The sequence below is a fragment of the Melanotaenia boesemani genome, chromosome 14, assembly GCF_017639745.1.
Source record: "Melanotaenia boesemani isolate fMelBoe1 chromosome 14, fMelBoe1.pri, whole genome shotgun sequence".
NCBI classification, from domain to species: domain Eukaryota; kingdom Metazoa; phylum Chordata; class Actinopteri; order Atheriniformes; family Melanotaeniidae; genus Melanotaenia; species Melanotaenia boesemani.
In genome coordinates this window covers 5190708-5640225 of record NC_055695.1, presented here as the reverse complement: position 1 = coordinate 5640225, position 449518 = coordinate 5190708, and the positions used below count along the sequence as shown (strand labels likewise).

The window sequence follows — 449518 nt, the reverse complement described above, 5'->3', positions numbered from 1 at the left end:
AATTGGAAAATTACATGAAAGAAATGTAATTTAGATAAAATAGCTGTGGTTGCTGAGTAAGATAAGTAAGTTAACTTCTCTGCAGATTGTACAGAACGTTGTTCATCATCCTAAAACTACATTTCATTACATCTTCCATCTGATGATCCAATTTATAGGTTTATATGCAATGAGTCACACTCCAGTAATTTCATGACTGTAGTCTTATTCTGCACTTTTGCCTATTTTTCCATAATGCAAACCTAAAAACAGCCCATTTATTAAATATTAATGCCACTATTTATAGTTCGCAGCAGCACTATAGAGGAAATCAGCAGTTATTTGTTATATTTGGGGCACCAGTGGGATAGAAACGCCCACGATGCCATTGAACATCCATTAACGTTCCTGCCGTTTTCAATGTGCCAGTCACTCTGAGTGAAGTGCAGGGTGAATGTGGGACAGCACCCTGCTCAGTAGACACAACACAAGCGTTTCTGGGCCAGTAGACAGCAAACCCAGCCGACGCACATCTCACAGAGGAAGTGATTACATGCAGAGACTCAGCTCTGCACTCTATGACCAATCCAACCCATCTCTAAAAGTTTAGTCATATAATGGTATACCAGACAGTGAGTACACCTGCTGTAGTGTAGGTGTGTTGCCTCTTTTGAAGTCATCCATTCTCACTGTGGGTGATATCACAGTGCTCAAACTTGTGAAAATAGTCTTCCACACAATGGGATAATTCAGCTTAAGAGCATCATCAACTTTTGCATTTTGTAGAAGACTTAAATTGAATCTATTATCTAAATATCAGCCCCAATATGCACGTAATGTTCCTCAATGTCCTCCACTTTATTTGTTCCTGTCTCTCCTCTGCTGTCTTACAGTACTCTCATTACTCTTTGTCGATCTCTCTGTATTCCTCTGGTCTCTTAATCAATAGTAAGCACTATGCCCATGTTGCAGAGCCGCCATGACTATGTATCATACAGAGGATGAACAGTAGATTTCTCCTCCTGTTCCTCCTGAACAAGAGAAGCCATGTGGGAGAAAAACAAGAAAAACTATAAAATGCCTGTTTTGCAAACTATAATCTCCTCTGTTATTTCCCATTTGGAATCAGTGCATGACATCATCTGTTTTAAGGTATAGCTGGAATATAAACTGCAAAAATAAGAGATTCCGGTTTGGTTTAAAAGACTGGGTTTTCTATGGAACATTTTATTTTTAGTCAAACACAGCCTGTGGGAACAACAGTAGCTGCTGCTCCCTGATTTGGCATTGTTGATTGTTTGCTGTGATCTCAAAGGCTGCAGGCAGATTAATAGTGTGTGTATGTGATGTTGACAAGAGTCAAATATCAGTCGTGTTGTTTTGTGGGACATTTTGCAAGCTCACTGTTGGGGTTGGGCAGAAAAAAACATAGAAAAAGGGGGATCCTTTTTAGTGATTTCTCTGCAGTATGCTCTGATGCTGAAAGACCACCTACAAGTTTCTGTCTCCAACAAAGTATACCCAGCAGTTAAATGAGAGTTAAATTTCTTTTTTGATAATGATAATTATTTCAGCACAGCCAGATATTCCCATTCCCCATTTGTTACAGCCCACAGATAAAGATACTGAAAATGCACAATCATAGAAAATACCTGGAAAAGTTAACACATTAACTCTCCAGTTTCTGTCACCAGGGACCGCCTACAGTTTGTTTACTGCCCTAGCAGATCTGTGGACGACACGGTCCTCCATCTTCCATTTATAAAACTGTGCATAGCAAAGCAGACTGTAGGTGTTGTACATAGGAAAAAATGAAATGTGGTGCACAAAAACTTTCATTTATTTATTTAAACTTGTCCTGTCCAGCATTGTAGCAAACAGAATAATGGTTTGGATGCTGTGTTGTGCCAAACAAATTTGCTTTGCCAAGAGGAGGTTTATGGGTATTAGGCTCCTCTTGATTAGCTAATTTATTTATTTATTTATTGATTTACCTATTTACCGTTTCTTATTTACTTTGAATTATGGGATCTGTGTAACTTGCTAGACCAGACCAGAGGGGACCAAAAAAGAAGGAAGACAGCAAAAAGAAGCAAAAAAGAAAGCAGAAAGAAGAAAGAGGAGACAAAAACACAGCATACAGAAGGAACAACTCTTCAGTCCAAACTATCACCAGACAACCAACTGCTACATTTGAACAGAAACACAACGGAGAATTTCCTACAGTTTTTATTTTTCATTTTTTTAAGAACAGAGCTGACAGTAAACAAGCGTCTCTAAATAACAACCAAATGAAGAAACATATCACAAACGTATCACAACAACAATTGAATACACACTCACAGAAAAAAAATAAATATATCTTTTAGTGTATAACCCCACTGGACAACTCAGTGACTGTGTCAGCATGCAGAGTTGGAGGAATGAAGAGTAATTAGTGAGGAGGAGTGGTGAGTGTGATTGTGCAAATCCGACCACACCTCTACAGAAGCTAGAGGCAGATCAGGGCGGCCCAGAGACCTGGGTCATCAGCAGCAATCCTGGAGCACAAATCATGAAGACGACCCCGGTCCCACTAGAGGATGTCAAAGGAGAGCCCCAGCCAGAGCCCCCCTGCGGTCATAGGCCAAGATCGACAGCCGTCGACCCCCAGGAGCCCCCCCCCCCCCCCCCCCCCCCCCCCAAGTCAGAAGGCTAGGAGGACCACCCCCCCCCCTCCGGCAATCACCCAGCGTGGGCCAGCACCCACCACAGTATTCCAGCTGCACAACCAGGGCACCGTTGACCATTCCCTCCATCCTCCTATACCCTAACCCCCCACATGTACGCTAGTCTTTGTACCTACGCCAGCTTTATAAATGAGGCCCCTGGACCTTAGCAGTTGTCTAAGCCCAAAACTCTTTATCCTGTACACCTGTGACTGTTTCTTCACCCAGGACGACACATCATCATTAAATACACCAATAACACAACCATCCCTGGTCTGATTAAAAGTGGAGGCGAGTCAAGGTACAGAGAACAGGTTAACAACATTTTAGACTACGGCAAGGAGAATGACCTCATCCTCAATGTGGGAAAAACAAAGGAACTGATAATGGACTTCAGGAAGAAAGCTCCCCCCTCTGCAGCTCATTAACAATAGGGGGACTGTGGTGGAGAGAGTGGACTGTCAAAGGTTCCTCGTCCTCCAGGTGGCCACAAACCTAAGCTGGACCTGAAAAACCACTGCCAGGTTGAAAAAAAGACCAGCAGAGTTAGTACTTTATCAAGCTGTTCTGGAAAGCTGGCCTGAGCCATCGTCCCCTCACCTAGGCATATAAAGGTCTGGTTGAAAACATCCTCACCAATGCATCACGGTCTGGTACAGAAATACCACGAAATAAGAGAGGAAGGCTCTTCAGAAGGTTATAAAACTGCAGAAAGAATCATTAAAACAAAGCTTCCTTCCATGGATGTGATATACACACAATGCTGCAAGAAAAAGGCACACATCATACAAAGACACACAACATCCAGCCTACACACTCATGGGGCACAAACATCCCACATGCAATTTCAGACGCAGTAGAGTGGACAGCATCACTCACAAAACTCGGTTTTATAATAGTTTCTTCCCTGCCACTCTGTGACTGATGGCATCGACAGACAACCACAACCAGCACTAACCCCCACCACCACTTCTGCTTATGGACAATCCGAATGGGTTCTGTGCAATAGAATGGGAAATATGCATTGTTCTCAGGTTGAGAGTTGTTTATATTTTATGTATTATTACAGTTCTTTTTCACTGCTTTATTACCTGTTCTGTCTGCACTTATTTTAATGCATCTTTTTATTTTATAGTTTGAATTCTGAGAATGTGTTTGCACAAAAATTCCTACGTACAAACATGTACAATTGGTAAATAAACTTATCTGCTAAAAGACAGCATTTTAACTCTTTACCCCTCCACCTCCTAAAGTTCTGTCATAGATTGAATAAGGGTTCTAACAAGGTCTGATTGGTCTTGGCAGATGATTTGCTCTAAAGCAAAAACAAGATTCAGAAATATTGTACAGCTTAACAAAAAACGAAGGAAGACATGTGAATTCTATGACAACACACACACACACATGCACACACACACACACACACAAAGAGCATTAGCACAGAGCACATCCAGTTTTGCGTGTACCTGCTGTGACTTGATTTTATCCATAAATCCTTGCAGATTGTAATGAAAATAAAATAATTCTGTTATAGTATTTTTATGAATAACAAAGACACTGGTTTACATTGTTGGTTACAGACCCTATCCAATCTACAGTATATGGTCCTTCAACTGGCCTCACATTGAGGAAGCACTTTTGGTCCTCAATAATTTAGGTTTGCATCTACAGACTCCTGTAATATCTATTTTTACCCATCTTTACACAGAACATTTAAATGTAGGTCTACCATCAGGACAACACTGCATTCACCACTGCTAAAACACTCGTAAAAAAATCTTAACATCTTCATAATGTAACAAAAACCTGTGAACCACACATTTTATTCCCATTAGTTACTGAATCAGCTCCTTAGTAATCAGCATTTTTAAATCAAATTGATTTCTAAAGTACTTTTCATACAAAAAGCCTTTTACATAAAACAATTTTAGCACATTAACAACACATCCAAGTATATGACCTAACTAAAAATAAACAAAAGAAAAAACACCTATCTCACATGCAGTCATGCACGCTCCACATGACAAAAAGTCACTGGAGGCAAAACTGAGACATCTCACAGAAACAGCAACAGAAGCAGCAAACAAAGCAATGACCAAACCAATGGACATAAATACAATGAAGGATAAAAAAGGCACAGGTGAGGTGAATGAGCTAATTAACACAGATAAACTAATGAAACCAAAAAACACAGAACTAAACATGACAATCATGACTGTAAAAAGTTCCAACATGGCAAAAAGCTGCAAAAAGATGAAACAGAACTTTTTGTAGTTAACTACTAACTCTCAAATGCCATCATGTCTCAGGACACTGATTCGTAGCGCTGTCTCGTTGGAATTAAGAAATATGTTTTAAAAAATAAAAATTAAACAAATTAATTGTGCAGTGCATGTCAGATTACTGGTGCTTTTAACCAGATAGTAATCACAGTGCAAAATGTGCTATATTCCCAAGTTGCTTTCTTTTCTTCTTCTTTTCCAGACAACAAACATTTAAAATCTCCAGACACCTTCATGCTACTCCTCTTCAACTCCTTGACTGGTGGATTCTTTTGAGTGGTTTGTTTGTTTGAATGAATGTTTTACAAAGCTGGTGAATATTAACAGAATAAAAGAAAATTATACTGGTGAAAGGAAAATGATGCTTTGTTGTCAATTAGTGGTACAGAGCCCCACTTCTAATTTAAACAGGCAGCTAAAAGCTAAAATGGGGAATAGCTTATCGGTCCATATATGGTGAACCAGATATGAACTGTTTCTATAGTGCTTTTCTAGTGTTATTTTTACACTCAGTGTTTTAATGTAGCATAACTTTTTTTTTTACTTTAAAACTCTGCACTTTACTCATAGACTCAGCAGACCTCAATCTACACAGCCTTCCGGGAGTAGTTATGGATCACAGTGTTGCTGATGGCGGAGCATACTCCAGTGGTTATTATTTAACAGCCAGCGTGAGCATCTGGCTGGGCATGTGGCAGGCTGTTCCTCTCCTCCCCAGAGGATGATCAGACAGATGAGCAACCTGAGGCTCATTCATGCACATTGCCAGACACATTCCCAAAGAGACACCATGGCCACTTCACAAATGATTCACTGTCCAAGCACAAATCCCAGAACTTCTGCTTCAGTTAGCGAGAGTAGAGTTATGCTTGCTGAGTTAATTACAATTAAGATATTCACATATTTAGTAACTCGTGCAAAACTGTCATCAATCAAAGCTTTCATTATTTTCATAGAAAATGTAGTTTGTCATTATTGTCAAGGCAAATTACACGAGACACATCAACTCAGAGCCATCTTTATCTCAGATTTTTTTTTTTTTTTTTGTCAAGTTAAGAGTACGTTTTTCTTCATGCGTTAAAAAGAAAACAGAGTTTTGGAACCATGCATGACTTCTGCATCAGTATAATCTGAAGTGCATTAAAAATCAAAACAACCAATGACTGGGCCTTATAGCAAGGCAATTTTCTCTATATATCACATTGCATGTACAAGACAATTTAAAGTGCTTCACATAAAACAGTAAAAGCATTACAGATGGTGCAAAGAAAGCATTCAAAAGTAGTACAGAATAAAGAAAAATATGTTATGGCTGTTATGCTTCCAGAAACTATACTAATTTATCAATTTAGAAATGATCCAAGTTACAGTAGACTGTCGGCTGAGCATTTTTTTAAACAAATGAATCTTCTTCTTAAATCCATAATATCCTTTTACATTTTTAGGGTTAAACATTTTAGTGAATGCTGAAAACTAGCATATGTATAAGTGTATGATTGTAGAGTCCACTGTAACTTGATTTTAAATATATGTTTCAGCCTTTGGGGATGTACATTCATTTAATCAGACATTATGCAACAGGTTCATCCATGTTTATGTTTGAAAACACGGAATTACATTAATGATTGTTACGCAGGGTTGCAGGCTTACAGGTTTCCAAGAATGTATTGTAATTAAATTCTGTGAAATGCTGATGAAATTATGCATATTATCTACATTTTAAGTATGGAGAATCAATTATAAAAGGTTAAACAATGAAATGCCACCGTTTAAATCAGGTGCTGTATCATAAACTTGCAAACAACTCAAAATTCAAGTTAAATTTGTTAAAAAAAAAGAAAGATTAAAACAAAGCTAATTCAGGACTGATAATCAGATTTTAAAAAAGTGATATGCTTATAACTCAGGAAGACCACATGGATTTTTATATCATGACTATTCAGCCTCTTATAATAACATGATTCACTTAAAATGTCCATGTGCAAAAGTCTATATATACCTCAACATCATCTCAGCCAAAAGAACTTAATTATCTATCATCTCTCGGAAATGCCATTTCAAACATTTATTTCTTTTTTGGGGCTGATTCAATGGCAAGAATTCCCCAGTAATTTATCTTTCGGTTAGAATTTTTCCTTTCATGAGCACTCAGCTGTCCCCTTCTGTTCTGTACTGAGTCACCACTCTGAGAGGCCTTCGAAACAAAACAAACAAACAAGCTAATGTAATGCCGGGAAACATTACAGTCACTTCCTGTGGCCCTGACCTGAGACTACGATGTTTGTTTGTCTTTACTTTTTTTTTTTTTTTTATCTTACTTTTCTCTTTTTTTTTATCTCACCTTCTCCACGAGCAGATACATGCCATGGCAACATAGGAAACATGGTGATCTAAAATTACTGCTAGTGCCATGTTTTCATGTACTTCTCAGTAGCTTTGGAGAAGCCCCTCCGTGTTGTCTGTATGTTTTTCTGAGCGCACAGGGATTTCTTCCATATGCATCAGTAGCCAAGCAGCACACTGGAAGGCTACAAGTGAGACAAATTGTTCAGTTAACTTGGAGTGTATCATCAAAACAGCTGTGTGGTGTTCTTGTGTTCAGCCTAATGTGTATACTCTGTGTTGTGGAAGTGATTTATGAACAGCATCACAAAGCAAAGTGAATTTAACAGCTTGTTAATGCTTTGTGGAGAATAAAAGGACTCATCTTCCATGCTTGAACACATAGAGAGATGAGCTGTCATCAAGCATCAAATCGAACATTTTTCTTTTTTGCCTTTTAAAGCTTTCTACTCAACATCAATAAAAACAGAAAGAGGTTCGTGTTCATATAGTGTTTGCCGTTTGCTTTTCAGTTGAAACACTTCACTTATTACACAATGTTCAGACTATATTGATCAGAAGGCAACTAAAAACGCTTTTAGTGAAGAGGCTTCATATTTTTCTGTCTTAGGAACAAAATTATCTAAATCCCACAGCATCTTAATGTTAAATCCTCCTCCCATGGAGGCTCAACACATCCTCATAGTTAATAAAACTTAATAATAATAATATTCTATTGATTTGTGCAGTTTCACAACAATTGGAGAGTTTATCAGTTTTCATGTATGAATAGTTTTTTAGAAGAAAAAAATGTGTCCATGGACAAGTTTGTCCCCCTATTGACAAAGTAGTGTTTATAGGTTATTACTAACAAAAAAAAAAAAAAAAAGAAAAGAAAAAGAAAAGAAAGAAAAGAAAAACAGCAAAGAAAGAAAGGAATTATAGGAAGAAAGAAAGGAGTTGTGGTGGGAAAGCTGATGGCTCAGGGTGGCGTGAAAAGGCATGGGTCACCCCTATAATCTTACTGGCTCCCAAAGTACTACCCCAAAAAATTAAAGTTATTAAATAGAGCAAATAAATAGAATAAAATTAAATTAAATCTTTATTTAAGCCAGAAAGAAACTAAACTATAAAATAAGGAAATTTTAAACTATCAAATTCAAAGAAATAATATGTGTAAACTGACTTCTGCGTGGATAGATCTTAGATACCCAACTGCAAATGAACACAGTATGTAACATTTACATGCTGCATGGGTGCTAATATTTGTCTGTCTTCACTGTTTTTTTTAAAAGAGGGTGTAAAAAACAATAAACAAGCAGCTTTTTCAGATGACCGTAGAAAGGATCAATAATGCTGATGAAATATGTAATTTGGCTCAAAACTATTTTCTCTGCTGTTTGCTTTTACAAATTTTGCTTCAATTTTTTCCATTAGATGACCAATTTTGCTTGACAAAGTCATCATTTCTTAAATCTAGACCCATATTTAGAAGGTTTTATTGATAATATGTGCTCCCATTTTCCCAATCTGGGCCCCAGCTGGTCAAACGTTTTCTAGACCCATCCCATATGGTGAACAAGTTGCAAAAGGCCTCTAACCATAATGCTAGAATTTTCTGCATTACCTTATTACATTAAATAATGATGTGTGTTTATGGTTTTTGTGTACATCTCATCAGATTAAAGTATCCTTCTGTTTGTGTGAAGAGTTTCTTAAAGTCCTTGGCCCATTTTCTATGCTAATAGAAATGTGGGCAAAAATAGTTAATAAAAAAAGAATAAAACATAAAAAAAAATACCATGAGAGTATAATTTACCTTATAAAATCAAACAATAAGTAGCTTCCGGCTGTGAAGGTAGTGGAGAAGGTAATGTATTCAAGAAGCTTCTCCGATGCTTCATTTTCTCTTTGGCAACAGTAGTTAGAGGGACAGAATAATAACATCCCCTGAGGAGTGGATGATCCCATACCCACCTTTCATCTCTCTGCTACACAGCCCACACAGAGGTAAATTGTGAAAGGCGCGTGCTGGGTTGAAGATGAGTTTTGTTGGGAGCAGCTGAGCCCAAATGAACCTGAAAGGCTTGAGATGGATAGCCTGTGATGATAAAGGATTTTTGATTTTAGGTAGCGTAAGGTAAACAGGCTTGAAAAGTACATAGACTGCGGGTGAAGTAAGGCCTTGAGATGTGCCCTAGACTGGCCCTGGCCAAGGCTTTGTTCAAGAGGTGATAAAACAAGCTAGCACAAAGATGTGACCTTTTTTCTAAAACTCATTTAAAACTAGTAAATGTCAGTCTAGGTTTATCAGAAATGTGCTTGTGTCCCTTGTGTTTCCTTTGTGCCATTCAATATTGTACATTGTTTGGTAGATAAATATTAATTTTATCGTGTCATTTGGAAAACTGAGGAAATACAGAAAGGGTTTATGCAATATCCACTTTATTTGCAATTTCATTAAGTTTCTCTTTAATTTGATAAGAGCAGTGTATGTTAAAAAGCAGTTGCTTAGCATGTGTTAAAAAGCAGAGAACAGAGTTTTATTGAGTTGTAGAGTTAGTCTGTTTTTTCTTCAGTTTTCTGCTCATGATTTTAGGACAGATTTTAAATCACAAATCTATTCAGCCAGGGGATGATGTATTGAAGGTTAACAAAAGTGATCCTGCCCCTAACTTTAGAAAGGTAAACAAAAACAACGTTACGATACATTAACCTTGTACTAGCAGCTAGCTAATGTTGGAATAACAGCTAACTTTTCTTTATACATCATGGAAATTAGACATGTTCCAATTCCATTTTTTTCCATCTAATACTGATTCCAATATCTGGGGTTTAATTGTCTGCCAATACCAAGTACTAATCCGATGATTTTGTTATTTTATAAAGAGGTACATGAAATTTATATATCAGAACAGCTTGAACAGCTTACAAATTAATCATGATTAATCAGCATTTGTGACTATGCTTGAACTATGCCTGTTTACTGTATTGTATCAGCAGAAAAAGCCAATGCTTACAAACATTAAATGTTAAGTAACCTTTACTTTGGTTTTTCTTCACTTTTTAACATTAGATGGTCACTTTAGTTGTAGTAATACATTCAATATTTCATAAAGTCAAAACTTTAAAAAAAAGGTGTAATTTGTGCCCCCTGCGTTTCTGCTATTGCAAGTTCGTCCAATAACAATACTTTGTGGTAAATGTGAGATGAACCACAAACCACTAATTTTCTCCTTCTCAGTGAACGATAAGCACAACAAGAGAGACAAAACAAACTCATTCACATGATGACAACCTAAATGCTTTATAAAGTCATTGTTTTAAATTTGGCAGCCTCTAGAAACTTCAGCCCTGCATATTAGGTTAGCCGCTGGTTTGCTAGTGGGATTTTCTAATGAGTAATGACGCCAAAATACTAACATACCGCTGATGCTAAATGTTGTCACAACAGTGGTTTTCATGCATAGATATAAATGTAGATGCCCCCTCTGATGCTGCTGTCCATAGGAACGATGCGTCAACGCGGCGCCATCTTGGGCCGGGGTAAGCCGCGTTAGTCAACAGGGCAGAGGTCTATCAATGATTAAAATCACCATAAGTCTCTGAATTTTCATACAATTTTTAATTGGTTTGGTTTATTAAAAAGTCACTTATATATAATACAAGATATTATTATTATTATTATTATTATTATTATTGTTGTTGTTATTGTTGTTGTTGTTTTATATAATACACTTTCACATACTCAGATGCACACCCACAAGCATACTGAATTTTTTCTACAATACTCAGAGAAATAATAATGGTGATGCCATATGGAGTTATATTATATTTATAATATGAATAATATAAAATATATATATATAAAAAAATGGAATGAGTTAAAAAAGAAAATGAAAAAAAAAAAAAAACACTCAGGTGCTGTCACGTAGTGCTAGAGGCAGTGCATATAATCTTTTTTTTTTTTTTGTTTTTTGTTTTTTTTTGTGGTCTTTGTAAGTCATTTTGTTTAAATACCAACATCACAATTTCATCAAACAATATCAACTTGGGCATAAGTGCACACAGCTTTTTCAGTACTTGGTTGAGCCAAAGAGCTGGACAAATCTTTCTAACTCATTCTGTTGAGTAGAAGAGTTAAGCTAAGTGTGGAAATGCTCCTTAAACAACTGAGTCTTTAGCTTGCTCTTAAAAGTGGATAAGGACTCTGCGGATCAGATGGAGTTTGGTAGATCGTTCCACCACCGGGGGACAACAGAGGACAAGAGTCTAGCTACTGATTTTGCGCCACCTTGTGGTGGGAGGACTAGGTGTTTTTCGCTGACAGAGCGTGACTGTCGAGAGGGAGTGTAGCTCTGGATTAAGGAGTGAAGGTAGACTGGAGCCGTTTGGGTTATTGTTTTGTAAGCCAGAAGCAGAGCTTTGAATTTGATGCGTGCTGCAGCTGGAAGCCAGTGAAGAGCAATTAGCAGCAGAGTGACATCAGCTCTTTTGGGCTGGTTGAAGACCAGAAGTGCTGCTGCATTCTGGATCATCTGCAGAGGTTTAACTGATCATGCAGGTAGGCCAGCCAGTAAGGGGTTGCAGTAGTCAATGCGTGAAATGACCAAAGCCTGGACCAGGAGCTGTGCCGTGTGTTCAGTCAGGATGGGTCTGATCCTCCTGATGTTGTAGAGAGCAAATCGGCAAGACCGGGCAACCGAGGCAACATGGTCCATAAAGGTCAGCTGGTTGTCTACCATTACACCAAGATTCCTGGTAGAAGACGTAGGCACAAGTGTGATAGAGTCAAGCTGCACACTTATCTTTGGAAGTAAAGAAGGACTGGCTGGAAAGACAATAAGCTCGGTCTTGGACAGATTTAGCTGAAGGTGGCAATCCTTCATCCATGCGGAGATATCAGCAAGGCATGATGATATTAGCATTGAGAAGGTTGTGTTGTCAGGTGGGAAAGAAAGGAAAAGCTGAGTGTCATCTGCATAGCGGTGGTAGGAGAAACCATGAGAGCTAATGTCTGCACTGAGTGAGGAGATGTATAGTGAAAAGAGAAGAGGGCCAAGCACTGAGCCCTGAGGCACCCTTGTTGTCAGCCCATGTGATGTGGACATTCCCCCTTGCCAAGATACTTTGAATGATCTCCCTGTAAGCTAGGACGTAAACCACGAGAGGACAGATCCTGAGATGCGGAGCTCCGCGAGTGTGGAGAACAATATATGATGGTTGACCGTGTCAAAGGCAGCAGACAGGTCCAGCAGTATAAGGACTGAGGATTGACCAGTGGATCTGGCAAGCCGTAGGGAATCAGTAACTGACAGGAGAGCAGTTTCAGTAGGGTGGCCTTGCCTATAGCCAGATTGATATGGATCCAACAGGTTGTTGTCTTGGAGGAACTGTGAGACCTGACTGAAGATGGCACGCTCTAGTAATTTATGAATGAATGGAAGCAGTGAAACCGGCCTGTAGTTTTCAACCTAGGCTGGGTTGAGTGTGGGTTTCTTCAGCAGCGGGGTAACCCGAACTTGCTTGAAGGCAGAGGGAAAGACACCGGATTTAAGAGAGGAGTTAATAATATGGGTTACTGCAGTTTTGGTTGTGGGTAAAATGCTCTGCAGGATGTCAGAGGGAAAAGGATCAAGAGGACAGGTTGTGGGTTTTGAGCTGACTAGAAGTTTAGAGACTTCGTCCTTATTTAGACAGCGGAAAGAGCAGAGCAAGGCACCAGTAGCTGGTTTGGTAAGGCTGAGCTGGTCAGGCTCAGTGAATTGGTTACTGATGGTAGCAACCTTTTCAGTGAAGTAGGAAGCAAACATTTCTGCAGTCAGCACAGTGGGGGGCTGAGCAGGTGGTGGAGATAGAAGAGAGTTGAACACCATGAACAGCTATCGTGTGTTGGGAGCATTGCAGATCTTGTTCTGATAAAAGGCTATCTTGGCCGCCTTTAGACTGGATGTGAAAGTTTCAAGTTTTTGCTGGTACTTGGACAAGTTAGTGTGCTCTTTTGATTTGCACCACTTTCTTTCTGCAGCCCTGAGTCCGGCTCTGTGCTCCCTTAGAACCTCTGTGAGCCATGGACTGCGAGGATTTTGTCTGGCTGGTTTTGCTACCAGATGACAGAGTTTGTCAAGAGAGGAGGCGAGAGATGAGCAGAGTGTTTTTATAGCCTCATTAACAGACAGTAAAGAGAAGTCTAAGTGTGAAGGGAGGGTAGAGTAAACCTCATCAGACAGCTGTGTAGGTCTGAGGGATCTCATGTTTCTGCAGTAGGACACCATTTTGTGCCATCTAAACTACTCATGGAAATGAAGCACAGAGTTTTGAGGTCTGAAAGTTATGTAGTGTTACTTTAAAAGCAAAGCATGAATTTGAGAAATGCAATACATAGTGCAAAATTAAGTCAACAGCAAATATAAGAATAAAAGCACCCATAGAATGGATTGGGTCAGACAGGAGAGACTGAAGACTTTTTCCTGTTTTAAAGCTGGTAAATACAGCAGGTTTCTGTTTCTGACACTGAGTTGAGAAAATACTGTTAGGCCAAACATTATGCAAGCAACTAGAATATTGAATACTAGAAAGAAGACATAATAAAAAACAAACAATGAAACAATGAAACAAATAAATAATTCAATTCAGTTCTTTATTTTAGACTCACAATTTGGTCCATATAAAAACAAACAACAAAACAAAAGACAAAGAAAAAGAGACAATACAGAGAGACTATAGAACTTTGTCTATAATCTATACAAGCATTTTCTCCAATGCCTCCAGAGCCCAGAGTTGTATCGTACACTGCTCTTCTTAGGCATTGTTAAAACCATGACGATATCATTTTTAGAATCCTCCAGTTTCATAATGAATTTATACACAACATTTCTAAGAGCAGCATTTAAAGTGGGCACAGCATTCTGCACAAACAGCTGGCTGCCACTCGTCGATCGAGGAACCTTCAGTAAAATTCTAAAAGCATCATTAAATGAAACTTGCAGCTCATTAAATTTAGCTTTACTATAGTTGCACCACAAGTGGGCAGTGTACAGAGGTTTGCAGTAAGCTTTAAACAATGCAATTTTAACATTATAAGAGCACATGCTAAATTTACGTGCCAACATATTTGCATACAGTTTACAATACTGTCTCTGAATATCATTGTACACACCCCTCATAATTGCAATTTAACAAATAATTTGCCATGATTGATACGGTCAAAGACTTTGGAGGCATCTAAGAAGCACAGAAACATGGTAGAATTCTGCCCTCTGTTCTTCCTTACAGCTTCTTTTAAAGCATAAATACACATATCTGTGCCATGTTTACTTTTAAAACCAAACTGTTCATCAGTAGTATTAATATACTCCTTAAGTCTATCTAAAATAATAATTTCTAGCACCTTAGATAATACACTGGCTAACGCAATGGGGCTATAATTTTCAATGCTGGATATCTTCCCTGTTTTATCTTTAATTATGGGAACCAGCAGGACAGACAACATGGAGCTGGGCAACGTACCATGCATTAGCATTCTGGAAAAACAAAAGGGAAGCAGTATTACCAGTCTATGACTAGCAAACTTCAAATGTTCTGCTGTAATCTTAACAGGACCACATGACTTACCTAGAGCTAATTCTTTGATCACACAACTGACTTCATCAGTCCTGATAACCACGTTGTCATGGGAAACAACACCAACACTAAAGTCCTCACTTTTTACACAGTTAAAGAGATCACTGTAATGCTTTCTCCAAAGCTCAACAATATTTGCAGCCCCAGTAACCCCTTCAATACTAGAGGGCAGAGGCATTTTACTGGTATTCATACCCTTGACTTCAATCCAGAAATCCTTCATATCCTTTTGCAACAACTTCTGGGCCAGATAATTAGCTCTCAAGGTGTGCTCCCACTTTTTGATGAAATGCACAGCATATTTAAACTGTGAAGCGGCTAGTTTTTTAAACTCACATGCAGGGCCAGACCTTAGTTTGCCTGAGGCGACCCAGTTTTTGAAGGCCTCCCTAGCTTGCTGATGAAGTTCACTCACATGCTCATTCCATCCTGGTCTGACGTTTTGATGTTTAGCACTTTTGTTATGAAATGTTTTGCTTGCAATATTTAAAGCAGTCGGAATTTTATCATACATAGCACATAAATCATTGTTATTGTCCGGGTTAGCACAATTGATACTGCCACATAATATAGCATCATATGGAATTTGAATTTTCCCTAGATTCGTTTCAGTCAATCTATGATAATGCTGCAAATTAGACTGTGAGCTTTAACCATTTTACTTTACCAGCATAGGGGTGAGAATCCTTCATGGTCAGCTCAGGCAGTGACTCTACATTTAACATCACAGAGACAGGCACATGGTCTGTTGTTACCATACCATACAAAATCTCAATATCCTCTATACTTCCATGAGCATCTGCCATACATATGCAGTGATCAAGCCAAGATGTTGTATTTCAGGCCTCACAAACATATGTAAAGCTGTCAGTTGGCAGGAGAACTTTACTAGACATGGTTAAATGGTTGTCTTGGCAGAACTGAGACAAGTGTTGACCAAATAAGGACTACATCAGAAACATCTGCATTAAAATCACCCATTACATAAAAGTAAGTATGTTCACTTTCTTCAACAAAAGCACCAATAAAAGCAAGTTTTTGAAGATAATCATTCTCATTTCCAGGACATTCATACGGCATGTATACATTAACAATGACAAAAATATTGCTATTATTATAAGCAACCTTAATAGCTATACACCAATCAACCCCCAATCTGATCACACTGATATTGGGATCATGCTTTTTGTGCCACATTATTGCCACTCCGCCAGGGATTCTGCCATGCACTATCCCCAAACTCAGATCTGTTGTAGACTCTCCTGCCCCGTGAAACTAAAAATAATAAATAATAACAACATTTTTCTGTCTCATCTGATTTTAGGGCTGAAGCAAAGGTTTTTAAATTTCCCACATTCTCCTTTTTTTTTTTTTTTTTTTGTGATAGCTTTTGGACATGAAAGACAACCACATCTACAGCTTCAAAGGGAGGTTTCGTTCCTTCAAACACAATGCCACCTTATCGCTTAAGGTCAACTGCACTATTTTGAGAAGGGAAATGTCCAAGAGTCTCCTTGTAACATGACTCAACCAAAAATATCAAAACTAAATACTGCCTTTGTTGCTAACCAATTGAAAAACACAAAATGTGATCAAAGGTTTAACTTAAGGCAATATGAATAACAGGATGAGCTCTGTCTGTGTTACTGACAACTAAACATTGTTATTATGCTCCAATAGTAGCTTCATTCAACCCAATACAACAGCTATTGCCTGTAAGCAGTTTTATTCCCAGAGCTTTTAAAAGGATAGCCTGTTATGTATTTATTTATCAACACATTTATACATATAAGGGTGGGTGTGACCACTAATTTCCTGAATTGAATCAATTTGATTCACAACAGTCTGATTTGATTTTGATTAACATCACTTCAATATTGATTCATTTACAAATATTTATGTAACAACACTCATTTTTATTGAAGTTCAGATAACTATTTTTATAAGAGACTGAGACCATTTACATGACCATTAAAATCAAGTATCAAGGGTTAAGGTTCAGATCTCAGATGTTAATAAAACTTACAAAGAATATTGAATCTAATTTAAGCCTTAAAGCCTCAGTGTGTAAGAATTGCTCCCATCTAGTGGTGCACTAATATAATGCATGCAAATAGCAAGTCTTTGCTTGTTGCCGTATTCAAATGGCGATGCAACATGGCAGCCTCCATTTGGGTGCACCGCCACCTATGTATTTATAAATGAATGAATGAAATGAAATGAAATGAAATGAAATGAAATGAAAAATACTTTATTAATCCCTTTGCAGGGAAATTCATGTTTTCAGTACAACCCATCCAAGACTAGACAAAACAACATATGATGACACAAACAGAACAGGCCTACTGACGGAGCAGCCATTTCTACAGCGCTCCTTGTCTTAGATATAGGTGAAAGGTAACATTAGGGGAGTAAGATGTAGCTGGAGAGGATAAAAAAGGCATCTCCACACTGGGCCTAAGGGCCCATTATTGAGATACAAAAACACTCCTCAGTACATACAGACATAACTCAGAGAATCACAACATCAGAAACACGTGGCGGGGAGGGGAGGGGGGGGTCTCCCATCACAGCAAGTGCAGACGCAGCTGCGTTCTCAGAGCGCGTCCAATGAACCCACTGCCCGGGAGTGGAAGGAGGTGGAAGGACAGCAAGGCAGTGAATAACGGGGAGGTGTATCTGTAGTGGTGTACTCGAGTGTGGTGCGTGTGTGTGCGTAGAAGTGAGCATATGAACTTAGCCCCAGTTCTCCCTCACAGTCTCTGCCACCTGATGATAGTGGGGCATCCTTGAGGGCAGATCCAGGTTGAAGTCCATCGCCCGTGAAGAGGGTGAGGGGAGGGTGGGGGACTGAGCGTCCATCAACAAAACATTCCAGGGAGCTTTCAGCCAGCCATCAAGGCCAGCACAGGGAGCCAAATTTGATAACAGCATTTGTTTTGGTTCAGGCCAGAGCTGTTTCGTCTGCCTTGAGTCTCTACAGTGGTCCCACTGGCGACTCCAATCATCCGAATTTTGGGTCAATTTCCATCCAGCCGAGCTGACAACTTCTCCAAGTTGGTGACCACCTCAAGTACAAGCTCAGAAAGCGCAACCAGTTTGCCATCCAACTGGAATAGCCTCCAGTTTACGATTCAGCTCCTGTACCGCCACAGCCTGATTGTTCGTAGCTCGGCACACACCAGCACAGAAATCCGGCAGCTTGCCAGTGACTGCCGACAGTGTCCGAATTTTGCGATATGCCAGGAAACCGCCCGCTCCAAACAGCAGAAACCCAGTTATCATGAAACCGAATGTATAGATGTCCTCAGCGTCCTCGACAGAAAGAATCGACAGACACATGACTTTCCACGCTCCCCAGGAATCCATCACATATCCAGCCGAAAACGTTCCGCCAGGGCAAGCAGGCTCCCCCACGCCTGTTTTCCGGTTCGAATAAATTTGGTCGATTGCATTTAGGGACCAGCTGATCAAATCCATATCCAAGATTTAGTTTTGGAAGGAAATGCAGAGAGAGGCTCAGAGATGACAGGACAGTAGCAGGGCAGAGTGAGAGGGAGGGAGAAGAAAAAAGCGTCTGCCTCGGTTGAGAGCCGGAAGTGAAACAACTCATTCTAAGCTATGAAATTTTGTTTAGACTTTGTTAAAATATGTATTTATGAAAGCGATACTTGATCTTTTGCTAATAAAAAAAACAAATAAGTTACACACTGGGGCTTTAATACAACTCAGAAATTACTACAATGACAATTGATTCAGCTTGTTCAGATTGTCCATGTTCCCATGATGGACACGACGCTTCTGGAGCAGCACTGGAGCAGGAGAAATACTCCAGCTGCTCCACTCTGGAGCGAGAGTGCTTCCATCTATAATGGACTACTGGTCCATTATTGGAATTATTTTGGAGTAGTACGTGTGTGGTGACATCACTTCCTGTTATTTTCAAAATATTAAGTGTTTGTTGAACAAGGCCCACAGTCTTAGCATTAAGACACAATGTGAGATGCAATAGGCTGCTAAACAGTTTACACGTGAATGTCATCCAATGGTGAACAAAAAAAATTGTAAATTTGGCATTATCTAGGTGAAAGAAGCTGATTATGGACAGCAAACATTCAGTTGTATATACTGAGATCTCACCAAATATCGGTAAGTTACATAAAAGTGAGGCCACTGTTGTGACTGGAAAAGTAAACTTATTTAAAAAAATTCCATCTCCAAGTCTAATGAATCGATGTTGGATCAACTAGATTTGAATCAAATCCATTTGTTTAACCCAGCTCCAGTACATAAAAGAATCAGTGTGAGTTTCTTGATGGGTGACCCAAGCTTACAGTTGTTGTTTTTGCCTTCTGGAATCAATACAACATCACTTTAGCATTACATGATTTATTTTGTTGCGGAAGTTTCCTCTGGTCTGTGGTCTCTGTAATGCTTGTCACTCTGGTCTGAGCAGCAGTTACCTTGGCCGTCTCATCATAAATCTTTTCTTTTTCTTTAAACTGAGAGCTCTAGTCTGATCACTGGTCACAAAACCAACCAATATCTAGTAGCATCTGGCTTTTGAGTAAAACGGGCAAGTGATTATTTTGCATTCAGTTGAAATGATCCACTGGTATTTATTAGCAATGGCTCCAGACAGCATTGATGGGAACATAAGAGCTGGGTGCACACAGTAATTTCCACTGAGGAGGCTGACAGGAGGCAACAAAAGTGGACTCAGCTCACTCCTTTTTTTTTTTGTTTTTTAAGAAACATGTTTATGGACAACAACTTTTCACACTGAGGCTCTGAAACAGACAACAATAGCACATGGACACAAGAAGTTAGGATGGACCAGTTTTACTGAAAACCAGCAAACACCTTATTCTCAGTTTGGTTTTTTTTTTTGCTTTTTTGTTTGGTTTTTTTTTTGTGTGTGTTTTTTTTTTTCAAATCTTTGTCTCACCTAGAGTTAGAATAAATGAATAAATAGATAAATAAATAAATGAATTATAGCAGTGGTGAGCACAACATTTCATACACCATCTTCTCATGGCCATTTAAAATCTTCCTACACTACTCTTTAAAGGTTTGGGGTCACTTTGCTATGGGAGTCAATAGGGAAGTGACCCCAAACTTTTGAACAGTAGTATATATTTTTTTTAAATTGACTGTGATTTAAGGTGTACAAGCACATGCTGATGTGAGTTTTTGTCATCATATTGCTTCATGGAGAGTGACTCCAGCTTCAAGAAGAGCCTTTTGTTCAACAATATTACTCCCCTTTCCGGTTTTGACACTGGGACCGATGGGTGAGTGCTGTCGTCACAGTGTGAGTGGGTGAGTGGGTGGCCGGCTTCCCCCAGGCTCCTCAGGCAAACCTTTGTTCTCTGATGGCAACAAATGGAGCAATTAAATCCTCCACAGCAGAACAATGTGTCCGGACAGGTTGGGTAATTCCCTGGCAGCTATCTTTTTTTTTCTTTTTTTCCCAGTGAAAAAAGCCATCCCCACTACATAAGCTGACTCAACCTACTCAGTGGTGCCTGGCCTTGGTACACTGTGAGCTTTCTAAATGATTGTGTATCATAAGGAATGTTCTTTGTTCAGCTTCCTTTACAGCCCTTAGTTTTAAAACTTTTTAGCCAAAACTAAATTATTTTTGTTCTGATTCTGTGAATCTTAAAATGTCTCTTAAAATGGCTTTGTATGTATTTTGGGAACAAGACGTGACAACATCTGAACAAGAAAGCTGAGCTAGATGTTATAACCCTGGCTCTGCACCCTGAACAATCCCTGTTTTTGCCTCCATGTGTTCTTACTTATAATCCCATTTCAATTTTTGTATGCTGATTCTTCTCCTCACACCTTAATATATCCATCATAAATGTTAGCAGATGAGGTGGTTCAGCCTCAGCAGATACTGTTGAAGAGGAACTTTTGTCTTAACGCAATATGTGGTAGTTTTACAATCCAGCCTTAAAAACTGTGAGAGTACATTGTTTAAAAACGGAGCACTCTGTCTTACCTTCCTTTATATTTCATCTTTATTTTCTTCCAGTTGTGTTTTCTTATATGGGATTAAACCTAAATAAAATTCAGATTTTATTCTGTCCACCATTTTTTTAACTTGCATGGTACAGCTTTAATTAAATATTAAGTCAGTGGACTATTGGATTCCAACTTTCACTCGGGCAGCGTTTTTGTCCCATGATGCTTCTGTCTCCTTAGCAACAGCAGCATGGTTGTTTTTTATTTATTTATTTATTTATCCAGAATACCTTTTCATATTCCTTTCAAGCTTGTATGATAACCTCTTCTACCGCCTGGTGCCGCCCCTGGAGTGGCTTTTCCTCATCTGCACTGTTTTTTCTTGCTGCTTAAAGGGAACAAATGCCCCACATTGCAGGTTTACAAAACAGTTCCTTTAAAATCAGAGTAATGATCTTCTTTTCTTAATGGGTTTTTTTCTTCTCAGTTCTTCAAAATGCTCGCGGCCTTAACCATAACCTTATGTAAGCAGTTTAAAGAAGTGTTCACGCTGTCAGCAGGGGGAAATGGTGGTTGGAGATCCTTTAATCATTTGGCTCTGGTGTTAGTTTACACAAAATACATTATCTATGGCTAAATCTGAATCAAAGAATTTCTCTGTTTTGAAAGCATGTCTAATAACAGTGTTGACTGAAGTCCACATGGAGCCCCAGGTGAACCTCATCATGTAATATTGACATATAAAAATAACAAATTACATTAAAGTCAGAAAGTATTACAGCGTATAGCTATAATAAACTAATACAATATTTTTCTATGGGTTCTTAAATAATTTAAACATGCAATATACAAACTTTTTAAACAACTTTAAAGTTAATGAGTGTGATTACCCCACCACCACAATCTATGCTTTTTAAGTTTACTACTTTAATTTCTTCAATCAGGAGTTGTATCCATTGGGTTGACATCACAGTAAAGATATATTTGTGTCGGTTAACACCCCTAGTGCTCGGGGCCACTGCATATTTCCTGATCAGTTTTCCAGGGGATGTGTCAAGAACTATCTGCAAAAACTGGGTACACACAGATTTTCTAAATCTGAACAGACTTTTAAACTGTTAGAGACCCCGCACATGAAGATCAAAAATCAGGCATTGAACAGTTTTGTACTGTATGTGGTTTGCTCCAATAATCTCAGCACTAAACGATAGACATGATTATGTCCACAGCCAATCTAGAATCTAGTCCTCAAAACCAGAAATGTTGCGTGATTAAAAGTGATCTAACAAAAATGAAGATGAAGCATAGCAACAACCGGAAAACACAACACCCATCATGGAAGAGAACATACAAGATGAGGGAATGATAGTGGTCTTGTTACTGTTATCGGGACAAAAACAGCCAGATAACCTTTCCGTGTCCTGCTTTAGTCCCTGTCAGTCTTTGGTCATGCTTTGCCTAAAGTTGGATTTATACTCACACTGGTGAAAAGTGTCCTCACATTCGAGTGTAGTGTTATGGCCTCATGTTGCAGTTTCTCTTCTGAATCTGAAGGTGGCAGTAGGTCTGGTATCAGCTGGTAAACTCCACAGGGAGGAGTTCTTTCTATGGCTCACTTCAGTTCTGACAAATATATTTCCTGTTTTAGATCAACAATGGAGGCACGCATGTGTCTTGTGGAAGCAAACAAAGAAATAAATATAGTGTTTGTTGTTTTTTAAAAATGGTGGTTACTGCTCAAATTAAGTGAGAAGATCCAGCCATCTGGAAACATGCTATCACAAACTGACCAATCACAAGGCAGTACTTCCACATAACTATGCTGCCTAGCAGGGGGGCATGTCAACCTTCCACGGACCTACGCGGATGCTAGGCTGTTCGCTGTAACCAGCATTACGCAGACGCTGCATGAATATAAATAGTGAGTATAGATTTGTAATATGACAAAAGGCATCCATGACTGTTTGTCATCTGCTAAACAGTCTCCAAGTTTTATTCTGCAGAGTAGCTAGATGTACACCTGCCTGCTGGCAATAATGTGGTTAAAGAGAATATTGTATTCTTTTCATTATTAATAGGAATGTGAACCTCCATCAGGGCCCTCAAGGTTGAAGTATAATTGCATATTACCTTTTAAAAAACCATGAACTCAAAGATTTTCTAAAGAAGTAATATAACCATGTGAAAGGCCAGTGATACTTTCTCTTCTTCTCTAAATCCAGTGAAAAGCAACTGAATATGAGGTTCTTTGATTTCCTCCTGTGCACATTCTGTACCTAATGCTTCAACATTTACTTTATATGAGCACACTGACTCATGTGATAGCCTGTATTACAGTAGAGTTAATGTCTCTGCTGTGAATATATAAGTAATTCACAGCAAGGAATAAGTCATTTCTGCATTATAAGAGTTCTGAAAAATTCTGCCTATTTTAGAGGTAAGGATTTTAATCAGTTTAGCCAAATAAGTTTCTCCTTGTTGACAGTACCTTTTTGCTTAGTTGAACTAATATGGAGTACAAGTCACACCACCATAGTACTGTTTCACCATTCCATCTTTTCACCTTTTTATTTAGTAAAAAAATCAATACAAGCAATATGAAAATCATTTAAACCCTCACTGGGTTTGGTCTTTATTGATTTTCTTTCCTTGTTTTCATTGTTCATTTCTTCCTTTTAGAGACCTCAAAAATATAAGCAAAATACTAAAATGAGTGATTTGCTGTACACTGTCTTGTACTCCGAGGTAAATTGGTTTCTTCTAACCAGAATTTCTGGAATTTTACCAGTCACTGTGGTGTTCTGCATTTATTATTAAGTAAAGAAGCCACTGTCAGTCCAGCCCAGTCTCTCCAGGAAACATCTATTATGCATTCTCGTCATGTCTCCGAAACTAAAAGTGTAAGCATCCATGGCTTTAAATTGTGGGATGGAAGCCTTTCGCTTGGCTGTAATTTTTCTGTAGAGCAGTGTAGATGTGACTACAGGAAATAGAAACCCAAAAAAACATATTTTGTTTTAATACCTGGCCATTTTTCCTAATCATGCCTTTTATAACACCTTACCCTTGTTTTTCATTTCTCAACCATAGGTAATTTTGTCTTGGGCTTTGCTGTTGTTGATGCAGTTACTCTGTTGCCAAATGAATCTAAAATCCTTTTGAGTCATAACAGCTGCTTTTATAACGCCACCAAACAGGAAGGAAAAAAAAAGTCTTTCTGTGCTGTACTAGGATTGGATTGACCAGCTATTCATAGCAACATAACATGTGCTGCATACTGGAATAGGAGCGTCATTGTGGAAGAAATGCTCTCTCATTGTTACTTGGAGAGATTTTGTTTTATTTGTCTAAGAACATCTTTGCACAAGCTAGGAAGCATCAAATCTAATGTGAAACATAGCAAAATGATGGGAGATGCAGCTAAAAGACTACCAAGCATTACCATCCAAACAAAAAACAGTTTAAACTCAAAGCAGATAAAAGCATGTAACAAAAGCTTTGTCCATTTCAGAGCTTCTGCTAATTTCTCCACACAAACAAGTAGAGAAAAAAAAAACCTTTGTGTTTTTCTATGACTCTCTCTGTTTGAAATTAATCACGAAGGTCCTGGTAGTTTCCATTTTTATAAAGGTTAGTATTCACTCTTTTTCTTTTTATCTCGGGCTTCACTTCTTTGTGGATCCTCATGGTGTTTCGAAGGTGAATTATGGGGGCTGTACCTGGATTCTTCTGACTCTGACCATTGTTGAAGACACCTACTGTATATCATTGGCCAATGGCTTCCTGAGATATTTTTAAAGGCAAAATAAGTAACAATGACACCTAGTGTTTCAAATCGGAACCACAGTCGAAAGAGAAAAACATGGAGAGCGTCAACCCCCCCACTGGAGAGTTTCGCTCGGGTTGCCAGTTTGTGAGAGGACGGCTCTTTTCTATACAGTCTATGGAGGACGGAGAACATAGCGCCCGCAAACATGATTTATTTTTTTTTTTTTAGCAGGATGCTGATGCATTTTTAGTTTTTCTGAAACTATTTCTGGTCCGCTTCTTTTACTAGCTTCCATACCTGCAGGTTGATGCTCTTTTGCCGACATAAAATACCAAACGCTGCGCAGTTGTTTAGCAACCGTGGGGAGTCGCCTATGATTGGTTAAAGAACCAGGAAGTAGTAAAGAGTTACACTGTGCACTGAAGTTATTTCATCACATAACTCTTACTTTGAAATGTGAAAAGCTTGACAAAGACATTGTTGATGTAGATAGACAAATTGTTTATAGGGAAGCTTCCTTTTACCCCTTACAACAAATGAGAACATTTAAAAATATTTTTACAGAAAAAAATATTACTCATTTAGCCGTTAACTGTGTAACACCTAATAAAACATCTGAAAAAAAAACTGCTCAGTAATTTTAATTAATTTACTTTTGTTTTTTTTTGCACAGTTCCTCATCAGACATTTACTAATGCCCAGTTCCTCTGGTTTTCACAGAAAGTAATGTGGTTTTCTTTAAGGAGGACAAAACCATTTACATTTTCTTCTGTGTTCCAGGTCAATTTACTCTGACGCATATCTTGATTCTGACGCTTCTGTAATAATCTCACTTGTCTCAGCTTTCTTTTGACAAGATTATACACACAACCCTTTTAGCTGAAAAGATATACTTGTTTTTTTTATTTTGGGGAGGTCATTTTCGACAGGCAGTAGAAAAAGAATCCTCATTAACATGAAGTTAACTTTCCACGTGTTGAACTTAAAACTCAACACATGGAAAGTTTGAAAATATTGTGAACTATAGGGAGTATATGAATGCAGACACAAACAGTGACATGTGGAGCAACAAGCAATACCCTTACTTGTAACCATGAGGTGTGTTTTTTTTCTCATTTATCTACATGATTAGAAAAAAGTAGGGTGAAAACTAAACAATGTTTTATTTTGCTGGAAAAACATTGCTTCAACTATCAGGCTTCTATCTTAACAGTAATTTCCCAGCCTCGTCCTTGCACACCCTCTCCTGTTTTCTAACTTCATCTCTCGCTCTCTCTCTCTCTCTCTTTTCCTCTGTGTGTGTCTGCCTCTCTGTTATTGGTTGACAGTGCTGATGACACATCAGAGGCAGGGGGCAGCAGGACTATAAAACTTGTGCACTGACTCTGTTCAAGCAGAGAGAACCTAGCTCCCGACAGAGCTTTACTAAACGGATACTTAACCAGCACCTGTCAGACACCCCTTGTTCAAGCTCCAACCTGCTGCTATGTGTAAAGGACTTTCATCGCTGCCTACCTGCTGCTTGGAAAGGTACATCCAGCTTCATGCAAAGACTCAGATTTCGGAGGGATTGGGGTTAGAAGCCATCTTTGCATTTATTTCTGAACATTTGGGAAGCTAAAAAAAGGGGGGGGGCAATTTTAATGTATGCCAAATCTATCTTTAAACTCATATTGATTCATGCTGTTTTTATTTTACGATTTAGGCTTTAATGTGGATATGTAGTTAACGTTTAGTTTTTGTTTATGTGTCTTAGCTGTTGTATTTTTTTCCCCCTCAGGGCCAAGGAGTTGAAAGCAAGGCTGGGAAGCATTTTGCAAAAGCCCAACTGGACTCTTTCCTGTTGCAAGATAGGAAAAAATAAGTGAGTAGCATTCAAAAACGCCATTGTAACACTAAACATTCATTTTATTGTTGTGCTTAATGTATAAATTTTAGATCTTATATAAGCATGTTTAATCTTTTTTTTCAGGCCAACCCTGGAAGAATGTCTTAGGTGTAAGGAGTCCTTTGAAAAGCTCCTTTTAAGCAAACGTAAGTAAACTGTCAAATTCAGCTTTTTATAGAACATTTTCTAACTGAGAAAAGTGTGTTCAGCTTCCAGTAAATTGCACACACATGCAGCATGGTGGCCCATTAAGTGTAATTACTAATTGAATTTCTTCTCTCCGCAGATGGACTGTGTGCCTTCACAGCATTTCTTGTATCTGAGTTCAGCGAGGAGAACATTGCGTTCTACTTTGCCTGTGAAGATTACAGAAGAACCAGGTGTCCTGCTAAACTCCCTGCTAAAGCCCAGAAAATCTATGATGAATTCATTGGCAGTGAAGCTCCACGAGAGGTAAAGAGATGCAAAAACTTGTCAGTATAGAAATTTATCTGAAAAGAAACTCAGACTAAATTTTTTGTTCCTGTTTCCTTTGTGCAGATAAATATTGACCATGAAACCCGTGACATCACCAAAGTCAACATGCAAGCTCCTTCACCTTCTTGTTTTGACCAAGCCCAGTACAAAATCTACATGCTAATGGCCAAAGACTGCTACCCTCGCTTCCTCCGCTCTCCTGCCTACAGAGATCTACTGTGCCAAGCCAAACCCAGCACCAAGACTACTAAGCATCAGCAGCATCATAAGAAGGTGTGAAATGTTTTCATGGGCTTTAGAGGGACCACGAGTCACTTTATTTATTGAAAATGCAAGGAAGGCACGGCATTTGGTGCTGCATTATGAAGCTGGTGCCAGCAACAGCGCAGATGCAGAGATTGCTGTGACGAAAGCAGAAGTGGATGGGCCTGTACTGCAGAGGATGTCTCCACAAAGACATTATGGGGTTGAAAATTGAAGAAAGGTAGATGGGAAAGTAGAGGGCTGTTGTCATAAAGTCAACTAACGTGCCTCTACAGATGAAGTTTAGAGGGCAAAGCTAAAGAGACTGAATGACAATCAAAAAAAGGGAGAACAGAAATGGGGAAAAAGCACTTTTATTCACCATTAGGCAACCTTTTTTTTCAGTTTTGATGTGAAATGTACTGTCAAAGTTGTGCAATGTTTCTTTTTTAACAGCCCTATGGGGTACTTTGTATTTATTTGTATTTATTTACCTGTAATTATATTTGTCGTAATATAAATTTTTACAAAAGAAAAGATGAAAAAGTTTAATTTCTGAAATATTTATATCCTTGTCATTTTTTACATGCAAGCAAATCAACCGAACTATTTGAAAAATAAAGTGAAAAGTGGAAAAAATGTCCCCGTTTATTTAAACAAAAATCTAATTTTGAACTTGCATCTGTGGGCTGAAAGATGATTTGCTTAGCAAAGCAAAAGGTTGAAGTGCAACACAGAAGCCTGATCAATAAACCAGTTATGACACTTTTAGCCACGTCCATAAGGATCTCACATCTCGTTTACCCCAGTAACACACATGAAACACTGAATAGAAACACCCAGTCAGGTAAAATTACAACGTAATTGTGCAAATAACCAGACAGCTTGTGTAATCAATCACATTATCGGGTATAGAGATGACCGTGGCATATTTGTCATCTTTTATGAGTCATTCTGTAGATGGTGTTGTGCAAAACTGTTGTTCACCTTGGAAACTGCTCTGCTCCATGTCATAAATAAAACTGGCTGTGGCACCCTCCTTCTCTGGGCTTTATGTCCATTGTTGTTTGAATAAGAGGGAACTTTCTAGCAAACAGGAAGCACAAAAGATGATGTGACAGGATTAACGCAATAGAAAGAGCTGTAAAACTTTGTTATGACCTTAGATACTGTTTGCTTCTGCCATCAACTTCAGATGATTAATGACAGCAAAGCCGCAACTGGACTAAAACACAATAGCACCTGCTTGCCAACCCAACAGGGACCACATCAGAGGGATAATACAAAACAATCTCCAGAGCCTGTAGTTAGGTAATAATACTTATGATTACAACGATGGTGCTGATTATATAATTTACTCTCATTAAAATGTAATATACAGCTATTATGATGTACGGAGTATCTTGACCACAGGCTGAGCACAAAGTGTGGCTGAATGTCAAGTTTGTGTATTCAGATGTCATCAGTGTAGAGTGAAGCCATTATTAGGTGGACAACAGCTGGTCCACAGGCCTGATCCATATGGAGATTGCTTAATGCTGCCTCCATCTCCATAGTAACCCTCTGACATTTTATCTCGATCTACACACAGTAATGATGATCAGCAATACTGGTTTTAGCAATTAATAATAAAAAAGTGATGCAGGGGGTCATCAAACATGTATAGATCTGTTGTCACTGCCAGAAGAAGATGCTTATTGTACAATCATAGATTAAGCCTGATCCAAATTGCTTCCAAGAAAGATTATTAGATAATAACAGACTTCAATAGATTATCAAAGAAGAGTTAGAGTAGCTTTCAGAGGGTCAACAGCACAGCAAATACCGGACAAAAACATAAACCCAAAGATTACTTTAGCTTCATAACTTCCTATGCAGTGACCAGCTGGTAGGCTGTCGTGCATGTGTGAGGAGTGTTTGTGCCTTATAATCTTTTAAAAAAATGGTTCTGTAAACAAAACTTAAGGAACCAAAGCTTGTTCACGGATTCTTTCTTAACTCACGTTCCAAAATCTGAGCTTCCCTCCACAAATATTTGGACAGAAGCAAGGAAAATGACTAGAGCAAAGACATACGTTAGCTTAATGAAAACACCCATGATCTGTTTCACATTGTTTTTTCTTTTTTTAAATGATCTGGGTGATAGATGCCTACCCTGTTATATGACCCAAAAAGACAGCAAAGTACATGTTTGCCTGTAGACTTGGTATAAAACTTGATTGCCCTGAGATGTTTTACAAAGCTGAAACACAACCACTACAGTTGTGTTTTTTGTTCTTAGATTACAGCTGATAATTCCTTGGACACAAGAGTTCACTTGTTTAGAGAGCATAGATGGTACATAGTTCATTATTAGTGCATCTATTTTTGTATGGATGGCCTCCTGATAATCGTGCCTTTATTAACAGAGGTTTTGAGATTTCCCTCCTGGGATAGGTCTGCCTCTGCCCCCCCGGTTCAGCGGAAATAAATCTTTGCTTGAAGCATTTTATCTCTTTTAAGAAAGTCTCAACGTCAAACTGTACACATACTTCATGTGAACAGTTGTCATTTGATCCCATTTCAAGTGAAAATAGTCCTCTGGCACGGCAGCACAGGAAGAAACCTGTTTTTTTTCTTGAGAAGGGGAAGTGGACCTCTAAGGCTATACCAGTTTCAGCTAGTTTTCCTCCATGTGATCAAGAGTTAATCAAGTTAATATTTAAATGTAATTTAAACACTTAATGAATAAGTTGTAGTTTAATGATGTCTTCCAGCAAACAGTATGAGTATTCAATTTCTTTTGGCTTTTTTTTTTTTTTTTTTTTTTTTACTTTTTCTGTTGCATATACTGCTATAAATAACATCCTTTATATAACAAGTAAGAACTCAGCTGATTCAATCCTTCCAGAGGAAAAATTGTGCCAATGTCAGACACTGTGATAATGTTTTCAGTCATGCAATACTTATGTTATTCCTGTGAACTCTATTTACACAGATATATGATTTTGTATAATACAAAGTTTAACTACATTTATAAGTAGCAGAAAAGTTGTGTTTTAAGCATCTGCAGCGAGTTACACCAAAATGGTTTACCTCCTTGTGATGTTACACTGGCATCTAGTGTTTTGTTTGGGTACTACAAATATCACAACCCTTAAATTCTTCAACTGGGATTTGAACATGATTATTTGGTGTTTAAGTATGTAAAATAATATAGTAATTTATTGGATAGGAAAGTATGCTTTAAATGAGAATTATGTTTTTGTTTTCTATTTATTTTCATTTAATATTCTATGCCGTAAAACATATCTTATGTCTCACTATAAAATATCCTTGTCAAACTGGGAAAGTAAAATAAATAACAAGTTTGCACCATGTCAAAACTGATTTATTTTAGTTTCAAAACTTTCAAAAAAAATATTTTTTGTTACAATAATATTTTAGAGCACAAGAAGAAGAAAAGGAAAGTTGGGACAGGAGCTTGTTTACCACCATGTAGTGTCCCTTCTTTATACAACATGTTGTGCTTCATTGTGTTCGATGTATGGTCTGGATTGCATGCAGTCCAGTCCAGCACACAAACTCTTCTACTACAAAGTCATGCTGTTGTAGTAGCTACAATTTTTTTTTTTTTTTTTTTTATAATTTTCCTGCAGAAATATTCAATTACTTACCTGAGAAAGACATCTGGATGGCTTCGTAAATCTAACACAGGAGTGTCAAACTCGTTTCAGTTCAGGGGCCACATAACACACAATTTAATCTCAAGTGGGCTGAACCAGTTCATCAAGATTAACCTGAAACAGTGAAGTTTCCACAATATATTTCCTCAGTTTATTCTTTACACGTGCATTAAGTAATACATTATAATGGATCTACAAAATCCCAAAAGACCGGAAACTGAGAAATACTGTACTTCACATTATGATTAGAGTAACTTTTCAAGGGGAAGTTGTTTTAAATGTACATTAATTTCATATGCCTCCACATAATCTGACCACCTTTTTTATTTCTTGCATTTCATCTTATTTAATGTGAGCTTTTTCATGAAATGTGCTGTACAGATATCTTGCTTTAGTGTAGCTCTGTTGTCAGGTTTGCAGGCTTTTCAACTGAGTCCTGATAACAAGTTTAAAGGGGTAACAAGAAAAAATTCATAATTTCTAGATTGAAGTAATTAAAAAAATGGTTTTGTGAAGCACTAGAGGTGTAATTTCATTTGGAACTTAGCATGACGTCACATATTGTATCTCTGTGTTGATTTCCAGTCCCATGTTTACCAGCCAGTCCGGCCGCGTGTTAATGTATATTCATGTGATTCGCCGCCTCCTCCCTCCTCTCGGAGCCCTCAGCCTTCCCTCTCTATAAAAACATTCATCTGAGAACAACCAGGATCTGATATTGCATCTAAAAACATCCCAGTGGTCATTGGCAAAGAAGATGCCAGATAAAGGAAGAGACATAACTCAGATTAACATGCCTTGTGTTTACAAAGTGGTGCTGAGCACTGCGACAGCTAAAAGGGCTCCAGTTTGAGTCGCACACGGAGAGTTCTTTCTCTCTGCTAACATGTTATGAAATACTTTGACATGTTCCACAAAACTGTGAAATTGTTTTGCTCAATGTGTTTTCATTTTGCACACTCGTTTGCAGACGAGGTGAGTGGGGGGTGGGGGACAGATGGAGGTATGGCTCATGACACATTTTGTTTTGGTCTACAGGCAGCGCACAACAGAAAACTTGCAGTGAAACTATTTCACTTTTTGCCTCGTTTAAACTTCCCTCTCCTCTTTATGATTTCTGAAGTATTTCTCAGCCAACCTCCCTGTTGATGCCTCCAGATTCTTTACTGTATATGACTGTATGAACTGTATTAAGGGTTTTTGCAATGATATATATGTAAGTACAATTCCTCACTTTTCTGTCTTTATTTGATTTGCTCATTTTATTTTGTTGTAATTTCAATTTCACATAATGTCCCAGCTGTTTGGAATTGGGTTGTAAGTTTCCTCTAAAGCACTGGAGGGCAGTAAAAAGCTATAAATAAACGTTAACACGTAGTCCTGGTTTGCTTCTGTGTTTATCTTTCATCATTAGTTTAACCATGATTGACAAGGTAATTACTCATATACTGCGCAAGGGTGTTGCACTGACTAAAATAAACAAGAAGTCTAGATAAGGTGAGAGTCATAAAGTGAGATGAAGATTGCCTAAAAATATCAATAAAACTGCAACTTTAGGTACTGAAAATTGTCACGACTTCAAGGAAAGTTAAATCAATTCCTAAACAAAGAAGATAAGGCTGTTTGTCTGTGAAGATCACAACACTGACATTAAAGAAAGTTGGCACGTACACCATGTCCTGATTGTAAGTTACAGCCTGAACATTAGCAGCTGATTCGCTCAGGCACATACTGTGTGTTCATCATTGCAACGGTCATCATCAGCTTCATATTGTACTGATCCCCGTGGCCTTGAGATTAAAATAGGTGCTGCAGCCACACAGAGTCCCACTTGTACCATCAGGGATGCTTTGCGACCCCCTTGGTGGTCGTAAAGATGGGAGCAAATCTGAAGAGGATGACCCAGTGTGCACATTCCTTATTGTCTCCCTCAGGGTCAGACATGTGCTGTGCATACGCACCTCAGTGTGGCCGAGACCTCCAAGGAGCTTACTTTGGTCCCTGAATGCATCCTGTACCTCATATTGCACAGCATCTAAAAGTATTTTTGAATCCCTTCACAGCTATGTTTGGTGCCACCTACAATTTTTTTGGACATAATTAATGTCTAAGATCAACAATCTGAAATATTTTACACCATCATTTCTGTCAAAAAGACCACATGTGAACATTTTAATGGAGATAATTTTCCACAAATGCAAAAACATGTTTCCCCTCCTTCATCCAGCTTTTCTTTCAAAGAAAGAATGCATCTTGTCAAGCAGCTTTATTAAATCAGAAATATGTGAAGAGAGAGAGTTAAAGATTAAAATGTAAAGGGGGGAGAAGAGGAGGAGTAGGAAAAGTTTCATGGTAGCCACACCACGTGAGTGGGTGAGAGCAGGACGACAAGAGTGAAGGGATGTGACAGCAGCAACCTAAAACTGCAAGCGTGGGAAAAATCTCCTGGTGGAACAATGTTCTTTTTAGTGACTTTCAGTTCTTCAGGGTTCACATCCTCTGTCCTCTCAGGATCAAACTTGAGCCTGGAAGCAAAGAAAAGCTGTCTCAGACACGATGTCTGCAGCATGCACTATTCCATTCTCCTTATTTGTGTATTTTTTTTAAATGTAACAGTAATATTGCGCCCAATGCAGTAAAAAGGAGAGAATTTCAGCTAATAAGGAATGACTGACACGTTCTTGTAGGAAATGTTTTTGAAAGTTTGACAGAATCTTTTAAATTATCCAACAATAATTTGAGGTAATTTATAATTTATCATTTATAACCCAAGTTTAGTTAAAAATCATCCACCAGTAAAACGTGGCCAACGTATTATTTCATCTACCTACAGTTAGTTAAAATGTGGGCTTTCTGGTAGCTATCTCCTATGACTTTTGGCCTTTTGGGTGCAAGTGACTTTATGGTCACCAGCAACGATCACATCAGCTCTGATAGGAAGGAATGGAGGTTGACTCCTAAACCTCTGCTTTCACCTCAAAAACTCAAGTCCAGCTTGTACAAGACACTTTCTTTTTCCTCTTCTTTGACATTCGATATTATTCCTGTCATTTTTTATTTTCAGCATATAACACCAGAGCATGATTTTAGCTGTAAATTTATTTTCTTGGTTACAATAAGAAGGAAAAGAAAAGCATAAATCATGACTTACATAACTGCATGTTAAAGTCACTGTGTCAGTAGGTGTAAGGGACAAATTCAATTAACGTGCTTGAAATTAAACTAATGGTTGTAAGCACAGACCTGGTCACGTTTCAGGTGTTTACGATTTCTTAGCAACTCCACTAAAAAGACATTTAATGCTTAAGATAAGACTTTTCCCTCACCCACCCCCCTATAACCTCTGGATAGAGTGAGTTGCTGTTCATCTCAAGCTTCAGTCCTACGCAGCATCTTAGCTGTTCCTAGAACTGCACTCTTCTGGATGGAGGTATCTGTTGGAGCCACTTCTCCAGTGTGGGGGACACGGCCCCCAGTGCTCCGATGACCACTGGTACTACTGTTGCCTTTACCTTTCAGGCTTTATCCAGCTCTTCCTTGAGTCCTTGGTATACCTCCATTTTCTAATGTTCCTGTTTTCTGACACTGCCATCATTCGGGATGGCTACATCAAACACAACAGCTTTCCTCTGCTATATATATAGTATCTCACAAAAGTGAGTACACCCTTCACATTTCTGCAAATATTTAATTATATCTTTTCATGGGACAACACTGCAGAAGTGACACTTTTAAACAATGTAAAGTAGTCTGTGTACAGCCCGTTTAATTGAGGAGTACAAAGACACACTTGTCTTTGTACTCCTCACCTGGTTGCCGCCACCACGTGAACCAAATAAGATTATCTTGGTTTCATCAGACTATAGAACATGGTTCCAGTAATCCATGTCCTTAGTTTGCATGTCTTTAGCAAACTGTTTGTGGGCTTTCTTGTGAATTGTCTTAAGAAGAGGCTTCCTTCTGGGACAACAGCCATGCAGACCAATTTGATGCAATGTGCATTGTATCGTCTGAGCACTGACAGGCTGACCCCCCACCCCCCATCCTCTATGGCAATGCTGGTGGCACTCACACATCTATTTTCCAAAAACAGCCTCTGGATATGATGCTGAGCATGTGCACTCAATGTCTTCGGTCTACCATGGTGAGGCCGGTTTTGAGTGGAACCTGTCCTGTTAAACAGCTGAATGGTCTTGGCCACCGTGCTGCAGCTCAGTTTCAGGGTGCTGGCAATTTCCTTATAGTCTAGTCCATCTTTATAGAGAGCAGCTATATTTTTATCAGATCTTTAGAAAGCTCTTTGCCATGAGTTGCCATGTTGAACTTCCAGTGACCAGTATGGCAAAGTCAGAGAGATACCAACAAATTTAACACGCCTGCTCCCCATTAACACAAGAGAACTTGTAACACTAACGAGTCACATGACACTGGGAAGACACTGGGACACTAACTGGCTAATTAGGCCTAATTTGGACATTTTCACTTAAGGGTGTACTTGCTTTTGTTGCCAGCAGTTTAGACATTAATGGCTGTGTGTTGATTATTTTATAAGTAGATTTACTCAATTAAACAAGCTGGACATAGACTATTTTACATTGTATGAAAGTATCATTTCTGCAGTGTTGTCCCATGAAAAGATATAACTAAATATATCTATAATAAATATTTGCAGAAATGCGATGAGGGTACTCACTTTTGTGAGATACTGTGTGTATATATATATATATATATATATATAGAGAGAGAGAGAGAGAGAGACAGACAGACAGACAGACAGACAGACAGACAGACAGATAGATAGATAGATAGATAGATAGATAGATAGATAGATAGATAGATAGATAGATAGATAGATAGATAGATAGAACAGGGAATCAAAGCAAAGTGACTCTGATAAAATAAGGTCATTCTTCATCACACATTCTTTGTTAAAAACACCACCACATGTAGCAATTCACTGCATCAATATGAGGTAATTGAGCTTACTTTGGATGGAGCAACAGCGGAAGGTTGCTGCATATAAATCCAAGCAACAGCAATGATTCACATCTGCTATCATTTTTCTGCTTTTCACCTATTTGGCCCCAAAACTTAAAAAAAGAAAATATTAAAGTACATTTTGTGCTGGAAAGGTTGTACAGTTCTTTCAGAGGCGATGCAGTGACTTTTTACCCATAGATACATTATCCCATAGGAAAGTATATTTGATGCCTTTTTTTTTTCTCCCTGTTGTGGAGGCTTTAATAACTATATCCAGATGTTTACTCAACAATAAAGGAGACATGTCTCTTTATTTATAGTAAATACATAGTTTTTCTGTCTAATTCCTTTTCTTTCAGGATTAAAAAATACAATTACCATTGAAATATGAACAATGTCAGACAGTAACCACTTTCATTTTAAAAGTGGGATTATACATCACTTATTTCAGGGAAGTTCAGATGAGGCCACAGTGAAAGATGGGTTGAATGCACAGTTATGTAATGGTGAAGGTCAATGGTCTGGAAAATAATGACAGCTTGTAACATAATCTGCATCATCAAAAAGGAACAGCGTCTGAAGCTCGCTGGGGACGTGAGGACACATCAACACAATTTCTCCAGAACAACTAAACTCCAGCTTTCATCATTTGCCACTTATTTTGTTAAATTCACGTATAAATCTCTGTTATTAACTGTATCATCTTTTTTTTTTTTAAGTTTTTGTTATAGTTTGAAGCATTTGCTTTTTTTAACATTGTTTTTAATTACACATAGAACTAGCCATCTGGCTTTGTCCAGATAATTGATAATGTTTGACTGCTTCCCATTCCCGTTTAATAAAATACTTCTCATTAGCTGGTCAATCAGCCACATTTGACCAAAAATGTAAGGACACAAGCTGGAACAAAGTCACCCAGTGTAGGACTGCGAGTTATTTTGAAAATGTCTATTTTGTTGATACCGTGCTGCTACTTTAAATGCAGTTTTTTCATGGTTTGACCCAAATTTGCCTCATTTTAACAGCACTGGCAGTTAAACCCACTGGCTTTAGCCACAGACTTTTCCTGTCTTCTTCTATGTTAAACACAAAGATTAGAGAAAATGAGAATAAGTCAGGATCTCATCAGTATCATCTATACAATTACATTAAATACACACAAACATATCTGTGACAAACTGAGCTGGAATTTAAGATTCAAAATGTTTAGTTGTCACATGTTCTCTTATACACGTACAATATGCAGTAAAATGTAAACTTAAGTAAAGTTAAAATAGGAATAAAATGAGAGTATGGATAAAAGCAGGAGGGAAGTAATACAGTTGTGTTCAAAGACTTCTCTCTGACCAAAACTGTTCCCATGAGGTGTTTGTTAATGCAGGCGGAAACAGCTCAAAATGAAGGTTTTTATGTGACATGAATTGGAGAAGTGGTGTTCATGAATGTGACAGTCATGGTCGCATAAAAACGTGACTTTTTTTTTTAATCTAACCATTTAAAATTGTTAAAATTGTTAAAACAAAACAGGATTTAACAAATGTACGTAGCAAAGTATTGAGTGCATATGTCACCAAGGCAACCAGAAAAAAAATTATGTTCATGAGAATAATCCAAAGAACACAATTTAACTTTATCCACGATCTTCTTTCAACTCTTATGAACTAATTTTATTACTAAACCCAACCAGAAAGTGACATTAAGAGCATTTTTTTTTAACTATGGTGACCTTGAAATCAAATCATAGTTCATGCAGCAACCCCCCCAGCTACCTGATTTTGAGGATGCTGTGGCCTCTCTTTATATATATATATATATATATATATATATATATATATACTGTATATATATAAACCTAAAGTAAATCTAAAATTAAATTAACCTAAAGTATTAGTTTAAATCAAACTGACACAATTTAACTAGGTCTTACTAGAAAAACAAAATATAGTTAAACAAACTAAAGAAAATTAGGTTGACCCAAATAAAGTATATTGAACTAAAAGAACAATTTGTTTAATGATGAAAAAGACTAATTTAACTGTGTTTTTTTTGTTTTTTTTTCAAGTTCGTTCAACAAAGTATTTCTTTGAGTGCTTATTTCCTTCCAGGGTTACCATACTGTAGGACCTTGGGTAACAACGTCACTGTGGAGCTGCTGTTGAAGGGTTTAGGTGTTCCGTCTAAGTTAGTTGTTCTGTAGTTAAATTATTCAGCTAGGTAAACCCAGTAACACTAGACTAAATAGTGTAGATTAAATAATATAATATAATTGCCTATCAATATAACTAATGCAGCATGGGGGTTAAGAGCCATGTTCAAGGGCCTGCAGTGGTTCACTTCCATAGGTGAAGCATTTGTAATCAGATCAGGCACCTAAAATACTTGGTAACTGTAGTAAGTGAGTGGTCTGATGTTGAATAGAAATAGAAACACTTCACACACTACAGTCAGTGGAGCTTGATGCTCATATATTAATGTATTTACCAGTAGCTTAACAATATCAGCTGATTACAGTTTTGTTAAACTTTATGCTAGCAGATGTGTTTGCAACTTCAACACAAAGCCTTTGCCAGCATGTCCATAACGAAAAGTTTACAATGTTTGATGTAAAAATGTTCACGTTCCCTGGACTGAACCTGGAGTTAACATCTTTAGACTGAACTGGCAACTAAAAGACATGTTTTATCATACAACAGGGTAATATAATAGTAAAGTCTGTTTATTTAAACACATTTAAAAACATTTAAATAAAAAAAATAGACTAAAACACTGACTTCAGGTCTTCTACATTCATTACTGTCCATACTTTGAGACTGATGACTGGAAAGTATGTCACTCAGTCTGAGAGGGGAAAAAAGACCGTTTCTGCCTGAGACATCACCACTGTTTGAGTTCCCATCTTAGAGCCCATTAGTGGCAAATACAATAACACACAGCACAGACCTTTAATAACTAACTGAGTTCTGAGGCAGTCACCTTCCTCTTGAATTACTCCTCAGTGCATTAACCCCCCAACAATGTTAACATGACAAACATGAGCTCCATAAGAAACAGGCTTTCCCACCACATGACTAAAATATTTTGTGTTGTATGCCTCAAACCTCAAAACCCTTGCATTTTTCTTTAGCTCTGGCCTAAATTCATTGTTATCTTTTGTTTGGCTTGTGATTATATGTCCAATTTTAAGGCTGTTTGGTCTGATTTGTGACCATATCTCTGAAAAACAAACAAACTTTAACTTGAAATTTAAAACAACACTGATCATAACATCAATTTAATTAATCTTGAAGTCTATCTGATGTAGATGTGGAGTTTTGTTGACTTATGTAAAACAGTTTACAAACTTTTGCCCAGCTCATGCACTCTTTACATGTTGTATATACCATGCAAAAGACTTACACTCCCTTTTACTTCTTTGTTTTGCTAAGCAGCCCGTCTTTCTAAACCACTAAAAGTGGTTTTGAGCAAAGGTTCAGGACATCTGAAAGTCTTTCAAAGTTTGACATTGGATATTGGTTGTTTCACTGCAGTCCTGGTAAATATTAGGACTTAAATATATGGTTTCCAATCATATTTGGACAAGGCAATAAATTACTGCACAAATTATATTGCAAAATATAAAGAAATCATTTGTAGCATATGACTTTTGTACAGTATCATAGCTGTAATTATTAAACTAATCTTCAGCTTTCATTGAGATATAGCCACTAAAAGCATGAACTAGAAATTTTTTGAATGCACAAATGAGGCATTGGGTTCATGCTCATGTTCTTAGTCTGTGTTTAGCTGTTACATAAAAGCAGCTCATTGCTGGCATAAGTGGTGACCTTCAAATGGAAAATCCATTTTGCCTCTTCATGAAGAATGTCATTTATTTTCTCTAAGGCAAGAATGCTAATGAATACACAAGTTTGTATCCTCAAATTTTCTCCACCCCATGCGCTCGGGCCACAAGTCCATCATAGACAAATCCCTCATAATACAAGAGAAAACAGTCATTGCAGCTTTTCTCTGCCCCGTGTAAGCGCCGGGTTCACCGGAAAAGCCTTTGTAAGTAAACAACTAATGAAAACAATTAATGGAGCTGTGGGAAAAGCGATTTAATTTCCTCTCGCCGTTCTGTGGACAGAGCACTGAGAAACTGGACACCTCTTCGATCAGCCAGCCTCATGCCTGAGCTTCAGTATGGCTGCAAGAGCAAGAGAATGAGTAGAGATCTGAAATTTACTTTTCATTATTCAAGCTAGCAATCAAAGAGTGAAATCAGCACATAAATAATGCAGTAAAATCATTATAAATATGCTAATTGTGTCATCACTATCATGTGAGTGATGATCTATTTCCCTCCCTCTCCATTGCATGAAAGGGTTATGTCATATCCTGTGTGCTGGGAAATGAACTGCAGCATTCATTGAACTCCAACATATGTTTTCTCATAGACTACAGCAAAGATAATCAAGATGTAAGAGGGTTTTCAAATCATTTCTCCTTTTTTTTCTTTACAGCCTTTTACTTCGTCAATGAAGAGACTGTTTTTAGTTTTTAGAGGCTGTTCAACAGCTGCATCAATACAAATGAATAAAACTGTATATATTGAGTAAAATTGGACACTGCTAATATGGAGCAGAAAAATATACCTCACAAAAAAAAAAAAAAATGGAAATCACGTGGTCTCCGTTGAGAGCAGATGGTGCATCTGGCTGTTTTAGAGACCTCACCTGAACTGTTTAAAACCTCCTGCTTGGCCTTTGCAGAGATAATGTCTGCATGTTGTACTATAACTTGATAGAGATGTAGAGCTAGCGATGCATCATTCTAAAGGCACATTCATCCTAAAAGTATTAAAGTAATAAATAGTATAAAAATAATTTAAATTTTTGCTATGTCCCATCTTCATTTATTCTTGATCAGTACCTAATATGTTCTCTTTACTATAACATGAAATGTATTGGTAGTAGTGGTTGTTATAAAATTGCATGCACAAAATGAAATGAATATACGCACAGGGCTCAGTTTAATCCTTACTCTTGAAATTATATATCACACAAACAGCTGTAAACAGGGCCCCTGTTTAACCATTTGGTGCCCTAAGCAACTATTTTAAGTATTTATTGTGAAGAGAGACTTTGATTCATTCATTCATTATGGGTTGCCTGGGAAGCTGGAGCCTATCCCAGCATTTTAACAGGTGAGAGGGAGGGTACACCCTGGACAGGTCACCAGTCCATCGCAGAGACTTTCTTACAAAAAAAAAAAAAAAAGTGCCATGTCCACTAACACAGCCAAAATAATGGCCAGATTTAAGGGCAAAAATAGCATAAAGGGACAAAAATATAAAGAATGATGCAGAGTTAAAACTTCCCTTAGTGCTCTTCATGTAGAGCTCCAGATGTAACCCGAGACCAGTAGCACCAGTATCACGAAATCTCATCACAGAACTGATGAAAAAATAAAATAGACATCTACATTAGCTTTAACAATGCCACCAAACATTAAACAGATAAATAAACTAAACATAAAATGACTACAACCATTAAAATAAAAAAGAAAAAGAATGATCTGTTGTCTGAGCACCTGAATCTGTCAAACTTGACTACCAGAAGATTGGTGGGGGAGACAGGCTCTAATCATCTATGTTAATCATAAGCAATATTAAACAATCAATAGTTTCTTTATATGGGTCAGTATAGTTCATATTATAAAAGACTGTGACATATTACATGTAACCCTCGTGTTAAGATTGTTACCGTGTCCACAAAATCTGTTGAACTGAGATAAAAAATATTCTGTCCCTGTAGTAGTGACATATACAGAATGTCATTGAACGTGTCAGAATGCAGCGAATAATGACGCTTATCAGTTAAAATACCTGATTGGAAGTTTAGGGGAACAGTTCTCTACATTTTTGTGGAAAGAGGACGTGAGTCGGTACTGGCTGATGTTACAGCTGTTAGCGGCTAATAGTGGGGCTTGTTTGTTTGTTTGTTTTTGGTGTTGTTGCGCCCCACAGCTGGCTGAGTCTTCCTGTTAATAAATCGTCAACACTGGATCACAGTTTGAGTTAGATTAGGGTTATGATTTATCATGAGCTCAAATTTGTTGCTGCACCAAGGAAATTGGGATCATACGTGCAGTGCGTGGGGCACATGGAAGCAGCCACGATGACCGTAACCAAGTCCTGAAATTCTTCTAAAATCCCATAGAGCAGCATTAGTCATTGTCCTTTGAAGTTTTGTTTTAAAATAGATTGATACCAAAACTTCTTTTACCAGAAAATGCTGGTGATTCATCTGAAGAAGTTGTTCTTGACTCATATCTTACTGTTAAATATGGTCTACAAAAAGATGTAATTGCAATGCATTTCATGTTTAGAATAAAACATAATGAATATTATAAAACAAGATACCAAGACTTTTTATAAAGGGATCACCTGAAAACTTACACGAAATTTGACCTTACTATTAAAGCATATTGTCTTGTTTCTTCTTTTGCTTTAGTCAAATATCTTTTTATGGTATATGGTCTCATCCACTACACGTGAATTGTTTTATTTTTTCTTAGTGCTCCATGCCTGCTTGATCAGAGTCTCATAGGAATCCCATTTCATGGAACCAATTAACTGTCTTTTTTCAGGTTTGTCTCCAGGAGAGGAATCATGATCAATTACAGGAAGCATGTAACATGTTGCAGCACAGTTTGAGCTGGAATTCGCCTGTTGGCGTGAGGAGGATACCTCCTCCAAAATGCAATAAATACTGTATCACACACTTCATCTTCTGAACATCTTATATTATTTTACAATAACAAATACAGCTTTCTAAGTGTTTATACTTATTTTTCTTTTTTATCTACTTGCATTCATTTTTCAGCTTTCTATTAAAATATTTTTTTGTAGATTCAGATGTTAATTCTGTGGTTTTAAAGGCAGTTTTCATTCTAAGTGCACTAATTACATCCAGCTCATTAACTCTTGTTTATGTTACCTACCTTTGGCTAAACCATCCATGGTGCATCTGACATTCTTAGGTCTGATTTGGGCTCAGTAAAAGGAAGTTGCAACAATGCTATATAACTATTCTAACACAGAACTCTTGCTGGAGTTCTTTTTCTTTTTTTTCCTCTCTCCTAAAATAGACATTTAGAGCCCCTGCAATGCAACATCGCTTTGCAGTGTTTATCTCTAAGCACCCATTGTCGACCTTTTGTTAAAAATGAGCAAAATTGTCAGGAGAACTGCGTGTAATCTTAAAAATCTGAGCTAGAGAGCCATAATAGAGCTCAGAGATTAGCATAGGATTGCAGTTTGATAGTATTTCTGGAATAGTATTAGGCCAACATTACATTCGCCTGACTGTCTGACAAAAAAGGGGGAAAAAAATAAACATCTGGCAACCATGAAGCAATCACTTTATTTCCATCCAAGGAAGACAGCAATCATGGCAAATACCACACAATAAAAAAAAGGTGCAACGATTGAGATGCAAATATTATGTTCTTGTTTTTTTAAATGGAGTGATAAGTGAGCGCTCGTCGGAGTTCAAAGGGCTGATTGTTATTTTACTTTCAGTGAACTAAAACCACATGCTGCTGCTTGCAAGAACAACTAATGCATGTTTGTCAGACTGTAAAACATCTGTTCTGACTTTGAAAATTTTAGCTGTTTATTTTAAATAAGAAGATTTTAATAACACACATAGAGTTCCTTTTGTGAATGTTTTCAAGTTAAGTAACTGATTCTGAAATAAAGTTCTTGGAAATGTTCAGATAAATTAAATACACATGTTAGCTGTCTTATTTAATTCTTACTGTACATGTCTCTTTCTCAGGCCTACTGTCAACAAAGTTTTTATCCTTTATGTCTTCATTGAGCCATTTGGAGACCATTACTTTAAAAGAAAAAAAAAAAGTATTTTAGGGGGTTTTCTGTACTTTTTAGATGGCCATTACATCCATAAATTGAGCGTAAAGCTTCTGTCAGCGTGACAGTCAATGCACCTGGATGCCAACTGCTGCCAGTTTATTTGAACAGCAGTCCAGCTATTGCTGTTGGGCTCAGTACACATCCAGTCAAAGGGCTGTCCCTTCCTGAACTTTAGCTTCCAGGAAATCCTATAATGAAAGCAAACCTCCCATGTAGCTGTGTGCTTGTCTTGTCTGTGGAAGCGATGCTGAAGCTAAGGCGAATAAACAAAAATGCAGCATTGTGTGAAACTTCCACGTGATAAACAATGTGCACTTTCTGAATGCAAGCTGATCCCCTGCACTAGCTAAAGGCTGCAAATCATGGCCCAAAAAGTACACACCAGGCTCATTTGGGAAGCTTACATCTTCCTTTTCAGTGTTCTGGATGTTCTTTGGACCGAAGGCAGTTTATTTTTGTGTTTCTAGTGTTAAACTGTGTGAAATTAGAATTTTCCAGGGCCGTTCTGCTTCATGTTTCTGGATTCTCATCTTGTGAGTTTTATCCAATGGAGGACTGTTTACTTTTAATGTTCTGTTCTGATTATAAATTAACCACATCAAATAAATAAAAAAAGAAAAAAGAAAGAATGAAAAAAGAGTTAGCCAACGAGATATATAAAAAAATGTTGCACTTAACTGCTAACAGGGTCGTGTGCTGAAATTTTTTGATGGGGGTCCCTGGCAGGGGCACATACCAGGAGAAGGGTGTTGCATGCAAATTAGACTCTTTTTTTTATTTAATTAAATTAGATTTTAGGAAATTATTACAGCAATAGTGTTCATCAAATGGGAAAAAAATGTTAAAGCAAACAACCAATAACATTTTTTTCCTTAACAATTTTTTTCTAAGGTTGATCCTGCATTGCTTGGTTTAATCACTGCTGTACACTTGATAACAAGAAAAGTTGCTTTGAGCCAAATCACAACTTTACACCTTTGTCACATCCGATGGTTTTTTGACTTGTAGATCCTCTTTATGAACAGATAGAACAGACTAATATTTTCACCCACGTAGGGAGTAGATGAGAGGATACCGCATGAAAGCTGGATTATAATCAGGAACATGTTGGTGCTGATCTAAAACAACATACATACATTTACATTTACTTGTCCTTGGGCAGAATTTGATTTTCTATCCTCGGGATGGCACCTGAGAGACCACTCAGATTTTAGGGATGGCCTGTGCCCCCCAGGTTACACCTCTAGCTCCACCCTTGGCTGCTACATGCACAAGTATTCAGCTGCACACACAGTGATGTGGAATTACAACCCTGCAACATAACAAGCTTTTATCTTATAATACAGCAACACATCAGGTGCAACTTTTTAATCTAAAACAGTAAAAAAAATCTACCCTCAGGTCACCTGAGAGATTTTATTACGTGCATACACAAAAGATTAATGAGGTTGAGCCTGAACTGGGGATAATAACACTGTCATTCCAAGTTCAATGAATTTTCAAATTAAATTTCTCAGAAGATCAGAATTGTGATCGGGAAACCAAGGGGAAATTGCAGTTTCTTACATTTATCTTTGTTATGACTTTGCTGAGTAATAACAGCCAACCAGGATTGTACAGTCAAGCAACAGATTGGAGATAAAACCTGAGCAGTTTTAATGGAGAGTAATTACTATAATTCCCTCTAGTCTCACCTGACTAAATGTCACAAAAATTGAGTAATTTCAACAATAACGCCATGTGCCTTAACAAAACAAGCTTAAAAGCAACTTCTTCAATAAATCAAGTAGTTTTTCATGATAAAGTTGTGTTTTAAAGGCTTAATTGCTTGTGCAGTTGTAATAAAGCATATGAAAATTGTGAGCACGTCGCCTCACTTGATTTTAATCTGTTAAATAAATGAGAGATTGTCCCCGTAACCCTGTGCAACGGCATGAGTATGTATGAATGTGGCTTCAGCAATGAAATTACAAATGAATCAGTTTATTAATATTTTCTGAAATGACAGAAAACTCTGTAAGTGGAAAGCTTGTGAAAAGAAGTTGAACTTTGTGTACTTCTTTCAATGTAAAAATTAATAATAACCATACAGCTTTAAATGCCACTTTCTAAATAGACAGATGGAGTTTTGTTTTTTGTTTTTTTTTAACAGTAATTATAGTAGCATCCATGCTGTTCCTTAAAAAATATGACAAAACTAATAATAAAACACTTTATACTGAGGTTTTTGAGGAATAAGATAAATACATATGCAGAGAAGTAAAGATATTAAGTTCCAAGGTCTAATATTGTAAATGGCGAGTAGAAAAATCAGGAGCCAATGCAAAATTTTTCTGTCTCAACCTTTAGATTAACAGGTTGTATAATCAGGAAAACATCATTCCTGTGTGGATTTTTACTTGATTTAATAATTTAATAAGAATTAAAACAAGAAAAAAAAAATCATTAAAAATTTGCATTAATAAAACGTATTGTGAGTGAAAATTGTCTCCAGCTGACAATGTGTCATGTCTGTTCCTCCTCCACCAGTACGCCCATCTTCACCAGCCTACTGATCACCGGTCCTACGACTACATCACCCAGGATTCCTCTGTTCTCATCACATCAGACTTCACCTGTGTCTTCTCCTCATCAGCCTAATGAGTCACACCTGTTCTCCCCTCTATTTAAGCCTCTAGTACTCCTCAGATTCTTTGTATGGTCTTGTTGCTACTACTCAGGAGAAGCACACTTATGCCTGCATCTGTGTCCGCCTTTCTGCCGATCCAGCTTTACACAATGTCTCCCAAAAATTATATGTGTATACAGCGGCAGTGCATTGCAACAGCAAATATTTTTAAATGAATCACCATCTTTATAAAAAGAAAGTTTGTATTAGATTTATTAGTAATGTGTGTGCTGGTGACCTCTGTCAAACTTGTGCAACACCCATTTGTGGCAGCTACATGGTTTTTTATCTTTTATAGCCCCAAAAGCAGTTGGCTGAGGTTCGGGGGAAAACCACTATCTGGTTTGATTGAACTGAACCAAAAACCAGCATCTTTGCCTGATGACTGTACACCGGTTGCCATGACTCAACCTGTGAGGTGATGCTTCACATCAGTAAAAGGGATAAGAGAAGCTGATAGAGATAGTCTAAAACAACTTCAGATCTGTCCAATAGTCATCGTGCATAAGACCAAAATATATAAAAGTGTTTAAATGCTTCATTAGTCACTAACCAAGGCTGCCTTTACCAGCAGGTTAAACAAGTTAACTAAGTTCACTTTTGCAGCAGCAGGGATAATTACTGTTTTTCTTTTTTTTTTTATTTAAATTACTGTGACAACATTCTTTAAACTCCCTCACATCTGATGTAGGACATTTATTCATATTCATAATATTCATTTATGCTACAATAAACTTTAATTGCAAACAACACACACTTTACAAACAAACAATAGCAGGGGTGGGCTTGGGTTCATGCGCCGGGATTGCTGCTGATCACCCGGGTCTCTGGGCCGCCCTAGTCTCTAGCCTCTGTAGAGGCGTGGTCACATTTGCACGATCACACTCTGCTCACTCCTCATTCCTCACACTCTGCTTGCTGACACAGTCAGAGTTGTCCAGTGGGTTTATACACTAAAAGCTTGTTTTTTTTATTAATTTTTTTGTTGTTGTTGTTGTTGTTTTGGTTATTTATTTATTTTTAGGAACTCCTGATGATTGTCAGCTTTGTTTTCCTGTAAAAGCTGTAAGAAGCTCTCTGTTGTGTTTAAGTACAGGTGTAGCAGCTGGTTGTCTGCTGTTAGAAGGCAACGACTCTTTTTTCCAAATTGTTGTCTGTTTGTCTCCGATTTCTTTTTTCTACTTTCCATTTTACTTCTATTCACTATTCTCCTTTTTTTTCGGTCCCCTCCTGTCAAATCCAGCAAGATTATGTAAATTCCATAATTCAAAACAAATAAATAATATTTAAAAAAGAAAATAATAATAAAAACTCTGATGGAGCCTTATGCCCATGAAGCTCCGCTTCTGCTTGCTATGATGAAGAACAGGACAAGATGTGCTTGTGTTCATGATTTTGAAGTTTTGCAAGGCTGTTGAAATTGGCAAAACATCTCATGCATTTGCTTTGATTTACACATCCTTCAGTGTTTGATAAGATTCCCTCCTTTTCTTAAAAAAAAAAAACATGGTTTGCAGAAAAATTGTTTAATATTCCTTTAAAGTTGCTACTGTAAAACTGTAAAACCCAAATGTTACATAAATACACCTTTTTATTCAGACTCATAGGAAACATTTTATTACAAACATCTGATAAGATGAGAAATATACTGTCTTAATTAAAGTGTAACAACATTTAACGCCAGTGCAAACTTATTTTCCTTTCTTGCATCCTGCACAAGTTTCCAGGATCTGTTGGTTGATTGAAACCTCAAAGCAAACAGGCATTCACTTCAGAAAACCCACCCTTCCTCAGCGAGGCTGCTTAGCCTCCTGTGCTGTACACATTCCAGTCTGATTGGCTTAGCTGTTGGCCCACAGCCCAAAGGGCGTCTGTATAAAACTCCCCATGTGCTGAAAGCCAGTCAGAGAGCAAAAGGAATTCGGAGACTCACAGAAGCCAAACAGGAAAACTGAATTCAATCTAAAGCACTGTAACAGAAAGCTCTGGAGAATGTGTAAAGGATTAGCTGCCTTACCTCAAACCTGCCTGGAAAGGTGAGACCTGCATCATTACCTTATATTTCTTTCAGTCCGGTCACATCTGAAGTTATGTAAATTTTGCTCCTAAGATGTTTTAAAGTCCTTCAGAGTGGATCTGAATATCTTTTATCAAATTGTATCACCATATTTCTACTGCTTAGTTTCTACATAGAAGCATTTAAATGTTAAAAAAAAAAAACTTTTCTTTTAACTTTTGTTTCTGTTTCAGAAACAAATTTTATGAGAAAAATATACTTATTTTCTTGTTATGTCAGGTTTTACCCGACTCAGAGTTAGAGAGAAAAGTGTGTGTCACAAGCCAAAAAGGAGGTCAGGCGTATTTCTAAGCCTGCAAAGTCAATAGAAATACATTTAAAAACATTTTTATTCTGATTTTTAAAAAGCAACTTTCAAACTTAAAGTAGAGATGGAATAGTTTTTCCTCTTGTTGAGACACTTTATTTAAAACATGTTTCAAAGCTAGATTTTTATCATTTTGAACAATAAATGAGTAAGTCATATGCTTGTTTTAAGTTAAACAAAGGATGTCAAATGTCAAGAAAGTTTCAGCTAGGCTGATCATTACCCAACTAAGAGCTTAAACCATGACTTTACAGCAGCTTCTGCTTTGTTTTTTCATCTCCAGGGCTAAGGAGATCAAGTCAAAATTGGGAGTTTTACTGCAAAAACCAGAAAATGCCATCGACCTCATCATCCCCTACAATGAGAAGACTGAAAAGAAGCCAGAGAAGCTGCAGAAGTGAGTGTTTTTTCATACCCCCCCCCCCCCCACCCCCCTAAAAAAAAGAGATGCGTGTGATGTGGGCAGTGATTGCCTGAGAGTTAACCAGATAACCGATGTTAAGAGTGGGAGAACAGAGCCTCAAGCACTCACAAAATGTGCAGATCAAAAGAGATTAAACCTCTCCAGACACTGAGTGGGCTCAGATGTCAGAGTGAGATGGTACAAAGCAAATAGAGAAGCATTACCTTCAAGGGACAGCTGGGAGATAAATTATGTTGACTTTTATCTTTTTTTTTTTTTCTTGGAGTAAAAAAGTGTTCACTCTTTTTAAATTTTCTGACTAAAGTAAGTTCGATAGAGCAATAGTTCCCAAGGGGGTCCTCCAAAGAACACAGGGGTTCCCCGAGGCGTTGAATGTTCAGAGCCATTGTGGCTGATGTCCAAACATTGTCCCTTTTTTAAGAAAAAATGTAAGGTTATATTATTAATTTAACTTTGGCTTTATTGAAGTACAGGACTCAGCCAGAATACATTATTGATGGTGAGGACCCCACCTTTGAAAGCATAAAATCAAGCATGGTATCAGCATGGGGTGGGGCAGGGGGTCCATGGGTTTTTAGTATTTGCACCAAGGGGGTCCCCAAGAAAGGTTAGGAACCACTTCGAGAGAGAACCCTTAAAATACACATCCTACAATTCAGTTTGAATGAAGCGTTTTTTTTTTTCTTTTTTTTATTTTTACTTAAAAACCTGCTGGAGAGAGCCGGTAAGACTCATGTTGAAGCTACATTTTGGTCCGTTGTTTACTTTTCTTTCAGCATGCATTACCTCTTTATTTAGATTGGTTCAACAGATTATAACAGATCACTGGACATTGCTGAGGCTTTGAAAAATTTACCGTAAAGGTGACAGAGATGGTGGATTTTTCTGAAACAAGCCTCAACTTCAACATCAATAACTTGCCCCTTTAAACTTGTTCAAAGTCTCAGAACTGTATCTAAATGCTTGATTGGTTGAATACACATTATGTACCAAAGACAATCCATTCTCAGGAAGTGTTTTCCAGACTCAAATCAATAGGCAGAAACTGAGATCAAAGGTTTGAGTTTCTCTGTAGATCTCCATGCATGAAACAAACGTGCACACTGACACGTAGGATATGTGGCTCGTCTTAGTAACTGTTCGCTTACAGATAAGATTCATTTATAACATCGCACACTGTTTCCAGCTGAGGTGGTCAACTTTAAATGTTGGGAGCAGATTTGTTTCTTTTTCACTCAGCAGCTACTGAACAACACCTTGGGTGGCAACAATCTGTTTATGCTGTTACCATCAGATAGTGTCTTTTGTGTTTGCCCCTGAGTTCTGTTTCCAGCCACAGGACTGCACTTTGGTGACAAAGTCTTTAAATCTTTGTAATGCGTTTAACTATTCCTGTAGCGTGCCAAAATGATCAGAATTTTCATTTCTTTTTTACCACAGGCCGACTCCTGAGGAGGCTGCTCAATGGCGTGAGAGTCTGGACCGAGTCCTGAACAACAGCTGTAGGTCTTTCCTCTTTTAATTTGTCTTTTCTTGACCTTTTATAATCTCATTTATTGAAACACAAACAAACAATCCTACTTATGTGTCAGTAAACGGTGGGTGCCTGAAAGCTAATCTGAAACTCTAATCCTATTAATCTGTGGTTTTAAAATGTACTTTGGAGTATTATTTACTAAACACTGACATGTTCTGTTATTAATATCATCATTAAGCTGTCATATCTTCCATTTAAAGATGTGTTATTGATTCTTTGATACTTTTTCTTTTTGCTTTCTGTGCTCTGACTGTTTTGCTTGCATGTTTGTACAAACAACTTTTCTGTCTGGAACTCCAAAGCAAAATCCATTTTTCATATTAAAGTGACCTCTTCTGTGCACTCTGTGTTGTATTGTGGGAAGAATAACAAAACAGAGCAGCTGCAAAGGGCATCATTATTTCATACAATTTAAACCATTGGTCCATGTTATGTAACAGACCAGCCTGGCCTGATGTCTGGTGCCTGTCTGATAAACAGGTACAACAGACCAAAGAAGCTTTTGCTTTCCATAAAAGATACACAGGATGTGTGCTTGATCAGGCATCCATGTGACCATTGTAGTTTAATTGGATGATCGGCTAAATAATGAAGAGATTTTTATTATTGCCTCATGAATGTTGTTATAGTGTGCTTGGTCTGCCTGGGCTTGCAGCACAAATGGCACATAAATCATATGCATTTTTATATTTAAATTTAGGGCTAATTTGGATAAAAGAGCTGTAACGTCAACGTTGATTTTCAAAACAAGACAGATTAAAGTTTTACAAATTGCACACTGACTTTTTTTTTTACTTTATTTACAATAAAAAATGCTGCTTATATCTCTGAAAGTTATAACATGGTAATTTAATATGTCAACATGACAACATAAGGAGAGTGGAAATTGGAGGAGCTCGTGCCCCAGCTTCCATACCAGAGTTTTCTTCTAAACCCATCATACATGTCCTCCACGGTACTTTCAATCACAGGTCCACATCATTCTCACAAATGCTTACAGTGGTTGTAAGTTAAAAAGTGTGACAAGTCCACATTTATGGACATAAATATGATTCAAAATACACATTTTGTGGTCAGACTTGGTTCCACAATCATAAAATGCTTCAGTTATGTAAAGGCTTGCAAAGCTAAGTTTAGATGCTGACTGAAATAAAATACAAAAAAAGAAATTAAGGAATCCTGAAGAGGGGAAAACACGTTTGCAATTAACCAACATGTCAGAAATAAACCTCTTGCTCCACTGTTTACTTCCCAAATTGCAGAGAAGCTGAGAGCCAGCAGGACTGATGATTAACTCTAATGGTTAATGGTATTTAGTCATACGTGTAAACTCTCCGGCTAATAAGTCACTCATCCTAAACCTGTGCATTTAAACACGCACCAGCTGATCTGTGCACAAGAAACATTTTTCTATGAGGAGCTCGTGGGTGGCAAAAGTGGCTCCTTCAGCTCAGTCCAGGCCAGAGAGATGTGTTTGTCTTGCATTTGCACACTTGAATTAATGTGTGTATGCATCTGTGTGTATACCAACCCCATAAAGGTTACGTGTGTTATGGTTACATCTCTAGGGAGAAGTCTAAATGATTCCACTAGGGTGATTTATTGTGTGTGTGTGTGCTGCTAAGCACTGTATGTGCCATGATTATTTATCTACATGAGATTCTGCATTAACAATATTCTTCATGGCTTTTCCCTTATTAATTGTCATGGGAGTCTCAGTGAGTTATTTTCTCTCGTATATGGAACTGCCCCCCCTCTTTTTCCTTCTTAAGTTACAGATTGCATAATGTAACAGGAAGCACATAATGAATGAACTTGTACCCAATTTCCAAACTGACATCTGCAGTTTATAATTACATGTATTTTCTGATCCACTTGTTTTATGCAGCTTATGGGGGGCAGCTGAATTAAACTTACTGCATCTAATTAAAACTGACATGGAAATCTAGTTGAATTCTGTTGACATGGAAGTAAGAAACTATCACATTTGTGCAGGTTCAAAAGCACTTATGCACAAACTGCTTGACATCAGCATCTATGCATGTGTGTGTGTTTCATTTTGTGAGTCCTTGTACTGAACGTCTATCAAAAAACACACAAAAAAAGCTGCAGCTTGATTAGAATTGCGTGTTATTTTGAGCCATGCTAGCCATTCAGATTGAAGATAAAAGCCTGAGGCCGTAGCAGAACTCTTATCATGTGTAGCACATGCTTGTTCAGACAATAGGAGCTTTCACAGGCATTGTGTGAAATCACAATGGCCTTGACTGAAATAAGTGGCTGTTATACTGAACCTTGTTTTGGGATAACTAAAGTGCTTCAGTTTGTGAAAAAAATATTCATTGATGTTTGTCCGTATCTGTTAGGAGATATTTATTCAAAAATCTGTTTTCATTCCTATAATTGTCAGTGAAGTTTTAAATGCCTGGCTGGATTTCTATTGATGCTACAGATTTTTATTTATTTATTTGCAATTAAACCACCCATACTTTCATAATAATACCTAATCTTACTAAACTTTCTCAAATTTCAATCCAGTGGAATGTTTATCACAGTTTAGCCACAATAAATTTTCCTCCTCACGTCTTATTTTCCATTACTTCACCTCAGCCTTTTCAGATGAAAATGAAATAATGGCCACAATGCTCCACAGGGTTTTTTTTTTTTCTTTTCTTCTTTTTTTCTTTCTTTCAAAGATGAATGCACTGTTATGGAAAATGTATTTAAGAGGCAACAGTCACTGCTTAAAAACAGGTGTGAATCCTCTTTTTCAGTAAATATAGAGTGGTACTGGAGTGCCTGTATTCACAATAAATGGGGCAAGATGGGGCAAATAGGAAAGTAATTAAATGGAAATGCAGATTATTATTATTATTATTATTATTATTATTATTATTATACTGCTTTATTTTGTGTTTTCATTCCTGATGGATGAATGTTGCCATAATTCATTGTCATAACTTTATAAGAGGAAGATAATAAAGGGTTTGCTGTGGTTTTCTGAGCGTTACTGTCCTTTGTCACCATTTGTCATTTATATACTGATTATCAGCGTTGGACACATTACTTCAAAAGCATAATTATAGTTACTAGTTACTTATCCAGAAAAGTAACTGTATTAGTAGCAGAGTTACAGTGATATAAGAATAACTAATTACTTGGGAAAGTAATTATTCCATTACTTTGTATTTTTCTTTTGATGTTCAAATAAGTTTCCTTTTGATTAATTTCCTCTTCACATGTTTAAGCAAAAAACCCCTTGACCGTCACCAGTTGGTTCAGAACGCTGCTGCAAGGCTGATAACTAAATCCTCCAAATTCACCCATGTCACTCCTCTACTAATCCAGCTGCACTGGCTTCCCATTTATTACAGGGTGCATTTTAAAATTCTGGTTTTAACCTATCAAGCCCTACATGACCAAGCACCTGAATACATCAGGGATCTCCTACAGCTCTACGTGCCCAGCAGGTCCCTGAGATCGAGTCATCAAGATCTGCTGGTTGTTAAACCAACATGGCTGAAAACTAAGGGGGACAGAGCCTTTGCAGCAGTGGCTCCTGTCCTCTGGAACTCCCTTCCTCTAAGCCTGAGATCTGTGGACTCCATGATCTCTTTTAAAAAGCAGCTAAAAACACATCTTTTTAAACTTGCTTTTACTTAGTTTTATTTGTTTTTATTCTCTCTGTATTACTGTTATTTAGTGTTTTGTCTTACTGTTAAGCACTTTGTGATTTTTATCTTGAAAGGTGCTATATAAATAAACATTTACTTACTTACTTACTTACTTACTTACTTTCACTGAACAGTGTGTTTATCTGCATATTCATTTATTCATGATAAAACTGAATATTAGATCTGAATATTTATGAAATGGAAACGTAATGGAATAAAGTACTAAAAAATTGAATAAATAAAATTAAAAAAACATCACCATTAATCTCAGGCTGCCTGGATGTTGCGTCTCCGTCTCCTCCTCAGGAGAGGTGCTTCACGTGATTCTAGCTGCTTCCAGCCAACATGAAGAAACTCTTTGTTTCTGATGCTAATAAACATTTCTCATAACCTTATTACCTTTTACCTTTGTGAGGGAAAAGTGATGTCTGTGATGACATCTTACTCTTCCGCAGTCAACCATCCCTCCTTATGAGGTTGTTTGTTCTCCTTAGTGTGAGTTATAGTAAAGCGTTACTGCAGATCATACTTCAGGGATATGAGAACTAACTCAGAATTAAGTTGTGACTCTTAGTCTCTTAATTAAATCAATCCTTTTTGTCCGTGTGCTGCTGCTGCCCTGAATCTCACATTTTGCTCACATTTCTGCAAGCCATTTTCAAGTGTTGTGGATGTTTATACTTGAGCTCATTCTGCTTTTGACTTTTAGATGATTACTTGCTGTGTTGGTGTATACCTTCTAACACATCCATCCATCTCTCTTGTGATCAGATGGACTGGCTACTTTCCGCAGCTTCCTGCAGTCCGAGTTCAGTGATGAGAACATTGAGTTCTGGATGGCCTGTGAGGACTTCAAGAAGATCAAGAACCCTGTGAAGATGGCTGCTAAGGCAAAGAAAATCTATGAGGACTTCATTCAGTCTGAGGGACCCAGAGAGGTCAGGAACTCTAGTGACTTCCCTCTTTTTGGTATCTCAACTTCACATGGAATATTGATAGCTCATTTTCCAGTTAATCATGTAGTTTGTATCACCTAATAGGCACCAGAGTTTCACTTCTGTGTTGTAATATGAAGGCATGCTCACTGAGGATGGTTTGCATATTAGCCTGCAGACTCTTTGAATAACGTGCAGCTTATAGGACTACTGCAGGTCTCTCAGCTTTAAAATATTAATGTACTAAGAAGTTTAATGAATGTGGGGATATGACTACCTACTCCAGTTTTACTCATCTATAACAAGATCTGTTTAACAGTATGAATTATTTAAGGACGGTTTTATGAGGTTTTTTTGGACATATTCTCCAAAGCATGAAGTTAAAGCTGCTTTTCTGCTGTCAAAACAACACTGGATTTGTTCATTTATTATTATTTTTTTTTATTTCTCCAAAAAATTTAAATCAGGTTGTGAATTATGAGCCATCAAAAACATTCTGTCTAAGTCCTTTCCTTCAGACTCATCATCATCCTCATCTTTCTGTTTTCTTCTTCATCCATTTGAGTTGCCTCTGACAGCAGGTCTTTCTCTCGACAGGTGAACATTGATCACTTTACCAAGGATGTGACCCTCAGGAACCTGGTGGATCTTTCACCTGCTACCTTTGATCTGGCTCAGAAGAGGATTTTTGCCCTGATGGAGAAAGACTCCTTCGGCCGTTTCCTCCGGTCTGAGCAGTACCAGGACCTCCTGGTCAACTAAGCCTAGAAGCAGGAGTCTGGGGGTTGGAGGGGGGTGGGAAGGTTTCAAATAGCAGCTGAAACAATCTGAAAGAAATGATGACTTTAAAATTAAATACAGCCAATAAATTTCAATTGTGTAAGACAGCTTGAAGACTTTCATTTTGCAAAATCCAAATTAAACAAAAAAAGAAACAAAAATTTGAATTCAGCTTAACTGAAATACTGCATTTTGAATCGGCCCCATCTCCCCACCTTATACACATATTCCTGAATTTCTTTCCAAATTAGGACCATTGGAAACATTAATTCCTAAAGTTCCCCCTTGTTAAAACTCCCCCAGAATAATTCAATTTGCTTAAAATGCCCTTAATAAATAAAGTGTTAAACAAATATAAAGTCAAAGTATAGAAACACACTAGGCCACAAAGTCAGCTCTTTAACTACTGGGTGCAAAAACAGAGTATCCCCTGAAAACATGACGTTACAAATAATTGTGGATCAGAGTGCTTGACAATTGGATTTGTGTATAAGCTTGACCCACTGACAGACGTGCATTTTGCAGCAACTGTCGAGTATTACTCTCAGAGTCAGAGCAGAAACAATACCAGCCAAAAAAAGAGCTTTGAGATTTGTGTTTCTTTGTGAATGAAGAAGAGGTTTGCTAGTTTATTTGCTTGGCCTTGTCTAATTTGTTCTCACCTTTGTTTTATTTTCTTTGGTGTGGAAACAATCCCAAGTAGATGAATTAAAACTTATAGTGTCACAAGCTGGATCACAGATGCAGCTGAGTCTGTTACATACTACAACTACAGGGTAAAGGTAGTGTCAATATCACAATACATTTTAATGTAAATAAATCTTATATCAGGGCTGTTTGCACCAGAGATCCACTCATGCCCCACAAAGGAATCAAATTTAGAATAGTTTGATCATATTGGGACCTAGTAAACTTCATAAACTCCATATCATAGCCCGTTCTTACCCATTCCTATACACAAAACATGCCTCCATCTACATTTGTTTGTATTTCTTCTCCAGTAAAAGACATTAAGTATTGTAGATAACTAAATGTAAGATTGGCTGTTATGCGGTTTGTGTTTTTTCAAAGAATACTCAAATTTAGTAGCTGTTGCGCAACATAGGCAGTGAAATCTGTGGATTCTCTTAAAAACCTTCAGCTTATACCAAATATCTTGTCCTTTTTTGACAAAATAATTTAATAGGAGACTTGTATCAAAGCAAAACTAACCATTATCACATAACTTTATTCTGCTTCTCTCATTCACTTTCTCACTCTTAGATAAATACAAAAAAAACATCTGGATATTCACCAAATCCAACTTTTTGATTGAAATAAACCCTATGGGAGCCATTCCTGAGGACAGTGCTGACTAGTTGGCTCAGTGGCATAGCTCCATGGCTACCACTAAACTGCAAGTTGCTAAGATGGGAAAATCAAGTAGGAGGGAATCTCAGAAAAAGGAGTAAACAGAGCAGTGGCTTTATACAAAGAGAGCTTTTTTTCCCATGTGATAATACCAAAGTGATATGTATGCATGCAGAGTCCCTAAAAAGGTCCAGACAAAAACATGGGAGACAGAACTTGAAAGTATGCAGCACTTGACAATCTCCTCTTTTTGTGGCGAATCATCTAATTATTGGCTTTTAATTACAAATTATGCAACACATGCATAACATTTTAAATAAACATTTATAAAATCTTTGGGAGCATTATGATAAAAATCACTCCTCACCAAACTTCTGATGTTCTTTTACAAGTTTACCATTTACAATAACCACAAGTTATTAATCACCCTTCTGTACTGTATGAAAACACCATCTTATGCTTGGCTGAAACATAAACAGATGTAATGCAGAGATCAATGTTAGGGTGCAATGTTTAACTGTCCAACTACAAACATGTAGCTGAATGTAGTTGAATGTAGCAATCGTTGAGCGTGATATATTTACTCTCTTCTGATTTTTCTTCTATTTAGTAAAAACATTGTGTTTAACCAACTCAAATATTATTTATATTCAGCATTTTAAGTCCTTATTGTTCCTAAAGTGCAAATATAGCACATCCATATCTGATATGAAGCATTTTTAATCACTTTTTAATTGAATTTATGATTGTATTGATTTCAAAAACAACAAATTTGCAAAACTCAGTTTGTCTCAGCTTTGTACAGCATTGACAAGGGTTTATTATGGCACAGATTGACCAGTCTGATGTCATGACCTGAAATGTTATGAGTGAAAAATCTGCATCATCCCAAAACAAACAAAAGAAATCAATAAGGGCTTTCAGAGTGCTGAGTATGCATTAATGGATGTAGCCTTGCATGTACGAATTGTAGTGGATCACATAAAAATATTTATGCATACAATTCCTGAAGATGTATTTATTTATATGTGTAAATATCTAAGTTGTTCTCATATACAGCAATGGAATTCATGAGTCTTTGAATGGAGAGCTGGAAAAGACTCAATCAGGGTCTTTTCATTGTTATAAAGGACAAAACATTTGACCTTAAATTGTCACTTTGGTTTTTTGTTTTTTATTTTTATTTATTTAGCTATATATATATATATATATATATATATATATATATATATATATATATATATATATATATATATTGGTTTGTTTTTTTATTACATAGATATTTGTAGTTTGTTTACATAAAGACCCACATGTTGCGATGGGAAATTAGCATACAGCGAAAGTACATAGCATACTTCTTGTTGTACATATAAAATAGCTACCACATGATGAATGTTTATAAAATTTTCTGGTTTAGCTAAATACTTGAACTGTTCAACCTCAGGTGCATCTGCCTTTTATGCTAATTAGCAACTTTTAGCACACTATTTTAGGATGCTGAACATTGCAAATGTTTTTACCTGATAAACGGTAGGCCAAAGGGGATGCTAACATGGATAACGCTCAGCCTTGCAAAAACAAATATTTATGATTTTCTTCTAATTATTTTAATTTATCCGGTAACCCTACACGGCTACTCAATTCAGTCCTGCCAGAATGAATGATGGCAAAAATCCACCAGGTTTTCCATGTATCCCTGGTCCAACTGACTCAAGGAGAACTGAGTAGCTCTATGAGTTATTGATAAGGATATCTTATCTGGAGATCTCAAAGTTATTCTGTATTTCATATTAGTTAGACATCAGTGCATCAATGTAAACAAGGATTCATCTGACAGAAATAGCTTTTAATAACTGACAATCCACACTGGACTATAAAACACTAATCCTGTTATTAAGTTATCATCCTGTTAGTAAGTTATCAAAACTCAGAAATTGTTTCAAACTTTTTCAGAGGCTGTTAATTTTCTATTTTGTCAGATATTTGACATAGTTTTGTTAAAACTACTTTAGGTTGCATGTTTCTGACTGAATTATTAAAATTTTTGGTCAGAGTGTTCCACTGACGCAAATAGTGTCACATTTAACAACAAATTAGTCATTAACTCTCAGCAACACCGCAGCCCCATGTTTTTTAGTCCATTAGCATTGACTAGCATAACAGAGTGATCTGTTATATCATGTTAAGCTGGAGAGCAACATGATACATACAATTTAGTGTCAGTTTTTGCTATTGGGAATAAAATCAAGTGTTTCCTCTGCCATGACAGCATGTCATTTCTCTTCTGCTCTCCTTATGTCTGCTGTTCCTCCACGATTAATACAATGCCATCAGTGGACAGTGTAAACCAACATCTTGTTCTTTTTTTTTTTTTTTTAAACCACAATTAAAGTTTTCCATTGTTGTTCAGCCAAGAATTTAAATTATTACATTGGTTAACTGAAAATTGTTAAGAAAATAGTCAGATTCTCTCTCATCTGTTCTGCTCTGACATGCAGAAAAATGCCACCTCAGCAATGGCAAAAGTTTACTTCTGGTGTTTGCCCAGATTAGTCTATAACTGAATGCCTCCATGCATGGTGTCTGCTGGAGGGTGCAGGGGATGCATAATAAAGGTTCACATTAGCACTCAGCCAAGTCAAGTGGACAAGGAGAAATACACTGTACAAGGACAAATATAATGCACTAAGAATGTCCTTTAATTCTTGGTAATTACTAACGGCTTATTCCAGTGGACATGCTTTATCCCTTTTATAAATTAATGTGCTCCATCAGCATTATTTATCTAAATCATCAAACACTAGGGGCAATGTTGCCATTCTAAACTTCTTCATATTGATTTGGGTAAAAACGAATAGTTGGGTAGCCAGCCCTAACGGTAGCTCAGTCTTAGGTAACTTCAAAGTATTAGCGGACTTGATGATGGAAACCTCTGAGCATCATTTCTTACATACTTCAGGCAAGTTTGGAATAATTATCTTTTTACAATGTGTTCTTAGAGCAAAAAACAAACTGTGGTGTACAATCAAAAATATATATAAAACAAATTCTCCGCCATTGTTGGATAAGAGGCTGTACAGCTGATGTATAGTTTGATTTCATGGGGACCTTAATGGTTTGCTTAAGTTTGCCAACAGAGTTACAGAGTAACCAGAAAAAAGACACAGAAGAAGAAAATACTCCAGGAAATGTGTTTTGCAAAAACATTTTGTATTTCTTCAAGTGACTCTGGAGATCTCTAAAGAATACACAAACAGGCAAAGACAAACTGCACATAAACACAAGGAAACTATTATCAGAAGTGTCTACTAGAAACCTGACAACTTTCTAAACTAATGTGTACTTTTTTTAATTAAACATTTCTCCTCTAAATAAATGAGTTTTTTCTTAAAGTTCAACTATGTATGTTAACAACACGACTAAAGAAGGTCAGTGATGAGTAAAGAGCCGAGCGGAAACAGATGCAACCGGGGAACTGGTTGCCAACACAAACACTGTCACAAGCTTACAGGGACGCATCCATTATTACCACAGTTCTTAGAATTAATGGAAAAGGTCACATGCCTTTGGTCCCAGAAGGAGGTTAGTGACATTTCTGACAAACATTTTGCTGAGCACTTACATGCACTCAACACTGTTACATTAACAGAGGCCTTTTAGTCTCTATTGTCTGAGTCCTTAAAATCGTGTCATTCAATTTTTAAAGCAAGTTATTATAAACCCCAGTAAGTATCTACACTATAAACATTTTTTAGACTATTTACCAAAGGAACAAAGAAGCAAATGGAACAAATAAGTTTAGGCAAATTAAAATTCTATTAACATTTTTATGAAGGCATTACTCTAATTAGAACATTTGTTCAACTCTTTATTTATTACCTGACTCTGGTTCCCTCCAAACGTGCCTGCAGAACATGTATTGTGGCTGAACCTAGTTGCCTAGGGCCCCAAGTTCCCAAAGGCACCATAAAACTCCCCATACACTTATGGTTAATACAGTTATTACTTATTTCCCCTCATTAATTATGTTTTTCAAATAAAATCCTAAAATGCCAGCAGAAGAATTATATTATGTGTGTCTCTGGGCCGCCCCTTCAGTCTCAACTACATCGGATTGGTCCATCTTACTGCCCATGTGCAGTAAGGATTCAGGAAGATATGGGGGTATTTTCTTATATTTAATCAAGAACGTAAGTGTTTCCTTTGAGAGCAAGATTTCAGGTTTTCAAGCTCAAATCTTGCTCTCTCTCAAACTCTGCTCTCACACTCAGAAAGTCCCCTCTTGCCTTCAGATATATTGTTCTTCCTTTGAAAACTCTGCTCTCAGACTTGATCTCTTTCCCTCACACTCACACATATTCTCTGCTCTCAAAACTTCTGCTCAAAAGGCTGGGGAGGTCATACAAGTGACAAACACATAACCCTTAACTGGTTTTCTTGCTAATTTGTTGCCTGAGGACATTGTCTTGGCTGACAGAGGTTTTGACATACAGGAATGTGTGGGCATGTTGTGTGCAGAAGTCAAACGTCCAGCTTTTACAAAAGGCCGCTGTCAATTAGCAGCAAAACATGTGGAGGAAACCAGAAAATTTGCACATTTAAGAATCCATGTTGAAAGGGTCATTGGAAATGTTTGTCAGAAGTATAAGATCTTAACAGGAACCATAAACATGATTCTTCCATATGATGGTGAAGAAGGCACAATGTTGGATAAGGTTGTCACTGTGTGCTGTGACCTGATAAACCATTGCCCAATATTAGTTTAGAAACATGGGTGACTAACAAAGACATGATGATGATGATGATGTATGTGTACAGTGAAACACGTCAAAGTTTGCTTTTCATATTCCTGCTTGCAAACATTTGCAATTTTTTTTTTAATATCCTTTTTATGTGACTTTAACGTGAATAAAAAAGTATGTCAATGGCATTTTTAGAGTCTTCTTGATTGTTTCTTAGCCTCTCTTAAGCACTTGGCTGTTGAGAAGCTTAACTGTTATACTTTTTTTTAATGTAGTAGTTTTAGTTTTAGTAGTTTTTATTGAAATACACAGTCACAATAAACAGTAGCAGCACGACACAAAGATAAAATTACAATAAAAGAAAATAGAAAATATGCACATGCCACGTAATATAAATAAAATCACAGAAGTTGTGGCATAGTATCTTCAAGTAATGTACAGATAATTTCACATCTATGCATGGCAAATTAAACATTGAAACGATAAAATGTATAACAGTCGTCATAAAATTGGTGTTAAGAGCAGATCCAAAAGTTTGTAGCTGTTTCATGCTGTAGACCAACACAACTTAAATGGAACCACACAATGGGGCAGTTTTGATTGTCACATGTTGTCTTTGCTCTCTGGTCCACAACAAAAGCACCACAACTTGACAGCTGTTTCCTTCTTCCTGGTGCACTTTATGACATTTTGCATGGTTTTTAATGTTATGCGTGGTGGTGTGGTGCCTGTGTTCCAACCTGAGTGAAGTAGCTGCTCACAAGTTCAGGGAGACACACAAACTCAAAAAATTGCTGTGCCTTTTCCAAGAGAGCACTTCAGATTTGTGAGTCAGGAACCACACACAACACGACACAGTCTTTCTGAGTCCACACAACAAAATCACAATACTCAGTATCTGTGACAAAAATTTGCATCTGCACTTGTTTGTAATATGGATGATCCTTCTTAAATTGCAGCTCTCCATCCACTATTTCTAGACAGAAGTGATTGTCTCCACTGTTGCATGCCTCCTCAATAGTAGAGTTACAGTACTTGAAAGGGCATTTTATTTCTAAGCAGCCTTTTCCACAACAGGTGCACTGCACAATCCCATCCGGTGATGCTCCAACTTGAGGAAAGTTTGGGTTTATAATGAATACACACTGATGTATCTCAAAGCCACAGTGACTTTTTTCACTCTGCAGTCTGTAATGTGTTTTCCCTCTCATTTCATTTTGTCTTCCCCATGCAGTAGCAGCACTTTGTTGTCCCAACAGCAGTGATGAAAACCAAACTGCTTTCACAATTGGACAGTGCAGGCTTGTACAGGTCTGACACATAGACTGCATGCATATTTGATGCTGTAATCCTTCCACTGCGAAACTGATACCAAGCAGAAGATCTGTGGTAGTCTGCTTTGCTTTTGTTTTTCTATGTAGTGTGGCTGCTTAGCTGTAATGTCTGCTCTTTGTGTGAGGAGAAAATGAATGGCTGTGAATTATCCATTTTGCACCTGCATTATAAAACCTTGGCAGAAAGGCAAAGTGAATCGGGTGCTGAAAATGGCTGCACTGTGTCTGCAAATGTATCGCAAAATGGCAGCAGATTTGACAGATTTGAAGCTTTTGGGGAGACTTTCTGCAGTTCTGTAAGATATGAATCCCACTGATCCTGTCTCGAACTGATAGAATAGAAATAGTTTATTAATCCCTTCGGAGAGCCCTCGGGGAAATTTGATTGATGTATTACCAAATTTGCAGATGCTGGAAGCATTACCCTCAATGATACACCATCTAACCCCTGAACAGAGAAATGACATAATGACATACAGAAAGGACATGACTGCAGCATGCCCTGATGATTGACAGCAAGTGCCTTCCCGGGAGCCGCCCTCCCTCTGTCAGGATTGGATTATCTACTTCCTGAATTGTGTCTTTTATTTGAGATCCTGAGCCGCCACCTAATTGTGGTGGAGGAGTTTGTGCATCCTGACGATCCTAGCGGCTGTGTTGTCAGGGGCTCATGCCCCTGGTAGGGTCACCCATGGCAAACAGGTGTCTAGGGGAGGGACCAGACAAAGTGCGACTCAAATCACCCCTATGATGGTGACAAAGCAAGGACAAGGGTTTCCCTTGCCCGGACGTGGGTCACCAGGGCCCCCCTCTGGAGCCAGGCCTGGAGGTGGGCTCACCACCTGCAGGAGGGGCCATAGGGGTCGGGTGCAGTGTGAGCTGGGCAGCTGCCAGAGGCGAGGACCCTGGCGGGCTGATCCTCGGCTGCAAAAGCTAGCTCTAGGGACGTGAAATGTCACCTTTCTGGCGGGGAAGAAGACTGAGCTGGTGCGCGAGGTTGAGCGGTTCCAGCTAGATATAGTTGGACTCACCTCGATGCACAGATTGGGCTCCGGAACCACTGTCCTTGAGATGGGCTGGACCCTCTTCCATTCTGGAGTTGCTCCCGGTGAGAGGCACCGAGCAGGTGTGGGCATGCTCATTGCCCCCCAACTTGGCGCCTGTATGTTGGGGTTTACCCCAGTGGACGAAAGGGTAGCCTCCCTCCGCCATCGGGTAGGGGACGAGTCCTGACTGTTTTTTGTGCTTATGCACCAAACAGCAGTTCAGAGTACCCACCCTTTTTTGGAGTCCTTGGAGGGGGTGTTGGAGAGCACTCCTTCCGCGGACTCCCTCTTTCTACTGGGGGACTTCAATGCTCACGTGGGCAATGACAGCGAGACCTGGAGGGGTGTGATTGGGAGGAACGGCCCCCCTAATCTAAATCCAAGTGGTGTTTTGTTGTTGGACTTCTGTGCTCGTCATGGACTGTCAATAACAAACACCTTGTTCAGACATAAGAGTGCCCACATGTGCACTTGGCACCACGACACTCTAGGCCGCAGTTCGATGACCGACTTTATAGTCGTATCGTAGGACTTGCGGCCGCATGTTCTAGACACTTGAGTGAAGAGAGGGGCGGAGCTGTCAACTGATCACCACCTGGTGGTGAGTTGGCTCAGATGGTGGGGGAGGATGCTGGTCAGTCCTGGCAGACTAAAGCGTGTTGTTAGGGTCTGCTGGGAACTTCTGGCAGAGTCCCCTGTCAGAAAGAGTGTCAATGTCCCCTGCTTCACCTGGGACCTGGTTGAAGCTCTGCCGGACATGGGAGTTGAGTCCGAGTGAGCTGTGTTCCGAGCTGTGGCCGTAAGGTCGTTGGTGCCTGTCATGGCGGTACCCCCCAAACTCGTTGGTGGACACCGGCAGTAAGGGAAGAAGGAGTCCTATCAGGCCTTTTTGGCCTGAGGGACTCCAGAGACAGCTGATGGGTATCGGCAGGCTAAGCGGTTTGCAGCTTCGGTGGTCGCTAAGGCAAACGTGCATGGGAGGAGTTTGGAGAGGCCATGGAGAATGACTTCCGGATGGCTTCGAGGAGATTCTGCTCCACCATCCGGTGGCTCAGGAGGGGAAAGCATTGCTCCATCAACACTGAGTACAGTGGGAATGGGGGACTGCTGACCTCGACTCGGGATGTTGTGAGGCGGTGGAGGGAATACTTAGAAGACCTTCTCAATCCCACCAACACGTCTTCCAATGAGGAAGCAGAGTCTGGGGTAGCTGGTGCTTAAGTCACTGAAGGTCGCTGAAGTGATTAAAAAGCTCCTCGGTGGCAATGCCCCGGGGGTGACACCCCTCTGCAGCATTGCATGGACATCGGGAACAGTTCCCCTGGACTGGCAGACTGGGGTGGTGTTCCCCCTCTTCAAAAAGGGGGACCGGAGGGTGGGCTCCAACTACAGGGGGATCACACTCCTCAGCCTCCCCGGTAAGGTCTATTCAGGGGTGCTGGAGAAGAGGGTTCATCGGATAGTTGAACCTCGGATTGAGGAGGAGCAGTGTGGTTTTTGTCCCAGTTGTGGAACAGTGGAGCAGCTCTACACCCTCTTCAGGGTCTTTAAGTGGGCATGGGAGTTTGCCCAACCAATCTACATGTGCTTTGTGGACTTGGAGAAGGCATTCGACCGTGTCCCCCAGGGACTCCTGTGGGGGGTACTCCAGGAGTATAGAGTGCCACACCCGCTTGTAGAAGCTGTCTGGTCCCTGTACTACTGGTGTCAGAGCTAGGTCTGCATTGCTGGCAGTAAATCAGAATAGTTTCCAGGGCAGGTTGGACTCCGCCAAGGCTGCCCTTTGTCACCGATTCTGTTCATAACTTTTATGGACATAATTTCTAGGCGCAGCCGAGGTGTTGAGGGGATCCATTAAGGTGGCCTCAGGATTGGGTCTCTGCTCTTTGTGGATGATGTGGTTCTGTTGGCTTCATCGAGCCGTGATCTTCAGCTCTTTCTGGAGTGATTCGCAGTCGAGTGTGAAGCGACTGGGATAAGAATCAGCACCTCCAAGTCCGAGACCATGGCCCTCAGCCAGAAAAAGGGTAAAGTGCTCCCTTCGGGTCTGCAATAGGGTCCTGCCCCACGTGGAGGAGTTCACGTATCTCGGGGTCTTGTTCACAAGTGAGGGAACGATAGAGCGGGTGATCGACAGGCGACGTCTGCAGTGATGCGGACTCCGCATCAGTCTATCATGGTGACGAAGGAGCTGAGCCAAAAAGCAAAGCTCTCGATTTACCGGTCGATCTACGTTCCTACCCTCACCTATGGTCACGAGCTGTGGGTAGTGACTGAAAGAACAAGATCGTGAATACAGCGGTCGAAATGAGTTTTCTCCGCATGCTTGGAGGGCTCTCCCTTAGAGATAGGGTGAGAAGCTCAGTGATCTGGGAGGGGCTCAGAGTAGAGTTGCTGCTCCTCCGCATCTAGAGGAGCCAGATGAGGTGGTGAGGTGTTCCGGGCACGTCCCACCGGAAAGAGGCCCCGGGGAAGGCCTAGGACACGCTGGACAGGCTACATCTCTCGGCTGGCCTCGGAACGCCTCCGGATCCCTCCAGACGTGCTGGTGAATGTGGCCGGGGAGAGGGAAGTCTGGGTTTCCCTGCTTAGGCAGCTGACCCCACAGCCCAACTCCGGATAAGCAGCAGGAAATGGATGGATGCATGGATGTGAGATCCAGTCTTCGACTCACTTTATGTTCTGTCCTTACTTCCCGTAGTACCACGAGGACGTAACAGACTGAGTGAATGGTTTTAAAACATATCACTAACTAAAGTACTGCTCCTCGTGTTGCTAGTTTATATCCAAGATGCAATCAATATGGCACAGGGGAGGCATGTCAGTTAGTTAGGTCACATGTCTGAGAAAGACCGAAAAAAAACTAAGCAGGAAGGGTTTGAAATATGTAGCCAGCAACGTAAATAATGTACAGTAGTGGAGTACTCATTCTTCCACCTTAAGAACATCGCCAACCTCTGTCCAACACTCACCCCGGCAGATGCAGCGAAGCTCGTCCATGACTTTGTCTCCTCCAGGCTTGATTACTGTAATGCACTCCTCATCGGGATCCCTGTCAAGAGCATTCAGAGACTGCAATACATCCAGAACAGTGTTGCCAGGATCCTGATGAGGGTGCGCAAGAAGACCATATCACCCCCATCCTGAAAACTCTTCATTGGCTCCCACTCCCACTCAGGATAGAAAACAAGGTCTCCCTTCTCACCCACCAGTGCCTTCATGGACATGCCCCTCCTTACTAACAGGAAATCCTTACCCCTCACACCTCCTCACACACCCTCCATTCTACAACCACAAACACCGTCCAAGTTCCCAGAACCAAACTCCACAAAATGGGAGATCAGGCTTTTTCAGTTGCTGCCCCAAGACTGTGGAACACCCTACCAGACCATCTGAGAGGCCCACAGTCATTGGATGTTTTTAAGCAAAACTTGAAAATCTTCCTTTTGTAAAAAAAAGTCTTCAGCCAAATAGCATTTTTTACACTCCTTTTATTCCTGTTTTCTGTAGCAGTTTGAGATTCCCTGTAATATAAAATGTAATACAAATAAAATTTATTATTAGTAGTAGTAGAAAGTGCAGTATTTGCCTCTGAGATACAGTGGAGCAGACAAAATTGAAGAAATTGAAATCCTCAAATTTCTATGTTAGCAACTGAATAAATATATTTGCATTTCACAACTGGGTAAGAGCTTTATACTGTGTTTTGTGTGTTTGTTTTCAGAATGACTGGGATGGGCTGTGACAGTGAGAGTTCTGAAATTATCCAGCCAGGTTTTGAGGATGATGTTGTCCCACCAGAGAGTCCAGCATCATCCACTCTGTTAGTAAGCCAAAACAGCTGTCTGATAAGTGCACGCTGCTCAATAGTGCAGAGATGATTACTTCAGGTGAAGGACAGAAGCTTCCCAAGAAATGAAGACGGGCGCAGATTTACCAGCAGCAATTACTACATGCAAATGTAAAATGGAGAACAGATCAGCAGATCATGGCTTGTCTACAGTAAACAGAAGGACTGTGTTGTGTGTTTTTGCTGCCGCCTTTCTGGAAATAGAGGAAGGGGCAATCAGCTGAGTGAGCATGGGTTTAATGATTGGAAAAATTTTTCAGCCCACCTGAGACAGCATAAAAAGTCAGCTGATATACTGTTCATTGCAGATATGGATGCTTTTTGTGTGTTGTCTTTTCATTTCAGAGGGCCCCATGCCTACCTTGGGCCCCAAATTTCTTTAATCTGCCACTCTTAGTGTTACACCAACAAGCAGAGGTACAGGACTTTTGTCCAGGCAACAGGCCAATTGTTCTGTCCCAGAAATGCTCAGAAAAGCCTCCACCTGATCCAAAATGCTGCAGCGAAGGTTGTGTTGAGAACCATCAGCAGAGAGAGAACTTAAAGATCTGAGTTCCAGATTTTCCTAAGAGTAGTTCCCTCTCAGATTGCAGGTATACTGATTGTTCTTCAGGGTTCAAAAAGTGGAATAAGAGGTAGAACCTTCAGTTATCAGACCCCTCTCTGTGGAACCGGCTCCCAGTGTGGCTTCAGGAAGCACATCCACTCTATATCTTTAAGATCAGGATTCACACTTCTCTGTCCGATAAATTTTACCTAGATATGGCTTGGTGACCCCTTAGCCATCCATTGGTTCTGCTTCCATAGGCAGAGGCTATTGACCCTCTCTTTCCTGTCCTCTCCACCCCCAACCAGTCCAGGCAGATGGCCGTCCTTTCTGGTTCTGATGGAGGTTTTCCTCTCCACTGTCCTCATGCAGCCCAGGATGGAGGACTGAATCAACAAGCTTTGATCCAGTCTCTTAGTGTCTTTAGCTACACTGCTATTTTTTTTATGAATAGTTTTATATGAACAGTTACTATAAAATTAACTAATGGATTAGATTTTTTTGGATTATCAAACCACAGTGAATTGTATTGAATTGGGCTGTGTAACAGTGGCTTGAGATGACTTGGCATTGTAAAAATGAAACTAAATGGCACTACCAGGCATATGAATTTAATGGGAAAGTGTGTCCAAACTTTTTACTGGTAGTTTAGATATTAATGAACAAACCAGAATTTCAAGAGCTGCATTTACAACTACAACTTCTGGAATCAATGAACATTGATTCAAATGAATTCAATTAGCCTCCACAGAAATTAAAAAAGCAACGACGTGATGTGGAGTTTCTAACAGTAACAATCATCCGTAGGTGGGTAAAAGGTCACTATAAACAGGACAACATGGACTTGCAGTTATATTGGAGGTCTTCATTAAAAACCAGAGTAGCTCAAACGCATGCAATGTTTAATTATGGAAAATTGTCACTGTAATGGTTGCTAGGAAATGTGCAGTCTCAAATATGTTCCACAAAAGCCCATATTCTGAACAGATTGATATGTAAAAATGTCCATCTAATACACAGCAGGCAGGTAGGTTAGCCCATGTGTTCAGACAGTTCCTCATCTTTGTCCTTCAGAAACATAGTTTGAAATCTGACAGACAAGATTTATTGAGACAAACTTTATTTGTTCAACTACTAGAGAAATACAATTTAAAATAATGCACATTTAAATATTCTACTGATTTTTACACATTTCTTCTTTTTTTGGGGAGAGAGGCCACCATTCCTCCTTTGGGTCCGCTCCCACAGCTGCATCTGAAAAACAGTGTTTTAGAGAAAATAAAATTCAAGTGACAGATATCCAGAGTAATCCTGCAAGTCTTCATCTAAGAAACAAAAGTTCATGAAGCTGGAATGAAACCAACCAGCCGCAGGCAGATCTCAGTGTTTTCCTGTATCAGTTTTAAAACTGTGCTTTTTGTGATGCTTTAATAGCAATAAGTTTAATATTGGACATTAGAGACAGAAAAACCCAGTCAGTCAGAGCTAATGAATGGAATATTTCTAATGATAGAGTTCATCACTTCATAAAAAGTTAGAAGGATCTGAAAACATTATAATTCTCCGCAAAAACAAGTTATATGCAAAGAGAATAGTGCCTATATAAAAATTGAGAACAGTATACTGCTCTGGATGAGGTCAAGTATATACATTTTAGCATGCAGGTGCCAGGCTGTGATTGGTGCATCTTCTGGCGGCTCATTAAGGATTGGCTTGTGGAGGACACACACATGAAATGTTCAACTCCAATTAAAAATAAGTTGGGCAGTGATTTCCTGTAGAAAATCATGTGTGGTTGTAATGCAGCGCTGCCTAAGGGCCCCAATCACCAAAATCTAGTTTTGACCTTCAGCCTCGTACCGGCGCACAGAAATTCCTCCTGATTCTCTGAATCTTTTGATGATATATCACACTGTGGATGGTGGGATCTTCAGAGACTTCTCAATTTAAAGTTGAGAAACATTTTTCTGAAATTGGTCCACAATTGTTAGACCCAGTTTGTCTCAGATTGGTTAACCTTTGTCCATCTTTACATCTGAGACTTTATACCCAGTCACATTACTTTCCTGTTGTTACTTAACCTAACTGTCAGTGCTCCTCCAATTTATTTTATTTATTTATTTATTTTTTTTTTTTGGATTTGTACAAATGACTTTTCCAGCCTTTTGTTGCTGCTGTTACAACTTTTTCAGATTTGTTGCTGCCATCAGTTTCAAAATGAGCTCATATTTTCCAGGTTTATGTTCTGTTGGAAATAAAACATGACTTTATTAGATTTGTAAACCTTTCGATTCTGTGTTTATTTTATTTTACACAGTGTACCAACATTTTTAAAATTGGGGTTGTCTAACACCGATTATTAATTTGTGTATCATCAATGCATTTAACATCACCACCCAAGGAATAGTTCTTAAAGTAAGAGAATACACTTGTCTTACTGCAAACAGTTTGCACAACTTATATGTTTGTATAGATAATGTAGGGTCTCAATGAGAATATTCACTGTGAGGTGTTACTTTAAACATTTAAATTTCTTTGCAGTCCACAGTGATTGTGGCAACCTCTTAACATACCACGTGGTTTGCCTCATCACCATTAAGAGGCCCTATGGACAAATACTTGACATATTTTGACCCATGGTTTTGAATTGTAAGTGAAACAGAAACACGCCTCCTCTCCCTGCTGTTTTGACCTTCTCAGAGTCTCCTTCAGCTTCCTCAGTGACTCTTCCTTGTCTCTCAACAGTGAAGTCATCCTGCATTTCCTGGAAAAGAGAACAAGTCTGATCAGTCATCAAAATAGGGGGAAGAACAAAACAAAAACCCCACTTTTGTCTTTTGTTTTACAGGAAAAAGAAACCAAACACAACTTCACAAAAACTGACAACCTTCAGTTAGAAAAGAGATGATCCATGTAAAAGTCAGACATATTGAAACTGATTTACTGTCATTATACTCTTTCCTGTTTAATTTCCTGCTTATAGAAAGGATGTAATAACACAAAAGCCAAAACCTAATATCGTAGCTATTGTTCTTATCTGATGATAAGATTGCAAAAAACTCATTAATTAGTTTGTTTTCTCTGAGCTAGTAAAGTTAAACTCAACAGCAGGTGTACCCTTCATGTCTTGACTTGTTGTGTTGACAGCACAACTGAGCTTTATGACCATGGAGTTAAATTTAGGTTCATCCACCTAAAATTTTTTAGTGCTTGGATGCTTCGTCCACATACCAGCATTTTGGGAGCCTGAAAACATTTGTTTTTAAACAAACCAGAAATCCACTAAAACAACTGCTTTTTAACTCAATTCTCTGCCATTTTCTTTGTTTACATAGCACAAGTATATGTGCATGCGCCAAATCTTATTCTCTGTTTTTGGTGTATTTCTGTGGCAGCGTTATAACGCCACTTACAGACCTGGTAAAAGCCTACAGCGTTTTCAGAGGTTTCATGTGGATGCACATTTCGTGAAATAAAAACATCCTTATGGACATCTTTTTAAAATCTAAATCTATTCTATCTTTGGATCTTGTCTAATATTCTAAGATGATTCTTTTCTGTTGCTGATAGAGTTTGTGGTGAATTCTTCATTAGTTAAACTAGTTAATGTGCTTTCTTGCAGATTGTGTTTTACAAAGAAATTTTTTACCTAACCAAACTCCCCAAGGCAAGGAAAGTTAATTTGTGGAGCACATTCCATGTACAAGACAACTTTACAACTATCTTAAAAAGAAAATAAAAAAAAAGTTAAATTAATAGACAGAAAATCTAAAATAGAATATGATAAAATGCAAATAAATACATATTTTTTCATAAAAGGCTGTGAATCAAAGAAAAGTTTTTAACCTTGATTACGAACTTTTGAGAGTTTCAGCAGAATAATGTGAGTGATATGTGGTCAGAAATAAAAATGATCACCAGCTTCAGGGGAATGAGAGTGATAGGGGTTTGGCCATTTTAGTCAATGGTTTGGTTTACACTGGGTGTGCTGCAACACGTATCAGAAGCATCCCAGAAGCGCATTGTCGCGTAACTCCGCTAAATTTACGCACAGAGTCTATTTTTGATGCTTCATGCACCCAGAATGCATCAATTCCAAAGTTAAGACAGGGGCAGACAGAAAATCCGACAGGAGCAGTGTAAAAGCTTCCAGTATTTTTCTAAATAAAATACCCCTGCAGATTTACACTGCTGAACCACGAAAACATTACATGTTTAACCGGTCAGGGGTTCTCAGTGCTTTTTTTTTTGTTGTTTTTTTTTTTTTTGGCATCATAGACGACGAGACATTTATCTTGAAAGTGGAGAATCACAAGATTCTCCACTCCTCCTGTGATTTCGTGGTCTCGTGGATTCTGCTAGGTGGACTGCACTCCACACCTGACACGCTCCCGGTAAAAATTGTCACAGAGGTCAGAACAAAATCGCGGTGCAGCCGTAACATGGCACACACGCAGAAGGTGGGGTTGGAGGTGGTGGAGGAATACAAGTACCTTGGAGTTCAACTGGACAACAGACTAAACTGAAAATGCAACATAGAGACAAGATGTATATCTTCTATAGGTCTGTAATGGTAAGTACAATCAGCTTTGCAGCCATCTGCAGCATCAGAACCAGAGACTTAAAGAGACTCAACAAATTGATCAAGAACTTTGGTTCTGTACTGGGGATAACTTTGGAGCCGCTGGAGCTGACTGTCCAGAAAAGAATGCTGGACAAGCTGCTGAAACAAGTCCAGTGCAAGCTGTCTTGCAGTAGACTTGATGAAATCTAATGCAAGACTGAAAGGTACCAGAGATCATTCCTGCCAGCAGACATCGCCCCCTGGAACAAAGCACTGTCTTCTTTTAATTATTTATTATAGTTTTTATTTAAAAACCAAAAAACAACAATCTTCTGGGATAAATTTTTCTTTTATTCATGTAACTTCAGACCTGCAGTTTTCTGGGAGTTTGTTCTGCATGTGAGGAACATAAAAACTTAATGCTGCCTCTCCATGTTTAGTTCTGACTCAGATAAAATAAAATAGTCTATCCTGAGGGTTTGTAACCAACCAGAGGATCCTGAATATATTTGGGCTCTAAACCATTCAGCGCTTTGTCAACAGCAGGATTTTGACAGACAACAAGCAAGTGTAAAGCTGTGAGGATCCACTTTCTTGGTCTTAGTGAGGACTCGATCAGCATCGTTCTGGACTAACTGCAGCTGTTTAATGAACTTTTTAGGGAGACCTGTAAGGACATCATTCCAGTCTACTAAAGATCAATGCACAAACAAGTTTCTACCCGAGTTGAATGTTACCATCCTATTGAATGTATGTTTTCAGCCCATTCGTATGGGTCAGCAGGGCTCTATTTTGCCTGAATTTGGTGACGTTTTTCTAATTCTGTGAGTTAAATGGAGACTTTAAGATAAGTTTAATTATTGCTGCTCCATCCTAACTGGACAGTGAATGTGTTTATTAAACATTGTTGTACAATAAAACATTTGGAAAATAAGATTTTTGCTTCTCTGATGCATTGCTCTATTATGTGACCACCTGTAGACTCTTTACTCTGATACTATATTTAATTGTGAGGTTTTTGTTCTTTACATCCTCTCTCCACCCACTCTTTATTCCCTTTACACCATCACAGTTGATCTTAAAATACCTTTTATGCTCTCCAAGAAGACAAGAAACAAAGAGAACACCACTTTGGAGGAACTTAGAGGTATTTCCTTCCTTGTATCCTCCTGCAAGATTGTAAATATGAGGAAGAGGAGTGAGGAAGAAATGAGGAAACACACAGAGGGAACATACTCAAACAAACATTAATTATCTTATAGTTGAGGTTTAAATTTAGTTTGTCAAACATAAAATCTGCTCAACTAACAGTTTTCTGTTTATCGATAGAGACCATAAAACTATACAGAGCTTTTTCCTTTACATAACTATCATTAAAAGAAAAGAGGACGTGGGTGCTGCTGAACCAGTGAGCACACATAAAGAGGATTGCTCACTAGTGCCTCATTAAAAAATAAAAAAAAGAACTGGGTGGGAAGAGACAAGTCAAATGGGGTTTCATGGCTTCAGGGTCTTTAAATACATTTTGATGGAAAATAATAATCTTCATGTGAGAGAAACAGCATTCTGTGAATTCCCCAGTGATATCTACTGCAGGCAGGGAAGTCCAGCTCCGAGCGAGACTGCAGCCGTTAGCTTTGTGTCCACAGTTCAGTCCTCAGCCGGTCAAGGTCTGAACACTTGGAGCTGAAAACAAAACTTTGTGTTGCTTAATTAAAACTAAGACATTATAAAGAAAATATAAAGACATTGGCAGAGCCAGCTGTGACACAAATTAAGTCAGATTTTTAGCTGCACATGCCCAACAATATAAAAATAAAAATCTTGTCAAAATGAAAATGTTACAAACTCTGAGAAGACAGTTGCTAAGTGACCGCCAGTGAGACTGGACTTTGACTCAATCACTTTTTGAAAACAGTGAATGTTTGAGTGATGATGCTTAGAAATGACTCAGAAGTACAGTGAACATCTTATAACAAACTTTGAAAATAACTTGGAAAGTTGTTTCTTTTGACCATGAAGCCAGTTCAGCTTTCACATCATAAAATGTGTAGAGGGTTATAATGATTTCCACCTCAGCAGGAGACAACGTCATCATTAAAAGCAATGTTTCTATTGATATGTAATCACTTTACTAAAACAAGTTATCTTTATTCTCTCAGAATGAGCTATTTAGATCAATTTGTCGTGGATACACATGCATACATTTTTGTGCCACCATTTTTACTGCATTATCTAAATAACTGCATGAAGTGAGAACCCTTTGAGCTTTAAAACTGCAGTACCAGCTTAATTTGATTGTTACCTTAGGCAGTCAGTGCTGCACCTGAGGCCACTGCATCCACTCACAGATGCAAACATATTTATGTCTGGATTTTGTCACATAAGGACAATAACCAGTGCATTACTCAGCTAAACAGGTCTTTTTGGTAGTGGTCAGACAGAAGCAATTTTATGCTATAAAGGCACACAGCGGCCTGCTGGGAATTTGCTAAAAGGCATTTTAATGACTCACAGATTGATTTAGAAAGAGGTGACATACTCGGCTTGATTCAGCTAGTTCCAAAGAGGACTTGTTGTCATGTTTAATGTAAAATGAATCACTGCTGCATACAATATTCAGGTTTATTTTGTAGCTGAGCACCTTCTTACATTAAAATTCTAGAGCCCTTCAGGAAAACTACTCTTGTCTTCTCTTTTTTACCATTGAAATCACAGTTTCACTCTTGTGGGATACGTCCTTCATAACTTCCCTTTGCATACATACAACAGAGCCGCTCGGTTAGAGTGAAATGAGAAAAAATAAATACAACACTTGTATAACATGCAGGTTCCTCAGAAACCATCACTATGAGTGATATGGTGGTGGAAACATTAGACTCCTTTGACTGACAAATTTACACGTTAGGGTAATTTTTTGGAAGCTAGGCCTGAATTACAAGCAGGTATGTTTAGGAAACCAGGAAGTTAGTGTCACCTCATTTATGCTTTCTCCAAGTCAAAACACAGTGATGGCCGTCTGATTTCATCTGTAGCTGCATTTCCATTACCCCTACAATTGCACAAAACCTAAATATTGTAATAAAAAGTCTTAATGGAAACATCTAATTTTAAAAACCCTCTCAAATATCACTAAAAAGCATTTAGACACATATATCAGACGTGTGGATATAGACCTATATCGCAAAAGTGTAATGGAAAAACTTTTGTCACCCAGCATGACGTAGCAGGTCGCCTGACCAGTTCATTTCAAGTAAAGATGGCGCGGTATGAGTAGGTGCAGGAGGACACGGAAATCTTTTTACAAATAATTAAAGAGGAAAATATTTCTGCCATCCTTGATAGGAAACAACAGTTAGAGAAATTAGACATTTCCATTCTCCTCAAAGTGGAGTCTCGAGTCACAAGATTTTATAAGAATTACAACTTATCTGCTAAATATCTTTGTACTTTGTCAAAATTTTAGAAATATCTTTTTATTTTTGCAAAAAAACTTCAATGAAACACAGCTTGTAATGGGCTGTAGGACTGGCCAGGTTTTATTGCAGGGAAGTGTGAAATTTGCAAAGTGGGCATGATTTTAATATGCTGAAACTTCCACAGTGGGTCAACGTTGTGTAAGTTCTGTTGCATCACATAATAAAGCCTCATTATAAAGGTGACAATCCAACCATTACACTGGGTGTTGTATACACACCTGAGTCCTAATCGTTTACCGTAATGGTTGTGCATAATACAGACAATGGTGTCAGCTCTTTCCAAGTATTTCCACACAACATGACATAAGACAGACTTATCAGCTGCTGCACAGAATGAGGGCAAGGATGACCTCCAGTTCATTCTGCCCACACTGTGTTTGACACATTAACCCAAGGCAGATGGTGTTGGTGGAAAGTGAACTCAAAACCCTCAGACAGTGAGTCAGCAGTGGTATTGGCCTACATATCAGATATAGCCACACAAACGCAAGCACTTGAACCAGAAAATGAAGAGGATATTGTCTAAATTAAATTTCTGTGTCTCAGCCTCACAAATCAGTATAGTTTTGTTTTAGTTCAAGCACAGTCACCATTTTTTTGTGCTTACAGGGACATTGCACAAATTAAAAGATGAATAAAATAACATCCGAAGAGAAAACTGTATTTGAGTTTCCATGGTGATGGATGTGGTCTGTCTCAAGGAGAACGGGGCTCACAGTTCACTTGTTGATATCTATCTCGCTTGATAATGGAATATGTCCTTCACAATTGTGATTCTTACTCAGAGTGGAGTGGAGTATGGGGGTGAAGAATACAAGTTTTTTACACAGCCATGTCTCACCTATCACCAGCTGCCTTCAGGTTGTCACACCTGCCACTTATCAGCTAATCAACTCCTGACCTGCTGCCTGCCTACCCAGCTGCATCTCGCTCTCTAATCAGCTTTTATTTGTGTTTTAAAAAGGCCATAATACATAGTTGATGGCTTTATAATATCCCCAAATGAAATTATAAAGCCATCAACTATATATACAGTACATTAGTGAAGCACCAAGTGTCACCTTTAGTTTAGCTTGTCTTTTCAAGGTCCCTTCCCCCCAAAAAGACCTAGGATCCTAGATTATTAATATACTCCACCTTCTGTAATGAAATATTGCTCAAATTGGCATCCTCATACATTAGTTCTACGTTGCATCATTAACCTCAGATAACATGGCCATTAGTTTTGATTCCTGACTAGACAAAATAATTACCAGGCAATTGGTAACTATTTTTCTGTAGCTTCAAGTTGTCAATTATACTGAGTAGTTCCAGATTACTTTACCAAGACATACTGTTTCTGTGTACCCTCTAGTAATGTCAAATGAATATAATACTGTATACTCATTAGTTTCTTATTGCTTTAGAACAGGGATTGCCAACTTCAGACCATTCAGGCCAGCCTCCATTCAGATATTAGATGTTTCCCGGCTGCAACAAACCTGACTCAAATTAATGGGTCATTAAGAGACTCATGCAAAACTTGACAACAAGCTGTTGTAGAACCAATTCATTTAAATCAGGTGTGTTGCAGCAGGGACACTAAAACTGCAGGACACTGGCCCAAGTGGTCTGGAGTTGGTGATCCCTGCTTATGACTTTGATATTTGGCAACCATTTTTTACTTTTCTTTTCCTGCCAGAGAAGATGGTATCATATTTCAGATCCAGTCTATAATAAAATGTAGCTAGGCTCTGGTGCTAACCTCTAGCACTGAGTCATTAAACTATTTTTAATGTAGCTATTCACAATGTAGGATACCTTTAGCTGAATACATTCTGATCATCTAAATTAAACATTATTGAACTTGATTGAAGGCTTTAGTAATCTAGTTTTTTGATAGCATATAAATTAAATAAAAAGGACTCATCATCACTAATGTAATGTTCATGATCCCTCCTCACCAAAGATGCCTGTACATAAAATGTGCAGCTGCAGTCTCTTGTGTATGAGTCACCTACTTTGTATTCCAGACCTCCCCACAGCCGGCTTTTGACATCGCTGATGTACTTCACACTTCATTAATTCAAACAACTTCACCTGTGAATGTTAATATCTAAAATAAATAAATAAAAGGGTAAAAATAGGAGAAGAAAACATGAAACCACAGCTCATTATATACCTCCACTTCATAATCTCTTCACTTTAATATTCCACCTATATATTGAACAATGATAAACATCCCTCACTTAGTAATCAAAAGCACATTACTTTGAATGCTTGTTTCCATGTGGGACAGATTTCTATTTCCATTTAGATTAGAGGGAGGAATTCTCTTTTTCACATGATTACTGAAACGTGTTATTTCTCGCAGCAAAAAGGTCAGTCCACCACAGGCATCTCCAGGCACTTTTTACTTGACCACATGCGCCAGTATTGATTAGCTGTAGCCCAGTGCAGTCTAACATAGAAAATCTGACAAATTGGCAGCATGGAATATGAAAAAATAATTATAGACATAATTGTTTTTACCTATCTTCATTTTCAAATTATGTTCTTTAATTGAATACAAGCTGAACTCAGTCGGTAAAGCAGCAGTGTGCACGTCAGACGGTCAACAGCAGCTTGCATGCAGCAGTTTGGCAGTGCATTGCACGCATGAAAACGTATACATCAGCTGGATTGTGCACGCGTAATGCAGTGTTAATGCATGCCGCGGAGTTTCAAACTCATATCAAGTCCAGCTGAGAAACACGTTTTTAGATGCAGCTTATGATGGAACATCTTAGATTACAGCTTGATACTACTGCATGACTACACACTCTTAGAGAAGAAACTGTGCCTTCAGAAATACAAATGCTTGTTACTGGGTGGTATCCTCAAAGGTGAAGCTGTTGTACCAACAGCGGGAACTTATTTGCATATTTGCAGTTTGTACCTTATAAAGACAAGAATTGTACCTTTGGTGACTATCTTGTACTTGTAATTTAGAAAATGAAAGATAATATCACACACTTGTATTTGTCAATGTGAGTGGTTCAGTGTCTTGCCCAAAGAAACTTCAGCATGTGGGGTGGTGGGGAAACCTGGACTCAAACCACCAATCTGCTGACTGGCAGATGACCACTCATCCTCCTGAGATACAGCCAGAGTGACAATAAAAATTAGGATAATTTGAAACAAGTTAAAACTTAAGTAGCATGTGTTGAACCAGCAAATAAAAAGAAAAAAACATGTGAATATAAATTTACATATAAATATATAATATAATTTTTGATTTCCTGAAGACTGCACAACTATATTGCCATTTTTAAATCGTCTTTAAATCTATAAGGGAACTGTAAAGCCATCTAGGAGTACAGCTTGTTTAACCATTTCTCTCTTTCTTTTTTTTGTACCATTTACTACTTAAGATCATAAATGTAACTTTCAGGCCCTAAATACAGATAGTTGCCTTGAGTCCAGCTGTGAGCCCTGGTTAGTAAACGAGTCCAGATTGTAGACAGAAATGCCCTCCTCCTGTTCCCTGTTTATGACAGTGTAGCAAGAATCAGACTCACATATGATGGTGATGGATGGTTAATGTCTTTACTGCCTTAGAAGCTTCCACACCAGATAGTTAATTGATAATATGGTTTCTTGTGCTAAAAGACTTGATGGCTTTAAGGTATATTTAACATACAGAATACAGTTGAAGTACTGGATTAACATTCCTACTTCAAAAAGATCTGTTTTTCCATGGATAAACATGCAAAGTTAGCAAACAAGCTAATATTCAGATCCATTATTTTATGGCAGTAGTAAAAATACTATGCAAGAGAAATGTGTGTAGCATATTATGTTGCTCATTTCATACATGTAGTGATTTAAATAATAGCTTGTGTCCAATAGAGCTGAAGGTCCATCAACACCCCAAAATCAGTCCTGTATAGATATAAACAAAAAAAGGTTTAGTTTAACAACAGCTGAGCAAGGATGCTGATTTCATTTAAAGGTACTGAAAAAAAGATGCAGTCTTTAGTGTCGATTATCTAAACTTTTCTACTAAATAAGCTGACACCCAGACATGCAGCCCCAGGGATGTATGTCTGTAAGTGGGTACGTGGTTCCTTGTATAGATGATCAAATTAGTGCACCAGATCCTCCTGTCAGGTTTCAATTATTAGGTCTCACAGACAGAGAAGGACAGAGAGAACATCCAGTGATAAGCATGTTAAAGCTGGATGAAGCGCCACTCTGGCCTGTGAGTCTGAGTCTGTCCAGACTCTGGCTGCAGGCAAAGAAACAAGCACCAATGCAGGTCCTGTGTGACATAACTTGGCGTTAGATATGTTTCTCTTTAATAAATAAAAACGTTGTGCTCATTGATATATTATTAAAAAAGTATTAATATTAAAGAGGCAATTGGAAATGAAACAAACTTAGCATGAAGTCATACTTCCTCAGGTCCAATGCTGTTTTCTTCTACCATTTGAATAATAAAATAAATAAATAATAATAAAAGTTAACAATGGCATCCTAAAACAACAGAACGCATTGTCAGTGCTTGTAATTGTTGTTATTAAAAGTTGTTTGGGTTGTTATATTGACAACAATACCTGTCATTTTTGTTCTAGTCTAGAAGAAGTTCTTACATTTTGGATTTATAAATAAATATACAATAACAGGATTAAAAGTATTGTCAGTGAAAATGGTTTTTGTACAGCTCTCAAAGGTCTCACTGTAAGAGCAGAAGTAAGCAAGCTCCACCATTAGGGCTCAGCAGGTGGCTAAGGTGAGAATGTTCAGGAACCTGAAGGGCATCCTGGAGAATAAATCTCATCTGCTGCACAACGTTAGGACATTTGGGAAGAGGAACAATCAGCCACAGACGGATACCTCCTCGGACTGAAGTGAATGCAGCAGGAAATCACCTCCACTAGCAACCATCAGGCCTTTAAACAGTGCGTCAGTTTTTGTACATATTCTGCTTTCTTTTATATTTAATTATTGTTGATGTACTTTTGATACAGCAAAGCAATTTCCTGCTAGAGATCAATAACCTTACATTGTATTCTATTCTATTAATATATTCTTCACTTTTCCTATTAGTGGCTCTATAACACCCACCAGATTTTTTTTTCTCTCTTTGGCTCAATATCAGACTGCTCCCTACACACTACCCCTCCGTTTGGCTTCTTCTTATTAAGGGCTGTCCCAAATCACATAGTGTGGATGGCGAGTAGTTAGGCCCTCAAATACCAATTCGGCAATGCTCCAAACTCACAAATTTTGCAGCTGGTGCAACAGCAATATGAAAGAAACAGCCTTCAAATATGAGTCCTGCATGTACCCTGCATGCTGGTCACACTGGCAGAAAATCACAAAAGGTTTAGGAAGATAAAATGAATTTAGCAAATCGTGCTTTATGCTGATGTCTGGTTTGATGTAAGAGCAATTAGCAGCACTCATTTATTTGATTGGAAATGTCAAATGGTCATCAGGTTAAAAGACTTGTGGAATCACTTAAAAGTATTAATGTAGCTCCCGTCATTGCAGTGGTTGCTGCATTTCATGGACAGTGGAAATAACAAGGCAGCTGGTGCGGCTCTGCAATTTATGGCCACTTCACTAAAAAAGAAATTTGGGGTGTCTTTGTGTTACTATGTTGATGAGTGCTTTCCTTTTCCAGTGATGTGAAGAAGGCATCCCGTTCCTGCCCATCCTATTTATACCCTTCCCCTCCAATTAAATTGCCCTCCACAGCTGCGAGTGTGACTTCACTGGGAGTGACACTATAGTGAAGTGGTTGTACGTAGGGGGCGGTTTGGGATTGAGCCTTCCAGTACTGACTTCTGCCTTTTCACCACCTGTTTCTGTTTCTTCATCCTCACACCTGCTTCCACTTCATTATCGCAGTAGTACATTATCCTTTTATTTAATTTTTTTTTAGTCCATTTTCTGCTGTTTTGTGCCTCCCCCCCAGTTTTACCACCCAGTACATTTTTTATGTTGAATTCATGTTTGAACTTTTGGATTTCCTGCAGCATTCCTGCTCTTCCATTAAAGTTTAAATTGCCCTTAGGATGAATATGAGTCAAGTGTTTTGATCAATTTGCCTGTTATTTCAGGACAAATGTCTGCAGACGGTTAAATTGGATTTTGCAAGCTCTGTAAATGCAGCTAGCACACAAGACAATCTAATTCAAGTGGATAAAGGCCAATCTTAAAGTTCAGCAGCTAAGTATGAGGTTGACAAACAATGAGAGCTGTACAAATGCAGAAATCTTAATCTATTGTAGCCTAAACAGGAAAAGCTGACTGAACTTTGTCTATCATGCTCAGTGATGAGTATTTTATCACAGGTGGTAAATTTGAGTACAGAGTATAAAGGGGTTTCAAATGCTGGTGAGTAATAGTTACGGCAGACAGGCATGCAAAAAAAGGTGACTTTAGTGAAAGACTGAAAGTTGCCTCAGAAGGCATCTCTTTAGAAGGCAGAGCAGTGGACGAATTCCCCCCAAACACAAAGAAAAACTCAAGAAATTGCATCCAAAGTGATGGTTTTACAATAATTTAGCTGTGCTGTTTATGAGTGGCGAGGTTAACCTCTTCTACACTAGGTCTATTTTTCTACCTCCTGAATTAAATGAAATGCTGAAGATAAACTGAGTATATCTTTAAATTTACAAGGCATGCATTATCTTGGTCTCAAAGGAAAGCTGTGACATGTGGGATTACTACAGAAGTGTGGGAATCAATATGTATTTTATTATGTCAGAGTAAATTCACTTCGAACACAGTAGAATATGTAAATGGTTTTATCCTCCTAAAAGAAAATCATGTTACAGAGGATAGCAACCCAGTTCATCTAGGACTTAGTAGTCTGATGAGTAGCTGTGCAAAATGAGAAGTTAAAGAGAAAGTTTTACGCATGTTTTTCATTGAGATATAATGCAGGTAAATATGTCGGCAAACCATCTGCCGAAGTTGAAGATTGATGCCTCTATCAGTGATCATGGAGGAGAATGGAGGGATAACCCCCAAATTGACCTTAGAAACACCATGAAGACCCATAAAGAAATAAAGTAGCATTTGATAGGAAGAGTGAATGGTTCACTTCAAAAACTCCCGTTATTATTTATTTAGAAAAAAAAAGAAAAAAGACATGCTTTCTGACCTAGGGATTTTTTTTTTTCAACTTTATTTATACAGGTAAATCTCATTGAGACACAAGGTCTCATTTTCAAGAGTGACCTGTTTCAAATATACAGACAAAAAAAAAAAAAAAAAGAAAGAAAAGAAAACAGTGCTGTGTTCTCTATTCTCCTTAGAATATGTTTAAACCCCTTCAGCTGCACGGCTTCAGGTCCTGTTGTAATTTGTTCCAAGTTTAAGGAGCTTCACGTGAAAATGCCTTTTTCTCAAGTTCTGTATGTACTGAAGGAACAGCTTGTGTTTCTTTGCTACTCCGGCTACAGTTTTGTCCCACAGTGATAAGACAGACATATTTGTAATGCTTTCATGTCCTTGTTTGTGTGGTTAACTTGAAGTAAAGAAATTATCAGAAACACTAAAGTGGACAGTTCTGTTTTCATGTTTCTGTCACATTTTCTTAACTTCTTGGGGTTTAAATTTGGTTTGGATGGCAATGCCTGGTAGTCTTTTAGCTCAGGGTCTTTTTGGTATGCTATATGTTAGGTATGTACATGTACAGGGAGCTCTCATCAATAAAAAGTGAACTGGCATTTGAAGGTCATAACCTAAGATTTAGCACTACCATATGTTGTCACCAAATGTGCCGTTAGCTCCTCTTTTTAACATGGCATGGTAATTTTTGTCTGCTCAGATGTGAAGTTACCTATTGACACAAAGTACTTTCTATTCTCTAAATAAGATTTAAACCAGTGTAGCACAGTGCCAGAGAGGCCTACCCAGTTCTCCAGTCGTTTAAGTAATATATTGTGGTCAACTGTATCAAATGCAGCACTGAGGTCCAGTAACACTAAGACTGACATTTTTCTATCATCTGTATTCAAACATATGTCATTAATGACTTTGGTCAGAGCATCTCAGTGCTGTGGTGCTGTCTAAAACCTGACTGGAAGACATCGTAGCACTTGTTTTGTGTTAGCTGTTGTTTAGCTGATGAAAAATGACTTTTTCAGTTATCTTACTTAGAAAAGGAAGATTTGAGATCGGTCTATAGTTGCTCATTTGTGTCTTGTCTAGGTTGTCCCTTTTTAGCAGGGGTTTGATTACAGCTGTTTTTAAAAGTTCTGGGAAGACGCCAGAAATTAAGAACAAGTTCACAATCTGTAACAGATCTGGCTCCAGAGTCTTTGAGACCTTTTTGAAGAAACTTGTGGGCAGGATGTCCAAGCAGCAAGAGGAGAAGTTCAGCTGACATATGGTGTCGCCCAGATCTTTGCTGTTAATGGGATTAAACTGTGTCATGGTACTTAACCTGGTTTTCAATGGACACAGTATGTCTGTTGAACCTGCTGTTGATAAACCAACTACTTGTCTGATATTATGGATTTTTTTCCATGAAAAATTTGGCAAACTCGTTGCAGGCCTTGGTGGAATAAAGTTCAGGTGCTATTGACACAGGAGGGTTTGTTAACCTGTCAACCATAGCAAATAAGACCCGAGCATTATGATAGTTTTTGCTAATAATGTCAGAGAAATAGGACTTTCTTGCATTCTTCAGTTGTAAATTATAAGAGTGAAGTTTCTCTTTATACATGTCATAATGAACCTGTAGATTTGTTTTTCTCCATCTGCACTCGGCTTTCCGACACTTTTTCCATGCTTTACCAGTGTGGAATTTCTCCATGGAGACTTTTTCTTTCCAGAGACAACTTTCACCTTAATAGGAGCAATGACATCCATAATACTTAACATTTTAGCATTAAAACTAACGACAAGCTCATTGGCTGAACCCCCTGACAGGGCAGGTATTGAAGAGGAGATCTGGTTAAACATCCCAGTCGTGTTCTTAGTTATACAGCATTTTGTGATCATCTCTGTTGAGACATTTGTGTGAACAGAAACTGTACACTCAAAGAAAACAAAGTAATGATCAGACAGGCCCACATCACACACAGTAACCTTGAAAACATCCAAACCCTTCAAAATCACCAAGTCTAGAGTGTGTCCTTTAATGTGTGTGGGCTCTGTTATATGCTGAGTCAGCCCAAAGTTCTCCAGACTGTTATCCAGATCTTTAGTTGCTTTGTCCTGAGGATTCTCTACATGGATGTTAAAATCGCCAACAATAATTACACAGTCAAAGTCTAAACAGATTGTTGCCAGCAGTTCACTAAACTATTCATAAAATTCTGCGCAGTGCCCCGGTGGTCTATAGAAATTTAGATAAATTATATTATAATAAGCTTTCAACTGAAGAGCCACATATTCAAAAGAAGTCAGAGATAACTGCTTACACTGAAATGATTCATTAAATAAAACTGCAACCCCCCTCCTCTCCTGTTCAGTCTGACCTCACTGATAAAACTAAAGTTGGGAGGGGTTGACTCTATCAGAGCGGCTGCATTGTTATCTTGGTTTAACCAAGTTTCTGTTAAAAACATAAAATCAAGGTTGTGCTCAGTTATAAAATCATTAATTAAAATATTTTCCCTGCTAATGACCTAACATTTAATAAAGCTAACTTAATGGGTTTGGAATTGTTTACCCTATGTTTGGGGGCACGCTGTGGCTCACAGGGTATGTTAACACTACTCGGAAACCTTTTAGAAAGCAGCTCTCTGTGTTCTGACCGAGCTACTTTTCTCCTTCTGTTGCCAAACAGTACAGATATTTTTGAACCTTCTAATAAACAGGGATTCAGCTGGTCCTGGGAAAAATTATGACTGCCGTTATCTACACAGCCTGGACCCTCCACACATCATACATCCGAAACATGAAGCTGGCATGGTGGTACAGGAGGGGCTGGGTGCCTCCCCTTTAGCCGCCCCGGTGGGGGGTTTATGGGGGACAGAAACATACTATGACATGGGATTAGTTTGGTCGCAATAGTGACCAGCTCTTTCATATGGAAGGTGAAGTCCAGGAGGGGTGGGGAGGATGGGGAGAGGGTGGGTGACTTGGATGGAGTATGATAAGGTGAAGGGGGTGGGTCCTCACTGAGAGCTTTGGGGCTTTTTCCGGGAGGGGGCTGAGGTGGTTTTTTCTAAAGGTTTCCTCTAGGCCCTGTCTTATCACGTTTTTTTGGTCTCTCTTGTCTGTTGTCGGTTGTGTCTGTTCAGAAAAAAAAACAGGTTGGAGGTGAACAGCTTCACTCCTGACCTGTTCAGGCAGAATTCATCCTTCTTAAAAAAGTGCCTGCGGTCCCAGAGGAAGCTGAAGTTGTCTATGAAACCAACTGTCTGCACTAAATGTCTGCTAAATCAAATCAAATTAAATTAAATCAAATCAAATCAAATCAAACTTTATTAAAAAGTATTTTTCATGCACAAAGCAACAAAAAGTGCTTTACTTAATGAAAACAATTTATCCATACTAAAATACAATAAAGATGAAACAAACCTTCACACGCCAAATTATATAATAAATTTTAAAATTTAAAAACACACCTGACTTCTAGTCTTTCATACACAAACACACGCTCATGCACACACACTCTCTCTCTTTCTTCCTTCCTATTCTACACAAACATGAAATCCAATCCATAATTTCTGTCTCTTAACTGAATGTAGGTGTAAAGAATAATTAAGAGGATTAAACATCTGGCTTGACGCTTCTGTGAGGAAGCTGTAACGAAGCAGAGGTTTGTTACGTGGACTTTGTAAAATAAATAATTGTACAGCACTCTAGGTTGGTTTCTCAGCACCTTTTGCACTTTAATTCACAGTTTTGCACTTTACAAAATGCATAGTTGCACACAAAATGTTTAATTATTTGTTGTATTTATTGAACAATGAAATAATGACATCTGTCTTCCAGATACCTGTGAAAGAGAGCCGTTAGTAATATTATGATGGTGGACGACAGGAAATATTGTGTGTGTGTGTGTGTGTGTGTGAGTGTATATATAAATATATATATATATATATATATATATATATATATATATATATATATATATATATATGTATATATGTGTGTAAAGTGCATAAGGTAAATTAATGGTGTGATGGTGTTGACTCATCTGACTCATGTCCTCTCCATCCATCTGGTTTAAATCACTAGAATCACACATCTCCTGATTTTGCTGGAAAAATTAACCACCCCGGATCAGTTTAAAAACTTTACAGAAGCCGAAAGAAAGGGGAGGATTAGACCTGCCCAACTTTCAACATTACTTCCTAGCTAATAGGTTGCAATATGTCCTAAAATGGCTTAAACCTTGTCCATTAGATGACTTGTGGATAGATATAGAACAAACATTTTGTGACAATTTGGAAATTTCTAATCTTCCTTTTCTCCCTCCGGCCCAGGAGACCCTGCCTAGGATGGAGGGAGGGGGGCTTGGTCGCCCTGGGCATGCCATCGGGGTCGGGCTGATCCGATGCCAGGCAGGTACCTTTTGAATTACGATTTGTCCGTAGGGACAAAGGGAGGGGTAGGGGGGAGGGGAGCAGCGGGGGTCCTCGTGGGCAGTGGAAGGGATTAGGGCTCATGGGGGGTGGAGTCTTCTCTCCTTCTTGCTCTTTCCCCTTCCGCCGGGCGCTCCTTCGGGGTGGATGGGGGCGCTGTGCCTTGGGCCCAACCAGGATATGTGTGTGCAACCTGAGGCTCTCTAATCCCCTGGTGTGGTGGCGTGGGCTGCCAGGGGTGGGTGGGCATCCAGGGTGCTGATGCGTTGGACTCTTGGCTGGGCCTTTGCCCTTCTGCCCTCAGGTGGTCTTGGGGAGGCAGGGGCGCCTACAGCGGCCAGCTGAGGAGTTGGTTGCCTGGGAGAGAGATCTCTCTCCCAGTTGTGCCCCTCTCCTCCCCCGCCACCCCACATCATACACACCACACATAGGGCACTGTGGGACAGGTGGAGGCGGTGGGTTTGGCTGAGCTGTCCCCATTGCGGGATCCCACGGTGAACCCCTGCGATTGCCTGCCCTACTACGTGTTTGGGGCTGTGGGGGGTGGAGGTTCGGTACCTGCCTGGAGTCCTGTGCGGGGTGCTGCTGGGCACTGTTTGCCCTGGGGGCCACCCTCGGTGCCGCATCAGGGAGCTGGTGAGACCTCAGGGAGAATGTATGTGGTTGTGTGTATGTGGGGAGGGTCGGGTCTGGGGCCCGCCCAATGTCCAGGGCAGCCATGTATATAACATGTCTCCCTTGGTAGAGCAAATCTGTCAAGCAAAATATGGCACACAGACCACCGTTCTGTATGTTAGGATGCTGGACAGAACAGAGTAAAAAAAAAAAAAACATGGACAGTCTCTGCAGCTCTGAGCTTCTTTGGCAGGCTTTCCTACAGACGAGGATCATAGAATTGGAACAAAGTTTCTAGGTTTTAGTTCTGACCTTAGGAACAACTAATAGGCAGGTACTAGAGGAACTCAGGGTTCGAGAAGACTCATAATTTAAAACCAGGTCAGAAAAATAAAAAGGCCCAAGACCATTAAGACATTTATAAATAACAAACCCAAAAATCAATCCTGAAACGCATGGTGAGCCAATGCAGCAATTTTAAGTGGTGTAATGTGTTCTCACTCTCTGGTCCTCATTAGAACACATCCAGCTGAATTCTGGAGTAATTGTAGGTTAGAAATACTTTTCTGGGGGAGGGCCACAGAGCAGGGCATTACAATAATCTATTCTACTAGAAACAAAAACATGCATCAACACCTCCATGCTGGCAAGACACATAAATCAGTGGACTCTGGCAATTTTTCTAAGATGATAAAATCCTGTTTTCCAGACATTTCTAATATGTGGGATAAAATCCAGTTGAGTTGAGGACACTTCTCACACACTAAGAAGGTTTAAAGTGTTGTAACTTTGATAAAATAATCTCTTGCTTGTCTTCCGGACCAATAATTAAAACTTCAGTTTTGTCCTTGTTGAGCTGTAGGAAATTCTCTGCCATCTATGACTTTTTATATAAAATACAGTTTAAAAGGACATTAGCTGGCTTCAGGTCATCAGGAGACACTGCAATATAAAGCTGTGTATCATCAGCATAGTTGTGAAAATCAATTCTTAGTCTGTGCAAAAAATGTGGTGGTCTACAGTGTCAAATGCGGCACTAGGATCCAGCTTCACCAGAACAGAAAGTTTCTCAGAGCCCAAGTTACACCTGAGGTCGTTAACAATCTTTAATCCCAGCCCCGCCTGCTCTCTGCATTGTTCACGCCACGCCGGCTTCACGCCACACTCTGCCTGTCTGCCTGTTCTGCCCCTGCTCAGCTGAGATTCACAGCCCCTATCGGATTCTGGACTCAGACTATGGGAATGTTCAGCTTTCAGGAAAAGCTTTTGTTAAACCTCTATTAAAATTTCACTGCTCAGTTCTGCCTCTGCCTTCTGGTTGATCGTGTGTCTCCACTTAGGGGTCCAGTCCATCTCGGCCCGAAACCGTAACAAAAAGGCAGGTAGTTGGTTTGCTGTGGGTGCAGTCATACCTCTTTTGACCTGCTTAAAATACAACTTTTAGATGCACTTTAAGCTTAAACTTGTCTAAATACATAAGACACCATATTTAGATAAGGGAAAGACGAAAGCTGATGTGGAGATTCAAGGAAAAAATATGTTGCTGCTGTCGAAAGAATTTTTGTGTGTTTTTGTTTTTATTCATTATTCATCAGTCTCTATCATCACATGTATGACCTTCCTGGTATAACTGCCTCCAATCTCTCTAGGAGGTAAAAGCATATTTTTATTGGACTAAATCAATTTTGCTGACATCCAATCCCTCTGTCCACTCTCAAGTCTTTTCAAGCCATCAGTGACCTCATGTTCAGACAATCCATTAACTGCATTATGGACTTGAATCTCCAGCCTCTGCAGCTTAAAGCCTGGAGAGGAGTGCAGTAAATCCTATTCTCACTCCAACTAGAGTTGATAATTTCAGTGTGCACCTGTCGATGCTGAAATCTGCTGCTCTCACTTGTTTTATATTTATTAGTTAGTTTAAATTCTATTAAATAAGGATGGATCCTGCTTCAGCAGGGAGAGCTGTCTTGAAAGTTTATATATTCTAATGATTTAAGCTTAAATGGATTCTTTTAACAATACCAACACCTAGCTTAGTGACTTCTTCTTTCCCTCACTCAGACAATGTGGGCTCTTCGTTTTATTAAATCAGATCATTCAAACTCATGATTCTAGATTATCTCATCAGGCTCAACCAAGTCTTGCATAACAATGTATTCCCTGCAAGTGGTTAAACTCTGCAATGAGTGATTCTTGGGTACGATTCCAACCATTTTAGACAGCTTACAGTTCACTAAAAGCAGGATTGACTTTTATAGAGAAGTTTGACTTACCTGTATTCATTTTATTGTTGTCATAATAAAAAAGATATATTGAATTATATATTAGACAAAAGTATATCTTTTATTGAAAAATCTTTGTCATGGTTGGTGTGTGCAGGTCTCCTGATGCTTTCCTAACAATTTCCTTTCCTTTGCTGCTTATCCAGGATCCATGTCTGGTTGGCTGGCTATATATATATATATATATATATATATATATTTATATATATATATATATATGTGTGTGTGTGTGTGTGTGTGTGTGTGTGTGTGTGTGTGTGTGTGTGTGTGTGTGTGTGTGTCAAGATGCTGTAATTCAAAATATTTGGCAAGTATTTTGTTTTAGTAACAAAAAAATTAACTTTAAAAACTTTAAATCCTTATATCACTCGCTTTTCCCACATGGTGAATCATGACTGACACCATGTTTTAGCTTGCCTCTGTGAACGAGTTAAAACAAACACAATGGGGGTCCTTAGCTTTTTTTTTATAACAGAGAAGCCTGGACAAGCCACTGGAAAGTGCTTTATCTCCGAAACTAATCAAAAAAAAGTGATACCGATCACAAGACTGACTGCAACAAGCTTGTAACTTTGTGATAAACTTGTCTGGAAACATTCAGCATCCACACAATTCGCTCTTAAAATGTGACCATTCGTGTCTTATAAATGTTAAAAATAGTATTCAGTATAAACAGACACAGCCAGAATTGATTTTCCTCATTTTTATTGATTAACAGAGGGAAATATTTCTTCTCATATGTCAGGCTGTAGGAAGAAAACAGCAGTGATAATGTCAGGATCTTCCTTAAAATTCGCCTAAAATTTTCTTTGTCTATTTGCATTTGATGGAAACTAATTTAATCCTCAGAGTGGATGTGGGATACTTTCTCCTTACTATTTGTCTTGAAAACAGGTGATAACAAATCGTATATTTGCATTATGTAATGTCTGTTCCAAACTCTCATTTTCTTGGTATCTGTGCCTTTTATATATTGAATACAGTGGTATGTGATGCAGAAAACAAATGCTGCCACCTTTTTGGAATAAGGAACGGAGTCCATGTGCGGGAGGGGGAGTTCTGCCCTAAACTTATACAAGACTTAATTTTTGAAGAACTTGATTTGACCTTAGTATTTTTCCCCCAATCTAACTTAATCTTGGAGCAGTTTGTATCCATTTTAAGTCTTGTCTGACAGTTTTCTGATTTTTCTTATACTATTTTTTTACATTAAAGTACTCGAGCTTTAAGTACAAACAAGACTTAAGATAAAAAGTTTATAGTTTGGCTTACAACAAAGCTTTTCACTAAGGTGTCATTAAAAATGATGCTAAATGGTACTGAATGTCCTGGTATGCTGGGAATGAGTAATGACTTCTCTCTTTGTGGTGTGGATTTTGTTTTTACATTATTAGCATATCGGTTTCAGCTGGTACAACTCCTAACATCTGGAACGCAGTTTGTGTAACTCTAAAGACTGTAGCCCTACAGGGAAAAAAGACCCAGCAGCACAATTCCACATAGTCCAGATAGAATCAAAAACGTTTTCCTTCGGGCAAGGTTTGGCACAAAGGTCATAGTGGATCTTTCCTTAGTATCAAACACTGGGCTTTAACAAAGATTTAAAAAAAGAGAGAAACACAAAACAAGATCTAGTTATCACAAGAGGGGAAAAGGGCTGGAAGGCTAGACATGATGTCATTAAGTGACCTGGTATATGGATAAGGAAGTAAAGCTGACAAAACGAGCATCTTTGCCAACAATGCTAAATGCTTTATGAAAGTATATCAAATCAAAAGCAATCCAGTCATATTTCACAGAATGCAGATCCACATGCTTTCTTATCTACTTTAACCTACAGTTGTCTGCCTATTGAAAGATGTGTCACATTCCTCACAGAGTATAAACAAGCTTGAATGCTGAAAGAGCACATCTTAAATCTCACACCGATTTTTTTTTTCTTTTTCTTAATTCCACACCATGGGCTGCAACAGATAACTGGGCAAGACAGTCAAAGTTTAAACTGCAATTTAATGATGAAGTAGTAAACCATATCCGAGTTATATTCCTATGGAGCCAGTCAAGACAACAAAGGCCAAGGCCAAGTAATGAGTAAATAAAAATTGGCCACTTTTGGAAATAAAACAGAAAATAATGTCTAAACAAGGAAAACCATTATGCAATAGGCTAGGATGTGACAAAGAATTTCATGATGGTTTCCTGTCTTTACAATGGGACAGGAATATCTATTAGCAAATGTTGAAAAAAAAATCTTTACGATTTATAAAAGTGTTTAGTCTTTATAGATTATGCTCTCTCATAACTGAGTGTATTACATAGTAAACCTGAAAGTTGATGATGCTATGTGATATGATATGATAAAAGGCCAAAAAAAAAAAAAAACAGAACAGGAAAAAAAAAAAAAAATCTTGTCCCCTTGATCGGTCTGAAATTATGTTATTCAGGGAGAAAGTCAGATTTTCAGAGCACTGTTACATCTCAGATCCAACTTAAAGCAGAAGTACTCAGCCACTTTAATCCAAAATTTGAAATGATGCCACTGGAAGTAGGAAGCTGAAACGTAGCCCAAAGCATGGTTGTCGTTTTCTGGTTGATCTGCTGTGTGAAATTATTGTTTCAAGCTTGAAAAGGTATGTATGTGTGTTTTAGTATTTTAATTTCATTGTTTGGCCTGTGAACTGGTTTTGTTACAGACATCACAATAACATATAGAAAAGGCAGCTACAGAGGCTAATGGTACTTTAATTTACTTGAATTGGTTCATTTGTTCACTGGATAAAAAAAAAAACAGTATAATTTGTTAATTCTACAATTGCTCAAAAAAATGGAGGCACTCACACAAAGGTTTGCATTTACTAACCCCTAAACACTTCACACATTGTTTACATAGAAAAACCAGCAGCAAAGTAGCCTCAGATAATTACGGTTTAAGGCCCCATTTACACCACAACACAGACAGTAAAATGCAAAGGTCTGGTTGCATTCTGGCTTCTTGTTTACACGGTAACAGTTTTGGGTGGATAAAACCGCAAAGATTTGACAACAGCTTCCATAGTTAAATTTTCTTACAACCAAAGGCAAGTCCTGTCAGTGTAAACTGGAAGTGGAATCTTTTGGCAATATTGCACTTGCGCACTCAGATCTTGTTAAACCTGCAAAAAGCCCAAAAACAGCAATGGTGGACCTCTGTGTCATGTTTGTGCTGCCAGATCTTTTTAATTTATTTGGTCTGTTGAAGCACAACCTGTTTCTGGAAGAGTATTTATGTCATCAGCGAGGACGCAGAGGATACATGGACCAGATAACTGGCACTTAACGCTTCTGATGTTGGGTTGTGTTTTGCAGTCTTTTGAGGATGCTGTGCACACGTTGGCGTGTCGTTGCAAAGTTTCACGGCCCACTAGAGGCCTGGCATGCACACTACATCGTTTCTGGTCCTCTTTGTGTTTTCTCCTGCACAGACATAGTTTTCATTCTGCTGTTGTGTAGATGCATTTTTTTTCATAAATGCAAAGGAAAAATATTTGTGTTGGAAACATTGTGGTGTTAAAAGTGCAAAGGTAGTATTCCTTTTGTTCTAGATTGTGCTTTAGCTAACATTTCACCACACCTCCCACAACTGCGCCCATTAACACAGGAGTATACAGAAAAATATTTATATATTGTGAGAGAGAGAGTAAAAGACGATATAGTCTGTAATGTTGTACAGCTGCAGGTAATGAACATATTTACCAAACAGATGTTCTGCTGTCATCTTTTTAATGGCAGTCATGCTACTAAACTTCATATATCTGATCCAGTTCTGGTTACGGCTACATTTAGGTTATGTTCAGGTATGTAATGTTTAGCTAGTTTGATTTATTAGCTCCATGATCAGCAGCAGGAGTTGTGATCTCATGTTTTCAGGGTGATGGTTCACCCAGGAGAAAGCTTGTTTGTTTAGAAATAATTCTAACTTCAGTGGGGTTAAGATGGGTATAAAACTAATCTGGAGGTACTTAACTAAATTAAATAATTTAATGTCAGTTATTTGGATCCAAAGGCAGTTCCCCAAGGAAAGCAGATACAATAAAATATAGCTCTGTTGCATCCTGAGTGCTGAGTGAACTGGAGTTTCCCCAGCAGAGCATGACAATACTGGGAGGGAGGGGTGCAGGTGAGGCTGATTGGCAGAGTAAGCACAGCGATGCGATGGACTGAAGTGAAGCGCTTCAGGCAAGAGAAGCTAGATTATTGGTTTGGCAGACTGGACAAGAAACAGAGCAAGGCAGAGAACCTTAAGATAAGGAACGCATGAAAGATTTTAAACACCAAAAGAAGGAAACCTGGCCATAGCACAACTACCACATTAGGAGATTGAACCATCTGGTGTACAGTGGAACGATGGACTGAAGTATAGATGCTCCAAGGCTTGATGATATAAACAGAACACATCTCTTTTGTTGCATGTTCAGAAGCTGCTCTGCTGTTGCTTTATCTGGTTAAAACATAATCACTAAAAACTACTTTAAGGTTAGGTAAGCATCCTGGCTATGAAAACAAAAACTGTGACCTCATTGTACATCAAAAGACCCTTTTTATTAATTTCTGGCTGCAAAATTTAAAAGTCCTGGACTATTCTTTTCAAAGGCAAAGCAAAAGAGAAATCATTGTAAAGAATGAAGGTTTTGCAGTTATTCAGATAGCTTGACACATTAGCAGTTAAAACATTTTCTTTTCAACTAGGATATTCAGATTAATGATAAATATAGATAAAACTAAAAATTCCATAATGATTCAATGTATTTAGATTAAAAGCTGCACAATGTGTGGCTGGTTGAAAAGCAGTCGAGTTCACTGCTCATATAATTTGAAAAAAAAGAAAGCGAAAGAGACAGAAAAAAAGGATTTGGTTACCTAAAGTAAAACACTCTTTGTTGCTCCAGTACTTTGCTAATGAAGTTATTCATCATTGTGCACTGCTGCATTTTTTAACCAACCTGTAAGAGTAATTCTTAAAAGTCACAATGCAGCACTTCAAAATGAGCTACATCATACCACCTGCCATAAACCAAGTTTACCTCACAGCTGCTCAAAAGCTGCAGCAAAATAGGAATTATTGATCCATGTCCTGCAACATGACCTTTTATGAGGGTATACATTTAAGACATTATTTAGAATTACCCTCACACACATGTGAAATTTAAGTCATTCACACATTATACCAAAACTTCTTGTATATCATACAGAAATCATTCACACACTGTACTGAAACCCCACACACTACACTGAAACTGCCTCTTATATACTAAACTCTCCTCTTATACACTACACTCAAACACTCTCATACATAATACTGAAATCATTCACACACTATAGTGAAATTACTGAAATCACATTTCACTAGTATGTATGAAAGAAATTTTTCTAGTGTGTGAGAAAGACAAAATTCACTTGAAAAGGAAGTCACGTAGTAGAAAAAAAGGAGCACATTTTCAAAAGAAACTGAAAAGAAAGAAGTTAGAGAACACTGTGAGAAAGGCTTTATGAAGACTAATAGCTCCTCAGCTGCCTGGAAATAATCTCAATGAAGCAGCAGGCATCTTCAGTACTATACTGGCCTCAGTACTGCTCTCTCCAGTGAGTAAAAAGTCAGTCCCATGTTAAAATCTAATCTAATCAAACTTTATTTATAAAGCACTTTTCATACAAAAGCAGTGCAAAGTTTTTTACATAATGAAAACAGTTTTTGTATATATATATATATATATATATATATATATATATATATATATATATATAAGCCACAAACCGTATAAATCATCAAAGTTTAAGAACACTGACCTGATTAAGCTCTCTTTTTCATAGACATCATCACACCCACACAGCACAGATATTCAACTCCCACCCCTCTTTGACTCTGACTTCAAGTTTTTCCTTAACTGAAGCATCTGTATGAGAAAATAACTGGAGATAAACATCTGCAGATGTTGACTCATGTCTCATCTCTTGCTCTCTTTGATGAATTAGCCATGGTGCACGTTAAAAACAGCCAGTGTGTTGACATCCAGTTGTTCACATTATTCATTTTACAGTGGAAACAAGAATTCACACAGGCACACAAGCCTATGTGAATTTATCACATCCTTGTCAACTTAGTCACTCAAGTTGCCAGATTTATAGACGCAAGACCAGTACAGCAGTGTGTCAGACAGAAACTAGCAAAAACTGTTTATTAAGATCTGTCCGCACTTTTAAAATCTAGTTTTGAATTTTTCTGTCTATGGCAATTTCTATAATTATCTTTCAAATTGACAATTTATTGCTCCATTCTTTTAATAAACACTGTGTGTTTATATTGTATGTTTGTACTTTAGAAGTTGTCCTTGCATTTGTGTTCTACATGTAGCATCCTTGCTTCAGTATAATGACAATGAAAGTCAATTAAATAAATAAAGATATTTGTGGAAAGATTTGAGTAAAATCCACTTTGCAGCTCCGTGGAATTATTGAAACACTACTAGAGATTCATTATATATAAAATTTCATCTTTTACTCAGGTTTTTGGGCTCTTACCAAGCAGGTAAAAAGCCCACAGCCAGCAAATGGAGCTTGTTGGCTGTGTCAAGTGTTTCAACACAGTGAGACGATTTCAGACAATTGTGTCAAAGTTGACTCGACATTTCATGAGGCCTTGGTTTCACCATTCTTAAGTTGCTGTGGTTCGAGCAGGCAGGTTGGTGCAGCAGGAAGGTGTGGCTGCTGAATGGTTTCAAGAGTTGAGCTAGCAGATCAACAGAGGAAATTACTGTTGGATTGATGAAGCATTTCAGAAATCACAGAGGAATGAGCAGAAGGCTACGCACATGCACAGCTAAATTATCACACTAGTTGTGAGATAATATGTCAAGGTCTGGATGCTCCTGCAGTCCTCATGAAGGAAGTCTTGATGAGAGCAGATGGAAAACAACTGTGGGAGCAGGAGGTGACACAACTTGTCCAAAGCTTCCTGGAACCTGCTCTGACCCACCTAAGGCTCAGAAAACAACTCAAGCAGCATTAAGGTGACACAAAGTATCCAAAAAATTAAACTTAAAAGCTTGTGCAGCACCTAGATGGTGTTTACCTGCAGGAATTACTTGATTATTACTATTTTATTTATTTGTTTTTTTCCTGTGTTTTTTCTTCTTTGTTTTCCAAGTGTCGTGTCTTTCCTCCAGTTTCTCTTTCCCATAGTTGTTTGTGTTAAACTGCTGTTGTTTTTTTTGTTTTTTGTTTTTTCTCATTAGTTTTTGAGGAGAAATTACACATTGCAAAACTGAGTATTTAAAGTGTGGTTTGCCAACCGAAAACGGGTGATCTTTTTGTGATTATGATGGCAATGTTTCAGATTTTTTTTATCCTGTTTGTAAAAAAAAAAAACAATTGTTGTCAGGCAGAATCATGCTTTTCTTACACCAAGTTACCATTTAGCTATACAGCATGCGACCCACATGTGCTCTGTGCTATTAGCTCATGGATATATGAGTGTAACAATCACTTCAGGCCCATTTATTCTCTCTTAGGTGCACAAATAGCAAAGGCCATTTCAAGCGTTGTCATAAGTCGTCGTCCTCATACTTCCATGTGTGGCTTTTGCATTGCCATGGTGGTTAAATCAATTCATCCACTACTGGACAATGCTAGTTTCAGACACTGTTTGGCAGCGATAACGCAGCACTATGTAGTTGTTTTCAACCGCCCAACACACCCTAAACACTTACATACAGGCTTTATTCAAAAGGTGCACAATTTCTACAGTTGTTCTGCTCATCTTCATTCTTCTTCTGCTTTTTTGTTGAATTCCTGATCCTCATCTTCATCTCTCGTTTGTTTCTTTCGCTGGTTGCATATCAGCTGTTCTGCTCAGCACTGCCGCTGTGATATCCAGTGGTAGTACTCAGTCTTCTGTGTTAAGCAAAGGATAGCTAAGCTTCATGAAAACAAGCCAAATTACGCACCTAACGGAAGCAGAAGACGGAAGAAACTGTCCGTCTGTCTGTGTATCCATCTTCTGTGTCAAGCACAATGGGCTTTTAAGTTGTCAGACGTCCTCACTGCTTTTTCTAAATGAAAGTAATAATAAGGTGGGCAAACTTTTGTATGACAGTTTGAAAGGGAAATGAAAATTCTTGTCTGAAGAAATTTTTTATTTGTCTGGTTTCATTGTTAAATTTATGCAAGTAGAAGTAATTCAGGACTCCATTAAAGTCACAACTCAACAACTGATGTGCACCTAGTTACAGAAGTTTACGCACCTGTGTTCAACCACTAATAACTTATTTTACAGCCTTAATTCCATCATGACTGACTTTCCAGCCTTTTGGTTCTCCTGCAGTATGACATCCTAGTTTTTGAATTTTAATTGTACTATTTTCCGTCTTCCTTACTTGTGGATTTTGCCAAGTTTACTGATTATCTGGTCTACTTCATGAAATCTTGCATGTTGGACTTTTACCTCAAATCTGATTCTATTCTCACATTTGAGTCAGCTCCTTGTGTGCATTCATCAGTTATCTTGAATTGTTCTTTCTTGTGTGCAAAATGTCCTCTGGTCATAATAAGATAATAATGTTAGATCCTGATAATCATCTATAATCCAAAAACACTATGCAGTCACTGGTGGAGGTGGTTGAGGCTACCACATGTCTGGTGATTATGGGCAATTACTGAGAGATAAATCAGGGACAGTCTAAGGCAAGATCAGGTAATGGAGCTCTGTGTGGGCTGGGGGAAATTAAAGAAAAAAAATTATATAAAGTAAACAAGCAAGGTGCTAAGCTCTTGATTTTTCCAGTCTTTGGAGCACGAGATCCCTCCATCCCTCCAGAAGATTTTCCCTTAACTTTACTGTTATCTTCCCAAATTAAGGGTCAGACGTTCAAGTTTCAAATTAAATTTTTGGTCACTTCAAAATATGTGTAGAAGAAAAGTAAACTAAAAGTAGCCCATATCTCACAGTCAACAGTTTTGATTATGACATCCAATCCAGCAGGATCGGGGAGGAGCCTGTCTCAGTATCTAGTAAGTGAGAGGAATAGTACACCCTGAACAGGTGTTACAACCCCGTCTCACAATCCAGGAGATAGGGATCAGTAACGAAATGAGCCGGACCAAACGTACTATAATTTTATTACCAAACCCGGTTCAAAGGAAAAATACAACAAAAGGTGTCCATTCGCCAATTTCCACAGAGGATACTGCAGCTGGGGCAATGAGAAATGGTCACAGTTCACATTTACTTTACAAAAAAAACACATTGACTGACTATGTCTCACTGACCAAACATCTTGCAGACAAAATCATGACTGTTTTTATTTTTAACCTTTAGTCAAAACAAACTAGCAGCTTATTCAGTCCATCGACACTATCCACATCATCCAAAACATCATGCTGCTCCGATGTGATTGATTTTTTGTTCTCCACTGAAAAACTCTCCAGACTTGACACCAGAATCACATTAATCAAGGTTTTAAATAAAGGATTTTAAGCACAACCGCACAGCTTGGAAAAAAGCTACAGACTGACATGCTCACCAAAGAAAATGCTACACTGAAACTTTCAGAGATCAGCATAGATAGTTGTCAAAAAATAAAACCATGAAGAAAAACATTCTCTATCTGCAAGTATGTGTCCGGACCGGGTGCATTTTAGGGCTGAGATATACTTGCTGTGAATGCAAGCATACATGTCAACGTTTAGCTATGTTTATGTACATACATTTTGCAAACAACGGAAGCAGGGCACAGAAAAAAGCTCAGTACTGGAGGTCACCGCAACAGGCAGTACACAGCACTTGGACTCTGAAATAGTGAAAAGGTCAATCTACCGGAAACATTGTAATTCCGGGTCATTAACCCCAAAAACGCTTCCAATTTGTTGCCAACTGTTAAGGCACAAGTGTTTATCACTGTGCAACAGGTTGGAAAAATTATACAGATGCCAGTAGTTACACAAAAGATCTGGGAGACGGTCTTCAAAACTATCCGCTTTGTGTTTACCTCGGACATGTTGTGTTCATGCTCTTGTTCACATGAGCGCCACTAGCATTAGGGTCAAAATTGTAACTTGCAGCCTACACACCAAACAAATGCTAGGAATGCGTGGCAGCTATGATACATACAGTAGTAGCGGTTTAAAAGTTCCCCTGTTTCCATGATAGGTCCTTGACTGGCTCTTGACTGGTCCTTGACTGGTCCTTGACTGATCCTTGGCCGATCCTTCACAGGTCTGTGGGGGTAATGTAATCCCCCGCAATGACGTCGTCAGCGAGGCTCTGCCCCTAAGCAGCCCAAGTAAAAAAACAGCTGCAATCCCTCTTTTGTCCACGGGGAGGAGCAGTGATTTGATCTTGCTGCTCTCTAAACAGTTTATAATGAGCTGTGTCGCTCATTTGTTGCATTTTTGCCAACATTTAAAAAATGATTTGATTTGAAAATGGCGTCAAATAAATGTATCAAAAAAGCCGACATGTGTAGCTAATGGTGTTATGAGGCAAAGCACAACCTCCTCAAGTCGGGTAAGTGGTGAATGTCACTAGCAGCGAGCTTTCTAAACATCCCGAGGAGCGCCGCCAGCGGTCATTTGACTGCAACGTAAGTTATTCACAGTGGGGGTTGATACAGCTGCTGCATAACTGAATATTGACAAAATCATAACGTAATATCGGCAGGTAAAAATAACATAATACTGATAATGTGTAAAGCAGGGATCACAAAAGTCCGGACCCAGCCCAACCTATATTCTGAATTAGGCCTCAAAGTGCTATTATCCTAAGTAGATAAGTAAATAAATGGTTTATACTGTGAAATGAAGTGTCCCTGGATTTTATTCATAGCGATCTAGTGATAAAACGTGATAAAACGTCATACAACTGTGTCTCAGCGGTGGGACAGCTGCCTGCCCGCTGTCTGAAGCAGGCACATGCGCAAAGGCTGGTAGGAATGACAGGAACCAGCAGCCTATCAGCACACAGGGTTTGTGATCTTACAGCCAATCAGAAGCAGAGTAGGGCGGCCATTTATTACAACTCCATAGCCGTGATATACGACAGTTTGGCTGAGAAAGAGTCTCCCTGAGCGGCTCTGTGGAAGTTTAGACGTGCTAAACTGCTCGTAAATATTGATGTGTTTACTTTTCCAAACAAGTAAGCAGGTAAAACTATAGACAACAACTATATAATAAAAGTCCTAAAATACCAGGTTCAGCCGTTTAGTTTTTAATACACTATAAGCATGATAGCGTGACTGGCGGTCATCAAAAGACCGCTGGCGACGCTTCCAGTGTTTAACACTAGAAAACCCAGAGATTTCTTATCCCTCTACCATGCCCAGAGTACAACCAAAAGGCTGCCCGGTTTGAAATTAACAATTCAATGGCCAACAATTAGCACCTTTACATTTGTAAACACAGCCATTACCTGCCGTTAGCTGTTCAAGCATACTCCTTGGGGGGAGGAGTGTGCTTGAAAAGAGCCTTGTGGACTGTGCTGTATAGTTTCACTCACCACAAACGGTATTTGTGCTTTTGACCATTTCTCACATTTTCATGTACCCTTTATTGAGCATTGGTCATGTGAGTTTTCATCGTCATCACACTATTGTACGCCCAGCTTGCTTTCAAGTGAGAGATTATCACTTTTCTGTTCCCACAAAGGCAAGAAGGAAAGCATAATCAAGTATTTCAAATGAGAGATAATTACATTCCTTTTGACCTGGGAACAGAAAAGCAAAATCAATTTAATGTTCCTCACTTCCTAATATGGTGCAACAAGGTTCACAGTCCTCAATGTTTTTAGTAAAAAAAAAAAAAATAAAAAACACCTTACTAACAGGGTGGAATGGAACATAACAGAGTGGAACAGAATATAACAGGGTGGAAAATATTTGTTCCCAATTCCAAATAAAAACGCTTCAATGGCCAGATGATCAGCAATGAATAAAGATATTTCTACAGTGATCCAGATTTTTTGTTTGTTGTTTTTTTTGTTTTACATTTTAGATTTTGTAAGAGATGGGTGTGTTTTAACAACAGCAGTTTTATCCGTGACTTTAATCGATAATTATTATCATTATCCAGTGTATAAAAATGTTGGTGTAAAAACGCCAAAGATAGATAAGCATGATGCTGAACTTCGTGGTCTTAGCTCCTGGTTTGGTGTGTCTTGTTCTGTTTATTATCATTCTGAAAGGTATGCAGCCCACAACTTGAACAAAGGCTAAATTCCTCAACATTCGCACTTGCTCCATAAAATTACCATCTCCAAGGCTCCTCCACCACCACTTTGATTATGGATTGATAAGTAAATGAGCCGCAGTTTTGTAATTGTTGCATTGTCAAAACAGTTCTGTTAGTGTTGTCACACAAAATTCAGTAGACTAATTGGTTCCTATGCAGTGAATTTACATGTTATTACAAAAATACACAATAATAAAATAGGCAAGTGGCAAGATTAGAATAATGTTATAAGTTCTGCGCAAAGACTCCTTTTTCATTTTCCAAAACAAAACTGACATAAACAATCTTGAAAAAAATGTGCACGTAGGCTATGAGGAAAGAATGAATGCAATGAAGTAGGGACTGGTTGAATAAACACGGTTTAACTGGACGCCTAAGCGAGCGCGTTGCAGGATGGCTCCAGATTTTATTGTCAAATGGTTCCAGGTCAACCAAGTCTGAACTGCTTAGAGCAGAGTCCTGCACGGTTCCGTTTTGCTACGCATACCTGCCCTAACCCGTTAGAATGACTCCCGAACCCGACTCGTCACCAATGTATTTATTCCATTTAAATCCGAACCAGACTGATGTTTAACCCGCGACCTGAGCCATTAACGCATCATTGCCATGCTGCACCGCTTCTTTTCCATTATTATAGCCTATTGTTGTTTTATCATTGTGTTAATCTAAAACACATAGATAGCCTATGAATGTTTATTTTAAGCTTGCTCAACATTTTTAAAACAGCTTTATATTCCTCTGACTGAACCATTTCAGAGTGAAGACTAAACCAGACCAGTGTGTTTTATTTTGCCACTGAGAGGGTATTTATAATAGGCTACTCGGAGATTGCTGTGCTTTAACAAAATGTAATCCACCTTTCCTGGCAGCAGCTGTGTTCTCCGTTCCTGGACTACAAATCCGGTGGCAGAAAACTCTGCTGCGCAAATACCAGCGTAAAATAAACTTTCATATATTTTCTCTGTGTTGTTGTAGTATATTCAGATGATAAAACAACAATATAATAAAAAAGAAGACTTGGAAGGAGGAACAGCGGTGCAGTAGGCTATGGCACACGTTAACGTTAAAAAGCACACTGCTTGTTGTAAATACTTGGTTTATGCTTTAAGAGGTAAATATTTTGGTTAACATGTTGAAGAAATATCGTTGTTTCTTTTTTCATCTCTTGCTATGCTATTGAATTTGGCAACATTAACATGGAAATTCACTGCATTAGGACCGACTAGCCTACTGAATTTCTGGTAGCATGACAACACAAACTGGACTCGTTTGACCACTCTTACCCAATGTGCAACAATCACAAAACTGGGTCACTTGTTCAGCTGCCTCATTGCGGCTCATTTACGTATCAATCCACAGTCAAAGTGGTGGTGGAGGAGCCTAAGAGATGGTAATTTTCTGGAGCAAGTGCGAATGTTGAAGAAGGCGCATGTTCAAGTTGGGGGCTGCATACAGTACCTTTTGGAATGGTAATCAGAGCGTGTCGGGGAATAGCCCACCTGGAGGGGTGACGTAATCGGGATTCCCGGCGAGCAGGAAGTCGCAGCACAGCGAGTGTTGGATGTCCCCCCGCGATTAGACACATTGAAGTGGAAGAAATTATCTCCGATCCTGCGTGGGGCTTTTATCTGTCGCCCTGTCTTCTTATGGAGGTGAAATAAATAATATGAGAATAAAATAACCCTTCCTAGCTACCTCAAACAGATTCTGTGTTGCTTGATCCAAATCTGATTTGTCTATGTTAATAATGCTAATATTAAAAGATTAATCAGTATGATAAATACATCCTATTGAGAATAGAGCTAGGGGCTGTGATCCAGTATTTGAAAGGTTTTATTAACCTACTAGCATTCATTTCTGAATAAAACAATTGGCAGCGCACAAGCATGTTACAATTTCACATTCCACGTCAAACGATGATTATGTATTAAGTTTTATGCATTTTTATGAATTGTGACTGGCCATCAGAGGTGCTTTGAGTGGCACCTCTGCCAGTCAGTGTAAATTCAGATAAAATCTGACAGACTACGGGCGATGAGAAGTCTGTGAGAGAAGCGCCATCTTCTGGGTCTACCCTATATTACAAGGAATGGGTGGAGTTTGATTAAAACATCGACACTCCCAGGAGAAGGAGGGGGCCTCTCTGGCGGCTGGAAGTTGGAAGGCAGCTGGCTGGAACTGGAATGGAACTGGGCTGGAAGCCGGCAGGTATTCGGCTGGCTTTCAGCTTGGATGGGAACTTTTAAACCGCTACTACTGTATGCGGACGCGTCCCTAACAGCATATATCAGCCCTTAGTCTTTGTAAGGCTGTGTTTTATTTTAAATGCTTGTCATCCCTACGTCCTGTTTAGATTCCCCACTGTGTGATTCCCTCCATGTCTAATTGTGTGTCTTATTGTCTTCCTTCTCTTCCAGCTATTTAAAACTGAAAGTGTTCCCCTTCCCCTCTGTGCCAAATCGTCTTGTCCATTAAATTCCAGGTTTTTTTCAGGATCTCTGCTCTGAGGTTTTGAGACTTAAAGTAAGAATCTTGTTCTAAAGAAAACAGTAGCTTTTTCCACCATCCCTGCATCTGGGGCTGAACTTAAGTCTATCTTAATTCTAGCCCAAACACAGAGGCTCCATCTCTCTTTCAGATATCTATAAAGCTATGCAGGAATGATTTAGATAATGGCCATAGCTGGCAACTTCATCTTAATTCGAAAAAGCAATCTTTTTTTTTTTTTTTTTTTTTTTTTTATTATTATTATTATTCCTGGATCAAATTCTCCCTCACCAAAATAATTTAATACACCCCTAAATTAAAATTCAACCAGGTATTAAAAAGCAGTCATGCTGCCCTAACATCTCATTCGCTTTAACATGTCACTCCTGAGAGATTCTGCATTTGACATTTGCATTAAAAAACAGTGGTTATGATTCTTTCTGGCTGCACAGTGGTGTGGTGGTTAGCACCGCAGCCTCACAGCAAGAAGGTTGCTGGTTTGAGCCTTGGCTTGGGGGAGGTTCTAACCTGGGGGGACGGTGGCCTTTCTCCCTGTGTATACGTGGGCTCTCCCTGGGTTCTCCGGCTTCCTCCCATCGTCCAAAGACATGCATGCATGTTAGGTTAATTGGACACTCTAAATTCTCCCTAGGAGTGAGTGTGTGTGTGTGAATGATTGTCCCTATCTGTGTTGACCCTGCGATAGACTGGTGACCTGTCCTCTCACCTGTTAAAATGCTGGGATAGGCTCCAGCTTACCCGTGACCCATAATGGACTAAGCAAGCAAGATAATGAATGAAAAAAGGTTATGATTTCTATAAACACATGACTCCTCGGGGTCATCTCCAGTGGCTTTCCTGCTGCGTAATAAAACCCCATTATTACCATTGAGCTCTATGTCAATGTAGACAATAAAATATATGTCACATTATTCAAAAATTAGACAGCTCAAACTGGGTTTATTAAAAGTAGAATAGCATCTACTGACACACATATTGTTTGACACAGTGCAATATTTATTATTTCAACAGACAAAGAGCATTATGGTCCCACTCATGAAAAGAAAGCTTTTGATAGAGGTAATTGAAAAATTCATGTTTTCTACATTGGAGGGTTTTTGTCATGTTAGGAGAGTCATTAATTAATCTGTTTACACTTCACCATCAGCCACTATGATCACTAATAAACACAAAGCTTCCCACTGCACAGAGGGACTGGACAATGATGCCTACTTTCCACATTGCTGTTTACCATTTTTATTGAACCACAAGCTGAAGCTATTTGAGAAAATATGATGAAAAAAGAATACAAGCACAAACTTTAAACAACACAATTTGACTTTACACTGATGATATTTTACTACTGACTTAAACTTTTGCTTTTCTTTGCCTGAGGGCCAACCCCAAATACCATACTTTAAACCAAAACACCAACGGGGAAAGATAAGTATAGGTTTCAACATTTTGAAAATTTCCAATGCATTTAAATATAACTGTTCTTTGGTGACTTTGGAACCGAAGTTGGGTTGGGTTGGTCAGGGTCTATTGGATAGCTTCATGTTGTAGTGGCCTTGGTGCTTGGGTTTTCGTACCACACTTCTGCTCAGGGCTACTTCTGTTCTTCACATTATTCTTATTTTCATGGTTGTTAATAAATATTTTCTGATTTTTGTGGTCACTTGTCTGTCAGGCCTTTTTTTCTTTTTTCTTTTTTTTTTTAAGATAAGTAATTATCAGAAACACATCCTGATGGATGCAGTGCATTAACAATTTTATTGTTGTAGCAAGATTCCTGGGAGGTAACAGTATACTCGTACAGTAAGTTATAGCTCCCAAAATATGGTAAATATTCTAATACACATAATATGTTTTAATTTCTATTTGAAAAACATAGCAAGATTCTAACCACTACTTTTAAGCAACCTCTTGGATATTTCTGGTACACACCATCAGCTTCTTTCATTAAAACACTGTATGAACTGTAAACGGTGCCTGTTACCTTTCTACATCATGACCTCTTTGCAGCTTCTTCTATTTTCACACGTTGTTTCTCAGATATAAAACCTAGCATAGTCTGGCATTTAAACATTATAAATATTTGTTGAATCTCTATTCTATCAGTCAATTTGTCCCCGTTAAAAATTTTAAATCCACACTGAGTTTTTCAGGTCACCACTACTAAGGTTTGCAAAGGTCTTCATTGTGCCACTATATTAATGAAAGCTGGGTAGTTCAGCTGGTTGAGCTGAATGTGTCTGAATGTCCTCATTGCGGGGTTCTAGTCCTAGTTTGTGGACCTTGGTTGTGTGTCATCCCTTTGTTACCTTTTCCCTGATGAATAAAGGTCACTAGTGCCTAAAAAGTAACATAAAAAGTTTCAACAAGATTGCCTTTTGTTAACATTCTGTGGTTACTCTTCCAAGCTCTGACCTGTTAACAAGGTCACCTTTTCTGTATGAATCTATGTTTTTAGATCTTAAGAAATTCCAGGATCACAAAAAAGCTCATGAATATCAAGTCATTTTGCATGTCTTTGCAGTGCATTTTCCATGTTGAAGTACTGTGACAAGATGAGCCCCTGCAGCCAGGTGTTATAAAATTATAATAATAACAAGTCAAGTCACGTTATGCCTATGCACTCTTTTGTTAATGGTTATGTCATTTCACACCCTGGATGGTGACAGGATGACATCATGCCCTCTAGGTTCAACCTAACAAGTTGGAAATCACTTTAATGGCAAAAACTGACACATGAAAAAGCAAAAAATTTACATAAAAGACAGAAAATATTAGTGAAGTAAAATTATTTCTATACGCATTGATGTGGGATGAGAAATGAAATTTAATTGAAAAATACTTTACTGAATACAGAGGGGTACCAAGTTATTTAATTACAACTAAAAGATAAAGTTACATGTTAATTTATAAGTGAAATAATACAACTGTAAAATTTAAAATAAAAATGAAATAAAAAAATAATTATTTAGATTAATTTAAATGTGATGTACCTAAAAAAAACTTTTTAAAGAAATTCTAATTGAAAATTATGGTTTTTTTTAAGCTCGTGAATTTGGTTCCATTTGTTTAGCACTTCCCAACCATTTTTTAAATAGTACCATCATTACCATTATCTTGTTTTATTATTTTATTTATTAGAATAATCCAAATAAAGTAAACAAAGTAAAACAGACCGCAAATTCTGATTAAACAACACAGATTTATTTAGGAATAATCACACATGACATTGACAGGAAAAAAGCATAATTTATTAACCCTCTACAGACACAATGTTGTTTTAATCACATTATACATTTTAATTAAGCATTAAAGTATGCAAAGCCACGACTATTTTTAAAATGAAAATATTGAGTCCCCCACCAAAATTAGACGCAAATGGCGTAACATATTAATTACTAAAACACAAGTTAATTTATTTTACAGTAAATAAACTATTTAGCATGCAACAGAAAAACACTACAACCGCTGATATTGACGCATACTTAAACTTCCACTAGATGTAGACAAAGCCATCATTTTCACAGTGTAGAGATGTCAAGATGATCATACAGCAAAGCCAATTGTTACCACGATTGAGGTTTAAGATACATAAAATGATCAGGACGGACGGTTGAATCTATCCGCTGAGTTTATAAAAGTAAATCTATTCAGTAAGGGACATTTAACTGACTGCCACACTAACTGCAAAGTGCTTGAGCATATAATTTTCCCTTTTTCATTCATTTCTTTTTAGGTTGCAAGGATATATATAACCAAATATAAATACATTTAATACTGACTGGTCTGTCTTCACTGCTACTACTCAACACATAATTTTAGAGTCTACATTGGTGACATTTACGTTGGTTCATTCCTTTTAGCGCATGGATCTAGCTGCATTACTTAAATATAAGAGTATTACACATATATCACTTAAAACAAATGATCTATTTCACTGAAAAAAATTACCCTCAGTGTGAAACACAATCTGAACTCTTAAGACCACTTTTTCAGCTGTTGTTAAAAATCTAGTTACATATGTTTAACAGTACATATTAGATATCATGAATTGGGGACTATAAACTACATGAAGCCTTCACCTTCAGATATATAAACGTGACAGGGTGCTTTTACGGTGTACACATCTGGTACAAGAATTCCAGTTAGTTTGATCATATATTAGCCTGTCATGTTTGCCTTCATCCTACATCTGGATCCTACATCTGTGACAGATAAATGTTGAAGAAGCCTTACATACAGAGATACATTAAATTGAATTATTTAGAAAATTCAAAGAAATTCTGATGTGCAGCACTATAATGATATACTTTCAATTGATCTAACTTGCTTTCATATCAGCTTATTTACACTTTCTGACTGCAGCCTTTGTCCTGTTTCTGTCCCACATACGATTGTTTCATCAAGTGTCTTCATTGTTTTAATTTGGAGTGTGCTTTACAATTGTTGCTGTAAAGCACATTCTGACTATGTTTTGGGAGCAAAACACAGAAAGTTTGTGGTCAGATCATTTCATTTTGTTGTTGCTTCCAAGTCTTGATTTTTTTTACTCTTCCGGTATTGTTTATACTGGTTTCCAAATTCAGAGATTAATTCAGAAAATTCTAGATTTCATCCCTTTTTTATCCCAACACATTTGCACAATGAAAAGTGTGACCCCCCCCCCCCCCCCCCCCCCCATATCATGGACTACAGGACTACATGTGAACATTCATTTCATGTCTTTAAACAGTCTTTCACTTTTATTTCATCTTTTCATTGGTGACTACATCTTTTTTAAGCAAAATATGGTCCTTTGAAGGTGTGTCTGTTGGCTAGAGGTAGCTTTAGATTGTTTTCCATTTCACTAGGAGATGTTATATTTGGGTGGGATTCCAGAAGCTTCTTCTCTCACCCTAAAAGTATTTGTATCATGCATGGACATGTGAAACATTCAGCCTGTCCTTATTAACCTCTCTGATTCAGAAAATTATAAGACAGCTGATTGTGTAAGCAGAAATGAAAAACATATTTTTATTGAATACGACTACCAAACAAACAAAGCCAGTAAGTAGAAGTATGTAAAGAAAAATTTTGCTTATGGAAATAAACCTTCAAAGTCACTTTCAAGAACACTCTTTTTCCTAATCTCTAGTCTTTCTTAATCTAGTTCACTCACACATCTTCAATCTTTGGCACCTGCTTTAAATCTTCACAGGTTTTTTTTTTTTTATCATTTAGGCACCACCAGCTAGCACCTGCCTGTTGTCACTCCAGTCACAGCCTTTCTTCTCCAGAACATTGCAAGTCTCTATCTGACACAGATCCTCAATCAGTTTGGATTTGAGGAAACGCCTGTAGGAGTCCTTTTCCATCAACGTGTAGATCATCTTCTGAGCCTCATCAAAACACGACAGGCTGGCGTTCGTAACTTCCTGCTTTGTTTTTTCTCTGGTTGCTGCGTCCAAGTTTACCTTGAATGAGGGAAAGGAAGGAAAACTTTACTGAGACTAGATCTACTGGCATTTTGAGATCACTAAGCTTTAAAGCAAATAAAACAAGCCGATGAGTTTTTTCTTCCACTGATGTTTAACAGAGTACTATGGCGCTCAATGGAAAAACTCCATTGGGAAAAAATTGGGAAGAAAAAAAAAACATCAAAAGGAAAAGCTCAAGCTCAGTGGAAAGGTGGCTTTCATCAGAATTAAACACAAAAGATGCAGATGAATCATGTGCGAGACGGCTTCCATCGCCGCTCGCCAGTCAACTTCTCAAGGGTCAAAATAACCATTAATCACCAGAGCTTGCCTTTTGATCAGGAGGGTCATTAGCAGTAATATTTATGTGCATACTCAGTCACAATTAGTGTCAAGTATTCACTGCAGGAGAGTGTGCAGTTGCATTTATGAAGCTTACACGTCATTCTGGCTTTTTTTTTTTTTTTTTTTACCATTTTGGAGTCACTTTTAGGTCTTCAACATTTTAGATTTCGCTACTTTTGTTCGTTTTTGCTTTTGATGTCGTTACCTCACATGGAGAATCTGCCTCCACGTAGTGCTGGTAGATCTGCTTGGCTGTGCTTGCCAGCTTGGACAGTGGAGTCTTTTTGTAGTCCTCACAAGCAATCCAGAAGTCCATGTTTTCTTGGCTGAACTCTGACTTCAGGAAGCTGGTGAAGACCACACGACCAGCTTGAAGACAAAACGAAAAGATAATTCTAATTAAATTCCAATGAACTCTATAAGACCCATTAATGTAGACGTGTCACCAATGTGGGTTATTTGTTTCCTTTGAAGATGATGCTGACTGAGGAAAGGTTTCCCCAAATCATTAAAGTGCCCTTAATATGGGATTGCTTAGTCTCAATTCTTGTGATGAATAAAGCAGCCGAGGAAATTATACAAGCCCGACTTCAGCTACTAACATCTGTCACAAATAGATTTAATTAAAGATTAGGCACAGAAATCAGAGGTAGAGATACTGGAAGATAACTGGTTTCCATTGCTATTCCAAGTTCTTTTGACAAATTTCATTTGAGCAGGTTTTAAATTTCTTGCATATACATAAATTTAAAGAGACTGAATGTATTAGCCTAAATGGTCTAAATGGTTAGACCAGGAGTCTGCAACCTGCTGCTACAGAGCTGCAAGTGGCTGTTTGCACTATATATATATATATATATATTATTTTTAAAAAATGCAGGTTTTAGCAGTTTTCCAATTTGTTTTGGGGGATTTTTTGGAATAATTTCATTGATTTGCCACAACATAATGACATAATGATGGAGCACAGAACAAATATACCTGAGCTTTTACAAAAGCTAATTTATTTTAGATCTTTTTTTCTTGTCATTAGATTGGAAACTATGGACTTTTTTCACATAATTTTCCACAAACATTAACAACCCATAGAAGAAAATGTATCTATCTTCTAAAACCTAAAATTACAACAAATTTATCTAAGTCATAAGATCATTTATCTTAGCCGAGGGCAAAAGTGGCTCTTTGGATTTTAAAGCTTGCAGATCCCTGGCCTAGCCTGATAACATTTCTAGCTTTTTAATTTTTAAAGCTATCTGCACTGAAGCAATGACTGATGGTTGGAACAAGACGTCTCGACCCAGGCTTGTGTTCTCTGTCATACAGCTTGCTATCCCAGAGGCGAAGTCACCAGGCGGCAGATGAGGTTTTCCCTTAACTGATGATGGAGCATAGAACAAATAGATTGGAGCTTTTACAAAAACTCATAATGTTGTCAAATTCAACAGCAACAGCTGCACTGTTCCAAAGTCCCGCATGCTTTAGACGACAGATTGTTGAGACCGTTCAAAACGCCGGATGATGAAGGCAGAAGGGAGACATGACGATGCTAGAGGTCAGTGGATGAGTTCAGCTAGTTCCCGAAAGGCCGTTGCTCCAGTTTTTTTTATCCATACACTCACAGGGTGAATCTCAGAGGACTTGCACACTTTCATACACACACACAGACAGAAACTTATACTGTGCACTGGTCACAACGCCCTGAGGGACCACTCAGTAGTGCCTCGTGACACGTAGCAAAAAAACAGAGCATGAGAATGAGTTAGGGAGGGTATGTGTGTGTGTTAAATTTATACACACACACACATTTGCATCCATTTTGTAATGGTCAAAAGCTTATTGCCTTCTTGTCACATGAGAATAATCATTTAGTAGGTTCCTCATTTATAAATCCTATGGATTGAAGTCCTTACGGACTGCTTTGGATTTTATTCCTTTATTTATTTATTTTATAAAGATTAGTTTTTAGTTGTTAAAGTATGAAATAACTCTCTTACTCTCACTGCTGACGACATGGCTGAAAGACTCCTTCCATTTCTCCACCTCAGCTGCATCAGGCACCCTAAAATGAAAGTTAAAAATCATTTGTTGAACATGGTTGCTGAGGCTCTAAGTGGAAAGAAGTGAATTTATTATCAGTGCAGGTTTGATCTGCAATGCTTTAACCCGATACTGCAAGTATCCTTAATTTAGTATTATTCTGTGTTTCCTGCATGTTGATTAAAGTAAAAAAAAATTAGGAAATTGTTTTTCATATTTTAATGAAAAGGAAAAAACACAATTGATTGCCCAGTGCAATCAAACCTAAAAGAAAAACACTGGCACTTGAAAAATAATGAAGCATCATGAAATATTTTTTCTGGCTCTAAATCCGTCTAGTTTGTCAGTGATGACAACATCTATTATCAAATCCCTGTACATCATCTGTCATTTAAGTGGTAAAAAGTAAAGCATAATAATTAATGACCTTGGAAGCAACAATGAGACTACATGATGGCAACGCCCAGCGAGGACACGGCATGCATGTACATGATGACAAAAACTGAATATTGATCATCTGTCAGTGTTATTGAAAGGATAATTTGTTACTTTAAAAAAAGATCAATGCCATCACCTTCTCATAAATGACAATAATGGGTTTCCCATGTGAGAACAACCTGCAGGTAAAATGTATATTTGCTCTTCTGCAAGGTACTGGGTCCAAATTGAACCCCTCCAGCCACATTATTAATATAACAGTCATAAAAATAAAGTCTTTTTTAGTTTAATCCTGTTTATGAAAGTGAAAGGAGACATGAGATGTCTTTAGAGCTAAGCAAAACAAGCACACATAAACGAGAATGACATCAAGCAGAAAATCATTGATTTAACATTCAATAAAATCATTTTCTAACTAAGTGTGCATCAAAGCAAGCTCTCCTATCAAGCTTGTCACCGCTTTGCTCATCACTCCTCCATCTCTGCAAACAGCTGTAAGAATCCCACCTTGCTTTATACTAACATTACTGAAGGTGTACAGACTGAAGATTTTCACAGCAGGAGACACCAGACAAGCTGGCAGGATTGAAATCAAAACCAAGCTACGTTTTTTTTTTTTTTTTTTTTTTTATCTGTTACTGAGGGATAAGAAAGAATGAATGGGTTTGGCTAATTAAAGATAAAAGCTGAAAAAACTGAACATATCCACCGTTAGACATCATGCGTGCAACACATTGTTCAGCTGTGGCTGTTTTAAAGTAATTATAAATAAAGTTCTTTTGGGATGGTAATTTCTACCTGAAGACAAGCATATCATATGTTTATTTATTTTTAATGCTACATGAATGGGACCACATGACATGAAATTTGGACTAATTCTTTTTCTAAGGTTCGATGCAAGATTTGGAAAAAACATTGCTACAACATTTTTAATTGTTCAGAGAAAGAAATGATGTCTTCTGACCTCTTTGCAGCAGCAGTAGCAATTTTCTCTTTTATCTCCTTCTGATCCGCTGCATGGGGTTCAGGTTTCTGGAGTAAGAAGCTTATTTTGTGCTTGATGTCTTTGGCACTGCGGAGAAAAAGGATGTCAGAAGATCTCAGTTTGTTTGCATTAATAATATCTGCACAAAGCTTTGAATGTTTGAAGATCTGCTTTATGTAAACAAGAGGTTAGCAGACTGACAGCTGGTTCCTCTTCCTCTGTATTTACTGTTGCTCCTGTCAATAACCGGTTTTCAATCGAAATCACTCTAAATCAAAATCAGGTTATATTCTGAATATCTCACATGACAAAAAAGAAGAAAAATATTTTTTTTTAAAAAAAGCAGCACTTTACATATATATATATATATTCCCCCTTCTTTACAGAAATACTTATCTTCACCTGTTAAAACCATGCTGGGCTTACCTTTTCAAGCATGTTGCAGAGAGTGTTGTAAGTCCTTTACACATGGTCAAAGATTAAAAAATCCTAAGCCAATATTGTTGTGAATGACAGCAGGGAGGCAACTGTGCAGTTAAGAGCAGCAGAGTTTTTATACCAGCGTCCTCCAGTATGAGACAGCAGGCTGTGCTTATCTCCACCCCCAACAGTGATTTATACCAACAAATTGCCCAGTAAGAAAACCGGCCAATCACAAAAGGCAGAGAGAGGGAGAGACGGGAAGAGGAGCAGAGAGGAGAGAGGGAGGCAGGAGAAGGATAAGGAGAAATTTACAACAGATGGGATTGTATGTAACCTAAACAAAAGGTGTGTTCCTCTGACTGAGGTGATTCAGGAATTTGAGGAACTTGTGAAGTCAACCTTGTGTGGAAAAAAACAGAACTATATTCAGCACAGAAAAGATTAAATCCAAGCAGAAATGCGGTCACAAATCTGTGGTCATTTAATGCATGAAAGGAGGTTTTCACACAAAAGTGGTGATTAACAGCAGATCCACCTTCAATTTAGGTCACAGTGAAGTGCACCTGGCTTTGTTGTCTCAATGACGCTCTCTTTCTGTTCCAGTTTCACACCATTAAACACTAAGTGTCCATAATCAGGGTTAATTTTGCTCATTGATTTTTTTTATGTTATTGTTTTTATTGCTTTGCAGAAAAGAAATAAATGCTTGAAAATGCATTAACCTTTTAAATGTTTTCTATGACTACATTAATTTGACTTAAAACAAGATTTTGAAGATTCTAAAAAAGAAAATTTATAATTGCTTAACATAAAAAGCAAAAAAAAAAAAAACTTCTACAGTCTTATATTTGATTTAACCTCTTAACATCTGCATTTATTTACAGTTATATAAAAACAAAATAAATGCAGTCAAAAATATAGAAAAAAATATAAAATGAAACATTATAAATGAAATAGTATTAAAAAATTAAATATATTAACATTAAACAAATATAAAGAATTAATAAATAATGATAAAATAATAAAATAAAGTTCAAGGATGAGTGGTTAAATCAAAGACTAAAGATTTTGTTTTAGTCAGCAAGCTTATTTCATCCCTGAAGGAAAGTTATAAAGTTTGTTTTATAATTTGTATATTTATTATAATATTTTCTATAAATGATAAAGGATCTGCAATCTGTGACAGCCTGGTTGGGTTTATAAAAGTGCATCTTCTCCGATGACCCAGAAACAGCTGATCTTCATCAAACTGGACAAGATAACAACATCACTAAAACTTTTAACTCCACAAAAGCAAAGTCGGTGTACAACTAGAGGAACGCTCTCCAGAAGCAGTTTAAATGTAAGGACGTAGGTGTCAGTTAAATATGACAGAAATCACACGTTTGAATTTGTTTACCAGAAGTCCTGAATTGGTCTAATGATTTACTTAAATTCTATTCAGTTATTTTTCTAATCTTACTGTTCTTCTCACAAGTGACATCTTTATTGTGCTTTCTAAAGAAGGCTTTGTTCATGCAACCGTCACCAAACATTTGATTTTGAAATGTGTCTCAGGAAGAACTCATGTGGCCTCTAATTAAATGCACCATTAACTGGAAATTTCAGAGGCTGGCAACAATAATGAAGCTCTCCTCTGCAGCAGAAACTCTGAATGCTTCTTTGCTCAGGCAGCAGTTATTACTTTTTTTTTTTTTTTTTTTTTACAGCATTTGATCGTCTGAAACACGTAAAAAAAAAAAATGAATTAACCTGTTGACTGTTGGCTAAGCTCTTTTATTGCGTCATGAGCCTGAGGATAATATGCAAAGCTGTCATTATCTGACCATCAGTGTTATTTAGTGGTTTGCTTCTTTTCAGTTAAGTAGAACACATTTAGGTAGAAATAAAGACAATCCCTCAAATGAAGACATGTGTCCAGACATAAGACTGGGATGTGGGTTGAAATTATCTTGGAAAAACACAACTGAAATAGCAGCAGATTGTGTAACAACAGCTTTTATTATTATGTTCTTTTTATATCTTTTGAAAAGTGGCTTTGGCTCTGATAAGTCCTTTGGCAGAACATCCTTCCACTTTGCATTGCTAAACATTTCTGACCTCAGCACCTTTTAAAACAGAATTAATTTCATCTGTGGAACCAGTCAAACGGCCTGAAGTGATTATTTGAGAATGTTGTGAGGCTGTTTTTGTCATGGCAGCTTTTTTTTTCTCTCTCTAAATACTGTGAGCAGCCATTGTCTCAAGGATAGTTGCAAGGCTGATAATAAAAAAAGAGACACTGTTAACTGGAAAGAAATACTGAACAACAGCGAACTCTCAAGGGCAGCACGTCAAAAGATTAGCCCAAGTTGGACTGGTTCATAAACACTGCCTCCACGTGGTAGAAATCAGATGGTATTGATTTAAACAGTTTGGAGTTTTCTTATCCCAGATCGATTAGAGTAACAAATTTATTCAACAGACATGTTTTGTTACACTGAGACTGTATATTATTTTTTATTTAATTGAATTCAAATTTATTCAGAGCACAAATCACAAAAGCACACATTTCAGGGCACACACACACACACACACAATTACACCTCTTTAAATAAACTTTGCAGCAATAATAAAGGAAACTATTAAAGTAAAGAAACAGTTGTTATAGAACAATTACAACAAAATAATTATACCAAGAATTATAATAATTCAAAGTTTGCTTGTTACTTTTTGAAGAATCCATGAAGGACTTCATTTACATTTACTGACCAAAGCCAGCTGACACCATCCATCCATCCGTCCGTCCATCCATCCATCCACTCATCCATCCATCCATCCATCCATCCATCCATCCATCCATCCGTCCGTCCATCCATCCATCCACTCATCCATCCATCCATCCATCCATCCGTCCGTCCGTCCGTCCGTCCATCCATCCGTCCACCATCCATCCATCCATCCATCCATCCATCCATCCATTCGTCCATCCATTCGTCCATCCATCCATCCTTCCATCCATCCATCCATCCATCCACCATCCGTCCGTCCATCCATCCATCCACCATCCGTCCGTCCATCCATCCATCCACTATCCGTCCGTCCATCCACCCATCCATCCATCCATCCATCCACCATTTGTCCGTCCATCCATCCATCCACTATCCGTCCGTCCATCCACCCATCCATCCTTCCATCCATCCATCCATCCATCCACCATCCGTCCGTCCGTCCGTCCATCCATCCGTCCACCATCCATCCATCCATCCATCCATCCATTCGTCCATCCATTCGTCCATCCATCCATCCTTCCATCCATCCATCCATCCATCCACCATCCGTCTGTCCATCGGTCCATCCACCATCCGTCCGTCCATCCATCCATCCACTATCCGTCCATCCATCCACCCATCCATCCATCCATCCATCCATCCACCATTTGTCCGTCCATCCATCCATCCATCCATCCGTCCGTTCATGCATTCGTCTATCCCTCCGTCCGTCCATCCGTCCACCCATCCATCCATCCATCCATCTGTCCATCCGTCCGTTCATGCATTTGTCTATCCCTCCGCCCGTCCATCCGTCCACCCACCCATCCATCCATCCATCCATCCACCATCCGTCTGTCCATCTGTCCATCCATCCATCCATCCATCCGTCCATCCATCCATCCATCCATCCGTCCATCCGTCCGTTCATGCATTCGTCTATCCGTCCGTCCGTCCGTCCGTCCATCCGTCCATCCATCCATCCATCCATCCACCATCCATCTGTCCATCTGTCCATCTATCCATCCATCCGTCCATCCATCCATCCATCCATCCACCATCCATCTGTCCATCTGTCCATCTATCCATCCATCCGTCCATCCATCCATCTATCCATCCATACATCCATCCATCCATCCGTCCATCCATCCATCCGGCCGGCCGTCCGTCCATCCATTTTCTATACAGCTTAGTCCAAGTTGTGGGGGTAGTGGGGGAGGTGGAGCCTAACCCTGCAATTAGCAGGTGAGAGGCAGGGTACACCTGGACAGGTCGCCAGTCCATTGCAGCAGCTGACACCATCTGAGCCCAAACCCAAAACCTGAGAAGATACTGGTTTCTGCTACATATTTAGGTAATTACTGCTCTGTTTAAACCTGCCTAAACTATTTCGTCCTGATGTTGAAGTAGATACACTTAGCTGACCCACATTGGCTATCTATGGTGAACTGGTCTGCCTGGGTGTCAGACAAGGACTCTGGCTGAGAGGGGTGGGTGGTTACCGGTTTGCTTGTCTCCGGAGCGATTGGCTGATGTCGTCCCTGGCTGCCTGAGGCCTGTGCTCCATGGCTGTGGGGGCTCCAGATTCAGCCTTCTCTGCTGTTATCTGGGTGGGTGTGTGATCATCCCTGCAGTGGGCTTGCTTGGATTCATTCTCTGCAATGGCTGCTGGTTGCCCAGGTATTGGGGTGCCCCTTTCTGTCTGACTAATCCTTGGTGGAGTAATCGCATTTGCACCATCACACTGAACACTATTCAGTTCGTATGTTGCACTTACACTCACTAATGCATATGTTTATACAGTCGCTGTGTTTCCTGCAAATCAACAAAAGCCACATTTACACTTTTATTTATTTGTTGCTAGTGTTGTGGTCGTCGTTGTAATGATTAATGTTTTTCCAGTTTAATTTTTTATAAATTAATTTTTTGATTGTTGTCTTATAGAGGCTGTAGAATGTTTACTGTTTGGTTTCTTTACAAATGAAACAGCTGATTGTCTGGTTTCTCTGTTTTGGTTGTACAACTGTTGCTATTGCTTTATTTCTGTTGTACCTTTGTCTCCTTTTTCTTGTCCCTTTTCACACTCTCCCTTGCTTTGTTTCCTCTTGTCAGGTACAGCTTGTGTAACTTAACAAAATGCAAAACAAATAACATTAGCCAAGCATCAAGGTAGATCCCCTCAGCAAATCTAATATGTTTAGCCCAACACAGCAGCCAGACCATCATTCTGCTTGCTATAATGCTAAACAGGTTTTTAAAAGAAAAAAGTAGACATGCTTGATTAAAAAAAAAACATGTGCTAATGCTTCATATGGCTTGTATGATATTATTGCAGCTTCCTGTGATGTAACTCATAGTTTCAAACTTTAATTTGATGTTTTTGCCATTAGTTTCCAAGTTTCCACGGTTGGCCCCTGGTGCAGTTTTGTGACCAGCAACACTGCCGGGAGAAATTACCTGCAGGGATGGAGGTGGCACGCTTCAATGATAAAACCCCATCTTGTTTACATGTTTTTTGCATGTTCAAAATGACTAAAATACTGTGTAGAAATTCAAATTAGTCCAAATCAGAATTATATGTTCTCATTTTTATCATCATTATTTGACAGTTGAGGTGTAAATGTAATTTGATGTATTAATGTATGTGTGTAAAGTGTAAAGGGACAATGTCACCTCTCAGTAACAGCGAGGAGCATAGATTGCTTTGATCAGCTCCCTCATCTTGACCTGAAAGGACAAACCTATTTCACATCTGCAGCCTTGCTGCCAGGTAATAAACAAATGAGATTAACTGATAAGTGAGCAGATGTAAGTTCAAAGTCTGATAAATGCATGACGGTAACCATAACTTCCTTCTTTCCTTTCCTTTCCCCTCTTCTGGTGCCTCTTTTATACATGACCTCATGTAGAAATCGATTGCCTTTCTCCATCCTTCCCTTTATCTGATGTCTAAAAGCAGCTAGAATCCTCGTCTCTAAGTGTAGCTCAAGGAGAAACGTACCTTTCTAATTTACAGCCAACATTTGTAACCATTTAAAGCATGGAAGACAGCCAAGAGTTCACTTTAAAGGAAGCACAGTTTCGAATAGTGTTTCCAGTTTTTGTACATTTGGCTCTTAGCTGAGCAAAGAACTGCATTGATTGCACAAGTATTTGGTAAATGGTCTTATGATTAAATCGTTTTATGATTAACATTTCTGCACATTTTGCTTTGCACTTTACTCGTCCTGTATAACGACGTCTACAAAAATACAGTGGTGAGAAAATGTATTTGCTTATAAGAAAAAGTTTTACATCTGTATATATTTTCTATTGTTCTTCTAGATCATTCTGTAGAAACTAAGTTGGTTCAAGCATAAAAGACCCAAAAAAATGTAATTATTTATATCAGGTAAGAAAATAGATGAATAATAGGGTTAGCATTCACCCTTTTTTAGAGATTGCAAAGTAGTTTTAAAAACATTTCCTATAAAAAAAATAAAGAATCCAATTCAGAGACTACTTCCGAGATTATGTGATATGCAAGATAAGTTCAGGGCCTGTCTTTTATGCTGTGTGGCTGAAACATTTTATAAGGGTCATTTAAGCCATTTCTTCTTCCAACCAGGAGAGTGAAAGATGTTGACATAGTGGTCAGTATAATTATTTTTCCATCATCTTACCATCACCAAGGTACAGCAAGGGTGTGATATATCCCCCTCAGCACAGCAACTATTCGTACTGCTGCTGAGTGTAGAAAAGAAACAAAACTTAATTAATATGTTCAGTATATTCCATCCTTTATTTTACCCAGACAAACTGGATTTGTTTTAATGAACTGGACAACAAATCATTCTTTCTTTCTTTTCTTTCTTGATTTGGTTTATAAAACAATGATGGTGAGCTGCATAAAAGGGGCCTGTTTGGTTTCTGTCAACATGGAGCTGATTATGAATTTAGCCTCACAGCCTCCTGCGGCTAACCAGCGCTGGCCCAGACAGCAGGATGTAATTAGAGCACCAGAAGCCAGGCTTACACAGCAGCAAGGTGATGATGGCTGTGTGTGTCACACACAAACCAGAAGGTGTCACACAAACATGCAGAGAAAACAATCTAATTTTGGCAGTCGATGTTCCTTTTTCTCTTGCTTAGATAAATAAAATAAAACACTAAAACATAGACTTACATTTACATTTGAGAGTAAGAACAACACAAGCGAGTTTACTTTGGGTGATGCTGCTGCAGTACTTTTATCCCTGCTGCACAAAGACTTACACTTCAGTGATAAAAAGAAAGACGTGTCCAGTCACATCATCAGTTTTATCAGAGTTTCTTCATCAGTGTTGGCTGTTTAACTTTAGTCATCACATCTCAAGGTTTCATGACAGACATTATCACCATGGAGACGGTTGGTTAAATGATGATATATGAACTTTGAGTTATGATCTAGAACAAGGTAGAGATGATTGAGAACGACATATAGAAGTACATTACATGCTGCATTTACTGATTCTTGGACAATAGAGTAAAAACGGGCAAATTTTAGGTATGGTGATTAATCATGATTAATCAGTTTGAAAGCTGTGATTAATCTGACTAAAATATATATATATATGTGTGTGTGTGTGTGTGTGTGTGTGTGTGTGTGTGTGTGTGTGTGTAAAGAAATAATATCATATTTCCAAGACAAATGTGTATAAAATGGAAAAAGTTCTGCATTAACCAATAGATAAATGAGTTTTCTTCTTCACTGTGTGTCTCAGCTTTTCCTGTAATTCTTGGGGCAGCGACAGAAGGTAAAACACATTATTTAAAAGGTCTGATTTGTTTGAAAAGTGCAGCATGAACACAGTCTGGAAGAATGTTGCTTCCCCCATTTAACCCGAGTCTCCAATCGAACCAAATCTATGCTGACACATGTTGGTTGGGCTCAGTGTATGGAACAGGAGGATCCCTGCTGTGGACTTGTGAAATGCCTTTTAAAAGAAGCTGTTTCTCAATTCTAAGGTGTTAGTCTGAAGCATCCTGTAGCATTTACCAGATGAGAGGAAAACATGTTGTGGCCAGGGTGTCTTTGACGACTGCCAAGGCTGTCCATGTGCAGCAGGCCCTGTAAATGTCCTCCAGGCTGTGTAGTTGAGAGCAAGCGTTCCTCTGTTGTTTTGATAATTTGCCTTTTTTCCTGTTTTCCCCTGTGCAGTCATCGTCAGGGTTCCACTCTGCTATGCAATAAATGATTGCAGACTCTGTGGCTGATGTGTAGAAGTGGTGTGGGAGTCACGTCCTCCTCAAACAACTTTCTTGGCCATCGCAGTATTAATGGACCAAATGAAGTCCTGGCTGATGTGTATTCTGAGGTACACTGATGTTGATTAGGGGATAGATGTTGGGCTTCCAACTTATAATGAGCAGTATAATTTCCCTTGTCTTGGATGTATTGAAGATCAGGTAGTTTCATCTTCAGCTCTCTAGTTTTGGCTCTCTACTCTGAGGGCAAACTCATTATTCTACCTATCGCATTGTCATCAGAAAACTTCGCTATGGTATAAAGCATGGGTCAGCAACCTTTACCACTCAAAAAGCCATTTGGATGCATTTCCCACAATAAAGAAAATACCGGGAGCCACAAATCTCTTTTGACATTTAAAAAGAAATAACACTGCATATAACGTTTTTTTTCCTTTGCCTTTATTTTATATATAATCCAAATGTGTTGCAGAGAAAACAACATTACATTTCTGCATGCAACAAAAAACATTTTAAATAATCAAAAAGACATTGGGTTGAAGATTATTTTCAAGGAAAATACCCAATATCTATTTGAGTCCTTGTATTTATGAAAACGCCAAAATTAAATTATCCACCGGCAGCAAAACAAAAATGCTGTCCTTTCTCTGTGTGCCATCTGGCGCATGCAGCCAGTGGTCTACCCAAAAAATAAAAGGATTATTTCACTGAACAATGAAAAAATAGGAATATATGTAAAATAATAGACAATTAAAATATTTATCATACTTGGTTAATGTGATTTCTGCTCCTGAACCTCAGTGTACAGCGTCTGCACATCAGAGCTGTATGCCGTCACCTTCATCTTTACTCAGAACTGTAAGCTATCATCTGTGAGGCGCAATGTTTGCTTTTTATAAAGTTCATGTTAGAGAACACCTACTAAGATCGACAGGACTCCAAGTGCAAACTTTTTCATGTTCACATGAACATCGGGGAAAGCATTCCAAGTTTCGAACACAAGTTTGTCCGGTTGAGGGAGGTTTTCAGTATCATGCCATTTGTGATTCTGAGCAAAAACGGCCCTCTAAAGGCAACATCTTCAAGGTCTGCTGTCAAGCGTTTAAACTTGACACCTGTATGTCTTTGTCTGCTATGTCGGCCAGTTCCATCTCAAGATTAGGTTGAGTCACACCTGCCAATACAGTTGTATTTAGGATGGATCGAGGCTTAGGGGAGTGACAGGGAAGGACAATGTAGTTTTTTTCCCCTCTCTGAACTCACAGAATTGTTTCCCAAACAACATTTGCGCGGATTTCAAAATGTAAATACTCTGAATTTATCATGTGAGCTTTTTTGAGCTCTCTCAAACTGGGGAAGTGAGACAGTGTACCTGTCTGTAAATCTTTGGCAAGCACGGTCAACTTGAGCTCGAATGCCAAAACCTCCACCAACATGTGCAGGGCTGTGCATCTTTTCCCCTGAAGAGCTGTGCTAAGCATGTTCAGGTGCACTGTCATGTCTACTATGAAGTGTAGTTTTTCAAGACACTGTTCCAGCTCAGGAAGTGTGAGCCCTTTCCTGCTCAGGAACATTTTCACTTCTTTCAGGCAAAGCGTGAAAATACATTTTAATTGAATAAACATTAATTATTTTTAAAAGCGAGGGAGCCGCATCAGAGGGATGAAAGAGCCGCAAGTATTTTCAAGTATCTGATTTGCTAAACTGTAAAAAAAAAAAAAAAAAAACATTAGATGATGTTTCTTAAGCAGCTTATCCACTGATTGGGAAATCAAGACCCATCTATTGCAATGTTTCCAACCATTGGTTAGGGTTAGATAGCCCATTTTTAACCCTTGTGGACTTGTGACCCTGTCACGTTTAGGAAATATGGTCACATATTTATAGCCAGACTGCAAAAGGGGTAGCTTTCTCAGAATTGCTCAGAATACACAGAACAGCTTCAACTGTTCAAATGAAGTGATGTAGGGTGTTGGCAGGTGATAAAAGCAGCCTGTCAAGTCCTGCTGAAAGAACAAGTATTAATAGAAAACGTGTACATGTTCAGTTGATGAGGATGGTGCTGGTTTAGTCTGAAAATGAAGCAACTGCAATGAGCAAAGTGCTGTCAATGTGATAAATCTTCTTTAATCTGACATTACTTTGTCAGCATTATTACCTTGGAGCGCCATTTATTGAAAGTCGTGTTGGGCATAAACTTCCATTGTTGATGGGATTCACAACAGGCTTTATCTTCTGTTGACATTTCTGAGACACTGTTGTGAGACTCTGGTGCTCTGTTTGAGCTGATGTAATTGTTTTCAGAAAAAAAGAAAGAAATTTAAAACTTTGGAGAAACATTTTACTTGTGAATCTGGTGCCTACAAGAGATCGAAGACAGATGAGTGTTATTTAAACATCCATCATGAGATGCTAAAAGGTAAAGATTAGAATATCAAGTCACTTTCTGTGTAAATTTCTCCTAATGTTACTCTGTAGTTATGAAGGCATGTTAACATCTAACCCTCGTCTACAACACAGACTTTTTCCCCATTAAATGCAGAATTTCTAAATGGGGAGATGCAAAAAAGTCAAAAAAGTAAATTAAGTTCAACAATGATTTTAACCAAATATCTAAAGTACCAGACAACCAGATTATTGTTTTACTGTGGTCACAAAAAAATGAAGGACTAGCGGGTAATGTGGTGATATATAACAAAAATGGATTAGAAATATTGAATCAGCTTTGTGAGGAACCATTCCTCCTTTTGATTGCAACTTTTAGGAGCCCAATTCCACTACATCGTTGGAGCAGATGGAGGTGGTGAAGTGTTGTAGAACTGTTCAAAATGTATTGAACTGTAACTACAACACTGAGGCTGTCTGCAAGAAGGGACAGAACAAGATTCTACTTCTTGAGAAGGCTGAGGCCTCCATTGTTTGTAGATTATTTTTTAAAGACTGTGGTGGAGAGTACTAACTGCTTTGTAGCAGTCACCAGCAGCAGCAGCATTTGAGCCAGTGACTCAAAGAAGCTGAATAAACTGATATAAAGGTTGGATCTGTGCTGACAATCGTTTCAAGTACTTTGGAGGTGATTATGCAAAGAAAAAGTTGCTCAGTTAGAATTCTCCACATCTTACATATATGCCCAAGTCCAATAAAAAAGAAGCTCTTCAGTCAGAGGCTTCAACTCTGCTGAAGAACAAAAGATATAAATTATTATTACGGTGTTTTTCTATTCTATTATTTCTTTAAAAAAAATCACATGAATTAAAAATAACCTGCTTTCTGTATTAATTGGTTGTTGTTTCTCCCCACTTCTGAGAGTTGGGAGAAAGTCCTGATTCTTTCTCCCAACTCCTGCTTCTATGTCTGAAACTCTGCCTGTTAAGCCCAGATTTTCTAACAGAGACTTGCAGCAGGTTTTGTTTTCAAAGCACAATATCTCAGCTGAACTGGTCCTGAGAGTATTATTTTGCCCAAAATAGGTGAACTAAATGAGATTCCTAACTCTAGAATTCATTTCGGGAACATGGTAGTAAGACCACTATTGGTATAAATGCAGAATATTTAACAAGTTGTGTGACAGATCAAATTTACTTTTCCATTAATGACTCCAAAGGTCAACAGCAGTCAAGGATGCTGATGATGGACCCTTATGAAACACAGCAGGTGACAGGTAATGGCCTCAGTAAAGTGGCTCAGCCTTAATAAATTATCCCACTCAGGCCTTTCCTCAACCCTACCTCAGAAGTGGCACAACTGGGCTTTATTCTCATCACTTCCGTAGAGGATGGTTTTCAAAGGGTAATTGCATGCTATCAAAAGCAGCATTTGTCATCTGGAGGAATATTCAAAATGACAGGTAAATCTCAAGTGGAAAGTGGAAAAAAAAAACAGCTGAGATCTTTTTTCCATGTTAACTTACTGATTGTACTTACAGTACAGTACTTATGTCACAGTACATTTTTTAATACTAAAATTCAGCTTTTATTCCAGTTTTCTCACATTTATGACTTGGTAGGAAGGTGTGCCAGAACAGGATGCAGATTTCAGTCCCTTTCCTGCCTCAGGATGACACCTCTTACAACACATAATGGTCAATTCCTCTTTTCATTTCACATCTATAGAAATACTTTATTAATACCTTCAGAGAGCCCTCAGGGAAATTTGGGTATCTATCTTGGCACTCTTTGGAAAAGTTTGCACCTAGGAAAGAAGTGTGACGAAGACAAAGAAAGACAAAGCAAAACCAAAAAAACAGAACCTACCTCTATACAAACGGTATACTGTATACAGTAGATGGGGAAAGCACAGTTTTAGTAATGAAACACAACATTTTACTCAGTTCAAGTGGGCATGAGGAGCCCAGCATCCATCAATAAACAACATGAAGCAAACAGCATTTCAGGAGTATTTCTACCAAAGGAACAGCACTATGCTGTAACTTTAATTACACATAATAGTTGATATTTGTTCATCTGAAAACTAATGTGCAGAAAATATTATAATCATGTTTTTATCTTCATTCTACTGAATAACTACATATCCAGTGTCAGACAGGAATGTATGGATGGTGAGGTATATCAGAATCTGTAACAGTTAATGCATCATTTAGATGCCATTGCATTATGTAATTACATGTACTTCATCATCATAAGTTACAGTAAAGGCCATGTCTTTTATCACTTTAAAGAAAAATTTATGGATTCAACAATTGATATACATTCACACTAACATTTAATCAGATGCTCTGACCGTTTCTGTCCCATCCTGTTGACAAAACTATATCCTGCAGACTGTATTTACCAGGTAATGTTGAACTGCATCAAAATGTCATTTGTTTTGGTGTTTCAGTCGACTCAGTTGTTGCTGATTACAAACTAAAAGGGTTTTTAATAAAAATAATCTTTAAACTTTCTTCCAAAATAACAGTTTCTAATACAAGCTGATTAAATCCTTTCCCAGTACCAGTAGTAGCTTAACTCTCAGCCTTGAACAAACAGCTGGTGGTTTTTGAAAAGCATGATGTCCTAAAAAAATCAGGCTAGTTTATCATTTTTGGCTGAACTGTGGATAAACACAGCAGGAGTTAGAATGAGTCACCAGCTGTCTTGCTGACAGGTCAAATTTATCTAAATTGTCTTTTTTTTATCTGCAAGCTGTTCTCAGTTTCAGAATCTCTATGTGACACTTTAAAATAGATCTTTATTTATAATTGTACAAAGACAAGAAAACAAAATGAAAACCTGTTTAGCAGCTCTTCAAAAATGGGAAATGGGAAACATAAATGGTACATTAAATTACTAAAATGACTCTTGCAGTCAATGAAGTTGGAGGAGATGGGGTGACAGTGCTTGCAGCTTGCTTTTTGGTTATGTAGTTGATGGCTACAGAAGAGGGAGGGCAGGGGGATTAGCATGAACTGTCCTTTAAGTTCGTTTCAGTACAGTTGCTACACCATATGGTGCAGCATAGGTTAGTAGACTCTCACTGGCTATTTGATAGAAGGTTTTCTTTCTAAGCTCTGCATTTTCTCTACTTCTTCACCACTGATTCAGGACTTTAGAGATTCTATCTTTTGTATTTCCAAAGTCAGTAATCGTCTGATTAATCTTTGTCATGATGCTGAGGTTGAAGCTGTTTAGTAAACCACCAAATCATAGACATCCTGCTGGTTGTAGGCTGTTTTGTTGTTGCACCACGGTGGTGGTATCCTCAGCAGATTTAACAATGGTAATAGATGAAAGGACAGAGGCAGCAGTCAGGTGTGAAGAAGGCATACAGGCCCAATCTAAGGACCACCAGCCTCAGGACCACAGTTAAAGATGTGTGGTAGTTTATCCTAATTATTCAAATTAATTCAACTTTAATTGAAGAGTGCAATTCACAACAAAGTCCTGTCAAGGCACTTTATAGACATAATCAATTAAAGCCAATTTATTGTGATTCTACAAAGAAATTAAATCCAAATTAGTCCAGTTATAATACCTTGTTCATACAAAGTAATTTATATTTAAAAAATGCTTAGCTAAGGAAAACCAATTGACTATATTGAATCTAGTATTCAAATCAATCCCCCATCACAAATATGCATGAAGCAGTAGGTGACACTGCAGCTGTTTATCATTTATTTGGTTGGTAAACATGTGCATCTTTAAAGCAACTGTACATAACTTTACAACCTTACAGCTCAGTTCTTCTGACTGGTTTTGACTGCACACTGACATTTAATCATCATGGCCATCGTTGTCCTGCAACATCCCAAGACTTCACTTTTTTTTCCAGCCCAGAGCATCACGTTACAACTGTGTTTTGCTTTACAGCAACCGCCGATCAGCACACCAACACACTAGCTGGACATCATAAGAGGAAGTGATGAAAAGAGAGTAAAAGTGACAGAGATGTTAAGACAAGAGTCAATATCAGAATGACTTTTACTGGCTTGAGAGAGCTCAGAGAAGAGACTGTACGCAAGACAGATTATTTTTTTTAGGGGGCACTAAAGAAGATCTGCCAAAGTTCAGTAGTGTGACTAAAGAAAACGTGAGTTGTGTCATTGAAAATGGGCAAAAGAGTTGATACACTGAGGCTAATTTGTGTTAGCATCAATGCAAATCAGAGCCAGAGTCCATTAAAACACATGAGTTCTGACTTATTTGAATCATTTCACCCAAGACCAAATGATGACTAAACATGTTTTCATTTTCAGTGTAAAGCCGAATGCTTTACCAGATTGCTTTTTGTCTACTGTAATTTAACCCAATCAATTGCATTCGATCATCTTTTTGTGTTTTTTGATCAGATTGTTACCTCAACCTATCCACACCACATACAAGACAGGAAAAAAACAGCTGTTGAAGGAAAAAAAAATTGTCAGAGCTCACAAAATTGAATAGATTATTGCAGCCGTGACAGTTTACACACTGGTTGTGTCCAGTTGAGAAGAAGCATATCGAGCCCAAACAGTCGCGTAAACTTTTCCAGTCTTAGCTAAATGGCCCGTAGCACAGAACTCAGTGTTAGTACACAAGGCTGCTGCAGCGATTGTTTACAAGTCTTGTCAGTAAGTCATTCGTGTCCGGCCACAATGAGCAATGATGAGGCTACGTGAGGAGCAGCATGCAGCTTCAGTTATCAAAAACACTGTTGCTAGATGGCCCCCTATTCCAAGCTTTAATCTCACATGGTGACAGTGTGATGATGGATGAGTCACTGAGATGTGTGTTTGTGAGCATACTTTATCTATGTCATTTTTAAGTGCTTGGTGCTGTGCATAAATTAGGAAGTTTGCCACAGAACTGCCTGCATGCATTTTTTATTAATTGTATGTCTTTGGGAGAAGATTAAATGCCCTACAGATTGTGTTTTCTTGTTGTCAAGAAATTTTGTATGCTTAGTTAATGGGAGAGGCTTAAAAATGTGATAAATGAGAGAACAACCTTTAAGGTTGAACTTTTTTTCTTTTGAAGCTGATGTAATAATTTTGTATTGCCAACCCCTGGAAGGCCAAACACCGTGAAATCTGTTGTTTCTGAAACATACTATTATAAATTTTCAGCACATTGTTATTCTCAGCACCTTTGAGGTGTGTTTTAAGGTCCAGGTAGACCTTTATCATCACATTTTTTATGAGTTGTTACCAGTGTTGTGCTAGTTAGGAAAAAAGTAACTAGTTAGAATTACTAGTTACTACATTTAAACAGTAACTCAGTTACTTTGTTTATTACTTACACCAAAAATTAATGTGTTGCTGTCAAAAGTAACTTTTTAGTTACTTATGTAAAAGAATAATCTTAAAAATGTTCTCATTAATTTCCTTATAAATAAATACAGTATTGTATGAAAGATAATACAAACTCAAACTTATTTCCCAACACTAATTTATTTAAGTCAAGTCAGCAGATTATCAAAAAAAAATAAAAAAAATGAAAGATAAAAAGTAACATAACAGCTGGTCAAAAATCTTTCTCCTTCTCATATATATGTATATATATATATATATATATATATATATATATATATATATACATATATATCTTTAGTCATTTACAGGCATTGTCACTGGCTGTGTCTGAATGTGCACCCTACTCCCTACATAGTGGCCTATATAGGGGTCACGCAATTTTTTCGGAGTGTCCGAATGTCCAGAGAGAAAAAAGAATAGGGCACTCAAAAATACCCACAATGCATCTTGAAAAGTAGTGAGCATCGATGGTCACTAGACGGGTCAATATAGACAACCATGCATTGCAGGCAGAAGCTCAACAGAAGCGAGGCGAAAAAATTGAGCTGAGCGAAATTACCTATAAGCAAACAAACAAAGAATAAAATATAACATAAGGAATAAAAACAAAAATATTTACACACAACTTTAGATTGGATGTGTAATGACATCTTGACGTGGGTTGTGGTTGCCGTGGTGACGGCGGTAGTCACATGCTTTGCGGCGAGGAAAAAATAGTCAGTGTCATGTCCGAATTGCCAAGAGAATGAGTCACTATCTAGTGTGCTATATAGTGCAGCCCTATGTAGTGAACGAGGGGTTAGGGAGTAGGGTGGACATTTGGACACAGCCACTGTCTACCTTTATTCAAAGAGGAATGTATCAGAGTATTAGTTACTGACAAAAGTAACAATATTACAGATGTACAACCCAACACTGCTTATTACCAATTTTCCTTCTACAGTCGCAAATGAAAAGCCATCCTGTGTTAGAAATGAGATTCTTGGCTCTTTGAAGGGAGCTGGATCTTGAGAAGCCATTCCTTTCAAAGAGCCATTCAAAAGACTGGCTCATTCTTTTTTATTTATTTATTTAAGAATTTAATCCGGTGAAGCTCATTTTTATCAAGGAAATAATTACTATTAGCTATTATAAAATAAGATTTGAATTGTAATAATTCAAATTTACACACCTCACCAATTTAATACTTTGTTGGTAGGAATTATTTTGAGATATTAATTATGATTTAATTTGTATTTTCATTGTAACCAGTCTACAAGGTGCCTCTATGTCCCCATACTTTGAAATTGACATCACTATTTTAGATTTTCCCTCATCAAAAAACTTTTGTGGCACAACAAAAACTCAGCATTTTACAATTAACTTTCATTCAAAATAGCTTTATTTTCCAAAATTTTCTAGACAAGAAAATTTTAGTAATGCAATAAATTTGCAATATATAAGAAAAAAAATATGTACCTATATAAAGTTTACTATAGAAGATTTAAAAAATAGGACAAATATAAACCTGAGCAACATCAGTGCAAATTTTAGTAAATATTTTAACGCCCATTTATGTTGTCTTACGTTGTTATACAATGTGAGGTGAGAACCTTCTGAGGTTAAGAACTGCAGTACCGGCTTTCCTTGATAGACACTGGAACACCGTTTGGGGTGAGGAACACCTTTAAAGGACCATAGAAGAAGTCAGTACACATGAACACAAATGTTAAAGTAGTTAACTGTAGTGCAGTCATCGCTGCACCTGAGTCCATTGTACCAACAAAGATCTGTAGTCTCAGTGGGACTTTCCTGGTTAAAGACTGACCAAATTTAAAAGAAAAAAAAACAGTTAAGAATTATTGGTTTTATTCATCTCATTGTCCACATTGAATGAATAAATAATAATATAAAAACATTTAAATTTGCTATTACCTGTTAGAATTCACTTGATTTTATGATTTTATTTTCATGAACTGTGAGTTTTAGTCTGGTAGTCTTGTCATGTGTTTTCCTTGTCTTAGTTTGTAGTTCTTTTCCTTGTGCATTCTGTTTTGCTTTCTGCTTCCTGTCATTAGTGCACCTGGTTTAATTTGCTTATTCACTTCACCTTTTTCTCGTTAGTCCATCTGTGCATATACAGTATACCCCTTGGTCTCCTTTTCACCTTAGTTCATTTTAGTCTTCATGTCATGTACCCTTTGTGTCTCGCCTGTTTCGTCCTTGAAAGTTTTTCAGTGCTTATTTAAATTAAAACCTTTACTCCTGCACCTGTCTGCCTCCTGCCTCTCCGTCCTGCTTATAGGATAGGAAGTAACAGCATGTCTACTTCACCAAACAACACGACAGATACGACTTTAGGTGTGTCCTCTGCCTTTGACAAATAGCTCATTTTAAAAATAAAAACTTTTTGGCTTCATGGTTGAAGTCTGTCATCTGTGTTTAACAAAACCCAACATCAGCATAAAATTGGCACCTGTTTGCTGGAAGCCTCTCACATTTATTGAGCCTGAGTAGTGTGTTTACCCCAACTCTTCTCATCTGAAATTAAAATGACCACTTTACACTAATTTAAAACTGGAATGCACTCCCTGAACAAAACCTGGCCCTTTTGCTTTTTGTGTAACAAGCAAAGTCAAAGGACTAATCAAAAATTAATGGACTTGTATAAAAAAGAAAAATTGTCAATTTAAATTGATGTAAGCAACTGTGCTTCGGACTTTCATTAGTCTTGCTACAATACTAAAGCTTAACATTTTAATAATACTACCTGGTTGAAAAAAAATGGGACAAAGCATAAGAAAAATTTGACAAGTTTTTTATTCTAAGGATCAATAATTCTTCTGTTTCTTTGGGTTGTGTTGCTTCTGCTTTTAAATTGTACAGCCTTTAATTAAAAAACACAACCTAGATACAATTGTCTGTTCTTCTTACACGCTCATTTCTAAACTCCCTTTTTTATCAAAGATTTTAAGGAAAAAAAAATATATCCATTTGCTGTTAGAATGGAATTTCTGAGAAATTCCAGTCTGGTTTTAAAGTGACCATAGTTGAACTGCTCTTTTGAAAGTTTTTAATGATCTGAATTTAACAGTGGACTTTGGTAATCCAGGTTCCTTTTAGACCTGTCAGCAGCCTTTGACACAGTCAACTACTAAATTTCACTGTCTCAGTAGGAGTTGTGTGTCAGGCTTGAAGGTTCAGCACTGAAGTTGTTCCACTCCTACTTGTCCCTATAAGTCTAAAATGGCCCCTCTCGGCTGTGGAGTACCCCAAGGCTCCATTTTGGGTCCAATCCTCTTATTTTATAAATGCTGACCCTAGCGTCCATCTATAAAGTCACAACATTTCTTTCCACTGTTTTGCTGATGACCACCAAATGTATCTGCCCTTTAGGCCTGATCCAGGTTATATATAGCGTTTAATTAACCGTCTGCATGGCACTAAAACCTGGATGGACTTAAAGTTTTTAAGTTTAAATTAAAACAAAACAGAGATTATTTTATTTGACCCTGGATTCTTTTACCAACACTTGTGTTTTAAACCTTCATAGTGCTTTTAAATTATGACAAACAGATCACTTCTTTTATCAAGACACTTTCAAGTTACCTTCAGTTGCGTCTCTTAGCTAAGGTGAAGCCATACATCCCTGTAAGCTTGTTTGAGCATGTTGAAATACACTCTGGTCTCCATAAGAGGACTTTTTTTTTTTAATCACCAAAGACATATTTGTGTTTCAAAGCAATGCTTATGATTATCTTGAATTATCCAATAGCCAGGAGAAATGAAAGTTTGGGTTTCAGTAGGATTATATTACAAAACAATCCATCATCATATCTTAAAAGATTAAGAGAATAAAGAGAAATGTCTGAACATAAGAGACTTGCTAAATGCTGAATGGCTGTTATCCTAAATCCTTCATGAGTCATTTCATGAAAAACAGACACAAAGTTGTGCTGGAAGTTACTGCTTTGGTTTAGGAGCTCCTCTGCAAACCATTACAGTGTAAAGGGAACACAGTGTACAGGCAAAGAAAAACAAATATAAATAAGATGGGAATTGCTGCTGCTTTCGTTTAGTCTGTGTTCATTTAAGACTGAGGCAAAGTGGAAAACTGTCCTGTGGTCTGAAATCCTCCACATTGAAGAGGACAAGGACTATCTGTATTGTAATTAGAATCCACAGTGATTAATATTTATATCTGTTAAGTTGCATTTAAAAATCACAACCCTAACTCTATATCTACTCTGAATCAGAAATATTTTATTATTCTCAAGAGGAAAGTGTTTCTAACATTTATTTTATTTTATCTGAGATTATAAGAATTAAAGATACTTTTTAGGAAAATTGCTTTTTTGATGAGGACACATACAGTATGTACATTTGTATGTACATATGGAGCATTAACACTGGTAATAACAGGATAAAACCTCAGGGGCACCACCCTCACTTATAGAGAAATAAAATATATCATCAAATAATTCAGACTAACGAGACTAAAGTTCTCATTTGAACTGACCTACACAAGGGAACCACCAACATTATTTAACTATTTACTTTGTAAAATAAGTAAACATAAATTAGTTTAACTGCAATCCTTTCTTCATTCTCAAACAAGAGAATGAATCATTCCTCCTCTCTGACACCACTGTGATGGACTCCACTTTGAGTGTAATTAAATTAAACAATTATGTAATACAGTGGTGAACACATCCCTGAAATTTTGCAAAAACATACTGCTTGCATCGAGTTATAATGAAAATACATAATTTAATGTTGTCTTGTTGTAATCTTAATGAAGTATAGATTTTAATTGAATTGCACATCTATAGTTTAATTGAATTGCACCTCATTATACTCTGCTTCTGTCTGCACGCACATGTGCGGAACAAAGGAAGCTCTGTGTAGCTGACCTTATGATTACAATGTAAGGTAAAGGAACATAAAGCAGTTCCTGTATCTGTTGAAAACACATGCCTTCCACTGTTAAATATTTACATTTGTGGTTGTATCATGCAAACTCTGACTAATACAATTAAAGCCAGACTGACCACAGAACCGTCCAGAGACAAACTTTAAAATCTGAAAGTCTGCAGACAGCATGTAAGTGTTTAAAGTGCCCTGTGACTAGAAAACAGCCATGTAGTAACCACAGGCCACATCTGTTGTACTGGGACATGGTCTGTGTAATAACAAAACACTGAGGCTGAACACTGAATGACAGGAAGAAATAAGGGAACCTCTGGCATTGTCTGAGCACATATGGTTTATTGTGCATCCAACACGTTTTTAATATCAGTGATTACCTGTCAGACCTTGTATTTCTGCTTTCCACTGCAATATATCAGAGATAAATAACACTGAAAGAAGAACCTGCAGGAAAGTAAACAGTTTGGGGTGCCATGCGGCTGCACTGATGCCATTTGCGTCATGGTCTGAAATATGATAATGTTCAAATCTAAATCCAGGCTGTGTGTATTTTCTTTCTAAGTATATGTTTTCTATAATGAGCAAACTAAGGAGGTAGATGCAACCACAGTCCTGCACAGTGGCAGATTTTAAAATAAGAAACATACAATCTACAATGGTGAAAATAAAAAATGAAACATTTCAAAAAAGACATTTTTAAATTAAATCGAAAATTATGCAAAAGTAAAAAAAAAAAAAGTTTTCTTCCCCTTTGCCAGTTCCACTGAAACCATAGCCTTTAAATGCTGGTCTGACCAGCTTATTGCTGGTGTTAATCACGAGTTATTCAAGTGTTGATAATGTGCCTCTTGACCATTAATCATCTTAACTAAGGGAGTGAATGAGTGACCCATTCAGAAAAATCAGTCAAGTGAAATTCTTGCCGCTGGACTTTCTTTGCGCATATTTTAACATTTTTCGTCAAGCAAATTGCAGTTAAAATGTCCTTTCTATCAGCAAGAATTTGTGTGCATGGGTTGATGTTTCTGCATGAGTTTCTGCCCATATGCAACCAATTAAATTGTCACAGAGTTCTCCATTAGCCTGTCATAAGGTCTGTTATTTGGGGCATTAGATATCAGTCATTATGTTTGCTCTCTTAGTTTGTAATGGAAAAGCCATTTCAAGCTTTTTTTTACTAAACTATTGGTTCAGCATCCCATTTAAAGACAGAAGCATTTTAGATAACAGTGTAAATTTAATGTGCAATTACAGATTAAAAAATGAGATGTAAAGAAATTACTTTTTAACTTTTACAAAATAGCCACAAGGCTGCAATTATAACAAATATTTTTGTTCAGAAGTTTAGAAGCGAAAAAACAAACTTGTTTTTAATTCTGAAGGTGAATTTTGTACCCAAATACATTATTTAGACCATTGCTTATCAATCTTTAACTGTACTGTGTAGTCTTCTTCTTCAGTGTCATTAGAATTTAGTCTGGTAATGTTGGAGTTATGAGATGAAACTGCATGAAACTCGAAATTTTTCTTTAAAAGAGAATACTATTAACAAATTTCTGTATCTAAAGATGAACATGTACACCTTAACTTAGTATTTTGTATAAAAATTTTCCTGTCAGAGCTGAACTGTTCAAATGTTAATGGACACCCATCAGTGTCTGCAGTCTACAAGGCTAACAAACTCAGCCTGATACATCATCACCTGATGAAATGGTCTGCACCTGCACTTTTTTAGCCTTGTTTACCACTCAAAGAGCTCTTACACAACCACCACATTCACCCATTAATACACAATCACACACTGCATGTGAGTCATACACGTGTTTGACATAGGCTGATGTCTCCTACGGACAACCATTAACCATGAAACTTACACAATTCAGTCCAACTCATCTGTATTTATATAGCAATGTGTCGAACATGCAAGTACAAACCAAAGTTCTTTACATGAAAGAACAATGGAAGTGACATAACAAAAAAAGCAATTTGTAAATAGCAATAAATACTCAAACAGGAATAGAGAGCAGCTGTAAATCATTTTCTTAAAACCTGAGAGTGTTTCTGTATCCTGCACTCAAACTGGCAGCTGAGAACTAAAAGCTCTGTCTCCCATTCTTGTCCTAAAAATACCAGGAATCACAATGAGGTCAGCAGTCTGGGAATGATGATGTTGTGCTAACGCAGGCAGGTAAAATCACAGTTCACCGCACACAAAGTTCCATTGTGGGTTCTTTATTTCTCCAGAACTAAAAACAATGAAAAATAAAATAAAAGAGCAGTATTAAACTGATTTGATTTTAAGTTTACAGACGTATTTTAGTGTCAGTAAGTCTTCCACTCTCCACTCTCTATGTCAAACATTAGGTTCACTCATGAACGTCTGCATTTCAGTGCAGCTGTTCTTTAGACAAAAGAAAATCAAGTTAAACTGCACATCAGTCTTTAAATGCATCTGTGATTTTCAGTAAACTCTGTACAAAATGTCCAAGTTAACACAAAATTTACTGACTGCAGCGGCGGTCTGCTGCACATTACATGAGGCATCACATACAGAGTAGAACATTAAAGATTATTTTAATAGTAGAAGAGATTGTTGGAGTACTTTGTCTTTCTGCTCCATGGGAAAATACATAAACAATAAAACAACCCAAGAAAAAAAAGCAATGGGCTGCAGAACAGGCCCTGTGCTGAATGCGTTAAAAAGTAACCCAGAAATGTGATATTGCACAAATTTGTACATGTTAAAAATTGTTTGGTAACTTTGGTAAAATTTATTTTTGTAGAGCACTTTTCATACAAAATGTAGCACAAAGAGCTTCACATAACAACAAAAGTGTAAAGACACACACCTGATCATAATTTCTCTCAAATGCACTTATGCACACACAAATGCACACACACTCACACAACATGCATGCACATGCAATTGTGACTCTGACCTCTAGCTTTTGACTCTTTAATTGTATATTAATAAGGAAATCTGCAAATCTGTGTGATTTACATGACTGCATGTCTGAGCTGCTTTCTGTGTCCATGGCAGAGTTCCACCCTGATGCCACACAACGACACATGCATGCACACACAGGTGAGCACGATTCCGTCAATGGACAGAGAGCACACGCTGGAAAACCTACCGTTAATGTAGGCATTTCTGAGCAGTGTTACGGCTTAAAAAGGATCCAGTTTTATTTGTAGATTTTATTAACATCAGCACGTTATCTGAGATCTGAACATCAGGAATATTTAAAGCGAGTTCACTGAATGAAACATCTCCATCAGGACATTTAAAATGTTTAACGTTTTTCTGTCAAGAGTGTTTACTTCATCACAGCGTTTCAGTCATTCATGGAAAACTGATCAGCAAAGAAATCTGGAAATGCAACGTGACTTCACAGCTGTTAAATGTGATGCTGTAATGTGTTGGCTACCTGTAACAGAGTTCATGAAGAGTTCATGAGCTGATTTTAAAGTTGCTAAGATTTACATCATGTTCATTACACCTGGGTGTAAGTTACACATATTAAACTGAAGAGTCAAAACAGTTTGTTTTATTCCATGGATGGATGTCGGGTCGGTGCCATCAACAAAATCAAACAAGATAAAAAAGCTATTATTGTCAAAAAGTTGCCAATCCTTTTCTTTCTTTCTTTCTTTCTTTCTTTCTTTCTTTCTTTCTTTCTTTCTTTCTTTCTTTCTTTCTTCCTTTCTTGCTTTCTTTCTTTCTTTCTTTCTTTCTTTCTTTCTTTCTTCCTTTCTTTCTTTCTTTCATCATAAACGGCGTCATTCTCTACATAGTTTTTGTAAATTTCGACTCATGCGAACATTCATGTGATTCTTTCTGCAGGTATTTTTTAAATGAAATCTTAAAGACAACTGCAGTGATGACAACTAAATTTACATTTCAATTGCACACAAAATTAATCTAAAATAGATCTTTCATGATGTTCATTAAAAGTCTGTTTGTGTCAGTGTGGTGAAGAACTCAGTGTACATTTAGTGACCTGTGCTGCATCTCCTTGAGGGAGTACTGACCCACCACAGCGAACACTGGATCTCAGAGGAGCTACGATGGGAAATATCAGCATCTGTGATGTACTTTGCAGCTCAGCTGCATTTCAGCTTCTCTCAATCACTTTGGATCCTTTTTTAGATAATCTTAGCATTCTCTAAACCGTTTGCTTGTCTCTCATATTAGTTTGATAGAACTTTACAAGTTTTTTGCATTTCTACAGTAGTTAATAAATAATCTAAAATGTGTAATTTGGTGTATTCATCCAATTTTTTTTTTTTTTTTTTTTTTACAGTGGTCATCCCTGTAAATGTTTTTTGCTGTCAGAACTACTGAATCACTTTTATTTGGCTTAATGCTGTTGTTTATCACCCTGAACATAATAGATTCTGACAAGTTTACCAGGAGGGGAAAAAAGAAAACAGCAGTAAATACACATCTGTGTTCATGCAGTGAATCTATTTATGTAGCAAATTATTACATGTTCTACAACCTGAAAGTTTCCCTTTTATCTTTCATGCAATGTCATTTATAATAAACTTATTGTTTTTAATGTCCATCCCAATAAAAAAAAATTGCACAAATTCAGATAAAAATAAATCAAGAAGTAATGTCTCTTGTGATTTTGCAGATTCTGTGGCACAGACAATCCTGGAACAAGCATGTATGTTTGATAGCTCCAGAGATCATTTTGCATGATGATGTAAAAACATTCGGCCCTAAAACAGGATTTCACCAAGAATCCACTAATGGGTTTTGATCAGCAAGCTATGTGCAAGTAGTAAAATTGAGCTCACTCTTCTGCACACATACTTCATCATTTGTCATTTGCCAAGACAAAGAGAATGAGGAAATACAACACTTTGAAAACAGAGATATTTTTTGTTTGCTGTGCTGTTACTTGGATATGAAGCAAACTGATATATAACCCTGTACATCATCCTCCCTGCTTGTTCGTCATGTGCCCACACACAGCTGACTCATATTCTAAACCAATAACAAGGTGGTAACTTGGAGCAAAATCAACCTAAACAAGAGTTCAGCTTCACCTTTGCAATGTTTCTTTAAATGAGTAATCCATATTATGTCATCATATTCTTTGGCATGTCCCAATAAATAATCAATTATTAGGGTCAAATCTAATTAGGAGCTTTGGAACCAACACATTTATTGACTTTCATAAGCTTTCAGAAGTACATACATGCTGTAAGTTGTTGTAGTGTTTGAAAGTTGAACCAGAAGAATGAAACCCTGAAGCTGTGCATCATCATAGATGGTGATTTATTCACTAATTCACAGATTTATTCACTACGCATGGATAACCCCAACTTAGTGTGAGCTCGAGGTTATGTCATGTGTGCATGACCATCTTTTTAAACCCTCCATGAAATCAATTTAGACTTTTTAAAGTGTTTTTCATATGCTCAGTCTTGCTTTATACATTACATATAGATTAGTGTGTGACCTATCCATGACAAGTTTTTGTGGTAAGTTTACTTTGTGGTATTTTATGATTTCTAATGTCCTAAGAAAAGACTTGAAGATGTTGAAAACTTCTGCACAACGCAGTGTTTGTTAAGTCTGCATCCAAGAAATGTGCCATTAATTTAAACAGAGATTTGTATACCTTGACCTTGTTTTTTATGAGTAAATGGCTGCTGCAGATGGATTAGCCAAACCATGACACTAATTATTACAGAGCCATCTATAAATTCTATTTTGGGGCTCTTAATATGATGAAGTTCTAGATCTTTAGGTCTTCTGGTTTGCGTTACACAAATAGTAATAATAAATAAAAAAATAAATAAATGCGAAGAATGGAAGCTTTCTGACTCTCTTTTTAATTTTTCTAAGAAAAATAAAAAAATAACTTATATTTGGTTTGACCTACTTTTTAAGGTACTTGACGTGGTTTGGAAACCATCAGCAGAATTTGTCCACATCAGATGCTTCTGTCACTTCTTGTAACCTCAGACTGATTGAGTCAGTCAAGGCTCGACGAGGACAATACCATCTGCTGCAGGACTCCTTGTTCTTCTGTCACAGTGCATGTCTTTTCATGATTAGAACTATTTATTTTGGATTCCTGCTGTGTACCAGAATGAAACAGACTGGCCACATACTCCCCTGATGCTAAATGAATTTCATTTGAACCTCTGAAGTGCCTAAAACTCTTGGGCATTTGTTGATCATATTTGGAGAACAGGCTCTTAAAGAGACTTAGTGCCAGTCGTGCGAGTGTTTGAATACAAAGACGGGCATTTGGAAAGCATCAGACGGCCTATATATGGAGTCAAGCTGGAGGGACTGAAGTTTTAAGATTGGCATGGCTTCATTTCCCAATCAGCAACCCTGTAAACACTGTGGCAGGGCTTGTTACAGTAAAGCATTTCTGTAAACAGAAACTGATTTGTCTAAAAGAAAAGTAAGACTTGTTTAAAAGCATTTTTATACAGTAACAGCCCCTTATAAGTATTTGCTTTCTCCTCTCATTGGGTGCAGCTTTTTTTACCTTGAAATTGAATATAGAACAATGAAAACCAAATGTATGATGTCATGAACTGTGCAAAACGTGCCTGGAAACTGTCCAGATCTCAGCCACACTGAAAGGAGTTATTGAGGGGTGTGAGCAGCAAGACCTGAAACTCAGATGAGATTAGCTGTTGCTCCATCATGTGCCAAGAGCCACAGTTGTTCCTCATCTTCCCCTGAGCTCATTATTTTTTCTCATATGCCTCTATATAAACCCTCTATGATGAATCTTTGTTTGTGAATCAACCGACTGATGATGCTGCCTCTATTCTTAATGCTCGAAGTGTCGACCTTACATGTGGTGACTGATGTTGAGTCAAACAGTGTCAGATTTGTTAAAAGTTCTGTGATTTCATTGTGTAAATGTGTGTAAATTCAAGCTGAATCTCTCTTGAAGAGCTTTTCAGTTTATTATTATGTTCAGCAACAGTTACTTGGTATTATCATAATTTGTTTCTCAGAGCAAAGATCGCTTCTTAAATTGGATTTTATTACCTGTTAACTCGAATTAACTCCTCAGTTTTCACTGCAGCATGGTCTCAAAACTTGTCAACAACTTTTCTAAGACCTGTCTGTGTGGGTTGTTAGTCTGGCATTGCATGTTACTGCAGCACCACCTTGTGTTTGATAAAAGAAGGTGAACACTCAGTGGACAACCCTGTAAGGAGACAGAAATGATGACTAAAATTATGGCTAATTTTTACTTTATATTTCTGGATTTATAGCACAAATGTTGTAAGGATGATTTATAAAATAAATTTAATCCCCCACTTGGTAAGCATTCTTCTTGTTTCTTTCTAAATTTATAAAGTGAACAGACGTTACAGCACCATTCTCTGTCCTTCCTGAGTTCCCTTGTTCTATTTATTATTTTGACTTTTACTGAGTGAAAAAAACGAGTAGTCGGTCGGGCCGTCAAACATCCTGTGAGCTCAACTCAAGAGGTGTTATCAGCACCGTCTTGAGCTCAGTACTGTTTCTTGTGCAAACCAGAAAGTTTCCCATGCGCAAGAGAAGCCAGTATTTGATTTTTTTCATTCTTCTTGAAAGAAATATCAGCTTTTCAAATCAAATCAAATCAAACTTTATTTATAAATCACTTTTCATGCCACAGGCAACACAAAGTACTTTACATTATTAAAAACACTTATGCATATCAGAAATAAAACAAGCCTTTGCATACATCAAAGTAGAATTACATAACAATGAAAACACTCATTAAAACTTTTCACACACGTATACACACATACCATCATTTATTTCAGTGGATAAATTTAAGGCAATCATAAAGAGTGTGGTAAAGGAGACATGTGTTTGTTTTTCTTGAGAGGCTCACTGTATTTTTAAATAGTTGTTGTAAATCTTAATGTGTTTATCTTGTTTAATCTTTATGTATTTGTAAACTGTATTTGGCTGCAACTTTGGCCAGGTCTCTCTTGTAAAAGAGATTCTGAATCTCAATGGGACTTCCTGGTTAAATAAAGGTATAAATAAAAAAAATACCAAGCAGCCCCACCCCCATCCTGTACAAACATGACTCTAATTTCTGTCAACTGAATGTTGGTATAAAATACGAAAGGTGATAAGCATCCGGCCTGATGCTGCTGTGAGGAAACAAGTTTAAAACGCCTACAAATTAGTGATTGTAAAAAAAAAGGGCTGTGATGCTGCAGTCCTGAACCAGCCAGGGACCCCCTGCTCATCATGGCGGACATGCTTGCTCACAATCACAAAACTTTGAAGTAGGCTATATTGTAAATTTATAAAATCTGATAAGATTTTTTTTTTGTTTGTTTGTTTTTTTGTTTTGGTAAAATTATCTTTTAAAAACAGCTTTTTTCCCAAGTGAATGTAAAACACTTCCATAAAAATGAACGTATTAGTTGTTTTTGTCTTTGCAGGCATATTCTTATATGGGAACATATAAGAATATTTTGACACAGGTTAGTGCAATGCAATGGTAGGTGTGCTGATTTCAGGTTAGATGACGCTATATAACTCATAAATTGTGGACCAAATGAAACCAGACGTAGAAATAGATGATACCAGTTGCTTTTTTAATGATGACCTCAGGCTGATGAAGCCGGAAATCTGTCTCAGGACTCATAAAGAGACATGCACATATTAAGCTAAATATAGGCGCTTGCAGCAATAATTGGGCTCTGGAAAATTCAAGAATTTGAACGCTTAACACTTGTTGACCTCAGAGACCTGAAATCTCGTCAATCAGGGAATTTGAACCTTTAACCTTTGTATCCTATAAGAGAGAGTGACTTAATAATTGCAACCCCTGGGGAGACATGGTCTTCCACTCAACTTTTCACAAATGCAGGGAATGAAACATGAAAAACTGGGGTATTGATGTAGGATACAGAAGCATCTGCACACATTATGACGTGTGCAGAGATTTACTGTCTCAGGTGCACCAAACCTGTTTGTATAGTGCTTCATAGCACCATACAGATGGACAAAGACCCAGTACATAATGGGTAAATTAGGGGTATTAATACTTTTTTTTTTGGCATATTTTACTGGCAAGTATCTAAGTACCTACTTGATATATCAATATCAATATGCCCATCACTAATGTATATAATATAATATCAGTATTTGTGTTACTAGTCAAGAATAACTGAAAATGACTTTCTCTTTGGAATGATGCTGCTGTAGCTCTAAATATCTACAAAATTATAGTGTGTGAACATTATCTCAACAAAGGCCAGCTCTGATAAAGTGAAGCAGAACAAAAATAGAGAGGTTTCCGTACAAAACAGTTCAGTTCTCCAAAATAGTCATTGTGGTACATTTTGGCACCATCCCAACCCCCAGTTATAAAACTAATTTATTCAAAACACATAAAATCTGCATTTTATTCCTTCACTGTGAGCGACACATGACCTACATATGATGAGTCCTATTTATTTCAAGCAAGTAGAGATAAGTGGTCATTACCAAATTCTTGTTACATAAGTGTACCTTAGATGCAACAGCTTCACAAAAAAGTATTGATTTTCATGAAGGTGGTCTCATGGACTGTTTATTTTGTTGGGACAAAGGTCAAACCTTTGATTATGGAGCTTCTGCTGAAAGCAAAGAGTGACAACTCACTGACTTCAGCGGATGGTGATTTGTGAGGACATATTCAAAGTTTTGGGGCATGCTAAATTAAAATGCAACTCTGTTCATGTCTTCTGGTTATTCCAACATCTGGTAATCTGCACAGCATCTAGTCAAAAGTCAAGGGGTGCTAGTAAACGACTCACCTCCAAACAGAAAGTTACTTTAACATTAAGTGACACATACAAGTATATAAGAGAATACCAACAGAACAATATTGCAGGTAATTTTGACACATTTGGGGGACACTACCCACACATTAGGCTGTGTTGCTCATTTCACAAACGTATTAAAGGTTATACCTCGTTGGAAAAGTGACTAATGAAGCTTTCCAATAATGTATAATATAGTACCAACTGGTCTTTATTAAAGAGGAGAAATAATCAGCTAAACACATTATTCCTTAAAATTTGTACTGGGTTTTTATTTACCCGTCCACCTCTGTGAGCTTTTGGACCTTTCTGTTTGCTGTACAGCACAGAGAAAACATCAGGAAATATATATATATATATATCTGATAAAGATTAATGCAAGCTGACACGCATACACACACATTCAATTCAGTCAACACTGGTTGAGTAGTGCTGCACATGGGTTGATTAAATTAGAAGATGAAGTCGCACCATGTAATAGGACATGTGTGTGTAGTCATGTTAATCATGCTTTTTGTGCAAGATTTCATTTTATTTTATTTTTTATTTGAATGCCTTTTATTATCATTGAACAATGCACAATGAAATCCCGAGCTGCTCCCTATGGCAGAATAAAATGAAAAAACTTATTATTTTCATGAACAGCAGATGTAACAAAAATAGCACAAGCACTCGACAATACTAAAACAGCAAAAATTAAAAGCTGTTTTAAAAAGTCACACATTGTGTTGCACATTGCTAGTATAGATGCTCAGTTTCTTTAGGAGTATTCATATTTATTTACTTCATATTTTTATTTTATTTTTATGTTTTTTCCATCATTTTGAGCTTTTAGATTGTACGAGCTGCTTTACTCCTCTGTTGAAAATGCTGTTTTCAAACTTTAGAACTCAGCATTGTCCTTGATTAAACTAAACATTGCCAAGAGTAGATCAAGTGACATCCAACCCACTGATTATCCTTATTGATCCCAAAGAAGAGAGTTTGACTGCTGTGCTAATAAACTCAATTGTGCAACTCAGTGGCTGATTGGCTGGAATAGATAAAAAGCAGCATTCCTAGAGATACGTTTAGGGAGGGGAGCTGTGGTCAAGGGTTATATTTACCTTAGATAACGGGAGGGGTAGGGATTGTGTTGAGTGTGTGTGTGTGTATGTGAATGTTTATGTGAGTCAAGGAACGCAAGCACATTTACAGTAAACAGAGGCAAGATATAAAGGGTCACCATTTCCCCCTCGGGGTATCTCTCCTACCAGGGTGTGTGTGAGAGACGGTGTGTTTGTGAGTCAACTCAGGCCTTAACAATGAAGACCTGTGTCCTGCTGTTGCTGGTGTTGGGGTGCATGCACATCCACGGTGCACCGGTGGAGCAGGATGGCCTGATACCAGAATCATGTGATGATGCATCAGTTGTGAAGGCTGCTCATTCAGCTCTCACCAAGATCAACCAGGATCGAAAGGAGGGCTACATCTTCACCCAGCACCGCCTGTCCAACGCACATGTGGCAAAACATGTAAGTCTTATAAATAAAGTACTCCATGATGATGATTTTTATAAAGAGCAGATCCCATGATTGTAATACCTATTTACTTAAGAATTACTTCTTAAAAAAGAAAAACGATCTTGCAAACCCTTTTATCCATTAATAGAATAGAATAGAATAGAATAGAATGCATTGCATGTCATTGCATGAGGCACTAAATTAAATTTGGTGTCGCTCATTAAACAAGATCTGTATGCAGTCACATTGGCACAAGCACAAACAGTTGATAATAAATATTTATAGAATCTTTTAAAAAGAAATATGCAAAAAATCAAGTAGATAAAGCAGAATTAAAGTGGCCTTTTGTAGTTTTTCTATTTAGGAGTTTTTTATATGGCTGTAGAAGGCAGAGTGTAGTTCATAAATGGCTGTTTCTGGACCTGGAAGTGCAAGTCTTTAGAGATTTATAGCATCTTCCAGACAGTAGTATTACAAGCTGGCTGTGAAAAGAGTGGGAGCTGTCCCTAAATATGTGGCAGCGAGACCTGTAAATGTCCTCAGGGGGCGGCAGTGAGAAACCAGTGATCTTTTTATGACCCTCAGCAGTGTTAACCAGACACTGACGTAGATTAAAGAATAAAACTAAAACGTAAAACAGTTTCTCTTTTAGGAATTTGCAGTGTCACTGAAGATTTTTTATTATGATTTTGGGGCTGTAAAAGCATTGAAACTATTTTTCTTTAACTAACTGACCAAATACTAATGTGTAAAAGCATCAAATGTGTCATCAGTCAGTCAACAGTGATGTTACTGAAAGTGTACAAAAAAAATTAACAAGAAAAACAAAAAAAAAAAAAAAAAAAGTATGTATATATGTAACATGTATATTATGTTCCCCACTGGTGTTACCGCAGATAAATATACAGATTAAACAGTTAAAGAATATAAATCAGTTTTCAGTTTACAGAACAAGTCATCTCTAGATCTGATTTGCTAAATTTTCTGAGGTCAAACGAATAAATAAATTTCAGACAGAACTGTTTCAGATTTGTTTGGACTTTGTGAAATCTGGAGCTATGGTTGCCATGGAAATATTAGTGCCTTGTTATCAAGAATTTTCAGGCTTTTGGTGTCATTTTTTTAAATATTCCTGCATTAAGTTATAAAATGTGACCATTCTGTATGTGTTTGTGTCCCAGGGAGAGGCTGGTGTGGTTTACTACCTGACTCTTGATGTCGTGGAGACGAAATGCAGTGTTGTCAGTAGGAAGGACTGGAAGTTGTGTGAGGCTCGTTCAACTGCAGAAATGCCGGTTAGAACACAAGTTTACACATTCGCACATATGCAGAGAAGTTAATTAATTCCTGTACTTTGCTCTTATCGCTAAAGCTGTCTTAGTCTTAGAGTCTTAGAGTTCCGTTTCTCAGTATACTTAGTACTTGTCAGTACTTGTTTTTTCCTTGTGTACTTCTTTTACATCATCAGTCAAGGCCCAAGTACTGTTCCAAATAAAAGTATTCATTATTATTATTATTATTATTATTATTATTATTATTTTAGGTAATGTGGGTTTTAATTAATTTTAAGCAACACTATTTTTTTTTCATTTATTGTTTTTTGTTTTCTTATTTGTATCGTACCGCATCCACCTCCTTAGTTTCGTCGCTTCCTCCTCAGCTTCAAGGCAGACCTTGCCAGCAGCAGCTGCGATCACTGATTGGCCCATATTGAACCAATTTGTACCTTTTGTGCAATTTTGTCTGCAAATGTAAGTTTTTTTGTGGCAGCGGCATCACACCGGATAGGCCTTCCAAATCTGTAGGATGTAATCAAACAAAAAACAATGGCGACAATAGAGGTTAGCATTTGGTCAATTTTGAGATCACAGCGGAAAAAAAAACAGCAGCAGTATCATAAATGTTAGTTGGTAAATGGTAAATGGTCCGTACATACAAAGCGCTTTTCTGTATCAGGAATGATACCCAAAGCGCTTTACATTATACATCACATTCACCGATTCACACACACATGCACACACTGATGGGGGAAGCTGCCATCAGTGTCGGCCCCTAAACTTTCCATAACTTTTTTCCAGCAGCAGCGAGATCCAAACACGAACACGTGACACATGCCGTTAATTTCTTAAGAAACACACAAACGTAGCTTCAAACTAACGCAAGATACGCTTAGTCGTTGTGTTATCATACCAACAAACACACAAACTTTCTTTAGAAGTGACCAGTAACTTATGACGTGTTGCCTTTAGGGTTATGATCGGTTACATCCTATTAACACGGCCATGGTTGACATTATTCTTGAGACTTTGATTTTCATTTTAAATCCAAAAACTCATATTTGTGTTTATTGGCAGAACAATTAAATGCTGCCCTCATTGATGTATGTGTTATTGCAGGTATATGGACAATGCAAAGCTGTCATCTATATCAGTAGAGTGCACAGAGTAGTGCGTCTGTACAAATACAACTGTGTTATCAGACCAGGTAAATATCACATTTTTAACACTAAATGGATTTCCGTTGTGTTTTTTTCTTTGCATTAATAAGACTGCTTTTCTTGAAACCAGTTGGTAGAAAGATGTTGTGCCATTTGTTTATTTTCCAACAATTACTTTAGATTTGCATCAATGGTTGTTTTAAATGGTAAACACAGCTATAGTAAATATGCTCAACTAGTGTTTTTTTGTCTGCTTGTTTGTTTGGTTTATTAGTGCACCAGAAAACATATTAGCAAACAATCAAAACAGTCAAAAGACAGACAGAAAAAAGAGAGGTAAAAGATCAGCAAAACAACAGTTGGGACAGTAGAAACTGATATAAGTTCATCCAGATAGCAGAGGAGTCATTCAGTTGGCCAAAGTATATTGATAAATCAGAATGATCAACTCCAGCTGCAGCATGTCAATTTATCAAGTTACTGTTGCATGAAAGGTTTTTTAGCAAAACAGAACCATGACCATAATCTAGGACCCCTTGATTTGCAGTATTCTTCATAAAAGTGCACACTGAAAAACAAGCACACGTTTTTGCAAAGTTGATTGGTCAGAGAAGCAACACACCAGGCTTTCTTCCCATTAAAATCAGAGCAGGGAGGACCATAGGTCAGTGGAGGAGCAGGGACAGGGCAAATTTGCATATTCAGAGAGACTGAAATACTAATTAAGTCTATGGGTGAAGGTTTGCATGAAGATTTTCAGCTCAATAGATCTTGAGGTTTGGAATTAAAGTAAAAGTGGTGGTTTTTAAAACTAATTAATCTTTCTATAGGCAAAGTTGAAAAATTAAAGGACGTTTGCTCATAAAGCACAATTTTTGGAATGGGTACACTGAAAAACAGTTTTTCTTTATCCTCAGTTCCTGCACGTAGGGTGTCAGAAATATGTCCAGACTGCCCAGGTTTAATCGGTAAAGATAATGAAGAGGTCAAGAAGACAGTGACTCTCTCACTGCAGAAGTTCAACAGCGAGAGTGGGCTGAACAATCATTTTGCTCTTCTTAGCATCTCCCGTGCTACTGCTGGGGTAAGTTTTTTACATGTCTACCAATATCCAGATATTTCATGCTTGGATGGATGGATGGATGGAGGGATGGATGGATTTTGGGGGTTGGTTGTACCATTCAACCAGCTGTAATTTTCTTTCCATGCAGCCTTTGTTCTACCTCTCCAGCTCTTTTCCTGGCTGCCTAATATTTTTTCGACCAAATATTTCAGACATTTGTCGCTATTCTTTTGTCTAACATTTTCTACATTTATTTGTGTTTGGTGTCAAGATGGCCATGAAAATGTATTACCATGTGGAGTACACCATCCAAGAGACCTCCTGCACCAGGACCTCAGCAACTGATAACTGCCCTCTGATGACATGCGAGTTCGCTGTGAGTTGTGGAAAATTTCTGTTTGTTTTTAAGTGTAATCATGATCAGAGTGATTGGCTTTTAAATACCACGATTTCCAATTTCGTCTGTAAAGAGAAATGCAGTTGTAATCCCTCATGTGGTGCTTTTATTAATGCTAGATCTACACCAGGACCAGGCTCAGTACAGTAGAGCAGCTGACCCCCTAATGAAAACATAACTTTTAAACAGTGATAAATTACACATTTTACCGGATATCATAAATTTGTATAACTGGTGTGTTAATTTACTTCTCAAATACTATATAAAATCACTCAGATACTGTTATTGTGGCCAAGTGAAGAAATGTTTACAAGTTCACTTTAGAAGTTGTCCAACCAGTCAGTCAGATGTTGTGTGAGTTTGTGTGTGTTGAGCATTTGTGTTTATAACTGTATGGTTTTAACAAGCTGTCGAAATTTACATTTTATCTGAACAAGAAATATTGTGTGAACTGCACTGTATGTGCATAAGTTTATCTCATAGTGAATATATTTATATGGTTACAGTTGATGGTGTAATTCTTCAACTGGAAAGGGAGCAGAAATAACTGTATACAGGTGTTACAGCAGAGAACTGCTTTAATATTCAGTTTGTTTCACTATCACACTCTGTTAAATCCACGGGTAAATTCCACTTCTTCTCTTACTTTTTTCTTGTTCTTCTCTACTTAGCACAAGGGATTCTGTACTGCATCCCTTTACTACCTCCCCGACAATGAAGAAAAGATTTCTGTAAACTGTGAGATCTATGAGCCTGAGGTAAGCCTTATGATGACAGAGGTTTTGACAGAATCTTTTAATGTATTTTTGTATAAAAACTACAAAATTTAGATTTTTTTTTTTTTTAATTTAAGATTTCAGTATTTTGATGTACCACACATCGTGTATCATTTATTCATTATGTGTGTTCTTTAGGCTGCTGAGAGGGAGAAGAAACTCCACCTGCTGGGCGGAGAGACTGACCACAGCCACAATGACACGGACTCACACAACCATGACCACGACGCCGCTCACTCTGCCGACAAATCACACACACACGACCACGTGCACGACCACACCAAGGGTCACTCTAATCAGGACGACACCCACAAGCACGCTGACGGCAGTGACCACCACCACACACATGACCACAAGCCAGGCAGCGCCCACAGGCATGCCCACGATCACTCCCACGATCACGGGCATGGCCATGATCACGTGCACACTCATCACGCCAAGGCACACAACCACAGTGGTGACTTCCCTCACCAGCACCATGACTACAAGCATGCAGATGGCGTGCATACCCACCAGCATGACCACGAGCTTGCTCTGGACCACAACCATAAGCACGCTCACCTGCATGAGCACGAGCACCACCATCATCACCACAGCCATGAGCATGAGAACGAAACACACGACCACCCAGAAGGTATGGTAAGGATGCTGCCCTCCATGGACCAGCCTATGATCCTGCCTTCCTTCCCAGATGTCCCCGCCGGTGGACCTGAAGTTGGAGTCACCCTCCCCCTCAAGCCAGACCCTCAGATTCCAGGGGTAACAGAGCCCACCATCCTGCCCTTCCCTACCTCAGTCTCAGCCAAGTGCCCCCCTCCAAAGGTAGGAAACGACCTGGTGGAGAAACTTTTCGCTGAAGACCCCATGTTCAAGCCCACCGCGTAAAGAAGCCTGTGGAACTAAAATAAAAACAGTTCCTAAACCACTGACAGATTTAAGCAAAGAAAAGACAAGAAAACTATTACATACATTTGCATTCACCTAACTGATTGTATGTCTTGACTTTCAACCGTTTAATAAAGAGCGTGCACAAAAAATTAGATTTATTACCTTTTTATCTGCTTGTAACAACATGTGCATGAGTAATAAAGTAATATAACCACTAAGCTTGTGATTTTCTGCAACACATCTGCTATCATCATGCCTGCATTCACATGGAAAAACCATTTCAAAGTGTATCAGTGTTCATCCATCCAACCATCCATTCATTGTCTCTGGGAGGGTTGGGGTTCAACCTGGGCAGGTCACCAGCCCATTGTGGTATCAGTGTTCAAAACTAGGTTATTGCACTGAATGCTTTACCCTTACAGTGAGTAGATTGGCAGCCCTGTTATGCTGTAGGGCTCATCTTACTGGTTTGGCTCCACTAAAGAAACAAAATTAATTGCAAATCAGTGCAACGTAGTTCTGACTGATCCCTTTGATCATATGATGACATATTTGTATGTTTGGTTCTCCTATAGGATGCTAATTCAAACATACAAGACAGGTGGTCACTGAATGACATGATAAACATAACGCTGCTCATATGAACTGTCTGCAGATTTCCAGTTTAACACCTATGCAACATGTTAAGTCAGCAAATCCTCACAAGACAATTAATACCTAACAAGACCAAATGATGCAGATGATGTGGCTTCACAACTTCCCTTCATTTCTCACATCTGGATGTTTTTCAGGTTATCTGTTACAGGTTGCATGAAATGAAATAGTTATTGTGTGTTTGGTGAAAGGGGCATAACTTGTTTGGATCCAATGTACTTGCCCCACAACTAATTCCTTCCATGTTTCCTGTAACTGAAATTGAACAAAAACTTTGGCTTGTTGCCCTATTTCAACATTACAACTAATCCTTCAAAAAGTCTGTGCTTTTCCAGTCATTTTTCAAAGAAAAATTACTTGTTTATTTAGAAACAGTTTACAGAAAAATTAGGCTTTTTAGTTATTTCTAAAGTTATTGACAACACTGATTGTGAATTATCACGGGGCTTGTTCTCAAGCATACTGTCCTCCACAGGCTGTAGAACCCTCTAAACCTCATATAAAACAGATTGTACAGCATCTCAACTCCAAACTGACTCAGAAGCTAGCATTGTACAATAATTCTAATGGAAAATATTAATAATTCTTTATTGTCCTTAAGCATTCACATAATGAACTTTCTTTCTGTAACTCCTAACTCTAAAATCAATTATATATATGATAAATTAAAAACACATAATAGTAAAAGACACAAAAATACAGTAAATTAGACAATAAATATTTTTAAAAGGGTGTGTGCAAATATATGCAGTTGACTAGCGACAGAAATGTCCCTGAGACAATGTGCAATAAAGCAAATGGTGTATCTCAGACAGTCTCGGAATATTCAGGGGGGGGTAGGTGAGTCTGTATTTGTGTATGTGTACTGAAGGGATGTTGGTGAGACAGATTTCACAATCTTCACAAACTGCTCGTCCTAAAGGCAGGGTACACCCTGGAGAGGTGACCAGGCCCGTCTGTCTCGGGCCTACTATTCATTATTTAATAATTATTTAACAGTTAGTGAATAAGCTGATACTTATCAGTGTTATTACTATTTAAAATTACATTGCTGCTACAGCATCACAAAGGAGGTAAATCACACTAAATCCATACAGCTGTCTGAATTCAACATATGCAAACATGCTTGACAGCAGTTATATAATGATCCACTGCTCTTGTTATTTGTAATAAGTCAAATCATTTCAAAACAATGTTTGGATTATTTTTAAGATAAAAAATGCACTAAAATTTGGTACAGATTACTAACAAACAACTGAAACAAAACCCTAAAGACAGATGTAATGGTTAAAGTTTCTGACAGCTTTCAGAACGTCTGCGTGCACTATCATTATTTACTTTTACTGGCGAAATCAGCTTTACAGACTCAGCAAACAGCTCTTATCTTTCAGCTTGGATGTGATCCTGTTACATTGCAACAGTGAAAAAGTCATGTTTTTCCAATAATGATTCACTCTGTAATTTCCAGTTTAGGGCAGTAATAAAACAGTAAAATAAATCAATATTCAGAATTAGGAAGTTTTATCCGACATGTTGTAATACATTTGAGTGGGTGTCTCTACTTTAGTTTTTGGGAAATCACATGCTCTTGTTAAATTTTGATAAACTTTTATCTACATTTTGAAGAAAAACTGAGTGGATACAATAGGAGCTGAGAATGTGTTTGCACCATTCACCCCCCGGGTGACACGACGCCGGGCCAGGTGGGATGAGCTTAGAAAATGTTCTAACCTGATAAATAATGTTGATGTGTGGCCTTTGTTTGTACAGAAGATAATTTCATATTAATATGATTCCTCAAACAACTTCTGCTATTATGAGTCTTTTCAGAGGTTCAACCCAACTAATTGTTCTTATATTTTATATTAGACCTCCAGTGGACACTGTTGCACTTCACAGAATACAACCTCAGAGAAATATATACAACATGATGACTTTATTATTAACTTAATGTTGTTTTTATGATAAATTTCGCCCAGAAAGATTCATGCGTCTTGTTTTGGTAAAGCCTCTTTCCACCGGCAAACGCTTTTGTCTCTATTTAAACGGCAAACTCGTCCTCCACCGCTCGTCATCACTTCTCGCTGGATCCTGACCAATGACTTGAAACACATATTAAAACTGATCATGGAGTGGACTAACACATGATATGCCTGGTCATGGTGCGTGGATAAGACCCAAAGGAAGGCTTGACAAGGCAGGAGGCAGACCAGTGCAAGAACAAGGTTTTAATAATCACCACAAACCAAATGACTTGTAATGACAAACCTGGAGAAACACGATGGAAACAAGAAGTTAACATGACAATGTAATGACAAGGAGGAACTGAAACCAACAGGCTTAAATACACTGAAGACAATCGACAAGAAACAGATGAAATCAAACCAGGTGCACTTATGACAGGAAGCAGAAAGCAAAACAGAACACACAAGGGAAACCTACAAAATAAAATGAGAGAACTCAAATAAACTGAACTAACAAAACCCTAAGCCATTTTAAAGCATTTTTGTTAAAAGAATCTTCTGAAAATGCCATTTTAATTACTAAATTTAATAAATGCAGAAAGAAGGGATGTTCCAAAAGCATTTTCTTCTGTAAGATACAGATTCCGATACCAGGAGTTTAAGTATCTGCAGTACCAGTACTGGTGAGTACCAATCCGATACCTGTTATTTTATTAAGAGGTCTATTATATTTATAATCTATATAAATTGAATTTATTATAGACTTTGATCTATGATATTAATAATACTACTTAGTATTGATAGTACTTACTTATTAATAAGTATGTACTTAAAATGACACTTTAATTTTAGGTCTGTTCATTTTGGGGATATTTTCTATTTCTTTTTTTATGGTTTTCAATTGAAATGCAATTACATGCTTTTTATCAGACATTACTAGAGCTTGAGTTAACAATATTAACGTATGTCTCTATTATTTGATTCTGTCGTCCACTAAATTACATTTGCATTAAAAAAGTTTCCTTTTTGGGACAAGTATTGCGATTAATTGAGTAAATGAACTCAAATCAAAGAATTTCTAATAAAACCATCTTGAAATTAGACTTGAACTAAACGTTTTCACACAGGAAAATACATTCTAAAACATTGTCTGTTATTGCAGTGGCTTTCTGGCTTTCTATTGTAAATTCCTAACATTTTTAAACACATTTGTGAGTCTTTGTTATTGCTGCGGTTCGTTGAGCTTTTCCTTTGAGGAAACAAACTCCTTGTGACAACCCAAATGCTTTATAAAGTTGCTGGTGTTAAATTTGGCAGAATTTGTGCCACCTCTGATACCTCAGCCCTGCATATAAGGCATGTAGCTGTTTGCTGATGGGATTTTCTAATGTGTATTGATACCAAATTGCTAATATAATGTAATGCTAAATGTTATCACAACAGTGACTCACATGCAGCTGCTTCTCAGCCTACCAACTCAACACAATTATCATGTGAGACAGTGTAACTTCCTATGGCTGTGTGTGGTTGTGTTGGACAGGAAAATAAATAATTATTCATTTCCATGGTGTTGGATGGTGTTTAGACAGAAATAATATCCCCTTACTTTTGACAGGATCAGGTAGTATTTCTGATGCTAATATTGGTAATGACCCAACTCTAAAAGACGAGCAACATGATGTTTTTTATTCTAAATGAGCACACGCTCAACATTGTCCTTGAGTTTGGATGCAGCCCACATTAACTGTTCAGGAGCCAAAACAAAGAGCCCAATACCTTGACCTGTTGTCTGAACCCACATCCCTACCTGGTTGGGCATTAGAGGCTCCAATTCACAACTTATAGGAACAAAGATTTGGTGCTATTTTGATAATGCTACAAACCTTACAGGTCTTTTATGTTCCTTCTTCGTGAGTAAATTGGTCAAAGCTGCAAGATAATTTCTATAGACAATATCAGTCAGATTGCTTTAAAGCTTTGGTAGACTATTGTTGCAGCTACAATGTTTTCATGCCAGTCATGAAAGGAAAAACCCTTTTCCTTTAGATCCCACTTAACTGCTGTTCATAGGATCTTATGTGTCAGGCTGCTTGTTTAGTCTCAGCTGTAGGCTTGTGCATTGCCTGCAGCACAAGATGCTATATCTTTAGGGTGAATGTGAGGCAATGTTCTGATAGAAATACAAAACTTGTTAAGTGCATTTTGTTTTGTTTTTTAATGACAGAGTAAATTTCCCCTGTTCCCCAGTGCACTATGACCCCTCAGCCAGTCAGAGCCAGGCATTGGCCTACAGTGCAGCAGATAGCTGCTGTTTGCTCATCCTTTGGGAGAGAAGCCAAAGTCCAGCATCCGGCTCATATGTGTCTGTTGAAACTCTGTAAAAACTAGGATTAGAGGTCTTGTAAAGAAAGATTTTCAGACTGGTGAATGTGTTATTCTAAATGTTAAATTATCTACTTAAATAGTTTTTTGTTTTGTTTTTTTTTCTTTTTAGTAATCGCACTGGATTAAACCAGAGTTCTTACTGAACACAGTCTGTGTGTTTGTTAGAGGATGAGCGTGTACCTGCTAATCCTGTGTTTGGCTTTGCTGCAGCAGGAGGGGAGAGCCAGGCCCGACCCACCAGGCTGCAATAGCCCTGATGCTGTGAGAGTGGCAGAAGAGGCCCTGGAGCAGATCAACCAGGACAGGACAGACGGTTACATCCTGAGCCTCAACAGGCTGTATGATCTCTCTTACACTCCAGAACAGGTTAGGGTGAAAACTCACACACACACATGCATGCAAAAAAATATTGACTGTATCTAAAAGATGGACTCTCTGGTACGCTGACCTGTTTTGAACCATCAAGTGGGTTATTAATTGATCAATGTTTTGGGTGTTTTGGAAGAATGACGTGCAAAGGATGGGATTGAAAGAGCTCTCAAGGACATTAAGCACATCAGTTGGATATAATCCACCACACTATCCTGTCGATCAAAGCAAACACAACCATAATCATGCATGACTTTAAGATTCAATGAAAATGAAAAGGGTGATTAACTTAAAAGTTCAGCTGTAATAAAAGGTAAATTTGCTGACTTGCTTTTTCAGCCAGCCTCTAATCAGCATTCAAGGAGATGCAGTTTTAGGCACCTCAATGTAACTAAAATTGAATTAAGAATTTTTTGTTTGAAAGTGAAATCCCAATTTGTATCTTAATGTGTGACACATGTGTTCAGGAGAAAGGTGGATCACACTACAAAATGACTATTGACGTTATGGAGACCAAATGTCACATCACTAGCAGGAAACCATGGAAGCAATGCAAAGTCAGAGGTATTGGAGATATTCCAGTAAGTACCAAACAAGCTTGTATCGTCATATGACTGCCACAGAATTAGACTCAACTAAGACTCAGACAACTCAGATCTCTGATTGAATTTAGTATAAAACTGTTGCCTAATGTAAGCATTGAAGCTTGCATGTGTGCCTTTTTTTGTATGAGTCCATCAGAAATGTAAAATGCAGCCATGAATCTATCAGTTAGAAAGAAGGAGCCGGTTGCTATGGTGATTCTAAAATGTTTTGATGCATGTTAGGGAGGGGCAGCTCACTGAAATACTGTCAGATACTATACAGAAGTACACAGGAAATACCTAAAACTTTATCCCTCAAACAAAAGATTGCGGTATTTAAAAACTGTAAGTTGTATTGAAATAATTCTCGAACTGTGAGCAGCAGCAACGTCTGCTGAACACATGGATGAAGTATGATTCTTCTGTGTACTTTCTTTACTAAAGACCTCTTACCTTCTGACTGAGAAACATTTTAAGTCAAAAATAACCTGAGTCAATGAGAGTAGGGGTGGTTCAGCTCTATGCTCTGAGACAATTTGAGAGAGCACCATAGAATGTATCACAATGATGATTACATTGGGAGGAAGAAGACAAAAATGGTCACATTTTCATGTATAGTTTCGGAAGTGAAAGGAGTTTGTTTGACAGCTTTTCTTAGTAATTTCCAGACCCACTGTAGTGTGACATCATCATACTACAGTGTGTACAAAATGTGTCAATTTTATACAAATTTAAACTGAAATTGAGCTAAAACTTTAAAAGAAAAAAAACTGCCCTTCATAGAGAGTAAATATTTTAACATACGTTACCTGTTATATGAGTTATAGAACTCTGAAGTGAATTTTTTACTTGTTTTGGCAGAATCACATTCATTTTTATGGGATAAATTGAGGTTTTGTTTTAGTTTTATTAAACACTGTGCAATGAATCACTGCCAAAAGTCATAGCACACTTCTCCTGATCCAACTATACATTCCAGTGTATTATTTTCTTGGCTTTTAACAAAACACTTTTACAATTTAATTCATTGGTACCAGATGTCCCATGAGCTGAACAAGACAAATGAAAATGTATTTTACTTAGTCTCCCTTCCATGTACCTACACATTTTATACACCATTGGAAAACTAAGATTTTTAAGATATTACAGATGTATACCATTTTAATCTACAATTATAACTGTAGATTCAATAAACGCTTATTTCTGATCAGTTGCAAATTAAATTAATCTTTAAAATACATGCTGTACTCCAGCTGGAGTACTGCAGTAGCAGATGACAGTGCAACAAAAATGGTCCTGTTACTTCAGGAAAGGGTCCAGTGAAAAAAGTATTTTATCTTTAGGAAAAGGATTTTAAGGGGTTAAGTGCAGATAAAAAATGTCAGAAAATAAGAATGAGAATCTATGTGCTTTCAGGCCTTCAGCATTAACACCCAGAATAAGTTATTCTGTTTACTACCATGATATATTTTTTTGTTTGTTCACTTATCTGCTTCCATCTGTGTCCATTCCTGTGAGTACATGAGTGTGTTTGTGTCCTTCAGGTGTATGGAGAGTGTCAGTTATCTGCCTACGTTGGCACTCAAGTCAAACTTCAAAGCTACTCCTGTGCACTGCGTGAAGGTAGATCAATATAGTCATAAAAAATAAATGTTGAATGATAAATCTGTAAAAGTGAAGCTGGTGATGCCAATAGCAGATTCACACTTCAGATCTTAGCATCTGTCACTGTGATGTCTCTATGTTTTTGCAACTTTCCTTCAACATTTCTTATAGTTTATTTTTGTATTTAGTTCCTGCTACTGCGGTGGTGCATGTGTGCCCAGACTGTCCCACGGCTGAAAACTTGAATGAGCCCATCGTCAAGGAGACAGCCAATCTCTCCCTGCAACGGTTTAATGAAGAGAGTCGCCTGGCTAACTACTTCACTCTGGAGAACATTACAAAAGCCAGTTTACAGGTGGAGAAAAATTAATGCAACTAACCAATTAGAGCCAGAATAATTCCTAAAACTAAGCAATTACATCCATCCTCCCTGAGTCCCCTTGAAGCTACACTTTAATTTTTCAGCTGATGTAGTTCAGACATCTGATTAGGACACCTCCTGATCGCCTCCCTTTAGTGTTCTGTGTTTGTTTTTTGGTTTGTTTTTTGGGTTATTTTGTTTTGTTTTGTTTTGTTTTGTTTTGTTTTTATGGGTTTTTTTTTGGGGGGGGGGGGGGGGGGGGGGGCGCATTTAATTAAAGGGGAGGTAACTGGGCAGACCCACAACATGCTAGAATAGTAGGAGCTGGAGAGTGTTGCTGGGGATATTGGGCATGTCTGGGTTGTTTCTGTAACCTGACAATGGACGGACGGACGGACGGATGGACGGACGGACGGACGGACGGATGGATGGACATAACATTGTGGTGTAATAATTTGTGTATAGTTTACGTCCACGTGTGCATATGTGGCTTGTGTGTTTGTGTTTTTGTTTGTTTGTCAGTGGGTTGTTGGCCCATCCTACTTTGTGGAGTTCACCATTCTGGAGACCGTCTGTTCAAAGGAAGCAGGAGCCAGCGAACTAAGCAGCTGCCAACCTATGGACTGTCAGTTTGCTGTGAGTAACTTAAAATATATTAATCAGCTAAAGTCATTTTATTACACTCCATGAAAACTGTTGATATTTGTTTTTCTGGCTACTTGTAAGATGTGGCCAGACAGACACGAATGTGATAGCAGATATAGGATTGAATTATCTTTAATAAGAAATTAAACAACTAGGGTGCAAAGTTTAAATTTATTTAGCGTTTGTTAAATTAAAAAAATCAAACTGGCTACTTACATATATATTCACTCAGAAATTAATAAGCTAATGCTGAAGGTAAAATGACCTTTAACTCACCAAGGCCTCTTAATTTCATAATTTCTTAAAATTTTGTCAGTAATTAGGGCAAAGTACACCTGGTGAACTCTCTATTTCAGCATAAAAAGAGAAATTTGAAATTTAACATCAATCACTGGATCAACTACCGCACAATAGAGCAGAAAGACAATGAAATTCGGCATTGATCAGAGACTCATTTCACAATAATTCAAACCCCCAAATCACCAGTTTAAAGCTGTTGCATGTAAATATGTGTTGTTTGAGGCATTGCCACTTTTCTAAGATATTGAAAAGGACTCAAGCCGTCACCCTCAGCTGGGAGGAAAAGGTTTGGATAGAGCAACGTTCCAAATAAGAAATCTTCATATGGATTTCTGATTACCTTAGTGATATATATATATATATATATATATATATATATATATATATATATATGAGATGTATGTGAAATATTCTGGTCTTAGCTGGATTATGTCAATATTATTTTTTCTTAAGACTATTATATGCAATTTTAAAAAAGAGATTTGTAGCATTCTAGCAAGCACCATCATTCGTGTTTGAAAAGGAGGAGACAAGGCAAATTTATTTGTAAACCACATTTCATGTACAAGACAATTTAAAATGTTTTACATACCACATTAAAGTCATTACAAAATATAAAGAGAAACTAAGTAATATTAAGACATTATAAAAATCGTGATTAAATTAAATTAAATTAAATTAAATTAAATTAAATTAAATTAAATTAAATTAAATTTTTAAAGACAAGCACCAGTCAAAATGAGCTAAAAGTTACTGTGCAAATTACATGCATAGGCACATGAGAAAAAAATGTTTTTAACCTGGATTTAAAAATGTGAAAGTTTAATCTCCACTGGCAGTTTGATCCACTTGTTTGCAGCATGACAGCTAAATAATGCTTCTCCATGTTTAGTCTGGACTCTGGTCTGGACTAGCTGACCAGAGTCTTTGGATCTAAGAGCTCTGCTAAGTTTATATTTTCACTGATAGTCTTCAAACTTATTGTGTGAGTGACTGGAAACCAGTGTAAAGATTTTTAAAAAGAATTTGGTGTGATGTGTTCAGATCTCTTAGTCCTAGTTAAAACTTTAGAAGCAGCATTCTGGATTTGAGTTGGTGAAGAGCTGCCTTGGTGGCAGCTTTGATGTGGTTGCTGGAAGTCAGATGAGATTTTTTAGTCTTAAGAACACCGCACCAGCTGTTCAGTGTGGTGCTGTGCTGTTATACTCTGAGGCTGCTTGCATCAGATTCCTCGGTGGATGACAGGATAAAGGAGAAGGATTTCTTTTGAATTCCTCAGCATGACTTTAATCATCTGGACAGTTGAGTCCTCAATGCTCCAGCAGCATGATGATCCCAAAGGCCAGACTTTTTGAAAAGCCCTCCCAAAGCCTTGACATCACATATCAACCAAAGTTTTGTCACCAACTTGTTGCAACAGAAAACATATATTTATCTAAATATCACTGTAGGTGGGCTATTAGTGCCAGAAAACCTCCAAAATTAAGCATTCTGCCCTAGACAATGAGTTGAATTGAAAGTCTACAAGTTTTGTGGCATTCATGTCCAACATGGCTGTATATAAACATCTGAAGTGAACTGTATATTTAACTCTAACTATTCTTGCTTCTCCTCTCTCAGCATAGAGGCTTCTGTTTAGGGTCCCACGTGGCTCATGAGGAGCAGGTTGAACTCAGAAACCCTGTTGGCAAAAAGAGCAGCTTCTTTCAGAACAAGAAACCTGTAGAGGTGGAGTGTGAGATCTATGAACCTCAGGTACCTAATTTCACTGCTGTGTTTAACTAAAAAAGTTTAAAAAATATGAGTTTATAAATTACATTTCTGATGTGTGAAAATTGGATATGTGAAAGTTTTTTTTAAGTCTTTGCTATGTCCATCTTTACCACTAGATGTCAGTAATTCTTAAACTCTGATTTAAAGCCATTGTTGCGTAAATGTATGGCTTAAACTCTCTCAACAAGTTTTATTTTTCCCTGTAGGCTGCTACTTTAGAGGAGCAGGCACACGCACAAGCAGACAATGGACACACTGAGCATCAGCACCACAATCACACACACCTTCATCCGCATGAACACATGCACTCAGTCACACCAACCTCAGACATCACTGTCTCCAAACCAAGGCCATTCCTTGGTACTGTGGTGGATCAGCCTGCCTCTCCTAGATCCTCTCCATCCGCCAGCTCCTGCCCCGGTCCCCGAAGAAACAACCTGGGTTTAGAAAGACTCAAGCTCTGATTTCTGGACAGATCTTTATTCAATGACTGAAGCTTTATCTTGTAATTACAAAGAAACAAATCTGATAGTAACTTATACTCAAATCCTTCCTGTAAGTTATCAGATTGGCTGTTTGATTAAAGTATTTTTCTCTAGAATATCTCTAACATATTAAATCTAATATAAATGCCTCATTCATTTGCTAAAATGAAGTAAAAAGATCTTCCTCTGTCTGAATTCTTTGCTAACAAAGACTTGTCTTGAAATAAAACATTAAGAAATAACTGTCATGTCTTTTCTCTGTTGCTGACTATTTAAAATATGATAAAAAATATAATGTAAAATAATTGTGGATCAGTTAAAGTGACCTTTTCTATCCTCTTTTTTTATTTAAACTCTAAGATTTGAAAGAACAGTGCTGCAAGGGGTAACTCAAAATCATGCCAACGTAGCTTATGCTGACAGAAAATACCATGTATAGCTCATACTTTTAGATTTGACAATATTTATATTGGGAAAATAATTTGCAAAAATATTGTGGAAGCAAATTGTAATTAATTTTGACTGGGAGAATAATATTAAAGCTCAGTGCAGCACAATTTATAATAGTTTCACATAAGTTAAACACTGAAAAGTTAACGTTGTATGATCTTTTATGTAGCACACAAAAATTAAATTTCCTTCAGGAAATGAAAGCTCATTTAAAAGTGCAAAAGTTCAGACGACACTGCTATTGTGGGCTGTATAAGGAGTGGACAGGAGGAGTTCAGGAAACTGACCAAGGACTTTGTTGCATGGTGTGACTCCAACCCATCCATCCATTTTCCATACCACCAATTCAGGGTTGTGGAGAAGCTGGAGCCTATCCCAGCAATTAGCAGGCGAGAGGCAGGGTAATCCCTGGACAGGTCCCCAGTCCATCGCAGGGCGTCACTCCAAACACCTCCATTTATTATTTCACGGACTGGATGTATTGCACTTACAAAGACAAACCCATTTATTGCACCACACACTTCTTACACTCAAATTTATCTCCATTATGTTCTGTTTAGTTCATTTTCTCAGTCAATTCAACCTTGTCTTTGCATGTCTTGCATTTTGTAAAAAAAATATATATATATATATATATATATATATATATGTAAAAAAAAATATGTGTGAGTGTGTGTGTGTGCGCGTGTGTGTGTGTGTATTAAAAAAAAGACCGTGGATTTTAGGTGAACTTGCTGGTGAATTTTAGGAGGTCCGGGCCTCAGTCTGAACCAGACTGGATTGCTGGTATAGACTGGATGCTCTGTGCAGGAGATGATGGAGTCTTCTACTTGCACTTTCTCAGAAGGCCGACATGCTTCTACATCTTCAAAAAGCTGCTGCAGATGTTCTATCAGTGTTGTGTTGAGCCCCTTCTTCTATGCAGCAGTGTGCTGGGAGGCAGCATCAGGAAGAAGGACACCTCATGTCTGGACAAACTGGCGAAGGAAAGAAAGCTCTGTTTGAGGCAGAGCTGGACAGCATGACAACCAAGGCAGAGCGACAGGCTCAGAGCAGACTATTCTCTTTGTGTTCTTCCAAATGCATCTCATCTGTTGGCTCCTGTAAAGAACTTGTTTCTTGGTTTTTATATCAAAATAAATAAATAATAATAAATAAAAATCATCAAACTTCCTGCACTCGATATCGTTACTGCAAACCTTCTAGCAGTGAACTGAGTCAGGATACTTGCATCAGACCTATTTGTAATTTGTGGTGGCAGATTCATGGGCTCAATAAAGACTGAAGCTCACAATGTGATTGGTAGACTGAGAGTGTGTGAAACAGCTCAGGAGATGAACAAACCTATTGGATTTAAATCTCCATAGTCAGTGCAAATGGCTAAATGCAAAGTTGTAGACTCATTTATGAAGTAGTTCACGTTCTGTCAAGGAAGATAGTATGTCATTTTTACAATAACACAACACAGACTGAGCCAAGAAAAAGAAAACTCACTTATACAGGAGCAGCTGCTCACACAGTGTCTGCAAGAATGTCTACAGAGATGTGGACTGTGTACATCTGTCTTTGCAATACCATGCCCTGCTAAAAGCTCTGAGTTGTAGTTGCTATGAATGATGAAGAATTCATTAAATGTGAACAATTAAATTGGATAAACTTCATTCATTTTCTTGTAACCAGCTGAATTTATTCAGTGTCACACGGCACGTTATTGTTAAAACAGACTTTATCACTTTACTTAAATTATGATTTATGTACGTAATGACATAGATACATTGTTAGTTCAGAGCTGTATACACTCACTGGCCAGCTTATTAGGTCCAATTGTTTGTTAACACAAATCTGCCAATCACATGGCAGCAACTCAGTGCACTTGCCAAGTAGACATGGTGAAGACAGTTTGCTGACGTTCAAACTGAGCATCAGAATGAGGAAGAAAGGGGATTGCTGGTCTGTGACTGCTGATCTACAGGGACTTTTCCCACACAAGCATGTCTGAGGTTTATGGAGAATGGTCTGAAAAAGAGAAAATAACCACGGAGCAGCAGTTGTTTCTTGTTTCTCGTTATTTGGATCCCCGTTAGCTGTTGCTATTCTACCTGGGGTCCATTTGTTAAGTACAATCACATGCAGATAAACCTTTCTGTACCAAAAAGCTAAGAAGATGTCAAATAAGCACTGGTTCCAACCAAGGTCTGCAGAATAGCATCTCTAAACACACAACACGTCCAGCATTGAAGCAGATGGGCTACAGCAGCAGAAGACACACCGGGTGCCTCCTGTCAGCTAAGAACAGGAAACTGAGGCTACAATTCACACAGATTTACCAACACTGGACAATAGAAGATGGAAAGACGTTGCTGGCCTGATGAGTCTCCATTTCAGCTCCACATTCAGATGCTAGGCTCAGAATTTGGTGGGAACATCATGAAAACATGGATCCATCCTTCCTTGCATCAACACTTCAGGCTGTTGGTGGTTTAATGGTGGGGGGGATATTTTCTTGGCCCTCTTTGGGCCCCTTAGTACCATCGTGGCCTGGTTTAACCAGCACATCCTACCTGAGTATTGTTGCTGACCATGTCCATCCCTTTATGACCACAGTGGAGCATCTTCTGATGCTACTTCCAGCAGGATAATGCACCATGTCACAAAGCTTGCATCATCTCCAACTGCTTTCTAGAACATGACAATGAGTTCACAGGACTCCAACGGCCTCCATGATGCTTTCATGTCAAAATGGGGACAAATCTCTGTGGAATGTTTTCTACACCTTGTTGAATCATTGCCACCAAGAATTTAGACAGTTCTGATGGCAAAAGGGGTCCAACCTTGCACTAGCAAGGCATACCAAAAAAAGTGACTGGTGAGTATATTTCTTACATCATTACACAAAAACTAAATATTTTCTTATATATTCTTATATGTCTCTCAGGCAAAATAATTGATGTGTATAAAGGAACTACATATAAGGAAATTAATTATGATTTTTGTTTGTTTGTTTGTGTTTTTTAAAGAAATGTTTAGATTTGCCAGCTATTTTTTTTTCCACCTGTTTACATACATTAATTCTGTGATATATTGGTATTCTGCATTAATAAGCATGCCCACACGGTGTCACCCTTTCCTTTGGTTTCACTTCGCTTATGTGAAAGTTGGAATTCTCTTTTTTTCTTCTTCTTCTTCGTTAATTTTTTAATCTTTTTTCAGCTTTTTTAACTGCTGCACTGAACCTACAAACTGCTGCAAGGGTTGGCCCATATTGTTTGCCGTACTCTGGACTCCATTCCCCTGTTGGCAGCATGACTCTAAGGATTGAATAGTGACATCTGTGTTCATCTCCAGATCTGTGGAGGCAAGGCTGTGAAATCCACTGGAACTTTTGGATGGACTGCCATTAAAACCTGTAGAAATATTTGTTGGGTCAAAAATTGCTGAAATCTTGCACTATGCCCTGCTATTAGTCCACCTTTCTCAACCTTACAGCCTGAATTTATTTTCAATTATATATTAAAAAAAAAGTAAACTACAGGACTACAATTTACAAGGTAAATACAGGAAAAAAGAAAAAGACTGGAATAAAAAAAAATACAGTTATATTTTAAATAAACTAACAACAAGTAATAAGTAAGAATAAATAATAATATACATAAAAAAATAAAAATATACAAAAAATATAAGTAAAAGCAAATACGTAAATAAAATAAATCAGTTTGATAAAAAGAATAAATAAAAGAAACAGTGGCCAGAAGGGCCACCAGGGGACATCACAGGGTTAAAGAGCACATCTGAATTTTTCAAATTTGAAGCATGTCAGTAGTTTTTTGTTTTGTTTGTTTTGTTTTGTTTTGTTTTGTTTTTTGTTTGTTTGTTTGTTTGTTTTTCCTGTGCAGTCAGAAGTCAGTGTAAACTTATTTTTTATCCTTTTTAAACCTTTGATTAAAGGTTTAAAAATCTAAGCCATGTGACTTTAATTTCAGCTTTCTATCTGGTCCAAGAGCAAAGCCCATTACCTAACGTAGACCACAGGAGCCCTGTGCAGATATACTGTAATGGATGTTTATCAACCAGAAGTCTGTCTTTCTGTATAAGAGACAACGATTTCTTTGTTAATTGACCCCTGAGTGTGAGGTGCAGGCAGCTTTTCTGCTGTTCTAATATTACATGTTGTCACATTACCTCGGGCATTTTAATGGAAGTAGGCTATTGCTGTCATTATTTATCCCTCTGCTTCTTCCCTTCTGTGTCGCCTTTGCTGAAAGGAAGACCATGTGACCCACATTCTCTGTAAATCAACATTATTAATTTAGCTTAAAAGACCCTCAAGATGTCTAAGGTCTTGAGTGTTTGTGTGTATGTGCCAGCACTGACACACACAATCTTTTACACCCACATACAGTGAAGTGTGTGTGTGTGTGTGTGTGTGTGTGTGTGTGTGTGTGTGTGTGTGTGTGTGTGTGTGTGTGTGTGTGTGTGTGTGTGTGTGTGTGTGTGTGTGTGCGTGTGTGTGTTTGCCGCTGCTTTTGGCTGAGAAGAAGGTTGTTATAAGTTCATAGGCAGCTTTTAACACACTGACCTCACAATGACCGAGTCTGCACTATAAACTTTTGCTCTCACCCAAATTTATCTGTACAATTGTTCATTGTAACATGTGTCATGTTGGGTCTCGAGTTGACCTACTCAGGTGTGTGCTATTAATATACTATCACCATTTAAATTACTACATGTGATAGGTAACTATATTTATTATCTATAACTATTTAAAAACATACATCTAGATTTCTTTGTGATGGCATTTCTACGTCTGAGATAGATATAAGGCATATTTACATATTTTACAATCATAAACTCGTAAGTAATGCTTCATTTTCTGGCTGTATTTTTAAAACTGAGTATTTTAAAACCTTAAACTATTTTAAATCCTTTTCTGTTGAAGATTTTAAAGAATTTGGACTTTGCTGGGTATGATGGGATTGTCACCAACTAAAATGTTTAATTAGAAAATAAGAAAAAAAATTATTTTTTTGCAGCTTAAACTCAGAATCAATGACAAATACAAAGCTGTTAATTTTACTGTGCAAAAAACACTTATAGATTTGAAAAATACAATTTTTGTTATTGTTACTGTTATACATAAATTTAAAAGAATATGACACACACACACACACACACGCAGACATGCATTTAGCTAGTTCAAATTCTTAACTCATTTTAACTTCACTCTTAGTACAATATAAAGCAAAAAAATGAAAAACTTAGTTTAATATCATTTAAACCAACATTAATTTGTCAAATCTTATGGAGGGTGTTGCAGACCAAATTTCACAGTTATGCAAAATTTATGAGTATTGGTTGAATCTGTGTTAACTGTTATCCAGTCATCCAAACACCCTGGATGGACTCAAATATGAAGGTTTGGGGACAATTTTTTTAACCGTTCAGGATAGTATCCACTCTAAACATCCATACCAGTGACTCATCTAACAGATTTAGTCTTACAGAAGTTTGTGAAACTGTTTAGAACCTCAACCTACAAATTAGTCCTCTTAATTAAATAAATAAAAGCAAGGTGGATGACAGTGTCCCGAGCCTGCTTTTGAGGAAATTTAGTTGTGGAACTGGATTCAGGACTCTACACACAATGCTAATTGCATTTACTTTGATTTGAAACTAAACTATGGCTTTCATTCTTTCTGTACCTCTGACTTTAATTACTGCTTGGTTAGGTTTAGGCATCAATATACTCAAAAATACTTAAGAAGACATCATGGCTTGTGTTCATATACACACCAATAATCAAAATTAACCTTTTTTCAAGCTTTCAGCAAGACAAGTTATAAATATAGAACCCTGCTGGTCTGCACCAGAATTTCTAAAAGCTTTGGGGGTTTAAATCATAAACTTTAGCTGTTCTCTGCTGTAGCCATATGAGGCCTGCACCATTTTGACTTCTAGGTGGAACCATGCTGTGTTTGTACACTGATCTCCAAAGCCTACCTCATGTAGGGGAGCATATGCTTTAAGACCAGTCCTAATCAACAGATCAGCTTGTACTTGAAGACCTGGCAGAGGATTAAATTACTTCCCATCCTTTTAAAAGTCTTAAGAAGACATGGGGTCTATGAGGATGACTGGCTTTATTCAGTAATAATTTCTCATGCAGAGACAGCAGCTGTTCCTGTCTGCTTGCTGGCTGTTTTGCTTTTATAAGGTTGTGGTGGTCATGACCACTGGGACTGGAACACCAGCTTGATGTAAAAAATTTTTTTCTTCAGCTGTCCTTCAAAATGCTTCATGTATATTAAAAAGAGGTGGTGATATGGGAGTTCTGAGGGCCTTGTAGTCAACATGTGCTTGGAAATGTGTTGTCACGTAAAGCTGAAGGTTGCTTTATAAAGGTTTTTTTTTTGCACTAGACTAATCTACATCTCCCACAAAGCCTCATTTGAGAAATAAGAGAATACAGGTTGTTGATTGATGCTAATGCTTTTAAATTTAGCTGAAGATCAAACCACAAGGGTTTTTTTTTTTTTGTTTGTTTTTTTTATTTGGCTGCCAGATACCAGTTCTGAACCAACAACATTCAGAATGAGTTATGTGCATCTTCACCCTGAGGATACTATTAAGAGTGGTACTCTGTATCTGTTCAAGGAGCTGGTGAGAATGTGAATTTGTGCTGCCCCACTTCCCCCTCTCCATCCGCCTGGGACCACCTTACGGGAGGCAATGCATCTCTACTCCCAGAGTGGTACAGATGGTCTGTGCATCATACAACATGACACGTGCATTAAACATGCATGCACCTTTACTGGGTCTGTTTTCTACTGAATCTTATTTTATTTCATATAGTTGAACAAAAAGTGTAGCATAAGCTAAATATAAAGGAACTTCTTTACTGACAGGATCTCACATCAGCGTCTTTGCTTTTTCTCTTTACATTCAGTGATGAGCACAAATCCTAAACATGTCAATAAACATATCAAGTTTAAACTTTAAAGGTGCAGTGTGTAACAAAACCAAAAGTCAACACCGGAAAAATGTTACATATCATTAACCCTCTAAGTGTCAAAGTCACTAAACTGCAACAAGCACCAGGCCAGAAAGAAAGCTTAAACCTGTTACCACTTTCAACCACGACATGGCAGACACGTGAATCTTCAATGTAACACCATGGTAGGCAAGGAGAGGGTGGGGTGAATGCAAAGTTTATAAGGAAATTGCATTTAAAAGACACCATACGGAGCGGAGTAGATGAAGAAGCACTTATAGTCAATTATACAGCAAACTCATGCAACATATCAAAATGCTTTTTCACTATTGATTAAATACTGTACTTTCTCAGCAATTATCCTTTTAAATTTAGCCCTCTGAGGATGATGATTGGTCAGTGCCTAAAGGGTTAAAAACTGAGTTTGTATGGATATCCAATCACTTTACAAAAATAACTTTTTATTCTTTTAAAATGAGATATCCATATCTACTTGCTGTGGGTCCACATACATGGAAGCTGCCATATTTGTGCCATCACTTTTATTACAGTGTCACTGAATGGACAAACAACTGTATGTGAAGTGAGAACCCTGTGAGCTTTCAAACTGCAGTGTTGTCTGATAGGTGATAGAGCACTGTTTGGGATAAGTAATGCTTATCAAAGGGCACACAGAAGAAGACAGTATACATGTACACATTTTTAATTAGTTACCTGTGGGGCAGTCATCGCTGCACCTGAGGCCACTGGATCTGCAGATGAGAACATGTTTATATCTGGAGAAATTTTAGCCACTGATGGCCACTGTTCATTCATAGCTATGCTTGGCTTTTGAAGTCATTTCAATTCTCATCTTCACCACTAGATGTCAGCAAATTCTACACACTGCATCTTTAAGTTATCATGCCAAATGAGGCCCTTTAACCCTTCAAGCAACCCCAACTAGTTGTACTTGTCAGTCTAAATACATTGCTATTGTCCTACTAAAAGTCATTGTTAGAGAGCTATGAAAACTCTGAATTGCTTAAAATAAAAATCATGTTTCCTACATTTTTGATCTACAGACATGTACAATGCATTTTGGGATGATGATGCAAAACACAAGAAGAAGACGAGCACAAATGTGACTCGTTTGTTGCTAGTGTTTATGTTGTGTTTGAAAGATGCACTACAGAACTTTTGCACTTTTCCCAGTAATATGTCCCCTATTAGCCTCTGATTAGGCATCTACCTTGCTTCCTACCTGTATTTTGAGCCATTCAAAAGACAACAAAAACAGCAACATCAGTCTTCACTGATTTCAAAGTAATAAAAAGGGGAGAGCTGAAAGAGAGAAAGTCTGTGGATAAACACGGCTTCCTAACAAACCGGGTTTATGCTCTTCTCTCTAGACGCCTTGGAGTCATGTTGTCAACCACAGCTTCTAAAGGAGCTAACAGTGGATGGTTAGAAACGAAGCCTGTTTCTCTTAAGGCACCTAAATGCCTCAGGTTGATGAGTGAAAAACATGAGGAGAAACATCAGAGACAGGAGACACTGGATGTACCTCTGCTGGGATCAAGACAACCTGCTCCTCCTGTCACAGCCTCTGAGTGTAAACCATCAGACATGACCACAGAGTAACCTGGCAACCCACTGCTTTATTTAGTCATTATTCCAAAAACACGAAGGATCGCTTATTGTTCTTTGACATCATTCCCCAGAATGTTTTGCAAAGAAAATAATGGAAGCATATGTGTGAAGTTCATTTTCCAAAATTTTTTAAAAACTAAACAGTGAAGTACTTTTAAGTGCTTGTTGTTATAGCTTTAGAAAATGTTCATCAGACAAGTCCAAATATTCCTCCAAGTCAGGGTTCACCACCACCACCCCTTTATTTATTTTTTATTCATTTGACAGGCAAATGTAAAAACACTGAGAAACACAGACTTTTTCCTTTATCAGAGACAACAATGACTACTCACCTGTAATGATTTCCAAGAGGAGGAAGAGTACAGACCCACTCACAGGCAGTTAAGGACAGGAGGCAGAATGCTGCAGATGATGAGTAATTTATTCAAAACTCAAAACAAGACTTGACATGACACGATTTAACTTAGACTAGAAACTGTGAAAGTGAGCCATGAAAAAACTCTGACAAACCATGACGAAGAAGCCATGAGGCACTCAGGATGAAACCATGTTGAAACCAAGAGGACCTGACCAGGAATGACACAAACCTAGACACAAGGAATTGGTAATCAGCCCTGGTGTCCAAATGAATGTGGAGGCTGAACAGAAACCCATGACCTACCTACAGACTAACTGAAAACATAGTAACAGAAAAAGACAGTCCACATTTTTGACCTGAGTAACACAAATTCTTAACTTTACTTCAACCTAGAACAAGAACCTAAAACATGATCTTAATAACTTAACATAACAAAGCCTGCCTATAACACAAGAACCTAAACATAACATTATAAACCAAGAACCCTAAAGCCATAATATAAACAAAAGCCTAATACACCCCATGATCCCAAAAAGAGTTCTTAACTAAATGAAACATAAGATAAAGGATCATGGTGGACTAGACATGACCATAACCCACACACATCCCATAATCATGACACTTACTCCCCACCCCTGGTCCTACATAGTCTTATTACAGATCAGAAAAGATGAAAAATAATACACATCCTTCCTTCTTACTGTAAGCAGATTAACAGATAGATAGTTACACAGCAGATAGTAACATGCAGAGAGGTAGTCTTGTGGAAATGAGGAAGAGAGAGAAATGAAATATGGTGACAAGTCCGTTGACAGAGGTAAGCATCTCATTTGTCTTGTAATGTCTTTAGCTTAGAAATGTAACTAATCATACGGCCCCAAACAGAATCAAATTTCCCAGATGTACCCCTCAGATCATACTGAATTTTCTCCAGGTCTAGGTACAGCATGAGGTCTTTAAGCCACAAGGAAGCTTAGAGGGTAAACAGAGACTTCCTCTCCAGCAAAATTTGTCTATGTGCTAATGGGGATGCAAAGGCGATACTATCTTAATTCTTCCTCCTAATTATTTGGGAATCTGATAATACTCCAAAAATGGCCAATTCTGCACATGGCATCAGCTTTATATTTAGAGCTTCTTCCAGACATTTGAAGATAGCTGTCCAGTAATCTGACAGACGGGCACAGAAAAAAACACGTGTGTTATGTTTGCTGGCGTCATGTGACATACATGTATCTGTGATATTGGAATAAATTTTGGATAAAGATGGTAGACAACCTTAAATTGTATCACATTGAGCCTGGAGCGAGATTAACTGTTGTTTAACCGAGTTGGTGCAGAGTCCCAGTCAGTGTCACCAATAACCCTTTGTTTCCTTTCTTTTTATAAGACTCAAATTAAGCTTTAGATGTTATTTTTTTGCAGTCAAGTCTCAGATTTTGACTATCAAACCAGCCTTCCCACTTTTTTGATGCGAATGAGTAGGACTTAAGAGATTTCTAAGATTAAATAACTTTTAAAAACCAAATTCTGCCCTGTTCATTTCTATGTAAATAATGCTTCCTTCTATAAATCTGCACTGATTAGGTCATTTATTACAAAATAAATAAATTAATTAATATGATTATTTCTACTTTATTCTCATACAGAGGTTTCTTACCCTAAATGTTCTGGCAAATATGACCACTAGTTGGTAGCCTTGGCCTTTTTATTTTTACCTAAGAGACCAGGCCTGCAGGGCGATACAACTGTAAAGTTCTATTAGTATTTCCTATTTTCGGCATCAGTTTCTTTTTATTTTCCAGCATATGTTTATTATATCATGAGGAGATTCATAATTTAAAAGCACAGAGTTTCTGATTTGGGTTTGTTTTCAGTTAAAGGTCATTTTCTGTTTTCTGTCTTAGTGTGATTAGCAGCTGCGCAGGTTCATAGAAAAGTCAACGTTTACAAAACAGTGACTGTCCAGCAAGTCATCATACCACTCCTTAGTTTGTCATTCAAAATTTTTTTCTTGTCTGTGTGCGTGTGCGTGTGTTTGCGAGTAAAGGGAGGGTAATAGGAGAAGGGGGCAGGTACCACAGTGGGAGCCACTCCTCCAGCGGGCCACGGTGCGCCTCTGTTCCAATGGAAACAGGTGGGATTCCCGGACTCCTCCAATCACACCCTCCCTCCGTGTGGAGGGGGGGGCAGAAAGCCGAGAACCGGAGACAGGGCACGACCAACTTCCACACAGAACACCGGAAAAGTCGGGAAAACACATCTGTGCCCACATGACGCTGTGTTTAGGGGCCTGCATGTGTGTTTTGTTTGAAGCTGTGCGCGTTAGCGGGGGCAGCAGTTCGCTGGAGCGCTGGTGAAGTTGTGGCCGCCACTTGGCTGCTGTCGATGCGGTGGAGGAGCGCTGCTACGCCGGGACGTTTCACTGCGATGGAGAACGACTACTGACCCCATTTAGGATTGTTTTTCTTGGATTTATCCCCGTTAAATCGATCTGGTTTGTTTCCCGTTGGAGTCCCTCTCGATTTATCTAGTATTGTGGATTAATAAACAGTTGGAAAATGCCTGGAAAAACCAAATATAACCTGGTTGATGATGGGCATGATTTAAGGATCCCATTGCACAACGAGGAAGCATTCCAGCATGGGATCAACTTCGAGGCAAAGGTGAATCTACAAACAACTTAAAAGTAAAAAGAAATGGCAGTTAACTCATAACTCAACCCAAACCCCATGTTTTCGGGTATTTTTCGTTGTGCAACCTTTTGCATTTGAATCAGAAATATCCATTTGCGCATTTTGGAACCAAACCCAGAGCTTTGGTTAGCTGGTGAAGTTAGCGAGCGCGACATTAAAGTTGCGCAAAGCTAAATATTACCCATTCTGTGCACTTGATCGGTTTAATTAGAATATAAACTGAGTAAGGGCCAGACATGGTTTCATTAACACGTTGTCCCTGTCATGTGTCACCTCTCCGACCACAGTACATCGGCAGCCTGGATGTGGCGCGGCCAAGCAGCCGAGTGGAGATCGTGGCAGCAATGAGAAGAATACGGGTGAGTCAAACCCCGAAAAATTGCGAGGAAATCTGACATTTCTCGTGTAAAGGTTTATCAGTCGTAATTAGTTAGGCATGATTTTGAGTGTTTACCGTCAGCAGGATTACAGTTGAGTCATAAAGGAGCACCTCAACTTCTACAGTTGACTTAAACTGCTTTTAATTACCCCTCTTTGCTGTTTATTAGCCAAATATTTGGACTTTAAATTAAAGCCTTACTGTTATATTATGATTTGGTTATTGTTTAGTTAACAGTAATGATAGATTAACTGGTTAAGTTGTTAAATGGATCTGTTAGCCAAATACACTAATTGATGATTTCTGAACTGTTTGGACAGCTTTTAGATTTTTCCTCCTAGGAAGTCTTCAGAAACTCATGTTTGATCATCAAAATGTGGCATAAAGTGCTATGACAGGTGATTAGACATGCTAACAGTTAGTTGTTTGGAGTTAAATGTGTGGGCTGTGTTGTGTTGGGCTTGCCTGGCAGGAGGTTTTGTCTACCATGTGCTCCATCACTAGTCTGAAGTTTCCTTTGAAGCAGTGCACTGGAGTGTGATTTCTCCCCCCTCCCTTCTCCCTTTCTTTCTGCTGTGTAAAGCTACAATTTATAGCTTTTTCAGTTCCAAAAAAGTAGACTTATTCTTAATCAGTTGGTATGCCAATTTGGCTGCACAATTTGGCTGAAACGCCTTCTGAATCCAGTGATGTAGAGGTGTTTGAGGATTAATGTGATGAACTAGTTGGCTTGCTGTGATCAAGTGACGATTCCTTAAAAACCACATCACATGCACGGGCCACTTCCTGAACATTTTAATTGGAATAGCTGCCATTTTTGTGTTTCTGATGCCTGCTGCCATGTTGTTGTGCTGTTGCTGATTTTTACAATACAGTCACTCCTCTTGTTTGTAGCTGAGAAAAATTGGTAAAAGCTTTTTTAAAGAAGCAATCTGCTCTTGTGAAGTGGACCTCCCAGCATGCTGCCATGGCAGCTGTTGTTGTTAGCAGGAAAATGGGCTTTGCTTAGTCTCTTCCAGTGTGAAAACAAGATATAGGGAAACCACATGTATCTAACTTGAAAGAGAAGTCAAATGCTTGTTTTACTTGGGTAGCAAGTAAGCTAAGCTGGCTTTTTGGGTAGATAAACAGTTGTTTGGTTAGGAATGACAGCACTTTGAAAGTAGAAATCACCATTAACACCAACAGGCTGTAATATTAGTTTTTGCTTAAAGGGCATACTAAAGAGGTTAGTCAGCTGTTCTTATATTTTTGTGTTAAAAATGACTTGCTTTGTTCACTTAAATGGAGAAGGAATCCCAAAGTGAGCTTATTATGGATCCGCTGGGAGCATCAAACCACATTTTTTCATCACTTTCCTTGATTCATGTGGTTTATTACGCAACCCTGACTGCATTTGGTCCCATTTAAGTTACAAATTAAACTAAGAAAATGCAGAGCAATGTTGTGTTCTTTGTTTCTACAACAACAGAGTAATCAGAAAGAGCTTTCTGTGAGAGAATTAATAATTTTCCAGCAGCGGACTGCTGGGTTAGTTACAGAAAGTGCTGGGGTTGTCTTTGCTGACCAAGCACGGTAAAAGCACAGATCACAGGCTTCTGCTTTATCTGTTGAATGAACAGTAATATAAAGGTACATCAAAACAATGACAGGCAGCAGTGTGTTGTTACAGAAAGAAAAGCACGAGGGTTTTTCTACAGGCAGGTTCTGTTGTAATAATTGGATTTGCAGGGAACAGTTTCAGGCTTCTAGGAAGCTTTTTCACATCTGTGCACATCTGTTAAGGCTTTTAGACTTTTGGATGTAGAAAATCTGTCTAATCAGTTATGTCTGGTTAAAGCTTTGTATAACCAAAAGGAAAAAAAATGAGAAACTTGATTAGAAATACTTTTTATGTGTATTGTGATAACCTGAAGTCTTCATCAAGCTCACAGTTCCACAAACTCGGGATGTCACGTGATGGAGCTCACCAGCATTTTCTGTTTTTGAAAAGGGATCAAAACATGACAAAACATTTTGTAGAAAGAGAGGGTTTCTTCTCTCCCTTATCTAAGTCCTCCTAGACTTTTCCTGACATGCATCTAAATGAGGGATATCTCTACAGAGGGACCTTATCTAAACTAAAACTGGGCTCATTAGACCACTAAAATTAGCACTTATTGATCGTATTAGGATTAAAGGATTTCTTTGCTATTCTCTCATCTTACAGCACCAGCTTCAGGTCATCTTTACCTAACAGCTTTGTATTATTTTGCAAGATTAAAGACTACAATTCAGATTTTTATGTCCAGTCCCCTCTCCCATGTTGATTGTTTACGTCTGTGTTGCAGCTGACAATAACGATAAGGTTTAATAAGGATTTAATTGGATACACGACTGTAATTGCAGTCAGATCTACTCATGCCTTAATGATGAGGCAGTGATATTGATAAACCTATTAGTGTACAAGTCCAGTCAGCAACAATTTGCCAGCTCTCCTTTCTGGCTTTGGCTGCAGTGACTGTGGGTTAGAGGGATAGTACTTTTATTTTTCTTGTATATGTTTTGGATTATGGTCTGTGTTTGTGAGAACATATGTTACAGCTGGTGCAAACACTGCATCTTTTTCATGAATGTGTTTTTATGACTCATATCCAGAGTCATAAAACCTGCACTGACTCTCTGAAGTGTTAACCAGCACCATGACATCACTCACTCGTAGTAAGTAATGTGCATTTTGCAGGCTCCCGTACTTTCAGCATAGTAGTCAAACAAACAAGAATGACTAAGGTGGAGGGAAGTTGTGAGATGTTGTCAGATGTTTAAGTTAATGCACTTGATACTTTTCTAAAAAAAAGTTTAGCTATGTGGTAAAGATCCTCGTAGATTGTCCCAGAATGATTTAAGCTTTTAATTGGAGAAGCATCCATCAGTTTAATTTATCGATATCTCAAACTATCTGGTGCTTAAGATGAGATTCTACACGTGAAAGCATGGAAAAACTTGGATGCTTATAACTTCTTTGAGTGTGGATGGAGGGAAAGCACATTTTAGTACACATTTAGGTGTTTTTATAACATCATTGCTGCATGTGTGTGTTGTAAACAGGCCGTGACCACTCAATAATTGAAGGACATGACTCTTCTCTTTCAGGTGATTTATTTGGAAAGATGTCTGTGGATTGCTGAGAAATCTGGTGATTGAAGGAAAAAAAATTAACTCAACTCACATGTTGTTGTCTACTTCTTGTTTAACTGCCTCCTTTTCTCTCCCCATAATCTTTAAATTGCCCACAACATGACAGAAGCTAACAGTTTGTAAATGACTGAAGTAAAGTCATTTACAAACCTTGAATGAAGTGATCGCTGCAAACTCTGGCATGATTTGACTCGGCTCCTTTTGATCCTGCCGGAAGGTTCAGAAGCGTCTTTTCTTAACATCTTTTGGTAAAAATTGTTGCCTCTAATTTTTATATATATATATATATATATATATATATATATATATATATATATATATATATATATATATATATATATATATATATATATATATATAAATTTGGCAGATTTTCCCTGTGACTTGTCCCCTAACAACAACTAAATCAGCATCCATCTTGCATCCTGCTTCTGCTCTGATCTCTCTTCAGCGAGTAAAACCCAGTCTGATGTTGACTCTTTTTTCATCGCTTGTTCTGTCTTTTCTCTCTTTTGCTGGTGTGTTCCACTAATGCCGTCCTAGTGTTTCTTGATTCCGCCACGGTGTGCATTCAAAGCAGCCGGTGTGTTGATATCCAGTAGACGCGGTGCGGAAGTGCTGTTTCTCAGGCTCGGAACGCTTCAGGAATGTACATAATAAATGTCAGTGTGCCATTAAAACAAGTTAGAAATGGATATTTTTAAGGTCAGAAAGTTACATAATGCTGCTTTAAGAACTCATTCTTCACACTCGAGTCTACAGTGAGCCAGGTTGACAACAACTTCCTGTTTTGCAGAACTAATGAGGCAGATGTGACATCCTGGGAGTACAAACAGGTGACATGGTTGCATTTCTGAAGGTTAGAGAAGCTGGAAAGACAATAAGTTCTGGGTTTACTAAACGTGGTTCATGCTGCAGCACAGGCCTCTCAGAAACCTGACCTAACACTTCCTCATCGGTTATCTGACCACTTCTCCCTGACATTCAGTGTAAATATAGACTTTGATAGCTCCAATACTTTAGTTTGATTGTATTACATAAAGGTAAAAGGCTAAACATTACTTTTCTTAGGCATCAATGATCAGAATAATTTATTTCCGCACTAAGTTACAGTCACAACCTTTCTTACTGACATGAAACACAAGATGGTAAAAAGCCGACACAAACCTTGTTCCTCTCGTTTCTAGTGGATGTTTTCATGAAACTTTTGTTGCCTTGTGGATTTTCAGAAAGAAAGTTTTGTAAAAATGAGACACCCCTGTGGTGTCTGTTTTTGTTCTAAGATTTGTATCAGCCTCGGTTTCTGCATTGTCAGTTAGAGCTATGCTGGCTGCCTAGCAACCGCTTGATGCATGCTGTCATCGTTCATGGTGTGTATGAGTCACCTGTAAGCCAGTAGCTGATAAAGAGCTAATGACACGGCAAAGCAGGAAATAGCCACCTGCAGTGTGGCAAGATGCAGAAACCCAGCAGGATCTTACCTTTACTAGCAAATCTACACATTTACACACACACACGATCACATACAAATGGAGCTAGATAAAGAGGCATTGTTTTGCATGCTGCTTCAATTATTAACTACTAATCTCTGAAGTGAGTTGGAAGTAGATGGAAAATCAGTTTAAACTTTGCTTTGTAAAACTTTTTCTCTTTTAAGACTGAACCTCACTTGATGAGTCTGTTTGTGATAATATGATGAAAAATAGAGTTTTAGATGTAAAATTGAATAACTGAAAAAGCCAATCATGTTTCTGTAAATCTTTTGCTTTTTAAAAAATTTTCTCTGAAAATTTAACTATTCCCCATCTATATAAGTATTTGCTGTGAACCATTTGATTTAGACTGAAAGAGCTTCAGAGAAAAAAAAAACACCATAATTCTGACTTATCTTGCTTTTTTCCCCATTCTGAGATGAAGATCTTGTATTACATCAATTACATTTATTTTTATTATTATTGTAATCTGGAAAAGACCAGAAGCAGCTTAAGTGGTTAAAAGAAGAGGAGACCTTTATAGTGAATTAAAAGGATTAATTTCTCATTAATCTGCCTTTGCTGGGCTAACTGAACGTAGGAGGATTGAACAGCATGGGATGAGAAGATTAGATGTGTCTGAGGAGTCGTTTGAGGAGGCTGAAAGAGCACAGTGGTGCAGCTCGGCTCAGGAAAAGGAAGAAATAGAGATGCTTTGTGTATTTTTCTTCCTGCTAAGCTGAACCAGGACCGTTGCATGTTCACTGGAGGTAGAATTTAGTTTCTTTCTGCTTTCTATCAAGGCTTTGTCCTGATTTCACACTTTTTATGGGCTGTTATTCTGATCTGGACTGAAGGGCAAGGCAGTTTATTTGTTCAGCACATTTCATTCACAGGAGAATTCAAAGTGCTTTACATAAAACAAAGGCATTACAGATATATAGAATAGTAAAAGGCATCAACACATAGCAAGAATCACAATAAAATAATAAATTACATTAAAATGGTGAAAAGCAAGATAAGTTAAAAAGTTACTGTGAAGAATTCATGCATGGGCGCATGAGAAAAGAAATGTTTTTAACCTGGATTTAAAAGTGTCTACATTTGATAAAATTTAATCTCCACGGGCAGTTTGTTCAACTTGTTTGCAACATAACAGCTAAATGCTGCTTCTCCATGTTTAGTCTGGACTCTGGTTTGGACTAGTTGACCAGAGTCTTTGGATCTAAGAGCTCTGCTAGGTTTATATTCTCTGAACATATCACAGATGTATTTTGGGCCTAAACGATTCTGGGATTTGTAAACAATCAGAAGGGTTTTAAAATCTATTCTGTGACTGACTCTGATCTCTTAGTCCTGGTTAAAACTCTAGCAGCAGCGTTTTGGATGAGCTGCAGATGTTTAATGCTCTTTTTAGGAAGTCCTGTTAAAAGACCATTACAGTAGTCCAGTCTACTGGAGATGAATGCATGGATGAGTTTCTCTTGGTCTTTCTGGGAGACTAAACTTTTAATTCTGTTGATGTTTCTGAGCTGGTAAAAAGCTTCTTAGTGAAGCTTTGATGTGGCTGCTGAAAGTCAGATCTGAGTCTATCAACACTCCAAGGTTACGAACTTGGTCGGTGATTTTAAGAGCCCGAGTCTCCAGGTGTTTGCCAATCCTGACCCTCTTCTCTTTGCTACCTAACAGAAAAATCTCAGTTTTGTCTTCATTTAATTGTAGAAAATTCTCCTTCATCCAGGTGTTTATTTGCTCCAGACACTGACACAATAAGTCTATTGGGCTGCAGTCATCTGGTGACAGAGACACATAAAGTTGTGTATCATCTGCATAACTGTGATAATTAATGCTATAGTTCTGTAATATTTGACCCAAAGGGAGCAGATACAAGTTGAACAGAAGAGGTCCAAGGACTGACCCCTGGGGGACTCCACAAGTCATGGCCACTCGCTCAGATTCATAACTTCCGATTGTAATAAAATAACTCCGGCCTTCTAAATAGGACCTGAACCAGTTAAGAACCGCTCCAGAAAGTCCAACCCAGTTTTCCAGCCTGTTCAACAGGATTCTGTGATCGACAGTATCAAACGCAGCACTGAGATCCAGCAGAGCCAGGACTGATACTTGACCAGAATCAGCATTCAACCTAATGTCATTTAACACTTTGACCAGAGCTGTTTCAGTGCTGTGATGAGGTCGGAAGCCGGACTGAAATTTATCAGGATTTCCACTTTCATTTAAAAAGTCATGAAGCTGGTGAAATACAACTTTTTCAGTAATCTTGGAAATAAAAGAGAGGTTAGAGACAGGTCTATAGTTGTTCATTATAGAGGCATCTAGAGTCCTTTTCTTTAGGAGGGGCTTAATAGCAGCTATCTTTAGTGACTTGGGAAAAATGTAGAGATAGAGGTGAGAAGGAAGCAACCTGATCTGACAGCTTCTCTTTTGTTTTAGCAGATTAAAAAAAAAGAATTAATATGAGTAAATAATCATTGAACTTGACAGAGTTTCCCCATAGTGACCGATATAGTGTGATGTAAACATGCTCAAACTGGAATCATCGTGGTGAGGCAGCGTTATTGGCTGTGACAGGTCAGCTAAATGGCTCGCTGAAGTAATTATATGCTTGTTATATGCTTGTTTGACTTAGACTTTACATCTCCAGTGTACACAGGAAAATACACTCATGATGCAGTGGTGACTGACTCAGCGTATTTCCCATCAGGACCTTGTCTGGAATTTATCATCCCCTCCTTATCAGAAAAGTCCTGACACAGATTTCTAAAGAAGCACTGAAAATGTAAATATGCTGTTTGAGCAGAAAACCAAATCTGGACTTTACTGTCATTTCATCATGTATTATCTTTCCATGTATTCTTAAAGCTTAAAGTCAGCACTGACATGCATCATGTACCTTTTTATGAAAAATGAAACAAACGGAAGGTCTTTCCTTTGGTTTGCATTTCCATTGTGGTGTACTGGTTTGGAAGATGGTAAAAGGACCATTTATTGTCTGCTTCTGGTCACCTTTACTCCCCGTTGGGGGGGGGGGGGGGGGGGGTCACAGTTAGTGAATTTTATTTATCAATTGTATTTGTGACTAGTGTTGACTGAAACCTGATAAGTTTTCATTGTGTTCAGTGACCAGAGCTGGAAAAAAATACAGTTTCAGATAATTTTTTTATCTTTTGTTTTAAGTCTGATTTTTTTCACTATGATTAAAGAAGACACAAAGTCAACATCTGTAGTAGCTGTAAGCAAAAAGTAAATAATTGAGAAGCAAAAATAATAAAAAGAAATTCACCCAATAAAAAGTCACCATCTTTAATTTAACTAAGCAAATAGGTAGGAGTCTCCTTTGGTTGATTACTGCATGTGTGATCATCTTTCAGTTGGCAACAAGTTATTTAACCCCGACTAATGCAACAAGTAACTTCTCATTTCTTAAACTACGATGTTAAAAGACACATGCTGTGGTGGTGGAAAAGATGTTAGTCTGTTTCAGAGGGGTCAAATTATCGGGCTATGTTTACTAGTGAAAGTAACACACACACAATGCAAAGGGAACTCAAGGGATTGGAGGGAGCCATAAGAAAACTACTTATCAGTGAGACTAACCAGAAAGAAATGTTTCAATTAGCTAGGGAGCATAAAGATTGGATTCTGGAGCAATGGGAGAAGGTCATGTGGTCTGATGAGTCCAGATCTACCCTGTTCCAGATGGATGGGAGCATCAGGGTAAGAAAAGAGGCAGATGAAATGATGCCACCATCATGCCTAGAGCCTACTGTACAAGCCTGTGGGGGCAGTCTATGATCTGGGGTTGCTGCAGTTGCAGGTCTGGGTTCAGCAACATTATGTGTCCAAAGAGTGTGGTCAGCTGATACCTGAATATACTGAATGAGCAGGTTTGGTGGGGTGGGCATATTCCAAGATGACAATGCCAGGATTCTTCAGGCTCAGATTGTGAAAGAGTGGTTCAGGGAACATGAGACAGCATTTTCACACCACAGAGTCCAGACTTGGACCCCATCGAGAAACTTTGGGATGTGCTGGAGATGGCTTCGTGCAGTGGTTATTCTCTCCCATCATCAATACAAGATCTTGGAGAAAAATGAATGCAACTCTGGATGGAAATAAATATTGAGATGTTGCAGAAGTTTATTAAAACAATCAAATATGAAAGTTTTTGACTTCTTTTTTATGGATGGGCTGTGCATATCAGTTGTGAACATGATATTTTGACTTTATAATTAACATTATTTTCATCCATTGAGTGAAGACGGTTATAATCATCTTTTAAAACAATTATGGTAATCCCAAAACCTGACATATTTAGTTATTACATAATTATAACCAGCATTGTCCATCACACTGAGATCAGCCTCTGAAGGGAAAAGTTTTCCACCATTGCAGTGTGAACACCGTTTGTCTTCATTTTCTTTGCCGCACTGAGTTGTTCCCAAACCACTCATCAATCCCAAGTGCAACAACCTCAGCTAGTTTTCATGCTTTATGTAAATTTTTCTGAATTATGCATTGGTGGAGTTGGCCTCCGCACTGGAGGGGAAGTTGCACTGAAGTATTGGCAGGTAATGAGTAAGACTTTCAGACAAACATTAACAAAAGAGAAGGGATTGTTTTCTTAGACTAGTGTAGATTAATGATGGTCAGACTTAACCTGCCTCTGTTAATCCACTCAGATTAATAAATGAATTTATGTGTTGCACTGAGAAAGTCCTCCAAACGGGCTCTTTTTATCTCTTACCTACGGCATGCTGCAGTTAGAATAATGCATTGCATCAGTGCACAGCCTTGGCTTACTCGGTGGCCTTTCTGTCATCATCTACCACAGCAGGGACGTACGAAAACTCTGAGTGATGGCCACGTTTTGCAGTTTGATCCCATTTACATAATAGAAGGAATGTAGAAAGTTCGAGAGTTGTTCATTTTATCTAAAACTCACAAAAAAAAAAAGTTTTAATCCAGTTAAAATACTTGTAGCGAAAAAAAGGGGTCACTGAAGAAGCAGCAGTTACAGTGAAATATATCCACAGCCACAACTTCTGTGGCTGGAAACCAAACGGGAACCAAGCCAGGCTCAGTTTATTAAGAGCTTGGCAAACAAAGCTGCTGTTCTCCTTACATGCCAAGATACAATCCTCCCTCACCACAGCAACAGTGAGGCGGCAGCTCGCTCTGTTTACCACAGATGAGGCTGAATCACCCTCTCAGGAGTAACACTGTCATGTCAGGTCAAAAGAAAGAACCTCAAGAGGCTCTCATGTTGCTTCTGATTACACCAGCCCCCCATCACACACCCTTACAGCTCTACTGGATTTAACTTATTGAATAGTCAAATATGAGATGTTTGAGTTTTACATCAGCTGAGCTGGTGGTGGTTTTCAGATGCTCACTTCATATCGGCCTTTTTCTGCTTGACCATTAAACTGTTTTTGTTTTGTTTTTTTTCCCCACTCGGAGATTGAGAGGCTATTTTCCCCTGAATTAAATCCTGTTCCTGTTCCTGCATTCATTACTGGATGCCCAAATTGCTCTGAAGAAGTGGTCTAATTAGGATTTGGAGCTCAAACCAGTAATGGTGTCATGTGGGTGAATATTTTCATCCACCAGATCTCAACAAGAGAGGTTTGATTGGATAACAACATGTATGCTCTCATGAAGGACAAACCCCTGATAACACCCAGCACATGTTAGCTTGGACTGATACAATTTATTTATTCCAGAGTTTTTTAATTATTCTTTATTTTTATTTATGCCTAAGCATTTTCTCTTTGCGTAGACTTGCAATTCCTTTCTGTTTCTTTCAACAATTGTGCTTATTGACATATTTAAATCTGTGTTACTATACCTCAGGATGGAAATCGGACAGTGGTCCATGAAGGTTGTGTATGTATTTATCTATTTATTTGTTTTAGACATGTCTGGATTCTGTTGAAAATCCTGCAATCTATTTGAAATGCTTGTCTAGCACCTAACCACAACATGAAATTGGTTTTCCGGTACCTATTATGAAGTGTGATTTGAGATAATGGTAATTGACTACTTTGTCTGTGGCCATGTGCCTATTTGTATGCTTTGATTTTTAAGCATAACTTAAAAAAACAAACAACAACAGCAAAAAAAAATTTCTTTTTAGATATATACACAGATTTAAAATTGATGGTGACCAGTGGCGGAGCTAGACTTTTATACATGGGGTGGCCAGAAAGTGGAAGAGACTTTATCAGGGGGGGCTATTCAATGAAAGGAAATGATTGTTTCTCTCTCTAACACTGCTATAGGAGGATAAATGACTTCTCCCTCTAGCAGCTCTAGCTTTCTGCTGGTGGTGGACTGGATCACTGTGTCTGACTATAATGTTGGGAGCTGTTGGGGCTGCTGACACTGGGTGGTGGGTCTGCTTCGGCCTGAACTCACTCCTTCTTCTTTACAAAAAAGTCAGAAATATCTCCCTTTCTCTTTATACGTGTTTCTTCCTATACAAAACAAAACAAGACAGGTTCCAGGCTATATTTCTCCACATTTTCATACTGTGGCTACTTTAAAATCAACTAGCATCCTTGCTAGCCACCTGTTTAAATTAAACTAGATCATGTAGCTCTAGCTTAGCCAGAGCCAAGTAACTTGGAGACAATAGTTACTTTTTGAGCATTTTTATAGTTTATTTTCAGCTTTAATGTGAAATCTTTGTTATTTAGTTTATGTGTAGTCCCTTAATACACTTAGTGGAAACTAAACATGGCATGGTTTCTCTACACTAGTGGTTTGCAAACTGGGGGTCGGGACCCCCATGGGAATCACGAGATAATTTCAGGGGGTCACTAGGTAACTAGAAAAAATTAATAGCCTATATTTATCAAATAATTTGGGATTTTTACCAGGGCTGTCAAAATTAAACCATTAATGAAAACATAATTCTTTGAAAATACCACCTTAATTTTTTTAACACAAACATTGAAGTTAGTACTCATGCTATTTTAAAAATCTGAATTTGACATTATCACTAATAGAGAAGCTGGTTTTGGGTATGTAGGTGCCTTGTCACAGCAGTGAACCACCAAAAACCACTTTATACCACTTATTTATGACGATTCTGACAGTTTTCCAGCCATATATTTAGAGGATGGCTGCAAGATGCCCCATTTGCTATATCACATAATTAATCACTAGGTTGTCGCATGGGGGTGGGGGTGGGGGTCGCAAACACCAGCATATGTTATCTTGGGGGTTTTGTCTGAAAAGTTTGAGACCACTGCCCTACAGTATCTGTAGTGCTACCATATATCTAGATTAGCACTGCTATGTAGCTTCATGCTAATATAAGGTTACTAGTCTTAGATAACATTTGTAGTTGTACTTGCACAGGGACAAAAACTCTTCTCGAAATCTCCAGCCAAAACATAAAGAGTTTTAAAGGACGACTAAACAACTTAAAAATTTCCTCTAAACTGGTATAGTGGCACTGGTTGATCCATGGGTGTCTGGAAATACATTTTCCTTCTCCAGTGATCTGTCAAGCACTTGAGGTGGCCCATGTGGTGTCCAGTCAGATTTCAGCTGTGGCCGGTGCCACCCTGGCCTCTTTAGCTCTGTACTTGATGATGAAGTAGAAAATAGCAATGTTCCTGCCATCTTATACCAATTTTGATCACCCTTTTTTTCAAATATCTCTAATCTAATGATCCTGATCGTCAATGTGAGAACAAAAGATTTCTGTTTAAACTCATTTTAAAACTAAACCATATGAGTAAAGATGGACCCTAAAGGACTTTCCCCCCCTATACTGCTGTTTAAATTTTTTTGAGGAGTACTTTAAGGCATGTCTTTGTATTTTTTTTAACCCATCTTTCTTTTCTTTTGAGAGCTCAGGAGTTCGGTCCTTTTTTTATCAGAGGTCACAGTTGAAAGGTCAAAAAGTGGGTCAATAAAGGCTCATTAACTCTCCCTTGCTTTGCTCCTCCTACTCTTAACTTCAGATTTTCTGCCCTGGACGTGATTGAATTGGTGAATCAAGTGAGCGTGATGAGCCTTTATGTAAATCACATTGACGTGTAAATCAGCTGAATCTGTTTATCTATAGTTTCCAGTCAACCTTTCCAGGAGGTTTCGAATACTATGTATATGTATTTAAGAGGTGGCTAATCTTTAACTGGTTTTATTGTTTAAGGCATCGTAAATGTGAGCTGCTGACACACACACACACACATTCAGGCTCAGTCTTTTTGTCTTTAATTTAGAACTGTTCAATATACGACATAGAAATCTGATTTAGCCAAAGGCTTTAACATGCTAGGCTTAATTAAAAATGTTTAGTTACTTGGCTGTTGCTGAATAGTGATTTATTCACTTCTTCGCTACAGGAAGCAATTTCTTACAAAAAGGCAGTGTGTTGTGTAAAAAAAACAAACAGAGAAAAGGCCAGGGTTTAAATTTCAGTGTCAAACACGTACAGTCAGGATTTTAAATGCAGCCTTTGTCAGGCATCTCACCCACTGAAAATGTAAACAGGTATAACAGCCAACTCAGGTTCTGTGTGGTCTCTTGGAGCTACAAAAGAATTTTAAATGGAAATGATCCACACAAATAGTTCAAATTTTAGAAATGAAATAAAGAAAAAAAAGAAACAAAACAAAAAAAATATATATTTCTGTATAATGGGCACGATAAAATATCTGAAATTTTAAAAATTCCATTAGAGAACCATTAAATCCGTCATTACAAAAAGGAGAAAATATGGCATGGCAACAAATATTTCAAAAGGGGTTAAATCGCGGGGATCAGAGAGACCAGAAGTAACCCAGAATCAACAGAGCCTGCTGCACCTGTCCATAGGACCACCATCTGCTGTATTTTCAGCAGGGACTGGAAAACATCAGGAATGATGGATTTTTACTATACAGGAAAATTCTCGAGAAAAATCTGTTTCAGTCCTCCAAACCTTTGAGGCTAGGGTAGGAATTAGCCTTCCAGCAGAGCAACATACTTCTAAACTAACACTCAAATGATTTAAGGGGAAATGTTTGACGTGTTGGAATGACCGAGCCAAAGCTGAATACATATGCATGTATGGGTTAATACATACGCTTGCAATACTTTTGGAAGATTTTGTTTTTTTTCATTGGTCTTCTACAGTTTAGTTGTTCACAACAACCAATATGATCCTTTTAAATTACTGGTTGTCTGAATAATTTTGCAAAGGAACTCTGTAGAAAACCCAGAGATGCAGTACTGCTGGTGATCACCACCACCTAACAACTAATATGTCCATGAAACATTAAGTCTTATATTTTTTTTTTAATTAAGGCGTTTTTTAAAAATCAAGTTCCACTTTTATGTACAAGCATCACCAGCTTTAGCTCCCAAAAAGTCAATATTACCTCAGTAATATCCTGAAGAAGCCATCAGAATGGCAGTTGACAAACCAGTGGGCGATTCTGTCATCCATCATGCCCTGAACATCTAACTTTGACAAAGAAAAGACTCTGTCTACAACAGTTTATTGCCTCACACACAGACAACTATTCACCAAATAGCTTCATTACTGATCCTGCAGTGTCTTTCAGACTTTCCTGTCGTCCCCCTCGTTCCATTTTATTTCCTCTTAAAAAGATGCATGTGTCTGTGTCTAGACAGCTCAGTGTCTGCAGGTTACATACACCACCCTGCCTGGTTTCCCTGGTGAAGCCCCAGCTCGTCCATTAAATATCATTACATTTCTTGACTGTTCCACCTTCATGTCCCAACATATTTTTTATTATCATCTCATTCAAATTCCCTTCATTTTGGCCTGTCCTTCTTTTCTATGAAATCAAGCTTTTTCCTCACCCTTTCCCATACCTCTTCATCTACTCTACCTTTTCACGCTGTTCATCGCAAGAGGCCCCCTTGAACAATCTGCCCTTTATCAGAGGCCGACTGAAATGTTGTCTGATTAACGGGGTCTTTTCTCAGAAGTGTAGGGGCCTTTGTCAGTCCCTGCAGTAACTAATGGAGACACAGACATAATTTGATCTCTCACTTCTCATAATTAACATCTGCCATGCCATTAAAATATGTGTCATCAGGGTGAACTTTATGAACATTTTAATCTAGAGAACAGTAAATAATCCTCTGAGAAATACAGAACCTGGTCCTTCAATTTCCTGATGGTAGATGGAGGGATTGCACTTCTGATGGTATTGTTATAGATGGGAATTAATTTTGTTTGTGCACAATGAAGATATCTTCCAGTTTTAAGAGTATGCATACAGAACCTTCCTCAGCCTTTAAGCTGGCAACGACAAAATAGGCAAACAGCCTCAAGCTTGAGTTGTCAGCAGTATTAACCGCTCTCTAATTACATCTTTACTGCCTTTGATCCCTTCATCTTACCATTTTTACTTGTGTAACCGAAATAGTTTGATGCTACTGCTTACAAATCATTGCTTCACTTGCTTGTCTTTATTCCCTGACAAGATAATGTAATGTAACAGCACACAGGATCTTCTGGATTCTCTCCCTCTGCTGATTTTTTTAAAATCTAGACTATTTATAATCGTCCTCACAGCCACAAACATCAGCCCACATGCCACCTGATTCTCCATCACCTCCTTCTATAAATGTAAGCGATAAATTGGAGAGTGGGCCTGAGTTGTGCCCTGAGGCAGCCGGCAGGAGACCAGTGATCCAGGAGAGCGCTGGGTTGGTTGGCTGCCTTTGTCCTGCAGCATATATACATGAAAAGGTGCTCTGGAGAAGATGCTGCACCAGGCAGAGGTGTAAGCTGTCAGAGGATGAGGAATGCTCAGCTGAAAAGCAATGTTTATTTGTAATCTGTCAGTCAGAGCAAGCACGCAAATGTGTCTGGAGTTTTCATTTCATCCTTTTTAGAAGGAAGCATTGAAAAAAGTAGATTTAAGGACATGGTAATGGTATTGTTGCATTTCTTTCTCTTTTTTCATAGAGTGCAAAGTGTAAAAATGTTGGCAAGAGTACAACTTTTGAGGAGATGCAGCTCAGAAATAATTCTTTTTAAAATTATGGTGGAGAAGCACTGAATGAATTTTTCTCAACCTGAATGGGGCTCGAATATCAGGCCCATTTTGAATTTCAATCCAAGTTTCCAGTTCTTAAGAGAGTATGTGTATTTCTCCCTTGAGGAAAGTGAATTATGATATGAGATAGAACACAGAAGCACAGAGTCCTGTTGGCTCGTGTCATTCCAGGTCTTAGGGATTCTTGGGGGAACCCTGCAGATATCCAAGCAGCTCTTAACTGGACAAAACAAAAACTGGCTGCTAACTATAGAAAAAGGAAAGAATCAACCCTTGGTGTGAAGGGAAGAGGAAGTGACCTCGCCTAACTGGGGAATTTATTTAGATTGTTATCTTTTTAATTCGGTTCTTTTAACTTTGGCTACACTTTCAAAGACTGCTACATCTGTACTATCTGCTGTTGTGAAACAAATTTCTTACTTTCTTCTGTGCTTTGGTTGAAATTCCCACATTTATCATAGCAGTTTCAATGCATTGTTCTTTAAACATCACCTGGCAAAGCAGAGTTAAAATTAAGAAACATTTTTCTTTTTGCTTTTATTGATTTCTGTATTATCTGCACAGCCTCAAATTCACAGTTGCAGTTGGAATGTGATCACATATAAGAACGATCTTAGGAACAGGTGGAGAATCCAGATGTTAAATGAATAAGGTTTCTTCATGACTACGTCATTATCTTCTTTGTCATTCATTTTTTTTTACATAAATGTCTTTTTGCAGAGCTTTTAGTATTCCTTTTCCAGTCATTTTACTTCTTCCTTGCCTCCTGCTACCACCTCCTCCTTTGCTCTTCCTCTTAGGCACCTCCACTTTCCCTTCTCCCTTCACTCCTCCCCTTTGTCTTCTCTTGGTTTTCTTCATCTTGCTCCTGTCTCTCTCCTCTTTATCCTGCCTTAGGTCTTCCTTCCTCTTCATTCCACATTTTTACCTTGCCCCTCCCCTTCCCCTTGATTAAGCACCCCCCCGCACCCTTCCTGCATACTGCCTGCATACTTAGCATGGTTTTCATAGCTCAGCTTCTATACACTCTTCTTCACCTTTATGCACAGAGCATCTGCTTTTTATGTTATGGCGCGTTGCCTAATTGGCTATTTTACATCATGAAGCAATGATTGATCCAAGCTGTTCGAATTAAGTGTAAAAATGCCTTTTTAGACTTTGACTTGGCATTTTTCACATTGTTTCTTGCAGTCCAAAACTTTAAGTATCAGTTATTTTTTTATTTAGATCTGGGATTTGGTTCTTATTTCATTTAAAAAGATGGCAAATACATCATTTGATGTCTGTGTTTTTCAGAAAAGTTGTTGATGAACTGTTTTATTGAAATGAAACGGTTCTAAACTTTTTCTTACTGTAAAATATCCTGAGGTAAAGTAAGGATTAACATGCATGCAAAAAACTGACAGCTGTCGTGAAATTAAATGAAAATGAGAAAATGCCACATTAATCCCCTGAGGCGAAATGTTTTTTTTTTTTTTTTAAGAAATAATTGATTGTCAGTTATATTTTTTTGAGGGGTGATGGGTGTTGGCAGGAATGACTTTCTGCACCTTTCTGTCTCGCAGCTACTTGAAGAAGCCTCTAACTGAACACACTCCATTGTTTCTTAATCGTGTTGTGCAAAGGTTGTAAATAATTGTCCCTTGTGTTCAGCAGCTTTTGCAGCCTTTTCTCTGGACAATCAGCTCCAGGAGCTCCAGATCAGCCTCCAGCATGGAACCAGAACTTCTTGATCTTGGTTCTTGAAAAAATATGGACAAAAACTCACTGCTGACAGTTCAATGTCCCGTGTGCAGATCTTTTCCTTTACCGTGACATCCAATGTTGAAATGTTGAAAAGCACTGCAAGACCTCCTCTTTTTAGCTTTCAGCTAACTTTATCATCTTGATCTGCTTGTACAGTCTTAAGGCAGTGTATAAACACATTGGAGTGCAGGATATGTTCCTACAAACATATCAAACACATAATACTGCATACTCTATATTCCTTTTGTGTCCTTGTTAGCACTATGAGCTTGTCCATTTTATTAGCTAGCAACCTCACATGTCCCATCATAGCGGTTGGAAGAAATGGTTTGAATTTCTCATAAAACCATGTTGACAGTAAACTGACTAAAAACAAGTCACCTGAATGTAAAACTTCAAACAGTTTGATCAGACCGACTACAACAACAACCTGTCAACGCTTCCTAAAATGGAATGAGTGTTTGTGGATCTGTTATTAGTTATTAATATTTTTTGTGTTTTGTAACTGCTCACCTACTCCATTTATTTATTTACATGAATCTCAGTGCATCTGTGAGGAAATAAGGCTAAATGTTGCATAGAGAATGATGCAGTGTTTCACATGCAGAATTATATACCAAAGAAAGCACTAAAGATATTTTTCTTGGCATTTTGAGAATTTGAGCTGCTCTTATTATGGCTGCCACTTAGATGCTTCCAAGTCATTACACTCAGTCAGTAACTCTCCTCAGCAAAAGAAAATTCAGCCAAACCAAACAGTACTGAATTAATCTTCTATCCAGCTGAAACAGAGATTCCCTAATTGCTGTTGCTAATTGCAAAAACTGCTCTGGTAAAATTAGATGAGCGTGGTATTAGAATACACAAACTGTAACTGATCATTTCTTAATGAGGACACTTTTTGCATGTATGCCTATTTTTTTTCCTTTCTTTTTTTTTATTTAAGCTGCAATTAATGAAGATTTGGAGCTTTTGCCATGTAATCTAAAATACATAACCTAGACATTCATTAAAGACAGCAGACAACTATTGCTCTGGATTTAACAAAAGTTATCATGTATTCTTACATATGTAACTGTTCAACCATAAAGAAAAACACTGTGAATGTGCAGACGGCTTACTTCTATTGCTGCTGCTGCTGACTGCAACGAGTAAAGGCAGCAAGAAGTGGACCAGCTGTGCAAAAGCAATGCCCGCTTTCACCATGCAATACTGCTCTCTGTCCAGTAAGTCGCCAGGCTAGTCTGTGGGTTGCAGACTAAAGCAGCAAAGAAGCTAATCATTGGGATGAAGTGAAGCACAATGTCCACATATTTCAAGTATATTGTTCATAATTGAATAAATTCACCCAAACAGAGAAGAAAATGGAGGTACATACAGAGATGGGATATAAACATTCCACATTCTTAGTTTAAATCCTGCAGCTATCCTACATGGGTCCATTAATTTCAAAGAGAAAATAATTTGAGTTGAACAGAAGAATATGTAGTTAGTAAGATAATCAAATCACAAAAAGGCATTTTTCTTATTCACTGAAGAACTGAACAGAAGATAAATGGAAGAACATCCTGTGCTGTAAAAGAATGAATATCAGCTAACAGCAGCCAGTGCATCACCAGCAACATCTTACCACAAAGCATTCCTGTAATGTTGGTGATCCATCTAGGAGGAAATTGACTGAACTCAGACCAACACAAGGCACAACTCAAAACGCCTCAACCGCATCATCACAAGTGTAGGCTGTGGTGTATGTGTTCGTTGCTAAGGCCAAAAAGTCCTTCACCATCACTGAAGACCTCCTCCTGCCTGCTGCTGATTTTCTGGCAGAGAAGATGCTGGATGGAAACAGTAAAAAAAGTTAAATCTGGGCCTTTTGTCTAATAGCACAGCATGCTTCAGGACAGGGAAAATTTGAACAAGTTGTAGGAAAACCTTTGGCTCCAGCTGGATGAATCTACAGATGTGAATAGAAATCCACAACTTGCTGCTTTTGAGCACATTTATAAACACATCCTATTCTGAGAAAGTATGAAGGGAAAACAGCAGGAGAGGAAATATTCAATGTTAACATGTTTACATAAAAACTGTGAGCTTAAGTGAGAAGAGAAGGTTTGCAATGAATTTAGTCATGAAACTAACGGCACAGCATTGTTTCCAACCAAACAAGTTTTGTGTTGCTTTAGGGGGGGCACTTGGTTCAAAATGATCCCACAGGGGGTATAATGCTGGAAAGAAGTTTGAGAAACACAAACATTTTTTGACATTATGTGGAGTATTGCTGCTTTGTTATTTTTGAAAATTTAGTTGAAAAACACAAACATCTCTAATTGAGCACATTACTTATCCAGTTCTTGTTTCACATTTAAAGACACAAAGATGTAAGAAAGACAGTCTGTGGCATACAAGTGATAATGTTATGTAGTCATTGCTGCTCCAGGCTGACCTTGGAGCTGCCCTCATCTATCAGCTTTGGTGTTATCTCCCCAGTGCAACCGTCCCTCCTCCCATCTCCTCTCTGAGGCTGCATCTCAGTCCTGCACTTGGCCCTCCTCCTCTTATCTGCCTCCTCCTCCTCCTGTATCTGTAATGCTGTCAAACACTTCTTTACCGGTTGCATTTTAGTCCTCCTCTGTCCTATGTTAAATCTCGGCTCTCCAGCGCCCCATCACTGAATCCTCATTCTTTTCCATGAGCATAACAACCCCCACCTACATTAATGCTTTTAAAATGTCAGAAAGTTGTGATCTAGGTGTTCCTTTTTGTTATATAAAGTTTTAGAAAGAATATGTTCGACACCAAAGTTAATAATTATTTGAATCTGGCGTTTTCCACAGACAGAATAAAGCTATTTAACGCCATGGAGCCCTCTCATCATCTTGTGAAAATTGTGAAAACTTTAACCATTGCCGCACAAGCTATTATAATTCATAGGCACAAAAATCTGACTAGCATTACTTCCAATCATTACCCTGCTGTTTAAATCAGCATAGATGAAAGAGATTCAAGAATATGGGATGATAGGAAGGTCAGAGATTGCTATTTCTCAAGAGTGTGTGTTTGTATGTGTGTGGGCAAGAAAGATGAAATGATGCTGCCCACCAATATGGTTAAATGAAACCTTTCCCCCTGCACAGACTCTTTCATTATAGTCACAGGTTACTGCTGCCAGCCCTGCTTTTCTCACAGCCTCCATGTGGATAAGATTCTCTGTTATAGCGTCTTTGTTTTTCTCTCTTTTGTCTTATTTATAATCTATCCTCTCAAATTCTATTGCTTGCATCTGTCTCCTGCATTTCTCCATCCCTTGAGCACATTTTCTAATCAGCAGCAAGAAAAACAAAAAGCTTTGCACAAATCAGCCGTGATTACACTGATCACATTGAGATGATTACAACGCTGGAAAACATCAGGTTAAGTTGTGCAAAATATGTTTATTTATATATAGCTGCAGTCAAACTGAGCTTGTAATGGTATATTTATTCCAACAAGTACAAAGAAGTACTATAATAGAACAAATCCACTGCTTTTGTAGTCTCAGACTGGTCATCACAAAACCTGCTCTGCAGTATTACAATCATATTGTGTGTGTATACACACACACACACACACATATATATATATATATATATATATATATATATATATATATATACACACTACCGTTCAAAAGTTTGGGGTCACTTCCCTATTGAATCCCATGGCAAAGTGACCCCAAACTTTTGAACAGTAGAGTATATATATATATATATATATAAATATTACAACCAGTGTATACAGCCATATAACCATATTACAACCATAGCAAGGACAATTCCCTAATATGTAACCTTTTAAAAATTATTCTTTTCTGTCATTAAACTTCTTATTTAACCAGAAGGTAAGACTACTGAGATCTAAAATCACCTTTTTAAACATTAAAATATGCAGTGATTCAGATCAGTTTGCATAGAATAATATATAAAACATGAACATGTATGCATTACATTAGGGCTGCAAAGTTGAAAGAAATTTAATCTTGATTTTTGTAGGTCTTGATTTTCGCTTTATGCAACTAAATTTACACGAATGAGCAATAATTAAAAAAAAAATCATTGTTGTTGGACATCTAAAGGCACATTATTGCTCCCTTTACATACGTAATAAGATATGTCCTTTGCAAACATCAACCCTTATGTTCGACGCAGGAGACAGATACGGGGACAGACTGCTTTGTCTGTCTTCTGCGTTGGTTATGCGCGTAATTTGGCCCGTTTTCAGGGAGCTTAGCCATCCGTCGCTTGATGCAGAAGATGGAGCAATACCACCAAGCAGAATAGCTGACATGTGACCAGCGAAAGAAACAAACCAGAGAAGCAGAAGAGAATCAGGAAGGAAACAAAAAAACCGAAAAGACGAAGACAACAATTGTAGAAATTGTGCGAGCTTTTAAAGAAAGGATATGCAAGTATTTTAGGGCATTAGGTGGTTTAAAACGGCTTCATACCAGTCCATTACCGCCACCAAACGGTGTCTGAAACTGACATTGGCTCACAGGAACGAACTCTGAAATTAGCATTGGCCACGAGTGGAGGAATTGACTTAACAACCATGGCAACTTGAGCTGAGTTTTGCTCTGAAAGCTGAACTTTCCTCTCTACAGCCACACTGGTTGCTGGAAGTAATTGTTTATGTGATGCCTTTTATTTCTGCTACTTTTCCTCTTAAGTCTACAATACCTGCTGGGAATGTCAGAAGTGTTGGTGAGTACGTGGCTCTTCTCTCTTTTTTGTGTGTACCACATTGTTTTCTCTGTGAGGCCCCAACAGCGCCTTGTTGGTGTTAACGCTAGCGATTTCTGACATTTTGTACTTTCATAAAGGGTAAAAATCAGATTAACAAACACATCTTTTATGGCCCTATGTTCATGTAAGAGGGCCTCCATGGCTTGAAATGAACTTTTGGTATCAGCATACAACATCAGCTCACACCCTTATCGCTGTGGTCCTGCTCTTTCTTGCTGTTTTTCACCCAGCTGACATGCTTGTCATTTTTCCTGCCGTGCACTACATCAGAGGTGGAGCAGGAAAAGATGATGTATATCTTACTGATTGTCTCATTTACAGTTCAGAGGAGAGGATCCTACTTAATTGATTGTAGGGGGAAGGAGGGTTTGAGGCATAGAGCTTAGAGACCATCCATCACTCTCACCATCATCCATCATCTTGGCACTAGAGGTAAAAAAAGGTGAAAAACATAAGCACTAACTCAGAGTTGGGAAATGAGAAACACTAGCTCATTGTCTCATCTATCTCAATATATTACATTCATTTAGTAGCTGCTTTTATCCACAGAGACTAACAAGCAAGCAACGCATGAAGGTGCAGTGTGAGGATCATGTTGTTGCCCACATGCTTTAACATGCAGACATGGGAAGTAGGGGATCGATCCAGCAACCTTCTAACTGAAGATTAAATTAGTGACTGCTCGACTGTGTCCTCTCTAAATGACCCATTTTCCCAAGTTGCTTTAGTTTTTGATTATTATCAAAATAATTTGTGTCAAAATACATCCAGAATAGCTAATTGCAGAAATAATGGCCATCCTTAGTCGGTAGATTAGGTAAGCTAAAAAAACAAAACAAAAGTTAAAAGAAAACAGAGCTGTGACCATTATATGAATATTGGACATAAGAATGAATAATTTAACTAAAAGTGCTAAAACTAAACTAAAAAGCCGATTCTAAGGGGATTGTCCAGTAATATCCATCTCTCCTGTATTTTTGGTGTGCTTCAATGCCATTAAAAGACTGTCTGGATCTTCTTCTTTTTTTGGCCAATTTAAAGTAAGTAGAATCAGTACAAAAACAAACATTTTTCACAACTCTGCTGATGCCGAGTAAAGAAACCATAGAATAGCTGATAATCATGACTAAGGCCCGACTACCTCTGTATGACCTCTGACAAACACAGCGCACATACTTATTTCTGTTTCCTTAATCCGCATGGTCTTCAGCTTCTGTTCTACAGCTTTCTAAATTTTCATAAAAGATCCCCAGGACACAGTGTCGTCATAGTAACAAGCGTATTGCGTGTTGAGAAGAAAAATGCTGATTATACTTCATTTTCACACTGTAGTTGTGTACTTAAAGTCGTTAGAAATGCTTTTGATATTATTCTTTGCCATAAATAAATAAACTAAATATAATATTGCCGTCCTTAAGGCGGATTTATACTCGCGCTGCATCTCCATGACGCTGTGTAGGTGTTGTGTATCTCTGCGGAGGCCCGACGCGCACCTCTTCCAGACCTGACGTACACTCCTGCTACGCAGACAATTACATGGAAGTACTCCCTAATGATTGGTCCATTTTGGGATTACAAGTTTTCAGATTTCTGGATCTTCTCGCTGAATTTGTGTGGTAACCGCCTTGTTGGACTGATTGTCCAACACCCAGTGAATTAAGTTGATGAGATTTTTTTTTTGTTTTCTTCCACAAGCTAATAAAGACACTGAACCATACTGGACACCATTGTTGTTTTAAACAGAAAAAACATACCGGAACTGAAGTGATCCATCAAAAGAACTGTGAGAGCAAACTCACCAGCGTCAGCGACGCCGTAACCTCCGAAAATGGGAAAGGTTAACATATGAATGAATAAACTGTTTGTCTGTGTGCGCTGCACGTCTGGTGGTGGGCGTGGCCAAGGTGCAGCAGCATTGCTGACTGACAGATTGTGCTCACGAGGCAGAAATGTCGTGCATTTTTAATGTCGGACAATCAGCCCTTGAACATTTTCGTCTCGTCAACAAAATTTCACAAACGTCTCGTCATGTTTTCGTCATCAGAGCCTTTTTTAGCTCGTCACCGTCTCGTTATCGTCATGAAAAAAAGTTTGTCAACGAAATAAATTTGTCATCGTTGACGAAAACAACACTGCTTAACCCTTATCCATCTCACTGCCATCCTCATCATCTTCATCACCATCCTCATTGCATCCTCATCCCCATCATCCTCATCTATATTCTCATTGGCATCCCAATTATCATCCCTGTCCTCATCATCATCCTAATTATCTTCATCACCACTGACATCTCCATAATCATCCCTGCTGTAACATTAAGTTTAAGTTAGTGCTGTCAGACGATTAAAAAAATTAATCTAATTAATTACAGGATTTCTAATTAATTAATCTAATTAATCGCATTTTAATCTCATATCTGCTGACGGCCCCCAAATAAAGAGTTTGAATTCTAGAACACTTGCAGTATAGTGAATGACTAATCAAATAAGAAAAGAGCATATGAAATACACATTTCTTTTATTGCTGACATCTGAAAAGGGCATCTTGCCCAAAATATATACCAAGCTTCATAAAGCAAATTACACTTTCAGTGTTTTTTATAAATAAATAAAATTAAAAAAAATGTCTAGCAAACCTATAAAACGGGTGCATTATTCAAAAATGCAGTGCAAATAAAGTTAATAAAACAATAAATAACACTAGGCACTTAACCAGGTGCTCAATAAAATAAACAACAGCAAAACAAGGATAACATACCTTGAAATGTTTAACATCAAGAACGTGAAGTCAAGAGGCATTACTTGTTAGGAGGACATGACACTGTTTCTAGATAAAAAAAAATAAAAAAAAAATCATGTGGGGCATAACAAACCCAGAAACCCACTACAGAAAGTAGGGCCACAATTACAGGTCCTCAAATCAACCTTCCCTCTTTGCTTAAGTTACAGAATCTAAGTCTCCTTGAGCCAGTTGCTCAGACAAACAAGCTTGTTTACATTGTCTGAGTGTAAGGCTGCTCTCTTCTTTTGTATGATGTTACCTGCAAGAGAAAAGAGTCTCTCGCATGGCACAGAGGTCGCAGGAGTAGCCAGGTATTTGCGAGCAATAGAAGACAGCTGTCCATAGGCACTAGTGTGAGCTGCCCACCACTCCAGTGGACACTCACGCATTCCAATGCAAGGCTCAGCTTTGTAACGGGCTAGCAGCCTCGGCTCCTCCTTGTCCGAGTCAGAGTCTGAAGAACATAGCAGGAGCAGGCTCTTCTTGGCTGCTGGCTCGTCCTCTGTGGGTTGAGCAGGAGCAGGTCCTGCTTCTGCTAGCATCTCTCCAAGCCAGGTCCACACCTTAAAAGATGGAAAGTTAGCTTTTGCTTGACACTTTTTAAACTTCCAAAACACTGAACGTCTCAGTCACCCACATACCTCGTCTCTCTCATCCTTGGGTATGCTCTTCAAGTCCTTGAATCGCGGGTCAAGGGCAGTTGCCATCTTCAGCCATCTGTTGTTGATGTTGGCCTTGCGTGTGTCTAAGTCCTTCAAAAAGGTGGTCTTGAACTTCATCATGTAGCCTTGATCCTCATCAGTGGGCTCCATAACACGTTTAAGATGGCAGAGTGCGGGGAGCACCACAGAGCATGACACATAAGACTCCCCTCCCAGGAGCTCCGTCACATACCTGCAGTAGAACAAATACAGGGCAATAATGAACTCATATCCATTAGTGGTATTGTGGGTGTGTGTGCATGTGTATGTGTGAGCTAAAGTGTGAGTAAAAGGTGTATGGGAGGGAGGGGGATATGAGTGTATGAAAAGTGCAGAGAGAGGTGAGGTCTGTTTGTGTATTTGTGTGTAAATGAGTAGAGAGTATGAGAAGGATGGGAGATATGAGGTTTGTGAGTGAAGATAGAGAAAGATGTAGGAAGGAGCAGAAGAGAAAATTAAAGGAGAGAGAAGAATTGTGTGCAAGAGTGAGAAAGAGAGAGAGTTGTATGACACAGAGGCAGAGCTGAGTGTATAACAGGTGGAAGAGAGAATGAGAGGTGAGGTGTGCGAAAGGATGTGTATATGTGAGAGAGAGCGACAAAAAGGGACATACCTGCAGGGTTCAAGAACATCCTCCAGCTTCTGTAGTTTGACACACTCTAGGTTGGTCAGTGTGGCCAGGTTGTGCTTCTGTTGAGCCAAAGTGGTGTTCACAGCCTCCTGGTTCCGTAGGTACCGTGAGACCATTAAGAGGGTTGAATTCCATCTTATAATAAAATGAAACAAAAACTGCATTAGTCCCACAAGGGGCTTTAGCTTTTGAGAAACACATTGTACAATAGTTAAAGCACACACACACACACACATTGTTACTGTTGTTATTGGTATTTTTATTGTTTACGTTATTTATATTTTTTATAGATGTTACTGTTATTTTTATTTTTTCAGCCCCTTTGAGACAATGTTTGTTGCAATATTGGGTTTTACAAAAATTAAAGTGATCGATTTATTGACACACACACACACTTTAGGAGCAAAAAACTATAGATAGTAGTGGACAGTCTCACCTTGTGGATACGTCTTGAATCAATGGCTCTCTGGCTTGTCCGAGGGCTGCCTGCTGCTGGTGCAGTTCTTCTGTGCTGGCAGGGCTGTGCTTGAAGTGTCCGACTATTTTGCGGCACTTTGCCAGGGCGGTGTCAAAGCTGCTGTCCTCAAGGCAAATTGTAATGGTTCTTTGGAGCATATGAGCTGCACATGGAATATGCTCGTAAGGCATCCGGCGTGCTGCCGCGACCATGGTTCTTGCGCTATCAGTCCCGATGGTTGACACTTTGCTTTCTATTTTCCAGTCCTTTATCACAGCTTCAAACTGCTCGGCACACGCATCTGCATAATGGCGGGTCGTTGTTTTGCACACAGTTAATGCAAAAGATTTAAGCTTCCACTCACTATCGATTAGATGTGCTGTGACCCCCAAATAATTATGGTTGCTCACCGACGTCCAGTGATCTCCTGTTAAGGACACATGGTTGCTTGAACCTGCCAACAGTTCTTCTTTTGCTTTCCTTTCATCACTATACAACTGATGGATTTTTTTCATTACCGTACCTCTCGAAGGTAACCTGAATGTTGCATCCGACGACGCTATCTGAAACGCCTCATTTAGCCCCTCATCTTCCACGATTGAAATTGGCCTGCAATCACCTGCTATCCACTTAGCGATCGAGTTTGTCAGTTTATCTGTGGTGCCTTTGCTTAGTCGTTTACCATAGTCTGTAAGTTTGGGTTGGCGAAGAGCGCTAGAAGTACTAGCAGTCGCAACGTTAGCGCTGGAACCTGCCCAAACATGTTTAGCGTTTAAATGATAAGTCAGGCTAGAGCAGCTTCGATGAAAAGCAAATTCTTTTCTACATAAGCTACAAATAACCGTGTTTTTGTTGACTGTCCCATCTGCGTTCTTCTTGTAAATAAACTTGCCGTTCAATGGCCCCAGCAAAGATTGGCTCGCATCACCTGCACTCTTCTCCATTTCTCTGTGCTCACCTCAGCCCGCTCTGTTTGTTGTATGGACTAGCCTCTACTAACGGCGCATGAAGTGACGTAACCAGTCGCATGTTCGGGGGTCAAAGTGGCCAACTCTAAAATGTTCGAATTGCATAATTAATCGTGCGTTAAAATTTATAACGCGTTATTTTACGCTCTAATTAATTGATCTAATTAACGCGTTAAAATGACAGCCCTAGTTTAAGTTCATTTTGTGTATTTCATGTGTGTACTTTATGATCTGGTTCATCATGCCTGCTCTGATCTTCTCACAAATCCCAATATCAAAATGCAGCTTTAGTACATTCATCCTGCTTTGTGAATAACAAAGTGAAAGTTGATGCTTGGACCGCCTCCGCTTACTGTTTCATGTGAAGTGTTTGAAGAAAAAGTAGAGAAAGGATGTCTGTAGAGGAAGACCGTGAGATCTGTTAAAGAAAGGTGTCAGTCAGGTGTAATACAGCATTTGTTAACGGACTTAAACACACAAGAGGTTCAAATTCCTTCTAAAAACTAATTGAAAAATAAAAAATCACAATTTGTTTACAAAGGGAATGCATTAAAATGGGCAATAATTAAGATTGTGTATATGATTCAGAGTAATTGATTAGATGCATCAGCTTTGTTATGACGTATATGTGCTGCTTAGTGAGAAATGACAGACTAATAAAACAATCAGTTGGCTATATTTGTAGTGTATAATCTAAATGTATATAAGAAGAAGCTTCAGTGTAAAGAGCATACACATGTCTGATTAGCTCTAGACATTTCTGAAAAGTAGATATCCTTTACGATTTACTTGGAACTGGCATTTTGATCAAAAACCCCAAAGCATCCACTTTTATTGGGTGAAATGTAGCCGCTGTTCTTCCATCGAGGAGCTTTTTTCTTACTCGGAGCAAGAGAGCAGATCTGTCAAATCCGAGTTGCGTTTAATTGCCCGTCAGTTTGCTGAATATTAATTTTAAATGAGTCTGTGTAGCACTTTGAGATGCATCCGTGCCAGTCACATTTTTAAAACTGGTGTCTTTGAGCACTTGCCAGCATCCATTATCTCACATGAATAAATAGCAGAGTTCTGGCTTTCAGCACAAGAAAATCAACTCAAGTGTCAAGATAAAAATTTGGGGTAAACCCACTTGGAATAAAAACAAAGTGCTTGTCATGGCATCTCTGTCTCACTGGTAGAGATTTAATAGAAAATTTTAATTGAAGATCTCGATTTTAATTCAAACTAAAATATAAATATGAGCTATTTATTCTGATTATTTCCTCTGAACCACAGCCATTCGTCATTTTTGTCAGTTTAATTTTTTCCCATCTTTGATTAATTTGTGATGCATGATTACAATGCCTTCCCCTTATTTTCTGCCTTTTCTGCAGATATTGTGCTTTGCAAAGCATTGCGTGCAACCATCCCACCAGTGCAGGATGCGAGTTATTTCCTTTTAACAAGCTACTTTCTTGATATTCATTCAAGTAATCTGGAACAGTAGCAACAAACATAATTTACCACTGTGCTTTTTCTCTTTTGCAACTATCTAGCTTTTACTGATTATAAAGAATAAAAATTTAAGCTCAAAAAGAAGAAAAAAAAAAGCCTCAAATGCAGGAAATCAGGAGGAATCAGATGCTGAGAATAGAAACATTGACAACAAATAGTGTTTTCTGTCATTTTACACCTCTTTAACCTGCAGATCTTTCAGATTAAACAATAAGTTAGACATTAACTTCCTTATTATGTGACAACCAGGATTTCTCTCTCACCCCTGCGCTCTTTCATCAAATTATAATAACATTGAGTAAAATTACTCATTTAACTTCAGCAAAGCTTTTAAAAACTAAATCTAATGAGTCAAATGTTGCTGCAGATTTGGAGCATCACAGGGCTGCTGCAGAGCTGATTGGACAGGACCAGAAACCAGAGAGCAGATGCTGCAGCACACAAGATAAACACATGATCAATCATTTCTGAAACTGTGTTTGCATGTCTGATTCTCTTTTACTGATCAAGGCTGCTTGTTACATTGATGCCGCTGCCTTTTTAAAAAATCTCATTAGCAATGTGGACTGGAGTTGGAGGGCAGATCACGAATTTGCTGTTGCCTGAGAATGTGACACTTAAAAAAAGTCTAGGAGAAAGGAAGAAGTAAACATGCAATAAGAGAGAACGCTGTACACACAGACCTGTGGAAATTGGTGTGTAACTCATGAACTGGTAGGACTAGGCCACCATGTAAAAAAACACCATTCAACAAGAACAAAACTAAGTGTAGGCAAAAATCATCTCTCCCTTCAGCCTAACATCACTGTCTTTTTATTTTGTTTTTTTTCCCCTCACCCCCGACCTCTATGCACCACACGTTTATAGATCAATAAATATTGTTATCGAATTGTCGTCCAGTCCTACTCTGGAACAGGGTAAATCTGGACTCCTCAGACCACATGACCTTCTTCCATTCCTCAAGAATCTACTCTTTATGCGCCTTTGCAAACTGAGGCTTTTTTTTTTCCTGATAATCTTCATAGAAGTGTTTTATTTAAGCTAAACGGCTGTTTATTCCCAATCCTTGAGTTCCCTTCGCATTTTGCATATGGGAATGTTCTTACTTTCACTATTAAGTTCTACTGTTGTTTTTTTTTTTTTTTTTTGTTATTTTTATGATTTGATTTTGACTCTTGAATGTTGGTGATCACTGATCAACGTTTCCAACCACATGTCTTCCTCAGAGATGATGGTTACTATCCTTCCAGTTTTTGGACAGTTGGAGAGTCCTTAACCCAATTTCAGTAGTTTGAACATCTTCTTAGATGTTTTCTTTGTTTGATGCCAATAATTTGACCCTTCTGAAACAGATTAACAGCTTTTCCACGACCACAGGATGCGTCTTCCAACATGGATGATGAAGAGATGAGAAGCTGCTCACTGCATCAGTTAAACTTAAATAACTTGTTGCAGCTGAGACATCATCACCCATGCAGTAATTATCCAATAGGAGGGTCTTACCTATCTGCTTAGTTAAATCCAGGTGGTGACTTTTTTAACTGGATTTTTTTTTTACTTAGCTTTATTTAAACTTTCACTCTGACACAAGTCTTATATGACAGGCAGAAACCAAAACAGTGAGTAAGCCTGCATGACACATAATATTGACCATGAATCAACAAGGGTATGCAGACCTACGCTGTGTGGCATGTGTGCAGCAGGAGCAAAACAAGATGGACTTGACACAGAGCAAATAGGAACACACAACAGGACATCCTATACACATAATAAGATCTAACGTGTGTGGGTGTGTGTGTAGCATGGCAGGTTGACTTGCATTTATAATGCTGGATATGTTTGCAGTGTCAACATTACCACTCTGCTGACTTTTCTGCTGAATGCTAAAGTATAGTTGGCCGATGGGTAACTGTGTTTCTGTATATTTCCACAGTGGAAGTAGAAGCTGGGATCAGGAAGGACTTTTTATGGAGGGGAAATGAGAGAACAATGCTTCTGGCCTCACTGTAGCCCTGCCTCGTCTGTGTGGCTGCGAGGTGGTAAACATTGTTAAAAATGTCACACTCAGCAGGAGAAATGATTGTATTCAGGCTTAAAAATGTACTCTGTAAAATGTACAACAACAAACCTTAAAACTGGATGCTTCTTCAGTGGCAACATGGACCTGTAATGTTTGCAACAACCTTGCTAAATTAACGTTGGATGGGACAGACAGTAAACAGCTTTGCTGGAGCGGAAACAGTGACATTTCTCCTGGGGGGGGGGGGTTCATCTTGATGCGGTTGAACTCTTCATGGAGCTTCTACGTGCTCAGTAAATGAAACTGCAGTTTACTGTTTCATTGCGAGGTCACATACGTGTAAGTTTATAAACTTGACTTTTGGATAGTATTTGGAGAAAAACTCTGAGATGAGCTGAGAGGGAATTTATGAGGCATCTGCCCCTTCGGGTGGAGCATGTTGTCTGCTGATCCCGGGGTTGATTGTTCAGGCCTCCAGCTTCTCCTGTGTCTCCTCAGGAAAAGCACTAAATCTCAAACTCTCCATTAGGACAGGCTGGACCTTAAAGGTTAAGTTTGTACCAGTTTTGTGTCACTGTTATTTTTGGAAAGCGATTTGGAGTATGTTCCATATAAATGCATCAGTCTACCATTTAACTAAACCACTTATTGACGTGATGATTGATGATTAATTTAAAAAGAAAAAGAAAAACTAAAGTCTAAAACCATATTTAATGCTGGCAGTTAAGTGAGATATTGGATTTTTTAAAAATTAAACCTTTATTTAGCCATTTTAAAGTCCCTTTTGAGATCGAGATCTCTTTTTAAGGCCGACCTGGTGAAGAGGGCAGTAGCACAAGCGTTAGAATACAGATTCAAAAAGGAAAAAACAAACAAAAAAAAAATAAATAAAAAAACAACCCCAACAAATTAACAAGTAAGACATTATCAGTACAGTTACACATAATTAAAAATGAGGTCAGAAACAATTAAAAACACAGCACTGTTCATAAGCTTCTCGCTATCTGGAAAGTAAAAAATGACGTACCTTTCGTGGCGGAGCACTTTTTGGACCACAGACACTGTCGTATAAAGAGCCCTGATGTTTTTGTGACTGCACAACAGAAAGAAGCACAATCACACTTCCTAAAGCTACATTTGCACAGACTTTTTTTTTTTTTTTGCTTCAATAAGCAACCACCTGGTCTGGTTGAACACAAGAGTCTGCTGGCCAAGAAAAACCACGAGAACTTTTGGACTTGAACTATGTGTTTTGATCTGGAGCAAAGTATTGAATGGGCAAGGCAACTTCTTGCAGTATCCATATGCTATAATAGTAGAAATTATGTATCCTAAAGAACAGAATCAAACCAGGCTTATGACTGAAATATCACAGCTAACACTGTAGGGTGCTTGAATAATAAAGTTCTGTTTTTCCATAAACTTGACTTTTCATTACTTCTTCTTCAAGAATTGTTGTTAAATGTTTTCTGTGCTCTAAATCTTCTAAAAACATATTTTAAACCATATATTCTAACATCCCACAGTGCTCTCATACAAATGAGCTTCTGGAATGCTATTAGAGGCTAAAATCTGATCCTTGGAGCTCCTCGGAGCTGGTCTAATTTGCCATCTCACTAGAGACTGAAGATAATTAGTCCCAACGAGGGATTACCTTCCGGCTACTGCACATTCCTGATCAGCCAGACAAAATAACTGCCCCCTACAACTGCATGTGCAACAAAACTTTCTGTGAATTTTTCACTAACTGGCTGAAAAACTTGATTGTATTTCAGATGATAATTTCTTGCTGTGTTAAGAAAAACTGAGCTAAAACATTTAGTTTAGTGACAGTTAGCTGTTTTTCTGAGTCACTGCTTTTATTCCAGTTGTTTTCTAGCTAAGATGCCTTTATGTTCAGACCATTTTTTTTCATACATCTGTTGAGTTAAATGTTTTCCAAAACAAGAAACATTGTCCAAAAGCCACTGGCTTTACATCTTTGACATATTTCTCTTAGTTTGCACAAATATGATAAAAACAAAGGCTAACATATAAAAATGTAAACAGTGGCTTAAAATAAATGCAAAATTTGGTGCACCTTCATTTATTAGTGAACTACATGGTTGTTATAAAACATTAGTGGGGGTGTCAGTGTGGGCTTTTCAGAGGTAATTCTCCATCTCTGCTTGTTGTGATCGTATCTCCTTTGCACAATGTAGTGGAAGCAGCACTTAGTTTGTCCTGTACATGCAGTTTGGAGCCTTCATCTAATTCTTCTTTTCTTGTGTGGCATGTTTCATATCCTAAGGTGGTGCATGGCACATTTAAGATTAGATTTTTTGCTGAGTGTACGTTTGCCTCAGGTACAGTTTTATCAGCAAGAGCTAAATTGTGAAGAAATAAAGTTTTTTTATTTTTTCATCTTTCTTTTTCTCCCCCACAGACAATACCAAACTCCATCAGCACTGGCTGACATAGATGGTGATCATCACTGTGATAGGGATGTCACAGTGACTTAATTTCACACATAATCGTGGTATTAAACATAATTAATTAAAGTCAAATTAAGTAGCATTGACACCTAGTGTTTCAAATCAGAACTGCAGATGAAAGAAAAAAACACGGAAAGCGCCATAACTGCAGATCAGCGCAACTTGCACACGCAATGAAAACAGAATTATTTGATAAATCAAATGGGTCATCCTGCAGCCATCCTCTAAATTTAAGGCTTGAAAACTGTCAGAATCTTCATAAATAAGGAGGATGAACCAACATGTCCAAAATCAACTTCTCTTGTTGCAGATAATGCCAAATTTGGATTTAAAAAAAATGATTGCATCGGTAATAACTGTGTTATTTGTTCATTAATACGTAAAAAAAAAAAAAAAAGAATAATGTGTTAATTCCAGAGTTGAATCTCTTTGCATTAATGCATTCATTTTGACGCCTATAAGGAGTGTTCATGTGATTTTACACATTTGTTGGCAGAATAATTAATGATGATCTTAAAATTGAGATTATGTCTTTGACAATTATTGTAAAATCTGTAATTGTGACATCCATAATGCCAGAAGCTTCTGGCTTCAGATGGAAAGCCAATATGTGAGGCCATCAGCGTGAGAACTGGCTGGGCTAATATGATAAAGATACAGAAGTTAGATACACCTTGGCACATTTTATTTGCATTGAGTTTTCCCAGAATATGAATCACTTACTTTAATCTCTGTTGCATTAAACCGGACTTGTAAATTTAAACTGAGTTTCCACATTCTCTGTAAATTTTCCCATATCTCCTGTAGAAGCATTGATTTCCTCACACAGTTCAAAGATGCTGAAATTAGAACAGCAGTTTGACATGACAGTGTGATTGTGCTTGACCACTTGTGCAAATGAGACTTTCTTTGCTCTTTAAATAAAACCTAACCGGGCCAAATTTTCACTGTCACACTCCGACAACCAACAGTTTGATTGCTTGACTTGCAAAATGCTGTGTTTCATTTGGCTGCAGTATATTCATTAGGAGTTCCTAGGGGTTGTATAGTTTTGAAGTTTGATAACACGTCCTCAGAGCTTAACACTGTAACCTGGTACTAAAATATTCATACGCCCTACTATCTAAGAGCTTTGAAGTGTTCTGGCACCTGTGGCAGAATTTTATAGGAAGGAAGAGGCTGCTCCTTAAACCTGTTCCTGTTTGAAACCTAACAATAGAATTTAAACTATCTGAATCATTTTAAGTGTATAAAGTTTAGATAATTTGTTAGTTTGTAGTTTCTACTTGGTAAAATTGGAGCAGCCAGTGAATCTGCTGTCTTATCCACACCTGAAGTTATTTGAAGTTAGTCAACTGAACTGAAATGACTTTCTGCATCGATCACTCAGAAAATAGTCATAATTATAGACTCATGAATATAATGTGCCAGTGTTGTAAATATTTGTTGTTGTTGTGTCTTTGTGACAACACTGAGTTGTAATTCTCCATCCATATGGGGAGATTTGTGTTATCCTTTGTGCTAACAACTCCAGATACTACTTGGCTGTCCAAAGAAGGTAAAGTTAGAAATGTGGGCTGTAAAGGAGCACCCTCCTTTTAAAAGTCAGATCACCAACAAAGTCTTCCCGTCTTAAGATGGAATGTTTGAAATGTCCCACATGAAGAGAAATTGGACTCAAATGTGTACATACACGATTAATAAAAAACACGTTTATGAGTTACTTATGTATACTTGCAAATGTGTATTCAGATCAACACAGAAGTATCAAACAATTTGAACATGTAAAATAACTTTATACATGCATACATTACAAACTGCACTAGCATTAATGTTTTACCTTCAACCTCACAGGTGTGGTCTATTCTATGTTCAGAAAGCTTATTTATGCTCCAAGACTGATATGGAGTATTTGGTCTAACTTCTGTGTTATTTACATACGTAGTTTGGTTTGTTTTTAGGGCCCTTGTCGATCTGTACCTTGATGGAGCAAACAGAGTTGTACCATTGGAAACCACAGGGGGCAGTGTTGAGCATTATAGCTGGCATTAAGAACAAAGAAGAAGCTGCAACGGGTCTAATGAGCACAGACCACCACCATCACTGTGCTGCCTCTTTTTAAGTTTCTTTCTGAGAATTTAGATTATCATGAGCCCATCTACCATCAACATGTTTACTATTGACTGAAACTGACGTAGAAAGTTGGAGGTGTACTCTGGTGGATGTATTGCCTTGCAGTCATAAACATTGATCAGATTACACTTGTGTATGTATCCGTTTGCATGTGCATGTCAGTTTTTGAGACATCTTTTATGCATCCAGACTCCTCTCAGTTTCACAAATACATGGTGCATTTAAGTGCAGGAGGTAAGCTGGACTGATTTCTTCTACATCAGGGATCCTCAGTCTTGGTCCTCGAGGGCCGGTGTCCTGCAGGATTCGGATGTTTCCTTGCTGCGACATATCTGATTCTAACCAAATGTATCTCCAGCAGCTTCATATCAAGCTCTGCACAAGCTCTTTAATGACCCATTAATTTGAGTCAGGTGTGTTGCAGCAGGGAAATATCTAAAACTTGCTGGACATTGGCCCTTGATGACCAGGATTGGCGATTCCTGTTTTACAGTTGTTTCAAAATTGGATGGACACTTTTTATGAACGAACAGCTTATTCCTCAGTTTTATAAGTATATAATAGCAGAAAATCCTTCCCAACTTTTATACATGGTGAAGGGAGTATTGTGATCTGGGGCTACTTTACTGTAAAAACACTGCTGTGTGTTTGGATATATTTGGATGTGTTGATTAAGGAGGTGGAAGGCATCATTTAGGACATAAACTTATCAGCATGCACACCCACTCACTTTTTAAAGCTATGGGTAGCCTGCTGCTTTGGTATGTCATACTGCTGTTAGCAGTGCTCTAAATCACTGATGATGTGCTAATAAGTGGGGGATGGGCCATGGCCCACAGGCCATCCCTCCACCTTACCCCAATGATGATGAATTGCATGACACAGTGAGCTATGACAGCTGGCATTGCTCACATAAATATTCACCTCCTGCTCATCTGCAAATGTTTTCACATTAATCTGAAATGAACCAGGAATAATTAATGTTTTATTTCAAGGTCATGGTCAGAAATTGGAATCATAGTTGGGAATGATGATAATCTCTGTCATTATTTAGGTAATTGCCTTAAGACCATTTTTAAGGTGCTCTTCGTTGGTTGTAAAGCATGTGGTGTGAGTTCATAAAAGGGACTTGTTTTGACATAGAATTATCTATTAGTTATGATTTTAATTTTCTCCCTTGGTACTGTGTCTTACAGAAAGATATGTATGTAAAGTAAGAATTTAAATGAAGTCTGACTAAAACTAAAGGTGCTACTAATTAATTGGAAAAGCTGAAACTAAAAAAATCTGCATCTAAAACTGATGTTTGTAATTACCACCTTTGGTCAGGACCGTTGCGATAATGAAACTGTAGATTTTCATGAATGGGGTTAATGACCATTAACTTGCTTCAGAGGTTTCAGACTGGAGATCTTTTTTCTGCAAGTTAGAAAAGTGTTGCTTGTGCTTGCTGTAGGCTGGATGCTGTGTTTCCATGGTTTCTAGGATGAAACATTGTGATGGTTTCTCTTTTAAAACCAACAACAGTAATAATTTAGTCATACTCCTTTAGCCCATAAGGGAGGTTTTTGTGTTAATTCTCTTTTTTCTCCAGCGTAAGCCTCCTCTACAGTCAGACTGGACTGGACAACATCTCATTTGCCACTACTGGGAAGCACTAACATGTATTATGGTGAATACAGGGCAATATCTTTACAACACAGTTGGCTTTATAGGGAAAATGTTACTAAATTCATTTTACATTTTTAGATTAAGTTCTCTTCTGTTACTTAATGTCACACATTATTGCTGGTTAGTAGGTTTAAGTATGTTTTTTTCTTTTTATTCTTTTTTAGTGTCAGTCTCTAATCCTGATAATGTCTCAGATTTCATCGTCTTACATCTGGTAGAGTTTGTCTTCATTTCTTTCAACTCTTCCTTTATCTCAGAATGAGACTAAATGAAATCCAATTGCAGAAATAAGTCTCGCCTGGGTGGTCCAGATCCCCAGGCGAGTGCCAAACTGATAAACAGCAGGGCACTTGTAGCCTCTTTATTAGGATGGATCGGTCTAGCCTCATTTGTACTGATGATGGTGACAAAACCTGCCAGTCTAAGCCTTAAGCTTGTGACTCTGACTAAAACTAGATGCAGGAGATTTAATTTTGGAGACAAATTGAAACGACTCACCTCACTTTTGTAGGTTATAAGCGCTTTGAACAATAAAAACAGTGTCAGGATTAATTTAAGCTCCCTTTTTTCTCACTGTCTTGTGCTCTTCCCTTTAAATTATTTTTACTGCATTATTAGGATACTCTTCTTCTACACAGAGGCAGGGGACTTGAGGAAAAATGGCCTTAATCTTTGTTAGGAGACAAACACCCCTTAACTGATTGCTTTTTACAGTTTCTGATCACACAAAAAAAAGTAGATATCACAACCGATGCTGAGAGAATTGAGAGGTTTGGAAATTAACATCCCCCCCCCCTCCAAGTCAGTTTGAGCTCTTGTGTTTTACAGGTAATAGATTAAACATGTAAATGTATTTGCATTGCAGATATAATAGAAAATGAATAGTTTCTTCTACATCAAGTAGTACTACAAGTCTTTTTCTTGTGGACGACTCTGTGGTTGATAATTATAGTGTCATACATCATTATTTAGAAAAGGGCCCTCTTTATTAGTGCTAGGCAGTATACAGGTTCATACCAAAAAAATATAGTTTTAATATTTTGTTATAATCTGAGGTTGTCTTATACTGCAACACTGGTTGATAAAGGCTAAACAAGCCTGTATCAGTGGGGAATAAGAGGACGTGGTGCAGCAGGAATCTGTTTAAAAGAGGACCTTTTTCACTGCTGCACCATCATGTATGCAACAGAGGAGCTGCGATATTGGAAATGTTGAGCTGGGAAAATGGGTGGGTTAGAAAGTGAACCTGTAACAGATGCTGAGGTTGAAGATGATGGTACAGAAAAAAGAGCCGCTATCTGTTGTCTGATAACGCTTTGCTTTTAAAAGTTCAAACGTGGATCAAACAACTGATTTACTGAAACGTGGTTGTTGCTCGCTGCTGCAACACATGAAATCTGCTGCACCACCTTAGCAGCAAACATGCTTTGAAGTACTAGGGAATGAATGAAACTAAAAATAAAAATAAAATAAAAAAAGTTGGAGGACATGCTTGACTATTTATATGCATGTTTAGAATCACCAGTCTTACCATGTACCATACCAAAATGCCTGGGAGAAACTAAGCTAAAGGTTTATGGTGAGCATTGTTGCCCAAATGAAACTCAATTAAAATCACAATGACTTAAAAAATATATAACTCATACAGTATGTCTTAACTTTGCTATTTGTGGTCAAACTTCTATTTCATATAAAAAAAAAATGCTGCTGAAGTCAACTCCTTTGACTCTTGTGTTAGTTGGAAGGTCCAGGCTATTTATTTAAAGAAGAAACATCTTCCTATCTTAGGCTCAACTTTCTACTTGACTGTCATTGGTATTTCTAAGATGAATGTGGATGCTAGCTTTTGTTTCACCTTATTCTGACAGTCAATAGAGGTGTCAGTCATCAAGATCAAACAATTAATTGGCAACACCCCCCCAAGAACACCTTAAGACCCCCCATTTTAAAGATATTGGTAGCAGCCGATTCTTCTCTTAGTCTGTGGAAGATATAATTACCACCCAGTCATGCATGGAAAAATCATACCACACACCATATCACATAAGTATGTTCATACTTTGCAGCATATTTTTAGTATCATATTTAGCACTGATTAAGTAAGGTGTTACTAACAGAGCGCTATGCTCAGACTGATTTGAACTCACTAGTCATCTATAAAGCGAAGGTGGCTTCTTTGACACTCAATGTATTAAAGCTTTTTGGGTAATTAGATCTGCAATAATTAGTAACTTGACAGAAAATTAACTAGCAACTATTTTTGTTTTTAATTATTAAAGTCATTTTCTAAAGCAGTAACAGTAATGGAAATGATAATTAGTTTCAGCCCTAACTGTGATTATGTAATTCCCAGATTGATTATGTTTGCTGTCATCATCTAACCTTCTAGGCAACACCTCTTCATCCAGGAAAATGATTGCAACATATTCAGACTAAAAACCATTTGGACTCTAATTTACACCCTTTAATGATAAATAAGTACCTTTATTGCTGTGCTTATTGATAAAATGTGTTTAACCAAACTTTGAACATTTCGTCATGACAAAGTTTTCCGCATTAGTGCAGTTTTCTGCCACCCCCATGTCTCATTGCCAGAACTTTCTCTAGTCCTGAGTCCATCCATCAGAACAAACCTCAACCCATGAAGCTGATTCAGAAATTATGTGCTTTTTATTATGGGATGTCCATTATGATCTTCACAGGCTAGGTTATTAACTCAGTTCATTCATCACCCACGCTGCAGAAACTGCATGCACGTGTGACGGGAAAGCAGCTCTAGGGTGACAGAGGTGCTTTGCATACTGTAAGAAACTAATGAGCAAAGATAACTGCTGCAGACTCGTGGTAAAGGAAACATTAAGCAAGTTTGCATCTTTGGTGATAATTACAGGTCAACGTTTTTCTCTTAGATCTTTAAAATCCACAGTATGTTTACATGAAACCAAAGATCTGTGTCGTTAATGAGAGATGGTTTTGGGGAAACGAAATGAGCATGAAGGAAAATTGAAAGGAGAGGATATGATCAAAGTCCAGTTCTTATGAAGGAAATGTACTTCCTGTTCCAAGAGACGTTCCTAACAGCATTGCACAGGCCTCTGAGTCAATATTTTAGTAATATCATGTATCTCAAATAAGCCCTGTGAATGAAGTCAAATAACCAGCTGAAACAATACTGTAACGACATGTTCAGTGCCCTCAGAAATGCAGACGTCGTTGATGTAGCCAGTTTGTAGATATGGTCATTTGACCAGTTTTGGATGCATCTTTATTCATTCGTTTGGTACAAACAAATAATTCTCTCATAAGAATAAATGGACCTTAGTTTTTCAGAAAAAAAACAAAACTGCAATTTGAGTCTTTTTTCTGACCTCATGCTTTCTACTGCAGGAACTACAGTAGAGGCTTAACTAAGCAGAAAGGAAATGATTCACCCCACAGAACGCCATTGGCTGGGGTGTAATCCTCATGAGAATGAGGCCAGAAATCTGACTTTTTTTTAAGTGTCTGACTCATGCAGGCAACTGGCTCTGTTGTGGGCTAAACTACTCAATGTCCCCTGGACCCTGGTAAAGGCATATTTCACCAGGTTTCACATCAGCACACTCACACCCCTCTGTATGTATGGATTTGCAATATGTAAATGAAAAGCATGAAGACCATAAAGGTTGTTAGTGTTTGCTTGATGTTAAAATCATAACAGAAAAAGGGCCACTGTGTTGCAGATGGAATTCAAAACCAGTAAATTAAGTTTGTTAGATTTTTGAACACATTTTGCCCTACTTTTGCTATTTTTTTCGTTTTTTTTTACTGTGGCTTGGAGCACTCTGCTCAGATTAATGCCCAGCAGCATGTGAGTGGATCCCTCTGAACTAGGTATGGAGGAGATGTGTATCTGCATTGTGCTCTGCTGCATGAAAAGCTCCATCCTGCAGGGAAGCAGCCTGATCAGCTGCTAATGTGCAGGCTGTAAAAGTTGGTGCATTTAGTCCCCATCGGTGTGCATTTAAAGCAAGTTGATTAACTTGAGTGTAGCAGTTCATTAAAGGTAAATAATAAATGAAGCCTCTTCTCTGAAGTCAGGTCATAAATTTAGCTAATTATTCTTTTTATAAGGCCAAAGATTACTAAAACAAACAAACAGGAACAGAAATGTGTTTTGGTCTGACACCTTAAGTCTTTTTCTATCCTAACATGAAAACTAAAAGTGCAAAGTCTTCTTTTGTATTTCAAACATATTGTTTCCATCTTTGGTTTTTGTTCTGTAAAACATTAGCTGAGTCTGTCTCAATAAAACTGTGGCAGCTAATCAGTGAGAGTGCTGATTCTTCAGCATCCATTGTCTTTCCCTTCAACATTTAAACCCATTAACACCCATCCAGCTTTGGTGATCTTAAATAATAAGTGGAACGCTGACATATGCCAAGAAAGAACAAGAAACAAAAGCACACATTCATACAAAGATTCATGCAAAATCCTCTGTTTTTAGATTAACAGTAAACAAAATAAACATATCAGCTTTCTGTTCCCAGTGCACACTGCCATGTATGAAGGTAAACAAGCATGAATAGACTCTGGCTGCTTAGCCTTGGAGTTGATTATACAAGCATTCATCTGGGCTATTTACAGTACCTGTAGGATCAGATTATGCAGGCTCATATCTCTGGTTTGTTTGTTGTTTATTTATTAGCATGCCAAGCATTTCCTCATATAATCCTGATCCCGATATTACGTATAAGGCACAATAAATTGTTGGACTTAAGGAGAGATTTGAGAACACTTTGGGTCTGAATTAGTTCATCACCACAATCACTTTTCATTCGATCAGGGTTTTTTTCCAATGAACATTTCCAGCTGCATTCCAAAGCCCATTTTAAGTTTTACAGTGACAGTTTGGTTACCTTAAAGGGAGGATAAATAGAAAATATTTTCACTTGTAGATTAACTTTTCCTATCTTACTTTCAAGATTGGAAAACATGGGCCTTGGTATGTTGTTCCTTCCAAGGTTAAATTGGCTCTTCTGGCTTTCACTTTCAGCGCCTTGGGAGACAGTGAAGCATGATGCAGAAAGTTGAGAAAGAAAACTTCTTCGGGTCATCCAAACACACTCTGGCAGGTGCTCTAGCCTACAACAAAAAAGAAAAAAATCTGTTAGAACTGGTAGCCAGGAGATAAAAAAATCCCTGGAGCAAACAAGACACAAACATGGGGAGGTATGTGCACACTCAAGGTTTCTCCCTCTATTAGCTTCACATCTGCTAAATATTTTTCAGCTGAGCATGAAACACAGCTTGCCAGTCTGCACTTAGCATCCACTTAACTCTGTCATTCAAATACGCATAGAATAAGAGGAGGAGGGAGGTCCTGCTGTCTGCATTCACAACAGTATGTTGGTGCTTTTGGAGGATGTTTCACTGATCATCAAAAAAAGCTGGTTGTGCCTTTGCAGTTTCTAAGTCCTGCTATCTTTCTTGATCTCTTGATCTTCAGTGAGTGTTCTTCAAAATGTGCAAGTCAACATGATGGAGTAGATTCTCAGGGCGCATTCACACCAGGATAGTCTCGGGCAGTCTGTTCGCTTGGGTGGGGAATGCCGAGAAATGTTGCACCTTCATTTGATTTGGTTTGCTTTCACACGCAAGTGGATCAAACTGTCATGCAGCTACAACAACTGCTCACTAGAGGCGATATTCCCCCAAACAACCACTAACCACGAAGAATAAAAAAAAAATAAGAAGAAGAAAACCTGGCAGCTCAATTGCCCGTGACTGATAATGGCTCCTTCACCCCAAGTAAACATGGACCAGCAACAGATTTCTGCTGTCCTGGGATGTGTGCTGCATTGTGCTGTGCACACTGAGGATGATGAAAATCTCAACACGGAGGTTTACTGTACCATTGTCTCTTTGTCTCACATGATCCACAGAATTACAGTTTGTTATCAGAACTCTACGCCACTGGGTTGAGAGCATCTTTGCAAAGACAGGTGGAAAACAAAACCCTTGAAACCTGTGGACATCCAAACTGAGTCTATGCCAGATAAACTAAGAAATCAAAAAACATATACAAATCAGAGATGTGGCGACAGGAGCATTTTAGAAAATTTATTCTGCTGCATTTCACGCCTAACAACAAAAAGCACATTTTCACAGCAACCAGTGCTAAACTGGATAAACCATCTCTGAACTGGAGAGGTGGTTTCACATCATATGTGGGGAAACGACTCCCAAGCGACAAGTGGAAATTATCTTTCAGCAACTTGTATATTAGCAGCTCATCACTAACTAGTAGAAACAGAAGAAACCATCTAGACAAGAGACAAAACAATTTCAGAGAACTAACAAAACAAGTCCAATTGCCTTTTTTCAAGCTCTTCGGATTGACGATAGAAGTGCAGTGAGGTGGTTTGCATTTCCATGGTTACACAGCAAAATCTCTGAAAGTAACTGAAGCTGGAGGATAGGAGAGGAGGGACAGGCATGATGACGAGAAGCATGTGCACACAAATCAAACACCCTCTTACCAAAGACTTTACTATAAATTATTTTTAAAGGATCAGCATCTGTAATCATGTGCAGAAATAATCAGTTGTACTGTCACATTGGGTGTAAATTTATTCAAACATCATAACCTCACAGGATCTGGAGATAAGATTTGTTGCAGTCTTTTCAAGGATAAATGAACAACACTGAAGAATGTTGTCTTTCCCTTATCAGCAAGGAAAGAAAATGTCCAGCACAGAGTTTGCTGAGAAGCCTCAGGCTCTGAGACTCATTATGATGTATTAGCAGTCCTGTCACTGGGCGAACCATCAAAGATGTGGCACCTGCCCCTTGAAGTCCAAGAAAAAATTGACTCTGATAATGAGGAATGGTTTTTGGTCAGTAGAGCACGAGGAGCTGTCGTCAGTGTTTATGTGTCAGGATGGGAGCTCATGTTTTCATTCTTTCTCGTAAATTGAGCAGGATAAGTCACATGTTGCTTCAAGTTGGTATTTTCTGAGAATTTACTACCCCAACTCAAGCTCAGATATGTTCAAATCAATGTTTATGTGTTGAAAGGGAGAAAATACATTTTGACTTGAAAAGTTTAAAAGCTTTAAAATATGACAGTTTAAAGCGAGGAACTTTGGTTTTCTTTATTAAATATAGAATGACTTTTCATGCAAATCTATTCCAGCTGGGTCTTTTCCACAAACCGAGTCAGACTAACTGCCACTTTGACTAACGTCAAGCGATGCAGGACTCAGAGAAGAAAACCATTTCACAGTTGAATGCAGAGCAGTAGTGCATCTCAGAGCGGTGCATCAGCTCATGAGCCTGGCCGAGGGAAATCCAGCAAATACTGTCAACTATGATACTACTCCTCCTGGAGATGCTAGGGCTTTGAAAGGGACTCCAATTACAGTAACTTTGCCTCACAAAGCAAAGCCTGTATTTCTGTCTGCCAGCCGGCCCTGCTCTATACCCCATATCAGTTCAGGAGAGCTGTCTGAGCACGGCTCTACCTGCTTCACTGTGTGAATGAAAGCAAACGTGTGTCAGGCGTGATGCTAAGGCTGTGTTGACAGAGATGTGGGGCTATGAATGTATGTACCTGATAGCTGCCTGATCATCAACATACAGGGAAGATGGATTTTTTTTTATTATTATTTTTTGTTTTTGTTTTTTTTAGAACTTAATGATCTAACAATTTTGTATTTACCTCTGTTTCCTTACACAATGTACACGTTATTTTTTTCACCTAAAATGTAATTTTGTTTCTTTATTTTTCATCAGTACAACTTAATTGGCATGGGGCGGTATGGCTCAGCGGGTAGAGTGGTCATCCTGTAGCCCATGGGTTGCCGGTTCGATCCTGGCCCGGAGAGCTCATGTCGAGGTGTCACTGAGCAAGACACCAAACTGATTGCTACTGATGGGTCGTGGTTGAACGCCGTGCACGGCAGCTTCCGCCATCAGTGTGTGAATGTGTGTGTGTGAATGCGTGAATGTGACATATATGTAAAGCGCTTTGGATAAAAGCGCTTTATAAGTACAGACTATGTACCATTTAATCAGCCTCAGAATGTTGTTTTAAATATATTCATTTTATCATATTACATTATTAGAGTGAGACATGGTGGAATTAGATCTTGCTACTTGTTTTTACCAGTTTTTGTGCATCTGCATGTTATGTATGAAAAGCGCTGCAAGGCAAGGCAGTTTATTTGTATAGCACATTTCATGTACAGGACAATTCAAAGTGCTTTACATAAAACAAAGGCATTACTGATATTTAGAAATAGTAAAAGGCATGAACACATAATCACAATAAAATAATAAATTACCTTAAAATGATTAAAAGCAAGATAAGTTAAAAAAATTAAACAAAGTCTGATTGACCAAGAAAAGCCATCTTTACATTTATCTACAATTTGGAATTTTTTTTTTTTTTTTTATTCCAAAACATCAGCAAGGAAAGTAGATGCGTATTCTGGTTTATGTACATGTATCAGTTTTTGAGCTAAACCTGTCTTTATTTCCCATCTCAATTAAAAAAATAAACAAGTGTGACACTTTGTAAAATGTAAATAAAAGTAAGGAATGGTAGGACCAAAAATGCAAAGAATCAGCTGATGTTAGCTTTGGTAATCACTGACACCTTCCCATCCAGTGCAGAAGAGACCTCCTCATGCAGGTCAGTAGATTTCGTGTGGCTGCAGACGCAAAATGTGGGCCTGGTTGCATTTTTCTGCTGGAAAAACAGGGAGCACAATAACTCAAAAGACATCCATTGTGATCAGCAGCTTTATCACAGGGAGAAAAATGGACACCAACCCATACGGTTTTGAGGTCTGGTATAGGGTGATTTCCTGCTTACCTTTGACCAAATGTCCAGCTTATTTCAGGACCAAAGTAAACTGACAATCAGGTTCAACTTCGGGTCCCCCTGCTGTTCTTCCATGGTCAGCTGGTCATGCAGAGCGCAGGTTAACTGTAGCAGCATTTACAACTGTGTTGAGTCTACAAGTAAAGAAACACCCAAAGTTTACTTTCTTTACTAATTTATTTCTTTTTATGCATAATATTTAGATTATTGTCATTATTAAAATTTTTGTCTTGTGTGTGAGTTACAACCGGACTTGACTTTGTACAAACTTGCACATAAAAATTGTGATGTAGTGAAAGAGGTGGTACAAATGTTTATTTAGTTTCATGCAAACAGAGGCATTGTTTGCAGGTAAATCAACCATTTGATTGGACAAACAAAGCTGGAAGTCGACTGCTTCACTCCACTCACATAACACGCCTCCACATGACTGCGCCAGTTTCTGTTTCCTGTTTGTTGGTGTCAACAGATGTGAAAGAATTCATTGACTCTGTGATGAATTGGGATACAGTGAGAAGCATTTTGAAGCCTAAAAAGCCTTTGGAGTAACTTAAAATTAGATTACTTCACTCTGTTTTGCAGATGAATACTAATGTTAGAGCATTAAAGGAATTTTAAATTTGCACAAACACGCTTTGACCTAACTCTTGATCACAGCCTGCTTTTAGACAGAATGTTAAAGGAGCAAATTTAAGATGCTTTTTGCAATTAGAAATGTCTGTGTGGGGTGTTTGATATTTGATTGTAAAGAAAAGAATCAGTTTGGGTTAACTAGTAATATTCCTCTGATGAAAGCAAGGCTGGATTGCATCACAATCTCTTCTTAGTTTGCAAGATTTTATTTTATTTTATGTTATTTTGTTTTATTTTATTTAAAGATGAATAATCAAGGAGCTTTATTGATGTAAGGCCCCTTGTGATAATTAAGTATCATTAAATATAAAAATAAAGAAGTATAATTCTTTTTTTTTTCATTTGTCTATTGCTGAATTTACATATTTATGCTGGACCTGACAAGAAGAGTGGGGGCAACAGAAATAAGAGAGAAAATAGAATAGAAAGAGTGAAGAGAAGATAAAGGAGACAAGATACACCAGATAGAAAACAACAGCATCAGCTGTTCAATCTAAGCAGGAAAAACCTGAAAAGCACCTACAGCATATGCAAGAAAACCAAGCAGACAATCACCAGGAGCACCTATAAAAACACAGGCAAAGTTAAAAAAAAAAAATAAAATCATAGATCACAACAAAAATCAACAACACAAAGATAAAACATGAACTTAGTAGTTGTTGGTGACTAAACCCACCAGACAACACAGTGACTGCATCAGCATGCAGGTTAATAAATGTGGGGGAAAATATCAGGAATGAATAGTGATTGTGCAAATGCGACCGGGCTCCTGCAAAGATCAGAGGCAGACCAAGAGGTCCCCAGGACCAGGAAGACCAGCCCGCCACCTCAGAGCACAAATCCCAGCCAGACTACCAGAGATGACCATAAAAACCCAAGGCCCACCTGCTCCAGACCGACCCCAGCCGTCCCCCCAAAGGTTTTGTTTTGTTTTGTTTTGTTTTGTTTTATTTTATTTTATTTTATTTTGTTTTGTTTTGTTTTGTTTTGTTTTGTTTTGTTTTGTTTTATTTTATTTTGTTTATTTTATTTTATTTTATTTTGTTTTTTTTATTTTATTTTATTTTGTTTTGTTTTGTTTTATTTTATTTTATTTTATTTTATTTTATTTTATTTTGTTTTGTTTTGTTTTGTTTTGTTTTGTTTTGTTTTGTTTTATTTTATTTTATTTTATTTTATTTTATTTTATTTTATTTTATTTTGTTTTGTTTTGTTTTGTTTTGTTTTGTTTTGTTTTGTTTTGTTTTGTTTTATTTGTACTGGGTTTAATTCTCATTTTTCTGTTTTTGTATGCTGTTGAGAAAAGCTCTTCTAGACCTGGCATCTACTCTAGTGAGCAGTATTCTTCTTTCCATATCTAATATTACCTGTCCGGACAAAGGAGGCAAGGCTGACAGGTAGAGACAGATGTGCTTTTTCATTCAACCTTGAAGAGCATTTCCATTTTTCTCTTCTCCATCTCCTGCCACATCGAGCTTATAGTGCTCTTTACCTTGTAGACACATTAAATTCCTGTTCTGAATGGTTCTCAACCAGCTTCTCTAACTTTCTCTTTTGCCCCCCTCGCATCGTGGGATTCAGGCAGCTGAAAATCTTATTGCTTCTCAAGCAGCATCCTTAAAATGCCACTTTTTACATTCTGTTATCTGCAAATGCAGTCTGCTCTACCTTAGCTGATCCATATCCAGCAGCTTTGTAACTTTGTTTTGACAAAGGATTTCTACTCCTCCTTCAAATCCATTTAAATTCACCCTCCGTGATTTTTCATCAACTTCTGGAGTGGAAGAGCAAAGAAGCCTATTTGCATAGAGTTTATAAGAAATGCTTTGCTGAGGCAGAGAACTCCTTCCATTGCTTTACAGATGTGGTCATTGAATAGGTGCTGAAATGTGCTTTATATTAAATCCCTGAAACTGAAAACATTCTTAATTTAGACCTTTACAAAGACCCCCTTTTTTAAATGAATGGAAGCTGACATGCCAGTGTGATGTACACCCAGGACTGAAAATTGGATATGAATAAAAGGCTTTTGAATTTTTGGGCCTATCCTGTAGGGACTCATCCTGTGGCTGAAAAGCAAACGATTCAGAGAGCAGCATCTCACTAAGAACATGAGGTTCTGCCATCCAGTTGATCACAAGAGACACGTGGCTGATGTCCACAAGTTTACAGTTCATGCCTGATGTTGAGTTTTGGATTGTGTGTATCACTTCAGAATACGTGACCTGACCTTGGATAAGCAGAAGGCGATTGATGGATGGATGCATGGATGCATGGATGCATGGATGGATGGATGGATGGATGGATGGATGGATGGATCTCAAAGATAACTGCTTCCCATCAGTTTTGTCAAAGGTTTTCAAAGTTTAATTAGTTGAGTCCAAGTTTACAGTCCATCTAGAAAAAGTTGTCCCACACCACAGATTCATGGACAGAGTTGTGTGTGGACATTACACGTTAGTAATGAGGCCCTCTTATTTATACGACATAGAAAACATGGAAAGAATCTGTGAATTTGACAATAAAAACTGAACCAGATATGAAATGCTGAATATCATGGAACACATATGAGAGTGTGATCTGCTGTCCCTGTTCATCTAAAGGCCAGCGTTCCGGCTATGCTGCTCAGACACGGGAGCAGTGTAAAAGCTTCTGGTGATTGTCAAAATAAAAGCCCAGTGCAGATTTGCACTCTCTCAACTATATAAACATTATGCCATTAATGGTCAGAGGGTTCTCACTGTGGGCGAGTTGTTTATCCTAGAAGTGGCCAATAACAAAATTCTACAATTCTCCTGTGACTTTGTAATCTAGCGGATCCAGCTACGCAGACTGCACTTGCGGGAGCTCCATATCTGACACACTCCCGGTGTAAATCGACCCACCGTGGAGGTCGGAATCGAACAGCAGCGCACATGCACCTGGTGGAAAAGGTGGGGGTAAGGGTTTTTCAGAGTGTGAATCAATTAAATTTTGACTGCGATAGCTTCCTGGCTGTCTGACACCACCTGAATAGGCAGGACTCAAGTCTACCCCAGAAAGTAAGCGATAGCTAAGACACTAACAGAAATACCAACGTTGTCCAAGAAATTTAGAAATTCTATCGTAAGTGGCTCCTGAAAAAAATGACAAAGCTGTCTCAGTTTTTGGTGAAGCATTGCAAACTAGGACAGGCATCATCAGAAAACCGTCAGTCTCACCCTGTGATTGAGCTGCAGCTGGAGGATGTCCCGAAGATGATCTGTGGGGAACTGCTGTGGATTAAAAAAAAAGTTATAATTAAAAACAAAAGAAACAGCCCCTCATGCAGCTGCTGCAGTTCTTTCTTGTCCAGCAACTCTGTCATAAAGGCCTCTAGAGCCAAAATAATGATGTAAGACGCTAAATAAGTAACTGACGACCAGGACAACCTCGACTAAACCTACCTACTGTAAGCTCATGATCAATCACAACAGCACAGCCCAAACAACAGTTTCAAGTATAGCAGTAAATTTTATTACAATAAATGTCTGTTAAATAAAAGATGTTCCTTCATCCACTTGGGGCAGAGCTCCAGCCACAGCACACCTCCTATGACCCCACCCAGAGGCTGGTCCAAGAGGTCCTAGGTCAGTCGAGTGCATCCTTGGCCCCACCAGGCTACATCGACTGGTGTATTCTCCAGTCCACAAATAACATATTAAACTGTTGAAAGGTTTTACATCCACTAGATGCTGTTTTATCTTTTTAATATACAGTATATGTTGTATTTTTTTTAGATCTTACATTTATTCTCATTTTATTAGTTTTTATACTATTACACTGTAGATTTTGAACATAAGAGTAAAGGAGGGTTAAGGGAGAAAACACAAGAAAACACAGATTTTGGGGAAAATAAATGAAATTGAATCTGTAAAAAATTACATGGATTTCTTAAGGCTGTAGTGAACACTTACCTGGAAAATGCACTGTGCTGTTAAATAGGCATATTTGTATTGCTCTCTTATTGTCTGTTTTGACCACTCAAAGCACTTCAACACTGTATGCCACATTCATCCAATCATACACAAACACTCATAGAGCACTTCCAAGTATATATCAAGTGCTTCAATACACATTAACACCCCATCAAGAGCCCTGTCAACCTTCCGGTTGGTAGACAACTGAATTACAGCCACCTTCTGTTATGCAGACCAAAACTTTGAATAATTCTCAGTAGTATTTTAGCTTGAAATGGCCATCTCTATGCTGAATGGAGGAAGAATGCACAGAGATACAGCAAAACAAGCCAATTAGCATCCTAGACCGACACTTCTCCCTCTGTAAGGCTGAGAGCTGCTGCAGTAAGTAATATGCATACAGACAAGTCTGATCAATGCAAACTGCAAAGCGTCATCCGGCGCGATCAGTAGGTCGTTTCACATTACACATAACATTTAAACCATTGTTAACATAAATAAGCAAGTGCAACTCTACATGTAAATAGATATACCATACCAAACCGAAGCTTAGATGCGTCCTGAAATAGTGTGATGACTGAATCTAAACATCTGCAGCTTGTTCCCCTTCTCTTCTTCTAGCTGAAAGGTAACTCCAGTAATCGGTGCTCCCCTTCACTCGTTGGTTGCTTGCTATAAAATCAAAACCATGACACAAGGTGGTTGAGGGGAGAAGATACCCTAAATATCAGGAAAGACAGACTGACAGCAAATAAAGGACAGTTTGTGTAAGCCCTGTTGCTTTCTGGGACTTGATTTGTTTCTGTGCAATAACAATGAGTATAAAAAATCTGCTTCTGTTTTTGTTTGTCTGTAGACAGTGACATTTGTATGGGACTTTTTTCTTCATATTGGCCATACATTTGCATTATTTTTTATTGCACTATTTTTCCTCATAAAAGTATCCACAGTGATTTATATACAAGAGCTGTCTGAACTTGATGGCATTCCAACAAAAAATAAAGAATATTTAATTGCCTTTTTTGGGAGTAGGAATGCTTTGGTTATGAGTCTTTAAGCCAGAGGCACTTTAGTGACGGCTGCCTTTGTCACCAAGCCTGGAAATTAAGTCATGGTTATGCTTTGGCTTCTGATTGTGGCTATATAGCTGCTCGGTGAATGTTCTCATCCAAAATAACTTTCATTATCCTGACAGACTTTGCCAGAAAAATGCCTCCAGTAGGAGTGAAAGTCAAAAACTAACAATGTGTAATTGTACACAGCAAACAGCACTGCTTGCTCGGAGATTACACCACAGAGCTGTTAAACATGCTAGTAGTGAAGAACTGCTTACATAACAGGCATTTTCATGTTTCTAGGCTTGCGGCTGGAGGTGAATAACTGTCACATCCAAGCAGGTCTAATGCCCAATAATGAGCGAGTGGTGTCTGCCAGGACAAACAATGGATGATTCTGCTCTAGTTTCCCTTCCTGTCTTATTTCCTTTGCTGAGCTTGATGCAGCAAAGGAGGAGAGTCAGTTTAAACACATAAGCAGTTTTTCTTAATATGAAGGATACGGAGTGAGTGAGTCTCCCACTTTTAATGTGATGCTTCTGGGAAAGAATTTATCTTTACCAGGTTCTTCTGTTTTTATTTGGTATTAATATTCTTAAAGATTCAGCACGCAATAATGTAAACTTTCATGAAGCTACAAACTACTTTCTTCCATTAAAAAAGCTTCTGCAAAGAGCTGGATTAGATCACAGGCCACATTGCTCACAGCATGGTGGACTTCAGTGCAAGACTCTACAGTGCAAGATAGAGCTACAACTAATGACCATTCTGATAGTCGATTAGTCACCGACTATTAAAACGACTAGTCGACCAATCGGATTATGTATCTCATGATTATTATAAATGGATCTTATTTCACTTTTAGCTTTGAAATCTTGCATGAGGTTGTTATGTAAGTCCGACGTGCCTCCTCTTTAAATGTTTGAGCATTGCAGACGTACTTCCGTGACACACAAGGTCCCCTTTACAAATCTGATATGTATTTAACTTATTTTGTAAGTTTAACGTGAAGTTATCCCAGACTTTTGACGTTCTCTGCCGCCGTTTTGTTCCCTAGTCCGCCGCCTTAATTTTCCCCTGGCGGACTTTATTGCGCATGTGCAAATCTCAGCAGAGATAAAAAAAAAAAAAGAAGACGATGTCTCACTCTGTAGTTTTTTTTTTCCCCCCTCTTTGCTCATGTGCATCGTGCAGCTCTCTAGATAAAGATATAAGAAAAAAGTGAACTGTCACCAGATCAAATTGATAGTAAAATCATATCCTATAATCAAAAGCATTTGTAAAGAAAATAAACAAGTGAATAAATAAATAGAAATACATGTAAAAAGAAACAATAAAATGCTACATTAAACTAAATTAAATGATATGAAACATTAAATCCACAAGAAAAAATAAAAAGAGGACAGTATTAAATAGGCTTAAACTCGAATAATTAAATTCTTTTCAGTTTGTATTAAGTTCTTTTTTTTTCTTTTATATATATATATATATATATATATATATATATATATATATATATATATAGTCATGTTTCTTAAATGTACTTTGTAAATGAGCAGATTATGTTTCCAGTTTATGTTACCATGGTGATGTACCTGCTTAAGAAGTGAGCTTCATAAACTGAAAAGAAAAACCCTTCAGTTAAATTTGAATGTCCTTTTATCAGCCTGCCTCTTTTAACAGGAACTGCCATGTTCCAAACACACCCTCATATGATCTGTTCTGGCTTCTGACAACGGATCTATATGTATTCATAGGCTTAGTCGTAGCTTTATTATGCATTTGCATCTTGGTAGATGGGAGCATTTCATTTATAGGAAGCTGTGCATGCAGAAACCATCACTTTAGCTAAATGACCCTGCAGGTGGAGGCGTCATGATGGATAAATTAATATAAGTTCATTTCATAACATTGACTTGTGAGATGTACAATATGTAGAGGCAACAGCTGAAACAGACAATCCAAAGAAAGAAAGAGGCAAAGTCTGCAGAAATTCTTAAAAATACAAGTCAGTCTAAATCAAAGCTGCTCCTTTTCTGCTCCATTTTAGGATAATAACACTATAACTGTGCACGTGTAGGTCTGAGCAGAACGCCAATCTCACTGAAAATGAGCGTAATGACTAGTCCAAATCAGCTCAGACTCTGATGCCTTGTGCACATCCTCCTGTATGAGTGTCTGGAATATCTGACAGATGCAGATGTGCCACTCTGACACAGATAAATCTCAGCAGGAGCTGGAAGGAAACTATTCTTTGCCTCATTGTTCTGTCTCAAAGCTTTAATTTTCTTGTGCCTCATACAACTCAAAGATGTTTGGTTTAAGGTTTTTTATCTTTTTTTTTCCCAAATATCGTTAACTGGCGTTGTAATAATGTTTCTCTTTTTCATTCTTATTAACTTCCATAGCTGTTGATATTGTCATTAAGCTACCATAAGCTGCTTTTGTGAACTTTTTTTCACACCATCCTAATGGCTGATGCTGTTCTTATCCTCCCACATCTACTAATCCCCATATACTCCCTTTGTAATTTTAGCCTATTGTTTATATTTAGCTTTATGTCTGCAGAGATGCACTGAAATCCCCCCTAATCCAAGACTAATTGCTCCTTTAAAACACTTAATAACACTGTAGTGAAGTTGCATTAGACATTTTATATGATCCACTTTGAGTGATTTATTAAATGTTCATTCTGCTAATGATAGTCATCTTTAGTGTTTCACCCGGACGTGGATTTAATGTGTACAAACAGGATGTCCGCCTTTACTGTGCGTCAGATATACTGTGGGTGAGTTCATTAAACTGCCAATTAAAGCTGTAAGAGCCAGTAATCCTTTACTGTGTCTTCTGACAGCCTGCCACAAAGTACTCAGCCCACGCTGCAATTTCATTCTAGCCAAGACCACCTTGTCAGCAGAGGTTCTTCCCTGTAATCGCTTGTCTGGTGGGGTTGCTTCGTTTCTTTTCTTTCTTCTTCATGCTTTTAATTGTTTTTTTTTCACATTTGTGTTTCTTGATGAAGAGGAGATTGGAGCTGCAGTGCAGAAAATTAGTAACTCAAAAATGTATTTAGTTTTTGCTCCAGGCTTTGTTCTGTTGTACTCTGTGATAACAGCAAAGTTCTTGGCTGACTTTCGGTTGAATTTTCCTGCCCATTGTGCAGTTCAGTGTTGTAATATGGGGCTAACAATGGGCAGAAAGGGTTGAAAACATGGTGTTTGTACAGCCACACAGGATGCCATCTATGTGAATGTCAGGATGCACATTTTCCCAACAGAACATTGCATAAAAACAGGGTGTGGTGCATTTATCATTTTACCTGCTAATGTTGTGACTGTGAACACAAAGCCCACGTCACACAGTTTACTGATGTTTCTGTAAAATCGAAAATCCGTTCAGCAACCTGAACGGCACCAGTTTTCAGACATTACGACTTCTCAGATTTGCCTGAGCCCAGTTTGTTGTGGAATTATTTTGCGGCCGTTTCAGTGACTTTCAATATGTAACAGACACAATATGAGGTGAAGTCAAAGGAGCATAAAATAATTGATTTGTGGCACTGCAAAGCCCCCTGTAAGCACAGCTCTGCTGGTAAGACTGGTATACTGAAGCTTTAAAACCTTTCTAAAAAGGCCAAAAAAAAAAAAAAAAAAGAAATGCTGCTAAAACCTTTCTGCTTGTAACATAGACCCATGTAATAGTGGGGTTGTGTTTGACTTGTAATTTGCATCAGCTCATTCCAGAGTTGCCCCCACACCTCATGTAAAGTTTAGCTGTTGTTAAATACATAAAATAAGACAGAAGTCTGACAACCACCAAGCCAACTTTATTTCTAAAGCCTTTTAAATCAGCAGGAACTGAACAAAGGATTGAACATAAAACAACCAAAATATTCAAATACATAGAAAGACAGAAAATCAGGTTTGAACAACCAGTCGGTACCGATGAGGTGCACCCACAGCAGCTGTGTTCACTGCATTTAAATCTGCTTTCTGCAGAATGATTATTTGATAAGAAACTAGAAGGGTGAAAAACACCCCAGTGAAAGCGCTGCTGCTCCTGTGGAGGCAGACCCGGTCGGCCGGTGGTTCTTCGATGTGGTTCAGGGCTCCTTCTGTTCAACGTTGCAAGGAATATATAGGGCCCTGTGAAATCAGTGTGAATTTTCCATCTTTTTTTCTCCTATTTTTTTTCCCTTTACTTTTCAGACATGACATATAATAACAGTGTTAAATAACATTTATTTATTTATTTATATGCAACCTCACTGGAGTAAAGTAGGGTAAAGACTATGTGGTTCAATAGGAAAATATCTTACATGCCCTGTTTTTAATGAATCAATCAAATTGAACCATCCCAAAGAAAGTTTCACACTAGAAATTGATAATTCAATTTATTTATGTGACAGAAGTAAGACTGTTTGGTTTTCACTGTAGTGAGAAGCTTTCACCGGATTTTAGCCTGTATTAAAAATAATCATTCTGAGAAAAGATGCTCCTTTTTTTTGTTTATATGACAAAGGATCCGTCCTGTTTGACCCTCTCTTAACGTTGCTGATCAGCACAGTAATTGGAGCTTTAGCTATGGATGATAAAATATCCATGTAATGATTCATCACTCCCTATGAAGAAAATAATTATACTACAGCTGTATAATGTACTTGGAAGGATTTTTTTCCCTACTTTTTTAGATGTCTCAATATTCATTCTTTTGTTTTTGCCATTTCTCCAATTTTTCTTTGTGCAGTTATTTTGTTTTGTTCCTTTGTATTGATTCAGACTGCAGACAGCACTTTGATTTCCTCAGTTTGAAGAATGATTGAAAATGATTTTGAAATAAAAGGTTTTTACAGGCTGAAATGAGCAAACATGTGCAATTCAGCAGACTTGCAACTGAGAGCAATAAAACAATGGCGACAGTCAACATTATAACCCCTCCGGTGTGAGAACACATGTTATTTTACATGTTACATGGGAGTTTAGATTCTGACTGGCATAATTTGTAATGAAGTTGTCTTTCATGGGAGCAGACTTTCACTGATGGATTGGTAGATCTTCTTTGGGTAAAGAGATCTAATTACACCTTATATCCTTGTTTGTTCTGTTCCCTTTGAGCTGACTCTCACTGATAATGACCCATTTGCGGCTGTTACATCACATATTTGGTAGACATTATGCTTTATGTTTTTTTCTAACTCTATAATCACTCTATAAAACTTCCCTGCACGTTACAAAGCCCAGCCTCACATTGCTCGTTTGTAGGCCAGGTCTTTCTTCCATCATTTGTCCACATTTCTATGAAATGCATTTGCTTAATGCCCACCTAGGGGCAAGTCTGCATAAGTGGCTTCCCTGCAGACTGCCATCATTTCCTCACCAGAACTGCTTGTACTAATCCTAAAATGTTTGACATGAGCAAAGTTCAGTTAATGTTCTTTTGTTGTCTGTAAGAGCCAATAAAGATCACTGGGATACTTTTATTATGTTTGCATTGTGGCTAATGTTAGCATAGGGAAATTCTCATTCTCATCTCAGGAAAACGCTGGAAATTTGCAAGGCAGATTTGACTAGGAATGTGTGTGCCTTTGTGTTTTCCTGCAGCCTCTTCAGTTCAGCATGAGATCAAAGCTGTCTTGTTAGTGTTTCCTGATGATGTACATACAGATATGTGTGCATGTTTTTGATATGGAAACTATAAGACCTGCTTCTTGAGCAGCACTATGGTGAATAAACCAAAAAGTCTTCACTTGCTGTTTGAAGTTGTTCAGGATCATCCCAAATGGGCTCTGCAAACTTCTGAAACATTTGCAGCCAAAGCCTTGTCTCTGTCAAGACTCATCCAGTCTAAAAGTTCAAAAACATCAAAATAATAATAAAAAAGACGCTGATTTCAGATTGGACTTATTTACAGACAGAAATAGGCCAAATGATGAAAGAAATGCAGACAGAATCTGTTTAAAGTCCCTCCTCACATCACAAAGTATATGGATATGACAGGTGAGGGAGGGAAATAAAATGTTTTATAACCTCATTTACAGCATTTTAGATTTAAGGGTGTGATGTGGATGATGAAGAGCTCCCTCATCCAAAGGTTAAAAACAACTTCCTGAGCTGGGAAGTAAGGTCCCTCTGTGGTGCATAGCTTTGAAAGGCATACCAATCCCAAAATTATAATTATTGATGATTTGATCATCTTCGCGACTGAGTGATGATATTCTGTAAACATTAACAAGTACTGCTTTCATTCATTTTTAAATCTTTTTATTTTTATTTAATTAATTCTTAATAAATTAAAAAAGGATGATAATAAGAAATAGAAAGGATGAAAAGGACCAGAAAGAAGAAAAAAAATCTTGTATAAGTAGCTTCTTTGTTACACCTTTGTTTTAAATACATATACAAAAAGAAAATAATTTTTATGTCTGTCTATCTATCTGTCTATCTGTCTATCTGTCTGTCTGTCTGTCTGTCTGTCTCCACATATATATATATATATATATATATATATATATATATATATATATGGGGTGGGACTCGATAAAAAAAAATGTAATTAGAGGCTTTGTAATAAATTCATCTTGAATAATCGCATTTTAATTGCATAACAATATTTACCCCAAAAAGCAACATCTTTTATTATAGACCCATTAAAGTGGACGACAAAATCAAGTAATAGACAGACATTAATGTTGTTAATTTAAGTTCTAGTAATGTCTCATAAAAAAGGATTTAATTGCATTTCAATTCCGAACAGTTGAAAAAGAAATAGAAATAATCTCCAGCCCAAAACGAACAGACCTGAAGTTAAAGTGTCATTTTAAGTACTTTAACCAGCAGCTCCAGCTGTTCTATAATAAAAGTCTACAACATGTTACTGTACTTTTATCTTTTTAGATGTTTTCCTCCAAACTCATTACCAGGCATTAATATGTGACGGTAAGCCAGGGCGGGATCAGCCAGCAGCAGCTTTGCGTGTTTTATTTTCAGTCTGGTTGTGAATCATAGCTGAACGTCTTCTCTCTGACTGCAGCTGTGACCATGGCGAGGCAGAAGCTCCGCTCATTGAGAAGAAGTAAATGTGCTTTCACGTCAGTTTCCCAAAGTCTCCAAAAAACACCCAAAAAAGTCTCTAGATTTGTTGCTAGTTGCTTTTTTAAAATAGACTCATTAGATGAAAACTCTCTAAATATAGCGCCAAAGGACTTAAATTGGCAACTCTGTTGTATCCGAGATCTCAGTGTACCAGAAATGTTTCACACACAAACGTTCCGCTTGTTTGCAACACAAACTGCGATTAAATGTGTTTTTTTTTTTTGTTTACTAATTAGAGGACCCAAGCCTGAGATGAACCTACACAGGGGCGATGGGAGGTTGGGTGAGGGAAGAGTTTTTATAAAACACACATACGCACACACAAACAAGGATCCAAAACCAACTTCAAAGGCCTGCTGCTGTCTCCTTGGTGATATTTCCAAACTAATCATCCCATCCTAATTCAGAAATCCTTTACTTATTTCTCTGTTGCTAAGAAAGTAGCTCTTCAGAACTAGAAATGAGGAAAGTGGTCACATCTATCACTCAGAATACGTTAAAATGGAATAAAATAATGCTCACACTAAGAAGCATAAATCAGCCTTTCAAGCAAACCAGAATCTGTTTATAATCTTTTTAAATTCTACCTAAATATACCTCTTAAACCATGAATATTACAATAAACAATTACCTCCTCTTCCCCCTATACCCACACACACACACTGCCCATAATTCCAGCTATTGCACATACACACATACACACGCTCTTCATAAAAAAATATCAAAACATTCTCATTTCCAACCACAGCTTCCTGATATCAGGCATAATATGCTAACTCGATCTGGTCAGGTTTACCAGAACGCTGTCTAGTCCACTGTCTGTAAATCATTCCTCTTTTCTGCTGTCAACTTCTGTTCTGTACTTGAATTTTACTTTTGTAAAGTTGGTTTGGAACCTGAAAAGTCGGTTCTCAACTGGAACACAAAACTACTGGTTCTTCTGTGCAAACCATGCTGTCATCAGTGTGCAAAGTTCCCCCTCTTTTATTTAAAAGAAATAATTAGTGAAAACATCTTAGTCAGCCTGGCGAGCCTGCAGCCACATGTAGTATCTAGATTTTCCAGCTAGTCAGCGATATGAAAGTTGTCATTTTTTAAATTCTAGCCTATGAGTCAAAATGATCTCCGTTCATTAGACTGGTATTTCTGCAGAATCGCTCCTGTCTTAAAGAGATGGGGCCGTAACGAGGGAGAAAAAAACCTGCTTGAGTTTTATTATGAAAGACAACACGATGAAAAATTCCAGTTGGTTTGACCCGGTCTGCATCTCCACTTTCCTTTGACATGTTCATCAAAAAAATCTTTAATGAATAAAAGCAAAGCTGTAATCTAAGCAACAAGGGCCATCAGCAGACTCAGCAGGGCTTTGAAAATGGAAGCATGTGGGAAGTGATTTGTCAATAAACCAACAGCCTGTAAATTAAGCTTGCCTCCTTTTGGGAGTGAGAAGAGTTTCTACTTTGACATGGTTCAATAAAAGCAAGGAAAGCTGTTGTAAGCTGTTTATATTCTCCCAGCTTTTGTCCACATCATAAGGGAGGGAGGGATGGGGTTGATGTATGGGCTTTTAAAAAGCCAAAAATAGTGTTATTCATTCTCTTTAGGTAGTGAAACAGAACTCTAGTATCCATCTGATGAAAGCAAATCTATAGTCATGTTACATCTTCACCATTTCATCGATCAGTCTCATGATAAATCCAACTGCTGCGACATTTCACTCATTATAAGACTGTGCAAGGCAGACTGGCTAAAGACTTCGAGAATCTCATCATCGTCTTTAGATAGTAAGTCAGATGGGTATTGATTGGGCTGACGAAATATCTAACACATAAGCAAGAGAGCAAGAAGTCTCTTATTCTTTAGATGTCATCAGAAGTTGCTCTAGCCTTGAAAGCTTGTCTCTCTTTCTGTATAAATCCATCCAAAATGGGAACAGATGTATGACCACATAGGGACCAGCTGGAGAAGAACACATACTGGCCAGGAAAGACACACACACAAAAAACAGACAAAAACATAGAAACTAGAAGCCATAATATCAAATCTGAAGTCTAGTTTAGTCCCTTTTTTTGTTTCTTTTTTTACTGGGGACAGTCTAGGTACTAGAACATCTTTTACATGGATGGCAAACAGATGTTGATGCAGGATACAACAACTGGCAGCTGTAATGTGTCAGACTCATGAGAGACTGAACTGCCTCCGAGAAGCTTTCAGCAACAATTCCCTGCAGCTCTTCTACATCACATCATCAGAAGCAGAACTGCATTCATTTCTGTATGTCACTGTTCTTTATTCTATGGTGTCATTCTTTATCCAGATTTTTCTACCCTGGTCCTCCGTATGAAACTGTCCAAACTGGGACTCTGGTTTATTGAATCGGACAGAATTGGTTATTCATTATTAGACCTAAATAAAGTCCACAACAATCAATCAATCAATCAATCAAAACTTTATTTATAAAGCGCCTTTCGTACAAGATTGTGGCTCAAAGCGCCTTACATTTAAAAACATTCCCGTCCAATCACCCTCACCCCCCACCCCCCATACACGCACAAACACTCCTTCAAATTCAAAGTACATGATGCCAGTACAACACTGCAATATGCATTTATTTAATAATGAGAAGGGACAGTCTGCACCTGTTGGACCTATGCACTGCTGTTCCAAAAGTAATTTACCTGAGGCAAAGTATTTACATGCATTCATCTGCACTTACAATGATTGGTATCTTTGCTCCTTACTGCTTTTATCTCTGTCGTCCATCCTTCCACACGTTAGCAGTGTAAGCTAACTTCACTTTAAATGTTGTTGTGAAACAGAAATAGCCTTACAGGTGGATGCAACAAATAGTTGTAGCGAATTTAGATTAAACAAGTGAGAATTAGCAGTAAAGCTAATTTTGCGCATGTTTACGTTTTCTTTTGTTTTTCTTTTATTTACTCATTAATGTGCAATATGTCCCTTAATAATAATAAAAAAAGAAAAGATTCTAGGCCTGAATGCTCTTTCTGAAATGATTCCCCAAATGACCCCAAGTAATTTGACTGCTAAATTACTCAAGTTATTCATATACAAATAATTTCAGCCTTAGTAATTATTATTATTATGCTTTTTTCTTTGAAATTATAAAGCTCTATACGCATTATGTTCTAGTGCCGACATGATTCTTTGGTTTTTTTCTTTCATTCACAAACAGAATTGCTGTTGTAAATGAAATATTCCTAACTCAGTAGAAATGAAATTAAACCCATTAATGAAATCGGTGGCAAACTCAGCCCCAATTCAAATTGCAATGGGGCGATAAAGCAAAAATCAGTACGTGTTCCATTTGATCCTAAAGCTGCAGGATTGGGTCAAGGCTTTTCATTTTGAGGAACACTGAAGTTCTTTTATCGCCCAGAGTACACTTATTATAATTACTTATTATTTTTGGACCTGACATTATGCAGAGGGAAACCCAGCTGATCAGGTCTTTCAGACGTTTCAGCAGCTTCATTTGGGGAGCAGAAATTTATTCTTGACCTCGGAATGATGAACTTAAGTCTGCAGAGCTCCACCTCTCCTGCTGTCTTCTGTCTTTGTTCAAGGGAGGTCTCACCTTGTAAAACAACCGTATGAAATCCCAGTCACAAGCGAGCACATCTTATCATGCTCCATGTTACATGTTAGTGGCTGTAATGTGATTTTTGAATGAGATTTCCTCAGAGGTTTTCCATGAAATTGCTTTTGGAGTTGGATGATGAATGTGTTTTGTGATTCGCACTGACATTGCGTGTCTGTATTTGACTATACCTGTGTATGTATATTCAACTGAAAATGTTGACTTTGGTTCTGAAACAGTGCTCAGATTGCTGGGATTGATGATACGTGATGACCACTGTAGCATCTTGAACACAAATAGTTTTGGAAAATGAAATGCTTTTTCATAAATAACATTTCTTGAGATTGAATCAGCCAGCGGTCTGTGGAGAAAACGGGAAGTGGGGAGGCATGGGAGGGATGTGCAGAGAAAAGATAAGAGGAGGAAAATGTGTGGGGAGCCAGTTTAAAATAGAAAATATATGATGAAGCAAGAGTGTGTGTCGAAAGGGGCCAGCTGCTCCATCATACTTGTATCTATATATGGGCACGAGGACAAGTGTAAAGAAAGAGTGATAAAGCAAAGGGAAATGAAGAGAGTTGTTAATGAAAAGAAAAGATAATGATAAAGTTTTGTAAATGGCTAGAAAAAAAATCTGTTGGAGGATGAGTGTATGTTGCTGTACTGGAATGTTTCCATCATTGCACACATGTCCTTTTAGCATTAATATTGACGTGCAGATGCAGTAGTCACGCTGCAGGATCCATGATTGCAAGAAGGAAAAACCTCCCTCTGATTCCAGCTGGCCTTGTCCTACATTTTATCTGAAACCAAGGCTACAATCAAGGCTGTGTGTGAAGATATGATATGTACTGTAGCTCTTATCATTTCAAGTTTCCCCCTGATTCTCCTCCCAATCCCGAAAAAAAAAAAAAAAAAAAAAACACTTTAAAGGGCAGGTGGGCTCTTTCATCTGGATTCGTTGGTCTCTGGACATGCACTCAGTGATCGAGTGTATCTTAACCTGAGGCTTTTGTGTTTAAACGCTGTGAAAGAGCATCAGCTCTGAAGTGAAGCTTCATGTTTTAACAGGATCATGTTCCCAAATGATCACTTCTGAGAAGTGAAGGTCCTTCAGTAGGAAGAACAAAGGCACAGAGCTTCATCACAGGATTTTGCTGTTTTGGAGCTAAAATTGGTTCATTGAGGTTCAGGTAAAATGTCTTTTTTATTACTTTATTTATTCATTTATTAATGAATGAATGAATTGAATATTTTATTTGAGCTATTTTATGTATTAATGCATGTGCATCTACTATAAAGTCCATTGTTCTGTAATTAATGGCAAAACATTTTTTTCTTTTTTGCTTTTCTAACTTCACAATATATACATCTGAAATTAAGTGCAATGTTTTTTTTTATCAATATTAAATAGCCTCATTTTATAATTTTAACTAAGTAACTAAATAAATAAGTAACTAGATAAATAAAAATAACATTAAACTAAATAAAAAGGCTCTATGTGTTCTTAATGTGTGTGTGTGAGAGAGAGAGAAGGATAACATATGATTGCATGTGTGTGTTTACGAAAATGTTCTTTCCTCGGTGGTGTGTGTGTTTAACTTTCAAAAAAGCACTTTGTGCTACTTGTTTGAGAAGTGCTTTATAAATTACATTTAATTTTATTTGATAGAACTAAACTAATGATTAGAATAAATAAAAATAAGTAAATGAGTGAATAATATGTAAATCAAATCACTTTCTGTTTATAAATGAATTATTTTTATTTTAATTTATTTTATGCAGAATGAGTTGATGAAGTTGGATTTATGCTCTTCATTTAATTGAACAGTTTTTATATTTTTAAACAGCTAATATTTAAAATTGTGACGTCTTTGGCTGCTGTATCAACACGGCCTGTTGTAAACATGCGACTAAAATAAGAAACACAGAGAAACACAAAAACAGAGAGCGGCTCTATAAAAGTTTTGGTGAAACAGGGATGAAGCAGAGCTAAAGAAGGCACCCCCTCTCACTGCAGGAGCGCTTCAGTTTCTTCCTGTGGCAAAGAATAGAAAGAAGAAACCTTTCATATAGTAGACATGGAGGCCCGGATCATCCTCCAACATCTCTTTTTGGCTGCCCCCCATGACTTTCCCTCCTTTCCTCCTCCTGGATAAAATAAGCTGCCAGCTGATTTGGGGGTCTCGATTAGAGCTGAAGCGATTCACAGGATTCATGATCAGTATGTACGTACGTTTTCTGTAAAACCAAGTGAACATTTCTGAAATGTTTTTATTTAAAAAAAAATTAACTTGATCTAAAACATGTCTGAATTCAGAGTCGATGTCTAATACGATGCATTTTTTGAGTATTTAGGGATGCAGTTGGAGCATCATAGGTATAAACAGATCAAATATATTGAAACTTTTATCTTGCTATGATTACTTGAGGTGTAAATCACAAGTTTGAGCACATTCTATCAATTTAGTGGAACGCGATGGGAATTTTGCCAATATCACAAGTTCTACAATGATACAATTTTGATTGGATTCAGAAGTCAGCGATCTGAATTCATTATAGTTACACACCACACTTTTGGATATGAGCATTAGCATAATTAGATTAAATTGAGACATTTTGGTTATTTTGGACAAAGTAAACGCATGAATAAGTTATTTCTTTCTTGCATCTTACAAATAACTGTAATAATGCTAATACATTAATGCTATGTGATTGAGATCAATGAATCAATGTTTTAATGTAAAAAAATATATATATTGCTCCATCCCTAATAATCACTTTTAGCAGCTATTTTTTGTGCTTTTGTTTAGATCTGCTGTTGTTGTGTACATTCGTTCAAAATAACATTTTGTAAAACAGCCTCCTGGCTCTCCGGCACCTTCGCTGTCTGTCAGCGAACAAGCATGTTAACATGAAACAATCAGTGTTATATCATTATGTAGTGATTATTCCTCGTATTATTTGTGCTTCTACTTAAATAATAGTAATAATGTCACCGTTTACATTGTTTTGTTATTCAGTAGAATGCACACATATGGTTTCAAACATGCCTACAGCAAATTTTTGTGCAAATGTGACTTGTGCAAACATAAGACAACCTTTTTGCAAGGACACCTGCTGTAATTTGTAGTCGTTAGTCTCAGTTGGAAAATCAGGATTTCTACAAAGGTTAAAAGCACAAACTTTTCACCTCATCAAGCACCTAATGACAACATGAGAGTTTTCATGTTAAAAAACTTGACTTTGGGTTTGTGTAATTGGGAGCTTAATGACCTTAGCTGTTAATTAAAGCTCATGTTCTGGCTACATCAAAGCTTCTTCCTCCTCCAAGTCTATATTTCCCTTAGTCCACTTTTGTCTCTGTTTCTTCTCTATCTGCCATTCTTTACAGCCCTCTTTATCCTTTTTCTTCTCTCTGGAGGGGGCATGTCATTGAGATGAATATGCACTCATGATTGGCCAAAAATAATCATCATTGCTCAGAAGGCTCAGGCTCAGAGCAAGTTTGTGTGAGGGCATGTTTAACTACATTGGTGGAGCTTGAGCTGAAATGTGAACGTAGCCTCAGTTTTTACCCTTTTGAAGTTTTAGCTTATTTTCATTTTTAGATTTTAGAAATACAGAAAGGTATTTAGTTCAGCAAGTTGGATAAATAAATTTGAAAACAGGCTAACAACCAACTGGCTTTCTAGTTACACTCATACTAACCAACACTGGTAAACATTGATGACTAAATACAAATTTGGGAGGCTGTGTAATGTAAGGAGTGCATTCAATGTTTTCTATGAGAAATCCAGGTGACTACCTGACAGACAAAACTGTCCCCGTAAGTTATTGATGTAATTTGTTATGGTAATTCCATGCTAGTATTTTAAAACTAGACAAGGAAAAAAAAGTGTGTGTGCTTGTGTGTGTGAGTGTGCTCATGTACAGGTGGAAAAGAACATACAATGACTAGTGACTAGGCAGCAGAAACTGTGCTGCAGCTTTATAAGATGGACAGTACATGGAACAAAAACACCCCAATCAACATGAAAACTTCTTTATCCACTGACCTCAAACCTTTCCCTCCACCAAAAACTTTTCTTTCTTGCTAAAATCATTGAACATTCTCTGTGAGTGTTTTTCATTGATCTCATGGGTGTGCTGGCTGAATCTTTCTTTGCAAACCTTCAGTGAATCTCACCCGTCACCATTAATTTAGTCGATGATTTCACTCGCCCATTGCCTGAGGATGCTGTTGTGCTGGGGAATGGGCATCCATGCTTCTAAAATGATGGATTATACTGTAAACAGGAGGAAGGGACCTTAAACAAATAATGAGCAGTTGATCAGGAAATGGTAGCTGCAACTGTTACACTGATTTATTCACATGATGGATGAGCCTATTCTTGGACATTTAATTTCCCTTTGTTTGCATGTACACTGATATCCTGTCATTGCTTGGCATACCCCAGTGGTCCTTATTCAAACAGCTGCACGTAAGCAAATCCTGTTTACTGTAACACACAGCAGCTGCACACAAGAATAAATCCCTGTGTGCATGTAGCTGGTGTTGCCTGGGGCATCATGGCATTTATGTCATTTATGTAATTACAGTTTTAATAATGTTTAAATTGTTAGATTTGTCAATGTTTTAAAAATATTCTCCTTTTTTCCAATTGATAGTTCATGCAACAAAAGGCAAGTTTATTTATGAAGCATATTTCATGAATAAGACAATTTAAACAGCTTTTCATAAAACATTAAAAAGAATTACAGCCGGGCGCAGAAGAATCATTTAAAAGTACATTACAAACAAACTAATTTCAACCAAAAGTTACTCACTTATTAGCTTCTTTTTATTGTGGAACTTTTAACAACTCAGTTTTGCTCAGTAAATAAAATAAATAAAGGACTTGCATCATCACTTCAGACCCGTGTTATTGCACATAAAAAGCAGGTCACTTCAGTGACACTTTACATGTAATTTTTACACATTTTAAGCTTTTTTTTTTTTTTTAAACCCACAAAGGCTTTGCATGGAGGTAAAACGACACCACAGGGTGTCATAGTTATAAAACACAACATAACTGTGACATATGAGATATCATGTGCTGTTTGATGATACCTGGAGGTAATTCATAAAGATGAATGAATCAATGAACAAAAATATATTTAAGTACAAAAGATTAAGTTGGTAAGTTGTACAGTTAATAAAAAAATAAATTAAAAGGAATTTAAATTATATGAACCAACATCTAATTTAAATTAAATAAAAATTAAATTGAATTTAAAATAGTCCCCAATGTTGAGTAATTTATAAATCATGGTTTTATCACACAAGCTTTAAATTATAATCTCTGTAAATCAGTTTATTTCTTCCTGTGTCTTCTTGTGTGAAATATGATTGTGTCTTCGTTTTAAGTTAGAAAAAAAGGAAACAAAAAGTTTTTTGGGTTTGAATTCACGAGTCTTTATAGTAGAAATATTGGCAGTTACCCTGAATGACCTAATAAAAAAAGAAAAATTCTATGAAATAGTTATCTGTGCTCATTAAAACCCTCCCACCACCTGGCCAGGACTATCAAAGCCTTCCTGCATTTGGGTCAAAGCAAGATCCGATAAATAGTCAGTGTTGTGAAATGAATGCTTGTGCGGCAGCTCCTGTGGCACAAGTGGTTTTATTTACATGCATTAATTTTCTAATATTATACAGATAGATGCAGCAGCGGTATTATAAATCCCATCACCGCTGTGCTTTGGAATGAGAGCTGAAAGCACCAGGGAGAGTGTTTAGTGGCTGATGCAGATTCAGTGATGAGGCGTTATCAGACAGGAATAGACGGGCTTATTAGAGACAAGTGCTCTCTGTTTGCTGCTGTAATCACATCTGTGGAGGTCAGTCAAGTAGTCTATTAGGCTTTAGATAGTTTAAATCTTGTATCTGCAGCAAGCCAACATTACAGCAGTTAATACTCAGTAATTAAACAAACTTTCAAACTACCTTATAAGCATTTCTGACCTTTGTGTTGCAGACACCAACAGGTCAGTCGCTTTTATCTGCAAATGAAGAAAAATAGTTCATATTTTCTTCTTTTAGATTGTGTTACTGCCATGCATGGTTAAATTTTTGTACGTTGTATTCTGGGTTTCTTATTAGTATATTTTTTACTACTCAATTACTAGTTTCCAGAATAAATATTTAAATAAAATGCTAATGAAAATGCATTCCAGTGCTTGTGGTAGTAACTTCTCCAGACACCACAGAAAAGAAGATATCGTTAAAAGATCACTTTGCAAAAATCAAAGCTCGTTGATGCTGATGTTTTCCTTGCTGCTGCAGAGTAGAAGCATCACCTGCATTATGACTCATTAATTGAGTTAGTATTCAATGGAGTCTGTCTCACTTTGCACATAGAAGTAAGTTTTGCTAATTACTCAGAGCCTATTCTGTTCTGTTTCATAAACCCATGTTGCATGCTTATCGGCCCACTCTGTACCTTCAGGCAATGACAGCCAGCATACAGCACATTACTTTTTTTTCTTTTTATGTCACACAAGCTCCTGCTGATAAACTGTTATTACATCTGTATATATGTGGAAGGTAAACCATCATTGTTACTTCCCACCAGTCTGAAGGGAAACATGAGTCCTCTGTCCTTCTATAAAGCTGAACAATGTTAAGAGTCATCCTTATCTGTGCTGTACTGGTTTTTTCTTGTTCTTGTTAATATGATTTTAATGAATAATTTAAAGTCAACTGTCTAATTGATAATTTTAGTATTTCTTACTCATAATTTTGAACAGAAGAAACAAAAGGAAATAAGACAGTACGGTCAAACCCAAAACAGATACAAATGACTCAGCCGGATGCTACGCCTGTATAGAAACAGAACACATTGTACAGTCTGTAAGAAAACACAGCAGACAATCATCAGGAGCACCTGCCGGAAGACAAACTGAAAACCTTGAAAAACATAAAAGCAACCAGAACAACAAGAAGTTTATGTAGTTTATGTTTAGATGCATGTGTGTGCAACATATGAGGAGTGAATTGTGTTAAGTGATCGTGCAAATGCAACCCTGCAGCTCCAAGGTTGAGAAGTAGACAGGGCCTCAAGCACCAGGCAACCAGCTGCCATCACAGAGCACAGAAGCTGGCAACCCACTGCAGGATTCATACATGAAGCAATCTTGTCAGTTTGCAGGTAGAAAAACATTTTTCACAAATGTTTCTGTTGAATTCTGAAAATTTGAGTCATTAATTTGTTTATTACTCTAAGAAACACAACCGGTGGTGGATTATGTGACTGTCTTTTGTATTAGGTTATTCTTGTAGTGAAATGCAACAGAATTTGACAAACTAAAATCAACAGAAAATAAGCCAGAGTGAGAGAACAGAAAGATTGTGTCTACAGTAGCAGCACATTTTCCTCAGGAAACTGGTGGGAGAACAAGACATCTTTCTTTTAGGTTTAATTTAGAGGCAATGGCAAGCGAACCCACCAGCAGAGATAAGTTATTTTCTTGTAGCAGCACTGTGTGATTATTAGGTTTGTTTTTTCTTCTGCAAAACAGACACATCTGGAAGTTCATGATTTCTTTTCAGAGTCTAACAACCTCCATTTAACAAAGAAAACACAACAGTATCGTTAGAAGTTGCCTTTTTAGTCCTCCACCATCTCTTCAGTCCAGCTTTATGTACACATTCTCATCTCAGTGGTATGTTTTTACCCCTTCACTGTTTTCTCACCTTTATGTATTGAGGAGATTTTAGTTCTCATGGGCAGAACTGAGGCAGCCAGGAATAGACATACAGATGATAACTGCAGCAGACTGCTGGGACAGGTGATGCTGCATCAATCAGTCATGTCCCACTCAATCAGAAAGCCATCAGTACGCAGAAGATTGTTGGAGAGGGGGGGTAAACCACTACATATTTGAGTGTCAAGAAAATAAAAAATTGGACTCCTTTCATAATTGTTTCAGTGTGCCTTCATACAGTTTCCTCCTGTTTCCTGTTTCCTGTTTCCTCGTGCTGTGTTGTTGTTTGGCAGTGTATTCTACTATAAAAGCTGCCTCTGCTTGATCGATGGTGAACAAATTGCCGTCATTGTAACAGGGATCTGCTGGTCAGGACGTTTTACCTCACTGAAAGGGTTTCTCATTCTCTATGACAAATCATGGTCAAATTTCCCAGACAGCAAAAATGTTTGGCCAACGTTTAATCCAAGCCAGGCTGGTGACTGACATCTGGTCCATTTCTGGCCCACTGTAACTGAGCCATAACGGCCAAAACTAGTCTGGATTTGGCCCAAACATGTCTGCAGTCTGGGTTTGGTTTGGAACTCTTTGCATTCAGTTTGTAGAAGAACCTTGAAAAGCTGCTTTAGAAAGAAACAAAGCATGGCTTACTGACTCTGACGTCAGTGCTGTCAAGGCTCCAGAGCTGCCACATCATGCATGCTCAAATTTAACATTAAACAGATTTTAGTCTTTGTTTGATTTCAGATACAGTCGCTGAATGAAAGATGAAAAAGTGAGTCAGTATGAGTGGATGTAAGGGTGCTGTCTGCAACGTGATGCATCCTAAACTTGTGAATCAAATAAATGTCTGGTGTGACAGTAACTGTTACAGCATGTTGTGTAAAAATCTTTATCCACTCATCTGTCTATTTTATGGCAAGAAAGTGAGAAAAATCTGCTGTTTATTGAAACATGTGTAAACATCAAAGGAAATACAGTATAATATCTAATAATCTAATAAGGCTGAAAGCCAATATTTGGTCTCAGCTACTTTATTCTTCAACACACCCTGAACCCTGTGAGTCAGATGTCCTTGTCATGTCTTTAACTAGTCTTCAGGACTTCCTAAAGCTTTTCTATGGTTGTTGGCCGCCTTTAATTTCATTCTTTGTCCAGATGATCCCATCTTCCCTTAATAATGTTGAGGTCCAGGCTCTGAGGAGAATTCCTGCCTCCATCAGACCTGTTTTTAGTCCAGTTCTTGTGTGAAGTGGCATACTTCAGCTTTTTCTCCCTTTTTACCTCCCTTAAAAAGAGCTTCTTGTAAGCCACCCTTCCATGGACACCATTTCTGATAAGGCTTTAGCCAACTGTACATCCATCAAGTCAAGGTTCAGATGCATCTCTCAGGTCCTGTGTCAAGTCCTTCCTGGATTTGTTCCCGTTTCTTCAGAACATCATTTTCAGATTCTTTTCATCTGCTTTTGTCCAGTCTTCCTAATTGCTTTAAAAGCTTAATGCACACCATGCTGCTGTCTGGTTATAGCTCATCTTGGTGTAAAATACTATTTTCTATTTGTTATCATTGACGTTCTTCATAGAAGCGACTAAAGAAATGTAAACATGTCATGTGTCTTTGTAACAGGCTAATATCAGCAAATTGCCCAAAGAAAAACATTGAAAGATGTTCACAGTCCTGGACACCATTTAAAGAGATTTAAGAATTCCTGCCTGGTTGGAAGCAGCATATGAACAAATGAGGGGTGGCTCAAGGCTTTTGCATTTGATTATTCCTTTTCTTGATTTTGTCTCTCTCTACATTTTAAGCCATCTAAACATTAAAATGTTCTTGTGTTTTCTCTGCAGTATGAATTCAAGGTGAAAAACATCAAGAAGAAGAAAGTAAACCTTGTGGTGTCTGTAGATGGTGTCAAGGTAACCTTGAGGAAAAAGAAAAAAGTGAGTTGTTTTTCTTCCTTTTTCTCTTTTCTTGCATGTAATGTGCTTGATGTTTTAATCTCAAATCTAATTTTGATATTGTACCAAATATTATTTGTTAGGTAGGTGTTTTGTGCTGTGGAAGCTAGAAACTACCAGCCTGGCCACCGGACAGCCCTCTCTCCCACACAGTAAACATATAAGCCCTGATGTTTGCTAGATGTGGGGACCTTTTGGATATCTGATAACTTCTTTCAAAACTCTGTTGATAGCAGGCTGGGGTGGCTGCTTTGTGTATCAACACTTGCTGCATTTTCTGAAAATGTCACAAATCCTAGTGGTTGGTTCACCCTGTTATGTTTTTTTTGTATATGTACAAAAAAACTACTGTGGGGTATCATCTGTACCGGAGACAATGCCATCGTCATCAACCCGTGCTGGATGAGTCATTGTCAAGAAGCAGCTCAGATTTGTTTCCTCTATCCTTTGGTATAGTAGACAATGATGGATCGATCTTCTCTCTAATTAGCTGGCAAACAGAGGTGAGAATGGAGAGATCTCCAGGGAGGACAAAGGGCTGGAGGGTTATCGAAACCAATGAAAAAGCGGAAATGAAAACAGCTGAGGGAGTTCAGAGATGGTGAAAGAGTGGGAAGAAAACCCTTCTCCTGATGAGTACCTGCAGCCGAGGCTTATGGATAAGGGAATCCTGGAAGTTAAAATAATATTTGGTAAATACAACAAAGTGTACAATATTCAGAAACGTCAGTAGAGACTGAATCCATAAGAATAGTTTTATTTGCCCCAAAGCTGAAACAATAAGACCTAAACACACACACACCTGCAGGCAATGTTCATCTAATTAATCCCATCTGGAAATGTGCACGTGCAGGTCTGTCACATATAACAGCCTCTACACACACATAATCCAACATAACTGTACAGCTTGTGAACACAGATGCATAGAAATAAATCCAAATGAGTGGAGGACAAAGAAATCCAGGTGTTTCCAGTCCATCCTGCATGTGAAGTTGGTGAAGATGTTTTTTCCATGCATTTACACATTTATCACTTTGTAAGTGTGTGGTGTTTAAAGATTTAAGTGAAAACTATTGATGTTTTGCTCAGAAAATATCAAATACTATTTGATTATTTGTTAAAAATAACTAAATCACTTAGTTGATTTAACGTGTTAGAAGAACTTTTAAATGCTATGTTTGAGGAAAGAAAATTATCCAAAATGTGGCCAAATCTCTACGACTCAGATCAGCCTTCCCTTATGAAGAATAGTCACTTACAGAAAATAATTAAATAAAGAGAAGATGTTCCTCTGGTTAATGAACTTAAGTTTGGAGGCAGACTGAACCTTCAATATGAAAGCTACCATCCGTACCACATAGTGACTAAAACCACCAAAACAAGCATCATCAGCAGCACCACATGGCTCCTCATTATTGCAGGAATACATGTCTTGGGCAAGTTGGAATATTAAAGATCAAGGTAACTTTATTAATACTCGTGATTAGATTTGTTTTACAGAAACAATGACAGCATTTGGTATTCCATTACAGAACACATCGAACATGGCAAACAGGTGATAATATATGTTGATAATATATCAATTTAATGAATAAAAATGCAATGTTTACCACAATATCTGTCACAATACGATGATGACTAAATATTATTGAGGAGTCAGTGATCAAGATGAAATATTACATGCTAGTAAATCACTACACTGTCAGAGACCTCAGTACTGTGTTTTTTGATCCACATGCAGTCACTTGAGCATGTTTCTGCCATGCTGATCCCACAGCTATTTCATTGGGTAGAGGTCTGGACTCAGCAGATTTTTTCATTCCCTGTGGGGCAGAGTGTTGTCATCCTGGAGGATGGAGTTAGATCCCAGATTCTGGATCATCGCTGGCTCCAGAATTTCATTGCCATATGTCTGTTTATCAGTTTGGTGCCAGTCTGTGCCTCACACACACCTGGCTGCACCTCAACACAAGGCAACATGCGAGTATTCCAGGGAGTTTTGGTGCATTGTTTAGGGCAGGGTTCAGCATCTGCGGTCCTGCAGGTATTGGGTGTGTCCCTGCAGCAACACACCTGATTCAGATAAATGGGTCATTGACAGACTTACAGAACTTGACAACAAGTTGTTGGAGATCCATTTAATTTGAGGCAGGTGTGTTTCAGTAGAGAAACACCCACATCTGCGGGACACTGGCCCTCGAGGGCTGCAGTCGCTCATCCCTGGTTAAGGGGCTCTTCCCACACATCTGGCTGTTTTTCTCATTCCATAAATGCACAATCCTTACAAGTTATACCTCACTGTGAAGGGGATCAATCAGGGTTTCCAACAACTTTATTATCTTCAACTTTATTTTTGACATTTTTACTAAATTTTCCACAGACTAACTATTTCTAGGTTTCAAAAAGACTTTCCCCTTTTATTTTGTTTTTGTGTCATATATTCCCTCCTGTACAAGCTCAAGGTGGAATTGTAGTAATTAGGCAGCACTGGTAAAATATTGCGCATATATTAGATTTCTCCATGTCTGAATTTCAAAGCGTCTCCTTTGAATGGTAATAGCTCACTTGCACAAACACAAATATCGCTTGTAGTTTGATTGTTTATTATAAAGTTTTATCTTCAACGAAGACGTGGAATGAAGTGGAATTAAGTGTGTTTGAGGCATCTGTGTTCATGATACCTCATTTCAGTACATATTCATCCTTTGTTTCATTTTTTAAACTTAAAACTTTCATAATGTTAGAGTTTGCAGATGTGTGTATTGTTTTCCTATTTTTATTTTTAAATATATATAAAATAGTGGATACCTCTGTCAGGCTCTGTTTTGTGCACACACCATGGCTGTAAGTTTGTCCTCAGTGGGATTGATTTTATAGGTTATTCAGTGCAGCCAAGCTGATTAGAGATTGTGTATTATCTTTGCTATTCCAAGTTTTCTTCTTTAAGCTCTGTGCTTACTCTTATTAAATTAAACATTTGATGCATCACTTGATATCTCTCCTCCATCCATCCATATATGTTTTGCCTCTTCTCTGGGACTGGGTTGCAGGACATGTCTTCTGCACAAATATTAAGTAAGAAAAGTAAAAGCACTTGCTGCAAATAAGATAAAAGGGATTGTTGGCAGAAAATCCATTTAATTCATTCAAAGTAGTAAGATGATAGAGGCAACTGATTTTACTTGCTTTAACATGAGCTGCACATTATTGATCTTAAATTTGATGCATTTTAACATGTTAAAGAAGTGTATTAAATCCTGGAGCTTTCACTCAATGATGTGTATGGAAACCACTTCACTACCAAAATTTCAAGTCCCTGAAGACTTTTGCTTTTCTGAAACGTGTCAAAGAAAGATGTGCACGTATTCCTCTGGTGACGTACAAAAGCCGCAATTGAAAGCTCCATGAGAAATTAATTAGGTTATGATTTATCATCAGCTGTTATTCTTGTCTCATTTTGCATCTTTTCGCTAAGATTTGAAATGTCAAGTCTGCCGGTCGGCAATCTTTTTACATCAAAGTACAGAGGAGGCATTGACAGGCCAGAGATGGGAGCGACTGAATGACGTGGATCAACAAAAGACTCGGTGGAGAGAGAAATCAATATGAATAATTCCTGTGTGGCTATGTGTTGACATTATGATTGTGACCTTAAACTGAAAGAGAGTTTTAATCAAACACAAGAGAAAAAGAAAAATGTAGATCAAGGCGGCTCTTAGTTTTTTATATTAAACTGCAGCAAATACGGGAGTTTGATTTGGTTTTCAGCATCATATGCCAGAAATCTGAAGCTTGTTGACTTTGTTTACAGAAAAAGGAGTGGACATGGGACGAGAGCAAGATGATGGTGATGCAGGATCCCATTTACAGGTACGATTTATTTTACTTTACTGTTTCTGACAAAACTTAATATTCCATTTCTTTGGCTCATATTGAGGTTCTGATTAATGTGCTTTTTAATGCTTCATCTAATATCTTCAGTTGTTATGGCTCATTGGGCCTTTTTTCCAAATGAATTTTAATCCAAACTTGATTAAATGCACTGTGGTGGCTCAGGAAATGAGAAAACTTTACCTGTCACTGCAGAGGGATCAAAGAGGGTTATGGCATCTCTTTGATGATAACCTTTACTGACCTCAGAGCAGAGCAGCGCTAAGATTTCTGACGCATTGATGCAGAAATGTTTTGACTGAACGAGCACTTATTTTTAACAAAGTGTTTTGACAAAATGCAGTTTGTTTAAAACTCCAATTAAGGTGGTATGCAAATAATGAATAAGTAAGGTGAAAATGGGGAAAAGACAAGGGCCTGAAATGTAAAATTGATGTTATGAATACTCCAATAGTAAAAAAAATTAAGTTTTAATACATCAAAGCATTCTGTAACGTTCACACCTCCACTGTTCATCCTCATTTTTAATTACTTTCTCTGTAATTACCTTTTTTTTTTTTTTTTTTTTTTGCAGTTACTGTTGCCTGCAGCAGTTTCTTGCTCTGGATTTTAACAATGCAGTTTTATCAGAATCCCAGTTTTATGTATGAGCCACGTCTTAAAACAGACTGAAAGGTATTGTAGATAAGGTTTGAGACTGATACCCCTTATTTGCTCCAAAGGGTTTAGATCAAAGCACAGTGAACCCATCCTTGCTGCTCCACTGAGGTTGTAGAGGTGGTTGGTTTTGGGTGTGGGATCTCTCTTCTAAAGAGTTGTTAGATTTATCATCACGGCATCAACTGAAAGCAAATTCCTCCGACTAGCTGAGGACCTCATTTCAGGTCAGCATGTCTCTGCCTGGCCATTCTTAACTGGACATGAAGCAGAAATTCATTTATTTTCAAGGGAGCTAAGGATGAAATATGGGCATTAAAGTTTATGCTGGGTCCAAATCAAAGCAGCTGGGTTTCGAATGATATTTCAAATGGACATCTATAATACATATAGAGCTAAAGGTCACAAATGTCTCGCAATTCAAAAGTATTCTCTGATGATTGGCTGTTTCCTTATATACAAGCTACAAGGAAAAATACATGATATTTTATTTTCATTTTAAAGCTTTAATGGTACTGTTAGGAATTATTTATAGGTGTACATGCCGAAAGCCAGCACAACATAGCAGCTGTTCTCCCCGAAGCATGAAGTGCAGTTTCTGATCGATAATTCCCAAATCAGTAACTTTCATTCAAAACTTTGCTAACACAACTGCGGTAAGGTAGAGATCGTGCTACAACCAAAAGTGGTCTCAAAAGGAGGTTGCATGCAGCTTTGGTTGTGTAAAGTGTGATGGGATCAGGTCATTCTTCACCTCTCGGAAAATTTTCTAATCTGGTTATAATTTTTTGAGAAATTCAGCAAGACAAAAGGAACAAAAATCATAATGTTAGATAACCACTTTAGTAAAAGAAAACCTGTCAGGTAAAACCTGTCAACAGTGGATCCACCATGCAAGGTCAGCCAGTAACAAGGTTTATTCTAAAAAACGAAGTAACTCTGCCGAAGACCACTGCTGTAACACCTCCCCACCAACCGGCAGGTGCTTTCTTTCATGGAAGGCAGCTATATATGTTTTTAGGTATCTCTAGATTAGCCCTGCACCCATCATAATGCCAAAAAGATTTTTTTTATTACTACTTTTACTTCTCTCAGTTTCATTAAAATGAGAGTATGTTCAGTAGGGCCGCATTACTAATCCTTTTTAAATCAAAATTGCAATTTAAAATGTTGTAAAACTGACAAATTTCAGTCCGTGAAGTCCTGTCTGTTTCTTGTGTGACAGTCATACAAACATCCTGTGACAGCTACGCTCAGTTGTGAATTCAGGTCAGATTTTAAAACCTAAAATTTTCCATAAATAACTGAAACACTGAGGCAACAAACACGTCCACGTTCTCAAATGTCCTGATAAAGGGAATAAAGACCGTTTTACTTAGTGGAGTCACTCTCAATATTCAGAGTTTAGCTCTGAGATAATATGTTATGTTAATAAAACATATAAAGAACACTAGATCCATTAATACAACACACAAATGATGCTAAGTTTAGCTTGTTCAGCCATGGACAGTGATGGACAGGACGTTCTCAGCATAACATGAGTTTTTCCATCTTCACCTCCCTGTGAGAGTTTAAAAATGCTGATTTCTGTCTGATTCTCAAGTGGCTAAAGTTGGTTTGAGTGTGCCTACCTGCATGTGCGCACATATGTCTGCATGTAGCAACAGGGCAGAACAAGCATGTAGAGAGAAATGAAGTGCTGTGGTGTAAATAAGATAAATGACATCAGACTGTTTAGTTTTTATTTTGCATACCAGGTGGAGTTGCACCTCTAATCTGTTTTGTTGCTCTGCTACAGTGGCAAAAAGCTCTCTGAATTAGTTTTTACTACAAGAATGAAATGAAAACCTGTCCTAGAGGAAATATAACCTTCAGGCTTCGGTGTTTTGGCCACATGCTGCATCTTGTAGTTGGTAAGTGAAGCTGTTTATTTCTAAATATATAATTGTGCGTGAACACTGAATAAATGCTGGAATTTGAAAGATTAAACTGCAGTTTTGTCAGAAAAAAAAGCAATTAGATTTTTAAAAAAAAATCAGGAAGTGTGGTTTGAAGAATCTGTGCACATGTTAATGAGTGATGGCATCTGGTTAGCACTGGGGTCATAAATTACCACAAGGCTTTTGATGAAAGCACTAATTTTAGGCATAACATCACCTATAATCCAGACGCACTAATTCAAAACAGAATCAGATCCAGATTATGACCATGAGCAGAACGACAAGCAGCAATATAAAAATGACAGGACGGAATACCTGGCCAACTCATTAAGTCACTTTTTTATTCTAAGGAACAGAAAATCAAAGTAAGGGCAGGTCAGCTGTAAAAAACATTTCATCTCTTGTAATTTATGCTCTCAGAATGAAGACTTCTTTTTCATTTATCAATCAATGTATGCATCATAAAAGGGCTAAAAAAAATAAGGAAATGTCAGACTTAAAAATTAAATAATTAAGTGTGAATATTTGACTTCAAACGGGTGAGAAAGTGTGCTGAAGCTGTAAGATCAGCATTAACACAGTAAGACGTGACAAGGTTAAATCTAACAGAAGGGAAGACTCATCCAGTTTAATTAATGGAGGGATGTTTAGAGAATTTATATGTTTGGCAGGCTGTGTATAAGGTCTAGATGGACATGTCTGTGCTCTGTACCATCGCACATGGCTGTAAATGTGAGTTGATTTGGTACATTTGCTCCTGGAGTAATTCTTTAATTTAAACTCACACCAGAGTATTTTATATTCAGAGGAGAGATGCTTCATAAATACACAACTACACAGTGCTGAGAGGCAGCTTGTAGGAATTTGGTAGCTCAGACAGATTGGTTGAGAAGGAGATTGGAACATTTTAGGATGCACAAGTCTCTCAAATTCAGTGACATTTCCATTTGGTCCAATTAGAGAAGTACTTGACTAAAATACAGAGTATGTTTAAAGAGTAGAAATAAAGTTGGTTGTACCACACTTCATATTCTGCATTGAATGACGCGTACTTCATCCTCTTGCTCTTTCTTTATTACCCGGCGCACACACACATATTGACACACTCGCTCCCTGGCGGGTGTTGCTCAGAAGTGCATCCAGAAACCAGTTGGGGGTTTGGGCTTTTGGAAATGAATCTGTCAGAAAGATGGATTTTGCCCGGCTGTTTGTGTAAGCATCTCTGAGCTTTGGAATTCTGAGGGATTTGGTTTTGTGAGAGATGCTTTAGCTTGTTCCACACATCCCTGCCTCATCTACACTTTCAGTGGCAAAGTTACCCCAGCTTTAGAGGAGGAGGCTGGGAACAGGATGAGTACACCTCATCCATCAGTCGCTGTCATCTGCTGAACTGATTCTGACATCTCCTGATTACATTTTATCTTCTCTTCTCAACTAAGTTCCAGATGATCATCCGAACAGTTGCATCAGTCTTTAAGTATGCACATTTGCCCTTGATAAGATTCAAATTTCAGAAGGTGCATATATGTCTAACAGATGTTAACAGAAACTAGGATTGGATGGTGCCGAAACTGTAAAGATTCAGACCACAGAAGTCGTTCTTTTAAGCACTTTCTGTGGTTGCGAGACCGTAGAAGAGGTCCCCAAAAAGTTTTCCTTTATCTAATATCTGTCTCTTACCCAGAACAAACTTCTATATTTTAGAAGGCTGCCCATTCTAATAACAGTATTATAAATTATGTGTTACTGGGAGATTTAAGGTATTCGTACCACCTCTTTTTACTGATCGTAAGGTCAATACTAAGGGGGCAGCATTGGGATTGGGCCTCATGTGACCCAGTGCAAATCTTTTTAATCTCAATCACGTTTAAATTTTGATCAGTGCTGTTGGCATGTTGATCATTGAACCAATGTATCAATGCAAATTAATGTATTGTTACACCTTAACCAGCTTCCCCTACAGGTCAAACAGAAGAAAGAAAAAAAGTCAGTCCTCTGAGCTTTTTCCTATAAAATGCCAAGTTGTTTGGAGTTTTATAACAGATTTAGGTTCAGGCATGTAGCGATCCTCACCACCAGAACCAAGAGTTCAATTGTTGGAGAAAACTTGAAGATATAATAGAAGTCAGCAGCATCATTCTGAGATCATCAGATGGTGTGTTAAGTCGTCTGGTACCAACACTGATAAACTTACAATATTTGGTCAAATTCATGTTTGAATGCTTGTTGCGTTTTTGATGTGTATGTCAGCAGGTTACTTTATTCTTAGAGAATGTGATTTCTTTGACTTGGAATTATTTGTGTTGTTTTAGACTCTCAGAACTTCCTTGGAAAGCTGACCCATGGTGCCTGTTATAAAGCAGAGATTAATCTATAAATGTAAATAAAAGCGTAAAGAAGAAGACTTTCCTCATTCGGGGGAAATCCCCATGGGAGAAAACATTGTGCAAATGTAACCTTCTGGTATTAAATTTGAATAATGTGTTTCATAAGCTAATGTAATAAATATTCATATATATCTTTTCAAACGCATAGAAGAAAATGCACATGAAAGAACCCTAGATGGTTTAAATACTCCCATGAGGATTTTCAAATGCTCCGTGGTGGCTGGACGCAGTGTGTCTGAATCATTTGGGAGGATTTACTGAGGGCTTTGCATATTTCTGTTGTGCATTTCTTTTCATCTTCAGCTGCTTTCTAGCTGGAGCTGCTGGCTCATTGCCACTGAAGCTGTCCACCATCCTGCATGTAAAACTCAGTCCTGGCTGGGAGGTGACACGGCCATGATCGCATTAAGTCGCTTTGACATTCGACAAGTCAACAGGCACTTTCTGTTAACTTCATCTCATTCTCAAAACTTTAACTTCAAATTTGGCATAGACCACGTACAGGGTCTGAAGTGGCATGCCTCTCAGATGTAGAGCAACATTTCTAGTAAGGGTTTATACCCGTAAGAGAAAATCAACTTAAAGCAGTTCTCTTTTTTTGACACCAGAGCCTGGAAGTTGTGCAGGGAGGTTTACCTTTATATTTGCACAGTGTATTTTTGGTCAAGAATATAATTAGCTACGTCTTCTGTATTATTCCAGTAATAATATCTCAGGGAAACAAAACTGAAGTTCTGCTTAAACAGCTAGTTTTCATATAACTGGGAATCTTATGTTACCCCACATAAAAAACAATCTGCAAAAGATTAGCCTTCTTTATAAAGTTCTTTTGGGGTCTATTCTGGAGTTACATTGACCAAAATCAATCAAGTGTCTATCCAGGGAGATCTGTCCACGAAGCAACAAGCAAACTTTGCTAATTGGTATCTGATGGTTTAATACTCTTGTTTTTATTGAGCATTTAACCACACACACACTGTATAATTGAATCAGCCTCATCACACCAGATGCCAGCAGTAAGCACATGAGAGTTCAGAAGCTCATCAGATTATTACTCACACGGCATCTCAAAGTACTACAGGTCTTATAGGAACTGCCTGCAGGTGGAACCAATAATATTCTTGCATCCAAACATGGGTAGAGTTCCCCAAAATGTACTTAAGTAGGAGTGTTACTTTAAAATAACATTACTCACGTAGAAATGAAAAGTAATCACCCAAATAATTGCTTGAGTAAGAGTAAAGGAGTATTTGGTGAAAAAAACTACTGAAGTACTCAGTAACTGATTATAATGTATGATTTATTTTTTATAAAGAATGTAAGCAGACAGACAAAAAATGTGTTTTTTTTTGTTTGTTTTTTTGTTTTGTTTCTTTTTAAGTTGCTCAAGTAAATGTTAAGGAGTAAATGCAACTCGTTACTATCCACTTCTGCTTGCATCTGTCTTTGTGTTAGCATTCAAAGTCTGTGCAAATGAGCCTCTATATTTTTAATGAGATGAAAAGTTTTGAGCTGACTCACATTTAATAAGCTGAGATGGTGAAGTACCACATTAATGCTGTGCCCTTTATGTATATTGTTTCCATCAGTGTGCAAAATGATCTCTCAAAATTGCAAAGCGAGCCTGCTGTAGAGAAGCTTTGTGTTGCTGAAATTTGCATCAGAGATGAGATTCAATTTTACCAGGAGAGATGTCTCCTTGACTTCTTGGCTGCACACACCATCTGTTTCTCCTAACTCCTCCAAACATCCACAGAAACAGTGGATGTTCATGAGTCATTAGATAAGACTTGGATTAAATGGAAATTAAAATCAAGTTTTAAATCATTGTGCTGTACAGTCATTTATGCAGGTGGAGTTTTAAAACTCACTTCATTTCTCTTGTTCTGTTGTGTGTAAATGGTTTTAATGGTCTGTTGGTCATATAAAGGAAAGTAAACTGGAAGTGTTCAAAGAGTCATTTAAATCACATATCTATTTGTATTTATCTCATCCCATCAAATGAACAATATTTTTAGGATATGGATAATTTTAAGTCATCTTGGCTCTTTTCTGTTTCCACATTAGCCATAGCAGGGACAAACCATAACAAAGAAATGGCGCTTTCGAGAAAGGTTTTCATAGTTTCCCTATGAGTTTGAAAAGGGAAGGTGAGGTTAGGTCGCCTCAGTTTTTTTGTTTGTTTTATTAGGTTTATTGTTATTAGGGTTATTATGTTTTATTACGGAATTACAACATTATCATTATTTAAAATACATATACATTCAAACTCACAGCATCTCAGAAATAGAAATTTGTTGATCCAACTTTTCTTTTTACGAAATATTTAAAAAGTTCTGTGACAATCATGGTTTTCATGTGTTAATAAAACAAGAATTACATGAATAAAAATTAATGCTGGCAAAAATAACGTTCCCCCACACTTTTCCCAGTGAGAAAGCTCAACACTCGCACTCCTTCGTTTAAAGGAAAAAACTTTTCAGGCAGTTTGGTACTAATATGCCTTCTCCTGCTTTGGTTCTACTCCTCCTCCCTCTCCTGTTGCTCCATGACCGGCCGTCAGTGATCAGCTGATCGGCTTTTCTGTTGCTTTTACTGTCTTTATTCTTGAGATTTTTTATCGTTCATCTGAGAACGAGGAAACTTGTGGTTTATTGTTTATCTCATATTACCCCAAAGTGTTGTTATTGGACAGTCTCATGTCAATCAGATCCATGTCACTGTCACGTGAAACTGAAGAATGAAATAGAATTTATAAACCTCTTAATAAAATAATAGCTATCGGATCAGTAATCGGCATCGGCAGATACCTAAACTCCAGGTATCTGCATCGGTATCGGACAGAAAGAAATGACATCAGAACGTCCCTACTTTCTCCTTACTATCGCTGTCACAGACACTAAATCAGTTATTAACTATTTTCGAGTTAACTGCTGATTTGTTTTTAATTAAGTGCTGCAGGTTAGAAATTGCTGTTGGACAATTCTCATGTCCTTGGCCTTTCAAATCATATCAACCAAGAATTACACACGGGCTCAGTGGCAGTAAGCACAAAGGAGGGCTGGAAAGTTTCAACCTTTGGTGAAATCTACGAGTGTAGACATCCCTGCCCTCTTCATTACTGCACATAAAGTGTGTGTGTGTGTGTGTTTCTATACATTTTTTATGTTTGTTTATTATTACATTCTGACTGTAAGAGAGCTGCAGCCTCAGGGCAAAATAAACAGATCATCTCAGTAAGGACAGGATAAAATCCTTGAAACAAGCACAGCTACATGTAGACACACATAACAAGCCAGGGCTGAACGCTCGTAGCTATGAGGCAACAAACATGAACATTCCTGCATTTAGACTCAAGACATTATAAATCAATAAAATACACATGAAAACTTAAAGACCATCCTAAAGTGTAACTTCAGGCCACCCAAGACCTGAACTCGAGCTGCTGAACAGCGACCTTGGTGATAAAAATAAGAAAAAAAATCAAAAAGTCATACACAGTTTACTAAATACTTGAAAATAAAATGAAAACCTGCGTAACCTTCTGAGGTAAGGGATTGGAATCGAGAATTGGTTTAAAATTTTCCAAGGCATCAGAATTGGATTTTTTAAAGCTCATCAATCCCTCAGTCAAATGCTGGGAGCTGCTGGGAAATACTGATATATGCACTGGGAAATGGGCTCTCTAGTTTCACAGATTGCATTTAAGAATCAATATTCAGTCTTTTATCCTCAATGTCACAACTTATTTCCACTTTATTCCTCATTTTCAAACTCAAAACTTGTGATGCTGGGCTGTAAAAGGAGGAGACACCTCCAGTGTTCCCAGTTTGAAAACTTCCATCAAAGTGATGCCTGTACTGTACATTGCATGCTGCAGTAGAATATGCGGGTTTAACCAAAGGATGGACAGATGCATCGTAGAAGGCTATGGTTTGTGTGAGAAAATGTTTGACACATCCTGTATCAATTTAGCTTTTTTTTTTCACATCATCTGTATGAAGTTCCCATAAAGCATTCAAAGATGTTGCTCTGCCCTTTTATTCACTACACATCCCTCCTCTGAGACGTCCACACCCACCAAATCAACATTAATTTTGTGTTTGTGTGTGTTTGAAACACCCTGATTATCTGGTCTAGAAAATTACTTCTAATAGTGTACACATAAACGCCGACATGTCTGAGCAGCATCCTGTTTTTCTGCTCTGAGTAATGGACAGTCTAGTCAAATATGATAGCGTCCTCACTTCCCTGGAGAAGATCTCAATGGTGGAAAAATAAGCGAGAAAAAAAGCCTTTTCATTCAGACAGCAACCATTTCAAAGAAAAATAAAAGAGTCACTTCCCTCAAATGACAAAAGAAATGGTCATTCTGGTTTAAAGAAACCAGTTTTTTAGGCTTCTGCTGTGTGATGAGTGTAAAGAAGATAGATTGAATCTTTTACGGACAGTTTCTACAGTGGAAGGTACCTCATATTAAAAAAGAATTCTTCGATTATTTATTTTATTTTATTTTTTAAAATCCTTTTAGCAGCATAGTGAAAATTACTGTCAATCTTGTAATGGGGCTGAAGTACAAATATTAAAACCTCCTGTGGATAAAGTCAAACTATTGTTCGTGACTGGATGCCAGCCAAAGTAAATAAATCCACATGACAAATTTAGCATCAGCAATTTTGTTTGTTTCTGCTACAGTTCCAGGAAATTGTTTAAATTTCTGAAAAACTGGCAATAACATTCAGAATAGTGATTTATGATTTAATTTTTCATAAGGATTTATGTTTCATTCCTATTCATTTTTAAAAAGGCTACGGCTTGAGTTGTCCTCACGAATCCCTGTTAAGTCCAGTAAGTATCCTTTAACCCAAACATCCAAATATCATTAGGGACTGAAAGACACGATGCAGCTGATACTGATATTTTTGAGGGTTTTTGGTTAAATATTGAAGCAGTTTTACTCACAATTATGCCACAAATATCCTTCATGTTACTTCATACACACACAGCGTGAAGTTTACTTCCATGATGCTGATTATGAACATGCAGACATGCACAAGAGAAATGTGCTGCAACTTCTGTCTAAAGTCATCGTGCTTGATTCTTCCTCCGTATTCTGCATGAAAGTGGAGGTGAACTTCTTTCTACTGTGTGAAACGTTGTGGTTTAACAGAAATTAAATGAATCAATTAACAAGCTTTTTTTCTACAGCAAAACACCAACAGAGAATGTCTGAAATATGCAAACAGCTTTGAAAAATCACCACAATGAAGTGTATAGCATCCAGATCTGTTGCAAATCAGATCTTTTTTTTTCCTCCCCTTTGTGTGAAGTTACAGCTTCAACAGCCCTCAGCTACACAGTGAAATACTGTCCCAGTGTGCTTGTTTCCATAAAGAATGTTGGGATAATTAATGTTTAATAAATTATTTAAACATAGGTTTAAGTGCTTTTGCAAGAAAAAAACAAAAAAGCAAACAAAAACTAAACATAAACCCACCACAGCTTCAGCCGCAACTTTTCACAAACGCTGCCAAAAAATCAGGCATGTTAGATCACAGCAATCACAAAAAACTTACAGAAGGGACAGATAGATAAGCATTTGTCATTTTAGATTAATACTGTGATGATTGAATATCACAATATAAATAAATGAATATTTTTTTATTTTACAGACAAATAAATTTACAAATAAAAATGGAAAAATATCAATTTGAAGATTAATTTGTAGAGCACCTTTCACAGACTTTCGGCATCTGGCTCATCTGGCTCGAACATGAACTTCAATCAGTACAAAAGAGTTGATTATACTAAGAGAATTCACCCAACATGCATTGCTTTCTAAGCCACGCAATCTGAGCTTGCTGCAGGAAACGGACCTCAGTCTTTAGCTTTCAGACACACATGCATGACATGAATTCCATCTAAAAAACAAACAAAAAAGTTAATAGGTTGGAGATGCAGTGAGAGTGATAAGTTATTATCCTCACGTTTATACCCACTGAGACCACTGCTTAATTCTTGTAGTTTATCTTTAGATTTGAGCTCATGAAACCAGCTTTAGAATCTTGATAGTTACAGTGATGCTAACAAAATGTCTTCATCCCACTCAGATCAAAGAGACAATGTGGTTTTCTGCATTATTACAGCGCTGGACCCAGTCCAGACACCAGGAAAATATATCATAAACCAGACCTGATCATCAGCAGTCTCAACACAAAAGCGTCTTGGCCAGCCTCTCCCTCCTCCCTGAGTCACTCATAAATGAGAAGTTATGAAAGAAGTAGCAGTCAAATAAAGCTACAACACAGCACCGACTCAGTTGTCTGCAGCTGTTTGGCACTCATGTTTTATTCCTCCATTCTGTGCTCAGAGTGCCGTTTTTAATTTTCTTACAAGAGCTAATAAAACGCCAGCATGAGTCGAATCAACTTTTATCATTTCTCCCTTGAGGAAACATGACACCTGCTTAAATTACTAGTGACCCATTGCTTTTATTTCCATAACAAAGAGGCAGTTTTTCTGATGTCTGCACTCTTAGAAGTCACCTTTTCAATTCAAACAGTGCATGTTACATTAATATCTGCACATTATGTTCTGTCAGAGAGTTGTTTCAGCCCATATCAGCTGTCACAGAAATGAACATTTCAAGTGTCCACCTCCTCTTTCCTAAGTCTTAAAATGTCCTTGGATTGCCTCTGTTCTCTTCCTCTGTGAAAGTGAGTCTTCTGAAGTGGAACACTCATTTTGATCTAAAAAAGAGTAAAAAGGCAACAGAAAAGCAGCACATTAGTTTGGAAAACAGATTATTGTGTCTTAAGTGACCTGTGGCTGTGGAGCTTAAAGAAAGCTGCACTAACAGGATTTTTACCTCAGCTAATGCCATGTTTGTTGTATTTATGGGAAATAAAAAGTGTGCTAGCATTTTGTAAGCATCCAATTGTTAATGGAAGTTATTTTTTTCTCTTTCAGTTATTAAATCAGCATCCAGCATATTTTTGAGTCATGCAGCACATGAATAACATGCTTCTACTTTTGTATTGAAACGAGTCAGAGGGAATAGAGCTCTGGTATTATCAACACTTAAAGACATTTTCTGTTTATTTATTGCTTTCACAAGGATTCAACCTTTCTCTTCTGCAGCTGCTGAATACAAATAACAATGAGGACTGTTTAGTCCTGTTTTCCTTCTTCTGCCCATTCGTTGATTTCCACCACCTGTGGGCATCGCAAGTGTGTGTTTTGGTGTGTTTTTCTGAGAGCAGATGTAGGTTTGGTGGATGGTCATGATTCACATTTAAACACACAGATTTGTCTATAGATCAGGAAAAGGTGGTTACAGCTAATTCTGCCTTTTTCTTTTTTATTCACATTTTCACACAATTAGTCAGCATCAGTATTTTTTTTTCTTTTTTAAAACAGTTTCAGTGTTAAAAGAGCAGGGATAGCTTCAAATATTTATATACATAATATTTGATCCTAACTGAAAAGAACAGCTCTACTTCATTATCATTTAATTTACTATCTATTTAATGATGTTACAAAAGAAGACAGATGCACAAAAGGCCTGGGCAATGCATCAAATATACTTAATGTACCCCGAGAAGCTTTCGTGCACTATATAAAATGGCTATGTGGCAAACATCAAGTACAAACCGTCTACATGTAATGCAAGTTTAATAAAACAACTACAAAGTTGATCATGGAACTGTGGCCTAGAGTGTCCTGGTGTGAAGTTCACACATGGACACTCAAATGCTTGAACATGGTGTTTGCTATGGACAGTCCATGACAAGCACTTAAGTCCAATAATGAAACACCATTTGAATACAATTCTGAGGGTGGGGGTGTCTTTTCACAAATCAAGCTGGTCTCACGATGACAGCGCTGTTAAAGGTCCCATATTATGCAAAATTCACTTTCTAAAGGTTTTCTAACATTCATGTTTGTCCTCATAGCCTGTGTATAAGGCTCAAAAATGAGAAAATTCTGTCTCCTCTTGCACTTGCTTGCTCCACTTTTTAGTGAATGTGTGCTCAAACAGAGAGATCTTCCTCTTGTGACCTCAAGAAGGGAAATAACCACTACTGGATACTGCCATTGACACCCCATCACCCCCCTCCTTTTCCCCAAGCTAGCAGAGCCTGCCCTCTAAAATGGCAAAGTGGGTGCCAGTGAAAGTCCAGCAAATACAGCCCACTGTTTGTGAAATTGTGCCCTTTTTACCTGAGCATCATAAGGCCTTTAAGTCTTGGTTCGTGAACCTAAAAGCAGACAAAACAAAGGGGCTGGTTAAAGGAGAGAATTTTATTTATCGCAGTACATGAAGCGGGATGATTAAAGGCTGTTGGGAGCTGATGTGAGTGAATCAGGAGGACACCTTGCAGAGCTGAATCCAGAGCGGTGGAAGCTCTGCTCAGCAGGGGGTCGGTGTCATGCTGGTTGTAGTAGCTGAGGAGAAGAGGGGAATCCAGGTGAGAAGGGATGAGCTGGGGTGAAAAAAGAGCAGGCAGGTCTGGAGGGTAAACAATGTTCAAAACAGGTCAGGGAGTGCAACATAGCTAAGCCTGGTTTAAAGTTTTGTTTGTGCAGCTTAAGCGTGTGGAAGTGGCAGGGAGGAGGAAATTTAGACAGAACAGCACAGAGTGAAAAACGTATTTGAGTTAATGGAGGCCAATGATGTTTTTGAGATAAATTGGAGGTTTGTGCATCACAGCAAAGATTTTAATGATGCAGTTTCAGAGACCAACCAGGAACTTGAATGGAACAAGTTTTAGCATTACTTCTGATTTTTGTTATATTGTGACCTTAAAACTTAAAAGTAGATTATTACATTTGCTTCAGTCTTTGTGTCTCAATCAAACACACAATGAAGGGGACAGAGTCTCTCCAACTACAGGTTAAGGAGTCATTGGAAGAAGGAGGTATAAAAGGAAGTGGAGGAGTGAGCTGAAGTCCTCATTTGTTAAGTAGTGAGCCGTGGCGAAGAGGGGAGGATAAGAGGCCGACGTTAATGAGAAAAGTTAACAATGCGGCTTCTTGACTTCTCTGTGACTTTTTTTTTAGTTTCCAGATCTATTTCAGGATTCTCTGAAAAGAACCAAGTACGTTTTGTTGGGTTCTGAAATTATTTAATGTATTGCCATAAAGTTCTGTTTTATTCCCTTTTTTTTTCTACTGCAGCTTCTTCTTAAATCAGCAGATTAATAAAGGTACTGTACATACAAACTTCAGAAAGGCCTTATCTTCATATTCTCCTCCAGTGTTGTCCAGAATACAAGTTTTCTTTTTACACTGATGGAAAGACAGAAGGTTTTCATTGCAGTGTGGAAATGGTTGTTAATGGAGCACTTTGAGGAGGAGCGTCTCTAGATATATCCATGTCGTCCTCTGTGATCTAATGTAGGAGCTGTGAATCAGCCTCCATTTTCTTATTCATGACTTAGTTACTTTTCATTTTGGTTCCTGAAAGTTCAGATGATGTTTTATTAGTTTTGTTTTGATTCTGCCTCTCACCTTTCTCCATCTGTGGTTCTCCAGAGACTCGGAAAAGAAACAAAACTCTATGCTGCATCATTTTTAAATTTTTTTTATTATTTTCATTTTTTAATCTGGTCACGGATATGATCCATTCTTTAACCTTGCAGGATATTATGGTGCATAATTTCAGTGGTGCAGACAGTATACATATGTATGTATGAACCGTGGTTTTCCTTGTTAGGTGCGCTTCCTCTCAGGGATGGAAATGAATAAGTAATTTCACTGCTCCTGCTTGTTTGACCGAGGTGGTTCCAGTGTTGGTTTGAAGCCGGTACCTAATTATGAGATTTTTTTTTCATTTCAGCTCCAAAGCACAGGATCTTTGTCAGGAAGTCAGCACCAGCTCTTTGCTGGTCTAAGCTAAAGACCAGTTTACCTCAGGGGCTTTAGTGGGATGATGGTGACCAAACAATACGTGAATGTCCTAAATTTAAAAGAAAAAAAAAGAAATCCTGAGTTATATCAGCATATAGCTGTGTCACAGCTATTTTATGGTATTTTACTTTATTTACTCTATTTTATTGATTGATTGATTGATTGATGATTAAACCACATACATACATTGCTGGGACATTTACGTAGAGCTCTATTGTGGCTCTTTGGCCTTTTAAATAAAAAAGCAAACTTGTTCTTAGTCTTTAAAGTTGAACCAGCCGTGAACCAGGACTGACACCAGCCCAGCATCTGCTTCAAGTTGATCAGAAATGAAAACTAATGGCTGCAGGCTCTACAGCGAGGACTTGGGCAGAAACTAAATGAGAGGTAATAAGAAATGCAGGGCAGACTCAGAAGTTGTTAAACAAGCAGGGTGTGGGCAGAAAGCACAAGAAGAAACTTAGTTTGAAGCTGAGTTTTGATCAAGAATATTATATAGATTGAAATGACTTCAATGCAAAAAAGTTCTTGAATCAATTATAATCCCAAAAAAGTGACCATAGGTGCCTCATGAGATACGAGACTTTTGTTTTCAAATAGTCAATTTTGCCTTTAGTCCTGTGAATTAAGTGCTTTTGTTTGAGATATGTTTTATAATTTAAATTTGGTGCTCCCCTTTTTAACATTAATAGAAATTAACTAATTCACGCCACTGAATAAGGTCAGCATTAGCATACTGGGTGTCAGCCAGACGTGACTAATCCAGTTAAATATGATTTATTCTTTGCTGTCATTATGAAAGTCATGCTGGGGTACAGATGCTGGTTTTATTGGCACAACAGTCTCTGGCCTCACTGTGTCTTACTCAAAAATGATTTAAGGGAATGAGGCTTACAGACATGAAATATTGCAGGACAGAAAGCAGTGGATTGTAAATTTGGATCGACAGTCTGAGTTTTTTTTTTTTTTTTTTTTGGTGCATCTCCAGACTCAGTAATGTACACTTACTGTAAGATCAAAGCAACTTCTTCTGCAAGTCCGTATGGTGTTGAATTGTTTGGGGGCTTGTGCTTATATGAGGAAAAGTGAGAGTTTTATTTAGTTCGTCTTCACTGAGTTGAGTTTATTGCAGGGCAGGAGGTATTGATTTAGTGAGCTCATTTCACATAAATGACACAAACTGGGAGCTTACCATTTTAACAAATAATGCTTCAAAAAAAATGAAAGTGATAACTCCTTGCTTGGACTTTAACAAGTGCGGCAGGAAATTGGCTGTCTGTTGGATGATTAAATCTGTTGTGGTACTTTCAGAATTGCCAAAGTCTGTGCTATAAAATCTTGAAGCTTTTCTTTATGTGGGTGTGCAGGGTTTCAGCTGACACAACAGCTTTTTCTGATAATGAACCTGCACCTTTTCACCCTGCTACTTCGCCATTTTTAATCACATTAATGCATGATCGCTATGCTGTGTAATTGGGTTATCTTTTTGTCAGATGCATCCTGTTCTAGAGAGAATTTTAGGTTGGAGCTGTTGCACCGACCAGGCTATGTAACAAAATATGAAAAGAAAAGAGCAGGGGTTGTTTTTCCTCAAGCTGCTCAGTGTCCTAATGTGATCATGCTATCTGGTTAAACCAAGAGATTTTAAGCTGTGCAGCATGGAAATGTCTTGCTAACAAGCTGCTATTTTATTTTTATTTATTTATTTATTTTCAGTCAAAATGTGAAAAAGCATAAGAAATACAAAAGGAGATTAGATGTGTCATGCAAAATGTGAAACAGCTCATTGTAAAGTGATCACTGCAGTTAAATGTTTCTGTCTGTTACTGTATAGGGCTGCAGGATACTGGGAAAACATGTGACATGAGAAATCATTGTTGAATGTCATGATAATTCAATTCATGAACAAATACTTCCATATCTGGTGGAAATCATGGGGCTATGTTCAATTTCTGCACCTGTACAAGCTAAACTTTCTGCTACTTAGAATCCAGCCCCCATTAATATACCTGTGCTTGGCTTATTTTGAGTCAAAATGTCTTTGCAATATTTATATGGCAAATGTAGATGTTGAAACAACTAGTTTGAGGTATATTATGCAGTTGCAGTTCATGACTTTACACTGGCTTTGAATGCTTTCTCTGCTTTACGTGACAAAGGAACAGACCAGACCTTAAAAAACTGACATCACACAATCTGAGCATTTTCTAATCTTGACAAGCAAATTCTAAGCATGACAGATTTTAGGAAAATGTGATGATGGCATCAATATAAACTGTCCTATTTGTTTTAATACCATATTTAGATTGTAACCAGAATCACAATTAACTGACATCAGTTGAATTTATTCTGATCAGTCACTAGAAATAAATGTCAGTTCCACAGTAATGCGCTCCATCCATTAAACGCTTTCATTTGCATTGTTTTGTGTATTTTTTCTTCTGTCATATCTTTTTCTTTCTCTAAGTGCAGCGTACATCATTATATCTCTGGGTCAAAAGAAAAGATCATTGAATGAATCAATTCAGAGCTATCTTTTACATTTTCTTTGTTAGTCTGAATGAAAGCAGTTCCTGACATGTTTGCGGTAACAACAGAGTGATGGATGAAGTGTTAAAGCTGTCAGTCAAACCTGCTTTCTGAGGACCAGATAAGCCAAACTGAGAATTAAGTTGTCAGGAGAAATTTTCATGATATCTTTGTGACGGGGAGAAAATCAGAAGCAATAAATTGCTCTATAAAAATCTGTCAGTAACTAGTATTTGAGTCATAAATTGGTTTTAAATAAGAGTCTGTATGACTTAATGCTGACAAAATCATACCAAATTAACCACCTGACTGGTAAGAAAGCCCCCTTGACACTCAGTAAAGCTGGACCACCGGAAGAAAGGTGTCTTGCAGTCACACACCATAGAGCTTTGTTAATTAAGTCAGTGCATCTAGTTTCCCACTCAGTTTATTGTCAAAATAGAAAGTGAAGTTGTTTGTTTTTTCTACTAAATCCAATTTTTTTCCTGCATGAAAACTTTCAGACTTTAAAGCAGAACAACACAAGTTTGTTAGTGTGTTTTACTCTGCGATAACTGTGTCAAACATCTCTTCACTAATAATGCAGACTGTGTGTCCTGACGCTTTAAGGCTGCATTGTAACAACAGCCTGATAGACATGCTGTAAAGTCTGTCCAAAACTCTCACAAATGTCATACCTGCCACAGTAAATGAGGTCAAGTGGATTAAACCTCTAAAATATCATAAATGTACTTCTTTTTTTCTTTTTTTTTCTTTTCTAGTCCAAAGAGATGCTTGAATTTAATCCTTAACTCGCCAATCCTAATAATTTAACCACATCCTGGTGATGGTGATTCACCAGTGTTATTTAGGGTGATGCTCAGCCGGGACGTTAAGATTGCTGACAGGTGACATGAAAAACATTAATTCTAATTATTGAAATAGCACCTAGTAGTGGGTTAAGGATAATAGGCAGCAGGTAACATTGTGACCGTGAAGCTGGTGTATTGAAGAAGGGAGGAATGGGCACTTTTAGGCAACTTTGAGAAAAGACATATTGTAATGGATGCACAGCTGCAGAGTTGTAACATCAAGCTAGTTGGCTTTACTAAGACAGATTCAAATTTGTAACCTGAAAACAGTTTTTGTTTATTTGAGTGATGGAAGTTGTTTGAGTTTATAAACTTAAATGAAATTGATAAAACTTAGTTTGCTGAGGTTGTGGAAGAAACTTGATCTGATAATTCTACATATATTAGAAAAGATACTTTTTCAAGTTCATCTTAAAGCAACTGATTAATTATGCAGCAGGAACTTGGTGTGGCGGTGGTTTCTGTGTCACACCACAGATGTCACAGTTACCTCAGCAGCTGCCTGGATAATTGGTTTGAAACAGCGATGACCACTAACCTGAGAGCAGTCACATGACACTATCAAACCTCTATTAAAAATCCTTCATTTTCATCATCAATTACCATTATATCAGGGAAACGTTATTTTTATTATACTTTTTTTTCAGCTAAATAAATAGAGCTCTAAAAATACTTCCAAAAAATACTCAATAATTTCAACTATTACTAAGCTGCGAAAGTAAAAGATGCAATGATTACCTCTAACTTGTTAAAGTCAACATCCCCCACCCACCCACTCTCCCCACCGTATTTATTTACATTGGTTCAACTTTAGTATGTTAATTTATTTTATCTTTTTCACTCTAACATTCATGACATATTTAATATTAATATTAAGAACAAATAGATTAAAATGAAGTTATATCGACTAAATATATTATTTTAAAACCAATACTGCACCTGATCCACACTGTATGTTTTACACTGTGGGTCACGTGCAGCGCTTGTGGGATGTTCCCAGGCTTCAGGGCTCAGCATTTACCAAAAGTGGTCCTCTCCAGCCAAAGTTCATTAGCTTATTAGTTCATGGCCTGCTCTGTGTATGATCCAGTACTAAAGATAATGCACCTTAAACTGATAAGTTAATGCTCCTTCTGATAGAAAAGTGTTAAAAAACAATGTACATTGCAGTTTTCAGACCATGTAGCCACTCCTGAACAATATGAGAAGTCAGTAATGCACAGCAGTTCATAGCAATATGAGGTCATACCAAGCACTAGCATCCACTATTTACACTATATAGATATCCATTTCTGTTTTAATGTTATTTGTATTTTAATTCCATTTGTTTGACTCCTTTTATACCCGGTTACTTTTTTCTTAGAACATTTCTTACAAGCTTTTGTGGTGGCTTGATGCAATGTAATTTCATTCTGCACAGCATCTCTTGTGTTATGTTCTTAAAAGATAATACAGTACTCTGGATCTGACTAACATAGTGGCTTTAACAGGTGAGGGCACCAGAAGAAGGACCTTCTCTGTATTAGCCAGTCAGTCATAAAGTAGTGGCTGATTTATGTTTGTCTCATGTTACTCAAGCGTTTTTAGGTTTCCAGGAAAATGAAGCTAAATATAGTTGATGGTATTTAATACCGATGTTTTGGGATGTACTTCCTGCACATCATGCTGCAACAAGCAAACCCAGACATGTAAAACCCAATCTGGCACCAGCACATTTTGGCATTGATCTCCACTAACTCTCCGATTCCCGATGATAAGTGTGTGTGAGCTGCGTTGCGTCTTAGGTTTTGATTTATAGCAGCTGTGTGGCACAGGCCGGGACTTATCAAAGGAAAAATGAGCGAGGCTTTCTACAGCAAGCCCACTTCATTACTCAAACATCACATCACAGCACCCTGCACGATAGACTCAGCCTGTTAACAAGACGGGCTTATTAACAGGGTTAGCTGAGTGTGAGTGAGTGTGCGGTGATTGGAAATCAAGTTAATGCTGCATTACACTGCCCGTCAGAAGTTAATGAATGCCAGGGTGAGTAGCTGGGTTTAATCCCGATTTATTTCTGTGCCACTTTACAGAAACTGGCTTCCTGTCTGGTTGTGCAAATAAAGACTGTAACAGGTTAAATATCACCAGATCAAGGTGTGTCTCCCACTCCTAATGCACCACTGATGTTAAACTGGCAGCTTACCTGATAAACAAGTTTTTTCTTATTCTCATTGCTCCACAAGTCATTTAAGATTTCCACATGAGTCTTGCTATCACCTTCTTCACAGTCAACAAAACCTTTCTGCCCATTTCACTTGCTGCCTGGGTTCTCCTAATCCTCTGCTTTTTCTGTCTCACTGAACCCTGTAGTCTTTCTTTGCAGGGATTTCTTATCAATGAGCCTGTCAAATTTATTACATAACCAGCTGGTTGCATTTGTATTAAATGATCACCATTATTATATATAATCTTCAGATTTGTCTGCATAAATCTATATGCAACTGTCTGAATTAAATTTCCCATTTCCATCACTATTCACACTCCATTGTGCTACATTTGCAGGCCTTTTGCTGTTGCTTAATGAAACCAGCTGTAAATGTGGAGATGTTGAACTTCTAACATCTGGCAGACTGCATTTTAATGAACGCCATGTTGAAAGATGCAGTGTAAGCATTAAGGGCGGGGTTAATGTTAATGTTAATGTGTAGCACATCAAACTTCAAACTGTATGTTTGTTTTTGTTTGTCACAAATCATGGTAACCCTACCCCTTGGCATTAAATTAAAGTGTCTGGGTTTCACTTTAAGCTTTTTACCCTAAAGTTAAGAAGCTCGGTTATTCACGAGGGCTCAGACTAGACCCACTGCTCCTTCGCATTGAGAGGAGCCAGATGAGGTGGATCAGGGTTCTGGTTAGGATGCCTTCTGGATGCCTCCCTGGTGAGGTGTTCTAAACATATTCCACTGGGAGGACAGGTCTCCAGGACACACTTGAGAGACTGTTGCTAAGCCTGGAAATGCCTCATGATCCCCCCAAGATGAGCTGGAAGAAGTGGCCAGGAAAAGAAAAGTCTTAAGCTGCAGTTCCTGTAACAGAACCCAGAATAAGCAGTACAAAAACATTTCATGGAATGATGGATAGATAGGCATGAAATTTAACTACCATACATGCAGTTACAGCCACCACAAGATCATGTAAATTACCATCAATAAATGACCAACTTCTGTCAGATACAATTACAGCAGGTTTAGGAGTAGTGAGAAGTGTTAGGTTCTGTCAAATAAAGGTTTTCTTTTTTCTACTATAGCTTTTTTAAGAGGGTACAAACAGAAAGTGATTTTTACTATCAGATTTTTCCATCATACTTTATTACCTGCTGTTAAGTGTTGTAAACTATATTTCCCCAAACAAGAATTTACAATCATGAAAACCGTTTACACCCTACTGGAGTCTGCTTGTAATCAAATTAAACGAAGCTTAATATATATTCAGTCAATAAACATGCCTATAAAATACCCATCAGTTGTGAAATACCTCAAAATATAGAGTAATGGAGTAATTTACTCTCTGGTTTATTAGAAAAGTTCCTATTGAAATAGACTGGACTGTTCATATCCCCATTTTTCCTGTGCAAGTATTTAAAAGAGACCGTTTTATCCTAACTTGCTGATGTAAAAGTCATTCACTGTTGATGTTTCCAAGAACTGAATGGTAAGATTTAATTTAAAGATATGTTTTGTCCTGGAGTGTTCTGATTTAATCCGATGATGATCTGAAATTAAAAATCGATTGCAATCGATCAGTTCTGCTGCAGAGCTTGCAAAGATTTTAATTTGGCAGAAGAGTTCCCCCAACATGTTTTATCATCCATCTTTCCCCTCAGTTTTTGCCATCTTTGCTGTTTATCTGCTGTGTTTGCTGACTGCAGACAAAATGTTCCTTTAAGTACAGACTAAAGTTTTCCTTTACTATGTCGGCCAGATTTTAGAAGTCGAAAAGTGAACATCCTAATATTTTTGGTAAAATTGTTCCAGTCAAATGCATTACCTGACTTGCTGCTGTTGCTTTAGTTGGCGACAAAGGATAGAAAGTAATATTCAGTCATGTGGAAATGTTGAAGATTGTACGTTTAAATAAAAAGAAAAACCTCTTGACAAGATGAAGAAGTTGGCTGCTGGCAATGTTTGCAGTCGGATTTATTTTGCTCTTAACCAGCATTCATGTCAGGCCTGCTTCTCTTATCCCAAGATCTCATCTATCCCATGCATCTCCACCTGGATGCTTGACAGCTGTTGAGAGACAGCAGATAGAGATGTATCTGAGCCGTCATCTTAGTAGCGTCTCGGGATTTGTCAGCTAAGCCAGTCAGCTAAGCTCACTTTCACTCGCTCAGTAGAGCTTCACTAGTCTGGCAGTGTTGTTTTCTGTCTTTGCTGAAAATTTGTCTCCAAAAAACACACTTTAAAGCAAATAAATTAGAAAAAAAAACACAAGATTATGTTCCCTGCTTCAGATTATTTTTAACAGTGACTGGGAATCAAGGGTTAAAAGAGGCACTTATGAAGAGATAAAAAGGGGAGATGATTTAAAGGTTCGGCTGAAGTGGAGTGGTCAGTTTTCCTTAATTAGATGACACAGTTTGATAAATGTGACTCTGTTTGCTCCTAAAACTGCTTTATTCTCCTGATGTGCTAATAGCATCAAGCTATCTCTCCTTCAGTAAGAATTGTTTTTTAATTGTGAGTTTCTATCGTTTCTATACATGCTTCAGACTGTGACTGTTCATGTGTAGTTTTTGTTAATTTTGGACAAGATTCTGACAGAAATTGCAAACACTCCACCCGCCCTGTACCTCTCAACATCACTATACTGAGGCGTGGGAGCTGTTCTATGTGGGCCATCATCTGCCTTTGTCATGCCAGTCGCCTTGTTTTGCTCTTGGAACTGTTGCCTCATTTTTAGAAGAGATCATCATTTAAATCCTCCTGTGATGACAAAGTCTCAATTTTCTGATAAAAACAGGAGAAATTGGGCAATCTCTGGTTAAAAATGGCAAATACCCATTCTCCCTGACAGATTTGGGGCACAGTTTATGTGGCTGAAGAGGGAGGAACGCCATATTTCTCTCAAATAAAACTGTATGGCTGCAATACAACATTTGTTGGAAAACATAAACATACACTGTAAAAAATCTGTAATATTAGTTTTTTTTCTGCATAATTTCAGTTTTGTCCTTCCTGTATTTTTTTAAATTTGGGAAAATGCAAATAAGATTACAGAAATAGACTGAAAATGTACATGTCTAACAACAGGAAAAGCTGTAACGGTGAAAATACAAAAATAAATCTATTGTCAAAATAAATAATTTTTATTTCACATCAACATTTTCAAAGTTATATTTTATATGTAGCAATGAAAGCTCATTAAATGTTATCATGAGTGCTGGAGACTGATGGACAGTTTCATCCATCTCCTGCGTCGGTTTGTCCATTTTCACTAAGGTTAGCTATCCGTCCCTCGACGCAGAAGACGGAGCATTTCCACCAGAAATGGCAGGGTCAGTGCTAAGCAGAGTAGCTGGCATGTAACCAGCAAAAGGAACAAACCTGAGAAGAACAGGAAGGAAAGGAAAAAACAGAAGAAAAATGAAGACAACAACTGTAGAAATTGCACAAGCTTTTGAAGAAAAACGATGTGATTGTTTAGGGCATGTTGGGCAGTTGGAAACCTTAATACGGGCGCATCACCACCGCCAACCGGTGTCTGAAGCTAAAGTCGGACTCTGAACTCACCACTGCCCACTAGTGGAGGAATTGACTTAACAACCATGACAACGTAAAAGACGCATAGAAGTATGAAGACGGCCACGTATGACAATGTCTGATATTGGACGTAGCTATTTACATACGTAAGGGAGCATAAATGGGCCTTCACACTGAATACAGTTTCAGTGGTGCTTCTAGTTTTGTGCTGGTCATCCTCAAAGCTTAAGTTCAGAGTGCTGATGATGGAGGAAAAAAACGGTTGGGACTCCTGCCCACCTTGGCCATTATTTTGTTGTTGGTAACTGGATTGTAGCAGAGTGATGGCAAAATAACGTGTTTTTTGTACCTAAAAAGCCTAAATTTAACCCATACATTAAAAAAACAGCAAATTAGAAAAGATGAACTTAAAGAAAATGTGAGGTTAAAATCTGATGTGAAAGTGGGCGTGCAATGATTAATGTCCCCCTCACACCTCCTCACAAGTATAGCTGCGGAAATAAAAAAAAAAAGTGTCAAACGGGAATTTACGACCTTTTAATGCTTTGTAAAACATACATGCCAGTGTTTTATTTTTTTTTTTTACAGGCAAACGGGAATATAATGATGATAAAATCTAGAAATATTTGTTGTTCTACAGTTTTTGGGGGCCTTGACTGTAACAAATGCATTGTTCTGGGATTTAAACTAATGCATGTTCTGGCTGTTAAGCTATGCAGTAAATTTATCAATGAAATGTGACATAAAAATCAATCACCTTGCACACCCGCCTCCTGGTTTGATTTTAGCCCCAACTGTCTTGAGTTGGTTGGTAGTGTTGTCATGATTAAATGGGTTGATGAAGAATTTATAAGAAAACACGAAGGCCAACTTATGTTATTATGATTCCATCACACTACATGGAAACCTGCAGGGTTGTAGGTGTTCCGACCCTGTTTCTGTATTTCATAAAATTATATTCAGTTCTTCCTTTCTGCAAAAATGCAGCTCTATTTTGATCATTTAGATAGTTATAAATCAACAAATAAGTAGCCAAATAAATAAAAGATAGCATGTTGTATGATGTAGATTTAATCTAGCATCTTGACTTATTGAAACCTTTTTCCCAGCCTCTTGATCAGAAATCAGGCAGAAACTCTCCAACTGTGTGTGGTGTCAACTGTGTGATTATATAAGTCACTGCTGATATCTTTGTCTGGTATTTTGAGAGTCTATTGAGGATGGTTGACAAAGAACACCGTCCATACCACATTCCCTCAGCGAGTCTGGTTTCAGGAAAATAGGCCGAAACAAATGCCACTGAAATGTCACCAAGTGTATATATGAGACCCCCTTGATTACAATGACACATACACCCTTACACACAAAAACCTTCATGCATGGTAACCCACTCACACTCGCTTTTTAACGGAGACAGTATTATAATTTGAAGAATCTCCCGTTAATTTCTTTCTCCTGCCTGGTTGTTCATTGTCTCAGTGTGATGAATTACGGCAAGCATCATATAGCAGACCCCTTATTATGGCACTAATCGCCTAATTACAAAGCTGTTCTGCCTGAGGTATTCTGCTGTAACTTGATATTTTAAGTTCATTGTATTAAGCGACACAGTTAGAGGCTTCGTCGTGGTATTACATCAGAATCCAATCACACACTGCGCTGTTTATTCAGGAAAAGATTTGTACTCTAATTAGAGTTTTTACAGCCCAGTTAAAATGCGAGCAAGGATGGGGTGAATTTCAATGCTTCACAGCAACAATTAAAGAGGTCACATTATGTTTTTGTGTCCCCTGCTTCTCCTTAGTGAGAATTAAAGCTTTTTGCAGAGTTACAAAGATGAAAGCCCATGTTAAAGGAAGTTTGAAGCATATTTGCAGAATTCCTGCACAAGTACGTTATCTGCCATATTAAACTTAAGGTGACAATAAGAACAACCTGTTTGCTGCTGTAAGCAGAAATATTCTTTCTTAGTTATTTAAGATTATTGTTATCTATATGAAATCAGCTATATTACTATATGAAATGTCATCCATCCATCTATCCATTATCTATACCACTTTATCCAGTGAAGGGTCACGGGGCAGCTGGAGCCTAACCCAGCACTTAGCAGGTGAGAGGCAGGGTACACCCTGGACAGGTCACCAGTCCATCGCAGATGAATTGTCTTATTTCTACATTATTTTCCACTGGTTTATGCTTGTTCTTAATGAGATCACCTCATTGCTTCCTCATGTTCTGCTGCAGCCATACCATATCTGCCATGTAAGCTAAATGACACAAACGCGTATAGACATGTTTTTATTCCTTGCCAAATTTTAGCTGGGGTCTTTTTTTCTGTTTGGTGTAGTTTTCTTCTTTCACCTGTGCATGCAACGGTTCCCTATGTGTACTGCAGCTTCTCCAAGTGAAGTTGATTAGTGATAAATTGATCATAGAAGGGCTAATTATTTATTGCAATATTTTGCTTGAAGGTTAGACATTGTACAAGTTTATATTTCAACAACAATGTAAGCTTGGGTTTGTGGTTTTTTATTGCTGGATAGATGAAGTAAAGGTTCTGCCTGAGATTTTTGCATTTCCTTCCACCCTTTTATTTTTATGTAAAATCTGACCTTGGAGCCATCAGACAGCACATCATATCCAGACATCCATAAAATGTGAGTGTGAAGCTCAGTCACTTGTGGGATGTTACCTCTGAATGTGAGAAATTCCTTCACAACAGTGCTGGAAGTCATTATGATCTCGTTATGTTGAGGCGCTGTTGAAAAACAGTGACTATTACTTCTGGTCCCTATGTGGAAACAGCAAACAAATAAGCTTAACATGTTCAATCCAGCGATTATTGTTTTGGTGTTGACCATGTTTCTTAAAGACGGGGTTGGATTGTCAACAAAACTGCCGGGTTTATGAAGCCTTAAGGCACATAAAGCAAGTTTGTAGTGAAGAGTTTCTTTATCTTCTACTGTAAAAAGAAAAATCAAAATGCAGTCTTTTATCTAAATATGACAATTTGCAGAGATTTTTGGTCCTGTTATTATCTCTACTTTTCCCTCTGCAGTGCGTTATCTCTCCAGTGTTCCTATGTCTTCATGAATGCAGCGTCGAGCTTAATGCATGCAGCTCTCTCCCAGCAGGGTTCTGTTTATTTTCTCCTCCGCTCTCCCTTTTGCTCTACTTCTTTTCTTCTTCTATTTACCTGCTCTGCATGATATTGTTTATCTATTCCCTTTTATTTTTCATATAATCTTTCCTCTCCAGTAGAATTGTATTAAGTTTGGTTTCAAACGTAGTTTCCCAGCATCTTGGTTCACATGTGATATTTTTGTTTTTATTGTATTAGCGTCTCGTTTCTCCTCTGCACAGTGAAACGGGCAGGAATATTTGGGCATGGTTTATTTATATTTCGGTAAAGTTGACCTTTATTCTAAAGTCACTAAACCCAACTTTTCCAAACTGCCTTCGATAGAAGAAATAAAATCTATAAGAAAGCCTTTTCTTGATGTTTTATTTAAATATCAATTTCTGCAAAATTTTATCAAATCTTTTTTTCAGACTTCGGTCTTCGTACTTTGGGTTATTTTTGTTATCAAGAGAAACGATCCAAGAGACTATTTTATGTTTCGAGATACATTTGAACACACCACCAACCTCTGCTGCAGTTTTCAGTCATGCTGTGCAAATTTTTTAAACATTTCTGACCTATTTTGTGTTCTTTCAGGATATTTTACGTGTCACATGACTCCCAGGATCTGAAGATCTTCAGCTACATCGCCAGAGATGGACAAAGCAACGTCTTCCGTTGCAATGTCTTCAAGTCCAAGAAGAAGGTGAGACAGAGAACAACTGTGTGTCACACAAATACATGTACATTGTTGTGTCTCTTCAGTAATCAAATCAGAAATTTGACCTGTGAGATATAAAATGTCCAATTAATTAACAATAAAACAATCAGGTATTTGATTGGTAAGTGGAGCTAGTATCTCTGTATCAAGTTTAGACTGAGCTTACACACTGATGATAATATGTAATGATTTTATTCTTTGCAGACATTTTCAATAGGCTTGATTAGCCGTGATCACCAAGTCTTTTACACTCCAGAAAATGGAGAGAATCGTCTAATATGGAAATATGTTTGGAAACAATTTCATTTTCATAACAAACCATCATTAAGCAAGATAATAAAAGTTATGTTTTCTATCACAGAAACCCCATTGTTTGAAATCTTTTGAAATATTTCACATTTTACCTAAAAATAAACTCAATAAGCCACGAGCGGAATCAGCCATAAACTTTTGATTTACAGCAGCAGTATCAAACATGTGGCCCAAGGGTCAAAATCAGCCCCCCAGAGGGTCCTGTCTGGTCCCCAGGACGAATTTTAGAAACGTGAAAATAAGACACAAGACATAACTACAATTTTTTTAATTCAAGTAACTGCAGTTTATTTTTCCACATAAGTTTTTTATGTTTATTATAAAACTTTTTTGAGGCAGAATAGACAACTAGTTATATCTTTCATATTTTTCTTATTTAATAGTAAAACAAATAGTTTGTATAATGAGGTGAGTCAGTTCAGATGTCCAGGATTACTACACACATGTGGAAATTGTACATGTATGTGCATTTTTGAATAACTTCTAGATCTTGACAAGTTTCTCAGATCATAATGTGAAATACCGGATTTTTCTGTTCCACATACTTGGGATTAAATGTTTTGTGATTTTGTAGTCATTATGATTTGGATGTTAATTTTTAAACGTGTAATATGTAAATTAAATGGAATATGTGAACTAATGAAAATAGAATAAAGAGAATAACAAAATAAAATATAAATAAAATGATCAAATGTAAATGTAATATATAATAAATGTACAATATTTTTCATTTTCAAATTTATTTTGAAGTTTACAAATCAATAGAAATAATTATAATACAATTATTTATTTATAATGTGATTATATCACATTAAAAATATAATCAAATATGTTTATGTTTATTTCAGACAGGTCAAATTCATTTCACCAAAACATACATATAGACACCTAACAATATAACTGTACCCAATTCACATGTCCGAAAAGGGTAATTGTTCCTACCCCTTCACCCATCATTAATAATTATACTTTACAATCATCCTGTTTTCCAAATCTTATGGATTTAAGAAAGGAGAAAGTATAATTATGTACATATATACATAAATACATACATATATACACAAACTTACATACACCCACACACGCATATATATATATATATATATATATATATACACACACACATACATATATACGCACATACACACTGCATGTGTATGTAATCTAATAATGTTATAGTTGTTTCCAACCCAAACAACAACTAACCAGAATGCAACACAAGGACCAAGAAAAAAGTAACTACCCATGTACTTAGTGCAAATCATCAGTCTGGGTTGTTTCTACGCTCCTGTTTCTGAAGTTAAGGTTTGCCGTGTAATTATATCCCCCGTCTCTATTGGTAGAAGGTTTCTGTTTGTTATCTGGTAGTTGTTTGTTTGCTGGCTTTATACATTAACTGTGCTGATTTAAATTCTACCAGATCTGGGAGTTTTAATAAGCAGGAGTTTATAAATAGCTCATTAGTGTGGTCCCTAAATCCCACTTTATGAACCATCCTACTGGCTCTTTTCTGGAGTGTGCATAAAGGTCAGAGTGAGGATTTGTAGGTGCTGGCCCAAATTTCCACACAGTAATTTAACTATGGCAATATATGTGAACAGTATAAAATGTGTAATGCTTTGACATTCAAAAAATATTTAGCTTTACTGAGCTCTGAAATAGTTTTGTTTAATTTGGCTTGAACATGTTGAATGTGCAGCGTCCAGCAGATCTTTTGGTTGATTGTCACCCCCAGAAACTTAATTTCTTTACACTCTATCACCATTTTAACTTCACTGTTCCCTTTACAATTTCCAAACAACATAAATTTTGTTTTGTCCAAATTTAATGACAGTTTATTTACATTAAACCACATTTTCAATTTATCCAATTCTGAGGAGATTTCCTCTATAAACTCTCATCAGCAAAGAAAATAAACTGTAGTTTTTCAGAAATTTATGTCATTTATATATAAAATAAAAAGTTTTGGTCCCAGTACCGACCCCTGAGGAACACCACAATGTCCAAGCATGAAGACTGAAAGTCACCTATTTTTATGCATTGTTGTCTATTGCATTAATAACTTTTTATCCATTGCAAAGCCACTCCTCTCATCCCTATAACGCTCCAGTTACTCAAATATGTCATGATTTATTGTATCAAATGCTTTTTCAAGGTCAACAAACACCCGAATTGCAAATTTTATTTGTCAGTGGCACTAGTGATTTCTTCTACCAGTTCCACGACTGCCAATGATGTAGATCTTTGTGATCTGAATCCTTATTGAATTTATGAAAGCAGTTTATATTCATCAATGAATTTGTCCAATCTGTGACTAAATAATTTATCTAAGATTTTGGAAAATTGAGGGAGTAATGAAACAGGCCTATAATTAGTAAATAGCTGTCTGTGTCCATTTTTTACAGTGGGATGACTTTTGCAATTTTCATTTGTTTTGGAACTTTACCAGTTTGGAATGATAGATTACAGATATATGTCAGTGCAAACTGTAACCCACACTAAGGAAAAAGAGGGGGTTACTCTAATGTGGATGAAATACTTTCCTAATCCAGTGTTTTATCACTCGTCTACATCTCCATGCCATGTAAAACATTAGTTTATTTCTTTCCTAATAACCATTCAGAGCACTGCTGGCCCTCTGTGGCAGAAGGATTGTGTTTTCCCCCCAAACAATCACACGTGGAGGGGAGTAGTTAAAACAGTAGAGCCTCTTGTTTTGTTATACAGCAGCTGTCCCACAGGAGTGCTGAAAAAAGTGAGCAATGTCCAATTAAAATAGCCCCTGTTGTGGTGTGTGACTTGACAACAATTCAGCACAACTTGGCAGTGCTGTTGCACTCACCCATGGCCAATCATCAGCTCTCCTGTGGCACACCCTCAACTCATTGAACTGTATGTTTTCCATTATTTTGTCTCACTATGCCTGGTAAAGCTTCTGCTCTGTGCAGTGGACATATTTGGATGCACTGATCAAGGCAAGCTTCCCTGTAGCCTAAAATACAGACAAATTCAAGTTGTACCGTTGTCAAGTTGTCAGAAGATTTTATTGTTTGCAGACACTTTCAACTGACTCCATTAGCAGTGATCACCAATTTCTGCATAAAACAGAAAATTCTTTTCAGCCTAGAAATGTCTGAAAGTATCTTTCAAAATGTCTGGAGATGCTCTCACCTGAATTAGATGATAAAGAAATATGCTAACATTAGTTATTAACAGAGACAAACTAGCCTTAAACAGGACGCTGAAAAGAGTTAGCTACTGTAGCTGGAGCCACTTTCGCAACCCTTGGATCTAATTTATAAGCGCTCCTAGTGTATTATAATGTAATGAGTTTAAAAATTTTTAAGACATCCACCTACCAAACTTATGCAATAAACAAAACCATGTTACTTCTTTTGTTTGCTTTCTTTTTTTTCAAGTTGCAGCCATCTTGCTCTTGTCAAATGTTGCTGTATGATGGGAAAAGTCATTTTAGCCCCCACATTGGAAAGTCATTTCCAGTGTTTTCACAGTCTGTTAGGTGAGTTGAGAACGAAGCAGTTCCGCCTTATTGAAACAAGTTAATGTCGTTACATTATGACGGCCTCCGGTAAAGACACATACACATCTGTGGAGCAGCAGTATTTCCTGCTTATACTCTGAGTTTGTCATTGCTGAGGTCTGACGAACATGTTTGAAACTCTTTGTGGTGCCTTGGATTAGTTTCTGCAGAAATGAGCAGAAACAAACCTAAAAACAGAGTCAAGCAGTATGACATAGTTTGAAAACATCTCAGTTTTCCACTTTCTCTGCCAATTCAGAGGGCTTGATGGTGAAGTCCAGGGGTTAGCTGGGTGAAGCACACACTACCTCATTATCTCCTACAGACAGACTGACTTTGACACGAGCACACACACACACACACACACACACACATTTTAAACTGAAGACAAAATAGAAAGTGTCACATACCAAAAGTCTCCTGGGTAACCAAGGCCCCGAGGCTATTAGGATGGAAACCTGTCTGCATGTGTGTGATATAAACACATCTTTTTTAATGGTAACATGATCATGTTTTACAGTTTTAACTCATTTATTTTGTTCTGTCTGGTTAATATTGAAGAAAAGTGTTAAATATCAGACCTATTTTCTCTAAGTCTGAAAGAGTTTCTGTTATATGACAAATGGAAAGCATTCTGCATGAAACAATCTTATTGTAGCAGCAAGAAATCAACGATAAGAATGAAGTTAATGTGGATTATCTTTGATGAAGCCTTTTTTTATGCTGGAGTTTGGTATTTCTAGTGGCATTTACTCAACACTGGAGAAGAGAATGTCAAGCAGCAGCCCAGTCTCCAGACAAAGGCATTTACATTTTACAATTTTAGAAACTTAATATGAGTAATGTCGGTCAATGCATGTGAAGGGGTGTGTGTCTGACTCCTTTCTTTGTAATCAGACTGCTGATTAATGCCAAACCAATTCTTCTTCTAAACTGTGAACAGTAGTAGTCACAGTTCATGTCGTTTATGTTAAAACTATTTAACGGGAATCAGCAAATCTAAAAACCTACAGGATAAATTTTATGATTTCTGCTATAGAACATGTGTTTCCTGACCTTAACCAGCTATTTCATTCTGTAAATCTAAAGGCTAATTTATGCTCGCTTTGCGTATATATTTTAGTACAGTGTGAAAGAAAAATTCTCCATCCACATACTTTTACGCAGCCTTTTTGTTGGCATGTTTTGCAGCTATAAATCCACCAAATGCAATGCAAAGTTTAGAGTTCCCTTCCAAGTTCTGGTGGCAGTTTCAGGCAATAACAAACATGGCGACTGTGGCGGAGATCATTTAATGCACTTTGTCAGAAAAAGACATAAAATGGGCAGCACAGTAGACTTCAGTGGCATGTGCGGCCATTAAATATACCAGGGCCTCTTCTCTTTCTTTTTCCCTTTCACTGGTTGCACATTCACCACAATTCTCAACAGTACCCCACAGCTTCCAGTGGTACTGCTCCTTTCGCTGTATCTGGGAATGCATTTGCAAGCTCTCTGAAAAAGGAACAAAATACTAACACTAAGGACACAAAAGACACTCCTTCCATATGCACATTTTGAGTAGAGCATAAATGAGGCTAAATAGGGTTTGATTTCTGTACTTGAAACCAAATAAGAAAAGAAGAACAAAGTTCCAAAATGAGGAAAATATCTTTTATTATAATTTTAATTTTCAAATAGAGATTTTTATTTAGTGATAAGATTAAACTTTGTTTGTCCCACAAGAGGAAAATCCAACTTTTAAGGCAGGAAAAGGAGAAAAGTTAATAAGCAGCAGTGAAAACAATAAATTAAAAAATAACAGAGTATAATATAATAACAGAAGTAAAAGTGTATAAATATGGAATCGATTCCATATTTAAGGAAAAACAATGTCAGAGGATTTTTGCAATATTTTTAAAAATACTCTTGTATTTTGATGAAACTGTTTATCAGTTTAGCATAACTCACATGACACATGAGAGGAATACTCTAACAACAAAGAAATAGTTCTCCAAACTATTCTTTTTTTTTTAACTTTATGGGCTAAATTTATTTCATCCACCAGTTGAAGCTGTTTATCCTTTAATTCCAACTGTTTTTAGTACATATCTGAAAAAATTGCCAGTGGCAAATGTTGGTGGTGATCCTCAACTCTCCATAAATGAGCACAGAGGAGGTTCAAAAAGCAATTTATGCAATAATGAATGAAAATTAATAGAGATGTGTTTTATTGGGCCTACAACATAGGATCAACTAGATCAAATGGGCATTAAGGAAAAGGTTTTAGTATTTAAACCTAGTTAAATATTTAAAGACTGGTAATGAGAGAACACAGTGAACGTGGGGAATCTGTGGATGCTATATACAGAATGAAACACTGGCGTAATTAAAAAGTCATGGGAGTATGTTAATCAAATGTGGTTTTGTTTGTCTTGACATGTGGAAAGTTGGAAGAACAACACAAGTAGGAGATTCAGCTGAGTTAATTTCCCTCCTCACCCCCAACTATGAATAAAAACTTGATCTGCATGAAATCAGAAGGACATAAAAGGTTTCAGGGAGCTGATATTTCTAACACTCAGGCTGAGTGTGTGTCTCTCTCTTTCTTTCTCTCTCTCTCACTCTCTCTCTGCAGTCATCCCTGACACACTCTCATTCATCCCTTTCTTCTCCCATCAACAGTTTAATAGAAGCTAATTAATGACCTGGCCTCTATTATGCAGAAGTGAAGTGAGCCTGATGGAGCAGGAAGCGTTCATCAGAATCCTGAATGCTGCGCTGGCTAAGAGGTCCTTGTATTTGTGAGATTGTGTGTGACTGTATTTAGTGCATTTTCCTCCTGATTATAAAAGACTGTTTGAGCTCAGGGCAAAGTCAAAGGGCCAGTGTTGTGAGAACAAGGGGTCAGGAAAGAGTTTCTTAGTGTGGAGGGAAGGGAACTTTTCAGGCTCAAGTTTAAGAACTTGAGGTTTTTAAAGCTTGCATGCTGTTTGATTTTATAGAAGGCAATTTGAGACAGTTTGTGCTGCTGGCATTTTGGGATTTTTAGATGGGTATGTATGGAAATGTATAAAGCATATTTCCCTATCTTCCTATGAGTGAAACTCCATGTACATGCTTGTTGGATTTTATAGGATGATGCATAATGGATGATTATGACGCAATATTACTACATGGATGTACAAATACAACATCAGATTGAGCAACACAGAGAGGAAATTATTTACAGTATCTGAAGAAAAATAAGAATCAAAGAGCCCAAGGTGTTGCCCTGACACCCAAATTCCCCACATCCCAATTCAGCATCCAGGAAATGTGCCTGCATGGCTGTTTTTATCCACAGGACCCAAAAGAATCAGCCTCCAACATCCTGATCCAGACACATGGGGACACTGCAAGAGTCCATGTCCTTACAACTCAGGGTTGTCTTGGCAGTGTAAAAGGAAACTAAACGTTTGGCTGATGGTTTCAATCTTGTTTTTGACCGTGGCATCAACAGAGGGCAGAGAGATTGTTTTCAATTGTTTTCCTCTTTTTTTTTTCTTTTTTTTGAAAAAGCTTTGTGTCATTACTTTAAGCTTTCACTCCCAACTAACAATTCCCAAGTACTACTGACAAGATTTATTAAACAGCTCACTCCATAAGATAGATGGTATTGATTTTAATTAGTGAAAAAAATGGCCAAAAAGATACTGTCATTTTTTTTTTATTGTCATGAGAAATTCATACTTACACAATTTTTCATTCAGTGTCACATTTTTAAATTAAAGCTAAACAAAATGAAGACTGAGCAGTTCTGTACCCTGCTATATGTGGTATTACTGGTCCTGCTGTTTAGTCTTCATACCAGTCAGGCAGTAACACAAGAATAAAAGAAAAGCATTAAACAAAGACTCTGAAGAAGATGATGAAAAATAAAGTGTAAAAGTCAGTTATGGCCATTTAAAGCTGATAATTTCCCTGATAATGATGCTAAATGGAAATCCTACAGCCAGCAGCTGTGCTTTATTATATTATTGTAATTATTATATTGTTATTGTAATTAATATATTGATAGGCACATTCTCTGTTTGAGCAAGGAAGTTGTGCAAATGCACTGAATTCATTCTAATATTCATTGAATATTTACTAAAAACTCCAACATGTTGGTTAGTGGAGTCAAGAAGGCACTATTTCAAACTTAAATTTGCTCACTTGTTTGATTCTCTACTAGTTACAAAGGACAAATGAATCCATGAGGGAAAATGATTTGCTAGCATTTTCCCTCATGGATAAATAGCTCTCACGTAATTCAATGTTGCCTAAACCAGATGACAAAGGTAAATTGCAACTCCCATAAGACAACGTTACTCAAATTTGACATTAGAAATGTAAAGGTATGTTAGATAAAAAGTAAAAGTTTATTCTGCAGAGGGTACTATCCTATAAAAGGGAAGCTTTGGGAATAAAAAGCTGCTCTGACATTAAGTGACTCATTTAGTCATTATTGTCTTGCTAACCGTAACGCTGTGTAGAGGTTGGGAGACTTTCAGTGATGGAGACTTTTGACAAAAACCCTCCTCCCTTTTGCTCCATTAAGGTTGTCCAGATCCATCCATATTCCTATGCCAGCCCTCTGAATAACGTCCAGATGAGGGCTTCACCCTGAGGCTTTAGCACCAGCAGGCTTACAGCACAGGAGATCACACTGACCAATTACTCATAAAACTTCTGCTGCATGTTGCCAAGTGTACTGAAAAACCAAAGCCTTTGCAGGAAAAAGAGATGACTCTAGCCCTTCCTGTCGAGGGCCTCATATTTTTACTTTGTCCTTTGTTGCTCAGTTTTCGCTGATGTTTGGCTCCAAGCTGCGTGGTGCTGGCCTGCAGGGTGGGTCGGCAGCATGTCGTTCACAACACATGAACCCTCTTGTGATGGAAAGTGAAACTGAGGAGGTGCTGGAGTGTTACACAAAGATGGATCTATCTAGATCTATCTGTCTATTGATCTACCAGAGAACCGTTTCGGCTCATTGGTTCTGTTGTTCACATCTACTGTACACCGTCTAGCAGCTGCCATTGATGATCGCTGTGTTCTTCAGTCCTGCATTGCATCACTCTGCTGTAACTTTGTTCTGCTTTTCATAAATCAGTGATCTTCAGTATGTTTTGCGTGAGACCCACATTAGTAAGAAAAACATCTGTCTGTTAGTTCCTTCTCTAGTGTCTTCACATCCGTTTTTGGAGCAAATCATAAAAAGCCAAGCTAGCGTGGGTTTCTTTATTACGCAGAATTGCCAAGTTGGTATAAGCCCAAAGTTTGTAAGTCCATATATAGCAGGAAATTGCTGCAAAATTCAACTGCAGTGTGCTGCATTAAATGACTTTATTACATATATTTTTATCATTGCCTTATTATTTTAGAAACACCAAACTTTGTCATTTGTGCACAACCTTAAACTGTATAAAATACTGTCAAATGTAAAAAAAAAAAAAATACAAAAACAAGGTGTGAATGGGTTTTAAGATGTTCTACCATGTCCTTCATTGAGCTAGGTACCAAGATCTTTAACCCATTTAAAAAAATATTCTCATTTGGAATTTTTTTTAAATCTTGGTTACTATTTGAGCTGCAAATTTGTCTGCATGACCTGAAAATCTTCTACTTACCGTCAAGGAACATTTCAGTCCACTGAAATCCACGCTAGGGCATCGAGCATCGATTGGAACTGGAACTTACTTTTCAATTCTCCCAGAATCATTCAAATATTTAAATAGCGATTCCTAATTTTGAAACCCCGTCTGCTGACAGCAAGACGAAGCCAGCGAACACCAACAAAGAAGAATACAAATGTACCCAACAACACTAGGTTTAGATAAAGGTCAAATTGATATCAGACCACAAGTCGGATTTTATATATGAAGAAGGAGTTTGCAGACAGACATTCAAAAGGACTTTACTGGAAAAATACACAACTTGGAATAATTTTGTGGCAAACTATTTTTGATATTTTTTTTAACATTAGACTCATCTGTGGAAAAGTAATACAATTGATCATGGAATAGATGATAATGTGACGTCATTGCCACAAAACAGGTAGGAAGTCCCGTTAGCTTTGTTGCTAGCCATAGTGTTTCTTTTACTGACGGTGTCTTGATGTTTAGGAGTACTCTAATGTAAATGATGTGGCTCAATCACAGAGAATCTAAGCTTTCTAATAAGGTACAGCGTGTCTATTTTGACAAAAGTGTTATTAGACAAGTTTTACAGTTTATCGAACAAATTGGTGACCAGGTCACTGACAACCAGATGGGAATGATGAGGTTAAAACATGTAAACTTTTTTTACCCTGACTCTTAAAAATATCAGAATCGAGAAGCGTTAGGAACTGATATGGAAATACGGAATCGGAATCGTTCAAATTCAAACAATGTCCGACCTTAATCGTGGCGCACAGTCAAAGCAAAATAAAGGGCAGGGTTTTGGTATCAGTGTCTTTAAATGCCAAATGTGATACATTTTCCTACTTTCTCAGGCTGAAAATGTATCAGATTTTGATGTGATCCTCCAAGCAAAGGGGAGGACGATCACTCCACATCTGAATGGTAGAAAGAGAGTCCTGTCACTTGGCTGCCCACTGTCTGAATCATTGAGCTTAAGAGTCTTTCCATGATTGGGCAAGAAATCATGAAGGAAGAAAGAATGAGAAAGCTCACTAAATAAGTTGTATTGAAAAAAAAGTCAGAAGCTAAGAGTTCCAGGTCTGGACTGCATACCTTAAGAGTAATGTGACCAGGGTGGTGGCACATGTTAAATAAAACAGAGAGCATTGCATCTTTAATTACTTGATGATAAGCTCTGGAGTATTCTCATGTAGCCTGGACTCCCCACCAGCATATGCTGGTACACTTTCACTTCTGCAGCAGAAGCAGGCTTGAATTACATACAGGCAATTCTGTAAATATGTTGTTTGTTTGCTTCACGTTGCCTCTCTCCTCCTGATGCATATCAGCCCTATGCTGTGGTGTATTGATGATGAGGTATGCTGGGATGTAAACACTCTCAAGTCGATATGCTACATTGTCTATTAGGCTGTGTGTTCTCTTTTTTGCGCTGTGTATATTAACTTTAAGTTGTTTATACTATGGTATTTCAGCGTTTATAACCACACTTTGCACTCGAAGTCACCATTATTGTCTGTACCACTGCAGCTTATTTCCCATCTCAGTTACTTGTAAAACTCCACCTGAAAGCAGCTTAAGGTTTTAAGGGTTAAACAGGTCTGAGGTTATTCACCTGTAGCACTTTCACATAATCAGAATGGTTTTATTTGTTGAAGTGATGAAATTCAGGCTCAGCTGTGCTGTAAATATCAGTGTTTTTGTGTCTCTACATTCTAATAAAATTCTAATTTTATGTTGAATTTAGCAAGACCATCCATCACAAGTGATGTCATATTTTTGCAAAGAAAGGCCTGAAACACAGAAAGATTATGGAAGATGAATACATCGGCTCGTCATCACAGCAGAGATGCAGCAAAGACTTTAATCAGGGGTGATTCCCCATCCTCTCGGTCTTTGTTTACATTGCTTTGTCCTAGATTGCATTATATTCCCTTCAGTCCCTTCTCTTTGCTTGTGTCAGTGCAGGAGGAGCAAAAGCCCCACTGAACCTCTGTGGGTAATCTGGGATAAATAATGCATCATGCTTTGACGAGGCGCTAGCTTATAGCTGCTGAGAGAGAACGCTCTGCTGCAGGGATCCAGTTCACTGGCAGTTTGAGGTATTGAGAAGAGAGAGATTGAAAGACAGAGATACCAAGAAAGTACATTTATTCAGTACAACTGACAGAGAGGAAAAGTAATGGGGAAAGAGATAAAGACGTAAAAAGAGCCAGACCGAGATGATGACAGATGTCCAACATAAAAACTATTACACATCTTTGCAGCAGAGTAAAGGCGCTTTGGGTTTGAGTGACAAATCGCTTAGCTGCCCTGTCAGCTGACAAAATTGAAGATCAGCTGGGAAACCGACTCAGGGAAGAAGTGTTTGGATGCTGAAGACTCCAAGAGATTAGTGTCCTGGAAGAGACCATCTATTCAACTGTTTTATAAACAACACAGAATATTTGCCTTAAAATTGGTCTTAATAACTGGATCTCTGTTACTGTCACTGCACATTTACAAAAGGTGAAACTGTAAAAACTTTGAGACTTAAAGGAGCATGTGTAACAAAATGAAAGGTCAATGACAGAAATATTTCATATATTGTTTAAAATTTCTGTTGGTAACTAATTACATTACTAAAATAAATACGAATATTTTTATTCTCTTAGAATGAACCATTTATATTTACTCGCCGTGGGTCCACATACATGGCAGCTGCCAAGAGGAAAGAAAACAACTTCTGCTGCATTGCATCCATAAGACTTCCCAGATATGATATAATATCCCAGATTTTTCAAGTTAAATGAAGAGCTTCCTGTTTCCATCCCATGGATTTCCCCCCTCTGTGTTTATTATCATACTCTTTATTTTATTTAGCTCCATTTTTTTCATTTTTCATCTTTTTGACCCCAAGTAGAATCTAGGCTGCATCACGGAATCTGATCTCGTAAGTTATACATATATCACTAATGGTTTAGAAACTAATGCAAAAGTCAGCCATTTTCTTTCTTTCAGTGACAAAGAGAAGTCTGTGCATGTGCATATTTTTATTCCAATTAGTCTTAACGGCTATTATGCATCATTTTCCATTCGCCCCAACAAGCTGCTGATTAAACTGGAGCTCACATCACGATGCCCTACACCTGCCTCGAAGGCTCTAAGGATAGAACTTAAGGTTCAGTGATAGTGAAAATATAAATGCCTTAACACTAGACTGTAAACATGAAATGCTTTATTGCAAACGGCCCTGACCTCTGTAGTGCTCTCACACTGCTTTCTGAACAAAAGAGTAAAGATGGGGACGAGGTGCCTGCTGGAATTGCATATTTTTTCATTTCTTTCAATAACATTGTTTTAAAAATCATCAACCTACAATCACTAAATAGATAATTGTTAATGAGGTGAACTTTCTCTGCATGGCAGATTGAAAACTTGGTTTTCTCACAGGTATAGGAATAAACTAAGTGTTGGGGGTTGGATAATATTCCAGTCAGACAAGATCAGTTTCTGAACCTGCAAGGTCGTTTCCTTACATCCTACTTCTGAGTCATAACCAGAATAATGGAAAAATGGTGAATATTAAGGGGGAGATGGATGTACCTAAAATCTACAGGATTTTTAGATGTTTGGAAAACACAGAATCAGACTTGACAAAAATAAATATAGATGTTGTTTTCCTTCTTCTAATCATCATATTGTTGGTCTGGTGTGTTTTTGGTGCTACGTTTGGATGGGAGTGTGATTCAGGAGTTCTTGGGTTGTCAGTGCATTTATAATAGCTACTGCCCACTTGGTTGGAAAGTTTTGGGTCACACGCAGATTACATGAAAATTTCCTGCCTTTTCTACAGCAGCATGGACGGGTGTCCTCTTTATGTTTAGAAAAGGTTACCTTTAGAGATTACAACTTAAGTCAAACTTTTGAAAGAGAGACGGTTCATATGGGGCAGACTTGGAAAGGAGAAGCTCTGTGAAGCTGTGGTTCTGGTTCAGCCAGACTTATTTCTGTCTGTTTTCAACAGTTTCTTAGTGCCTTTTGATGGTGAAGGAGACTGTACTCACAGACACCTTGACTTTCTTTGCAGTTTCTCAACCCAAACTTTTAAGTTATGGTCGTTCTGTCATCCATTATTAATTGCCCTCTTCTTGCAATTTTTGTAGTAGCACACTGTTTTCTGCACTGCTGTTCAAACAATGCTCCCAGGAGTATGAAAGCCCAGTGTGCTCCAACATTGCATAAAGAAGAATTGTAAGTAATCAAGAAAAGTTGGGACACCTTTAGGAATTGGCAACAACAACTTTCAAGGCTTGATCAAGCTCCAAAAGGAAAATCGTACTCCTGACTTACTACCTTTTACAAATAAATCCTGAAATTTTATCTTTCTTTCTCATATATTTTTTATTTTATTACATTAAGTTGAGATTTACAAGAAATATTTAATTGCTACTGCATAAATACTGTTGTTAACAACTGTTCAAAATGTCTAAAAACCCAAAGTTGTTATCTTTCATTCATATAGCTGTACTTTTAAAATTAAAGTGTGCAATGCATTACTTTTGAAATTGTCAAATTTTGCATTGATCGTGATTAATTACAGAAAGACCAAGCGATTAATCACAATTCAAACTTTTAATCATTGTTTATATTTCATATGTAAAGCATCTTCGAGTGTCCAAAATCAGCGCTATACAAGTTTGATTTATTATTATTATTATTATTATTATTATTATTATTATTATTATTGTTATTATTATCCAGGACTACTAAAAATGTTTCCAGAACCCACTGTGAAGTCTTGCAAACAACAGTCCTGCAGGTACAAATGATGATTTTCAATGGTCAGCAGTTACCATCTGCTGCTTCAGTACATTTAGAAATGTGTGTTTTTTGTTTTTTGGTTTGAGATGGGACTTGGCATAATCCAGATGGAGCCCATTGTAAGTTAAATGCCAAAAAAAAGGCAGCTTAGGTCATGGTCGGTAGTTGTTCTGGGTTATGTGAAGTGGGGCCCGTCTGGTGCACATTAACAGCTAAAGATCCTTTTGCTGATTGTGGCATTGTCTGGCTGGTTGCTTTGGAAACAACTCAAAGATCAATGAAGCTGAAGCACCATGATTTGATTAAAGTAAAATGCTAATAATGAGTTGCACTGTGAGCCACCAAGACTGGAGCCAAACCTCACCATGTAGAGGGTGTTTGGTTCAGCATCTCCGGGATGAGCACGGAGCTTTATTGTAACCACAACCAGTTTACTTCAGAAGAAATTATTTTTTCCTCATCTGGTATAGGGTATAAATTCACAAGATGCTTTGGTCCTGTTCACAGTAAAAGGGACCAAACACCCACCTGGAGTTAATTACTATTAGGAGAAAGGATTGCCCTTTGGCAGATCTTTGATTTTCTTCTGCTCATTCAGCTGACAATGAGTGGAGTTTGGAAGCTAGGCGTCAGTGCTTTAAAATGAAATATTTTCCTCTGCTGTTTCTGCAACAAGAAGCCAGACGAGAGAGTGTAGAGAATAGACAGGAGTCACCTGAGCTGTTTTCATTTGACCTGCCTTTTCCGAGCAGGCCAGACGGATGGGATGAATAAGCAGACAAATCCAAGTCAGTGCAATGGTAGCTGAAGAAAAAGTCCACTTGTAGTACACTGTTACATTTCAAACACAGACAACTGTGTTTTTCAGATGTTTTATATAAAATACTTGTAAATCTAAGGTGAGTCTTACCAATCTGCATCTATCACCAGTGGAAATAAGTACCCCCAGATCTTTGCGGTAGGTTTATTGCTTATAATTTGTGTGTGCTTATATTTAGTCTCTCCTACAGCATGTTCACAGCTTCCAGATGGGTTCAATTCAGAAATCGAATTTATCCTTATATAAAATCCACACTTGATGAAGTTTAATAGAATGATGACTTTCTTAACTTGTGTTTCCTCCTTCACAGAGTCAGGCCATGCGTATCGTTCGGACAGTCGGCCAGGCATTTGAGGTTTGTCATAAACTGAGTCTGCAGCATACACATCAAAACGCTGATGGACAGGAGGACTCAAACGGCGAAAAGAACGGCATTGACTCCTCTGTTGCAGGTACACAACACACACAATAACATACATCCCACTGTGTTTCCCACTCAGTCATTTATTTGTGGCAAACCACCAGTTTGTTCTCCCTGAAAACTGATTTTCTATTTTTGAATAGCTGCAATCACTCTCTGATAGACTCTCTGACAGATGCACCTGCACCAGGCTGCACTGGTTCTTCCCCGTCTGCACAAAATAACCTCCCCTGGGGTCAGCTTTTACCATCTCAGTCTCATCACACAATTTATTCTGCATATGTGACTCACATTAAAGCTGAAGCACTGACTGTCCGAAGTGTCAACTATGAACTGTTAAAATGATGTACTGAAACTTATTTGTTTGTAAAATAATAATAATCAAAATGATTTTTGTTTCTTTATTAATCCTGAATGAGAAATTAGCCTACATTTTACCCATCTCTACAGTTATTAGAGAGCAGTGGGTTGCCATGTTTTGGTGCCCAGGGAGCAGATGGGGAGTTATGGGCCCTGCTTAGGGCCCCATGAAATGCCACTCTGAAGGCTCAAGTTCACTATTTGCCTGTTGCTGTTTTGGTCTTTTTTTGGAGTCAAAATTAGTCATGTTGGGGCAAAAAGGTGACACTGGAGAGAGTGGAACTAAATGTATTAAAATAAAGGAGCAACAGTCACATTAATGATCAATGGAGGAAATTTAAAGACTGTATTTTCTGAGCAAAGATTCCTGAATAAGACCATGTTGAACCAGAGAGGCTTTGGATGCTGTACATCTGTCAAGAGTTCTGGTTGGCTTTGATTTGACAGCATTTCCTTCTTCTTTTATAAACCATCTACAGCTAGAAGGTGAGACTTCATGGCACACGTCAGGCGCTCTGTAAAACATGCATGCTTTATACAAAGGGTGTTCATGGTGCTTTGAGCATCTAAAAATAGACTGAAAACAGAGAATTTAAAAAAAAAAATGGGTTTTTTTTGTTGTTTGTTTGTTTTTACTCATTTTCCTTTGTTAAACTAGATTCATGTGTCAGTACCAAATATAAAATGTTGCTGTTGGATATTCAATGTATCATATCAGTACCAAATATGTGTATCAGTTCAGGGAGCCGTTTAATGTAAAGTAGTCAAAAATTGTTTTCATGGGAAGTTTTTCTGACACATATACAACAGGTAATTTAGGTTTACTTAATGATTAGGAGAGCATTGCAGGGGATATGACAGCAGGCTGATTTCATGTGTTAGTTTTAGGCTGTGTGGTGATAAAGCTGAAGGAGGGGTCAAAGCTTCTGTTTAGTTTTGGCTGAAAAAAAACGTGTGTACAAAAATGAGAAAAAAAAACTAATTAGAGATTCTCTGGATCACATTTTGTGGCAAAATCAAATCATATTGACATCCTTTTATTTGGGGATTCTTGTGTCCCAGTAATTAAGAGTCCTTAGATTATTTTTTCTTTTTTTTTCAATAACAAATATATTATCTCTACAATTTTCAGCATTTCAGAGCTCATTTCGTTTTTTGGTCCGTTACTCATCGTCAAGCAAAGTTAGTTAAATCCAAGGTACTGACACACATGTTAAAAACCAGCAGAGACCAAAGAGTCCCCGACTGTGTCTCATTGTTTCACCTGTGTTTGGTCAAAACGGCACCATTTAACACACTGCAAAGACCACATCTAGCTGCCACTCGTACATGCAATCTATACTTGTGCAAAGAGGACATAAATCTTGAGATGGAGGGAGCTGTAGTCTATATGCTCTATATGTTTATTTATGCTTTATAAAGGTTATATGCCAAAGAACAGGACCAGCAATTCCCAAAAGTTTTGCAATCTACTCACCTAACGATAACTATCCTTAACATGTAGTTATTGACCTGTTCTACTAAAATTAATTGTGTCTGACTCGTGAAAATTCCTAATTACCTTTAAAATTGTATGTATTTACTACATTTCTGAATTACAGAGGTCGCCAATATTTTACTGGTGCAGTGCATTCTGGGAGATTACTTATAAGGGTTGCCCTCTGGACTAGAATACATGGAGTGGAAGGCAAATGCTACTTGTTTGTGGCAAGGTTTTCTTCTTAAATTGTGGATCCATGTAAACAATGGGAATAAAGTCTGATGCATTTAGATTCAGATCCGAGAGGTGGATGATGTGGGGCTAAAATCTCTAAAAGATCTCTTCAGCTGTTAAACTTGTGGGTGGATTGATTATGCTTTGGGCCAGAGGCACTGCTAACATTTCATGGGTAGAGGGAAGAAAGAAGTTAATAAAACTGCCAAAATTCTGGATGCAAACATGACAACATCTATAAAAAGGCTGAAGATGAGAACAAGATGATTTCTGCAACAGTAAAATGATCTGAAACACACATTTGAATCTCAAAGCTGTTTTAAGAGATTCAGACAAAGTTTTTCCTTGTATGCATTTATGGGGATTTTGTCCTGCTTTTCACTTAAATTATGAACTAAACTATATGTAAATATAGGGGGAAACTGTCTGTAAATACTTTACATGAGTACTCTTAGGCTGGGCAACCCAATGATTGTACAGAACTAAATACTATTTGCAGAAAATAAGAAGAAAATGATTCTTAGCTGGTACAGAAATCTCTTAAAAGCAGAGATACTCACCAAACCAAAGTTTCATTGAGGAGGAATCAAGCACATTTTCCCCACCAGAAAGCAAATAAAGAAATAATCTTGCCAAACTTCTGCAACATATGTTTAATCTCTAATTTAACAACTTTCAGAAATCAAGTTTTTTTTTTTTTTTTTTTTGCACATACTGCCTGCTGTCCGCATATGCTGATAAAGAGGTGCTTAATCTTGGCAAGGAGGGGAGTCGAGTGTGGGAATAAATGTCATGGATGAGTCAGCCCGAAGGGAGCGCACTGCACGGCAGCCCTTTTGGGCTGCACTACTTTCATCTGCTGCCTCGTGCCTGGACAGGATGGGCTTTCCCCACAGCCCTGCGACACGTGGCCCTAAATAGGGTCTAAGAGGACGGACACGGGGATTCAGCAGAAGAAAGAGTCCCCAAACTGGGTCTTACACACAGTTGTTCCACTCATTACTGCAGCCAGACTGGTGGCGCTCCCCAATGCTGTTAGTGCAGAGCAGGAACATGTTATCTCCAAAAGCCCCTTCAGCCCTCCAGAGACAACCTCGCTTGCACATCCTGATGAGCCAGAGATCACCCACGCATTTTAACTGTACATCCACAACCATTGCGAGAAGACCGCACATGCATACAAAGAGAGGCCTGCACATACACACTTGCATTCACTGTCATGGCGTGTTAAGTAACACAAGAGGCATTACGGACAGCCAATGAGCTTATCTGGAGAACTAATTATTGTTGCAATGAAAGGAGCGGGGACAGAAAAGTGAGAGATAGTGGATTAGAGGAATGGAGGGCTGGAGGAGAGGAGGAAGGAGAGATGGATAGTAGAAGGAAAAGAAACTTGGGAGGAGGATAAAAAGACAAAAAAAGATTAAATATAGAAGTGGATTAGACATGAAAAGAAGGATGAAGAGCTGGGTTGAGCAGAAGAGAAAGGACAGAGCAAGTTCATCCCAGAACGTTTTCACAGCATTTTAGAGCAAAACATACAAAATACACATGGAATAAATTTATTGACTGACTGGACTCAGTAGCTGCACTTCGTGATGGTTCAGCAGGGAAAGTCAGACAACATAAGAAACCCACCAACAGCAGAGAGGCAGGAGACAAGCAGGACAGCACAGCCCTTATATCCGGGTAGAAAAGAGGACTGGTGATGGAGTAAAAGGTGATGGAGGCTGGCAGTAGGTTATCAAGGATGAGGTAATTTAGGGGGAGGACAAGAAGTACTGTGGTCCTGTCAGACTGTTTGAAATGAGGTGTAAGTAGAGGGGAGAGGACAGTACTAATGGTGGGGGGAACACAGGAGGAGGAAGCAGAGTATGAGTGTTAGAGGAGGGCGATGAAGATGCTGGAGGAATGGACAGTTAAAGATACAGCAAAGGGAATGTGGGGCTATTTACAATATTTTGTCAATTTGATCACATCTGAAGTAAATGAGTTTATTAGAAAATAAGTAGCTAATTAAACACATTAAAAGAAGTTTAAACATTTAAATTATTTTCCTTTTTTCTTACCCTGGGTGTTGGGAATGGACTGGAGCTGTTGGGAAGAGAGTGGAACTCAATGAATAGCTATGCTGTTGTTAGAAAATGCTGGTAGATATTCTTTTACAACTCTGACATCACAGCTGTTCTCAGCTTTAGATTAAACTTTGAATTGGATGAGCAGCAGCTTCTCGCACTGCAGTCAAGAAAAACAAGTGTTAAGAAGCAAACAGTGGTGAATCACTTGGTGTGGTGAACCAAACACGCTTGAAATAGTAAAATATGCATTTAAAGTCCAGAACCAGAAAGTGCAGGTCATTTGAAGATGCCTGAACCTTGGTTAACACCGCTCAGTGGAAATGTCAGTCATCTCCAAACAAACTGATAGTTTTAAGACACAGATCAAGATTGTATTAGTTGTTTTTAAAGCCTTGAATGTATAGCTCAATGATACTTGTTGGAGCTGCTACACCAGCATGCTTCATTTAGAGCTTTGAGGTCTTCAGCCCAGCTCCGTCTGGAGTTTCCTAACTCCAGCCTTAAATCCAGGGGTGACAGAGCTTTTTTGGTGGCTGTTTTTTAAATCAGTCTGCCTCCTAACATCAGAGCAGCTGAGACACTTTCTGGGTTTAAATCCTTGCTTAAGACCCACTTTTTTAATTTCACTTTTTACAAAAAAATTATGTCAAACCTAATTTATATATTTCCCCAGATTGGCAGTTAAAGTGAACCACCATAAGCCATTTAGTTATCACATTTGCTAACGTCTTTCAATAAACATTAAAATCAATGTTAAAGTAAAACAAAATATCCGAGTAAAAGTATAGATTATATTTTCCTGGAGTTTTACTGTAATGATTCCATTTGTTTCCCCCGTCTTTTCTACATTATGTTTCTGGAGCGACATCTGCCGGAATATTGCCGTTATTTTAGGTTTAATGTTTTTAGAGTGTGTTTCTTGAACACAGTTGTCCTGGACGCTTATCTTAAATTTTAACTTTTTATTTTGGTTTTGTTATATTTGTGTTTCATTGTTTTCAGACAGACAGACAGACAGACAGACAACTTTATTTATCCCCGAAGGGAAATTGCGTTGTTACAGTAGTCCAGTAATAACATAAAAAAAATCCAGAGTGGAATAAGTTAGAGAAAAAAAAAATATGAATACAGAGTGAATTGGCAGATAAAGTGCAGTGGCAAGATGAAGTAATAATGAAAATAGCTATCAGATATTGATATGTAAATATGACTATGTAAATAAAGGAAGTGCAAAGATAATACAGAATGTTGAATGATGTGCAAAGGATACAAATATTATATTATCAGAGCGACAACTATAGGTTGCAGTAAGTACAGTGATTGACTTAGTCCAGTTGTGTGATCGTGTCTCTGGCAGAGGTAGATGAGTTATGGAGTCTTATTGCAGCAGGAAGGAACGATCTCCTGTACCGTTCCTTAGAGCAGTGGGGTTGGATCAGTCTGCTGCTAAAACTGCTCTTTAGCTTGTCCAGTGTGTTATGGAGGGGGTGGGAGGGGTTGTCCCTGATTGCCAGCAGTTTTGCCAGCATTCTCTCCTCCACCACCTCCTCCAGGGTGACAAGTTTAGAGCCGACAGCAGACTCTGCCTTTCTGATCAGTTTCCTCAGTCTGTTGGCGTCCTTTGCCTTGATGCCCGCACCCCAGGACACTGCAGCAAAGAAGATGGCGCTCGCCACAACAGACTGATAAAACATCTGCAGCATCTTATTGCAGACGTGAAAGGACCTGAGCCTCCTTAAGAAGTAAAGCCGGCTCTGCCCCTTCTTGTAAATGGCGTCTGTGTTGGTGGACCAATCCAGCTTATTATTAAGTGTGACGCCTAAATATTTGTATGAGTCCACTGAGTCCACATCTGTCCCATTGATGCAGACAGGAGAGGGCAGAGGCTTTTTCCTCCTGAAGTCCACCACCATCTCTCTCGTCTTCGCCACGTTCAGCAGTAGATGGTTCTCCCCACACCACCTCACAAAGCGGTCCACCAGGTCCCTGTACTCCGCCTCCCTCCCCCCCTCCACACATCCCACAATGGCCGTGTCATCAGAGAATTTCTGCAGATGACAGGATTCAGTGCAGTACTTAAAGTCTGATGTATATGTGGTGAAGAGGAAGGGAGACAGCACAGTTCCCTGGGGGGCCCCAATGTTACTGATCAGACGATCAGACACACAGCTCTGTAACCTCACAAACTGCGGTCTGCCCGTCAGATAGCCGTCTACCCAGGCGACGAGGGGAGCACTCACCCACATGTCCAGCAGTTTGGCCTTCAGCAGTCCAGGCTGAATGGTGTTAAAGGCGCTGGAGAAGTCGAAGAACATGATGCGGACTGATGTGTCAGGTCTATCCAGGGAGGAGTAGGCCCTCTGCAGCAAGTAGATGATTGCATCATCAACCCCAACATGGGGCTGATATGCAAACTGGAGGGGATCTTGTGATTGGCTCACCAGTGGCCTGAGGTGCGCCAGAACCAGTTTCTCCATGACCTTCATGATGTGAGAGGTCAGTGCTACTGGCCTGTAGTCCTCCAGTGCAGTAGGACGTCCTTTTTTGGGCACTGGGACCAGGCACGATGTTTTCCAGAGCACTGGCACTCTCTGAAGGCGTAGGCTCATGTTGAAGAGGTGCTGGAGGTGCTTCCTTGTATATTTTTCATTGGACAACTCTTTGGGAAAATAGGGTTGTTGTAAATGTGTTATGTGAATAAACTTGGACTATTGAGAAAAGAAGCACTGATGTGTACATTTGCAATTTAATAAAAAAATAAAAGCATACTATTTTACTCAGTTTTAGTATTCATGATTTGAGATTTTGCCATCTTTTTCTGCAAAACTCACCGCACACCATTACTGTATGTTGCTAATATAGTAACAGTTCCTTAAAAGATAAAACACAACATTGAATTAACGAGAAAAAAATCGTGTGCTGATGGCATCCATGTCCTTTCCTCATTTTTTGGCTCTTGTCACGCTTTTGGTAATAGAATTATAAAACATATACATAGGCTACTATGACAATAATGTTTCTTACATGAATTTATGTGTGTCTGCCCATGTATGTGTGTTTGCACATGCTCATTCCTCCATGTGTGTATGCAGGCGTGCGTGCTTATCCATCTGTATGTGTGTGTACTCTTCTCGGCCCAGCTCAGGAACAATCAGCCACTGAGAAGACGCCAACCGTCGCCGAGGAGACAGACATCGATGCAGAGGAGGCGAACCAGTTACCAGGAGTAGAGGATTTGAACCTCAACAGAGGAGTGACGGATCTGGACGCCACTGCCAAAACGACCGACCTAAACCACTCAGAGAACAAGGTACATCTCACCTGTTTCTGTTTTACTACCTGAAGGATTCAATTCCTTGAGCCCGACGGCTGCTTACTGAGAACTTTTTCTTCTTGAAATCATTGCTTTTCAAGTTGCACTGTAGCAAAAAAACAAAAAAAAGAAAACAACAACAAAAAAATAGTCAATTCTGACTTTCTTGCAGTATTCTCATTTTTTCCTCTGTATTGCATCTTTGGTTTAGTGAAGTTTCATCAAATTTTGAGAGAAACTTAAATGCCTTAATTTGCCTGATCTGCAGCAGTCTCCTTAAAGTATTTGCATTGTTGGCATCTGTACTGTTGACCTTTTTAGCTAGCTGTTAGCGAGCTGCTTCTTCACCAAATCAGAGATGCAAGACAGAGACACAAGTGTGGCCGTTTAAGCAATGAGAGCAATCTATATTTTTATTTCAGAATTAATTACTCATTATCAAAATGCTATATTGCTATTGCAGAGGCCCTCCTGGTCCTCTATAGTTTTATGGTCCATAGTGTGTCAGTGATAGAAAGTCCAGGTTAAATAAGCCAGACTGTGTACATATTTTAAAAAGGTCGATTTAAAAACTTAATGCAGACTACAGGCAGACGCTACAATTTACCAATGTTCCTTAAGATCTTTTCATGCAAACAGTTGTATGTGAAAGCTTAAAAAACTTTTTTTTTTTAATACAAAGTACAGCTTTAGAATACATGTATGTGTGTCGTCACTAGAAGTGAGTTAAAGGAGCAAGTTACTATATAATCCAGTTGGGCTTGTGTTTAACACTTGCATATTTTAAACATCTATGTTCACATCTCGCCGCGTTCCCACATATTGAGAATTAACTTGCAATGTACAGATTTCCCCTAAATGCCTTAAATCCAAGATATTCAGAGTTGTTAAAGCATTATGAGAAACAAATAGCACCTTTACAACACGCCCACTACTACAGATAACTGGATAAATATTGTTAGAAATAAAAAGCAAACACACAGAGATTCCTACATTTATTAGTAAGAAGTCACACATGCCTGTTGTAGCCTCCAGATAAATCCAGTTAACACCAAGGCTGCGCTTGTGTACGGCATGGCTGCAGAAATAGCTCTCAATATTCAGAGGCTGTCAGCAGACTGTCGGCATGTGAGCTCCGAGACTGACCCACAAATCATCCAGTGCATGTGTTTGTGTTTGTGTGGTCTCATAGTGTGAGCAATTTAATACATCTCAGTCAGACTGTCTGCTCCCAGGCTCATAGATACTCTCCACTGGCATCTATCTATAACCAGAGAAATGCTCTCCGGCCTGATGGGAGGTGTGCATGCACAGCTGTGTGGCTCAGCTGGCAGAGCATAGGAACTGTTGTTTACTGGGACTTACAGTGGTGTGCAGGGGCAGAATTGTGTTTTTTTACAAGGCCAAAGTGGGAAGACAACATTTTTGTGATGATTCCACAGAGCGTGATGTTTGTTATGCTTTCCTTTGGCTTGAGAGGGAGGATTTGCAAATTAAGTTTGTAACAATGGTGTCAGAATAATTTTTATTATTGCTTTTGTTGTTTATTGGTTCCCACAGCTTGGCTAAACTCTGTGTTTTGTGCCTTTTTATTGCCACTGTTATTTTAATTCAAAAATGCCATTTATTTTACTTTCACATCCATTTACATTTCACATGGATTTACAATCCATGTGGGAAAGTTTATTTTTTATGGTTAAAAAATGTGTTGTTTGCATTAGATATTAAAAAAGCATATTGCCTTTTTTATTGGATTGCAAGTTAACACTATAATTTAAAAATAAAAATGTAATCAAAGCAGTGGTTCCCAAAGTTGGATTATTAAATGTGCCAAACTAATTTCCAGATAAGGTGGTATCGTATCTAAAATGTAATCAAAATAAAATCTGTAATTAGTTCATACATTTATATAACATACATTAAAAGAAAAAAATTCAGGGTCTTCCCAAACAAAGGTGATTTTATTTAGAAAATATGAACACATTTAAATTTTGAAGTCAGTAACAAACTGAATGACAGCTGCAAGAGAGGCAAAGACAGAAAAGTTTATCTAGAATATGCACTGGATCATTTATTAATCCAATTGGCATTTTTAGGCAAGCAATAATCCTGGAGGACATTGAAGATAGCAAAACTACTGCTACTTAGCAAAACAACCAGAGAATTACAGTTTTTTATTTACATCATGCAAATTTCTCCAGCTTTGAATAAGTTAGTCAAACATGACCTAATTTACAAAATCTACAATTGTTTAATATTTTAAGTAAAATTATGTTTTGACTTTATTACTTTTGCACTTTAAAGTCTCAGAAATTTAAGATATAAAAAACAGCCCAAAAGGAAGGTTTGGTCATTTTTAACTCTCCTTTTGACAAATATCACAGCAACAGAGCAGACTGGCTGCCACGCTTCCATCAATCGTCCCCATAGCAGCAGTGGCAACATGTGAGCGTGAATGAATATTTAATTCCATATAAAGCACTCTGGGTGCCTTGAATAGCTCTATATAAATCCAATCCCTTTTGTTGTTGTTGCTGTCATTAGAAAGACTGCAGTCTATGTTTTGATCTTGTTTGCAGAAGATGCAACGGGATCTCAAAGTGTGATTTATCCAGCACTCCATTTACCAGTTACTATTTCCTAATTACATTATGGCCTGACAGAAAGCTGTAAATCCACAATTGCCGACTATTTGGAGAAAGTTTGACAAATTGGCCTCTAAAATTCTAGTCTTTATTAAAATCTAGATTAAATTAAAGAATAATTAATCGTATATTTCACGCCTTTGAGGATGAGCTCATCATCCACTGATTTATTCACAGAAGCAGAATTTTTACTAAGGGGGCCACTCGAAGTTCTACATGACACTATGTGCTTCTTTTCACTTCCAAAAGTGTTCAAAGTTCACATAAAAGCCGTGATCGGTAGTTAACTTGGGCTAATTAGGTAGTTCCTCTGGCATTTTCAATTTTTGCTGAAAATAATTAAACAGATGAGCTGTGAGGCGACACTTAAGGCCAGAGTCTATTTAATGTTTCATCAGACACGGATGAAAACGTTACACCACCGTAAGCTCTACACACACCTGTTTTCTATCCTCATTAAAACTCCCAAGAACATGACTCTGAGACCCGTTTGGGGTCCTAACTCTTAGCCAATCAGCTGTTTCTCAGTCTTTGGATGCCATTGATGCTGGAGTTTTGAAACCTTTTATTACAGCTCCTGATCTGCTTTTAGATCTGTGCAGGAAACCTGATTGTGTGTGTGAGACTGATTGTCAGGCTGCATCTGTGTATACATGTCCTTTATGTACACTTTTGATTCCCGTGCCCCCCTTCGCTTTGGTACATTTCATCCATCTTAGCTGCTTGACAGATTAAATGGAAATGTGTAGGGACATGTGGAGGAAGGTAACAGTGAATAAGATGTGTGTGTGCTTGCATCTACTGTGCCTTTACATTAGCCTCCATTTCTATGCATTTTTGTCACACAGCTGTGTGTGTCTGCTCCTGAGTAGAGGGATTTGATTCACTATAGGGTTTCTCTGGAAGCTCATGAAAGGGAAAGCAGCCTGTGAGTGTTAAAGTTCATTCTTTTCCTGTCAGCTCCCGTTAGACTGACAAATCCCTCGGCGTCCTGCATTTAAACGATCCCAGAGGACTTGGAGAGCACACATCCATCCTACCTTTAGTCTTGTATTTTTGGATTAAGTCGGGATGTTTAATTTTAAAGAGCTTGCCCTGGGCTCAGGAACAACATTACTATGAGGAAAATTATTATGACAAGCGTCATGCTTTGGAGATAAGTGCATTTTATACGTTGCAATAGGTGAGCTTTGTTTTTAGCAAGAGATAGATGCTTACTGATGGTTTCAATAAAAAGTGAGGGTGAGAGAACATCCAATAGCATGTGATGCAAAATGTCAACATGGTTAAAAAGCAGGAATATACAATAGTATAGGTATAAGCTTTTTTCTTTCCTTCTGTGTGAGTGATAAAGTGAAGGAGACTGTGCATACTTTAAAGTAAGGCTGTAAAACAAGAGCTTTGATAAAGGTTTTGTCTCTGGCCCACTTTCAGCATCTGACAGGCAGGTGTAAGCACTCTGATCTATGAGTGTAGCTCTGCAGGCAGACAGCACTCCCCCTTTTCCTCCCATCCCATCATTAGTGCACCTCAATTGTTTTAAACCTAACATTGGCAGATTAATGAACAGACTTACCCAGCACAGGCGTTTTCAACCACCTGGTCAGTGCCTTCTTTTTATGTGATGGCTATAATTCCAATCAGGAAGTCAAAGGGCTGACTTAAGATAAGTCTTCAGTCATCTGTTTTTCTTCCTTCTTCAACTTTTAGTTTAACAGAGCAAATATTATTCTGACTTGATCAGTCCAACCAATTTGTTTAGGTCAGTATTCAGTAAATGTTGAACTGATGTATCAAAAATCAGATGTAAACCGCACAGTCATTTAGTCAGATCAGGGAAGAAATTAGTAAAAAACATTAGGATTAAGAGTTGCTCTAATATAACTCTTCGACTTGTACCGCGTCATATGGTTCTCCACAGAAAGCATGCTTATTATTTTTTTCTCTGCAGAGGAAGGCCTGGTGCAGAGCTACGAGAAACTGCAGGGATTGCGTCTGTGGATGGGTTAGGGAATACATCAAGCAAGTTTATATTCACTGTTCTAGACCTGTCAGATGTGTGTAGTTCTCCAGTCAGGTTTGTGAGTAGGAGCAGGTCAGTCTGTAAAGTCATCGGTACAATCCATCATTGTGCAGGAAAGTAAAACCATTGCAGATGTTTAAAGCACCAAATGCTCCTTAACATAAAGCAGATAAATTGAAACTGGGTATTTATGTTTGTGTATAAATGATTTACATTCTGGACATTCCCTTGTCCAAAGTGGTCAAGCATAGCTGGATTTTAATCACATGACTTATGCACTATCATGTGCTTTCAACAAACCAAAATGGCTAATGTGCAGGGAAGATGTGAGACATTGTTTGAGTATGTTCAAGGTTTAGATGTGCATTCACACACTGGATACCTTAAAAATAGCTGAGCTATGTGATGGCACAGATCTTTATACTGTATTCATAATTGTAGAAATAATAAGTTACCAGACAAATCTAACTATTTGGTGTTTCAGATGATCTTCCCCATGTCCAAGCAGATTTAAAGCATGGAAAAGCCTGGAAGCCTGCAACTTATTTGTGTGGATGGGTGAAAACAGTTGGGATTAATACTTTTCATGAGTCCATTTTTAAAACTTTCCAGAGCTCTCAAGTTGACAAGGAGGGCACGCTGGTCCAGTATTGTGATGGTCTTAGTCCTTGGTGTTTGAAGGGTTGAAAAGTTATTTCTGGTACTAGGGAGTATCACCATAAATGTATTCAAAGGTGAGGAGAAAGACATGTATTCAATCCAATTAAAGACAAGGAGCCAGTGTAGTGAGCGGAAGATGGGAGAAATGTGCTCATATTTCCACACGCTCATCCAGATCCTAGCAGCACTATTTTGAATGCACTGCAAGTTTTAGATGATTTGGATGGGAATTCCAGTGAGTTGCAGTTGTCAAGTTTGGAGGAAACAATAGAGTGGACGACCTTGTCTGCATCAGGCAGGGTCAGAGAGGGACAGACATTTCTGAGCTGGTGAAAGGCAGTCTTGTAGAGGTGTTTGATGTGAGCCTCAAAGGTTACACGAGGTTCAAATCTAGCACACGGGTTGGTGACTACTAATGAAAGGGAGATGTCCTGACCAAAGTCAGCAGTGCTGGTTAAAAAACTGCTTCAGTTTTTGAACAATTTAACTGTAGAAAATAGTGATTGATTCATGCACATCTTTATCTCCTACAGACTAGCAGTGAGTGTGGAGAGTGATGATTGTGATAATAATCTACATTTTCATGTTTAGTTGAGCATAGAAGTAGGATGAAATTCCAAACCAACTGATAACTTGGCCAAGGTGGAGCAGGTGCAGTGTGAAGGGAATGGTACCAAGTACCAATCCCAGAGGAACCCCAGAGGAGACTATATGAGTATTTTTTGTGTTTTAATAGCATTGTTGCTTTGTGTGTTTATGTATAGACAAACTACAACCAGCTATTTCACTCTAACGAGGCTTAGATTATTTGTAGGAGCCCAATCTATGTTATCGTCACCATAATGAGTGCTAGCACATCCTGGTGAATGAAGCAAAAACATTAGCTGCAGTTAAAATGAGCTTAACTCGCATGTTGCTACTCAGAAACCACAGCCGTGACATGTTATCATGCAAACTCTGGCATGCTTGAGTCATCTTTTGGTCCTAGTGAGATGTTCACAAGCCACTTCTCAGCATCTTTTCATAAAATCTTTGACTTGCTCTCCTTTTTTGTAACTCCATGAGGAAGCCTGTAGCAACTTCAATTAGTTTCATCACAAACACAAGGCATTTTCCAACTATCAAGGACATGTTTACCACACATTCTAGTCAACAGTGACCTAGGTTGATCACAACTTCATGTCACACAGAACTCCTATGATGTGCCATCATGTGAAACTTGGCCATAAATGGTTATGGTCCATAATTTGACAGGGGGATCTGGGTCAGGACAAAGCAGTCATATGGACATATTGATAATGTTTTTTTAATATAGCTTTTGGTCACAAAACTACACTTTGAAAGTCATTATAATGATCTACTAATGATCATGTTAACTTAGTCAGGATAAATGTGTGATCATGAGAAGAAGATGCAACTAGGAAGGAGAAAAGAAGGTGGAAAGAGAAAGTTAGGGAAAGAAATCTTTAAAATAAATGCAAAATGTAATTTCATAGCATTCATAAAAGTAAAACAAATGATGTTGTTAGTTTGCATCATGACAACATAAAAAAATAAAGACTGTGAAGTGGTTTAAAGTCTCTCTTAGTCTTCTATTTTTTTACAATTGGAAAGCAGCAGCATCTGCTTCTCCTCAGCTTAAACTCAGAGTGATGCAGGGACACTAGTTTTGGCCTTTTCTCTGACTGACTTCTCACCAACCTTTCATGACAGACAACAAATTAAAGAAAAAAAAAAAAAATAAAACAGCCTCTCGTCTTCTCGCTGTCTGTAAATTCATTGGGGTTTTGTAAAAGCGTCTCTTGAGCCTGTTTTTATTAGAGGTACCAGCTCCCTGGGACGTTTCAACGGATGGCCTTCCAGTCTGTTGATTTTATTTCTTAGCTAGTGAGTGTGGGTGTGTTAAAATATGTGGCGACTTCAAAAGTTGTAATAGAATTTAGGTCGGCCAGCTGCCAAGGAGTAACAAGGCAATTAGGCAATAAAATTTTGAGTCATTGTACAGTTTAGTATTCTTCTTTCCTACTGTTTCTACACATAAATCTGGAACTTTGTGGTATGCTGATCTGGTTTCATTCTCATGGGGTCATTCAGTCCGAGACGTACACATGAGATGTGTTTTCCTGCTAACTGATAATAATAAACCAGAATAAATGTCACCCAGTGAGAAGAGAAGCGATGTGAGAGCTGAGGATTGATGAAGCTAACCAACATTTTTGTGTTCACATTAAGTCTGCCAGCTTAGATTCTCAGTCATCCAAGTTATAGTAAACAGATTGTAGCTGGAATTCACACCACTCATATGAAAAATGTTTTTAGTTTTCACAGACAAGTGGGAAGATAAAAATTAAAACAGTTAAAATAACACTAGAACAACATTAAAAGATAAAACAGTGTTTTTGTTTTTTGTAAATTACAGGCTTATAAGCTGAATTCAGAGTAGTTAATACCTGTTTTTAACTGTCATCACACACTGGAATACAAACTGATCAGAACACAAAGCTCACAATTTTCCAACACAAGCACATCCAGGAATCGTTTTAAACCTGTATGTTTCCAAAATGAACATTTGTCAAGTCAGCAAAAAGATTCATGGGAAAATAACATCAAAGGAAGAGGAGAGAAAGAACAGGCGCAGAAGATTTTGACATTTTATATGTGACAGTAGTGTTTGAGAAGATCCAAACACAACATCCTGCTGTACTTCAAAAACCAAATGTCATCAGATAGAAACTGTCCCCCCCGAACGACAAAAGAAACCAAACAAAAGCTGAGCTGCCTGTAATATGCAGTCCTGGGGAGAGAGAGCCATTTATGTAGTTGAGACTAAACACAGGAGAGCAAAATCCTCAGGTCAAGAGAGACAGGGACAAAAGATCCTTGCCACATGTTGCAAACGTTCTCGTACTTTCTCACCACCTCGACCAGCTGTTCACTAAAACTATCCGATCAGCCTTCCATCTGCGGAAATGCAGAAGTGACAGCTTCATGCTTTTCCACGTTAACGACACTCACCTCAAATGTCAGGCCAATCGCACAATACTCTTCATAGCTCCACTAGGAGAAAGGTCTGTGTGCTTTCAATCTCCCCTCCAGGCAAATGACTATTCTCACCTCTAATCATGTGACCAAACCGTTTCACGTTAGCCTTACTGGTAAAGGACCCACAGGATGATCAGGTGACCATTCCAACAACAGAATTTAAGTCAGAAACTAGTCATTGGTCCGTTAGACCTCAAGAAGCATTTCGGATGACACGTGAAACGTCTTGAAGAACCAAAAAAATAGTCCTGTTTCCTTTTAAAATACTTCACATCAGGTAATTTTGTTTTCAAGCTGATCCAGAAATGTCACAAATTTTAAAGCTTTGTGTCAATTTTGTTCCCAGAGAACTTTCAGTAGTTAGATCTGATGACTTTCATGGTCTAAATACTTTAAGGACTCAATTATTTCTTTAATAACTGACAATAAAACATCCATTTAGTATTTAACAAACTTAGTCATTGATAAGGTATCTTAAATTAAAACCAATTAGGTTTTAGGCCTGGCAGCGACAAATGAGAGACTTCTGAGGCTTGAGACTGCACACCCTTTTTCTTAATGGGAAATGTAAGAAATAAAAAAACAGCCAGCTAATAGAGGTGCAGAGATTTTAAGCAGTCAGTGGGAATTAAAAAGAAAATGAGAAATCTTTTACAAATAATGACAACCATGTTGCAAGCTATGCTTGGTCGGCAGCAGATTGTGTTTTTTTTTGGCATCTTGGAAGTCTAGCAAAATCCAGTTTGACCAGCAAGTATTGCATGACAGATGTTTTATTTATTTATTTACATGAGTCATAGTTTTTTTGTTCTGTAACACCTTGTAGAAATTTTCTGTGTAAGTATACCATTATTTCAACCATAATAAAAAAAAAAAGGACATTCCGCAACATGAAGATTTGGTACTGTGGAAATTAAAATTGTTTTTAGTTTTCTTGTGTTGAGTATTTCTCTCATAAATGTTCCTCTAAATACCTGTACAACCATCACAAGCTCTTGTCTAAGCTGTGGTGTCTAGGTAGCAGGAATATTGCATCTCCAAAATTGTAGCTATTTTGACATGTTCCTGGTTTGTAGTGGCCAAGATCCATCTGATATGGATGAAGAAATGGAGTAACCTGTAAATCATCATCATGGGCAGGCAGGACTTGTTGCATATGGGGAACAAGGACTGGCCTGTGTTGCCTGATCCAATGGAAGAGCTATTGTTTCTAAAATTCCTGAAAAAGTTTATGCTTTTTCCAATAGAAAGTGAGCAGAACATGTAGTGTATATTATAGTTGCTTGCTGCTTGCCAAAGCTGCATCAGAACTAGAAAACAATGCAATGGTAGAAGCGCTGATAAATCATGTTTTTTTTATTTTTTTTACATCATGTGAATAACCTGGTCAACGTTTGATAACCTGAAGAAGACATGGCACCAGGATACACTATGGCACAAATCCCCAGCTCTGGACTTCTTGGGTCAGTTTCCTGCAGGTTTTAGATGTTACCCAGCTGCATCACACCTAATTTACTAATGAAGTGATTCTTCAACAGCTTTTTGTAAAGTTATGCACAAGCCTTTTAATGACCCATAAATTAGGGTCAGGTGTGTTGCAGAAGGGAAACATCTAAAACCTGCAGAACACTGGCATAAGAGTCTTTAGATTGGATCCCTGCACTATGATAAGAACACAAGCTGGTAGAGCAATATGATGCTTTGGGCAATATTCTGCTGGAAAACTTAGGCTTCTATTAATGGCGTAGATATTTTAGATTAGAGTAGATTTGATTCCATAAACTTGACTGTCTATTCGAAATCGGTGACAGAAATCCCTCTTTGACACAGCTACAAGTGAAGTATAGACCAGAGCTAAAATGTGTCTGCTGAATCTGAAAGTCCTTTATTTCCTCAGCAGTTGGAGGCCATTTTTAAATCTTTCAAAAACAGACTTCATTATATGTAAAAGACAGGTAGTAGCCATTCTGTTTCAGATATTTAAAAAATGGTACCTGCTCAATCAGTTGAGCCTGGATACTGAGGAGGGTGAAAAATAGTGTTCAGAGTTTCTCTTTACCCTCACAGCACAATTCCAGCAGCAGCAATTTCAGCAGCATAATGGGAGATGTTGACTCAGCCTTCAAATTCTCCATATCTGAATCCGACTGAGAATCTGTGAGGTGGGATGGACAAATAAATCCAAGCCATGCAACCCCCAAATAACAACTAACAAGATTTTAATTAAGAGCTACTGATGGTTTGCTGCTATATACTACTGTATACCTTCAGATGTCTAGTGGTGTCCATCTCAAAGGATCAAAGACCTTTGGTGACAAAAGAGCGAGCTACTCAGCACTTTGGTAGGAAGTCATAATGTTATTGCTGATTGGTGCATTGTAACAGTAAAAGTCACTATTCCCAGGACTATTCTGATTAATGATGTGATCCATTCATAAAACCATTAAATCATAACCCAAAGGTGGAAAAAGAACACTTTTGCCTAGTGAGATCCTCCCCACTACTACCATTTCTATATACTAACAGTTAAGGTTAATGGTTTGGCATATTATAACCGGCAAAGCCACAGCTCACTGATCTTCAAGGCCTTTTCTCAAGAGCCCTGGATGAAGTTGTAAATCTGTAGCCGGCGCTGTTGGCAGTGAAGGAAGCCAGAACCTGATAAACCACTCTGTGTTTTTTAGCATGCGTGTGTGTGTGTGTGGGAGGAGGCAGTCTGTTTGACAGTCTGAGAGCAGCTAGTGTAAATACAGCTGTAAGAGAAGAAATGAGAGCTCCATTTATCGTTTGGCATCTATCTTTAGTTTCCTTTTTATCTCACTTTCTTCTTTGTTATATAAACAGTTTTCCCAAAATTTCTTCCAATACCTCCATGAATGAAATGACAGTGTGTTTGATAAAGGAGGATTCCAGCTGCTTGCCAAGAGCTGGTTGTAGCATGTGTAAATGTGGGAATTGTACTGTAATAGCAGTTTCCCTTTGACAGACAAGACTTAAAGAATTATCATGAGGAGCTTCAGCTGGTTGTTGTTTTTCATCCTCTTTCAGCTCTCTGCTCAGTTTGAACATGACTGCTGTTTTCTGGCTTCTGCTTTGGAAAACAAGTTAAAATGTCAGTGCAAAAGGAATAATTTTGCAGAATGAACAACACAGGGAGGGAAGAATATTTTTGAATATGCAGGTTTTCAATCAGCAAGCCTCAGACAGACTGCTAACTAACAGTGTGGGATGTGTTTCACTGCTTACCTTTTAGGTTCTGAAGTTTTCATTTTTACACCAATGATCCAAGGAAGTGTTTTCATTCTTGGATCCTGCATGAATTCTGAGTGCTCTCCAGGCTTCAAGCAGTTCCTGAGAATAATTGACATCCAATCTTAGCTGTTTGGGTTCATTTTGCTGTGACATTTTTTGGAGTTATGGCGACTGACTCGAGGGGGTTCTATAATTACAGGTCAGGATAAGGTGACACTTTTCACTTAAAAAAACTGTTTGGCTCTAAGGGGCTTTCTTATTGCCTTTCTTATATATATATATATATATATATGTACACTACCGTTCAAAAGTTTGGGGTCACTTTGCCATGGGATTCAATAGGGAAGTGACCTCAAACTTTTGAACGGTAGTGTGTATATATATATATATAAATATATATATATATTTATATATTGTTCTCAGGTTTATTGAAAGTGTTTTTAAAGCTGACATTTTTTTTTTCTTTTTGTGACCAACACTGGGTAAAACTCATAGCTTATCCAGACTTGTGAAGACCATGTTAGCAAATAGTCACACATTCAGCAGATCCTGCATCCAAGTTTCCTTCTGACTGTTTCACCTGTTTATTTTGTGCTTGTGAAGTTATTCGGTTGAGTAAAAAACAATCTGTTTTTTCTCACATTTGTTAACAATGCCCAAACATGTGGTGTTATAATATACTGTCCTCAGTTGTTGGCTGGAATATCTTAATCTGATTGGACAAGTGATGTGAAGGAGTGATGTGAATTGAATGATTTTATTTATTTATTTATTTATTTTGTTTGTTTTCTTTCTTTTTTTTGTAATTTGTCTTGTTTGTTTTACAGGGGTATCATCTTTTCAAACAATATTTTAGTGAGTTCTTGTGTTTTGGATCTTGGTCAGCTGGTGACTCTTGGCCAGTCATGGGAACCTGACATAAGCAAGGCAAGGCAGTTTATTTGTTCAGCATATTTCATGTACAGGACAATTCAAAGGGCTTTACATAAAACATTAAAATCATTACAGATATTAAGAAATAGTAAAAAGCAGCAACAAATAGCAAGAATCACAATAAAATCATAAATTACATTAAAATTATTAAAAAGATAAGTTAAACGTTACCATGCAGATTTCATGCATAAGCGCATGAGAAAAGAAATGTTTTTAACCTGGATTTAAAAATGGCATAACAGCTAAATGCTGCTTCTCCATGTTGAGTCTGGACTCTGGTTTGGACTAGTTGACCAGAGTCTTTGGATCTAAGAGCTCTGCTAGGTATATATTCTCTGAACATATCACAGATGGATTCTGGGCCTAAACCGTTCTGGGATTTGTAAACAATCAGAAGCTTTTAAAATCTATTCTGTGACTGACTGGAAGCCAGTGTAAAGATTTCAAAACTAGTGTGATGTTTAATGCTCTTTTTAGGAAGTCCTGTTAAAAGACCATTACAGTAATCCAGCCTACTGGAGATGAATGCATGGATGAGTTTCTCTTGGTCTTTCTGGGAGACTAAACTCTTAATTCTGTTGATGTTTCTGAGCTGGTAAAAAGCTTCTTAGTGAAGCTTTGATGTGGCTGCTGAAAGTCAGATCTGAGTCTATCAATACTCCTAGGTTACGAACTTGGATTTAAAGAGCCCAAGTCTCCAGGTGTTTACCAGTGCTGGCCCTCTTCTCTTTGCTACCAAGCAGAATAATCCCAGTTTTGTCTTCATGTAATTCTAGAAAATCCTCCCTCATCCAGGTGTTTATTTGCTCCAGACACTGACACAATAAGTCTATTGGACTGCAGTCATCTGGTGACAGAGACACATAAAGTTGTGTATCATCTGCATAACTGTGATAATTAATGCTAAAGTTCTGTAATATTTGACCCAAAGGGAGCAGATACAAGTTGAACAAAAGAGGTCCAAGGACTGACCCCTGGGGGACTCCACAAGTCATGGCCACTCACTCGTATTCATAGCTGCCGATCATAACAAAATAACTCCGGCCTTCTAAATAGGACCTGAACCAGTTAAGGACCGCTCCAGAAAGTCCAACCCAGTTTCCCAGCCTGTTCAACAGGATTCTGTGATCCAAGATATCAAACACAGCACTGAGATCCAACAGAACCAGGACTGATACTTGACCAGAATCAGTATTCCACCTAATGTCATATAACACTTTGACCGGAGATGTTTCAGTGCTGTGATGAGGTCAGAAGGTGGATTGAAATTTATCAAGATTTCCACTTTTATTTAAAGTCATTAGGCTGGTGAAATACAACTTTCTCAATAATCTTGGGTATAAAAGAGAGGTTAGAGAGCCAGCATGTATGCAACCTGTGATTGTCAGCAGCAATAGTGGTGGATCCTCCACTTTGTGTGCAGAAGACTTGAAGGAACGGGGCTAGATTGGGCTTGTGCTGCTTGTGCTGTGACTGAACTGGTGCCCAGCTTGAAATGTCTCCAGTTTATTGAGTTTATTTATTGAAAGTTTACATCTTCTGCCTCATTTTACCTATTCACTACATTGTTAGATTAATGTTAAAATAGATTTAAATAAGTGAGGGATAGAAGAGTTAAAATGTGTGTTTCAAAAACTGTCTAATCAGTAGAAAATTTCAGGACAGTCCTGTGGTACGGTCACAGAGCCCATGTTGAAGACCTCTGATATAGAGTGTATTTGGTCTGTTTGAGCTGTTTTATGTCAATTAATTTGGTTAACTTGTCAGATGGATAATACTATCAGAACTGTGAATTCTAACCAGGCTTCAAAATAGTAGAAGCTACCAGTAATGCCTCCTTAGGGCTTGTTTCATGGCTGAACAGCTTCAGTCTTTTTCAGATTTTTCTGTGGATACAGTTTGTTTTTGCAACATGAAATATAATATGGTTGAATGTTGAATTTCTTTGTTTAGCATGATACGACTGGGTAGTAAATGTGGTGTTTTCTTAAAATACCATATCAAGGTACATTTTTCTATCAGTGTTATGTCTTAACCTGCTGCTGCTGATGCTCTGCCTGCTTTCTCTTTCTGGTTCTCTGTAATTGGGAATAGTTTCCACGTCTGCGGTACCTGAAGGCAAACATGTCATCAGTTATCCTCTCCGTTAGTCTAAATGCTGAATCATCTTATTCATACTTCAAGTTACTTAATCTTCTCTGCTTGCCCGACAACACTGACAGTTTCAAAAGCATTGCCACATCCTGCTAAACATCCGTCACTTCACGGCTGAGTTGTTATCTCAAGTGTCTCAGAGGAACAGAAAAAAAATGTTTTCTACTTAAGCAGAAAGAAATGTATGTGCCATATTCTCTATTCCTGTCCTTCACACTCATATACACTGGTCAGCTACAGCATCTATATCATTGACAGGTGAAATGAATAATATGACAGTATATATGGGATACATTGGAGTGTTCTCCTGGAAAAACTTGGGATCCAACAAACCTAATAAAAGTTATTTACAGAAACTGTTCAGAAAAAGGGCAGAAATGATCAAAAATAAAAGAAAAAGCAAGTGACACAAGCCAACAGATCAATGCATTTGTAAGGGGCTGATTGGCCTGGACTTTTTTAGCCAAAAAAAAGTTTGTAGCCTTGAAATATGAACACTTTCATGATTGTTAACTTGCAAAACTTTTGGGAATCCAGCTGCACCTTGAGGTTATTAGGTTTTTGCATCTATTTGTTACTTTAAGATGTACTACTGAGAAAAAGACTGCTGAAGACCAAGCCTAACCCCATCTATATCACAGTTGGACTGCCCCAGAATTATAAAGTGCCCTATCACACTGGAGGAAAATGGCTCAGGAACAGCTCAGAAAGCACATGAAATATCCCCATTAATTAACCCAACCTCCAAACTCGGCAGATGGCAATGTGACTGAGCATTCGCAGGATGGACCAGAACAAGCCTGATCCTACACTCCAACACTCAGGACCCAAGGAATCCAAAGCCACCAAGGGACACTCCCTGAGCTCCATTCCCATCTGGTCACATGTTTTGGCAGCAGAAGGGGAACCTATGCAGTTGTTTTGTTTTTCAGGTGGTTTTAATGTTTTGTCTTATTAGTGCCTATTAAGTCACAATAATATTACTCTGCTATCCTAATCCCTACACGATAACATGATGATGCCAAACAGTATATCAACCTGGATCATTTCCTCCTATTAACCTAAAAGAGCGATCTCTGACAACCCATCAGTCATGTGATCCTCTCACGCAGAGTGTGTCTGAGTGAGTGAGTGTGTGTGTGTGTGTGTGTGGGTGGGTGGGTGTGTGGGTAGGTGTGTGTGTCAACAGAGGGTGCTTAAGGAGAGACAGATGGTGATGTGTTTTTTCGCAGGTTCCCTGAGGCAGGTTCAGGTCCAATTTAATCAGACATCCAACTTGTTTGCCGACCCCTACCTGAGTTACAATTCTAGTCACTCTGAAGCACTTCCCCCTCCCTTGTTTATTTAAATTCTTATTTATTTACTTATTCTTGGGATTCAGTCAATAATGTGCACAAGGTATTCAGACTTTACTGCCATGCAATGTTGTTAAAAATGCAGAGAAAGCAGAAACAACTTGTACTACACAATATTAATATGTGATAGAAAATGCTAGATTAAATAAGAGTGGAGTTTTTTTTTTTTTTTTTTTTCCATCTTTCTTCCCAGTAGAGACAGTAGGGGGTAAATAGGCTTTTTGGTTGAATAAAGAAGGTTAAATAAGAAAATAAATAAACAGACAGACTGTCTTTGCAACCACAACAGATAGGTGGTACAAACTCCTGCTGTAGGCTTTCTGATTGGTTTAAGCAGCTTTGTCCCTCCTTTCATAATAAATTTTATTATAATCATCATTATTATTAACTTTATTGAGAAATTAACTAATCTTAGACTAAGACACAAATTACCATGTTCAGTACCAATCAAACATTTGCTTCACCTAACCCTTACATTTGAATGGGTTGTGTTCAAACTTGTAACTGGTGCTGGATATGAAAAGTTGTAGTAATAAAAATATGTTTACAGTTCAGTTTATAACATAATAAATGAATGTATGGATGGATGGATGGATGGATGGATGGTCTTAATGCAGACTTCATTCTATAATCTAATGGTAGGCTATGTATATGATCTGGGTTATGAACACATGTAAAAACAAAGCTAAATCCTGAAAAAAGCCATGAACATTTCTTGTTGGACTGAAATAATGTAAACTATGTAGACTATGAAACCTGATCTTTAACACATCTACCACACTCATCATATCAGTGGATTTGATTTGAAAAAAAAAATCATGATGGTCCCATTATAATCTGGGTATGAAACACCAAAAAATTAAACCGTAAAATAACTTATATAATCTTACCCTATCTTTGTCAGTCTTCTGTTTGATGGTTTTTTGTGTAACATGTAACGGAGGTTCATGCTTTTCTTTCTAAAGGTCTCAGTTACGGTCATAGAGGGTTTCATTATTGCTGCCCTTTCCGCCTCTGCACCTATTAACATTTTGAAAAGACTCATTTTGTGTTCCAGCCAAAGTTCCTCCTCTTTATTTCTGTATTTTTTTGGGGGGGGGGGACTGGAAATAAAAGATGAGTGATTTGAATGCAATTCATTCTTCCTGTTTTGTTTTTGTTTATCTCGGGTTTCATCACTGCCCCTCCACCATCAAAAACAGATGAGCTGTAGTGTGATTAAGGCAAAATATCAGCAAAACAAAAATATTTTTGACAGCCTGAATGAGAAGAGGGCATGATGTGGGGCTGGTTACTAAAGCTTTGAAACAATTAGGTTGTTTGGTGCCTTCAGATGAAGAAGAACTGAGTCCCAAAGCTCATTACTGCTGGAGTGAAGCACTTCATTCTCAGTCAGCATTGCTTGTTCCAAGCTCAAAATCAGATGCTTGTTTTGATGATGGCTTGTTCTCTGAGGCATTTTAGTGATGCCATTGCTCGTCCTGTTATTTATTCATTAGTTGCTTTCTTTTTTTTTTGGGGGGGGGGGGGGTCTTTATGCCTGTCAGTATCTTCAATTAAAACTTGTGGAAAAGTTGACAGTAGTTTTTGAGTACAGAAGTTTATTTGCTCTTTAAATAATTAATGATTAGTTATAATTATTATTTGTCCCTTTTAGGGAGCTATACTGAGCACTTCTCTTTTCTTTTCCCCTGGTTTTAGGCTTCAGAAGAGGCTTCTCTGCTCTTGTCCAGTCCCAGGATGCTGCTCCCAGCACTGGGCACACTGGTGCCACCCGGTGCCCCCTTGTCAGTCCACCACCAGATCCAGCTGCTCCAGCAGCAACTCCAGCAGCAACAGCAGCAGACACAAGTGGCTGTAGCACAGGTGGGTTTAACAAACACAGACATCCAAAAAGATACTGCAGTCATACGTGATCCTCAAAGAGTTTGTCTGCAATAGCACTTGTAAGCAATTATAAATAATTGCTAATTTTTTGGGACTTTGCAGAAATATACCATGAGGTGAATATGAAAGTTGTATTACTCCCATTTCATTTTAATTATCTTTTTTCATTTGTCCAGCTTATAGCAATAAAGTCATTAGTATAAGTCAGGGGTAGGCAAATTTGGTCCTGGAGAGCTGCAGTCCTTCAGTTTTTAGATGTTTCCCTGCTCCAACATACCTGATTAAAATTAAATGGATCCAAAAGTTCACCACGATCTGCTCAGTGACACATTCATTTGAGTCAGGCCTGTTGAAATAAGGAAACATCTTAAACTTGCAGGACTGTGGCTCTCCAAGACCGTACTTGCCCAGCCCTGCTATAAGTGATACTTGAATGTCGAGTGGACTGTATGTTGCCTTGGGAACTGCTGTAGTACTCCGTTTCAGTTACAGAGTCCTTAGACTAAGTGACAGCAGCATTATGCAGAGCTCTTTACACACATCCTCATTCATTTGGCATCTCAGAGCAGCTCTGTGAAGCATTTAACTTTCAGGCTCCAGCAGGTTTGGTGTGAAACTGCACACATAAAGATCCAGACATGCAGCTTTGTCTTGCAGAAGTTGCTTTTTCTTGAAAGATTAGCAGCAAGCATAAAGCAAGTTTTGAATTACCTCTCATTTCATTATACAGTGGGTGTAGTTGTACAGTTCGAACAAGTTTTAAAGCCAATATTTGGTCTGAGCAGCTTTATTCTTCATCACGGTCTGAACCCTCTTACAGAAGCTTGTCATTTCTTTAAGCAGTCTTCAGGAATTGTTCTCCTTTCCAAAGGTCTTCTTCAGATGCTTTGTCCTCTTCCCTGTCGAGAACCCTCCTTCAGACTTTCTACCACGGGTTTTTCAGCCCAGTTCTTGTGACATGTGGCGTAGTCTCAGCCTTTTCTACCCGTTTCTTTTCCTGAAGAATGGCTTCCTGGCAGCCACCTGTCCATGAAGACCATTTCTAATCAGGCTTCGGGCAACAGTAGATCACTTGAAGATCCAGAAGCATCTCCCATTGACCCTGTGTCAGGTCTTTGGTGGATTTGTTATCAGGACATCACTTTCAGATCCTGTTCATCTGTAGTAGATAGTCTTTTTTTCCAGGCCTTTCATTTCTTCTTCAATTCTTTCTTTGTCCAGTTTTATCAAATGTTTAATGGACACACTGCACATCCACTTTTTCAAAATATCTACCTAATAACTCTTTGGAAATCACATTGTTCCTTCAAAAATCTTATTTTCTGTTTCTCAAACTGTTATCTTTGATATTCTTCATACATGCAACTAAAGAAGTGGAAACATATGTCGTTGTGACAGACTGCTAGTAATAAAGAGCTAAAAGAACCAATTTAACATTGACTCTTTGCTAAATTGGCTGTTTTGTGTTGACCTAACACTGGTTAATGCCTTTTGTTAGGAGCCTGTTTTATGTTTAAGTGGCTTTACAAACAAACAAAAACAAAACACTCATTCCTCTAAATGATCAGGTGCAAGGACTGGACTGAAAAAGCAGCCTGTCCAAAGAAAATTTTTTAGAAAACTACTACTCAAGACCACTTGAAAAATTACAACAAAGTTAGGCGTCATGTAAGCAACATATAAAGAAATGAGGGCGACTCATACTCTCTAGCCAAACAGCAGGAAGACCAAATCAGTGTCTGTTCTGCAGCCCTTTATTTCTGGAGGCTCTCGCCAAAGAGTAAAATTGAGTCAAAGATTTACTTTTGTTGCACATCCTACTCAGACACTCGCTCTGTTTCTCCTCTGGGCATCCTCCATCAACACATTATTCAGTCTTTTAACCTCTGTCATGAAGAAAATACCACGCATGTTTATTTTCAGTCCTTTCGAGACCCTGTTGGCACTCCACATGGTGCCAGTGAGCACCTTCCTCTTTCTGCAGGTCACACCTGCCCACCAGAAGTTTGAATATTATATAAGAAGGGGAAATTATGCATCCACTAAGGACACAGTTGCAGTAAGATAAAGATTTGAGAAAAAGGCTGAGGAAAAAAATTAAGTGCATTCAGAAGTAGATATAAATCTCACAATCTGAGTAGCTGCAGTGAGGAGGAACTAGTGAACATGAACTTTTGGCTCATGAACTGGATCAACGCAAGACACATACATACACCCACCCACACATAAACACAAATACATTTTCACACGGTTTGTCAGTCTGCATGCAAAAGGCCAGTATTGTAGAATCTGCTGCATCATAACTGAAGATAAACTGATGTGTCATGGTTTTCAGACAGGGATGCAGGACTCTTACCTGCAGATGTTGAGCTGACTCCAGTCACAGCTCACACATTCAGATCGATCATGTCCATGCTGTAAATAAATGCCATAAATTATACAATGAGCAAGCCAGCGGTAGCTGCTCACTGGCAGAGATGCTGGTGTAAAATTGTTTTAATGACTCAGAGTTTTGGCACATGAAAGGAAGTATTTCACTTTGTTTTAATGTCGAAAATGAGTGTTATTTTGCTGAGGTGGGTGTTACTGACCTTGGTAAATGGTCTTAAGTTGACTGAGCTGCTGTAACAGTTTGTATCCACTATGCATCTGAATTAGTTTTCACTTTCTCCCCAGTTTCTTTTAATTAAAGGTTTCTTTCTATCTTTTTGTGCTGTTGTTGCCTGCAACCTAACACTGCCGTTGTATTCTTGTAATAATTTTTCTCACTATGTTAAACAAAAGATTTTCAATGATGACTTCTCATTTTGATTTGATTGTTCAAAATTAACATATGTACTCCTTTCCTACATCAAAAATCCTACATTTAAAATGAAAGCCTACGAAAAATGTCCAAATTATTACATCTCATTATTTTAGAATGGGGATCCACAATTTGGATGTCAGCTTTTTCTACAAATATCTACCAATATAATTATACTTTTGGGGGGTTCTTTACTGCAAAACTGATTTAAAAATGAAGAAAACTTCAATTTCAGTTGGAAAAAAATAAGTTATAAATTTAAACACTGTTTTTTATATATATATATATATATATATATATATATATCAAATGAGTGTATGAGTAAAAGAACAAGCTAAAAAAACATATTTATTTCAACAAAGAAGACTACAAGGGGTCCTTGAATGCACCATGAAGTTTGGAAGTTTGGTTACAATTATACCACAAACAAAGCTTGTGATTTTCATAATTCTTCAGGTTTCTTTAAAGCCTTGTTTCAACCAGCAGGTGTGGGGAGGGGTAGATCGGGGTGCATTGTTTTGCATTTCCACTTTTTTAGGATCCTTCCATTGGGGTACCAATCTAGCCAATCCAACCCAAAAGGGCGGAGCTTGACACACTGCAATCTGTTGATTTATTGGAAAAAAATGTCACCTTCCATGCGACCTGGCATAAAAAAAACTAATTACGTAGTTAAGGCAGTTATCGCTATCCAACTGATACTCCACCTCCCAGGCCAGGTTACAGTTGGCTGTGGGAACGAGATTAATTTACAAACTATATCCACATCCTAACTGTCCCAACCATGGAAACGAGGCTTAAGATTTTCGGTGGTAAGAATATAACTATGCCTAAATGCTCTCAGCTGTGTTTGTCTCTGAAATAACTGAAAAGGTTAGTTTTCATTTACAGCTCGCAGCTGTGGTCAGGCCACCACATTTGAATACAGTTACTGAATCATTTCATTCCCATTGTATTCAATTTGAGAAAAAAAAGTAATTTGAGGGGTTTTGAAATGTATAGCTTTTATCTTAAATTAGTTATTAAAGAAATCCCACATTATTAACAGATAAGCAAAAATGAGAAACCCCTTAAATTGTAGCTCCAGAATATTTTATGTAAATCATTAACAATGCTGGGCTCTGGTTCTAATCCTGACATATTGAATTATTTTATTTTATTATTCTTTCCTGATGACATTAACTTCAGAGTTTACAGTACTGATTTTCATTTAAAGATCAGTTGCGGTTTTGGCTGGCCACTGTCCTGCAGGCTTTAGATGTCTGCTGCTTCAACACACTAGACCCAGATTAATGGTTCATTAACAAGCTTGAGCAGAACTTGTGAAGAAGCTATCAAGGAGATCCATTTCATTTGAATCAGGTGTTGGAGCAGAAAAATGTTTAAAATCTGTAGAACTGTGGCCCTCGAGGACCAAAATTGGACATTCCTTTGGAGAATTTAGAAAACCAATTAACGTACCATGTTGTTTTTCTGTGGGAAAAGGCTGCAGTACCAAGTGATAACCCACCCACACAAGCTCAAACCAGGAACTGTCTTGCTGTTGGGGACAGTGTTAACCACTGCGCCACCATGCAGCCTCATAGAAAGATACCAAAGTCAAAACTGAAAACCAAGGTGTAGTAAAGAATTTTTCAGTAAAATAGTTTTTATTATTATTTTTAACCTCATATAACACAAAATAAATAAATAAAATGTTCTTTGTGGAAAAGGCAAGAGTGTTGTGAGAAAAGTGCTGTGCAGAATAAGTGCAAAAACATTTTAATGTAAGTGAGGGTAAATTATAACTTAGAAAATTGTTTTCATGTTCCTCTGATCTGGTGGAGATGTGGAGAGGCTGAGCAGGTACACTCTACTATAGTAAGTAAGTAAGGTAATGTTTTTTTATAGAATAGAAATACTTTATTAATCCCTTCGGAAAGCCCTCAGGGAAATTTGGGAGCACCTTTATAGTACCTATAGTACAATATATCACCTTTCAAGTAAAACATCGCAAAGTGCTTCACAATTAAACATAAAAACAACACAGGTGACATGTGTCTGACATGACTGTCCATGATGTGTTGGCGTTACTCTGTCCTTGAACTCCTGTAATGTGTTAGTTACACATCTGTCACAGAAGCCCCGCAGGTTAAAATAGCCTTGTACTGTAATGTAGACTGATGTCCAAACTGTCTATGCAGCTGCAGCCATTCTCACACCCATCAAAAGCTGCTTCTTTAGTATAAATAATGAACATGAATTGCATCACTTATCTTGCCACATCTTTAACTTTTCTAAGGTAATTTTTCATTAGTTTTCCTCTTTAAATAGTGTGTTGCTCAGCAAAATAGAAAATGTTTTTATATGGAATCATCTTTTAAACTTCAAATAATCGTATTTTGGAAAAATCCAAGCACACACAGCCACACACACCAGTTACTTTATTGGTCTGATTAAGTTAATCTGGATAGGAAGTAAGGGATAATCCCCGACAAGGTGTCCATTATCGCGTCAGACGGTTGCCTCCGCGAAGTCCATTCATTTATGATAATGAACACCTCGAAGGGCATTATCCCGCTTATACCATGGTCACTTACGAAAGAAACAATATTAAATAAATTATTAATGCATTAATGTTGTTTTTTACCGTTAAAAGCTCAGTTGGCCGTAGTTATGTTACGAGACACAAACATTTCAGAGGGCGGGTGCAGCTCTTACACCTTGTGTGTTCAGAGGATGATGCGACATTTTGCTTCAAATGGTCTAAGTCCACAGAGAGTTTCCTAAATCTTTCAATAAGCCTGCAGGCTGCTTTCCCAGCGATGCCCCGTCACAGATGTGATCTGGTGTGTCTCCAGCGGCGACTCTTAACGGCCTCTAACACAGAACCTACAAGTCGGTTGGCCGCAGCTGTTGTATTAGACCTGCTCAGTGGAGGGAAGGGAGATGATTGCTTAATGTTATGTTTCGTGACACAAAGTATCATTTCAGAGGGCGGGTGCAGCTCTTACAGCTTGTGTGTGTTCAGAGGATGATGCAACATTTTGTTTCAAACAAAGTCCACAGATAGTTTCCTAAATCGTTTTTATTGCAAGAAATATTGTCCACCATTCACTCTGATCATTGTGTATCAAGACAGGTGACAACCTTTTTAAAATTAAATGCAACATTGCCGTTGATCGTGACATTTCATAAAGATACTGGCATGTCCATAGTGGCGTTTGAAGGACGGAGATTTAACGTTTGTGGACCCTGACCACTGCTGGTTGGGACATTGCGGGATGACAAAATGTTGCTCCATTCTCGTCTCTCCTGGACTGAAGGAGCCCAATATGCCTGCAAGCTGCTTTCATAGCAATGCGCCGTCACAGGCATGATCTGGCGTGTCTGCAGCCCGGCATCTGAGTTTCTGTTGCCACGGTTACGAACTAGCGTTTAGTCAGCGCAGTAATTTACAGCAATAAGGCTATTTGGCCGGAACTTCTTTTAAAGGTGTCCATTATCACTTTTTAATGGACACCCTCCAGCCAGTCAGAATAGAGTATTCACCCAGACCATGGTAGAATCGTTGGTAATTATTAAGAGCTTGTGCAGAATAATAAATGTAGGGCCAAGAAAAATACATTTTGTCCTTCCTACTTTTGTCCTTTTTATATTATTTATTCTTGTATACATTTTGGGTTTTTATTCTATTTCAAACACCTTTTCAGTGGCAGCTGCTGCAGTTTTGTTATGCACCAAAGTATGATAACAATAAAGTATTCTGATTCCTACTTCTCACAGACTAAATGTCACTGAAAGGTGAAAATAAACTTGCCTGAGGCCGTTTCTAAGCATCATTAATAACATAGGAGGGCTCAATCTGCTACTGAAGGCAAAACACAGGAAACGAATTGACCTACATTGTTCAATCTATGGATTAAAATGTCAGGGAATACAGGGATTGTATGACTTAACTCCTCTTAAGACCTGCAAAGGCTTTTTTTCAATGACACTACACACAGTAGATTTTGAAAAAGGAGTCATTTTAGAGAAAGAAATTTTACATTTTGCCTTATTTATACATATTTTAGAAGAAATTTCTGGCTTAAATCAGAAATTGATTTGCAGCTTCGATGAACCGAGCCCTGCTTCATACCTTCTTTAATGTATTTTTCTTCTCCTCTTTATTGAGTTTTATCTCTTCAGACCTTAAGTGTTTATTCTGGTGATACAGTCCCTACTCTACATCTTTGTCTTTCAGATCTTGTGTGTAATATCTTAGTTGATCTACTGATGAAAATGCTGGATAAAATTCATAACTACATTTTCATAAGTGTAGGATAGTGTGAAAATAAGAAATGCTGTGTTTATTATCTTGAAAAGAGGGATTTATAAGCAGACATGCTGTAGGTTTGTTCTCTGGTGTTTTTGCATATATCGTTTATATATAATATATTGTAAATATGTTCTTGCAACATATTTACAAGTCAGCACACCCCTACACTCTGGACCTTTAAGATTCCAGACTGTTTCCTAACATTTTGATAAATGAATTACAGTTCAAACATGTTAGAAATCACAAAAGTGATTCCAGCCATAATTTTCTTTCCATTTGTCACCTGTCTTCTTTACACAGCTTGTTGACCTCTACAGCTGCATCACAAAGTGATGCTCGAAAGCAATAAGGCGAAGTGTTTTTCTACCCGCTTATTAAGGAAGAAATTACCATATGAGGTGAAGAGGGGATTGCTTTCCGCTGCTGAAACTGCCTGTGACTTTGCGGTTTCTACTTGGGAAGCTGGAAAAATTTTATTTTTGAACCCCGCTGACGAGACCGAACGGAGGTCAAAGTAAATGGAGGTAAATTAGCAAGCCGGTCAACACTAATCACAGCTTACTTAGAGACGAGTGGAAGTGGAGATGTTTAATGAAGTTGTGAAATTGAGGGAGGGAACGTCAGCTATCTGTGTTCTGATAAAAACCGTTGTGATGCAGCTGCAGCTCCGTCACACCTTAATGGAATCAGACCTCGGTCGTTTCAGCTCTCTCGCTGATCTTTCCCTCAGAATTTTCTGAAATCAGTTTTACGAAAAGCCTCCTGTTGCTTTTGTTCTTCGTCGTGTCATAATCTTAATTGTTTTCCCTAATTTTGTGTATTTTTATAAACTGCTGTGATTAAAAGCTGCAGAAGCAACAATTACACCTCCAAGTCTTTATTTTTTCTCTTTTTATTCTTTTTTGCCCATTGTTGCTTTCCTTCTCAGCATTAGGGACAATCATCCACCAACCCCCCTGTCCTTCAACTTGTCCATAATCTACCGTATCCATTATTTCTCTCATTTCTATTCAAACTTCTTCTTCGTCACACACATTAGTTGCATATTTCTTATGTTTACGTGTCATTGCACCAGCAAAATGATAAAATCCCTCCAAACTGCAGACAAAAAAAAAATGACGCAAAGAGCCATTGGAGAGTTTTCAAACACTTTCAGATCAAAGGGACCTGGCGTGGGCAGTGTAATGTGGTCATGATAATTCTGTGTGAAGCGTGCATCCTCCGCCTGCAGTCACAGCACACACACCAGTCCTAATCGCCTTACACTGTGGGTTTGGTTGAATCAGACTGCTTAGACAGTGTTCCAGTTGCTAAAATGTCCACATTTTAACAGCTAAGTTCATAAATAAGGTTTGTTTTGTTTCATTCTTTCATTTTGATTGTGTTAAATGTGAAATGCTCTGAAGTGAAGCAATTCGCAGTCTTCTAACCATAAGTGTCTCTTCTCTTTTTTGTCTCATTCAAAGCTCCACTTTCTCTGCTTTTTCCTTTTCCAAACATTTTGAAAACACAATAAAAAAAAAAGCTTATTTGAATTATTTATCAAAGATAAAATCCTTTAAAAAGAAGTAAATTTAAAATCTTTGCATGAAGAAAATGTTCTACTCTACATGCCTCTGCGAAGATCTCCAAATTAAAATTTCTCTGCACAAATTTTTAAATTTCTAAACCATAATATGTAGGTCCTGACCCTGCTGTTGACTTCAAACAAACCCAGACGAAAGTTGAATATTAATTTTTCTAGACAGAAACCTTTCTTAGTCTCCAACTGAATTTGTCCTTGGGCCCTCTTCTCCTGGGACATAGTCTTTAACAACGAGAGCGATGAATAGGCAGAGTGATGCCGCTGCTTAATGAGACCCTTAACGAGTCTTTTCAAGTGCTCGAAGCTCCTTTAGTTTCAGGATAAGCGAGCAGGTGGTGTTGGGTAGCAGCAGGTTTATCACCGAGGGACCACCGCTGTGAAATTCAAGTGCTGCACCTATTAATTGGCTACGTGTCAGCGCTCCTACTTGTAGTAGCAGCTTTGTAAGTTTGTAAAAGAATAGGTGACATTGTTGTTTCCAAATCGGCAAGATATGATCTTTTTTAAATTCTAATGCAAACTTATTCCAGGTTGCCAGACAAACAGGCTAAAAAGGACCAGATTTTATCAGTGTGAGCAGACTTTACTTCTGCAGAATTTGCTGAATTTAATCTTATGTGGCTGCTTCAGAATGAAACATTGTGCTGTTTGGGATCAGATATCCTTCTTTAAAATACAGGTCTGACTTTCAAAAGTATCACTTCTTATCTAGCTTATTACTTTTTATTTATTTGTTTTTATCTTGTATAGTTGCCACCATTTTGGCATGGAATTATTCAGTGTCCTGTTAGGAGCCTTTGCAGCTCAATAAGACATTTAACACAAACATCAGCAGGACAAATGTGACAGGTTTTATTACACACCATGCTGGAGTGGCTGAACTGCTGTCAGCGAGGAAGGATATGTCTGCTGTAAATTACACCACTAAAGTCATCAACAGGGCGTCCAGTCTTTGCAAATGAGTTCTGCAGAGGCCACGGCACAACCTAGAATCACCTTTGTTTGCTGCTGAGAGTGAGGATAATGGATGTAGATGATTGTCCTCCACAAGATGTTTTTTCTCTCTGATGGATGGATGTGAGAGAAGAAGATGAGGCGGTGAAATCTGACTCTATCTTGCGTCTCTCCACCCCACCAGCTCATTAAAGTAAGGAAGGTGTGATGAGGTTTCATCGAAGGAAAAAGACTGTGTTCTTGTAAATGGAAGAAGGAGGAGTGAAAGAGATGTGAGAGATAAGAGATTCGGAAGAAGGATAATAAAAGCAGGTGGGGATGGAGAGTCTGCTTCTGGCTTTAAAGTGCAAACATTTTCTTCCTATACTTGCATCTTTATGCATATGCAAATATATACATATTATTCAACTAAAAATATTTTATCATTGGATATATTGATACACTTACCCTAATCCTGTCAGTTTTTCATGGTTATCACCTTACATTGCCCAAAGTAAAAGTTATTCACAATTTTTATTAGTTTTGTGCTTTTTCTGTAATAATCTTCTTAATAATCATTACAGATGGATCATTGTGGCATTTCCAGTCAACACGTTCTTTGACCCCTCAGCTTTTCTGTTTCACTACAAGTCTTTTCTTTTTGTTTTTTTATTTATTTTAAATTCATTGCATGGTAATATTTCCGTATTTGGACAGTTGTGCAACAGTAATTTACAATATTTATGATTTTTCTAATTTAGAACACTAAAAATAGTCTTATAGATTAATGAGCACATAAACTTGAAAATATTCAGCTTCATTAAATAAGAGTTGTTAATTTTCTGAACTATTTGATTCTGGTTCTTTTGATCAACCCTTTTATTGACCATTACCTAAAAATAAACACAAAAAAATTCAGTACAAGAATGTAGATATAATAATCGGTGGGCAGTTGATCAACTCAACCTGACATACAATATAAATATACAATAAATATTGCACAAACAATAAAATAGTATAAAATCTGATGTTTTAACACTATTTTGATCATTTTCGCAGCAAAGGGAAATAACTGCAGCACTTTGTAGAAGTTAAGGTGCACAACAGTGTCTCAAATTGCTGAAGCATCCTTGATATGCTGGTCCATTTCCAATTACAATTTGCTTGCATGGCTTTCCATCTATTTATTATTGTTATTTTTTTCCCATAAGATGCATTACCACTGGCATCTAGAGCAAAAAGCCCTTATCCTGCCATGATAACCAGTTCCATGTTGCCATATCAAAGTAAAATGAGAAACCAGGGAGTCGCTTTGAGTACTTAATGACCTCTAACTGAGCCTGTGTGATGCACTGCTGTCTGTAAATACACTGCTCCGCTTCCCGGAAATATTGCAGACACTTGTTCAGACGCCATCTGCTATTGATGAAACAATTTTATCACTCAAGGCATCATGTTAAATGTTTTTCTGACAACACGGTGAACGCCTCAGTGTCACCACTGAGAAGCTCCTCTCAGTTGTCAGTTTAACTATAAAATGCCCCCCTCTGTACATGCAGCTTAATTTAGTAGAAGGTTGTTTGGCTCAATATTTCTTTCCCAGTTAGTCACCCAGCTTATATTTGGCACTCTACTGGGCCATGACCAAACTTCAGGGTTGGGCTTAATCAAATGGCCGAACCACACAGCCTCTCCTGTCAGAAAATCTTTAATAAGTGGTCGTCTTTTATGCCGAGCCTTTTCTGAACCATTCTTGAGATTTGAGACTTTGATAATATTTTTTTAAACAGCTGAAAGCAATTACATTCTCTGTATGACTAAAGTGGGGGATAGGATGGTGAATATTTGATTGATAAACAAGAAGTCACTGCTACTAAAAGTGCTGGGTGTGAGTGTTTGTTTGTGTGTTTGGACCTGCACTGACTGAATGGTATCCATCTCTCCTGCCTTCCTTTTTTGTATAAATGATTCAAAATGTAAAAGAAAATGTCATCCTTTCAGCCTTAAATTGAAATGGAGTCTGCTTTAACCTTGCACAGCGCAGCAGACTGTGGCATTAAGGTTACATGAGGATCAGAGCTGCCACCAGAGAACCGCGAGTCCTCTATTAAAATTTTATAAAGGCACAGTCTTTTCAATACAAAGGCCTTGCATCTATTGCCCATGCCTTGTCAGGGTGTATTTGCATTTTGGCATATACACCCCCACCAAAGCTTTTCCCCTTTTTCTGGTGTTGCAACACTGGTGTGACTTGAGATCTTTCAGTTGTTCCTGTTAAAGAGGTTATTGCTTGTATTCAATCACTTGACTTTTGCAGGTTCACATGCGTCTGGGAAGCAAAGTGGTGATCAGACAAACTAAAATGGCTAAGGTTGTGGAAGGAAGATGCAAGATGTTGAGTTTAGATGCTTAGATGCAAGCTCCCAGACTAGATATTTTAAGAAAATTGACCTATGACATCCTTACACATCATCCAAGAACAGTTTAAGTTCATTTCCTCAATATCTTAAACTATCTGGAGCTTCAGACGAGCTTCTACAAGACCAAGCTTGGAAACATATGACTTCCTAGTGTGTGGATGGGTCAGTCGCCCCTTGAGCTTTAATTTATCATCTAAATAACAGAAGGTAACAGAGACTGTCCCTAGCCAATCAAATAAAGCCATTTAGAAACCTTTAATGACATGATCGCTGCCGACTCTGGCATGCTTTGAAGCAGCTTCTTTTGAGCCCAACGAAAGCTTCATAAGTCATTTTTCCAGATGTGTTTTTGTAAAATTCGTGGCCCGCTCCCCTTTTTTTGGGGAACCTTGACTTAATTAAATCAGTTTCACAATTTGAATGTTTAAAAAAGCCAAAGATGACACAGATGTAAAGCTTTTGACTCCAGTCAAAAATAGGTTCAATGAGCATGCAAGGTGTTGACCAAACCTCCATGTTACACAGAACTAGTAAGGCAGATGTGATGTCACCTGAATGCACACAATGCCTGATTTATACCTTATTCAATGTTGATTCAACTTGAGACAAAAACATGGTAAACACACTACCAGTAAAAAGTTTGGACACACATTTCTTTTAGATTTAATGGGAAACTATTTCCACACTTTAGAGAAAATATTAGAGGTTTTCATCAAGCTGTTTTTTAAGGCTATTTAATGAACTCATTATTACATGAAGGTCATTTAAAGTCAAACAGGAGCAACACAAAATGTTTTATGGGGATTTTGAAGGGGTTAAAAATGATTGTATGAAGCTAAAGTGTTTCACATTTGAGCAGCTGCAACTCAGACTAAAGCAAACAGCCAGATCAAAAATCCTTTTGAATTGCAACCTGTAAAACAGCTCAGAAATGGCTCCACTTTGGATAAAATAGGTCAATACGGAATCCAAATAATATTCTCTTCTTATTAGGGTATTTAAGAGTGTTTCATTCAATGGTGGATAATCTAGAACCTTGACAGTTTTTGCATATTCGTGCAAACGGGGCCGGACTTTCTCTTGAAACCAGAGAGCCGCAGTTAGAGAGGCAGTGTGCTGTTACACTGATCCACTTCTATATAATCACATGGCATCTAGCTGATTGCTGCAGTACTGAGGTTCAAATGGTGTAAATAGGCACTTTTAGGTAAGTGATGGACAACTTGTGCACTTTGTTTCTTTCGATTTTTCTCCTGTTCTTTTTTCAATTGTAGTTTAACAGAAAACAAGATACACTGTGGTACCCTGACCTTTCCTCACATCACTTAAGAACAAGTTCCCAAGATATTTAAACTCCTCCACCTGAGACAGTCTTAGAGGTTACTTTACTAACACAATCACTACTGGATTATTACAAATTGATTGGTTCAATTTTTTACTGTAAAGACACTCAGGCGGGTTACTGCTGTTGCCTTGACAACAGCCAGATTAATGACTTTGCCATTAAAGCACAATGTGATGGATCAATCGCTGCCTCCTGCAGATTCCACCAGATTCTGGAGTCAAGCCGTCCAAATACGAAGACTCAAACATTCACTGCTCAGCTTGCAAAGACAGATTTTTGCTTTCCTAAAAAAAATTTTAAAAAGTAAAAAGGACAGCAGTGAAAATGAAATGAGAAGTATTTACAAAAATAAAAGTTGCAAAGTCTGTCTGGCTTTTTATCTTTCAAGTCATTTACTTTTCACCTTAAAGGCTAAATAAGTAACATTTTTTCTGTAAAAATAATTTAAAAGGAAGCTATTCTATAAACAATCTGTCTCTCTACATCAACTATGAGTGTATCTCAAACCGCGTACTTACATGAGTGCACTGGAAGGTAGTGCATAGTGTCCACTAAGCACTACTTTCTGTAGCGCATACTATCGTGGGTAAGTCCTGATCCAAATTGAGCACTAAAGTTTTGCACTTACCGGTAGTGGTGAACCAGCATTTGGCGGTGATTTTTCTCCCGCTTTAATTTACAGAATAAATTTCCAACTCTTCATTTTACTTTCTTTTGTTTACTCCTTACTTCACCAGTAAACTTTATCGCATCCATCTCAGGATCCTCCTCGAACTGCACGAGCTAGAACGTATGCTTGTTTATTTATTTATTTTCAGGTATACGACCCTCGTACATGCTGCCTAATTGCAATGCCGCTCCATTAATATACTTTTTTTAGGAAAACAGCAGCATCCTAGCCCCCAGGTGGTAAATGACCTACAGTGAACACACATTGTCAGTTTATATGAAAGCAAACATTATTTATGTTTTGCAGACTCTTATCTAAAGTGATGTACAATCAACTACGGCTTAGTCAGCTGTACCATCGAAACGGGCCGGTTCCCTAACCAGCGGTGTTTCCTAATCAGTTTTCAGATCAAGGACCATTTCGTTTACGCCAGAGACTCCGCAGTGCTTAATCTGGAAGTTCAACAATCATAAATAAACATACGGAACCTATAGCATTAATAATTTCTAACACTTATAGCCTATGTACGTCCACGAATCCGGCTAAAAAACTGCTAATATTTACGTGTGCTAACTTTACAGCAGCCTCCACCAAATGATCAGATCCATAACTGTTGTCAGGGATACAAGAGATAGGAAGCATGCTTATAATATGAGAAGAAGCACAGCTTGTGATGTACTGCAGCTAATAATGATAGAAGAACAAACATGAAGCAGGAAGTTTCTCATTTCTTTATTTTCTTTTTTTATTCTGTTTCATTTCTCTTAAAAGCATATTCCTAATGGAGGCTAGTGCTTGTCTGTCCCTCGATGTGATTTGCATCGGCAGGTTCGGTTTCTTATATTCAAATAGCTAACACATTAAGCTGCCATCAGTTTAATGGGAAGTGATGCGCACATGAAGGACTCGACTGCTTTGGAGGCAAAAACACATCAACATTTCATGGGCTCTGATTGCCTAGACACAGCTCTCTGTCTCGTGCTATGGACAAAAATATTTTGGTCTGGCTGCAGAGATGTTGGAAAAAAGTCATGGCTTTAAATTTTATTTATACAAATATAAATGCAGTTTTTCACTTAAAATCCAGTTGACAAAACCAAAATGTAAAAAAGCATTTTCAGCAACTTCTTCAACAATGAGATCTGTTTCTCTCCTTTTCTGTTTTCCATGTCAGGTCCATCTCCTGAAGGACCAGCTGAGTGCCGAGGCCACGGCTCGGCTGGAAGCCCAGGCTCGAGTCCACCAGCTGCTGCTGCAGAACAAAGACCTGCTGCAGCACATCTCCCTGCTGGTTAAACAGATCCAGGAGCTGGAAACCAAGATGGCAGGACCAAATTCCAGTGAGTTGATCATTTTAGAGGCTCAAAAGCATGCATGTTGTATGATAGAGTTTATAGTAACACTTGCACATGGTAGAAAGTACACACACTTTCTAACTTTCTTCACAACTGTAGAGAAACACTTTGATTAAGAAACATGTTTACGCAAAGACAATCACTTCATCAGCCGACTGCAGGCTGAGTGTAAACAGCAGAAACAATAACACACTGATGATGAATTCTGGAAAACAAAACGGTCAGTATTTCCAACATTAGAAAACTTAACTCCTGGCCAACACTGTACATCCTCCCAAAGAGTTTGAGCAACAAACATCTCCAGACATGCATGTTGTATTTGAGTTTGTAGGGAAAACAGTCCCCGATTCCTCATCACTCGCTTCATTTTCCCGCTTCCAAACACCTGCCAGAAGTTAAACTGATAGAAAATTAAATCCAAGTAAAAGCTGCCTTGGCTTTACTTCTGCAGCCTTAATAAAGAAATCCTAATTATTTAGCTGTTAAATTGGTTTATGTTAACATATAGAACCGAGCCGTCGATATCTGCATCAAATATGAGAAGAAAAAGAATATTTTTCACCGTGTTTAGTACTGAAATCCCCAAAAATGTGGCAGGAAGGGAAACAATGCATCCACGACAATTTACTGCTCCGAATACTGTTAGGCTGCACGTTGGTGTGGTGGTTAGCAGCTTGGCGTCACAGCAAGGTTACTGGATCGAGCCGCAGCTGGTGGCCTTTCTGTGTGAAGTTTGTATGTTCTCCCCGTGTATGCATGGGTTCTCTCCGGGTACTCCAGCTTCCCCCCACCATCCAAAGACATGCATGTTAGGTTAATTAATCACTAAATTCTAAACTACATGTGTGAATGTGAGGGTTGTTTGTCTTTCTATGTTGGCCGTGTCATGGACTGGTGGCCTGTCCAGGGTGTAACCTGCCTCTCGCCTGGTAATTGCGAGATAGTTGTCAGCTTCCCTTTAATTGGATTAAGCAGAATGAAGATTAAAATAATCGAGTATTTGTATATTTAAGCATATTATTGGCAAAAGAGTAATACCTCTCTTATGGAAGAACATCAGAAGACCAACAGTGAGCAGATGGTTGTCTGAGCTTTTTACAATAAGACTTAAACATCATTTTCACCAAATCTGGGACCTCTTCATTTACCATGTAACAGGAACAGACTTGTGTTTAGTTTCTATTTTATAAAATCTACTAAAGTAAACTAAAATAACCTGATCCCCACCAGAAACTGGAATAAAATGTAAAGTTTTACTTGTTTGTCTCTGCAGCTACGTGGTCTTTATGTCGGATAAATTGAATTAAAACACATGCTTATAAAAAAGAAATCCCATCCAGTCTTGTCTTGTTACCCAGTTTTAATCTCTGTGCAACAATCGCTGCATTTCATTTTGTTTTATTATGTCACTTTTTAGCCAAACAGACTAATATCTTTTATTTTTATACTATACTTTTTATTTTTAGAAATTTGTGTTTGCTTATAATAGACTAAAACTGTACATATTACACTTTAAAAAAGCAGTACACAAAGTTTTAATACAATAATGGTCCTTTAAACAAACCGAAATTCACCTAATATTCTTGATAACCTAAAGACTCATCTTGGGGATTTCTCATCCCAAAATTATCTTCAACCAGTACTTTAATTTGCACCACGATAACACAGTTCAGCCTTGATATCAGAACAGTTAAATCATGAAATACAACATGAATGTTTTCAAAGCAGAAGCTTTTTTTACATAATTACAGCAGAAGAAGGGAAGATAAAGGCCAAGTAACATAACAGGAAAATCATAAATCTGTCCATACTGTGGTAACAGTAAAAGTAAAGGGAAATAAAATATAAAAACAGAAATATCTCACAGAAGTGTGCTGAGTATGCCAAACATGGAATGGTGAAAAAAAAAAACTACAAGCTTGTTTTGACAGAATAGTTCAGCATACCAGTCAGCACACACACAGTTTGCACTAAATTCTCACAACAGAAAAAAAAAATCCAGCCACACAAGGCATGAGGGAACGGACATGTTCATCTCCGTCTCCAGTCATACGGACATCAGACCAACTGAGCCAACCACAGTCGTACTTAATGGAAATTCACTCTGAGTGGATTGGGTTTTCAGATCGATCCCTCGTGGCTCAGATTCTCAGACTCCATACACATCCTGTTGCTGTTAGCCAGTCCCTGACCCCACCCTTTCTGTCCGCTCCATCTCTCCCCTCACCTCCAGCCTTGCCCTCCAAATGTCACCCTGCAGGAAATGATCTTTAATCTTATCAGCAAACATTTCAGAAATGCCGTGGTGAGAAATCTTCTCCTCCCTCACTGCCAGCTGGACTTTTTAATAAGCAACTCATTTCAAACAGGAAAACTTTTCTGTGAAACTAAGAGATAAGCAGTGGTAACTTATTTTCACACTTAACAGCACTCGGCCTCTGTTTCGACTTCCCAAAGACGATGAACAAAGTCCATAGATTTTTTCTAAACTAAATATTCTAAATATTAAAATCTCTACTGTATTAACATGAGTACAACTGTGTGCATCAGTGGTTCTCATGTTTCTAAGCGTCTAATGGAGTCAAGTGGGTGAGAAAGGATTCTATCAGGCGGCCACCAACAATCATTCTAGAAATGACTCAAATACTGATTAATGACAGAGTTTGGCAAGACAGGTTAGCAACAAGCTAACGGTTTCTATAACTGAGTGTTTTTGTGGACATGAGCAGGAGTTAGAAAAGTATAATCATGGGTGCAGCAGCACACCAACCACGCCTTTAGAGCTAAGTGATCGAACAGAAGCCAGTCTTCACTACAGGGCACCTGACAGCCTGCTACTTGATTGCCAAAAGATACCTGAGTAATGACCTGATTGCACAAACATTAAACAGTTTGGTCACAACACCCAGCAGAGTGTGGAAAACATGTGAGCATTCATCCGGCCGGACATGGACACAGCAGCATCATGCTGTAGGGATATTTTTCCTCCGGATCTGGGAAACTAATCATACTGCCAAGAAAGCACAATGGTTTGGGGAAGATTGGGAAAATCTAGCCAGAGTCTAGACCTGTCCTGAATGTACAATAGAACATCTCTGGAGAAACCTGATTTAAAGAGAGAAACTACATTTGAAGCATTTCTTTCTGCATTTCTCAACCAAGGAAGAAGATAATGGAAATGTCCGTCCTACATTGCTGTGGAAGAGTCTTCATCTATGCAACCATTAAAAATAATGGCGTTTTCAGCCAAATTCATGAATTATAATGTGAAATATGATTGTTAATTCATGAATTTCCAGCTTCAGTAGAAAAGTGAAAATTTCCCACTGCTACATTAAGCTCATTAAACTCCAAAAGGATTATTTTACGTTAAAAGAAATAATAATAAAAACACACTTGAAAAGGCAGTTTTTTGCTGTTCTTGTAGAGTGCTGTGTGTAGATGAACAAAAACAAGCTTCTTCGGGCCTCTTCTTCATCAAGTGTAAATAACTGAAATAGTGCACCAGAAATATAAAGCTGTGCCGTTTTGTGGCGTATAAGAAGCATTTAAACTTCTAGCATTACTCCTCACATTTCAGCTCACTGCTGCCGACCTGACCAGCTGCACAGAGAGCTGATTATATTGGATGGATGATCTAAGATCTTTCTCTCATATTCGAGGTGTTTTTTTGTTGGCTTACAGTTAACGTCTTCTTAATGAGGCCTATTTTTTTCCTTCTGACACACCCAAAATAAATTAAATATATCTTCATAACTATAAGGGCTGTATGTATAATCATGCTCCCAAAAGAGATTACTAAAGAAGTGTCAAAATCAAATAAATGTGTCACTGTGTGAGAGTAAAGTCACCTGGAATACAGTAGAAAATGCAATTGATTATCTTTACCTAAAACAGAAACATTACTTTCAGTGAAAACCAGACGATGGCAGCCCGGTACATCTAGAACTTAGTAATGTCTGATGAGGAACTGTGCAAAATTAGAAGTTAAAAAAGTGAACCTGAGCAGTTTTACAGACAGTTTAATAGAGATGTTATGTAGGTAAAAATATAGGTAAATAACCAATGTTATTAATCAATGGTCAGAGTCAGGAGAATCAAAGGACCTTCATGGTTCATTTCATACAAAGGCAGAGTCGTAAGAGAACACATCAGCAAAGTTTTTTTTAGGTGGAATACAACTTTTGAACACCAAGCAGCAAACGTAAGACATGCTAAATGAGCTAATGATTATTTTATTTGCTGCTCTTTGGCTGCTAGCTTGCACAGCTTGCATCTTTGTTATATTCAGAGTCTCTGCTTTCATATGTCGCCTTGTTTGTGTAGTTTACTTGAAGTAGAGAAGCAGAAGCTCTAAAATGGACAATGTCTCATGTTTTAGTTACATTGTCATATAATTGCTTGGAGTTGTAGTTGTCTTTCATTTGAGTGGCAATGCTTGGTAGAGTCTTTGAGCTGAGGGTCTGCCCATCATTTTGATATGCTACATGTTTGGATTGCTGCTTGTTATCATGTGCAAAGGTCTTCTGTACTACATGTACCTTATGCTGCCCCCTGTACAGGGAGCTCTAGACCAGATAAGGTTAAATCACTAAGTGCAACTCCTGTCCTCCATTAAGAAGTGAATTGCAGATTTTTCTTTTTTTTTTTTCCATGTTTTAGTTTTAGATTGTGTTTAATATTCTCTATTGCATGTTCGGCTCCAGGTCTGTCCCTGTAAAGTGCACACCATGATGATGATGATGATGAAATGCTCTGAAACGTGGTTTTCGTTTTGCTTACCGTGTACAAGACTGCACTGATTTATTAGTAGTGAAGTGATTTATTTTGTTTGGACTTGTAATTCTCCGTTTCCACCCATTCTCAGATATCTGCATCACACACATTAGTCTTCTTCCTACTCAGGTGTTGGCAGATGAATTTAAATCAGGGTTTGGATGGATGTTGAGCGGGGTATAAAATATTTGATCTGTTATTCACATCTTGTCTCTTCCTGCTTATTCATTGCTTTATTTCTCTCTTTTTGTCTCCTCACCTTGTCTCCTCTCTCCAGTGGGTTCCCAGGACAGTTTGTTGGAGATCACCTTCCGGTCAACGGTGCCACCGGTGATCTGCGACCCCACCACACCCAAACCCGAGGTATCAGCCGTCAACCTGCCAGCACTCAGCGACGGGACCAGCAACGCCTTTTCTTCTTCCAATGGGACTGTAGGAAGCCCACTAGGTAGGGACCAGTGTCTATTCAAACTGGAGTGTTTCCGTTTCCTCCCGGGGCCCCCGGGACTTCCACCTCCTCGACTCCCCTCGCCACCTCCGCCACTGAAGACTAACAGACCAGAGATAAAATGTCAGGATGCGTCTGAGTCGCCGGCAAACTTGTTGTCCCGCGAAGTCAAATCTTTTGGCTGCCTGGAGTTTGCCAGGTTTCGCGAGTCAGGAATCGCCTCAGAGTACGAGTCGAACACAGACGACAGCGATGACAGGGAAGATGACGATGAGGGGGAGGACGACGAGGAGGAGGAGATGGATATTTTTGGTTGGGGAACAGATGAGGAGACGCTGAGGCTGCTCAATGTTTTGAACAGACAGGGAGCTCCCGACTGTCTGGGAGATGAAATAGCAGTGTAGCGTGTTAACCCTACTGTTAACGTACTGTTGACACTCACACATTACTTCATTTAGGATTCAGGAGCTAAGAAACCTGCTGTTGAGATAAAACAAGGAAGCACTGATCTGTTGTTTCCATTCACTTTGATCTGTAAAGGTAATACTGTATGTAGCAGCAGGCTATGCCTGATCAGATTCCTGCAGGTTTTTTTACAAGGCTCACCCCAAATATTCCAGGTCAACACTGGGTTGCTGTTTCTGATAAAAACAGTTTGGCACTTCAGTATTTAAATAAGTCCAAATTAATTATCTTCCTTCTTTTTTGTTATGCATAAACATTACTTACTATTATCAGACATTCTCAGATGTTTTACCGTGGTGTATCTCAGCTCTCATTTAACATTACCAGCATCTAATCAGAGGGTGTGTAGCAACCAGTACTGGAAAGACAGCCAATAGCATAATAATATTGGCCATTTTTAATGTAATGAAGCCAATTAAATAATAAGCAATAATGTACTGAAATTGTTTGAGCCAATAGTGTAATAAGTTATCATGCTATATGTTGGTTATCAGCATAGCATAAAAAATCATTTGAAAATGCAATAGCTGCAGCCAATAATGTGATAATACATAATTAAGTCCTCATTTCTGATAAATTCAAGTTTTTTGTGCAGTTTGCTCATTAAAAATAGTTCTAATTACATTAGTGGCAAGTCATTACATTATTGGCTGTGCATTATTGGTTGCTATAAGGGGGGAGTCAAAAAATTCATAACCCGTTGATGTTACTTCTGCTGCTACATAGCGTCACCTGCAAAGGGTTACACATTCCTGGGGCCAGATGCATAAAATGATTAAAACTATTCCTATGCAGAAAGGTAGAAATGTTTATATGCCAGATTTCTGAAGTCATGAATTAGTATGGTTCTCTTTAAAAAATTTGAATCATCGTGAGCCTATCTGCACGCCCACACACTTGATTTCCACTCCTGTTTATAGCCCTGAAGGGATGTGGACAAACACACTGTTTGCACCTCAGAAACGGGATCACACTGTAGCAGCAAACAGCAAAAAGGAAGCACAATTTCCCCAAAAGTGAAATTCAGAGACTCATCGGTGAGGTGCAGAACATTAAACTAGTTTAAATTCATGGTTTTGGTTCTTGAATTATGAACAATACAGACATGAGAGGCTGAAACCTCCATCAGTGCACACACACAGACAGTATCAGGGCAACGGGAGGAGGACAAGCTACACCTGCTTTATCTGCAGGAATCAGAATGATCTCTAAATACTTGTTTTCTGTTTAAATTCTCATTTAATATTCCAACATCACTTTCATTAAATTGCTCTGACCACATTTGTATTCATGGTAAGTTTAAAGAGATTCTTCGGTTTACACTCTTGTGTAAATACCAGTTTGTGTGCAGGAAAAGGTGTACACATGTTTTTGTGTATACTCATCATTTATGCATCAGGCACCTGGGGCATGCTGTGTAATGTGAATTCCTTGTATTGGCTGTGTATCTTCTAAAAGATTGAGCTGTAGAACCTCCCTGGATCAAATCTGATGTCTGTCTGAAACGGCACGAATGAATCAATGTAGTTTGGACACAATATTTGACATGAGGTGAGAAAAGTATCAGCTCGAGTCGAGGATGCCCAGCTAAATATTATTTATCACAGAATGTCGGCACAAATTAAACCTGCAAACTGAAGCATTTGTACAATTAATAAACTGTCTTAAATTTGCCCCAACTACTCAGACAGAAACACATCAATATGATGGTCACAAAAACAGTTATTTGAATAGAAATTAAACACAAAGAGTTCAGTCCTGCCACAAGTTGGGTTTTTTTTCAGTCAGATAAGAAGATGTCAACCCCTGAACTCTGAACTCAAATATTCAGGATTTGCTAAATTTACAGGAGCTTAAATGTAAACGAGAACAAAAAACTGGGGTCCAGTCGAATAGTCGTTTTGTTTGTTTGTTTGTTTATTTGTTTTACATAAGAATGTTCATAACCGAATTAATTTTAATAAGTATCAAAGAAAAAGCCAAGATAGCTATTCAGACTCTAAATATAAAAGGTCTGAATGTACCTCACAGCTCCCACGGTTATGTGTCTTAGAGTATTATCATCTTACAAAGTAAGACATGCATGTGTTATTTCGATTTCTTCCTGACAGGAGCTTTCTAGTCTCTAGCAAATCATTCATCCTTTCCTTTATTAAAGGTCCCATATTATACACTTTATTCCCAATCTGAGACCATTCATTAATATCTAAATGAAATATTTCCGCCATGGTATGGACAAATCGACCCTCAGTTTGAGTGCAGCGGCTTCTCTTCACCTCCCTCTTTTTAGCAGCTTCAGAAATGTGCCGTTTATGGTGGGCGGAACCCTGGTGGAGCAGCTCAGCTGTTGGCTCCGCCCATCGCATCGCCCGTCATGAGGTGATTGACAGGTTAATATATTTTCAAGCTATCAGACTAATAAGGCCGAAACGATAAAATAACTGCCAGCTCTTACCTCTCCAGCTGTGTCACGGACAGTTGGTATTGAACCTGGCTTCAGCTTCAAACGGTTGGCGAAGCCTGCTTTCCATGCCCCCATGTTGTGGAAACAGTCCTCTTTGAAATGCTGGCCACAGACATGCAAAACCTTTGGAAGTTTTCCGGGTACATTTCCTCCAAAAATAAAATTAATCCACTCAGTCCTCGTGGGTTCAGTGGATGGAAGTAAAAAAACGTTTTCGTGTTCATTTATGCAGCCACAAACAGAACAGTGCTTCTGTCGCTTAGCCATGTCCGCTAACGAGGGTTGCCGAAGAGGGAAAAACACTGGGCGCTAGGTGATTTTTAGAGGGCGGGCTTTGAGAGCCGGTAGACGGGTCCATCGCTCTGTGGGGAGTGGTTATTGTCCCTTATGACGTCATAACGTACACGCTTTCAAACAAGCTCATTTCAGCGCTTACTTCCCTAGAGGTGGAGCAGGGGGGAGAGAGAGCACCTGAAAGAGTTTCACACTTACGGGTCTCCTACACATGCGGGGGGACCAGTATGACTGTTCCAAAACCATTAAAAAGTGAATTTTGCATAATATGGGACCTTTAAATACTGAATCATTCTTTATGACAGAAAGGAGAATTTTGATCCCATAGTTACTGCAACTTTTAAAAAAAATTCTCCAGTCACTAACTGTGATGTGCATGGATAAATATGAGGACCGGAAGATGACAGTGCTTAGCCTGTGTCATGTTTCACTTTTCTTTTCAATTTACCAACCAGACAAGTAATATTTAATTTAGTTAAATTATTAAATACATAAAAATCTTTCTGTATCAATATACAATTGCATTAGACAAAGTATCAATGAATGATTTTAAAGTAAAGCAGAATTGCAGATTGTGTTTAATGCCTGTGGTTAGTGATGCAGACAGAAATTTCTTCTCCCATCAAACCATGACCCCATTACATTTTCAAACACGTAAAAAAAAAAAAAAAAAAAGTAGAAAAACAGACAATAGGAGGTTATTTCTCTGATTATTTCGACTGTACCCCTGGAGTTTGTTTCAGTGTGCTGTCACACAAACGGTGGCGGTTCATGCTGTTAGGGACATGTATGATTGTATCTCTGCTGCCAGTCACTTCATTGTTTAAATTTAATTCAGTTTTAATGAATATGATGATAATTTGCTTCACTTTCAGTCTGAGGACAATTTTAGATCATTATTATTATCAAATTAAGTCTCGCCTACAATATAAGCCAAAAGAAATTAATTAATCCGTATGTATACTAAAACCCTTCTTTCTTCAGATCTGTCATTTTCATTACTTTCCTTTTTCTTTTGCCTTGTTTCCTGATGACACACACACACACGGATCTCTCCAACATATATCAAGCACCCTCAAACACTGACTTACTTCATTTAGGATTCAGCTCCCCTCTCATCCTTTAACAGGTTGAAAATGTAAGGCTTTGTGTGTGCTCATCTGCCATGTCACCTCACTGAGATGTCAGGCTGTAACATAAATCAAGCCGGGAGCTCAACACACAGCTACGGGTTTCACAATGTACATAAAGAAGATGTTTCAGGGGGAAATGTTCTCAGTGTGTCCGGACTGGGAGAAAACATGGCAGGGTTTGGGACATTAAAAACAAAAACTTGGGTTTGATCTGTGGATGAACTTTGTCACTGCTCAGAAAAAGAAGATCCTTTCTTGCTCTGTTCGTAATCTATGACAATTTTTCAATGTGTGTACAAGCCATTGTTTTGTAGGTCATCCTGCAGGACTTTTGCACTGCTCTGTCCTTGACTTCTGCAGGCAGCCTCGACTTGGTAGTCAGAACATATTTGCACTCTATTCCACTCGTCCACACATTTTCCCTCCTTTATAATTTATGTAAAGCTGGGATTATTTGGACCTTGAGGAACACTGTTTCTTTTATTCAACCCAAAAACAAAACCTCCCTTCTCATGCCAGAACAGTGTCTCACAGATGACAGCCAAGAGTATTCTCATTTGTTTAAACTCTGCTCTGTGTGTAGCCTCCAGGCTCAGTGTGGTATTAAAGTACTCATTTTGTTTTACAGGAGAAGTCACAGAGTTTTCATTTTGGCTTCCAGTTCATCAGAGCAGCTCTCCTGTCAAATAAATGTGGACAGTCTAGTCTTTTGTTTTATAGAGACTTAAAGAGAAATCAGGCCAAATCTCAATAGTTCTCGCTATCTTTTGCAGATAGCTTTAAACAGAAAGGATCAAAAAAGTCAACCAGACGCTGTCAGATGAATGTGTTAGTATTGAGGGATAACAGAGATTTGCTGTCTGGAATTTTTTCCAGCTTCACACATGTGGATTAACCAGAGTGTGTCTCTCAAAGATAGTGACCATGGATCAAAATGTAGCTTCCTGAGGTCTTCACTGGTAAAAATGATATGCCCGATCCAGAGGGAAATCCTACCAGAACCTGACAGAGAAAATGTAAGAGTTCTGATCAGAACACAACCTGAAGATAAGTCTTGTAGCGTTTACTTTTTGCCTCTCACTCCTTATCTCAAAGACACAATTTTCTCCCATGATGATGATGAAACACGGCAAACTTGCAAAGATACACTTACGTCTTTATTACAGAGGCATGAAGGGAACAGATGGAGAGTGGTGTGAAGCAAAAATCTCTGACTGGGAGTAGGCAAAGTTCAGGATCATTGCCTTACAAGCCACTCAGGTTCAATTTATTTACATTTACCAGAAAGTACTGAAATACTTCAAACTTTGTGTTTCAGACCCTCTGTTCACTTGTTTCTTTCTCCTCCCTTCTCCTGTGGGTTCAAATTAAATCTAAAGATAAATTTAAATAATTTCCTCAAGTAGTTAAGGACATTAAAAGTGTTTTCACTTTATGACATTTGTCTGTGAGAATACAGAAGATGAGCTTTTTCAGAGCTTTAAAAGTTTCTGTCTGCATTTTACAGCCGTGTTATACAAATTTCCATATCTGAAGTTGCATTCTTATTCTAAAATTGTCTTTCTATTCCACTCTGCCTCCTCAGCCTAAGGGGTAAATACTCTCTTTTTGTCTCTCCTCCTTCATTTCATATTATCTGTATTTCTCTCTCTTGTGCTCCACCTTCACTTTATTCTCCCGTTATCTCTTGAACCCCCCTTTTTCCTCCGACCTCTCCAAAATGTCAGATGCACTGTTTTTCTCAGAAGTCTCTTGTTGCCGTTTCATGCATTAACGATTCATGTTGTGTGACTAGAAAACAAGGTACAGCCCTCGGCCTTTCACCTTGACAGAGGAAGCAGTAATTACTACGTGAAGGGCTTGTGGAGGAGAAAGTCATCAAAGCAGCTTTTCAGAAAATGTTGACTCAAATGAACCACCTGTTCTGGCGTTAATGGGAAGCTCCCGAGCAGATGCAGACTGAGGCAGAGACAGGCTATTTGTGAGACAGTTTTAGCTCAATGGGAAAGTTTGAAGTAGTTTCTGGTTCTTTTTGAGCCTTTAATGAATTCAGGGATTACACCTTATTTCTGGAAAGAAAAACCTGTAAAAAAAAAAAAAGCTTTTTTTGCAATTCAAGCTGCTCAAAATGCCCTGTAATATCTCCTCTTGGTTTGGACTATGTCTCAGTCAGTCAGGTGGTAACAGATCCCTAACATGTTACAAATAAGTTGAACATAACTGTCTTGTATCAGCAATAACTTTGAGTCTGAATCTTTCCCCTCGCTCACACAGCTCAGCATTAATTAAAACATCGATAACAGTCATTGTCTTCATCTGAATGCCACATTGCTAGCTCGTCCAACTGAGAAGAGCGAGGTTTGGTGACTTGTATCGATTTCCCCGTCACAGACAAGTGTTGTTCGAAACTGGGGTTAACGGTAGGGGCAGCGAGGGAGCTGCTTGGATCGATATGCAATACACTGCTCAGACTGTCACCTGCAGAAACACACCTAAATACACTCACAGGTGCAGCAATGGGAGGCTTGGACCCAGCCAACTAAGACCTTACACACACACCTCCAGACACCTGCTGGTTGCCTCTGAAATCTGCTGCTCATCCAGTCAGTCTCACTTTTTTATTTGCTTCTGTTTTCCATCAAACTGGATCAAACGGAATATTACAGTACAGCTACAGCATATTAAATATATCAGTATATTAAGTAGACGGATACATGTCCTGCCATGGCCTCTAATAAAACTCGTCTACCACACTATTAACCTCTAAAAGTCCACTAGATCGCCAGCCATATATATAGATAGATATAGATATAGATACAGATATAGATATACATATATATCATCCATTGTTTCTCAGGAACAGTAGTGTATAATACTGTGGGGTGAATTGTGACGAATAGCTTACCCTTTAGGTGATCTGTGGAGGTTTTATAGGCCTTCATATCCTGTACAGGAGGTGTATAATCCAGCCGCAAAATGTAGTGTTTATTCAGACACTCAATCTACAATGAGTTATTCGTGATAAAACAAAATCCCTATCACAACTATGTTGCTAAGAGACACTGTTTGACCCAGAAGTTATGATTAAGCCACTTCCTGTCAAACATTTGGCCAATCAGCTAAAAGAACAAAATAATGTGTAGAATAAATCCAAGAAGATGTTTTTAATGAACAGACGCACTTAAAACAAGCTGAGTTGGAGTTGGTTTAGTGAGGATAGAAGTTAAAAATTTGCATAAATAAATAACTTAAAAGCTGGAGGGAAAAGTGTTTAAATAGTTTCTGTTGTGTGTTTGTTTCCATGCCAATATTTTTTCTCCTGAAAGCCAAGACTTGAGAGAATGATGTGCAGATGAGAAAAGGTCTGGTCACTGTTGATCTGTGTGTTATTTCTACAAAGTTCTGTTAGTAATAAATTATGTTTTCTTCTTCTGGTTGGCCTTTATGCTGCTATATCTGTTGATACATTCATTTGTCATCATTTCAGCCTTATAATCTCACAACCGAGGCTGTCCTGAAAATATAGTGTTTGGATGTTGACTTGGATTAAAATAATTGAGCTTCTACATGTATTTTTACATTTAAAAGAATCAGGTGGACCAAAATTAGCTATAAGAAAGTAGCTTAGGGTTTCAAAGGTTAAACAGATTATCTTCAAATTATTACATTCTGTTTTGTTGTTGTTTAACTCATTTAGGGAAGTTTATATCCATTTTAGGTGGCCAGACTGTACAGAAAAACAGAATATACTGAAAATTAGCCAAGTAGTTTTTCTTTTTTAGAAAAACAAAAGTAAGACAGGGATTACATATCGAGACATATCGACTCAACTCTCTGCAGAGTGAAGGCAAAGCAGGTGGCAGAACATGGTATCCCAGGTGAATACCAAGGGCTTTTAGTTTTTAAACCAAACCTGCATCAAGTTATCAACAGGGGCTCTTGGCATAAAGGAGCCACTTATTGTGGAAGTAAATTCCTGCAGGCAGCTTCCAATATCTTGTAAAGAATGACCCCCAAAGACCTGAAGCAGATGTGTTCAACAACAGCATTTTTAGCTGTCCATATAATTTGTTTACGTCCTGCAGACTTTTGTATGTGTAGTCTCAGTATTCATTGATTAAATACATTTTATATATTAGTAATAAAACAAAATGTATGAATATAGAAATAAATAGATTATTTACTTTGGAACAGTGGACCGGAGTAGCTGAGTAGGTCATGGGCGTTTGATTGTCCAGTCATTAGCTGTTTTGTGGACTTGGAGAAGGTTTTAGACCATGAGGGGATTCTGTGGGCAGTGCTGCAGGAGTTGCTGTTGCAAGCAATGAGGTCTCTGTATACGCAAAGCAAGAGCTGAGTCTGTATTCTCAGCACAACGTCGACTTGTTCACAGTGCATGTCGGACTCCACCACGGCTTACCCTTTTCACCAGTTCTTATTGGTGTTCATTGACTGGATCTCAAGGCAGAGCTGAGGAAAGGAGGGTCTCTGGTTTGGGGAACCTCAGGGTTTTATTCCCTGCCTTTTTGCACATAACGTGGTTCTGCTTGCTTCCTTGGGTCAAGATCTTCAGGACACACTGGTGTGTTTCCCAGCTGAGTGTGAAGCAGTCAGGATGAAAGTCAGCCCCTCTAAGTCTAAAGCGAGCTGGAAAAGGGGAGATTGCCCGCTCCAGGTTGAGAGGAACTCTTTGCTTCAAGTGAAGGAGTTTAGGTGTCCATTAGAGATGGTAGGGAGGGGCTGAAAATGTGCACGGATTAGGACTTCATCATCAGCAATAAGGGTGCTATGGTAGAGAGACAGCTGAGCTGAAAGGCAAAGCTTTCAATTTACTGGTCTTTCTATGTTCTGACCCCATAATGGTCATAAGATTTCAATAGCAACAAAAAGAATGAGAGTATAGATACAAATGACTGAAATTGGCTTCCTTTGAAAGGTGGTGGGGCTCAGCCTTAGAGATCACACATCCAGAGGGAGCTTGGCGTGGCTCCACTGCTCTTTATCATGAGGAGTCAGCTGAGTTGGTTCGGGTGTTTAATTACTATTCCTACAGTTGGAGGTTTTCCAAGCTCAATGAATGTTTTGCCCGCTGGACCACGTGGAGCTCCAGATGTAAAAAGCTAAAATACCATCCGCAAGCCTCTATGCCACATCTGTCCATCAGCTCATCTGATTGCTCCCATCTCTTCTGTTTTCTGCAGCTTCCTTTATGTTTCTTCATGATAAATGTAATGTCATGATTATGAAATGATCAAGCCTCCATAACTTAACCAGACCAACCAGGAGACCAACACAGTGTCTCAAATGCAGCTGAAGATCATTCATGAGATGCTTCATTGTTTGGCCTACTACCTCACCGCTATATGTCCAGTAGGGTTATGAAACAGGTGAAACATATACAGTAGTAGACTTTACCACATTCATTTAAAGGAGATACAACTTCTGCCCTGCAAAGGAATCCAAAACTGCAGACAAGAAGCATTTATTTTACTGTTTTGTGTACTTTGTGACTTTATTTACTGACCTTGCTTTATGAGACTTTCCAGAAACGTCTTTATTCAGATGCAAATTTATTTGATGTTTGTCATGGACTGATGCTGCAGGCTGCATCCTAAACACTTCCATGCTCAATTTTGGACCTTATTTATGTGTTAAACTTTTCTGAGTGGAGCACACTTGTTAACATTACATTAATTCTGATTTAGCTGCTTTTAATCTTGAGATCTTTAATCCATCCCTCCAGAAAACACAGCATTGTTTTTTCCTAAACACTTATTTTAAAATGGACCGAAGAGATCATGCTGACAGAGGGGAGCAGATAGCAGCAGAGAGTAACTGGATGCTGGGAACTGCTGAGATGTTTTCTTGCTTCTTCATTTCCTGTTCTTCTTCATGCATGACTACATTTGTAGTTGTGTCTTACAGACACTGAATCTCTCCAGGGAGCTGTTCAGTCAGACAGACGGTGATGTGGCAAATGGCTGAATGAATTATTGATCTGATGACTTTGATACGAGGAGACTGAAGGCACCCAAACATGTCTGGCTGCAACCTGCCGTCTTTTACTCCTCTCACCTCGTGCCTTTGTGATCTTTTTCAGTTCTTCTGCTTCCCTGGTTTATTTTTTACTGTTTTTCAGCATTAACTTTAGAGTTTTACTTTATTTAAGGTCAGCCATTGATATGTCTGAGGACTCTTTGATTCTTATATGTTTCATTTTTCTCTAGATTTGAGCGGTAATTTCCCAGCTCATGAGAAAAATGGCAGTGAATGTCATGGACTCATTTTATGTGGCCTTGGTTTTTGTATTCATGTGGAGAGGGTTTGTATTTTTTCCATCATAGGAAAGCCATACAAAGAGAGCAGTAGAGAAAATGTACATTTTCTCCTTGTAATTAGAGCACTGTGTGATGTGGCTGCTTTGCACTGCGGTTTGTTCAGATCACAGTACACATATGCTGATGCAGTCTCTTAGCAATTTTTATGATGCTTTTCCTATAGTTTTTTTTTTTTCATCTTCTTCTTCTGTCCACTATAGCAATTTTCAAAGTAATATATTTAATTTTAAGTAAGGAAATTACATCAGCAGATCAGAAATACCACGTTTCATGGTCAGCATGGCCAGTCAGGTGAGCAGGCAAAAGATTTCTAAATGCATAAAGTTGAGGATGACGCATGTTTTTGATATTTTATTAAACATCACTTTTTTCATTTCCAACTTTACAGTTTTAAAAAGAAATATGTAAAATCCAAAAGTAAAAAGTTAGTTTCAGAACATCTGTGTCAAGTATCACAAACACTTTTGTGTCAGCATAAAGCCTTTAAGTTCTGGTTTGGGAAAGCTTCTTTCTTTTGGCTTATTGCATCTAATTAAAGTCTTATTAGAAGACTGATTGTTCCTTTTTTTAGGTGGTTTTGTGGATTTTATGTTTTGCTTAGGATCGTTTTGCTTTTGATTTTCTGTGTGTGGCTTTGTAGTAACATCTCAAACTCTATCCTGTTCTCCTCTTTGTATGTAAACACAACTTTATTGATTGAGAAAGCTTTTCCTTTTTTGTGAAATTCTCCACTCCTTCATCTTCAAGCAGACTTTCACTCGTTCATGTGTCCTCACATCAGATTTTATTTAATATTACTTGCAAGTTTCTTAGAGAAAACTTCCAAGTAATAAGGCAAAGCAGCACAGATCAGTGCCACGGTGGTGAAAACTGTCACTATTCATGAAAAATTCTTACTTATCTGCATAATCCACCGGACAGTGTCAAAGTTGACGTCAGGCCAACACACTCAGCTTAGGTTTGACATAGTTTACAAGACAGAACAAGGGAAGTTACTTTTTTTTTTTTTTTTTTTTTTTGCATTAGCAGAATCTTTTGACAAATGGATAATGGAAAGGTCTAACTAATGAAAATAGATGCATCATCTGTATTTTAAGTCATAACATAAAAAACGCATCACTACTCCCTTTATTTGATTTGTTTCAGCCAGTGCATTAGGATTCATGCAAAGGGTCCCGCTTTAGCACACAGCTAGTAAAGAGAACTTTTCTTGTAGTGATGATGGTTGAGTTTAAACCAATCTGGAAATCTTTTAATATTAAACACAATAAAGTGATGCAAAATCAGCCAAAACACCCTCAGGGCTTAGGAGTTTGAAGAGGCAACTACGGCAACTAAAGACTTTTTTTCTTTATTGTCTTTTCCTCATCATCTTTATTTAATCTGTATTTGTGAGTGCAGGGAACTGCTTTGAGGGGAACATGAATGCTTTGATCAAAAAGTAATTGTTAAAGCTTTGTGATTTTCCTCACCTGGCCTTTCGTAATGATAACTGTGACAAGCCGTAGTCTTTACAAAGTAATTAAGCTCTAAGACCTTTGTAAAGTTATAAGAGCTCAGATATCCTGGGGTGGCTGAGGGTTATTTCAAACTTTCGTCTTGGACTTTTCATGGTAGCAGAAACTTTGTGCATCAGTTTTCATCTGGATTCATTATTCTAACCCTAACCCTGAGAAAAATCCCTTTAATGTGGACTCTCACAAACTTTTCCAAGTATTTACCATCCTGACTTATTTGCAGATTTAGGTGAAATGTTTCAGCAAGTTTTATGATGAGGAAATCGTTAAATAATCAAAACAAATAGGTTTTGATGCCACAATCTGCCTGATATTCCCCAAAGATAATTCAAGCCAAAGGCAGATGGAACTGTTCAGGTTGTCTCACCACGTTTTGAGCCACATTTATATGAATGTCATGAGTGGTGGATTCAGATTATGCAAAATGAGAGAAAAGCGGTATTTTTCATGCCTTTTCTGAATTCTAACAGCTGACGTTTGTCTTGAATTTAGCCTTTGCAAAGTCAGAGCTTGTTTCAACATTTCATTAGTATTAGTTTCACTTGACAGTCTTGGCTGCCTGAATTTTGCCAGGAAAGAGAGAACAGAGGTGCATTGTGTTAGAGGTTACCTAAGGTAGAGGAGAAAAAGTCTGAAGAAGAAGAGAACAGGCTGGTTTTGTTAATGTGGCCTCTGTTTTCCCCCGGAGGCCTGAGGGTCGGATCAGGAGCCTCAGCCTGTCACAGGGCTGATGTTGACTGATGTTTTCTGGAATGAAATGCAAAGTGTGCTGTCCTTTCCTGTTTGTTATTACGTGGGGCCTGTTTGAAAAGAGAAGGGCAGGTCAAGTGGGACTGGGGAGGAAGAGAGATGAGCCTTGTTGTCATCTGCAGAGTTCAGAGTTTACTGCTGAGTTAGTCCTTTGATGCTCTAAAGAATGCAGCAGTAAAAAACTGGTTCTCTGTTCAGTTTTAAAATTAAAAATTAAAAAAATTAAAAATACCCAATTTATAGCATACAGCAAAGAAATTCATCCATCCACCCCCATGCATGCACAGGGATAACATGCAAATTCTACACAGAAAGAAGCAAAAGAATTCTAAAGTAAATAAATCTAGAAATGACTAAATATGAGACTAAAATAAATGTAAAAATGTAAAAATATGTTTTTATAAGAAAAAAACACTAATAAACAAAAACAATATTTTCTTTTTTTATTATAGTATTTTGAATGTATTTGATAAGACAGGACTACATGGGGGAATTACAATGAAAGCTATTTGAAAGTTCAAATTTTGACGATTTCTTCTGTAACCTGAAAGTCAGTCATTATTGCAATAGTTTCTTCAAAAAAATATTGACTAGACTGGTTGAAAACTATATATTTAATTTAAAAATGCATATATATGTAATTTGTATATGTATTGTATATGTAAAATCTGAATTTATTAATGCACCATTATTCACTGTATAGAGGAATATATCTATTTTATTCATTTATTTATCTATTTAGTTGCTTCTTTATTGTAGCATATTTGGTCCTCTAAGCTCTCAGTAATTGTTGCATTAAAATCTCTGAACAGATGGAAGTTGTGTTTCAAAGTCAAGGTTTGCTTGCAGATTAAGGTAAAGGGAAGATGTCAGTCAGTGTGGAATCGATTCATTCAGAAACATCTTCATTAACTTTTTCCTGTGTTCAACCCCTCATCAGTGTGACACCAGCTCCTACAGAGCCCACCCACTTTAATCATCATTTGATAATGAAACTATAAATAATGGATGAGCAGACCTTCCATGTGCGTGTGTTTGTTTGAAGAGGTAAAGGTATTTTTCGTCCCTGCTTTCAGACCACAGAGGTGATATGCCTTACTCGTATTAATATTATTCAACCCCATTTGCACACACACATGCATGTTAATGAAGCCCAGCGAGAGCTGTAATTTAATACATCAGTGATGATGACTGTCTGGCCTGAAGATTACTGTTTGTGTTCAAGTGAGCATGTTTCAGGTCGCTTATCCTCTCAGCACAGCTCTCATCTCTCATTTCTTCATCCCACTGTGAGAGTTTTGCTCATCTGTTGCACCAAATTGTCTGATTACATTCACTTCTTTAAGGGTTTTACTTGCGAAAGGAACAAGTCTAATGAACATAAGGAAGCAGTGATTGCACCTTTTCTGACTTTATATATTCCAACTTACACATGAATGGCTGCTTTACACGCACATTATCAAACACATTTGTGGATAAATGATAGTTACGTGTTTATCTTGTTTGTTTATTTTGTTCAGAGGACATTTTAACATTAAACTGGGGCTCGTCAGACTGAGTTTGTTGAGTTTTAACAGAAAGGATGGTGTTGATTTTATACTTATTGACGCCATAATAAGAATCAACAGTTCATTGTAATTCACATATCGTTGATGTACCCCTTCTGTAGCTTCATGGATCTCAGTTGAAAGTTCCAGTTTTTTGGCCCCAACTTGTTTTGATAACGTATAAAACAATTAAATTACATTTTATTGCATTCTGACATATTTTTAAATATTCTGGTACTGAATTAGCAAGAAGAAGAAAGATCTTATCGGTGTACATGCCCATTCCTGGAGACAAAGTCGGCTTCCTCTCATTTTGCAATTTGTTAAAGCCAAACTGGCCTAACAGCTTCCCACTGGCCGAGTGCAGCCGGGGTCGCTGTGCAGCTCAAACTGCAGCATTTAAAAATTAAGCAGCTTGGAAAAAGAGAGGAATAATGATCTCAGGCTTACACTGCTGCTTCCACCTCATGATTATATTAAAGCACAGACTTTTGTGGTGTTCTGCTCTGCATTGGATTTTGTTCTGTTTTCCTTTGTTTTGTTAAACTTGGCTTCATAACTTTTCATTTATTCTGACTGGTCACCATAATGCCATCTTCAACCCATGATGTGAGTGATTCTTACATCTACACCATGTTTGTTGCTTTTGTGGAGCCAGTTTTTGCAGATAAGAGTCAGTTATATGGTTTTTATAGCTGGTCCAAGTTTAGTCTCCAAAGTGTTTCAAAAATCACCTCAGAACAAGTTTCCTTACATTTCTGTGTGTAACCCAAAATTACAGTAAATTTAGTGACATAATTCATTGTTAGCTGATCATTGGTTCTTATTAAAGCAACACTGCTGAACTTTGGTACCTCCTAAGGATAAACAGCACTTTGTCTTGTCTTTACTTCTGTAAGCTACTTGATTTAAATAGTTATCGTTTAAATTTTCCAGCATAGTAAAACTGGCTCATACAACCAGTTTTACTTTTTTGGAATCTGATACAAAGATCTTCTAGCTGCTAAGAAAACTTTTTTCCTTCTTCCAGATACAGCCACTTCCAACCCCAAACAACCCAAGATGGTGTTGCTCAAAATACCTCACTTCTGGCTTTAAAACTGACGGGTTACATCCCAGAGGTTATGTTCACCATTATACACGGTCTGTGTGGCTGGTCTGTCCATCTCTTCTCTTGAGGGTTCCCTTGTTCAAAGAAACAGACTGATCTATAATTATGCTGTCTGATTAACATGAGTTCCCTTTTGGAGAGGATTTTCTTTAGTGTTGCAGGCGATTGCATTAAACTGACTGTGGACTCAGACTGATGCTTCTCTATCAGGCCGTTTATATGTTTTTGTTTTGTGTAAAGTACTGTATACTTCTCCTTTTATTCTCTGATTTCTTTTTTCTTTCTTTTCCTTCAAAACCTTTTCTGCAAATGAGGCTATGAAGGATCAAACTTACTGTTGGCATTTTCCCTCTTTTTCTCTCTGGAATCTGGCTGTTATGATGTGTGTTGTCTACAGCAGTTCCTGAAGAAAACAAAATTAAACTTGTCTTTAATTATCACAGACAGATTTCTTCAGTAAATTTGTAAATTTGAGAAAAAACACATTACAAGACCTAAACAGTCTCCATTTCTGCAGTAAGAAAATATCTCCAGATCATATATTTACACTGCCATCTTATTAGTCTTAACCCTTTGACTCGATCCTTTAAAAGCAAACAAGCAGAGTGTTTTAAACTGTGATTTTTGCCTCCTCAGAAAAGAGCAGGAGGTAAAAAAAAAAAGCAGATTAGAAAACAACAGGAAATTAGTTATTGTAGTTTAGCCCGCTCAGCAGCACAGTCAGCAGATGGAGCTTACATGATGACATACAGCCCATTAAGGCCACCTCCATCACATCTGAACTGACGGACATTCACATGCACATTTACAGCTGCAGCCCGTCCAACAAAAGTCCTATCAATTCGCACGCTGCAAATACAAACTAATATTGACTAAATCTTTTAGCTTTTCATGTGCTAATTTACCAAAATGTAAATTAAAAAAACACCAAAAAACAATCCTCAAGCTGTGTCCCATGGCTATCTGTCTCCAAGGGAACAATATTCTGAGGGTATTTGGGTGGATGATGAACTCAGGAGCCCCAACACCTCTCTGTGGTCTATGCATGTATTTGTGGGGTTTTTTTGTTTTGTTTTGTTTTTTTTTTTTGTTGTTTTTTTTTCATTTTTTCATTGTTTTGTGTTCAGTTTTCATTATTTTTTATGTTTATATCTCTTTCTGCTCATATTTATTCTTTTTTTTTTAAAGTAACTGCATCTCTTTGTCAGTTTTATCCCTTTTTGTCATTATTTGACTGATTAATGAGAGCTGTCAGTATAAACTTCAAATAGAGGTGAAGGACCAGGGGCCCAAAATGTTTTGCACTTCATGGATTAAGCCTGGTTGGGCCCTTTGACTTATTCTAGGAACACTTTGCTCTGCTGTGACGTGCACAATAACCCCTGGTTATTATGCAGAACAGTGCCTGCTGAAAAAATTACAGCGTGTGAATCATGAGACAAAATATGACTTTGAAATGCAATAACTGCTTTTTAATTGGGATTCAATTTTCATACTTGACACAAATAAAATTCACATGATCAGCTTTGATTTCTGAAATTGGGACAGAAGAACACAGAGGAAAAAAAAAAGAAAACCCGGTGGTTTCATCAGCCTAAAACTTAACGGGGTGCAGCACCGAAGACCATTCCATCTTCTCTTAGGGGGAAGACATGGATTGATTGTTTCCCCATATAAATTTCCAGTTAAGAGGTGCAGCTGCAGGTAGTGGCCACTTTGCATAGCTACTCTAGTTTCTTGAAACTCCAATTTTTTTTTTTTTTTTTTTGCGAATTTTAAAAATGCATGTCTAAATCTCAAATCCTTTTAATCACAGTTAATATCCAGACATTATTTTTTCAGGACAGCCTCAGTTGTCAGATTATGAGACTAAAATGATGAAAAAAGAATGTATGGATGGATATAGCATCATAAAGGCCGACCAGAAGAAGAAAACAGAGTTTATTACTGACATTACTTTGTAGAAATAACAGACAGATCAATAGTGACCAAGTCTACAACAACAACAGGAACTATTTACATATTTATACATTTACCATCGAGTGCTTTTGTTTGTTTGTTTTTGTTTTTGTTTTTCGTTTTTTGCTATTTAGTTATTTGAGCTACTATTTACCTACTATCCTCCAAAACCAACTCCAACTCAGCTGGTTGTTGGTGTGTGTTGGCTTTATTCTAGCCGTAGAGGACCGTCATAGAACGTTTTGCTCACTTGTTGATCTTCGGCTGCTAATGATTAGACATAACCATCAATTTAAGCTAATCTAATTGGTCAAACGTTTGACAGGACGTGGTTACATCATAATCTCCTGATCAAAAATCGGGGTCTTTTAGCAACATAGTAATGATGGCGATCTTTTTTAATTACAAAAATGTACTAAATAATGGTGTGATTCATAGACGACTTTTTTTCATGGACCACCCTATATTTTGTGACTGGAATGTAAACCTCCTGGAACGGATATAAATCACCAGAAGGGTAAACTATCCATCACAATTTATTCCACAGAACTAAACACTGCCGTTCCTGAGACATTGTTGACAATGTAACAATAGAGTTTTAATTAATGTGTATGAGGTGGCGATTCAAAGACTGTATTTTTTTTTTTTTTTTTTTTTTTTTTTATGTATTTATTTTTTCTCATGGCCTTGGTAGCACTTATCTCTTATTTTCCTTCATCTTTTTATTTCCCAGCAACACAGAAAAGAAGCTGGCATGCAATGGATGGCCATGAAAAAGACACATAGTTTCACACCTCCTCACTCTGGAATTTCCTAAATGATTTATTTTCAGGAGAAAGAACAGTCGCCTCAACAGTTTGTTTTTAACCCAAAGACACATCCTGCTCTGTAGACTTGGCAGGTTACCTTTTTAAAGCTTTCTGCAGATGTGCTGCATATTGAGCTTGTCTTTTTAGTGTTCTGTCTGCAGACTGACTCATTCATGTTGAGATCAGGGCTTTGTGTGGGCACACGTCTGTTGTAAAATGCTTTGTTCCTCTGCCAAAGCGAAAGCTGCATTGAGATTTGCTATAACTGCAAAATACAGCATCAGCCTTGGAGGAGGATGCTTGCTTTGGGAGTTTTTGTTCTTGTTGTGACCAAAAATAGTTCTTATATGTGTCTGTGGGTTCGTGTTTAATTCATTTGCTCAGAAAAATATCTCTAAGGCAGTCATGTTAGTATTTGATGGATAAATAATCTGAACTGGATCAAATATATTAGTATGACCATGACGTCTGGCTTATCTCATTATGTTTTTTTTTTTTTCCTAAAACACTCATATTTAAATTATTCTCTCTAACAGTAAACCCACTTGTAGATTTCTCTGTTATATTTCCTGCGTCCTCCCTTTCATTTCCGTTCACTTCAGCAAAGACGAACTGACCTCCAGTCACGGTTGGAATGCCGACATTTGCCCACAGAACAATCAACAGCCTTTGAAAAAAAGCCACATTTGCATTCGTTTAGATGTGCTGGATCCTTGGGAGCAAAAAGGAGTGGTCCAGCAGAGGAGTGGATGTGAGTAGAAATAGTTGGACACATCTGTATGGAAATGATGATGACGCAGACTCCGGGGCTTCTTTTGAAAAACATCACACTTAACCTTTGCAGCAGAATTCATGTTGGGAGTGTAAGTGTCTAGAATTACATTTACTGTAAGCCTTCATTATAGGTAGAAGGGATATATGGCTTCATCATTATATGAGATCAATAGGAATATTTTAACCCTGTTCAATGTGAAAGCATTGATCTAGAGATCATTTGATAACCTTGGTGAACAGTCAGAACACGAGTGGCATTGGCAGGCAGTTTTTATCTTGGATGCAGACGGTTCTCACCATGAGTTCCCTATTTTAGAGCTAAAGATTGAATCTTTAAAGCAATACGACATAACTTTCTGACCTTGAAATTAGGGCTGGACGATATGAACTAAATCTTATATCTCGATATTTTTTTACCTGAATCACGATATACGATATATATCTCAATATATTTATTTATTTATTTATTTTTGTCAAGTAACCAAAGAGATAGTTCTAATTACAGCCTTAATTGCTAAATATATTTTTATTAAGGATCAGCAGCACATGTGCATTAAAACAGCTGACTGAAATTAAAGTACCGTTATATTAAATTAAATGCTCCTAAAACAACATAAATTAAAAGTACTTTTCAATGACCATAACAAAAATACAGCTGTGCAAAATGCAAAAGGAAAGATGCTTTTAACTCAAAACAAGCTATCTCGATATAAATGATATTCCCTCCTTCTATACTGCGTCTGATTAAGTCTCAATATATTTGAAAATCTCGATATATTGCCCAGCCCAACTTGAAATGCTGTACATCTGGCTTGTTTTTTTGGCATACTGACATTCATCGCGTACATTCCTGGAGTGATCGTTGCCCTGCAGAGTAACCTTTTAACCTATTTGAGGTTTTTTGTTTGTTTGTTTTGTTTTGTTTTGTTGTTTTCTTTCCAGCCCGGGGCATCATGTGATATCTGTATCTTGTTTTATGGCACCGCGTCACACTAGCAATAAAAAAAAAAAAAAAAAAAAACAATGCAAAAGGAAATTATAGGAGGAAGAGACTAAAAGAAAGAGAGAAAGTGACAGAGAAAGAGATGGGACAAGAGTTAACATCAGATTGACTGGCTAGAGACATCTCAGAGAAGAGACTGGATTCAAGATGGCTGCTGCGTTAAGTAGTTACATTTTCCTCAATAACTTTGTTCTTGTTTTCAAGGCCACAAAAACAAGTAGAAAATCTGGTTTTTCCGGTTAATTTATACAGTGGTCCCTCGCCATATCGTGGTTCATCATCATCATCATCCTCGCTGTTTCGCAGATTTTTTCTGTATGCAGCACTGCATATTTAAAATCCTGTGCTTTGTTTCTTGATTGGCCAAAGAACTCTGTCCAGTGTCAGTCTACTTTGTGTCCTGTGTTCTTTAACTGTAGCCCAGTTCTCATATTGATTCCTGATCGCTTCGCTATACTGTAATACGGTAATGTTGCTTCACTGTGAAAATGTCAGCAATTTTTTTTTCTTGTTGGATGACAGGGTGAGTAATTATTAATAAATTCACGTTGTTAAATATATGTAGGTTTTTGAGAGTGTATAAAGTGTGTGAGAATGTTGAAAATGTTTATTATAGTTTGAGAAAGGTCTATAAACAATACGAGGAGGGATAATTAGGCCTTAACATGCATTTAAATTGTGAAAAATTAATAAGGTCGTCAATTTGCGGATTTTATTTATTGTGGGGTGTTTTCAGAACGTAACCTCACCCAATAAATGAGGGACCACTGTACTCCACAAGAAGCTTCGTCTGCAACGGGGCGGGGATTAATGACGGGGGATATTCAGGTTTTTATGTGGCATGAACAATCGACATGGTTATTTCACACGCAACAAGAAACTTTGTCCGTTGCAGGGCGTGGCGGTTTATGTGGCACACGTGTTGGATACATTTTCATACTTTCTTACCACCTCAGTCATCTGATCTCTAAAACTATGTGTTTAACCTTGTTGAATCTTTCGCATGAGCAGAAATGCAGAAGTGACAACTTTCCACATCACGCTTTTCCGCAATGACCATGCCCACCTCCAATGTTTGACCAATCCACCAGTACCCCAAGAGAAGAAAGTTCTTCTTGACTGATGTGTCGAACAAGCTGCAAGAACTCCCAAACCAGGACCGCGAAAGCAAAATAACATAATTTTGTTCTTGATGCCTCAAAAACAATAACAAATTTCTCGCTTCTTGCAGAGTATGTAACAGCTTTTAGCTTTTATTAGAGTTTCCTCACATCCTAACTTTCTGAACCCTAAGCTGCAAAAAACTTTATTTTTATCATCAAAGTCCCAACAGAAGAGAGGTCCATCCAAAGACAAGACAAAGTAAATCCTCATTTTCATGAAGCAATGAAATGTTTACAATTTCAAAGCTGGAAAGCTCATGTCGAGGTGTCCCTGAGCAAGACACCAAACCCCTAATTGTGCCTGATGGGTCGTGGTTGAGCGCCTTGCATGACAGCTTTCGCCATCAGTGTGTGAATGTGTGTGTGAATGAATAATGGATACACAATGTAAAGCGCTTTGGGTTCCTTGATAAAGCGCTATATAAATCTAATCCATTATTAATATTATTGTTAATATTATAGCAGGGACTCTTCAAAGTACTCCTATATCTCCTGACCAGGGTTGTTTTCAAGGGTACTTTTAGTTCCTCGTCCCTGCAGTGGAAGGGTCCCTGCAGCCGAACAGCTAAGTAGTTTGGTCTGAGTCAATGATGAAACATTATCCCGTTAAAATGACAGTATCGGGTTCAGATTTTATAGAAAATAGCAGAGCATTATTACTAAAAATAATTCTGTCTGCAAAGTTAAGGCGCTGAAGTCATGATGTTGTGTGTCTAAATAGGTAAAATAGGTCCAGATCTTCCAGATCTAACTACCTGCCCAGCAAAAAAAAAACAAAAAAAAACATTACTTTTACTTTCTGCCTCTACATCCACTTCTGTATCCTCTATAGAGCCTATATAGTATAGAAGTTTACAGTTATCTCTATTCTTCTCACATCTCTTCTCTCCTTGAAGTTAATGGTCTCTGCATCATATGGATTCACTATACTGGATCACATTTCCTCTGCCTCTGGCTAATGGGCCTTTGTAGAGCTCTTCATTGGGATAGTAAATGAAATACTTGTGTGTGCAAAGAGAAGTCATTTTCTTTCCATTTATCTGCTCAAGACAGTGAAGCTTTCAGAAATGCATATCCTGGCCCAGTCGGTGCGCTTGGCCTTCCCCAGTGCGTCCTTTTTGTGTTAAAGCAGAGGCAGATGACTATTTTTCACTTTTAGAAGGAAAGTGATCTGAAGTATGATGCTTCTGTGTCTCATTAAATGCCTTCCGAGAAATATTTCTCTCCAAGAGGTAAGATATTCCGTCTTAAGTGAATTAAACTTGATCTCCCTTTTCTTTTTATGTCCATTATCCTGCATTCTGAGCCATTTATGCTGCATCGTTTTTACTATTGTGTCCATTTTTTTGCATGCGTTACCTTGAGTTTTGTTTTCTATGTCATTCCGTGATCATTTCCATGGGATTAACTCTGGAGTTTTACCATCTAGAGCCCATTTGTTGTGTTGAATTTTGCTGTGATGATGCAACATTTGCTTGTTTATTTTTTTTTTGTTTGTTTGTTTGGTTGGTTTTTGTTGTTGTTGTTTTGTTTGTTTTTTAGCAAAGCTGCAGAGACAAAGCTTTTTCCTCTCTTATTTAGGAAGAAGTCCGAGCTAACTTGGCTGCAATAGCAAATAAACTTCTTGAAATAAGTTCTGAAAGTGTTTAGTGGGGTTTCCCACTTCTATCATTTAAAGCTTGAGACTTCTGCAGCTTTGCTACATACAACTCTCTTAAAGCAAACATTTTGAGAGGCTGCAGTGTTTTAATCTGTTTAACTTTCCCTCTCTACATCTGATTCTTACACACAGTTGATCAAAGTATGTTTGAGAACTCCACTGCCCAGCAGCAGAGTCCTCAGATCTCCAGACCCGGTCAGCCCTCCACTCGACGCTCTGCAGCATCAGTTAATTCCAACCTGGGGTCCAGTTGCATCGACTCTCCATCTTCTGGAGGACAGCAAAGGCTGAAAAATGCTATTAACCTGGGGAAGGCAGTCGGGGCAAAGGTTGGTGCAACATAACAATGTGGTGCATTAAACTCTGCAAATCCTTAGAAATATCCATAACTTAATCATTCCTTTCTGTTCATCCTCATCTTTTCCATCTTTTTGTTTTTCTTAGGTCAACGACTTGCTGAGAAGAAAAGAGCCCAGCCATCTCGGGGACATCGGAGTCACCGAGGTCAACAAGAATGTCGGCGCGGTGTGGAGCTGCATGGACCAGCTCAGCCAGACTACTGCAAACAGGTGCACACACACACACTTCCAAACATCTACCTTCTGCATTTGTATTGATTCAAATCTTAAATCTTTATGTATTTTACACCATAGTTAACCTGAGAAAATCATAAAACCTTTCATACATTTTAATTCATAAGGAAACACAATATGATGAATCACTGAGAAAGAGGGTGTGTATCGATGTAGATCAGGTTCTTGCTCAGATAAAGTGAAGAATGTAGGATTTTTCCTGTGAGGTATGTTTTGGAATTAATAATTATACCTCAAATGTCCGTGTGAGACTCCTGAAACTGAATAAAACTGATTTTCAGTCTGAAGATTTCTGCTTCGTATACTGATGTCCTCTTGTACATCTTGTACATTAAGATCTCTGTTTGTGGATTACTTTCAGAAGCATTGATCTGTTGTCTCTTCACTTGGGGAGCAGTCAAAAAAGTAGATCTTTAGCAGCTCAGATCACATTTATCTCTTGATGCTAGATCAAAAGGAAATTTATGATGATGATGATTTTATGATTGTGTAAGATCTCTTGATGTCCTGAACTGAGAAACTAATTCTTTCTTTTAGTTTCTGACTGAAAACCAAAAACTTTCAAATGCTCTTTGTGATGTTTTTCTTATAAATCTTATTTATTCCTTCACTGGCTCATGAAATTCTCTGCTGTTAGAACAAGAGAAACAGGAAGATTTTACTTTGAAATTGTATCAGGGCGTGTTAATAGCAAGACTTTTCTCATCACTCTTGAGAACAGCTTGAGAAATGAACATGGTTTTGGTTATTTTTAAAATGCACAAGGAGCCAAAAGAGTAAAAACCAGTAAAGTTAGACTGAAGTCCTTGCTTTTTGCTCTGGACTCCGCCATCACTCAACATGTTCTTATTAGTCGGCAGGTGGCAAGATATCTCTGTCCACATTGAGGGAAAACTTAAGTCATTAAACTTGTATAATGGAAGAGAAATATTTGTGCTATTTACACATGCACAGCAGCAGAATATTTAATGTATTTTCACACAGATCAGGGTGTAGGAGGTTTTTCATTTTTAAGTCTGATGATGTGACTTAAGCCTGGTACAAATAAGGATTTTTTTAATCTTATGAGATTTTTTATCAGTTCGAGACCACACACGTGAAGATAAAAATCAGGCATTAAACAGTTTTTATCATACTGTGTGTGGTGTGCTCCGATAATCTAATCAGAGAACAACTCACATCTAATGATGCTGTCGCGCAACTACAATCTAGTCCTCCAAGCCGGATATCTCACATGACCAAAAACAAAGAAGAAGAATCATAGCGACAACCGGCAAAAAATGAAGAAGAAGAAACATAGGCTGTGTCCAAATGTCCACCCTACTCCCTAACCCCTTATTCACCACATAGGGCTGCACTATATAGCACACTACATAGTGCACTCATTCAATTGGCGATTCGAACCCGAAGCTGTCTATTTTTCCCTCGCCGCAGACCACTTGACTACCAGCCGTCACCACGGCAACCACAACAGCGTCAAGATGTCATTCCAAATCATTCCAAAGTTGTGTGTAAATATTTTTATTTTTATCCCTTATGTTGTATTTTATTCTTTGTTACATATCTACTAAATAAGAAATGTTTTTTCGCCTCCTTGCGCCATGTTGAGCTTCTGTCCACAGTGCATTGTGGTCTATATTGACCCGTCTGGTGACCATCGATGCTCACTACTTTTCAAGATGAATTGTAGGTAATTTTGAGTGCCCTACTTTTATCTCTCTGGACATTCGGACACCCCTACAAAATGGCGTGACCCCTATATAGGGCACTATGTAAGGAGTAGGGTGCACATTCGGACACAGCCATAGTAACAACCGGCAAAAACGTAGAAGAAGAACCATAGTAACAACCGGAAAACACAACACCCAGCATGGAAGAGTATATACAGGATGAGGGAATGATGGAGATTTTGGGACTGTTGTCAACAGAAAATGCCAGAACGGTGTGAACACCGGCTTTATATACTTCCTTGTTCCCCAGCCAGCTCGCTCTCTGATTGGTTACATTCCGTGCCATGTCACCATCCACCCAGTCAAAATTCTTGACTCATCGGCTTTCCTCACACATGAACATGTTTAATATTTCCAATTCTCGGCTACAACCCGTTTCAGAACTGATTAATAACTAACTAATAATTGTAAAGAAAGATCTTATAAGACTCACAATGATCAGGCGATTGCCATCCTTGGTCGGGAGAAGGTCAAATCGGGACAACAACAGCCAGATAATCTTTATGTGGGTACCAGGATTAAGTTACTATTCAGGGTCTTCTTGTGATCACCTTCAACATATTCACCAGTCTCAACAACCATTCCTCTTTTTCCCCTCCTCATCCTCACACATAATTTTTGTCTTTTTTTTCTCCTCTTTTTCTATATTTACATACACTTAATTTACACGTACACCCTTTTAATATAGAAACATGAAAATGGTAAAAAGCCTAGAAAAGTTCTTACTGTCGTCTTCTCCTTTTTGGACCACAATAATTCAACGGAAAAGTCTGAACATTTTAATTAAGCGTTTCCGTTTTGTTTTGTATCTGTTTTGTTGTTTCGTTAATAATTCTGAACTTCTATTTTTTTATTTTCTTTTTACTTTTTTTCTTTTATTGTGTTAAAAAAACTAAACTTAATTAACCTAAAAACCTTTAACTCTTTTCCAGTCACATCTCACCTTTCGACTCTTTCCCTCGGCTGGACCCGCCACCGCCGTCAGGGAAGAAGCGCCTCCCTCGAGCACTGAAGACGACCCAGGACATGATGATCTCCTCTGACCCCGTGGTCTCCTCCCCAGACGCTGCTGACTCTCCCTCCTTCCTCCCATCCCCTGAAAAGACACCTCTCACCACTAAGGACGAAACGAGGAACGATGAAGAGCAACCACAGGGAGAGAAGGAGGAAGAGAGATCGGCCGATGTCGCGTCCAGCCCGGCGGAGGACGAAGGTGCAGTGGAGTCGGAGACGGCAGAGATCAACTGCAAGGCTGATGGAGAGATGGGAGGAGAGGAGGGTGATGCAGAAGAAGGGAGCACAGAGGGAGGTGTGGAGGAACATCAGCATCAGCTTCAGCTCTCTGTGCCTGATCTCATCAACAAAGATCCTCCTCTGGAGTCCAGAGCCAAACCCTGCGACGTCTGGCAGAAGGCATCTGGGCCAGACTCCCGGCTGGCTTCCACTCCCTGCTCGGGTAAAACTTCCTGCCGCATCAGCCTGGGGGAGGACGTCCTGCTGGGGAACGGCGCCCCCTGTAGTAAAGGCACCGGAGCAAGCGCAGACGATGCAGAGCCTCATCCGGACCTGCTGTCATTCGAGTAACACACACAGAGCTGGAGCTGAATACCAGCCGAGATGGAAAGCTTGGAACTTTGTCCTTTTGAAATCCAACCAACAAATACCTGTGGAGGCAACTCAGACTGCATCAAGTATTACAAATCAATATTAAAATATTTACTGCCACTTTTAAATGCATAACCCACCCTACTGGGGAGGGGGGGCTTCACTTTAGGAAAAGGGAACAAGTTCATCCAAAAAACGATACAGAATCTGTCACTTATCTACTTTTATCAGCTACTTAGAGATGTAAACAAATTTTAAAATCAACCAACATGGCTGATCTCTGCTCAGACACTACTTATTTTGTATGAATGAAAAGGAAAATTGGCATTAGATGGATGACACGTAGCAGCAGAGAACGAAATGTTTTAGTGTATTTAAAGTTTTAGAAAAACAAATGATAAAATGTTTTTTAAGAAAAAATTCTGATTTATTTACTATGTATTATGCTTTCGCTCTTTAAGGTGTCATGTCTGCTTTAGTTATGCAATGACAACCAGAATATGTAACAATGAATGTTAATACTGTGATGAAATATCCTTTAAATGGGCTGAAGAGTCAATCAAACCTTTATTAATATGATTTTAGTTTCATTTAAAGGACGTTTCATTAAAACCTGGTTATGAATCGTACAAAAGCTGCTGCAATAAAGCCAACTAGAAACTGCATCTAATATAAGTTATATAGCAACGTTTATGTTTAGTAGGTTTTAACTCTGCATTAAGGGTTTTCATTTGAACACTGGCTCAGGAGAAGAGAAAGAAAGTGGAAAAACTGAATGGATGTGAACGTGTTTGAGATGGGAAAGTTTAGGTGAAGTTCAATTTCAGCTCACTCAGTGTGAATGTCAAGCAGCAGGACAGGAAGCCTTCATTTAATTGAATAAGAAATTCTTCCTGATCTCTTTTTTGTTCCAGCAGCCACACAGCAGCATCACTTTCCCCCTGCACAAACAGCAACCCTTATATTTAATGTTTTGATATTCTTTTTATTTATTCATTTAAAATTTTCTGCTGTGTGACCACAAAAAAAAAAAACATGTAAAAGAGGCTGCTAAACTGATCAGAGCAAACTGATCCAGTTTCAGGCTGATGATATCTGGATGGATGAGCTGTTGTCCAGCGGTGAGTGATCTGAAAGTGACTTCTACTCAGACGGATGTGTGCATGGGTGGGAAATTAGAGGGTGAGAAGTGCTTTTTGAGCCAAAGAGAGGTGAGATAATAAGCTGTCAACAGAAAGAGATGAAAGAGCTGCATTTTATTTGAACAGATCTTAACGTGACAGACCAAAGATGGAAATTAATGACTCCATCAGACAGGTTGTTGTCATTTTGTTTGTCTGAAGGAGACAAAAGAAGCAATAATAGAGAGATTTTATCTCCTTTGTTTCCACTTTGTCTACTGATGAAAAGGTGAAAACCAAAGTGAATGCTTTTGTTTTAATCCTCTGGTTTTTCTAAGACCTTCTTTTTGTGCATCCAGATATTTTCAATGAAATTCTTTGAGCCATGTATGTGCACACCTTAAAAATTTGAAGTGGACTTAAAGACTGAGATTCCCCAGCAGATAGCGAAACAGACTGAGTCAGGTCATATCCAGCAGAAAGAGAGGAATCTGGAGGACTTCATGAGAAGAGTTTGTCTGCAAAGTGAATATTTTTAAATAGTAAGAACTGCAGAAATAATTTAGCTTTAAAATTTTTAGCAAAACCAACCCTGTAGGATTAAATGGAGAAAACATATTCAGTGACTCTGTTTATATGGGATCCAGCACTTGTGTTTTGGGAATGTTCACTCCAAAAGAGGCCAGGATATGCTGCCATGTCTACAACTCCTCTAGGTTCCTGAGTATTATTTGCTGACACACATTATAGAGGCTGAAAATGAGAAGAACCCAGAAACATAAATGACCATATTTGCAGGGATGTGAGTAAGCAGGTTTCTGCTGTCCACATATTGAAGATATGATGAAAGCAGAATGCTTGTGTGCATGCAACACCTTCAGTGACAATTTCAACCTAACAATCGACAACAGGGAACCTCAAGAGCCGCTGTCCTGCAGGTTAGGTGTTTCCCTGCTGCAATGCATCTGACTCGAATTAAAGAGTCGTAAGTTTGGCTCAGAACTTGACAACAAGCTGTTGGAGCACCGTTTAATTTGGATCAGGTGTGTTGCAGCAGATAAACATCTAAAATCTGCAGGACAGTGGCTCTCACAGACCGGAGTTGGTGATCCCTGATCTACACTCCATATTAGAACTAATTTGGGACATTTATTCATTCAGCTAACTGACTTTTAAGTCCTCGATCTTCATTATGCAATGTTACAATCAACATTTCAGGTAGGTTAGAAAAACAAGTGGCTCTCATGTTAAAATAACCTAAATTACTGCTCTGGTTTTTGTGTTCTTATCGGACCCAAACAGCAGTGGTGAGAAATTATTGTTGCTGTATATTTAATTAAAATAATTCCTGTTTTACCTTCTAGCCTGTTGAGTCTGCAGATGTTTTCAGTGCTCGGCTCTGTGATCGTTGTATCAGCGATGTTAACTTGCTAAACTTAACATGTTAACAGGCTAAAAAAAATAATATGAAAAAGCAGTTTGGCATAGCAGCTGCTCAGATAAGCAGAAATGTTTGTTTTCTTTGAAACAAAGTTAATTTCCACTCTGAAATCCAAAATCCACAGAAATGTGTTTTTTTTTTTTTTTTTTTTGCTGCTGAAGGCAAAGATGTGTTTTGTTTTTTGTATTTTCTGAGTATGTCCAGTGTTTCTTGCCGTAGCAAATGAAGGAATGTGATTTATTTGATATTCAGTCATAGACTAGTTCTGTGTCATTTAGCTGCTTCAGATTTTTCTTCCTGTTTTTATGTTGATAAAACTTTTTAAAGCCAGTCAAAATTTTATAGCAATTTTGACGAATGAAGGAAGCGCAAAGCTGCACATGAAGTCTTTCAGAAACAAGGGAAAGGGGAATTTTTATCAATCCTATTTTTGAACTGTTGGAAATTAAGTAAATTCTATCATTTTTTGTAACAAGGTGAAAATGAAATTGGTTTAGCCTTTTCTTTTACTACTACACCTTTTCAAGTGGGGGAGTAATCATTTCCTGCATTATCTGTAATCTTATAAAAATGGACTTAATCGTGACCTCTGAGTTTTGTCTTTGTGTGATTTTTGACCTTTTAAGCATTATTCTGGCTTTATTTTATCTTTATTTGTTCTGGGAGTTTCAGCACTGTCTGCACTCTTCCTGTTTTTACCAAGTTTTCCTCGTAATGTTTCTGCACCAGTCTTGTGTGTGTCCCCTCCCTCCGTTTGATGTCTGTCCATTTTGTGAGAGCCAAATTCAGAATCTCTGTAATGGCAGAGATTCAGAAGTCAAAGCTGTTCTGATGTTTAATTCATCTGTTTGTCCTAATTCATGGATGATCCCGCTCCTCCTCTTGGCATCTCCAAGTGTTGCCGGCCTTGTGTTTTCTGCTCGGGATGAGTTGAAGCCTGTCGGGAATACGGAGAAGTGAAGAGGCGACTGCAGGATGAGGCGGTTTATTTACCCAACTCCCACATCAGTGCTATAAACAACCCATCAGCCATGACACACAGGTCTCGTCACTGTTTGATTATTCAAACATGAGGCATATGTTGATTCAAAGGCATCTTGGCCTCCATTCATAATTAATATCAAAGTGTTTAATAGCTGGATTGCCGCTGTCAATGCAGGTTTGTTTGTTGCATATCCAGAGAAGAGGTTCTTTGCTCATTTTGAGCTCCCCAGAACCACAGTATTAACTGGAGGTGTTGTGTTTTATTGTTATAGCAAAAGCATGCTAGCTAGGTTCATTTGTGTTTCTAAATTCTCCCAAGGAGTGAGTGTGAGTAGTTGCGTTGACCATGTGATGATCTGGCCGTGTGTATAGGGCATCCCCAAATTCAGGGACGTCAGGTTTTAAATATCAAAGTTTATCTTTGTAAATAAGTGGAAATTTGTTTTATATCAACGGATAAACCTCTTGAGATGAGGCACCTTGTTTTTTGAGGGGGTCCAGACAACCAGGTAATGCAAGTTATAACAGAATAACCCAAAAATCTAACTAAATGACCCAAAAACACTTTACTTTGGACAAAAACAAAAGGAAAAATAGTGAAGAGACAAATATATATATACAGTATATATATATATATATATATATATATTATATATAAAGCTTATGTACATGTAAATAAACATTTAGTTTTAAAATAAAACATTTGAATTGATGAAATGATGGCACAACGAATATTCAAGGCTAACTTTTTTCAGTTCTGACGTCTCACAGTTTTTCTGCCAATTCCCTGAGAAACCAGTGGGATTTTAAACGACCTTTCAGAGCTTCTAAGTAAGTTGGTCAAGTTTTCCTGGAGGCAACTGTAGAGCTCTTTGTGATATTTGTATTCTCCACAGAAACATGGAGGGGCTGTTTTCCCAACCCGTCGGCCTGCCGGACTGAGCTTACTCAAGGTCAGTCGGGAAAGAGCACTTAAATTCAGAATCTCCCTCCTGAGTTCGTGTTCATGCTGACAGAAGGCCCAGAGATAGCATCACAGCTGGCCAAGGTCCTCGACCTGCACAGCGTTTTCATAATACTACATGACCATCTGCAGGAAATACTTAGCATTTTTTGTTACCATCAAACATTTGTCAGTCACAAATTAACTTCAGCCAGTCAGATGAATTGATCAAAAACACAAAACCAGTCAGTGAGTAGAATTTGCCATCATTAATCTTCCTGACAAACCTGGAAGATGTTGATTGATCCAAACTTTTTCTGCTTTTGAAACAGAAACCTGGTATTGATCATGATCTTTCAAAGCTCAAGAGATTCAGGATACTTCAAAGTGTCAGGTATGTGACTGACCCAGTATGAATGCAGGGAGAACTGAGATGGAAGAAAAGATTATTACAGAAACAGTCTCCTCACTGATGTGCAGCTTTGATTCACCAGATGAGGAGGCAGATGTCACGCTGATGAAAGGATGGTGACAGCAGTGCCATCACAGCCTTTTTCTCTTTTAAAAAGAAACCCACATTTATGACTTATGAGAAACTGCTCATAGAAGCTGTAGTAACACACACATATTTTTTAAGATCATCTTTTAATATTTAGATTGTGACAATGAAATTAGTCAATAAAGCTTTACTATATGGTCTGTAATGTTATGTGGTCAGGCTGAAACTGCTTTCAGCCTGTAGAAGTCATGACCTGCCTGAAATGTCTTATTGAGCTTGTGTGGATGTTGTTGTCAGGAGAATTTAGAGCTAGAATGAAAAATAGTTTAATTAAAATAAATAAAATACATGTAAAAACATATATCAGAATAAATTTAAGTATATAATAAAAATAACAGAAATAATTTCATATTTAATATGTTAACGTTAATTGATCTCTAGGAGTTTGGGTGGTTGTTTGTTGCTGTGTGTTGACCCTGCGATAGACTGGCGTCCTGTCCAGGGTGAACCCAGCCTCTCGCCAACTAACTGCTTGGAGTGGCTCTGTCTCCCCCACAGCCCTGAATTGAAATAGGCAATATAGAAAATGGATGGATTATTATCTAGCAAATATAATAAACTTATAAATAAAATGAAAACTCTACAACCTTACGCGACTTATTTCAACCCAAAACATTTTACATTATATTTATTAAACAGCAATCTGATGTAATGTCAACCTTTATCTCATTTTAATCATTTTTAATCCTTCATTTGTCCACTAGTCTGGAACATCATTTCTACTCAGCAGTCTACAAAGCCAAACAATCTAGGACCATGAGTTTCTAAAATGTGCTTCACTGTGATAAACCCTGAAAGGTCATCAAGAAACTTATACAAATGCATAACAAACAAACAGCCAATGGTGAATTTAGCTCCAACCAACACATCAAAACATTTTTCTAGTTTCAGGTTGCTGGTGGTGTAATGGTGCGAGGGATATTTCTTGTCCCACTTTGTTCCCCTTAAGTACCATCTTCATGCTTGTGTTGTTCTTACTCTCAAATGTAAGTCGCTTTGGATAAAAGCGTCTGCTAAATGACTGTAGAATAGAATAGTAAAATAGAATAGAATCTGAGCATGGTTTAACCACATGGCTACTTCCATCCATTTTTCTGTAATCACTGGACTCCAAAGGCCTCCACAGCCACCAGATCTCAATCCAGTAGAGCAGCTTTGGGATGTGGTGGAACGGGAGATTCTCATCATGGATGCAGCCGACAAACTTGCAGCAACTGTGTGATGCTGTCATATTAATATGGAGCAAAACCTCTGAGGTATGTTTCCATCACCTTATTGGATCTATGACACCAAGAATTAAGGCAGGTCTGAAGGAAAAGAGGGTCCAACCTTTTCTCCAGACTTTTCTCATGCAGGCAGCTCTCTCAGCCCTCAGGAGAAACCACATCTGCCGACACATTAGTCACTGCCAACTGGCAGGATTAAGTTGTTATCGAGTTTATTGATCTGTATGGGAAGGATTACAGTCTTGTTTGTGTGTGTGTGTGTGTTTTTTTTTGGGGGGGGGACTTTAGGACTCTGTCTGGTGACAAAGCACCATAAATTTTTACAATAGCTTCAACCATAAAAGGAAAAATCTAAATCTAACTAGCTGTTACTGCTTATTGACAAAAACAACAACACCACACAATAAGGCTGCAGAGTGTTCCCTGTGGGAAGATTATTGATAAATGGATCAAATGGCAACTGGGGAGAGGAAATAAAAACCCTCTAGCAGGTTCCAAATGTCAAACTCAAAGTAGCTTTAAACATTTAAATAAATGGGTCAACTTTGTGAATAGAGTGATATGAGTTTTCTACACCCAGCAGCAGCTCTCTGATGGTCCAGGTTCCAAACTTCAGCATGATGGATTTCTTCTTGCAATTGCAAATTTGGGGAAATCTGAAAGAACATTAGCAAATTCAGAAAATCATTTCACTCTGATGTTCAATGATCATCACTGTTAACTACCTTTGTCTCTCATTAGCAAAACAGCTAACAGGTGAGTCACTTCATGTTTCCCACAGGTAATTAACTGATACTCAAGAGTGGATCTGCTGTGGGTGTTGTTCCTGCTTTTATATCTACTTTCCATGCATAAAATAACACTAGAGGTCTTTTTTTCGTATCAGGAAACTTTGTTAAGTATCACCGGGAACAGATGACTGGACAAATCTAATGGGAAAAAACCCAGAGACCCAAAAATTCAGGGAGCCCCTGGTCTAAAGATAAAAATGTGAATGCTTTAAATGAAAGAGAAACATAAAAAAAATGGGAGGACACACTTAAATTGACCACAGAAACTGTAATTTAAACATCCTAATGCCTGAATATAATTCCAATTATATAAAAACAAAATAGATTCAGGAAAAAAAAGAAGACTTGAATAAAATAAAATATAATTAAATATCAAATATATTATTAACAATTGATAAATAAATATTAATAATAAAGAATATAAAAATAAATGCATAAATAAGGTTAAAGAATGATTAAAATAAAATTTTATTTAAACAAAACCTTTTATATATTAGAATCACATCTGTTGGCGTGCTTTCCAGCTGGTGTTCCTTGAACTTTACCATTCCTAATAAATGGAAACCCCTGGTTATGGGAACATTTGTAATGTAAAAGCAGAGCTGCAGTCCTGCAAGTTTTAAATGTTAACTGCTCTAACACACCTGATTCAAATTAAACGGATCCAACAATCAAGTTCTGCTCAGGGACCCATTCATTTGAATCAGGTGTCTTGAAACAGGGAAACATCTAAAACTTATAGGATTGCGGCTCTTTAGGACCAAACTGGTCGTAGGTCCCCTCCTCTCATCACACATGCAAGAATCTAGCTGGCTTTAAGAGAATTAAATGGTCAAGCTGAGACAAAAGTGCCCAAATAACAAAAAAAATATTTAAAAAAAATGCGAAAATGTCTGAAAGTTGGAACATTTAACCGATGAAACTATCCAAACGATGTGTAATTGTGGGGAAATTTCCACAGATTGTCTTAGAAGAATTTTTTTTGAAGAGACACGATGTCCCCTTTTACAGTTTTGGGAATATTTTGAATTATAACCAACCGTGACATGACAGAGACCACAGGAGAACTTTTTCTTTACTTCATGTTTTTTTGTTAGACATCACTATGTGCTTCTTGTGAGAAAAGAAAAATAAAGACACAAAATTCATGTGTGTTTTTGTTTCCTCAGATGCAGGTGAAGTGCAGCAGTCCCTTGTGGTTTTCTTCTCCTCTGTCTGCCTCTCTCCCAGTGTTGATGACGTCTTTGACAGTAATCTCTCTTGTCTCTCACAGAGACAGTGTTTATCTTTGTCTGTTCTTTTTTTTCCACTCATGACTGACCAAAGGACAGAGAATGTGAAGTTATGCTGAGTGCATCTACTTCACCTCCTCCATTCATCCAATCCATCCATGCATCTGTCGTCAGGGAGCCATCACAGCCTTTCAGAGGCCAGACTGGGCCTCTTTAATAGGAGGAGATTGTCAAAGAGTGCCCTCTAAAACAGAATGCAAGTGGTGGGACAGATGGATAATTAAACAGGCAGACAGGCTGTTAACTGAAGCAGCATCAGCCCATCTTTGAGGCGAAACAGCCCACAGAGGCTCTGCTGCAGTGTTATTTCTTTACCCGTTATGTTTGGGCAGAAAAGTAAAGCAGAGAGCTGTCAGTGCTGTCCACTAAAAAGACAAGGGTAACAGATATTCACCAGCATTTACTAAATTTGGTGTATTATTGTCCTCTTTTAACTGCCTGTTTTCCACTGTGTGTCACATACATATCAGTGTCTAGTCCAAAGATTCTTTAAGGTGTTTGTAAAGCATTTTAGAAAACAAAAATAAAAAAAAATCCTGATGACTTATTCAAAAGTCAAGGGCTTGCTCATGCACCTCCAGAGTATTTTAAAAGTTTAGATGTAAATTCACACACTACATACCATAATACAGTTATTATTTAAGCCTAATAAGCACCTAGACTCTTAATAGGAGACAAGTCAGTGTAATCTTCATTATAAAGATTGCTTGCACATAATACATTATCTCGCATTATTAGCTTAACTCACAAGTTGTTGGCTTCATAACCACAATCTGTATGAGTGAAACAAGAAATCTGACTTTTCTTGACCCACTGGCTTTAATTTGGCCACTGCATATAAGAAACTTACAGATACCAACTGAAGTAAAGTGATTTACAAACCTTTAACTAAGTAATCACAGCAAACTCTGGCATGATTTGACTCAAAGGTTTGCAAGCCACTTTTCTCCACCTCCTTTCATAAAATCTGCTTTGTTCTGATCAAGGTTTTATGGTAATTGTTTCTCTTTTCCACATTCATCTTTCTTTTGAAGTTTTATGAAAAATAAGTATATGGATCTGCAAAGAAGATACTTGAAAAATTGAGCGTTACACTGTCCATTTAAATCCAATCAAACTTTATTTTTAAGCAGCACAATAAAGACAAATTTTGAATATAAACTAAATCTTTACACACTCAAGTATAAAACATCAAAGTTCAATAACACACGCCTGATCATACTCTTTCTCACACACATTGCACATATGCAACTCACACATCTTTTTGCATATAAACTCTTGACTTCTAGTTGCTGTCTCTTTATCTGAAACATCAACATAAAAACAAAACTGGACATAAACATCTGAGGATAAACATCTGGCTTGACACTGAGAGGAGGAAACGATATCTTGGGGATCCGTCCACACAAGGTTATTATAGTTAATAAGAACTAATGAAAAAACGAAAACTAGAATAAAAAAAACATTCTCGTTAACTGAAATAAAAATAAAAACGATAGTTTAAAAAAACTAACTAACTGAACTGAAACTATATTGTGTGTTAACAAAACGAACTAAAATGAAAGCAAAAATGTCCTTCGTTCTCGTTTTTTGTACATTTATTTCATGCATAAGCCCTCGGGGTTGATATGAAATCTATTTACTTCACTCTGCCGGATTTACGCCAGGTGTTTGCGTCGTCCGGCACCTGAAGGTCCGTGACGTCACGTGTCAACAGCGTGTCCGTCCGCGCCGGCTAGCGTGATGCTGCGGAGAAAGTTAGGGGAATTTTCTTTTAATATGACCATGTCAAAGATAAAAGTAAGTGCATTGTAGAAGAAGCAGGTGGTAAAATACGTGGAAGGAAAAACCACGAATCTGAAAGTCCATTTGAAAAGCTGCACAAGGCAAACCACGAGTACCTGGAACAGGTAGCTTCTCTGCCCCCTCCCCGGAAAGAGACGCTTCAGTCAGGCCGAGCAGCATGGGGAAGGAACGTGAGTCACAGACTCTCTCTCTCGCTCTCTCTCTCTCTTTCTCACTCACACACACACACACACACACACACACACACACACACACACACACACACACACACACACACACACACACACACACACACAATCTTGAAAAGCTGAATTTGAGATAGTTCGTTCATTCATAGTGCAAAAGGCTTAAACTGTTCTGTGTTTACAATGTTGGACAGCAGGTTGTGTACGTTTAGCATAGAAAAGAAAAGCACATCAGCGTCCAGCTGAGATAGATCAGTATGTTAACCAGCTGTCTGGCTCCGCGGTCTACCAGACACGTGCACTTCAGTGTCTACAACATTCACTGCATTCACTTTATCATGTCCAGTAAAACGTGAGGTTCTGTACTGTTCATCAGCTGCAGTGATTTGTACTAAAGTTGCTGCACGTCTAGTGCAATTCTTTATGTAGTTAATTATGAGTCGTTTCATTTGAATGAATTAAACCTCTAGTCTAGAATTGGTTGGGTTTTTTAAGTTGTTCGTGATTAGTTACATTGAGCTTCTTTATACTCCAGGCTGCCAAGGACAGTGAATTGTCTCTTGAATGGATTCATGCTATGCTGATGTGTGTCATTAGTATGTTGGCTATGTTGATTTTTACCTAGCACACTATCTCAGATGAAGCATTGCACACATTGTTTTTACTTTTTACTCTTTTGGACCGTTGTGTTGGATTTGTCGATGGCTGTTCATGTTTCCTGCTGATACAGTTTTTAAAAATTGTATCTTGTTGAGTTTTTATTATACAGTGCTTATTCTGATTATTTTGAATTTTGCACCTGGCAAATACCATAATTTACAAAAAAACAAAACTAACACAAAAACTAATAAAAACTAAACTAAAACTAAGCATTTTCAAAAAACACCAACTAATAAAACCTAGAAAAAAAGTCAAAAGAAATAAAAACTAAAACTATTATAACCTTCCGTCCACACCATTGTTCATGCCATTTCTTTAAATGTTTAACAGTGAGCCGTTAAGAACTAAAAGTAATAGTTGAGAGGTTCATCTTTATTTTGTGTAACTCAGTAGATTTTCCTGTTTAATACCAACAAAACCCAACATAGTACATTATTAAAGGCTAAAGTGTTCTATCTAGTGGACAGCTGAGATAATTACACCCTTAATCAAGTGACCCAACAATCAGGAATACAATTTATTATTATTATTATTATTATTATTTGTTTAAGTACTTGCCAGTTCAGAATAAAAACTGTTTGTAACAAAATATATTTAGTATTAATTTAATTTACAGAGTAGGGTTAATAACCCTTGTCTCCTCCAGACATTGCGCATGAAAAAGCTTCTGCAAAGGACAGACTTGTTTATAACGATCCTCACTCCTTCCTCCTGCTGCATTTTAGGAAATCTATTAAAACATCTGAATGTGATCATATTCCAGGTTGACGGCGGGAAGGTGGAGGAGAAAAGAGATTATGAGGCTGAATTTAGACGAATGAGAAGAACATGTATTTTAAGTTTGCCATTATTTGGGCAAATGGGGGGGGGTGAACAACAAATGCGGTGCAATGGACAGCTCAGCAGAGAAAAATGATTTTGTGTCTACTTCTATAATTTCAGACCTTTTACTTGGAAAAAAGAAAAGAAAATGGCCAAAGACCAAATGGTCGCATTTTCCGACTAAAATGTGAGACAGTGCGAGTGAATTTTTCATCTACTTGCGCAATGGCGACCAATACGTTTGTCGGTATTTTTCTTGTAGTAGTTATAATTTAATTCATTTTGTCGCTAACAAACTTCTGCAACCCTCTTCAGGCCAGTAGTGCACAGTAATGCCCAAACTAGCTGCTGGTTTGCCGACTCAAACTAACTTCAATACGAGAAAGGAGACAAACACCAACGAAGAAGACGACAGCCAATGTGCGTGTGAGTGGGGACGAACGTCTACTGTGATTGGCTTATGTGTGAAAAGGGGCGTGTCTGGGGAATTTATTATTCCTCAGTGTTGTCAATTAGCGATATTTAGCGAGCTTTCAGACCCCTCTAGCGACTTCTTTTTTTTTTTTTTTTTTTTTTTTTTAAAGAGCGCGTACCGACAAATGTAGCGACTTTTTTGGGGGGTATTTTTGGAGACTGACGTGAATGAACGTAGTTTACTCTTCCCAATGAGGAGCGGGTGCTGCGCAGACCCCCACCACGTCCAATAGCACTTAAACAAGGCTTGGTCTTCTCGGAGCAGCACACAGTTCCCAGCTGTATTCAGAGGAGACGACCTCTGTTACATGACCTATGTCCATGACCAGGCTGAAAATGAAACATACAAAGCTGCTGTCAGAGGATCCTGCGCTGGCCTACCGTCAGAGTAATGTCTATTAATGAAGAGTGTGGACAAAAATATTTAAAAAGTTAACAGTGTTGGGAAATGTGAAAGACAACTAATTAATAAAAAAAAAAACTTAAAAACTTAAAAGCTGAACTAAAAGATAAAGAAAATATTGACAGACATATTATTTTATTTATTTATTTTGCTGTTCTAAACATTTTTAGGTTGTCTTTTTATCAAGTTTTCCCACTACATCCCTCTCTATGGCAGCATCAATTACAACTATATGTACTAGGTTGATTTAGCTAATTAGTGACTTTTAGGACAGCCAGTGGCTACTTTTCTTACTTTTGTTTTCTTACTTTTCTTTGGGAACAGTGGCTGGAGAGGAGTATCAGTCCCTGAAGCTGTTTATAGCCAGGAACTACATGGACCAGTCATACCATGCCCTATGGGGGAAGATGGTGACATATATCAAATCTGATTTGATTTGACAAGTTCTATGTCTACATGTTTTGTATTAGTGCAACCAGTAAGATGTTTTTTTAAGTTATGTCAACTGCAAAAATATGTGAATTTTAAACATTGTGATTTCTGAATTTATTTTTCAAGTATTTATCACTAATACGGGAAAAATTAGAGGTAATTTGATTATTTGCTATGCAAGGCGATTTCAGTGTGCACCCAAAAATTTCTGCTTGCGCTCCTAAAGATTTAAGTTAGGGGCCACTGCGCTTCTCGTAAAAAAAAGTTAGTCTGGAGCCCTGCAAACAAAACCATGTGGGTACCTAGGGGGGCTTATGGGATGAAGCTGTTTTAAATCTGAGTAAACAGTATTTGATGTATTTTATATAACTTCTGAAAAGCATATGTGTCTAGTTATTGTGAGTAATATTGTCGCTGTGGTTCCATCTTTGTAGGTAGGTATGACTGTATGCATGTGTTTATGCAACACTTTCTATATCAGAACATAAGAAAAAATATGGTTAATTTAAAAAGTTTCCTCTTTATTTATTACAAACAAAAGACTGATTCTGCATCTGTTCCCACGTTGGACAACAGAACCGATCTCCCGCAGTGTAAGTTGCATCAGTAAACAGTGACTACCATCATCATCATCATCTGTTACCCATACACAAATCAAGTTTGTCCTTCAGTTACAGTGGGAGGCTGTAGCTCTGGAGGAAGAGCAGTCGTCTTCCAACCAGAAGGTTGGTGGATCGATTGTAACTTGGTAGACCGGTGTGATCGATCAGGGAAAGCCTGGAAGCTACATGTTGAAAGTGTCCTTGAGCAAGACAATGTGCCTATTGTGGTATATGTGTGTGAGAATGAGTGAATGTGACTTGCAGCGTAACACGCTTTAAATGGTCAAGCTGACTGGAAAGAACTATATAAGTACAAGTCCATTTATCATTTTTACCATTTACAGATCTTCGCCCGCTGTCTTTGGACCAGTTCACCGATTACAAACAGCTTTTTTTGACTGCTTCTAACTGCATGGTCAGTAGAAATGAAGAAATACGGGATTACCCAGACCACTCAGATGTTTGTCATCTGGGGTCAGGTGGTGCGTCAGGAGGGCCTACAGAGCTGCAGCTACTGGGAGACAGAGTGGGATGGCCAGGAGATGAGAATATTGGAAGAAAGGTACACAAAATTAAAAAAATTCAATGTGATCAAGATGTTTACAGGAATTGTAGATGCTAGTCTCCAGTTACTCATATGTTTAATAATTTTGTCCTAAATCAGCAAGGTATTAGAACCAGTTTTTTTATTCTTCTATTTTTTGTGTCACACACACACACACACACACCTACCTCATGGTATCAATCCATCCCTGAGATTTTATTTTATTCTTAGTGTAAAACAGTTTCTACCCCTGTGATGCTTCACACTGCTGTTTTTCTTCTCATGGAGACAATGTAAAGAATGATCTTCACTCTATAAATCCACACAGACAGCTGCTTCAGTGCAAGAGTTTGTTTTATTATTAACCGTTGACACAATCAGCAGAGAAACAAGGCATGACCACGAGACAAGGGGAGACGGACTGGGATCAGATCTTGTTGAATGCTGCTACGTCAACACTCTGAACCTGAAACAGATCAGAGAAGACTCGTTTACTCTCAACTACATCACAAGGGAAATTATTCACAAGTTCCTGTGTGACCTGAAATCTTTCAGCCTTTTTCATGTGCAATTTTGGCCACTTGATGGCAGCAACGTGCTGACAAAAGGGACTGAAAATGTCTTCATAGCTCAACTTGACTTCTTCACCATAAATGTAGGTAGTTAGGTCAGAGCAAGCCACCATTCTTCTAAAATAAAAAAAAGATATATGTATTTATTTTATAGTTGTGTTGCCTGTATTGCTTAGTAATAATCGGTGTCTTACCTGAAGTAAACAACTGTCAAATTGCTTTCCTAAATGGAAGTCATGGGCTTTAAAATCCACACTAAAGATCTCGGCCCATTAGGAAATTATCTGATTCTCTAAACTGTTCTGACTGCTGTCTACTGCAGGCAAGACAAATACTCTATACAGTTCCACATTAAAAACAGAAAAATTCAAAACAGTTGACGATCCAGTTTAGTTGTTAAACAGCTGTTGCTGCTCCTAAGAATCCTCTGAGAAAAAAGAAAAAAACTATTCGATTTCCAAAAGAACTAAAAGTAAAAAACTAACTCAACCCAAAGATAGATCTGTAAGAGCTCTAATACATCAAAGCCAGCAAAAAGGAGCACTTAGTCCCTTTAAATCTAGTTCATTTACTCAGAAAATCTGTTGTTTTGTTTTTTTTTAGGTGTGAAAGCTCAACCAAACTCTGCTGTGGATCAAAGCAGTGACGACGTAGGTCTCAGTTTCCGTCAAGGAGACTACTATGCACGGCATTGTGGGTAAACACAAGCAAAACGTGCCTGTGTAGAGCGGTAGCTGGGAGAAATGGCTTAACGTCAGATGTGGAAGAACGAGGCAAAAGCTTTGGCAATTAGTCAACTCAGATTACTAGGATTTGATGCAGCTCTTATTTGGTGGAGACAGAAGTTGCCCTGCATTGCTTCTCTAGCGAGAAGGTGTTAAGTTATTCAAAAGGTTTAGTTTATTTGACTTAGTGCAACGTTAAAGGAAATCTGGATCAGATTTTTTTTCTTATCTTTGCTCAAACAGAGAAGAAACACTTGTATCTGATTATACTTACATAGTCTTCAAACTTGGTGATCTCCTCCTCCAGCAGGTCTGTTCCCACCTTGTCGTCCTCCACCACACATGCAATCTGGAGTTTCTTGATGCCGTAACCTACAGGAACCAGTTTGGACATTCCCCATAACAGACCATCAGCCTGCACCGAGCGCACACACTCCTCCAGCTTCGCCATGTCTGTTTCATCATCCCACTGACAGAAACAGGAGAAAGGACAAAGCAGATCATGAGTCACTCTGTTTAAAATTTCAGGTTCCTGAAGGCAACACAGACATTTGCCACGCAAACTCACTGGTTTAACATCCAATAAGATGGAGGACTTGGCGATGATGGCGGGCTTCTTGGCTTTCCTCTCTGCATACTCTTTCAGCCTCTGCTCTTTTAGTTTCTCTGCCTCTTCATCTTCATCACTACCAAACAGGTCAATATCATCATCATCGTCATCTTCATCCTCTTTAACTGGAGCGCTGGTCTTCTGTTGGACCGTTGTGCCCTGGAGGAAGGCAAATTAAATTCAAATCAAATTGGACATTTTAAAGGGAGTATTCTTACAGTGGCATCTTTGGAGTTCTGCTGGAACTAACACGAATGCGTCTGAACATACAAAAGCAGATATAACCTTACATTTGTGTAGCGAACTGAGGGAGCTGGAGCCAGAGATGGAGCTGGGGCCACTGATGCAGGACTTTTCTCTAAAACAGCCACCCGACATTCAAGTTTGGAGAGCGCTGACCGCAAGTCCTCAACCACTGCAAGAACAGAAAAAGTTGTGTCGGTTCAGTAATGAAACACAGTTGTTGAGCGTTGTGTGTGTGATATTTTAAGCTAGGTATTTTAATGATAAATGATATTTGCATGTTGAAAATAAACATGCTAAATGAATTATCAGAAGTCTGTAGGGATGAAGCCTAAGCATTGCTGTTACACAGGAACATCAGGACTTTTGTGTTGTAGTGAATTCTAGTAAGAAAAACTGATTCACTCAGCATGTAAATGTTTTTCAGGAGGAAATTAAATCTCACTTTGCAAATGCTGACTTGTGCACAACAGTACAAGTGTCCTGAACCCTCTACATTTCCATCTTCAAGGACATGAAACGCCACGACTAATGTGTGAAAGCAGTTGCAACCAGACGGGCCAACTCAGTTTCAAGTTATGTTCCTTATGGTAAATAAGGAGGGGAATTACTTCTCAAAAGAGGTGCCAATATAGATTTGCAAATAATTGTATATATAAAGGTTTTTAGTAGTGTCAAGTAAAAAAAAAAAAAAAAAAGGACTAAAATAACATAGAAATCTACACATTTATTCAAACAGGGTTAAATGATATTAGAGAAGAATGCAATAGGATGATCTACTAACTACTAACTTCTGAGAGTATTCATCATTAGCTGGAGTCCAAATAAAACACAAAAAACTGAAGATTAAAATCCTAAATGATTTTTTAAGTTAATTTTGGCCTCATTTTAGACAAAAAGTAAAGGCTCTATGCATGTAAAGACAGAACATGCATAATCTGACACTGCAGACCCACCTTTGTGTAAACTCTGGTTCTCCAGCTCCAGGCTCTTGATGCGAGACACTAGTTCTCCTTGATCTGCTGCATTGTTGCTGCTAGCGCTCTACACAGGCAAGACAGAATAAGGTCAGTACAGTTTAAACTGAGTGATCCATAACAGAGAAACTGAGTACTAAATATAAAAAAATCACACTTCATAAAAGAATATGCAATAGCATTTACAGCCAGAATAAGATGGTAAAAAAAAAAAAAAAAAGAAGTTCTGCATGGACCCAAGCAGAAATACAAGGCAAAGCACAAACCCAATCCCACACAAACTACAAGCTGAGTGCAACCATCAGCAAGTCAAGTCCGCTAGCACCATCCTTGTTAAGAAACAGTTAATAGTCACTCGATAACGGGGTCCCAGCTAGCTTTTTGCCACCCAATGTGGCAGCATAAAAGAACAATGTGATGTCACCGACAACGGTTTATAATTATATAGAGCACAAAGCTTTAGAGAGACTGCATCTTTGCAAACATGAAACTGTACACACCTTCCTTACCCTGGACATTAACCACTAAATATACCTGTGATTTCAAGCGGAAAATTGGTGACGAGTTACTCCTTGTATGTACTGTATTAGATGAGCTCTGCTACTTACTCCTGCTAAGGATTTCTGGATGTTCTCCCGAGCCCGAGCAATGTCTTGCAGGATGGTGTTCGCTCCAGCATCCTTGAAGTAAACAGAAGTCAAGACTCCATAATTTTTCAGTAAAGTTTATTACGCCAAAGTCTTTGACGATGTGATTTACATATGAATTTTCTATGTAACATAACCATGCAAATCCAGAACTTTTAGCATGACAGGTGATTTGATATTTTTTAAAAAAGAAACACATAATAAAAAGCAACACCACAAGTTAAAACTATAATTAAGCTTAAACAATACAGCTGATATTATGGGTAAACTGTGGGGAGATGATTCATCATTCAGTCTTTTGCACCTGTTTTTATTGAAATGTTGTAAAAACTTAAAATGAATAAATAAAGACAGTGTGGTTACCTGTGCGTTTTGTGGCGAGCCATTCATGCGCTCATAGAAGAGTCTTTCAGCCTCATCATAACGAGGTTTGTCAAACCAGATCTTTTCCTGGGCCAGAAAGTCCACCATGCTCATTTTTCTACAAAGGACATAGTGAGGTAGGACAAGAGGGATGTAAGGACAGGAAGTCAGAAAGGAAAAACAAAACAAAAGGGAAAATATATTTATTTTAACTACTGCAGCCATTTTTATACTCAGAATCTATGGTGTATTGTAGAATCTAGTATTTTGATATTTTTATGGCTTATTTGATGCATTTATCTATTTACACAACCAGACTGCCCCAATAAAACTTCACAAACTCTTAAAGGAAGCTGGAAAACAATGATGGCTCATACAAAAAGTCACTAAGGAAAACCATAACCAAACCACAGCAAGCAAACAATGAATGAACCAAGGTGAAAGAATAAAATAAAAGATCAACAAAGAAAGTACATTTGTAATGAGGGGAACACATGATGGGGGTGGGGAGAAACTCAACGAAAGATGAACTGAAATGTCTGAAGCAGTTCCACTCTCCCGGTTTGGTCATACTTGTCCCTTCGTGGGGCCTTGGAGGCAACTGATGGTGCTTCCTGCCTCTGGTCCTTCTTCACCGCACATGCTTTAGCTGCACCGGAGCCACAGAAACGACTTTCTGCAGCATCGTATCGCCACTTGTCCAGCCACACCCGCTCGCTGTCCGGGTGGAGGAAATAGCTGGTTCCTGACGCTTCTTCTCCCTCTGGAATCTCCACTGGTTCCTCTTCCTCTTGGATCGGGTGCAGAGCATGGAAGATTTCTACCTTACCCTGGGGAACCACCCGTTTTTCCTCTACCACCACTTCCTCATCTTCCTCCTCTTCCTCCTCTTCTTCCACAAGGCTTTGAGGGTGGTCGCTACCTCTGGAGGTGGAGGTGCAGCTAGATCTCTTAGAGGAATTGTTACCATACAGAGTTTGGTAAAAGGCTGCTTCAGCGCGGTCATACAGTGGCTTGTCCAGCCAGACGTCTCTCACCAGCTCCACTGGGATGCAAGGCAGCCCATTTATCGACTGCTGTGCAGTCGGTGTGACGGCTGATTCTGGGAGGATGGGCGTTGCAGGAGTTGGGGCTAGAGACTGATATCCTTCATCAGGTGTTGTGGATGAAACAGAGCGATTGGGCAGTGGCGGGAGGTCCAGAGAGTTTGGGATGGAAGGCTGCATGGATTCAATGAAGCGGCGTTCTGCTTGGTCGAAAGTTGTCTTGTTGACCCACACAGCCTGTTCGACATGATGGCAAGCAACCTGATCACCATGGTGACATGCCAGTCCTGAGGAAGATGGAGCCAGGGTGGATGGAGTGTTTGAGCATTTGCCTGAGGACTGAGGTGAGCTTATGTTAGAGGAGCTCATTAGCCAGCACTGGTAGAGGCTCTCTGCTCGCTCATAGACGCTGCGTTCAAACCACACATTAGCGCACTCCGACTGTAAACCGACCAAGGTGGCGCACTGGTCAGGTGGCTGGCTCATCTGTTTGTCTGGTTTGTCTTCATTCTTGACGTCAGCCTTCCCCTCTGGGTGGCTCTCAGGATTAGATGACCGTTTCTTGCGGCGCCGGCTTTTCCCACTGCGTTTTCCATCTCCATTCAAGCTGCCACTCTCTGGAGATGAGGATGCAGTCTCTCCGTTTCTCTGGCCCGGTTCAGACTTTTTCCTACCAGTCGGTGCTGCTTTTGTGGACTGATCCGCCTGATCGGGCTCCAAAGGATCCTCTACGGAGAACTGGGAAATCTTCTTGGACATCTTTCATCCGTTGCAGGAAAACAAAAGAGAATAACAAGTACAGGCTCTTGGGTTAGTTAGAGAGAGGCAGGAAGAATCAAAGACACAAAGGGGTTAATCTTTTAGACATGAATTACCAGTTCTACCGTTTTTGTTATAGAGCTGGATCTTAGACTATGAACAGCTCCTGAGAAAAAACAAGCAGCATGCTGAAAACCGGAAAGCATCCATGCAGGTTAATGAAGTTAGAAATCTACTTTTATCCAAACAGATTCTTAACAAATCTGAAATTGTCATATCTATTAAAGTGTACTTCATATAGTGTAGTTTCTAATTTACTGGAACTTACTGTCACTACAAGTATAAATAAAAACTATTAAACATACACCACTGAGTACACTAGGGATGTCATGATTACTTGATTTCATAATAAATCGTGGTTTTAAACTTATGATTAATTAATTGTAAAGATCCCTCAAAATCGGCACTTTCCATTCAGAATTATGTCCGAAGTTACACATTATTTGCAAGTTACCACTTGTGTTGTTTTATTTCAGTTGTAGAAGAGGCATGTTCAAGTGGGAAAGTCGTTCCAAATATATGGATTAAGTCATCCTTGTCAGATTACTGTGGTTAGAATACAAAATGTGTAAATGTGAAGGAAAGGTCACCAGCCTGTAAAGCATGAAAAATGTGCAGTGAGAGGAAATGCATAATGTTTACCGCCTACAGCATGATCACCAGCTTTGCATGCTAAAGGTAAATGTGCAATAACTGGGTTCACTTAACATAACATTGAAATTAAAAGCTGTCTTCTGCTATTTTTTAATTGTGTGTGACTAAGGTTGAGCTTACAGCACAATGTGACAAATTAAACAGCAAACACTTAATGTTACATTATACAAATGAGAAAAACTCAAACTTTTATTAACTCAGTATGAGTCGACGCCTTTTTTGTCATCAGTGTGCAATGGCCTGCAGAAGACGTATTTAATTTCAGAAATATGATCTTGTTTATTTATTTTCACTGTTCCAGGAATATTTATGCTTCAAACAGCAGCTAATCTGATGAAGAACAAAAGAGACAAAAGCTAACCAAATGTTTATTTTCTGTGTGTTTAAAAATGTCTTTTCAGGTTAAAAATAAGCCATTTTTATAATGTAGTTTACAAAGAGAACTCCATAAAGTCTGGATAGAGGTTCTGTAGCCTTTTCCATCTGTTTTCGCTGAAAGAAATCCAGAGTTAATATGTAGGATTTATTTGTTGTTTACAGAAAAAGGGATTTTGTTGAAATGGGACTTTTTGGTTACTTTACTTTGTTACAAAAATATTTTGTTATGTTGGCATTGAAATATAGAAATAAATAAAACTTAAAGACCTACAGGGAATGGTCATGTGGCCTTCATAATTTAGTGTTGTGAAATGAACTGACAACTTATCATGATGATCGTAATATCATGATCATTTCTATGACCATAATCATACCAAGAAAATCTAGAATAGTGACATCCCTACAGTACAGTACAGCTGACTTTGTTCATTTAAAAACATTTTAAGACACAAAGACATGAGAGCATGCAAAAACAAGAAGAAAATACTCATGCAGCAACAAACCGCACATCATGCAACCGTAAGTCATGCAGATTTTCTGTTTAGCAATACAGTCAATACATTCCCTTCATGCTGCAAACAGATGAGCCGCTAACATGCAACTAAAACCGTTTTGGGAAGTTGCTTCCTGGTTGATGGGAATCAGAATTTAAACTCTTAACTCACCTTCCTTGGTAAAGTGGTCGAACTCAACCTAGCATCAAAGTTAAATGCTCAACACGTTCTTTTCATCCAGTTAACCGCAAGCCATTGAAAAAGAAATTTACCAGTCACTATCTTGCACAGTAAACTGAATTGATATATGGCAAACAGCTACGTGGGTGGAACAGCAACACAAGGCTCAGACAAAAGGAGGCACAGGGAAAGTGTCTCAAGCAATACTCACAAGTCAAATTCTGAATGCACGGTGAGAGGAAAAAAATTGCATGTTATGTTTTCTGAAACAATTCCTCAATATTAACGTCAACCTCCTCATTTATTTAACTTTGCTCTTATTTCATAGACTATGAATAAATATAAGAATTCTTACATTATAATTTGCTAAAATCTAAGATCTCATTGCTATCTACAACCTGGAACTGAAACGTTTCAAAACGTTTTCCTCATCGACTACAATTTATGGATAATAGGATGAAAGAGTTTTAATAGTACATCCTTCTTGGAGCAATTTGACACCCACTGTAGATATTCAAACAAGTTCACAAGTCAACACCAGCGATAGACAGCAACGGATTTATTACTTAAATGACAACAAAAATTTTTATTTCTCTAGCAGAGCAACTACGACAGAAAGCCAAGCCAACTTTTCTGTGTGCGAGACTGCTCTCTGCATCGTATGACTGCTCTTTCTGTAAACTGTTTTACCTCTGTACTATGAAACCATGTACAGTTAAAATGTCATAAAAAAGTAGATAATTTCTTAAGCTTCCCCTCACTGTCACACTTTGATAATGTTCACTGCACTTCTTTATATAAATCTCTGCTTGAATAAATACAAAAAAAGCAGCTAATGGGTTTCCACTCTCACTTATTTATACTATTTGTTTAATTTCAACATTGCGTTAACTATATTTCAGTACATGTTGCAGCTGAGCAGATGGTGGTGCAGTCAAGTCACAGCAGGATGCTAATTGGTTTGTAAAATTACACTACAGGGAAATGAGTGAAAATGTTAACCCTAACCCCCATAATTACCCCATTGTAATATAACTAGCATAATCTATATCTAATGCCTTTTATATATATGAACAAGTCTACACTGAGAACAAAGCACATTGCACACTTAATGCATGCATCTTTAAGCACACAAGTTTATATAAATCATAGTAGGGCACTGTAGCTACCATTAAAAAATAAAATAAAAAAATATCTTATCTATTTATAGCAGCAGATTTGGTGTCTATTGCGTGATCCTGACAAGCAGGTGAACGTGGGATCAGCTCAACTCATGAAAAAGCCATTAACAGCTTGTAGGTATGGGAGTGTACGATTGATTTATTTTTTTTATATATATATATATATATATATCAGAGAGTATCTCCGTGTACTTTAAATATGGGAAGGCTACATAAAATATTTCTGCCTGCGTAACTAAATACCCTAAACAAGTGATGACTGGTGCAATCAGAGAACATGCATTTCACAAATCTTTATCCCACCTAGATGCTTCCTGTGGAGGAGGCATTACTCAAATGGTTCAAGAGTGGCTTACAAGGACACGAATACCGGTGTTATCAAATTTCCTCTTTCATCTAATTTATTCAATGCTTTTACACTTGAATTTAGAGGCATCTGAAGCTAATATGCTGAAGGAAAGCCTGTCAAGCAAAACGCAGAAGATCAGAGGGGCAGCTGTCATCATGTAAAGATCCACCTAGCTAACCTTATTAGCCATCTTTTGTCAATTTAAAATAAGTCCGTGCTACTCTAAATGCTACAAGACCACAAGAACAACTCTAGTAATCTTCAAAATGTGACAGGAAACCTTATGGTAATACTGACATTTGGGTTAAAAGTCAAACAGCACAAGCAGTTATTGAAGCCGGTATCCGGCAGGCGTGACTGTCGCTCCGGGCAGTGTTAGCACTAGCAAGCAGCTTCATCCAGCTAGCCACCTGCTAGCCTCGGCTAACACAAGTCATACCCCGCTAAAATTCATCAGTTTCAGAAAGTGTCATGTAAACAAGACCCAAAACTGACGCTGGAGACCTAACTGTCAGTCAGCGTTAGCGTTACTTACTGCTTTGTTTTCTGTAAAGTCGATGTGACGCAGGTCGGTGGATAAAACGCGTGTTTCTTCAGCCGAGAGTGACAACGGGAAGAAGGAGGAGGAGGAGGAGGAAGCAAGGAGCAGGACGATTGTGTGATCTTGGAGGAGGGGGGAGGGGGGAGGGGGTTATGAATCGAGAATGGTGCCTCGTGTCCTGTGCTGAATGAATGGACTGAAACGCAGTTATGAATCACAGTGAGGCTAAATGTGATCGGCACTGGCGTTTCTGACACTTTGGTATTTACAGCATCAAAAAACGAATGAATGGTTATTTAAAACACGACTTTCAGTATTTTTCCACCCTCAGTCCTGTAAAACAACCTTTAGCTGCACGCTGGACTTATATTTATACCTCTTAAGTTGTACACAATTATCTAACTTCCATTTATTATTTACTTAAACCTATTTTTATTATGATTATAGCATTTAATATTGATAAGACTGAAATGTGAACCTAGCAGCAACATGATGTAATTGTTTGGTACATTTATCTTTTTCAGTTGCCTGTCTTTGTTTTACAACTCAACTTTGCAAGAAAGACTTTATTAAATAACTTTTAAAGTTGGAAAACTCAAGTTTGAACTTTCACACTGATCTGATGATTTATTTTATCTATTTTATGCGTATGTGTACATTTCTAGTTAATCATTTCTGCATCCACATGCCACAGGCTGACTTTAAAACCTCAAATTAATTCAACATAAAAAAGGCAATGCAAAGACAAAGTTTATTAAAATGACACTTTATGAAAATCCATCCTACACACTTGGTGAGTAATTCCTACACATTTTTCAACACATTGTGTCATGAACTAGATATTTCCTACATCTTAGATTATCACAGCGCAGCTGCACAACCGTCATTATACAAAAATGTAATTTTATGCTTCTTTTGGTCAAATAACGTATGTGATCATTATGATTTTAAGACATCCACAAATTTAACTTCCACTTGAGACTTTACATTACATGCACATTATAATCCAGAAAAGGTCATATGTTCATATTTGGTACTTTTTTGGATGTATAAACTAATTTTCTTATCATTTTCTTCCTCTGTGATAACAGGACTATGCAAAAATCATGATCCAATCCCTTTTTCTTATATTCTGCTTCTGAACATCCAGATTGTCTTATATTATTTTAAAATGGGATTGAACAATAGCTTTCCAGGTTTTTTTTAGGTTTTTTAAAAGTTTTCTTTGGATATTTGCTACTTTTCAATCATTTTTCAGTCCAGTCCTTGTACTTATCCTTTTTTAGTGGAGTGTGTTTTTCTTAAGCCACTAAATACTAATCTATGAATCATTAAAATATAAAAGAAGGCACCTAACTCAGGGGATGAACCAGTGTTGTGTTCACACATAAGACAACTTAGCAAAGAAGTAAATTTAAATAGGGTCTTTAGGCACTTTGTTACTAGCAGCATGACAAAGACACATCATCTCTACTTCCTAAAATGCGTCCCAGAAAAATACCAAAAAGCAACAAGGAGTTATTATCAGACAAAGCATATCTCAGCATGGTGTCCTTAAAACATCTGAGGAAAAACTGGATAACTGGAGGACAAAAGGAAAAGCATCAGGACTGAATAAATAACTATATACAGCAAGTGATATCCTGAAGAAATAGAAACAAATACAGCAAAGACCCGATCAAGGAAATGAGAGATGCATCTGGACCTTCAGTTGATCCACCTACTGTTGGCTGAAGCCTGATCAGAAATGTCTCCATGGAAGGATGGCTGTCAAGAAGTCATTCTTAATGAAGGGAAACAGACAGAAAAAGCTGAGGTATGTCACATGACACAAGAACTGGACTGAAAAATCAGGCAATAGTTCTGATGGAGGGATGAAACCTCTCCAGAATCTGAACTTCAACATTATTGAAGCAGTGTGGGACCAAAATCAGAAAACATCCCAAAAAAAAGAGCTTTGGAAAGTCCTCCAAGAAACCTGGAGAACATTTCCTCAAGACTACTCAAAGAAAACATAAGAAAACTGGTCTAACAGTAAACAGCTGCACTTGTTTAATGTTTTCTTGGCAATATATAAAGAAATGAGGAGTGGTTTAAGACTTTTGCACAGTACTGTGGAGCAAACGTGACTAAAATGGAAGGCTCTGCAACTTTCTGTGAACATGATTCACAATACTAGCTTGTCAAACCATAGTGCTACCTTACTGGTATTACTGTCTTAAATAAATTGAGGAAAAATATAATAGTGTGCACAAAAAAAACACAAAATCTCTTAAAACTGCAGATCACAGGAGACCTTGTCAAAATAAATTGTTCACATTAAACTCTTCTGCTCAAAAACAGAGTGTAAACAGCACTTATTTAAGGAAAAGTTAAAGGGAAAGAAAATTAAATAAAAAAAAATGTGCTTCAGTCCTTTTTTGTCTTTGATTTCCACATTGAGCAAAAAGAATAAAATCTGTTTGTTCTGAGGCTTTTTTTCAGTTCAAGTTCAACCAGAGTTTTTAAAAGGCAACGCATCACTTCCTGCTGCCTGCTGCAGACTTTCGTCCAAGCTCCCTGGCTCTCTCGGTGGCCGACTCCACCGCGCTCATGGTTGACGCCCTCACGCCTCCCTGTTCCAGCGTGTGAAGCCCGTAGATGGTTGTCCCCCCTGGTGTGCAGACCTCAGAGCGAAGTTGAGCTGGATGCTTCCCCGAATCACGTAACAGCCTCCCAGCACCCTGCCACACACCAGGACAGCAGCATTAAACTAATGAGGCTCAAACACTGGGTTTGGACAATCACAGCTATTGTTTTACGATGACAACATTGTAAAACTGACCAGAACAGTCTGAGATGCGATGCTATGAGCTAGAGCGCTTGGCATGCCCATTTTAACAGCTCCTTCTGCCAGAGCTTCTGCAAAAAGGTAAACCTGCACAGAAGAATCACATGCATCAGAGTGAAGGATCAGTGAGGTTCACATTTTATGTGGATGCATTTAAGGCAAGGCAAGGCAAGGCAAGGCAGTTTATTTGTATAGCACATTTCATGTACAGGACAATTCAAAGTGCTTTACATAAAACAAAGACATTACAGATATTAGAATAGTAAAAGGCATCAACACATAATCAACACATAATCACAATAAAATAATAAATTACATTAAAATGATTAAAAGCAAGATAAGTTAAAAAAAGTTACCGTGCAGATTTCATGCATAGGCGCATGAGAAAAGAAAAGTTTTTAACCTGGATTTAAAAATGTCTACATTTGGGGAAAGTTTAATCTCCACTGGCAGTTTGTTCCATTTGTTTGCAGCATAACAGCTAAATGCTGCTTCTCCATGTTTAGTCTGGACTCTGGCCTGGACTAGTTGACCAGAGTCTTTGGATCTAAGAGCTCTGCTAGGTTTATATTCTCTGAACATATCACAGATGTATTCTGGGCCTAAACCATTCTGGGATTTGTAAATGATCAGAAGGGTTTTAAAATCTATTCTGTGACTGACTGGAAGCCAGTGTAAAGATTTTAAAACTGGTGTGATGTGTTCAGATCTCTTAGTCCTGGTTAAAACTCTAGCAGCAGCGTTCTGGATGAGCTGCAGATGTTTAATGCTCTTTTTAGGAAGTCCTGTTAAAAGACCATTACAGTAATCCAGTCTACTGGAGATGAATGCATGGATGAGTTTCTCTTGGTCTTTCTGGGAGACTAAACTTTTAATTCTGTTGATGTTTCTGAGCTGGTAAAAAGCTGTCTTAGTGACAGCTTTGATATGGCTGCTGAAAGTCAGATCTGAGTCTATCAACACTCCCAGGTTACGAACTTGGTTGGTAATTTTAAGAGCCCGAGTCTCCAGGTGTTTGCCAATGCTGACCCTCTTCTCTTTGCTACCAAACAGAATAATCTCAGTTTTGTCTTCATTTAATTGTAGGAAATTCTCCCTCATCCAGGTGTTTATTTGCTCCAGACACTGACACATTAAGTCTATTGGACTGCAGTCGTCTGGTGACAGAGACACATAAAGTTGTGTATCATCTGCATAACTTTGATAACTAATGCTATAGTTTTGTAATATTTTACCCAAAGGGAGCAGATACAAGTTGAAGAGAAGAGGTCCAAGGACTGACCCCTGGGGGACTCCACAAGTCATGGCCACTCGCTTGGATTCATAGCTGCCGATCGTAACAAAATAACTCCGGCCTTCTAAATAGGACCTGAACCAGTTAAGGACCGCTCCAGAAAGTCCAACCCAGTTTTCCAGCCTGTGCAACAGGATTCTGTGATCTACAGTATCAAACGCAGCACTGAGATCCAACAGAACCAGGACTGATACTTGACCAGAATCGGTATTCAACCTAATGTCATTTAACACTTTGACCAGAGCTGTTTCAGTGCTGTGATGAGGTCGGAAGCCGGACTGAAATTTATCAAGATTTCCACTTTCATTTAAAAAGTCATGAAGCTGGTGAAATACAACTTTTTCAATAATCTTGGAAATAAAAGAGAGGTTAGAGACAGGTCTATAGTTGTTCATTATAGAGGCGTCTAGAGTCCTTTTCTTTAGGAGTGGCTTAATAGCAGCTATCTTTAGTGACTTGGGAAAAATGCCTGATGCCAGCGAGCTGTTAACTATCAGTAGGAGATCACTTTCTACTGAGGTAAAAACTGTTTTTAAAAAGTCGGATGGTATCATGTCCAGAGTGCATGTTGTTGATTTCAAATGCCAAACTGTTTCTTGTAGGACTTTTAAATTCACCATTTTAAATTGTGACATGACATCAGAATTGTTTCCGGGTTTTAGGCACAGACTAATTTTCTTGTTTGACTGTGTGGAATTAATATTTTGCCTAATTGTTTTAATTTTTTTTTTTTTTTTTTTTTTGTTTTAAAAGGATGACTTCACATCACTAAGGACAAAACAAATTCCACAGCATTACTGTAGTAACCATATTATACCTTTACTTAAACTTGTTTTAAACTTAGATCAAAGTAGGCATACATTTTTTAAGGGATGTCAAAAAGTACATCAAAACCCTTCTTCCATTGTTGGCAGAGAAATTTTACAGACGGTAAATGTTTTTCCCCGTCAAGCTTTGTCCGATTTTTTGTTTATGGATGATGTTACAGCCGTTATGTCTCAATTCAGCCTGAGTTTCTTCAAATGTTGCTATGATTTGAAAGCTGTTTGAACAAAGTTGGATGTTGTGAAAAGTGATGAATATGAAACGGGTGGTTGTCATGGTTTCATCAATGTCCAGTGTGAGAGAAGCTGGAGTAAATTTAACAGTAATGGTCTGTATAAAGACAGACTGATAAAATGTTGGACATTTCATTTACAGATGACAGATGATCAGGATGTTTGTAGGCAATGTTGCATGATCTACTCAACAATCCTCAGCTTACAGAAAAAGCACATATTCATACATATTTGTAAGTTTTATTTTGCGTGTACATGTCTGCTGTTTATTCTCTGTAATGTCTTTTTAAAAATCTTGGATCTTGAGATATTCTATTATAACATCCTTATTTATTGTTAGAGCTGTGTTATTGTGTTGTGGAAACTTTTGTTTCATGGTGAGACAAACAATATACTTATAGCAATTAATCTAAACAACAATAAGTACAAATCTTAATGCAGATTGTTTGTGATTTATTGAAAATTTGCTGAAATATTAAGAATATTAAGCCTTTGTATGTAAAATTATTTTCATCAATTTAAATTATTTTATTCTTAAAAATTACACTTAAAAAAAAAAAAACTCACAAAAGCGACTCCGCTCCCACTCAGCCCCGTGTGGATATCAATCCAGGCTTCAGGCCCCTCCTCCACCAACCCGCAGTGATGCAACAGGGAGCGAAGCAGAGCGCCGTCCTCCTGTTTTGCATGGGATCCCCTAGCAAACAGGAGGGCCCCCTCCTGAACCACACATGGGAGGTTTGGCATCAGCCGGATGGCAACTGAATTCTCAGGAAGGAGCTTAAAATCACAACAGAGTAACAAAAATATGAAACATGATGGAAAGATCATGACTTGATGGACATTTAGTTTAAAAGGCTAAACACTAGCCATGGCACTCACCTCCTCTAATGTTGCCAACGTAATTCCTGCTGCAACCGACACAATGATGTGTCTGTCGGTGATGTGCTGCGAGATCTCGGTCAGAACAAGTGGAACCAGGTGAGGTTTAACGGCGACGAAGACCACATCTGATCCACAAACCACCTCAACGTTGGAGTGACTTACAGCTACGCCAAGCTCCTGAAATCATCAAGAACCACCAGCATCAGCTACGGCTTCTCCAAATATAATAAATCTGACTGTCCCATTCATGATACATTTATTCATTTTATTGGTTCATTTTAGACGTGTTAAATTTCTAAAGTTTTCTCAAGTTAATTTCTAAATCTAAAGTTGTTTGTGTAGGGATATTAAAAAAAATCATTAGTGTTAACCAGATCTTATGAAGTAAATACAATCTGAGATAAACAGCAACACAAAACATGTTACACCGTATCATCATTAGTTGTAAAAAAGAATTAGCAAAAAGCAAAAGCAGTGTGTGAAAAATTAATTCCACCGTTACTGCTTCCACACTTCACAGTAAGTGTGATCACATCTATAAAGGTCGAAGGTTTGGCAGCATGCCGGTGTGTGTTAACACAATGGCAAGGAGCAAAGACAGCAATGATCTCAGAGAAGCAACTGATGTTACCCATCAATCTGAGAAGGTTTATAAGGTCAGTTCCAAAGTATTTGGAGACCATCCAACTATAGTTAAAAAAGATTATTCACAAGTGGAAAATATTCAAGATGGCTGCCAGTCTTTCCAGGTGTGGGCATCCCAGCAAGTTAAGATCATGCAATGCTCAAAGAAACTGCAAAAAAAAAACCAAGAGCTACATCTCAGACTCACCATGCCTCAGTTAGTATGTTAAGTGTTAAGTTTATGACAGTCCAATTAGAAAAAGACTGAACCAGTATGACTTCTTTGGAAGGGTTGCAGGAGAACGTCATTCTAAAAAGAACATGGCAGCACACTTAAGGTCCATTTATGCTGGATGCAGAAGGCGGATACGCACACTGACGCACAGTTTAGCCCGTCTTCTGCGTCGGTTACGCGTGTAATTTGGTCCATTTTTAGGGAGCTTAGCTATCTGCCGTTTGACGCGGAAGACGTGGCAATGCCACTGGAAATTGTGGGGGCAGAATTAAGTTAACACACGCAAAGCGAAAGGAACAAGCCAGAGAAGAAGAAGAGGAACAGGAAGAAGATGATGCAGAACCGCCAAATAAAAAGCCCCAGAAGAAGAAGATGCAGATGATGAAGAAGCTGATAACTATAACATTCGCATTTACAGGCACAAGTGTAGGCATGCACGTTTGTAAACAACTTTATAGTGGTGTATTATCGCTACCAATCAGGGTCAAAACGTAGAAATGAACCCTGAATTCAGCACTGCCCGCTTGTGGTTGAACTGACTTATTACCCGTGGAAACATACGAGACGTGTATGACGAAACTGTCTGCGTATTTGTCTTCTGCATCAAGCATGAATGGGCCTTTAGGTTTGCGAAGCTGCTTCTGAACAAACCACAAGACTTCTGGAACAACCAGACCGAAGTGGAGATATTTGGTCAGAATGCACAGAAACTCCAAACAACATATCACATACAAACACCTCATACCAACTGTCAAGCACGGTGGTGGAGGGCTGATGATCTGGGCTTGTTTTACAACCACAGGACCTGGACACCTTGTAGTACTGAATGGACCATGAACTCCTCTGGATACCAACGTATTCTGGAGTCAAATATGAATTCACTTGTCTGGCAACTAAAACTTGACTGAAACTGTCTCATGCAACATGATCCCAAACACAGCATCAGATCTAACACAGAGCGGTGCTGCAGTGATCTGAAGTCCAGACCTCAACCGGATTGAAATGCCATGGAGGGAACCTTAAAAGAGCTCGACATGAACAAAATCAAAATAAACTCCATGCATTGAAGCAATGTTGTAAAGAAGCATGGACCAAAGTTTCTCCACAATGTGTGACATCATAATTACTTCACTTTTCTGCAGCCAAGGGAGGTTTTACAAGCCACTGAATCATGGGGAGTACTGAGATTTTTTTTTTTTACCCACTACTTCTGTATTTTGGCTTAGATTTTATTAAAGACATAATGGTACAGTGTAATAGGTCATGTGTGTTTTCACTGTGACAACATTTTACACTCTGTTACCTGATGATGTCATCTAATCTCCATGCATAAATGACTTATTACTGCACAGAAAAACAATTGTTTTGTGTTCAGACCTATAAAATAGTATAAAACATTTTGCACAACTCCATGGCAACAGGAGGTCAGCTTGACAACAGATTGGTTGCAGAAGTAATTTGATCTTACCAACAGCAACACAATCCCTGTCACTGCTAACTGATCCACCTTATTGAGAACTAACAGGAGAGCAAATAAAATGAGATAGAAAGACGTACCTGAAAGCGTCCCAGATTCCTGGCAGAGGGAGCGCTCACTTTGACGTTTACAGGAAGAACACTTCCTACAACATAAAGCATGAACCATCAACTCCAATCAAACCCTGCTTCAGCTTTTTAACGACTTTCTTTGCACTTACCAGACAAGATGCCCTTTGCAATGCCAAAAGCCATGTTCCCTGCACCGATGAAGCCGATCTTCAGCTGTGAGTCCATCTCGGGGTCCATTTTGATCTGAAAGGAAAGCAAAGACTTTATGAAGGAAAGAGTGCTGACCAAATGGCACACCATCATCATGACATGTTTTCCACAGCTCTTCCACAATAACCATGGCTTTAATTTTTTGACTACTTCATAACAACATATGAGAAAAACTCTCAGTGAAGAAAATATGCAGATTAATCGATATGGACAGTAACAGCCAAGGCTTCAAAGATGAGAATCAAAAGGTTTTTAACTTAATTAGAAAGTTTCACCCTTATACCGTTTTTTTAAAATAAGAAAAGATATTTGGCTAATATATCAAGCTTTTAATGCTGCTAAATTTTATACTGATTTGAGTTTCGCCACATTACAATGTCATTACAATTCACCCTCTAAAGCAGCATTTTACATGCATCACGATTTTAATTAGAAAAGAGTCCGAAACGAAAGAAAAAAAACTTCAAATTGTTTAAATTTTCTCAGTATCTTTACAATATGACACAAACTTAGTTTTTTTTAATCAGTAAATAAATATTGATACCAGTTCACTGTGCAACATCAAGACCTTTCCATCACCGTTGTCATAGCAACATGGTAAAACATACAATTGCCATATGCCGAGAGATGTAATGGGACTGGAGACTTTTTATTCTAAACCATCTCAACAGAAATCTCATTACAGCATGAAACCAGGTTAAACCAAGAAATGGCATTACATGTTAAATCCTGGTTGACAGTTGGCCAGAAATCAAGATTCCTCCCCTCCCCCACCCACAAACAATGCCACAGCCTGATTTCCACATCTTTGTCCTCGTTGTCATGTAACAGCATCCCAACCCAAATCAGGGTTTCTAGAGTCAAATAATACAGATCTGAAGAGGAGAGTCTCTGTAAATTAGTTTTCTCCTTCCTGACAGTCATAACCCAACACTTCAGAGAGGTCCCATTTCTGCTAAGTAAAGAAAAGCCAGACACTTCTTAAAAGGATTGAAAGCTAAATCAGTGTTTAAATGTGTCTATACGAGTCTAGCTGCAGAAATAAAGGTACCAGAGGACCAACACAACATAGAGACACAATATAATCGAAAACTAGTCTGGGATTCTTGTGGCACTTTTTGACAACTCCTAGGTCATACAAAATCTCTTTATAGATGTTTGTTACATTTAACATATATTACATCTCTCTCTAATCATTTTGTGGCCTTTTTTTTGGTAGCAGGATTAGTTAAAGTTTTAGACGGGTTTGCATGAAGGACTTTTTCCAGAGATATGGTTTTGGCCGACTAGAGTGATTCAAAGCAAATTTAGCCTTGGAGGAGGAATAGTTTGTGTAATCCAAGTGATCATTGTGGCAGTTTCATCTCAGTTTGGCCACTGAAACTGATGTCTAATAACTCATTTTCATCTTGATGGTTGCTTTGCATCCTGTTTCTTCGTGGACATTTTATGCCAATTCATTTGGAGCCGTTTTGCTTCATATTGACATCTTAGACACATGGGCTCCCTGATCTTAGATGTAAAGATCCAATATGTCTGTCCAGTAATGTGCGATTATAAGAATTTAGTTAATTGTAGGATACTGGATAGAATTTTAGGAATATAGAAATGGAAATCCATCTCTCTATTATCAACCTCTTTCAGCGTAAACCCGTGAACAGAGACAGAGACAGATAATGAAGTCTAATCTAATCTAATCTTGCAGAACTCTCGTATTTGCATTCGTTTCTCTATGGTGGGCACTTTGCTTACACAGCACATCACAATGGATTCATGCAGTAAGACAACGTAATAAATCAAATCTTAGTTGTGATCTAGTGGCTACATCTTTCGCACGATGTTTACCCCTACAATTAAATCCAGGTTCTGACTGGTATTGTCCGGGCAGTGCTGCGGCCAGGGCAGCAACAACGCATCCCCATCCGAGTCTTCCGTCTGCTCATCATTTCTGTCCGATTTGACCACAGCTGCAACCAGAGGGCGTCTGGCCTCCATGATAGCGATCATTGCTTTCTCATACCGCCACCAGCCCTGTAGTTTAGTTGGGGCTGGGGAGTCAGGCTCACGCTTAAACTTGTAATAAGCACTTTTTAGAAGTTTCCAGCGAAACTTCAACTGATCCACAGATCTGTGATAACCGGCCGCTGTCATTCTCCTGTGAGCCACCTTAAAGAGTTTGTTATTCCTCACTTTCCTCCCATCCAGGCATTTCTTAATGTCCAGCTCCTTGAGGATTTCAAGGAACAATTCCGTTTCCTTTACGTCCCAGTTCTGCTTCTTTATACCAGAGTCTTCCATTGTTTTGGCAAAGCAGCACGTTAGCTAAACGGCTAATTGACTGTAGACCGCCGATATAACGCTCAATCGGCTAGGTTGCTAATTGGGTTATGGCATGTCTAGTATTGCAGGAGCGATGCTGACCATATGTTAGCTGAAATCTTAGCACTATTTCACCAAGAGGCGTGAAAGCTGCTCCGATAAAATGCTTAAATTTATACGCATAAAACTACAGCAGCTGAAAACTAGCAGCGCAGCTGCATCCAGCTACGGATAGCTAGAAAATAATCCAGGGCAGATTAGGTTAGAAATACAATGCACGTGTTTCTTGTTGACTGGACAACCATAAAGTAACACGGAGTGACGAAAACAAAATGAGACGCGATGATGTGGAAAAAGGCCGGTAAAAGTTTACATTGCAATTTTTATTCACCTGATTTTTTTTTTTCAGATGTGTTGACGTCCTGAGTTTCAGAAGAGCAATTTCTAGTTTAATATTTTAACTGTCACAGACGTCGGTAACAACCGGACCTTTCACATTAGCCAGCGCGTCAGGAATGTAGGTTCGTTTGTTGTTTACTTCTTTACTGCTGTACGACATGGGCGGACACATTCGCGTCCTCTCTCACATTACCGCACGCGTTTTCGTGCCACAGGTTTAGGTTTTACGTGTAAACAAATTAAACACACACCAAGCTGGCCCATAAAATATGCGAGCAATGCCATTGGTTGCGTCTTCGCCGTACAGGGCGCAAATTTAGCTGTCATTTCAATCAGCTGTGTGCTGAGATCCGGAGGGGAGTCTGTTCTGAACCGCCCTGCAAAATAATACAGGTACGGGATACATGCTGTAGACATGTTTAAACATTTATACCATTGTGTGTGCGTGTGTTGATTTCTGGTTTTATTTTATTTTATTTCATCCGATACCCCCCCACGCCCAACTTTGTTCAAATTATCTGCGGGTTGGAAAAAAAATCTGTAGGTAAATCGGATGAAAACGCACGTTTTCATTATTAAACTAGTTTTGTCAGTAAACCTATGTTTATTATTCTTATTATCATTGATTTATGGCATTACGTGATGCTCGCAGAAGATTTTCTACTGCAGAGCAGACATGCCTGGACAAGCCTCAGTGCGGTCTTCATTTAAAAAGCGAATAAATAATTTTATATATTTATTTATTTTTATCCTGCTACCACACAAACAACTATTAATCCTTCGGACTTGCAAGACTTTATACAAATCAGATCCACAAAGCTGCATTTTACATAATCAAACGTCTTAATTGGTTATCATAATTACTCTGATATCGCCCCCTATTGGCTACATTCAGTAGTGATAATTTAGAAATATCTCCCTTTGTCCCAAAAGGATAGTTTCATTTTTAAATTTTTGTTTGTGCATGTCTTTAAATCTGAGGGCAAGGCATCAACGTTTAGTTTTATAAAACTTTTGTATTAAACAAAAGAGTTGTCCGCATCTATTATATAAATCTTTATTCCCATAAAGAGTATTTCCCTTCTGCTGTGGATGAAAAACTAAATTTGATCTTTTGAAATGTCATTTGTTTCTCCGTTCTTTCATTTTTATTTACATTTCGTAGTTTTATTATTTGCTTTTTTAAAGTGTTTTCTTATAATTCTAAGATATAATTATAATTTTAAGAGTTTTTTTTAATGGGAAAATTATTATTGACTTGCCGTAATTCTTTCTAAAAAAAAAAGAAAACACTAATTGGTGAACAGAATACCTTGTTACAGAAAGAACATATAATATATTATTCTTAATAAATAGAGCTACAGTACTGCATATGTGCCACAAACCTGTTACTGTAGGTCTGTTTTCAGATGAATATTAAAATCTTCATGCATGTCTTCTGTTTTTGTGTTCCCCTCCCTCGTATCCAGACATGGCCCACCTTCTGATCCACCACTTACACTTCATGCTGACTGTGTACATGCTGGCCTGTCCTGCAGTCAGCGGGCTGTTTGAGTGGTTGAGACACATGCAAGCACCTGCAGCATCGACTCCTTCACCTGAACCAGTCGCCCCCGCAAATCTTGCAAAGGATGCTCAGTTTGAGATGGCGACATCAGATGAGAAGTTTCTGGCTGAGGCAAAGCAGCTGGAGCTCAGCCCGTTAGACAGCTGTCATTACAGGGTAAACATGAGCCTTTTTAAGTTTTGGTGTTTTTCATCTTTAAGATGGAACAATCTTGATACCTACATGTTATTTGTAGCTGCTGCAGAAAACAATTGTAACTATTTTCTTCTACAACCAAAACAGTCTGAGATTAGATTTGGAAAAAGTAAAACTATACTGCAAAATATCTTCATATCAGATTTTGACACTGTTTGAAAATTTTAACAGCTTTGTGTGGCTTCATAGGTAATTGCTCAGTTGAAGTCAAGCTGTGAAAACCTCTCAGAGGAAAATCTTGCAAAGCTTGGAGTGGTGCTATTTAACTGCCAGGCAGAGATTGAGGGGCGTCGGACCTTCCCATGTACAGAGGAAATGGTAAAATATAGTATTATCATTTTGGAAAAGAGAAAAAAAATGCCCAAGTGTTTAAGTTTAGTAAATCCTGTTTTTTGTTTCAGACCATCAAAGAGTGCACATCAGACATGGATTCAGACACATGGAATGCTTACCACATAGTAAGCAACAGAGCGCGCTCCGTTTGCTATGCAACTCGCCAGCAGCTGTTTCGGCGCCGAGCAGAGCACACAGTCAATGCCCTCATCTCCACAGCCACCAGCCAGCTGGATGCAATGAAAGACCTGAAGGTACAGTCCCCCCCCCTCCCGGCTGCTTAAATCCGAAGCAGATTCTGCTCAGGTTCATTCAGCTGCTTGGATTGTGCTGTGTTTTAAACCAGGAGGGCCAGATGGAGTTAAAGGAGCTGACTGCTGCTTCGCTAGACAAGCTGCTGGAGGGACACAGCACCCTCCAGGTTCAGCAGGGGAAACTGCATGAAGGCCAAGAGCAAATGGAGAGCTCACTTCGGGAGAATCTGGAGCGTCTGGGTCAGGAAAAAGCCCTCATCGCCTCTGGACAGGAACTGGTTGCCCAGCTCATCCAGGGCATTACCAGGAGAATGGGTGAGAGCTTCATGTTCCTGAGTTTCTTTAATATGTCTTTATGAAAAATATATATTTTTTTAGTTGTCTTCCCTGAGCAGAAATTATACCTCATCCTAGTTTTATTCATGGAATTTGGAAATGCATAAACACGTTAATATTGCCCTACAGGAATTACATTACATCAACCGCCACATCACAGAACAACCAGATGGAACCTGTACTTTACCCTTCTGATCTGCGACAAATAGACCACAGAAATAAACTACACCAACATATTAACATCCATACAGAAATATCCTGGACATTTCTTGCAGCAACACAACTTATAGCTTCCCTGGAACATTTTTTCCTTAATCCTCCCTTTAAAAAATAAAAGAATGATGCATCTTTTAATTGATGACAGCCTCAATAAAGATGGAATAGATTTTTTTTCTTCCATGGAGTGTTTACATTTTCATTGAAATCATCAGATTTTTATTTTCTTTTTTCGTATTTAACTTTTCATACTGATTGTAGTACAAAGTGATGAACAAAATGCAACAAAATCCAATCCTATCCTGTCACTTATCCAGGGTTGGGCCACAAGGGCGGCAGCCTCAGCAGGGAACACGAACTAAAGGATTGTATTATAAACATTTAAAGAGCCATAATGCAAAATAAACTTTAAAAGTGAAAGCTTAAAAAAAAACATTTTTATCACGTCAGTAGTTATCAGAAAGCTCATTAGTGTTTACTCATTAATTTTAAGCCTCAAACTAGTGAGGAAGACATTTAAGCCTCTGAACAGTTTAAAAAGATGCAGAATTTTTTTTTAAGAGCAGAAGTATAAAATGTTCAGATGTGCAAATTAGGAGAGGAGTTCTCAGAAGAAATTAGGCCTTTAATGGCAGAGTTGACATCCCTCCTTTGCCATTAAATAACATTTAATGGCTCATCCCACCACAGTAGAACCACAGGTGAGATCATGGCAGGGCTAGATGATGTTCCTGAGAGGAACGTGGTAAATTGTAGGATATTTCTCCAGTCTCATGATATGTCTGATAGTATGTGTGAAAATGTTGACTGTTCTCTAAATGCTCAGCTTAAGCTCATCTTAATGTGAAAATAAATGTGTCACCAGCTGTTTATCTTCTGTTTTTCAGAAAATGTGAGTGAACGTCTGCAGATCCAAAGCTCAGAGGTACAGGACGGCCACAAGACGATTGTTGAGGATCTCGCAGATGTCAGACACCAAGCTAACGATATCCACAAAAAAATTGGTAAATGTTTACGTTTTTTTTCCTCTCATCTGTAATTGATGTAATTCCTCTATTACAAGACTTGAGCATTTTTCTTTAATCTGTATCTGAACAGACCACAGCATGTCGGAGTTTCTCCTGTACCAGGACCAGACCTCGCAGTACTACACTGACCTAATGAACAAGCTGGAGCACATGAACAGCACGCTGGGAGCAATGCTGCAGTACCTGGACAACATGCAGGGCCGGATAGAGGAGAGGCTCCACATGATCCAGGGCTACCTTGGCTGGGCAGGTGAGACATGAGGCCCACTGTGGAATATTCCCACTTTTATCTGCTTATTCTTCTGTTACAAAGACAAATTTTTATAAGTAAACATTTTTAAACCATTGCATAATCTTGTTTGGCAATGTAAAACATTACCACAGGTTTTTGGGAACCATTTTTTATTCATTTTTTTTTTATATATATTTACAGGTTTGAGTCTGACAGCCATGTGGACGTGCATCGCCCACACAGGCTACTTTGTGTTGTGTGCAGTCCTGCTGACGTTCCTACGCTGTCCGGGTTTCTCTCGGGCCATGCTTCTGCTCATGGTTCCCCTGAACGCGTTGGCTGAGGTCAACCAGCAGCCAGCACTGGATCTCAGCAGCCTCAGCCTGCTGCTGCTCACTTTGTCTCTGGGTAGAAACATCCAGCAGCTCACAGGAAAAGTAGAACATTTTCAGCATCCACATGCATTTGTCACAGCATTGTTTTACGTCTGCAGGTCACTGGTTTGTGAATCGGTTGTGGGCGTGCCTGCAGGTCAGAGGAAAGCAGAATGCGCCGCTGCCTCTCGCACCATGCAGCATCGTGGATCCACAGAAGGAGTCGGTGTTTGCAAGCCACTCATATCCACCATCTTCTACGCCAGAGAGGTGAGTCTCCAGAGTGCTTCATGATTGGCTTTGGTTGCTTTATGGTCATCTTAAAAAAAGAGTTTAATTAAAAGTGCAAAGCTTTTGTTAAGCTATTTTTTTAATTAAATAATAGCAAATATGCTTAATATTGACTGTCTGGGTCAAATAAATATAGCAACTTTTTCTGAAACACATTTAGAAACATATCACTAAAAATACAACACCTCGTGATGTCATCAAATGCTGCCATCTGAAGCTGAAGCTTAAAAATCTTGTTTGGTAACATAACTTTGCAAATGTGAATGTCATATTTTAAGATGCTATGGTTAATTTAGGATTCAGGAAACGATTTATTAATCAAAGAGGAAAATTGTTGCATTGCACTGCTGCTTTTAAAAAGGTTAAATACAAGATAAAGATAAAAAGAAAAATAAATGAAAGTAAGACACTGAATAAAATGCTGAATTAAGTAACTAATCCAATAAAGAGATCAACAAATAGATTATCATTACTGATTGACTCTACAGTGCTGAGTTATCGCTTCCTGTAAATGGATTTTGTGTTTTTGGTGAAGTCCAGTTTACCATCCATAAACACTCCTAGATATTTGTAGTCCTCCATAGTGTCCACATTTACTCCACTGATGGTGGTCTTGACCTCGTGTCCATGATGACTGTAGGTACAGTGATGTATAGGAGAGCTGCTCCAGGACACTCATTTTTTTTTCTCTGCTGTCCTAATTTATTTTTTGTATTGTCTTTTGTTTTTTTTGTCCATAGAAATGAGGACATCATGAAGCAGGACCTGCTAAGCCAGGACGACTTTTTATCAGGTAAGATTTCCATCCTGTACTTCATTCATACAAATACATTAATACCATTTCACATTTCCTCCTTTTTATGTACTTTTACACAGGTAACCTCTGCATATCAGCAGTATCTCCTTCTCGCAGGACACCAGTGCTGGAGTCCAGGTTTATGCCGACACCTGGTGCACTGAATCACTCAACTTCCAGACTATTTCCACAGCCAGTTTTTTCAAAGGTGAGGAAATCAACTACATTTTATTTAATATGCAAAGGAGGAAAAAACATTTATAATCCATATTTTCAGGATTTGATTGATGACATCCCCCCGAAGAACCTGGGACATGTTTTTGATGCAGTGAATGACTCTCATGATTTTGGAAACGACTCTAGAAGTGCGAGTCCCACCCTGTCGCTGGTCAGCACCAGGTCTGTATTTTAGATTCTATTAGACCTCAGAGAAATTGTGCACTTCGAGAAAAATGAATGTTTCTGTATCTCTGCTGTTGCAGCTCCCTGTCAGGCCGTCAGCTGTGCAACGGGATCACAAAAACAGGGAAAGCCTGCAAGAAAAGAGCCGTCCCAGGACAGGAGTACTGCAGAGTCCATGAAGGGGGGCTCACCTCATATGTTCAGTCCTGAAGTTCTCAACTTCTGAAGTTTTAGTATAAATCTCTGCAAAACATGAAATGTTCTTTGTACACTGAATTTGCAGGATTTGCTAAACAAACATGTCTGTAGATATTTTTAAGTGTTTTTCATATTTTATGTTTATTTTTAAATAAATAGTTTTTCTCTCTTTGGAGCTGTTCTAAGTCTCAACCTTAAACGTGACTCAAGATTCAGACAAGACGCTTTTTCAAAGGGTATCAGATATAAAATGTTTATTTTTGTCATAAAAAAGTCCAAACACCCACATCTATAACCTGCTGTTTATTAAATAAGGTAAATGTACACTACTCACAAAAACTTAGGGATATTTAGCTTTTTGTATGTCAGAATGTACTATAACCTTTACAAGCAAGTTTAATGTGCATGTGCAAATGTTTAAGTACTTGTTCCACAACATACTGTTCTCTAATAAGGTGATAAACCATTAAAATGTGTCTGAACGATGACTGCTGAACCTTCTGCTTCAATGACAGCTTGTATTTAAACAGTCCTCTTAACAGACTAATGACACATGACAGGCTCTTGACGTTGCACTCTTCCCACCACTGTTTGCTTGTATTTCAATAAATGGCATGAGATGAAGAAATTACCATTGTGCAACAACTTAATGGCCCTCATTCATATCCGTGTAGCATGAACTTTACATTTTCTGTAAAATTTCACCCAGAAGTCAAATATCTCTGTGGTGTACGTCCTGATATTTAAATTTACAAATCCTAAACCCTTCAATTATTTAGGAAAACCGAAAACAGATTTAAAAAGACAGTGATTGCTGGAATACTAAGTTGTGCCACCACCTGGATTTTAAGATAAACAGTTACTAGTTTAAGTGATTTAACATGGATAAAGTAAAAAAATCAACATAAGTAAATCACAGTGACTGTATTTTTTTTCCCCTCAAACCAAAAGAGAAACTGGTCTGCAATGACCGAGCAAACTTGAATGCAATGTAACAGTTTAATAAGACCACTTGAGTGACCATGAGGCTCAAACTGGCATATTTCCTGATGAGCCTTCTGCCTGTGGAGATGAAGCACTGCTTCTCTCCCAGTCCCTCCACCTGTTGGCACCATCAGCTTCAAACAGAATGGGACGGGCAGATTTGGTGTCAACTTGTTCATTTGATGTTTCACTTCCGTGCTGTGTCATAGTTGGCGACAAACCAATCACAGGTTTCTTTTAAAGCTGAAAAATGAGAACGAGAACGTCAGTGACAACAAGACGACTTGTGCAGTAAATCTAATCTTGCACACATCCAGAGTGATGTGCACACACAAGCAGGTCGCCCCACCTTGTTTGAAGGGTGTGAACTTGAAGTCTGGCAGGTACTGGTGCAGCTTTGCATTGCTGGCTGTTTTCTTGAACTGGCCATCTGCTTTACTGGTGTCATACTGAATATCAGAGTCAAGAAAAACTCAGCAACATTATGAAATTAACCAACAGCTTACATGAGAATCCTGACCCAAGTCTGAGATGTATGCCATTTAGCCGAACACAACAATGTTCAGAAAAGCATGAAAACTGAACTAGTAGGCAATAGTTTCCTAAGAAACAGTCTTAGCTGTTGCCAGAGGCCCATTATTAACAGATTTTGTTGACTTTACCATGTTTATACTGAAGAGAAAAAGGCATTAACAATTACCCACCCTTTAAAGGATGAGATATTTTATCTTAAGTCATGTTCTACAAAACAAAAACTGAATTTCATAGCATTCTGAAACAAATGCATGAAAGTTTGGATAGAAAATTGACTTCACAATGTAGAGTTTGATAAGTGTGCTGTACACAGTTTATAGACAAGGATAATCTGCATCATTCAAAGGATACAACTACTTCTCCTTTAAAGCCGAGGGATTCCACAACTGCATCTGCTGCTTCTTTGATGGACACTTCATCTTCTTCACCAACTGGAAACAAATGACACAGCATCATCATGAAATCTTACATTTAACCCCTAAAACTCAATATTCTGTGTGTGAGAACTCACCAGACAGAATGATTGGATCAACTTCAGGATACTTCCTCAGGACCCAGAGGAAGAGACGAGCCAAGTCCAAAGAGTAGATGAACTGTCGTCTGGGAGTGCCAGATCCCCAGACCATGAGAGGTTTCCCCTCCTCTAACCAACAAAACAATATTTAACTTCACAAGAGTCAATAACTTGTAGAAATACTTTATAACAAGTCATGCTTCTCAACCATGTCTTTAAGTTGCATGAGTCCAACAACCCAAAGAGTGTCGGCACAGATTATTACACCAGGATTGAACTGCTTCATAAAAGTTTTTTGTTTTGTTTTTGCAACTTGCAAATATTTGCAAATATTTTAATAATCAAGTGGAAATATTTTTTTGTATATTAAATATGTCTGCCAAGAAAAGTCAGACAAGTGAGTTTCCATTTACCAACAGACACATTGTCATTCATTCTCTTTTTAAAACTAATAAAAGCTGAGCCGTGTTAGGATGCATTGAGTGACTTACTTTGAGCAATGTATGCTTTATGTATGAGGCCTGGCAGCACATGGCCATCCTCTATGCTGAAGTTGTCATGAGGACCGAAAACATTTGTGGGAATAACAGCTGTATAGCAACGTCCGTACTGCTGGAAATAAGCCCTATAAAACACAATAAGAAAAACGTTCAAAACTCATGTAGCCAAAGAACTGTTGATATTTTCTTATGAATGAATGAATCCTGTAACATAGCAGCATACCTGTTGTGAACATCAATCATCCGTTTTGCGTAGGCATAACCGAAGTTGGACTCATGAGGTGGACCATTGTGGATCTAATGCAGAGACAATTTGTAAAAAAGTTACTTGCTGTTAATGAATTCACTGATTCATTCCAGCAATATAAAGGAAAGCACACATGTGTACATTTTACCATTGTCTCATCAATGGGATACGTTGTTTTATCAGGAAAGATGCAGGTGGATAAACAGGAAACAACCTTGACTGCACCCACTTCATGTGCAGCCTGCAGCACGTTATCATTGATGTAGATGTTGTTTCTCTGGAGAAGACAGAAACATCAGCAGCATCATAGAACAGGTCTGAATATGGGTTAACATATCCTAACATTATGATCAGCAGAGACAACAGGGGAAGACCTTCTTCATACCCAAAAGTCCAGGTTGTACTTCATGTTCTTGAAAAGCCCTCCCACCATAGCAGCCAGGTGTATGACGTGGGTCGGCCGATGTTTCTCAAACACAGCCCGTGTCTCCTCCATGTTCCTGAGGAGGGACCAACAGCACATTAATATATTAAATGTTCAAATTTGTAAACATTTTTGTGTAGTTGTGTCAAGAAAAGGGTCGGTTCTCACATGAGGTTGGCATCTTTGGAGGACATAAATATCCATTCTTCTCCCTCCTTGGCGCTTTCCTCCTCTTTAACCACATGTTGTATGGCCCTTCCCACCAAACCCGACCCTCCTGTCACTAAAACCTTCATTGGAGCTGCACAATCACCCTGACAGTTCATCTAAAACACAGCACGACACACAGTTAACATAGGCATAATGCAACAGAACAGGATGACTGTGTATGAAATTAAGAAGTGATATTTTGTGCAAATTTACTAAACAGAATATAAAACTGCCCAGAAGACAAGGGTCAAGATGCCAAAGGAAGAAGGAGGCCTAAGAAATATATAATCCAGGGAGACGCAAATGACAAAACTGGACCAAAAGAAAAAAAGAAAAGTTCATATAATAAAACAGAAGATATTTTCACTAATGATCATTAACTTGACAATTTCAGAAAACACACACACACAGCAAAACAAGAGATTATATATATATATATATATATATATATATATAAATTCTGTGCCTCGTTCACACCATAAAAAAGTCTCAAAATATTCTATAAAGAGAGATGACAATAAGCAGTAGCAGATACAAACCCATGAGATATACAGCTACAAAAGCTGTCTCAGATATCATTGTTTTAATCTTTTCTCCTATCTCACAAATACAGGCGGTGACAGTTTATTCTGGTAGTGTCAACAGGTGGGTGTAGCAGCTTTACTCTATTTGCTTTGTTGAGGGATAAGGTAAATGACACGTCATTCATCATCTCAGGTGAGTGAAAAAATTATTTTACAAGCTCCAAAGTTATATCCCTAATAAAAGTATAGATTTTCTCAAATCAATTGAGTAGAAAACAATCAAACTTATTTCAAGGCTTCTAACTTACAATTACGAACCGCAATTTTATTTATATTTCAGCCACACTATTCACATCCGTGAGTTCGTTCCTGCTTTTCATTGAAAGAGACAAGTAAAACCAGTCTAACAAGCTACCCTTAGTAGCCCAAGTTTGTGCTTGCTAGCAGACAACCGCTGTCACATTGACTGTCACATTGTAGTGAATGCTATATTAATATAGCTGGAAAAAAATTAAAATATAACATAATCATAAGTGTGGTTTAGTTTTCCCACTTGTGACGCCAAAAAGCAATAAACAATGCGTGCAGAGAGTTGTATTAGTATTTCAAATCGCAGTTTCTTACCGGTGTTCTCCAACGAGCAACGTTCAGACCGGAAGTGATTAGCCGACGTCAAAAAAAAGCTGAACGTGAAACTATGTTTCCGGTCATGCCTTTCAAAATAAAGTTTAACTTAATGTCCCCCCAAAGTGTTCCATTTAGTCATTTTACGTGTAGCTTTCGCCTCGTGATTTGATTAATAATTAATGATGGAATAGTCTATTTTTAGAGCATTATTTTAATTTTATACCGTACCATTGCCTTGTACTAGGACATATAGTACAAGGCAATGCAGCATGTAATTTACTTCTTTATGTTTTCATGTTGTTTATCATAATGCAGCTTTCTTACAGCATCCCACGTGGGTGATAATATTTGTTGTTCAAACTGTTTAAATTTTATAAGGAGGATGTGAAAGTAATAAAACTAAAAGATGTGATGACTGTGAAATAGCTAATAACTCTGGAGAAACAATGATAAAACTTGTGATCTGGCTCAAAGTAAGTTATTTTGTCAAGCAGTGGTAACGCCCCGTATGGTAACAGGAACGGAGTTACTTTATTTAAAGAGTAATGCGTTAGAGTATAAGTTACTGACAAAAGTAACAGCGTTCCACTAACGCGTTACTAAGTAAATAACTGCTGCTTAGACTATAATTGGTTGTTTGCTTTATTTAAGCTTCAGTTTTTACATTAGATAACCAATTTATTTGTAATAATTAGTTCATAATCTTCCAATATCTAGACTCTTTCTTTGAAAGAACTAACTTACACGTGATATCCTTTTCCCAGTCTGCCCCTGCCTCGCACAAATCAAAATATTTCTAGACCCAACTTCGCATCTATGCACCTAGCAGGTTTTATAATTTCACAAACAAAAAGTATTTGCTTTAGTGAAAAATATACTTGCTGCTTTTTGAATTAGTATCAACATAGTCTTGAATTAGAAAACTAGGAAATATTCTGCATTTTGTTCCCATCATTCAAGATGAATGCATGCAGCAGGTGTTTGTGTAGAAACAAAAAAAACTATTATTTTTATTTCTATTTATATGCATTTTCAATGCTTCTTCTGGCCCCGCTGTAATGTGTTTAATGTTTTATGTACAGCACTTCGAATTGTCTGGAACATTAAATGTGCTGTACAAATTAACTTGCCTATCGCAACAATGGATGCTCACACCCTCTGGCGGACAGAAGAAGCAATGCAACACCTAACATTTTTATTTTTCAATGCAGAATCAGTCTTAATGGGGCCAACCAAAGTTGAGTTATCAACCTTCGTTCACACTTAATTTGCTTCTGATCATCATTCAAAAGAAAGGTTTAGCTACTGTTTCTATGCTGCAAGAGACCTTTGCATTTTACAGTATTAGAGTGTTTGACATAGTATTAAAATAATCTCAAGAATTGTGTAACAGTGAAAACCAGTCTGTAAAGAAGAAACATTGCCTTAACACTGAAACAAGTATTAAATCGCAATTATATTAATATAAGTATTTTTTTCCCTGGAATATATTTTTTAGGCAAATTAACACGAAGAACCACCTATTAACTCAACCCAAACTAGTTTTTTTTAAGTTTATTGGGACAAGCAGTCAAAGGCACAAGGTTTTTCAATTAAAGCATAACAGGAATGAAAGGCTTTATTTACGTAGTGTTTCAATTTTTTTTATTTCAGTTGGTCCATCATCGTCCTCAGCTGGTTTTTCTACTGAGGAGAAGAGAACCTGCCGAGGAAGAGGATGGACTTGGTCTTGTTGTGCCTGATGAAGAACAGGAAGGGGTGATCTGCAGTGAAGTGTTCCTCCCTCAACATGCAGAAAGCTATCATGCCAGCTGTGGCTGCAGCTGCTTCTGTGCCCTCTTCATTCACCTCCACAAAGGCCTTGTGGGCCACTGTAGACAAGAAGAGTCCCCCATCGCCATTCATGCCGGACAGGTCAGCCTTGGCTGCACTGAACACGTCTGCCATGCCCATCTGAGCCAGAGGCTCGTTCAGCTCATAGTCTTCCTCCAGCTTGAACTTTGGCAGATGGATCAAGACTTCTGAGTGGGTGTCCATGTTATCTCTGTTGGTCCATTCATTCAGCCTCTCCTGCGTCAGCTCCTTCTCCAGCTGCAACAGAGTGAATACGATGATTCTCTTGCTCATATATATATATATATATATATAACTTTTGAAGCTCCTGCTTCAGCGTCATTTACTAAAATAAAAAAAAAATCTACGTAGGAAATTGTTTCTTGGATGCACACCTTCAGCAGAGGGTCAGAGCCGTCTGTGGACTCCTGAGGCAGCAGGATGAACATGCTGAGCTCCTCATCCACGTACGGCAGCTCCAGGATCTGCAGACCGTGATCAGCGATGTAGTTGTATGGCAGCTTCTTCATCTGGTACATCATCTGGACTGTCTTTGTCTCATTCTGACAGAGAAGGAACAGAATATTGGGGTGATTGGATTGTGTTAGAACATCTGTATTAAGCTTCTGAACATCTGTGTGGGTTTCTACTATATCATTATTAGTTGTTACCTGGTTGACTTTAAATGTCATCTCTTTGGTGTTTGCTACATCAAAACGGTTCATCCAATTTCCCTTGAAGTAAATTGCATTGACCAGAGCCAATCTGGTCATTGCAGTGACTGTTCCTGGCTTTAGCAGGTCTTTTATCTTATCTGAAAGGAGATCCACAGATAAAGAAATACATTTTCTTTTATTTTAATCAGGTGCAATTCCTTGATTGACAACTTAAGCTGCGTATTCTAACTTTCTGTCTGCTGCTCCACCCAGGTGTTGATCTCAGCTCTGCAGGCCTCTGGAGCGCCGATGAAATCAACAGCCTTCAGGTCTGCCTGGTAGTATTTCAGTGTGGCTTCCAGGAATTTCTGCAGTGAGCAAATAACAGCTCATTTAATCAGTCTTAGCACAAATTAATCCAGTCAGAATATTTCATAAGCAATCTAAAAAATTACAGGGAGAAACTTGGAGGTGTTTTCTCCATAAAGACGGTTGGCTAGTTTCAGGATGTAGGATGCAGACGGGGAGTTGATGTCGGCGTTGAGACTCTGGAAATCCGCATGGACGATGTCTTCGCTTGATTTGAAGGAGAGGGCCTGAATTGAATGTGAAAGTAAAAAGGTTATATTAGAAAAAAATAAGGACAAATCCCCCAAATAACACACAATCTCAATATTCTTTGGATGTTTTGTGGACTATTTGAGTAGTTAATGTATTCGACTGGTCATAAACCGAGGAAATGGCACATCTCCAACACAGAGGCTATTAATCACAATAAGAGAAAAATATTAACAAAGAGCAGCATTTTCTGGATTTAAGCTTTTCAGGGTCAACTGAAATACAGAAATTTAAAAATTGCTCAATAAACAAATTGATGTTCCAATAAATTATACAACAAAATGTTAAAAATTGTGTTTTCATTAAGAAACCTATAAAACATGACCCAAATTTATATATTCCTTGAACATTCTCTACAATCCGAGAGCAGCAGCTACAGTGGACAGGACAGGAAAGAAGGAAGTGAAACAGTGTTTCGGGTAATGCTCTTCGAATTTTAGCTGTGACCTTAAGTGGAACATTAAAAACAGTTTTCATCTCAACGATTCAGGCAACGTTCTCTAAACATCACAGCCAGCTTTACCAGAACCTAAAGCCTGTTAGTTGTGCAGGTCTGCAGCTGGAACAATCCAAACTATATTTTGATCAAATAAAATCAGTGATTGTGTGATTTTCCAGCTAAAAGAGATGATCCTGTAGAGTCTCCTGCTGAAATTCAGCCATTTCTGTCAACGTAAAACCTTCATTTCGCTCCCACAGCCTCACTCTGCAGAGCCAGGCAGCCATGCAGGAAGCTCTGCCTGCCCCAGCAGCTTTGACCTGCTCAGCCTTGACTGACCAATGGACGAGGATCTGGCCCAAGACACGCCTTTAAAGGCCGGCACTCATTTACGTTTGATTTATTTGATTTACTTATTTACCAGGACAGTGCATATTAACAACCTGTAATATGCCAGAATTAGCCAAGGACTAGTTTTCATCTTTAGTCCTGTTGGCCAGTTGTACAGTGACACCCTAGGTAAAAAATAAAATGGTATAAACAATAGATGACAATAAAATACAACAGTATTATTAAAACTGTGTTAGACCATTACAGAGTAGCAGCAGCAGAGAAGTAATATGAGACAAAGGGTTAAAGCTCAGTGAAATTTGTAATGAAAAGAAGCATAGTTATAAGCACATGCAGCAACAAAACGGTTAGTAAAAGCAGCAATATGAGTATCCTGTACATCAGTAAAGCAGGTTAAAACATGTTAGATGCAGAGTAAGAAGCATTAATATTATTAGCTTAAAACATACAATTACAGCTTACAAAAAAGTACAGGAAAATAAAAAATACACATGCACAACTAAAACCCAAGATGGCAGCAGCAGAGGTTCAGGTCTGATTAGTGACAAACCAATGTTTTAACAAAAAATAAAAAAAATCACAAAATAAATCAATTGAACTGAAAAAAATAGAGATATTAACATTAAATTCATTTAAAAACAGCTAAAAATGACAAAAGAAGTATACATTTGTGTCAAGTTTGATAGGTTTCTTAATGTAAAAACTATTTTTTATGTTTTGTTGTATAATTTATTCGATTTGTTTATTGAGACATTTTTATATTTCTGTATTTATTTTTTTTTATTTTGGCAGTTTCAGTCCTCCATACCGGTGACCTTACATGTAGTCAGCGAATAGACACACCTCAGATACGGAAACACATGAGTAAAAGGACAAGCTGGATGAACATTTTGTATTAGCTTTAAGTTCACAGAGGGTTTCAGCTGATAGGGTGATGGTGTGACAGTGTGCTGACCTTTGCCATCTGAGCAGCAGTGTCTCCTTTAGCCCCCAGGTAAACCATCGCCAGGGCTGAGCTGATGCTCAACGGAGAAACGAAGATGTTTCCAGTAGGATTTGCTTGGCTCAAAGTGCGGAGCAACTCCAAGGAGAACTCTGTATTTGAGCTGCTGATGGCTGCCATGTCTGATAATGTGGTTTTTTTCTGTTGATGTTGGAGAAAAACATTTCTGGCATGCTAAATATCCTTAGAAAATGTAAAACATAGTATTACACAAAGCAACTCAAAACACTTCTTTACAGTGATAGTCAGCAGAAACAAAAGGACAGAAAGCAGGTAAAACAATTTCTGTGATAGCCTCATTATTAAATATATACAAGACTCAGAATCACCTAAACTGTATGTGCTCTAAACCCGTCTGCAGATGGTAATAAATCTGCATGTTACCTGAACCCAGTGAATATTTGGGAGCAACTTTCTAACACGGTGCGCGTGCTGCTTGTCTTTAAAAAACCCATGATTACTGTACATTTGCCGTACCTGATCCCACTGTTGAAGAACTCGCGCAAACTCGGATGCACTCTGTGTGTAAGAAACTGAAACCAAAAGAAATAAAGAGACAGAAATCCCCCTGAGAACTGAACGTGTTTCCCCCGGACCACCGCTGCTCATCGAGTCTCTCACACTGTGGACTGACTGGAATCCAGTTTGTGCGTGGGACGCGTGATTGGGCGTCACCGACTGTGACTAAACATCAGGCTTTGCGCTGAGGAAGGAAAAATGCAACCGGCTGCGCTGCTGGAGTTGTTTGCAGAGCAGTAAATATTGCTGCGCCACATCTAACTATCGCGACATTTGTGGCAAATCTCATATTTTATTTCCCCAATAATGATTACTCTAATTATGTTTTTTGCTGTTTAATGCGAGCTCCGTCGGGGCTTTAGAAGGCTTTGTTCCGAGCTTTTGAAATTCTGCACAGCCCCACCCAGTCTCCAAAATGTCCCCACAATTACTTTCCTGTCCGTCTTTATGACTAAATTTCGTATTATAAAACAAATTTTGTGAGTGCCTGTTTATGTGTGAGTGCATCAGTCAGCCATAACATCATGACCACTGACAGTTAAAGTGAAAACCAACCATCAGTGTGTTGGAAGTAGAAAACAATGGGTGACTTGCAGTGATCCCCAACCATGGTCCTCAAGGCCTGCTATCCAGTAGGTCTTAGATGTCTTCCTGCTGCAACACACCTGATTCAAATTAAATGGATCTCTGACAAGCTCTGCACAAGCCTGCTACCTAGCCATTTATTCAAATCAGGTGTGTTGAAGCAGGGCAACATTGAAAGTCCACAGGACAGTGGGCGTTGGAGACCAGAGTTGGGGATCCCTGGATTGGGAGACCTAGCAGGGGTGGATCTAGATGATGGCCAGGGTGGCACTGACTACCACTGAATTCTGACTGGAAACCCCAGGTACCACCTCTGACGAATGACAGATCACTGCAGGAGGAGGACAGAAATGTCTTTCCAGACAGTATTGATACACAAGTTTGAAGTAAAATTTTAAAGTTTTTTCCTAATTAGTCATTGTTTAAAATTATTTACATCTGGCTGTAGATTTCTAGAAGAGATTTTAGTCTCTGTGCAAGTACAACTAGTAATGTTACTTGAGATTATCAAGCTAATGTAAGACAGAAGCTATGTAGCAGGGCTTATCTAGTTAAATGGTAGCACTAGATTAGATACAGTAGGGAAAGTAGTCAGGGTCAGGGAGCCCACGCTGATCTCTGTCCACTTCCCATGCTGAGGAAGACATGAAACCAGGATGCATTATGGGGAAAAGACAAGCCAGCTGGGAGTGTGATGTGTGGTGTATAAAGAGCAACATTTTCTGGGTTTGAGCTTTTCAGGGTCAGCTGGTTTCATGAAGTGTAACTCCTATTCTGACAGTTTTTTATCAGCTTCTGCTTTAGAGCAAACAATACATATCTTGTTCCAGAGACATTTAATGAGGTCAAAGTACATGTGACCTTACATGTAGTCAGTGCCTCTCCCTAGACACACCCCTCTGTTTACAGAAACACACCCATTCATTTAAGATGAATGCATGCAGCCGTACCTATGTTCATGCAATACTGTAGAAACTTAATGATAACTAAAAGAGTATGATTTTGTTTCTCTTTATATTTATTTGAATGCTTCTTCTGCCCCCCACTGTAATGTGTTTAATGTTTTATGTAAAGCACTTCGAATTGTCTTAAACATTAAATGTCTGTACAAATGAACTTGCCTATCACTACTACAGATGCTCATGCCCTTTGGTGGACAGAAGGAGAAATGCAACACCTAACATTTTTACTTTGACTGCAGAAGCAGTCTTACTGAGGCCAACCAAAGTTGAGTTAACAACCTCCGTTTACAATTAATTTGTTTCTGATCATCATTCAAAAGAAAGGTTTAGCTACTGTTTCTATGCTGCAAGAGAGACTTTGCATTTTACAGTATTAGTATGTGTTTGACATAATATTAAAAAATAATCACAAGAAATGTGTAACAGTGAAAACCAGTCTGTAAAGAAGAAACATTGCCTTAACACTGAAACAAGTATTAAATCAATGTTATATTAATTTAAGTATTTTTTCCCTGGAATATATTTTTTTTAGGTAAATTAACACAAAGAACCATTTATTAACTCAACCCAAACTAAACTTTTTCAGTGTTTATTGGAATAAGCAGTCAAAGATACAAGGTTTTTCAATTAAAGCATAACAGGAATGAAAGGCTTTATTTACTTTGTGTTTCTTTTTTTTTTATTTCAGTTGGTCCATCATCGTCCTCAGCTGGTTTTTCTACTGAGGAGAAGAGAACCTGCCGAGAAAGAGGATGGACTTGGTCTTGTTGTGCCTGATGAAGAAGAGGAAGGGGTGATCCGCTGTGAAGTGTTCCTCCCTCAACATGCAGAAATTTGCTATGCCGGCTGTGGCTGCAGCTGCTTCTGTGCCCTCTTCATTCACCTCCACAAAGGCCTTGTGGGCCACTGTAGACAAGAAGAGTCCCCCATCGCCATTCATGCCAGACAGGTCAGCCTTGGCTGCACTGAACACGTCTGCCATGCCCATCTGAGCCAGAGGCTCGTTCAGCTCATAGTCTTCCTCCAGCTTGAACTTTGGCAGATGGATCAAGACTTCTGAGTGGGTGTCCATGTTATCTCTGTTGGTCCATTCATTCAGCCTCTCCTGCGTCAGCTCCTTCTCCAGCTGCAACAGAGTGAATACGATGATTCTCTTGCTCATAACTTTTGAAGCTCCTGCTTCAGCGTCATTTACTAAAATAAAAAAAATCTATGTGGGAAATTGTTTCTGGGATGCACACCTTCAGCAGAGGGTCAGAGCCGTCTGTGGACTCCTGAGGCAGCAGGATGAACATGCTGAGCTCCTCATCCACGTACGGCAGCTCCAGGATCTGCAGACCGTGATCAGGGATGTAGTTGTATGGCAGCTTCTTCATCTGGTACATCATCTGGACTGTCTTTGTCTCATTCTGACAGAGAAGGAACAGAATATTGGGGTGATTGGATTGTATTAGAACATCTGTATTAAGCTTCTGAACATCTGTGTGGGTTTCTACTATATCAATATTAGTTGTTACCTGGTTGACTTTAAATGTCATCTCTTTGGTGTTTGCTACATCAAAACGGTTCATCCAATTTCCCTTGAAGTAAATTGCATTGACCAGAGCCAATCTGGTCATTGCAGTGACTGTTCCTGGCTTTAGCAGGTCTTTTATCTTATCTGAAAGGAGATCCACAGATAAAGAAATACATTTTCTTTTATTTTAATCAGGTGCAATTCCTTGATTGACAACTTAAGCTGCGTATTCTAACTTTCTGTCTGCTGCTCCACCCAGGTGTTGATCTCAGCTCTGCAGGCCTCTGGAGCGCCGATGAAATCAACAGCCTTCAGGTCTGCCTGGTAGTATTTCAGTGTGGCTTCCAGGAATTTCTGCAGTGAGCAAATAACAGCTCATTTAATCAGTCTTAGCACAAATTAATCCAGTCAGAATATTTCATAAGCAATCTAAAAAATTACGGGGAGAAACTTGGAGGTGTTTTCTCCATAAAGACGGTTGGCTAGTTTCAGGATGTAGGATGCAGACGGGGAGTTGATGTCGGCGTTGAGACTCTGGAAATCCGCATGGACGATGTCTTCGCTTGATTTGAAGGAGAGGGCCTGAATTGAATGTGAAAGTAAAAAGGTTATATTAAGAAAAAAATAAAGAAAAATCCCCCAAATAACACACAATCTCAATATTATTTTGATTGTTTTGTGGATTATTTGAGTAGTTAATGTATTCAACTGGTCATAAATTGAGGAAATGGCACATCTCCAACACAGAGCCTATTAATCACAATAAGAGAAAAACATGAACAAAGAGCAGCATTTTCTAGATTTGAGCTTTTCAGGGTCAACTGGTTTCATGAAGTGTAACTACTCTTCTGCCAGTTTTTATCAGCTTCTGCTTTAGAGCAAACAATACATATCTTGTTCCAGAGGCATTTAATGAGTTCAAAGTACAGGTGACCTTACATGTAGTCAGCGCCTCTCCCTAGACACACCTCTTAGTTTACAGAAACAAATCCAAATGAAACAAGTGCCGACTGTCTGATCTCACCATGTGCTTTAGAGAAAAAGGACACGCTGGATGAACATTTTGTATTATATGTTCACCGAGGGTTTCAGCTGATCGGGTGATGGTGTGACAATGTGCTGACCTTTGCCATCTGAGCAGCAGTGTCTCCTTTAGCCCCCAGGTAAACCATCGCCAGGGCTGAGCTGATGCTCAACGGAGAAACGAAGATGTTTCCAGTAGGATTTGCTTGGCTCAAAGTGCGGAGCAACTCCAAGGAGAACTCTGTGTTTGAGCTGCTGATGGCTGCCATGTCTGATGATGTGGTTTTTTTCTGTTGATGTAGGAGAAAAACATTTCTGGCATGCTAAATATCCTTAGAAAATGTAAAACATAGTATTACACAAAGCAACTCAAAACACTTCTTTCCAGTGATAGTCAGCAGAAACAAAAGGACAGAAAGCAGGTAAAGCAATTCCTGTGATAGCCTCATTATTAAATATATACAAGACTCAGAATCACCTAAGCAGGACATGCTCTAAACCCGTCTGCAAATGGTAATAAATATGCATATGTCACCTAAACCCAATGAATATTTGGGTGTAATTTTCCAACACAGTACACATGCTGTTCTTCCAATCAAAAGCCATGATTACTGTACATTTGCCGTACCTGATCCCCCTCTTTAAGAACTCGCACAAACACGGATGCACTCAATGTATTAGAAACTGAAACCAAAAGAAATAAAGAGACAGAAATCCCCCTGAGGACTGAACGTGTTTCCCTTGGACCACCGCTGCTCATCGAATCTCTCACACTGTGGACTGACTGGAATCCAGTTTGTGGGTGGGACGCGTGATTGGGCGATAAGTCACCGACTGTGACTAAACATCAGGCTTTGTGCTGAGGAAGGAAAACATGCAACCAGCTGCACTGCTGGAGTTGTTTGCAGAGCAGTAAATATTGCTGCGTCACATCTAACTGTCGCAACATTTGTGGCAAATGTCAGTATCTCTTATTTCCCCCCATAATTATTACTCTAATTCAATTTTTTGCTGTTTAATGCGAGCTCAGTCGGGGCTTTAGAAATCTTTGTTCCGAGCTTTTGAAATTCTGCACAGCCCCACCCAGTCTCCAAAATGTCCCCACAATTACTTTCCTGTCCGTCTTTATGACTAAATTTCGTATTATAAAACAAATTTTGTGAGTGCCTGTTTATGTGTGAGTGCATCAGTCAGCCATAACATCATGACCACTGACAGTTAAAGTGAAAACCAATCATCAGTGTGTTGGAAGTAGAAAACAATGGGTGACTTGCAGTGATCCCCAACCATGGTCCTCAAGGCCTGCTATCCAGTAGGTCTTAGATGTCTCCCTGCTGCAACACACCTGATTCAAATTAAATGGATCTCTGACAAGCTCTGCACAAGTCTGCTACCTAGCCATTTATTCAAATCAGGTGTGTTGAAGCAGGGCAACATTGAAAGTCCGCAGGACAACATTGAAAGTCCGCAGGACAGTGGGCGTTGGAGACCGGAGTTGGGGATCCCTGGATTGGGAGACCTAGCAGGGGTGGATCTAGATGGTGGCCAGGGTGGCACTGACTACCACTGAATTCTGATTGGAAACCCCAGGTACCACCTCTGATGAATGACACATCACTGCAGGAGGAGGACAGAAATGTCTTTCCAGACATTATTGATACACAAGTTTGAAGAAAAATTTTAAGCAAGTGATGTTGTCTTAAAACAAAATAGGAGTGTTTTATTAAAGTGTTGTAATGTTGACTGAGCATAAGCCAGAGGTGAAAACCAGTTGTTGTATGAGATATATGTATATATGTGAGTCACATTTCCATCTCATTGATGAAAGTTCTGTGTGTAATCGTTATCAATGTCCATAAATGATCCTAGAGGTTGAACTTATAAATGAATATAGAAATAATTATAGTCTTTCCTGTTGTTGCAGTATTCATTCTTCACTTTCTTATGCTTATTGATAATTTAGTCTGGAGTTTTTATAGTTTTCATTTTTTTTATTTACATTTCTTTTTCTTTTTTTTTTTTTTAAACTGTATTGAAGCATAGTGTGTAATAGAGCTTTTGTATGAACATTGACAGCCAGCCAGCATTTTGGTCTGGCTCTTGGGTGAACTCTGCCTGTACCCTATAATGCCTGCCTGTTTCTGAGACCTACTGCATAATTTTTTTAGCTAAAACTTTGCACAAATTTCTGACCCTTGGTGGATACTTTTTGCACTACAAAGATTCTGACCTATAACATGGCTAAAAACTGTACTTACATGCAAATGAACGGTGACTGTGCTGGACTAGCGACCTATCCAGGGTTTACCCTGCCTCTCACCTGCTCCAACCTCCTTGTGACCATGAATTGGAAGCAGTATAGAGAATGATGAATGTATGTAAATTGTTTTTGTTTATTCTTGTTTAACATTCAATTAAAGAGCCAAATAAAGCCTCACAGTGAAAAATAAAATAAAATAAAATAAAATGAATAAATAAATAAAAATCCGCCCCAAATTTTTTTTTATGCCCGTTATTTCTTAGGTATAATTGGCCAAACTTTAATGAGTTAAACACAATTTTCTGGTGATGCAGATTTAATATAAAAACCCTGTTTTCACTCAATGGTCAGATGAAATTTGAAAATAAATGAGCCCTTTGTTTCTTAATAGAGAACAAAGGCAGCTCTTATTAGACATTTCAAAACCAAGGTGTGCCACTGTGATTAATCTCAGAGAGATTACACTTCGTCACCACCCATCCACAGAGGTTTACGTTGCCACGGTGACTACCACAACCTGTTAAACATAGATGATAAATGGCAACCTTTGGGCAGGCAGACCTTTTTGTTCCTCATGCCAGTTGGAAAATGCTGAATGTTTTCTAACAATTCATTTCTTATCAGCTGACAAAAATGTGAGCAATTGTCAGTGATAGTTTTTATAGTTATGAAAAAGACAAACCAAATAAAGACTAAAGTCTTTTGGAAATAACAAATTAAAGCACAACAAAGCATAAGAAAATTTTCCAAACATATGCTGTCAAAGTGTTGTCCCCTTTAATTGCTTTACTCATAAAGAGTACAAAGATTTGCTACATGGAGGGGAAAGGAGGTTGCCTCCCAACTTGAGTTTCACAGCAAAAACAGACACAAAAAATGTGGAATCTAATTTGTAATTAGCAAGCAGTTTAATTTCTATTTTAAATCCTGATAGAATTAAAATAAAAACATATAAAGAACTATAGAGTTGATATTCCTGCATGATAACAAAAACCAAGGAAAAATGAAAAGATATCAAAATGAGATAAGAATACAGTTTCCAGGAAAAATATATAAAATTATTCAAAATGCAAAAAGCAAATTGAAAAAATTGCTTTTGGTGTGAATTATTTGGATATTTTGTTAATTCAGGTACTTAAAATAAACAAAGCAAACTAATTACAACCCATGAGACCATGATATTTTAAGAATGTAAATTTTAACATCAGCATAGGTGATTTCATAACAATATTATCATACAGTATGTTGATTTCTTCCCATAAAACATATTTTAGAATGCACTACCCTTTAAATCCTTTGCATCTTCCACTAGAGGGAGCTAAAATGACACGTTCTTGCAGGCACGAAGTTCACTCTTTAGTCTGACCTGAATCAGAGTGATAATACCCATTAATGAGCTGATAATACTTGAACAAGGCTTAAGTCTAATCTTTATATTATAAAATTGTTATTCATCATTCAGCTCACCTAAAACATCTGTTATATCCACAGTAGAACGTAAAAATGTTATTATGAATAATGAAACAATTCAAGTTACTTATATCACATAAATATCACAACCATTGGTAATTCTGTTTATATTCATGAACATTTCTAATTTAAAAATAATTATAGTGGAAAACAGAGAATAGATGACATATAGATATTTTATAGAAATAAACCTTAAAAAATAAACCTCAAAATACCTTAAAAAACAGACAACTTTCTTATTCTTTCTTATTCTTTCCATTAATAACTTATGGCAAAATTCTAATTCTAAATTGTTCCAATATCATATATGATTACATGACAATGAAAGTATTAATACATAAAAGTGTTTAACAGATTTTTTTTCCAACATCCCCCTCCCAGCATGTCCTCCATCTAACACCCCACAGACCAAGCTGGGAAGTCACGTGGCAGCCTCAGTGTCTCCCTGTCTGATGCATTCTGTTCTTGCATCGGCATCTCCATTAGCAGCCGCATCTTTCTGTCCTGTCAACATGGTTCAGAAACAAAAGGCCCTGAACTGTGTGCATGCTCATCATTCTCAGCCATGTATGACCCCAACAACCTTGAGGGAAGTGAAGACAATGACAGACCTCACATGAAAAATTTGAAATGTAACTAATACAATACAGGCAATAGGAACTACACAGATAATTCTTTTACAAATGACAATGTTTGGTCAGAACCCCACATAACTTGACATGAACATAAAACAGTGTGTTAATGACATTTGCAATTACTTAAACTACCCACATAGCTTTTAGGTTAAAAAAGCATATCAACACACACACACACACACACACACACACACACACACACACACACACACACACACACACACACACACATATATATATATATATATATATATATATATATGAAATATCTAATAGCTAGGTATACAAATTCCAATTGTCTAACAGTATGATGTAATATTCTATGTACATATTGTACATAATTTCACAATGTTATCTCTTCAGCGCATTCTTGCACCCACTGTTAGCCCAAATAAGTTTCAGCCCCCCCCCCACCGTATTCCCATTACCCTTTAAAGGATACGTGCATACAACTAATGAATGGATAGATCATGTAACATGGCATTACAATGCCTCTTGGCATAGTTTCTGTTAAAAACATCTTCCGTTAGTGACAAGCATGTGAACGTATTGGAGTATTTCACAGTTTAATAGATATTTGCTCTGTAGTTAACAGGATTTAAACAGCAGAACTAAAAGAGAAGGAGGAGTTCAGGAGTTAGTAGAGTAACTAAGTACATTACACACAGACCCATCAACAGTTCGAGGACACGACTGTCCATATTATTTAAGACGCGTCTTACACCTCTCTTGTCTCCTCTCCCTGGCAGTGAGAGTAATCACACAAACAATGTCCATGCAAATTTTATGAATACAAAGACATAGATTAGTTTAATCAGATATATGTGAACTACTGTGGCAAGAACTTGGATGTTCAGCAGCTGAGCTTTTGTTTAATTTCCAGATGATTCTCCTCAACTGTCACCAAAGACCAAGATCTGTGCATTTAAATGGCTAATCTACCTTTGTGAATTCCTCATAATTCACATTTAGTACATCCAAAAACATAAACTGTTATATGATCTCCTTAGTCAACAAGTTGGTTCTTAATGGTTCTTTATAACTTTAAAATTCACATACTGTACCTTTACTGACCTAGAATTTGATAGTGGCACACTTCCCTCTTCGGTATATTACACCTGACAAGAGGAGAGAAGAGCTCTTAGCAGAGTATCTGACCTTTCATAAATCTTAACATTGTTAGTCTGACTAATTTACGAGTGGGAGATGAAAGCATAGCAGCTTTCCACTAACAGTAGGGGGTGAAGGACGATGGGGAGAGTGTTTGGGGTACTGGAAGCGGAATGGAGGAGTGAGACTGAATTTCACTTTAACTCACTTTACCTTTGTCCTTCAACAGGCACGTGGAGGACATGCTAATGCCTCACACGTACACTTAAATAATTATAAACTCACAGGGACCACAGCTTAAATGATCTAGTTCTCCTGGTGTAGAACTTACAAAACAAACACAGGCCTAGATCCTCTAAAGCCGGCCTGCTGGGTTACAGCAGTCCTGACCCAGCAGGTCACAGCAGGGAAAACAGGAGTCAAGTAAGGTGGTGCTGTGGAAAAAGAAATAAAAAAAGTAAGCACAACACAAACAGATCCAACAATGAGCTCTTTGTTCCACAGTAAAGCTGGATGTCTGTTTAAACTGGGGCAGCTGCCTTTATGGTGAATCAGTGTTTTACTAAAGGTGAAACCTTTATGCATTAATTCAAACTGCGTGTGCTTAGTACATATATTGTTATTGCATATTGTAGGTAGGCCTAGATGCAGATCTTTGTGTCTGGTTCTGTTGTATAAATTGATCAGTTTACCTTTTAGAACACAAAATTCTGAGAGGGGAATATATAAACAAATCATACAGTTTTGGGCAACCATGTGGAAATGGTAATGATTTTAAAAAAAATTCAATAAAGGCATGTTTGTGTCCACACAAAACAAATGAAAATGCTGCAGTACATATGTCAGGTCTGTTAGTGCCACAGAAATACACCAAAATAAAGATTAAGACATGGAGTATGTGCATAGACTGCACTTATCCTGTCCACTTGTTGCTGATGGTGATGGAAGAGGAGCAGAGGATTTCCCTGTAAAAACCATACCATGGTCATTAGCTTCTGCGGTATGAATGCAACATCATAATCTGCCAGGTTAAAGACTCACTATCGATGGCAAATTCAGCATCCATCTTGCATCCTAGATGTACAGTAAGATCTCCCCAGCCAGTAAAAGTCAGTCTTATTTTGACTCTTGTCTTATCTTTTGCTCTGTTTCCTTCTCTCTTTCTTTTCCTTTCTTCCTCTGAAAATGTCTTCTTGAGTTTCTTCACTGAATGAGCCAAGGTGTGTGTTCAATATGGCTGGTGTGTTTATATCAGCTTGCTAGCATGGGACGAGATATGTTAATGACAGGTCACTGGAAGAAGATGACAGAAACATCTTTACAGACATGCATGGATCACCAGTGTCACTACACTAGTTTGATGTAGATTTTAAAGTATTTTCCAGCCATACTTTAAGATTGTTGACATTTGACTGCAGATTTCTAAAAGAGTTTTGGTCTCTATGCATATGCAACTACTATTATTATGAAAAGCTTTCAAGCTAATGTTAGCCTCAAGCTATGTAGCAGTGCTAATCTAGCTTTATGGTAGCACTACCTTCATTTTAAGATAATGTGGGGGAATCATGCCATTAGTTTTCAGAGAGCTATTATGGGACTAATCAACTCAAGATCAAGATTTTCAAATTAGAGCTAAAAATAATTTACAAAGATGCTCAAAAAGTATCTCATCATTGTAGTTACTTAGCACTGGCTTAGCTACAGCTATAATTGTGTTTAATATAGGGCTAGGCACCTTAACGTTTTATTACCACGTTAACGTATTAATTGATTAATGCTGTAATTTTTTTTCTTATTGCATGTAACATTTTCTCAGACTTTGTGTACCTTTTCTTTTAAATGTTTGTTGTCTTAACTGTGTTTGGTGTTCATAGAAATGGTTTTACTGAGCTGGTAGCTGAGATTCTGGACTTTCTGTGGATACCACACATGTTTATAGATACATTTACAGACCTGACGTTACACCTATAAAACCGGATGTTAACCCCTTAACTCCTAGTACCGGAGGGTGCAGGCGCAAGAAGTTAAGCTAAACAATAAAGTTAAGAATGCAAAGTAAGAGAATTTATGGGCAAGAAATATGGATAATGAAGTTATTGTGCATATTGTGAATATTTATCTCTCCTCACCTCCTAAAAGCTGTAAGATTCTAATTCTGCTTTCTGTCTGTTTACCTGATGGCTGATAGTCATCAGATATTGTTCCTTATGTGTTTAGAAGGAAGCAGCGTCACAGCTTTAAATTCATCCTGCTGACTTTTAACCTTTTCGTTAGCAAATCCTGAACATTTCATCCTTCTTTGTCATACATTTTTAAATATTTGCTGCCAAATCTGTTTATTTGTGAAGTGCAGGGGTCTGCAATATTCTATAGATATTTGTGAAAATTTATGTATTAAAATAAAAAAAGAAGTACAGGTACTTTTAGTGTCATTAAACTGTGGAAATTTGATGCAATTATTCCATGAAAAATAAAAAAAATAGTTATAAACCTGAATTTGTTATTATATCTGTATTTTTAAAACATTAGTTAGTTCTTTAGCATTTTTAGCCATGTATGAAGATCCATTGTGGAAGGTCCAGAGAGTTACATCTGGCTCCAGACCCCTGGTTTAGTGTTTGTAAAACAAAATTTACTGTATTTTCTTCATATAGCAGTAGGCCTGATTTTAAAGGAAAGGGACATTTTGCGAGTAACATCCATCAATCCATCCATCCATCCATCCATCCATCCATCCATCCATCCATTTTCTGCTGCTTATCTGGAGTCGGGTCTTGGGGTAGCTGCCTAAGCAGGGAAACCCAGACTTCCCTCTCCCCGGCCACATTCACCAGCTCATCCGGAGGGATCCCGAGGCGTTCCCAGGCCAGCCGAGAGATGTAGTCCACCCAGCGTGTCCTTGGTTTTCTTTCCGGGGCCATTTTGCAAGTAACAGTGTGATCAATTGTGATTTATTGCAACATTTCAAGAGATTAATCATGATTAAAAATTTTATTTGTTGCCTACCACTAGTTCAATTTAAACAGGAGGCTATCAAGGCTAATAGTTAATTGTAAAGTAAGTAAGCTAAGGAAGCTAGATATATTAGTAAGTAAGCTACGGCACGAAAATGAGGAGAAAGGTGGCTTGTAACCAGTCTTATTTGTATAGAAAGATATAAGAATAAAGAGACAGGGAGACATTTCTGGCTTCTTTTTTTTTTTTTTTTTTTTTTTGTAAAGAGGAAGGGCACAGATTAAGCAGAGAAGGACCCGAGTCCCGGTGTCAGCAATTACCAACATGGAGCTAGCCACCCAAGTCACTGTAATATACAGTGAGCTAAAACTGCCAGGGGGAAAGCCATTGATCCCCCGACTACCACATCAATCACCACATACTACATCCCAAAACAACTGTCTTACCTTTCTATTGACCTTTTGAACTCGTTGCAAATTTTTCCATCTGGGGATCCAGATTATTAATGTAACAATGTTTTATTTCTTATGTCTTTACAAAGTGACCATAGTTATCAAAGCTGTGTATGTAATTGTGTGTTAGAAAGACAAACAGAATAATTTCCTTTCTTACTTTATTCTTACCAGAGAGAATATGTTACATTTCCATGCTTAAATATTCTGTCTTGATGACTGATGGCAGATCTGCTTGTTTGCTCAAACAGTACTTTGATCATTACTGAGATGAGATGGTTGTGGCTGAGTTTTAAATCAGTATATTTGTGGACCTCACATGCAGAACTTCACACTCCCATCTGCACTGTCCATCTATCCATTTTCTATATTGCTTAGTCCAGTATGGGGTTGCAGGGAAGCTGGAGCCTATCCCAGCAATTAGCAGGCGAAAGCAGGGTACACCCTGGAGAGGTCGCATTTCCAATCTGCACTGTTTACAATATAAATAAGCTCCTGAGTGTCAGTGTACTTCATTCCTTAAGATATTGGCAACTGGAAGACAGGCTGACAAACTGAAGTAGTCAAAGCAATGACATGCATTCAAGGGTCAAAAATTACAACAATACATGCCAGATATTAACAATGTCCTCTCTGTCAGTATACATTAATTGACACGATTCTTATATCCTCACTTTCTCTAAATGCTGGGGAAAAAGATGCAAGTTGCATCAGCAATGCAATGAATGATAAAGGTGGCAGCCAGCTGTTTAATATTTGACTGATAAGCCCAGTGTTTATCATTATGGGTTTGTCTAAATGTTATAATTGTTCTAGCATATTATTTAGCTTGTAAAAATCTAACAACTTTCAGAGTTCAAAGTGACTGAATAAAGTTTGCTTTGTCCAAACAATGCAAAAAACTATAAAAAATATTGAAAGGATAATAATAATAACGACAACAACAACAACAACAACAACAATAATAATAGTTGAATAAACTTGAATGAACTTAAATTAAAATAAAAGTTTCTAATTAAATGCAAACATTTTTGTTTAACTTTGCAATAATTTCACAACATACTTGTTATATATTTTGAAAGTCAAAATCTTCATTTCAAGCTGTTAGACAAAAAAAAAGACAACAAACAAACAAACTAACAAAAAAAAAAAAACAAACAAACAAACAAACAAAAAAATAAGCAAACAAAAACATTGACCTCTGAAATATAGGAAAGTAGAAGTAAACTCACACAAAATTCTGTACTTTGTCCAAGCCTGTCTTTGGGTTCACAGTTTTATGTCTTTTGTCGTTTCAGCTACCAGCCACCAGTGGTGTAAAGCCAAGTTCAAACAGCTTATGCCTATAAAAGTTATGGTGCTTTAAATATAACTTGATCCTTGCTGAGCTGCCCTAAATAGACTAAACTGTTGGTTGAAGATGGAAAGTGATTTTGCAAAAATTAAAGCAACATTTTGGGAAAGACAAACTTTGCTTTCTTTTTAAGACTGAAATGACAAGATTGCTATCTTATCTGTCTTATCTGTGTGTTAGGTGAGGATCTGGCTTCAAGACTTGTTTACTTTAGCCCAAAATGTTTGTTTACAGAAACCCAGTCTATCTAATCCCAGTCTTTAAGCTAACTTGCCTGCTACATGCTCAAAACACAAATGCTAGCCTCATTAGCAAAAAAGTTTAAAGTTGTAAAACATGCATTCAGTGGTCTTGTTTTAGTTTCTACCCACATCTGAGGAAAAGATCTTTAAGCTGCTGGATGTTTCACTTTCATCAGCTACTTGGTAATTTAGCTTGTCAGCCATGTGCTTGTACTGCATGTGTAAGGTGAATGGCAGCTGCCAACAACTCTGACAGTGAACCAAGCAGCGAATGCACAGTAGATCAAAACAAGTATGCTAAAAAAGACAGTAGACATTGGTGATAATTCGCTACTGGTTCATCACTCATCTCTAGCTGGTTAATCAAGCAATGAAAGGGATATGTTCCTGTATGGCAGTTTAGTGGGTTTACGATGGTATCTGATTTTTACTGGTGTTTATATCTTACCGAATGCAGGGTTCTCTGGTAGTTAACTCGTGACATATCACTGTTACCACCACAAGGAGAGTGAGGAGGTGGACACAGGAGGCTGAGGAGGCCCTGCAGGACTGCTTTGACTGCACAGACTGGGATGCACTCCGCCTGCCTCATGGGGAGGACATCAACAATATGACGGACAGCCTCACGGAATACATCAAATTCTGTGAGGACACTGTCATGCCCTCCAGGACTGTTAGATGCTTCCCAAACAACAAGCCGTGGATCACTAGCGACCTGAAGACCCTACTCAACAAGAAGAAGAGAGCCTTCAGGTCTGGAGACAGGGAGGAGCTGAGGAGGGTGCAGCACCAACTGAGGGACAAGTTGAGGGAGTGTAAGGACTCTTACAAGAGGAAGCTGGAGGCCAAACTCCAGAAGAACAACATGAGGGAGGTGTGGTCTGGAATGAAGGAGATCACAGGATGTGGGGGGAGAGGCAGACTGACTGATGGTAATAGGGAGAGAGCTAACGAGCTTAACACCTTTTTCAACAGGTTTAGCTCTCAGACTCCCCCTGTCTCCTCTGCCCCTACCCCAGCCATCCCACACCTCCCCCCTCTTCCAACTGCTCCACTGCTCTCCCCTCCCCCCCCTACAGTGAGCCCACTGGATCAGACTGGACTTCAACCCATAACACCTCCCCCTGCCCCAACTCCTTCCCCTGGCTTGACTGTAACAGCCTGGCAGGTGAGGAGACAGCTGGAGAGAGTGAACAGACACAAGGCTGCTGGCCCGGACGGTATCAGCCCCAGGATACTGAGGACCTGTGCCAGCCAGCTGTCTGTAGTTCTCCAGCACCTCTTCAATCTGAGCCTCAGCCTGGAGAAGGTGCCACAACTTTGGAAGACCTCCTGCCTGGTTCCTGTTCCTAAGAAGTCATCTCCATCTGGCCTCAGTGATTACCGTCCAGTTGCCCTTACATCACATGTGATGAAGGTGCTGGAGAGGCTGGTGTTGGCCCACCTGAGGCCGCTGGTGAAACCTTCTCTCGACCCTCTGCAGTTTGCCTACCGGCCACGTGTGGGGGTGGATGATGCTGTCATCTATCTGCTGCAGCGAGCTCACTCGCACCTGGATGGTAGTGGAGGCATTGTGAGAGTCACATTCTTTGACTTCTCCAGTGCCTTCAACACCATCCAGCCTTCTTTACTGAGTGGGAAGCTGCGGCTGATGGGTGTCGGCGGGTCCTCTGTCTCCTGGATCGCTGATTACCTGACAGACAGGCCGCAGTTTGTCCGGCTGGGCGGTGTCCTGTCTGATGTGGTGATGAGTGATGTAGGAGCCCCGCAGGGCACTGTGCTCTCTCCATTCCTGTTCACCTTATACACCACAGACTTTCAGTACAACTCAGAGTCATGTCACCTTCAGAAATATTCTGACGACTCTGCAGTTGTTGGGTGTATAAGTGGTGGACGGGAGGAGGAGTACAGGGGGCTGGTGGACGGATTTGTGGAGTGGGCGGGTAAGAATCACCTGCTGCTTAATGTGGACAAGACCAAAGAGATGGTGTTAGACTTCAGGAAGAAGGGATCAGCTCCACAGCCCCTCTGCATCCTGGGTAGTGATGTGGACACGGTTGAGGAATATAAATACCTGGGAGTGACTATTGATAACAGACTGAGCTGGAAGACCAACAGCACAGCTGTGTACAAGAAGGCCTGCAGCAGACTCTACTTCCTGAGGAAGCTGCGGTCGTTCAACGTGTGCAGCAAGATGCTGGAAATCTTTTACCAGTCTGTTGTGGCCGGTGCCCTGTTCTCATCTGTGGTCTGCTGGGGGGGCAGCATTGCAGCCAGTGACACCAACAGACTGAACAAACTGATCAGGAAGGCTGGCTCTGTCATTGGCTGCAGACAGGACACTTTAGAAGCAGTGGTGGAGAGGAGGACACTGAACAAACTGTTATCTATCTTGGATAACCCGGACCACCCTCTCCACCCTGTGCTGGACAGACAGCGGAGCTCCTTTTCCAAAAGGCTCAGACAGCTTCGCTGTCTCAAGGACCGCTTCAGGAAATCTTTCCTGCCACACGCAATAAGACTGTTTAACTCATCATCATTGTGTCAGAGATAACAATATGAGTGACTGTTGTAACTGGTGAATCTTTGCACTGACTGGATCAACCTTGCACAGTTAAACTCCTCATCTTCACTACTAATCATTGCACTGGACTATATTATTCGCTGGCTATTCTCACTCTTACTGTGTATAGCTAAATACCTAATTGTATAAGTCTTGTAAATATTGAAATTTTTATACTGTTTTTCATTTTTTTTGCTACCTTAAGAAGCACAACTGCTAAATGACTGTACCGCTGCAACACCTAAATTTCCCAGCTTGGGATGAATAAAGTACTTCTATTCTATTCTATTCTATTTAGCTTCACGTTTACAATACTGACCTCATTACCTAGCATTAATGCTCCCCTTAGATGCAATTAAATATTGTGTTACGTAGCTGATACAGATTCTGGAGCGATTCAACCCCCCAGTTTGAGCCAAAAGAAGGTGGACACTGTGTCCCAGTTCTTTTTATGTTTACTCAGATTTCCTTGGCTATGAAGCTGACCACTTACACATCCATATTTGTAATTACAGACCCTTACGTGCAGAATCACATCCAATGTCGCCTCTACAGCTACACTTTAAATGGTAGCCCGTGCTGCCAGCAATTGCTGCCAACACATAATATCTGTATAATATCCTCAGGATACCACACCACAAACTATTTGAGTGATCCGGGTACAAAGCAAACACAGCATCTCTGATTCACAAGTCTATTTATTTTCTGTTCCATCACTGTAACTAAGCAGCAGAACCAAAACTGTACTGTATGTTTTTAGATCAGGCAAGCGTTTGATAGAACCATCGTCATCCTCCTTAAATGCACCAAAGTAAACACAGGTGGCCTCAGTTCTATCAATTAGGGGAAGTTGCCTCTGCCGCTGACCATTGTGGTCAGAGGTATGCCATCTTTATTGTGTGCCCACACAGCTGTGACCTTCTCAGGGATAACCAAGGAATCTGCCCTCTGATTGAGATTCCACGTAAGATTAAGTGCACCCCTGGAAATCTGTGTCAAGTGTACAATGTGTCACCTTTCAGCTTCTAAAGTGTTTGTATTTCGTTTTGCAGCTCGCGTGCAGTCAGTGCCTGAAAGATTTACGCTTCATGTGATGTCAGGAATCGATATATGACACATCTTTAAAACCATCCTGCAACCATACCAGACAGTTTACGAGGCATATTGGACTGAAAATACCTTGTAGTAAACGCAGCTTTAAAAAACTGACCAAACTGTAAACCACATGCTGTTCAGTATGACTGTCCATACTGCTCAGGCACTTGTGTTACTTGTTCTTACATCAAGTCACATCAAATAGCTATTGCTGTGATGGGAAGCTTTTTTATTTAATATTGGTGTGATGTGGTGATTTTATTTTCCCTTAGTGTAGTTTGTTTGATTGCAATCCTTCCAGATATACAGTACAATGCTGTACAAAGTTTTCAGCCACTCCTCATTTGTTTGCCTCCAAGGAGCCAAACTTTCTTATCACTTTTCCAAGTGATTCTGATTAATAGTTTTCCACATTTTCTAAAGGAGATTTACTTCTTTTTCACTTATTTTCAGTCCAGTCCTTGTGAAAGACAGGAGCCATGCCTGAAATTATTTACTCAAATTGATAGGTCATTAACAGAATTGTGCAGAAGCTGACAACGAGGTGTTGAGGAGATCCATTTAATTTGAATCAGGTGTGTTGGAGCAGGGGATATCTCAAACCTACATGACAGTGGCCCTTTGGGACTGGAATCTGACATCCCTACTTGATATGGTGTTAAGTATTTTCTTTACCTCTCATGAGACTGTCTGTAGCACCCTTGATCTGTCTGTCTGTCTACTTTGTTCACACCTGCCCCCTCCATTTTTTTTATGAAGATACAGTTTTTTGCTATGTGGTAAGACTTGACATACTGCCTCGTGTAAAATGAAGCTGAAAGGAAAGGCAGATGGTGGCAGGAGTCAGGTCAGCCTGCAGCTGACAGTTTTTACATTAATGGCAAGAAGATGTCTGGAGCCCTCATCTAATGTTGAATCACTGGGGTTTTAGTCTCCCTGTATCTTACGACAGAGTGTGGATCTGAAACTGTCAATCATACTGACTGCACAATTTCCAATGTAATTAAGAATTTCTGTTAGTATTTCTTCTGGTAATATAGACTGGCTTGCAAAATTATTTACCCAACTTTCTTCTGTGCAACTTTTAATTTAAATGCTATTTTGGGGATTTTATGATACATTAGTTGTGGTGGAGAACCCTTTCTGGAGATGTTTGCTGTGGGATCTTGTTTACATTTTGTGTTAGATTTAATGGTCCTTCCTTTATATGTATTTTTAAATTTGTACATGTAGTATTAAATATATGTAGTAAATTATATGTAAGTGAAAAAAAGCTTTTAAGGGAGTGATTTTTTTTTAAATGAACTTTTTTTAAAGTCTTTTTTCTCGTGTGTGTGTGTTAGTGTGTGTGTGCGTCTGTATCATGTTTGTGTCTTTCGCAGATGGGCTGGGACTTGTCAGGTGTTAAGCTAGAAAAGGAGCTCCCTAAAATGTTGCTGATATTGTAAGAGGATCTATTTTAAGACAAGTCATGATGTTTTCCTGACCTCAACCAGTTAGTTTATATAGTTCTAATACACTGTTGTTTAATAAAATTTATTTATTCATTCATTCATTCATTCATACATTCATTCATTCATACATTCATTCATTGTAAGGATCCACATTTCCCGTGTCATTATTTGCATGCTGTCATTACAGTTTTGGCATGTGAGCTGACTTGGGCACATGCACTACAATGGTCACAATGCTGATTTCTGTGACATATGCAGTGCATCATAATCCCCTGAGTTGTCCCATTTCCTGTGCCAAACACCACTATTGTCCAAAGATAATCTAATTGAGTGTGAGCTAAATAAAGCAAAGATGGAATGCAAACATTTGGCCCAGGGTGACTCTCTGGGACAGATGTAAAGCGCTGTTAAACCTAACAGCAACAGGCACAAGTGTAGCCAATTTGCACAGAGGAGAAAGGTAGAGACAGAAAGGCGACAGAGAAGTGTGGAAGGATTCAGTGTCACAGCCAGAAGACTAAAGACTGAGCTCACTAATGGAAAGGTTAAGAGAACAACAGATGATAGTGATAAACACAACAGATGATAATGAGAAAATCCAGCATGATAAACAAAGCAAACTAAAGTGGTGTGCAGAATTTTTGTTACCTTAAATAGTTACTGTAAGTATGTCCAAAATGTATGTACCTACCTACCTACAATTAAAGATGAAGCATTCTTTCCAGTATATAAGATTAGTGTACACAATACAGAAAAAGTAAATCCTTCAAACTTATACATATTTACAAACTTCTTAAAGCAACTATGATGTACACAAAAGCAAAAGTTTGACCATTTTTAGGTATCTGTTTCCTCGGTTTGGAAAAGGCAAATCAGAGCTGGTGTTCAAAAGAAAAAAGACTTTCAGGAAAATTTATCAGACTCTGGAGTGGTGGCGTTGTGGTGGGAAAAAAAAAACCTGATAATAATCCACATGAGAAACTCCATTTAGGTTAATTAAAACTCGCGCAGGAGGAGAGTCATAGTTACCAGAAGAGTCTATAGAGGAGAGGTGTGTGTGCCTTATATCTGTGGGTTGGCCTTGCAGGAACAATGGGATTATTAGGATACAGTGGTCAAACCTGATCTGTTCAGTGAATCGAAGATCGGTATACACTGGGGTTATTAAAAAAATTTTCAAAAGGAATTTTTCATTATTGTAAGGATATATATATATATATATATATATATATATATATATATATATATATATATATATATATATATATATGTGTGTGTGTGTGTGTGTGTGTGTGTGTGTATGTATAGTAACATTGCATGTAATTCTAGACTGCATTGATGACAAAAAGCAGTAGTCATCCTGAAAGTGATGAAAAGTGTCAATGCTGGCAGCTGCTGCTGCTTTTTAAGTCAGCTACTGTTGCCTCTGGATAAAAACAGCATGGCATCAATCTTGCTAACCATTGTGTGTCTTGTAGCTCTTAGTTTACCTGTCACTAACTCTGCAGTGATGCAGAGTTAGCATCATCATATTACATCAGTTGGGCCTTCATTTTTAATAGATTACAAGTTACATATATCTTAATCAAATTGAAATAAATGGATTAAAAAGGGAAGGAATGTTGTTTCTTTCAGTTTCTTTACAAAGTATGTATGTAAACATTTATTTACAAAGCCTCTGTAACATACATGCACAAAAAAATGCAACTCAAAGTGCTTCACAAGGGAAAGACAGGCATAAAGTACCAGACATTAGATATGACATTTTTGAGTATGTCAGATCAGCATCTGAACGTTAAAAAAATAACAAGGAATGAATGGAAAGCAGTCAACAAGTCAGCAGAAAGAGGAATTAAGCAGTTTGTTCACTTTTGTTAAGGCAGTATATGCTCCAGACTATTTACTGCTACGGTCACACATTGTTCCAGCAATTTCAAGAGGTGTGTGTGTAAAATCAGACATTGCCCGGACAGAGCGAATCATGTTGATATTTGCTTTCACACATGCCACGGCTTTGGAACATTTCAGGTCTCCAGTGTGAATATGCCAAATGAGAGGAGCTACAACATGGTTTGTGACTAGAACAATGTGAACTGTAATCCTGATTTTTAAGTTTAAATTTTTTTACTATTTATTTATATGTACAAATGCACAAATGTAAATATGCTGCAGAGTTAGCCTTTAGGCTAATTTTCATCTGTTGTCTCTTGGCAGGTCACAGACTAACCTAAACAATATATATTTATATATATATTTATATATGTAATAAAAAGGTACAGACAAGGTAACAAGTGCAAACTAGTTGTAGTAAATATTGCATAATGTGAATGATTTAAGTGCAAGAGTGAAAGAGCATATTTCAAATGCATGAGGTTTTAAGAATACACCACAAACACTAATTCAATTAAAACAGTCAAATCTATTCAGTTACACAGGATAATTATACAAACAAAGAGAGTGCAGTACATGTATGTATACGTAAACATGTACGTAAGCAGGAATTAAACACTCAAATATGAAAGTGGTGCACCTCTGAGGTACCTCACAGTCTCCCCAGGTGGGAGATGTGTATAGTGGTCTTTCCAGTGAGTGAGTTTAGTTTAAAATATTCCTTCATTGGTGGTGCTGGAAGTCCATTTAATATTTTGCCAATGGAACATATTTAACCTTTTAGTACCACACATCCTGTAGGAGAGACATGACAAATAAATATCTATTTTACTCAGTCTCCTTTCCAATTACTTACACGTTATACAAAGCCAAGAGTCTTGAGATTTGAATGATGTGTACCATTCCAGGCTTCAAACATCACTGTATATTCAGCAAACACTTCTTTTAGACCAGTTGCAAATGCAATTTACTTTTCCCAACAGTCCAGTAAAATAGTTGGTCCACAACAAGTCTTTTATCCTTAAAACGTTTTAGGTCAAAATTGCAGGATTTTAGATCATTAAAAGTTTTATAATTCTCAAAAGATAAATTCACTTTTGAAAAAAGCAATACTGTATAATGTGCTGACCAATAATGTTCACCATCTCCTCCTGCCAGTCATTTCAGATTCACCCCAATTTCAAGATAGATGCCCCTCAGTACCTTTAATCATTATCAATCAGTGATGGATAATTGACGTCAGCATTAAAAAAGGTATAATATAGGTCCTTTTTCTGCTGGGAAAGTCTAAAAAGAGTCTGCAGTTTAAAACTCTTTGAAGACTCTAAAGTGTAAATGGCACTGTGATAGTCAACAGGGAGCAAAGGAGGTTCTTCCTCCTGCTGACTGTTAACAGAAACATTTTGTCCGTGCAGTTGATGTTGTCTTTCACTGCTCTATTAAAAGTGCATGTCTGCACGGCTTTTAAATGCATGTCTGTGTGTTACACCAGCTGTTCTGCAAAGGACAAGAGTGTTCTTCAGAGGGTGATCGACACTACCCGGACAATGATCGGCTCACAAATGCCTTCACTGAAAGACATTTCCAGCTCTTCCTGCCTTCATGAAGCAATCAGCATCCTCAAACTATTTCATCCCACCCTGGTTGTCACCTGTTTGCCCTCCTGCCCTCTGACGGACGTTATATAGCTGTAAAAACCTGCACTGCCAGCCTCGGGAACAGTTTTTACCCCAGAGCCATCTGTGACCTAAACTCTGCCAAGGCCATGCCAGTCTATAAAAACTCCTTTTGCCTCTCACTATGACCAGTGAATGTAACATAGCATGCTCATTACAAGAGCAATGTGATATACACTCAAATAGTTTAGGTAATTATTTGTATTTTGTTGAAATATCAAGCAATGATGGTGACAGATCTTTTCTATTTTACTTATACTGCATATATTTGCTAAGAAAACTGACTTTCTAGTCCAACAATCAGCTGATCTGTCATTGTGAATTATGTAGGAAATTCTCAGATGTGTTGGCCTCTTGCACTTGTTGATTAACACTCAAACAACTTGAGTCTGTCCCACTTGTTTCTACCCTTCTGAGTTAGACTGCATATGTAGTCAAAACGTCTCTTTGTTTTACCTGTTAGACAAAAAAAGAAAATTAACACTTGATAATTTAACTTGTTTCTGTGTTTGCTGCCTGTTAGTCAGCCAGTACTTTTTTTTATAGAGTGCTGGACCCTGTTGTCTCCAACTTTCTGCAGCTTATTCAGCTCGACGGGGATAGCGTTCCATATAAATGGAGTTCTTCTTAAAGTTAGGTGTCCTTCACACCACCTGCTTCTCGTCTATATCAGATTTACAAGCTTTTGCTAAACCACAGCACTAGGGGTCCTCCCCTTTCTGCTAGCTCCAAAGAATTTAGAGGTTTATATTGGTTTAAGTTCACAGACAGTTCAAATATTTTCTATAATGAATTATTGAGGATTAACTTTCATTGATTGACATTGTAAGATTGGAAGTAATACATTTTTTTCATTAAATCAAATAAAACCGAACAATAAAATTCTTTGTGTAGCTTAAACTTTTTTTCCCCATGCCTTTAAAAATCTTCTGATATCTCTCAGTGGTGTTTAGCTAATCTGGCTTCATATTCAGATGCTACAGCTCCTCCACTGCTCCTCCTGTCCTTGGCTAGAAAAATCTAGAAAAAAATAAAACCAAACTAACACCAAAATGTTTGTACTTAATAAGATATTCAGCTCATGAAACTTTTTAAAGAGCTGAAAAAAAATAAAAAAAACAAACACACACACACTTTTTAAAAAACAGTTTGGCTGGATAACAGGAAATGGGTTTACTGATGCATGTGTGTTTATAGTATTTGCTACTTGTGGTGGAATATCTGGGTCGTCTGGGTCTAATAACATATTGGCTCCATTGAAAGACAACCTCGGCTCATGACTTGGCTTTAATGGTGATAAAAGTCCTGAGCTGAAAAGCTGGAAAGGAGGGGTATGTCAAATTTAGATGGACCATACCAGACTCGGCGATCTTATCAAACAGATCAGACTAAAATTTTTAAAGTTTTAAGTGGCCGCTGCTGCTTTTCTGAGATAGAAAAAAAGTTCTTGGCTCCTCTTTCAATGTTTTTGTCCCTTTTTATCTATAAAAAGGGAGTAAATTTTAGAATCTTTACAAGTGAACTTTGTTTTAATGTAGTTTTAGTGATGACATAGCAGAAAAATACAGTTAGATGACAATTTACACACGTTAATGATATGCACAGACTGTCAGTCCACAAGCTGAATAATAGTTTTGTTTAGGTTAAGATTTTATTATTTCTTTTCTCATTCTTAATTTGGTGCAAAAATTTCAGACAGCCAGGGTTACATCTGAAAGAATAAAGCATCTTAAATGCAAGAACACATATCAGTACAATAATACATTCACATGGTGAGGCAGATAATCAGATATTAACATGTTTATTCAGTTACTCTTTCATACAGTCTGCTTTTGTTGTTTAGGTGCATGAGCTGAAAGGTTACACTATATTTTTTAAAGTCCCCATTGTTGGTAAGCCCTGTAGTTTGTTCTGAGAAATATGCAGCTGTAGATTCATGTCCATGATTGTGCTACACCCCTGTTACGTCAACGTGTTCATATCCAGAATCAGAAAACCTGGGTTGACTGATAACATCATGTCAGAGTTAGTTAAGCTACATAACCTGAAAATATCCTGGCTCAGGAGATGAGCTTCAGTAACCCTTTTACCAGTAGTAAGGTTGGATATTTTAAAAGCAAAATGTTTGTTTCTTAACTGTTCCTACTTTTTTCCCATTGAATATACTTTCTTATACTGAAGTAATTCATTTGCTAAATATTCTAACCTACAACACATATTGTAAGAAATAACTTATTCTAACCTAATTTGCATTGTTGGCACTTCTAACATTAAAACAGATTAAAGATCTATACATTTTTTTAAAAATCTCTTTTATCTCCTTTATTTCACTTGTCAAGCACTAAGCTGAACATTAACTCAGTCTCACTGGAAAATGTGCCGTAGGTCCATTTGTCCACTTGTCTAAAACATGGAGGCGTTTCAATCCATGGTAACATCTCCATAAGCTGTTGTTTTCTATAAGGTAACAGATAAGAAATCCACCCATCCATTATCTAAACTGTTTCGTCCATTACGGGTTGCAGGGAAGCTGGAGCCTAACCCAGCATTTAACAGGTGAGAGACCCTGGACAGGTCACCAGTCCATCGCAGGGCATGAAAGAAATCCCTGTGCATAAATATGAAAATGTGTAACTTCAACCTTTCTGACCTTGTATTTTGTATGAGGTAGACATCCTCATGCAGGTCCATTTTCTCACTGTTTGTGGCCAAGTAAACACTAAAGAGACTTGGAAAGTGGACACCATTACAGTTAGATGTAGAGATGTAGAGACATAGGACATAGACATGTTGACATGTCCATCAAAATGAATTAATTCATGTCTCAAAATTTGAGCTGCTGATGCTTTGAATGACTTGTAAGCATATTTAAAAAGTAGAGAAAAAGTATTTCAATTCCGTCTGATTGTCTCTACCAAAGGAATAAAAAGTTTAGGGTGGTTTACACAAAAAGTGAACATTCGAGGTGGACATTTTTAAAACCCAAATCTTTATCTTTCCTGCTTTTGGCCCCCTGGTCCCCCCACCCTGTATCTCTCTCTCTCTTTCTGTTTATCATCCTTCCTCTTGGAGAGAGATAAAGCTCTCTGGCGTTCCGATCATTCTATTATAATAAGCCACATTCCCTGGAACACTTCCTTCATTCTGTTCCTACTTGTGGTCCCTGGGTCCCAGAGCAGACACACACTCCTCCCACACACCCCCTGTTTTTCCCTCACCCCCGCCCCCTCTGCTGCTTATCCCTTCACGTCTGTGGCTCCTGACACACAGACCCACAAGCAGCCAGAGCTTCCCAATCAGCCGTGCCTCTTGATCTCTCTGTCTATCAGTCAGATTGGATCTGTCCTAGCTGCATGGTCTGTGCAGGGAGGAATAGAGCATCCAGCACCAGGACCTGAACGCAAGAACAAGTAGAGGAAGATTGGAAACCTGGAGACTCCACCTCACCTGTAAAACAAAAAACAAGAAAAACCAAAGATGGGAGGCAAGGAGAAGAAGGTTTTGGTCATTGCAAATGTACCCAACTACAAAGGGTGAGTGTTCGGTGATAGCGCTCTAACCACTGCATGGATTGTTGAGTGAGAAGAGGTCTTAAGGAATACACTTGCAAAACTGTCATATTTTCTATCTATCCAAAATCTGAATAGTTAAAAAGATGTTTTTGCCTGCAAATACTGATGATTTTTGCCATTCTTCTTAAATGCAAAGCAATCTTGGACTTGCATTATGACCATGTCTTAAATTCTGACACCTCCACTCCCGTAGTATCAGTTGCATGTAGTGCAAGGTGCCACTTGTCAAGTTACCCAACATGCTGATTTATTTAGCCCACATTTAGTCTTTGGCTAGTCTTTAATTTAAAATTCATTTATGTCTTGAGTTCAAAGGCAAAAATCCTCCAAAACGACTAAACGACCTAAACGACTGTAGCTGATCTGGTATTCGAATATGAAACACTGTTAGGTATATGAAATTGCATTTATTTACATTCATCCAACAAATGAAAATAAAACTTAGGAAATGAATTGAGGGTAAACTATTTAAACAATCAAAACAGGTTTAGTCATAAGAAATTTTGTAGCAATCAGAAACTTCATCTGCTGTGGACTAAAATAAGGCATCTGCTTTGTTTCTGGCGACATAGGAAAGTACACTGGGTGGAGGTTCTACAGTTACACTATTCTGCAGAGGTTGCTAAGTTGTTGTCAGGATGAAGGATTGGAGGGGCTGTGGGCTCTGAATATGTCTGTTGGGGTTCAAATGGGTGTATATATTTGAACATAAGTGACAGTTGTGTGTTTGCAAGTTTTAGTGTACAACAGAATTTTAGCATTTTTTTGATAACCTCTTGCCCCATTTATGTTTACTGATGCATGTTTGTTTATAGTATTTGCTACTTGTGATAAAATATCTGGGTCGTCTGGGTCCAATAACATATTGGCTGTGATGAAAGACAACCTTGGCTCTTGACTTGGCTTTAAAGGCGATAAAAGTGCCAAGCTGGCAAGTTGGAAAGAAGGGATATGTTGAATTTAGATGGAGAAAGCCAGACGGGTGGATCACTTTATCGTATCAGACAGTCAGCAAATTAAATTTTAATGGAGACTGAAGTGGCTGCTGTTGCTTTTCTGGGCTGGGAAAATATGTTTAGTGTTCCTTCTTCAGTTTTTTGTTCTTTTTTATCTGGTTGTATCATTCGATGATGAATAAATTTTTGTCTCTTTACATCTGAGCTCTGTTTTTATGCATTTGTTTGTTGATGAGAAAG

At 38.2% G+C, this 449518-nt stretch overlaps 12 protein-coding genes and 3 long non-coding RNA genes across 27 annotated transcripts; 8 read left to right on the top strand and 7 right to left on the bottom strand.

The window, feature by feature from the left end:
* The first annotated feature begins 22186 nt into the window (after positions 1-22186).
* Positions 22187-44868, top strand: LOC121652905. Its single transcript, XR_006012705.1, has 3 exons — positions 22187-22269; positions 38092-38097; positions 44857-44868. It is a non-coding gene; the product is annotated as an uncharacterized LOC121652905 (long non-coding RNA).
* rgs16 (regulator of G protein signaling 16) lies at positions 26060-28253 on the top strand. Its single transcript, XM_042006019.1, has 5 exons — positions 26060-26186; positions 26437-26520; positions 26629-26690; positions 26831-26997; positions 27085-28253. Exons 1-5 carry the CDS (start codon positions 26143-26145, stop codon positions 27298-27300), a joined length of 573 nt encoding a protein of 190 aa, XP_041861953.1. The 5' UTR covers positions 26060-26142; the 3' UTR covers positions 27301-28253.
* A 3517-nt stretch (positions 44869-48385) lies between the features above and the next one.
* Positions 48386-58723, top strand: rgs5a (regulator of G protein signaling 5a). Its single transcript, XM_042006020.1, has 5 exons — positions 48386-48531; positions 49163-49276; positions 50744-50805; positions 55286-55452; positions 56047-58723. Exons 1-5 carry the CDS (start codon positions 48488-48490, stop codon positions 56209-56211), a joined length of 552 nt encoding a protein of 183 aa, XP_041861954.1. The 5' UTR covers positions 48386-48487; the 3' UTR covers positions 56212-58723.
* Positions 58724-110869: 52146 nt separating this feature from the next.
* Positions 110870-116183, bottom strand: rgs4 (regulator of G protein signaling 4). Its single transcript, XM_042007286.1, has 5 exons — positions 116008-116183; positions 115561-115668; positions 114116-114180; positions 112327-112490; positions 110870-111773 (listed from the first exon to the last, which is right to left on the bottom strand). The coding sequence occupies exons 1-5, from the start codon at positions 116049-116051 to the stop codon at positions 111537-111539; spliced, it is 618 nt and encodes a 205-aa protein (XP_041863220.1). The 5' UTR covers positions 116052-116183; the 3' UTR covers positions 110870-111536.
* Positions 116184-138407: 22224 nt separating this feature from the next.
* Positions 138408-150319, bottom strand: LOC121653558. Its single transcript, XR_006012815.1, has 3 exons — positions 150120-150319; positions 143713-143726; positions 138408-138418 (listed from the first exon to the last, which is right to left on the bottom strand). It is a non-coding gene; the product is annotated as an uncharacterized LOC121653558 (long non-coding RNA).
* On the top strand, positions 147669-153708 carry LOC121653556 (histidine-rich glycoprotein-like). Its single transcript, XM_042007109.1, has 7 exons — positions 147669-147941; positions 149111-149224; positions 150326-150413; positions 151284-151450; positions 151701-151805; positions 152498-152584; positions 152741-153708. Exons 1-7 carry the CDS (start codon positions 147732-147734, stop codon positions 153485-153487), a joined length of 1518 nt encoding a protein of 505 aa, XP_041863043.1. The 5' UTR covers positions 147669-147731; the 3' UTR covers positions 153488-153708.
* Positions 153709-158446: 4738 nt separating this feature from the next.
* On the top strand, positions 158447-164857 carry LOC121653557 (fetuin-B-like). Its single transcript, XM_042007110.1, has 7 exons — positions 158447-158859; positions 159330-159443; positions 160991-161069; positions 161240-161406; positions 161935-162048; positions 163978-164112; positions 164337-164857. The coding sequence occupies exons 1-7, from the start codon at positions 158662-158664 to the stop codon at positions 164592-164594; spliced, it is 1065 nt and encodes a 354-aa protein (XP_041863044.1). The 5' UTR covers positions 158447-158661; the 3' UTR covers positions 164595-164857.
* An 11372-nt stretch (positions 164858-176229) lies between these two features.
* Positions 176230-372985, top strand: LOC121652732 (carboxyl-terminal PDZ ligand of neuronal nitric oxide synthase protein-like). 4 transcript variants are annotated; one of them, XM_042005671.1, is made up of 13 exons: positions 176230-176709; positions 177027-177098; positions 249466-249558; positions 253388-253446; positions 281209-281317; positions 296761-296902; positions 304116-304333; positions 322102-322266; positions 337518-337683; positions 342752-342922; positions 366042-366238; positions 366354-366478; positions 369165-372985. In XM_042005671.1, the coding sequence occupies exons 1-13, from the start codon at positions 176605-176607 to the stop codon at positions 369814-369816; spliced, it is 2274 nt and encodes a 757-aa protein (XP_041861605.1). In that variant the 5' UTR covers positions 176230-176604; the 3' UTR covers positions 369817-372985. The 4 variants fall into 4 exon arrangements, with proteins under 4 accessions (XP_041861605.1, XP_041861606.1, XP_041861608.1 ...); XM_042005672.1 differs by having other exon boundaries at positions 176231-176709; positions 304164-304333; XM_042005674.1 differs by lacking the exons at positions 176230-176709; positions 177027-177098 and adding exons at positions 236236-236247; positions 239584-239588 and having other exon boundaries at positions 249466-249562.
* LOC121652733 (E3 SUMO-protein ligase ZBED1-like) lies at positions 201852-205068 on the bottom strand. 2 transcript variants are annotated; one of them, XM_042005676.1, is made up of 5 exons: positions 204332-205068; positions 203901-204222; positions 203447-203599; positions 202774-203026; positions 201852-202695 (listed from the first exon to the last, which is right to left on the bottom strand). In XM_042005676.1, the coding sequence occupies exons 2-5, from the start codon at positions 204131-204133 to the stop codon at positions 202303-202305; spliced, it is 1032 nt and encodes a 343-aa protein (XP_041861610.1). In that variant the 5' UTR covers positions 204134-204222; positions 204332-205068; the 3' UTR covers positions 201852-202302. The 2 variants fall into 2 exon arrangements, with proteins under 2 accessions (XP_041861610.1, XP_041861609.1); XM_042005675.1 differs by having other exon boundaries at positions 203901-205068.
* Positions 372986-383548: 10563 nt separating the features above from the next.
* On the top strand, positions 383549-384135 carry LOC121653555. The gene is made up of 2 exons (XR_006012814.1): positions 383549-383701; positions 383923-384135. It is a non-coding gene; the product is annotated as an uncharacterized LOC121653555 (long non-coding RNA).
* Positions 384136-384458: 323 nt separating this feature from the next.
* On the bottom strand, positions 384459-394018 carry eef1db (eukaryotic translation elongation factor 1 delta b (guanine nucleotide exchange protein)). 6 transcript variants are annotated; one of them, XM_042007228.1, is made up of 11 exons: positions 393896-393992; positions 392042-392051; positions 391822-391879; positions 388833-390064; positions 388260-388377; positions 387858-387929; positions 387229-387316; positions 386320-386444; positions 385988-386188; positions 385694-385888; positions 384459-384588 (listed from the first exon to the last, which is right to left on the bottom strand). In XM_042007228.1, the coding sequence occupies exons 4-11, from the start codon at positions 390062-390064 to the stop codon at positions 384550-384552; spliced, it is 2070 nt and encodes a 689-aa protein (XP_041863162.1). In that variant the 5' UTR covers positions 391822-391879; positions 392042-392051; positions 393896-393992; the 3' UTR covers positions 384459-384549. The 6 variants fall into 6 exon arrangements, with proteins under 6 accessions (XP_041863162.1, XP_041863164.1, XP_041863167.1 ...); XM_042007230.1 differs by lacking the exon at positions 392042-392051 and having other exon boundaries at positions 393896-394005; XM_042007232.1 differs by lacking the exons at positions 384459-384588; positions 385694-385888; positions 385988-386188 and adding an exon at positions 386205-386221 and having other exon boundaries at positions 386277-386444; positions 393896-394000.
* pycr3 (pyrroline-5-carboxylate reductase 3) lies at positions 393896-405489 on the bottom strand. Of its 2 annotated transcripts, none has more exons than XM_042007241.1 (7): positions 405302-405489; positions 402525-402621; positions 402385-402449; positions 399966-400145; positions 399651-399863; positions 396726-396818; positions 393896-396624 (listed from the first exon to the last, which is right to left on the bottom strand). In XM_042007241.1, the coding sequence occupies exons 2-7, from the start codon at positions 402610-402612 to the stop codon at positions 396421-396423; spliced, it is 843 nt and encodes a 280-aa protein (XP_041863175.1). In that variant the 5' UTR covers positions 402613-402621; positions 405302-405489; the 3' UTR covers positions 393896-396420. The 2 variants fall into 2 exon arrangements, with proteins under 2 accessions (XP_041863175.1, XP_041863174.1); XM_042007240.1 differs by lacking the exon at positions 405302-405489 and adding an exon at positions 404437-405270 and having other exon boundaries at positions 402525-402618.
* Positions 405490-405599: 110 nt separating this feature from the next.
* Positions 405600-411700, top strand: bmb (brambleberry). Its single transcript, XM_042007235.1, has 13 exons — positions 405600-405696; positions 406773-407026; positions 407255-407383; positions 407467-407652; positions 407745-407967; positions 409092-409208; positions 409303-409482; positions 409666-409872; positions 409958-410108; positions 410870-410922; positions 411006-411133; positions 411203-411324; positions 411408-411700. Exons 2-13 carry the CDS (start codon positions 406775-406777, stop codon positions 411535-411537), a joined length of 1878 nt encoding a protein of 625 aa, XP_041863169.1. The 5' UTR covers positions 405600-405696; positions 406773-406774; the 3' UTR covers positions 411538-411700.
* Positions 411701-411920: 220 nt separating this feature from the next.
* LOC121653635 (GDP-L-fucose synthase-like) lies at positions 411921-416168 on the bottom strand. Its single transcript, XM_042007242.1, has 10 exons — positions 416087-416168; positions 414897-415054; positions 414690-414804; positions 414453-414581; positions 414281-414354; positions 414049-414182; positions 413555-413686; positions 413395-413474; positions 412859-412958; positions 411921-412752 (listed from the first exon to the last, which is right to left on the bottom strand). The coding sequence occupies exons 2-10, from the start codon at positions 415052-415054 to the stop codon at positions 412697-412699; spliced, it is 978 nt and encodes a 325-aa protein (XP_041863176.1). The 5' UTR covers positions 416087-416168; the 3' UTR covers positions 411921-412696.
* A 1557-nt stretch (positions 416169-417725) lies between these two features.
* On the bottom strand, positions 417726-426392 carry LOC121653632 (leukocyte elastase inhibitor-like). 3 transcript variants are annotated; one of them, XM_042007238.1, is made up of 7 exons: positions 426223-426392; positions 420942-421130; positions 419034-419174; positions 418829-418946; positions 418594-418736; positions 418318-418485; positions 417726-418180 (listed from the first exon to the last, which is right to left on the bottom strand). In XM_042007238.1, exons 1-7 carry the CDS (start codon positions 426352-426354, stop codon positions 417773-417775), a joined length of 1299 nt encoding a protein of 432 aa, XP_041863172.1. In that variant the 5' UTR covers positions 426355-426392; the 3' UTR covers positions 417726-417772. The 3 variants fall into 3 exon arrangements, with proteins under 3 accessions (XP_041863172.1, XP_041863171.1, XP_041863170.1); XM_042007237.1 differs by lacking the exon at positions 426223-426392 and adding an exon at positions 421467-421721; XM_042007236.1 differs by lacking the exons at positions 417726-418180; positions 418318-418485; positions 418594-418736; ... (1 more) ...; positions 419034-419174; positions 420942-421130 and adding exons at positions 423624-424181; positions 424297-424464; positions 424573-424715; ... (1 more) ...; positions 425013-425153; positions 425696-425884 and having other exon boundaries at positions 426223-426390.
* Between the last annotated feature and the right edge of the window lie 23126 nt (positions 426393-449518).

Excerpts from the sequence above, each read along its gene's own strand:
- LOC121652733 (XM_042005675.1), bottom strand. The coding sequence starts at position 204,865 with ATGGAGAAGAGTGCAGGTGATGCGAGCCAATCTTTGCTGGGGCCATTG. Across the intron at positions 203,600-203,900 it reads ATTCAAGACGTATCCACAAG|ATGGAATTCAACCCTCTTAA; the intron begins GTGAGACTGTCC and ends TTTTATTATAAG. Across the intron at positions 202,696-202,773 it reads CCAAGGATGAGAGAGACGAG|GTGTGGACCTGGCTTGGAGA; the intron begins GTATGTGGGTGA and ends CCATCTTTTAAG.
- bmb (XM_042007235.1), top strand. The coding sequence starts at position 406,775 with ATGGCCCACCTTCTGATCCACCACTTACACTTCATGCTGACTGTGTAC. Across the intron at positions 409,483-409,665 it reads GGGCTACCTTGGCTGGGCAG|GTTTGAGTCTGACAGCCATG; the intron begins GTGAGACATGAG and ends ATATATTTACAG. Across the intron at positions 411,134-411,202 it reads CACAGCCAGTTTTTTCAAAG|GATTTGATTGATGACATCCC; the intron begins GTGAGGAAATCA and ends CCATATTTTCAG.
- LOC121653557 (XM_042007110.1), top strand. The coding sequence starts at position 158,662 with ATGAGCGTGTACCTGCTAATCCTGTGTTTGGCTTTGCTGCAGCAGGAG. Across the intron at positions 158,860-159,329 it reads TCTCTTACACTCCAGAACAG|GAGAAAGGTGGATCACACTA; the intron begins GTTAGGGTGAAA and ends ACATGTGTTCAG. Across the intron at positions 159,444-160,990 it reads GAGGTATTGGAGATATTCCA|GTGTATGGAGAGTGTCAGTT; the intron begins GTAAGTACCAAA and ends TGTGTCCTTCAG.
- LOC121653632 (XM_042007238.1), bottom strand. The coding sequence starts at position 426,354 with ATGAGCAGCGGTGGTCCAAGGGAAACACGTTCAGTCCTCAGGGGGATT. Across the intron at positions 418,947-419,033 it reads ACACCTCCAAGTTTCTCCCT|AAATTCCTGGAAGCCACACT; the intron begins GTAATTTTTTAG and ends TGCTCACTGCAG. Across the intron at positions 418,737-418,828 it reads GGTGGAGCAGCAGACAGAAA|ATAAGATAAAAGACCTGCTA; the intron begins GTTAGAATACGC and ends ATCTCCTTTCAG.
- rgs4 (XM_042007286.1), bottom strand. The coding sequence starts at position 116,051 with ATGTGTAAAGGACTTACAACACTCTCTGCAACATGCTTGAAAAG. Across the intron at positions 114,181-115,560 it reads GCTACTGCTGCTGCAAAGAG|GGTGCCTGATGCAGCTGAGG; the intron begins GTCAGAAGACAT and ends CTTTCATTTTAG. Across the intron at positions 112,491-114,115 it reads CCATGTCGTCAGCAGTGAGA|CTGGTCGTGTGGTCTTCACC; the intron begins GTAAGAGAGTTA and ends TTTGTCTTCAAG.
- LOC121652732 (XM_042005671.1), top strand. The coding sequence starts at position 176,605 with ATGCCTGGAAAAACCAAATATAACCTGGTTGATGATGGGCATGATTTA. Across the intron at positions 176,710-177,026 it reads GGATCAACTTCGAGGCAAAG|TACATCGGCAGCCTGGATGT; the intron begins GTGAATCTACAA and ends CTCCGACCACAG. Across the intron at positions 296,903-304,115 it reads CATTGACTCCTCTGTTGCAG|GCGTGCGTGCTTATCCATCT; the intron begins GTACACAACACA and ends GTGTGTATGCAG.
- rgs5a (XM_042006020.1), top strand. The coding sequence starts at position 48,488 with ATGTGTAAAGGATTAGCTGCCTTACCTCAAACCTGCCTGGAAAG. Across the intron at positions 49,277-50,743 it reads AAGCCAGAGAAGCTGCAGAA|GCCGACTCCTGAGGAGGCTG; the intron begins GTGAGTGTTTTT and ends TTTTTACCACAG. Across the intron at positions 55,453-56,046 it reads AGTCTGAGGGACCCAGAGAG|GTGAACATTGATCACTTTAC; the intron begins GTCAGGAACTCT and ends TTCTCTCGACAG.
- LOC121653556 (XM_042007109.1), top strand. The coding sequence starts at position 147,732 with ATGAAGACCTGTGTCCTGCTGTTGCTGGTGTTGGGGTGCATGCACATC. Across the intron at positions 149,225-150,325 it reads GTTCAACTGCAGAAATGCCG|GTATATGGACAATGCAAAGC; the intron begins GTTAGAACACAA and ends GTGTTATTGCAG. Across the intron at positions 151,451-151,700 it reads TCTCCCGTGCTACTGCTGGG|ATGGCCATGAAAATGTATTA; the intron begins GTAAGTTTTTTA and ends TTTGGTGTCAAG.
- pycr3 (XM_042007240.1), bottom strand. The coding sequence starts at position 404,883 with ATGGAAGACTCTGGTATAAAGAAGCAGAACTGGGACGTAAAGGAAACG. Across the intron at positions 402,619-404,436 it reads GTCAGAACCTGGATTTAATT|ATCAAAATGGACCCCGAGAT; the intron begins GTAGGGGTAAAC and ends CTTTCCTTTCAG. Across the intron at positions 396,819-399,650 it reads GTGGGAGCGGAGTCGCTTTT|GTTTACCTTTTTGCAGAAGC; the intron begins GTGAGTTTTTTT and ends TCTTCTGTGCAG.
- eef1db (XM_042007230.1), bottom strand. The coding sequence starts at position 390,064 with ATGTCCAAGAAGATTTCCCAGTTCTCCGTAGAGGATCCTTTGGAGCCC. Across the intron at positions 387,930-388,259 it reads GCTCGCCACAAAACGCACAG|GATGCTGGAGCGAACACCAT; the intron begins GTAACCACACTG and ends GTTTACTTCAAG. Across the intron at positions 384,589-385,693 it reads TCACCAAGTTTGAAGACTAT|GTTCAGAGTGTTGACGTAGC; the intron begins GTAAGTATAATC and ends GATCTGTTTCAG.
- rgs16 (XM_042006019.1), top strand. The coding sequence starts at position 26,143 with ATGTGTAAAGGACTTTCATCGCTGCCTACCTGCTGCTTGGAAAG. Across the intron at positions 26,521-26,628 it reads TGCAAGATAGGAAAAAATAA|GCCAACCCTGGAAGAATGTC; the intron begins GTGAGTAGCATT and ends CTTTTTTTTCAG. Across the intron at positions 26,998-27,084 it reads GCAGTGAAGCTCCACGAGAG|ATAAATATTGACCATGAAAC; the intron begins GTAAAGAGATGC and ends TCCTTTGTGCAG.
- LOC121653635 (XM_042007242.1), bottom strand. The coding sequence starts at position 415,054 with ATGAACTGTCAGGGTGATTGTGCAGCTCCAATGAAGGTTTTAGTGACA. Across the intron at positions 414,355-414,452 it reads ATCCCATTGATGAGACAATG|ATCCACAATGGTCCACCTCA; the intron begins GTAAAATGTACA and ends TCTCTGCATTAG. Across the intron at positions 413,687-414,048 it reads TAAAGCATACATTGCTCAAA|AGGAGGGGAAACCTCTCATG; the intron begins GTAAGTCACTCA and ends TTTGTTGGTTAG.